This window comes from Podarcis vaucheri, assembly GCF_965113315.1.
Source record: "Podarcis vaucheri genome assembly, chromosome: 2".
NCBI lineage: Eukaryota > Metazoa > Chordata > Lepidosauria > Squamata > Lacertidae > Podarcis > Podarcis vaucheri.
Genome location: NC_138760.1, coordinates 46,714,119 through 47,175,928, shown reverse-complemented (window position 1 = coordinate 47,175,928; position 461,810 = coordinate 46,714,119). Strand labels below are relative to the sequence as shown.

The following is a 461,810-nucleotide window of genomic DNA, read 5'->3' as shown; positions in this document are numbered from 1 at the left end:
TCCAAAACATCTATAGACCAACCTTCAACACATGCTGTGCTCCGCCCCCCCCCCCTTATAGTGAATGGGGTTATATAATAAGGGGGATTCTAGGTCCCCTCCTGCCCCAATCACAACAAGCCTCTGAGGGTAAATCAAGCTTGGAAAAGGTTGACACCTTCCTGGCCTGGAATAAACTGAACCTAGGCCTCCACTGTTTGTTTCCAACACTTGATCCGAAGGGATTCTCAAGCTTCTGATACTCGAAGCAAGGTTTGGAGAAGAGCCCTTCCCATGGTACACAGGGAGAGGGTCATCTTCTGTTTTATAATTAGGGCATGAATTTATTATAGGGACCACCTCTGTTTGGGGAACAAGGCAGACCTAAGCAACCAACCTCAGCCAGGTCCTTCAAAAATCATACCCTTTTACATGCATTGGCTCTTACTTTTGCCACTCCACTTATTTTGATAGTCTCATCCCCTCCAAATGAGTATTTGTCCTTCACCCCTGAGGCATCTGCTTTCCAGCCTCTTAAGTAATATGAGAGCATTGTTTTTCTTTCCCCCGCCCCGTCCCTCCACCCCCAATATCTCCAGTTTCTATAAATGAAGAATGAATGAATGAATGACCACCTAGAATAGCAATCGTTCTCAGGAAGAAGCTTATCTTTTCTCTTGAATGCTTCTGAAAGGTATGAGTGGCTTCCTGATATAAAAATGCCCAAGTGCTTCTTTATTTGCTTTTCATCCTAAGCCAATTTTACCGAGAGATGACTGTCTCATCTCTTTTGGGGGCTGCTCAATATTCTCTTCTTCTTCATTTGCTAATAAGGCACAGCATTCTCTCCATCCATTCCCTTCTATGATTTCTTTGGAAGAGCTTTTCATAGGCCTCTTAGTTCCAGTGCCATGGTGACACATGCTGGCATAAAGACCTCAATAAGCAAAAAGGCACTAAGGATGGGAAAGCACACAATGAGGCAGAGCCATATTGGTAATGAAGTATAAGGGCAGACGACAAGGTGCTTGAATGAGGAAGGGGAGAGAGTGGGGAAATAACAAAATGGGAGGGAGCCAAGTGCACAGTCCTGTTCTACCCTTGGACCACATTCAGCTCCTCTTTGCCGTGCACTTACTGCATCTCCAGTGCTGGGTTTTTAATCCATATTCACACAGCATGATCCAAAATGCATATGTATCCTGTACTGCCTCATTTCTCAAACCAGCTTCACGCTGATTGGATTCCTTAAGCTGTTACTAATTTGTTTGTGTAAACAAACAAAAATGAACCTCATACTAATTAAGCTGTACTGATGTGAACAGCTGGTGGGGAGCGGAAGAGCAGTAAAGCACCTCAGGGGAAGAACAACTGTGCTGCACTGTAAGGTGGCAATGTGAACACACCCTTGGTCTCTGCCTCTCTCCAAAGCTTGCTTATGATGGAGCTTCTCTCTGCCTTCCTCAAGTTAATTTAGAACCAAAGTGTCTAAGCAAATACCTGATGAGACTACCACAGCTACTCCTTTTCTTAGTGGCTCATAAGCACTCATGGTGAGAATTCAATTGGCCCATCAAAAGAGCTTGCTTTTGATTGAACTTCTCTTCCTCAGTTCCCCTCAGGTTAATTTAGAACCAAGGTGTCAAAGCAAATACCTGCCAAGGACTACTGTGGCTACCACAGCTACACTTCCAAGAAGCTCAAAGTTGCATACATGAACCATTATTATTTTTAATCTCAAAGCAACCTTGTGAGCTGGATTGTACTGAAAAACAGCAGCTCCCTCAAAAGGCTTGTGGCTGAGTGTCATGAGGACTTGAGCCTGGCTCTCCCCAGACCTAGTCTGACCCCTCTAGAGACTGTACCACACTGGATTGCCAATGCCTCAGGGATTGCTCAATCTCTGGGTCTGTCTGATATCACCTTCCCTCAGTCTAGATCATTGTAAATGATGGCTCAGTCCCCAGACCTGCATGCCAATGTACCTGCTGTGAGATCAGATTCCTGGATATTCTTGAACCTTCCTGCACCTGGGATTAGAGAGCATGTTTCTTGCAGGCTGGCTTGAATATCAACACCTCTGGTCTGGTCTATGGATAGACCAGAATGAGATAGTACAGTCTTCCTGGACTGAGCTGGGGAGCCTGTGGTCCTCCAGATGTGCTTAGGCTACAATTGATAAATGTGAGTTGAGTTGCAAGGTGGGCATGAGTGATCACAGTCACTTCAACCAGCTGAATGCTATGAGTATGCATTCAACTCATATTCAGAACACACCAATATGACTTGGCCCTATCTCTGATCCAGAAGTGTCGTACAGAGCTCCGTCACAGACCTTTTTGTAAAGTTGTATGCATCATGATGTAAAGCCAGCAGGATAATTCCCAAGAACATAGACTGTCCCCCAAAGAGAACAGCAGACATCTGAGTCAGAACTAATCAGCAATAAACGCATTACCAAGCTGGCAAATTGGATGATTAGAAAATCAGCAGCCAAACACCAGGTGGGTTAGCAAGACCTGGCATGACCGTCTCTGTGGAGAGGCTTCACTGAATTCATCTAAAGATAAACTCACAAGGAGCCTTTGCAACCCACAAAAGGCAAAATATTATGTCCTCTCTGCATCACTGGAGTGCCTGAAAACCACTCTGCCAGATAAATGTTTTTGTTTGTTTGTTATAAATCTCTTGCCAGCTTAGAGATCTATCTCTGACTATGCTATATTTTTCTGCAAGAGCCCAGAACCATGAATTCCTGCCATAAAAATATATTCTCTGGAGGGCAGTGGTAGTGGGGAATCCTTCAGACTCTGATACTGAAGAGAGGGCATTTCCACAGAGGTTGGTTGAGGCAGCCCTCAGAATCACATGCTGTTTGGCCTGCACAGTCAGTGGTGCCATCAGGACAGAAGTTCAGGGCCTCACTCAGCAGATTGGGAATGAAAGCCCCCAAATTAGGCAAGACCGACTTACACATTTTGAAGTACATGAAGTAATACACATTGCCATCTATAGAAGGGCCCTCACATAAGAATGTGAAGTCCGAGATTGCCTAACTTCACCACAGCTTATTTTTTAAAAAAAAATATTTAAAGGGAGGAAGGGCTTCTAGAGATTGTAAAGAACAACAAACAAGCATAGAGCTTGTTTTTGAAAAAGAGCTGTTTCCTTTTCTTGGGGTTATCCCAACATTCTTGGTATAAGTTTAAGTCAAAAAACAGCTTTCAAAAGATAGTAAGTTGCTTTCTAACAATGAGGCATAGTGTGGTGGTTCAATCTGTCATACTCATTCTGAAAACTCACATTAGGTATAGATGTGATCATGTCTCCTTCGATGAAGGTGCCATGGTCTGATCACTACGCTCTGAAAGCCAGGATTGACTTTCCACCCCCACCCTGCTTAGGTGGCAAGCCGATTTGGGCTTACCCGCAGAGGCTGATGGACCCTGATAGATTCCGCCAAGCCTTGCGGGACCTTGCTCCCCCTGGCGACTCATTGACTGAGCTTGTTGAGGGCTGGAATACCCAGCTCCTGGCTGCCATTGATGAGATCGCACCTAAGCGCCCTCTGCGACCCCGCAGAAACCGGGCTCCCTGGTTCACCGAGGAGCTCCGGAAAATGAAGCGGGACCTCAGACGGCTAGAGCGAGTATGGCGGGGTGCCCGTGATGGAGCTTCAAGAACATCTTATAGGGCTTTTATGAAAACCTACGAGATGGCGGTGAAGGCTGCTAAGAAGTCTTACTTCTCGGCCTCCATTGCATCCGCTAGCTCTCGCCCAGCGCAATTATTTAGTATAATCAGGTCTTTAACGTCCCTTGAGGGACAGCCAAATTTAAATAACAATTTGACACACAGCTGTGAGGCATTTGCGAGCTTTCTTGCAGAGAAGGTCTTGTTGCTCCACCATGACCTCCCTGCCAATTTGGATACAATAAAGGAACCTCGACTGTCCTCGGGTCCAGTATTGGACCACTTCGACTGGATATCCCCAGCCGATGTGGACAGACTCCTCCGAGCTGGAAAGCCCACCACCTGTCCTCTCGACCCGTGCCCGTCTTGGCTGATTAGAGCGTGTCCAGACGAGGTGCGGGCCCTCCTGGGGGATATCATCAATTTGTCCCTTGGCACGGGGACATTCCCAGGGGAACTGAAGGAGGCAGTGGTGCACCCGCTCTTAAAGAAAACATCATTAGATCCTTTAGATCTAATTACCGCCCGGTTTCGAATCTTCCGTTCCTGGGTAAGGTGATTGAGAGAGCGGTTGCTGAACAGCTTGGTGGGTTTCTGGATGAAACATCGGCTCTGGATCCATTCCAGTCCGGCTTCCACGCTGGTCATGGGACCGAGACGGCTCTGGTTGCCCTAATAGATGATCTTTGTAGACAGCTGGATCGAGGGGGGTCGGGGTTGCTGATTCTTTTAGATCTGTCAGCAGCTTTCAACATGGTCGTTCACAAACTTCTGGACCACCGCCTTGCCGACGTGGGGATCCAGGGCACAGTCCTTCAATGGCTGCGCTCGTTTCTCTCTGGTCGGGGACAGAGGGTGGCGCTTGGGGGGGAATTGTCATCGCACCACTCCTTGGTGTGTGGAGTACCTCAGGGTGCGAAACTCTCCCCGATGCTTTTCAACATCTTTATGCGCCCCCTCGCCCAGCTTGTTCGGAGTTTTGGGCTGGGTTGCCATCAGTATGCCGATGACACCCAACTCTATCTGTTGATGGATGGCCATCCTGACTCGGCCCCAGACACACTGATCAGATGTTTGGAAGCTGTGGCTGGATGGTTACGTGGGAGCCGGTTGAAGCTAAATCCTTCGAAGACAAAGGTCCTGTGGCTGGGACGGGACGATATGGGATTGGGGGGGCAACTCCCATCTCTTGTGGGGGTGCAATTAGTGCCAGCACCGTCCGTTAAGAGTTTGGGTGTAATCTTCGACACCTCCCTTTCCATGGAGGCGCAGATTGCAGCTACAACAAAGGCGGCATTTTTCCATCTCCGCCAAGCTAAGCAGTTGGCTCCTTACCTCTCTCGCCCTGACCTAGCCACTGTGATCCACGCGACGGTCACCTCCAGACTGGATTATTGTAACTTGCTCTACGTGGGGCTGCCCTTGAGACTGACCCAGAAACTCCAGCGGGTGCAGAATGCTGCAGCGAGACTCCTTATGGGGTCTTCGCTGCGAGATCACATTCGCCCGGTGCTATACCAGCTGCATTGGCTCCTGGTGGAGTACAGGATCAGGTTTAAGGTGCTGGTTTTAACCTTTAAAGCCCTATACAGCTTAGGACCCTCGTACCTATGGGACCGCCTCTCCTGGTATGCCCCACAGAGAAACTTACGGTCTTCAAATAAAAACATCTTGAAGGTCCCAGGCCACAGAGAAGTTAGGCTGGCCTCAACTAGAGCCAGGGCTTTTTCGGCTGTGGCTCCGATCTGGAGACCAGGGCCCTGCGGGACTTGACATCTTTCCGCAGGGCCTGCAAGACAGAGCTGTTCCACCAGGCCTTTGGCCAGGGCACAGACTGACTCCCTCCCTCGGCAATCTTCGCGGAGCTCTGGCCCAATGGTTGCCAGTGGCTTGAATTAATTAATTTTCTAATGAATGATTTTAGAGTGTTGTTTATGCTGTACTTTTGTACTGTTTTATTGTTGTTAGCCGCCCTGAGCCCAGCTTCGGCTGGGGAGGGCGGGATATAAATAAAATTTATTATTATTATTTATTATTATGTGGGAGAATAAAGGAACTTCGTAGTGATGTCATTGACTAGGTTTCTTTTTTTCTTTTTTGTGGGTGTATTCTGCAACATGTCATTGACACAATAATAATGCATTAGTGGTAGACTTATATTGGACCATACATACACCATCAGTCCACTTTATCAGCTGTTCTGGATTTCCAATTCTGAAATTAGAGCCAGTGTGGTGTAGTGGTTAGGGTGTTGGACCTGGAAGACCAGGGTTCAAATCCCCACTAAGCCATGAAGCTTGCTGGGTGACCTTCGGCTACTCACAATCTGTCAGCCTAACCGACCTCACTGGACTGTTCTGAGGATCAAATGGAGAGGAAGGAGAGCCACATATGCCACCTTGATCTCCTTGGAGGAATATGCATATTGTATATAAATGCAATAATAAATGAATAAATAGGCACTCTTGCACAGCAAAAGTGAGGCAAAATTAAACTGAAACACTGGTAGTATTAAAAGGTACAGAATTTCAGTAGGAAGTTACAGAACACACATTTGTTGGAAATGAAGCAGTATGTCCACCCTGAAACTTTTGCAGGTACGAACAATATTGAAAGCGGGATTGTGTATAACTGCCCTGATACTGCCATGAACACAAATCATCACAAATGCACACTTAAAAGGGCAGCTGGAGGTGCCATAGATTACTCCTATGTCTAATTCTTGTCCCATCTTGACTCTAACTGCTTCTGCTTCATGTAAAATGGACCATCCATAAAATATGTCACACTTACTAAAGCTTTTTATTTAACACCCCCTTTACGCCTCTTTGAATTGTTTTAACAAAATTCTTCATTTGTGTCAGCTTTGCTGTTTCCTCCTAGCTCTTCAATATATGGCATAGCTTATGGATGATGCCGTAAAATGGTGCATATCCTACAACACCACAGGAGATATTGCTAACTTCCTTGCCTTAATCACCCTAGACACTGTCCCCTGAGGCATCTTGGCACTTTCCTTGCTTCAGCCCCATAGCAAGACAGAAAATCAGTGCCTTAGAAATACCGTATTTTTTGCTCTATAAGACTCACTTTTTCCCTCCTAAAAAGTAAGGGGAAATGTGTGTGCGTCTTATGGAGCAAATGCAGGCTGCGCAGCTATCACAGAAGCCAGAACAGCAAGAGGGATTGCTGCTTTCACTGTGCAGTGATCCCTCTTGCTGTTCTGGCTTCTGAGATTCAGAATATTTTTTTTTCTTGTTTTCCTCCTCCAACCAGTCTTGTGGTCTGGTGCGTCTTATAGAGCGAAAAATACGGTAATTCCTGGGTTTTCTGCCTAGGCGTGGAGATAGTGGAATCCTTTTGGCATTCTCTGTGCCTGTGAGGTGGCTTTTATAAATAAGGCTGTTTAATTTCAACCTAATAAGAGGTAAGAGTTGAGAAGAGATAACTCATCCTAATTCAAGGAAGCCGAGAGACACAATTACCAAGTCTTATTGTGTAATAAGATAGACTGATGTTCCTGCTCTCGGCTTACATTGCTGCACACGTCAGCCAGTGAATGGAAAGAGACTGTTGAGTGCTTGGGAAATAATGAATCCCCTGGGACCATTTTGTTCACAGAGAGACGTGATCTCACACCCCAGGTATCCTAGGGCCCTACTGGACAAAAGCAGGCCTTATTTACAGGCAAAGAGCAGCTCTTGCTGATCTCCTAATGCATCTTAGGGATGAAGGAATAGGACAAAAAGAGAGAAGGTCTAAAACTGGTGCTAGGTGGATGAATAAGCCGACTCCTTAAATGGGCAGAACCCTAAATTCCAGGGTTAAAATCTAATGACATGAGCACTGTTTGCAGTCAGCACCTTGATGCATTCCCAAATAATTATTGTGAAACAATGTCATTGCAGGCATGTCTAGTCACCATCTGGATGCTGAGACTGCTGCATCCATATCTTCCCACCACACCCATCTTAAGTTGAGCTATTCTCTTGTTTGGGCGCAGCTGGTTTTTAGTATCAGAGAATTAAGATGATCTGAAGGAAAACTGTCTTGTACCAAGATCTCCCAGATGGATGGGTGATGACTTAAGCTGACTCGTGGAAGTTTTATTAACTTACATCTGCACATTAGTTAAAGGGCAGAGTTGCCAGTTCAGCCTTCAGCTTTAGAGTTTTGATATACCGGAACATGGTCCACCCTCATAGGTCGTGCTTCTGGGCTTTGTGTAAGAGTTGTGAATCTATTTGCCCATAACAGACATACTTTTTGTCATTGTAACCACAATGACCAAGGAAGCTAATGAGCAAACTTAGTCAAGGAATGTTGATGCAATGTGTGTGAATGTCCACCTCTGGATTTAGAACAAGGGTCTTAAAAGCAGAATAGGGAAATTAACTTCTTCCAAGGAGTTGTGGTTTTCTCCTTTCTGACAGTCCTAAAGCCTTAGACATGAATTTTAAATAAATGAATATTTATCTTTGCTGTAAAAAGAATAAATTCAAATCTAAAGTGAAACTGAGACTGCGGTCCTTATTGTAGATATTAATATTGCACAGCTTGAAGCAATAGGTTGAATAAAAACTGACTCCTCAGCATAAAAACTGTCCAGACCCAAAATACGGTTTCAAAGCTTTAACAACAGAACTTGTTCCAAAACAGAAACAAATAATGAGATATCCAAATAGTTTCATAAAATCATATGCTTATCCAAGCACAGGTTCAGCTTCTTACAAATATGAAATAACTCCAAACAGACCTGAAATCATAACCTTAATTATAGCCTTGAGCTTTTTTCAGGAGAGGCACATTTGGCCGCCTTTGTCTTCAGTGGCTTGAGAACAAAAGCTCCCTCATAATAGTGATTTGCAATTGCATACCTTACTCATGTGATCTAAGGTTAAACACCACATAACAGCTAGCAGAGATACATCCTAAGTTAATTATCAATCCACTGGATGCTCAGAGAGCTCTTTAGTTTAGCTCAATGGAATTTTCCATGCCACTTTAGTAATACACATACAGAGCATATAAATATATTTTTGTCCATTTCAATGTACAATTAAACAATTACACTTAACAGTCCTATGCCCTGGTTCCAAGGTGTAAGCACAATTGAATTCAATAGGGCTTACTTTTAGGAACATAGGATAGCTGCTTTATATTGAGTCAAAACATTGGTCCATATACACTAACAGGAAATCTCCAGGGTTTCAGACAGGGACATTCCCAGTCCTTCCAGGAGATGGCAGGAACCGACTCTGGGAGCTTCTGCATGCAAAGGAGATGTTCTACCACTGAGCTATGGCTTTCCCCCTTTTATCTCTTTTGAGTAGATGCACAAGGCAACAGATACTTGATACTAATAATCCAAATCTTGAAGATGAAGAAAAACATGAAAAAAATATTTTTGAGCTAGCAATATCTGCTATCAAGGTTATGGAAGGCACACTACATTGACTTATCAAAATCAGACGTAGAAACGGGAAAACCAGCATGCAGTTTTTCAAAACATATACACATTTGATCTTCCTTCTTGAATTCCACTAATATACATTTGGTTTAGGCTTCATCTTTCAGTTTGTGTTGCTGTTTGAAAGCTAATTTAGTTGTTATTTGTTGCTTATTAAGATTCTGTGTTGTAATGAGAGAATATGAAAGGCATGGCAAGTGTGAAGATGAATAATTCAAAGTGGATTGCTTTGTACATGTTCGCATGCAAATGTAAAACTTGACTGGCATAAAAAAAGGTTTCAAAAATAAAAAGGATATGGAGTCATCAGCTCTTAGAGTACATAAGAGTTGTGCTGTTGTAAAACTTGTTGACCCAGTTGCTTTGCAACTGCAGGGGAAAATTACTCAATTCAGAGGACAATTACTCTCAGGTGCTGAGGTCCCCCAGTAGCTGCTACAGCCTGGAATGTGAAGCAGGGGCACTGGGAAGGGAGCAAAGCTCACTACTAATGGAGAGTCATTTTCATGCAATTGCAGCTCTTAGTCTGGCAAGTGTTGGGAAGGTGCCATGGACTGCAATTGCTCAGAACGATAATTCATTTCTCTCCAAAGGTACCTATATGAAAAACATGTCAGATTAACACTGCCAAACTGTAAGAGAAAGGCAGGCTGTTTTCCCTTACAGCCTGTGTAACATTTTCGTCCATCTCTGAGAGCCATTTTATATAGTATTCAATATGCATCTGCTTCATGGTATTCCTTCATATATCCTCTCTCTCTCTCTTTTAAAATGATATTTATTACTTTTCCTATAATTTCAACACAACACTACAAACAAAACAAAACAAAACAAAAAAAGAAAAAGAACAATACAAATACAAACAAAGCAAAAACAAACAAAAACAGTTTAAAAACACCTCAAACATTTTCAATATCTTATCTTTCATTCGCTTATTTCCAACGACCTCCTCACACCTCCCTTTTTGTATTCCACTTCTATTAATTGTTTCAGCAATTCCTTTCCATCTTCCCCTGTTTTCTATCCTATAATTATCTTAACACATTCTAACCTTATTTTTTCCTTTAATATTCTATTAATCTATTTATACTTAATTCCTTATAACATTTCTACTAAAGCCATATAACTTCATTCCAACATTCTTCTAACATTCATTAATTTTACAATACTTCCATAAATAGTCTTTAAACTTTTTCCAGTCTTCTTCCACCGACTCTTCTCCCTGGTCTCAGATCTTGCCGGTCATTTCCGCCAATTCCATATATTCCATCAACTTCATCTGCCATTATCCAACACTTCAGTGTTTTCAAAAAGCAGCAATTCTCTCAGCCAGCAAAAAGCAGATGGTTCACAACAAAGTTTAGGGGTCTGGCAGGGCAAGTCCGCCTCCTTCTTTGGCATCCGTCAATATCTTAAATTTTACTCGAGGCTTCCTGCCCTGCCAAACAAATCTGGAAACATCCCTCTGCCACCTCCTGAAACAATCCATCCCATCCAAAACTTGAAATGTTTGAAACAAAAGCAACATCCCCGGCAACACAGCAACCCTCATCCCCACCACAACAACTCGGCCCAACAATAACAACTTCAGATTTGTCCATATTCCCAAATCCCCCTTCTCTTCAATCCAACGTCCTTCACAGTTATCCTTAAATAAATTTATCATTTTTGGCGGTCATACTAACCCCCAAATACCTCTCTTTCTCAACCAATGTTAGTCCTGTCTCCTCCTGAAACTCTGTCAAGCTTTCTTTTCCCAATTCAGGTAGGGCTCTGGTCCTCAAATTCATCTGTTTTTCTTTAAGTTCAATCATAACAAATGTCAGCTTATGTTCATCAAGTTGCCTTTGTATGGATGGGACTCTCTCTCTCTCCAGTTGTATTGCTTTACATTCAGCAGCAAGGGCTTTCTCCCTGGCTTCATCCGCAGTTTGCCGTATCAAAGTAGATTCCTGTATCAATTTCTGGATGGTTTCTGTATTGGTATTCACCTTTTGTCCCAGATTATTTATACTTTCTGCAATTGAGTCGATTTTAATATTTGCAGCATCCACTTTCGCATTTATCACATCTGTTTTCTTGTGAAACTATTCCAGCGAATTGTTTATTTTCACTAATGCGACCACTAAGGCCTCTTCTGTCGACATTCCGTCTGTTTTTTCCTTTCCATTTGCCATAACACTTAAGAGATTCCGTGGAAGAAGCAGACGATTCGAAGCACCGCGCCGCTCACCCCACGTCGCTCCGGATCCCCGAAACCGGGTTTCCCCACGAGTAGGGGAGGCGCAAAAGGTGCCCGCCGAATCCCACGCTCACAGGCTTCTCCCGCCTGTGATTTTTACGGGTCTCCGCCTTCACCGTGGCGGTACAGACCCAAATTCCCACGGGGCGAATTCCTCCCGATCAGAGGAATTCCGCCATTACCGGAGGCACCAACCCGGAGGTCTCCTTCATATATCCTCTCAAGGGTTTTGTTTTGTTTGTTTTTTAAAAACCAATAATGCAGCATTTTGGAAGTTGATTTGGGAACTCACCCACCTCGTTCTTAATTTTTTTTTCAAAAGTGGTTGTCAAAGTTGGAAGGAGGGTTCAATTAAGTGTATGCCACAAGACATGGCTTCTGGTTCATGCAAATGATTGGAAAGCTGCTTTTTCTGTTCCCCTGTTCCGTGGAATGTCATTGTTGTTGGGATGCAATAGGTGCCCACTGGAAACAACGGAAGACACCTCTTTCCCAGCTGGATGTATAGCTGTCTTTTATCTCTGTAACATTTGCAATAAATATCAATGTGAGGAAAGGCTTCTGTAGCGTCTTGTTCCGGGTTGCAGCCCGGGATGGATATATTTTAGAATGATCATAGCTCCTTTACCACAGAAAAGTAGCACATCAGGAAAAAAGATTTAGCAAAGCCCTATCCTTGAGGCACTGGAGTATTTCAGGCAGGGAGCCTTTCAGTTTGGAAATCAACGTAAATGTAACACACACCTTTCCCCAGGTACAGTGAAGTAGTACAGTCCAGAATTCTACCCCATTAGTCTGTCACCCAAGTCTTCTTCATACATTACAATAAGTGGGATTGTGGCTGCTGACCTCTCTTTGTCTTCCTATGCATGTCCAGCATAATTTCTAGGAAAAACCCACCATCATGGGGTAACCAACATGGTACCCTTCAGATGCTGTGAGCCATGGCCTATACTTGGGAGAGATGGAAGTTGTAGTCCATCTGGAGGCACCATGTTGGCTACGCCTGACATACACCATAAAACATATGGGACTCAGCTATACAGCTGCAAATGAAACATTTTAAGTGTGTTGTAAAGTGCATTATGCAAATGTGATGTTAGATGGTGATGGTGAGCTATGGCAAATTCGATAAAGGGGCATGATAGGAAGAACAAGGAAAGTGGGTACCACCCTTCCCCCCCCTCCTTACGCACATTCATCATAATGTGTGAAGAAGGCTCTAAGTATTGTGTAGAAATGGGTGGCGGCATACCGTCTTTGTCAGGACAGAACATGTTCTCAATTTATTTCTGAAGTGATCAGTCTGATAATCTGAAGAACTCGCTTCCACATATCTGGGATGACAGAAGCATAAATCAGCTCTTGTGTTCCCAGTCTCAAGATGAGCAGCAGTTCATTATAATTCTGGACTGCATCTTTAGCACTTAGAAAAAGCCGTTGGGATATGAGAATCAATACCAGGCCACCCTTTAAACCCTCCATAGGCAGTACATCCCAGATTTGTTACAGCAGGGTTAGGCAACCTAAGGCCCGCGAGCCGGATGCGACCCAATCACCTTCTCAGTCTGGCCTGCGGACAGTCTGGGAATCAGCGTGTTTTTACATGAGTAGAATGTGTCCTTTTATTTCAAATGCATCCCTGGCTTATTTGTGGGGCCCGCCTGTTGTCTTTACATGAATAGAATGTGTGCTTTTATTTGAAATGCATCTCTGGGTTATTTGTGGGGCATAGGAATTCATTCATTTCCCCCTAAAAAATATAGTCCGGCCCGCCACATGGTCTGAGGGATAGTGGACCGGCCCCCTGCTGAAAAAGGTTGCTGACCCCTGTGTTACAGGATGACATCTATCCCATCTCAACATACAATATGTGTGTATAAAGATCTGCCTCATTACTACTGTGAGGCTTGACATGTGTGTCCCAAGTTGTGCTGCAGTTGGAGACCTTTGGATAGGGAACAAATATTATGCCAGTGGCAGTAGGCAGGGCCCTGCGAGGTGGATCTGGACTGCACTGGCCTCCCAATGCTCAAGTCGCTCTTGGTTACCAACGGGGGGGCGGCGAGGTGCTGGAGAAGTAGGCATGGTGCACATGCAGCAGCGGGAGAAACCTGATTGGTTCCATCACGGCTGTGGCCCCACTGCCCCACCCTCTCCCTCCCAGTAACTGGCAGCAACCCAAGCACTGGGAAACCCAGGAAGCACTGCAGCCCAACCCCAATCTGCCAAGTACCTCCTACATTTTCTCTCAGTAGAGGGTGAAGCCATTTGGAGTAACAGCATTGACCTCTGCCTGAATCCTTGGGCAGCCACTGCCAAGTAGCGTAGGCAGTTCTGAGCTCAGTGTATTGTTTGGTCTAACTCAGTTTCCCATCTCCAGACAGCTGCCACTCCAGATACTTACAAGGAAAACATTCAGCAGAACTCTTAATAGGCATGTAAGGACAAAAGAAGTAATTATAATTTAACAGTTTTCATGTTATTCTATTTTATTAAAGCAACTAGAAAAAAAATATTATGATGGGAAGATCTCACACGGGTGAAGGGAAGCAGTGTGGAGGAGGGGAGGGTTAGGTTGAATTTGGGAAATAAAATAATATATGGGACAGCAAAGGATATAATAGATTCTTATAGAATAGTAATATATTGTAACCAGAATAGAAGTTCAAAAGGGGAAGTAAATGTATTTTTAGTATTTTCATTATTGTAATAGTTATTATTTCTTATCGGTAGAAGGCAATGCTAATTTAGGCTTCTTCGTTTTGCTGTCTGTATAATTTTCTTAAGTCAAAAAAACACACGAGACTATTCAGAAAATTATAGATGCAGGTTTATTGAGCATAGAAGCTGCAGCCAACAGGCAGCCAAGGAGCCATCAGCCGACAATGCCCACTTTGCAGCACCGGGCAGAAGTCCAGTCAATGTTGGCACACTGGCAGTGGCAGACAGTATCATCACGAATATCCCAGGAACCACAACCCATTCCACAGGCACATCCAGTGGCCTTGTGACCTGAGAGTGGAAAAGAAAAGTTAGAGAGACAGGCAGCAGAGCGTTGAATCACCATGGGATGGAGGGAGCATACAACTCCCTTGTTACAATAGCTCCACTGGTCTGTTGCCGAGTCCAATTCACAGGAGAGGGCCTTCTCGGTGGCTGCTCCCAAACTTTGGAAATCCCTCCCTAGAGAAGTTAGACTGGGTCCCTCCTTGTTGTCCTTCCACCAGCGAGTAAAGATGCAAGTGCATGCTGTGCTAATGATCCAGCTAAGCAACCCAACCAGCTGCCTCCAGCTCTGAGCTTATATTTTATACTGACTACACAAAGGAAGCAGAGATTTGTGGAAATGTGTTTTGCGTCTACCCAGAGAGGGAGTTCAGTTCTTGCCCTTCTGGCCACCATGAGCCCACTTCTAATTTCCTCCCAATCTGTTCTCCTCTCCCAGCAAAGTGTCTCACCTGAAGGGCAGTGGGCATCAGCAGCACGTGCAAATGCATCTGTGCAAACCAGCTGGCTCTTCAATAGGACAGAGGACACTGCAAGAAGAGTCATGAGAGTTCAGGTTATACTACATGACATCCTTGCTCAAATAGAAAATGCTTTCTTTGTTCCTCCTGCTCTTTAAACAGTTACAATAGGGAAATCAATCTGAAGCTGTGACCACAACACACATTTAAAGCACATTTGTCCCCAAAAGAATCCTTGGAACTGTAATTTGTTAAGGGTGCTGGGAGTTGTAGTTCTGTGAGAGGTAAACTAGAGTTCCTGGGATACTGGGAGGAGGATGTTTTAAATGCATTGTGTGTGTGTGTGTGTGTGTGTGCACATTCAACCACACATTTAACCACAATAGAAATCCCCCTCAAGTTTATAGGTGTTATGCCTCTCCAGGCCACAAAAGTCCCATTCTCCCATGGGATTATTTCTGACAGCAGGTCAGGCCAGGGGCTACACTGAAGAGGACAAATGCAACAATGATTGAACACGTTCATGTTTGGGTTGTAGGTGTCATATTCCACTTGCCTTTCTGAGGTCTCATGTACATGGAAGGCATGGAAATAAGGTGGGAACTTACACGACAGGCAGAGAAGAGTGGCTTGTCAGACCCATAGTTAAAAACACTGCCCTAATACCAGCCCAAAATTCAAGACTGGTTCCCATGTTATATATATCACATGACTCTTTTTTGATTTCTTGTACAAGCTATATATCAGTAGAACCTGAAGATGTTCATGTTAACAAACTTTAATCTAGCAAAAACAAAAAACATATAAGGACTTTTCTGGTATGAGTAATCGGATTATGGTTCAGGGTAAAACTTTGGTGATAACCCTGGGTTCCCAGATCTTCAAAAGAAGTCCTATGACTTTTAATTTGAAACAGGCAGTCCTGGATGAAACTGGGAATCTTAGAATGACAATGGGGCACAGAGCTTCAAACATCATAAAGGGGCCTGGATCCCTATCCAAATACCTTTGGAATCAACTGCTTCCTGGATCTTCTGGTTAATCTGACTCTCTGGAATACATGGATAACCACAGGACTGCTGATCACTTGCATATTTTGCAGGAATCAACACAGCTAAGAGAACAAAAACGATCAGTTTCATCATGACGGTGCAGAACTTCCTACAGAAGGGGGGAGGGGAGAGCAGTTATTTCAATGCATGAATCTCAGCTAAAGCATCCATGACAAACGGGCCATGCCCCCAGTAGGGCAGGCGCTCTCCCGCAACCTGTTCACACTCACTCTTACAACCACTTCTGCAACCTATGGCTACATGTCATCACCACTTCCACTTACGGCCATGGGTCTCTCAGAGTCACTAGGGACAAGACGGAAGTCCTTTGTGAAATGCTACACTGGAGAATCCCCAAGGAGGGGCCTGAAACCCTGAACTTTCTGGTGGCAGCAAGGAACCTCTACATATGGACAGAGCCGTAGCTAGGTGATCTTGCGCCCCTGGCAGAACCATCCAGATTGCACTCCCTAGCCATGGACAAATTAGCTCTTCTTTCTGCCTCTCCTCCAACCCCAACGCCTCCACCCATTCAATTCACTCTCTATTAAAAACCTTTTCTTATGAGGCAATAATTGATATTTTTATTTATAGATGTATTTTTGGACATATTTAAAGCCGATTTTGCACACACCCCTCTCCTGCGCCCTTGGCAGGGGCCCACCTTGCCACCCCCCTAGATATGGCCATGCATATGGATGAAAAAACTGAAATGAAATCCAAATACATTATTAACCTAGGTTATACATATGACCCGGGACGCATGTGGCGCTGTGGGTTAAACCACAGAGCCTAGGACTTGCTGATCAGAAGGTTGGCGGTTCAAATCCCCGTGTCGGGGTGAGCTCCCGTTGCTTGGTCCCAGCTCCTGCCAACCTAGCAGTTTGAAAGCACGTCAAAGTGCAAGTAGATAAATAGGTACCACTCTGGTGGGAAAGTAAACAGCATTTCTGTGCACTGCTCTGGTTTGCCAGAAGCGGCTTAGTCATGCTGGCCACATGACCCGGAAGCTGTACGCCGGCTCCCTCGGCCAATAAAGCGAGATGAGCGGCGCAACCCCAGAGTCGGTCACGACTGAACCTAATGGTCAGGGGTCCCTTTACCTTTATGCATATGACCCATGTGGTATGAGGTTGGACTACCCCACAAGGCACGAGCTTGCAGCTTAGAGGTGCTCCCTAATCTGGTGCTGCCTCTTAATGCTCAAGTGGGAAGGGTGGCTGTCTACCTTTCTTAGCTGCCTCATAAAACAACCATGTCTTTTCCTGCAGAAGGCAGTCCTAAGCCACAGAAATTCATGCATCTAGACTGGCTGTTGAAACATGAGCAATTTGTACCTATTCTTAAAAAGTCTGAAAAGCTCCAAGCCTCCATCCTTTAATGCAATTGCCAGGTTGTTGTATGGAGGTGACCAGATAGAGCAGGCACCCCCAAACTCAGCCCTCCAACTGTTTTGGGACTACAATTACCATCATCCAGTGGGTGTAGTGAGAGCCAGTGTGTTGTAGTGGTTAAGAGTGGTGGACTCATAATCTGGTGAACCGGGTTCGATTTCCCACTCCTCCACATGCAGCTGCTGGGGAACCGTGGGCTACTCACACTTCCCTGAAGTCTCTCAGCCTCACCTCACAGAGTGTTTGTTGTGGGGGAGGAAGGGAAAGGAGAATGTTAGCCACTTTGAGACTCCTTAGGGTAGTGATAAAACGGGATATCATATCCAAACTCTTCATCATCATCATCATCCCTGACCATTGGTCCTGCTAGCTAGGGATGATGGGAGTTGTAGTCCCAAAACAGCTGGAGGGCTGAGTTTGGGGATGCCTGAGACAGAGCTATTGGGCCGTGCTCACATAAGTAATTTCATCACTCAGAAGCATCTCTCTAAACCTAGCAACCAATATGGCACACCGCATATGCTGACATCGCTGGGGCCTGCCTACGATTATTCCCTCCCCCCCCCTTTACCTTGTCAAAAAGCACATACCTTGAGGAACTCAAATTTCTTTCGAGAAGTTGCATTCACTGAGCAAACTGCTCCCCTTTAAATACAGCAGGGTTGCAAAAGCTCTCATCCAACTTTCAGAACATTTTACTCACTTGCCTAGTTGCACACGCGCACCCTGTCCAAAACAGGAACACCCCCGGAAGACCCCTTTGCACAGCGTGCTCACAACATTTCCATGTTTAGGTCACAGAGCAGGCAGTAAAGGCGCTGGGGCATACTTGTTGTCCAAAGCTCTTGGTGGGGCAACTCTACTACAGTAAAGTAATTTGGCAACTGGAGATTAGGACATTCCAGCGGTTTCCCCCTGGGCCTACTGCTTTTGTGATCCAGCATAAAAAGGACAGCCTTGTTACTCAATACAGGTTTGCAAACAATGAGAGCACAGTTCATCTTTCATGCAAAACAACAGAAGCCATGCAAACAGCTTTCAGGAAACCAGAGTTTGAAGAAAGTTCTAAGTGTTTACAGAGATGTTTTACAAAAGCAGACCTCCAAGTGTCCCTATTTTCCAGGGACGTCCCAGATTTACAGAAGCTGTCCCAGTTACAATACCAGAATTTTCATTGGACAAATGTTGGAGGGTATGGAGTTATCCAACACTGAGTCACCTGAAGGCAGCCCTATATAGGGAAGTTTTTAATGTTTAATGTTTTATTATTTTTTATATATGTTGGAAGCTGCCCAGAGTAGCAACTCATTCAGATGGGTTGGGTATAAATAGCAAAATTCTTATTCTTATGAAATAGGATGTCCCTGTTTGTTCCTTATACACTGTAAAGCAGAAAAAAATAAAACAAAGCATACAATAAAATGATTTAAAAAGTCAACAATCAACCCAGCGGTAGATCAAAACCAGCCATAAAATCCAAAGACAGACACAAATTAAAACCCGGAAACTAATGCAACAAAATCCGGCCCAGCTACAATAGCTAAAAACTAGTCAAATTGTCATATTTCTGCCAAGAGTATAATCAAATCAAATTTAGGGTGTGAGGAGACTAGCGTGTGATGAAGGACTCTGCTGAAGAAGAAGGAGAAGAGGAGGAGGAGTTTGAATTTGATATCCCGCTTTATCACTACCCTAAGGATGCCCTGGGAACGCGGGTGGCGCTGTGGGTTAAACCACAGAGCCTAGGGCTTGCTGATCAGAAGGTTGGCGGTTCGAATCCCCACAACGGGGTGAGCTCCCGTTGCTCGGTCCCAGCTCCTGCCAACCTAGCAGTTCGAAAGCACATCAAAGTGCAAATAGATAAATAGGTACCGCTCTGACGGGAAGGTAAACGGCGTTTCCGTGTGCTGCTCTGGTTCACCAGAAGCGGCTTAGTCATGCTGGCCACATGGCCCGGAAGCTGTCTGCGGACAAACGCCGGCTCCCTCGGCCAATAAAGCGAGATGAGCGCCGCAACCCCAGAGTCAGTCACGACTGGACCTAATGGTCAGGGTTCCCTTTACCTTTACCTTTAAGGATACCCTAAGGAGTCTCAAAGCGGCTAAGATTCTCCTTTCCCTTCCTCCCCCACAACAAACACTCTGTGAGGTCAGTGGGGCTGAGAGACTTCAAAGAAGTGTGACTAGCCCAAGGTCACCCAGCAGCTGCATGTGGAGGAGCGGGGAATCGAACCCGGTTCACCAGATTATGAGACAACCGCTTTTAACCACTGCACCACACTGGCTCCTCTACCATTCATCTACCATTCTAATCAGATTTTGTGCACAGAATAAGGAATGCAGCTTCTTATCGTACACCTCCAGCAGCAAAATGCCTTGGGCTGCTCCTGACTCCCTGTGTTTGTGGTGTTTCTTTTAAATTATTGCTCCAGGTGCACCCAAACTCAGCACTAAAAATGAGCTGTATGCGTCTTTCTTTCCCTTCTAAGCCTGGTCTTTCTGTGATCTTAAAAAGAGGAAGGTAGGGGCTTCCAGAGGACTCTGCCGCCTTTCCTCTAAAGCCAGATATCACTGTAATATTAAAGTGGGGGAGAGTCACGAATGCTCTCAGAAGCTTTGGGAGGTTTCCTCCTCCCTCTTTAAGACTGCAGTGAGATTGGGAGTAAAAGAAACTCTCAGAGGCTTCTCCCTGTCTTCCCTTTTAAGCCTGATCTCACTTAAGCGAAAGGGAGCGAAAGGGATTTTGACATTGCGATTGCTCCTCTAATAATTATTAAATTATTAGATTATCAGGAAAGAAAATATGACATTCCTAAAAATAAGTTTAAATGGCACACATGACAACATCTTTCTGCTATGGAAGTTGCGCCATTGTTGGGTTACACTGGTCACGAGAAATGTTGCATGTACAACACATTTCACCATATTTTTATAATGCTAAGGACCTTAACAAAGAAAATAAAGTTAAAACATATCCATTTTTATTTTCATTTGTTATGGGGGGGATATGTGCTTTTGTGACTAATGTAACACTCAACCATTGTAAGTTTGCCATAAGCTCATCTGATTTTGTTCCTAACGTAACATAGTATTGTCCTGCCTTTTCACCAAATGAGAAAGCTAAACTATCAATACAATAATCAATACAATTAACCTATTACCTATTTTCTTGAAGAGGTCTTTACCTGAACTTTAGGGGAAGAAAACAGAGAAAATCCGAGCCATCTTGCACGTCATGCTTCTTGTTGCTTTACTCAGATGTAAAGTGCCCTTTTGAAAAACTGTTTGCCAGATCAAGAAGCTTTTGAAGATTATCTTTAAAATGATATAGAACACCTTAACTATATATGAAAATGAAAAATGAGTTGACATTTTCATGGAGTTACCTCGCTCTTTTAGATTTAAGGTGTGTATGCTGTGTGATTTGCTGCCTGCTTATATTGTAACTTTGCTGTTTGAAAGTGGCATCCATATACCCTGTCATTTTCATTTCATGTAATAAACCAAGCGTTGTTTATTCCTTTGGCGTATGAGCCTCTTGGGGCATAAGGTTGAGGCTAAAAACACATTCATAATGGATGAGTCTTTTAAATCCAGTAAAAGATCCTAAAGTTCTTGGGAATGTGCATAGGAATACAGGTGAGTGCTGGGTTCAGATGCACAACTTGTAAAGGTAAACATAAAGGACCCCTGGACAGTTAAGTCCATTCAAAGGCGACGATAGGGTTGTGGTGCTCTTCTCGCTTTTCAGGCCGAGGGAGCCGGTGTTCATCCACAGACAGCTTTCTGGGTCATGTGGCCAGCATGACTAAACCGCTTCTGGCGCAACGAAACACCATGATGGAAACCAGAGTGCATGGAAACACCATTTACCTTCCCGCCACAGTGGTACCTATTTATCTACTTGTACTGGCTTGCTTTCAAACTGCTAGGTTGGCAGGCGTTGGGACAGAGCAACAGGAGCTCACCCCGTCGTGGGGATTAGAAACGCTGACCTTTGGATTGGCAAGTCCAAGAGGCCCAGTTGTTTAGACCACAGCGCCACCCGCTTCCTTGTAGTACCCTCTGCTTGCCCCCTGTTCTACATGGCAGAAGCCGTGTAAGCACTGCCACCTCACCCCACTCTGTGTCAGCAAGTTACTGCCTTTCTAATGTCTTTCTTCCTTCCCATATATAGTATGTACTTTGGTACTGAAAAAGTAGAATTGTGCGATTCCACAATGCAAGCGTGATGCAGCAGGCACAAACAGAAGAGAGTCAAAGCCTCTTAGGAGTCTTGATGTCCTGAGCACAAGAGGACAAACAGCTGGTAGTTTAATTCTCTATTGACAAAATAAAAAACTACAGCCTCCGCATCCTCCAGCTCTGGCTAGTGCCTCGTGGAAGGCACAAAACCATATAAATAGCTCCCCCTTTACCCTGGATGAAGCTCTGGCGCCACTACCTCTTCCAGCCACTACAGGGAGCCCTGCTAGTCCTTGACATTTGAGTGGCAGCATCGACCATACTGACTCCGCAATCTGCCGTGCAAAGGCAGGTGGATGCCCAGTGGTTACAGCACCTGCATTTTAAGCAGAAGGTTCCAGGTTCGATCTCAAGCACCTGCAGGAATTAGATGGACAAGACTCCCTGCTTGAAACCCTGGAGAGCCACTGCCAGCCAACGTAGACGAGCTTGATGGACTCTTGGTAATTCTGAGTAAAGGCAGCAGCTTCATCTGTTCCCAGTTTCTCATCTCTGGGCAGCTGCCACTCCAGATACATTCAAAGAAAATAATTGAGCATGAGAAAATTAAACATGCATGTTTATTGAGCATAGAAGCTGGAGTCAACAGGGAGCTGGGGAGATATCAGCCAACAATGGCCACTTTACAGCAGCGGGCAGCAGTCCAGTCAATTCTGGCACACTGGCAGTGGCAGGCAGTATCAGCACGGATATCCCAGGAACCACAAGCCATTCCACAAGCACATCCAGTGGCCAGGTACCCTGGGAGTGGAAGAGAGAAGTTAGAGAAACAGGCAGGGGAGCACTTTAATCCCCGTGATGTGGAGGATATCCACCTGATCAGACACCATCACAGTTGAGGTGCAAGTGCTCAGTGTGGGATATTGCAGTCAAATATAACTCTCAAGCTTCAGGGGTTAAGACCACAAAATTGTATTCCCAGACTCAGGTCACACCAGCTCACCTCCGGTGAAAAAGAAAGTGAAACTTCCTTTGTTTACTCTCTTCCACAATGTGAAGCCAACCAGGCAACATATCTAGGCTTTTTTTTTTTTTGTATTTTGTAACCTAAGAATTTTCTGCCTGTGCCTTTCCTACTGCTGCATGAAATAGTTCATGAATAAGACCTTTGGAGTTTGTAAGTAAAATATGGAAGTGGACTAAACAGGAAATTAGAAGGTCTATATTCCTAACACTTCACTGTTGCTGCACATTTTGTGTCTTTTAAACTCTGCTGGGGCTCTCTTACTGGAGCGTGTTTAGCCCCGCACTTTGGATCTAGGGATCATTTATTAATTACCTCACATCTTTTATTAATTAACCCACATGGGTGATCGATATTTATCTCCCACCCAACATATGGCACTGCAGTGCTAATAATCCAGCTAAGCAACCCAACCAGCTTCCCCCAGCTATGAGCTTATATTTTATACTCATGTCTACAGAGTTCCATGGAAATGAGTTCTCTTCTTGCTCCCTTGGCCTCAGTCTTTCTGCTCTAGATTTTCTCCCAGTCTGTTCTCTCCCAGCAAGATGTCTCACCTGAAGGGCAGAAAGCATCAGCACCAGGTGCAGATGTGCTTGTGCAAGTCAGCTGAGCCTTCGCGAGGATTGAGGACACTGCAAGAAGAGACAGGAGGATCAGAGTTACACTGAATCAAATAGAAAACTTGGTTAATAGTGCAATTTAGACAGTTACAGGAAACAGAGGCTTCATTCTGAGGCTATGTACACACCATACATTTAATGCATATTTGCCCATAAAAGAATCCTTGGAACTGGAGTTTGTTAAGAGTGCTGGGAACTGTAGCTCTGTGAGATGTAAACTACAAGTCCCAGGATTCTTTGGGATGGGGAATGTGATTTAAATGTATGGTATGGGTATATAGCACAAAACGGAAATCTCACTCAAGCTTCTGTGAGTTATGCCTCTCCAGGCCACAAAAATCTCATTTTGCTGTGGAATTATCTCTGACAAATAGCCGACATTCTCCCTCTTTTTAAGTTCAGAACAGAGCTTCTCTCAGAGTGCTGGTAGTTGCATACGTGCTTTTCTCTCTGTCTGTGTGCCTCTGCAGTTCCTGGGTGGTAAACTGGTTTACCTAGGAGAGTCACTGGAAAGTTGGGTGGAGGTGGATCCTTGCTTTTGCTCCCCTAGCTAAAGCTGCACTTCTAACGCCATTAACTTGGGAGTTGGTTCCATTGGATTTACTTCTAAATAGAGAATTTACTTCCAAATCCTAATAGTTAGGATTGCACTGTGAGTTGCTGACTTTCCCAATCCAAAATGGTGTTGTTCTTTAAAAAACAAAGCTGCAACCTTAACTCCATTCACCTTGGGAGTAAACACAACTGAATTCAATACAACTAACTTCTGAGTAGACATGTTTAGTCTTAACTGTAAGCTGCCCAGTTAAAAATGGTGGTGTTCTAGTTCCTTCACAGAGCTACTATGTCTAGAGTGGTTTAACAATCAATCCTTCTTCCCAGCAACAGTTTGGTGATCCACAGCCCAGAGTTCCCATATCTTGGATGCAGACCTAGAAGAAACTGGGAATCATAGAATGACAATAGGGCCCAGAGTTTCCAGCATCATAAAGGGCACTCAGATCCAAATACCTTTGGAATCGACTGCTGCCTGGACCTTCTCATTAATCAGACTCTCGATAACACATGTCTGAGCACTTGCGTACTTTGCAGGAATCAATGCAGCAAAGAACAGGAATATGGCGAATGTCATCATGCTGTTGCAGAACATCCTGCAGAGATTAAAAAGTGCAGCCGCCTTGTCAGGAATCGCAGAATCCAGAGGGCAAGGATTACAAGTAGAAATAGAATCATAAGAAGACACAGGAGCAATATATTTGTTTGGACCAACTGAAGATCCCAGTTTGAGGCCATGAGGCCTTTTTTCATATTACAAAGGCCACAAGGGCAGAAGCCTCACTGTAGCCAATCACATACAGGAAATATGAGACCTCCAGGATTCTTGGTACTTCCAAAGATTGGAAGGTAGGGGCACTGCTTGTCTTGTCTTTATTAGGACTTCCTGTGCCTGTCCTCTGTGCTCGGTGAGCTGCAATACGGTGGGCTCTGTCAGCAAACTGTCTGATGACTGAAAGGTAGGTTTCCTTTAAAAAAAATCTCAACATCTAGAGTCATTGCATCATAGAATTATAGAGTTGGAAGGGACTACCACAACAATCATCTATTTAGTTAAACCCCCTGCAATGCTGGAATCTTTTGTTCAGTGTTGTATATAGCTAGTGTGAGATGAGGTAGAAACCCACCTTCCCACCTTAAGATACCAGTTGGCAGTTTGGAGTGCTCTGTAATGTGCTCTTGATGCAAAAATGGCAAGGGTGCCGTACTTTTCTTCAGCTGCCTGGTACAACTTCCTGGAGAAGACAGGCGTAGTCACACTGTAATTCATGCACTAATAGCCTCCAGAATGCACCTATTGAAGCAGTGAGACTGCTCCTAAATGGAGTCTGAAAACTTCCATTGGTTTGTATTGCTGCTGCCGGGTTGTTGTCTGTGGTTAGCTGGATAGAGGCTATTATGAAGAGGTGGTTTAACTTTCAAGTTTCACAGAACCCTTCCTCAAGCACTCTCTGTCTCTGACTCTGTCTCTGGGAGATATATATATGGGGAAAGCAGAGGGGAAAGTGGGTGGGTGGGAAGATGGAAAGATGTTACTGGTAGAGAACACGGGAGGAATTCATGGTGAGCTCCAGCACTTCTTTTTCTAGAAAAAGAGCACTGTGGATCATCATCACCATCATGAGAATACTACTACTACTACTACTAATAATAATAATAATAATAATAATTCTATGCCACCCATCTTACAGGGTTGCCCCACCTACTCTGGGTGGCTGCCAACAGAAAATTAAAAACACAATAAACATCAAACATTAAAAACTTCCAGGGGCGCCGACTTATAAAAAATATTGGGGGAGCCCGCGAAAGCTCATGAATAATAAATAAGCTCATGAATATGCAGATAAAGTGGCGCCGCCTCCTCGTGAGCGAATAGGGGAGAGCGTGCTGCGCCTATTAATCAGCTCCGAAGGAAATTGGGTGGAGCTTTTGCTCGGGAGGGAGGGCAGGAGGCAGGCAGGCAGCCCGACCCTGTGCATTTTGGGCTGGGGGAGGGGCGGCAGTGGCGCTCTGCTGGAGGGGCGCCCGAGATTATTGGGGGGGCGGAGCCCCCCCAAACAAACTTTTGAGGGGGCTCGGGCCCCCTCAGGCCCCATGGAGTCGGCGCCTATGAAAACTTCCCTCAGTTCTGAGTAAAAATGCTTAGTATCCCCAGGTAAGGCTACTCAGTCTTTACCCAGTTACCTGGGAGTAAGCTCCATTGAAAACAGTGGGACTGACTTCTGAGTAGACAATGTAAGGCTTCATTTATAATAAAGGAATAAACACTCCCTTTGTTTCCCAAGAAATGGCTGGCTGGCAGCTTCATCTGGTGCAGGTATTTTATTTTCCGTATAAATAGGATTCTGTTTTTGCTCCTACACACACACACACCACATTTAATTGTTCTCCAAAACATGGAGGGGAGGAAAAAGGAAAACCAGGACATTCTGTGATCAAATCAGAAATTGGGATGACTTCTATAATTCTGGGACTGTCTCTGGAAAATTGGGACACTTGGAAGGTATGCAATTGGAACCTGCAGCAGAGTCAAAAGATACCGGTACTTCTTTCAGTGCTCTCAAAATGTGACCTCTACTGAGGATTCAATAGGAAATTCATTGATTGGGTCCACTAGAGATAAGCTATTAATCAATCAGTCATTTATGAGCAAGAGTTAACAATATATATTATAAAGCATTAATGTTTGACAATCTTCTGTTGAGAGCCTTACTTAGACTATGTACTCAGAAGATACAAAATCCCACCTACCATACATAATACCTTGTCAAATACCCTTACCTTGTCAGAAAGCACATACCTTCAAAAACATGAATTTCTTTCAAGAAGTTTCATTCACTGAGCAAACTGCTCCCTTTAAATACAGCTGAGCTGCAAAATCTCTAATCCAATTGGTTTACCTTTTCAAAACATTTTACACCCCCTCGCCCCCAGGTGCTGTCCAGAACACCACCTTGCACAATGTTCTCACAACGTTTCCTTGTTTAGCTCACAAAGCAAAGGTCAAAGAGACAGAGCATGCTTTTTGTCCAAAACTCTTGGTTGTGAAACTACCGCAATAAAGGAACATGGCAACTAGCCCTGGAATTAGGACATTCCAGGGGTTTCCCCCTGGACCTACCTCTCTTGCGATCCAGCATAAAAATAGAGCCTTGCTACTCAATACAAATTTGCAAACAACAGGAGCACTGTTCTTCTATGCAAAACAGCAAAGGTGATGCAAACAGCTTCCAGGAAACCAGCTTTTGAAGAAAGTTCTTAGTGTTTACAAAGGTGTTTTACAGGAAGGTAGAGGCTGAACATGGGACACACGGAGGTATTTGAAAGGGTGGGAGGTGCATTGTGGTCATCTATGTATTTATATGTTCAACTTTTGGAGATTTTGCTCAACAACTTTGCCGGATTTTCACTTTTTGAAATATGGCAACCCTAAATGAACCGAACAAAACTCAGCCCAGCTACAATAGCGAAAAACCAGTCAAATCGTCATGATTCTGCCAAGAGTACAATCAAATCAAATCAGTGACATTGAGAGGTATTGAGGACCGCTCCAGACTGGTGCAGATTTTTGTGGGTGTATTCTGCAGCATGTCATAGACACAAAAATAGTGAATTAGTGGTGGATTTATACTGCTTATTTGTTCTGCAATGCTTCCCCAATGTCATTCTTACAAAAGCTGAAGCTGCCAAAGAGACCAGAGACCGTCTTGGCTGTCCCTTAATACAGACCCAGGTCACTGAGCCTGAACTTCCACCGCCACCAGGAACCACCATTGGCAGAATTGGCAGCAACAGCAGCTGATATTTTCTATGCTTATGATATTATTTTATTATCTGGCTAATTATGCTGTTTTAAATATACATTTTATATTTGACTTCCTTTAGTAAAGTTTTCTTTTGAAATGCTTAAGATTTTGTTTTAGCTGACTTTGCTGTGTTAAATGTGCATCCTTTCAGATAATAAGTCGTACCTTGGAAGCTGAACGGAATCCGTTCCAAAAGTCCGTTTGACTTCCAAAATGTTCAGAAACCAAGGCGCAGCTTCTGATTGGCTGCAGGAAGCTGGGGAAACCCAGCCAGATGGGCAGGGTATAAACATATTAACAACAACAACAACAACAACAATAATTTATTATTTGTACCCCACCCATCTGGCTGGGTTTCCCCAGCTTCCTGCAGCCAATCAGAAGCCGCGCCTTGGTTTCTGAATGTTTTGGAAGTCAAATGGACTATTATTATTTTTTTTTTCCTTTAAGACTCGTGAACTTGTCACACCAGGAAGTAGAAGAAGATGGATTTCTGACATCTCTCAACAGCTGCCACTCCAGATACATTAAAAAAAAAGACTAATCCAAAAGAATGTTCATAAAATCATAGAAGCGAGTTTATTGAGCATAGAAGCTGGAGGAGTCAACAGGGAGCTGGGGAGATATCAGCCAACAATGGCCACTTTGCAGCACCGGGCAGAAGTCCAGTCAATGTTGGCACACTGGCAGTGACAGGCAGCATCACCACGTATATCCCAGGAACCACAACCCATTCCACAGGCACATCCAGTGGCCAGGTACCCTGGGAGTAGAAAAGAGAAGTTAGAGAAACAGGCAGCGGAGCACTTTTATCCCCATGATGCGGAGGATATCCACCTGATCAGACACCATCACAGCTGAGATGCAAGGCCTTGGTGCTGCTGTGCTAATGCCACAGTTTTAGACACCCAACCAGTTTCCCTCAGCCATGACCTTGGATTTTATACGCATGACCAAACAAAGCAAGCAGAGATCCATAGGGATGTATTTAGCTGCTACCCACAGAGTAAGTCATTTTCCTGTCCTCCATGTCCCTGCTCCTAATACCCTCCCAGTCTCTGCTCTTCTCCGAAAATATGTCTTACCTGAAGGACAGTAGGCATTAGCACCACGAGAAAATGCGGTTGTGCAAATCAGCCGTCTCTTTGCCAGAATTGAGTGCACTGTAAATAAAGACAGGAGGATTAGGGTTCTACTGCATGCCATCATTGCTCAAATAGAAAAGCTTTCTTTGTTCTTGCTGCTATTTAGATAGCTACAATCAACATACTATTCATTCTGAGGCTGTATACACCCCATACATTTGAAGTATATTCCCTGCCCTCCAAGAGAAAGCTTGTATGCTTGATCCCATAGCTAAAAAATCAGCCTGCTCCCTCAAAGATGCAAGATTGATTTCCATATTGCATTTGTCACATGAATCTCTCTGAATTGCTTGTGCATGCTATATATCAATAGCTCCTGAAGATGCAAAATACTTCACACAATCGAGAACTGTTCAGTTCACAGCTCTTAAGGAATTCTCAGGGCAAGAGAAAAGTTATGACAGGCATCTCCTAGTCTGAAAACTTTTTTTCAACCCTCTTGGTTCTTGGTTGCTCCTTGTTAACAAAATTACTAATCATTTTTGTGTCTGTCTACACAAAGATTGGGAGCAGAAATGAGTGTCTCCCCAGATTTCTCCATCTGAGCCACAAGAAAACAAGGCTAAACATTAGCGTTGCCACTTTCTCTTCCCTTGATTTAAAGCAAATTAAAATTAAATTATGTGCCACTTCAGCTGTAAAGCAAACAATTAACATTTCTGTTTCCCCTACATCACCATTGTGTGTTTTGCAACTGCAAGAAAAACAACAACAATTTGCCAACCAATTTTCAAAATTAATACAATATGTTCAGTTTTGCATTTTAAACTCACTTAAATCAAAGCATCAACTGTTATTTCTGTATTGGACTCTTAACTATGTATTACAGAAAATGCCAGCTATCCTAACATAAATTCTTTTCTTTTTTTAAAAAAAAATTATTGGAATATTTACAACATACATAACATAAACACCCCACCCCAATACACAATCGACCCTCATTAAACGTGAATATAACATACAGTGAGCATAACAATACAAACAACGAAATAAAAGACTTCCTTTATCCTGTATCTGGCCTTCTTATTTATTTCTTATAAACTGTTTCCTTTATGAATAAATATCCACAAAGTCTCCTGCAGACATTAATCGAAACAAGTCCAGGTATGTATTTTAGGGCACTGTTTTGTGAAGTAGTCTCTGCATTTCCCCCATGCTTTTTGAAACTCTTGTCTAGTGTGATCTCTAATTAGAGATCACAATTAGAGCTAACATAAATTCTTTAATGCAGCAGAATAACAAACAACAACAACAACTCTGAATTGCAGCATCTCCAGATACTTTCCAATGAGAAATCAAATCTATGAATCAAACAAGATCCCCAGTTGAAGCTAACTTTACCAAACTGGAGTGAATTTAATCTAGGAAAAATGGAAGAATTTTTCTGGTATGGGTAATGGGTTTATGGTTCATGCCTCTTTTTACCTTACAGTGGGTAAAACTTAGGTGATACAATCTTCAAATGAAGCATTCAACATTATTATTAGAAGCAGACAATCCTGGAAGAATCTTAGAATGACAATGGGGAACAGATTTTCAAGCATCATAAAGGGGCCTTGGATCCAAATACCTTTGGAATCAATTGCTGCCTGGATCTTCCCATTAATCAGAGTATCGATAACACATGACTGAGGACTTGCATATTTTGCAGGAATCACCACAGCAAAGATCAGGAATATGGTGAATTTCATCATGCTGGTGAAGAATTTCCTGTACAGATTTTTAAAAAAATCCAGCTATTGCATACTTTGCCATGTCACAAATGGCAAAATTTGGAGGGAAAGCATGAGGAAGTAGAATCATAGAGTTGGAAGGGACCCTGATGATCATCTAGTCCAGCCCCCTGCAATACAAGAGTATGCAGCCATCCCATACGGGGATCAAACCTGCAACCTTGGCATTATCAGCATTGCAATCTAACCAGAAAGTAAGAGTCGAGTCATAAGAAGACATAAAGGTAAAGGGACCCCTGACCGTTAGGTCCAGTCGCGGACGACTCTGGGGTTGCGGCGCTCATCTCGCTTTACTGGCCGAGGGAGCCAGCATACAGCTTCCAGGTCATGTGGCCAGCATGACTAAACCGCTTCTGGCGAAACCAGAGCAGCGCATAGAAATGCCGTTTACCTTCCCGCCGGAGTGGTAGCTATTTATCTACTTGCGCTTCATGCTTTCGAACTGCTAGGTTGGCAGGAGCAGGGACCGAGCAATGGGAGCTCATTCTGCCGCAAGGATTCAAACCACTGACCTTCTGATCAGCAAGTCCTAGGCTCTGTGGTTTAACCCATAGCGCCACCCGCGTAGGAACAATGTATTTATTGGAACCAACTGAAGATACCAGTATGGGGTCATGAGGCCTATTACTTTTTATATTACAGATGCCACATGGGTACTGCATTGTTCCCCATAAAGGAAATGTAAGGCCCCCTGGATTCTTGGTGCCACTGCAGAGAGAATTCCCACTGTTCCCTTTTTCACTTCTGCTTCCAGTCAAGGAAGGTGGGAGGTACAGCTGTCTGATTTAGGACTTCCTGTGCCTGTTCTCTGTCCTTGGTAGGCTGCAATACTGACCCTGACATTTTCCAGTGCTGGTGCTAAGCTCGCTGAGGCTGAGCACTGTCAGAGAATCTGTTTGGGGATTTCCTTTAGGTGCGTTTCTTTTCATGCAGGACACACAGTGTCAGCAAACCTGCACCAATGACACGGTCACTAGAAGACATCTAAGATTATAAGTCATCATCACTATTTCCATTTATGCCATGAGTCTCTCCGAGTCACTTGAGCAAGATTGAGCTTCTTTTTGAAATGTTGCACTGGGGAGAGGTGGAGAATTGCACAAATCTGACCCATGGCTGAAAACCTGAACTACCTGGTGGCTGTAAGCAACTGAACGGAACTTCCAGATAAGACAGAAGTACTGTTGGTCATGGATAGGTATATAGCCAATGTGGTACTGAGAGTTACTAAGAGACGTCTATTGTCCTCACAGAGGCACAATGACTAGGGTTGCCTGCAAAGACGGGTTGATTCTTACACCACTCTAGGAACTGTGGTCCTGGGAGAAATAGGGATATCCTAACAACTCTCAGCACCCTTAACTACAACTCCCAGAATTGTTTGGAGGAAGCAATAGCTGTTTAAAGGGATATCATCGTGCTTTAAATATATGGTATAAATGTGGCCTGAACCTCCCAGCCAATTCTACAGATAGCATATGCTGATACATCTGGGGCAAAGTACATGTTACATGTCAATGTGTGAAAGACAGGATCAAGGTTTTCATTTTCTATACAGTGGTACCTCGGGTTACATACGCTTCAGGTTACAGACTCCGCTAACCCTGAAATGGTACTTCAGGTTAAGAACTTTGCTTCAGGATGAGAACAGAAATTGTGCTCTGGCAGCGCGGCAGCAGCAGCAGGCCCGATTAGCTAAAGTGGTGCTTCAGGTTAAGAACAGTTTCAGGTTAAGTACGGACCCCCAGAACGAATTAAGTACTTAACCCGAGGTACCACTGTATACAGAAAAATATAGGGCTTTCAGAGCACAACCTCCATGCCGAAGGGCATATGAAAGTTTTCCCCCACTGGCTGTTTTAACTCTCATTTCTATCCCAGTGGAATTCCAGAAGTGTATTTCCCAGGAGAAATGGGCATCTGGGATCAGGAAGGGAGAAAGGAAGATGGAGGGCATTTTGCATGTTATGTGTAGTTTGTCCTTCAGAAAAGTAAAAACACCTTGGAGAAGGAGGGAATCAGTTAACTTGCAGAAGGTGGTGATCAATCCCATGGTATAACTTAATTATTATCTATAATCACCACCAGGTTGTTGTTTTTTTTTTAAAGTTAATTGAAACTAAGGTCCTTGAAGTGCAATTAAGATGACATTCCTAACCCAACCCAATTTGAATCTGCAGCAGCCAAAACAAACTGCTATGAATACCAATGCAGATACTTCCCTCAGCCTTCTCGAAACATTGTCTCTACTGAGGGTTTAATTGGTAATTAATTAGTTAATGAATTAAGTCTATTAGAGGTAAGCTGTTAATCAGATCAATCATTTATGAGCGAGAATTATCAATATATATCTTAAGACATTAATGTACAGCATCAATCTGTTGATAGCCTTACTTGGACTATGAATCCTGGAAGATATAAAAGCCTGCCTACTGTTATTTCGCACCATTACTTTGTCAAAAGCCACGTACCTTCAAAAGCACAATTTTCTTTCCAGAAGTTTCATTCACCAACCAAACTACCCCCGCTTTAAGTACAGTTTTGCGAACACGCCCACCTGACTGGTTTCACCTTTCAAAACATTTTACTCCTCTGCCCCAAAGGTGCACATATACAACCTATCCACAATAGGGACACGCCCTAGAACACCCCGTTGTACAATGTTATCACAATATTTCCTGGTTAGCGTTAGGGGTTGGGGCATCCTTATTGCTGAAAGCTTTTAGTGATATAAAGCTACTTCAAACATTTTTTATGCAAAACAGCAAAGACTGTGCAAACAGCTTCCACTTCTCAGCTGTCCATTTACAGTGGTGTTTTACAATAGGGTGGAGGCTGAACACCAGACACATTGAAGTGTACCTGTAGATATTTGAAAAGGGTGGCATGTGCACTATGGTGTATTTATTTATCATAAATATCCTGGAGACATACAAAGGAAAACAGTGAGAATTAAACCATACAATAAAACCGTTTTTAAAGTCAATGAAATCAACCCATCAATAGATCAAATACAACCGTAAGATAGACACAAATTAAATATCTGAACAACCATTCCAACAAATCTAAGCCCAGTTACAAAGATAAAAACCAGTCAGATGGTTGTGTTTCTGGAAAGAGTAATAAAATCAGTGACATTTAGATATATTGGGGGTCCCTACAGACTGGTGGGAGTCTTTTTACAGGTGTCTTTTGTGGCACGTCATTGACAAAATATTATTGTCTTAGTGGTGGATTTATACTGGATTGTACATGCTTCATTCCACTTTATTAGTTGTGCAAAGCTTCCCAGTGTTATTGCATTATTGCCACCTCGAGAGGCACAAGCAGGGCTGACGGCTCCCCAGCTGCATCCTGGGACCTGAGCCATGTACAGAAGGGAGTTCTGGCTAGGACGGAGTGTCCACCTCTGATTGCACACCCTTCCTTTTAAAACTTTACTGCTACCAGGTGAAAGGATTTAATTTCCTACAAGGGTACTGTTATGTACTGAGTGGAATAGGATCCAAAATGCAGCAGTCTGATTGGTCCTAGAACAATGCAGCAGTATGATTGGTCTGCAGGAGCCACCCAATCCAGCTCCAGATGGAAGTGAATCCACAACCTGATTGGCCTACAGGAGAATTCCGGAATTAGCCAATCACGTGCAGCCCATTGTGTAAATATTGCACTGTGTATGTAAAGCAGATACTTTGGGGAAACTTTCATTCCTCCTCACCACTATGAGCTGAATAAAGAGCATGAAATCCACTCTCGACTCTGAGTATATTTCACTGGCCTAAAACCATCCCTGGGTCTCCCCCAAGGAGCTCCAAGGTGGTGGGGAACTGGACTTTTAGATGTGGGTGCTGAATCAATGGAGACCCCCAAATTTTAAGATTAAAGGTTTAAAGTTTACTAAAAAGAATGTTTTTAAATAATTGTTATGAAGAAGGTTAAACATAGGAATGGTCAACAGCATACACAACTTTCCTCCCATGGCAGCAAAAGGTACAGTCAAATAAACACAGTTCACTTTCCACCTCTCTAGTTGCAAACAGATATGTAGCTTAGTAGAGCATGAGACTCTAAATTTCAGGGTCATAGGGACGAGCCCGAAGTTGGGCAAGTGGAATGCAAAGTCAGGGATCATAGCTCTCTGAGAGTTAAGTTCTCACCTTCAGGATTCTATGCCAGCAAGGTAAGTGTCTCTCACCTGTTCCTTTGGTCTGTGGTCCAGCAAAGCGCAGGGTTGATCTTTGAGATCCTTGAGGAGCAAAGAGGAGGTCCTGTTGGAGCTGTGAGCTGACTAACCATTGAAAAGTAAAGTTTCATGCTAACTAATAGGGCTTCCTGAGAGAGTGAATAATGTAATGCCTAAGTTTTTTGAACTATTGTCATTCCTGGTAGCTTACCATTGTGTTTACTGAAATAGATTTGAAGTATTGGGGGGGCATGCTTAATTATGGGAAGGCCACATCTTTCTCTCTGTAGTTCCTGAATAATAAGTGTACTTCAAAAAAGATTTCATTGTCTATGTGGCGTCTGGTTCCTGCTTACAGGAGGGTGATAATTAATGTTTGCTGGTGAACACAAAGATTAGATATAATGATATTTTTGCAACTCTTAGGAGCAGGCTGTTTATACTAAGGTCTAGTGACTTTCTGTCTGATCTACTGTAATGCGTTTTTCTTGCGGCTGCCATTGAAGATGGTCCAGAGGCTGCACTTGTGTACAATGTGTCTACTGAATTGGTAAGTGAGGCAGCCTGGTGGAATCATGTGTCACCAGTCCTGAAAGCACTGGATTGGCTGCCAGTGAGATAACAAACCCAATTCAAGATGTTCCCACCAGCACATAAAGCCCGAAATGGCTTGGGACCCAAATACCTAAAATCGTGCCTTCTGAACATCAAGCACCTCCAGACTCTATGATCTGAGTTGGCACTAACTCGTGACACATAACAGGGCCTTTGCAATCAATGGTTGTTCCCCATTTGTGGAATGACATATGCCTCCATCATTCTTTCAGGAGTTCACATTTCATGTCTGCAGAATACTGTTCCTTGCGACCCTCAGATCATTAAGCAAAATAATGTTTTTAGAATGTTTTTAACTGAACTGCTTTTAGATTTTTTAAAACTGCTTTTAGAATATTTTAGCTATTTTAGAATACTTTTTAAAAATGTGGGTGTGGGTGCCACCTTGGGGTGTTTGGGGAGTAAAGGCAAGATATAAATTCAACAAATAAATGTAAGCTGTAAAAGGCACTCTTTGCTGTTGAGGATACCTGTGGTTTGAAAATGATGGATCAAGAGCACCCCCTAGCTACAAAAGCACAGGATGCTGGAGCCCTCCGGCCTCCTTCCCAAAGCTGAGTGGGCTTTAGGAAGGTGGTGGGCAGGTTCTTGGACCTCATCAGAACATTGTGCCTCCCTAAGCTGGGCAGAAGCTTCCTGGGATTTGGGAAGGAGGCATCAATTTTCCTATAATTTGATATTGCTGGATAGTTTTGATGAACTGCAAAAGCATTTTTAGTTTGCTTTCTCTTGCCACCCTGGAACTTTTCTTTATTAGTGTCACTTTGTTTTGTATGATTCCTTGCAAATGAAGGAAAACAACTTTTCTGCTTGTATATGTTGATAATATAATTTTGGTTACTGAGGACAAACTGGATTGTACAAAAGCAAGATTGGGCACAGGCCTGGCCAGAACATAGGCATCCTGACTGTGACAAAGGTGATTTGTGTGCTTGCTTGCTTGCTTAACAGCTGTTGGGAACTTCAAGGTCCCTGCTCTCCCTTCTTATGGTCTTTGTATTGAACCTGGAGTCTCCAACAGAGAGCATTCCATGTCAAGAAGGTGGGCAAGTGGGCACCCTATCAAATGACAGGGCAGGAGTTACACACAGCAGGGCCTTTTCACTAGTGGCGCCCATTGTATGCCTCGCTCTTCCAATACCTGCTCTCTTTTGGCCTGTATTTTGGAGCTTTATCATTTAGGAAGACTTTGGAAGAACTGGTTGACGAGTCTTATGAGTTGCTGACATATGAGTGGATTTTATTTGCTGCTATTCTGTGCTTCTGGTGCACCAGGGTTTACACCAACGTAATAGAGTTGGCCAGGATGCTAGAAGGGATACAATTTACGAGCTTTCTCTATTAACTGCACAGCAGGGGATGTTCAGTCAACGGTGCAAAGGCTGAGCTGAAGCATTCCCTGCTGGTTACCTGCTTTCAGCAATAGGGGGCGCTGTTTGGTAGTACCCGATTGGTTATCTGTCAGATTCTAGAGCTCCCTATTGGTGGCTCTTAGGTAATTCACAAAATACAGAGTCCATTCATAAAACACAGTGTTCATTCATAAAGCAGTAACATAAATATACATTGCTACATATTGGGTGTATATTTCAGCAGTTGAACGTACAAGTTTATGGCCATGCTGTAGTGTAGTGCTTATGCGACTGTGAATAAAAGGTGGCTGGGCTCATTGTCTTGGGGTTTTGGGGGGAAGAGTTTACAAAACTGATTTCCAATAAGTGCCCTCCCTTTATTTCCATAACAAGTCCTTGAGTCTGTACTCTGAATGGTGACACCAGGGACTTAGAAGGTGCATGGCTTGTCAGTCCAACCCCTGCACAGTCTCATCAGGGCTGACCTTAAGGCAATTGGAGCAATTGGGCCAAATTGGGGCCCCATGGGCCACTCCTAAGGGGGCCCCTGCACCAGGGCAATCTAGATGGATTTTATTTATATCTATAAGATTTTGCAGATGAACTGGGGCCCTACAAAAAATTAGACCCCACTAGCTAGCCCTAAGTCTAATAGTTGCTGGGCCTGAGTTGCCCTGCCCTTGCACGAAGTCTTGAGTTTACAATTTTGGGAGAGGGGAGACTGCGGCACTGGGGAGCAGGCAGGCTGGCGAGGCCCCCTAGATTTAGAGGCCTGAGTTGTCCTGCCCTCACATAAAGTATTGGGTTTGCAATTTTGGGAGAGGGGAGACTGCGGCACTGGGGAGTGGGCAGGCTGGCGAGGCCCCCTAGATTAGAGGCCCTAGGTTTCAGCCTACTTAACCTATACATAAATCCGGCACTGGATTTGGCACAGTGAAGAGTATTCTCAGCCCTCTTGCTATTTCAACAGCTACATTCAAAGTAAGCTGCCTTTCCATTAAGGGTTTCCCTTGAAGTCTGGAAGGTTTCCAGAACAATTGGTCTTTAATCATTTATTCATATATGTTGCCAAAAACACAAGTGGCACTCAATGCACATAATGCAGTTGCATATTGATCTAGTCTCCTGGTAACTGAACCCTCAAAGGGAATATGTACTGTTCAGCAATCACATTTATAGGGGAATTAAAGTGCTCATCCCGAAGTACTTCATACGGATTTGCATCCTGTGCCACAGCAGGAAGGGAGGATAGATTAATACAGTACAGTGGTACCTTAGGTTAAGTACTTAATTCGTTCCGGAGGTCCGTTCTTAACCTGAAACTGTTCTTAACCTGAAGCACCACTTTAGCTAATCAGGCCTCCTGCTGCTGCTGCGCCGTCGGAGTATGATTTCTGTTCTCATCCTGAAGCAAAGTTCTTAACCTGAGGTACTATTTCTGGGTTAGCGGAGTCTGTAACCTGAAGCGTCTGTAACCTGAAGCGTATGTAACCCGAGGTACCACTGTATAGACCTTCTGGCCTTCTGGGGCCAAGCAGTGAAGTAAAGTCTTCAGTTTAGCATTTATCTCAATGGTAACGAGATAACAGTAATTGCAAAAGTGGGCCTTGCACTGTTTTCAGGAACGTGGAGGTTCCCAAGGGTGGGCAGGAAGAAAAGTGGTGAATGTGATTTGGTTGATGGAGTGGCAGGAGAAGCTGCAGCAAAATCAAGGAAATGCAAAGGCTCAAGAACTGAAATCTGGAAGCAGCAGCTACTGCTGCTACAAAGAGCAGGAGATCCCTCTTGAGGCCTTGCACTGTCATGAACTGGTGCAGAAAACGACTGAAGGGCTTAGAAGTTTAAGCAGAATATGCAGGTGGGAAGCATAATAATAATAATAATAATAATAATAATAATAATAATTTTTATTATTTTATTATTTATACCCCGCCCATCTGGCTGGGCTTCCCCAGCCACTCTGGGTGGCTCCCAGCAGAACACTAAAAACAGAATAAAACTTCAAACATTAAAAACTTCCCTAAACAGGGCTGTCTTCAGATGTCTGAAGCTTGTTTCCTGTGGGTGATAGGGAGTGATCTGGGCCAATAATGTCAAAATAAAACCTGCCTTTGCTTCATTTCGGGACCTGTGAAACCACCAGATGAACTGATTCTTTTTCCTCACGCTCTTCCTGACCCATAACAAGGGGGGCATATCATCAGATTTGTATTGATTTAGGAGGGGCAGTTCCCCCTCCGTTCTGCTTTGCTATGCCCATGACGGGGCTTACCCGGACCCCCAATATTTTATTCATAGTATTGACACCCCTGGACACGTGTCCGCCGCGAGCTGGAAGATGCACCCCGCCCTGCCACGCGTCCTGCCTGGCGCCGCCCCGCAGGCCGCTGCGCGAAGTGCATCTGTCTGTGGAGCCATCCTGTTCCGGCATCGGGTTTGTAGCCCGATCCCGTGCACGGAGTTGGGCGGCACTTCACCTGCAAGGGGCCGGCCGTCCTGCCAGAGCAGGAAGACAAAGGCAATCAGCCTTACCCCCCAGGACAGGGCTGGCCGTCTGAACCAGCCTGCGAGGTGCGCAGGTGCGCTCCGGCAGCCCCTCCGCGCGGAAGCGGAGCACCCCGCCCTGCACGCCCGAGGTGCGCCTCCCGCAGGCCGGCTCACAAAAGGGGCGAGTCCCGAGGTCGGCTCCGCCCGCCTGCAGACGCGGAAGTGTTGGCCTCTGGGACAGCGGGAGCCGAAGTGGGACGCGGGAGTCATGGCGCCGGCGGGACTGAAGGCGATAGTGGGCGAGAGTGAGTGGGGACAGGCGGCGGGAGGAGGGCGCTCGCCCGACAGGGGCACGACACGCGTGCCCCACACCCTGTGTGTATCCAGATATATTTGCGTGCGTGCGTGCGCGCGCGTGAGAGAGAGCGCGCAGTTCTTGGCTTTCACGGGGTGGGTGGGGAGGATGAAAGGGTGTCGTTTCCTCCCTGTCACACAGCCTTTCACGCAATCGCGGAGAGCGATTCTGCCCCGTCAAGATGGGGGACGCTGCTGGCCCCCCTCTTTCCCTCACCCCCCCCCCCCATATTTCATATTGTGTCTTCCGGGGGAGGGTCCCCACACGAGATCTCTGCGCTTTTGGGCGTAGTCACAGGTGCCTCGGTGATAGCAGCACTCCCTGGCGAGGGCAGGCCCCCGACCCTCTTCTTCTAGAACGTGAGAATTGGGCTTTAAAACTCCGGTTGGTGTTTCCTAGGCAGTGCCGTCTGAAGTATTCGTATTCTTCCCTTGTGCACCATCAGTACACTAAAACATGAGACTCATTAATCTCAGGGGGTCCAAGATTCGAGCCCCACGTTGGCCAAAAATATTCCTGCATTGCAGGGGGTTGGACTAGATGACCCTGGGAGATCCCTTCCAACTCTGATTCTATCCATTTATTCTGAATTAAGTGATCAGGCATTCCTAATGTAATCTTCTAACTGTGGTCACTGAACCCTCCTCTCTAAGAGATTCCTCCTTATCTTTAAAAGAGTTTCAGCACTAAACTGTTCTTGGGATGCACCCCCACCTCCGCCACCCTTAGTACACAAGTTAAACATTATGTCTTATCATTTAAAAGCATTTCTTTCTGTCTGGTTTTTAGTGCCTATTCGGAATATGTAATCGTGCTCCATCTTGATGATGATGATCTTTTAAATATCTGAAAACTGCCAAAATGTGTCCTCTCTGCTCAGTTTATCTTTTTTCCTGTGCTAAATATACTTGGGGTTTTTTGCCCTGGTATCCTTTGTTTTGCTTTCTCTTCACAGTTGTTTGCTAAATCTTTCACAATTTGGCAGCATCCTCCCCTGAATTGTAGCAAATTAAGAGTGGCACAGTTTACTCCAGTCTGCTTGAAGTTATCAGTTTACTCTGTTTACAGTGAGATGCTTGCTGGTATAACAGAAACTGGGACAGGTTGTAAGAATAACAACATCATAGATTGGACCCAAAGTTTCTGTCAACAGTAGGGATTGGCCAAGGTGCTTGTTATTCCTCATTTGTATGATAATTCCTTACAATTAAAAGTAGTTTGAACAGTCAAGGGTGGTTTTACTCTTAGGTTACAGTCCTACTATGCACAATTATCCTTGAGCTTATTCCTGAGTAAACATCCTAAGAGTGGGCTATAAGTTTCTTGATTTCTTGTTTGGCAGCAGGTTAAGACCAGATTTAATCAAGGCAGATGATACAGAACCAGTTAGCTTGTAATGCTAATTTTATGTAAATGTGCTGAAATAAGGTAAAGTAAACTATTGTCTCTATTAGTCAACTGTTGTGTGAGAGAAGATGAATGATTGTTCTAATAATTCTTGTAGTTTCTTTTGATGCTTGTTACACAAAGTGGCTGCATTTTATGGATGTTACCCTCTGGGTACTAATCCCTACCTGCTTGCAGTGGCGAGGGGCAAAGGTGTGGAGAGGGTTGGAAAAGAGAGAGGGTGAATCAGTTCCTGCATTGGTCAGTGAGACTTATGAGATCTTAACATTCTGCACTTCTGATGGCCTGTATTGTTGTTTTTAAAGGAGTGCATGCAGGTGTTCGAAACACTTGTTTATAAGCTCTGAAAACATAGGTGGTTCAGTGGGAGGAATGAGGGGAGTGATAGCAGAGACAAATTATTTGAATTCTGGACCCATCCCATCATCCCATTCTGCCTACTGGGGTGGACAGGAAACAGGATCAAACCAAATAAATCCAAAGATAATGGTGTGGAGCCAAAACATTACTATTTTATTTTATTTTTTCCAGTAATTTATATACTGCTTCTTAAGCATTGTCCAATGAGGTTTTCTTAGTGGGGTACAGCAAGAGAGAGAATCAGGTAGAATTCCACTGTAGTGCTGCAAGCAACTAAATGCATAAAACTAATGCATAAAAATTTATGCAAGAAAGCTTGTGCCTGCGAGCACCCCAAGATGGTGTTTAATTAAAGCATTGTATTAGTAATTGGCTAATCTTGAAACTGTTGCACACTCTAATACTTACAGGTGCTTTGACTGTCATCACTGGGTTATTCCATGCATGATGCAGCAAATGAGTGTTACTTTATAGAAATGTGACATGGAAAAGATAATCTGTGGGATGTTAGTACTGTTTTAGAACCCCTGCCCTTCAAATTCTAGTTACAGGTAGGTAGCCGTGTTGGTCTGCCTTAGTCGAAACAAACAAACAAACAAAATTCCTTCCAGTAGCACCTTAGAGACCAACTAAGTTTGTTATTGGTATGATCTTTCGTGTGCATGCACACTTCTTCAAATTCTGACAGCTTCCCCTGCTCCCTGTATGTAGCAACTAGGCCACTGAATTCCCAATGGATGAATGAAGACTGACTGAATTAAAACCCTCCCTTAAGGAAACATCAGGAGATTTCCTAATTCACCTACAAGTAGTAGTATGAAGCAATCTTAATTAGAAGTGTGTCTTACAAAATCCTATTGTTAGTGATAGTGCCATGAAAGATACATAACTGGTGTTGCTATTAACAACTAGGGACCTGAGGTTAAGAAAGAGAATTTTGCTGGAAGCCACAAAATGAGTCCTTAGGAGAGGTGGGGCTTTAACTGAACCTTCCCAGAGCAAATTCCAGTGCTTCAAGTGCCATGTGAGCAAGACATGTATTTAGGTTTGTTTTCATTCCTACTGGATATGTGAACAGACCTAATACATTCATTCTGCAGAGAGAGATGATGATGGTGGTGGTTTATGAGCATTATGAGACTCTGACCTTTTCTTCCTGTTTGAATTTACTGACAACGGTTTCATTCTAACACTTATTAAATCTACTAAAGTCTAGCAACTACCAGAATCACAGTGCTCTGCGCACTTGACATAAAAAACTGCCGAGAGCCAAACCTTGTAGATTTGCATAGTATAGCCTTCATTCTTCATGGCTTACGTACAGTGATAACTACTGGAAGAAAAGGAACGTTTCAAATTATTAAGGCTGTCAATCAGTTGAAGAACTTTTGTTTGTATCATAGACATGACATTTAAAATGACTTAATGTCACTGCATGTTTAGAAATGCACGTCTTCCCTTTGCACTTTTTTTGCTGTAGAAAGTGATGTGCATTTAATAAAACATACTTGTTGTTTGAAGTGTGAATTGGTTCTGAGTAAAGGGGAAGCCTTCACTGCTAAGAACAGTCGTTATCTAGACTGCTTACGCTTGCTCTTAAAGATAATAATTTTGTAAGTCTTGCTTCTTCCTTTGCTGAAATGTCAAGCCAATAACTGAGAATTTGCAGGTGGGCTCTTATTTTGAGACACTACTTCCATTTGCAAAATAATAACAGGTATGTGATACGGAGTCCTTAGAATAGTTCTCATCTGCTTGCTTCTGGTGAGAGTTTGGTGCAATAACCACTAAATCAAGTTTCAGTCTCTCTCAAAGGATTTGATGATGGCTTTTAGTCTCCAGTAGCTAAAGAACGAGAACTGTTGTTCTTCCACTCCATACAACCACAGTATAAGTAGCTGAGTAGTAACAGAATGTGGAGCTTGAACTGCTGAGTTCAACAGCATAACCGTGTGGCATTGTTTAACTCTGTTAGTTTGAGCAGATCTTCTGTTGATTTTGATTAATTTTTTTAAGTTTGCAGTATTACAAATTCCAAAAGAGTGGCTGATTCTAGAACTTCTCCATCAAACATAGACTTAACATCTGGAAGAGGAGTGAGATCACACCTAATAAGCTGGTATTAGCTCAGTTGGTAGAGCATGAGACTCTTAATCCCAGGGTTGTGGGTTCAAGCCCCACTTTGGGCAAAAAAATCCTTCATTGCAGGGGGTTGGACTAAATGACCCATGTGGTCCCTTCCAACTTCACAATTATCTGATAAATGATTCTGTGACCTTTGTGTGTTCTACTGTGAAGGTCTGAAAGGCCATTCTGTGCATCTAGAGCAGTGATTCCAAAACTTTTTTGGGCCACTGCCTCCTTGGTTCCATAAACTGATTCCCAGTTCCCCCTACCCTACCATATTAAAAGCATTATTCAGAATAGCAGTTTTCACAACACACTAAGGAAGGTAATAACACAATAAAATTCAAAAAGTAACAATTAATTGCATATTTATTAAAAATCCAGTTTGAGCTATTTAGTTTAATTAATTTAGCAGAATTCATGAATTTCCTTTTCAAAGTCTGATAGTCATTTAACAAGAGTCTTAAGAGGTACCACATATAGTAACTACTTCACTGTTCAGTAACTCATCAGTGCAATGGATGGGCTTGATGAAGTGATACCAGTTTCCAAATGTCTGGTTTAAAGTCACTTAACAGGAGTCTTAAATCACTGTGCTTAGGAATCTGGAGTTGATTCCTTTGCTTGGTGACAGGTTTTATGGCCACACTAAACCATGTTCCACCAAATATGATGTTGCAAATTCAACAGTGAGTTTCTTAACTACTGTTCATAGTGCAGAATCCTTCAGTAACCAAAACTCTTTGTACAATTTCTTAAACTTTGACTTCAGCTCAGAGTCATTTTGTAGCTTGGTTAGTTCTTCCTCCATTACCCCAACTTCCTCAGTATCTGAAAATGGATTTATCACCCAATCTGGAATTACCACCAAAAGAACATCCCCAAATCACTCAAACATATATGCAGTATATCCAGGCGGTAAAATAACCTTGCAGATCATCATTTCTTATCCCACCTTTCTCTTCTAGCTCAGATATATATGGAAATTGGTGTCACTCGAGAAAGCCTATATTGTGCTTGAATAGAGTTAATAAGAAATATTGACTCCCCATTTGTATCTGTTTCTCTTTGCCTTGCAAATAACAACTCTGGAGCCAAACTTTCATCTTTTATAAAGCGCACATAAGCGAGAAGCAAAGATTCATTGCCTGGCGGAATTGACTCATCCAGCAGTAATGTGAATTCTGTTGTCCTCAGTAAGCTGCACAATGTCTCTTCAACATTCTCAGCCATTTCATCTTTGCGTCTTTGCACTGAATTGTTGCTGAGAAGAATAATCTTAATTATATGGTGTGGTGACTTATGCAAAACAGCACTCAGAACCTCATTAACTGCTGGTAGGAGGAGTTCTTCACCAGTAGCATTTGGCTTTCCAGATTTAGCAATCAACAATGAAACAATCAACAATACAATGTGAGGAAGGTGTTTTGCTCTAGTCCGTAATCCCACTGCCCCTCAGGGAGTGGTGCCTACACACTTTGGGAACCATCAGTCCAAAATGTGCTCTTCATGTGACTGGAAACCCTGGGGCAATCCATTTCAGTTTGTTTAATCTGCTGCAGCATTCTAGAAATTAACCAGATTGTCACGGTATGAGGTTCTTATAGGTAGAAGCAGTCCACTGTCTGCAAATTTATGGACGGTGTTAGAATCTCAGCTATATAAACTAATCACCAAATGGCACCTTAAACCTAGGTTGTGGTCGTCAAACTAGAATGTCTAGGTGCCTTTTTTCCAATGGGATTAAAAAAATTATTTTATTCATATTATTTCTGTACCACTTTATATTTTAAAGGGAAAAAATCTCAAAGTGGTTTAAAACATCAAATAAAACAATCCAGAATAAAACAAATTCAAGCTTCAAGGGAAATTCTTCAGATCCTTCTCTAAATGACATTTTGCTTTCCCCATATTTATTTACCTTCTTAATTTATATAGCTGCCCCATAGGAAAAGTACTCAAGGAAGCCAGTGTGGTGTAGTGGTTCAAGTGTCAGGCTAGAACAGGGGTCTGCAACCCGCGGCTCTGGAGCCGCATGTGGCTCTTTTACAGCTTTGCCGTGGCTCCGGGGCGGATACTAGCGAGGGGAGGAGGCGCATTGTGCGCCCCGACACTCCCCACTGTGGCGGGCGCTATACCGGCTGTGACGTCGCATGGGGGTGGTGTGTGCGTTAGTCACGCACTGTCCCAACATCACCTTCTCGCCCGCCCGCTCACTACATTGTAAGGGGCATGTACGCTGGTCACTGCATTGAAAGGGGACATGTACGCTGGTCACTGTTTTGAAGGGGAGTGAAGAACACACACACAAAAAAGGTAACTTGGTAACTTGTTAATTTAACGTTTATTTCTATGAGGAGGAGTAATTCTGAGGGGTCAAACAAAGAAATAATAAAAAAATGACAAAAAAGTTATTTTTATAATGATGAGTTTTGCGGCTCCCAGGTTTTTTTTCTTTGGGAACAGGTCCAAGTGGCTCTTTTTGTCTTAAAAGTTGCAGACCCCTGGGCTAGAACTTGAGAGACCAGAGTTCAAAGTCCCGCTCAGTCATGAAGCTCACCAGGTGACCTTGGGCCAGTCACAGCCTCTCAACCTATCTCACAGGGTCACTGCAAGGATTAACTGAGGAGGGGAGTGAACCATGTACTCCTTGGGGGGAAAAGGTGAGATATAAATGCAATAAAGAAGTTCTTCTGCTAACCTGCTTCGGAAAGCTGGAGAGGCCAGCCAGTTGGAGATGTCAGTCGCCAGCCTGGCATCTAGAAATCTCTACATGGTCACAATTGGACCTGCACCAGTTGCAAAACACGCCTGGTGCCTGGCTAATTTCTAACACTGTCCATGAAATGAGGCAGTGGGCTTGAGTTGGAAGTACAGTGATGTACGCAGGCCTCTTCTTCAATCCTCAATCTGTATGTTGACTCCAACCATAGTAAACCTGTTCGTATTGATGACTCCAACCATAGTAAACCTGTTCATATTAAAGCCTCTGTGGCATTTTTCTGCCCTTCTCATTGTGTTGCAGTCTACTTTAAAGGGACATTAAGGTCACCTGTGTGTGTTTTCTCCCCTTTGCCTGCCCAGAACAACTCCACTCTAGCTTAATTCTGCATGAGTGTTCTGATCAAATCCTTCAGAAGCAGGACAGTATAGAGGGAGCTCCAAGAAGAATTGAGCAGCAAAAATAAATCAGGTCCTGGTGACCACAGCAGGAAAGGGTCTGACTCACTTAAGAGGCTCTTATTTTAATTTGTGATGCAGCCATTTAATAGATTCAAATAGGTCACCTAATGTACTGATGGCTTCAGCCCTATTTCTAGCCATTTCCCGCTGTGATTCTCAGAAATGTGGTTTGTTTTGTTCCCACTTCACCATTTTATTTATCTGTCCTCTTTTAAAGAAAATTGGTTAAAACAGCATGCGCGCGCGCGCGTGCACACACACACACACACACACAAATATATATATGGGAATAGGCTGCTCCTCATCTCTGCTCCTGCCCAATCTGATTCCTACTCAACCCCCATGTTTCCGCTACTCCCAGCTAGCTGGGACTAGTAGTGGGCATGAAGTCATGCCTGCAGTCTCCCTAGAGTTGCATGCATCTCACTGTAACAAGCCACTGTATTATCTGCATGCTGGACAGAATCGCTGGCACCTGCAGGCAGTTCTTGTCTAAAGGCAACCATCTAAGTTGTGTTTTTTTTAAAAAAAATGAGATTTGAAAATAGTAACTGCAGAAGGAGCACTAGCTAAAAAGCAGTATTAGTGTTGGTGGGACTTGTCTGAACAGGGAATGGGAACCTGTGAACTTCCCAACTTCCATCCGTCTCTGCATGTATGACCAATGGCCACAAATTATGGCAGTTACAGTCCAGCAATATCCAGTTCCCCATCTCTGAGGTAGAAAAACAAATAGCAGTAGCTGGTTGATTCCATGTGGAAAAGCACTTAACAGGGTAACTTGATTCTTCAGCTATGGTCGTTTTAGTTCTTGAAGTTCCAGTGATGTATGAAGATTGTTGTTAGGGTAATACCTCGTTATCTAGTTTTGGATTTGTATTGTCGAGCTGTTGTTTGATTCCAGACCACAAAAGGGAAGGGTGGAACATAATCGCCAATGTTTTCCAAGTTTTCCACCCAAGCCTAGGGTTTGCTTGGAATTTGTTGGTTTACCCTCCATTGTGATGGAAGATTAGGGGTTGTTACTTGCAATTATTCGTTCCAGATTCATCTAACATATAGACTTGTTCAGAGAAGGGTGGCTGCGAATTGAAAGTTTTTAAAAAAAATATTAATTTGTGACCAAAAGCTCTGGAAAGTACTGTTGCGTACATACCCTTTCCTTGCCTTTTAATGGTATGACATGGGCCAAAGTGGAGATTTACTGGACAATCTCACATACTGGCTTCAACATATGGTAGATCCACACCAGGCAGCCATCGACATCTTGGGTTATGAAACAGGCTTGTTTCAACACCAGAGAAGGGAATGCATGAGATTGAGACTGATAGTAGCTTGTTCCTATAATTGATTGATTCTGTGCCGCTTTCCATTCAAGTTCATCCCACAGTGGCTCATAAAAAATAAGTATCAGCAGCAGCAATAAATTTAATACTAGAACACAGAACAAAACATCTCATCTCAATGAGAGGAGACCATTATAAGCTGAGTCTACAAAGTCATATAATTAAGAATTAACAATAAAACGATTATAAGCATAGCTTTCATTATATGCAAATGCAGGCATGGGCAGTTTATATATTTAGACTAATGTCTTTCTTCATTCAGCTGGTAACATTCAAGGTCCAGACTCTGCTAGAAGGCGCTTGAGATTGATTGCTTCTTGATAAAGAGTGCATTTTATAGGTATGCATTGTAAATGATGATCATTGGGCCTCATGGAGCAGGCTGCCATCATGATTTTTTTTTAAATGTGAAGGAGGAGTTCCAGTCCTCTGTATGGTGTAATGCAGTCAAACTGGGATCCCCATTAAATGATCCAAGATAGTACCAAGGAAGCTTGGAGGTCTCTAAACAGAAGTCATGGGATGAATTACTTGTGAAGGGAGACTGGGGAAAGTAATCCTCATCTCTTAGCTGGGAGCTGAAGCCTTGAATGGCTTCCTTGTTGTTACTTTGGGACTGTTGCTGGAACTGAAACCAGGCATCTAAAATTCCAGAGGAACAAAATAATCAGTACCAAAGAAGAGAGAGAAATGGGGCTGGGGGAGAAAAATATCCCTCAAGTGGTGCAAGGAGAACAGTTTGTTACATTTCAGATATGAAACTTGTTCAAGGGCAACTTTTTTATATATTACACACTGGTGCTTATGAACACATTTAAATCCTCTTCTAGAATGTAGATTCTTTTTTTACCCCACAGACTAGGGTCAAACCTTTTTTTCCATCATTAATGTCTGAGTGTGTCTGGGATGAATATTGCAAGGCTGGCGAAGGGTGGCTGCAATCTAGAGCTTATAATTTTTGGGTACTCAAAAGTAATAGAACGGTAATCAGGACTGAGTATAGCCTGTTCCTTTATCAGTTGTTCCAAGAAATGCTGAAGCTTGGATAAATCATAAAAATTAAGCCAGTTTTTTCCTCCCCCCACAAAAAATGGTATGTGTATGTGTAGTTTGTTCTTTTGCATGCATAATTTAGCACCTCATCCTTTCTGTAAGAAACATAGTGTCCCAAACTTACTGCTATTCCTCCCTAGAATATCAGTTAAGAGGTGGCAACTGTCCCAAGACCACCCTGTACATTATAAGTGGGCATTATAGGCCTGGAACTCCCCAGACCAAGATCAGTTTTCTTCTTGCCACCATTCATTGGCTCTTGGGTGCTAGATCTGGGAAGAGGTGCAGGAAGAAGAGAAGACAAGGAAAGCCGCTCCGCTGGCTGCTGTAATCGCTTATCTCCCCTTGGGCTTCTCAGATTTTTAACATGCATGCATTCTTTCAAGCCTACTTTCCCAGAACTGCAAACTGGTTTTGTTTTTGTTATTCTAGCAGTTCTGCTGAATTGTACAGTACAATGCTGAAAGCTACAATGCAGCAGGAGCCACATTAACAAATGCCTTGTACACCTTTTAGTTGACGACACACATTGTTGACAGCCTGCTAGTTTTCTGAATCCTCTCTCATGGAGTGTGAAAGCCACTATCATGTGTAAATTTACTGAGAAGGCATCATTTCATCAGGCTTTCTGTTTCTCCTGCCACAAATGGAAAGTCTTCTGAACACTACTAAGAAATGAAAGAACTTTCTTTGGGTTTCTGTTGCTGCCCTACATTGGTGCCTGTGTAGAGGCTTGCTTGCTTGATAATTTATTTTTTATTTGAACTTTTTAATCACTTGTTACACTCTAGGCAGGGGGATTATGGGTTCAGAATCTTATTACTCTCTCAGTGAAATGTGCATGTAAATAGGCACTTATTTTGGATAAGTAATAGGTGCCTGTTTTAGTTGAGTCAAGAATGGAAAATTCTAGTTGAGCTGCTGAGTATCTGTACGGGGGTGGGGTGGGGTGGGGCGGGGGGGTCTGTTCTGCTGAGTTCCTGTGCTCAGTGTGGAAGGCAGGCCTGGTTCCCCCTTGGCCGTCTCAAAACTAGTTAAGTATATAACTGGTTAAGTACAAAATGGCCTCTTTCTCTAACTGAAAAAGTGTGAATGTTTAAATGCAGTTGGTTTCTTTCAGTGGTACTTGGCAAGAGAACTGTTTCAGCAAGATGGTCGCAAGTGGGTAACTGGGAATGGTTTTTTGAGCAGAACCCCCCTTAAGGACAAAAGCAAATGAGACTGAGAAATATGAGAGCTTATTAAGTGCTGGATTAACTTGCCAGCAGAGCGACAAATAATTACTCTAGTTTTCACAAGTCTTACAGGAGAGCTCCATGGGAGCAGGCCTGTCTCAGGCAGAGCTAGGAGAAAAGGTGCTTTCATGATTATCAGAAGGAAGACAAGCACCAATTTAAGCCTCTCGCCTGGAAAAATCTTTGAGGTAGCTGTTTCCCATTTGATCTATTTTTATATTCCCCTTGGAGTGCACAATACAGTTCTTGAGTCATATAGATTAAGTTATTACACATTTTATCTGGATTTTTGCTTTTTTGCTGTGTTCATGTTTAAATATAGATTTGTGACCCCCACCCCTTTTAAACTTTTTTTTTGGGGGGGTCCTTATTTTTATAAATGCCAAAGAGTCACAATGTTAATATGTATAAAAATCGGACTTGTCCAAAAATAGAAATAAAAGCAGGAAGTGTGATATTCTGACTAAATCCAGTGACGTCACCATGAAGGCATAGTTAGGCCATTTTGCATAGTGCCTGTACTTGATTCTGATATTGCAGAATAAATCTGAAGCTTAGTTTGCACACCAAGTAGGCATGTGAAATGATTTTATACTGATTCACTCCCCTCAGGGCAGGCAGCTCACCAGACTTGCTGCCCATGTAGCCTGGTAATTATTACCTAACGGTGGGCAGTCTAGGAGGAGGTGGAGAGAGAAATTTTTGTACTTGTAAAACAGCTTCAAGGCCACAGACGTCCAGCCTGCTCGCTCTCCCAACTGGTGGTGAATGAAGGTTTCTTGGACTGAGATGCTTGACTGGCCTCTTTTTATAGTATTGGTTACTAGATGTTTATAGCAAGAGCTGTTACTGCGTGTCAAGGCTGGCAGTGTTGTAAGAGGGTTATTTTTCCTGACATGAGGAAAGCAAGTGTTTGTAAGATGCAGCAAGCAGGCCAGACTGGCCTGTTCCTTTGTGATGATTCACTGTGAGACAAAATTTATTTTACTGGTCTCATACACCTTGAAGAGAAGAGAATTGGTGATCAAGGAAGTTTTCTTACATTTCTGTCTGGGGTAGTTTCTCTGTTTTTCTTAATTGGGGACGTTTATGTACGCACCTTGGATATCCTGATACAGTGTCCAAGGTTTACCAGGGTGTTGCCCTGTGTCTGCAAATGTTTGTTATCTTGGGTTAAGGACTGTACTGAGTGTTTGTACTTGCAAGCTGATTTGCGGGGTCAACTTGCTCCTTTGTTGCTTGGCAACAAATGCTCTCTCTTGCTTTATAAGGTATGCTTTTTGTAGTTTTTGATTATATCAGCTACTAAAAGGCTCAGAGAAAGAGCATTCTTTCCCAAAGACATGTTTAACAGATCAGTCCCCAACCTTTCTTGAAAACATCCAAGGAAAGAGAATATGCTGCATAAGTGGCTGCACTTTGAATTTTCACTGTAGTATCAATTTGCTTCCCTTCAGCTGAAAAAAGGCTTCTTTCATATGCTCCGTGATGTTATTCACACTGCAAAGCTGTAGACAGTCTCCCCATGTCACATTCTGGAAATTCTATTCAATTGTGATTTAAAAGTAGAAGTTGGAGAAATGAGGCCTTCAGACTTTCTGAAATTTTGTCCCATTCCCATAATTGAAGCTAGATGTGATACGCAAAGCCTTTCATTTCCTCCACTACCCACAGTTGTCATCCCTGTCCTCTAGTTGGGATGCAAATAGCTGTGCTATATTAATAGTTTCAGATCTTTGGCACCAAATGTTGTGGACATCTGCAATTACAAGGTGTTTCCTGGTAGATTATGCAGGGTTAGCGGGTGATCCTCTGGCAGTGCTCTCTGCCAAAGCTGTTAGTGCATTATGAACTTCTGCATCATCAGTCCACCATGCGTGTGCAATGACGCTGGTGTGATGGCACTGGTGCCTCTCATGTGCCAGGCAATCCTTACAGCACAATCCTATTCATGTGCACTTGGAACTGTTCAGTAGAGTTCAGTGGGGCTCACTTCCAGATAAAGTATTTTTCGCTCCATAAGATGCATCTGACCATAAGACGCACCTAGTTTTTAGAGGAGAAAAACACGGAAAAAAATATTCTGAATCAAATGTTGTACTAAACTATTTAAAGCAGCAAAGCGGGCTGCTCCTGTCCGCTTTGCTGCTTTAAAGTGAGCCATGGAGGAGGGAAAGAAGGGGAGCTGCCTGCTTTGCTGCTTTAAAGTGAGCCACGGAGGAGGGATGGATGGGAGCTGTGGCTCTCCTTCCTTCCCTCCTCTGTGGCTCACTTTAAAGCAGCAAAGCGGACAGGAGCTGCTTACACGTCCCTCCTCCATGCAGCATTCGCTTCATAAGATGCACAAACAATTCCCCTTACTTTTTAGGAGGGGGAAAGTGTGTCTTATGGAGTGAAAAATATGATAAGTGTGTGCAGATTGTAGCCTAAGCCCCTTTTCGTATCTTTGTCTTATGCTAGCACTTTCTCAGACTAGGAGTAGACCCAGGCTGCCTCTTGCCTTTTATTTCAGTCTACATACAAGTGCTTCTTGTTTCCCAGGCATGGTTGCTTTTCAAAGATGCTATGTGAATTTTGCATTTTCAAAAGTTTGATTGGGTCTTTGTGGCTAAAAGACATAAGAGAAACAAATGTGTTTCATTTAGAGGAACTGTGTGGATTCAAGGCTTCTTTTCTACTGCGGTGGAAGGTTGGAAGACTGCCCAAACCTTCTTTCCCTGAGAAGGCCACTTTCTGTCACCACATTACAAGGTCAGGTCTCTATGGAGAGGGATCTCTCATTGTTCACACTTGTCTTTACTTCTGAATGGCAGTCCATGATTATGTCAGTGACACCTGCTGAGCTGATTTTGAATTACTTGCACTCCCCATGAAGACAGTTGGTTGACTTCCATAGCAACCTTTACTATTATTTAACATTTTGGATCAGGACAAGAATACATCATATGGAATAGAACAGATTTGCAACGATATCCACTAGTGGAGAGTAGAAATTGCCTCTGGGAGGCTAGGTAAATCAGTTTTTGTATTACACATGCACACATCCCATAGGGCCATATGTCTCTCTTGTCTCCCTTCTAACATCCAGTCAGGGGTGGGGAATGTCTGGCTCTTCAGCTGTTATTGGACTCCAGCTCCTGTCACCCCTGACCATTTTCCACACTGGCTGGGACTGATGGGAATTGAGATCCAATAGTATCTGGAAGGCCACAATTTTCAACAGTCTGCCTGTAAAAGTCAGTGTGGTTCTTAGTTTCTGACTTGGTTCTGTCTGACGAATACACTCTGATTAGTTAGATTCCCATTGGCTTAACAACTGGCTTCTGGTGTCTGCTTCCTAGAACTTTGTTCCATGTCATTGTTGCCTGTTGAGATACTGTGCCACCTGAAAAACCATTTGTTTTTCAACAAACAAGGAACAGATACTTATTTTGGGATGATTCTGGAACTGTCAGGCTAGTTATAAACATACTTACCAGAGAGTAAGTTCCAGTGGGTGGTATACAGTGTTAGTCCTACTTGGAACATACCCAGTTAAATGACTGGACATGGCTAACTTAGATCCTTGAATTTCAGTAGGTCTCTCCTGAGTAGAACTTAGTTTCTTCCAAATTCTATTGGTTGTATCCAACTTCCTTCTGAGTAAGCATGTTTAGGATTGCATTGTGTATGCAATAACTGACTGAGCAGATAAAAATGTAGCTCTACACTTCTAGTCCAGCAATAATCACTTTCAGATGATTATAAGTCACTCTGGAGACATTCCGTTCCAGTATAACAATTCTGGTTTTGCAATATCTGAAAATGTCCTTGGAGAAAGCAACTGTGAGTCTCAGCTTCCCTGATTTGCTATGTGGACGGTGTCCATGCCGTTATTGCTATGTTGCTAACTTATGTTCTATGAAAACTGTTTGTTGTAGCATGTTAGCTAGTGCCTTTGGTGGGGATGGCATTATTTATTACATATTTTTCCATTGTGGAACTCAAAAGCTGTGCACATGAGATTCTGAAGACGTCTCCCATCCAACCACTGACCAGACCCAGACCTGCTTACCTTCAGCAAGGTGGCTGCATCAGGTGCCCTCAGACCATGCCTTGGGACATGTCTAGAGCAGGTGATATCTAAAACTGATCGTACAGGAATGGGAGCATTTCCAGTATGCCTTTCATACTCCAAAAGGTCCAGTTTGACTAGTTCTCTGTTCTGTTCTGTTCTGCTTATCATGGTGCCTAATGCAGTAAGCACTTCAATGCTAGCTGCCAGGTGTTGGTATGATAGCAACCTTCCCTTCTTTCTCATAAAGCAGGTGTGGAATGGAAACTGCCAGATAGCAGAGCTGAGCTAATTGAAATTGGAGTTGAGGCTAAACTTGGTTAATAGAAGAATAGAGAAGCTCTTTAATTATAGTAGCATGATTGACATAAACAGTTTTCCATTGCTCCACGTCGTTCAAACAAGGACTTAACTGTGGCTTAGAAACAAGCTACAAAAAGCATGTAGCTGTCTGTGTGACTGCTTTTCTTGATGCATCTTTGAGATGAGCCCATAGTTGGAGGTTAGGGATGAGAATTGGTCATTTTTCTACTCCAAGCCCCCTCCTACATTTGTTCCCTCTCTCCTCTTCCCAGCCATAAGGTTGCAAGTATGTGTTTACCTGTGTTTTGAACCCTGAGGAAAGGAAACGGATGAGGAGTGAATTTCAGAGGGGGAAGTGGCCAGCGGGGAAAGGGTTAAGCACCCCACCCACTGCTTCCTCGTTTGGAATGCCTCCCTCCCTCCCTGCTTTACCAGAAACACTTTGTGTGCAATGGGCAGTGTGTCTCTTGCATAGAAGATAGTTTGAAAGAGGATTGCTCATGAGAATTTCTCTGACATGTACAATTAGTTGCACAAGGGCTTGCTGTGATTTTGGTTGCAACTTGCATTATCTGTTCAAGAATAGTAAGAGACATATGTGACGTAGTTAAAAATAAAGGGCAAGGGTGAAGGGCGGATTAGTTTTGGGGAGTCACCTTCTTTGCTTTTCCATCCTGCATCTGATCCATGCTACCATGTACGGTCCTGAAGTCGAAAGGGCCAATCTGTTGCCAGAAAGTCCCATTTTGAGGGCACTTCTTAATATATAGGATGCCCAGGGTTGGGTGTCATGGACCTCATCTTGCAAAGGGAGAGTGCTGTGTTTTGGGGTTCACGTTTGGAGCGGGGGCATACTTTGCAGACCATGGGGGAAGACAGCAGAATCTGAAGCAGGTCCTGTGAGCTCATAGCATCAAAAAGCCCAGAAGAGTTTTAGCTTCTTGTCAGGGAAGAAGCATCAGTCATGAAACAAAATGGAATTGTTTTTTTACAAGCCTGAAACACACTTAAAGGATTGTATTTCTCAGCAGACATTCTAATCAGTAGCAAATACCAAAGTAGTTGATTAAATGACAATTCCTGTGGCGTATTATTAGATGCACAATATAGATGAGATGAATAAACAGTAGATAATTGTATCCAAAGTCAAATTACCTAGCCGCAAGGTCGACATAAGAAGTTGGTCCTAATATGCATTTGCTTGTGTTAAATTTCGGCACTCCCCACACACCCCCTCCATTACCAGATGCTCCCCAGCCCCAACTGTTCACTGGCCTAGTCTTCTCACCCAATGCTGATAGGAATTGTCCAAAGTGATTTGGTTTTTTACACTGTCTCTCTCGTCTAGCCTCTTGGCTGCCCTGAGCCTCTTGTCTTCATAACACCAAGATTGTGATTCACAAGCACATAGTCCACTGACATGGAGCATGAAACAGACCACCCACAGTTTATCCAAATAATGAAGTCTCTCCAGCTGTGTATGCCTTCTGTGCTGTTCATTTTCAGCTCTTGCCCGCTGCCCAGCTTTGCCCCTCCTGAAGTGTTATGGCATTGTCCTGCTCAGAACATGAGGCTCATAGCCAGCATTCTAAAACAGTCTGCCATACCCACCGCCACTCCGATTCAGCAATAAAATGCAGGGGGAAGCACTGGGACACACACACAAACACCACACTCAGACATAGACCTGTGAAGCCCAGACCTATACAGTGGTACCTCTGGTTGCGAACGTGACCCGTGCTCGTTCACAACATGAAAAGAGCGCAACCCGCAGCGGCACGTCTGCACATGCATGGGTTGCGATTCGCTGCTTCTGTGCATGCATGTGATGTCATTTTTCACGTCTGTGCATGCGCGAGCGGTGAAACCCGGAAGTAACCCTTTCCGGTACTTCCGGGTCGCCACGGGACATAACCTGAAAGAACGTAACATGAAGCATGACTGTACCTAGAAACTCAGCACAAAAAGAAGTGTGGATGAGCCCTGACAGACTTGCTGTTATGATTCTGTTCATCTTAAAGATACAGCCTGGAGTGTGTGCGCAAAGGGGCTGCAGAATAGGAGAGATGACGAGGCATGGAAATTGGGGGGTGTCCTGTGCGCAAGGGAAAATTGAGAAATTGAGGAGAAGGAAGAGAAGGGAGTAAAAGGAGTGGAGGTGGAAAGGGGGCTTGCAAAAGAAAAAGAAAAAGGAAGGAGTAGGAGGCACGGGGAAAGGGTTTGAAGATGAAAGCAGGGACATGAAAGGATCTGAAAAATAGGAAAAGTTGGATTCATAATTGAGCAAAGGATGAAATGGATGCTTAGTAATTTCAGTGTGTGGGAAGAGGAAAATACATGAATTTACCATGCAGGTGGGGTTGCACAAAGAAAAGAAGAGAGGAGGCATAGACATGGGGGTGAAGGTGAAAATGGGTGCAAAACAAGGCTGTGGAATAGAAAAGTGGCTTTAGAAATGTGGCTGGGAAGGGGACAAGCAAGGTTAATAGTTGCATGGGATGGGAAGGGGAAGCTCCATGGAGTTAATGTGGCAGGAATGGTAAGGAGCTGGAGAGCAGAGCAAGCAGAGGCACAGCCCCTAGTATATGCCTGGGTTTTTTTTTTTTTAAGGCAGAGGCAGAACCATTTTATTTGTATTGTCTATGGTAATGTGGCCGGTGGCATATCCAGGGTCTTTCTGACTTGGTTGCCCCCTTGTGTACTTTTCGCTGCCTTTTCTCAGTCAGTGCTCTAGTTTGGCAGCTGGATTCCTCCAAAGAATTTTCACTTTGCCACAGCTGGTAGTTTTATAGCCTTGTTTTCTTCCCTGCTCATTGTCACAACTCTTTTAAACAAGTATTACCAGTTACTCTTTTTAATCAACCTGTCCAGTTACTGTGTTTGTGTTCATTTATGTGGTTTTGGGCTGGGTACGTGGAGCATTCAAAGCACCTTGAGTGTCTAATTTAAAAAGACTTAGCACTCTATTAACATGTGACACTAATTCAGAGGCATCGGTTTCAGGCGTCTTGGATTTAGTACCCCAGATTGGATTTAGTATGTACACACACACACACACACACACACACACACACACACAAAGAGAGAGAGAGAGAGAGAGAGAGATTGTCAGAAAGAAAGGATACCATATCTCATTCCCATCCATTAATTCAATTTTGGGTTTAGATTTTGAGTGAATCATCAGGTTTATCAGCATTACAGCTCATGAGATCTGATTTAAACTGGTGTGCAGTTGCTAAGACAGGAAGCGCTTTTGGTTAATCCGGGGGGAAACTTCTGCCACTTAGAATCATAGAATTGTAGAGTTGGAAGGGACCGCAAGAGTTATCTAGTCCAACCCCCTGCAATGCAGGAATCTCAGATAAAGCATCCATTATTTTTTAAAAGTAATTTTATTAATCTAGATTTTCAGGATAGCCTGCAAAAGAGAACCATAAAACAAATATAAAACAGATCAAAAACATCAGAAACAAAAGCAATAATCGTAGTAACATTAAAAATACAAAAAAGCAGTAGATATAAAACCAGTTAAAATCCTGGACAATCTTTTTTTTTATGTCTAAAACATGACTCTCCGGGTATCCATGTCAGATGGCAATCCAAATTCTGCTTTAAAACTTCCAAGGAAAGAGAGTCCACAACCTCCCGAGAGAGACTTGTCAGTTTATAAGAGATCAGAGTAAGTTTAGAAAATGGAACTCTTTACTCTTGTCCCCCCTCCCCCCCCATGCCGTGGATGAACTAGTGCGTTGCAAGGAGGGAGATATGGTGTGGGATAAGGTCAGTTGAACTGGAGTACTGAAGATCATTTTACTGCAAAAGAAGCATTTTATGTTTTCTGTCATTTTGTGCAGGCTACCTCCCCACTGAGGACATCACATCCTTATGCCTTATGACTGTAACCCGTGTTCGTCAGCAGCATTTATCACATAGCTGATCCTAGAAAACTTTGACCCGTTTTTGTTTTTAGCTTGTCTGGCTCAGAGAGTTGACCCCATTTTATCTCGGTGATCATCACATGCTCTTAGGCTGGCAGTGACCCTTTACCAAAAGAGTGGGTCTGCCCCTCACTTTGTCTGACTGGCTATTGCCTAGGTCAGGAGTGGATAATGAGTGGCCTTCCAGGCAGAGTTGGCCTCCGGCTTGCATCAGCCCCGGCCAGCATAGCTAGAGTAGTCCAACAGTATCTAGATGGGACACAGTTCCCCCATCCATGGTCCACAGCAGTGAGAACAAACTTTGGCCTGTAGGTCTGCCAGTCCCCTCCATCTCTCCATTTGGCCTTGGAGACTGTGATCCACCTCCACCCACCCAGGTTTGTTTGCTCAGACATCACCAGAGCAGTGTAGGTTCCAGGCAGAGGTAATCAACCACCACACTGTGCCCGTAATGTATGAATCAGCCCTTAGTGAAAAAACTACCTATATCTGGTGAGCAGTGCTGGAGCACAACAAAGATGTATTGACATTGCAGTTATGGGCATTGTTGGCTCTCCACCTGCCAGTCCTCTGTAGAGAGCAGTCAGGCTCATGATTTGTTATCTTTATTGCCAGTAAACTATCTGTAGTGAGCCTTGCTTCTCTCCCACCGATGACCACAAAGTATAACTTTTGAAGAAGTGCGAACACCTGCAGTTCTTGGTTCGGCATCAAGGCTCTTGGAAGTGTGTTTTTTTTAAAAGTTACCAACTGAACACTTAATGAGGGAGAATGCAGAGTGTGTTCCAATTAGAGAGAAGCGCCTGTTTAATTTCCTGATGACTGATGCGCCTGACTTCTGTCCCATTCATAAAGTGGAAATGTCGTGTTAGGGGACTCATCCGATCACCTTAAAACATTTCAGACCCAGCTTTTGAATAAAATGTTTTCAAAGTACGGTGCGTGCTTAAAACAGTGATAAAGCAGCAATTAAGCAGTATTTTCTAATGGCAGCAAACTCTTCCAAAGCACCTGGTGTCTAAATGATGTTAAATATGACACAAGCTGAGCTGATAAGGGGGAAAATCACCATACTTGAAGCACCAGCACTGAAAAGGTCCAGCCCCTGGTAGATGCCGCCCCATTCCCCTGGTTCACCTGACATATCCATATGGGAGTAGGCCATTTTCTTAAATACCCTGGTCTCAGACAGTCTGAAATGAGGAAGGCAGTTGCTCTGTGGGAAGAGCATATGCTCTGCATGCAAAAGATCCCAGGTTCAGTCCACAGGTTGAGCTGAGAAAAAGACCTGTCTTGAGAGCTTTTCCCAGCTAGTATATGTAGATAGCTAGATGGAGCCATGGTCTGATACTATTCAGGGCAGACGCCTATGTTCCTACTCACTCCACATCTTTCCCCTGCACCTCCGAAACCTGGAAGCTAACTGCTCCACCAGGTTAGGGGTACAGTTCTCCTACTGCCTTCAAAACTGCTGCTCAGAGGGCTCCCCCACAGGGCATGTGAATCCACTTTGTCTTGCGTGGACAGTAAAGTTAGACTCTGCTTATTGAATGTCACAGAAGATGTCTACACTGGGGCGGTCAGAGGCATTGTTTATCACTCTCCAGCCCAGGAGTCAGCCAGTTATTCTAATTGCATCTAGTAGTTGTCTCGGTGCTAATTCAGAGCTTTCCTTCACCTTTCAGAGATCTTGAACGATGTCATCCGCAGCATGAAGAAGGAAGGAGAATGGAAGGTAAAAATGGTTGCTGCAGCTCAGAGCACTGCATGTGTGGAGTGAGCTACACAAAGTCTGACTACAGGGTTCATGTTGTCTACAGATCAGTGATCTCTCAGCCTACTAATAAAAATTACCTGCATTTCTACTGGGCACTGCAAAGTTGCTTAATTCAGTCAGACCATTGCTGTCCACACTTAATCTGCAATGTAGCAAGTGTGTCCTTATTATTTGGGCCATGTGTTCACTGTGTCTTCCGTGGCAATTACCATTCCTAGAACTCCCCATAACTTCTGCTGTCATAAGAGGGTGCATTACCAGGTCAGCCGTGAAATTACTGGCTGTCGACAGACCAAAGAGGTTATTGGAATAAGCTTTGCTCCACTGGTTCTCCAAGGGCTTGTCGTGACTTCTGTGGAGCTGACTTCTAATTCTTTTCTGATTTCTTCCTCCAGAAAGGGAAAGTATTGGATCTCTCAGTTGCCCCTGTAGACTGCAAATATGACTGAGAGAAAGAAAGAGATCCCTTTTTGCTGTGTCTGATTATGTGTTGCAGCAGCTGAAAATCTTGTAAGGGTTAGAAAGCAGACCTGGGAGTTACCCCCTCCCCACACCACAAACATCAGGCAGCTGGTTTGTGAGACTCAGTGCATCCTGAATTGATATGTTTTGTAGAGCTTTCTTTGGTACGAGTGAAAAGGTCTTTAGCACCTAGAACAGAGATGGGGAACCCATGCGTTCCATATATTATTGGACCCCAACTCCCATCATCCCCAGCCATGCTGGCTGCAATTAATGGGATCTTGAGTCCAACCCCTTTTGGAGAGCTACTAGTTCCCCATCTCTACCCTAGAAAACCATCTGATGCGCCCATGATCCTGAATGTAAGAGCTGGTGGGGATTCTGCGTAAGGTTAATTCACTAAATTGCCCTCTTTGGAATGCTTTAGCCAGCAGACCTTTTTACAAGCAAAATCTATCTCCAGTAGTTCACAGTGGATACTCCCAACTCCATCCCAGAATATGTAAGAATTGAAAGTTTTCCATGCTCATTTCTAGAAAGAAAGCAGAGTCTTAATAGCTTAGAATGGACAGGATAGGTGGGTTGATAATTCTAGAGCACAGGAAGAAATGGGATGGAGCAAACATGAACTTGTTGATTCTGCCATGCTGCCTTTTTAGTGGTGTGATTATTATTTTGATTTTTTTAAAAATCTCTTTTCTCAGTTACAAATGGCTTCCTTGTGGACCACCAGATTTGTGTTCACTCCCATTGTTCTTCCCCTCTTTGTCCCTGCAGGTACTTGTTATGGATCATCCGAGCACCCGCATTCTCTCATCTTGTTTTAAGATGTCAGACCTTTTGGCTGAAGGAATCACAAGTGAGTACTTGAGCAAGAACTTTGTATGTTCTGTTTTAATCCTGTTTTAATCAGAGGCTTATACTACTTTGAGAAATGCCCCTATCCTCTCTCTGGCACTGACACCTCCCTTCCATTCCAATGAATTATATGTGTATCAGTTGAAAGTAAGGTGGATCTGCAAGTTGCTGCATAGTGTAATCCCGGAACAAAATAGAAACCTGCTCCTCTAGGCACCTTCATGCTTTTAGTCAAGTCAGTGAATCTGGTGTCGTCGTTCTCCTTCTTTCTTTCTTTCTTTCTTTCTTTCCCTTCCAAAATTCAGACATCTCAAATACATTTCCTCTCTCCAGTTATTGAAGACATTAACAAGCGCAGAGAGCCCCTCCCCAGCCTGGAAGCAATCTACTTGATCAGCCCCATTGAGACGGTAGGTCCTTAATCTCCGCATACTTGGGCAGACACTGAATTGGTGAGATCCTCCAGATGCCACTTGATAGAGGGGGAATCCCACAATAGTCACCCAGTTCCTTATTTCAACATGTGGCATGCTGGAGGCCCTTAGGAAGGGAGGAAGTTGGTGGGAAGAACTGTGGGCGAATGGGGCAGGTGTCATTGGCTGCCTGCCGCTGTTTCCTGAAGCCCTATTATCCCCATAGGCCAGGAAATCTGCTCTTCCCATAAATCTCTCCAATTTAAGTATTCCTGGTATGGCTGGTTTGTGAAACCAAGGTGAGGGAAGCTAGCGGTGGAAGCTCAAATGCAGATATAGCTGTTGCTAACAATCCATTTTCCTTCTGCAGTCTGTGCATGCTCTGATAAACGACTTCAAATCCACTCCTACCTTCACCTATAAGGCTGCCCACGTCTTCTTCACTGACAGTAAGTTCAGGGCCTGCTCCTAATCAAACAGGAAGGCAGGTCAAGGCTTGTTCTGGGAAGGGAGAGAGATGAGCAGATGGTGGGGTAGAGGAACACTCCATAATCCTACTGAGAGATTTGGCTTTGGTCCCGTGGCATTTCCAGTCATCGAGGGCATTCCTGGCCTACCTGAAGGCCTTCCTGCCACAAATTCCACTTGTACCTGTAGGTTTTGGACTGTGCTCCGAAGCAAATACTGTTACTTGACATATTATCAACAGGGTTCAATGCGTTTTGGCCCCAGTGAGCATGTGCATTTTAGAAAACTCCAAAAGTATGTCCCTGAGCCTCCCGTGTCACATGGCTTGGAGAGTAGTTGATGCTTCTGCTTGAAGAGGAGAAGTATCTGTCCTTCTCAGTGCCCTATTTGTGAGCTTCTTGGAACTTCCCATGAGTTTTCTTGTCATCATTGGGGAGAAGTAAAGGAAGACGCTGACCAGCACTGCTCAGGGTGGCCTCCAGTTCTGGGCCCACATGTCACACTGCAACCTTTTGTTTTCCCACCTTGGTAGCCGTCGGAGTGGGGTGGGGGGGCTATTACCTAAGGAAACTTGCTGTGCAGTTAGTTTGGTGAGGGGAATGGGGAAGATCAGCATAATTCCTGCCTCCTCCTTGACTTTCAGCCTGCCCCGAGAACCTCTTCAATGAAATCAGCAAGTCGCGAATCACCAAAGCCATCAAAACACTGAAGGAAATAAATGTTGCTTTCCTTCCCTATGAATCACAGGTAAGGAGACGGATTAGCAGAGGGTGGACTAGAATTGCTTGCAAATGGAGGGGCAGCGGCTCTGTCATTGTAACGTTTTGCATGAGGGATGTCACCATTGTTAAGAACACGTGGCACCACATGCAGGAATTCTTGTGTGGGAGCTTTCTGCAGTGGCTGTACAAAATTTGAGGTGGCAGCCTTGCAGTTGAGATTTCTCGAGGTGTGTGATGTATATCCCACAGACCTCCCTCAGGAGTTTATACTTTGGCCACATCTTGGTAGCTGGGAAGGAACAATCCAGCTGGGTAAATCAGACTTACCAAACCTGGTGTGCTGCAGTTGTCCTTGGACTACAGTTCCCATCATCCCTGACCATTGCCCATGCTAGCAGGGACTGAAGGGAGTTGGATTCCAACCACATGTGGAGGGCACCAGGTTGGGGAAGGATGGAAGAAGCCATATCTGCTTAAAGTTGAGGACCGCTTGTAGCTTTGATTCCTCCGTGTGGCTGGATGCATGCTTGTGCCTGCTCTGATAATGGAAGCTTAGCTGCTAAGTAATTGCAGAAAAAGTATCAGACTGTCACTTAAGTGACCATTTCAGCTAGTAGAGACTAGCAAGAGAATTTATATTTCAATTATTCTGCCAAACTATTGAGAACAGCATCTTGCCTAATAATGCTGATGTTCACTTCTGCTGCTTCTCATAGTTTATTCCCAGTATTGGGGTGCAGGACTAGATTTGAGTGGATGGGTGGGTTAACAGGCAACTCGTATAAACTTTTCTATATATTTTTAAACTATAGCTATTTTATTAAAAGGTTAACTGGAAGTTAAAAGTTTACAAAGAAAGGGGAACTGAGGTTTAGCAATTACTCCTCGGCTTTCATCAAATCATCTTGCATCTGCTTATAGAGCTTAATATGCTCTCATCACCTCATGCAAGTTGCCAGATGAGTCTGTCTTGTGCTAGATAGTCCCTGTACAAGGTGATGAATGAGAGCCCCAAAGAGCTTGAGGGAAGGATGCCAATTGGAGGCCTGTATAGGTCCAGGACCTATTACAGCACTTCAGAGGTTTCAGAGAACCAAGAACCCAGCAGCTTTTAATGACCTTAAAGTGTTGCACGTTCAGAGTTCACAAATAACCATTAGCTCTTGCCCCAGTGATGATCGTGTGATGTCCTGGATTATGAGATTATGATGAGATGGATTTTAAGATACAGGTTGCCCTGTCATGTTTGCACCTGTTGACATACAGTGTAGGAGGTGATGTTTTCAAACACAGTAATCCAGGGAGAGGCTGTTTTCAGAAAAATATTTCTTGGGAAATGGGCCCTTCTGTGATTTTTCTGGCAGATTGTTGTGAAAGACCATTGCTAGAGCACGGTGTAGGTTCCCGGTGGCTTCCTAACAGACCACTAGTGTATTATTCCCTTTCTTCCATTTTTTCTCTTTCTAGGTGTACACCCTGGACAGCCCGCAGAGCTTTCACCATCTCTTTAGCCCTTACTGCAGGGAGGATAAGAACAATCACTTAGAAAGGATGGCAGAGCAAATTGCCACATTGTGCGATACCCTCAAGGAGTATCCTTCGATTCGCTACAGGAAGTCAGTACCACTGCATACTGAGGAGTGGGAGGGAGGGGGTGGGGAACTCGCGATACCAGGAGGATGTGGACAGAAGCATAACAGGCCATAATGCTTTGCAGAGAAGTTGGTGGGGGTCTTATATTAGGAGTTACAATGATAGATAACCCAACTATTCATTACACCAGCTTTTCCTGGCATCCTGTTCTCCTGAGGTTTTGGAGCACACTCCCATCAGCACAGTACTCCAAAACATCAGAAGAGCACCACGTTGGGGAAAGCTGCGTTATGGCGTGAGGAAGTGTCCTGCAACTTATTGTTGGAATGGTAAAGAATCCTTGGCCACCTGCTCTGGATGGGGGTTCACTGCCAGGTGCCTGTTCTACTACAGAAAGAGGGGGTGAGAACCAGGGTGCTTATCTGTTGATGAAATAACTGGCTCAAGACCTCGCCTTGTTGCCATATCCAGTGCAGGAAGCAGTGCTCCTCAATAGCCTTACCCTCTTGATGTTTTGTTGTAGCGGCTCTGAAGAATGCTGCCTGTTGGCCCATGCAGTGTTGGCAAAACTGAATGCCTTCAAAGCGGACAACCCCACTATGGGAGAGGTGAGTGATCCCAGCGTTTTTGCCACAGCCTGTGGAGCTAGAGCAAGAGGCTGAGGCAGTGGGAGGTCAGCTGCTCTGATACAATTTCAGAAAGCCCTGCAGCATTTCACTAGAAGAGCATGAGTATGATGACTTGAGGAGAGATCTGGGGAAACTCCCTTGAAGTGCAGGAGAATGCAGAAGTGACCTTCCTCCATGCAGAGATGAAAAACAACCTGGGGCAGGGTGGCTGATGGCTGGCTTTCAGCTTTGTGACTAATTCATGGGTGGACAATTGGATGTGAAGCCTGGCCACTTTACTGCCTTCCTCTCCTCCAAGCCCTGCCCTTGATGGCTAGCATGTTCCATTTAACTGGATGCCGGGTGTCTTGCCAAACACCCACAAGATGTGCTCTTTGCAAAGGCTGCCTGTGAGAGTTTAAACATGTACTAAGAACCAAAGTAGATTGGCAAAAAGTTCCCCATCATTTTATTTCCGTTTGTTATTAAAACTAAAACACAGCAGGGGGAGGCTGTGAATTTTATCGCAATAGGGGCTGTGTGTGTGTACAAGGGCATGGGTGTTTTAGCCCCTTCCCCACGGGCCATCTTTCTACACTGCTCTCCACAACCTTCTTTTTTTCTCATGAGTGAAAAATCACTAAGGAGGCATGTGTATGACAATCCAAAAAAATGGTCTACAGGGAAAGGGTTAAAGCACACACAGTTGCACAGGTGTATACACAAAGTGCTGCTCTGATCAGGCCTCCTGCTGCTGTATTTCATTTCAAAAAAAGGTGAACGAAGCAAAATACCTAGAGAGTGTTGGGAAACTGCCAGGGAGATATAGTCCATCATGGCCCAAGCCGGCTGCCGGACATCCATCGATCTCCCGTAGACAGGCAGATCCAGCAGTTAGCGACACGAAGTTCCTGGAAATTCCTAGCCACATTCCAGGGCTTGTGCACACTGTTTATCAGCAGATAAAAGCACAGCCAAAAGTTGCACCGCAGAAGAGCATTATTTTCAGACTTTATTTAGCATTGAACAGAACAAAGAAAAGCATGACCGTTCTGAGTCAGTGACTCCGACCGACTGAAATCGAAAGGAACAGCAGAACATAAACATCCTGTGAACAGGACATGCGCAGACTCTGTGACTTACAAAGCCTGCTCCCTTTTAAGGTGGAACGGAAATATCCTAACAGAGAGATGGTTCACATCTTTCCCTCCCTCATCATTTAGTTTGGCACTGAAATGTTCCATTTTATGGAACCTCACTGTTCAAAGGCTAAGGTGTCCTGTGCAAGATGACTTCCAGACAGGGCATTTCCCTCTGGCTTTGAGTCCCATTTCTTTCTGGTGTTGCTGCAGTAGCTCTAGGCCAGGGTGCCCTCTAGATGATGTTGGACTACAATTCCCATCATCCCTGGTGGTTGGGCTGTGCTGGCTGAGGCTGATGGGAATTAGAGACCAGAACACCATGTTGGCTCTCTTGCAATGATATTCGAATTCCCATTTATAAAGAAAGGGGGCAGACCAGGACTGGTCTTGCTTGCTGGAAATAGTTGTTTTCCGCAAGTATGTCAGGAAATGTTATGTTAGCAGGAATTTCTGGGGATTTCAAAATTGTGTGCATAAGAGGGAAAGGGACTTGTGGCTCACTTCCAGCTGATGTCACAGAAATCATCCATTATGTTCCCATGACATTGATGGAGCCACCACCTCCAGCCCAAAGGATGTGCTACTGCAGTGCTAGTTGCAGGGAACAATTTGCTTTGAAGCAGCTTTGCCCTCAAACAATAATTATCTCAACGGGCAGGGAACAAGAGGTACTGCCCACGATCAGCAATAGTTCTACCGTTTTGGGAAGACTGAGGGTAGCCTTGACAGTGGCTTCTGAAGGAGGTGTGACCACAGCAAAGGTACTGCAAGTGCCTTTAACCCAGGGGGTGCCTTTCAGGTGTTATTGGACTGCCAACTCTTATCAGGTCCAGCCAGTGGGCAGCGATGTTGGGACCTACAGTCCAACAACACCTGGGGAGCACAACGTGGGCTACCCTTGCTCTGTGTTATCTTCCTTGTCTGCAGTGTTTCTTGATTCATCTGAAAAGAGCATCTATAGGACACTGCTGTGTGTTTGTGTGGCCACCTCCTGGCATAGGAATGTACTGCACAAATGTGTAAAGACACATTCCTGTGCTCATTCTGACTTGGCTTGAACATTGCTGGGAAATGAGACTTAGTGCTGGGATTTGAAAGCCTGGCTTGGGCTGCAATTTTGGATAGTTTGTTTTTAGCCCCCAAGCTGCTGTTGCCGCTGCATTCATAGAGACATTTTTTCCTGTCGTCAAGGCAGCCTAAATGCTTTGGAATGCAGTGTCTCCTTTTTTAACTTGCAAATTTGGCCTCATCCAAGCTGACTTCTAGTAGATATCTGTGAAAGGATTTATAGGCAGTCCCTGTTGTCCAAGCAAACCCTAAATAACTTTTGTAAAAGAGCACCAGAGGCAGAATTTCTACCCCAGATAACAGGTAGGTCTGTGGCTCACAGTGACGGCTTCTTTCCTTTACAGCGTGCACAGCCTGACATGTTTTGAGTCATCTCTGCACTAATGGGATTGTGCACTGCCAATTGGGAAGGGATTTGGTACATTTTAATAATTGCATTTCTGACCATGCCCTCTGCCCTGAGCTTGCTAGAGAGGTTGCACGCAACTGCTAGCTAGTGCAGCAGGCAAGTTAATGGGGGGGGTGGAGGGAGGAGGCGCGAGGCCCAGGGAACTGGAGCATGCAGCCTTTCCTTCTGGGCTGCTTGGTGCTGGCCTCAAATGGCAGCTAATCTCTCTCCTCACCTTCCCTCTTCCACTCTTCTCAGGGTCCTGACAAATCTCGCTCTCAGCTTTTGATTGTAGACCGCAGCTGTGACCTTGTATCTCCGCTTCTCCATGAGCTCACCTTGCAGGCCATGGCCTATGACCTGCTCACCATTGAGAACGATACATATAGGTGAGGTCCAGTGGTGGTGGTGGTGGTGGCAAGAACGCAAAGGTAGAAATCCCTGGAGGGGGAGAATGCCTCTTTGCTCAGGTAGCAGCCATGTGTGTCTTACCAAAGCCTTTTCTCCCTCTTGCCTTTCCTCAACCCTGCCAGGTATGAATCCACAGGCATCAGCGACTCACGAGAAAAAGTGGTACTGCTGGATGAGGACGATGACCTGTGGGTGGATCTGCGCCATATGCACATTGCCGACGTCTCCAAGTGAGAACTTGTTTGTGTTTGCGCGCAGACACACATACGTGCTCTGCTTCCTGGTTGCTGGAAGTAACCCATCCCAGATGTGTCTGAGTCAATTATTTTGATAGCTGTTGCCTCACTTCCCAGGTCCACTTGGGTTACAACTTATGTCTACAGCCAGACTCAATCAGGTGGTAATAGCAAATACAGTCTTCCTACACCGGCACTGCTGCCGCCGCTGATATTAACATCCCTTCTGCTGTGGGGAGCTCTGACTTTTGCAGCCTGCATGGAGCACTGCTGTTTATTGCAGAGGCTGAGAGTCAGATCTCTGCGAGTTGTTAGGAACAAAGGTAGCTGCCTTATACTGAATCAGATCATTGGGTCCCTCTAGCTCTCTTGTCTACACTGATTGGCAGCAGCTCCCCAGGGTTTCACGTGGCGGTCTGCCCCAGTCCTGTCATGTTGGGGATTGACCTTGGGGCTTTCTGCATGTGAAGCAGATGGTCTGCCCCTGAGCTATGGCCCTTCTGCTTGCCCTCTGTTTGGCTGTAGCTCTTCAGAGAGCCCATTCCAGAGCAGGCCATGAATGTGACTTTCTTCCACAGGAAAGTGACTGAGCTCCTGCGGACCTTCTGTGAGAGCAAGAGACTCACCACAGACAAGGTGAGGCTGCTAGGCTGATGCCTATGTCTTACTCTTCTAGCCGTTCTTCCCCTGGGGAGTTCAGAGAGGCTTCCTGGCAGTGTCCCATCCAGCAACTTACCAAGGCTGGAGATGCTTAGCTGAAACTCCCCACCACTTGAAGTTTCCATGCTCACTTTCATGGAGATCTCAAGTGTTGCTGGCTGGAAGCTCCAGGGTACGTGGGGTTCGGTAAGAGTTGAATGAGTTGGGATCCCCCAGCCTGCAGATTTTCTTAGTGTAGGGAAAGTTGTTTTTGGTCCATATCTCTGATGCCATCTGATCTTGGCATTGCTGGTCTCTCCATTTCCCTTTCTAGGCCAACATTAAAGACCTGTCTCAGATCCTGAAGAAGATGCCCCAGTACCAGAAAGAACTGCACAAGGTAACAGATGCAAGGCACCAGGACTGTCATTTTGCTTTGAATAGCCTATTCTCACCACCACCACCACCTTTCCACTCTCAGAGCACCTGCCTCTCATGGAAGTAACAAACAGATAAAAAAACAAACAGAAACCATTCAGCAGCAGTTAGCAGGAATTAAAATACCAGAAGTATTTCAGTACATTTCCAAATTGTTTTTAATTGCTTCTACCTGGCTTTGGAAGGCTAGCAGAGAGTAGGGCCAACATGGAGCAGGGCCTCCCCAGAAGACCAAAGCATGGCAGCCTCACATGGAAGGCGACAGTCCTTAAGAATACCTAAGATGCTTGCTTGAGGCTTCAGAGTTCAAAATCAGCACCTTGGGACTTATAGATATGCTGCTTGTTCTTTTAGAAGAGCAGTATTTTTATATTTATTGGTTTGTTTATTGTTCTTACTGGTCACTTTTTAAAACAAAAAGTGGACTCAAAGCAACTTACAGTATAATGCAAACATTAAAACAAACATGAAACTAAATAGAACCTAAAAGCTAGAAGCCTTTGCTTACATAAGAGGTGCTCTGTTGCATCCCATCCAGTAAAGGAGGCCCCAGAGATTGCTGCTTGCCCATTGAGGTTTCACTGTGAGGCAAGGAGAAGGGATGGTCAAAGACTGGTTGGCTGAGGAAGTAATCATTGTCCTACCCCTCCCCCCATTCCCCACCTCCTTCACCCTGCAGTATTCCACACATCTGCACCTGGCAGAGGACTGCATGAATTCCTTCAAGGGCACAGTGGAGAGGTTGTGCGGCGTGGAGCAGGTGAGCATGTTAAAGAGTCTGGAGCAACTTCACTCCAACTTCACTCACTCAGAGCCCAGGCCATGGACAGACGCATAGAGCAATGGACAATCTCCCCTTGCTTTCTTGAGTAATGTTGTCCTGTGATCTTGGGAGATGGCTCCATGACAGCAGCCAAGCAGAAGGGGATTGATGGATGTCTTCCCTTTCTCCAGGACTTAGCCACAGGTACAGACGTTGATGGAGAGAAAATAAAAAACCCTATGAAGACCATTGTGCCGATTGTCCTGGACACCAACGTGGCCGCATTGGATAAGATCCGCATCATCCTGCTCTGCATCCTCCTCCAGAACGGTACTCCCTTGTCCACTTCTTCTCCTCCCTTGCGTCGTCCACAGAGACCTAGGGCTTTCCTCCCAAGACATGGTTTGAGTTTTGCCACTGTTGCCTTGAGAAAAACTGAGGCATGGGTTCATGGGACTATTGTTGGGGATCTTTCTCAGCATCCAGCAGCACAAGTGGGTGGGTACATATATCTTATGTACAGCTGCTTGGGGCAGGTGCTGGCGTGACCCTGAGGGCCATGTCTAGCATCCTGGAGTGCTGTTTTTCTGAGCCGCATTCTCTCTGCATAGGCATCAACGAGGAGAACCTCACCAAGCTCATCCAGCATGCCAACATACAGCAGGACAGGGACATCCTCTACAACATGCACTGCCTGGGGGCCGCCATCATGCCAGAGGTATCTCAGTCCCATTCTTTGTTGCAATCTCTGTGCAGGTGGCTTGCGGCTGGACCAGCTTCCCCCAACCTGGTGCCCTTAGAGGAGGGCTTGCCAATGTGGTGCCTTCTAGATGTTGTTGTACTCCAGATTCCATCGGTGCCAGCCCATCTGGATGATGGGAGTGGTAGTCGGCAGCATCTGGAAAGCACCAGTTGAAGGCTGGCCTAAGCTGTTATGGCTGGGTCAGGTTGTGCTTCTGCTGTTGCCGGTGTTCTTTGAGAGTCAAGGCAATTCTTGGTCTTTCAGGAAGTAACTTCTGGGTTTCCTGATAAGGCGGCTCTCCTGAGGGAGGGAAGCCCTTCCATCTGTCTGTCTGTCTGTCTGTCCATCTATCTCATTCTGCTTTGTTGTTTTTCTCTTTTGCCTCTTTGCCTGTCTCTTTGGCCAAACCAGCTGGAGCCTGTTTGGTAAGCAGTTGCTCATTCCTGAATCTCTTTCCACTCCCCTCCTCCAGTGCAGCTGACTTTCAACTTTAATGTATTTTGTTTCACTGATTCCTCACCTCACAGGACATTGGTGCACACATGAAACCTATAAGGAAAGTGCGACTGGAGCCTACCTACCAGCTCTCCCGGTGGATTCCTTTTCTTAAGGATGTCATGGAGGTACACAGACAAGGGTCAGGGTGGGGTGGGGAAGGTCGCAAATGCTACAGGAAAGAAGAGGGTTTCTTTATGCCACCTGCCTCAGAAGTCCTGGGAGACTTCACTGCAGAGAGCATCTCCCTTTGGAGGCAGAGCAGTTGTATAAGAGAGGCCCCTTCGGAGGTGAGGCTATCAAGATGTAGAGCACAGGGCAAAAAATCAAGGCCAGCCCAGCATGGATACCCTTCAACATTTCAAACAGTTGGGCACTACAGTGCACATCCAGGAACATGGAGTGTACCCTGGGAAAGGCAGGTATCTGTTCCTTTCTTTCCCCCTTCTGTCTCCTCAGACTGGGAGCCAATTATGCAGATGGCTTGCATATCCTGTTTGGTCCCTCTAGAGCATCAAAAGAGCTGCCCATTTTGGTGGGGTTCACTTGATTCCCCCCACAAAAGAGTAGTACAAACTGAAAGCATTCTAAGGCAGGGCCTATGGTGCAGTCTCTCCATATTAGTCACCTGGACCTGTTTTGCCCTTCCTTGTGACTACCATGAGTAACACATTTACAGTGTGCTAGGTCCTTGCCGTCTCCCATTCCTTCCCCACTTCTGGTCTGAGAATGTGTCCAGCCTAACATTTTGTCTTGTTTTGGGGGCTCCTGTATGTGTTTGTCCTGTGACCAACTTTTGCTGCGGTCACTCTGAATCATGCAGGCCATGGGGTGCAGGTGGGTGTGGCTTGCATTCCTTTGCTTGGGCCAGGCTGCCCTAGGCTGACAAGGTTGCTATTACCCTGACGATTCATCTTGGTACTGCCCATTGATCCAGCTTCAATCTGATAGTTAAATCCAATCAAAGGAGCCTTTCGCCTGCTCTCACCCCAGCCAACTCTGTGAGCTGGGCTGCACAAAACATTAAGCTCCCACCATAAAAAGTCAACAAAGGATTAATCTGAAAGTCCTCATTATGAAGCATTCCCGTGTTGTTGTATAGCCCAGGGCCATGTGCCTCTGAGCTGCTGGAGTGGTTTGGTTGTGAGTAATGCTTAGAGGGATGGGGGAAAGGATTCTGATAGTATTTCTGCCACAGAGGAGGGATTTTGGAGTAGCAAATGAGTTGGGCAAATAAGTGGTGATAGTTCAGCATGCCTTATATTATCTGCCCTGTGCCATTTTCTGTGGTGTTATGCCACTTCTTCTGTAATGTTGACCAACGTTGTGGTAACTGCCTGGTGGAAATCAACCCTTGTTGTTTTCCTCAGGGGTGCAGAATAATTCACCTTTATTCTTTGGCCTGTTAACAAGCCAACCCCCACCCCAAATAAATAGTCAAGTTGAACAGTGGAATGAGCCCTGCAGCTTATTATTTCCAGCAGAACGAGAAGAAAGAAAGATCTTTTCTTCTTTGTTCATGTTTTCACAGGACGTCATCGAGGACAAGCTGGACAAGAAGTTGTGGCCTTATGTGTCTTGCCCAGCCCCGGGCCCTTCTTCACAAGCTGCTGTGAGGTGAGGAAAAGTGGAAGTATTTTGTGATGCCTCCTTTCTCTATCCCACCCGCTTCCCAGGTCTCCACAAACACACGGTTCCAGGGCTTGCATCTACATTCCAAAAGTTTATTTCAAGTCCCACCCCCCTCTTTATATGGGAACAAAAGGCCATAAATAAATCTTAAACCAAGTGAGAAATGAACCAAGGAAAAGCCTTTTAAAAAGTGTGTGTGTGTTTATCTTCCTGAGGCTTATTGGTGGACAAGATCTCTTCCTTTATAAGGCACAACATGAGAATTCTACAGCTGCAGAGTATGCAGTAGGGATTATTCTTCTCCAGGCAAAGGCAAAGAAGGGGGTGATGGTGCCTAAATTTGTCTGGAGGGGCTGCAGGGAGGAGTAAGAGAGAGGGATAATCCCTATACACGAGTGTTTGTGCAGCAGGATTGGGTGGTGGTTGCAAGATGAAAGAGATCGAACAGGCACTATTTTGTGGTGCCAAACCTCATAGCACTGTGATGAGTCACATCAAACCTCGTAGTTCTATGATGCCCAAGTATGATACAGGACCTAATACAACACAGAGAACAAGAGAACTGCATCTGAAACTGCTAGTGCTTCTTTTCTCCAAATAAAACTCCATGTGTGTTATGTTTCCCTGTCCTGCTGTGTTTGATTCATTTTATTTTATTTTTTGTAGAAGCCCTTTTTAAGGTTTCCTTTTCTCATTCTTAACTCTTAACTCACATAGCAATATGTTGCTTGTTCCCGGGGCTGAGACTGTGCAGGAGCCATCCTTTCCGCGAGCAGCAGGCCCAGCATAGAGAGAAAAACTGTGCTTTGCTAGCTGGCATGTACTTAACTTGACAGTCTTCTTGCAGCTGGTGCCCTATACCCACATAACATCTTTTCGCCCTCAGTGCTCGCTTTGGTCATTGGCACAAGACCAAGACAGCCACCGAGTACAGGACAGGACCCCGCCTCATCCTGTTTGTACTGGGGGGAGTCACCATGTCGGAAATGCGCTGTGCCTATGAAGTCACTGATGCCACGGATGGAAAGTGGGAGGTGCTAATTGGTAAGTGTGCTGGTGAGGGGCATGTCCAGGGCACAGGGCACTCTTTAGGCTAGAAACCATTCATAGGCAAGTAAATGATTCAGGAATTTTCCTGGTGTTCCTTGCGACATATATTGGAACACACAGAGCAGAAAGCAAATTCAGACGGGTTTTCTGGAACTTGACAATGCGCTCTTCTAGCAATGGGGGCTTCGGGGTTAAAAGTAGTATACATATAAACATCATCATTATTATTATCGTTATTGATGCAATGGGGAGATGTAATGCTTCTACAAATGAATTATTTCTGGCTTAAGATAAAGTTCTTCGCTAGAGAGGGGTTGCCCTGGCAGGTGTAGCTGCTTCTGGCAGCCGCTTTTTGATGCCAACCTATATATTGCTAACTTTCACTACATGGATTTGTTGAGTATCACTCGTGTGTCCTGAAGCTCTTTGGGTAAAATCTGCTCCCGACTGTATTGGCATGGACCTGGGAAGGTTGTTTGCTACATTCTTCTTCGAACCTTGGCTGGAGAAACCAGTTGTAGATTGAGATATAGAGCAGCAGCAGCAGCATTCCTGTCCAGAAGTCTGTCATGAGCTAGCAAGTAATGATGAGCTAGGTGCTGGCAGAGCGCAGCAGCTTCTTAACATGTGGGCCTGTTTGCTCAGTGTGATCTGCAGAATCATATCACACACATGTGATCTGTGATGGACTCCTCTAAGGTTGCCCTTCCAACTTTTCTTCTCTGCTACACAGGCTCATCCCACATCCTGACTCCCAAGCAGTTCCTGGAAGAAGTGCGCAATCTGACTGAGCAAGCTCCACTGAAGTCCTAAGAACATCCCACACCCCTAAGAGACTGTCTGACAGCAGCTCTGTTTATCTGCCCAGATAAACCTTTATTCTTAAAGAGATGCCTTTTCACGCACATACCTGTCTTTGCTTCTGTCCTTTTAAGACTGGTCCCTCCTTCAGCCAGCTATCATGAACGAGCATGACATTGGAGGACCTGGTCTAGTGTCCAGGCCAAAGACAAGGGTCCAGCCACCTGTTACGTGAATCCTTTATTTAACACTGTGATGAATTTTCTGGTTGCACTTTATTTTCTGTTCCCCTCTTCCCCACAACCTCCGCCCAGCCTTCCCCAAAAGGAGGGGAAGTGTAAACTGTATATCTGATGGATAAGCATCTCCTACTTCTCCCTTCATCAGTGCAGTTATTTACTCCTTCAAGGGGGATTTCCAGGAAATGAGCTGCTTTGATGTCTACACACATGTCCTTGTCTAGACTCCATCTTGGTTCTCATTCTTCTTTTTCTTTTTCTTTTTTTGGGAGGGCAAAGGTAGATTGCTCACTGAAATAACTTATTTTTGGTTGTTGTTGGTTTGAGGAAAAGTTTGAATGGATTAAAGACCATTCACCCCCCAATCCTATGTAACATGTAGAAACAGTAGCTGTTCCTGGATGCCCAGTGTTGCAGGCCTACTGGTTGTGCTGATGCTTAGTATAAGACGGGGGATACTACTATTTTTAAAAGACCAGGGGAGATGAATGTATGGGAGGTGCTGTGTACTACTTGCATTGTGAGACTTGTTTAGCTCTGCTGAAGAATCCCAGTGTATATAAATAAATGTGAAAATTAAAGTTGTCTACATAATTTGTTCTGTGACTCAAGCTGTGAAACTTTGGTAGTGGCACAAAACCAAGTTAGCAGGCAGGATGGTATCCCACTTGATGGTGGATCAGCTCGCTCCTTTTTTTCCTTTAAGGAATTTTTTGTTTCTCTTTAGGAACCTTAAATCTTGTTGCAGGTTTATGTGGCCCTGCTCTCTTCTGTTCACCCTACTTCCTCATGTAAGATGAGGGAGGCCCAGTTTGGACTTGACATAAAACTTTAGTGTTACATTTGCTCCTCCCTCCTGTCTCCTCTTCTAGCACAGCCACAAGGAGAAAACTTCCACTTTTAAACTAACCAGAGTTCCCTGTTACATTTGAACTTGGGGGGGGGGGCTGGTTAGTTTAAACTCTGGTTTGTTCAAACAAGCCAGGGACATAAAATAATGATTTGATCCTGGCTTGTTTGAGCAAACCAGTGTTTAAACTAAGTGTGAGGACCCTGTGACCCTCTAGATGTTGTTTGACTTGATTCCCATCAGCCCCAACTAGCATGGCCAGTGGTCAGGGATAATGGGAGTTGTAGTCCAACAATATTTGGACCACAGATTCCTCACCCAGGGTTTAAATTAATTGAAGTTTGCCAAGTTCAGACAAGTTTAGGAAAGTTTTTAATGTTTGATGTTAATCGTGTTTTTAATATTCTGTTGGGAGCCTCCCAGAATGGCTAGGGAGGTCCTGCCAGATGGGTGGGGTATAAGTAATAAATTATTATTATTATTATTATTATTATTATTATTATTATTATTATGAGCTCTACTTAGTTTTTAAGAGGAAACTGATGCTTCTGATCTTATTGTAACCTTACATGAAGATGAGACACAAGTGTGCCAGCCCAATACTTTCTTCTGCTTGTTCCTAAAGCACTAGAGTAGGGAGTTTGAGGCCCTCTTGTCTTATGACCAATAGTCAGGGATGATGGGAGTTGTACAGCAACATCTGGAGGGCAACAACTTCCCCATCCCATGTTATGGTGGCTCCTCTGAAAAGGTCCAGTGTGGTGCCAGCCAATCCATTTCATGGCATCATAGATGCAGGTGGAAAGACTCTCTGAGATGACGTTTAAACACCCAACACCAGAGGACATTTGAGGGCAGCTTCACATTTATGCAGCTAACACAAGTTCTTCAAATGCACCAGTGGTGGTTTATGCGTCAAATCCAAAGTGTGAATGAAAAAAATGATTGTCTGTAACCAGATTTGCATACAGGAATTTGAAGATATATGTATTTTACCTACATTGATGGGGTGGTTGCAGGAAGACATCTGTGTGCCACTTCTCTAGATTCAGGAATTGTATTTACCACATAAAGAGTGGAGCCATCCTGACTGAATTATAAAACATGGGAGCAAAATGTTGGCAGTTTTTTCTTTTCTTTTTTGGGGGGCCTGTTTCACATGTTTTTTTGTTATGTATACTAAAATGTTAGATATGAATGTTTCAAACATATTTATCCTGTTTGCAACAGCACCAGCAAGCCAGGATTGGCTGCAATACCTCGCGGTGTGTGCACTTACTGTGTTAAAACTTGGGCTGCTGTTTCTGTAATGTGTGAATAGATATTTGTTGATGTCTGTGAGATTCCATGTTCCTCCTTGATCTTTGGGGCTGGGCTTCCTCTTCTTTTGATATACAGACTAACCAACCGTTGCTTATTGCCTGGTTTCAGCTGCCTCCCAGTTGTGTTGAGTGGGGTCGAGACCCCAATAGCCTAGTAAGGGATGTTTACATGATGTCCTGCCGTAGATCTGCCTTGGACACCCCCAGCCCAATCTGCTGTGTATGGAGCTTTTAGTCCTGATCCCTGCTTGGGAATTATCATCTGCAATTAATATCCATTTGGATAATTGCTGTACAGCAGCTGCCATGTGGGTGGGTAGTGGATTTGGGGTGATGAATTAGTACAAATGTTTGTTTAGGAATCGCTAGTGCCTCGATGGGTTTCGACCTGATCTTGAGGAGAGGGCTGCATAAGCAAATCAATGCTTAGCGACTAGAGCTCATTCTTCCAAACCCAACTAGCAACTTCCTGCTGCAGAAACAGTCTCCAGAGCATGAGCAGAGCAATCACCTTGCGTCCCTCCCTGCTGGGGCTAAAGAAATTCCTATCTCTGGAAATATGCCAGCTCTCAGTTTTGCAGGTCCAAGCATGGTTAGTCAGAAACTTTGGACCAAGCTTCTCCGTTTTTTAAGGACTTAATAGGATTTGAAGGGTGACAAGTTGCCTCCTACATCATGCTCAAAGCACCTTGCAGACTTTATCCCAGTAATTTGTGCAGGAATCTTGTTACACAGTTGCATGCTATTGTGGTGGCTTATGCAGACAGTAACAAGTGCCCTGCAGTAACACGGCAGCAAAGCCATCTTCAGCCCAGAAGTGAATAAATAGCAATCCAACCTGATTTTGCAGGTGTTGCCTTGGGGTAGTTCCTCCCTATCTTGCTCCGTGCTTCTTTCTACAGCTTCAAGAGCCTCCCAGTGAAAATGGAGGTCTTCCCTCCATTTTCTTGTTGCATTTCTGTAGCAATCCTCAACTAGGTTGAAACCTTACATATCTCCCATGGCCCACGTAGTCTATTCCTCCTGGAGACAAGCAACAGCTAGTTGCTGCTTTACAGTTACACAACTGGCCCCTAATGCTGGTTAAAACCTTGTAAGCAACCGCTGTCCAAAGCCGTTTCAAAAGTGGCTTCAGAGTTTTTCCATTGCTTGAAATAAAACCTCATTTCCTAATTACTGGACAGGCTCCAAATAACTCCTAACCCCATCTGCTCTGTGTCAGCTAGGGGGGAAAAGCTGACGTGATAGTTACATAATAATAATAATAATAATAGTAATAATAATAATAATAATAATAATAATAGTTACATGATATTTGTATTACCCTCTTTTGTTGTGCTAGCATAAGGTGAACACCTCTCAATCACAGCAGGCATCTGAATTGAATCCAGAGCATCTGTGTCCAGTTTGCTAAAGCAGGTGTGCTGAACCCTGCCTATAGTACCAGGACTCTGGGTTTGATCTGTCTTGCCCACTGTCATTGGTATCACTGCTCCCTTTAAAAAAGCAGCTACTGGGCCATAAAGAAAGGAGCAGTCAGGGAGCACTTGCACCACTCTGAATTAGCTCACTAGTCTGTTGTGATTGCTCACACCACAGTCCCAAGGGACTTTTGAACCCACTATTGAGTCGACATGCTATATTCACGAAAACAATGTTTCCCCTGGCACATAGTTATTGAATGCCAGCAAGAAAAACCAAAGTACAGTGGTGCCTCGCAAGACGAAATTAATTCGTTCCGCGAGTTTTGCCATCTAGCGAATTTTTCGTCTTGCGAAGCACGGTTTTAACGGTTTAACAAAGTCGCGAAAAGTTTTCGTCTTGCGAAGCAAGCCCATAGGGGAATTCGTCTTGCGATGCAAATCGAAAACGAAAAAACCTTTCGTCTAGCGAGTTTTTTGTCTTGCGAGGCATTCGTCTTGCGAGGTACCACTGTACAAGCTAGCCTATGCCTGACTGCTGTATTTTGATGGTTCTAAATCCTGTGTTCGGCGGTTGGGGGAGATGTGCTGAAGGCAAATCTGTTTGCTTCATATGCATTCAGTAGAAACCAAATATTCTGTGGGGAAGAAATAGATCTAGCAACTTGGAGCCATTTTACTTGCACCTGCATTGTGGCTGTTGGGGCCCTTGCAGCTTCTCCACTAAGGGCAAGCTTGCTGTTCTCTCCCACTTAAAAAAAAATCCCAGCTGAGTTTCCCGGTGTTGGGGTTAAAGGTAAAGGGACCTCTGACCATTAGGTCCAGTCGTGACTGACTCTGGGGTTGCGGCGCTCATCTCGCTCTATAGGCCGAGGGAGCCGGCGTTTGTCCACAGACAGCTTCCGGGTCATGTGGCCAGCATGATTAAGCTGCTTCTGGCAAACCAGAGCAGCGCACGGAAACGCCGTTTACCTTCCTGCTGGAGCGGTACCTATTGATCTACTTGCACTTGTGGTTGCACTCCCTCAAATGCTACTGTCACCCTAAAGCAGGTGCTCTCCTGGCATTCTAAAGCTGAGTATGTTGCGCTTGAACACACACATATTTTTTGGCTGACACTGCCCTCCTTCAGTGCAAGAGGAGTTTCCAACTCAAGTTATTCTCTGCTTCAATAGGGGAATTCTTTATCTTTCATACCTTCGTTTTAAAGGCCATTGAAGACCAGTTTTTTCTCTCTATATCGATCTGTTCCTTTTCTTTTCTTACCACCGTTCCCTAGAGGAGTCAGGTGCCATAGAAACTTGCTTTGGCTAAGTTGGCAAATGCACTGATGCTAGTGCTAACAAGGCTCCAGGGGCCACGAAACTCCATCCACCCTGCATCTGATAGCGCAAGGAAATGGAGATAGCAGAGGACGGTCTACAAGTAGTGGATGTGAGCATCTCAGGTAAGTGAGAAGAACAAATGGGCAGGCGATGGGTGTATGTGAAGTCATTACAATTTCTCCATCAGGTTTAGGAAGGCAAACTAGTTCTGGTGTGCCTTTTCCCACTCATAAAGTACATCACACACCCAAAGGGAAGGAAATGGCAAAGACTATAGGTATCTGTAGGAAAATGCTTTCTCTTTTAAGGGAAGGGACTATAGCTCAGTCAGAGGTAAAGTATGTGCTTTGCATACCAAAGGTACAAATGGCATCTCCATTTGAAAGAGGCTTCTCTGCTGGGAAGCTGCTGCCTGCCAGAATGGGTAATGCAGGCTGAACAGTTTCTCATCTATAAGGCAATTTCCTCAATTCCTACAGATGAATATTGTGCTGATAATGTCAAGGTTGCAGATGAGATGGTGGGAATGTGATGTCACAATTACGTATTTGCTCCATTAGCACCATTAGGTGCTTGGTGCTACTAGGTACAGTTTCCTGATTTCCCTTCTTTTCACATTACCTCTCATATTTACCTGTTCTGTATCACGTCTACAGGGGAAAAACATGTTTGCTGTCTGTTCGCAGGCTTTCCTCACCAACTTCCTCTAGCAATTACCTGTTCTTTATAATGCAAAAATTACATGCTCACACAAATATGTTTCAGTTATCTTAAAAGTGCAAAATCTTATCTGGAGTGATTATAATAATACTGTAGCTATGTTTTCTCAAACACAACATAAAAAGATTCTTAGTCAGCACTATTACTGCATTTAGCAGATGTTAGAAAGCTATCAGTAAAGAACACATTTTTTACATTGACTTCTTCCACAATACAGCCATGAAAAATGTGTTCAGGGGTGTATCTTGACTAATATGATATACTTTTGACTAAGAGCATTTATATTTATAGACAGAAAAGAGAGTTAAACTTTTTACTAAGATGATGATTATGATAAAAAATTTATACCCCGCTCATCTGGCTGGGTTTTGTTAGCCACTTGAGTCTTTTGCAAAGACAAAAATGTAGAATACAGTATAAACATTTTCATAAATAAATGCAGATTGTGTGGTGTTTTGATCTGTTTTATAGACAGTTCCTGTGCATGCATCCATTTGCAACCAGGTAAGATCCTGAAGAAATATTTCATTAGCTGGTTAAGTGATCCAAGATCTAATGGATCAATTCCCTGTAGGGATTTAAATTACCGGGAGAATTTTGACATCACAGAATGTTCTGGATTGGACCTGGGGTTTAGCTACTCCCTGGGATATAACTGGCCAACCTTTTGGGACCAATGAGCACATTTGGAATATTGAGGAAATGCCGTAGGTGCCAATCGCAAAATAGCTGTGGCGTAATGCAAAATGGCTGCCAAATCCAAAAGAGCAGTAAAAGAAAAAGAATGGTGCAGGCATCTCCACAACTCGTACCAGCTGCCCCATCAGTTGGGGGGTGGGGGAGAACACTGATTTGAGCTACCACTGCACTTGTTCACAGAGAGAGCTTCTTTTGATGTCTCCTCTGCTCAAAACAGATGGGACTGTGAGTACATAAACACCTTTTTTTTTTTTACACAGTGCCAGCTCAATGTTTTGAAAATATAAGATGTTACAGAGCTGTGGTATATTTAAATTTAAATTTCATTCAACATACTTTAAAAATCCCACTCTTATGCGGCCCTGGTTTACCAATGCCCTGCCCATGGGCACCAGTGCCCCCATCAAGCCCTACTGCAGTGCCTACTTCAATTCTCTTTGGTGTATGTCTCTTTGGCTAGGGCTAGAGTGGGCCTGAGCACGCCCATTTGCAATACTCAGTTTTGATTGGATGCCGGGAATAGTGGGTCGTGGCTGTGATTGGATGCCTCCCCTCTTGTCTCGATGCAACAGAGACCTCCCTTGGAGAAGAGGCACCACTAGGCTTTGGTAAGCAAGCCATGGTGACCGTGGTACATAGAGGTTTGAGGGGATGATGTCAGAACTTGTGAGGCCCACCTCATGCCAGCAGCTGCAGTACTGAGCACTTGCCCAAAGTGGTGTTTTGGGCCTGGCTGAAGGGACTTTAAAAAAAAACACATGAAGAAGGGGGTTTAGTTATTTGTTTACACTGGAGGTAGTGCCAGGGGGGACCCCCTTTGCTTGGCTGCCTTCACAGAAGCTGCTTCTCCTGTTCCAGAATGAACAGTTGTTTGTTCACATTTTAGAAAGGGGGTGGTGGAGACGGCAGGGTGGATTCCCACCCACTGGCTTGCCTCCACATAGCTTGAGTGCTTGCTTGCCCCCCAATGGTCACTTTTTCTTTAAAAGGGTTGCTGGAATCTCTGGGGCATGCCTCACTTAGGACTGTTAGAAGTTGCCTTGTACCAGCTCCAGCCATTGGTATATTTGGCTCAGTATTGTCTACTTTGCTGTTTGGCTGTGGTTTCACACTGAGGACACTTCCACCCCTTACCTGGAGATGCCAGGGAATGAACCCAAGACCTTCTGCACTCAAAGTAGATCCCTGCTATGGCACTTTCCCATTGGTTTGCCCTTCTTCCCTGTGAAAGTGATATGTTACTGGCTTCAGGATTTCTCCTTCGTTTTCACCAATTGACCAGGGTGTGTGTGGGGGTGGGTGGGTGGGTGTTCAATAGAATGAAGGCAGCCCTGTGCCCCCTCCACCCTGAACTTACCTGAACTCTATTCATGCAATATAGCTTCATATGAAAACTTCTCTTTCACAAGAATGATCTTCACACAAGATATGTCCCAAAGCAGCCATCAGGCACAGAACACATCTGTCTCAATGAACTTTAAGAAAATAAAAATTACAGATAAGTTGCTCTTTAGTGCCAACACAAATCTCTGGTGTGGAGCCATATGGATCTTTGTGATCTTTACAAGGACACCACCCGCCCCCCAAGAAAAACTTATAGACATATAGAATTTGTAGCTGTGGACTCAGATTTGATTGTGGTTTGGAGCAGATGAGAAAATAATAAGAATTGACAAATCTGTGGTATGGGATGCGCTGGATCTCTGATTCTTACATTTCAGTCCATTGAGACAAATGTGATCTGTGATTGGACAGTGCTTGTTGAACATCAAGTATAAAAACCATTCAGTATCCCTAGTGTCTAGGTAATTCAGTACAAACTCACTTTTTTTGGTGGCGAAGGAGGTTTCTGGAATATGCTTGGATCTTTACATGCCCATGTTACAAACATTTTTTAATTAGTCTTCTCTGCACAATTTTTTGGTTGTGTCTCTTCTCCTGCTCTTTTAGAAGTGACAAACATTTTGTGATGTGTCATGCCCGACAATAGCCACTTTGTGATATGCCACACACTGCATGGCAGCTATTTTGCAACTGCTACCCACATCCCTTTATCAAAATTACAAATGTGTCCTGAAGTTCAAAAAAGTTGGCAACCCCTGGGTGTTCACCCTCCCAGGGTGGCATCAAAACAACAGCAGGAGGTATTAGAAATATATTAAACAATAAGATGAAGCAACAACAACATTCAGTAACATTAAAAACAACACCAGAAGATAAACTCATTATTAAAATGCAGTGCCATAAAATCACTCAAAAGCTCTCTGGATTTTTTTTTTTACAGTTTTTCTCAAAGCCAGCAAAGTCCTAGAGAGGATATGTCAAACACAGGATGCTGTGAAAAGATTGTGCAAGTGTTTTCACAGATGCCACCACAGAGAAGGCCCTGTCCCTGATAACTATTCAGTTAATTTATATACAGTTATGATGTTCTGAAATAAAACATCAAGATCTATACGGCTATACTGATCTGAATTAACACTATATATTTCTAAACAAAACGTTGTCTAATTATGTATCTCTCTCAGCATATCTCATCCCAGACCATCACTGCAACATTGTATCATCAAAGTGGGAACATGTCTGCCCAGGTAGGGATTTTTTCAAATGAGAGGTTACTGCTAAACTTGGGATATATTTCGAGAAAATGCTTACAATTGGTCTCAGTGGCCTTTTGGGGAGCATAAAGCATAAGCCTTGAGAAGCCTGGCCACCTGTGTGACAATCACCAGAGAATCCAAATGGCTGAGAAAGCCAATGGGTTTGGAAAGAAACTGGCAAGTATGGGGAGGAGGGCAGGGGGTAAGGAAACCAGCATATCCCTCATACATTTCCCCATCTGATCCTTTGACTTGGACATTTTTGTAGATGATGAAGAAGAAGAGTCTTGGAAGTGTTAAGTGTCCACGGAAGTTCTTCCTGTGCTCTCTCAGGGCTCTGTCCATGCCTGGCCGCCAGTACCAAGCCTTGCCTAGTGCCTTTCTTGGTGACTATGATGCCAGCACCCGCTACACCAGCACCAAGAATACCAAGATGCCTCATTCAGTGAGTGAGTGACATGACCCGTTCCCCAAGCCTCTCCTCTGTCCTTCATCAGGCTACCCTGTTTGTTGGTATTTACCATCAGGGTCAATTTCTACTCACCTTACTAGTCCTGTGCCCCGCTGCCAACATTTGCTGGGCAAGTCGCCTAGAGTAACAATATGGCTCTGCTTTAATCTGGAGGCAGAAGTTAGGGCCACAGTTGCTCTTGCAAAGCCGTACAAATCCCTTGGCATCCCTGTGTCTCAAAAGATCCACTTGCCACCTGTTGAACTCAACAGCTGGCCAACTGCACCAGCTGGACCAGGTCAACCTTTGACACTCAGCTGCTCTTCCTCATACTGCAGATGGATTTAGGCTAGGCTCAGTGGACTGGGCCGGCCTGTGTACCTGCTTTCTCCACCAGCCCTCATCTGTAAATAGTTCATGACTAACAACTTTCCCAGCCCTTTCCCCCATATACTTTTTTTGCTATGAAAGCCCACCTTTTCCCTTAAGAACCTTACAGCTGGTGCAGACAATCCCCCAACCTTCCAACTTTAACTTCTACACAAGAAAGGGCTTCCCACAATTTAAACACTTATATGCTTCATGCAGCAAGCACATCCAGAACACAAGCTTCTTGGCCACAACTCATATATTTCAGCTTTTATTCCATGGGCCAGAAATAAGGGCTCACCAAATCCACTACCTGGTTCAATTTTATCCCCATGTCCCACTATGAGAAAGGAAAGTATAAAGACAGGATCGAAAGATCCTGCTTACCTAAGAGAACACTGGCTGTTTCCTATTACCCGTTTACTTCTATAGGGGTGTGGCAGAACACTGTCAGAATAATTTCCTCATTTGTAATGTGGGGGGCTAAATATATGAGTGAGCTAAGAGCGCAAGAAAGGAAATTCCATGCTCAGATAACTGTTAATGAAGTAACAAATTAGAGATTAATTCACTTTATTGCTACCTACTTAGTACAGGCCAGTGACTTTCTTCCTGTCACTATTGTGCCAAGCATTTATTAGTGTAGGCCTTTTATATCTCTAGGAAGGGTGTTCACACATATGTGTAGCAGTGCATTATTGACTGGGCCAAGTCTTACCTCCCACATCACCCCAGAGGGCTGTGAGTCAGCTTGAGCCAGAATTCACAGTGGCTGGCCAAGGACTAAGGCCTGTAGCTGACTCAGCTACCAGGCCCCGAAATGAGTAGTGTCGTATCATGTCAGAGGTGTAGTACATCTGATTTGAAAGTTGACATCACGAGAAGTCGGATCATGGCTTGATTAGGGCAAGGGAAACAAGGACTGTGCTAGCAGCCTGGATGACGCCAGATCAAAACAAATGTAGTGGCGAGAAGGAAAGGCATGTGCTTTCCTCAGTTTCCTTGTAGTGCAACACATGTGCATGTACACACATGGGAACACATAAGCACACACACACTCACTAACAAAGTGTGTGTTGGCTCTTTTGAGACAATTATCCAGGATAATCTTTATGCAGATTACGGGGATCCGATGGAGGGAGCAGATTGGACGCCTGTGTTTATTAAAATATGGATTTTGATCTCCTGTGTGGAGAGAGTGAGGCTGTGCGGGGGAGAGGGTGGCACTGAGCCGGCGAGGGGGTGCTTACTGCTGTAGTTCTGTATAAATCACTAAGAGCAGCGGGCATCAGGACTGTCAGAGTGGCCAGAGGGCAGGGAAAGTGCACAGCGCCGACAGGTCCTATACCACCAACTCAAGGGGATCAACAGCTTTTTCGCTGGGGGAAGGAACCTATTTTGAGCAGTACTTACAGGAGGGGTGTTTCACAATGACAACAGTAGAAGCCAAAACTGAAGAGGAGGAGAAAAAGGAGCCAGATTCAGCACCAGCTCCAGCTCCAGAGGCATTGCCAGAGGCAGCGCCAGAGGCAGCACCAGCATCCAACCCATCAAGCGGGGTAAGGTTGGCCTGGACATGGTGTGACGGGCTGCAAATAGAGGTCTTCATCCAGTTTTTCCACTGCTGTGGGACTTAGAATGTCTGTGGCAGCCATTGAGTTTGGGCTCAGGGGTGGGGAAACGGGCTGGGGGATTGGCATTTATCCAAAAATAGGGTTGGCTGATAGAAGTGAAAGGAGCAGGAGTCATTTATGGACAGGTTGGACCCACAATTAATTGGATACCTTTTGAAAAGAAAATGCGTCACACATTCTGTTCTGGTAGCATTCTGACATGTCCATTTCTGATGGCTCTCTCCCACTCCTTTCATTTGGTTACTCAATAACCCTTTCCTTCAGTGACTTCACTTTATGGATTGGTATATTTCTGACCGCATTTAAATGTGAGAACTAATGATATAAAGTTGATATAATTGAAAGACACTAGAATATGAACAGGTATTTTTTTCAGCTAATTGGCGATTACACGCGAGTGCATGTGCAAACACAAAATCCTTTTATCAACTTTAAAAGTTAAAGGAAAATGCCGTCAAAGTGATACCCAACTTGATGGGGTAGCAGTTCTGCACGATGAGGTCTAGATTCTTTGGTTCTTGGGACCTTTCTAGTCATATGGTACTTCACAGGCTAAAGCAGTAGTGGGAAACCTGGGGCCCTCCAGCTCTTGCTGAACTACAGCTCTCATGCTGTCTGGGGATGATGGAAGTTGGAGTCCAACATCTGGAGGGCCGTAGGTTCCCCACCCCTGGTTCAAAGCAAGGCCATATTCTGAGATACAGGAACACAAGAAGCACCAATTCAACAGGAAAACCTCTTGTGGAAACTAGGGATTCTGAACAAGATTAAAGGGTTATAGTAGAAACACGAATTATACTTTTGAACATCTAGGGCAACATGGTAGCAAGACAGAGGACATATGCAATATCTGGTTGGGTAAGGAACATGGCACTTTGAGGTTCCTGAGAATAATATTCTGACCATTCTTTGACCCTTCATTTTGAAGGATGTTGAAAATTCAAGAGTGTTGAAAAAAGCAGCTGTGGTTTTTAGATTAAAACATAAATGGGCCTGATAGTAAGGAGCTGAATAAAGAGTTTTTGCTAAGATTGGTTGGGGGGGGGGAATATACGAGGCAGACTGTTTAAGGAAGAGATGTCAGTCCCTGTCAGTGGTTACCTGAGCCTTGAAGTCTGAGATGGGGGGGGGGAGCCTAGCTGGGCCACATTTATTCATTTGAATCACACTGTCAGACGTAGTGACTAACCTCACATATAAATAAGCATATCTTTGTAGCCAAATGCCCCCATTAAGTTTAATTTTTCAGTTAGTGCAGCAGGAGGACCAGACCACACAGTTAGAAAGGAGATTAATGCCTTAATTCTGAACACTTGCTGGCTTCGCTCCAGTGCTGACTGATATTCCTCCCTCCCCCTCCATGTCTATCACTTCCTCTACAGTTTGGCCTCAATCCCCTTTGTATCAGCTTAACCCTGCCAATTCTTAGTTGCTGATTTCCAATAGGGTGCTCTGTTCTCTTTGCCCTCTCATGTCTGGTTTCTAAGGTACCCTTGGTGTTTTTTCTAACCCAAGCATACCTCTGGTTTCCTAATGCGATAGGGTTGGGTGTCTTTCTTTCAAAGCTAGTGTACAGATCAAGCACCAGCAACAGGGTGGGCTAGAGGAGTTGCCTTCCAACTCTATGATTCTACGTGTACTGCTTCCAGTTTCACCAATCTGACCCCTGCCACTGCTGACCCCTAGGGCTAAGATGTTATTGACTACTCCCCCCCCCCAATTTTCATCTTTGTGTATTGTGTATTGTGCATTCATCTTCCACAATCACCACTCCCTCCCTCCAATATACCGTGACCTTGTTATGATACCTGAGGCCTTCCTGCCCTAAGCAACTCCCCTGTTGCATCCAAACACTGTTCCATTTTTTGTTCTTCCTTAATGTTGTAGTTGGATCTTTATCCTTCCTCACTTTTCCCTAGTCAATGCTAGAAAATTATTGGAGGAAGTGAAGCCAGGAGCTAGAAAGGTGCCAGGACACCTCAGCTTGACATTGATCCATTTATTATCCCTTCACATTTCTGTGTTGAGTAAATGGCCATCTTTGTTATGGCTTCCCCCCTCAAATGATAGCTTATAGATTTGGAAGAAAACATCCTTTACTCTATATGGTGGAGAAGGGCAAGCTTATTATTATTATTATTATTATTATTATTATTATTATTTTATAATAATTTGTTTCCTGCCCATCTGACTGGGTTTCCCCAGCCACTCCAGCATATATAAAAACATAATAAAACCTTACTTCTAGTAATACCATCCCTTCTCCAGTATATCTGATGCCTGCATAGTTGGTAAACAAATAGACAATCACATGGACAACTTTGCAAAGCTACTTCTTCGTTCTGTCTGCTCACCAAAATGAGTAACCCTCCTTGACACAGAAAAGGCCTACTGTACCTCTTGGATTGGAGCCCTATGACTCTGAATCTTATAAAAAGTATTGGCTTATCTTTGCCTTGAGAACCTCTTGACCCACTTAACCGTGAAATGGTAAATAATGCTTCCGCAGCTGTACAATGCAGTCAGATATTGGTTGAATTGTTTTGTGAAATTGTGGGAGGATGTGGTGAATTCAGTTGCCCTGTCTCAAAATAGGAAAGAGCAAAGGTTGATTTTTATTACCAGTATGGCAAGGGTAATAGGCTGCAGTGCTTCCTTGAATCAGTGCTCTCAGGTTTGGAAGAGCAAGTGGGGAATAGACCAATTTAAGATGCAGAGGTTACATGCCTACCAAGTGGTCTCAAGTGTTTGTGGTAATGATTTATAAACAAGCAATGGATGTTGTCTTCCACACACATATATGTAGAAGATTTCCCACCCACCTGTAGTTATTTCCCATCTACCTGCTTTCTGTGTGTGAGTGTACAATGCAATGGAAAAATTATTATTTGATATATAAATAGGGCACAATGGGAGAACCAAATAGCAACACTCTTTTTTTAAAAAACAGCTAAAAAGGGGTTATGAAGAAGTATTTGTAGACAGCTGTAATAGAGACAAAAGTGTGTTGCTGCCAACCCTAGAAATAAGGGGTTTGGGGATTGTTATATGTTGCCAGATGACTTGGGAAAATGACCACAATTGTCTGGCTCTTTCAGTAACAGTATATTCTGCATATGGGACTCATGATAGCTTTATGCTGTTTTAAGTTATTGTGTTAGAATTGTGTTGTTGTTGTTGTTGTTTGGTGGTCAATGCAATTTTGTTCATGCCTATTTGATGCACCTGATCCTATCATCGTACTACAAGAAATCACAGTGCTGTAACAATCTGTACTGTATTACACTTGTACCGATGTACAACCATTCGCTGAGCCAGTGTGCGACAATGAATGTTCATGAACATTCTGTCAAGATATTTGCAGGCCAACTTTTCTAATGGAAAACCTTTTATACATATAGGGTCCAGGGATGGGAATAGCTTCGGAGAAACAGATTGAGGGCTGGAAAGAGAACCCAGAAGGTATGAAAGATTTGGGGTGCCCCGAGTCAAGGTAATTGAAGGAGAGGAACAAAGTAGGCAATGGGTTAAGAAAGGGGAGCCTGAAGAAAGGAGACAGCTTCGGGGGGGGGGGATAATCTGAGGCAATTTCACATATTGATTTGGACTCGTGCTACAATTCTTTGGGTGCAGGTTTTCAGATACTTTGGAATATCATTTATTTGAGTTGATGCAATTAGTTTGTAGCCAATGCGAAGCATATATGCAAACACACACATACTCATCTGTATTCAACAACTGCAAATGTGGAATGTTTGCTGATGTGACAAGATAGTCACAGTTACAGGTTGGTTGTGTGCTGTTGTGCATGGATAAGCAGCAGGATTACTGTGGTGCATCAGACTTTTAAACTTTAAAAGGTGTGGGGTGGTGGTGGATTGCAGGACCTTCCATTCCATTTGCACTTCCACTGACATTCCCTTGCCTTGCAAAGCTATGAAGCTCTGAGTTTTTATGGCTCTGGCTGTTTGAGGATTCCCTTTTCCCTGTTTACTATTTTTCCTTACATTCTGTTCTACTTTTGCAAATCTTGGAGCTTCTCCAAACCTGCTGACACCTTCGCCTTGTACACGACCAGTACCATTTTGGCTACATAAATAATGTCACTCCCAGCCTGAACACTGGAAATAAAGGGAATGATGTGCTTGTGCAAATAATGTTTTCAATAGTACATTATATAATTTGTTTGGGTTCATTTTGGATAATTTATTTGGTGTTTGTGCCTGCTGTCTCAGATTAGGAGCAGGCTACCTGGGCTCCATTGGGACATGTTCAAGAATACCAACTAAGGACTACTATCGCCAGGAGAAAGAGGCTGCAGCTGCCTAATTGCTCCACTGTGGCCAGCTACACTATCACAACAAGTCACAGGCTTGTCACACAACAGAGGGTGCTGATTTTAGGGAGTTTTTATTCCTAGGCTCTGTGATGTAACCCCAACACAGTTCCCCAAAATATTAAGCACAGGCCGCTTCAGTATACAGCACTTCAATACATAGCTGCACTCCCCTTCTTAACTGAAACAGGAAAGATGTCAAACTTTGTGTAATGTTGTTTGTTATTCTTCGTACTGTGTCTAGGAAAGAATTTTTCTTTTTTAATCTTTAGAAAAGCAAGCAGCTGTGTTGCATCCTGGTAGTGTATCCAGCAGCATTTTTTTAAGTAAAGAACAAAGCATGCATTTGCAGACACTTCATTGTGAAAAGAAAAGGAAAAGTCCTAAAAGGAAATTGTATAGATTTTAATCGGTTTATTTTTTCTAGTTTTTGTAAAAGGCTATAGTCCTCATATTCAAGTCAGAAAGAAACTTTCTGACCTGCTGGGAGCCCTCAAGTTATATCTAGAAGATGAAAGAGAAGGCCTGTTAAAGCAAGCACACCTGAAAGACTGTTCCAAACCCCCCAACCTCTACACTGCACCTAACCTCAATAATTTCTCATAATGTAACAGGACAGAAAAAACATACCTGGGTGAGATCAATGGCTTTCTAACCATGTGGTTTTCCTGAAGTGAATGTTGACATTATTCCCACATAGATAGTGAAATAAATTTTCTTTGAACCTAAAACCCAATTTGCATTTTAATATGAAAATCTAATGTTCTAATGAAAAATTAATTTCTAAAGAAAAGGAAAAGGTAACTTCTGTTAGCCTATAAAAAATTCCAAAATCCATATTATGGCAATACGTTTATTAGACCACACAAAATAGTATACAAATTTATGGAGCCAATTATGATATAGTTTTTTTAAAAAAAAAAACCAATGGGGTGCATGGATTGGCAAAAAAAAAAAAAAAACCCACAACTGGGCAAAGAATGAAAATGGAGTTTGTGGATTCCATTAAAAACCTGCTGCCTTTCCCGATAATTCAAACACTGTACAAAATGAAACTTAACTCCATATAGTATAATAGTTTAATCACATTTAACAGTTAAAACACTGAGCTGTGAATACCCCAGTTCAAACTTCAGATCAGCCTTGAACTCACAAGATGGATAAAAGGCAAATGGAAGATTTCACACTTAAAAAAAAAAAAAAAATCTCAAACCTGCACATCCAATTCTATCATTTCTAAAGCCTGAAATCCACAGACCTATGATAATTATTATTTGAAGAAGGACAGGGGGTGGGGTGGGGAAACCTAGCTTTCTGATGAAATAAGCCTCTTAAGGGATGTCATTTGACTATATCAATGAGAAAAATAAAAAGTGACTTGTCTGAATAAAAGCATTCCAAGAGAGGCTGTAGGAACCACTTAGAAATCTGGTATGAGGAGGCAAATGATAATCAGAGACTGAGAATGGCTAGGAATGTACAGCAGGGCTTTTTTTCAGTCTGAACTCCACTCCAGCACCCCTCAGGTGGGTGCCATTGTAAGAGAAGAAGGGCATGCCTTCCAATATTTCTCTGATGAAAATAGGGACGTCCCATTCCATAATGATAATTTTACTATTTATACCCCACACATCTTACTATGTTGCCCCAGCCACTCTGGGCAGCTTCCAGCGTATATAAAAACATAATAAAACATTAAACTTTTTTTAAAAAAACCTTCCCTATACAGGATTTCTTTCAGACGGCTCAGGGGTCGGATAACTCCATACCCTCCAATATTTCTCCAACAGGGACCTTCTAAGGAAAAGCGGGACATTCCGGGATCAAATCAGAAACTGGGTCAGCTTCTCTAAATCAGGGACGTCCCTGGAAAATAGGGACACTTGGAGGGTCTGCAAGGGAGGCACCTCTTTTTGTAGAAAAATAGCACTAGTTAGCAGTATTGGGAATTAAGTAATTGAAGCAGCTGCATGGGGAGGTGGGTGGATTTTCATTGTTCAGAGTTGCTTTAGTCAGACACAGCACCAGAGCAAGTTGGGGCTTTATGCTTCTTTTTAGCCTGAAGATATTGGTGACTGAGGAGGCAGCTTCACACATTATGTTTCTTTGTAGGTCTTGTGTGTGTAGGAAATTAGAAGTTGCATTACCTGCACATGTGGTAGGCAGCCCCAGTTGACTGTGGGTTCTTGCAGCAAGTGCACACCTTGAAAGATACATGGCCGTATTAGCTGTACAAGACAAGCAGTGAAATTTGTCACATGTGTGGAGTGTGCTTGAGAGGCCTTGTGTCATTGTGTGCTCCGAGGAGCCGTCCGTCAACAAGACAGTGTCAGTCTAGGTATATGATCCTAAGGAGAGTTGTTAACTGCAAGGATACTTGTCTCACAGTGCAGATGGTCCATAACATAATCTTAGGCTTTAGGCTACAAAAAATCCCTTGTTTTCAGACTTTAAACAAAGTGACTGTCAAACATAGGGCCAGGGTGCCTTTGGCTCCCCCAATAAATTATTTGAGGTTGCTTCCCCCCCTCCGAAGTTTATGGGTATTGCCATTCAAATGGTGTTCATGCACCACATCATGTGATTGATTATGTGGGGTGGGGCTTACCTCCCCCCTCCCAATAATTTATTCAAGTTGGCACAACTGCTGTCAAAAGATGGGTAAGATCACCAACCTTCAATCCACTGGAGAATCAGCCAGCATAATGGGGTAAATTAAGGGAGGAGGAAACTTTTGCCCTACTAAGCAGATCTGGAAACAGAAATCAGCATTATACTGAATGTGATGTGTGGGTAGTTGGGTCCAAAAACATACACTTCAAACATCAAAAGCCAGGGTAAAGAGGTGCTTGCAGAGCTGTTGTAAGGATTATTGAGACGATGTGTGTGAACTGCTTTGTACACTCAAAATACACTATATAAATGCGAAGTACTGTTACTGGTAATGCCTATCTTATGCCTACACATCCCTGTACTGTACGTAAAATGTATAGGAAGCTGTGTAACTTCCTGACTGGTTAAGTTCAACAAGGCAGAGGAAGATGTATTCTCCACATTTCCCACAAAAATCCATCTCTGACAGATGAAGATAGGATCCACAGAGGAAGACACCACAGAACTGTTTGTAATCCAGTACCATATAAGAGGGTTGGAAAACCCGTCGGAGGCATGTGTGTGTGTCTCACCTACCTGCAGCAGTTCCTGCTGAGTGCTTTGGCAAAAGTTAGGAAACAACACAGCTTTGCTCCTCATGTTGCTGATGAAAGCCAGCCAGAGGGGAGGACCCACAAGGGCACAGAATAGATGATGTCATGCCCTGTTTATTTGTGGTCCTTGTTTTGCAGTCGGGTTCCCCAGAACAAGAAGGATTCTTCAGTCTGCTGACCCATGTACAAGGAGGGCGCATGGATGAGCAACGATGCAACATTCAGATTGTTCACAACAAGAGCGGCTCAGACACTGAGAAGAGTGAGTTAACCAAGGCTGGGTGTAAGGGGCAAGTTCAGGTCAGTGGGCACATTTTTGCAAAAGTTAGCACAGCTCTTGGTCCTGACTACCCCAAGCCTAGGTGAGGTCCATCTCTCCTTGGAGGCCGTTTTCTCATAAAACCGCTGACCCCAGTCTCAGATTTTGGTAATATGTGAACAACTGCTTTTGAAATTCTATTAGGTCATAAAGTCTTCCAATGCATTTGTGGATCATAGGTACAAAGCTAGCTGAAAGCATCTTTGCACAATGAAGCAAGGATGAGAGAGAGATTTTATTCAGGGTAGGACTCTGATATCTAGTCCCACTATGCATGCCCACACAAGGACTTCCTCTAGCACAACTGGGAAACTCTAGCACAACTGGGCTTCCACCACCACCCCAAAAAATGGTTCTGGATGGTTTGGGGAAACCCCCAGGACAGAGCATGGGAAGAGGAAAGGGGGGATCATTCCTCCTTGCAAGCTGAGAAGCTTGTGCTGATGCGACAATTGCCATAGTACTATACTATTGCATTTAGAGGTGAAGCTGTCTTTGCACTTTTCAAAAGAATACGCAGAGCAAAATGCAACCATCTTTTGGAATTCATACTTCTCCAAATATTGTAATGGAACTCTCCAGCCAAGTAGCATGTACCAAAAAATGCATATTTAGGGTAGTCATATTTCAAAAAGTAAAAACCAGGACACCCCAAAACTGATGAACTTTTGTAAGGAAAGCCCCCAAATTGTTGAGCTTTTGCTTTTAAAAAACACATGCCTAAGATCTAGGACAAAGCGCCGCCTTTTGAAAATTCCCCCCAGATGTCAATTCCACCTTTGAAATCCCAGATATATGGCAGCCATAGCATAAAGTGCGCATAAAATACATATATATCAGATAAAATATTTAAAAATTCATATTACGGGAAATTGTTTTGTGAAAATTTGTATAGTAGGCATAAGTGTAATATTGGGTAAATGAGCAACTGAGAGAAACAAAAACTGATACATTTAGCCACCTCCAGCTCTGTATCAGGAAAGCTGACTCCACAGAGAGGTAAAGGTAAAGGGACCCCTGACCATTAGGTCCAGCCGTGGCTGACTCTGGGGTTGTGGCGCTCATCTTGTTTTATTGGCCAAGGGAGCTGGTGTACAGCTTCCGGGTCATGTGGCCAGCATGACTAAGCCGCTTCTGGCGAACCAGAGCAGCGCATGGAAACGCCGTTTACCTTCCCACCGGAGCGGTTCCTATTTATCTATTTGCACTTTGATGTGCTTTCGAACTGCTAAGTTGGTAGGAGCAGGGACCGAGCAATGGGAGCTCATCCCGTCGCAGGGATTCGAACCGCCGACCTTCTGATCAGCAAGTCCTAGGCTCTGTGGTTTAACCCACAGCGCCACCCGCATCTCTTATGCTCCACAGAGAACTGTTGTGCTAATGGGAGGGTGCTCTCTCTGCAGAATCTGATACCAAATACTGACTGCTAGAAGTCCATGATACCTAAGGGAGGCAAGATCAGTCCTAGTGCTGTGCTCCCTCTGTATGCCTTTCCCTAATGCCCTTTTCCATTTCTTTGGCAGAGAACAGCCCCAGCCCACCCCCAGAGATGGACAACTTCATGGATATGCTGGCGCATACGCAGAGCCGACGGATGGACGATCAGCGGGTCAGCTTCAACTACCTCCCAGGCTTCCAAAACGCTGACCGTAATGCCAGCAACAAACCGGCCTCTGGGGCCACCAAGGTGAGAGGGAGATGGGAAAGCAGTGGGCAGGGCAGGGAGACTCTGGGTTCTATCTTGACTTAGACATGCTTAGAGCAGAACCATTAAGTCCCAGTTAATGAGACTAATGTAAGTCCCGTATGTCTAAGTCTAGGTCCAGTCCCAAAAGCTACCTGCACAGTATGACTGTAGCACAGCTGGAAATGCACGTAAGTCAGGCTATGTCACAGTCACAGCCTGTTTCTGCAAACACAGCTTGTTTCTGGAAACAAGCAATAGGAGTTGTAGAGGCACCGTGGCTCATCGGGCTTGATGTACTTTTTAAAAATGTTTGCCCTGTCTTTCCACTCTAAAAGGTGACATACATAAACAATTCACGCCAATAACTAAAAACCATATCAAATATTGAACAATAACAGAAATGGAGAACAAGTTGAAATGGCAAAATAATGCAAATAATAGCAGTAAAAATCCTGAAAAGGCATCACGGTGAAAACAAAATGCGAACATTTCACTGCCAACATACCACCATCAAAGTTCATGTTTTGTTGTGCAAGCATTAAAAAACCCTGCAAAATATGTTTACTAGAGATGAAAGTAGGAGGATGAATACCAAGAAAATATAATGCATTCAATACCATGAAAAGCAGCATTGTCTATCTCCGAATAAACATCAGTTTCATCTGTGCCACTACCATGATTTTCGCTTAAAAGACATTCTGCCTACTAGAGGGCAGTATCACTTGTTCCCTCAGGACACTGCACACTAGCAGAAAACTTACCTTTTATTACTAAAATTGTTTGCATCACATCTTCTTAAAGCTAAACTGATGCTTAAATCCCAACTGGTAACTATTGTCTGTTAACAAGAGTTTCAGCTAGTTCCCACATTCACTTGCAGCAACAAGTAGGATTCACTTATTACCATCTCTACACAGAGCAGATGGCAAGGAGTTGACACAAAGTTGGTATCATCATAATTTATTTTGCATGTCTGCATACTAAGAGGCTTCTGATTTTTGTTTGTTTCCTTGTTTTCACATTAATAACATTCACACTTGACACAAGTAACTCAAGATTTTAATGTGAAAAAGCAGACAACCCACATACCGGTATGCTCTATTTTTCTCTCAAGGCCACCTTAATTCTATTTATATCTACAAAATTGTAACGTACAGCAAATGTATTTCTGCTTGCATATACTATCATCATCGTCATCATTTACTTTTGTTACCCGCCCTTCACCATAATGTCCCAGGGCAGGTTCCATCTAAAAAAATTTAAAAGGAGTATAATAAAATAAAACAGCCCCACCCCAAAGTGCCATACAATGCAATATGTACATATCAACAAAACCGATGGTATGTGGGGAAACACTAGCTACAGTGCTTTTTTTCTTTAAAAATGTTTAGGGGTACTCTCATTTTTACTCAAGAAAATCATCATTTTATTGTTCAAATTGGGGGAAATAAATACAGTAAATGGACAAAAGTACAAAGGTTCACAAAATCTTTAGGGGTATGTGTACCCCTGCGTACCCCCCAGAAAAAAGCACTGACTAGCAATACTGATTCAGCTGTCAAAGGCCAATGAGAAGATGTGCTTCTTCAATGACCGTGCCAAGAAACGGTGTCTGATGCCCCCGTGTAAGGAGGAAATTCCACAATTTTGTAGCCATTATGGAAAAGGTTCTCTTGCGGGCCATTGCCTTTTGTACCTCCGAGGAGATGTGCTATATAAGTACATTGCGGACATTAGGGGACTGGGATTAGCCATTACATAACCACTGTGGCCTCCGAGATGAGACTGTGGGCTACTTCATGTAGTAGCTTCTCCTTCTCTTCCTTTCACCCCTTCAAGCCTACTTGGTTCTATCTACCAGCCAGACCTGCATAAACAAACACAAGGTTCTACAACACTCATTATCTGTAAATCAGTCATATTGTGCTTCTGATCTTTGAGGGCTGGAGTCAGCTAACATGTCCCACTAGCAGAAGCCTGTGCAATGGGAATTTCTGTCTCCTCCTATGCACTCCCAAATTATTGGAGGGTCCAGGAGAACCTCCAAAACAGCATGCAGGGGGAAGAGAGGGAACATGGTTCCATCAGGCTAGCAGTAGACCTTGCATGGATGGAGCAATCTCCTCAGCACTCTGTTGAATTCCTCCATAAAAACTAAATTACCAAACCTGTTTTCAGTGTCCTTTTGCAAAGTAGCCAATCTATCACTTTCTGCCACTGAGGAAGAGCAGGAACACACACCCTGCAGAGAAGAGCAGTTCCGCCTCAGAAAATGTCCCTCCATACATATCCGCACAATGTCTTTTCCCTGTGGCCCCATTAATACTCCTGAATGATGCACGTATTAACCTTCCTTATTGAGTCTCTTTGACAGTCTGTCACTAACCCTTGCCCTGCTCGGGGTGGCCTTGTGATATTCTCCTTGTTATTCAACTGATTAACTCTTTATTTCTGTTTCTTTCCTGTGTTTTCTGGCTGGAACAACATGAGGCCTTGTCTGTGCCGTACTGTGTCGTGTCCACAAGAGGCATCTACAGGATGACACTTTCTACAAAACTTGTTCATGTCCCGGGGCTAGGTTTGACTTGGTGTCATGGATGTAAAGTGAATGCCTAGACACATAGGGCCTCTGCAAATCTATGCACACTTCTTCTGGGCCACAGAAGGGGCATTACACATGAAGGAGCATTAGCTGAATCTAGCTAAAGAGAAAGACCAATCAGTTGTTGCATTCTAGGATCCTACTTGCCTATTGTTCTAGGATCCAAGCTTAGTACATAACACCGGACAGGGTGGGCAGTAAGGCATGCTCTGCCTTTTGACAACCCTGTGGTCCTGACATCCATGAAACAGTGAAGCAAGCTTGGGAGGCAGCTCTTTAGGTGCTGGAAATGGGTCCAGAAGTTTATGAAAGGCAAAGTTTGAAAATGCCATCATTTGCCTAGATTACGGTAATCACCCACAAATGCCCAGGGTTCAAGTAGCAGCCCCTTCCTTCCTTCCTTCCTTCCTTCCTTCCTTCCTTCCTTCCTTTCCTATCCTTGGGGTGCTTGGACCTAGGCACTCAATGGCCAAGCCATTCCTAGCTTGTGGTTACAATAGATGGTTTTGGCTCTCTACAGGCAGGTGGTGTCAGGTAACACTTCGAGATGCAGGTCATCAGTGAATATGAGAAACAGCGACAGCACACACTGCATCCACCCACAGCCTCTTGGAATCTTGATGGAAGTCTGTTCAATGTTTCTGTATTTATGTGTCTGTATGTGCCATGGGCAGCTCTATAGGGAGGGAAACGCTCCCATCCTTGGCTGCACTACCACCACTGTATTTTCTTCTTTGCAGAAATGAGTACCTCCCCAGTCCTGATCAGGGAAGGTGGCAGACAGACACCGACCTAATGCCACCAAGCACAGCACTCCGCCACTCGCCCAATAGCAACCCCTCACTGCAGTACCCGCCCTGCTCATTCTCTGTACATGCCCTGCCAGTCCAATAAAGACTCAGATGGTTTCTTCCTTGTCGGTTTCCTTAGCAGATGACCCTTAGCAGCAGGGGAGCAGGGAAACGAGAACTGCACTCTTGTACATGAAACAACCATTGCAAATAGCATGCTCTCGTGGTGGTAAGAGGGGAGGTAAAATTGCACTAAGTAAGTCACTCCCAGCTGCTCCTGGAGTTGGAATCCTGCCTTTCCCTCTGATGAACTGAGCATAATTCACGGGTGTCCTTCATGTCACAACCACTTCAATAAATTTACACCTAAATACAGTGTCACTATTTTCAAGAAGGCTCTAGTCACATACTGGCAATTTCAGGTTGCACAGTTAAAACCTGGTCTGGACCTCTTCTGTGACAAACTAGCTTTCTGTTCCCTCCCCAACCCATCCCAAGTTAAACTTTTTGCAATAACTGCTCCAGAAAGTGTGGGATTACATTTGCTTGAAGCAACACTGAACCTCCCTGCAAACAAGTCAGAATGTTCAATAAAGAGCCAACATCTTATAACCCCTTCGCAAATTTTGTATGAAAAAAATCAGGACAAATGCTTAACAAACCGGTCATCTGGATGCGACTCAAGTCCATGTTCCAAACCCCCTGTACCAGATGGGTAATCGGACGTTTTCACATTAGTAGTAAATGAGCAGAAAAATTGTAGGTATAGGAAAAAAGAAAAGCACATGGAGGGCAAATCTTAAAATGAGTTTAATAAAGGACTGTCAGAAGTGGCCCATAGAGTGAAAAGGTAAGTGTTGGGGGCTGAACAGTAACACATGGATGAGTGGGGTGGGATTGTATACACAAGTTGACACACACACACACCCCGATCATTGGACCTGTGACCCTCTGGCTGTTTTCATTGATTTCATTGAAATCACTTCCTATGAAACATTCTGAAGCAATTTAAACAAGCAACAAAATATCCACAATGAAAACATATATAAAAACAATTTCAAATCCAACACAAACGAGGACAAAAAAATCCACTTAAAAGGGCTTATTGGAAAAAAACCAAGGTCTTCAATAGGCACCCAAAAGACAGTAAAGACAGCACTTATCCGATGTATAACAGGGAGGAGTTCCAAAGGGTAGGTGCCACCACAGTAAAGGCCCAGTTCCTGTGTTACATGAAATGAACCTCCTGTAGAGACAATAACTGCAAGAGGCCCTTTCCTGCTGAGTAGTGGTGATCAGTTATATATAAGGGATGAGACAATCTTTTAGGCATCCTAGTCCCAAACTGCACAGGGCTTTGCACACTAGTACTTGTCAGGAGCTCAGCCTACACTCGAGTAGGACCCTGGCAGAGACACATGCCCAACTGGCATGTTCCCTTCCTCCTGGTCGATCGTTCAGGAGCTTCAAAAGCTTTCTTCAGCCCAAACAGCACAGCGACCGATGCCAACAGACACCGGCACACTTGGGATCCACAGAATCTTCGCAACTTGCATGACAGACCTCAGCAACTCATCATTTTTGCTAATCTATGGTACTTTATTTACATATAAACACATACAAAGCACTGCAACATGGCTCCCTCTCTCTCTAGCATCAGACAGCAAAGGGAAAGACAAAGGACAATAGTCCCACTTCAGGGAACACAGTAACACAAACATCCTGTCTCCATCACTTCCCACTCTGTGGAGTCAAAACATATACAGTGGTTCCCCGCAAGACGAATGCCTCGCAAGACGGAAAACTTGCTAGACGAAAGAGTTTTTCGTTTTGGAGGTGCTTCGCAAAACGAATCTCCTATGGGCTTGCTTCGCAAGACAAAAATGTCTTGCGAGTTCCTGCGGGTTTTTCCCCTCCCCCCTTTTTCTAAGCCGCTAAGCCGCTTATCAGCTGATCCGATAAGCCACTAATAGCCGCTAATAGCGCTAATCGTCAATGGGCTTGCTTCGCAAGACAAAAAAACCGCTAGACGAAGAGAATCACAGAACGGATTCTTTTTGTCTTGCGAGGCACCACTGTACCATCATGTGATAGACAACAATCCTATGACTGCAGTCACGGAGCAGGAATTCTAACTACTAACATCCTGAGTTTAGCTTGCTAGCTAATCGGCAGCTAGTGCAATCCCTTCAGTACTAAAGTAATGTGGTGGTAATATTCTACCCCAGTAAGCAGTCAAGATGCTATGTTTTGCACCAGTTGCAGCTTCTGGGGCATCCCCACAAAAAGTACATTATAGTAATCCAGTTTGGAGGTTAATAGTACACTGATGACACTGGTTAAGCTATCCTGGTCCAAGAACAGCTGTAGGTGCCTTACTAGCTGAAGTTGCTAAAAGGCAATCCTGAAGTCAACAGGACCTCTAATGACACAGATGAATCCAGGATTATCTCCAGACTAGAAACCTGCTTCTTCAGGGGGAGTATGACCCTGTCCAAAACAGGCAATTGACCAATTATCCAAACTCAAGAGCTGCTCACTTACAGCACCTCAACCTTGCCAATTTCATGGCCTCTCCTGATTCAGATGTCCCAAAGACATAGAACTGGGGATCATAAACCTATTAATGTCACCTCACCTCAAATCTAATGCCCACTCAGAATGGTTCATGTAGATGTTAAATAGCATTGGGGACAAGATGGTCCCTGCAGCATCCAACAGCACAACCACCTGGGAGCCAAAAAATAATCAATCACCCATGCTCTTCTTTGAAACACACCTCAGGGATGGGATCAGAACCACTGTAAAACAGTCTCCCAAATACCCATCTTACTGAGTTGGTTCATGGTGCCAAAAGTTGCTGAGTGATCAAGTAAGAATAAGAGGATCTACACTCCCACTGACTATGACCCTATAAAAGATCATCCATCAGGGCGATCAAGGGCAATTCAGCCCCATAAGCAGGCCTGAACCTTGACTGAAATGTATCACAATAATCAGTTTAATTCAGTTCATGTTGTTTAGACTCTGATTCCCATCAGCCCCAGCTAGCACAACCAATGGTCAGGAATGATGGGAGTCCAACATCATCTCGTGGTTCACAGGTTCCCTATCTATGCTCTAAACACTAAACTATTAATATTTGTGTTATTGCCCACCCACCCCTGAGAGTTAAGACACACCCACCCACTCCACATATTAAAATGGCAGAAGGTGCAAGAAGAGAGGTTGGGCCCCTCCAGACTGGAATTCTTCTCACATATTGACCAATAATAGTGCCTTAGTGGTAGATTTACACACATCATGCCACTTTACTACCGGTAGTTGTTCTGTGATGCTTCCCTAAAGTTAATGCAATACTATCATCTGGAAGGACACTCTTGCATTATTGTGCACAAAAGTGGGACCATCCCAGAACATTTGTGGTATAAAAAAGTTACAGGATGTCAGCAGAAAGTTATGGGATATGCACTTATTGGAAACATAGCAGTAAATCTGCCCCAAAATCTTTCCCGGTCCATACAGCAGTGGGGTCTCAAATTTCAGCAGTGCCCTGTGAGATGCCAAAATTTGGTGCCCCTCCCACCCACCCTCCATGCCATTCTGAATCATAATTGCGGTGTCCCCTGCAGCTCCGTGCCCAGTGCCACTGAACCAGCCACACACACACACCAAATCCACCTCTGCATACAGAATTGAAAGCAGGATCGTGTGAAACGGCCCAATACCATCCTAAGTGCAAAGCACCATGAATGCACTATAAATCAGATGCCTGGAAGAACCTTTACAAGGAGCAAAGTAGTGTTGAGCAAGGAAACAGTTACACCTCAGGCTTCTCCACTCGAAATCCCCCTCTGTAGGATCAGTAGCCACTGAGCTTCTGTGATGGTCATTTGCATGGAAAGTATATGGTTACATTCCCTCCAACGTTTCTCCGAGGAAAATAGGGACGGTCTGTTCTCCATCAGGAAGCATCTCCTGTGCTGGATCCTGCTTCACACATAAACGTCATCTACACATCAACATTGGTCACCTTGAGCCAATTGCAACCTCAGCTACCTCACAGGGCTGTTGTAAAGAAAGAATGTGTGAGGGAAGGGATCAACGCCTTCCACAGACAAGTGGAATGAAATAAAATTTTAGCTGTAAGCTGCCTTGAGTCCCCGTCAGGAAAAAAAGGTGGAACAACAACAATAACAGAAATTCTGAAAATGGCTGCCACTCAGCCTGACCCACCACACAGGGTCGTTGTATGGATTGAATGAGGAGGAGAGAAACCAGGTATACCACATTGAGCTCCTCAGAGAAAAAGGTGGACTATAAATGCAATAAATGAACAAATAAAATCAAGAAACATAAACCAGATCCCTGAACATGCACAGGTAGTAACCACTCACTGAAACACAGCACAAGTAGTTGGGTGGTTATTATTATTATTATTATTATTATTATTATTATTATTATTATTATTAATTTATACCCCGCCCATCTGACTGGGTTTCCCCAGCCACTCTGGGTGGCTTCTAACAGAACACTAAAACACAATAACCTATTAAACATTAAAAGCTTCCCTAAACAGGGCTGCCTTCAAATGTCTTCTAAAAGTTTGGTAGTTATTTTTCTCTTTGACATCTGGTGGGAGGGCGTTCCACAGGGCGGGTCCCACTACCGAGAAGGCCCTCTGCCTGGTTCCCTGTAACTTGGCTTCTCGTAGCAAGGCCCTCGGCGCTAGACCTCAGTGTCCAGGCAGAACGATGGAGGTGGAGACGCTCCTTCAGGTATACTGGACCGAAGCCGTTTAGGGCTTTAAAGGTCAGCACCAACACTTTGAATTGTGCTTGGAAACGTATTGGGTGCCAGTGTAGGTCTTTCAAGACCGGTGTTATATGGTCTCGGCGGCCGCTCCCAGTCACCAGTCTAGCTGCCACATTCTGGATTAATTGTACTTTCCGGGTCACCTTCAAAGGTAGCCCCACATAGAACGCATTGCAGTAGTCCAAGCGAGAGATAACTAGAGCATGCACCACTCTGGCGAGACAGTCTGCAGGCAGATAGGGTCTCAGCCTGTGTACCAGATGGAGCTGATAAACAGCTGCCCTGGACACAGAATTGACCTGCACCTCCATGGACAGCTGTGAGTCCAAAATGACTCCCAGGCTGCACACCTGGTCCTTCAGGGGCACAGTTACCCCATTCAGGACCAGGGAGTCCTCCACACCAGTCCGCCCCCTGTCCCCCTAGAATCTTGTCAGGATTCAACCTCAATCTGTTAGCTGCCATCCATCCTCCGCCTCCAGACACTCACACAGGACCTTCACCGCCTTCACTGGATAAAGCATGCATAAGCATGTGTGGTTGTGTATGCACACACCTCCATCTTGCTCATACCTCCTTTTTGTGCATGGGTAGTACTGTTTCGAGGTGCAGTGGTGCCATTTTGGCTACATAAGAATTAGCCCTGGCCCCTGAACATAGCTAACAGATGGAGTGATACTTGGGAATTATATGGCAAGAAGGTGAGCGCAAGGGGTGCATATGTATGCCAACATGTATGTATGGTGTGGTGCGTACACATCAAGTGTGTGAGCAACTACAATAACTACCGGTAGTCGCAAGTGTAAGTAATGGGAATAAAAAGGCAGGAAAGAGCACACATTAAGCGACTATATGGATATGCTCCCTGGAATAAATATGGAGTGACGGCACACATATCCATCACAGCCCAACACAGAGTTAGCCACCCACCATCAGCATTCATAAGTGCACATAATTTTATGTTGGATTGTATGCATTGGGAATCACGGGTTCCTTGGTGGCTTATGGTTCATATATAAGCAGAAAGCTCAGCCAGCAAGTCTGTGATGGCCACGTTCTGATCTGGACTTAAATTCCATGTACACCATGCCCAGGTCAAATCCCACACATCAATGAGATCTACCCATGGGTACACTGATACTGCAAGTATCAGGATAAGCAGCTGTCAGCCAATGATTAACAGAATAAAAAAATTCCTTCCAGTAGCACCTTAAAGACCAACTAAGTTAATTAGTCTTTAAGGTGCTACTGGAAGGAATTTTTTTATTTTGACTATGGCAGACCAACACGGCTACCTATCTCTAAATGATTAACAGAGTGAGACTGAAGAAAGTGGCTTCAGCAGCTACCCTGAGCCAGCCATTCCTCCTCTTTTTAAAAGGCACTCTGGAAGCACACAAACATCAGCAAATTAAGTTGGCAGCAGAATCACTGATTGAAACACATGAACACACATTGGCTTCCTGGTGCATCTTCTATCTCCATTCCAAGAGTGGATGCATCTATTCAGAGATCAATGTGGATCTCGTTCTTGTGAAGAGATTCACCACGTACACTGCTGCTTTGCCATCTTATGTTCAGCAAGGATTCTTTTTTAAAAAATAAGGCATGTATATAGACGTCTGCCACAAGCTATCTGGCCCAAAGTTAGCTTTGCACTGGGAAAAATGGGTTTTGCAAATCACCCAAAGCACATTTGAAAGTGCTGATCTCCACACTCCCATGGCACAGAAATGAAGAAGTAATTATTGCCGGAAAAGGGCAAATTCTACCACTACAGCCAGGCAATTTGAGGTTGGGATGAGAATGTGTAACAACTCAACCAGATCTGCCTCTGAAGTGTACAACACCTTGATTCCCTGGACAGTAGACAAGATACTGGCTGACAACAGTAATAGGAACCACAGTGCTTCTAAGTTCTTTGGCTGCACCATAATTCATCTTCCTTCTTCACACTGTGCTAATGCCTAAGCCCTGCATCCTACTTCAGTATCAGACTCCGTATTTGCAAACTATGAATAACTCCTTTAAAATTGAAAGAGTGCACATAATTAAATCTTTAAAGTAACCTTGTTGCTGATCCCCTCAAGCCATTCTTCCCTGAAATACAAACTGTTCCAGACCCTTGAAACTTGAAGGATATACATATCTGGCCAGAAACCTTTCATCAACAACACCCATATGGCAGGGATTGCTTACATGGTCCCAGGGCCACCACAGTGCCTGCAAGAGCCAGTTGGATGGCCCTGTTGCATTTTGAGTTGTGAAAAATTGGATTTGGTAGGTTGGGGGAATGGCAAGCACTTTACCCATTGAGTCTTTTCTGAATAGGTTGTGTGTGCTCATGTATGCTGTATGTGTGGTTGAAAGAGCAGCACTTGGGCAGAGAGGAAGAAATGAGATTTGTAATCTGCATTTATGTGTGGACTGAGAAAGGGAGGGATGCAGGAAATGAAGGCCTGTGGAAACTGAGTAACACTGGTAAGGAACCTAGCTATGGAAATAGTACTTAAAAGTACAAGCTAAGTTTTTATCTTCTGCTTTCCATGTAGTAACAAATGTTGTCATCCATCTCACCTAAACCTGAATCCCCAAAACATCTTTCTATATATATACACACACAGAGACACACAACCAGCTTATCAATCAATATATCCATTTACATTCCCCCCCCCCCGTTGTTTATTCCCTCCCCTCCCTCCCCCAGGACTTCCCTTAGCTCCTCTCTCCGGTTTCTTTACACATATTATCCTCTGCATATTGTAAAATTGTACATATCATTGCCTTATCTATCATATATTCAACAAATAAATTTGTGGATGTTTATTCAAAACCTGCCAAGGAGTCCAAATAACTTTGTTCTCTTTTTAAATAATTTGTGAAAAGTTCCCATTCTTCTTTAAAGTCACGATTGTCCTTGTCACGCAGTTTATATGTCAACTTGGCCACTTCAGCATAGCTCATCAATTTTTCTTGCCACTGTTCTTTTGTTGGGATTTCCTCATTCTTCCATCTTTGTGCTAACAAGACTTGCCGCTGTTGTAGCATACATAAATAAGTTTTTTTTTTCTTGGCAGGTCTTGTCCTACAATCCCTAACAAAAATGCTTCTGGTTTTTTTTACAAATGTCATTTTAAACATTTTTTTTCAATTCATTATATATCATTTCCCAAAATTTTTTAACTTCTCTACATTCCCACCACATATGATAGAAAGTACCTTCTTTTTCTTTACATTTCCAACCCGGTTTTATACATTTTTGCTATTTGTACTGGTGTAATATACCATCTATACATCATTTTCATATAGTTTTCTTTCAGCAGAGAACAGTCAGTAAATTTCAAATCTACCTTCCACGGTTTTTCCCAGTCCTCAAACTATATATTGTGTCCTGTATCTTGTGCCCATTTGATTTGACCTCTTCATCTTTTGTTTCCCATTCTAGCAGAATGCTTTCTTCAGCAGCTTCACTTCTTCTTCTATAACTTGTATAGCTAAACCCTTTCTTATTATCTTCTTTGTACATCTCATGTATTTGTCTGCAATGCAGCCAACTCTGGAAATGGTCTTTAATTTCCTCATAATCTTTTAATTTCTATTTTCCTTCTTGATCTCTCAGTAATCTCTATATGTAGGCCACGTCCCCTTTTCATACCGAGCGGTTTGAGTAACGAAGCTTCAATTGGTGATAACCACCAGGATGCCCAAAACGTCTTTCAAAAGATGCGTACCTTTCACAACTGACGCATCTTTTCCAGATGGTTTGGAAGTGATGTAGTTTAATAGACCAGAGTTGGCTGCCCTTAGGAGGACAGAAGACCTTGAGATTCTACCCAGTGCCCAGAGCTGTCGGTACAGTAATGTGGACCGTACAAGTGACAGAAAAGGGTGGATGGCGAGAATGGTGGTTCTGATGAGGAACTAGAGGTTGTTTACTGCACAAAGCTGCTGTGGTCGGGATTTTGATGTACTGGAAGGTATAATCTATGTTCATGCAGGCTAGACTTAGGCTATCAGGGTCATGGATGAGATTAGATGCCGAATGAAGACATGAAAGAAGAATCTGGGATGAAACTAACTTTTCTCTTTGCTTCAACAGGAGAGCAAGGACTTGGCTTTACCAGAAGGTGCCGCTTCAGATATATCAGTCGTTCCCATTGCACCCATGGATGATTATTTCTCCTTCATCAACCGCATCCATGGCAAGCAGCTTGAAGCTGCCAAGGGCAAAGTAAAAAGTCCAACCCCCAAACCTGTCAGTGCCCAGGATCCTAGCACTTCCTCCTAAAGGCACAGATCTGCAAGACCTCCTCTCCCAAATCTATCATGCTTTGCTTTAACATCACATTTCCTCCACCCCAGCAGTAGGGATGTAATCTACAAACATTTTGATAACGAGGTTCTTTCAATGTCCTTGCATGAGATATTTGTCAAGTCCTACTACCCAAGACACAAGCACACACCTTGTTTCTCAAATCCACTAAGCCCTGGCACTGCTTCCCCATAGGACGCAAGCAGTTCTACCCATAAAGTCCCCCTCCCAACATACACATCAGATTCCTCTACTTCTATCCCTCTTAACATGCCTAGCAGTGTTCCCTTGGACATTGAGACAAGTGCTGCCTCAAATGTATAAATGCAATTAAAAAAGGTTTCTCGGAACAGAGTGTAAAATGGGTAGTCATTTATGGAACAGGGTCATGCCCAGCAAGAACAGAACACTGTGAAAGTACGCTGGATTTTGAATATTGAACTATCAAGCTTTCAATGCACTGGGTGATTACACAATGGGACTGCCAGAATTACAGAGTTCTCGGGGGTGGGGGTGAATTGTACTTTTAGTTTTCAGAAGTCACAAGAAGTTTGGCAAAATGTAAAAGAGCGATCACGGCAGGCTGTTCACCTGCAGCACCAAACTACTTTTCTCCCGTCTTCATAAAACTGCAGGATATATTCCAGGAAATCAACGACCTGTTCATCCATCTGTTTTGCACCCATTCACACTAAACAATAGTTTACTTTACTATGGTTTAATGTGATGTGCAAACCAGAGCAATGAGAGAAGAAAGCAGTGCAGAAGGACCCACCTGGATAAAACAGATCTTCAGTCCAAGGAGGACAAGTGAAATATAACTTGCACCTCTGAAGACACCCAGATACCTTTACTGAAAGACATACAGAGATTCAGTCTTTCTATAAATAACTTTTTATTCAAAGCGACTCTACTAAGACAGCTGCCAAACTTGCAGACAGGGTTCAGCAGCTTCACCCAGCAAGAGCCAGAAGAACACGAAGGAAGGAGCCTATATCCTCTTCCCATTTTCCGTTGGCGGCCATGGAGGCATGCATAGAACCATTATTCAGGAATACAAAGTGGAACTGCATTGCAATTCCCTTCATCTCTTAGTACAAAAAGTGTTTTAGAGGGCATTTGTTAAGTTAAAGTAGGAGATTTGTGATGACAACTTTCTTGAGAGTGCATCAAACCCTGGGGAGAAAGGGGATGATGCTACATCATTATTCCTTAGCTGACTGCAGCATCCGCTTCTCGTGTTCCTTCCTCATTCTCTCTTTGAAGTCTTCCAGTTCTTTTCTCTGGAGAAGACAGAAGTGCCAATTTCATCATAAATGATCTGTTCGCTTAGACCGGGGGTGGGCTACTTGTGGCCCTCCAGTTGGAATCCCAATGCCCACCAGTCCTAGCCAGCATGGCCAATGGTCAGGAAAGATGGGAGCTGCAGACCAACATCTGGAAGGTCACAGGTTCCCCCCTCCTGGATTAGACATGCAGTATTCATTCTTGAGGCATATTTACCTGGTAATTATCTTCAGGTGGGTATATCTCCCTCTGAAGGAAAAGGATTAAAAAGGGAATCATATTATTGGAAAGCCCTGCTTTTATATTGAAACAGATTAAAACCATGCCACCTAAATTTCCACTGCCGTACAAGCAGAAAGCAGGCAAATTTGTCAAAAACACCAAGAGGGCAGGGAAAATACAGCCAGCTCGAGTGAGCGAACAAACCAAAATTCTATGAGAACTGAAAAGTCTTCCTAATTTTCAAGAGAGTGTCACTGGGGATAGAATCAGAATTGTAGAGTTGGAAGGGAACATTAAAGTCATCTAGTCCAACCCCCTGCAATGCAGAGATCTGTTGTCCAACCTGGGGCTCAAACCTAAGACCCTGAGATTAAGAGTCTCATGCCTAAGAAGAACATTTACCTGGGAAAGAAAGAGATAAGTCCTGGCCTCTTAACACAGTTGAGAAAATCTTGTTTATTCTCCTAATAGTTCAGGTATCAAGTACAGACGGTAGCATAACCCAATTGGGGCCACCAAGGAACAGCATCGGAATGCTTGGGGTAACTCTGATAGTGGCAGAAGTGGGGAGGGGGTCTTTAAAACTAAAACTGAAAGAGGCAATGCTCCCCCAAATAGCCCAGGATTAAGAATGCTCATAGAATATAGACTGAGAGCTGAAAAATAAAAAAGGAAGAGGAGAGAAGTGGAAAGCCCTCCTTGGACGGAATGGCTGACTGGAACCCTGAACAGGAAGCCTCCTTTTAGGAGAGAATATATGCTGCAACATTTTGCTGCAGGTTCCACTTATTATTATTATTAATTTTGTTTATTTACAGACCAATGACTCCTGCTAAACATCACACCAGAAGCAACTAGATGCATTGTGTGCAATGCCAGCTTTTCCATACAGTACTTGCTTGTAGAAGCCAGGCTCCCAGCAATGGCTGTTGAGTAAAATGCAGTAAAAGGAAGTCTGGGTTTTTCTTTTCCAATTCCAGAGGTGAAATCAGCATGAGAATTTAAAAAAAAACCAGATAAAACCTCACAGGAAAGGTTTGGAAATGATTTCATTAGTCCACCCTGTTCTTTCCTTTCTAATTACATGACAAAACTGACCTTCCGCTTGATAACATATTCTTCAAAATAATCTGCCTGATTTGAAATCCAGAACATAGCAACAGGAAAAGATAAATACAGCATCATCTGCAAGAGAAAGGAGATAGGAAGTCAGATGGTAATACAGATGCATTGGGACACTTTGCAGGGTTTTATTAGATTTTGCCCAATCTGGCCCTTGACGGCAGAAGCTTCCTCTCATCCCTTGCTAAAAGGTCAGAAGGACGACCATCATATGGTAGAAGTAAAGGTAAAAAAAGGTAAAGGTAGAAAGGAGAAATGGCAGAAAGGAAGAGAAACACATCTAGGTTGCAGGCGAAGTTATTGTGCACCAGGATGCGGAGGGAGAGAAGGAAAGGATCGCTGACAACACCAAGGGCTGTGCTTCTAGGGCGAAGGAAGACGCAGGGCGCAGCGGCACCTCGGGCACATTAACGAGCAGCGCGTTTCACCAGTTTCCGCATTGGAATTGTAACCACCCCGACCTGCTCTTCGGGGAGGACAGACGGCATTTCCCTGCAGATACCCGCGGGTAAGGGCAACCTGCTCTTTCCTACGTGCTTCCCAACATTATGCATGTATGAAACCTAACAGATATTCAAAACTACATCTATTGCCGTGAAAATAAGATCGAGCGATCGAGCTGCCTGCCCTTCCAGTTATATATTTGAACCCATAAAACCGAGGCGCGTGAAGGGCTCCAAGGGGGGAGGATCTTATCTTAAACTCGTATGTTGGCCAGCGAGCCCCCAAGAGCGAAGAGAGAGCCTGCCGGGGAGGAGGTTTTTGCCCCGGGGGAGCTGCACAAGACTTTCTGTCTGCGAAAGAGAAATCCCCATTCCCACCCCAGGAGGACCCCGCTTGCCACAGACCCGGAACACCTCCAGCTTCACCCCCATGGCGCCGCTTGGCCGATGCTGAACGGGGCCCCGCCCTCACTCCCTCTGGCCCCGCCCACCCTCGCCATATGCCACGCCCCTAAAGTCTTCCGAAGATGGCGCCCGCAAGCAACATGGCGGCCGGAAGGCGGAAAGGAAACGTCCTCCCTGTCGGATGACCAATAGGACTGTTGCTGGCCAAGTGACGCAAGCGCAGGTGAGAGCCCGAGCTCTGAACCGCAGCTGTGCTTGTGCGTCATTGCCGTGCGCCTCGCTCGCTCGGAGTGGGAAGCGTCCAAGATGCCGGAGCTGGAGACGGTGTTGGGGAAGCGGGAGCTCTTTTTCGTGAGTAGGCCCCGGTGGGAGGGTGTCGGGGGGTGAAATGCTCGGACGGGTCCTCCCTAGGCCGAGCTCCCTTTCGCCCACAGAACTTAATTCTCTCCCCCCCCGCCGGTGAAATAAAAGGCGAGGCTTGCTTCGAACATGTGCAGAGTTCTTTCCCCTCAAGATTGAACCAAGTCAAGGAAAAGCGATGTAATCCTGCTAATAGGGAGTCGCTGGGTGATAGCCTTGCACAATAATTCTACTTTGCATTCGTGCAGCGAATTTTAAGTGTTCAAAATGTCCCGTGTACCGTATGGTATTTCATGGCCAGGGCAATAGAACCGCTGTCTCTTTGTGCCCTTTGACTCAATCTTTCTTGTAACATTTAATACCAAAAAATATTTTGATATGACATCATCATACTGCTTCTGCTAGCCTATGATGTTAAAGTGGGGCGCTTATTATGATGTCACTCTATGTTATTTTAAGTAGACATTTAAAAAGGAAGAGGCTTAGAGTGACAGCTGTTGTATGATTCTTTGTAACAGCCTTTCTCAACCTTGGGCTCCCAGATGTCATTGGACTACAATTCCTGTCATTTCTCGCTAGCAGGACCAGTGGTCAGGGATGATGGGACTTGTGGTTCAGCAGTATTTGGGACCCAGGATTGAGAAATGCTGCTCTATAATATCTGCTTTGGTCGTTACTAACTTACAGTAGTCCTGTAAGGTAAGATTGTACACACACACCCCAATATTTGAGCTTAGAGCTGGGACCAGAGACTTGCTAAAGATTACTTGGTGAATTTGTGGCTGCAGTAAAATATGAAGTGATGATTTTTTGGTTCATTTTTCATATGCTCACATGTAAAATTAGGTAGCATTTTTCAAAAGCCTGAAGATAGCATTGGGGTGCGTAAGTTATAACGGTGCTGCACAAAGAAATATAATAGTACATCCTCTCTCTAAATTTATATCGCCTTGCTCCTCACCCCTACACAGGAAGAGGAAGACTTGCAATATGAAGAAGAAATATTGCGCAACCCCTTCTCTGTCAAGTGCTGGATCCGCTACATTGAGTTCAAGCAAAATGCTCCCAAGCATATCTTGAATCTGATCTATGAGAGAGCTCTTAAGGAATTGCCAGGCAGGTATGCACTTGTGTCTCTTTCTTTTATGTAAAGTTCTTTAGCAAACTGCATGAAGGTAGTAGGGGAACCTTTTTCAATCCAGATTTTCATAAGGCATTGTTGTATAAAAAATGTAAATGAAAGGCTAACTCTTAACTTCTTCAGAATTGAGGGGAGTTTCTTATGATCTGTTTTCTGGTCTCTTCTGAAAGCAGACAGGAATACCCTCAACAGATGGAACTCCTTGCTGTCCCTGTTGATGTTTCCCTGGTTTATTTCAGGAGCAAGGCACTATGATCACCCAACTCCCCTCGCAATGAGAGCTGGGAGCAACATGGCAAAATCTTTTACTTTAATGTTAATAGTTGCCCCCTTTGTGTTTTGCAGCTACAAGCTATGGTACAATTATCTTAAGCAGCGACGGAAGCAGGTAAAGAGCAAGTGTGTAACGGATCCCAGCTATGAAGAAGTGAACAACTGTCATGAGCGTGCCCTTGTCTTCATGCACAAGGTACAGTGGTTGGTGATATGCTTAGAGGGCTGGCAACGCCTGGGAAAAGTGAGTCAATCATAATGGCTGCTATTATGGCTGGTTATGACGATGTCTATCTGAAGGCCTCACATATGTTTTCATTTCAGAGCTGTTTCTCACATGTGTGGATATGTGGAATGCAATAATGGCTTTAGTATACCACTTTCAACTCTCTTAAAAACAACAATCTTTAGCCTAAATCTGTGAGTTTGTCTCAGAAACTGTTGTAGATGCCACATAGCAATGGGAAGGAAATGATAAAAATAACGGGGGAGCTCCTTCCTTAAGAAGAAAGCCTTAATGAAAATCACTGAAGGGTTTGTAAACTGATGAGCCATTCTGTAGAGAATTTTTTATTCAAAACACTAGCACTTGAGTCTCCTAGTGAAATTAGAGATGTGTATAAGATGCCCCCAAATTTTGGACATTATTTTTTAGGGGGGAAACCTAGTCTTATACACAGAAAAATACGTTAATTGATTGCAATAGGTTTAGGATAAGCAAAAAGCAAACACACAATAGTTGTTGGACACTGTTTCGGACTACTGAATGCTGGTTATGTCTGGGAAATTCCAGACGCATGGCAACCCTAGTATTACAAAGTGTGGAGTTTGCAAGTACCGGTAAGTTCATTGGCTTTTTGAATAAAGAAATAGATAAATTAGTGGAGTCCATTAAGCAGAATTTCTAAAAATGGAACAGCTGTATTCAGAGGCAGTGACTTGCTTGACTGCTGCATGCTAGATGCAAGCCAATGTTGTTGTCATAGCCTGCTTGTGAACTTCCTAGTCACATATGTGTAGCCACTATTAGAAGTTGGCTGTGGGACAGTGTTAACCTTTGGTCGGATCCCCAAAGGGAGATGCTATTTTCTTATTATTATCTGTCTGATTGTAGATGCCTCGGATATGGCTAGATTACTGCCAGTTTCTTATGGACCAGTGTCGGATCACCCGCACCCGTAGGACCTTTGACCGAGCCCTCCGGGCCCTGCCCATCACACAGCACCATCGTATCTGGCCACTCTACCTGAAGTTTGTTCGCCTGTATCCATTACCCGAGACAGCTGTGCGGGTCTACCGCAGGTACCTGAAGGTAAGCAGGCCCACATGTCCCCAACTAATTTGTCTTACCAAACTCTTCCACCTCTGAGCCATCTGCGTAATCTTTGTAGAGAAAGTGTTGTCTTCCTTGTGCAATGACTGCCTAAATGGGTTTCTTCTCTTTTAGGCTCCTTTTCATTATTAGTACTGAATGAATTCTTGTCCTACTTTTAGTCTTGTGCATAGCCCTTGCGAAACTTCTACTGGAATATTATACTGTATTTGAGTTCGGTACTCATAGTGTTTGGAAGTGGCTAGAGAGGGTACAGAGAGATCAGAAGGCTGTGGAACAAATTCTTCAATAGCACCAAAATATTTGATTGATTTCATTTATGACAAAGAACAATAAAATTGCTTTTTCAGCAAAGAGAAATCCCTTCTCAAAGGGAGAGTATTGGACATAAGTGTTATTTAATTGGGTACCTCTCTAGATTAGATCAGGGAGATTTTCCAGAAATACTAGTGCACCGAGGGCCTTCTCGGTAGTGGCGCCCACCCTGTGGAACACCCTCCCTTCAGATGTGAAGGAAATAAGCAGCTATCGTATCTTTAAAAGACATCTGAAGGCAGCCCTGTTTAGGGAAGTTTTTAATACTTAATGCTGTATTGTTTTTTACACTTGATTGGGAGCTGCCCAGAATATTCCTATTCATTATGTTAACTCAAGAACTGTCCTTCAGCTGGGAGTTGAGATGCAGAAACTTGTTGTAAATTACATCAGTGGCGCCCAATAATTTTCTTTTTCCTGTTATTTTTAAAGAAACCGAGACACCAGATGGAAAGGAAGCCACAATCCCTTAACCTTCCGTAGTTTCGCAGAACAGGAAATTTCAGCAGGGACATGTTTTTTGCAGCCCTACATGACAAATTCCAACTTGTACAACTCCCTCTTATATACATCTGGTAAAGATGCAAGGTGCTTGTACTTTTTTGCATCTGAACACCCTACAGCGAGGATAAATGAACATATGCCAACTCTTAAGTAGATCCTGCATTGCAGATGGACTTCAAGAGGGGTTCTGGGTCTGAAACCCTTTGCTTAGGACTCCTGAACTAGGACACCTCTTTATAAAATGTTGGCTGCTCTAAATCTGTAGATTGTGGTCTGTTTAATCTCCTGCTGTTTTTTATTTTAATTTTGGAATAAGTGAAAATTTTGTCATGTTGCATAAAAGAAATCACACTTGTTCCCCCCAACAGATGTTCATTTATCCTTGCTGTAGGGTGTTCAGATGTTAATTAGCTTTAACACACTATGCACAAAGGGTTGTAAGCTACTCCTTGTATTCTTAGCTAACCTTGAGTTGGCACTTCTAGCAGTGCTGCAATTAATCTACATCAGCTCTTCTACTGCCACTATTTTGGTCTTGTCAGCATTCTGGTGGATTCTGAGCTGTACGCGTTTTTATGTTGCAGCTGAGCCCAGAGAATGCTGAGGAATATATTGAGTACCTGCGCTCCATTGACCGCCTGGATGAGGCTGCTGTCCGCCTTGCCGCTGTGGTGAATGATGAACGTTTCATCTCCAAGGAGGGGAAATCGAACTATCAAGTGAGGCTCATGATAGCTGGCAGTCAGCCCTCCAAAATTATATGGAGGATCTCACTTCTCATTCATCCAAAGATGCCTGCTGCAGAACAGCCTGTACACTAGATGCTTTTCCTGCCTCTCAGCGTTGCCAAGATCTCTCTGACACCTTGTCCTCTCCGTTGCAGCTGTGGCACGAGCTCTGTGACCTCATCTCGCAGAATCCGGACAAGGTGAAGTCGCTCAATGTGGGGGCCATAATCCGGGGCGGCCTGACTCGCTTCACTGACCAGCTGGGCAAGCTATGGTGTTCCTTGGCAGACTACTACATCCGCAGTGGGCATTTTGAGAAGGTAGTCACCTGGACCTGAGGGTTTGTGCTGAGATGCAGGGACTTGGCTGAAGTCACATCCCAATCCCAGGGGGAACTTCAAAATGGCACAGAGTGTAACGTTCACGTCTTTCAGCTATTTGCTCTTAAATTCCTTATTCATCTGGTCTGAGCAAGACCTCACCTTTATTTGGTGAAAATCTTGGGTTGGAGACAGACATTATTTTTTATGAAGGGCTGAAGACAGTTTGAACAAAAATCTGCTAGTAATGGTAAATACGTACCACCCACATGTACCCCTACTAAACAGACTTTATAGGTGTTTCTATTGTTCTGAAAACCTTTTTCACCAGAAGGGAAGCCTCTTTTAGATCACTTTGAACTCACTTAAAAAGAGCTATTGCCTGTCTCCACTCTTCTCCTAATTCACTCTTTTAAATAAGGCTTTTACTGAGCTTGTAGGGACCAGATAATGAACACTAGGCAAAATAACCAACAGAAATCCTTACAAGCCACGAAACAAAAATGGAAATGGAAGAATCTGGAAGATTGGTAATAGAGGAAAGTTACTGAGCATAGAGGAGGGACAAAGGGTAGTGGGTGTATCTCCTATGATTTTCTTCTTTTATTATATTATTTCTGTTCTGCCTTTCTGCTCATCAGAAGAATTCATAGTGTCTCATAATACATGAAGTGTTCCAAGTTTGTGAAAAGTAACTAGGGAAAACAAATAAGAATCCTAGTGCTTTCTGGGGTGACTGTACATAACAAGCAGGGTTCTCATGTCTTAATGTCATGCCGGGTAGATTTTTAGAAATCATTGTTTGTTTGCTTTTTTAATCGGTACCGAGGTCAGCAGACAGGTGAAAAAAATGTGATGTATGGACAGCCGGAGGAGACTGAGAATTAGTACTTGATGTGTTTCGTCCTTTGGGACATATGAACAAGCCCTCAGTTGTTCAGGTTTAAACTTCTGGGTGATCCTGTAACTTGATTCCTCCTCAAATTAGAATCAAAGGGAAAGGCATTTAGCCCAGAGGTTTTCAACCTTTTTGAGTCCATGGCTCCCTTGACCAACTGCATTCTTTCCGCAGCACCCCTGTGGGGCTCAGGAGCCCAGTTATGTCACCCCTTGCCTCCAGAGCTGGCAGCCTCTCACCGTTTTTGGAACACCCTCCCTTGTGGGAGTGTTCCCTCAGCCTCCTCTCCTCTCCTCTCCCCATGTCAGCTGCAGTTGCTGCCCCTGGTCTCTGTTTCCCCTCCCCCCAAGAGAGATGCCTCCTCAAACTGCCCCACAGGGACCTGGGAAGCAACCCCTGGCTGGCCACAGAGGCACCATTCACCTGAGGAGCTTGTATCAAGGATTGCTGCAACAAACATATATGCAAGCCTTTGGGAGGCAGAGACACAAGAGGGCATCAGAGGAGGGAGGGAAGGAAAGAGGGACAGAGACCAGTGTTGCCTGCAGCACCCCAGCCATCATTCAAGGCACCCCAGGTTGAGAACTACTGATTTAGCTAATAGACTTTGGATTTGATGGGCAACCTAGTGCGTGATTTCCCCCGGCCTGAACATCCCTGTTAAATATAGGGTTGCGCTCTGAAAACTGTTAGAATGCAGTTGTCACTTTGGACTGAGTTGCAGGTACCTGCTCTTTCTTGGCATGGGAAGTTTATGTTGCCTGTTCCAAATAACCTTTTTGTAGATCATTTTCATCCCAGAGGCAGTTCCTCTTGGCCCACTGTTTCCTCCCACAATAAGAAAAAGCTTTGAGTTCCATATAAGTGGATACGTCTTGAGTGGTGATCTGTGCTTTCTTAAGAGCATTTCCCATGAAAACCATTAGAGAAGTCAAAGCTGCTTGGTAGCTGGCCGTGGGAACAGAGACCACAGGCATTGCTTTGCAGACTGGAACAGTAATCCCTTCACCTTCTCTGTCTTAGGCTCGCGATGTCTACGAAGAAGCCATACAGACTGTGATGACAGTGCGGGATTTCACTCAGGTGTTCGACAGCTACGCCCAGTTTGAGGAGAGCATGATCGCTGCCAAGATGGAGACCAGCTCTGAGATGGGACGTGAGGAGGAGGGTAAGAGCAGCGCAGGTGGTAGGAAGCAGGTGCTGCTCCTCCTTCCCTTTCGGAAGAGAAGAAATTCTTCTCCAGACTGCATCTAGGAGAATGCATGCCAGAGTTGCTGAGACTCCTGAGGATGTCTCAGTTCTCCCTAAACCTTTTCAAGTTGTGATGGACATTTCTCCCTGGGGTTGCATCACTGATAAAGCCTTATGTTAAAAGAGCTTCCCTCTTCTTTGGCCATCGGATGTGGACCCAGCAATTCTTAATTCGTATCCTTGCATTTTGTGGACATCCTTTGGAGCTTGGGAGATGGACGGATAGATAGATAGATAGATAGATAGATAGATAGATAGATAGATCTCATATTCTCATGTTAAATCCTGCCCTTCCTCCCAAAGGAACCCAGGGCATAGCTATAGGTATGGAGTGTGTAGGTGAGAAAATAGAGGGGGAATTTCAGCTGCAAATAGCTGCCTTCCTGCGCCATCTCTCATTCCTGCTCTTTTGCCCCCCTGGGGAAACAGATGACGTGGACCTGGAGCTGCGCCTGGCTCGCTTTGAGCAGCTGATCACCCGCCGGCCCTTGCTTCTTAACAGTGTCCTTTTGCGCCAGAATCCTCACAACGTCCACGAGTGGCACAAGCGGGTGAAGCTGTATGAAGGCAAACCTCGCGAGGTAAGGAAATCCCCACAGTAGGGATTGCATGAGCAGACCCAGCGCTGGGAATGAGGGAGCTGCTGAACTTTCAGGCTAGCGTGTTCCCCTTCTATTAAACACTGGGTTGCAGCATCAGTGATGAATGGCGAAGTTTTGGGTATGGAGCTAAATCTGAGCTGAATCTCCAAGGAGTTGCTGGCACCCAACGTTGGTCGTGTCACTGATGGAAGTTGACACAGCATTTCGTCCACTGGGGCTTCCTCCACCCCAAGCAAATTTCATGAAGTTTCAAAAAGCTTCTGTCTACTAATGGGTGCTCAGCACACTGGAGTTTCCACATTTGCTCAGAAGGGCATTCATAGACGGGTACTCATGCCGGTCTAATTAAGCTGCCGCCTGGAAGACTGACCTGCCACACAGGGCTGAGCTGGAAATAGAGAGCCAGTTCTCCCACTTCTCACCATCCAGTGGCCTTCTAGATCTGCTGAGAAGCAGGCTGTTTTCCACAATTAAAACTTCATTGGGATTGTACTAGTTGGCACTTCTCACTTCCTCTGTGCTGTGCTTTGCAGCTACAGCCACCAAACCGTACAGGAAGGAAGGAACCTAGGAACCTGCCAGAGCTCAATCTTTTCTTTTCTTCTGCCTCTCTCCCTGCTTCCTCCAGATCATCAACACATACACAGAAGCGGTGCAGACTGTTGACCCCTTTAAAGCCACTGGAAAGACACATACGCTCTGGGTTTCTTTTGCCAAATTCTACGAGGTCAATGGACAGATCGAAGACGTGAGTGATTCATGGGTTTGGGAGGCTGACGCTGCTCTGTCCTTGCCTTTCAAAATGTTTCCTGCCTTACTTTCTTAGCTGCTGGCCAGAAGCACAACAGAGACTCGGGTTCTGTGTTGCAAATGCCCTTCACCACAGCTGCCTCAGGCTTAACTCCATGCATTTTTGTCACTGTGTTTCATTCTTGTTGTAAATTGATTCAGGAATTTTGGTTGTGGTGAGCGAGTCTTATATTCAGTCAACCTTACCCAAACTCCGGGAAGCCACCATCCTTGGTGATGCAGCATTTCTTGGATGACCTGCCCCACCACTTAGGCTAGTCCAAGGAGAGGAGATGCTGAAACTGGGGGCTCTTTCTGGCCCTGCTTTCCCCCTCACCTTGCCTACCTTACTTGTTCCCAGGCCAGAACCATTTTTGAAAAGGCTACCAAGGTCAACTTCAAGCAAGTGGATGAGCTGGCCAGCGTGTGGTGCGAATATGGCGAGATGGAGCTGCGGCACGAGAACTATGACCAAGCGCTGCGCATCCTGCGGGTGAGCAGAAACAGGGCGGCAGGCATCTGATAATCCAGAAGTGTTGCTTTTTGGGTTCCCAGAGGATTACTTCGGAGTTAAGGGCGTATAGCCTTGCGATCAAAAATAAGACTCCTTTCTTCTGTCCACATCTCCCTGAATGGAATTGGAGCTCTAGTGGTTGAATCACAGGGAAGCACCGTTACTAGCTGAATGGTGCGCTGTGGCTAAATGAGAAACCAGGAAACCAAGATTTCTAAGCTTTTGTATTTCTAACAATGTGAGGCCACCCAATTTCCTGTCTGCAGAGTTAATTTATATCTAAAGAGTGAGAGAGATACATTCTAAGGGTGGGATTCAGCTACCGTATTTTTCTCTCTATAAAGGGTTTTTTCTCCTAAAAAGGAAGGGGAAATGTCTGTGCGTGTTATTGAGCGAATGTGTGGTCCCTGGAGCCGACTGGCGCGAGTGCAGGGGCAAAAATCAGGCAAAAATCAAATTGCGCGTCCAGAGAAGGGAAGCTTTGAAAAGAGGAAGCTGCTGCTTTCCTGCATTCTGCCTCAGGGTCTTACTGGCCACCCTCTTCCGTTTCGTTACTGTGTTTGCTCAAACGGAACAAAGAGCAGGGAAATCCCCTCCCCTCCAGGCAAGCAGAGGGGAAAGCAGAGCGTCCTTCCTTCTAATTCCTCTCGGTGCTCCGGTGCTGGTGCTGCTGCGTCTAGGGACTCGCAGGCAGCCGGGAAAAAAGCAGGTGGGAGAGAGCGGGGGGGGGACTTTTGCCTTCCTTTCCTCCCTCCCGTTAAATCCCTCTCCAGCATTCTTAGCCAGCTGCTTCTCTGCACACCCCTCTCGTGCTCCTTGTCCCTTCTGTGTTTTTCCTTCCCTCCCCACTTAAAATGTGGTTACAAAGCATGGATCCACATGGATCCTCAGGATCTTTGCATTAGGTCACCCCAAATTCACCATCAGATCACATAGCATGTCCATGGCTACAGCCTGCCCCCCAAAAATCACGCACCTACTGTTGCCTGGGGCCACAATGGTGCAAAAACGTGGTTACAAAGCATGGATCCACATGGATCCTCAGGATCTTTGCATTAGGTCACCCCAAATTCACCATCAGATCACATAGCATGTCCATGGCTACAGCCTGCCCCCCAAAAATCACGCACCTACTGTTGCCTGGGGCCACAATGGTGCAAAAACGTGGTTACAAAGCATGGATCCACAGGGATCCTCAGGATCTTTGCATTGGGTCACCCCAAATTCACCATCAGATCACATAGCATGTCCATGGCTACAGCCTGCCCCCCAAAAATCACGCACCTACTGTTGCCTGGGGCCACAATGGTGCAAAAACGTGGTTACAAAGCATGGATCCACAGGGATTCTCAGGATTTTTGCATTGGGTCACCCCAAATTCACCATCAGATCACATGTCTGTGGCCACAGCATGAAGCACAAAAATGATACATCCACTATTTCATTCAGAATCCCCCCCCCCCTTGTTTTCCTCCTCTAAAAATGATGTGTGTGTTATGGTCAGGTGCGTGTTATAGAGCGAAAAATACGGTAAGTTGTTGCAAGCGCAAAGCGAGGTCTGTTCCCACAGCAGGATTCCTCTGCACACGCACGCACACAGACACACACCCCAAAAGAAAATCTGCTCTGGAAGTTAGAGGATCCTCAGAACAGGTTTAGAGGGCACACGGGGAGAAGGGGGGACGTCTTCTTGCTTGAGCAGGCCTTGTTCCCCATGTGCATACCCCACTTAGTGCTATGTGAATTCTATCCTTAATCATCAGGGTGTGCTGCTAGACTTCCATAGGCTTCTCCCACTTTCACCGGCATCTGTTTTCTCTTGTTTCTTCAGAAAGCCACAGCCATCCCAGCTAAGAAAGCAGAGTATTTTGATTCCTCAGAACCTGTGCAGAACCGTGTCTACAAGTCCCTCAAGGTTTGGTCTATGTTGGCTGACCTGGAAGAAAGTCTTGGCACCTTCAAGGTAAGTGGCCTTTTCTGGCCTCCATTGTCTGCCAGAGCCTTCTGGAGTTGTGGGAAGGGCAAGCGCCAACTTTTCCTGTCTGGAGCAGTCATGGAAGCCCGCCTCATCCAGACAGGAAAAGCATTAGCTTTGGGTTTCTGTTCTTCTTTCCTATCATGGCACTTCTCTCTGGCTGTTTTAAGTATTATTCAATCAGCTTTAATCGCCTTCTGTCCAGAAGTGTCTGAGAAGTATCCAAGGAAGCAAGTACTGTGGGCAGTAAATGTCTCCTTGAACTAGCAGGGAGAGACAGAATAAGGGTCAACATCTGGGAATTAGACTAAAGACAAATTAGAAACCCTGCTCCAGTTTAGCAGGCAAAAGGATTAACCACTGGGACAAGCTGTGCAGAAAGTGAATGACTTTTTGCCACTTCAGCAGCCCTCCCAAAACAGTCGTCTTCTTTTTTAAAAAAAGTTTTAGCTAGGCACAAATGAGCTGGTTTTTGAATTGGCATTCCTTGGCTTTTGGGTGGCACAAAATCAGTGGTTAGGTATTCCGTAGACCACTTGGTTTGGTAGCTAATGCTATACTTGGAGATCTTCTGAACCACCCAAAATGACAGACCCTCACTGTTTCCTAGTCATCTTTAAGTTATTCTAGAGACTGTACCCTCCTCTCCTCCCCTTTCACCATGTCTTTGGCTTTGAAATAGTATGATGCTGAGGCATGGAGAGGGGGGGCTGTCATGCTCCATCAGCTGCTTCCTGTGCCTGGCTAGAGAGCAGCATTGGGCCCAGAGAACTGGCTCTGTTACATGGAGTCAGTAGCAGAGCAGCCTTGCACAACTCAAGCCCCTGACTTCCCGTTCCCTGAAGCGAAGTCTCTACTTCAAGAAACCGTGGGTTTTGGTACCCATAGTTTCTTTCAGCATATTTATCTGGGCTCTCCTGACTTCTTTCCTGCCTTCAATGGTTCCCCCTTTTATACATGATTATTTCTAGCTAGCCTTTTAGAAGCGGCTGGCATATTTTTTAATGCATATACCTTTTCTCTTGGTTTTAATGTATCTATGTGAGGTTTATTGTCGGTTTGGTTGCAAGTTGCTGTGGATTGCCTTGGACAAGATAGTTGACAAATTTAATCGATAAATAAAACACTATGTGAAGCACACAGCAGTCTGTAGCTACAGTTCTTTCTCCCATATTTTCTGACAATCCAACTGGGGCCTACTGATTCCCTTTGAAGGTAATAGGGAGCCTTGTTTACTGCTTGCCTTGAGCAGCTGTGGGCAGCAGCCCTGCCAGCTCTGCATTAAAAGACCTGTATTGACCACAGGGACTTGTTTCCTCCCTCCTGATCTCCTCCCTCTGTATCTCTGGGCATAGCTGGGGAGGGGACAGTGACTGAGAACCCCAAGCTGTCTCTGTAACTTGGCTGTCTCTTTGCGGTTCAGCCTAATATTGAAGTTTCTTTATGTCACCACCCCTAGTCTACTAAAGCTGTGTATGACCGCATTCTGGACCTGCGCATTGCCACCCCACAAATCATCATTAACTATGGCCTCTTCCTGGAAGAGCACAGCTACTTTGAAGAGAGCTTCAAGGTGAGTTGGCTATATCAATACCTCTGTCTGCTCTCATAGCAGCTGGGGGAGTGGGAAGTTGCCCATCTGGTTGGTTTGGGAGCCACTGAATCGCAAAAGCTGCATGCTGCAAGCTGTGGAGCTTGAGAGGGAGGACCTTGGGCTCAAAATATCTACAGTGTGTGGTGTACTTCTTAGGTAGCAGAGCGGAACTCTGCAGATCCTACATCTCTGTAGGAGATGCTAATCTTACCTTTGAAAAGATTAGCATGGAGGGTAGGATTCAGCTAATGGGTCCCGTGATTCATTCCTTGGCATCTCCAGTTTAAAAGACCCTCAGGTAGCAAAGCTGGGGAAAGATTTATCTATTTTGTAGATATTGGGTTGCTGCTGTCAGCCAGAGCAGATAGTACTGGACTGCATAGACCACAATCACCTGACTCAATATGGTGGTTTTCATATAGGCAAGAGTATACCAACTAGAAGAAAGCTTTTGCTGTCTTTTTCATACCATTCCTTCTCTCCGCCAGGCGTATGAGAGGGGCATCTCATTGTTCAAGTGGCCAAATGTGTATGACATTTGGAACACCTATCTTACCAAATTCACTGACCGCTATGGTGGCAAGAAGTTGGAGCGTGCACGGGACCTCTTTGAACAGGCTCTAGATGGCTGCCCCCAGAAATATGCTAAAAGTAAGCGGAACTGTGCTCTGTTGCAAGGGAGCAGAGGCAGTAAAAGCCTGGGGGTGGGAGCTGATAAATAATGGGAAAAGACCAGTCCTGTTTTCCTGGGCAACGGAAGCTGAGATACAGGAAACAGCAAGGCCAAAGCCAGAGGACTTGCTCCCAAAGTGAGCCAGAGGGCACCTGCATCCATAACCTAGTGGCTGCCATTGTGGTGTTCTCCAGAGGTTGTGGATTGCAGTTCCCATCTGTCTCAACTGGGCTGGCTTAGCCAGTAGTCTGGGATCATGGGAGTTGTAGTTCAAAACATCTGAATGGCGCCCCCCTAGGGTAGCCAATCTGTTTGAGGCCTGATAAGTTCCTGTCCAGCAGGAGCCATTGAGATGGAGAGAACATCTCTGTCACATCCTCTTCAGTGCAAGAGGGCAATCTGAATAATTCTCCCTTGGGGCAGTGCTTATTTAAAACTTTTCCTATGGTATCTGGAGTGTCACTAACGTAGTCCATACAGGGCCAAAATATCTTGGTGAGAAGAGTTGACCCAAAGATTGGGGGTGGGGGAGGAATGTAGTTTTGCTTTAATTTCTTCTCTGTTCACAGCTATCTACTTGCTGTATGCCAAACTGGAGGAAGAATATGGGCTGGCACGCCATGCCATGGCCGTGTATGAGCGGGCCACTCAGGCTGTGCAGCCTTCGGAGCAGTATGACATGTACAATATCTACATCAAGAGAGCAGCTGAAATCTATGGGGTCACACACACACGTAGCATCTATGAGAAGGCTATTGAGGTTAGTTCCTTTTTTCCCAAATAAATAATGCTGTGTTTAAAACTCCAGGATAAGTCTCTTGCCCTCGCCTAGAGAGTAAGTAGTCTGCTAGGTAATGGCTGAATGGGATTGTGTTCCCTTATATGATATGGGGTAAATACAAATACAGCTTCTGTAATCACTATTACAACTATGAGGATATTGTGCAATATGCTGTTTTTGCTCTTATTCAGCACAGGTCAAAGTGTTGAGTGCTACCTTTTTATAAAGCCCTATACAGCTTGGGACCACTTCCCAGAGATACCTGCTTGTGCCCTGAGGTCCACTTCAGAAACAGGGCTGATGGATAGCAGAGAGTGAGCCAGTCCCTTTGATTACGACCCCCAACCTTTGGAAGGATGCCCTTGGGGATCCTCACTTGGTGTCCACACAAATCTTTGTCATCATGCAACAGGACTGCTAACATCAATTCAGCTTGTGTCTTTTTCTGCTGCTGTGCTCTTATTGCGTCCCTTTCGGTTTGCAATATGTGTTTGGATGCTTTTGTTTTTAACTCGTTAGCCGTTTTAGAAACATTGATGGTCAGGGTGCAATTTTAACACGTATCCCCATTGCAGGTGCTGACAGATGAACACGCTCGGGAGATGTGCCTGCGCTTTGCCGACATGGAGTGCAAGCTGGGCGAAATAGACCGGGCTCGGGCCATCTATTCCTACTGTTCGCAGATGTGTGATCCCCGAGTAAGTCACCTGGTGGACTCTCCTTTGTGAGAAGTTTCTAATTAAGTTGGATGGCCATCTGTCAGGGGTTCTTTAGCTGCGATTCCTGCGTTCCAGGGGGTTGGACTAGTTGACCCTTAGGGACCCTTCCAACTCTATGATTCTATGATCTCTTCCACACACTAGAGAACTAGTCATACGTCTGCCTGAGCAAGGCCTTTCAGGACCCAGTGTGGGAAGGTGAGAAAAGCTAGCTCTCCATTATGTTCAAGGATAACTCTATCGGCATTATTATTATTATTATTATTATTATTATTTATTGCAAAGATGCAAGGATTTCCATTTCTGGTGCAGAAGATACACTGCACAGGAACAACTCATCTCTGTACACAGACACACCTCCGTGTTGCTTTTCCCATAGCAGAGCTCAGGGGAAAGGCTAGTGAAGCAGGAAGGAGAAGTTCCGCTTGATCTGTTGAACTTCGCAGTGACTGCCTTCTTTCCCACCCCACCCGTCAAAACACTTTTTCTTCTCCTGCCAGACTACTGCCAATTTCTGGCAGACATGGAAGGAATTTGAGATCCGGCATGGGAACGAAGACACTATCCGGGAGATGCTTCGCATTAAACGAAGCGTGCAAGCGACCTACAACACACAAGTCAACTTCATGGCCTCTCAGATGCTGAAGGTGTACAGCAATGCCACAGGCACAGGTAGGTCTCACCCCCCGCACCCTGCACAGGTCCCGGCAGAGAGGGGTGTCTGCTGCTACATCTCCTGTTCCATTCTAACCCTTCCTCTGCCCTTCCCTCCTGCTTGTCTTTCGGTTTCAGTGTCTGACCTGGCACCTGGGCAGAGTGGCATGGATGACATGAAATTGTTAGAGCAGCGGGCGGAGCAGTTGGCAGCTGAAGCGGAGCGAGATCAGCCCCAAGCGAAGGAGAAGATCCTGTTTGTCAGGTGAGTGTACTGCAGGCCAAGGAGACTTGTTTAACCTCTTCGCTGTAGGTCACCACCCAGCATGCAATACACCAGGGGTCATATTTCAGGCTGGGCAAGAACCAAGCTGTTTGTTGTAAGCTTGGAGAGTTGTAGAAGTAGGGATGGTCGCACGAGGTGGCTGCTGCTGGAAATGGGAAAACATGCAGTGTTCTTGCCATGAGAAACTAGGCAGCAGACAGAATCTATTTGATGTGCAGTGTACATTACTTTTTATCTTAATGCATGTATGTTCTGGTTAGAGGTTATAAAAATATTTCCCCCGGAATTTGGGTAGTAGAAGTGGCACAGAAGTATAGCCAGGGCCACAGAAACCACCTTGTGCCTACTGTCTCCACTACTTCAAAGGGTTTTTTTGTGGTGGTTGGGCGGGGGAAGAGATATTTTTAAACAACTGCTCAGTTTGTCCATCTGCTGTGTTAAAATTCTGTATGTGTCCACATGCACTGAAGTTGGATAGGTAGTGGAATTCTAGTTCTTATCATGATTAAACTTGTGTCTCTGTTGGGTAGTGGCAGGCACACACTATCAGACCCAAGCTGGGCTTTGTCACTATATGACTTGATCCTAGAGTCTAAGATCTTGACATTAGACTATAGCCTGAAACTAACACAAAACAGGATTAAGAGAGTTTGCATTTCAGGGTAGAGGGAGGAGTGTAGCAATGGTGTGTCTTATGTTTTAACTTCCATTGGCCCCTTCGCTATGCATTTTTGTTCCGTTTTGCCTTGATGGTTGTTACAGTGAAGCCAAATGCATTTAATGCATTTACGGTCATGCGGATAGTGAAGCTGTAGAGTTGAGTCAACGCTGCAGGTTCTAATAGTTGGTGTAGCTTATCTAGTGGCTTTCAGTTGCAGCCTGCAGTGGAGAAGAGACATGTGAACCTGTAAAGACAGCTTGATCTTCTCAGGATGGACCTGTTTCCTGCAGTATAGGCATGGGGCAGTCACTGTGTGAATAATACTGTGCTGGCTCCTGTACAATTCACCAGTTTCTTGTTCCTTATTTCTAGGAGTGATGCTTCCCGCAGTGAGCTGGCTGAACTCTCCAAACAGGCTAATCCTGATGAGATAGACATTGATTTGGATGATGGAGATGAGAGTGAGGATAATGAGCCTGACGGTAAGTAAGAGAGGGTGCTGTATGGTCTAGTTTCTGAAGCGAATAGGCACAAAGTAGACTAGGGTTTACCAGTAGATCTCCAGGTGATTTGCAATAGCGGCAAGGATTTCTGATCTGCCAGGTCTCTAAAAAGTCTCCACACGTGAAAAAGGGGGATTGCTGAAGATACTTTTGGCAAAACCAAGAGTATATTTTTATGTGAAAAAGAGAGTTCAGCTTAGTTCTGGCACAAATCAGAAATGGTTGCTAGAATCCTGAGGTTCAACCCAGCAAAGTCATTTCTCTAAGCCTGACATCCGACTGTTCTTGCTCTATATTGATTATCCCAAATCTTCTCTCCTACAGAGGTGCAGCTGGAGCAGCAGAGTGTTCCTTCCGCTGTGTTTGGAGGCCTTAAGGACGATTGAGCGGCTGCAGATGGATGAACTGCTTTTGAACTAGGGCTACAAGTGTCATATAAGCAGGGTTGGTGTAATTTGTTTGTTTTCCTTGATAGTATCCTTTTCTATTCTGTCACGTTGCTATTTATAAAATCTTTTTATCAAATGTCTGGTGTAGGTCTGTATGGGAAACTAGCTCAATTGGTTAGAGCATGGTGTTGGCAACACCAGGGTTGCAGTTTCAATCCCCGTAAGGGACAGCTACCAATTTGTGCATTGCAAGGGGTTGGACTGGATGATTGATCCTCTATGAGAAAGGGGGGGGGGCACAATGCCAGCTGCTGTATACATGAATAAGTAACCTGCACTGTCAGCTGCTAGTTCGGCATACTTTTCATTACTGAAACTCTAACTCTCCTAAGCTTAAAAAGTGTAATAAAAGGGGGCTTCTTCAATTTATGTCAAACACTGCTTTCAGTTCAGTGGCATGTTCAATACAATGGAGTGCTTAACCCCTAGCTTCCTAATGGAATTTCCTTAACTGTGCTGCTGATAAGAATTCATCCTCTCTCACTAGCTTAACTGTTGTGACAACAGTTACTTCAGAAGATCCTGGCAGCTTAAAACAGACATGTGAATAAGCTCTTGATGTTTAGGAACAATGAACATTAAGGAAAGGGGGTTAAGCAGTAGTGATGAGGTTGTTACCACATACTTTCCATGAATGCCAATTTGTCTTTCCTGCTACAGCAGTTTCTCCCAAGTCCTGTTCTTAAGTATATTCCTGTCCTGCTTGGTCCTGCTCATGGGGGAAAGTCCAACAAATAGCTGGGTGGAACAAGGAGAATGACCTTACTTCCTTCTACCAACCAGCTGAACACCTACCAAACCTCCACTGCTTTCAAGGAAGCAACGCTTAATTAAACCCAAACAAGGAAACAGCAGCTGGTCACACCCCAGTAGTTCTAACCCTGCATTAAACATGGAACAAGTCCACAAACATCCGACAAAAAAGGCTTTAAAATGGCTAGACTCCTAGCTTCCCCATGCCTCTGCCCTGCTATCCAAAACAGCTGAGTAATGGGCACAGGCTAAAGCTGAAGGCAGACACTTACAACATAAAGCCAATTATAGAGAGAAAGGAAAGGCAGGCTTTCAAAACCAGAGACACAATCTGCCTCCAGTGTCTTTTATTCACCCCACCCTGTGTGGAATGGAAGTACAAGTAATGACCAGCAAAGAGTTCATTTAAGTTACTTTATTAAGCAGCCAGGGACGAAGTTCCCACCTGCCCTTTTAATTTTTTTTTAACACCAACCCTGCACTATACTGTATCCCCAAACACCTACATGACATTCGGCCATCAACAAGCAACCAGGAGAGACCTGGAATAACGTTGAACAAGACAGAACCCCAAGCTGAACAGGACTGGCTTCCCCCAGCTCCCTCCTGCACTCTGCTTTGAGAGCAACTGCTACCCCAAAAGAGCAGGAGGCGGAGGAAAAGACCCAGACAGCAAGTGGGCCGGGTAGGGGGTGGGGGAGAAGAGAAAGAATAGAGGGTAGAAGCCCCTCAGTGCCCAGGCCTCCTCTGGCTCTTGGGGAGGACAACTGAAGGAGCAGCCTACATTCACTGCCTGCTACAGCCCAGAGGTGCAGCTCTAAACTGGTAAGGAAGGAAGGAAAGAAGGGGCTGGAGCCTGCTCTCTTCCTAGAGCAGGTAGGAGTTTGCATTTTCCATTTGGCAGCTCAGTTCAGGATCCACAGAGGCCTGCTCTGTGACTACAGCAACTCCCAGCTTCCAAATATTTTGAATGAGAATGGCCAGCTGAAGCTTGCCAAATTCGCAGGCTCCCTGCCATCCCCCAAAATGCCTGCTAAAAAGTTATGACATGTAAACAGCCCTTGCCCATCCCTACACCAAATAGCCCTTGTGAACAAGGGAGCAGGGGGAAAAAGCCCAAAGGGGAAGTGGGGAAGGAAGAAAGACAAAACGCCAAAGGAGGAAACATCCATCCATCCACACACACACACACCTTGTTCTGTGCTACCCTCCCCCCACCATGCCTATCTCCATATACAAATTCACCCTGCCCCACTGTTCCAAATGCAATTTGTTCCTTTTTATATACAAATAATTGAAAAATCATTAAATAGCTCCAAGATATATATATATATATCTATATATATATGTATAAGTATGTATAAATATAAACAGGGGCACCCAGGGAAACAAGAAACCCCGAACAGAACCAAAGAAGGCCTGGGCCCCCGTTCCCCAGGCAAGCAGAAGTCAGAGAGAGAGACCCTTCATTGCTGTGGTGGTGGACCAACATTCAGGTGGTGGCTGGAGGCAGACAGAGCATGCAGGAGCCCAGACGAGCGCACACAGGCCGCATGTAGGGCAGTGTCACTATGGCAACTCTGAGCCTCTAGATTATCATGGGATTTGGCAGTTTCCAGAGCATCTGTCAACAACCCCCCCCCCCCCAAAAAAAGTAGTCTCCTTAGAACTGGCATCAGAACTATGCACAAGACTCCTGTGTGGCTCTGATCCAGCCAGAGATAGCGCTGGTCCAGTACAAGATGTAGCCCCCTGCTTAACAGACCCATCTACGCAAGCCACCCATTTTGGAAGGCAATGTGTAGGGTTCCATGTATCCAACTTGGGCCGGCAACCTAAGAAGTAGCAGCTCTAAAGTCCAGGCAGAGAAAAGCAGTAGACGGGCTGAGGTTGGAAAGGCCTGGCTATTTTGGTGTGCCTGGCTTCTTGGGGGTGCCTGGCTTCTTGGTCTGCCAGAGGTGTCCTTGGATGGTGAAGGCATCCACACTCATGGACATGGTCTTGCTGGGAATCTGCGTGAAGCGCTTACGGTCAGAGCTGTACTTGTAGATCCCCTCGATCATGGCCAGAGTGATGGTGCGCGGCCCGTAGCCTGCCAGGCGCGTCAGTTCCTCCGTCTCTGGCGACAGGGTGTACAGCGCCCGGAACTGGCAGCTCGAATCACGGAACAGGATGAGGAAGTGATTGGCTTTGCTCTTCTCCACTTCCTAAAATGGAGGGAGGCAGGGAGGAAGATGCGTGTAAAACAGGAGTAAGAATCAAGTCGAGGCACATAAAACATTCCAACATTAGAAATGTCTGCAGAACCAACAACAAACACATACAGTTCTAAGTTCTTGTGAGCCAGCAGCTGTCACACATGATTTTCTTCATCTCCACTGAGAAAAGGGAGACTTCTTCAGAGGCTAGAGGGCTCTCCTACCTTCTGCCAGTACAGTTCAACCGCCACTAGGCTCACAGCCAATGAACGTGACCAAACACCTTTGCACATGGGGTTCTATGATTAACATCTCTCAGTGGTGCAGCCAGTGTGATGCTTTTATGCCGCTATATTCTAACAGCGGAAGGTGAGGCCTTGCTGTATTAAGCAAAGCCCATGCAGAGTCAGGAGCTGGAACCAACATGATCTTCCAAATTCACAGAGATCAGAGGAAGATATCTACATGATGTGCACAGTTCAGCAAGTCGAGGGCGAAGGATGCATCTTGCCCAGCCCACAGCCATTTAACAACCTGCCATCCCACCCCATGTTATTGCCCCCTCAGCTTACCTCCAGGATGCGATTTTTCTGGGGTTCATTGACTTTGCCAGCAAGGCAGCAGTGAGACAGTGCATTGTGAATAATGTACTTATTGGACTTGGCACTGGGCTCCTTGTACAGCTTGGGTCCTGCAGAGAGAAGAAGAGTTCAGTAGAGAAGACAGGCTCACGAGGCTCCTTAAGGAGGGCAGCCCTGGCAAGACAAACAGAGATGCTTCACGAGGCAAAAGATCTGGAGGTCTCTTGATGCCCTTGCAGAGCAGGCACCAGATCAAGACACTTTGCCAGTGCATTTGGAGAAGGCGATCTAGCAGAGCCCCCTCTGTAGTGTCACAGGAGGAAAGCTGGAATTTTCTGGAAGGGAGGACTGAGACAGCAAGAGGTTTACCTGTGTACTCTGGAATGGAGGCTGGCGAGGAGGCGGTTGATGCGTTCTCCCAGTCACGCTCCCGGTTCTGGTTGGACAGCAACCGGCTGGGGGACATTGGCCCAGAAGGAGACGCAGCTCTGCAAAACAGAAGTGCTCACCCTTAACTTCTGCAAGCGCAGCACAAACCCATTTTCCTTGGGCCTGCTACTAGCTAGAAGGCCAACCCAAATCCCACCCACCCTAGAGCACACTGCCAGGGTTTCTGCATCTCCCCTGTGCCCTCTTAAGGCGTTAGAGTAACAAGGCTAAGTAGAAGCACTACAAACTCACCGAGAAGACCTCTTGATGGAGAGCGAGTTGCCAGGATCATTGGCCACTGTAGAAAGCGAGAGAGTCGACTGGGAATACACCTTGCTGAGCTTGGAGCCTAGGAATAGGCAGACACATGATCAGGAGATGGGGGCAAAGTTTACATGGCCACAGCTGTCCCTTTCCTGAACCACGGTCCCTTTGCATTCTAGCGCCACCGTGACACATGGCAGCTGCGTTTACAAGTTTTCCGCCGCCCTGCAGAGCGTGCCCAGCTCCTCTCCCAACTAGCCACAGCTCTTACCAAGGAGGCCTTTAACGGGGCTGCGCGCTAGGGCAGAGTCATCACAGAAGACGGTCTTGGGCCGCCCCTTCTTGAGGGCGCGCACAGTGGTGGGCTTCTGCCGCAGCACTTTGTCCAGGTCCTCCATCAGCTTGAGCTGATGGCGCCGCTGGTATTCCAGGCGGGTGAAGTCACCGCGCCTCGGCCCCACCACTTCCTCCTCTTGCCGGGGCTGCTCCTCTGCCTGCCGCTGTCTGGAGAAGCACAGTCAAGAACACAGCCAGAGGTTAAAAGTGACCACAAGCCCACCAGGCACAGAATCTGCTATTAACCCAAAATCCACCGGGCATTTTGTAGTTATAGGAGGAAGGATTCAACATCAGACTAAAGTGCACTGCAGCTCACCAAGTGGGCTGATCTCTCCTCTCCAGTTTTAGGGTGCGCAGCAGGGGAAACCCTACTGTGCAAATGAAAGTCCTTACGCAGGGCTTCCGCTGATGGGACTCATCAAATGAATTCTGCCCTTAGTTACTCTTTAGGTAAAATGAATTAGTTTTTCATCTGCATTCTGAAACCGCCCCTTAATGGGGGCGGGGGTATGGTAACCACAGACATGCCTCCCAGAACTACCCCTCTTCTCTTGCAGTATGAAGCAACAATGGGAGGTGGTTGCATTCTCAGCTCATGGATCGTAACAGCCAGGTTCAGTAGGCACAACTGATGCCCTGTGTGCAAACCAAGAACATTCCCTAAAACGGGTCAGCAAACTTTTTCAGCAGGGGGCCGGTCCACTGTCCCTCAGACCTGGGGGGGGGGGGCGGACTATATTTTGAAGAAAAAAATGAACGAATTCCTATGCCGCGCAAATAACCCAGAGGCGCATTTTAAATAAAAGGACACATTCTACTCATGTAAAAACTTGCTGATTCCCGGACTGGCAGTTTGGCCGGATCTGGCCCCCAGGCCTTAGTTTGCCTACCCATGCCCTAGAACAAGGTGGGGGCTTGTAGTTCAGCAGTATCTAGAGGGAACCACAATGACTCTTCCTGCTCTAGAATATGTCCCCTAGAATACCCTGCAAATTATTCCCATAATGTTCCAAGACAATGGTTCATCAGGTCAATGCGGGAATGTCAAAATGGTGGTTGGCTCACAAGCATCTGCCAGAGGTTACAGCGATTCCTCTGCCCTCCATAGCACAAGCAGTGAGCCCTGCTGGGGGAAGGTGCAAGCAACAGATGACACTTTGCCAGGTTATTTCCTTTACTCACACACACTTCTGCTGCCAGCTTAGAAGAAAATCTACGAATTGAGGGCCAGCAGGAACTTATTTTGCACTAGACAATCTTGCTCACACACGGATCTCATTCTAGGCAGCAGGGTTTGTACAGGAGAAAGTCCTTGAAGACGGCACGCCAAGCAGTCAGAGTTCGTTGGCTCTACATAAGGTGGGCACATTTTGCTCCAAGAAAGATCCAGACACTGTCCTTGGAATAAGTGCGACCAATCTGTTTATTATACCCTCATTCTGAATGGCCAGGCCCTGAATCTTGCCCCTTTTGCCATGGAAGATTGAGTGAAAAGGGCCCCATTCACACAAGGCCCCACCGTGACATGAGAGCCATTTCCACACAATGGGAAATCCCAGTGCATCAGAACCAATACAAAACAAATGAAGCAGTAGTTATGGATGTATAAAGCATTACTTGAGTGACTCGATTTCTGTGTCGGTGTAGCATGGGAACTGGAGAAACCAAATAGAGCAATTGGGGGGGGGGTGGAACACTGGAAGCACAAGGCCTCCCACCACAGCAGAAGCACCTACCATGGCCATGCCTACAAGGAGGGCCAAGAATGAGAAGGACCCTGTGGCTTCCCCCATCCCAGTCTCACCTTGCCTCCTCCTCTTTCTTCTCCTTCTCCGCCTCCTGCCATTGCTTCCTGCGCTTCGCCTCCTCAGTGCGTCGCTGCTGCCTCTCTAGGAAGCTTGCGCGCTTCTGCGCCATTTCCTCCTCAGCCTTCGCCTCATCCTGAACAAACGCAGCAAGTCAGTAGAGAGAAAGGGTGGGTGAGTCCTCTAAGATGCAGGGTCACTTTTCACTTTCAGGACAGGAGTCACGCAGCAGCCAGGCCTGTCCTTATGGTTGGCTACAATGACAACTGGATGCTGAACTAGAGCTCTTAGGTTCTTTTTCTACCTTCCTCTGGACTGGAGCCAACTGCTCTCAACCCCTCTGGAAATGCCACTCCATGTATCCTGTGTGATCCTGCCACCCATAGATATGGCTTGCCCAAAATGGGATTCCTAGCACCTACAGATAGGATCCGAATCCCAAGGGTAGGTGATAGAGAGAAGGAAGAAACTTCCAGGCATGATTTATCAATGCCTGGAGGTCCCAGGATTATCGAGCCTCAGAATGAGGTCCAAAACTGGCAGAAAGCTCAGGAACTGAGACCTCAAACTCACACTGCAAATCCCAAGTCAACCTGGCCGAGGTCATTCTGTACATGACCCACACTCCATCCTCTCTTCGAGGCTGAGCTCTGCTTCTGGAGCTCATGCTTATGGTCCTATCTTTGGGCCAGTCCAAGATGCTGCAGAGATCTGCATTGCCACTAGAGAGCAGCAGCAGCTGGTGTGATTTAAGCCGGCGCAGTAGAAAAAAACACGTCTGGAAAAAGATCTTCCCTGACCCACAAGGATCTCAGAAAGGAGATGCCCGTTTTAAGTTGCACACACACACACACACACAGTGTCTTTGTTCGAGTACTTGGCTTCAGCAACCCCACCTGTACATTCTGCATACGCTTCTGCCAGTCAAACGGGGCCCCTTGGAATCCCTGTCCCACTGCAGGCCGCCTACTCCTATTACCTTGAGCCAGCCAAGAAAGAGCGAAGCAGCCCAGCCACCTGAAGCCCAGCCTAGCCCTGGCTGGCTCCAAGCGCCAGCTGCCTCTTGCCCATGCTCCAAAAGCTCTTCTATAGAAAGTGCAGAATGCCCACCATGAGTGTTAGCAGTCTCTGCTTCAAGCACTTACCTTGAAGTAGAAGCCCATGCCAGCCCGGGCCGGCTCGGAGTCCAGGGCCTCGGTGATGGATCCCTCCAGTGAGTCGTCGCCATCTGCGTCATCGTCTTCCTCCTCCCCCTTCAGGCTGGACAAGGGGATTTCAATCAGGCTGCTGCGCCGGTCACTGGGCGAGGAGACGTCACTGGTGCCATCCCCCGAGACACGGCCATTGCCCCCCTGAGGGGGCACCGAGGCCACGGGCCGCAAGTTCCCCTGGGCCTCCGGCACGGGCAGCTCCTCGTCCTCGGCAAAATGGAGGGAGGAGCGGGTCTGCATGGGCACCTGGCTGGGGGAAAACTTGCGGAGGTGCGGGAGGGTGTCCACGTTGTGGGGAGGCGTCAGGACCCGCGTGAGGGGCGGCAGCTTCAGCTCCACTGGCCGGGCGTGCCGGGGGCTCTTGGGCGGAGCTGGGGCGGGAGACTTCTTAGGGGTGGGCTGAGGGGAGCGGGACTTGCGGGAAGGGGAGGGCGATGGAGATGGGGAGGACAGCTCCAGGGAGGAGCGGGGAGGAGCCCCTTCACGGCCGGTCCTTGGGGCTGGGATCACCCAGGCCTGCACGCTAGGCTTCTTATCCAGCAGGAGGCGCTGCTGCTGATCGCTCAGACGCTGCATGTCCAGCTGCAGGGAGCTCAGGGCGGTATTCAGCTTGGCCACCGCCCGGTTGTAGTCGCCCAGGTTCTCGTCCAACGCTCCGCCCTTGGTGATTTCCGGGGAAAAGGTCACCTGCTTGTTGTCTAGGCGGGCCCGAGGGCTTCCGGCCTCTTCTTCGGCCTCCAGCTGGGCAAGCCGCTCCTCGAGAGCAAGCCGGCCATCCTCCGACTGGCCCTGGGCATCGGGGGCCTTCTGTAGCTGCAGGAAGGCACTCTTGCCCAGGCGCTGGCGGTGCCGGGTGAAGATGGCCTCAATGCGCTTCTTCTGAGCCTCGATGGCCCGGCGCTTCTCCTCCAGCCGCGCCCCCAGCTGGTTCATCTCTGAGCTGAGGGCGGGGCTCTGGGCGGGGCTCTCGTCTGGCGGGACAGGCCCAACTTCAGAGCCCTCGGAGCTGATCCCACTGGACTTGCTGTCTGTCGCCGCCAGCTTCTTCTTGCGCTCCGCAAAGCTGGTCATGCGCACGCCAGAGGCGGACGAAGCCGTGCTGTCGGGCTGCGAGCTCAGCGAACTGACGCACGAGGTGGAGTCGTCGGGGCCGCCAGGGGCCCGCGTGGGCTCCTCGGCGTCTGAGTCTAAGCTGCCATCCTGGGCTGGCTCGGCCCCATTGGGGGGGCCATTGTGGCAGCGGTAAACAGTTGCCATGGGTGCCTTTTCTGGCACAGAAGTTTTCGGCGGCTCCGGAGAGTGCAGGTAAAAGCCATCGGGCGCTCCCTCGGGGAGCAGGCGCTCGCTGCTGTGGATGATCTGCAGGGCCTCCTCGATGGTAGGCAGGTCGGGGTAGCCGTCGCTCAGCCCGTTTTCCAGGGCCAGCCCTTCCTGGGCCTTGGGTCCAGCCCCGTGGAGCGGTGTTGTCACTAAGCCATTGGGGGCCTCAACCACGTCAGTGGACCGGGGGCGCGGGGAGCGAGGCAAGGAGGAATAGAGGGCAGGGGCCAGGCTGTCTGAGCTGACAGAGCGCAGCATGCCCACCGGGTTCCCCATCACAATGTCCACATCGCTGTCCAAGCCAAAGGGGATGCTGAAGGAGACCGCCTGCGACAACGGGTGGCTAGGGAAGCAGAGCAAAGCGATAAGATTAGGAGCAGAAGAAGGACGGACAAGCTGGGACATTCCAAGCCCACCTTCCACTCACAACCTGCTGGTATTGCTTCTCACAACTCTGTATCCCAAGTCAGTGGATAAGCAGAGGTCTGGGAAGTTGTCCCCTCCTCTGGCCATATGAAATCCACCCCCCGTGCTCCTCACCTGAGCTGCTTCTTGCTCCATGGTTTACCAAAGCCCTCAACATGGGACATGGATGTAGAGTGATGCAGGGAGCCTAAGGACACAAAAAGGACCCAAATCAGAGGAACAAGAAGATACAGCGGGGTTGTCCTAGAGACTTGGTGGCAGGAGTCAAGGCTCTCAACTCAAGGGGTGAGAGGAATCCAAGCAGCTTGCCAGATGTTTCAGACTCCAGCTCCCATCCCTCCCTGACCACTGTCCATGCTTGCTCTGGCTGATGGGAGTGAGAACCCAAAACATCTGGAGGGCTCCACGTTGGCCCAGGCTGTCCTTGGGGGACAAAACAAGGAGGAGCAAGTACACAAAAGGAGAGCCGCTCTACTTTGACAAGGATCCTTCACAAAGCATGTGTTTGAAAGGAAACCAAAGGCCCACGAGGGCACGACGTCAGCAGCACAAACTGCGATGACGTCAGATATATCTCAGGCTGTCTAGGGCCATCTCTTGAGGTGAGATGTAGATTAAAACCTGTCTTCACAGAATGATCTTTTCCCATGATAGGCCAGTTTACCCAGCACAATTTTGTGCATGCCTATTCACAAACTAAGCTCCAGGTGTAAACCAGGAAGGAGGAACCTGCAGCCCTCCAGACATAATTGGACTACAACTCCCATTGTCCTTGGCCTTGGGCCATGCCAGCTGGGCCGGATAGGAGTTAGAGGAGATTCAAAGCATCCAGAAGGGCAGAGCTTTCCCCTCTCTGGTTGCACAAATTGCAGCCCTTATTGCCTTACAAGAGGTTGAATAGAGCTCACCCTTACTCATGCAATGAAATCTAGCATACTGCGCCTTTACCAAAGCATCTTAAAATTGTGCCATCTAAGGCAGGCATACTATGGCTCTGTTGCTCTTGAGAAATGTGCAGCAGCTGCTGGGTAAAGCTGAACAGCTATCCAGGACCAAGAGCTTGGGAAACCACAGAAACAAGCCCCTGGGGATGCCTACAGTCATGATCATGACGCCTTAAGAAGGACCTCCAAGAGACTTGCATGTGTTTTGCTTAACCTTTTACCCCCAACAGAACTGAAGGACTCCTTTTCTTCCCCCACAGCTTGTATGTGGTTTGTATTGGCCGAGGGAGGGGGGAGGGACTAGACAAAGCAGCAGCATCTTACCTAAAGAACCACAGAGTGGAGACTGTGCCTGCCCTCCAGGCAGCAGTGGGTGGCGGAAGCTGAAAACTGGGGAGCTACCGGGGGGGGGGGGGGGAGAGATGAGATCAAATTAAGAACATTGCTACAAAACTTGTTGTTACACAGAGAGAAGCAGATGCTGCTTGCACACTGGTTAGGTCTCCAGCCACAATCCAAGCGAAGTCAGCAGAGGGAAACTGGGTGCTGAAAGCTAGTCCTTTGAGGAAATAGGACTAGTTTGGTGTGGGTTGTTGCGTTTGTTTTTTTAAAGGGGAGGGGTGATAGAAACCCAAGAAGGAATTTGCACAACACTAGAATCACTGCATTACATTATACGTGGAACATGTAGGCACTCTGCTAAGTGTTGATTCCGCTCATTCGTTTGGCAAATGAAGTGAACAGACTTGCAGGAACAAGTTCCTTTAATTTGCTGCCTAAAGGCATTCCCATAACTTGCACATGGGAGGAAAGCTGTGCCTACTTTAAAGATCAGAAGCTTGCCCAGTCACACCCCCACCCACCCACCTGCCCTGCAAGAAGAACTACAATTTCTGCTGGCCTGGAGCAAAGGGAGAGCAGCTGCTCTGGCCAAGAGTGCTCCCCCCTTTACTCCACCAGTGCAACTCAATCCAGGTAAACCACAAAGACTCCCCTGATCAGCAGCTACAGCTGATCAGAGGAAGGGAGCACCCGACTCACACACTAGAAGTGCCAGGGACACAGTTTTCTCCCCAGAGCAAAGGAAGGTCCAACCCTCCTGAAACATAAGGAGGCAATGAGCCACCACAAAAAACATAAGGAGCTCTCCCCACCCTGATTGCAGGAATAACTCCTTCCAGATCACGTTTCCCCAAAGACTGTCTAATATTAATATGTGGAGAGGCCCCCTAGGCAAGCAGAGAGGGGGGAAGTCAAGCTGTGGCAGAGTACTAACACATCTGAAAAGCAAGTTGCTGAGTGGGGTTGTTTTGTTTTAAGGAAAGCAAGGACTCTTATGTCAACAGCACAGAAATCATGAAGGACCTCAAGGACTCTCCCAGACCTCTGTCAGCTGCAATAGAAACATTGCCCCTTTGAAGAGACAATATTTAGCTATTCCTAAAGGGATTCATGGTTTTTGAGCACTAGGGCACAGTTAAGCCACCAGCAGCGTACAACTCCCATCATTCCTGACCAGCAGCCACATTGGTTGTTGCTGGTTGGAGTCCAGCAACATGTTCAGAGCCAAAGTCTCCTTGCCTGGAGTCCTCTGTCAGCAACATCATGGCTTGTGGACTTGCAGGTAGCAGTCTGGACATGACTCCCGTCTAAGGCTTCCCAACAGCTTTGATTCATCCACGGGAGACTGGCTAGCCACGCTGCCAGACAGGGAAGCTAGTGATAGCAACACACTCGGGCTAAAGCAGCTTCATTTTATAAGCTGGAACTGGAGCTGACATGGCAGAATGCAGGGTGCCCTGGAGAAGACAATCCCTGGCATCTCTAGGTAGGGTTGGGAGAGGCTCCCTGTCTGAAACTACAGCTCCCATCATTCCTGACCAGATTCTGATAGCTAGGGATGATGGGAGTTGTAGTCCCAAAACGGCTGGAGACCCAAGATTGGGAAACCCTGGTGTAGACAATATTGAGAGAGATGGGTTAATGGGGTCTGGTTCAGCATAAGGCAATTTCTCATGCTCCTACATCATCATCCATTTACAAACTCCTAGCTCTGGAATGAGGCACCAGCGAGAGAGAGCAACCCACAGACACCTTCCTTGCAAAGCACAGCATCCAAATCTGACTCCCAGCATGGGCAAGAGAGGGCAAGCCTGGTTTCAGGCTCAAAGTGGCGGTGGTGAGAGTAGCAGAGGCTCCCTTACCTGCTGTTGTTCCCACTGTTGGGCGTCAGGGAGTCATTCAGCCCAGGGGAATCTGGAAGAGAACAGCCACTTTACTGAACAAGCCGAGAGGGGAAGGGAGCAGAGCGCTCACGCCGAGGATTAAGTCACTAGAAGGTCAGGAAAGGGTGGGAATGCCAGCCACGTGTACCAAAGGGCAGGAGAGGAACCTGCTCCCATCTCGGCTCACACAGGAGGCCATTGTTCCAGGGCTAGAGCATGCCAGCTCCCAGCAGCCCATGCCTCTGCTCCACTTACTCAGTGGGACAACTGATTTAGGGCGGCGGGGGAAGTGTGACGGTGATAGGCTGCTATCAAATACCTGTGTGCACAGACAGGCTTTATAGCGCAGCCTTTACTTTTCCTTATTTTTCAGGCATGCAATTTACCACCTGATGTACAGAATGCACAATGGGAATTAAAGGTATCTTTTCTTGCAGGAAGACCAGAAAAGTGTTCGCAACATCAAAATGCAAACTTTCCAGGAAGGGCCAAGGTTTTAACAAGTATTTGGGAAAGCCGTGAATGCTGGTCAAGATAAAGCCAAGGCAAGCACAATCTAAATCCCGTAACAGGATCCATTGATGCTCCACGGGCAGAATATGTTTGTTCAATTAATCAGATCAGATCAAAGTGGCTATAAGGTGTGAAACAGACCAGTCACCTTTAGTTTATACCACGTAATATGGGAGGCATATGCTATACCCTCTTTCCATCTCCCCTTAAAAGGAAGGGAGGACCTGATTGCCAATTATCTAGTCCAAAATATTGTACGAACTGTAACAGATAACTTGTGCAAGACAAATTTCCTAAAGCTTTAAGAGAAGCTTTTCATTCTCAAAATTAAGAAAAAGCAGGCACGTGGGCCCCAGATTTGCAGAATGTCTGGAAAGGATGCAACTAGTAATAATGTCTTCAGAAACAATTAGATACAGCTGCAATTAAGATGTTCTGCACTTCTTCCTTTCTCTCCCCATGTCGACTGTGCGCCCTCCTCTACTCTAATTATCCCACCAGCATTCCATATACCTCAAAAATCAGAATTCTCACGTTCACAAGTATACCAATTTTTTTTTTTTTGCTGTATATGCTACAATTATTAATTGGGGGTGGGTGCTAAGTTATTCGGGAGTTGGGGAAGATAGTTTGGGTTTTTCTGCCTGTTCAGCACAATGGAAATTATCAGCACATAATATACCAAATACAAGAGTCTGCCCATAATGAATGCACCGACAAGTATCTTGCAATACTACACACCAAAAACAGCACAGCTCTGCAGGCTGGGAATGAACTGCCCCACTCCTATCCTGGGTTAGATGCTCCTCAAGCTAACTGCTACCACTAAGGTGTGGAGGGTGGGGGCAGCCATATCTTAGACTCCAGCATCCTTAGCATCTTCAGGTAGGTTGGGGGAAAGGCTCTGGGCCTGAAACCCCAGAGAGGCAGTAGCAGGCAGTTTACACACAACAAGGAGCAAGCCGAAGCAGTGCGAGCCTGTGAACCTGGGCAGCTTCCTGGGTGCCACAGACATACAAGCACACCTGCCACCTTCTTACCTTGAAGTCCAGGCAGCTCCTTTGGGTGCACAAAGTCAGGCTTAAGCACCTCAAAGCACAGGAACAGCTCTGCCAGGAACACCCCGACGTTTATCTGGGGTTGAAGGGAAATGAGTTAGCCAAATAGTCTGTGGAGGAAGCAGCCTTCATTCCCCTCACTTAGCCAGAGTTGGGTCCAGAGAACAAGGGGGAGGAGAGGACCTAGTCTCTGCTCCACCATCTCCATCTGCAGGTAGCACTCCTGAGAAGAACTCTTCCTGGTGCCTAAAACGTCTGTCTCCTGACCCACCGCAATCCCCGCCCCCAGCACTGCCCTGCCACCCACTGCAGAAGGGCCTCATTGTTCTTGCACAACCAGCCTCCAATTAGTGCAGCCGGAGGCCCCAGCCAAGGCTCATTAGGGCCAAGGCAGGCTGGATGCTCAGACCAAACACTAATCCCCGCTTGCTCCACATGAGCAGCCACACGGGGCACGGAGCAGGGCTTCCTTCTGCCATGCCAGGGCTCCTTCCAAGCAGCTCCTCGGCCCCTGAAGCTCTGCAGGGCTTCCCTTACTGCAGCCAGGACAGCCATGTTTTCATCTCTAGAGGTACAGAGGGGCTGGAGGACTGCCCCACCTCCTGCCCAGTCCCAGCACTCACCCTCAGCATAGGTGGCATGTATAGCAGGTCCTCCAAGGAGAGGAAGCAGGAGCCACCCAAATAATCCGCAGAGAAGCCCTGGATCAGCTGCAGGTTGTACAGGCTGTCTGCCACCGACATGGTCTCCTTCAGGCACACATCTACCAGGCAAGGGAAGCACACAATAGCCATCAGCGTGTGGGGTGCATGCATGTGCATACGCACACATGTGAGTGGAGGCGATGCACACACAACGGCTGCAATCTCCGAGCAGCTGCCCCATCCCTCCACCCAGGACCCAGAGCACCGACTTACCCTCGAGGCGCACAATCTGGGGGCAGTAGTAGTGGATGGTGGCAGCAATGGCGCCCCCGCTGGCCAGGTCCTTCATGCCAGTGATGGCAGGGAAGCAGGGAGTCTGCTTGGGCAGCGCCTTGTCCTTCCGATAGCGGATCTGTGCAGGGCAGAAACGCAGGAGGAAGTCAACACGGCGACGGAAGGAGCTGGTCCCCACACAAGGGACACTTGAAAAAGCCTGAAGAAATGCACCCCCTGCCTCCTCTCGGTCCAGGGCCTCACACCCTAAGCTCCTCCATCCCACCCTCAACTTCACCACCATGCAGAAGCCCTCATGGAATTCTTCCTGGGAATACCCAGGGGGTGAAGAACCAGCCAAGATTAACACCCTCTTTCCCACCCCAAGAATATGTGTGCACAAAATATGACACCTCCCCCACCCTGCCCCAATACCAAGAGCAAAGTGCATGCTGGGAGGGAGGCAAAGGATATAAAGCGGGGGTGGGGGGGCGCAAGCGAGTCCCTCGAAGGCACAAGTCCCTCTGTGTCAGCCAAGGAGGAGAAAAGCAGGAGGGAAGTGAGGAGGAAGCAGCCAGCATAGGAGGAGAAAAGGAGACACTCTCCCTTCTGTAGCAGCTCTGAGTGACCCCCCCAAAGACCAGCTGCCAGCTCCCCTCACTCTCCCCACCACACAAATGTTCCAAGGGGAGGTTCTGGCCTAGTGCTAGGCCCAGTGGGCTGCAGCGCCACAATGGCTGTGAGGGGATGCTAAATGGGGGGGGGGTCTGCCCTGGGTAGGAGAGAAGACAGAGGAGCCAGCAAGTCAGTCCTGCTAAATAACTGCATTTCCCACTCCAAGGAAACATGCTTGTCCTCACCCCAGGACACAGCAGACAAGACAACAAAAGGCAGCCCCCACACCAGAGACACACACAGAGCAGGGCAGGCCGTGCGCAGACATTGCACAGGGCAAAGGGAGGGGGGAAGGGGTGCACAGACAGACAAACAGGCACAGACACCCAGCAGGCCAGCAAAAAATAAAAAAGGGTGGGGAGGGGGAAAAAAGAGAGAGAGGCAAATGGGGCACCTCCATTCCTGCTGCAATGAGCTGGAGGGAGGTTTCAGAGGGAAAGGGCCGTATCCCTGGGGGTGGGAAAGAGTTGGCCGTAGACAGAAAGCTCTGGAGACCAGCTTGACAGATGCTCTACCCCTTCCTCCACCACTGCTGAAGCCAAGAATTAATGGAGCAAGCCTCCCCCCCCCCCACCTGTCAGCCCAGGAGAGACCCAAAAGGAGCCAAGGGAGGAGGTGGTCACAACAGGTCAACTCTCGACACAGGAGTTTTGGTGGGCAGTGGTGGTAATGAGAGGGTTTGTGCTGATGGCTGCACCCACATCTTTCCCTTCCTGACACCTTACAGCTCTAGAGAGAAAAGTTGGTGGACGCCCCCACACTAAACGTCCTAAAATAGAACAAAAACCAGAGTGTCTAACAAAAACAAGAAATGCAACCCCGGATTTCTGCAGGCTCTGGAAAGGCGAGGGGCTGATTGTGTTTGGAGGGTGAGCAACGAGATGAGGCGAACTCCCAAGAACTGAGGGCAAAGGCAGGTCTCTTGTGGGCATTTGGGGGGAGCCCTTGGAGGTGGCTGTTGGTTGCTCTGAACGTGGAGGGAGGAGGACCCTGGAAAACGTCCAGAGCGGAGGGGGAAGCTCGCCTCTCCAAGCCCCAGGCAAGTTGGCAGCTTGCGGGGCAGGGGAGAAAGGCGGCCCAGGCCCATTGCAGCAGGAACGGCCCAAAGTCCTAGAAAACAGCAACCCGGGTGGATGGCAAGGTGGTGGAGGCGGGCGGTGGGAGGCACGCGCCGACGGATACATTACCACAGGAGGCTTATTCCCCGACTCCTTCAAACAAAAAGCGATGGCATGCTGGATGCAATAGCAAAGAAAAGAGAGAGCCTGATCAATGCACCCGCAAGGAGGGAGGAGAGAGGAGGGAAGGGCTGCTGCTGCTGCTGCCTTACAAGGCTGGGGAACGGGGTAGGGGGTTGCAGGGAAGGCCTAGCCAAGGCCTAGCTTTCTGCCTCCCCAGCATGCACCTGGGGCTCCCGAGAGAGCCCTCTCTCCCTTCCGGAGCACCCCACACTCATGAACACTAAATGCAATGTAGCATCCAGGCCTAAGTTCGGACTAGTCCGCACTCTCGACTGCACTGAGTACAGCTGGGCAGCAAGCAAATGGCGGGGGGGGGGGACAGAAGGCAACACAGAAGGGGGGAATAAAGGAATGTCGTGTAACTAGCATGCTGTTCCTACTTGGCAGCTCCAGGCATGAGCTGCCCTGCTCTGGCTGTCTCTTAACCCCTCTGCACAAATGAAAACCGGGGCTTCTCGGTTGATCTCTGAGGCAGTCCCTCTTGCCTGTCCGTTAGACCCCAGGGCACCTGTAACCCCAAGGAGGCTGCGTTATTCAGGGCAGGAAGAAGAGATCTGTTAAGCACCCACCGCCACCACCAGAACCCAACCCTCATGTGCCCCAACACGCGGAGCTAAGAGAGAGCAAAGCAGGAGCGGGTTGCGGAGGGAAGGGAGATGAGAACAAAGGATGCTGGGATATACCAGCATCCCAGCAGCTGGCGTCTCATGTGGGAACATGCCTCCTCCTCCTCCTCCTCCCGGGACAGGGTCCCCTCTGCCCTCAAAGTCTCCCCAAAGTTCAGGCAGGTGCCCATCCCACAGGGAGCAGGGCAATGTCGTCCCCTCAGCCTTTCCCTCACTGAAACACACACACACACACACTCAGGTATCTCTGCTCCAAGGTCCTAAATCCCCAGCATCCTTTGCTCTGGGTCCCCCTGGCATGCAGCGCAGGAGCCAAAAGCAGCAGGGAGATAATAAGTAAAGCCACCCACTTACAGGAACCAGTTTCCAGTACCACCTTGTGGGACACTGAAGCAGAGGAAAAGATGCAGAAAAAGACAGCTCTGTCACATAACACACCGTGACGGTATCGCACTCGCAGCACAGGAAGCTGGAGGGGCAGCTTGGGCTGGGATGAGGCCTCGTCGTTGGGCCCATCGGGAACATGAATGGGGCAGCTTCTCAGGCAGGCAACCCGCCTCCGCCCCCCTCAATATGGTCTGACCACTCTGGCCAACAGAGCCAGTGAGCCAGCCCCACAGAATGGATTTGGGGGAGAAGTCAAGGGTCTCTGGTTGCCCACAAAGCAAGGACAAAGCAGACAAAGGCCACCTCACAGGAGGAGGGCGAAGCAGCAGATTTACAAGGGGGAGAGGCAGGGAATCCTTGGGGTGCAGGGGGTTCCCAAACATGAGCTAGAGTTGGGGGGCGGGGAGTCAGTCAGAAGGGAGGAAGCAAATTCTATCTTCGAAGGAAAGAGCGGGAGGGAAAGGGTATGGCTTGTACACAGAACAAAGCCGGCATGGATAAAGCCACCCTTCCGTCGCCACGCTTTGGCTACTGGGGCAGGGCCCACAAATGGCCTCCCTCCCTCCCTCCCACTCCAGCTACGCCACAAGCCCAGGCTCCCTCCCTGCTCCATTCAGAAGGAAGCTGCACGAGGCAAGCAAACGCACCTTGGGACCGCTGTTGGAGGCCTGGGTCTGGCCGTCAGTTCCTGGAGCAGCCCGCTGAGTGCATTCCTGCTCGCTGCTTTGCTGTATCTTGTGGATGATCTGGAGGGAGGAAGCAAGGGGCATGCCGTTGTTGTTTTTTGTTTTGCTTTTTATAAATACAGTCAAACCTCGGAAGTCGAGCAGAATCCGTTCCAGAAGTCCGTTCAACTTCCAAAACCCAAAGCGTGGCTTCTGATTGTCATCCTGCAGCCAATTGGAAGCCCCGTTGGATGTTCAGCTTCCAAAAATAGTTTGCAAACCGGAACAGGCATTTCTGGGTTTGCGGCATTTGGGAACTACCATACTTTTCTGTCTATTAGACGCCCCCATGTATAAGACCCTCCCCCCTATTTTGGGGGACTTAATTTTAAGAAAATGAGGGGAGATGGCTCAAAGTTGTTGAGCCTCTCCTCCCACGCAGCTGTGGGCAGGAAACACTCCCTAGATCATTTCCCGCACACAGGTAGGGAGTGTTTCCCTCACGCATCAGCGTCGAGGGAAGTTGTGCTCTAACCAGCCAGGAGGTTGCCCAGAGGGCACCTTCCCCTGATGCTGCTGTGCGCGTGGGAAACGATCCAAGGAGTGCTTCCCATGCGCAGCGGCATCAGGGGAAGCTGCGTGCCGCCAGCCAGTGCCCCCAGATCGCGGCACTTCCAGCGGCATCTCCCCCCCCCCCATGCCACTATCCATGTATTGGACGACCTTTGACATGATTTTTGTGTCAAAAAACCTCATCCAATACATGGGAAAATACAGTAAGCTGTCCCAAAACCAAGGTATGACTGTATTTTTATTGATTTTTTTTCAGCACAGGATACAATAAAAGTCAAACTAATTTAAATAAAAGATATTTTTTAAAAATGTATTGGGAAGAGGCATACACCCCTTACCAATCCCTGCATATCCCACCCACAGACCACTTTAAGGTGCTGAAGGTCCCTCCTCTGCTATTCTCCTCTCCTCCCCAAACAGGTCATGTTATACGTGTCTCCAAAAACATGACTGCCTTCCTGAGTCCAGGCCAAAAAGAGAGATAAATGACTTGTGGCATCTTATTAAAGATGACAAATGTGTTACAGGGATAAACTTTCATGGATTAGAGATCCCTTTATCAGATGCATGAAGTTAATCCCCCATTGGCATGTGGGTGTAAAAAAAAACTTTTGTTGGAGAGGAAATGCCAATGAAATGCAACTCTACTTGAGCTTAAATGTATGCAAAGTAAGCCCAGCGCCCCTTCACAACAGCAGCAAATTAGTGATAGAATGAAACAGGCCGGAACAGAATCAAGGAACTGCCCCTTTTATTTCTATGAGGTCATATTCAAAACCAATGAAAAAACTATGTTTATTATCCTGCCCCTATCCTTTGGGCTCCAGGTGAGATTTTATAGCAATTTTTAGTAGGATAAAATCCCAAAGGGCTCACAAATCATAAGTAATCCATCCAAACCATTTTACTCCAACCTCACATTTTCCATGTCAGAGGTTGGATAGTGCAGCTGGGCATGGACTAGTGCAGATGTGGAGAACCTCTGGCCCTCCAGATATTGCTAAACTACAACCATCACTGGCCACTGGCTATCCGTGCAGGGGCTGATGGGAACAAACTTGCTGTGTGAATAAAGTGGGACGTTAACTCCCTCTATGCCCACCTAAGTAATCTGGAGGAAGCACAAATATCAAGAATAGCTGATTGATTGATTGATTGATTGATTGATTGATTGATTGATGAATAAATAAGGTACCATGTCTATCCAGTGCAGAAGTTTCTGGTCCCAGGAGATGGCTCCCAGATCAGTGCCTGGCGTAACACTCAGTGAGCTGGTGGCTTCCAATGCAAATGCTGTCATCAGTGAGTCAATCAATGCCAGGTGCGCACCCTGTACGTGTGGCAAGGAAGAGAGAGACAAGTTAGGCAACCTGTGTTCAGCCATGAGGGTATCCTTACCCCACAAATGGAGCCAGGCACATAGTTGGTGCCACCCCTAGGTGTGAGATTACACAGGTAAAGGGAGAACTATCTTCCCATTGATGCTGGGACAGGTGCAAGCAAGCGCCATCGTTCCTCAGAATGAATTACCAAGTTCAGCTTACTTTTCTCCCTGCTTCCTAAATTTCAGAGACACAGATCAACTATGTTCTGCTCTCCTGTCACAGGGCAACAGGCTAGCCCTCCATGGCATAAGCTGCTTTCTCCAGTGTAATAAAGCACACAGAGTGTCGGGAGCATGCTAGAAGGACAGCATCTTGGCTGGGGTGAATAAGCAGGAATGATTGAATGGAGTTGCCACCAGATGCAGGCTGGGAGCAGGAAGATGTATTTACTCTGGAAGTGCATACTCGATTCTGACCAAACTAAGCTTCCTGGTGTATATTTTGCTCTAGGGGGCTTAGTTTGGTCAGAATCTAGTATACGCTTTCAGAGTTAATGCTAAATACATCACTTCTGGTAAATGAGCCACCATAGTTGCTAGAGTGCTATGCAAATTGGTGTCCTGGGCTTTTTAGCCTCCTCTACCCATGTACTATCTGAAGCCAAAAGGGTGCATTGGTTGCCAGATGTGAAATATATTGGCATCATTTTCAGCTCTCCCACCCCACTACAAGGACTGGAGTCTTGGGCCAGATCATGGTAACACGAGAATCCCCCTTGTTGTGCCTGACTGAGCAAGCTCAGTCCCAGTCTTACACCACAGGAGAGCAGATTAGTTGCCTTAAGCTTTTAATGCTGTTAAGGAGAACCTGGATGAGAGCAGCCTGGGGGCAAAGGGAACATGTGCTAGGTGCAGATATTGGGCTTTATTACCAGCATCGTCATCATGCCCGCAGTCTGCCTGCCCCCATGTTTCCCTCCAAATTCTTCATGCAATATCTCTCAGCGCCCCAAACCCAGGAACTATGGATCCAGGAGCAACAGCCTCTTCTGCTTCTGGGCAGGTCTAATAGGATAGCCTACAAGCCAATTATCTCTGCGAAGACCCTAGCAACAATGCCAGCTGCCTTCTGATATTCTAAAGTGGCAGGGGGAGGTGGAAGACAGCATCTTTCTTGATAGGACCCATTTGCAGTCCACAGTGGACTTGCAGTGGTTGACAAAGGTCACATTTCTCAGTTGTGATGTACAGACATGGGGAGAGAAGCAGCAGGTAGAACATTAGACTGGAAGACCCAAAATTGCCTGTGGTCTCTCCAAGCAAAGCTGAAATCCTTCTAGCCAAGAGGTTTAAGCAGGTGGGATAAACGTGAGCCACTTCCTATGGAAATATGAAGGAAGGTCCCAGGCCCGGAATAATGGTACTTTTATCTGTTAAGCTCCTGAACAGAAAATGTGACAGGGAACTCTCCCTCCTACAACCTCACCCCCATGGCAGAAGCAGCACTAGAGGATTTTCTGCCAGCAGTGATTTGCTAACAAGAAATGGAAAAAAGTGAAGTCTCTGCTTAGTCAAGGGGGGAGGGGAATATCCAACTCAGCATAAAGTGAATGTTCCATCAGCACGGGGATTTTTGCTTGTGCAACGGAATGTTCTTCCCCTCTCCTCCCCCTGCAAAGCTGTTCCAGGGGTTTCTCCAACCCTCTGGAGTAGATTTAGGGAGGCTGCATGGCACATGCAAGACAAAGGTGGTAGTGGTAGAAGCCCAGTTGCCCAAGTGGAAATCCTTGTGCCAACAGGACAACTGAATACTGCTCAAGGCTTGCCTCACAACGATATGAGGATGGACAGTTTATACAATCAGCTAAATTCAAGTGATGAAGGTTTCTCTGGACTGTACCTCTTCAGGCTGCATGGAAGGAATTGCAAGTCTGAAGCCTTTTCACCAAGAAAATAAAATGTTGAACTAATGAAACTAGACCAAAGGTAGCCAATGTGTGGCCTTCCAGAGATGTTGCTGGACTACAACTCCCATTATCCCTGACCACTGGCCATCCTAGTTGGGTCTGATGGGAGTTGGAGACCAACATCACTTGGAGGGCTAAAGGTTCTCTGCTCCTGGACTAAACTGAACTCTTCTCCCTGACATGCTCATTCTCTACATGCAGGTATGGGATCAGCTTTCAAAAAGGGACAAACTGCTACTCAGTTCTGGCCAAACTGGTGCACCCTGCACAAAGTTTTTACTGAAACCCCTGCCTGAACAATTTATGGAAAGTCAGCCCACAACTGTAAAATGCAATGAAAGCTCCCACCCATCTTTAATACAGATCCTAGGACCCAAGTTTTGTCATGGCTATCGTCAAATAAAACTTACTGCTACCATGGCAAACGTTTTAAGAATGGGCTATGTAGTCACACAAACACTGTGTTGGTTATTCAAATGACTACAGCTCTAGCCTGATCCAGGAATGGGTTTTTTTTTGTGAGAAGGTGGGTTCAAAGGAAGAAGAGCAGGAGTATCAAAATGTGAGTTCACTGAGTGCCCAATAGCAACTGGGTCCTTGCAAGCCAAAGGCAGCAAGCAGGCCAGATGCAGGCCTCTAGGTACACCACACCCAGCCCTTCCTGGCAGCCCGATTTTCTGCACCAGGAGAGTGGGAACTGCAGCAGAGGAAAAAGCTGTTGACTCGACAGTGAATCAAGCTTGGGTGTTAATGGGGCGCTCGACTTGGGAGACAGAGAGAGAATAATGCAGAATAAGGGATGTGCCAAGCCTGAAGGGAGAAGCCTGAGAACAAGCCTCTCATTCCCCTTCAGAGCTGAGGCCACACCTAGCACACCTCAGGACGGGGGACCTCTGGCTAAAAAACCCTGTTCCCCTGGTTTCTCCTTCCCCTCCTTCAAAGACAAGGCCCAAAACAGACACAGACACGCTCCCTCTAGCTGCTTGGGCCTCAATAAGGCCTTTGTGGGATAAATACACTGAGGCCGTGTCAGACGAGGCCAGGGGAGTCGGATAATAGCCACACTGCTCGGCTCTGGCTCTGATGTCTGCTTTCCAATATCATTGCTGGCAGAAAGCCAACATGGCTGCCACGACCAGCTCCCTCCACAGAGCAACTAATCCGCTGCTTTGCTCTCCCATACTCTTGGAGTTCAGGGTGTGGCGGCAGCCTAGCTGTGTGCTCTCTAAACATCTTGTCCCATGTGGAGTGCAATCTACACCTTCCTTGGGAGGGGCTCCAAATGCCCGGATCAAAATCAAGAGTCTCCATCATTCTCATCACCCTCAACCCCGGGCAAGATTAAACCTTCCCTTTCCAATTGCTTCCATGGGTACCATTTCCCCAGCTCACAGCTGGGAGCAAGGGAGACAGAGGACACCCCTCCCTCCAGCTAGCTGGCGCTCTCGCCTCTCCTCCCGGCCTTGACAGAATCACCAGAGCAAAATTAATAGCAATCAGAGATACCCGCTCAGCGCGGAGCAATCCTGCCGGGCACCTGCCAGCAGAGCCGCACCAGCAGTGGGGATTCCCCCTCCCCGCCTCCCCCTCCCATTACACAAGCACCAGGCGGAAGAATGATAATTGCTGGGCCCAGGGAGCAGAAAGCAGAAATCCCCAAGCCCCCTTTGTACATCCTTCCTAGCGCTGGCTTTGTGTTGCTTCCCCCATATTCCAGGTCTTCCTTTGCTCCACCGCAAAAGCAAACTCCCCCCCCCCAACCACATTCCAATGTGTATCCATTTGGAATTCTCGTATCAACACCTCAACAATTCTCATTTTTAAAAACCCTCATAGAAAGTGGGGTGGGCTTCGGTGTGAGGGACAGACAGACTCCAACCTCAGCCTCCTTCTGAACCCCCCCCCCCTTCTCACACACTTCTTGCCTTTCACACCTAAATAAGTGTACGGTTCCCACCCTTCATTGCTCTCTCCCCCCCCATCTGTTTTCTTGCAGAGGGGAGAGGTAGACACCCGCAGTGTTTCCCAACCACATCCCTTCCCCACAACAGCCCTTCCTGAAAATAGATAAACTGGAAAGGGAGATAGGATGTGGAGTTGTCAGCTATTGCAGATAAGTTCCCCCAAGTTCACTTACTATTGCTCAACCCCACACTCACTCTGAGCCAGCTAGCTATAGGTGCTTCTAAAAGGGGAGATACAAAGCCAGGCCCCTGTTTTGCCCCTGCAACAGTAAACCAGAACAACAACAAAAAAGCACCCTTCCTTCTAGGATATTATCCTGTTCTCCCGCCTTCTTAGGATTTGCTATGATACAAACCACTAAGGTCCCACCGAAGTTAAAGAAAACCTGAATTCCCATGTGCTTGTGTACAAGTGAAAAAGGACTAGCCGCTTGTACAGAGGACCTTCCTTCTCACACGTGTACAGATGTTTGTGCATGCCGGGCCTTAGACCAACAGTAAATAACTTCCTTTGCCAGCAGAGGGTCCCTGGTTCAATCCTTGGGAGTCTCCAGGGAGGGAAGAACCTTTGGAGTGCTGCTACCAGTCAGTGCAAACAACACTCAGCTGGAGGGACCAGTGGCCTCATCTGGCATGAGAGGCAGATGTTCCTAATTCTGGCCATCTAACCTTTAGTGCGCTGTTGCCCATCTTTTCTCCTTGACAATATCAGCACTTTAAAAACCAACGGGGCTTCGAAGGGAGCAACAGGAGGCTTCAGCTTCCCAAGCGGGAGAGTCAAAAGACCTTGGGGGGGGGGTAGAAAGAAACTTCTCCTGTCTTTAGCCACACCTCAGCCCTCCCCACCCACAGAGAGATGAGGGAAGGGGTTCCCACGGGGTGGCTGGGATCTAAGCTTGTAAAGGCTCCACCCTGAAGCTGTGGCGCCACAGAAGACGCTCCTTGTATTAACAGAGGCAGGCAAGGAGGGAGGGAGGAGGGAAGGAGTTTTGGGGATTTGTCTGTCACCCTCAGGGCCTCCACCATGCGTCTGCACAGGACAGGACAGCGCTGGGGAGAGCAGCATTTACACGAGGCCGTCAACAGGAGCAGCGAGCGTCCTCCCCACAATTCAGAGCCTGCCTTTGGGCTGGTGGCAGGGGGATCCTTTCACAGAAAATATTTTTCTCTGCCCTCTCCCCCAAACCATCAGTTACATCAAACATATGCCCAGAACAGCCAGTGCTCTTCCTCTGTACAGCAGCGCCCAGCCACTAATGCTGCCTTCGCCACCCTGGTGCCTTCTAGATGCTGTGGACCACAACTCCCACCAGGCCCAGCCAGCACAGTCGCTGATGGGGAATGGTGGTCCCAAACATCCGGAAAGCACCAGATCTAGTGAAGCCTGTGCTACTGTCATCATGATACCAGATCACAGAGCTCCAGGCATATATATAGACTATATATATATAGACTAATTCTATATATATATAGACTAATTTTTAATGCTTACGTGGGAGTTACATTCCGGGGATCATGCCTAAAGCCAAAATCGTGCATCGTCAAAACACCTTGGGTACAATGGTGGGTGGGATTGCCAAAGCCTTTTTTCCTGGATGTCTGCTCCCTTTTCATCTCTTTTTTTTATTTTTTGCCAAGTGCATAAAGCTGAATGCACACAAGTTAAATGTGTGCAAGTTGTGGATATCCTGGATAGCCTACCACAAGCGCGGCCTCTGCCACCACACTGTTGCAGTACAGTGGGGAAAGCGAACATGATGAACTTAGCTCTGCTCCTGAATCCTCAAAGAGCAGGTCCTCCAACTCATGTCAGCACAGCCTGCAGTTGTCCACATCTTGCCAGACTTCCAGCTCCCATCACCCCTGACTGCTGGACATGCTAGCAGGGGCCGATGTGAGATGGAGGCCAACAACAACTGAAGAACTGCAAGTTAGCCACCCGTACATCATAGCACCCCACTAAAATTTAGAAGGAACCATCCTACCACGTTCATTCTGGAAAGGCACTAACTGAGCTCCTGGTTTCAGCTGAGAGTTGGAGGGCAATTAATTTCTTTCCATTCTCCAGCAACCAACACCAACACCCACTCCAGTTTGAACAAACAGTACACGTCCCCCTCCTTCTGCAAGAGCACCAAGTCAAAATGTTTACCCCTGGAAAGATGCCAAGCTTGTGGACTTACCAGTCTGATTGGTTTGTGGTGCAGATCTGTCTCCTTGATGGGCTTGTCTTGGAAGGTGGGCACCAAGCCACGATGGGCCAGAAGCTGGAGCAAGGCAGCATTGTCCTTGGGGGAAGGGGCGCCATCAGCGCCCGATGGCAGGGCCCGGCGCCAGGCACGGCAGTAGATGTCAGACGAATGCAACAAGCGGATGAGCGGAGGCTTCATGTGCTCCTGTTCATACTGGTCTGTATAGAAGGGTTCACGTAGCTCAGCAGGGATGTGCTCTGTACACACAGAGAGAGAAACAGTCACATTATTCCTTGCGCTCAGCAAGCCTCTCTAAAATATCCCATCTGCCTCACAGTATCATTTGCACACCAACCCCCAGAGCCTCCTGATCCTCAGTACCCCTATTAGTTTTCTGTCACCACTATCTGCCCCAAGTCAGTGAGCTGCAGTGGCTAAGAGAGTGGATTTTGGTGCAATAAATTCAAGTATAAATCCTCAATCCACCCTGAAGCTCAGACACCAGATCTGCATCTCCCCATTGATCTGGTGCCCTCCAAAAGTTGTTGGACTACAACTCCCATCAGTCACAGCCAGTATGGTCAATGGACAGTAATGGACAATGCAGTTCTGGGGGGGGGCATCTAAAGGGCACCAGGTTAAGGAAGCCTTGACTATTTTATCCCACAGGAACTGTTGTGAGAAAAAGATATCCTATGTACGTTGTCCCCTGGGTTCCCCTAATAAAGAATGGGGTAGAAATGCAATGAAAAATTATACCGAGAGAGGAGGTGTTGCAGATATAATGACATTGTCCCCCTCCAGGGCCTTTTGCTGTCTCTCCCGTCCCCACAGGCCTGTCTCCAGTGTTAAAGGGGGGGAATAGTTCCACAGATGGAGGTGGGCTCAAGCCCAGGCACACAGCAGGCAGGGGATCCTGAAAAGCCTTCCAAATCAAGGCCAGCAGGTGATTCTTAATGATATAGGTTGTCTCTTTTACTCCTCTCAGTCTGGGTGTGGGGGGAATCAGACAAGTTAGAGCAGCCTTTCTCAACCTCTGGGTCCCCAGATGTTGTTGAACTACAACTCCCATCACCCCTAGCTAGCAAGGCCAGAGCTCAGGGATGGTGGGAGTTGTAGTCCAACAACATCTGGAGACCCACAGGCTGAGAACCACTTAGAGGCACATGCAGTGGCTCAAGGCTGCATCAGGGTGAATCCCACCGTTCAGGACCAGGGCCAGAAGCAGCACCCAGCATCCGCAAGCAGCACAGGAGTCAGCAAACTTTTTCAGCAGGAGGCCGATCCACTGTCCCTCAGACCTTGTGGGGGACCGGACTATATTTTGAAAAAAATAAAAATGAACAAATTCCTATGCCCCCACAAATAACCCAGAGATGCATTTTAAATAACAGCACACATTCTACCCATGTAAAAACACACTGATTCCCGGACTGTCCATGGGCCGGATTTAGAAGGCGATTGGGCCGGATCCAGGCCCCTGGGCCTTAGTTTGCTTACCCATGCTCAAGCAGCTACCAGGCCCAAAGCATCATACCAGGGCCCACCAACATTGCTGTTTGGCCCACCCACTTAACCAGTACCTTGGTCACAGATTTATGACGATATCACCAGCAGCTAGGAATCTAGGGCACAAAACCTCTGGGTGATCATGGCAAATAAGGGGTAAGTGAGGGCTGGCTGCAGTGCCTGGCATGCTCCTGGTCCTTTTGGTAAAGGACTTACAGTGGAAAGGAAGCTGTCCCTCATTTTGATTTACTCACAGCACATGAGAGTGCCCCAAGTAGTTGAGCTCTGAAGCGGGAAGGGGGGGACCTGTGGCCTACAAACACTGCTGGGCTCCCAATGTCCATCAGCCCCAGTCAGCATATCCATAGGTCAAGGATACAGTCCCGCAACGTCTGGTGGTGGGCACAGCTTCCCCACACTTGCCTTGGCATACCTGGAGGGTGGGCTGGTTGAAGGTTCTTGCACCCTTGTTCGCTTCCTATGGCCAGGTGGACATGCCAACTTCAGAAAGTGGAAGGTTTCCCTGCATGGCCTCTTCCAGCCCTACTCATTGGTTCGGGGGAAACTTACGGCAATGACGTCACCTCCCCAAATGTGGAAAGCCAAAACATGCTGCACAGATTCATTGCCTGTTAATATACTTTCCCTAATTTATTCCTGGCCTGTCTATAAAGAACAATAGCTTCTGAAAAATAAAATAAAGTCCCAGGAACTTGGACAAGTCCGCTCTTCCCAAAGCCTTTTCCTTAGTGCTGTCAAGAGCTTAGAACAGAAACAAACATTCCTGATGGCCAAGGCTGGCCATGATGGCATCACAAGTCACCATCTTAGATCACACACAAGCAAACTGCAAGCCACATGCAGCCCACTGTGTGTTCCCAAGCTACCCACTCCCAATGCCAATTGAATTTTGCTGAATTTTACTACTGGTAGAAGTACGTAAACTGTGCTACTCACAGCACACCACACAGCTGCTCATTCTGAGGTGGTAGTTTATTATTATCCTCTGAGCAAGGAAAGAAAGCAAGTATCATACTTGCTAGCCACCACAATTGCTGCTTTCAGAGGATGTACGCACATATCTCTGTGGTGATATGTACATGTATGTAAGCACCCACCATCGCTGCATGTAGCCTCTGGGGGTAAAAAGACTGTCCATCCCTGGAATACATATGAGGCAACTAGGGAAAGACTAATCCCTCCTTGCCCTCACCTTACAAGTCTCCTGGCATCATAAAACATGCACACACTGGAACAGCATCCCCAGATGGATGCGATTTGGCAACACTTGTGATTTTGAGACAAGGGGTTTCCCCCTTCATGCACTTTCATCTCCACACCAGAAGCACTGCCTCTTTTGAGCACCTTTCCCCTAGCATGCCAAGAGGAAAAAGGCAGAAGCAAGGAACAGCATGGCGAGGAGCCAGATTCCCTTGAATGCTAGGCGAGTGCTCCCGATCTCAGATAAAACCTTACAGGACAGAAGGCAGAGATGGAGCCTCACGGGGCAGCCTTGGCTGTGCATCCGCTGGGGACTTGCATGCAAACCACACACCCCAACAAGCAAGTGCAGAGCAGACAAATAGCTTGGGGGCACCCACTGCAAGAGCTCTGGCATCCAGCCGTAAGAGGAGGGTATTAATTTCTACCCTGACAACACAATTAACAACAGCAGGCTCAGACACATCCACCCTCTGCAGGCTTACGACAGAAAGGGGATCTGCAATGTTATCGCAGCACTATTTCAGGGGGCAGTGGAGTGTCCAGAGGCTGGGAATCCTGTGTTTAGCCTCTGGATTGCAAGAGGCCAATTATATTTAAAGAGTTAAGCGAGAAGTCGGGCCATTTTTTGCTTTGGGAAAGGGGCAGGCTTTTGGAGGAACTGGGAAGCAGGCCTCCCACAGGGTCGGTAATAAACGGCAGCAGTACAAGCTTCTCCTTCCTCCTTCAGAAACTGTAAGCTCTCTTCCTCCCACTGGGTTTGCGGTACTCTGGCCTGCGGATGGCAGGTATAGGGAAAGCAAGACATATTAGCGTCTTCCTGACAGGAAGATCATGCCAAGGCTTACACGCACGCGCTATACCAGCTGTTTCCTCAAGAGGTGAGGCCACGAGACTGGAGATCTACGTGTCAGCTCCTGCCAGTGAGCAGGGCTGGGAGGGACGGGACATTCCTGAGCGCGCGAGTGTGCAAAGGGGAACAGGTGGAACTGCTTCGCCAGCTGATTCAGCAGCACCTGATCACAGACACAACTGCACGGGACCAGACTTGTGGCTGCAGTCCCAGCTCCTTTCCCGCCCCATGGCTCAGAGCCCAAACTAACAAAGCCCAGCGACCCCTCCTGGCAGAAAGCCCATCCCACCCACCTCCAAGTCTTCAGGGCATCCAACATTGGGAACAGCCTACTTTGGCTGGGAGGGATAAGGAGAGTGGTGGGACACACACACACACACACACACGAGTCCCTAGTCAAATCTTTTAGGCTGTGAATAGCACAGCTTCCCTCCCAAGCACAGCTGAACTTGTGGAGGGGGGCACATGTTGTTACTGAGAAATATAGACAGAGCAGGTAACAGTTTTGCCCAACATGGGGCTCGAAACCATGCTCTGAGATTAAGTCCTGTGCTCTACCAACTGAGCAATCTGTGAAATGTCTGCCAAAAGGTCTAGCTTTTCACATGCTCACCAATATTGGCATAGACACGAAGATCATTACCAAACTTCTTGTTGGAGGGGGACAAGCACAAAGCGGAGCCTGCATATAGTAGCCCAGAACCTAAGAGAGTGCAAAGAGGTCAGCCTAGACATGAATGGCTATGTATAATACTCTGGGTCCCTGCCACACAACACACCCACCCCACATCAATTATTGCCCAGGGCTAGCATGGTTGCTAGTACTGACCCGTGTCCTCTCCTCCCCCATCTGCAACCACAATGGGCGGCTTCTCTGCACAACAGGCAAACCCAATATTTGGGGTGGGGAGTAATGCAGCTCTAAGGATTAGGAAGCCAACAGGTTTTACTGTCTCTTCACATTCTGTCCTGGATGCCTTTTCAGCAGTATCCAGAGTTGAGAATTGAAAAGGGATCAGCCCCTTTTTACATGACAGGCAGCAACGACCACTTTCCCATTGCAAAGAAACTTAAAATGATGGCAGCTTGCTCACTGCACAGAACCATTGTCAGAAACTCCATGAGTGGAGTACAGAAATGGACCTGCTCAGCTACAAAGGGAGGAGAGTTTGCTCCAAACCAAGGTTGATCTTTCGAATCTGAATTCTTTACCACACCAGATGTGAAGGAAAGACAAAGGAGAAAGACTAGATATGGTGAAAGTTAGATAGAGCCTGCTTACCAACCTCAAGGGGGATATTATTGTTTTGTACTTCACAACAGATGAAGGGGCTACTTGATAAGGGGGCCTTGCCAGCCTGGGGACAAATCAGATGTGACATTTGGCACTTGGCTTTGATTTGTGTGGCTGTTAATTTGAAATAAATAGCATGTGCAGAGGGAACAAAGTTGGATAGAAACCATGGTGGGGGTGGGGAGGACAGGGGGTGTTAACCCTTTGTCCCCACTAGGGTACTTACTAGAATCAGGTCCTCACACCTGCTATTGACAATGGAAAGAAGGTAGCAAGCAAGGAAGGACTGTGAGGAAAATAGGCACCAAGAGTTTTCTGATTTTTACAAAAACCAGATATAGAGAGGGGTTATTTGCTAATTCCAAGCAGGACTGTAGTGGGAGGCAAAGGTTTAAAGCCCCTCTGTCTCCCATGCCATGGTCCCAATCTGGGTAGAGTCTCTCCCCCCCCCCAAAAAAAACACCATTGGCTACTTCTTGTTTTAAAATCAGACATTCAAGTGAACAAATGTCACGTCTAGTTTGCTCTTCACATTAAGATATTAATCTGATACTCAATGAGGTGCTAGAAAGGTATAAGCCCAGCTCTCATGACAGGGAGTTACTGTGCCACACAGGCCACTGACTTAATAAAAAGAATCTGAACCACAAAGAGTAGGCCAGACAACACAAGCTCTCCAGCAATTATATCCAGGGACACTACTCTTCCCTTGCCCCCAGCCATCCTGGCATGAGCTTTTGCACTTTTAATGAGCAGCAAAAATGATGCCAGGCAACATCCCAATGTGGTAAGCTTGTAGCCACAAAGGACACAGAGAGAAAAGTATCATGGAGACATAATTGCAATGGGAGATGAGTGGCAGCATATGATTAGGATCAGCTTTGGGCCCGCAGGTCTTAGGGGGAAATGCCGGCAAAAACTTAATAAAATATCACTGTGCCGATTCCTTCAAACAAACTTCAGAAAAGCAGGGACACGCCATGGTGCAACGAGAACACCTTCCAAATGAGAGCCTCATCATGTTTCAGAGAAGTGGGAACTCCCAAGCCTGGGAAAGGAAGCTAACAGTCCTTGCTCTCAGCCTCAGCGCTCCCAGCAATGTAGTGCTCACTCAACTCCAAACCAGACACAAAGCATTTAACATGCAGGTTTATTTTTTATTTTTAAATTCAAATAGCATCACAGGTGAGGGGGCTGCCAATTATTGTGTACCAGACATGGAAGGGGAGCTTAACTAGTCCTTTCCTTGCTGTGGTCCTAATGCAAATATTCTGAAGCAAATATTTGCATTGTGGAAAGATAGGAAGCCGACTTATACTTACTTAGACAACTGGTCTACCTAACCCATATTGTCCACCTTGACTTGCAGGGGCTGTCCAGGATTCCAGGCAAGCGTCTCCCAGCTTTTCCTGGAAATGTCAGGGACTGAACCTGTGACCTTCTGCATCTAAGGAAGATGCTCTGCTGCTGACCCTATGGCCTACCACTGAGCCACAGAAATCCCTCACTGGCATATCTAACACCACATGCCACGATGCACTGAAAGCCACATCTAGTTTGGCCTTCAGACACCTGCATCTGAAACCCTGCAGAGGGAAAAGCCTTGGTGGGGTGGAGAGAAAGATTTGGACAGCCACGAGAAAAATGGATTGGCTCTCCCAAGTGCTTTCAGTAGCCTCCACCGGAAACTGGGTTTTTCCCCCTATTCCAAAAGGGTCCCTGAGCTACCATTATACATGTTTGAAATTAGCACGCAGTTTGGGCCTTAGGTAGCAAAGACTCATGTGGTTAAAACACCTTGAGCACTTACTAATCCATGTTAAGTCATGACTTAATGATGGGAATGTGCCCTGAAGTGCCTCAAATGACAATTCTAGCACAGGTTTAGCAGTTTGTTGGGACACAGGAAGTGGGCATTATTTGCAGGAATCACATTCCATCCAGAAATCACTGGCACGTGCCTCACAGATCAGTCCTCAGTCCCAGCAGGTAAGGCCAGAAAGGGAATGAATCGAGGAGCCTTGCACCAACCTCTTGCGCAGCAGCTTCAGACTGCCCCACCACAGAGCATCCATAGGCCTCAGCAAGCCTATTCGGCTGCAGTCTGAAGCTGCAGGGGCTTGTACAATTACACGTGACAAGAGTGCCCCGGGAACTATGCAAGAGCCAGAGGGGCGAAGGCAAAACCTGTCTCCGGCAAAGCACCACACCTCCACCTGACAACAGGCCCCAACATGCAACACAGGCTCCAGGGTGTAAGTACTGTGCCCTGAAATGACATCAGTGCTACATTACACACATACAAAACACATCCTTGCCGTTATCCATCAAGCCTTGTGGTCCCTTCCAACTCTATGATTCCAGGCTTGCTACCCAGACTCTACTTCCCAGCACAGGGTGCTTCCTCTAAAGCACTCGTCCATACAGCAACTCTAGTGAGAAATGATCGCACTGATGCAACAGCACAGCCTGCATCTCAGGAAGGTTAGGTCTGAACAAATTAAGAAGAGGGCGAAACAGTGTAGTGAAAACTCATGAGGAAAGATGGAACTTGCTGTCACCAGGAAGCAGGCAAACACGAGGCAAGATTCAGGTAACTGGTCCCACTAGCAGAAATCCAGGCAAGAGTTTCCCTGCTATCATAATGGAGCTTTTCCTCACCCCCAGAAACAGCTCGGGAGGGATTGGGAGAACCCCCCAGAACAGTGCGCAGTGGAGCAGAGGAGAGATTAAAAATGCTTCCTCTGACTGAACAATCTCCTTAGTGTGACACTGAAGTTCTTAACCCGAGGTACCACTGTATTTGTAATGTTAATCAGAAGGACACTTGTCTCAGAGGAAATGAAAGTCAGATATGCAGACTAGATCAATACATAGCAAGGGACTGAGGTGGTCAAGTCTCAAGGTGGTAAAATAGGGCAGTGCTCTTTAATAGATATGGAGGTTTTACATCTTTGAATGCTTTGCCATTAAAAAAAGAAACCCTTCTGGTAGAAAATTAGCACGGCAGAGAGCTGAAGTTAGGCTAGAACGTCTCCCCATAATGCCCTTTGTTTTTAACCTGCAGGAGATTTCAAAAATTGTGCCCTGCTCATTTTATTCCTCAACAAGTATAGTCAGTTCTCAATCTCTTCCCCGCCCCCCAATGGACCACTTGAAAATTGTTGGGGATCTTGACAAACCACTTCATAAACTTCTCATCCTTCAGGGCTGGCATTCTCAAAACCAGAACCTGATCATAAAAATAATGAGCCATAGGTCAAGGCACTGAGAAGAGTTCCTTCAATTGTTGTTTTAAGGTAAAAATGAGTGAACTGCACCAGCACCATATAATGAAAATCACAGGCCTTAAGCCAGAACATCACTGGACCTTATCCACTCCCGATCAACATGGCCTTACCTTCCACTGCCAACAAAGTATAAATCATGTGCAGGCCAAAGTACAGACATTCACAATCGTTTCATGGTCTACCTCAATGGCGCTCGTAGACCACCATCTGAAAACCTGTAGCCAACTCTGCCCCCACATTCTACTGTCCCTGTAGACAGGGGCCTAAATTTCTCGGTCCCAACATAGAATCAAGTTTTCAGGGAATTACAATTATTAATGTCTTTTCTTGATAGAAAGGCAGAATAAAAATATTCCAAATAAAATAACAAATACAAGCAAGATGGGTGAGGGAGGTAATTTCTCCCTGCCGTAAACTTCATGGATAAGTTTATATTCTAGAGTAGGAAGGGGAACCCCATGCCCAGGGGCCAAATGTGGCCCTTTGCGCCTACCTGGCCCTCGAGACTTTTATCAGGGTGCCATGCAAACCTGCTCTGTACCTTCCTTGAAGGTTTTTGTATGGCTAGATTACATCCTTGAGCTCTGAGATAATGCCTCTTGTCTGTTTGAATGGAGGACAGAAAAGGGTGTAAGAGTGCACAGAAACCAGCCTAGTGTACATATGGGCAGGGTATGAATAATAAAATTTATTTTTATTATTATTAAATTTGTTGCTTCACCCCCATTTCCTCTGCCCACCATTGGCATGAGGCTCTCTGACTGAAGAAGTCTAGAGGGTGTTGGGAACAGATCAGAAGCAGAAACTGACAGGTACACTGAAGGAGGCAACAAGCAGAGTGTGATACAGGACTCAAGGGACAAAGGCATTTTGACTCAAGCCCAGAAACCATTCCTGAGGCAGGGGAAACCTGCATATGGGAGCCTTAGCCAAGCAGCCGGATTAAAGAGAAAAACAAGCAGGGCAGCCGCCGCTGCCTCCCCCACCCTCTCATACGGCCAAGGTCGCAGCTCAAGCTCTGTGGCAGGGTTACAGCCAGGCAAGAGGGAGGGGCACAGAGGCAGCCAGCAGCTTAAGGGGCAATCTTATGAAATCCAGAGGCATGCCAGCTGCAAGACAATGTCAATAGGCCTGCACAGGATCAAGGCACAGGACAGCTGTATGCTTTCAATTTCATGTAGGAGCCCTGCTGGATCTTCCTGTTTCCCCACGGCGGCCAACCTGGGAAACCCACAAGCAGGACGCCATCCTCCCGCTTATGCTCCCTAGCAACATATTCGGAGGCATGCTGCTTCCAATATGGGAGATAATAAAGCCCTCGTGAGGAGCAGCCATTTAAGGCCTTATCCACCATTAATTTGTCTAATCCCCTCTTAAAGCCACCCAAATTGGTAGTCCCTCTTGTGGGACCAAATTTCATAGTACTAGCTATGCACTGTGTGAAGTACTTCCGTGTCTGTCCTGAATCTCCCATCATTCAGCTTCATTGGACAGCTCCAGATTCTAATATTACGAGAGATGGAGAAGAACTTCTCTCTCTCTCTCATGCAAAAGTGTTAAAACACCTCTATCATGTTCCACGTTACTTGCTTCTTTCCTCAGCTAAAAAACACTCTCAAATGTTAGAAACTTTCCTCATTGGGGACTTGGCCCAGCCCACTGGTCATTTTGGCAGCCCTTTCTTTGAACAAACATCCTACTATACAGAAAATGGTTGGGAAATGGTTGGGAAAATATCCTCTGACCTGTGGCCATCCAGATGTTGCTGAACTACAACTCCCATCTTCCCTGATCACTGGTCACTCTGACTGGGGCTGGTGGGAGCTGGAGTCCAGCAACATCTATAGGATTGCCAGGAGTGGAGGTAGAGCGGAAAATGAAAAACTGCTATGCCAAATGCCACTCCCTAAGTGAGGTCCTTGACAGAAGTGGGTGTGCGCTGCATTTTGGGAGAAGCTCTCGCACCATCTCGTACCCAATCAGCACAGCAGCGAAACAAACCCACCCATTTTCCAGCACCAAGAGGCAAAGGCTGTCAAGCTCATGGTCATGTTAGGTGCCTCCAGCAGGTTAAACTAGATTGGAGGCACAGCCAAGAAAGGGGAGTTGCTGGGAAATGTCAGGCAACTTCCACCCCACTCTAGCTGGCATGACGGAGCAGAATTCAAACCTCTTCCCACCTGCAAGGACATTCTCCATAGCTACAAATATGGGAGAACCTCGTTCCCACCAGTGGTTTCTGACTCCTTACAAGAGAGAAAGGACTGCTTAAGTCAAGGGACACGGGAAGGAAACTAAGCAAACAGGCAAGGCAATCAACAGCAAGGGCACAGACAGCACATGCACACAGGCAATTATAGGCAAAATTCAGGGTTACGCTGAGTTGCAGGTAGTAAGGTGGGCCTGCTGAAAGTGAATAGAGGTCAAGCAGCAGGTCAGCTTCTACAAAGCATAATGTTAAGAGTGAGAGCCCCTTATGACATGTGTGTGCCATTTTCCAGTGGCGGTTCTTGGGCTTATGCATCCCAGCAAAGGTGGGTTGCATAATATGGTACCACAGGAAGGAAAAGTGAAGGTCCAAGCTGCAGAACGGAACTGAAGGCAGGCTCTAAAAGTAAAATAGCAATAGCAACCAATAGTTTTGCTAATATCCCAAAGGTTAACCAAGGCAACCCCTTTGTTGTGGAGTGTTAATTTGGGATCTTGTTTATCTTTCCCACCCGCCTTGCACAGGTGGTGAACATCAGGCCTGGGGCAGTCAAATGTGGCCCCCAGGCTTCTGTATCTGGCCCTCAGAACTCTTTCCAGGCCAGATTTCCCACTGGCACTGCTTCACACACAAAGGGCTTCTGCCTGGTTGGAATGTGTCTCCTTAATAACTCCTCTTCCTTGTCCAGACAAAAGAGGATTGTATGTGGAAGCTTGCCTGCTGTACAAAGGTAACATTTACATGTGCTCCTGCACCCACCGTTGCCTCCAGGCCCACCCACCACTGACAACCCCCTCACAACAGATGGAAATGAGGGCCTTGGACTGGAAAAGGTGCCCCATCCCTGATATATGGCAATATGGATGTGCCTGCAGTCATAATTCCTGAACCAGATTGAGCACCTGTAAGATAGAGAGTACCTCTGGGTTCTCTACTGTTCAAAGCCTAGCAGAGGTTCAAAATTCCTCAGCACAGGATTTACAGGGCATATACAGCTGTCCATGTTGTCAGGTCAGTGCTAGGCAGGGCCAATGGGAAAAAATAGGCCATCAGCAACAAGCATCTATGGCACAGTTAGAAAGGACCGGATGATCACAGGGAAGTACCAACAAGGGATCCTACCAATAACTGACCTGGCATCAGTTCAGACTACTATAGAAAGCACTTAGCAGAGGATTCGGTTTGTGCCAATCTAGCCTGACATGGTAAGGCATTCCCCACCAAAATGAGGTAAAATGGTCCACAGAACAGGATTCCATAGTAGATGAATACACAACTTCATGGTCAACAAGTGAAATCCAACGGCACCAGAGTAGACCGAAGCATACCTGTTTCAGTCCTTTTTCACAAGAAGAGTCAAACTCCTCAGTGCTTGCTTCACTTCAGTTTCCTACACACACACACACACACGGTTGCCAGATTGGATCAAAGAGATGTGAAAGGAATGGCAGAACTAGTTAATATCTGCATCAATCTCCCAACAAAATACACCCTTAAATGCTAAACGAACTAGTAGTATAAACCTCAAAGCTGCTAAGAGTCATCTTTGAGAAATCTCTCAAGACAAGTGAGGTTCCAGCAGACTAGCAAAAAATAGCTACCACATCTATATTTAACAGGGAGAATAGGAGAAACCAGGAGATTACAGGCCCAATGTTTACCTATAAGACGTTATGAGAACAAATTCATCAAAAATGAATATATGTAATGTAGAAGAAAATGAGGTGATCATTAACAACCAACATGGACTTGCCAAGACCAAACCAATGTGGAACATAAGAAGCTTCCTTATACTGAGTCAGATGTTGGCTGATCAGGCTCAGTATTGTCTACACAGACTGCCAGAGGCTCTTCAGGGTTTCAGGCAGGGAGTACCTCCCAGCCCTACCTGGATTTGCTGGGAATTGAACCTGGGGCCTTCTGTGCTCAAGGCAAATGCTTTAGCACTGAGGCATGGCCTTGCCCCATCAATGTCACTCTGTAGTAGGTTAGTCTCTAGGAGAAGGTTCCACACATTCTTTGGCAGGTGGATCAGAGGGCACTACCATGAGGAAAGCAACCCTTATTCTTTCAAGCTGCACAAGAACAACCAATAAGGCATTAAAAAGTATGTGGGGAGGGGGGGGGAGCCTGGAGGCGTTGTTGTGTGATGTCCAAAAGGAGTTATCTCCTAGAGGATAGTGCTATTTAGCATTTTCATTACTCGCAGAAACAGGTAATATGTTCAACTTCGTAGATAATGCAAAAGTTCAAAGGAATTTGGGACGCCACAGAGGGCAGGATTAAAACGAGTGTCCTTGACTAATTGAAGTGCAAGCAGTAAAATAACATCCGTAGACCATTTTCTGGATCGGTTCCTATTTCATTCTTGGTGTTTTTTTTTAATGCTTGGTTTTAATGTTGTTTTTTTAAGTTGCTTTGAGTCACTTCTGTGAAAAAAGTGACAAATTAAATAAATAAGGTTGATATTTTATGCTGATGACAAGGCACCGCCCCCATCCAGGGCCTCTAGTAATTGCACACAGCTCCAAAGTAGCTTTACAAAAACAAGGAACAAGCAAGGCACTCAAAGAATCAAAAGGAGGACTTAGATTTTTGAATCAACATAAACTAAATAGGAATTGGCAATGAGGTGTTGTTGTTTTAAAAAACAGCTTCACTCACTGAAGAAAACAACAAAGAAGTAGTAAAAGGTTCTACTCAGAGATTACCTTCTAGGAACACAAGGGCAAGATTCAGAGGAATGTTTTGAAGGGCTAGCAAAATAATATATATAGAAAGGCTAAAGACGACAATCATTTTACAGGTGGAAAAGGAAGGTTTTTATCCTGTCCTTTTTTCATAAAAGACAGGCATCCCCAAACTCGGCCCTCCAGCAGTTTTGGGACTACAATTCCCATCATCCCTGACCACTGGTCCTATTAGCTAGGGATGGTGGGAGCTGTAGTACCAAAACAGCTGGAGGGCCAAGTTTGGGGGTGCCTGATATAAGACATCTATATGCCACTTACTTATCTGCATTTCTAAGCCGGGTCTCCTCCCAAAAGAAGCACAAAGCAGCATTCATGGATTCACCTATTTTATTCTCACCATAGCTGCATCAGGTTTGTTAGGCTGATAGATGATGATGATGATGATTTCTCCAAAGCCAAGCAGGGCCTTGAACTCAAGAGCTCTGCAGTCCCAAATGCCATATACTAGGAATAAGACATTGAGAACCACCCAAAGAATAGGTACAGCCACCATTCACCAGAAATGATAAATAGCCATGGGTCCCAGTTGTCGCAAAATGGATTTACAGAACAATGGACAGCAGAGCAAACTGCCCAGGCTGGGCAGCACCATCTTGTCTGACTAGCACCAGGCCGGAGGAGCCCCATCCTTGGACTGAGTTCAACTAGATGATCCAAGCCTCAGGTGCCTTTCTAGGAGGGCAGAAAGCATTCATGTACCTGGGACATTGAAGTACAGAGCACTGCTGTACCCATGCATCTTCCATCCCGCTGCCTGCACTACAGACCAGGGTACAGTTTGGCTGAGGGAGCAATGTTGTTTCTTCTCCCATAAAGTCATACCTCGGGTTAAATATGCTTCAGGTTGAGCGCTTTCAGGTTGCTCTCCGCAGTGACCCAGAAGTAATGGAACACATTACTTCCGGGTTTCGCCGCTCGCGCATGTGCAGTCAAAATGGTGTCACACGTATGCGCGGAAGCAGCAAATCGTGACCCGCGCACACGCAGATTGTGTTCACTTCAGGATACAAACGGGGATATGGAATGGATCCCGTTCGTATCCAGAGGTACCACTGTATTAGGCTTTGTGTATCAATTTTAGGCCTTCCATTCTGTGGTTTCAAGATGCCAGGTAGTTTTGCTAAAGTGCAAAAAGCATCCGCTATGGCTCAGGACTGGGTGAAACTAGCAGGGTTTGATTTGTATATAAATCACCATTTGGGGGAAAGGGGCAACATTTCATTTCACATGCCTGCACTACAGACCAGGGTACAGTTTGGCTGAGGGAGCAATTGAAGGATAAGCTGCCCATGAGTTGAGATTTTGCTTTATTCTTGGTGTCTTTGGTGGAGGAAAAACTTGCCACGGGGTGAAGGTGAGACAAGAGTCAATATCCAGACAGCCACACCTGTTTAACCTACAGAACAGCAAGTGAAACTGAATCAGTGGTTAATGGGACAGCAGGGCTCAGTCCTCCTAACTGGATTACCAGGAACATAGAAATGTGCCTTATACTGAGTCAGACCATTGGTCCATCTAGCTCAGTATTCTCTACACTGACTGGCAACAGCTCCAGAGCTTTGGGCAGCAATCTCTCCCAGTCCTACATCAATATACCAGGGATTGAACACAGGATCTTTTATATGCAAAGCAGATGCTTCTGTCACTGAGCTATGACCCTTCCCACTAGCCAAGGTAAGGTAAAGGACCCCTGGATGGTCAAGTCCAGTCAAAGGCTACCATGGGGTGTGGCACTCATCTCACTTTTCAGGCCGAGGGAGCTGGTGTTTGTCCACAGACAGCTTTCTGGGTCATATCGCCAGCATGACTAAACCGCTTCTGGCGCACGGAGGACCATGACAAGTGCCGGAGCACATGGAAATGCTGCTTACCTTCCCACCACAGTGGTACCCATTTATCTACTTGCACTGGTATGCTTTTGAACTGTTAGATTGGCAGAAGCTGGGACAGAGCAACGGGAGCTCACCCTGACACGGGGATTAGAACCGCTGATCAGCAAGCCCAAGAAGCTCAGTGGTCTAGACCACAGCGCCATTTGCGTGTGTACACCTATCTCAGCTGGTGAGCATCACTCTGGTCACTCCCACTCCTCCTCCATTTCCTGCCCCACCCTTTGCCACAAACCCTTGAGGGTGGGGATTACCCCAGTTTGTGGACGAACACAAAAGGGATCACGGTAATATAGGGAATTAACCTCCGGGTGCTACAACATTGCACATAATTACTAGCAACTGCTTTGGGTGTGCAACAAACACAGCAATGCCAATCAGGACACCTGGCAGAGGTTAGCCAGTTCCTGACCCAGTTATGGGAAAGGGACCAGTTGCCGGATGTCTCAGCTGAGTAATACGTAGCATTGGATCACAGGCCCTGTAGCTACAGGTTGGGCTGAGGGAATTCCAAGTCCCTTCCTCATTTGGCTTTCAGTAAATTAAAAGCATCTGGCTCTTTTACTTATTGGTGAAGAAATAAGTGCAGGCAGCAGTGTGTCTAGTAAAGCAAGCTGGCACTCAGTTTCACTTACAGATCTTTATTTTCAAATGCATACTGAAATTACTTAAAATTTAGTCGTGTAAAACTTGAAAAAGCCACTGCCAGGTATATTTTTGCCATTTCACATTAACTTTCTACAGCCCCCACACTGTGCCTTTAGATCATATAGCAGTCGCACAAAATCCCTGGCTTGAGGCCGACTGATGACTCCCACCATGACCAGTAGCTTATTTCAGGAGCAGATGCTAGCAGTGCCATGTGCATTTTCTGACGTGAGGCAAGCAGGTGCCCTTTCCATAAAGGCTTGCCTTGCAGGCCGTAGGGGTTTTCAGGCTCTATCCGGAAAACTATGGCAAACCCTAGCAAGCACATTCTCGACACACTTCACTAGACTTTGAACCCAGCACTGGCTGAGCCAGGCTGATAGCCCTGGCCTCCATCCAAGGCAAATGACAAGGCTCTCTCCTTTCCACCACCAAAGTGTACTGTTTGGTGTGTCATCGGGGTGACAAGGAAGGGCAGGGACAAGGGGAACCTGTTCTCGCTTGGGCTTGACCAGATCCTATATTTACACTAACTCCAAATGAGAGAACTGGTCATCCAAATACACGCCTGTGAATACACACACACAAGGCACTTCAACATCCACCAAGCACAGCAATTCACTGTCCTCCTGTTGCTTCACGGAATGGTGGTTCCCACCTCAGCCCAGAAGCAGGGTACATTTAGTCTCTAAGAAGAAAACAGCTTCTGGGCAGAAAAGCCCTCAGTTGCGGGAGGGAGGGAAAGAGACTCTAGTTATTCATTGTCACACAACCTTGCAAGCCATTCCTGTTGCTCCCAGCTCTGGAGCTGGCTGTGAACCAGCAGGCTTCAAACCTTATTATGTTACTTTCAGGTCAACAGCCCCAGAGGATTGTCGTCATCCTCTCCTCTCCTCCCCATAGCAGCCCATATACAATGAGGAAGGCCTGTCACACACTAGCTGGTAGCCTCCTGGCTACAGATATGCCAGCAACATGGAGCTCCTTATACTTTTAGAAGCCACTGTCAAGGGCCGTCTCACTTACCCACACCTCCACCTTGCCATATAAGACGTGCTTAGGCTACTTCATCCACAGAACGCTCTCCCCCCCCCCCTGCAAATCTTACAAGTCTGACAGTTGTGGAGCAACGCTAAGGAAGCATGGCTTCTCAATGAACACAAAGCGCACAGGCTGGCCCACCACCCTCTTGGCAGCAGGGAGGGCGAAGCCAGGAGAGGGATCTGGGTTAGCAGGGGCACCAGAGCAGCGACAAAGAGCACACACTTCTATGAAGCAACAGCAAGAAGGTCAATCCCCCACTAGGGATTGTCTGCTCCCCCTCCCCTCCCCTCCTCCATCATGCATGAAAGCAACGCCAATCTGCAAATCCTCACAGAACATTAATTCCAGGCCTGGCAGAGACAAAGGGAACAGCGGGGAGAGCCCAGGGTTGCCAAAGAAGGAACCACAGTCCTGGGCCCAGCATTGCCAAGGAGCTGAAGAGGACCAAGCTAAGGATGCAAAGTGGTCCTTGAGTAGCCCTTACCGAGATGGCAAAACCAGAGGATCAAGTACAAGCCCAGAAGCCTCACTAGTTACCTCCCATCTCTCTCTCTCCCCCCCCCTGCCTTCCAGCTGCCACAGCTTAGCCTCAGAATACAGCTCCACAGCTGGGGCCATGCTGGTGGCACCCATTGGCAGGGCTTCCCCTGGAGGAATTTAACGCCACAAAATAATGCCACTTAGCAAAGGTAAACACCAACAGCAGCGCCCTGCTCTCGGCTTCTGCCAGTGAATGCTGTCACTAAGCAGGGTGGGGCGGCACTGACACCCTCAGGCTCCGCAGACCAGCTGGACCCCAGGGAAGAGCGTGTTTCGGCTCTGATCTCACCTAACAGTATGATAGTCATGCAGGTGCTGCCAACACAGTTAAACAAAAGGCAACACAAAAAGCCAGGGAGGAATTGAGCTCAGTGAAGGGGAGGGGGAGCTGAGGTTTACCCAGGGCTGCTCTTAGCAAAGGAGCTGCAGCAGACATGGCAGCACACCTACCCACCCCTCCGCTATCATGGCAGCCTCCCCCTCCCCTCACACGCCCCACTTCGACCTACAAAAAAGGCCCCTTCCCAGCCCAGACGCCAATTCCCCTCTCCTAATCACAGCTCCGTCCACACCTGGGGAAGCCCGGCACCTGCGTGGGGAGAGACATTAGGCGACCCTCGCCAGGAAGAAAGGAGCAGACTCTAGCCGCCGCCCCCCCTCCACCTCAGCCCCACCCGGGCTATCTAGTCGAGAAGGCGGCGACCGAGCGGAGCCCATTGTTAGCGCTGAAAGGGTGGGATGGAAGCAGCAGGGCTGGTTGCCAAGGCAGCCCACCCCATCCCATCCCATCCCTCCCCGGGTGCTATAGCAGGTAGGGCATTCCCACGGAGCCGAGCGCCATGGGGAGGCGGACATATTATCCTAGCCGGGGAGGAGCAGGCAAAAGAAACACAAACCCAGGAGCCCGCAAGCCGCCAGGGAGGGCGAGATCGGGTCGAAGGCGGGAGGGGGGGACGGGAATCACGGCTTCCTCTCTCCTTAACTCACACGCAGCCACTGGAGATCCCGCCCCTCCTCCTCGGAAGGGAGATCAGGAAGGGAAAGAAACCCCGACCCCGCCGACGGGCTGCCCGCTCCCTTCCCCGCGCGGGGCTCCCGCCGTACCTGCACCCCCGTAGCCCTTGGCGAGAACCCAGGCCAGGCTGGCGGCGCTGCGCGCCCGAGGGAAGTCATACTGATCCAAGGGCTTGATCTCGGGCACCAGGAAGCTTTTCCTCATGGCCGCGGCTGCAGCAGGGGCAGCAGCCACCATGGCCCCTCCACCGGGCGCAGGAGCTGAGTTCGGCCTGCTGCGGCGGCGGCGGCGGCGCAGAACGAGCTGGTGGCGGTAGCGGCGGCCCCAGCCGAGCGCATCCCCGTCCGGTTTTCCCTCCCCTCCAGCTCCAGGTGCGAGCGCCCGCCCCGGCGTCGTCCTCCTCCTCCTCCTGCTCCTCTTCCCTCCCCCACGTGATCCGGGCCGTCAATCAGCGCGGGGGCGGGGCTTGCAGACAGGTAATTGCCCCGGGTGGGCGGTGGGGGGGGGAGGAGGAGGCGGCGGTGTAAGAGGGTTGGGTGGAATGGAGCTGCAGCCCCGGGTAGGTGGGGCGCGTGCGCGCCTTGCAGTAAGCAGGCCGCCTGGCGCTGGTGGGGGGAGCCTGCAGCTCCATTGATCTTACTTACAAACACACGCGGCAAAGAGGAGGCTGGGATTCCTCCTGCTCCCTCCCTCCCTCTCTCTCCCCCACCCCACCAACCCGTTCCTCCTGGCATAACGCTTCCTCTTTGCCTAGGCTGCAAGCGAGCGCCCCAGCCCTTTTCTCCGGGAGAGGGAGAGACACAAAGGAGCCGCAGCCTGGGCTGGAGCAAGCGAGAGCGCGCGCGCGCCCGCCTTCCCATGCACACCTCCACCATGTTGGGAGGCAGGCATGACCCTCCCACGGGGCGCGGGGAAAGTGAGGTGGCCTCCCGCGCTGGCCCCTTCCCGCAAATTCTCATTTATTCAAGTAGTACGTGGTGCGTGTCCGGCTCTGCGTTCTTCTTGCTGTCCGCTGCCCGGAATTAACTTTAAGCCCAGTTCTGATTCTCTCCCGCCCTTCCCAACAAGGATGTTGTTAAAATAATAATTTTAAAGAAGGTTCACCCAAGTGGGTTGGAGCACATTCACTCCAAGGAAAGGCTAAACGTTTTGGAGTGTTGTGGTTTAGAAGAAGGGGGAAATGATAAAAGTGTATAAAATTATAAATGGAGGAAATAAATTTTTCTTTCTCCTCTAAGACTAGAATTTGGGGTACCCAATGAAACTGGGAGTAGATTCAGATAAATATTTTTTTTAGAATTGACTCCGCAAAGGTGGCTTTAAAGGCACACTAGAAATTCATTGAGGGCAACGCTACTAATGGCGACTCACTAGAATGTCCTCCCTCTGTCAGAGGCAGGATGCCTCGGAATACCATTTGTTGGTGTTCACAAATGGGGAAGAGTGTCTACAACATTAGTGTCTCACATCAAATATAATTGATCTGTAGAAAAGATTCTATGAATGGAAAACAGAGACTCTGTAAATACTTTTGTAACCCAAGAAAACCTTTAATAAAAACTTTTTTTAAAAAGTGGAGAGAGTGCTGATATGCTTCATGTTCTTGCAATGGTTTGCCACAGGAACCTGGCTGGCCACAATGACAATGGGACGCTATACTAAATGAGCCCTCAGCCGGATTCAGCATGAATGTTCTCCTGGTGGCAGGCCACTGCTTTTGGTTGCAGCCAGACATGATGCTGACTGCAGGACTCTGCCTGTATCTTACAGATTCCTCTGAAGAGGGAGGAGATGTAAAGCACAGCATACCCAAAAAACATAGCTGTCAACCTTCCCTTTTTTTCTGGGAAATTCCCTTATTCCAGCACCGTTTCCCGCTGCTATCCCGGATTGTTAGATATCCCGTAGACTGTCCCCGGGACAGGTGAGGCTGCTGATCCCTTATTTTCGAGGCTGCTGATCCCTTATTTTCAAATCTGAAAGTTGACAGCTATGCAAAAAAAGGAGCAGACCCCTCATCCTCTCTGTGCCCCATTTAGTTTTCTCCTGGCTGAGGTTGCTTGAACAGAAGAAACATTTTTTTAAGGGTGAGTGGGACATGGCTGGGTTTAGTTCCTATTTTCCCACCAATGAAATCACCCAGTCTACCCCAGGATTTATAGGGAGTTGGTGGCAATCCTGATTCTACACATGGAATCTGCTACCATCAGAACTTGTCTGGCACTTAGATGACTTTGGAAAAGGAGTAGACCAACTCGTGGAGAAGGATTAGCCTAAAACCAGCTGTTAGCTCTGCCACCTAAATTGAACCTCGACCTTCAGGCACAATATGCCTCTTAGTGTTAGGTGCAAGGAAAGCAAACAGTGAAGAAGAACCACTAACTTGATTGCCCTGCTTCCTAGAAGCATCTGGCTTACTGGCCACTGTTGGAAACAGGATACTGGGCCAGACGGACCCTTGCTCTGGTCTAGTTCAGCTCTTTAGCTCTTAACAGTGGATCCATCTCAAAAGGGGACATGGTCTTGTTTGGAGGTTCTATGCAGGGGAGCACAGCTATTGTATACTGTACACTTGACCGAAGAACAGTACACTCCTATCTGGGATGGTCATCCTCTTCCACCGAGTGTGCAGCTTTGGGAGGGAAGCACATGGAGCGGTGAGGGGGGGAGGGGACACCTGCCTAGCCAGCCAGATCAGCCGAATTAACCCTGACGATCAATGGGGTGACAGATATCGCAGCCAGATCGCCCTCACATTTCAGCCTCCGTGTCTTTGAAGAGGGAGCTCTAAGCAGGATGCATGGGCAGCGGTAGGGAACCTGTGACCCTCTAGATGTTGTTGGGCCACAACTCCCATCAACACCAGCCAGCATAGCCAACCATCAGGGATGCTGGGAGTTGTGGCCTAGTTACACCTGGAAGGCCAAAATGCCTCGTCCCTGGCTTAAAAGTGCTCTCTCAACCAGCTGGCTTCAGTCTAAGAGGGTTGTTCTACTGCATGCAATCCAAGTTCTGGTACAATTTGAGCTTATTTCTAAGTAAATATAGGGCCAGATGTGCTGCCAAGATCCAATTGACCTTCATTTAAAATAAGGCTTTCCCCCCTACAATCCAATATTTTCATAATACTAATTTTAACAAAGTAACTAGTTCTATGGGGCAAAATCTGAGTTAATACTCAGAGATTCAAGGATCAAATAATGAAAGAAACAAGACTCCGTGGGTTGACCCTATGTGTCTGTTCTCTGTGTCCCAGTAGAGCTGAACTGGTGGTATTGGGTATCATTTCCATGGTAATATAAAGAACGTTGAATGGATTGCACTTTGGAGCATTAGAATTCTAACATCTGGAATGTCCTATAAAATAAAGACATCTGGAAAACATACCCTCAGTCCCAAACAAAAATGAAACACTACCCAAAAGGATTGTGGTAGTTCTCAAAGTACATTTCTCATACAGAAAACATTTTAAACATTGAGTAGTTGATCACTGTTATCCTGCGATAATCAGGGTGGGTTGCTAAGCCCCACTGAGCTTCAGGCAAGATGGTGGAGAGGAAGAAGGAGTGGAGGAGGTGTGCCTTTATTTAGATGTGTGATGTGGAGCAAGATAATGAATACACAAGCTAAGATCTATCTACAGCAGAGCTTTCCAAACTTAACATGTTGGTGACACACTTTTTAGACATGCATCATTTTGGGACACAGTAATTCAGTTTTAATAGCAAACCAGAGGTTGAACTAACCCCTTTCCAGACCAGGGAGGTGTGAGGGGAGCATTTGCGCAACACACCTACACACTGCAGCCAACACAGAGACGTGTCGTGACACACAGTTTGGAAAGCTTTGATCTACACATACACTCAAGCAGGTAAATCAGACCTGAAAATGTTACATGCACATGTTCAAAACTCTTTCACTATACCCTCTGATAGCAATTTCTTCCACTATGCTACAACAAAAGAATATCACACATTTTCTAATAAGCTGAGCAGTTGCTTATAAGGACATTTCAGCAGCACTGGATGCATCAGTGCATCCCTAAACCATCTAGTTAGTTGTGGTCTATCAGGGTCCCCAGCAGAGTTAGACAGATGTGCTTAGATGTGCTTCTTCCTAGTTCCAGGTGTGTGGGGTTAAGTAGTGGCCATTTGACTACTCTACCCAGGCTCAGAGGCACTGATCAATATTGCCTCTCCCTCACTTGTTCCAGGGCTGAGCCCTGGCACTGATGATGATGGATGTGGTGGATGGAGGTAACCCCAAATTTTAAATGACTTACAATTTTACACTTTTTTTACATAGGAAATAAAATGCCATCTGCATGTACCATCATGGGCATTTTGCTGCATGCACACTAAATTAATGCCTTTGGTGCCAATTTCTCCACCAGTACCTAGAAATATATGCAATCAGTATAAGCAATAATGTGCCATACTTTCCTATACAGAAACATTTAATGTAGCATATGTAGCAGTCTTCTGATATACTTTTTTTTCTAAAAATTTTTTATTGGTTTTCCAAAAATTTTGAACAGACAAACAAACATCACAAACATCTTAACTGTACTTGATCCAATTTTAGTAACATTGTTAAGTGACTTCCTCAAATCCCCCTGGCTGAATTTCAAAGTATATCATTGTAACAGTTTTCCAAAACCAATTTTCTCATAAAATTAACTTAATCACTTAACATCTTACTTTGTTTTCATTTTGACTTTAAACATATTATTCTCTAACATCACATAATTAAATCCTAAGCCTGTCTGATATTTGCAAGTTTTTCCAATTAAGTTATCTTAGCATGTTCCCCACCTTTGTCTTAGGCCAAGGATTTTACATTTTACTCATTACAGTATCTCACCTTTCACTTCCTCTGTAGAACCTCAATTGCCCTTCAGTTCTGAGGTCCCAAATCATTTGAGATTTAGCGCTTTGAATTCAGCCCAGATGCCAACTGAGAGACAATTCCTGTTGGTACAATCCTGATGCAATCACAAAAACAGACTTCTACACCGCTGGAAATTTCTGAACGGTTTTCATAGGCAGCTTCACATTGACCATATTACAGTAGCCTAACCTGGATGTAACAAAAGCATGCAGAACTAAAGCAAGCTGGTGCCCTAGAATAAAGTGTGCACAAGCATTCTACTTATTTATGTAGAAGCAAAGCCAAATCTTAAAAGCACTTCCAAACTGCAAATCTGCTATTCTTGGGTTAACCATTTTTTCAAGCAGCAGAACCTCCATCTTGCCTGGATAAAGCATCAGTTTGATCCCAGGAAATAATGAGATAATGTGTGGTTTCTAACAGAGACTTCCAACACTTTAAATAAAATCGTTAACAAAGAGGCCAGGTTAGTTTCAATGAATTTTCAAATGGGTGGATTGTGAGCTCTTGCGTGAATAATAAATTACCTGCTCAGATAGACTGCTGGAGTGGAGAAGAATTCAGAGATAGAGATAGAGATGCCAGGAGTGCAGAATGATTGGCCTTTTAGACATTGCTGAACTACAATTCCCATCAGCCTTAGCAAGCATGGTCACTGGCCAGAGATGGTGGGAGTTGCAGTTCAGCAAAATCTGGCGGTCCAAAGGTTCCCCACACCTGATACATGCAAAAAAATTTCCCTAACGGAGAACAAGATTCCATCTAATACAGCATCCTTTGTGGAAAGCTCATTAGCAGGGCATGACGACAGTAGTCCTTCCTCATTGCCTCTCGTCATATTCCTCGACACCCATCCCATTCCCCCCCCCCTTCTTAACAAACTAGAATTTGGAGCTTGGATCTACTGCCAGTCCGTTTCACGGGATAACACCATTGATAAGAGAGCAGGGAAACTGTATAGTTGCATCAGTTTGAAAAATCTAATTCAGATAAGATACAGAAGCTGAGCCAGGAATCAAACAAATCAAGGACTTGTCCACCTTGCGTCAACCAATTAGATTATGCTCCATTTGCCAAGGGCTGAGAATATATGCCAGGATGTTTAGTTCCTGTTTTAAATTTATTTCTATAGCCCTTACATAGGTTTGATCTCATAATTCTTTGAAGGCCCAGCCACTAACACGAAGAACGATGCTACCCCTATTTCATGGGTTTGACATTGTAGATACGTGAACCCAGATGTTCTGCTTCCTTTGGAAACAGCCTCATGTACTCCACCAGTTGAATCCGAAAAGCAGAGGCCCTCATATGCAGGGCAAAGTCTGGCATTATTTCAGTAAGGGAATGCAGTTGCAAAGCTTCCCACTGTTAATCATTATGTGAAGGCAGTCAAAGCAAACTCCAGAGCTCTCCAGAGTGATTGAGTCTGGTTTCTAGGGTCTCTCTCACAGGTGCATTTACAAACTTTAGGATAAGTCACCATTCCTCCAGTAAATGGAGAAAGCCATCTTCCATGCTTTGCTAAGGCCTTGGTAGGAAAAAGGTTAGTGATTACATTATTTGAATGCAGAAACTTTATTGTTAGTATTATTAGAATTAGTATTTTTGCTTCTGTATCATCATAGTTCCAGCACTCCCTTTGAAAGCTATTGTTTTTCACAAATTTCCCCTCACTAAGCGAATGAGAACCGAAGGAGATTTGGATGCAGTTTCAAAGAACAAGGAATGCCAGGTCCCTGACTTCCCCACCCCAAATCTAACCGACATCCCCAGCAAGTCTCTGTGCTACCATCCCATCTCAGGGTCACCTCAGCCTTATCTCCACCCATGCTATTGTTGGTAAAGTCCTCTGGATTCTTCTCACATTGGCTACAATTCTGCCCATGCTTACCTGGGGGAAAGCTGGACTGAACTCAGTGGAACCTGAGAGAAGAGTGCCCCCTGGGGACTGAAATACCTTGCTGTCTTACTCACTTCATACCAGCTCAGACATGAAGCTGTTTATCCCAATATCTGCTGTGAAACCAGCTCATGAAAGACGACTAGCTCTGTGCAAAAGCAAATACAACATGCCAAGGTCTGCCCGTCTGAAATCATTACATTGTGCCATTAGTTATAGCTGAGCAGCTGCACAGCAGTTACACCTTAAAGAATGGAAAGAATGCTCTTTTAGCTCAAGGGTGACAGAACAGAGGAAGAGAGGGAAATGTTTCCCCCCCTGTAATTTCTAGTACAACTCCAGCTCTTTCCTTCCCCACCCCAGTTTTTTGAATGACAGTGTGTGCCTGTACTGTTGATTTATCACAACTGAAGCGGTTTAGTAGCCACTGAAATGCCTCCCATGAGTCCCACCATTGCCTGACCTAAATTTCCCCTATGATCAATATTTCGCTGATGAGTTTGGCTAATTCTGCTTTATCCAGCACTGATTATTTATTTCCTGCTTCAGACTCAACTTGCAACTGAGGTCAACAGCAGGAGGTAATTGAGTTACTTGAACTCCTTGCCTCTTGGATGCAAGAGCAGAGGTAGACCTTTAACATTCTGAGGTCCAAGATCTGGTCTGAAAAGCCATGAGGTAGGTCTACTGTTGAAGATAAAGAAGTCTGGCTTCATAAATCACCTCAACAAGATATTGCCTAGGAACCACACAAGAGCTGGTATAGTGTAGCAGGTAATAAATTAAGCTGTAGATCAGGAAGTCCCTGGTTCAGAACTTACCTCTGTCATGATGATGATGATGATAATTATTATTATTATTATTATTATTTATTTATTTATTTATTTATTTAGTTATACCCCACCCATCTAGGCACTGTCTCATGGTCCTCATTTCTGCAATATTAAGGGATAATAATTCAGACTTATCTTACAAGGTTGTTCTGTAAGGTGGACAACTAGATATTTCATATGAAGTGCTTTGGGCACTTTGAAAGAATGGTTCTATTATTATTGTTGTTGTTGTTGTTGTTGTTATGAACAACAACAACAACAACAACAACAACAACAACAACAACAACCATGATTAGCCTGCTATGAACTTTTCAATGTAAGAGTGGAGAGTGAATACCATAATTAAGCACCCATATGCAACAAGACACAAACTGATGGCATTATTTATTATTTTTATCATTATCCAAGGTTGCCACGCTACACACACCTATCTGGGAGTAAGTTACCTTGAACTCAACATGACTTCTGAGTAAACATCCATTGGATCATGCTGTACATCTCTCCTGCAGTCTCTTTCCTCTCCTCCTTGTCTTTCTTCTCTCACCAATCTTTTCTCTTCTCTCTTCTCTTTCTCCTAAGATGGCCTTGGTACCAGTAGCATGACCAGCTCTGGGTAACTTTGCATCCCCATTGCTGTGGGTCATGAAACCCACCTGCTCAAGACCGGCCTCAAGGCTGAGATACCCTCCCATTCAAGCTGCACAAGGAACCAGCCACCCAGCAGGAAAGAAGCAAGCTGTCAAAGCCTGCTTTCTCTTTAATTTCTTTCTCCCTCAAGCAAGGAATGGTAGGAGAGCCATCAACATCAGGAAGTATAGGAACAAATGCAACATTGAGGGCAGATCCACACCCTACATTTTAATCACATTCAATGCACATTTAAAGAACATGAACTCTCCCAAATAATCCTGGCATTCCTGGCACCCTTAACAAACTGCAGTTCCCAATATTATTTGAGAGAGCTGTGAGCTTTAAAGGTGCAATAAATGTGCTTTAAATGTATGGTGTGCACCTACGCTAATCAGTTACTACTGAGAGATCTATAAAGAGCCAGTGTAGTCGTGCAGACAGAGAGTAAATAAGGCTTGTCATATCCTAACCCGAGTGAGATTCTGATGCACTTAGAAGTCTGTGGCTCAGAGAAGAGCCAACGTGTTAAATGGCAGTTCCAGACTCCATCTTCCGTTCCATCAGTTCCACTGCAATTTGCCTGTGTAGCTGTGCATGTGTTTGCATACATATACACACACACACACAATACACACACATACACTCATCTGCAGCATTGAACCAAAACATTTCATGCAAAAGGGAATAAGAGGGTGAACAATGGATAGTTTGTTCGGGGAGAGGTGAGCAAATGTGGTTTGGCATGGGAATTTGTCCAACCCAGAATGTGGGGAGTATTAGATACCTGTATGACAGAGGAAACTTTTGCCAGTGGGAGGAAGACGGGTTCCACTGATATGCCGGCAGAATGGCTACTGAGCTCTGTACATGTTCGGCTTAGGAGGGGAAGGGAAAGTAAACACACATGAAATGCCACAGTAGGGTTAAAAAATAACACACACACACTCCAGCAGCCCTGGAAACACAACCCACTGATTTGGGGGCAAAGCCAAATGGCGATGTTCACATGCCACCCAAACATGGAAGGAGCCAATGAGCTCACAGTGATGTGCTCCCTGCATCACAACACAGACAGCAATGCCAGGGTACCCCAATCCATATAGCACTGGGGCTGACCCAGCAGTGCCCCTGTTGTGGCCAGTCCCAGATAGCCTGCAGCCAGGAGTGTAAATCTCCTTATAGTCCTCACAGTCAACATTCTGGAGCACAACGCACGCACATGCACACACACACACACACACACACACACACACACACACACACATGGAGGATAGGAGGATGACTCCCACAGCACAGCTGCAAAGACACACACGGCCCTTCTGGGACAATAGTAACCTGAGGATCACCCAGGGAGGGAAGCGAAGCAGCCTCTTGCAAAGCAGATGGAGGGAGTGGCCAAGACATGCAACAAAGGCAGCCACAGAGACACGTTGGTAGTGGCCACCTCCAAGGGCTCACTCCATAGGGAAGGAGGTTAGGAAGCAGGAGAGAGGAGCTCAAGCCTCAACGAGGGGAAGGCAGTAACATGGCCCCACTTACCTTTTGCATGCATGACCTTTACATACACATACCCTAAAAAGATATGTTAGGGGTGAAAGGCAGGGAGCTCCCAGGACCTTGAAACTGCAATGCCAACACCACAGAGCAGCTCCCTAACCACTCAGCATCACGACAGTATAGGATTCAATTGTTTTCAATCTGCTTAGGCTGATCCAGACAGAGTCAGTCCAAAATACGCCCCATCTGCACTCTGGGTTTTGCAACGTAGTCCTGCAAGTCACATTTCAAAAGCAGTAACATGATATGCATTCCACACAAAATGGATGGGATGGGTGGTAGCCTTGCTTAAGGAGGGGTGTTCCTATTCTCAAAGTCTGGATGATGAAAATCACGACAGTGATATGAGATAGGGAGTGTCTCTCTACTTCCGATGACAGGATTCACATGGAAGTTGAAACTGACTAGTCTCAGGGCGATGTGTGGAGAAGCACTTTGTCAGTTTCACCTTGCGTGCAAGTTTAGGTCAAGTCCCTGCTTATAGACGGACTGCCGATATTTGACCACGATGTGGCCCAGAATAGGAGGAAGAATAAATTTTTTCCAGAGATAGTGTGTTGTGCTTTGCAAGCTAAGAAAACATGATACTCTCTCCACTCCAAGCAAAAGTCCCCCTATTAGGGAAAGGCTAGATCCCACACAAGAAATGAGCAACAACTTTTGCACATTTGCTGGATTTTAAACCTGGAAGGCCCCAACAATCTCTAGGGACAAAGTTTTGCCTTTAGATCATGCAGGGAAACACCTCCTATGGGATTTGTCCAGGGCTTCCGAGGTGCCTGAGTTTAAAGAGAAGTTCTCCATGGTAGCATATTCCTTGCCGAGACTGAAACTCTGTGCTGGCCTACCTGTTTGTGCAACTCACCAGAGCAGTTTTCATAATGTTCACAGTTGCTTTGTGATTTACCTGCTTATAAAGTTCTGATTAAGGTCTTGTTCTGCAAGTCGAAGGAGCGTTAAATGGCTACAAGCTCATTTTGCAAATGAATTAATACCTAGGCAAGGCAAGATAACAGTTAGAAGCAGAACGCAGTCCTCCAGTGTGGGTGGCATGACGATGGGTGCCTAGGCAAATCAGCCCTCCACCTGGTGCATTCTGCTCTGGGCAGAGGCAAGTTGTGAACTGTAACTAGACAGAACAGTTGCAAAACAAACAAAAGCTGTGTACACATTCAAGAGTTAAAGCACATTACACACACACACACACACATCTGTGGGAACTGTAGTTTACTGCTCACAGAGCTACTGTACAATCCCCAGCATCCTTAAACTACAGTTCCTAGGATTCTCTGGGGAGCAGAATGTGCTTTAAATATAAGATGCGTAAGCAGCCTAAAGAGTCTTGTCAGCAGAAGCCCTGGTGCAATGTTTTCCCGCCCCCTCCTCCTCCTGTGCCCTACACGCCCTCTGAAATTGGCTCTGGGTGGGTTGGGAAACCCCCAGAAACATGCATTGGTGGGGGTGCAAGGGGATTGCTCTATCTTAGGGTTGCCGTATATCCAGAGGTTGTTGAGCTTTTGGGGGGGCTACCGCTGAGCCTGAAACAGAGCCAGAGCTGCCTGCACCAGAGCCCAATCCTGAACCCCCCTCAAACCCGGACATTTGCTTACAATTGTAAAAATCCCCCCGTAGGACATGTCAGGGATTTCCTGGATGTATGGCAACCCTATTCTGTCTTGGAAATTTTAAAGCTGGCCCTGATGAAATGTTCAATATAGTGCAAGGCTGATTTCTTCCAAGTGAATTGTAGCCTACTATTGCGTCCAATGGTTGCAGAAACCACCCCACCCTATAGTCCCTGTGCCTCCCCTGAATCTGCTCATGAAGGTCTCCAACCCCCCGGAGCAGATGAAACGAAGGAAGGGGAGCTGCCTGAAATGTATTCCCTTTGTGTTGTGTGTAACGGAACCTTGGGAGAGGCCTAAATTGGTGTTTGAAATATTTCGAAAAGCCTTTATGAGCAACACATTTAGCATAACCCTAACAAATTTATTATGTCATAAAACTTTCATGGGCGAGAGTGCACGTCATCCAAGGCAAGTTATGCCAACAGGCACTTTGTTGTTGAGGTGCAAAGAGGTTTCTTCCTTTGTTCCAGTGGTGGGGTGGGAGAGTCACGTTGCAAGCCTGGACATTCCTGATGGATGACCCTCTAAGCTGGGGTGCCTCCCATCCTGTAGGTAGGCTTGGGTAGGAAAGGAACTGTGTTTTACATTGGGGGACTGGGATAGAAAAGAAAAACAGTATGGCATCATGGCAGGATTATTGTACAGTGGTACCTTGGTTTATGAACTTAATACATTCCGGAAGTCTGTTCTTAAACCAAAACCATTCTTAAACCAAGGTGCGCTTTCCCTAATGAGGCCTTTTGCCGCCAGTGCCCTTCCACTGTTTGGATTCTGTTCTTAGACCAAAGTAAAGTTCTCAAACCAAGATACCATTTCCAGTTTTGCGGAGTTTGTAAACCAAATTGTTTTTAAATTGGACTGTTCTTCAACCGAGGTACCACTGTAATAACCTACAGTTTCATTTTGTTTAAAGTAGATGAATAAAATAGTAAGTTAATATAGAATATGCAGGAAATGTAAAAAAATAAAAAAACCAAATTTAAGGAGCCACAGAAATTGGAGAAAGGACGTTGAGTTTTGAAATGTTAGAATGATTGTAAGACTACTGAAATGTATAACCAAAAATCATAGTTGTTGTTCTTTTTTAAAATGGCCCAGGAAAGAAGAAGCATAAACCAGTAGGGTAAAAAGATGTTCCCCAAACAATTGTTGCTTTGAAACTTCTTTTTTTTTTTAAATCCTTCTTTGAAGCTAGTTGGTGCAATGGTTTGGTGGTCTCAAATTAGTTGTATTCATGGCTCCAAGGAACACGTCATATTTTGGACAGATCCCTAATGGAAGGGGCTTGCCTCTTGGAGCTTTCTCTCTGCTGTTACAAAGGAGACGAGACAGTGCTGGCTGCAGATCAAGAGCAATTGCTTGTTGCTTAGAAGGCTTGATGTCGCTTTTCTGATGCCTAAAGAGAAGTTGCAAGCAGAGCTCACTCAGGCCAGCTTAGAAGGAAGGACTAAGAGACATGAAACTGGCTTGCATGATGTACAGTGCTTGAGTGTGAGCGAGAGAGAGGCTTATTTAGCTTACGCTGCAGGTTGGGAAGAAGCTGATGCCACATAGTAACAAACACGTAAACAATGTTTAAAATAAATTGAAAGGGTGTGTATTAATGAATATATGCTATGAAAAGGAAGGTTAACGGGGTTGGGATTCATTGACAAAATGACCACATGCATCTGTGTCCAGACTGTTCCACAAGCCGCAGCCCCTTAAACCAAGTTTCCCGCAGAAGCTGAAATGCAGCGGCTGTTTCCATAGCTCAGCTAAGAAAGGAGGTTTCCATTTCTTGCACACACACCCCCCCAGTGCTTTCCCTCCAGTTCAGCACATCTGCCAACCATCATGCATCTCTGCTGTGACGACTTCCCAGGACACTCTTACAACCGTATGTATCATTAATGCAACACACCCAAGTTACATTTCTGTGGGAGCAGCCGAGGGCCTCCATGACTAGGGAATAGCAAACAGATGTGCCTCTCGCAGCTGATTGAAAAGGGGTGGCAGGAAGAGAGAGGATGGGTGGGCGAGATCTTTGGCTGGGCTATTTGCAGGCGGTGTGGAAATCCTAGCTGCGCTGCTGTTTTCCTGGTGTTCTGGACTCGAGGACAGAGAAGTGTCTTAGTTCATGTTTAATGCAGAGCCCTGCTTAGCACATGAATAAAGACAGAGAAGGTCAACGCTGTCTGAGCAGTTCAAGCAGAAAAGCGACAGCGCAACAGTTCTTGCTTGAAACGTAGGGTCTTAAAAGGATCCATCTGTGCAGGGGCTGTTTTGATGACTGTATGTTCAGGGTGACTCCTCATCACAAGCCACGTTGGTCCTGAACTTGGTCTGCACTCATTTCAGGAGAAGAGAAGCACACTAGAGCCTTACAACTTCAGCTGCAGTTAACCATTTCCTGTACCATCTTATGGTATGTCTTTCAAAAGAAGAAGGGAAAGAATCTCAGGGCTAAAGTGTTCTGAAATAAGCACAGGTAAAACTCCAGTGTAGGAAATAAAAGATTCAGGGGCAGGATGGAACCAGCCTCCCAATAAACAATGACATTAACTGATCCTTTTGTGTTTCTTAAAAAAATAAAAGTCAACTTGGTTCCATCTTTTAAACTTGTCCTGTCTTCTGGGATACCACCCACCCAGTGCTGATTAAAAAAAAAAACAAGCTGGTTTTAAGCTGATTAAAATTATTTTAGTGAATATGCCACTCTTGTCTGGCTTGAGTTCCACTGACCCACTGAGCCCAAGACTAGTCTGAGATGAACATGACCTACATTTGTTTGACGTGATTAAGTTCCATTTTAAGAAAAGTACAAATCTCCATTTGGGGGGGAATGAGCAATGGGAGTATGTTCCCTCTCTCAATACGTGGATTTATTTGCCATCATGGAGACAGCAAAAACCTCTCCCTCTCCCCTTCTCTCTCTCCTTCAACTTTTCCATCTTTCTAATCATTTTTCAGTGTCCTCATTTGTTCTGGGAAATTTCCCAGTTTCCTGGTCAGCCTTCCCAAGAGAAATTTCAAACAGAAGAAAATGTTTTGTTTCTTGAAAGCTTTAATACTAAAGGTGTTCTAAATCAGTTTGTTATGAGGGAAGAAATTGATTTCTCTAACTCAACCCTAAGCGGTATGAAGAATGGAAAGCTGTTAACATACACTACCCTAACTTCTTCTTTTCCTTTTTACAAACCTGCACCTGTGATATTGATTGATTGACATCACTAACTCTGGATAATCTTCTTCTTTCCATTTCTGAATATTCAGAAATTTCTGCATATTCAGAAATGGGACAGGGTGGGATCCCCTCCTCTTTGGGTTTTTCTCTTCCTTGCTTTCTGATGTCTGTGGGAGACATGTTGGCCAGAAGCTGCTCCTGGGACAACATCCCCCCCTCCATGTTCCATCCATGAATTGACTGTGTGTAGGCGAGTGGGAAGAAGAATTGAGCATATACCAGTTCCTTCTTTCTCTCCCCACTCTGATTCATAGCTGATTCCCTTTTGTACATTCAGTAAAACACAAAATATTTTCTAATTATCATGGTCACACACAAATCCCCTCCTCTGGTATTAACCTCCCACATAAATAGACCGCTCACATGCACAGTTGTTGTTTTTCCAGCTTCCTTTAGACTCAGGATAGAGTCTAGCAGTGTAGCTTGGAAGATGTTTTTGGAGTGCAGCTCCCACTATCCCTGACTACTGGCTGTGTTGGTTGGGGCTGATGAGAGTTGAATGGGTATTGGGGGGACCACATTGTCTACCTGCGTTCTAGAGCACACCTGAGCTCTCTTAGACAGGCCACTTAAAGCAGAATTTTGAAAACTGACTTGAAATCTAGACAAAGTTCAGCCAGCTAGGTGCCAGCAAAGAGAAACCACAGCCTAAATGTGTTTTCAGTTGACCGACGTGTCCATTAGGAAGCCCACTGTTGCTTTGCCTTGTTCCAATTCTGTCTTACACAGCAAGCTATGGAGAAGGGCCCTGATCCGCATGCAGTGCTATTTCCTGAGTCGGTAAATGGGGCTCAGTGCGCAGCTCTGCCGCCCCGGGTCTCTGCTGCATGAGCTCAGCGGAGATTCTGAAGAAATGCCCCCCTTAAAATGAAGGCCCCTGGCAACACTGCTGTGATCAGGAATGCTTTTTACCACATGGCACACTTGCCAACACGTGCGGTCTGACTCCACCCTGGCACTTTCAGGCACATCCCCAGGTGCAGGCGCCAGAGCCATGCAGGCCCCAGCAAGCCCTGGCTGCTGGCATTTATCCCATCCCAGAAATGCACGTTGGCACACCCTTGGCTTGATTCCTGAAACCTGTCTCCTGGGGGCCTCCTGCCTGCTCCATCTCCTTCTGCACCTCCCAACAGCCAGATTCTGGAGGTATGTCACTGCTGTCCAATAGGGCGGTACTGCAGAGGCATGGCCCCATCCAGCATCCTTAGATGACCTGCAATGCAAACACTCAAAACATAATTTAAAAAGCATCCTTCATTGTGCCTGCTCAGTCCTTAGCTGCTACAGCAGCAGCAGCATTACCATATGGGGGGTATGTTGGCATTATATGGTTGCAAAGATGTGGTTGGCATCTGTCCCAGGGCCCTACCTTAGGTCTGCCCATCCAGCCCACTGAGCTCAGCCAATTCTAGGAGGGAGAGAGGGCTTTGCATTACCTTGCCCTTCTGAATTTGCACATGGAGTCCCTGTAGGCATGCAATCTGCTGGGGCCAGAAAAGGTTAATCCCCTGGCATGGGGTTCACATTCCCCAGAGACTTTGTACCAACCATGTGATGTGCACGCCCTGGTCTAGAAAGTAAGAGGATTAAGTGGCCCAGACATGTCCAATTAAAGCTCTGTGAGCAGGGAAAGCATAGGGATGGGAAAGTCTAGTAGAGGGCTGCAGGTACTCTCTCTAGCTAGTAGAACAGAGCCCAGTGCATAGATTTTGACACACAAAGACACACACCTCTGTTTTCAAGGCAATACAGAGCTAGAGTAGGAGTGGGGAACTTCTGACCCATGGGATCTCCCCATCCTGCCAATAGCTTCCCCTTTCCCCCTCTCCAGGGCATTTAGGATTGAGAACAGTCTTCTGAGGGCATCAACAGAAGGCTGAAGTTCAAATCTTATTCCACCACAGGGGTGTGGGTGTTCAGACAGGTTGAACCTTGCAGGGGGATGCTTCTGCAGCACTGCTCTTCCACCTTGATGCCGTTGTACTCCATCATCCTCACCCAGCTTAGCCAATGGTCAGGGATGATGGGAGTTCTAGCTCAACAGCATGTGGGACTCCAAGGTTTGAGGGATACTGTGCTAGAGGGTGTCCTGCTAGAATTTTGCCCTGTTGCTATCTGCAGGTGGAGGTGTGGGGGAAGGTCTCCCTGCTGGTCTTTGACTGCCATCAGTAACAGAAACGTATTCCACAGTGGTAGCTGTGCTGTCTCTTGCAGCAAAAATAACAGGGTCTTGTGGCACTTTAAATAATAACAAGTTTATTATGACGTCATCTTTCATGGCTTAATTCAATGCAGGAAGTCTTACCTCATTTGTTCCTTAGACCTGGACTCAGACTTCACCTAATATAGGCACTTATCTTTGGATGTTAGAATCACCCTGCTAAGATGTATGTATGCCGCTTACAGACATATACTGTACACCATTTCGAGAATGTTGTGATCTGTAAATCCTTCTACATAAAATAAAAATAAGATCCGATGTGACAGGAAATTAAGAGATCAACACACCCAACTGAGATTTACTTTGTCTATCTCTGGTGCCGATCAACAGTGTAAAACATGAATACATAAATGGGAAGGAAGTCAGGGGCCTCCTTAAAGCATTCCCCAGGACAGCTGTCACCATGCAGTCAGGCATTGCCTTATATTCTTCCAATGTGCGGTGGAATAGTAGAACTGTAGAGTTGGAAGGGACCCAAGGGCCATCTACTTCACTCTGTGCAATGCAGGAATCACAACTAAAGAAATCTGGACAGAAGGCTGGCCAATGTCTCTTTCTCCAGTGAAGTAGAGTCTACATTATCCTTAGTTAACTTAGTATCCTAGAACCATAGAATCCTTTGTTATCCTTAGTAACTAATCCTTAGTTCAGGAAATATCCACAACACAGCGCATCCTTTCATAGAGGAGCCCTGCAGTGATGTGAAGAAAACAACCCAATGCAGGTGGTTAAGGAAATTCTCAACATCCTGGAAAGTAGCATTTCACTACAGGGAGACTCGTCAGGCTGGGAGATTTACAACAACCTCCACCTAGTGGTTTTTGTGGGTTTTGCAACCTGTTGACTCAATAGTTTCATTGAGATAAATAAGGCTTACTCCTAAGAAAACGGGCATAGGATTAGATTGACCCAAGACTTTAAATTTTGATGCACTCGTGTGCCCTAGACTTGCATGTTTCCCCTTGTTTTCTTGTACTGTGCTTTAAAAAAAAAAAAAAGAATGGAAGGAAGAGCCTAGTTATTAGCTAAAGATAGAATAGTTCAGTGCCTCCCCCCCCCCGTCTCTCCACTTATCTCCCTCACCCCCAAAAGCTATTGGTCTAGAAAACTATCACAGTTCCCAGTGTCTAGGTTTGTTCCTTGCCTGAAAACCTCCATCACACCTGCCAAAATCAGCAAGAACATGGCCAGCCTAAAGCAATACTAATGGCTGCATCTAAAAGACCATCTTGCCTGTAGCAAAAGACGGAAACTAAGGATTGTATTAAAGGCAACACTTTCCTCTGGGGAGCTGCTCATTCATAGCAGTCAGTTTTTGAGAGGGCCTTGAGCAAGATGGTCTTAGTGGATCCACCACCCCTTTACGACTGTCACTGCCACCCGTTTTGCTTTCCCTATTTATCTGGGTGCAGCCTGCACATATATCAGGAGGTGCACCAGTAAGCAGACTAGTCCCTTCTTGCTCACTCCAAGCGGGCAGGTGAACAGGCAGTAGCAGAACAAGGAAGAGGAAGATCAGGGCCAGGGGGTTTAAGGGGTGGCAGTGGGCCTCTAGCTGAAGCATGGCCCTCAGAAAACATATGATGTCTACGCCTGATAGTAGCTTCTAACGTGGACGGAGTGACACTCACTGTGTCACCACAAACTATATAGCTTACGTTATGGTGGCCCAGTGTAAATTATTCTGTGTGCAGGCCCACCCTGTGAAGTGATTTAAATCAGGCTCATCACACTTAACACCTTCATTTTTCAGGGTAGCATCCCAGCTGCAATTTGTAATACCAGTACAGTGGCACTTCGGGTTACATACGCTTCAGGTTACATATGCTTCAGGTTACAGACTCCGCTAACCCAGAAACAGTACCTCGGGTTAAGAACTTTGCTTCAGGATGAGAACAGAAATTGTGCTCCGGCGGCGCGGCAGCAGCGGGAGGCCCCATTAGCTAAAGTGGTGCTTCAGGTTAAGAACAGTTTCAGGTTAAGAACGGACCTCCAGAACGAATTAAGTACTTAACCTGAGGTACCACTGTACTTGGTTCCTATAGGCACTTTCCCATACGCAGGATCTCTGACATTTTCACTGATTCGGGGCTGCAAAACTTTGGTTTTCAGAGGCCATATTAGGCTGCCGCAGCAAAACAAGACCAGAACCTTGGGATACTTTAAAGACCTAACAAATTTATTGTGGCATAAATGTCTGTGGGCAAGAGCCATTTGAGCAGGTAAGTGAAGTGGCTTTCTTCCTTAATAACCAAACAGGACAGCATTTTATGGAAGTTGTAGCCCAAAATGTCTCAAGGGCACCAGGTTGGTGGAGGGGGGTGGGGAGGCTGAACCTTCTTCTTCACAGGTCTGATAAAATGGGTTCACACTCACAAAAATCTGAAGCCCAATAATTTTTTTTTGTTCTTAGGGTGCCAGGAAACTCTAAATTATTAAAGGATACTACTATTTGTATTTTATTTATGTGTGCAATAAACTCGTAGTAGAAAACGCAGTCCTTTAGAACGGCCCAGCATGAGTTGGCAGCTTTACCATCTCTGCTGCCACACAGTGGTGAGCAACTGCTATAGCAATAAGACTGAAAATGTTTAAAAAGAGGAGGGACAGACTACACAGGGAATAACTGAACAGAACTATTAGGGGGCCTAACGGGGAGGTAGAATATTGCAGGCCTTGTGGAGCTTGATGATACTTGCCAACCTAAAGTAAAAATGAAACATGCCTTCTCAAGGCAGTTTCCTGGACATTCCTGGGAGATATAATAGTAATTTTAACAATAATAATTTATTATTTCTACCCCACCCATCTGGCTGGGTTTCCCCAGCCTCTCTGGGCAGCGGAGTTCTATCGTTAGTCAGTCACATCCTTTATTGGATGAAGTACTGTATTAAAATATGATCTCAGGAAGGTGAGTTCTTAAATCTTCTTACTGTATTAGCTATTCAAGGGGCAGCTTTTTCAGTGTCTATGAAACAGCTCATGATTTACCCCCAAGAAAAGACAAGGTTTCATATATGGTTGTTGATTCCTGTGTCCACTATCTGTTGCTTGCTGCTTCTGTTGGGTATTTCACTCTGTGCTCCTTCTTCAGAAGTCTTCAATATGCTTGCATGGGAAAAACTGGGACGTCCCATCAACCACCATACCCAAACACACCACAAGGTTAGATTCTCTGGTTAAGGCAATGTTTCTCTCCATAGACTGCTTCGTATGTGGGAAACCAAAGTAATGTATCCCAACTTCTTTTCAGCACAGATATTTTTAGCAGTGAAACTTCCAAGGTTGTATCAGTTCCTGTCTCTGCATTGTGCTGCCACAGATGAGAAAGCATTACATGCACATAGATTAAGATTAATCCTGGCAACTTGCAAGCGCAAGCCAGCTTCAGTTTAGGAAGCAATAGATTTCCCGCCCCCGCTCTGGGGAAACCAAACAGAACACCATTGATTGTTCATTTGCAAATCATGTTTGGAATGCTGTGACGTCATATTGCTTTGATGACTCAGCAAACATAAACCTCAGGTGAAATCCGAGGCAAGAAAAAGCATTAAGACCCTGCTAAAGAAATGGAAGTTTGCGAGGAAAGTATGTATTTATTTTTCTCTGTTGTGATGGCGACGTAACCTTTTTAAAGGCATTTCTGCTTGTAAAAAGTGTTTTTGTTTTCTAAAACTGTGGGGTTTATCAGAGGTTCTTCCATTAGATGATTTGCTGAAAGACAGCTTAGCCACTGCTCCTACAATGTGCAGCTGCCAGGAAGCATTGTGCGTGTCCTCAGTTCATGTGCAGCAACAGTGAAGCCCAAAAGACATGGCCAGTGCCCCATATCGAATCAAGGGTGAGCCCTAAAACAGTTCCATATTTCCGTGGCAGAATAATGAACGTCAAAAGGATCCCCTTATGGTAGGAAGTTCAAAATCCAATAATGGAAAGCCTATGGACCTGTGCTTCTAAGCACATCGGTCACAGCAACGCTCTTGAAAGCCAGCAACCTTCTTTCAAATGCTACAACACTGGAGAAGTCACAGAGAGCAGGCATTTGAAAGGGTGCTGGTGGAAGAACCTTTGATAGTAGAGTCGTACCTTGGTTCTCAAACAGAATCCATTCCAGAAGTCCGTTTGACTTCTGAAAACGTTCCAAAAGCAAGGCGTGGCTCCCAATTGGCTGCAGGAGCTTCCTGCACTCAATCGGAAGCTGCAGAAGCAGCGGGACGTTCGGGTTCCAAAGAACGTTCGCAGACTGGAACACTCACTTCCGGGTTTGTGGCGTTCGGGAGCCAAAACGTTTGAGTCACAAGGCGTTCGAGACCCAAGGTACGGCTGTATTCCATAGTGACCCAGAATGGAAGGAAAACAAGACAAAACCTATTGAATCTATTTGTAGTAGACTACAGCGGTACCTCGGGTTACAAACGCTTCAGGTTACATATGCTTCAGGTTATAGACTCCACTAACCCAGAAATATTACCTCAGGTTAAGAACTTTGCTTCAGGATGAGAACAGAAATCGTGCTCCGGCGGCATGGTGGCCCCATTAGCTAAAGTGGTGCTTCAGGTTAAGAACAGTTTCAGGTTAAGAGCGGACCTCCGGAACAAATTAAGTTCTTAACCCGAGGTACCACTGTATAGATATATGTAAATATGTAGTAGCTTGCTACACAGCCGGAACTTGCAACTACGAAACAAAAGACACACAGAGGAAGCAGAGGCGATTTCCTTATTAGCTATGTTTATTATGCCGCGGCTCAAGCCGCTCTGTACACAAAGCACCCAGCTGCTTTAAAGCTACTTGGTTTACACTGGATTTTTTTTTTAATTTGTTTTTTTAAAAAAGTTTTTTTGTTTATTTATTTAAATGAGCTAGAAATGGTCCTTCTATGACAAGAGAGGTCTGACTTGCGCAGGGCCATTCCCCCACTATTGCTACAGAGCATGGGAAGGGAAGGGGGTGGGGTGGGAAGGAAGCAGCGGTCCCCACCGGACCAAGGTCCTGCCTGGGCCCCTGCTCCCACCAGCAGTATTTACAGCCAGGGATAGCTGGAATGTACAGAGTGCGAAGGGGAGGGGGGTCAGGGAGTGAGGAAAGTGTAGGTAGTTGGCTGCTGGGGCCAGATGTTTCTGAGGAGAAACAGAAGAAGCCTTTTGTGTTCTATCTCAGTACCTTTCACGACAGAGTGAAACTCTTTTTAGTGTCTGGGGCTGCCCCCAAGATTCCCACGCAGTACCGCAGGGGCAAGGAACTCGTCGTACAGGGAACATGTAACTTGCCGATGTAGGCCGAAGGCGGCCTTGGACCAGATGGGAGGAATGTTAGTAAAGGCCGGGAATAATAATAATAAAATATAATAATAAAAAGGGGAAAACAAGAGTGGCTCAGAATACTCTGGAGACTGAAAAAATCCCCATGACCATGGCTAGCGTTAGCTGAAGCAATTTGGAAAGTCAAGGGGGATTTTGTGGGGGACAGGGTGGGAATGCTGTAGAATTTAAGATGAATAAATTAACCTGGAATGTGAAGAAGTGCCAAGTTTGGGGGGGGGCTATGGGGCTTAGTTTCCTGCGGGACAGCGGGCAGGTTTGGGGCTCGACCCTCTGCATAGCAATGCCAGTCTGGGCTAATGCTGCGTACCCAGTACACAAATACAGTGAGCAGAATCCCGCCCCAACATGGTGGGAGGGGAGGTGGGTGCTCGACCCGAGAGACAGTGCCATGCAGAGGGGGGGGAGCAAGGGGCACAGTTTCCTCTCCATTCCTCACAGCTCAAGACCCATAGGAAGAAGAGTGGCAAGACAGGGGTTCTGACATTGCATACATTGTAAAAAATAAAGCGTTTGGAGTAAATGCAGTGTTTATACAAAAAAAAAAAGTTTATTTCTTTTTTTAAAAAAAAAAATCCTCCCCTGAAACCTCATTGCCATGGTTACAGGGGAGGGGGAGGGAGAGGGCCAGCCTGGGCTCTGTGGCAGTGAGGGAACGGGGGGGAGGCCATGCCTTCCCCCTCCAAGACCAGGCATATTTTATTTTATTTTTTAAAAAAACCTTTTTACACTTGAGTTTTTCTCTTATAAAAACACAGTCAGGGGAAACGACGACAGGAGCCCCTGAGGCAAGTGCAGGCCCCAATGGGGGCCACAGAGGGACACAGGCCTCTGGGATCTGCTCCACCACCCGCCTCCTCACGCAAACACCTGCATCTTAGCGGATGGCTCCACCGAAGGCAGCTGGGTGTGGCTGGGCCCCAGGACAGTCGGGCTGGGAGTAGATTCAGACCAGTCGGACAAGGAGTGGGGCGAGGGGCTGCTCCACTGCTCTGGGGACTCTGGCGAAGGAGTCAGGTAGGGGTGCTCGCTGGGCGGATGGAGGAAGTGCTTGGGGGTCGCGTCCTGCCCCTGTGTGTAGCTGTGTTGAGAAGGGGGTGTCGGGTAATCCTCCACCCCTGCGGGCTTTAGGTACTGTGGGGGCCCTGCACGGGGCGCCCCCTGGGCCTCCTGGGGCGAGACAGGCTGGTTGGTTCTCATGGTGGTAGCTGGCGGGGGCATGGGCTGGGCTGCCTCCTTGGCCTGTGGAGGAGCTGAGTTGGGCAGACCCTGGGAGCTGTGCCCCATGGCCATGTGGCTGGGCAGAAGCAGCCCTGGTGGGAAAGCCTGGCCTGATTGGTGCAGGTTGGGATGGGAGGCGGCAGGGTGCACAACCCCTATGATTGGCTGGCACTGGGAAGTGGGGACACGGGCATGCCAATCAAAGGGCATGGCCACGGGGCTCACCATGCCCAGGCTGAGCCCCATGCGGCCTGGTGGCACTGAGAGGCGGTTCATGGAGAGGAGGGTGCCATCCCCCAGGTCGCTCAGGCGTGCCAGACTGACAGCAAAGGGCGCCTCCATCATGCCATGGACCATGGGAGTGGAGGGCACTGACAGGGAGGAGTTGGCTGGGTGGAAGACCCCTGGCGAGGCAGGGTTGGGCACATAGGGGGAGTCCAGTGAGTCAACGGGAGACAGGGTGACAGAGCTCTCCAGGAGAGAGCCTTGGCACTCCAGGTTGAGCTTCTTGGCACGTGCCTTGGCCTCTTTGCTCTCCCTTGCCAGGCTGGCGCTGCTGCCTGCCGTCGCGTTCTTGGTGCTAGGGCGCCGGCTCTTCTTGCCCTGTGGCGTGGGCTTCAAGCTGGGCAAGAAGCTATTGGGAGGGCACATGAGAGGGGAGAGGGAGTGGCCGGCGGGCAACGCCCCCTGTGGGCTGCGCACGGTGTTGTAGTCGTCCAGAAGCCGGACAATGTCGTGGTGCAAGCGCTCCTGAGCCACGTCGCGTGGCAGGCGATCCATGTGGTCTGTGATTTCGCGGTTGGCAAAGTGATCCAGCAGGATTTTGGCTGCCTCATAACTGCCTTCCCGGGCTGCCAGGAACAGCGGTGTCTCCTCCTGCCGCAGAGAGGACAGGGTGATGAAGAGCACATACTACAAAGCGTTCTAGAAAAGGAGCCATGAGCTTCTTGCCTCCCTGTAAACCTCCCCACCATATACAGGCAGGGGAGTCACCAGAACTAGCTTAAAGACATTTACAGGGATGGAAAGAGCTGCTCCTGTCAGAAGGAGCCTACAGCAACGGATGTGATTCTGCCAAGTTATGGGGACACATGAAACTTAAAGCATCACATGAAAAACAAATGCAATAAAGAACTTACTTTGCTGTCCTGCATGTCCTTGTTGGCTCCATTCTTCAGCAGCGCAATCGTGGCCTCTACATTGTTGACAGCTGCTGCCCAGTGCAGGGCTGATTTACCTGAGAGGAATGACACCATGAGGATTACTGTAAGTTCTCAGTATCAGAGTCTCAGATCCCACTAGAAGTATTCTGCTGCATCAGCTCCCCTAACTCTCCTCAATCTAAAGCTACCACCTTGCTCCTCGTTACCATCCTCGCCTGTTGCTGCTCATTCTGTGCTTTAATGCTGGACCTTCTGTAGACTCTGGATTTGTCCTCTCAGCGAGTCAGCTGCTTTGTTATGGAGATGCATGTCCATGCAAGAGTCAAGTAGCTACAGGGTCCCCAGAATCACCAGCAGGTTCCCCAGAAGGTCTTCTGTCATTTCGACCCTGCACACCAAGACCATGCCCTACTCTCTTAATATGCCTCCATACAGTAAGGCATTGTCTCCATACATCAGGAACGAGGGCCACACATGGATCTTGGCTTATTTTCATGCGAGTGGGATAGGGAGAAAGGAGGGCAGGGTGGTGGATTGGAATGGGAAAAGGCAAAATGGGTGGAATGATGGAAGGGCAGGGGATGCCCTCTGCAAGCAAATAGTTTAGAGCTCTGGCTGGGGGCGAGATATGGGAAGAGGGACATCAGCAATGGATGCTTGGAGAGGGAAATCCTCTGCACCCAATCAGTTCTGGCAAGATTTTTCTGTCCCCTTTCCAGCAGTTCAGTAGGCAGACTGAAAAAAGAAGAGCCAGTAAAAAATAGGTAGCAGAGAGAGTGGGGGGCGGTCCTATTGACTCTCAAGAATGTGACGAGAGAGAGAGAGAAATAATAATCCCACACTCCCTTATCATGTGTGTAGTCCATCCTTTTGCTCCCTCCACCTCTGGCACTCAGGGCTCTATGATGGCAGTGGCTCTTGCCTTGCAGAGCCTCATCAGAATGCATCTAAGGAGCTTAGAGAGGGAAGCAGGAGTCAGGAGAATGGCCAAGTGATTTGCTGATGCCTGAGAAATGCCCAGGGCAACCAGACTGGAGGTTCAGCCAGTGCATTTGCGGCATTAATTTGGAATACATTTGCAATGCATGTTGTAGTTCTGAGGAGGCCTCCCGCTGAAGTCTAGCATAATGCAGACTAGCCAAGTAAAAGAACTCAGCCCCGCAGCCTCTCTGGGGGTTACGTACCCATCTCATCCACAGCATTGACATCAGCGTGGCAGACAATCAGCTCCTCCACCATGCCCTCAACAGCCAGCCTGGCTGCTAGGATCAGTGCTGTTGAACCATCCCCCATTCGGGCATCCAAGTCTGTAGATCGATTCCGGATCAGGATCTAGCAACAGAACATGTTGGTGTGTTAGGTTGGTGCCAAAAACACACACCATCCAAGGCAGCGTGTGCACAGTAACACTATCGCCTCAAGTACAGTTCTTAGGTTCCCATTCACTCTTATCAATGCAAAGTACAGCCAGGCTAACTAACTTTTCATCGTGTCCCCAGAGAGGTAATGGGTGGATAACACTCATAACTTCCAGGTGGTAACCATCACAGTGGCTCTCCACTTAAAAAGGGAACTGGAGCATGCTGTTAACATGGGCAAGGCAGAGGAAGGGGATTTATGTCCAGGATTTAAAAGGCCACACTAGTCCATTGGGTGAGACCCACCTGGAAGACTCCCTGGGCATCAGCAGTCACGGCAGCATGAAGTGGTGTGCGCCCTGTGTTGTCTTGTGCATTGGTATCAGCACCAGCATCCAGCAAGCGCTTGGTAGCATCTGCCCGTGCATATCTGGCAGCCAAATGCAGGGCAGTTTCCCCTGTGCGGTCTGTCTGGGCACTCAGGTTAGCCCCCTGGCAGATTAGGTCCGAGATTATGTTGGCAGAGGAGTCATCTGCTTCCTCTTCCTCAGCCAGTTCAGTCTCCATTTCACCACCACCACGGAAGGAGGCCAACATAAGTGGAGTGAAACCATCTGTAAGGAGATCCCAACAAGGGTTGTTGCTGTTGTGTTTGGCTTTTGTTAAAAGATTTGCTCTGTTTCTCCTCTCCCATGTGCCACATACTGGATTAGAACAAAACATGTTGGGACTTGTTACAGAAGACAGGAAGTAACAGATCTATTCTGTTCATCAGACACTGTCTGCAAAAGCTCCGTATGAGCGCTCACAGACCCAACTCGCTGCCCTTATTCCCAATTACCTGGTCCACGGACATTGACGTCCATGCAGTCAGTATCAAATTCACCCTGGGGTGGCGTCAGGGCCATAGATGGTGGCATGCGGATGTCTGCTGCCACCAAGTGATGCTGTGTCCATTGACGGCAGTCCACAGGATCTTCACGATCTATGGCTGGCTCCTCCACCTGGCAAGGATGAACACGGGCCTGTAGCTATTATGGAAAGACATAATATGCGCCTATTCACCTAGTGCATCAAACTACTTCATTGCTGCTTGCAAACACTAATGAGTCAGGCCCACAGTAGTCTGATGCAGGGAGTAATACCTGCGGACACCAAGAGAGAGGGCGGGGGAGGCAGTGGGGTAGCTCTTGTGAGGAGCTGGAATCCCCTTTCTTAAGCCAGGCAAAGTCTCAAAAGGAATACCTTTAGTCGCTTGGCCTCTGGGCATTCTTCCAGCCAGTCTTCTGAGCTGTCTGGTATTAGGCTCTCTCCTTTGCCAATATTCCTGCAGCAGGGGGAAAGATACACAGTGAAGTCAAGCAGTAGTGCAGGGCAAACACCAAGGCTATGGGCTTACACCCTCTTGCTCTTTCCCACATCACACCACAAAATGAAGGAAAAGTTCTCCATCAGCTAACTAAAGCACAATTGGGAGCAAGTACAAGCCACAGATAGCTGACCATCTCCTGCAGAAGCTGAAACCTGCTGCAGGAACTGGGGTTTCATTCTGGGTGAATGAAAGGCTCTTACTTCATGCCTAGGGCATCCTGACCCACAGGCTCACGCCGGTTCTTATTGCTGCTCTCTTTCTTCAGACTGAAGCCTTCAGGGAACCAGAGGGTGCTGTGCTCTCTTTTGCGCCGTGCCACTAGCACACCCAGCACCAGGATCACCAGCAGAATCAGGCATGCCACCACCAGCAATGGCACCAGCTTAAGTTCGCCTTCCTCTTTGATCTTTTCACCTGTAGAAACAATACCGCCCTATTAGGAGACCCTGTCATGACCTTCCTGTAAAGTCCAAACCCAGTCAAATTCTGCTTCCGGCAAATGACTCCTCTGCTGCCCTCACCTCGCACAGCCTTGAGGGGGTATGGGAACTCCAGGCGCTCCACCGCTGACAGGGCAGCCAGGTAGTCTGCAGCACTATCTGCATCAGGAAAGCACTTGTCTGAAGCCTGGTAGCAGAGTCGGTTATCAATCTCAAGAGTGACCTCAGACCTGGAGGAAGAAGCAAGTGTTACGAGGGCCTAGAACTCCTTATCTAGTAGCACACACAATCCTAGGACAAGGCAAGTCAGCCAGCTCCACAAAAGGTCCTGCTCCCCATTCATCCTTTGGGGCAGGAAACAAGGTCTGTTGCTTTTTACACACTGAATTTTAGAATGGGCACTTCCAAATACACACATCAAGGAAAAGACCACCCAAGATCCTATCAGCAGCTTTAATAATCCTAATGTATTTGTGGAGCACAATCTCTTCCTACAAAATGCAGGCTGACTCTTCCTAAGCAAATCACATTTACCCCGTTTGTTCTTAACGATGCATGCAACCCACTTGCTTGGCATTAGCCTAAAGCTTCCAGAGATCCACCACTATCTCAGACACTCACTTGCTTCTTTTATTTCATTAGCCACCTTCTGGTACTTTGGCTAAGAAAGCAGTTAGACATCAGAAGCGGTTCTTGAATAATATAATAAAGTTATCTAAAAACGCTTGAACGAACTCCCGTCTAGTTATGGAAATCTATCACTAAATAATCCTGTTATCAGCTCCAAAACAGTTTTTGTGGATTTGTTAGTATTTCCTCAGAACCCTCAGATTTGTATGCCAGTTCTACAGTTGTTGTTTTTCACAGCTGCCCTATTCTGTGAAGGCTGTTGGAAGTAGTTTAGCTGAGCCTCTGGGCCCAACTACCTCTCCTTCCAATTCAGAACCTTCTTATATCCCTCCCTCCATGTTCCTTGAGGCCTGGGTCCTATAACCCCACCACCACCACCACCACCACCACCAAGCAGCTCTCTGAACCCCCAAAGTTCCTTGCTTTTCTTCAGCAACTCTGTGTGACTCACCCAATAATCTCTTGTTCCAGTTCCCTGCGTTGCCGACCGCCAGATCCATAATACGGCGTCCGACTGCCAGACCCGTAATATGGCTTGATCATGAAGTTACCGTCCTTGTCACGGCGGAAGCGCAAGGAGGTTCTCAAAATGGAACTCAGCTTCTGCAGGAAGATGGTGCTTGTGCGGAGCAATTCGTCAGGGTGTAGCAGCACAGTGATGACCAGAACGCCGTCCGCCAAGCGCTCAGGCACCTCCAGTGCACAGTCCAGCCCATCCCAGCCACACTCTTCGTTGTTGCAGCCCTGGTCACAGTGCCCATCAGCAAAGTGATCTGAGCAGTATTTCTCATAGACAGGGCTGTGGAAGAAGGAGGAGGAGAAGGAACTGAGTCATGCCTGTCATAACCAACCCTGTGCCAATACAGCTCACTGGTGCCTTGTTAAGCCCTAAGGAGGAAAGGGCACAAGGCATTATGGGTCTGCAGCGGATTCCTACACCCCACAGCTAACATGGCCAAGTCTCAGAGCTAGTCAAGTGGAACACATAGAAGGAATCCATGCAAATAATACCAAGACTCTGCCATGTTTGGTGTCGGACAAAGGGACAGATATAAATTCATAGGTCTCAGTGGAAGCACCCGTGTTTGTGCAAAGCACCCCTACGCTGCCTAAAATAAGTCTTGGTTCCTCATTTAGTTGGGGTGGCCCTTGATTCCAGGGGTCTCTGGTACAGTATACACAACTAGATGTCTCCCCTACTCAAGAGGCAGTGGCAGGACTCACTTGCAGCTGGACTCATGGCTCTTGCAGTCAAAGTTGTCATAAAGGCACTCGGCAGTGTTGCACATCTCATCACACTGGCTGTTGTTGAAGAGCTGCAAGCACAGGGGGCTCTCGCACTGCTTCCAGGGATCATCGACTCGCAGGGAACAGTCACCGCCATCCCAGTGGCAGGCTGGACTGTTGCACATCTTGTCACAGTAGAAATCCCCAGCCTTTGCAGCACACTCCTTCAGCGGGCAGTGGACCTCAGGGAGCTTCAGAGTGCGGGTCTGGCAGCGAAACCCCGTGTAGTCACCAAGACAAAGGCACTGAAAATAAGGGGGGTCAGCAGTCTCATGGCAAGCACCCCCATTGTGGCAGGGCATGCTGGCACAGCTGCTGTTGGCATGCAGGCGGCATTCCGGTCCAGCCCACCCAGGCAGGCAGGAGCAGCGAGGACCCAGCGCTGTGGTCCGGCAGCTGCCACCATTGAAGCAGGAGAGTTCCCGGCAGGAGAGCATGCGCTCACAGCGGATGCCTGAATAACCCTGGAAAAGAATAACAAGCAGAGTTAGGATTGGAAAGCCGGCCAAGCCCTCAAATCGCTCCAACTGCTGGCCTTACAACAGAAAGCCTCTGGCACCATAGCTGCTCTCTTACAAGCGCTCAGCTTGGTGAGTAAATTCTTCCCTCCACAAATCTCAAGGCCCAGCACCCATAACCTGCCCTCAAGAAGTACCTTCCCACACCCCACATCCTCCAGTACTGGGCACCATTCACCAACACCATCTCCCCTTATTACCCAATATTAGACTTCTGCATTGTGTTATGGCACTGCATCAAACTTCTCTTGCAGGTTTCACAACCAGAATTCCCACAAGATCACACGGCAGAATTGTTTCCTGCCACTCCCAAATAGAAACTCCTTCCATGACAAGCGTTGCATTGGAGGACACTAAACTCTCTACCTCCAAAAAGCCTCCCAGACAGAAACCTTGTCCTAACAGGTACTGAAACTCATTCATAGCACAGCACCAACATGTCAACCTAACGGTTCCCCCACCTAATCCTCCCAACCGCAGTCTTCCTTTCTCTCCCTCGCCTAGCCCCTTGCAATGTTTGTGTATAGGAGTTGCATTAGCCACTTGCTGTAAGCAGCTGTGTTGTAGGGGACTCACCCGGGGACAGTGGCAGGTGTAGCCTAGAGGCAGGTTGACTGCCGGATTACACTTCCCACCATTCTGGCAAGGTTGAGAGTCACATGCATTCACAATGTTCTTGCAATGGCGGCCTGAGGATATGAAAAACAAGAGTATTACTGATGGATTCCAACAGAACCTACCCCCAAAGACCACCACCCTGCTATATTTGGCCTTGCATCTTAGCACTAGTTCTCAAAGCTCATATTTGCTCACTGAAATGGCCAAAGAGGCCCATCTCATCCAGTCACCATTCCAATCTTTGTTTTAGATCACAAATATGCATTTAGCTGCACAGCTGGATTCCCCTCCACCCACTTGGTTGAAGATGAACTCCTAACTTCTTTACAGGGGAGAGTCTTCCTACTTGCAGCCCTTGAGCCTGGCTCCTCTACACATCACTGGGGTCCGCTTTGGGCACACTCTCCCTTGCTCCTTGCACACATCAGCCACATGAAAAAAGAACACACTGTCACTCACCAGTGTAGCCTGGCTTGCAAATGCAGTGGTAGTCACTGGCTTCCTGGACGCAATCAAGTGTGTTGCGTGGGTGGCAATGGTTGGACTGGCACTCATTGATGTCTCCCTCACAGCGCTCGCCTGTGAAACCTGGTGGGCAGCTGCATCGGTAGCCACCAACTCTGTCCACACATGTCCCATTGTTGAGGCATTTGGGGACCCGGGAGCCAGGATTCATAGCACAATCATCTTCATTTATTTCACACAAGACACCTAGAGAGATGACAAACACGCAATCACATTAAACATCCAGACTCAGGGAAGACAAACCTCTTCCTCCTTCTCACAATCCTTGCATTGTCTCTGTGGAAAAAACAAGATTCCTCGCCCTTTATGGTGCCCAACAGTGAGTCAACATCCATCCATCCATCCATTGCCCTGGGCACTGTTGCTAAAGCTGTCCTCCCTCAAAAAGAGGCCTGGGAGAACTCTGAGCCCATGTTCTCCATCCTGTGCCCTAAGGGGAAATTCAGAGCTCCCTTTCACTATTCTTCAACAAAACTGCAAATCCAACAATAAAAACCTGTGCCATAAGAACTTAAATCCTTTCCCCAGTCTGCTACTTTCCTCCGACAGGTAATATTGGTAAAGGTCTCCCTTTACCCAGGAGCACTTACCCAGAGTTCCAGGTGGACAGGAGCAAATGTAGCGGCCAACAAGATCAATGCAAGTCCCTCCATTCTGGCAGGGGTGTGACTGACACTCATCAATGTCATACTCACAGTTTTTCCCCTCGAACCCTAGCGGGCACTGGAGTAGAGGAGAAGCAAACAAGAAAAAACAGCAATGAGCACAAAGGGGCCAGAAAGGCTGAAGTCTTGCGTCCTTGAAAAGGTTTCCTGCTCTTGGTTCCATTAAAATTTATGTTTTGTTTGTTAAACTGTACTATTATTGATGTGTAAAATCAAGTAAAACTAGTACAATTTCATAAGGAAGGGAAAGATCCTTCAAGTTGCACCATCCTCTTTCTTGTCCAAATTAAGATTATTAAACTTCAATGGGACTTTGAGCAAATAGACTATGGCAAATTATTCCAAGATTTATACAAATAGATCAGTCTGGCTTCATAAAAAGGAAGGAAAATACATAGCAAGAACAAACATTAAACATAATTATGAAACTGTATCACAAGATCATGGCTGACATATGTTGTTAGAAAACACTGCAGCTCTTGTGGATGAACAAAAAATGTGTATCATTTCTGTTTGGTTCCTGTGTAATGCTGTACTTCTTCAACGTCTCTAGACCATAGATAGTGAACCTTCTCCAGTCTGATGGCTACATTCCCTTCTGATGGCTATACTCCCTTCCAGTAGTCATGTGGTGGGTGGAGCCACAGAGGCAAAAATGGGTGGAGCAATGACCGTAAATTTTACTTTGTAGGGCAGGCTGTTTTCTACACATAACACAACTCTCTGCATCCCCCACAAGGGCATATAAATATGGGTTTGGCTGTGCCTGGCGTGATGAGAAAAAACTCTTACAGAGAATTTGAGAAACAACACAATGGACTTCATTGCTGATATGCAACAATGATGCGGCAAAGAATAAAACTAAAGATGTATGGATTTTGTAAGGCATGGCGGAAGTTCAACCAATCTGACCAGCCATCAAATAGGAATTGACACCAAAAGTAAGGAAGGTTGCAGTAGTGGGAAAACAATTATAATCCATATCGATATTTCAACGAAATAAAACTTTGGAAGAAAATAGAGGGGTTTTCGTGGTTGTTGTTTTTTTTTTAATTACTGGGAAAATAAGTTGCAGATTTGTGCCATTTTCTTATCTTATTTTACAATTGTTCACTGGACATTCAACAACTCATCATTAAATGTTACCAGGTTTCCCAGAGTTCTGAAGAGACACCAGGAACCCTGGCCTGTTCCTGGCTGCAAGGACTCCCTCACCTCACAGACGTAGTCTCCCACAAAACTGCGACAGGTACCCCCATTTCGACACAGGTTGTACTGGCAGTGGTCCACTTCACTCTCACAGTAGCTGCCGGTGTAGCTTTTTTTGCAAATGCAGTAGTGAGTATTGCCAGCATCCACGCAACGGCCGCCATAATGACACACTTGCTCTTTGGTCACACCTATTGTACGGAAAAGCAAATTACACATTGTGTACTGCCACATATTCTGCCCTCCTGCTTCCAAAGGATGATTAGACAAAGTGACTAAAAGCAGGGTAAGTGAAGACTGAAGCAACATTGTACAAGCAAGTTGGTCATAAGAACAGAACCCAAGGGCTTCCTCCAAGCACTAAACTTTATTGCCCACCTCAATTTAAAGGACACTTTATTGGGGAAGCACAACATATCCCAATGTTTCGTAAGTCAGATTTTAATTTACATTTCTGTAAAATGTAAAAAAAAAAAAAAGCCTCTTTAGAGTCTTGATAATAGAGGTTAAATTGTGACAGAACATGCAACGTGCTCCAGTACCATAGCAGGACCAGGGAATCCAGACCAACTCTCCATTGCCCTCAGCCATTATCACACCATTTTGAAATTATTACAGAGTTTCATATACAGAACTACCACTTCTGCAACAACATTTGCAGCTTTTATTCTGCCCCCTAGAAGCATGGAAAAATTGACTTCAAACGTTGAGCATTTTTAGTTTCCAATGCCACTGGGAATAGCCGTCTGAAATATTGATTGGAGCACCAGTGAACCCAAGGGCATTGTCCCCGCATCACGGAAGGCAAGTAACATTCTCTGTGTCAACTCTGGAAGTCCTGTATCAGCTTTGCCAGTGAGCATAAGCTGATAATGCCGGGGAGCCTGGATGACAAACATGCGTCATCAAGGTCACTGAGGAAGCAGATAGCAGAGTAAATGAGGAAGAAGGGCTTCCGTTTCACTGCCCCTGGAGCATGTTTCCTTACCTCGGTTCCTGGCCACCACTTCACAAGAAACATTGGGGATGTCGCAGTAACGCCCAGTCCAACCTCCAGGGCAGGAACAGGATAAGGTAGTGCCTGTTTGCATACAGCGGCCACCATTCTGACAGGGGGAGCGACTACACAAATCCAGCAGGGTCTAGAGGGGGCATGACAAGGCAAGAGATTTTGTGGCAAAATAAAAGCACCCAGCTCCCACCAACGATGACGAAACCCAGGCGCCTTCCCAATCCATCTCCATTAGGTGTCTCCATACTGCAACCTCTCTAGGGGCCTGCTTGCAAGGCATATGTACTGGGTTTTTATAGAAAAGATGTAAACTCCACCCAAACTTAGCGGCTCAGGCTTAAACAAGAGAAAGCCTGAACCACCTTATTCCCTTTCGACAGAGGCCTGGGGTGGATTACCTGGCACTGAGAACCTGTGTAGCCCTTAGGACAGGTACAGCGGTAGGACTGCACACCATCCTGGCATACGCCACCATTGAGGCAGGGCTGTGACTGGCACTCATCAATCTCATGCTGGCAGTGGGATCCTTTGAAGCCAGCCCGGCAGTGGCATGTGTACGAATTCACTCCATCCAAGCATGTGCCACCATTGAAGCAGGAGCTGCCGGAACAAAAGTACAGGAGTCAGGAATAAAGGAAGGAGGAAGGAAGGAGGTTATCTACCCCAAGAGACACCCAGCATAGGCTAGGCCTACCCCACCCGCTAACACTTGGCTAGTTGTGCTGGCTTGCATCTGCCTTACACAGAAGTTTCTGTTCTAAGTGAAAAATGCAGCTGTGTGATAAGCCTCCCTCCTTGCTCAGTATTAGACCATTCTTTACAACTGGATTGGATTTGCCTGTAACTGACAACCAGGGGAACTTCAGATCTTGTTCTTGTCACCCAATAGCATCCAGCACTTAACCCCAGGCTTAGTCTTGTGTTCATATGAATAACTAATTATCAGTTTTTACTGACAGAGGAGTTAGGAGCAAAGAGGGGACAGGAGTACACTGTCTCCTTTTAAACAGGATCCTACCTACTTCTGAACCATTCGTCCATCTAGAGTTTTCTAGAACAGAGCCCTTTCCGCACATTGCTACTAGAATAAGACAGTCACTTTGTTCTAAAAATCAGAGAAGAAAGCTCTGGGTCCTTATTAAACATGAAACAGTGGGGAACTAGCTCGAATATATAAAACATGTGAACTGTACAGCAGTAAGCCATCCCTCTTGACTAACTCCTATCATATAGTGCTGTTTGGCTATGTTCATATGAATGGGGCCGGGGTGGTGCTGTGGGTTAAACCACAGAGCCTAGGACTTGCCAATCAGAAGGTCAGTGGTTCGAATCCCCGTGATGGGGTGAGCTCCCGTTGCTTGGTCCCTGCTCCTGCCAACCTAGCAGTTCGAAAGCACATCAAAGTGCAAGTAGATAAATAGGTACAGCTCTGGCGGGAAGGTAAATGGCGTTTCCATGCGCTGCTCTGGTTCACCAGAAGCAGCTTAGTCATGCTGGCCACATGACCCAGAAGCTGTACGCTGTCTCCCTCAGCTAATAAAGCGAGATGAGCGCCGCAACCCCAGAGTTGGCCACGACTGGACCTAATGGTCAGGGGTCCCTTTACCTTTATCCATTCTGCAAAATGTGCCCTCTGAGTAATACGAGTTAAAAGATAGGCAGACATAAGTCACTGTTCCTCATGACAAACTATCAGCTCACCTGTCGGTGCATTCCTGAACATTCTGCTCACAGTGTAGGCCAGCCCAGCCTGGCGCACAAGTACAGGTGTAGCTGTTGACGTAGTCTGTGCAGGTGGCGCCATTGCGGCAGGGGTTGCTCAGGCACTCATTGGTCTCAGTTGCACAGTGTATGCCTGTGAAGCCTGGCAGGCAGGTGCACATGAAAGTACTGATGCCATCTTGGCAGGAGCCACCATTCAGGCAAGGATCTGTTGGCAGGGATAGGAATACTCAGAGGGATCAAGACAAGCTCTCAACTCTTTCACTACGACATCCTCCAATACAAAAAGACTAAGATCTTTTGTCATGTTTAACTTCACACATGCAGAGTCACGGACATAATCCAGGAGAGACACAGGCATGTTGAATTTTCACTGGCATTAACAGGAGTTAATGTTACATTCAAACATCTCCATCCAAATAAGATCTAGTTCTGTCTGAATATCAGTTGCAGTCACAGTCCACAGCCTACTCTTAGTACTGCTCTAGCCTATATTGGAATAGCTCAGTCGGTAGAGCATGAGACTCTTAATCTCAGGGTTCTGGGTTCAAGCCCCACGTTGGGCAAAAGATTCCTGCATTGCATAGGGTTGGATTAGATGACCCTCATGGTCCCTTCCAACTCTACAATTCTATACCTAGCCAAAGAAATCCAAGTTCTGCAAAGTTTAAAAGTCTGAAGTACAAATGGAACCTGCAAGCAATTGTTGCTATGTTAAGCATTCCTGTTCCCCCTGCCAGTTTCCCCCACCCACCCCACCCACAACAATCCGTCAACATTCCATGGTCAGTAAGCTTACTCTGTCTTGTTGGACTGTTTAAGAGGAGTGTTTCCCCTTCAAAACTTCTTGTAGTCCTGTGAAAAACTTGGGGTTCACCCAGACCTGCCGACACCTCTCTCATATGCATGGAGGGTTCTGTCTTGGCTACATAAGCACTGGCACTCAAAGTTCTGAGTTTGCAATTAGCAATCGTGATGCAACACAGATTATGCTTAGGTAAAAGAAAGCAAATTTGCTTAAATCATCTAGTCTGTACCATTTAATTGTCTTAGCATTTTAATTCTCTAGACATAAGCCAAATGACAAGGCACAGCCACTTCCCAAAATGTGAACTTGGAAGCCTGCCTGGAAAGGCAGATGTCCCCTAATGACCTTTTTGCCCAGTTTCCAGTTCTTTATTAGGTTTCCTGTCCTACCAGTGCTCCTTCTTCCTAGAACTTTCACCCAGTTCTTTTTGCTATACTGCCTCACCAACATAGTTAGCAAGATCTCCGATTCTTGGTTGTTCTTTCCTGTTGTCCCATGTGCTCAATGAACTCACTTGGTTTGCAGTCATCAATATCCAGCTCACAGTTGGTACCAGTGTAGCCGGGACGGCAGGCACACCTGTAACTGCCATGTGTGTTGGTGCAGGTGCCCCTATTTCGACATGGGTCCTGGTCACATTCATTAATGTCAATCTGGCATTGCTGCCCTATGGGGATAAGAAAATATGGTTACTGTTTGTTTTCCCCCCTCCCCCCCCATCCACTTCTATTGACTTTTTCATATTGCTGCATCCACTATGTGGAGAAGCAAAAATCCAACAACAATGAAGGAAACAACAAAACAATATCCCAAGCATGTGTCTACTATCAAATAATCAATCACACAGAATGCATAGATATAAGAAAATTATTAGATTATCCAGTCACAATTACCATCAGGAATATTGCTAAATATGCCACATTAGAATGGCAGATCTTCTGGTAAAGGTATTTGTGAAGTAAAATCAGTACAAGAATGTCAAACCAAGTAAAAATATTTAATTTTACTTCTGAAATTTCTTTTTCACATCCATCCAAAGACACTCAGGAAAGTGAGCCATACAAACTCAAATTAGTAAAAATGCCTTTATATTTAAAAACCACCCCAAAATTAAAACAAATTAAAATATAAAACTGGCACATAGGCTCATAGGATTAGATGCCACAATATTCAGAAAAGTACAGGAAGAATGTGGCTCATGAGTCTGAGTACCTTGCCAGCCTGGTGCACAACCACAGGTAAAGCTCTCATAGTCCGGTGTGTGGTCACAGACACCATTGTTCTTACATGGATTGGGGAAACAGGGAGCCAGCACATTCTCACAATTCCGGCCTGTGGGGAGGGAAATAGATAAGGGTACTTGTTTGGATTTCCACTGGCCTAATAGCCATCTTATTCTGAACTATATAACATGTATGTCTTGAACTCAACAGGAATACAAATCAAGTTCAGAGACCAAATGTCTAGCCACAAAGTAATGTCAGTGGGAATTATATTTTATACATAAGGTATATATAATAAAGTTAATTCAAGAGCTTTCCCAGTTTGTCAGTTTATAGAGTAACAAATGTTTAGCTGCCAGTCATTTGTTGCATGGATCCAGATGTCTTTCTTTGAGGAAGCACTTTTGTTTATACCCATCTCCAGGCTCCCTAACCATGACATATTGCTGCTTTAAAAATGTGGTTTGCAGAAAGCAGATGCTGTTGCAATTTAAAGTGACTTGTAGAATGGAAGTTGCACAAATACCAAAGGCATCTATTGGATAATGCCTGTGACATCACCAAATGATGAGTGACTCAGATCCTTCTCCCTACCCATGTTGTGACATTGTCGCCTGAACTCAGCATGCACAGTGGCAATTCCCAAGAACTAAACATAGTAAAGGCAACATGTCATCCCTTATCATTTATTTTGTTTCTCAGTCTCTCTTTTTCTTTCTCTCTCTCACACCACACACATCTATTTCAGCTCTCCAAGCACTCTCCCTTTAGAGCACCCAAGTACATACAGTCGTACCTTGGATCCCAAACGCCTTGCAAGTCGAACGTTTTGGCTCCCGAATGCTACAAACCCAGAAGTGAGTGTTCTGGTTTGCAAACGTTCTTCAGAACCTCAACATCCAACACAGCTTCCGTGGCTTCCGATCGGCTGCAAGAGCTTCCTGCAGCCAATAGGAAGCTGTGCCTTGGTTTCCGAATGTTTTGGAAGTCGAACGACTTCCGGAATGAATTCCGTTGGACTTCCGAGGTACGACTGTATTATCTTTTAAGGAGGAAGAAACAGACACATGCAATATTCTCCATCCATTATTTGTGGCCTAACTATCACACCATTGTCCTTTAGTCATTATCGGCATTACTTATCCATGAATGGCTAAAATGCAGAATATGAATTTCTAACATGGCAATATGAATTTCTAACATGTACAAACAATTACTGCTTATTAATCCCTCCCTTCCCAACTGAAATCCTGGCATGGAGTTTGCCATCAAGTCCCTTCACTAGATCAAGTCCCTTAACAAGAATTAAGTTTTGCAGAAGATGTTCAGGTGTTCCCCACTGCCCACAAAGCTCACCAGTGTAAGGCAAGTCACAGATACAGGTATAGCTGGCAATGCCATCAGTGCAGGTGCCCTGGTTGAGGCAAGGGTTGGAGGCACAGTCATTTATGTTGGTCTGGCAGTAGGTCCCTGCAGAAGAACCAGATAAGTATTAAGGTCCCCCATGAACACAGATATCCCTGAAGATGAATCTTTCTCCCACTTGTAATGCCACCAACCAACATCAGCTCCCATGAAGGACCAGAAAATGGAACTGGGGGGAAGCTGGGTTCAGATACCTACAAATCCCTCATAGATCTAGATGGCTCAAACACTGAAGGTTACATAGAAGGCATAACTTTGGACAACAGGCAGAGTATTATCCAGAGATGGCAAGAGATGAAAAACAGTATGTGGGTGAGATATGTATCTTGGGCTACAGAAGAGCTAGACAGAGGTTGAGCATGGTGTAAAGTTCGGGCAACAAAAGCAAGGCAAGGAAGCTATAGAGACGCATACCCTGAAAGCCTTCTTTGCACTTGCAACGATAGCCATTGACATAGTCAGTGCACGTCCCTCCATGCTGGCATGGGTTGGATTCACACTCGTTGTGGTTCACATCACAGTTGGTGCCAGCCCAGCCTGGCTCACACTTACACTGGTACCTGCAGAGGAAAGAAGGGGGGAAAGAAAGGATGAAGAGGGAAAGCTTTCTTACACCCTCCAAGAAGCACCACCCATTGTTAGCCCATTTGACTGGCCTGTAGGAAGTGACTTAATCCACTCCTGTCTTCAGAGCCACCTCATGGGAACAACAGGAGCAAAGCCTGCCTACTCCTGCTGCAGCAGCTCATGCACTGGGGTAATCAGTTCTCACCCATTGATGTTGTCGTGACATGTGCCATGCACACATGGGCTGCTGCTGCACTCGTCCACTTCTGAATAGCAATGTGGATCATGGAATCCCTCGGGGCAAAGGCAAGAGAAGCCGTCTTCACCATCCACACAGGTGCCACCATTCTTACAGGGGTTGGAGGCGCATTCATTAATCTCCACGTTGCACAGGGGACCTAAGTGGGAGAAAGGACTGCTCAGCAACAGAGTGGCCAAGAATAAACTTCTTGCTGCTTTCATCCAGCTTTGTCCCCTTCACCAGGCATGGATTAAATCCTATAGCATCTATTGAGCAGTGCTACCTCAAGCTCTGCCTGCAAAGCCAAACACTTGTAGATTCTGCCATGGTATTCTCTCTTGATTAAAGCTGTAGCTGTTGACTATGACCCTCTTCAATTTCCCCTACTTCTGCCCCATTCCCGACCAGCAATTCATTCTCCCAGCCATCACCTGTGAAGCCAGGTTTGCAGATGCAGTCATAACGATTGATGCCATCGCGGCAGATGCCATAATCACAGGGGTTGCTGGCACAGTCATCGAAGTTGATCTCACAATTGGCACCTTGGAGAAAAGGATATATCACAGGCCTGAAGAAAGATGCTATCGCCCTACATCGAATGGACCCACAGCAAGCTTGGAATTTTTTTCCTGTCTTGGCTGAGTGACATGTATAGAGTGGAAAGAACTGGTGCAAGTAGGTTCAGATGCAATGAAATGGAAATTGTTATAGCTTCCTATGCATAATCAATGGATTCTGCCCAATAGCTATGTAAATGGTTAATCCTTCGCTGCATAAGGAGATGGTCCCTACCACCTTGAAAGAGGCAGGGGTATGGCCACTCCCAAAGAAGCTGACTCTTTAGTTTGGACTAACTACTGACCAGTTGCAGGCACTCACTTTTTGGGGGGAAGGTGGTCAAGAAGGTTGTGGCAAGTACAGATTATCGAGACCCGTTCCAGCTGTGGCTGGCCTGATGGGATGATTTTGATCAAGAGTGCAACCTTGCTCCTTCTTCTTGATCTCCTTTCCTGCCCTGGAGAGGGTTTCCTGCACTCCAGCGTAGCAGGTACACAGCCTGGAGGTGCTTCTGAATCCAGTTTTGTCACTGGAGGTCCAGGTGTGCTCAGTGGCTAAGAGAGCCTTTTCCCAGCTTCTGCTGGTGAAACAGCTGTGACCCGTAACTGGACCAGGATAGCTTGGCAACAGCAGCACAGGAGACTCACAATTTGCACACATTTAACTTGTGCGATTGCAGCTTTACGTGCTTGGCAGCCGGCCAGCTGACATCACACAAACTAGATGCACGCAAAGCAGACAGCTTAAAATAAGCTTAGTATTCACATATAAAAAGCCCTTAACAGCTTATATCTAGTTTGTTGGGGGGATTGATTTGCACCATACATGCCTATTTTGCTGCTTTGATCTGCAAAACTTGAGTTTTATAAGTGACATGTAATGTTTACTCTGCATTTGTGGATCTCTCTTTTAGTATGGCAGCACCTGTGCTTTCGAATTCCCTGCCTATTGACACCAGACAGGTGCCTTCATTATATTGTTCTTTTTTATTGCAGCAAGTTTTCCCAGGCATTCGTTTAGTTGTGTGTGTGTGTGTTTTACTTTGCTGATTTTTATCTTGTGTTTTTATTGATAACTTTATTATATATACAACTTACGAGGGTTTTCTGATTAAACAGTCTATACATTTTGGATAGGACTGGGAGATGTAAGGAATGAGAGCAAGCAGAGAAAGAGAGCGAGGAGGGATGCCCTACCTGAGGTCCCCTGCAAGCAGTGGCACAGGTACTTATTCACCAGGTCAATGCACTTGCCGCCATGCTGACAGGGATTGCTGTGGCACTCATTGATCTGGTTCTCACAGCGGTATCCAGTGTAACCAGCTGCACAAGTGCAGGTGAAACTAGCAATGCCATCCACACAAGTGCCATGGTGGCAGGGATCTGGAAAGCAGTCGTCAATGTTCCTTTCACACAAAGGCCCCTCAAAACCTGTAAGTGAAAGGGGAAATCAGCATCAGCATCATAGCAATTCATGCACACAGCAGACTGGGGAAAAGGTTTCCCCCTCCCTTCCATTTTCATAACTTTTAGGTCCATCCAGATACATTTATCTAATATGTTAGAAAAGCCCAGTGTTTCCTAAACTACTATTTATCTGAAAAGATGCATCCAAAGACCCAAATGTAGCAAGCAAAACATTTATTTTTTTTCCACAACTGTTAGTTCTCTGTTTTACCTTTACTTAAAACTGCTTGTGTTAAAAACACTGTAATTTTCAAACTGAGAGTCATTGTTTTGTAAGCCAATCAGATATGCATCTACTGTCCTTTTTTAAGTGTCTGAGCAACTGAGAAGGGATGTCACTTCATGTTTATCAAGCAAGTTAGATACATCAATTAAGAAACTCAACAAAAAATGAGGAGTAACCTAACCCTCCTTTCTCCATTCCACAATGTGAATGAACTGTGTGCACTAATTTGGCTTCCTTCCCCCTAAAAGCCGTTCTGTGTAGGAGTTTCTTGCAGTCTGTTAAAAAAAAATCCTACTCTCCCAAGTCCATTTCCTTTACTTCATGGGAATATTAGTTCTCTTTATGATGTGTTGTGGCATGCACTGTGCACCACTAGGTTTCAGAACACAATAATCTTCCTTGGGAATTTCATGGTGTTAAATTCTGTGCTAATCTTTAAACCGAAGTCATCTAAAAGGAAATAAAACAGAACCCCCGCAAGCATCAATTTGATCTTGATCTTTCACAACTATCTGGGAATCAAGAATAGAGAAGTTACTTTGCTGAAGGTTTGATACCAAAGTTAGAAAGTGATTTGACACCTCCCCTAAAAGATGCTCAAAGATGAAGGACCATGGATTGGGAAGAGAAAGCTCACAACACACCCAGCCAAGGCTTTTCAAAAATGGCACCCATGAAAGGCAGGTGTAAAGGATGTTTTGGGGAAAATTTTCTCTCGACTGCATCAGATTCTAATAATCCTTGTGCAGTCGTCATCACAACATCCTCATAATTTGAAACAATTCCCTCTCCAGCAGCACAGAAGAGCATGAAAGGCAATAACTCATTGCAGAGTGCAATTACCTTCTGTACAACGGCACTCGTAGGCATTGGGCCGGTCCACACACTTTGCACCATTCTGGCATGGTGTGCTGGCACACTCATCGATGTCAATCTGGCACATGGAGCCTGAGAAGCCTGAACCCAGAAAGAAAAAGTAGTCAAACAAACCAGATGGACCAACAAAATGAGGAACATGCACTCAATCTGGCAACATTAACATACGTGTTGCATTTCACCCAATATATACAAGAGAAGATCCAAACAACACACACAGAAAGAACACTTGTTGTTATCCACTCTGATGGATGAGAATCTTACACTAACATCTGCGCTATATAAAAAAAGGAGCAGGGAAATGGACACTCAGTGCTGCAGTGGAAGAGTGGAGGCACTATATGTAGAGCACCTCTTGTTCCCTAGCTGGGTTTCACATAGAGCTGAGTGAAAAAAGCTTGTGTACTTGGAAGTTCCCAGCTGTTAGAGGTAACAGAGGACTTTACAAGTATGTCTGAAAAGGGCACAAGCTAGGCTGGCAAAAGAATTGAGTGTATACTCGTTCTCAAGCTAAGTGTCTGAAGTGGGTACACAGCTAGAGCAAGCCTCGAATAAAATGATAGTTTGGACTGAAAGCTCCAGATAAAGAGAAAACAGGTTCGCATTGGGAGGAAAAATTATGTGGGACAGGAGTCCTCAAACTTCATCCTGGTTGCACAGCACAGCCCTACCACCAGAGGCCTATAGCAAAGGCTCTCAATGTTCTCTCCCCCTCCTCTCCACAGGGGGCTTTGCGGTGTCTGCCCCACATGTAAATTGGGTTCAGGGGCCTGTGCGACAGGCTGGGGGAACAAAGATGCCATTGTCCCAGCTCCCACACAGCAAGCTATAGGCCTGTCTGTCAATCAGCCCTGGAAGCAACTGAATGGAGGACAGGGCCCCGCACCCGCTTGGTAGCAGAAAAGCGGAGCAAGTCCTGGGGAATGAGCTGAACACACTCTCCTTAGGGCTACAGTTGCATCCCATACACTGACAAAGAATTCCCCAAGCTGGACTCCTAGCTCAGCAAAGAAAACTTATACAAACTGTACCACAGTGCAAGGGATGAGAGGAAGCACAAGGGGCAGTGTGAGCTCATGAAAAGCTACAGCACAGCTCAACTTAAGAGACTCAAATTCAGCTGAATTCACACAAGGGGCAGACATTTCCTAACATCAGGAGAAGGGATGAAAGCAAGGCTCCTTAAAAACAGGGCAGATGCTCACCAGCTTTATCAAAGTAAGGTCTGGGCAGGTTTCAGATACACACAAACATGCAGACTGTTTTAAGTCAGAGAACGAGCCCTGTGGGGGAACAGGCTCAAGTTCACCTGTGCTATGCCAGGCAGGGAGGACAGGTAAGCGAACGATGCAGTGCCATTTATCTCCTTGCTGAAAAAAGCCCTTGGCTTACCGGAGGGACAGGTACAGCTGAATCCATTGACAATATCCTTACAGACGCCACCATTGACACAGGGATTACTCTCACACTCGTTGATGTTGATCTCACAGTAAGTGCCACTGAAACCTGCAACCAAGAGGAACCATTTGTTATTACAATGATTAGACTCACCCATGTGTCCATCACTGTAGCACCACAACCACAGTGAGGCAAGGGGGTCCATCTCATCCTGGCAAGCTCACACCTAGGAATACTAGCTTATTATTACATGGCAAAGGTGCACAATAAATAACAGCGTTTCGCTTCAAATACAAGGCATTAAAAACAAAATCCCTAATTTTAAAGCTGGTTCCTTATAGTTACTAACTTTAAGAGGTGAAAATGATCAGACAGACAGTTTAAGGCCTATCTAGTAGTAAGAAGGGGGGGGATTCCCCCAAAACTCCAACTCCATCTTTGCTGTCTCTACAAGTCTCCCTGCATCCCATTCCTTCCTCTCCATTATTTCCCCACATCCCCACTTAACCATCATGGTACATACAGCACCTATCCTAACGCAACTGTCTTAAGTTTACTAATGGTGGAGTAAGCATTCCATGCATCAAACTTGATCATGTGTTAGTTCTACTAATCCAAAGCAATGTTTATATAATCTGTGCAACTGCTGAGCTTATTCCATTTTCAATTAAGCAGAAGTTCTGTTCCCACTCCTTCCGTGTCACGACAGCTCAGTGATGGGCCACATGTTTTGCATGCTGAAGATCCCAGGATCAACCCCTGGCATCTTCAGGTTAAAAGAATCAGGAAGCAGGGGATGTGAAAGACTGCCTAAAAACCCTGCTTCCACTTAAGAGTAGATAATACTTGGCTCGACAGTCAAGTTGCTTACGTGTTCCTGATAAGAGAACTGCAGGAACACAAAGAACAGATGAAAATACAGCCAGCAGCTGGAACCAGTGGTAGAAAAGGAAATCAAAAAGGATTTTTTTGGGGGGGAGGGAGTACACCAGGCACATTATTATTGATTTATTTTATTAAATTTATTACCTGCTCTTTATCTAAAGTTCCCAGGGTAGGTTAACAACAATAAAATATGCAATTACAAAATAAATAAAGCAGTTAATGCACACAGAAATTATGGGTGTAAAAATACACATGCGGAGCTATCTTATACCAAGTGAGGCTGTAGGTTCATCTAACCCAGTATCTACTCTGACTAGCCGCACTTTCTAAGGTGTTTAGGGACTGCTCTTTTGACCAAGACTGTCTATTAACCAAAGACTGAACACTTCTGCAAAGAATGTGTTCTACCGCTGAGGTATGAGTCCTCCATCTAGCTGTGGAGGTGAGAAAGGCAGCCATAACAGAAAGGAGCAAAAGTGGGGCACTGGACATGCCATGCATAAGGTTAGCACAACAGTATCCTGATTCTCTAGGCAAGGGGGTTAAGCAGGCTCTGGTCAATAGAGGAATGACCATCCTGAATTTGCCCAACTGCTGGTCTGTGTACACATGCTCCAAGGAATCCTTGCAGCTATAAAGGCACAGAATTGCATGACTAACCCTCCAGGCTTTGCTATTCCCAGCCCTTCGCCACTGTAATAAAAACAGTGAAGTCTGCTTCTCCGATGAATAGTTTGCTGGCAAGCAGCACTGAGGAAATAATCAAGGCCCACCCCCACTTTCCTTGACTACTCATAGAGGGTCTGAGCTGCTACAGCCTTATAGTATCAGTCTCAACTCCTGGCTGAGACGCCATCTCCACCCCCTTAAGCTACTCTTCCTGCCAAAGGGGAGACAGGAGGAGCAGAATTTTCTCACGTAAGAAGGCACTTAAATTTGTCTCCATATGAACCTTTTTAATGGGAACTGTCTCCAGGAGTTTGCCTGTATCTTCATCTCTGAGGGGGTGGTAAGAGAATGCAGCGTTTTGTGGGAGGAAACTCCTGTTTCCAATTTGGAGAGAAATCTCTATGCAAGGGGGAAATCCCAAGAGTGAAGGCAACTTCTAATCTCGTAGTTCTAGCTCATCAGAGCCAGGTTTCCCAAACCCTTGGGGGTAGTAGAGAAAAACCTAAAATGGTGGTGACTCAATAACCCTACATAGCCCACTTCCTCCAAGTATCCTTGAGGCAGAGAATCTTCTTGCCTTTGATACTGTGTAGAAAGGAAGTGTGGAGAACCTTTGGTCTTCCAGATGTTGCTGGACTGCAACTCCCATAATCTCTTACCATGGCCCATCCTGGCTGGTGCTGAAGAGAGTTAGAATACAACAACACCTGGAAAGCTACAGGGTAGGCAACTCTGATATAAAAGATATGCCCACAAGCCTTGCTTATTCCATCCACATTGGGAAAAAGGAATGGGAAAGTAAGAAGCGCCTTGGCAGGAAATGACGGGATGGAAAAGAAAGAGGGAGAGAACAGTGGGGGGGAGAATTGAATACTCTGCTTCTCTTAACAGATAAAATAAACAAAGCTGGGAATTGTGAGAGGAAGTTCCAGTGACATAAAAGGAATGGGAGGGTGATGTAGCTCTGGAGCTTACACCATAAAAAAGGAGGAGAGCTGAGGCTATGTGGAGGAGCTTGGAACCATAGCTGTCAATGTTTCCCTTTTTTAAAGGAAATTCCCTTATTCTGAATAGGATTCCTCGCAAGAAAAGGGAAAAGTTGACAGCTATGCTTGGAACAGTTTGATCACATGTGTCTGGTGCAACACTTTGTCTCAATGAACGGAACTGAAGATGTGAGGCTAGCAGTAGGGAGGGGAGCGGAGTTTCAAGAACTGTGAGGACTGGAGGAGTAACAGGAGTCAGAGATGACGCCCTAGTGCAAATGCTGATTTGGGTTTCAAGAACTGGGGCTACACACAAAAAAACTTGGTTTCCAGAACTGTTTTCCAACCAAGCAGCAGCATTCCAACTAACACTCCACGTCCCAGTTAAAAACTTTTAAAGGTTTCCTGTTTCTGCTTTGGGAGGGTGATTTTGTAGCAGAGGCACTCCACTTTGTGCTGGGCTCCTAATTTTTGGAGCTGCTTGCCAAATATCTAGGCGATACGTCAAACCTCTTGCTCCATTCTGATCCTGGGGGAAATGATTCCAGAATGCAGCTATACTGGGTTAAGCGCAGTAGTGCAACACTAAAACAAAGTTCTCTAGCCCCTAGACCAAAGCCATTCTCAGCTAGCAGGACCCACCCCTCCCCCAGATTTTTTTGATTTTTTTTTTTTTTTACAAAAAGCCAGCATTAACCAATGAGTGAGCAAGCAAGGAGAATGTTCCTCCCTATATGGGGTAACGGAAACACAAAGCACAGTCAATTCACATCACCCGCCAGGCCGGCCCCACCATTAATATTCCAAGCACAATGCTGCACTCCCACTGTCTCTATGAACATTGTATCACTTTACCCAGCACCCCAGTCCTATAGCTCTGCCACAATGGGAGGAGGGACAGCTGTATAGTCATCCCTCACTTTCCAGGGATTCCTCCATATGTATATGCTTTCTTCAGCCACCAAACCGCTTCTAAGGATCTCGGCTTGTTCCTCATCCCAAGCCCACAGAATTGCAATGCCATTTGGGGGCAGGGGGCAGGGGGGGGGATGAAACAGCAGAATACTCCTCCAGGGACCCTGGACGAAGCCTCCACTATTCACAATAATATCTTGCTTCCTGCACCTTTCTGGGCCCTTCTCCTGAATCGGTATTTGCCAGCTCTACTGAAAGTACAAACCAAACATGTTCTTGCTTTGTAACTGCGGGGAACACAAAGCCTGGAATCTACCAGGGAAAGGTGCAGGTTAGACTGCTATACCTTGTGGCTATCCCCACAACAGTCTCATACCAATCTAACTATTGTATCCCCCCTGCCCACGCGCATCTCTTAGTTTGGAGAATACCACCCACACACTGAAGAATCCAGGCCTAAGAGGAGCAGGCAGTGTGAAAGAAACGTCCTGCTGATATACTCAAAAAAGAACAGGCACAGCCAACGAGACATGGAAGTGTCATAGTCTGAGAGGCACCTCCTGTCTCAAGTGTTTAGAACATGTGAAGAGCAAAAAGAAAGCCACTCCACAGAGCCTCAGTGTAGATCAGTCAGGTATGCTAACACCTGGCAGACAAGATAGCGTGGTACCTCGGGTTACAGACGCTTCATGTTACAGAGTCTGCTAACCCAGAAATAGTACCTCGGGTTAAGAACTTTGCTTCAGGATGAGAACAGAAATCGTGCAGTGGCAGCACAGCGACAGCAGGAGGCCCATTAGCTAAAGTGGTGCTTCAGGTTAAGAACAGTTTCAGGTTAAGAACAGACCTCCAGAACGAATTAAGTTCTTAACCCGAGGTACCCCTGTACTTGGGACAGGAAGCTTCTGGGAGCCCAAGAGCAGAGGCTGCTCTACAATCATTCACATAATATTTTTTGAATGATCTACACTTTACACAGAGCTTAACAACAGCTCTGAAACAGGTCACTGACATTTTCACTTTTAAAAGCAAATTGAAATAAGGAAGTGACTTATCTAGGCCCACTCAGGGAGCCTGGACTTAGCAGGGAATTTTACCTCAATTTGTGCATATCCAGTCGCCTACCTATTCTCTCCCCACATCTCATGCTACCCAAGATACAGTCCTGGATAGGATGGGCACTCTGCTCCCCAGAGCCAGGAAACTCACCTGACATGCAGATGCAGGTAAACTCGCCAATGCGATCAAGGCAGGTAGCATCATTCTGGCAAGGCATGGAGAGGCACTCGTTGATGTCTGTCTCACAGCGGGGACCTGTGTAGCCACGTCCACACTCACACCGGAAGGAGCCTTGCGTGTTCACACACTTTCCGAAATGCTCACATGGATTGGCTCCTGGAGAAGGGAAATGCGCATGAAGTGAACATGGCTGGTTCAAAATTACTTCTTCTCTGCCTTCACTTAAGGCAGGGGTGCATAACCTGCGGACCTCCAAATGTTTTTGGACTATAACTCCCATCAGCCCCAGCCAACATAGCAAGTGATCAGGGATAATGGGAGGTGTAGTCTAACAACATGTGGAGGGCTGCAGGTTGTGCACCCCTGACTTAAGGCATAAATCCAGACAAGGAACGAGAAGGGCATGCCAGCAGAAACTGATCCTTCTCATAAGTGCTTTACTTGTCAATAGCCCAACCCAAAAAGCTGGCAAAAGTCCATTTCAGTGACCCCTCTCACATGCTAGAGAGGCAGTCCTCCTTCTTCCACATTTTGGAATTGCGAAAGAAGGGTGCAGCTGTCTTACCAATGGAGCACTCATCCACATCCTGGTCGCAGGCCCCTCCGGTAAAACCTGGTGGGCATGTGCAGATGGCACGGCCATTCATTGGGTTGGTATCACAAATGGCATCCTCATGGCAAGGGTTACTGACACAGGCATCGTCCAAGTGGCAAAGAAGGCCTGGAAGAGAAAGGGCCATGAAAGGCAATCACTTGACAGCAAAACAGGAGGAGTGTAGGGAATGGGATGGAATTTATGGACAAGGGGTATCGATTTCCATATGTTGTTCATGTTCAGCAATGTCCTTCCATTTCTGATTAACACCCTATCCTTGTTATCCAATATCCCTTTAATCCACTCCATTCTTTTTACACTGACCAAACCCTTCAAAAATTCTGCCCAAACCAGTTAGCCAGAAAAAAAACATATGACATGGACACATTATGCAAGCTAGGAGCCAGTTACCTGTCTTGCCCATAGGACATGCGCAGTAGAAGGAAGCCACACGGTCATGGCAGGTAGCACCATGGAAGCAGACTGCTGTCTGACAGTCATCAATGTTCTCACTGCAGCTCTCCCCTGTCCAGCCGTTGACGCAAACGCATGAATGCCCCCCATTGGTATTGAAGCAAGTGCCTCCATTGTGGCAGGCGTTGGGTTGCAGCTGGCATTCATCCACATCCTCATTGCAGTGCTGGCCTACAATGCAAAGAAGGTGGGGCTTAGTTCACTAAAAGACCTTCTCATCAGGGATGGCCTAACAGCTGCAGCACCACCTCTCCTTCCCCCATGCACCCCAATACCTCCACACTCACAGCCCTGAGTTGCCCTTTCCTTTGCCCACCATGCACCAAGCCAGATTAAAGCCAGTGTTTTCCCAAACTACAATAAGGTAATATTTCTCAACTCATTCTCTAAAACAGTTGGCCTTCCTGACTTAGAGGCTAATATTAAGTTAACGCTGTATAGAGAAGCAAAGAACATTTCCCACCTCTGCCCAAATCCTAGATAGCTCCCTACATTTCCCATTAAGGCCCTTAAAATCCTAGGCTGTTCCAATCACATTCTGGTTCCTGGACCAATAACAACGCAGTACCTGTCCACTCTGGGGGACACTGGCAGTTGTAAGTGTTGACGCCATCCACACAAGTGCCTCCATTCATGCACATGTGGCCTGGGCAATCATCTATGTTAATCTCACAGTTGTGTCCCTTGAAGCCTGAAAAGGAAGAAAGGGAGATTTTAGCCCAGCCAGTAACTGTGGAAAAACTGTTGCGAGTAGAGAAAGAAAAATCCTCCCAACAACCCACCATTCCATCCCTAATGTGCAACTATGGGTTGTAATCTTTTGCACACTTTCCTAGGTGTCAATTCCATTGGCCACAGGGGGACAGTTTCAAGCTTGACAAGGCTTGGTAAACACCACAGAGTCACACTGAGCCCCTGAGCAATGCAGCGCCCCTCCTCTATTCTAAGCTCTACTCTTGTTCCAAATCTCTGACTAGAACAAGGAAGAAGAATTAGCTGAGCCTTCCACTACACTCTGGCTCCTGCAGTCAAAGCCACATGTGCTGGCTGCCAAGTTCCCCCGCCTCCTCCCACTGCCTAGATTGTTTCCTTCCTGCTCCACCAAAGCACTCAACAGCTTCCCATGAGCTTCCTGACAGGAGAATAGTGAAGCATGCCACGGTGTAGCCAGAGAAAAGGGTCAAGCTTGAGTCCCAAGTGTAACTCTACGCCCAGCTGCCCTGAGGGATTGTCCCACTCTAAAATCTACCTGCTTAGTACTCCATCCCACTCCCTTACAGAAGGTACAAGCAAAGCTACACCTTGCAAATTGTTCACTCACCAGGTAAGCAAGCACACTCGTAGCTGAGTTCCCCTGTCTGACGGCAAGTGCCGCCGTTGAGACACTGAGAGGGAGCGCAAGGTGTGGAGATGCTCTCACACTGCTGCCCTGTGTAGCCAGCTTGACACTGGCAGTGGAAGGAGCCAGGTGTGTTGATACAGGTACCCCCATGCTGGCATAGGCCAGGCACCCGACATTCATCCACGTCACTCCGGCAGTTGCGGCCCTGGTACCCTGATGGGCATGTACAGTTGTAGCGGCCATTCCAGTTGGTGCAGCGGCCACCATTGACACACGGCTTGCTGGCACAGGCATCAAACAGAGAGCAGTCTTGACCTAAATGGAAGATGATGTACCAGGTGACCTAGAAGGTTATTTCTTCCCCAGAAGGCCAGTTTTCTCACCTACAATCTGGACCCATCCTCCCTGGAGAATGTGCATTCCCATCTCCCAGCAAAGCAATCCTTATCAGGAATATGAAACGCCTGTGGAGCAGAAAAACACACGCTGCATCTCACCACATTGCTTATTCTTACCTCGAAAGCCCTTGGGACAGGTGCACTGGTAGTGCACAGTGCCATCTCGCAGAGTGCTCTCACATGATCCCCCATTAGCGCAAGGTGACTGATGGCAAGGGTCTTGAAACTGGCAGTGCTCTCCAATCAGTCCAGGCTGGCATCTAGCAGAGACAGACAGACAGAGTTTACTAGATGACATCTGCCACTCATGCTATCCCTAATGTACACAAGTGCTATTCTGGTGCTCAATGGACTAGTAACGGACTAATTCAACAAGCAGTTAGACCCACCTTTTATCATACCCCTTTCTGCCATTTCACCAAGGAATTGGGAGCCACAACAAAACAACACAGGAATCTGCAAAGTGACTTAGCACAAGCATGTCTTTTTCCTCTATTGAGCAACAATTCACTGAAGACAACTTCCTGTTGCTCACACTAAACTACTCCATCAGTGTGTGTCATCTGCAGATTCTGCTAACTGCCCACACTTACCCTTTGCCAAGCTGAAAATAGATATCTTAAACATTGGCCTTCTGTCAGGTTCCAACCAACCATTTCCTCTTACCACTAAATTCCGGGCAGATCTAAGAAAAGTCTTTCCCCCTCCCTACGTAAGATTTTGTCAGCAGGTCTCACTGCAAAACATCGAGGGAAATAAGGACGGGACAATGTTTATACAGATGGCATTCAAGTCAGTTCTGTACCCTCAAGCAGAGCTGTTATGTTGAGAGTAATTCATACAACCTCGGGGCACAGCTATGGTCCAGATGGCTGTGGTTCCTAACTTATCACCTGATGGTTTGGACACCCTCTTTTGTAATATATAGTATTGTCCAAAAGCAGAACAGAAGGCTAGATCAAAGGTTGAAGGAGAAGTCCAAAACTTGTATGCAAATACCCAATCAAGCAACTCCAGCAGAATCTTAATAATCTCACATTTAATGGTATATTAAAGATGCCTGATTATCTACAGTAGTGAAAAGGATAAATAATGTATTCTAACTCAGAAAACTGGAGTCTCAAGTAGTTAGAAGAATGAGACTTTAAATTCGGCAAAGTCCCTGGTAGTTTCTGACTTTATCCAAATATTACTCCCACGAGATTCCTTAACATCCTGATTCATCTTCTAGTACCAGACAAAAATATTTTAGTCCAACTCAGGAAGCCCAGGCAAACTATGTAAAATTAATGATCAACAAGGTCCAAGAATCCACACCTGTCCAGCAATGCCTAGAAGCAAACTGGGTAGCGTCCAGAAAAGCTTTTATTTTGCTTAGGCATTGATCAAAGTTTACTTTCTGCAGCCACCTGCCCCCCTCCCTGGGTAACTGGACAATCTTGTTTCTGGTGAGAAATGTAGCTCTCGTTAAGGAGGATGAAATTGTGTTATCTAACTGAGGCTGATAGCTCAAGGCCAATATGGCAGCCTGCTTAATTAACAGCAACTGTGCCTCTGTGGGAACGCACATATTCAAGCACTGGAAGGTTCTGGCCAGCTAAGCTCTGATTGGCTGGGAACTTCTGGTCTGGTTGCTATGTTATTTGCTAGATGTTTGGGTTATTCCTTTAGTCCATGCCTCACACCTTTTCCTGGTGCCTGAGCACATGTTTGTGATGTTTGTTCCTGTGGTGTGAGGTCAAGTGGGTTTATACTAGACTAGGTTAGATAGTTTTGTTGTTTTATGCTGCCTTGCATTTTTCCCATGTCTACAGTATTCTTTTATCTCTACTTTTTACAGGTTCTCTCTTATATATTATTTATATGCATTGTACAGAAACTACCTCACTCAATTTTCTAGTGTTCTTTATTCTGGAATGCCTAGAAACCTAAGCCCAGTGATGTAGCCTTCTTGGTCAACTGTTACTGCACAATATTTCTGCCCAAGACTCAGATGGCAGAGAGTGAACCTTTAGCTGTTATCTGTCTGACTCTTCAGGGATATGCATTGAGGTGTGGTGATAGTCTTTAATTTTTGCAGGTCTGGTTAGACAGCTCTAGTGGAATTTTTGTATTAGCTTAGGCCTAACAAAATTCCTGGTTCCCTGGGCTTGGAAGCTGGGCAATCCTGACAGCTTGGGGACATCCCTCTGGTGGCCTGAAGTTTATTTATTCTATTTTATGTATTAAATTTGTACACTTCACTTCATCCAAAGATCACAGGGTGATTCACAACATAAAAATACAAAATAAAAACACAAAATACTTAATAAAACAAAACCTAATACCACCCCTCTTCCACAAACACATTAATCAGCCAAAGGCCTGGTTATAATGAAAAGTTTTTGCCTGGCGCCTATGTAACGAAGGCAGCAGGCGAGCCTCCCTGGAGAGAGCATTCGTTTCATGTTGCCACCCTCTGGACCTCTCATGAAGGAGGCACACTTAGAAGAGTTTCAAATCGTGATCACAGGCAGTCTTTGAGATATGGCGGTCATGAGCCTTTATAGGTCAAAACCAGCACTTTGAATTGGGCCCAAACCTAATTGGCAGCCAGTGCAATCAGGTCAGGATCAGTGTAATAAGCTGAATTCTGCACCAGCTGAAGTTTCTGAACTGTCTTCAGAGGCAGCCCAATGTACAACACATTGGAGTAATCTAACCTATAGGTTACCAGAGCATAGACAAGAGAAATTAGGTTATCCCCGTCCACATAGGGGCACAGTTTCCATTTGCTCCAGCCTAATCTCTGTCAACTCCCTATATCCTGATGGACAGATGGGGAGAACTTTGCATTGGCCCACACAAAGTGAACATGCTAAGGAAACAAGAACAAGTGGCCACTGAGGACTGAGGGAAGGACAATATAAACTATAATGAATTGATACCCACGGGGTAGGGAACTCATCCCTCAATTTCCCTGGGCTTTCACATCACATTCTCATTTGCAGGATCCAGCAGATTGCCACAAGCAGTTCTGTCCATCCATTCAAAGGCTCTCTGCCCACCCCAAGAGGGACAAGATAGCAATGGGTGGCATAGGTAAAGGTAAAGGGGTGGCATAAGCAGCACATAGCTCCCTTTCCTAATTCCTGGCCGTCCTGGAGTCTTCAAAAGGGGGTTCCCAATCCAAGCTCCACAAGCCTTCCCTGTAAATGCAGCCTCCCTGAGCCCTCCGGCCTGCCACTGCCATGACAACACAGAAAGCTGTTTGCTTTTCTGCCCAGCCTGAACAGCAAGTCCTGGACACTGGCTGAGACAACAGTCAGGGCCTTACAGCCCAAAGAGGAATTGGACAAGGAAAAGGAATGTCTGAGCAAACTACATGCCTCCCCCCACCGCCACTGGGCAAAAAAGAATAAGAAAACGGAAACAGCCATACTGTGGGATATGTCAATTGACCAAAGCTGTTTCTCTGCAGAACAAATCTAGAGCATATGTAGTGGTGAATTTTGTGTGAGTGGTAGCCAACTAAAAGTTAACCCAGGGTGAAAGGCTGGCTGCTGAGTAGTTCCAGTTGCCATGGGAACTCAGGAACTCGGAGGGAAAATGGGATAATTGAAAACTGCAAGCTGCGGAAAGATCTGTCTGAAACCTGCAAGGGGCTCAGTCTGAAAATTGGGAAGATCCAGCCTGAAAATGGAGGAGGCGGGTTCTGCTTCAGTGGAGGGAAATCACAGCCTCCTGAACAAGCAGGGCAGGGAGATGAGAGGGGGAAGGCCCAGCAGGTCCAAAGAGGAAAGTGGACACTGTCCACGAAAGGACTGGCGTCTGAGAGGAAGGCTGCCAGCAACTTTTAAGGCTGTAAAACAACTGTGTGTAAACTGTAAAGAAATTGGGGGAAACTGGGGTGGTATTGTCCGATTTGTATGCATTTGTTGTGTAAAATCAGTTAGCTAGCAGCAGTAGTTTAGATTTAATAACAGCAAAAACATGCAAGTTATCTGTTGTTTAGCAATCAAATTACTTGCTCACCGAAGTTTAACTTTCCATCATAAATCTAAAGCTTGTCTCTCTAAGCAAAATTGAATACCACTCTGGTTGAAATCCATGCAGTGAGGGTTCAAATACCCATCCAAGGAAGCGTTGTAAACAAAATACTACATGTGTCTTTTCAGCAAACCATCCCCACTGTGGGCCTGTTTTCCAAGCAAGTTCAGCTGCTCCACTCAGCATCACTAAGCTTTAACAGTATTTACTTACCCAGTCGGATACCAATGTCATGAGATGACCAAGTCCCAAGTAAGCTTCCCACCCTCCCTTCAATATTCAATTGAGCTCAGAAAGTCAACCAGAGTTGATCCTGGCCCCCCCAAAGCAGGCCATCCTAAGTGTCCTATTAGCCTCCAGCCCAAATAAACTGAAGTGTGACCTTCTCTTTCAAACAACCTACAGGCTGACTGAACATAGGTGCACCTATATGCTGATGGGTTAGGAGGCAGAAGAACCAATTTATTGGCTTGTTCACTGAGTTATAGCAGGGCCTGTATACTTCCCGCTTCCAGCTCCTAAGAATGTAGTCTTCAAAAGAAGGTACGGTGTTTCTAGATTGTAGGTTATGCTGTTTACTACTGTGGAAGATGTAAGACCAAAGATAGTTGGCATAGATCTTTGCAGCCTTTGGAGAGAGGAAAAATTGCCCTTGGGAAGACTGAGTGTTCTGAGAATAATCCCCCAACTCAGTGGTTTTCAACAAGTGTGCCATGGCACCCTGGGGTGCCTTGAACAATAGCCAGGGGTACTGCAGGCAACACTGGCCTCTGTCCCTCTTTCCTTCCCTCCCTCCTGATGCCCTCTTGTGTCTCTGCCTCCCAAAGGCTTGCACAGCTGTTTGTTGCAAAAGTCCTTGCTACAAGGTCCCCAGGCTTGTATGGTGCCTCTGGGGCTGGCCAGAGGTTGGTTCCCAAGCCCCTGTGGGGCAGTTTGAGGAGGCATCTCTCTTGGGGGGGGGGTAACTCAGAGACCGGGGCGGCAGCTGCAACTGCCCTGGAGAGAGGAGAGGAGGCTGAGGGAACACTCCACAAGGGAGGGTGTTCGAAAAAGGGTAAAAGGCTGCCAGATCTTCAGGCAAGGGGTGACATAACTGGGCTCCTGAGCCCCACAGGGGTGCTGCAGAAAGAATGTAGTTGGTCAAGTGAGCCATGGATTTAAAAAGGGTGGAAACCTCTGCCCCAACTGATCACTGTATTTAAAGCCAGGGAAGCACATCCACAAGCCAGATTGGAAGGGAGGAAGATATGACTTCCTCTTGAAATGTGGTTTGGTTCATTTGTTCAAGCCATCCATAGCTATTTGCTTTGCAAAGTTGTTTTGTAAGGCAGGAATGCCAACTGGCCACTGAAGGGAGGGGTATAAATTTTAGAAATAAATAAATATTTGCTCTATAGGCACATTACTGCAAGACATCCCTAGGTGTGCTGAAAGACGAATGGCCTTACCTTGTGGCAAAAGCTGTGGCCATAATTCTGTTGCCACGAAAGAGGAAAACCACACTCATAGTAAAAGAGATGAGTGACCCGAAGTCAAGGCAGACAAACCAGGTGTGAGTCAGTTATATAAATCTCAGAATAAGCAAACATGAATCTATTTGGCCAAGTGTGTATTTGGGCCAAAGTAGGCAATACATTAAAATATGAGTGTGCTTTGTGTTTACTTAACTTTAAAAATAAAACAGCAGCAGGAGATTTAACCCTTTCCCCTTGAACTTTAGTCCCAGTGAAAATTGCTTCTTGAAGTTGCTATTTCCCTTAGGAAGGAAGGTGCCACTGGCACCAATTACAGCCTGTGGTCCAGGATAAATAGCAGGTTTAATAGGAAGGCAATTTTCACTGAGACCACAGCAAAAGTGATCAAGAACACACAAAATATTCCCACCAATTCCCACGTTGTTTTTTCAAAAGGCACATATGCATTTAATTTATTGTTTAGTTTCGCCCTTTGTGACAATGGGCTATAGTTGCTGATGCACAGAGTCCACACTTGCCAAGTACCCCCCCACCCCAAATAGGACATTCCGCTTGTCGGTGCGAGGTTTCAGCGGCCATTTTGACTTGCTCTTGCACTGCGCTCTCGCCCCCCAAAAAGCGCTTTCTTCAGGGCGAGGTGCAGGTCACATGACTCGCCCAGGAGCATGTCCCGGAAGACACGTGTCCTGGATTTGAATGTGAAAAAGTTGGGCAGTTTGAGAGTCTTTGCACCCTCCTAAGGCACAGAGGGAAACAAACAGGTCTCCAGCAAAACTATGCTCTGCGCCAACAAGCAGGGCCTTGTTTATTTACTGAGCACTCCCTCTTGCCCCAGGCCAGTACAAGGGCAATCTCACTTACCAGTTGAGGGTGGCTAGGTGCCCCAAAGAAGAAAGCCTCTTCTTTCAGCACAGGGAACCAAGCCTTGGCACCATGTCCCTACCTGCTCACATCCGGGGAGTTGAGCTGGTTTTTTATAGCTCTCCCTGGGGCTGTGATTCACCAACTGTGTCTGCACATGTCGCTCAACACTCTCTGACTCAGCCCTTACCCCAGGGCTGCGCAGGCGGCAGTAGCAGGCCTGCAGCCCTGTGCCAAAATTGAAAGACCGAGGGCTGCTTGGGGGCACTGCAGGCAGAACCCTTCACACATCCATCCAGGCAAAAAAATAATATAAACCCCACCACTGTTCCCACCCCACTCACTGGAAGAAAACCAACAACTTGCACAAGGTCAGCAACAGTTTCTAGTTCCTTTGCAAGTACTGCCACAGAAAGCTTCAAAGCACGGACTAGAGAAAATGCTTATATCTTGCAAGTAGAGGGAGACCAGGAGCTGACAATCAGCTCTGACCCTCACAAAGCCATCAACAAGAACCAAACATACATACACACAGAGAGAGAGAGAGAGAGAGAGAGAGAGAGAGAGAGAGCCAAATCATAATCCCTACTGGCAAGGGTTACAATGGCAATTTGCCCCCACAAAACTAAAATGGATTACAAAGAGGAAAAAGAAAACCAGTAGCAAGTAGTGCCAACTCCTTACTGGAGGGGGTTGGAACTGTCCGAGCCCCAATGGAGAAACAGATCAAATAGCTGCAGGGTGCTGGGTGGGCACTGCTGTGTCCCTTTCTCCTGCTCCCCATTCTAAGGCCAGCTGTAGAAACTCATAGCACTGGAATCAAGAACAGTGAGATTGATTACTACTGCTGTTCTGGCACTATAGCCTTTATCCCATCAACTGTGAGGCAGTGCTGGGACTCCATCAGCATGGATGTGGAGTTGGGGAGTCACAAACTCAAAATTCCTGTTTTGGGGGACTAAAAAACCCAGTACCAATCATTAGTACCATGGTGCTTTCAAAAACGTTCTACTCAAGTAATTGGGAGCAAGCAAATAAACTAGGGGCAACTCCATTTTATTTATCTGTAAGCTGCCCTGAGAATACTGCTGTTGAAGGTTAGCCTATAAATCATTAAAATAATGTGACCTTCTCTTGTAGAACATAGCAAAGGAAGCAACTTGAGCACCCTCTTTTTAGTGTCCATTCATGTTTGGGAAGATGCATATCTCCCTTGTATGCATTAAGACATGTGAGGTCCACATGCATGTAGAGCTCACACTTCTCACCATGGTGGAGAGGAGCCATTTTCCTCCCTGCATGTTACACAGGAGGCACAAGCAAGAAGATGAGCAAGGGACTCCATTCATCCTCTGTCAGTGCTTCTAAATAACTGGCTCAATTTGCACGCAGTGCTAAAGCCAAACCATGGGTTAGAGTGAATGAGCAAAGACTGTGGCCACAGCACTACTCCCCTAGTCCTGCTGCTCCTGCACTACCCAGAGGTAAGCCATGGTTTAGCTCAGCATTACATCCGAAACTGAGCTTGTGGTCTACCTCCCTAGGTAATCCCCATGTGGTCAAACAAGAATACTGGGTTCAGCTTGTGCTTTTTATGGAGAGAAACAAACCACAAAACCAGGTTTTGACCCAATGGCTTGACCCCAAGTAACACAGCAGATCCAAGGAAGAGTACTGTAGTTGCAATCTTTGCTCTGGGGACCTGCCCATTTGCTTGCTCCTGCCAAGCCAAGCCATGGTTTGGATTAACATTACAGTACTTGCAAATGAGATCATTCATGGGAGTTGCTCTGTACTGCCAGCTGTCATAACCCTTCTTTGGACTCCAAATTCATATACCAAGGGTAGGCAACCGAAGGCCCGTGGGCCAGATGCGGCCCAATTGCCTTCTCAATCCAGCCCACAGACGGTCTGGGAATCAGTGTGTTTTTACATGAGTAGAATGTGTTCTTTTATTTAAAATGCATCTCTGGGGCCTGCCTGGTGTTTTACATGAGTAGAACATGTGCTTTTATTTGCAATGCATCTCTGGGTTATTTGTGGGGCATAGGAATTCGTTCATTCCCCCCCCAAAAAAAATATATAGTCCAGCCCACCACATGGTCTGAGGGACGGTGGACCGGCTCATGGCTGAAAAAGGTTGCTGACCCCTGTCATATACCATGGGGCAATTTGCCTATATGCTTCCATTTGCTCTGTAATCTGTCACCTTATGGCAAGCTATACACTGCACTGTATGGTATAGTATAGAGAATTTATGGTATATACTGCAGGATCAAAGAGCAAAGAACTGCCCAAAAGATGCAAGATTTCTGACATAAAAGAGTTCTGCCATATGTGTAACTGGTCTGGGATTCTAATGTCATGCTAAAGGTTGAACTAGACACTGCAGTGTCTGACACGTGTTTACTTTAATGTGTCTTCTTATTCATGTATAAAGCAAGGGGTGAGGAGATCTTATTTTAACATTAAAAGGGGCAGCATAAGTTCATTCTGGTGGTGCACAGAAAGGCAATGCACTAGGAAACCAATGTCCCCACTGTGGAAGGATGTGTGGATCCAGAATTGGGCTCCACAGTCACTTACGGACTCATTGTTAAATCTGTGTTTATGGAAGACAATTCTACTCGCCTACAAGTGATCGAAGAAGAAGAAGAAGAAGAAGAAGAAGAAGAAGAAGAAGAAGACAAAGACGACTAGGCCCTGCACTTGGTTTACTTTTCCCCAACAACAGAACTAGTGGTCGCTTTGTCCAGGACCAGATTATCAAACAGACCAACAAGGCCCTGGTCTAGATCCTCTGATTTTTGTAATACTATGCTTGTACTGTCTGCTAATTCCCTCCCCACCTCCCCCCAAAAAGGAAAAGGAACATTGACCCCCATCAATGTTCAAATTCTCTGCAAAAAAAGAACAGATATGAGGGAAAAGGGACACATGAACAAGCAGTAAAGGCAAACAGAAGCTGTACCGAGTACAGAACCTCCTCCAATTGCCCTTACATTTTAGTGTTAATTTCTCTTAAAAATGAAAACCAGGAATCTGTGGTGACTATTAACCTCAGCATTAAAAACAGTGATACAGATTTCATTGCTGCGCACATTTTCAGTGCCCCAGCCACCCGATTTCTTTCACCAGGACCCATTCTGATTCCACTTCCATTCTAGACCACTCCTGCTGCCTTGGGCTTCCCCATTCCCAGCTCCAGAAACATTCCGTTTCCTTCCACTGCTCTTCTTAGTAGCTGCACCTGCCTAAGAAATCTCCTAAGAAAGCCTGTTTTCACATTCATGTGAAGTGTCTATGACAGCCCTCAGCCAAGCCCCACCTTCTTCAAGATTTGAGGAGGGGGGTGGATTCAAGAGAGAAGCAAAACTATCCTGAGAACCACCCATTGTCCACCTCCTCCAATTTGGCATTGCCAGGCCTGAAGGAACCAAATGGTGACCGCCCCTTTAAGAGGCCTCTCTGCAGGTGTTTAGTGGGGGAGGGGGGAGAGGAGGAGGGGAGGAGGAGGAGGAGTGTTTTCCCTTCAGCACTGGGCACTCCCAGGCCTCCCCACCCAACCTGTCCGACAGGTTTCAGACCATGATGCCAAGAGCAACCTTCCTTTTTCTTCCTCTCTCCTGAGCCCCCAGAGGAACATATCCAGCTTTCCTTAGATTTCCCCACAATTCCAAACCCCCCACCCCCCAAAAAAGCCTTGGTTAAGTGCCCAATCTCCTTGGTGGGACAGCTGCGTTCTGAACAGGACTTACAGGTGACTGGTAGTATTTTCTTGTCCTATCATCCCATCCAGGGATCCAGGCCGGGCTTCGAGCCTCCCAGTGATTCACCTGTTCTGGGCGTGCCAGCTTCAGGCAGATCCACCTGTCCTGGATTCCAACACAGGCAACACCATACTAAGCTAGGAGCTCACAGAATTTGCTCAAACACCTGCCACTACGAGAAGCAACTAAAGGAAGGAGGGCGAGTAAGCATCCCTGGCCCGGCTAAATCAAGGTCCGTACATCTGGACCATCCATTGCCAGGAAAGCACAAGGGCATATGACCACAGGGACCACGTGGCTTGGCTAACACAACAAAGAACTACGCTGAAATCCCAATAACTATGTCATCCACACATCCTTGGTCTCCCCCTTTCGAGCTTTAACACCACAGTATGGAACCCCTGTTACAGAAAAGCAACTGCATCACACGGCAATATAAAGTCAGCCCTGGACACTACCGGCAGCATCAGCGATGCCCTTAGAAGCAAGGGTACTCTCCCACCCTTTAGCAGGGCGCCTGTTAAAACACAAGCTCAAGATCAAAAGAAGAGGAGGACAGTCTAGCAGCAGCTTTCAAACCTATAAAAACAACAGGCATCTGTACTGACAGATCCCCATTACAACGTTCCAACAAGAGACATTCTTTGTCTGATAAATGATCTTTTTTAAAAAATAAACCAAGCTTTGTCATAATTGTAACATACTATGAAGATTAGAAATACATACTTAGCCTAATAAATTCATGAAACAGAAATATAGAGACGTTATGACACTTCAAAATTCTAAATTCCATTAAGGCAATTAATTCTCAGGACATAAAACAAACACAAAGAATTATCACATACCGTATTTTTTGCACCATAACACTCACTTTTTTCCTCCTAAAAAGTAAGGGGAAATGTCTGTGCGTGTTATGGAGCGAATGCTGCGGGTGGGGGGGGGGATCTGCTGCAGTTGTGAGCAGAGGATCCATGGTTCCCCTTCCTTCCCTCCTCCGTGGTTACAAAGCATGGATCCACATGGATCCTCAGGATTTTTGCATTCGGCTACTCCAAACTCACTGTCAGATCACATGTCTGTGGCCACAGCATGAACCACAAAAATCATATATCCACTATTTTGTTTAGAATATTTTTTTTCTTGTTTTCCTCCTCTAAAAACTACGTGCGTGTTATGGTCTGGTGCGTGTTATAGAGCGAAAAATACGGTATATTAAAATTTTAAGCACTATAAACACTTAAAACACTATTAAGATGTGCAGTGGAACCTCGGGTTGCGAACATGATCCGTGCGGGAGGCACGTTCGCAACCAGCACTGTTCGCAACCAGCAGCGCGGCATCTGCGCATGTGTGGGTTGCGATTTGGTCTTCTGCACATGCGCAAAGTGTGATTTAGCGCTTCTGCTCATGCGCGAACGCCATAGCCCAGAAGTAACCTGTTCTGGTATTTCTGGGTTCGGCACAGTGCGCAACCCGAAATAACGTAACCTGAAGCATCTGTAACCCGAGGTACCACTGTATTTATAATGTAGAAATCTTTTAATCTGATAAAATATTTCTCTGAGCATATATAATAAAGCTTACTTCCAAGTAGGCATGCATAGGATTATGTTGTAAGATCATATCAAAACATCAAAAAAAAAAAACACAACCCAAACACCTGCAAAACATTTTAGCAATTCACAAAAGTTTTAGTTTATTAGATTACGCATTAAAACATAAAGACATTACAACTTTAATTTTGTTAATAAAAAAATGCTTGAGATTTGCATATCTGAAGTATTGTCTTAAATTCCAATAGAAAGGATTACCGCATACCATACTTTGTTTAGCATTCCAAAACTTCTTAAAGAGTTCCCATTCCTGTTCAAATTTGTTCACTTTATGCCTTTCTTCCTTTATAAGAGCCCATGTGATTATATTCAAAATTGCTAGGGCCCATAATGTAATCTATCCTCCCTTTATCTGGGATCTTGTCCTCCTTTTCCATAATAAATTATCATAATTTAGGGTCAAAAGAAATGAGACAGTGGAAGATTTGTGATCAAGGCTTCATAAATTCTGATTTCAACCTAAAACAGTTGTGTGAGGTGTTCCAAATTTGATCAAAGGGGTCTTCCTTTAACACCTTGAGCCATCCCACCATCATGTGTATGTTTTCTGCTGTGGGATTAATAGCAACTACATGGACAGGAATTGAGATTCAGAAATGGAGGGGAAGTGTTAAATCCTAGACCAGGGCAGGGAACCTGTGGTCCTGCAGAAGTTGTTTGACCACAACTCCCATCACCCCTGGCCACCAGCCACACTGCTGGGGACTGATGGGACCTGGAGTCCAATGACAACATTTGGCAGGTCAGAGGTTTCCTAACACTGCCCTAAATACACACACCCATTGCAGCTGCTCAATTCAGATCCAGATCTTCTTCATATCATCTGTTTGGGCCCTTAGCTCCTTTGTAGATTCATATTAATATAATTGTTGCGGTAACCAGAAAACCGGTTCTTCTTCCCTCTTTTTTCCTCCTTGTAAGATGTTTGTTTACCACATTTTTATTCCACTCTTCTTCCCAGGAACTTAGGGTGCCTTACATTGGGGGCGGGTGGGGGAGGGTTATCATATTTTATCTTAACAAAACAAAACACCACCCCTATGAGGTAGTTTAGGTAGATAAATAAGAATTGGCCCAAGATCTCCTGTCTTTAGTGCTTCCCTGGTTAGCAGGAAATCAAACTCAAGTTTCCTTAAATTAAGTCCAATATGCTATCCACTCCAACAAGTGTATGTCTCTAAATGGATATTGAGACCAAATTATTCCAGTGTCCCATGGCAAACAGAATCCCAGCTGAAGAATAGTCAAAGTATGCAGTGGAAGCCAATCTGCACCAGTCATTAGTTCCTACAGACCTAATGCAAAGCCACTGAGAACGATGCACGTCATGTCATGACTTTTGAAGCATTTCCAGGCCCCATATTTCCTAAACTATACTGCATCCTGTCAACAGAGCTCGCTGCTCTCCCACTTCAAGCCAAGCAGCCATTTTTCACAATGACAACTTTACAGCTCCCAAATTACACTACTAGTCTGCCCTTTGAAGGCAGTAGCCCAACCCTACAAACCCCCAAGATGGTTTGACGCACTGGCTGTTGTTGAACCCATGGGCAAAGTTGTGCAAGGGTGTCACTTACATGCAGGCAGCTATCCCGTTGGAGTAAACAACACAGCTCCCACCATTCTCGCAGGGCTTGTCACCATCCAAGCACTGTATGGCTGTAGGGAAAGAGAAAGAGCTTGGTTAGAGCATGCCATTGCACAGCTGTAGAAACAACAAAGCAATGCCCAGGCTGTGAAGAACAGATCTAGCAAAGGTTACTGGTCACAACAGCTAAACAAAAGCTCCCATGTACGCTCAACCTGGTGCAAGGACAACAACAACAACAACAACAACGAGGAAACAACTATTACCATCATGCCACGAGCTCAAAAATCACCTCTTATGTGTTATAGTCATGCTTAGCTCTTGCTCCAGGATAAAGGATTTGGACTGAACTTGTATCTTTTGCTTTTACAATCTCCATTGCACCCCCAAAGCAGTGTTTTGCTCATACAAAGCTGACTTATACGAAGTCAAACTATTGGTTTATATGGCTCCCTACTGTCCACACCAGGAAGGACAGGCTAATACTGGTGGACACCCAACTCCCATGATGCAGCCACAATGGCCAGTGGTCAGGAATTATGGGAGTTGGAGCCCAGCAACATCTGGAGGGCCACATGCGCACTGTTAAAAACCCAGGTATATAAAACTAGGCACCAAATGACATCTTGAATCTAGGTTGTGGTCGCCACAACAGAATGTCTATTTGCCAGGGGATTAGACTAAATGACCCCCAGAATCCCTTCCAATGCCACAGTTCTATGATTCTATTATCTCAACTACATTGCTTGACTGTAGCTTGCTCTTACAACAATTCACTTGTCCCAGTATGCAAGAAGAAACATACACAGTGGAAAGGGAAATGGTACTAACTATGGAGTAAGGCAGAGATTTTTCAACTGTGATTGCCAACCTGATGCCCAGAAATCTCCACACCGCTGCAAGTGGACCTGTGTCAGTAGCAAAACGCGCCTGGTGCCTGGCTTATTTTAAACACTGCACCCCTGGTCTACACAACTGGCAGCATCTCTCTAGGGGTTCAGACAAGAATCAATCTCAGCCCTTGTGTGGAAATATTAGAATTGAGCCTGGGACTTTTTGTAAGCAGAACTTTGCCACCGGGCTGTGGCCCTTCTCTCTCTCTCTCCCCCTCACAGAAAACCTTTTCACTTAAACAAGATGATAATGGCAACTGAGAGCAGATTCATCCCATCCCAAGCATTGCCCACAGTCCCACAACAGGAGGTTTTTCTTGCTAAAATTATCATCCATGGAACAATTCATATATGCTATTATTGTTAGGCTTCTGAACACACAGAGAGATGGAAATCATAATTGAAGGTCTGCAGATGCATCTTCAAGGGGTCACGTCAGACAACACAAAACAGGAAAAAGGCAGAAATGCTTCAAACGAAGGGAGTAGACAGAATTTCTCACAAGCCACAAGTAGGTTTAGCTGGCTCAGTTAGTGCAACCTCAGCCTCTACACTGCCCAGTAACTAGAGACCGGCTTCATTGGCAAAGGTCAAAAAGTATGCAGAATACCATCAAAAGTCGTAGGGAAAAGAGACATTCTGCAGAACGGCAAGAAAAAATGGCTCCTCTTCAGAGATTTCTCCCTTACATTGGTTTCCCACAATCTAGCAAAGAGAGGGGCAAGCACAGGGATCCATCTGGAATCCCCAAGCAACCAGGAAGGGAAAGACAGCCCTTTCTGGGGGACTGGGCATTCTAGAGAAGACAGAGATCATCTGAGGACTGCAGCTAACCAACTAGAATCACTAAACAACCCAGCAGTCTCAGATCATGGCGAGTCATTGGAGTTATGGAGATTCCACAAGTACTTAGTGACCTCTGACAACTGCCACTGAGAGAGCTAGCTGAAAGTGAGATTCAACCTCCACAAATCTGTATAGAGAGCCCTGTGTATGGGGGGGCTAGTATTTTTAAGAAAACCCTGCAAAACTCAAAGTGGAAGGACAAGGGCCTTGCAAAACTGGCACAGAAAAATGGGGAGCCTGCCGTCTTCCTCTCCCTCCTATGTGCCATCGTGAGTGGGTAGGAGGAGCCATTTAGTAAATGCCCAAGCTAAGCCAAGCAAAGCACGTCCCCTGATGGGGCCCAGGCTAGGGGAAAGAACCACAGGCACCCATCTCTGCCAGCCCTGAGGGGGTGTTTGAGTGCCCTCTGAAAGGAACAAAATTAGAGACACATCCATTCCTAAAGGAACCCCTTTTCAGGCTCAAGAGACACTACAAGTGCTCTGGGCCTACTGAAGGAGGGAGATGCAGCCGAGCAGCAAAGGGATGCTGGCTGAGACCCCTCCCCTCTCGAGAGCAGAGAGAAGATGGAAGGAGCTGGGGCCCAGGCAATACACTCACTCTCAGCCATTTCCTAGAGACCCACTTGTAACAGAGTGCGTGCCCAGCACACAGATCAGTCCCAGACAATGCCTTCCCCCCTCCACTGCCGCCCCTCACTCTGTCGGCATGCAGAGCCAGCAGCAGCACTGCAGCAAAATGTGCTCTCAGCAACCGCCCTGTATGCAGACCATATTAAATTCCCCCGCACCCAAAATGAACCTACGCCACTATGGATTTCACCCTCCCCACAACTTGAACAGCATGTAACTAGCAAAGGCTGCATACAAATACGGTAGGCGCAGGCACTCTGCTCACCAAAACCTAATCAGTCAGTGAGTTTATTTTACACATACACACACTCTTACAGGTGAACAATATGGGGCAACCATGTCAAACACAGCTAGCAAGCACAGTAATGAAAAGTATTCCCAGCAAAGTTGTGTGTGTGTACACATACATACACATGCACACAATGCCAGGAGCTCACAAAGACAGCATAAACACACCCAGCTTAAACCAGCTTAAGCACATGTAACACTGCATACGTGAATATGTACACAATCTCACAGGAAGTATAACATGCATAGCCAAGTATCTCAGCGGGAAGCATTCCTGACACAACGCAAACCCACAATTCCCTACCCTTTCGTGCTTTCCAGAGCACACAGCCAAGTTTGAGCCAGTGGAATGCACTCCCCACATCTCCAACTCTACAACCAACATTCCAACACGTGTACGCTTTTCAGACATGGGCACCCAAATGTAGAGGGTCTTGCAGCCATAAACACAATTCTCAGCTCTTGCATGGAACCTTATCTCCAAAGGAAAAGCCAGACCTAAACCTACACAGAAGCAAGCCAGTCTGAAACCAGACTGCCTAAAATGTGTGGCAAACCAAGGGAATAAGGGATCACACTTCCCTCTCATATATACATGGGATGGGATGGAATTGCAACATGGGCTACAGTGGCAAAGAGAAAATATTCTTAGTCCTGTTGGCCACCCCCTCCCAAAACACGGCAAGGCAGAAGATGAACTCATAACAGCCTTGATTTTCCACCTTCCAAAGAGAGGGAACACAAGCAACCCAAAGAACTTTCTTTGCTCAAATCAACAGTAGCCTCCCCCAAACCCCAGGAAATTAGCTCTCCAAGGCTCTAGCTTTGCATCAAACCGTCCAGAAACAAGTTAGAAGGCAAATAGGTTTCATGCTCTTTAAAGAACCACTGGGAATAAGAAGTGGCAGAGGTCACCCTTCAAGGCAGTGAAAAGCCAAAGACTACAATTGAGGTGCTCTGGCTCCCACTGCTTTGACTGCTTAATCCTCATGCTCTTTGCAGGGCTCAGCCAGATGCCAGGAGTCCTGGCTTCTCACCTCCACCCCAACCATCCCTTCCTTAAATGACAAGCAGCACTAAACATGCAAGCGACACACACACACACAGAGAGAGAGAGAGATTGTAAGGGTTATGTGCCCAAGGGTCATCTCAGGCCAATATTTAGGGCTCTGTCAATCAACAAGTCTATGTAAACAATCAAACAAGTTAAGAATTCAGTCTTGTTTGTAGAAAACCACCAACCAAGAATCATTTTTTAAACACCACGTATTATGCCCAGGAGGGACGCGGGTGGCACTGTGGGTAAAACCTCAGTGCCTAGGACTTGCCGATCGTATGGTTGGCGGTTTGAATCCCCGTGGCGGGGTGAGCTCCCGTCGTTCGGTCCCAGCTCCTGCCCACCTAGCAGTTCGAAAGCACTCTTAAGTGCAAGTAGATAAATAGGGACCGCTTTCTAGCGGGAAGGTAAACAGCGTTCCGTGTGCTGCGCTGGCTCGCCAGAGCAGCTTCGTCACGCTGGCCACGTGACCCGGAAGTGTCTCCGGACAGCGCTGGCCCCCGGCCTCTTCAGCGAGATGGGCGAGCAACCCCAGAGTCAGACACGACTGGCCCGTACGGGCAGGGGTACCTATACCTTTATTATGACCAGGAGGAGGGCAGTGGGGAGCCTAGATTTGCCTGCAATAAGGGGTTAAGGCTTCAGTGCCTTGCATTAGTTCCTTGCCCTTCTCTACAAGCTAACAGAAAAGTTAGGCAAACTAAACAAACTTGCTTGATTTATATAATTTATGCAGCTTGCAAGATTCAGCACAGATTTTGGACTATGATAGCTAGCAATACTTTGTCTTTCCCAAACTCACACAGCTGTGTCCATAATAAATCTTATGAAGGACAGCACACCTCACCCAAGAAGTCAGGTGCTATGTTTGCTACTCTGAGCTCCTTTGGGAGAAAGGGCAGGATATAAATTTAATAAAATAAATAAAATAAATATTTGAGGCCTGATGATCTGGTCTCACTGAATCCTTAGTGGCATGTTGGCCCATGCTGCAATAATGGGTTTTTAATCAAACATGTCTTGTAAGAAAGAAAGAAAAAACCCAGAGAATTTATCTTGTAAAGACACCCTTAAAGTTTCAAGCATTTAAGACACTTTTAAAAGAATTTGGAGAAGTAAATGCTTCTCTATCTCAGTGACTTCTGTTTCCTCAACAACAGCATCATTTCTCTCCAGATACAATTTGTTAATCAAGAAAAGCAGCATTAGCTACACTCTGAAACCACGGATTTTTCATTGCACCGCATGCCTAGATATACTGTATATTTGCAATGATGGTTTCATCATAACTAGTATAGCATGCTAACCATGATCTGACTGATAGGACTAGTACCCATGTTTAATCTTTGTAAAGCAAAAAAGCAGTAACCCTTGACGACTGCAAGATCTGTTGTTCTTTCACAATTGTCTACTCTGGACCTTCCTGTTTAAAAACATAGGCCTCTGTAGTTCCCTGTGCATGCAGTTTGTGTAGCAAAGTTACTAGCATGGAGCTTGATCGTTGGGCATTTCACAGGAGCCCAGCACCTTGGGAACGAATGCACTACTGAATCACAGCTCATAAACCCCTTTTTGCCCAAGTGTCAAGCCACCACACTTTATTTGGGGAACATTTTGTGCTTTGCAGGGCAGACATTGTTCCTAGATCTCCACCATAAGTGCACACAGCAAATGCCTGAGGGAGACTCACATGCCTTGGAAGACACATGAAGATTAACCAACTGGAACTCCTTGGGTTCTGTCCATTCTGTATTCCATGTACAATCGTACCTTGGAACCCAAATGCCTTGCGAGTCAAACGTTTTGGCTCCCAAACGCCACAAACCCGGAAGTGAGTGTTCCGGTTTGGGAATGTTCTTTGGAACCCGAATATCTGACACAGCTTCCAATTGGTTGCAGGAGCTTCCTGCAGCCAATCAGAAGCCATACCTTGGTTTCCAAATATTTTGGAAGTTGAACGGACTTCTGGAACAGATTCCATTCGACTTCCATGGCACTACTGTACTTTCAGATGGACAATACAGTGTTCACTGCAAGACATGCAGGAAGCATTCAGGAAATCCCTGTGATGTTAAACTTGCAAATGGATCCGACCCAAAGAGCTAAAACAGTTTACCTACTGACTTCTCATTCTGCAAGACCATCGTAAGTCGTTTCTTCAAGACAGAGGCAAGAATGAGGTGACAGTTGTATGGCAAGATTCTCCACTCCCCGCAAAAGACTCAAATTATACCATGAAGACCAGTATCATGTACCTGATAAGGGACTAGGGTTTTTATCCCACCACTGTAGCTACGCCATAATATACAATCAAAACCATAATACTGTATCAATTGCAGAGCAGGTCTTTTGAATTCTGGCCTACCCCTGACAACACATCATAGTTTATTCTACTATGACCTTGACATCAGGCTTGCCAAGTTCATCCCTTCACAGAACAGGATGCCCTTGAAATGTCTTAAGAAATATATCCTCCCAGGGCTTGGCAATCCAAGGGTGCAAAACAACCCTTCCTCCAATGGAAATTCCCACTTTTAAAACCTATATTTCCCAGGAGGCCTTTGGCTTAAAACCAGGTCAGATATGTTGACACTAGCTGGGGCTGAAAGAATCTGACTTAAGGATAGTCAGGCTCTGTAATAAAGTTTGCAGTATGAGGAACACAGAGATGGAGCACATGCATTTCAATAGTATGAGGTCACCAATGGGAGGAAAGGATGCTGTGGGACAAATGTCTCTGGAAGAGGCACGTTGGCACTAATTCTTCCCAGCAGTGAGGTATGTTTCCTGGGAAATTATTAATAGGACAATTTTCCAAATGAGTGTCATTTGGATACAATAATTTGCATCAGAAAACTTTCTGATGCCCTAGAGCAGGGATGGGGAACCTGTGGCCGTCCAAATGCTGCTGGTCTGAAACATCTATCATCTCAGGTCATGACTCTGCTGGTTGGGGCTCATGGGACTTGGAGTCCAACAACATCTAGAGATCCAGAGGCTCGACATCCCTGCCCTATAAGAGTGATCTACTTTGACATGTTTATTTCACTTGTATTTGTAAGCAAAGCTAAAAACTTTGAAATTGCCAAGTTTGCCTGATAGTTATTTGCAATTAGGATCCATTCAGTTACTAATGAACTTAAAACAACGTAAAATTTTCTTCAGGGAAAAGGAAAAGTAGTGGAAAATTTTCCAACTAGCAATCCAAGAAGATGTATTACTGTATTAAATACACATGGAATTCCATTGCTTCATTTTCCTTTCAGAAGTGCGAGCACAGTTGGCTACCACGTCTCAATTAAAATTTGATAAAGGGTCCTCAGATCAGCTGAAGCTGACAGCTGAATCTGGCTTGCACCTCTCTACTTGGCCCTTCCTGAGTGTGAGCAAAGGCCCTGGAAGCCAGGATTCCCGAGTTCTGTTCCAAACTCTAGATACGGGTGAAGTCAGGGAGGACCAGACTCTAGCGATTCAGCCAAATGTTCTGTCAACACATAGGGCATTATATACATCTTCTTCTGGAGCAAAATATAACCACTCAAAGAGGCTCCAACTTGGAAGTCTGCCTGCAAATTCATTCTTGGAGTTTGAAGCATTTCTAACACTTCCTTTAGGAAGAAAATTTTGCCTTGCTATGACCTCTGTTTGACATGGATAGCTATTCGAAGAACCCATTTCAAGCCATCAAAGTGAGCGTTGCATGCGATACAGAATGGGAGATTCAATCCCGCTTCTCACATTAACTGCTTGAACGATCTCCATGTGATTAAAAGAGGGAAGAGAGAGCCAGTGGTGTGGACCCACTGCTCCCTACCCCTTGATGCCAAACATTGAACATGGGTGTCTCTATGGCAGGAAAATCTATGCATGCAGACCTCCTGGGCTTCCATGGAAGTCAGAACCCCAACTGGACCACAGTTGCTCCTCATTCTAGGAGTCAGTGCCAACGTGGAGTGAATGGCTAGCTCAAAAAACTCAAACCTGGGGAACTCTTGGGGTTTCTCAGTGATCCAAAATGGCAGAGCAGCTTTGACACCTTGCCCACTGCTATCCACAAACTTCTTGGCCACTGGAAGTACTTAGTGCACCCTAAGGTATACTCTCTATTTATGTAGACTTAGCCAATGCTAAGAGGTATACTCTCTATTTATGTAGACTTAGCCAATGCCCCCACATGAAGAGAACATGCACACTATGCTTTATATAGTGTTCAGGAGTTCCATATCCATATCCTCAGGATATAAGTAAATGGAGAAAGTCTATGCTAAATTCTGAAAGTTTGAAAACCACTCACTACCTCACGGCAATAAGCATGCATGTTACAAACACTGCTTGCCTTTTTCAAAGGAATCAAAACCTACAAATCAACAGAGACAAAGAAAGAGTCCCAGAGAAAAACCTCCTGCAATTCCCCATCTTCTTTTAACATGCTGACAGCCCATGCCTTGGGTACCACCCACATATCTTGGTTACCATGTAGGGTGTGGTTGACTGATTCCAGGCCCCTATTGGCAGGCACATATAAACAGGACTCATTACTAACAAAAAAAGAAAGAAAGAAAATTCTGTGCCAAGGTATACAGAATTCTGAGCCAAGAAAAGCTGAAAATCATGACCGGGATAAATTATGCAAAATGAGAAAATTTGCGTGAGTTGCCTATCTTGCATAATTTATTCTTAGTCACAGGGAGGGAGAAACAGCTATGCGGGGCACCAAAGTCCTATTTCCTGAGCAATGGAAGCCCTACTCAGCCTCTCCCGAATGTTCCCAGGCGTTGCTGAGCCCTACTCAACACTGCAGCAGACACAGAAGCTAGGAGCTTGCTTTAAAGAATGAGCACCAAGATTCACAGGAGGCAGAGTTCCTCACCCAATACCAAGCCTTCTGCTTGGAGAAAATATACTTGGCCTGACTGCTAGGCTGGACCATTGGAAGCTGCCCATCTAGCTCAGTATTGCCTATGCTGGCTGGCAGAGGCTCTCCATGGATGGCATTTCCAGCCCTACCTAGACATGCTGGGGATTGAACCAGGGACCTGCTGCATGTAAAGCAGACGCTATACCACTGTGCTACGGCTCTTCTATGTATGTGGGGACAGCAGTAGCAACACCCAGCAGAGGACAGAAATGAGAGGAATTGGGCCTTTGCTGCAAAAAAGTTACCAAGCACAATTCTGGCTTTTAAAAGGGGCAGGTTGAGTCACAGCCGAGTCCAAACAGCAGGAGCAACAATGTGCCCCTCTCCCTCACCATCCTCCTTCAGGCTCTCCAAAACAATGAAAAGGAGAAGAGTTTACCATTGCTCTCAGTCCAAACGATGTGACTTATTTCCGATCCATTCTGACTTTTATCAACCCAAACTGAATGCAGGTGTGATTAAGCAAGCATCTGGGAGGTCCACAGCAGGCAACCCAATCCTGATTTCCTTAGACTGGTTACCTGTGCTTTTGAATACAGTGGTACCTTGGGTTAAGTACTTAATTCGTTACGGAGGTCTGTTCTTAACCTGAAACTGTTCTTAACATGAAGCACCACTTTAGCTGATGGGGCCTCCCACTGCCACTGCACGATTTCTGTTCTCATCCTGAATCAAAGTTCTTAACCCGAGGTATCATTTCTGGGTTAGCGGCGTCTGCAACCTGAAGCATATGTAACCTGAGGTACCGCTGTACATTCTGCACAGAAGCGTGGTGAACCAGGATCCATGCATATAATGGGACTCGGATGCTGCTTTCAACCCACACACATTCCGCTGAGGCTAATAAAAAGGAAGTGTGGCTACCTGTTAGGGAGGAATCTGGCCCCCCAAAAGTGACTGAGTGCTGCAGGGCTGTGTGGAGGGGCTCCCAGGCTCTCTCCAGCTGCCTTTGTTAGCTGGCTAGCAATGTGGGCAGAATAAAGGGGCAGGGAGTTGAATGGCCAGCCGGCTGGCCCTGCTATTGCATCTGGAGGGGCTGCAGCAGGGAGGCAGCTGCTGTGTCTCAACAACTCTGTGCACAGACAGCTTCAGCTCACAGAATCTACAAAGGGGGTGGGAGGGTGAGGGGAGAGATTCCTCACTGTGTCCACACAAGAAACACAAAGAAAGGCAGCAGGATTAGATACTGCGTAGTCAGACATGGGCTCAGTACCATCAAGACTTAGGATACTCCCTTACACAGACACAACTGAAGGCAAGGAAACCTATTGCAAAATGGAAAACACCAACTAAAAGCCCAAAGGGAAAGACCTCTGGATGATTACATTTATTCTTTCTAGAATTGACAAAAACACACACACCCAGATTTGCACTTTTGCAGTCTCGCCATCCCCACAAGCTTAAAAAAAAGGAGGGGAAAGATTTCAGATACACACAGAGGGTGCCATTAATGACAAAGCTGTGTTACTATCAGATCTGGAAAACTGCGTAGGCAGGGAAGATTTCCTTCCCAATTCCAGAGGATGGGATGGGAGCATGTGCAAACTGGATTCAAATAATCAATTCCACCAATCTCCAGGTTCAATTTTGTATTGAAGTATATTAATTAACGGCATAACTTGGCGCTTGTGTTTTTGGCAAAGCTTAGCACGTATTTAAATGCTCACATTTGAGTTCCTGCTCCTGCCAAATCAAACCACAAATTTCCATTTGAAATTTAGTAATGTTCACTTTTAGGCAATGGATTGCACCCGTTTTGGAAGGGAAAGGCTATGCCAGTTAAGAACCCTGCATATGTTACAGAATTCAGATGCATAAAGAACAAAGACAAAACACATGTACAATGATCACACATGCAGATCTTTCATGTCATGGCATGTTGCATACATTTTCTGGGAAGCCAAGGCCAAATCAGGGTGGAAAAACCTCATGTGTGCCCGATCATGTGAAGCAGCCCTTGGATGAGGGCTTCATCAAGTGAGGCACTTTCCTGCAGATCATCACATTGTTATCAGCGCAGCCAAGCAGAAAAGAAGGAACAGCTTTGGAAGAGACAAAATGTCTGGCTTGCAGACACTGCTGTGGACGAGGCCTAAGTGTCTAGCCCTAAGGTTCATATGCATACTGTGGTAGAAAGCGGCCTGCTTTCTCTCTCACACAGGGCCCGTCCTACTAGGCAGGAGTCCCAACCCTTGCATGACCCTCATCTGATACAGCCCACACCTAAAAAGAAAGGAAGAAAAAAGACAGCACTCTGCCAATTCAAACTCAGAACACTCAACCAGAGTTGGCCCCTCACCCTGAACCTCCTAGTCTTAGAGGCCCTTCAGATGCTGTTCTGGGAAAACTTGAGGACAGGGGTCCCAGTGCCTTTCGCACCATTTTGAATTCTCTAGAGCCATTAGAAATGTTCCCGTGTGGCTCAAAGCAGCAGCTCGGAGCCCTTGTCTGGCGCAAGACCGCCAGGGCTTCGGCAGCACTGCGGTGGAGTTGCTCAACCAAGAACAATGCCCTGTCTATGTCCAGCCAAGCAGCAAGCTGGCGGGGAGGGGAGGAGGGGATTCATATTCCCGGGCACCCACAATCCACAGCATATCCCCGGCCTCCTGCGTTGGACGAGCCGCACATTCCCACGCACTGGAGCACCAGCTGGCCGGGAGCGTTCTAATAAGCAAGGCCGGCTTCCCCAAACCAGTCAGGTGGCTTCATGGGAGAGTGAAACCCAGGCTGAATAATAGCCCCACGTTCTATTTACCTTTCGCTGCAATTATCTCATCCCTGGCATACTGCTGCACGTTTCATAGGGCAAGCAAGTCGCTGCACGACACCCAATTAAATCATCTTATCTCCCGTTTGCATCACAGTATATTCCCAAGCGCACAAATGGGGGAAAAGCCGGCTTGGTGGGGGGGTGGGGGTGGGGAGGGAGAATTTCAAAGCAGACTGAGCCACTGCAACTCCCCAGAAGCATGGGAACTGGCTGGCCCAGTTGCTGAGCTGTGCACTCCCTAGCATGGCTCCAAGACGCGTTCCCAGTTTCACAGTCAGGGATCTGCAACTTCGAATCCAGCCACAGACGTAGCTCCTTTGGGTAGGAAACAACAGTGCCATGCCAGGGCTATAGAAGACATAGTGCGAGAGCAGGATTGGCTCGAGAGGCACTTGGGCAGCTTCTTGGGAATAGCTTGCAGCAACAATAAAAGTTTGTGCATCCAGCAGAATGTGAAAGGGGAGGGCGCGCGAGGGGGCGACAGCTGCTACTACATCTGCCCAGATCATCAACACCCTTCCCTTTGCTATCCTCTACACACAATGCGCAGCAACAAAAGCTCTATCAAATTCAATGTCAGTGTGGGTGTAAAGCCTTCCAAGGAGGCCATTTCATGACAATCCCAAAGGAGAAAAAGGGAGGCGTGGGCGTCACCCCTTAACCCACAACCACCCCACTTACCAGCAAATCATTTCACACACACACAAACCAGCACACAAACTTGCTACACAAGTATAAGTTCATGTATGTACCTCTTGCATATATTCCCTGAGAAAGAGAGGACGAGTGTGCCTTGCACATGCAATGCATTTTATGCGTTTTTAAACATACGATCATGCGCACATTCACAGACAAACTCACATACACCAGTTGCACAATCAAGCGCACTAAATTCTCAATCCATGCCGTTTACCAAATGCATTTGCATGTCTGCACAACAGGCGTGTTAAACCAAACATTTATTTCCTCCTTTAAGCTCTTACACAAACTCCAGGCTTTGGCAGAACCAAACTCCACAGCATACCCGGTTCAATAAAACCTCAATGGGATACCATAGAAAATTGAAAGCTTCTCCCTCCGCCAGCCAGCCCGAGCAAGAATTGCTATGCAAGGAGCCGAGAAAGAGAAACAGAGAGCGACGGCTACAGCGGAGACCGAGAGAAGCCAGATCCGAAATCCACGCTCCGGTTTTTCCAGCCGCTCCGGGCTGGGAAGCTTAAACTGGCTGCCGAGAAAGTTTACTTCAAGTAAATAAAAAGTGCAAGATTGTTTCCCCGCAGCTCAAATCAGTGCCGGCGAATTAGCACCCCCCGCCCGCCCGCCAATCCAGCCTAATCGCTCCCTCCCCTTCACACAATCGGTAATTAAACAACGATCATTTATTTTCTTTGTGGCCCGTTCCGTAACCCTTTCCCCTTCCCTCCCCTTCTTCTGGCGTGGGGGGGGGGTGCGGAAGAGAGAAAGAAAAGGACGGGGATCTAGCCGGGAACAAGGGAAATAACTTCAGGGTCCCCCACCCACCCGCTGCCCGGACTGGAGGGAGATGGCAGCTCAAGGCGCCGAGGAGCGCCAAGGGGACTCCGAGAGGCTCCGGCGAAGTTGCTTGAAAAGTTTGAAAAGAGGAAACGAAGAGGCCATGATCGAGCCCGGCCGAAGCGGCGAGGGCTTTCTTCCCACCCGTGCTAGGCTTAACGAAACCGGAGGGGCGAGCGCACTGTGTCCCGTCCTCCCCCCCCCCGACACCCCCGAGGTTCTCCTTACCTGCTCCCCGGGTCAGGCGCGCCAGCAGAGCGATGCCCAAAAGGCTGCAGCCCAACCATGCCCGCCACGGGCCCCCGCGCCGGGACGCCAAGCCCATTCCCCCCTAAAGTCCTGTTGCCGCCCTATAGATCCATGGAAGGGGCCGCGCCGAGGCTCCAGCCAGACACCAGGACACCGAAAGCGCGGCGGCGGCGGCAGCGGCGGCGGCGCCTCCTCCTCGCTCCCGGACCCTGGGAAACTTCTCGGAGTGCGAGCGGGGCGGGGCGACCCCGCTGCCCGGGGGCGGGGTCCGCACCCAGCCCGCCTGGCCTGGCTCGGCTCGGCTCCCACGCTCCCTCCTTCTCTCTCGCCACCCCCCTACTCAACACCCCCCACCGGCCCCTCCAGCCCGGGCGAGGATGGGGCGCAGGGAGAGGGGGGAAAGGAGAGCGGGAGAGAGAGAGGGCAGCGTGGCGCCGCGCAGGATCCCGCAGGCGGGGAGATGCGCGCTCTCCTCGGTGGGGTCGACTTTGGCGGGATGGGTCTCTCCCGAAGTTGCCCCCTCCCCTTAGGCGCACATCTGGGCGCCTCTGGGGAAGCGGTGGGGCGGGGAGGCTGGTGGGTTGCTCCTTTGGCAGTCGAGGCCAATGTAGGCTTGCTGGGTTTCGGCCCAGCGAGGCGGATTATTTTTAGGATTTCGAAGGTGGGGGGGCCGCAGGCGAGGGGGAAAAGAGGAGGGGGAAACTGCTGTGGAAGGCTTGGCTCGGGTTAGGCACTGTTGAGCCACCAGGCCTCCTCTCATTTTCCCACACACGAACTCTCCCGCGAACTCTCTCCAAACGTGACCAAAAAAGTTGCTGTTTTCTTGAACGTCCCAATTCCCCAAGGAGAGGGGGAAGTTTCCATCCTTCCCCCACGATGAGGGGTGGAGGCAGCAGCAGCAGCCCAGAGCAACGTCTGCTTGTTTCCAGTGGCACAAACCCAGGAGCCGGGCCGTGTAGCTGGGCTAGGGCGGAGGGGAGGCACAAAGGAAAGGCTAAACGCCTTTCCAGAAATTTCTTATTTCTGGATTCTCGAAATGGGCAAAGAGCTTGCTGTTTGCTGCGCGGATCTTTGACGACTAAGGAGCTAGGGTGGGGGCAGAGGGAGAAGAGCATTTAACATCCTAATGCAGTGGTTCCCAATTAGCTAATTACTGAGGACCCCCCACCCATTTGTGAAAATTTTGATAACTCTCTGGTAGTTACCTCTGCAAAGCAATTTTTGAACAAAATGTGGGGCAGCCCCTAACAAGCAAACGATTGTTTTTTAAAAAAACACCATAAAATTTGTGATATTATCATGCAAAAATGACAAAAAAATAGTTGGGGGAGAGGCAACATAAGGGGCTGTGGGTCGCTTGGGTGCATTCTGTGGACCCCCAGGGGTCCCCATACCCTTAATTAGGAACCACTGTCCTAGTGGGTTCCAGATTTGTGTAGAGATTGTGCTGCATCACAGCATTTTCCTAAGCTGAATCTTCAAACTGGGCCCGAGAACTCTGGCATTATGATGCTGCTGCTGCTGTTGTTCAAAATGTGTGCAGCCTTTTGATGGGATATACAGTAAACTGACATGAAATCCTGGGGGGGTAAGACTATTATAATGGTTCTAGCTCGATCAATGGGTATGTGGATTGCCTGTTCAGTTCAAGTAACAGCTATCAAAAAAGAGAAGGGTTTACCAAGCTGTTTTCATGCAAATGATCACTGGAACTCATTGCCACAGTATGTGGATCAAAGGGATAACACAAGACCATTAAAAGGACTGGATAAGCCAATGACTTGGAAGATAATCAGAACACAGAACCTTCTATCAAGAGACTAACATTCATCCAAAAAAGGGTAGAGTGGAACATAATCCTGGGCTGTGTACACATCATACATGTAAAACCCAAAGAGTCCTGGGAACTGTAGTTCATTAAGGGTGCTGGGAATTGAGTGGTAAACTACAGTTACCAGGATTCTTTGGGGGAAGCCATGTGCTTTAATTGTCTGGTGTGTGGGCAGCCCTGGTCTCCAGTGGGACAGGATAACAGAGCACATTTTGCCCCTTTCAGTCTCCTTTATGCTCAGTTTGATTATGTTAGATGAATCAGTTTTTTCAAAGGAGGGCTTGGCTCCCTGCTCTACCACCAACACACTGTGTGACCTCACATGAATTAGTCAGCTTCTTTGGCTTTCCTCTTCCATACTCTAGCCATGCAAATAATGTCCCTGCCTTGCTTCACAACAGCAAGAAGACCCGCACATCCAGACTGAGACTTCTGAGTGCCATGATGACAAAGCAGCCACACATCAGAGGAGAAGCCTCCCCTCCTTAGCCATGGGCAAACTCAGTTTCTATCATCAGCTTCCTGCTCTTGAACTATTGGTTGCTGGCTTAAGGTCTACAGGACCTGCCCATAGCCGTAGCAGAAATCATCATCATCATCATCATCATCATCAAGCAATTAGTAGTACAGTACAGTGGTACCTCGGGTTAAGAACTTAATTCGTTCTGGAGATCCGTTCTTAACCTGAAACTTCTTAACCTGAGGTACCACTTTAGCTAATGGGGCCTCCCGCTGCTGCTGCGCGATTTCTGTTCTCATCCTGAAGCAAAGTTCTTAACCCGAGGTACTATTTCTGGGTTAGCGGAGTCTGTAACCTGAAGCGTCTGTAGCCTGAAGCATCTGTAACCCGAGGTACCACTGTATTCAGGTGTTCCAAATGGCTCATGTACATTAACACATGGACAGCTAAAACATACTTCTATACCTTATGAAAATTTAGCTCTGAATCCTCATAAGGGTCTGAACAATCCATGGGGCAGGTCTATAAAATGACCATAGCACTACGGTTAGAGCGAACCAAGATTCACAACATGTGTGGTATGAGCTTTTGAGTTTTGTAGCACACTTCCTCAGGCACCGGATGTTTGCTTTGTTCAATTTTTGTGTAACTTAAAATCTCGCACAACACATTGAATGCTCTTAATAAAAGCAGGGCATTTTGCTTCTGCTTGCAGAGTTTGAAAGCTTTCAGCCTTAGTAATTGTCTCACTTCCATCTGTCATGTCTGTCTGCTGAAATCCTCTGTGCCAGTGGGCTAAGGATGGGAGTAAGTGTTTGGTGCTCAAGTCTGAGGAGCGGTGGAACCAGTCTGAGCGAGTCAGGCCCATTCCCTGCTACAGGCAACTAACTCACATCTGGCTGCCTGGCTGCCTTCCATAGGAATGAGCAGAGATCTGGGGCCAGGGACTTTGAGGAATGTTCAGGCTGCCACTCTGCACACAGGGTTCCCACTCATCCTTTGCCAAGACTCTCTCCGAGGGGATGAGAAGCAGCAGATCACACATCCTCCCTCATTGCTGGGACTCTTGACCCACAGCTAGACCCTGAAACTAGGCCCTAGCCCTCCCAAGCCCTGCATTACAATCCAGGCACCATTATTTCTCCTGTTCTCCCATCCCTTACAACAGGCTAGCAGACTTCAGGCATATGGGATCTACTTTGCTTTTTACTGGAAATCCCAAGATCCACCAACCAGAGCTAGATAGAAAAGACAAACATTTAGAATTAAATAATTCTGAAACCAGGAGCGGCTCTGGCTCGCCAGAGCAGCGTTGTCACGCTGGCCACGTGACCCGGAAGTGTCTTCGGACAGCGCTGGCCCCCGGCCAATAGATGTGAGATGGGCGCACAAACCCCAGAGTCTGTCAAGACTGGCCCGTTCGGGCAAGGGTACCTTTACCTTTACCTTTTACCAGACATGAACTAAGCTAACAATCCTTCCACACAAAAGTCCACTCCTAATTGGACACCCCCTCCCCCAATTTCTTAATTACAGTGGTACCTCGGGTTACATACGCTTCAGGTTACATACGCTTCAGGTTACATACGCTTCAGGTTACAGACTGCTAACCCAGAAATAGTGCTTCAGGTTAAGAACTTTGCTTCAGGATAAGAACAGAAATCGGGCTCCGGTGGCGCAGTGGCAGCAGAAGGCCCCATTAGCTAAAGTGGTGCTTCAGGTTAAGAACAGTTTCAGGTTAAGAACAGACCTCCGGAACGAATTAAGTACTTAACCTGAGGTACCACTGTATCTGCTGCGGTGTGAGATAGCCATTTTGTTGTTAAAGAACTGGGAATCAGAAATCCTTGCCCCGCAATACAAAATGGCACCATTGTTTTTATCCTCATTACATTGATTTTTCAAATCAGACAAAATTGAGGCTGAGCGGATATTGCTTCTGCCCTGCTTCTACCCTGTTACTGCTAGTTAGCATGTACATTTTAGCACCAACAAAATGGAGAGGGCCCTAGCTTCATGGTAGAGCATAAGCAGAAGGCCCCAGCTTCAGTCCCTGTTTTTGCCACTCAAAAGGATCAGGGCAGGCAGCAGGGGTGCCAACTTGAATTGAAGAATTGATTACAAGGCGCAGCATACACACACCATTTGAATGGCACTGCCCATCTATTTTGGGGACGGGGTGACCACACATGCACACAGAGGGTACCCTGCAACATTTTGTTGTAGGGTCCCACTTGCTATGTACTGTTTACATCCAGGCTAACTTGGGACTCGTGCTGTAGTAACTGGGCAGCTGCTTCACTGCATCGCTAGATCTAGATCCTTTAGCTTGGAAGGTTGTTGGTAACAGTGCAGTAAAATGCATGTACTGTATTCCTTTAAGTGATTTTTATCCCACCCATCTCAGTTTGAGGTGGCTAACAACCCATTTAAAACAAAAATATGATGAACATGCAGTGAGGCGGGGGGAAGGATTTCGGCAAAGAATTACAGTGTTCACTGCACCATGAATTAATACCATGTGGGATTGTAGAAAGTGCAGAGACTTGGTCACAGGAGCCAAAGCCAAGAAGCAGTGCGAGAAGGGTACCTACTTAGTAAGGGAATGCAAGTCACATGTTGCCACTGTGTGAAATCACTTCTCACAGGTTTGTATTTGTGAGCAATGCAGCTCCTGACTTTGCTCTGTGTGTGTGACTCTGTGCAGGTCCCTGATTCTCTGCCCCTGCCCCACCCCCCTCACACACAATGGCACCTGTATTTTTCCACTAATGAATTATAAGAAGAGTAGAAAGAGCATGTGCTGCTTTAATTAGGGGCCCTTTGAATAGGTGAAAATCAGGCGGAACAACACATCAAAATTTAAGTTAGAAGTTAGCTGTTTATGTTTTTGTCAAACAGGCCACCACTGATCAGTGACAGAAAATAATTTAAAACTCAGTTGCTGTTTTTGTTTAACAAGTTGTTTGCTACCAGATCATCTGTAGAAGTGACAAAAGTTAGGCTAGGAGCAGAAAGAGATAATTACTGTGGTTCATAGAATCATAGAGTTGGAAGAGAACACAAGGGCCATCGAGTCCAACCCCCTGCCAAGCAGGAAACACCATCAGAACACTCCTGACATAAGGTTGTCAAGCCTCTGCTTAAAGACCTCCAAAGGAGGAGACTCCACCACACTCCTTGGCAGCAAATTCCACTGTCGAACAGCTCTTACTGTCAGGAAGTTCTTCCTAATGTTTAGGTGGAATCTTCTTTCTTGTAGTTTGGATCCATTGCTCCGTGTCCGCTGCTCTGGAGCAGCAGAAAACAACCTTTCTCCCTCCTCTATGTGACATCCTTTTATATATTTGAACATGGCTATCATATCACCCCTTAACCTCCTCTTCTCCAGGCTAAACATGCCCAGCTCCCTTAGCCGTTCCTCATGGGAACACAAATTTCATCCCATGTTTGCTAGCAACCTTGGCAATAGAATCAGGAATGTGTTGGTGGAATTTGCTGATGTCATAAAGCTGAGAATTTGAAATGCTGAGATCAATAATCCAAATGGAGATTGCAAAATTATACAGATTGAATTGGCTGGCGTCATAGGCCTTGGATAAAATAAAAGGAGTGGCCTTAAGGTGCATCCTGCCCCACAGCAAGGTTGCAGTCTCAGTATGCCCACCACCAAGGACTGACTTCTGAGTTGACATGTAAAAGAATACATCATTAGTCAATTCCATTTTGCCTTGCATCGTCTCTATACTAAGCAAATTACAGAAATTTCATACATTTGCAATTTCTACTCCCTACAGTTCTGCCTCAGATGTTTATTTTCTGAATGAATAGTGGTGTGCACCTGGGCAGCCACAGACCCTCCCAAGTGTGGTGTGGCAGAAAAAGGCAGATGGAACTTCAAAACGGGAAGCTGGACCCTGGTATCATGATGTAGGCAGGCTTTAACATCTGCTGAAAGAAATTAGTGAGAGCAATTTCACACTTGCAGTGCAGTCCTGTAATGTCTACTCAGAAGTAAACCTCACTGAGTTCAATGGGCTTACTTCAGTTAAGTGTGTACAGGTTTTCAGCCTTATCGGAGCAAGAGTTTTCCATTTTTCTACTAAGTGCCTTCCAGCAAAACCCATTGATGTTAGAAAGTAAGACACATGCGGTGCACTATGTTTCCACACTTCACTAATTACAAAGAGCACACAAGTAGCAAACTTATTTTCTGGATATTGTATGAATTGGCCCTAAAGAGAATAGAGAGAAAGGTGAAAATTCAACAATAGGGGAAGAGGCATGGGAAGTCTGTGCAGACAAACCAATAATTGGAACCCTTGTTCCTCTTTAAATAGTGCAAGCTCACACACAAACTGGGAAGTGGTGCATGCACTACAACAGACCGTGCTACAGACTGTGCAATTTCTTCTTGTGCAATCTTCCATTACTGCGCTTGCGCACTCTCTCTCTCTCTTGCACACACAAACCCGCTGTCAATGACCCTAACGCTGCAATCTTCTAACACACTTACTTGGGAGTAAGTCCCATTGTACTCAGTGGGACTTCCTTCTGAGTAGGCAAGCATAAGTTTGTAGTATAGAAAGTGAAAGGTCATGTGTCCAGAGTGACTACAATAAATAGTTTGGCTACCTGCTATTACCTATTCAGTTTGAAAGGTCAAACAATAAGAGAGACCTGCAGGCACTGATCAGTCATAGAACTGGAGTAATCACAGGCAAGACAAATTAGATTTTCGGGTGTTACACATTTCCATGTGGAAGCAGAATGTCGTGTTCAGTACCCTGGAAAAGACATAGAAGTAGCCAAAACTGGAAACAAAAAGTATTTCCAATTAAGTCTGATGCTGGCTGTGAAGAGTTGCAGGATAACATCACATTATTAGGAAAGTGGTTCTCAAGCTTAGGAAGTGAGCCTTCCTGAATATGTGTAGGCAGTTGTCAGGTTCAAGTTTTTCCATCATAGCCCTGCAGATAAAGGTTGCCACCTTTTTTTACAGTGGTGCTGTTTCTGTACTTTTAATAGCTGCTGAGCACACTCGAAACTGCAGGTGAAACTTTCCCTGTCCCTTTATTTCCATGATGTTAATTTTCTGACGCTTGTTGTTCTGCATGTCATGCTGCTGCTAAAGGCACAGGAAAGGGGCAAGTTTATAAAAGGTGGCAGTGCCACTCCATACATTCCTTAGGCATTCCACCATTCACAATCTGGCCCACCACAGTCACCGCAAGGATGGATATCAAATGTTAATGTGCTGGCACTGGGGATCCCTGAATCAACCTTCTGTATTTTGCAAGGTTGTTTTGTTTTTGTTTGGTTGCTTCACAAGTTTTCTTCTCTGCAAGCCCAGATGCAAGCCTAAGTTTGCTTTGATCTTCCTGCCTCCAGGCCCAAGACAAGAATGAACATTGTCAGCTGAACAGGCTTTTGTTTTGCCTTACATGTTTGGAACATGGAAAGCTGCCTTATACACAGTCAGACCACTGGTCCATCTAACCCAGGCTCCATCTGCACTATGCAGTTAAAGCAGTATCACACCTGAGGATAGCTCAGTCAGTAGAGCATGGGTCTCTTAATCTCAGGGCCGTGGGTTTGAGCCCCACATTGGGCAAAGGATTCCCACATTGCAGAGTTGGAGTAGATAATTCTACGATTCTGTACCACTTTGAATAATAATGGTTTCCCCCCAAAGAATCCTAGGAATGGTAGTTTGTTAAGAGTACTGAGAGTTGTTAGGAGAGCTACAATTTCCAGAGTGGTTTAGCAGCCAATACCTCTTTCCCAGGGAACTCTGGGAACTGTGAGGGGAATGGAGGACGGGGTCTCCTAACAACTCTCAGTACCCTTAACAAAGCCAATATTCTTTGGGGGAAGACATGACTATTTAAAGTGGTATGATACTGCTTTGAATGTATAGTGCAGATAGGGCCTTAGTATTGTCTGTTACCCTGATGCAGAAGCTTTCCTAGGTATCAGGTAGAAGTGCCTTACAGAATACCTGGAGATAATGGGGACCTTTTGCATGCTAAGCATGTGCCCTTTACGCATGCAAAATTATATTAGGATTATTACATTTGTATACCACCCTATACCCATAGATCTCAGGGAGGTTCACAACATAAAATTCAAATGTTGTTGTTGTTGTTGTTTAGTCATTTAGTCGTGTCCGACTCTTCATGACCCCATGGACCAGAGCACGCCAGGCACTCCTGTCTTCCACTGCTTCCCACAGTTTGGTCAAACTCATGCTGGTAGCTTCAAGAACACTATCCAACCATCTCATCCTCTGTCATCCCCTTCTCCTTGTGCCCTCCATCTTTCCCAACATCGGGGTCTTTTCCAGGGAGTCTTCTCTTCTCATGAGGTGGCCAAAGTATTGGAGCCTCAGCTTCACGATCTGTCCTTCCAGTGAGCACTCAGGGCTGATTTTCTTAAGAATGGATAGGTTTGATCTTCTTGCAGTCCATGGGACTCTCAAGAGTCTCCTCCAGCACCATAATTCAAAAGCATCATTTCTTCGGCAATCAGCCTTCTTTATGGTCCAGCTCTCACTTCCATACATCACTACTGGGAAAACCATAGTTTTAACTATACGGACCTTTGTCAGCAAGGTGATGTCTCTGCTTTTTAAGATGCTAGGTTTGTCATTGCTTTTCTCCCAAGAAGTAGCCGTCTTTTAATTTTGTGACTGCTGTCACCATCTGCAGTGATCATGGAACCCAAGAAAGTAAAATCTCTCACTGCCTCCATTTCTTCCCCTTCTATTTGCCAGGAGGTGATGGGACCAGTGGCCATGATCTTGTGTTTTTTTTTATGTTGAGCTTCAGACCATATTTTGCGCTTTCCCCTTTCACCCTCATCAAAAGGTTCTTTAATTCCTCCTCACTTTCTTCCATCAAGGTTGTGTCATCTGCATATCTGAGGTTGTTGAAATTCAAATATAAAAAAACACAAAATGCATAATAAAAACAAGAGAATAAATATCCTAACATATAGTCAAAAGAGAACATCTACAATTTTCCCTTTTGGCACATAAATATATATGGACAATGACAGTTCTCTTTCTCAAGCTCTGGGAGAAAGACCTTTCATTGCCTACAGACAGCCACCCAATCTTAAACAACTCCTAACCCACAATAATACTACAACCAGACTTAACACGGGCACTGGCACCAGAGCCTGCAATAAACCCAGATGCCAACTTTGCTGCCACATACACCTGGACAACACCATTACTGGCCCCAACAACATCACACATACCATCTCGGGACTATTTAATTGCTCATCGTCTAACATTGTGTATGCCATCAAATGCCAACAGTGTCCTTCAGCTCTCTATATTGGACAAACAGGCCAAACCTTACGCCAAAGAATAAACGGACATAAATCTGACATCAAGAATCACAAAACAGAGAAACCAGTAGGAGAACACTTCAATCTCCCAGGACATTCTATACAAGATCTCAAAGTAGCTGTTTTACTACAAAGGAATTTCAGAAATAGACTGGAAAGAGAAGCTGCTGAATTGCAACTCATTACCAAACTTAAAACCATGGAGAGACCTGGTCTGAACAAAGACATTGGATTCTTATCTCATTATACATGACTGTCAGGGCTGCCTCAGGTCTCAGCTCACAAAAGACCAACGCCAAGCTCTTCTTATATACAAGGATGTTTATTGCAGTTCATTATTGGTTCCACAACCGAGGCGTGCAGCCCCGCGTCTCTTTCCCCTAGACATTTGAAGTCCCCTCTGAATCGGTCCCTCCCCTACACCAGTTTAATAAGCTAACGCTGCTCCACCTTTTTCTCTCTTTCCTTTTCCGCAGGGTCTTTCTGCCCGCCGGGGTTCCCCCCCTCCTGCTTTCTCCTGAAGCGGAGTCTCCAGACTGCTCCTGCCCCCTCCTGCGGGCTTTGGGTCCTGGCCCCTCCTCCTCCGGGCTCCCTGTTCTCCCGCGCGCCTCCTCATTTGAACTTGGCGCACGCGCCCAACTTCTGACCTTCCTTTTGACAGTTATGCTACTCTGCTCACTGCCTTCCTCCCCTTCCGGGAGAACGGCTTGCTCTGATCCCTCCCCTTTCTCTGTCGCCGGAGCTGCTCCCTCTGACACACTGGAACCTCCCCCTCCCTCGCTGCGCTCTGGTGGGGAGGCTGGCCCTGATTCCCAGCTGCCGCTTTGGGGTCCCCTGCTGGCCCCCCGCTCCTGACACTTTCCACCCGGGGCTCCCCTTGCCCTTACCACAGGCGCCCCTTTCTGGGAATCCTCTGATTCGCTGGAGAGACTCATGGAATCCCCTGCGTCATTGCTATCCTCTTCCTCGCTCTCCTGGGATTCCTCTCCATCGCTCTCCATTTCCTGCCTTCCCTGTGCCTCTGTCCCTGTACCCCTGACAATGACTAAACCATTTTTCACCTTCTCACCCCTTGCCTTTTCCTGTAAGACCTATTGCAGTCGTTAAGAGTCGTCAACAGGCTCATCTCAGCTATCTGCCAATCTCCCATTCCCACCACCCTTCTGAGTAATACCCCTCCCCACCTTCTCACTATATAGAAGGATCTGGCAACTTCTGTTTCAGTGTATCTGAAGAAGTGTGCATGCACACGAAAGCTCATACCAAAAACTAACTTAGTTGGTCTTTAAGGTGCTACTGGAAGTAATTTTTTTATTAAGAAAATTGTGTTGTCATTTCTGTGGGTTGGAAACCACCTTAAGTACAGCAAGATGGGAAGGCGGTATACAAATTAAAAATTAAATGACATATGCTCTGGGATCTGGAAAGCCCCCTGCTCCTTCAGATGGGTGTGAGTGAGCCCTCCCTTGCTCTTCCCAGGGTTTGAGCACACTGACCCCAACCAAGTTCATCTAGCTAATGTTTATTTCTCATATGCTATGGGCACAAGTGTGTGTCTTTCTTTTTGTTTTGCTCTCTGCATGACACACAAATTGTAAAGAGAAAAATGTTGGAGTCAAACATGTATCAAAGTCTTGCTCTCCAACCCTAAATTAATAACAAATGGTTGTGAAGGCTCAGTGGCGCAAGGAAGGTCCAGCCTGAGCATTCAAAGATGTACCTGAATCTTTCCCACTAAGTAGGATTCCAAGGTGGAAAGACAAAGTTTCACACTATCTCTTAGAAAATTAGTGCAAGAAATTGGATTTGGTAACCTTCAGGCTGTATCTACAACCATCATGCTAAGTTTTTATTTTGGTGTGAGTGTGTTTTGCATAGCTAAGCTGGCAGGTGCTTACTGCTGAGATAGTAGAGATGTTGTATGTCAGCATATAAGCTATTGGGCTTGAACTGGGCTCCCTGGTATACACTGGAGTGATTTAAGACATTTTACTGTACATGGTTTGACTCTAAAAATACAAATTCTGAACCAAGTTTATTCTTATTCTACATTTGTGATATATTGTGCATATCAATAAAGTTTACATAGTTACTTTATTTGCATACTTGTTTATTTTGATTGCAGTGCTTGGATTATTGCAAAAAACCCACACCTTTCAACCTCTTGTGGCAGGGAAGAAGCAGGAGCGCACAGAGTGGGCAATGCAGGCGCATGGCAGAGGAACAAGGCCACGGCAGGGGCTTCAGGGAGCTGTGTCCATTCAGAAATGCCATCAAAACTCTCCTGTTTCCCTGAGCTTTTAGCAGGCATTCCTTTTCTTCCCTCGCAATCATGAAGGCTAGAAACTTTTTTTTGTTTTAACTGAAAGCTGATTCTCTGGAATCCCAGCCCTCTGCCAGATTCTAGATTCAAAGCTTCACAGAAGAGGACGTACAAAAGCACAGGAGAGAATACACACAGTAAAGGTGCCCAGCTTTACCTTGCTGCCCTTCCTTACAGCAGGTGTTCCATAATGGCCACCAGTGCCAGCTTTTGTCCTCGGCAAACCCACATCCTCTCCCTCGACACCCTGCTGCTACAGCGTGAGCTGTGTATGCTGACCAGCCTCAGGGGGCAGCCTTCCCTTTCGGCTCCTTCCAGGCTCTCGAGATCATTGACAGCCTCTCCCATCAATCTCACCTCCTGAATCCCTAGCTGTAAACCAACCGACCCATAATTCTTTCCCTTCGGTGGTTAAAACTGAGCAGAGGCAGGTCAAAAACGATGGGGTCCTTGTTTTATAGCACACAGTCATCACTGAACTCAAGATGGTCATGCAGTGTTCTGAGAATTTTGGGAAGACCTGTCACCCACTTGCGTCACTGCCTTCTCTCTCCGCTTCTGTCAAGCCCAGTCGCTGCCCTCTGCTTCCCCAGGCTTCCAGCTCAGATGCATCTGTTTATTTTCTTTGCCATTTGTACCAACAAGCGACCAGCTTCTCAGTGGAGGAAGGGAGTGCAGGGAGTGCGGGGGAAGGGCACCTATCATGACTAGAAATGGCATAGAAAAGGAGAACATGAGCATCTGAGTTTGTGTATGGAGTACCTAGGAGGACTCCAAAGGGCAGGCACTTGTGGATAAGAGGGTCTGGTCACAGCAGTGGCAAGCCTGGGCAGGCCTCAGCAGGGTGTGGCAGGTTATCATGGCTAGAGTACATGAAGGAGGCAGGCCGAGACCGTGAACAGGTTCCTTTAAGTGCTCAAAACAAGTGAGTCAGGTACAAGCCGTACTCAGTCTGTTTGTGTGCATGTGCGCACATGCCCCGATATATAGATTGGAACCCAAACCTGCTGAAAAGCCCATCTCGGGGGGGGGGGGCCTTCAACTTTCTAATCACAAAGTATTTGTGGCTCAGCTCTTCATATTGGGGGGACAAGACATTTTGTCCATGACCAGGAACCCTCTGTGATTTGCTTCCCATCCTCCAGGAGTGAGTCCTAGCCTTGCAAAAAAATAGGTGCTAGGACTCACCCTGAATGACGCTTAGCCCCAAGCAAGACCTGGTGGTGAAGAAAGAGGCTTTGTCAACGGTTTCCAGGCATACTATGCCAGGTGTCGGACAAGGTACAGCAGACTTGAGGAAGGGAAGTTTCCGAGGCCCCATTCAAGTTCTCCTCATGCCTTGTATTTCATCTAACACCCTCTCCCCCACATGGTGGTCCCAGCGCAGCAGGGTTTTGGCTGGAGCCGCTGCAGCTGTTTCCCATTTCGACATGGATGAAAAAGATGCATCTTTCAACTTTAGATGCACTCCCCTCCCCACCACGCCTGGCTTCTAGCCCAAGCAAAGCCTGAATCCCTCCCCTCCACTTCCAGCATGCATACTTGCGAAACTATTCAACTCTTTCCCAAATCAATGGCAGTTTAGTGGCAAGATAACTTACCTACGATTTGGCAAAGCACACAGGGACAGATCGACCCCTCTGCTAACTGTCAAAGGAAGCAGGGTTCAAAATCCTGGGATCAATTCCTTTGTCCAATTCACCACAGGAGCCAATCCATCAGGATGTAACCTCTCTGGATGGAGGTTGGAACTACACATAATCTTGGCAAACTGTAAATTGCCAAGATGATGTGTGGGCAAGGGGAAGGACTTGCGGGCGAATCTGGTGGGCAGCAGGAAGAAGCTGAATCCTTCCCCCTATTCTCCTCAGCAAACACCCCACCCCCAATGCTATTTATCTCCATAACCAGGCTTATTTCTGGTTTCAGGGAAATGAATTTTTAAAAATAGTTAAAAACCTAGGGAGGGGCCATTTGCAAGGGAGAGTTAGAATTTGGACGAAGATTAAAGCATCTCCCCTCTCACTCACTAATCATCTGCAGATGCCCCCACCCACCCAATAGTGTGATGGGTTCAAAACCCTGCACTTCCCTTGTAATATGTTGGTCTGTCCTAAAGCTGGAGGAGTTCAGACCAGGGGATGGCAAACCTGTGACCTTCCAGAAGTTGTTTGGCTCCAATTCACATCAGCCCCAGCCAGGATGGCCAATGGTCAAGGATGATGGGAGCCGTAGCCCAACAGCATCAGACAGCCGCAGGTGAACCACCCCAGGTATAAATGATGAATTTCTAGGAATGTGGAAGAAATGTGCTTATACTTTTCACAAGTTTTAAAGGTATCTCTAAACAAAGTAGGGCAATTCCTGCTATCCACAAGAACCAAGAGTTTCCAACTATTTCTTTCTTTATTCATTCATTACATTTATACCTCACTTTTCCTCAAAGGTGCATGAGGTGGTGTGGCGTCCATGGTTTCCCCCCTCCCTTTTTATCCTGACAACAGTCTTGTATGGTAGGTCAGGATCAGTATCTTGCAGTGAACCTTGTGGCTGAGTGTGGATCTGATCCAACATTCTAACCACATGATTACCCACCATGCCAAATACCCCTTACCAGACATATATGGGGCTCACCAAGGGCTCAAGAAATCTCCTGTTTTTTGTTGCTTTCCTGGGATTACAACCACCTGCCACATGCTTGTCATTTCTACTGGGATGTGTTTAGCTTACTGGAAAACCAATTTGTGCAGACTTGACATTAAATATAGAAACAATAAAAGAGGTTGAGGCATGAAATACCCCTCCATAACACGCACAGACATTTCCCCTTACTTTTTAGAAGGAAAAAAGTGAGTGTTATGGTGCAAAAAATACGGTAAGTTATCTGGAGGTTGTGGAATCTCGAGGAAATGTTGAGCAGACCTCTAAGGGGGATGCTTCAGCCAAACCATACATGATGCACGCTTTTGTGTTTCTTCCTTTTGGATTTTATTTTAGAAGAAAACCTAACAGGAACGATTGAATGGGATAGGAAAGGAGGGACTAATTAATCGACTCTTTCCTGCCATTTGTCAACTCAAAATCATCCCAGTGCTTTTCTCCCAGTAAAGGAAAAGACACCCAGCCCTTTATCTTTTCCCTAACTGTGTTGAAAACAGCTTGGAAGAGGTGACCTTGAGCAGACAGGAAGGGAAAAGAAAGGGAAAGGATTAAGTAACACATAGACACTTAGACACGCAAACCCCTTCACATCACTATTCTTCCACTCCCAATTTCAACTTACTTTTACTTCAACCTACTCATTTATTTTTTTAAAAAAACAACCAACAAGAAGTGGGAGGAAGAATCATGAAACTGCTTGTGGTGTAGTTTTGGCCTCCAAATAAAGGATATCCTGTAGAGATAGAACTAGATAGAGCCCTTCCAAATCATACGATCATCCTCCTCAGTGTAATTTGTCTGGACTCCAAAGCTATCCTGATTTTCTCTGCCCATTATGACACTGAGGATGTAACATGGGCCCAGCCTGTCTGCAGATGCAGGTTTCTCCTTCCTTAAATCCCACACAAGGATGGGACTGCGTGGATAAACAAAGTGTCTACCTTACATGCCTGAATTGGTCATATTACTCGAAAACAATGGCAATAAATTTCTAGTCTGCAGGCCTAATTAGGCCCACCCAGGCGTCCCATTGGGCCCATGAGGCTTCTTCCCCCAAACCTCTCCCAGTTGCCCTACACCTGATGTCATACAACATGAGGTGTGAGGCAGATACAAACACAGCAGCAAAGGATCAGTCAGAAAGCAGCGCTTGCATTTGGTGTTTTAAATCTGGCACCAAATAAAAGACGCACTTGGATCAGTTTTCAATTCAGCACTGAAGTTCATGATTGCAGTCAATGCCTGCCACAAGCTGGGCTTGCTGTCGGTGCTGAACACCGAAAGCAAGCCCCACTTTCAGCAGAGAACGCGGCAAGAGATTTGGTTTTCGCAGCTGCAATTTGCATGAGATCATCATTCTTCCTTCGAAGTGCAATTGCCTGGCATCATGTGATCATATGATATCAACTGAGTGACAGATGAGTGGCCCCACCCAACCGCCAAAATGAGCCCGCGGAGGTGGGCCACGTGTGGGTCCAGCCTGCTAAATCAGATTCAGTATACCACCGCCCACCACCCTGGTTCTTTTATGTTTTGGTTCTGCAGTGGTGCTTCTGTTGCTTTGCTCACACAGTGTCTGTTGCTTATTTTTTAAGTCATCTTTCTTCCCAAGCCCAGCCTTGAGCCTATCTTGTGGAAGATAGTGCCACTTTGGCGGCATAAATAGGCAGCTGGAGAATTTGCTCAGCCCACAGCTGACCCTTAGAATTGTGCCGTCTTGTAAGCTTCTTATCTCTCTCTCTGCTACACACAGGAAAACAGACTCCTCATCCACACACATACACAGTGGGAAAGAACAGCATAATGTGGGCACAGCTGCAAGATGTTTTGTCCCTTCCACAGGACATGCACTTATCAGCCTGGGGAAAGTCAAGGGAAGGCCAAAAAACCCATCCGTTCATTGCAACTCCTCTGCTTTTAGATATTCTTGTTGTGGGTGAGACACACCCTTCTCCAGCTACGCTTAACAGAAGGGGAGCTGGGATTTCCATTGCCTTTCAAATCTTCCATTGTATTCCTCATGCTCTCTGCAGCTACCTCTTTTATTTGTGCCTCAATCCTACACCCCCCACAACCCACAGGCTTGTGCTACATAACTGCTTGTCCTACCCATTTTCCCTGGGCATCAAATTCCCATGCCCTTTGGAGGCCTCACTCATAAGCAAACTCTTTTCCTCCAGCAGGAAGGAGGCACCAAGCTCCTACAGCCCTGCACTATGACATTCCCTTCTCCACAGAAGTGGCCTTAACCTGAGAAAATGTACAGCCACTGGCTATTTGAGGTGGCAGAATTGAGGCATCTATTTTATTATTAAGATAACAGGTGAACACAGGTCTTTTAATGACATATTATTTGGATGCTCCAGGTTTCACATCAAGCTCCCCCTTGCTGTGTTTTATTCCAGTTTTAAATTGTGCTGGTTTTAATTGTGTGTGGGGGGGTTGTTCCTGAGCTTACTGATTTGCGACTTTTTTTGTTGATCCTTGTGTGGGATACTTAAAGTGCAGTCGAACCAACAATCCATGTTTTGATAGATACATACAGCTCTGAAGCTCACAGACGTTTCCTGTTAACTTGCTAGAGAAAACTCTGTGAGAGACATTCCCACTGTGCCGTAACAGGGGGAAGGTACAGTGGTACCTTGGGTTACAAACACCTTGGGTTACAAACACTTTGGGTTACAGACTCCGCTAACCCAGAAGTAGTATCTCTGGTTAAGAACTTTACATCAGGATGAGAACACAAATCGCGCGCTGGCAGTGCAGCGGCAGTGGGAGGCCCCATTAGCTAAAGTGGTACCTCAGGTTAAGAATGGTTTCAGGTTAAGAACGGACCTCCAGAATGAATTAAGTTCGTAACCAGAGGTACCACTGTATTGTTATATATTCTCCCACCTGCCTGGGCACACCCTCTTCCTCACCAAACCAGCAATGTGAGACCATCTGCATATCTGAGCTCCAAGATCAGACTACATTTTAAGCTAGACTGAATTACCATTTTAAGTCTGCCTGTACAAAGCTGCTGTATCTGTTACTCTTCAACAAGTATTCTGAGTGAGTCAATGTTATTTTTATCTTTTACAAGACTACTTTGTGTGTTTGTTGTTTTAAGGGGTGGAAACAAGGAAAATCCAGCCTGCCTTAAAATCCTGGATTACTTAAAACTAGAAGGCTAAAACTAGCCTATCTAAGCTTCCCTTTTAAGCTACAAAGGGATGGCACTCTACTGCAGAAGAAAGGATATCTATTAAATATCTATTCACATCCCAACATCTTGTAAGAGTATTTATTGCATGTTTTATTGATATTTAAACTGCCCAGAAAACTTAGTTGAATGAGCAATGTATAAATGAAATAAAGAAAGCAATAAATAAAAGACCTTATTTGAGGACATAAACATTGATGTCCTTTCTCTACTGAGAAAAACTACAGTGGTACCTCAGGTTACATACGCTTCAGGTTACAGACTCTGCTAATCCAGAAATAGTACCTCGGGTTAAGAACTTTGCTTCAGGATGAGATCAGAAATCGTGCTCCAGCGGTGCAGAAGCAGCAGGAGGCCTCATTAGTTAAAGTGGTACCTCAGGTTAAGAACAGTTTCAGGTTAAGAACGGACCTCCGGAACGAATTAAGTACTTAGCCCGAGGTACCACCGTATTTCAAGAAACTTTCTCCGGGGCATAGTTGCCTCACTTTCATTTTATCGAAATGCACTGCCCACTTTCCTTCTCATTAATTCCTTCTTGCAGTCCTTTTTTTCTGGGGGGGACACAGGGGTAAGCATACCCCTAAACATCTTGTGAATCTAAGTTTGACCTCATTGAGGGGCATTATTTCAATATGAGTAGGAAAATGAGAGTACCCTTAAACATTTTCTAAGAAAGAAAAAAAGCACTGCTTTTTGGGCACCTCCTTATGGCTTGCCTTTCCTCCTTGCCTTGCCTTTCCCTCACCTTCCTGCACTGCTCTCTGCCTTTTTTGTTTTGCTTGTATTGTGAGGGCAGAGAAGAGGAACTGGTGGGAGGAAGGTCAGGGGCTATGAGGCCTCCTTTTTTAATTGTGCATTCGTTATGATTTATGTTCATGATTGGATCAGGGCACTTCATATGTGACCCGTTTCAGTACCATACATGCCTGTAAAAGTTTCAGAACAGTCATGCCACACTTCCTTTCTAATCAATGCATGGAACATCCCGATGAAATCCTGTTGCTTTTACGCCGCAAATGTTCCAGGTTTTCTTTGAGTCCCACGTTTGTTGCAGGATAGTGCAAGTTTGTCCCCTCAGAATGCGGTAAGGCAGCAACACTGGGGAAGCATCACAGAAAAAGTGGAATAAGTTATATACTGGAAGGTGGTGCAGTATATATACCCCATTAATGTACTATTATTGTATCAATGATTTCTTGCAGAATACATTCCCACCCCAACAGCTTGGATGGGCCCAGAATAGGAAGGAGAGTAACAACTGAGTCTTTTCCCTTCTGCTAGTGAAAACAAAGGCCACTCCTGCTTCTCTGGTGCAAAGAAGGAGCCAGTCACCAGGCCACGCAAAATACCTTCCGTTTAAGCTGTTGACCAGGGGTTTCCCCCTTAGCCTTCTGCCGGATCAGACACGTGAACAGTGAAGCCAATATGCCGTGATCTGTCCTGACCACCTCACTCTCCAATCCTTTGTATTCATGCTCACTTGCATCTAGCCCTACATTACTAACTCCATAGCAGCCAGGGAATGTGTGAATAATGCCTCTTGTAGGAGCACAGGTCAGAAAGAAAACAAGCCACAAGCCAGCAATGTGATATTTAACCCAGAGAGCTGCAATGTTCTGAAACAGAGTATGTTAGTTATGGTCTCTAGGCAGGTTCTCCAGCAATGTGAGAGGCTGCTCTTTGAAATAAGAAATATAGCAACCCTGGAGTCCCTGACTCACAGTCTTCTTCCTGGGTGCTTTAAGTATTTGCTGGATGTTTTGGCTACAACATGATTTATATCACTCTAGTATTTATTCAACACTCTTTCTAAGTGCTCAAAGTGTTTCACATGCATTCTTCTAGTAAGGTAAAAGGCCAATGTTACAAAATCCTTATCATATGCCCTGGGGTCTTTTGAAGTGCTGTGCTTAAGTATGATTCAGCTGCCAGTCTGGTAGGCTTTTGTCCATGGAGTGGGGAAAGGCTTTTCCCCAGGCGGCAAAATGTCTTGGGACGGCCTTGTCTTCATGCCACCCAATCCTACTCATAGATTCCAGGTCCAATTTCATTCAGGAAGGGCTGTGGCTCAGTGCTGGAGAATCTGCTTTGCATGCAGAAGACCCCAAGTTCAATCCCTGGCATCTCCAGGTGGGTCTGGGAAAGATTCCTGGTCTGAGAGCTGCTGCCAGTCAGTGTTGACAGTGCTGAGATAGTGGGACCAGTGGCTTGAATTGGGCAAAGGTGGCTTCCTTTGTTCCTACTCCCATTGCCAGAGAGCTGATTTGAAGGTCTGCCTTTTCAAAATCCCTTCCTGGGCCCAGGACTGGTGATGGTGGTGGTAGTACTGTATCCTGGAAACGTAGGGCAAAAAAGGCAGCAAGGCCAGGCCCCATTAACCATGTCACCAACTGTCTCATGCACCCCTCCTCTCACCAGGTGCATCAGTAGCAACTGCTAGTCCAGACATGAAAAGTTGGCACTGAAAGTCAGAAAAACCAACCACAAACCCAGCCTGTAAAAAGCTAGGAGAGCAACAGGGAAAACACTAAAATGCAAAGAGTTTTGCAGCAACCCTGGTGGATCCTTTAACAATGGAGTAATTGGGCACCCACTCCATCAATGGTGGCTACTCATGCTGTCTACATAGGAGATATGCTGTCCCCCTGAGCAGAGGTAGTGTGCCTTGGCAGAAGAGGGCTATTGCCCTTGTGTCCTGATGGAGGGCTTCCCAGGGGCATCTCGTTGGCCTCTGTGGCAAGCAGAATGCTGAGCTTTTTCATCTCTTTGGTCTGATCAGCCTAGGCTCTTCTAATGTTCACATTCCTGCTTCAAAGTTGGGTTTAGAAATAGTCAGAAAACAAGAGAGGTTCTACATAGTACTTGTGCTTCTCTAGACAGCCAGTTTGTTGAGCATTCATCCAGATTCACTTGCACAACGTTTATGTGGAGTTTAGACTATATGTCCGGTCTTTATTGACCATTCATACCAAACTGTTTGTGGGGAGGTTATACAATAATGAGCAGCCACCCCAATTTCCTATTGCAGTGTTTATAGATCTACCTGTTAATCATTATTCATCCCACACTTTTCAAGGTAATGCTTTCTTAACTGCAAAAAGTCCATGTTTTAAGTGGATTTTTTCCAGTAGGGTGCCAGAGCGCTTTAATCCACTTTAGTGGCACAAAGCTAAATTTATTGGTATTTGCCTGACAATCTGGAGGCGACACTCACTGATGCAGGACTCATCCACCTGATTTCAGATTTCAGCTTCCTCCCACTGCAGCCCCGTATAACACATCCCACAATGTACAGTAGGTAGGTCCCTCTTTAACCCTCCAGAGTACCTTTTCAGGGGGCACAGGAGGAAAAGAAAGGTCAGTTGTGTAAGCTGCCTTCTGCTCATGCAACTGTTGGATACAAGTCTAAACAATTTTGACTTGGGATTAGATTTATGCCTCACCCTACCTCAAAGCAGCTCATGGAATTGCATGCATAGAATGTTATCCCATTCGATGTTCACAATCACTCTGCAAGGTAGGTTAGGCTGAGAGAAAATGGCTCTCATTTTATTCTGGATGTTGATGTGTTCTTGTAACCTGATTTGTGTTTTTATTATGCAGAGATTTTTAAAATATTAAATGGTGCACATAAATGCTTTTAAATAGTTAAATGCAGTTTGAATTGTCTGTTAATGGCTTTGAGAGCAACGCCATGATACAAAAGTGGCTTACAAGATCATAGGAAGCTGCCATGCCAAGTCAAATGGTTGGTCCAAGGAGCCAGTGTGGTACAGTAGTCAGTGACAGACTAGGACCTGGGAGACCAGGGTTCAAATCTCCACTTGGCCATGCACCTCACTGGATGACCTTGGGCCAGTCATTGCTTCTTAGCCTTACTTACGTCACAGGTTTGTTGCCAGGATTAAATGAGGAGGGAGGGAACCACATATGCCACTTTGTGCTTGTTGGAAATATAAATGTAATAAATTCACTGACCAGCAGTGACTTTTCATGATTTCAGACAGGAGGTTTCCCCACACCTTCCTGAAGATGCTGAGAAGTAGAGTCGGGATCTTCAGCATGCCAACTGTGTGCTCTGTCACTGAGTGTCAGCCATTCCCCAAACTGTAATAAATAATTGGATGAACCAATGAACTTCGTGGCTGAACAGGGATTTCAACCCAGTTTCCCCCCTCTACCTCACCTCTAACATTCTGTCCACCACAATATTCCACACAACTCCCACTTGGTTTGGCAAAGGGTTATGGTCCCACCAGCCTCACCAGCAATCCTTCGCTGCAGGGGCAAGAAACTACTGTGAAATGATAAATACAATTTCAGAAAAGCAAGAGAAAAAGAAGAACCACATAGCAAGAAAAAACAGACCTTGGATACCGGAATGAGGGCCAAAGAAAACAAAAGTGGTCCAGCAGTCTGCTAAATGCCCATGAATTCTACATGGAAGTTTTATTTAAAGTATTTATGTTATTTAGTACATGTCCCACTTTTCTTCCATCACAGAACTCAAGGCAGTGTACATGGGGTTCCCAAGCAGTCTCTCTCCAATTCAAGCACTCCACAGAGCCAGGCCTGGTTAACTTCAGCAAGATGGTGGCATTGTACTTTCTCAGACTATGCCCTGGGAAGACCTTTTCCCCCAGTTAAGTTTTTTTGTTCAAGGCCCCTGTGTTTCTCTCTGATCCCCCCACATCATAAAGGTCTGTTCTGGGAGCACAGCTTTGCTAGGGCAATTCTCCATCCTTTCCAGTTCTGCGCAGAACTGGCTGCCGCTTCACTCAACAACGGCTAGGCTGGAGAGGTGGAGAAGCTCCGTCGCTCAGCCCCTATTGGGGGGCCCCCCAACCTAAAGCCAAGGACCACTCCACATTCCCTTTCAGGCAACCAGCTGTTCCCATCAAGCTGCCAGCTGTGTCAGAAGACTGAAAACAGCAGCCCATTGTAGTGTGAGACTGGAGCACTGCCAGGGCATGGAAACAGTGTGAGAGTGTATGTGTGTGAGAGAGAAAGAGAGTGTGTGCGCAGTGTTTTAATCTGAGCCCCCGATTCTGCAGCCCAGACCCCCATTGAGAGGTCTTTCCCACTCACTCCTCCACCTCCCATATCCACCCTAGAGCTGCAGCAAAGCTCTCATGAAAGCCATTAGCTTACTTGTACCCAGAATAAATGTCTCCAGATGGCAACCCAAGAACCCTGGTAAGTCCTAGCTAGCAGATAAGGCCTGTTTGCTTTCATAAAGCAAGCTCCTTGCTCCTCCTGGGTTTCTATTCCATATAGATAATCCTATCCTTCCCTGTCTCTGAAAGTGGGAGGGGGGGTAGGAAATAACTACCAGATAGGGCTGGTACAGTTCAGACACCAGAAAATCCATTTTTATTAGATTTCATGTTTCCCCATATTTGTGTCTTGAGCTGTTGCTCTCAGTATCTCCCCAATCTAGGCAAGTTACACTTCCTGCTGGGAGATGGTGGTTTATAGCACCTCCTGAGAGATCTCACCAATAGTGATAATACTTAACATTTGCAAAGTGTTTTAGTTGTCATCCATGCAAACGATGATTTCCATAATGGTAGTCCTTTTAGGCTCCAACCTTAATTCTGTTGACCTCAGAGTATGCTCTGCTAAATTCAGATTTACTTCTGACAATGGTTAGGATTGCACTGTAGGACTCTTGCAGCAAAATGAGGAGGCTTGTGGCACCTTCACAGACTTACGTTGACTATGTGGATCATGTTTTCATGAACTTCACTTCTATTTGATGAAGTAGGCTGTAGCTCTTAAAAGCTTTAGGCCTGTTAAATCGTTAAGGTTCACAAAACTCTGCTGGTTTTCCTGAATTTTTAATTTATTCTTATTTCATACAATTTATATACTGCCTAACGGGTTTGCGACATCAGCGAGATCCGAATCAGGGGCTTCCTGCTTCGTAATGGTCACACCCACACCATACATTTAAATCACACGGCTTCCTCCAAAGAACTGGGGGTACTGTAGTTCGTTAAGGGCGCTAGGAACTAAAGCTCGGGTGTGGGTGCAAACTACAATTCCCAAGATTGGGGGCGGGGAAGCCGCGTGCTTCAACTGTAAGGCGTGAATGCGCAGAGGACAAAAGCAAAAAAGCTCCTCGGCCCCAAGGGGGTCGTTACACCCACCGCTACCTTATGGGCAGCCCGATGAGGCGCCAGATGAGGCCAACCCCTCAGCGCCACCAAAAGAGAAGCCGCCTAACCTTGCGCCCCGCACCGGCCTCAGCACTTCGGATTGGAAAAAAACGCTCCTCCTCCTCCTTTACCAGCTTCACTTCTTTGGCTTAAGCCGGCGCTTTCGCTGCGAGGAGAGCAGTCCGCGGCTGCGTTCTCCGTGCAAGCGGCGCTCCTCGGCTCCACTTCGGGCGAGTGCGCCGGTTTGCTCGGGCCACGGAAAGCCCTGCGTACTCGCCAGCCACCTCCTGCACGGTTTGCACTGAGCCGCCCCCGCCAGTGCCGCTGAGATCAAACCCCCCCCCCCTTGTTTGGCGGTTCTCTTACTCCTCCCTGTATCGGAGCTTCCTGCCTTCTCCGGCCCTCTGCTGTTTGAGGAGTTCAAGCACATACGCACACCATGGCGGCGTTGGCGTTGGGACCGTCTTTGCCCTTCTCCTGCGGTCAGAGCGCCTCTTCCCCAGCTCGCTGGGCTGCCCTAGGTAGCCACCTAGAGCCTCCTCGTGGTAGCGCCGATGGGGCGCAGGGAATCTCTCTCTCTCGGCGTTTCATCTTTCTACCACACAATGAGTCCGTAAGTGACTGTGGAGGCCAATTCTGGATCCACGCGTCCTTCCACAGTGGGGACCCAGGTTTCCCGGCGGGAGTTGATCACGGTGTGGATTTGCCAAGCCTGCCTTCCTCTTAGCACGTTTCTCCCTTGCGTCCTGAGTTCGAGTGTCTTCAAAGCCCACGACACCTTTGGTCAAGGCTGTTCTCCAGTGGGGACGCTCGCCGGCCAGTGTTTCCCAATTGTTGGTGTTTATACTACATTTTAAAAAAATTGCCTTGAAACAGTCTTTAAACCTCTTTTGTTGACCACCAGTATTACGCTTTCCATTTTTAAGTTTGGAATAGAGGTACAGTGGTACCTCGGGTTACATACGCTTCAAGTTACAGACTCCGCTAACCCATAAATAGTACCTTGGGTTAAGAACTTTGTTTCAGGATGAGAACAGAAATTGTGCTCCGGTGGCATGGCAGCAGCGGTGGGAGTCCCCATTAGCTAAAGTGTTGCTTCAGGTTAAGAACAGTTTCAGGTTAAGAACGGACCTCCGGAACGAATTAAGTACTTAGCCCGAGGTACCACTGTAGTTGCTTTGGAAGACTATAATCAGGCATCTGCACAACATGACCAGTCTAGCAAAGTTGATGTTGCAAGGCGGGAGGGGCTGCCTCCCTCCTCGGCCTTTCCTATTCCTGTCTCTGGCTCCCCTTTAAAAGGCTTTGTGCCTCAGTGCTTACTAGCGAGTTATAGGGAATCTCTGCCTTGAAATTCAGTAGCACATACAGGGGAGATAAGAGTGGCCTAGTGGATAGAGCGTGGGACGAATCCACTCTTTGCCATGCAGCTCCCTGCGTGGCCTTGGCTCCAGTCTCCTTCTCACACCCCCCCCAATTACCTCACAGGGTTGTTGTGACTGTAAGTATAAAAGGGGGACGATGATGATAACCGTGCATGCCACCTTCAGCTCCTTGGAGTAAAGGTGTGTTATATTGTTAATAATAAAACCGCTTTGAGGTTATTTGTTTTCAAAGCAGTATACAAATGTTATGAAATAAATGAGCCGTGGCAGTTTTACCATATTCTGTCTCCCCTCCAGAAAGACATTGCAACACTATATACAATTCGGGGGTTTTGCTTTTATCTACCTCTTAATCTGTTCCTACGTACATTTTGGTGGTGGCAAGATTTAAAGGAGAGGCAGCTAAATAGTGTGGCCAACTTTTATCCTAAAAGGGCTTCCATGCTTTGAAGCTGAAACTTTTACTCAGCCTAGAGAAGAAGATAGGAAAGTTTTTAACTGCTGAACATGTAGCCATTAAAAGTAGAGGAGCCCTGCCTGGAGAAAAAGTTGGCAACCCTAGACAGGTTCCTCCTTAGGTAACAGCTCCTGCCTATGTTGGTGATGCTGGGAGAGGTTCCCAGTTAGTGCAAGAAGCAGCCTATGCAGTCAGCAGGTATAAAGAATGTGGCTTTGGGGAGGGGGCAAGCTTCATTGCACTGTCATGGTGGGTACGCATTTCATATAACCCACCTGGACGAAAGGCAGCAGTGGATGCTTCTCTGCAGCACCTCAAAGTAGTCCTGCTAAAGAATGGATCCATAAACGAGCTTGATTCCAGAAGCTGCTTCAAGGTTGTAGGAGAGTAAGAAAGAGTAAGGAGGAGTGGGTGGGTGTGCAGAAACCACAGCAAGGTTCAAAGCCAGTGCATTAAATAACAAAAATGAAAGTAAACTTCAAGAGCAGGTTTTGTGTACAACAATCTAATCCTAATGGGCAGACATAACAGGTGGGATCATAGTCCAGTGGTGGAGCAGGCGCCAGGTTCAACCTCTAGGATCTCCAGTGGAAGAAGAAGGGGGTGGGAAATTTCTCTGCCTGAGCCACTGGAGAGATGCTGCCAGTCAGAAGAGGCAATACTGAGCTAAGCGTAAGAAGCACCTGCTGCTAAAGCCAATGGCCCATCTAGTCCAGTATCCTGCCCTCACAGTGGCCAACTGGATGCCTGTGGGAAACCACCAAGCAGGATTTGAGCCGAACACGGCTCACCCTTCCTGTGCTCTCCAGCAATTGGTATTCAGAAGCATTACTCCCTCCAGCTGTGGAGGCAGAGCATACACATCATGGCTAGGAGCCATTGATAGCCTTCTCCATGAATCTGCCCAGTCGTCTTTTAAAGCCATCTAAGTAGGTCATCACTGCCCCCTGTGGCAGCGGGTTCCATAGTTTAACTATGTGCAATACTCAGACCTCATATAAGGCAGCTTCCTAATTAAACGTGGCCTGGAAAACATACTGGGAAGCCTTCACTAAATTGCACCACAACAAGAGAACTGGACTCTGGTACTTCCTGCCCCACTAGAAACACAGTCCTTACCCAGAGCTCAGGTCAGGAGAGATACATAATGATTCCCAATCACCCCTTTCCTCTTTCCTCATGAGAGCCACCCAGTTGAAGGAAAGGGTGATGTTAAAAATAAAGGAGAATGGAAGAAAAGGTCGGAGAGGAGCAATGCTCCAAGTCGTGGGACACAAATAGCTGAGAGGACCAGTAAGGGAACAACTCACACTGGTATAAATAGCCCTGAAATGCAGACTGTTCCCAGCATTTTGGTTCTTTCCTGTACCCAGCTACTGTAGGCTTCCTGTTAAACCCACACGAGTGCACCCCACCAGGCCAAGTCCAGGGCACAACTTCAGTAACAGCATTCCTTTAACCTCTGGCAAGAGAATTAGGCCTACAGTATGCAATACAAGGTCTCCCTGGCAAGTCTCACAGTGCAAGGGGATGTAAACAAAGCCAAATTCCAGGAGATGAGTGGGTGAAGAAACTACCATTATGCTCAACTAAGCAATTCTGAATGGGACCTCAATTTCAAAGCCATTGTCAAATTTCTGGTTCAGCATAAGGTGACTACATTGCTAGAGTTGGATGTGGGTGGAGTTTTTAGCCCTAGAGCAAACCCCATAACTTGATTCACAGCTCCCATGAAGTGCACACACTTCTCCCACTGCTGGTTGTTTTAAAACATTCCCTTCTTTCTGGTGATAAGCCATTGATGATACTATTTTCCATTGACAAATTCATGGAGGATAAGGCTATCTATGGAAAATAAGACTATCCATAGCTTATCATTGAGCCTTAGGCTCTTAATGGCTACTAGCCATCCATTGTTCCAGATGGCCCCACTAGGCTGACAGTGGGTGGGAGAAGCCCCACTGATAAGCCAGCACCACCTCAGATCCCCAAGGGAAGAAAGCTGGTCCCATGGATTGCCTTTTCAGTACTGAGGGCCCAAGATTCATCCATCCATCCATCCATCCATCCATCCATCCATCCATCCATCCATCTATCTATCATATTTCTTAATTCCTCTTTATCAGATCATTTCAGGGCTGTGTACAAAAGTGTGAATAAAAGAATTCACACAACGTAACTGTATAATATATATTTTATAGATATATGCATACACAAAACAAAAATGCAGAAAAACACAGATCCAACTAAAATGTAATTAAAATGCCTAGGTAAACAAGAAGGTCTTAACCTGGTGTAAAAAAAGAAGTATAAAGTCAATGTCATACATGTCTCCTTGGAGAGGGCATTCCAAAATCTAGGCGCTGCTACAGAGAAAGCCATTGGATGTGCCAGAAACACCCTTCCCCTGCATCCCACTCAGGAACTGCTGTTTAACTCCATGTGCATCTGTTTTTCTTTCATGGAAACACACATAGATCTGCCCTGGCCCTGTCTAGGGAGGAAGGGTCTGTCTTTTTCAATGGTCAACATGCATTGCTTAGCATGCTTGTTTGGCCCACTCCACATTTTGCCTCTGATCCCTCCCTTCCCTGGGTCCCGTGGTATGGGTGGGAATGTGGTTTGGGTGGGACTATCCTTTCTCCTCATTGAAAGGACAGTATGGATCTTGCAACACTGCTCTGGGTGAGAGCTCTCTGGGGTGTGTGTCCATACAGAGCTCACTAATCTCTTCATGTGGACCCTGTCCAAGAATGTTGGCTGTCACATTCCAAATCAGCTAAAGCTTCCCAACACTCATCAGTGCCCCCCCCCGTAGAGTATACCGCAGCAGTTTAGCCTCAAGGATATGATGACATGCATGATCGTCAACAACCCTGAATTTAAAAGTAAGGTTCCTAGTCTTCCCACAATGGGAAGACTATAAAATAAATTCCTGGTGTTTCGGGCACAGCAGTGGACATGAGAGCATTCCCAGGCTGATGGATGTTGATACCAATTAAGATGTCCCATAAATGTGTTTCAATTTGTAGCCCTGATTTTTGTTGTGTACTGATATAGAAATCTTTTAATTTGCTCACATCTCTAATTTCTCAATCTTTAAATTTATTATATTTATCAGAATGATAAAAAGGGTGGCATAAATAAGGCATTAAGGGTGAAATTCCTGGGACTCGCTGGTTCACTCTTTTTTGCCACATTTTCAGAGTTATTTGAAAAATGATTATTTTGGGGGTGTTGGAAAGGCATCGCCCCCCCCACTTCTTTTATTGATGTTAACCTTTTGTACTTCCATCTTCCGCCACTGTTTGGTATTATCATTTTTAATTAACCCTAGGATTTGTTTTACCTGAAAGTCTTGGCAGCACCATCCCAAATTGGGAATACACACTCCTCCTGGATTAATTTGTTCATAATATATTTTATTATCTGTGATCTCTTCTCCTCATGAATAAACAGATTTAGCCTATTTTGTCCTCTGTTAATTTTTGAGTCTTCAATACAATATAAGCTGAAAGAACTTGGAAGAGGTATAAGGATTTTGGAATTATGTTGGTTTTAATTGTTGCTATTTTCCCAAGCCAGTTGAGCTTTTGAGCAATCATTCAGAGACATTTTGACCTTTTGCATCAGGGGGTTAAAGTTTCTTTCTAAACTAACTTTACTCCTTTCTTTAGGTGACTGTACACACAATTTCCCTATACAAAGATGAAATTCCATATAGAAAGTTGTAGGAAATAGCAATGCATAAAGTAATCCTGAAATGTGAGATCTTTGGTCCCAGAGGACCTTCCCTACGCATGGATGTTCATTTAGAGGAAAAGTGCAATTATACTTGCAGCTGGCTTTCTTCCAATCTTCTATGGAGGATATCCGAATTCTATTGACCTTCATTCTTTTGTAGAAATTTTATGACAGTGAAAGAAGAAAGCCAACTGCAAGGCAATAGTTTGAAAAATTGTAGTACGTTTGAACAGCAAGTTAGCTAAAATTAAAAGATTATTTTCACATGCATCTCATTCTATGGGGCTAAATACAACTCGAAACAGATTTCCAGATGACTAGCTGACCCTGGGACAAGTGCTCCCCCTGTTGGACTCACAGTGCCATTGTCAAGCAGCAAAAACAACTGGAGCATTAGTGCACCTTAAAAACCATAACAAATTTATTATGGCATAAGCTTTTGTGGACATTCTACTCCATCATATGCATCCTGAGTTACAGGAACATATATAGTTGGTTGGGATGAAGGATTGTAAAAGTAAGCTGAGGGAAATGAAATACAGAAAAGTACAGGCAGTCATGATTATGTACTTAACCATAGTAATTCACAAAACAGTTTTTGGTGACTCAGACATTCTGGCATCGGCAAGTCAATTAACACATACAATGTGCTAAAAATCCCTTTGTCTCAGTTAAGTCCACAAATGATAGCATTGAAACACCCGATATATTTTAATTCAGCAGTTTCCTGCTGCAGTTTCCCTTTGAAGTTCTTTTGCTCCAGGATGGGTTCCTTAAGATTATTTACGCGGTTGGAAGGTTGAAATGTGGCACACACACCGGTTTTTAATATTGCCACGTAGATTCTTTAAGCACTGCACTACTGTGAGGAAACTTGTAGAGCAAAAAGTCTTGAATTGGCAACCTGTCAGATATGAATTCTTGCCTTAATCTATTGCCTAATCATGGTGCCACTGCAGGTTGGCAGGACTAGCCCTTAAAGAATCAAAGACCTAAATTAGTGCTTTCGTAAAGGCAGAAGCATTCAAAGAAATCAGTTCTCTGAAATGAGTTTAGGGCTCATGAAGAGATGCTACCACTGCCTCTTGAACGTAACCCTACCTTTGTTGGCATAGTGGTCCCAACTCCTCCGCTTGAAGAAGTTTTCGATGCCCCGGATTCACTGGCTTTGTTAGGCATGGTGTCTCGAGAAGTCCACGTGGACTAATCCCTAAAGCCTGCTCAGGATTAGTCCATGTGAATCTCTCAAATTTGCCAGGAATTTTTCTGTGTCTCAGGCATAGAATACCGGCAGACATTTCTGGAGGGAGAGGGCATGAACGATTCCCTGAGTGGATTACTCCTTAAGGGGTGCACAAGGCCCCACATTTGAGAGGTTGTCATGGAGACACACTTTGGAAGCGGAAATAGAGCTAGGAAAAGTGCAGAATCTAAATTGGGCCCAGATTGTCCCTCTGCCGCTGTTGACTTCCTTAAACGCCAGCACCTCCTCTCCTTCCATAAATAAAATGCTCTTGTGTCAAGGAATTGGATGTGCAACCTGTTCTGGACAGAGCTGCACTCTCCCTGGAGATGCTGCTAGATCCACTACTGCTAGGTATCACATGGCTACAGTGGCAAGGACTACCTCCTTCCAGTACCTGCTGGTTTGTCATCTTTGACTGCTCTTGGATCACGATAGCTTGACCACAGTTTTGCACACTAGTAACCTCCCATCTTAATTACTGTAATACGGTTTGCATGGGGCTGCCCTTGAAGATGGTCTGGAAGCAGCAGCTAGTGCAGAATACAGTGGCACCTCGGGTTACATATGCTTCAGGTTACAGACGCTTCAGGTTCCAGACTCCGCTAACCCAGAAATAGTACCTCGGGTTAAGAACTTTGCTTCAGGATGAAAACAGAAATCGTGCTCCGGCGGCACAGCAGCAGCAGGCGGCACAATTAGCTAAAGTGGTGCTTCAGGTTAAGAACAGTTTCAGGTTAAGAATGGACCTCCGGAATGAATTAAGTACTTAACCCGAGGTACCACTGTACTGTCAATGTAGGCAAGGCCGTCTTAAGCATATCCGGCGTCGTGATGCAAAGATCCCTTCAGCGCCCCCCGTTTCCCAGAGTTGTAGACCTTTTCCTAAGCCGCTGTGGGGATCACTCGCCTCCTGCAGAGGCTTGGGAATGAAGCTGCATGCCCGTCAGCCATATGGTTGACGGGGCACAGTTGGCGGGCGTGCAGGGAAGGGAGGCCGCTGGCAAAGCCGCACAGCTCCCCCATTCGCTGGGCGCCCCTGAGAGGCCAGCGCCCTGGTGACACATACCAGTAAGCCCAATAGGAAAGATGGCTCTGAATGTAGGATCATATTCACAGGCAACTGCAAAAGGAGGCACTTTGTACTGGCTACCTATATGGTACCGGGGTCCAATTTAACATGCTGGTGTTAACATCTAAAGCCCTACACAGCTTGGGATCTAGGTACTTGATGGGATGCCTTATTCCTTAACATCCACTCTGGCTTCTTGGATCAGCAGAGGGAACCCTTATATTTGTTCCACCAACGAGTGTTGGCTGCTGTGTGAAAATAGGCTGCACTTGGTAATTGTGCCCCAACTCTAGACTTCCCTCCCCCCAGAAGTACGGATGGCTACATCTTAGATGAACTTCTGTCACCTAGTTAAAACAAAACTGTTCTCCCCATCTCTTGGGAGTCTGGCTGAGTCTGCTCTGGTGGTCAATATTCTCTTTATTGCACTCCTGCATCTGCTTGTTGATTTTTACTTGTATTTGGTATACTGTGTTGGGAACCACTTTGGGACAACATCATGATGGTGGAAAGAGGTCTATAAATAAAGAAAAATAAATGTGCACTAGGCTTTCCCAAACTATGCTTCACTCCCAACAATGGATTGTGCCTATGAAGCACAAGCGTCACTCTGGCACAAAGTGCTCCCCAGTGAGCTGACCCCAGCAAACTCCATTGATTTACAATGACATTCCTAGGATCAGCCCACTTTGCTCCTTCAAGGGGAGTGAGGCCTTGGACCAGGCCATGTTGCTAGGGTGCCTCATAGATCACAGGTTCCCAGTGCCAAGGATGCATATTTGGGCTCATGGAGAGCCCAGTACCATTTTTCCAAGTGGAATTGGCAGCACAAAGTTAGCTTGTTTTATAAGAAAAATTCCATCCTGCCCTTCTAGTGCCCGTACTTACAACACTTTAAAAACACAATACTATAAAATGATAAAATATAACAATGCTGACACATAAATAATAATAATAATAATAAATTTTATTTATATCCCGCCCTCCCCAGCCGAAGCCGGGCTCAGGGCGGCTAACAACAATCAAATAAACAATCAAATAATCATACATTCTAAAAATATTTCATTATAAAATTAGTTAAAATCAAATTGATGGCAACCGATTAAGCAAGATTTTGTGCAGGTTGCCAGAGGAGGGGGTCAGGCTGCGCCCTGACCAAAGGCCTGGCGGAACAACTCTGTCTTGCAGGCCCTGCGGAAAGATGTCAGGTCCCGCAGGGCCCTAGTCTCTTGTGACAGAGCATTCCACCAGGTTGGAGCCGCAGCCGAGAAGGCCCTGGCTCTAGTTGAGGCCAGCCTAACCTCTCTGAGGCCTGGGACCTTGAGGATGTTATTATTTGCTGACCGTAGGTTTCTCTGTGGGACATACCAGGAGAGGCGGTCCCGTAGGTACATAAAATACACAGCAAATAATATACACAACATTAAATCCAATTTCAAAAAAACAAGAGATCACAAGCAAAAATGACCTTTGCAGGCAATGCTTGTTGCTGTTGTTTGCACTTGTCTGTCTCAAGAGACAGCCTGCTAGAATCAAACTTTATTTTGCCAGCCAGCAAACAAGAGACAGAGGGGAGCACAAATGCTTCCCAGGGCAAAGCACCCCACAATATTAGTGCAGCCTCTGAAAAGAACTCATCGCTTGTCATCTCCAGTCATGCCTCCATCCTAAGCAGGACAAAGAAAAGGGTGTCTGAGTTTAGAGGGGGGAAGGATGAAATGAGAGGAGGCAACTTCCCCAGGTATCCATAAACTAAGCCCTTTGGGGGCTTTAAATGTGCTCCCTAACACCCTGAACTGTGCCTGGAACCAAATGGCAGCCAATTACAGGACAGATGCCACATGGTCTATGGTCAAAATAAAAAAATTCCTTCCAGTAGCACCTTAAAGACCAACTAAGTTAGTTCTTGGTATGAGCTTTCGTGTGCAAGCACACTTCTTAAGATACGCAGTGTATCTGAAGAAGTGTGCTTGCACATGAAAGCTCATACCAAGAACTAACTTAGTTGGTCTTTAAGGTGCTACTGGAAGGAATTTTTTTATTTTGACTATGGCAAACCAACACGGCTACCTATCTGCAAATGGTCTATGGTGTGTGTCCACTAACATCTTTGTTGCTGGACTAACTGTAGCTTCTGAAGACTCCTCAAAGGTAGCCCCATGTAGAGTATGTTGCAGTTACCTTATAACTACAGTGTATGTTACCTGAGCCAGGTCTACCTTCCTCAGGAATGGGTACCACTAGTGTGCCAGCCTACATGGAGGTGGGGGTCAGGGCAACATGTTATCTGCATATTGATGACACAATACTCTAAACCAGTAATTTTGGGTAGATGTTGAGCAGCATGAGGGACAGAACTAATCCCTGATGGACATCCTACACCAGTGGCCAAGATGCTGAATAAGAACCCTCCATTACCACCTTCTGGGACTGACCCATGAGGAAGGACCAGAACCACTGTGATAGAGTGCACCTCAATGACACCCCCAATCAGAAGTCTAAAAAGATACCACAGCCAATGGTACTGAATACCACTAAGACGTCGAGCAGAACCAACGGAGACCATCTCCCCTATCTAGATCCCAGCACAGGTTGCCTACCAAGGCAGCCAAATGTGTTTTAGTCTCAAAACCAGGACTGAAGCTGGTGGAGTCCAGAAATAGCTTTTTCAGTAGAGGTCTTACTATAGCCATCTTAATGCTGGATGAAATTACAAGCTCCTTCAAGGAGACATTCATTCAATTATTATCTGTTCTTTTCATTGAAAAATCTATCTACATATCTGAATGAGAGACATTCATCCTGGAACAGGATAGAACAGCCTGGAATAGGAGTGTTGTTGTACATGGGGTAGGTGGAGAGTGGAGAGGAGTTGAAGAAGCAATGAAGGACTAAATTACATCTTCTCTCCCTCTCCTCCACTGAGAGTGTAAAAAGAAATATGTGTGTCTTTCACCCGCTTTCCCTTTTTTAGTGGAGTCTGGAGAGCGTTATTGTGATGGCATTCATCCTCATAACCTCAATCCCACCCCATTTCCAGGATACTTATGATACAGTACTTCCCATCAGGGGTTTGAGCAAACAAATTCCTGCTGTCCATTTTCCTCTACACACATCCAAGACTTTCTCTCTTTTTCTTTTTTTTTTAATATTTTATTAAGGATTTTCTTGTTTTACAGAAGTGTAGTGCCTCATATATATTTTTTCCCCATGTAACATTTTTACAAATCCGTTTCATTTGCTGAGGCATTAGGGGGAGAAGAAAATAAAAATAAAAATAAAAAAGGAGAGAAAAAAAGAAAGGGGGGTGGAGAGAGGGAAGATGGATAAGGGTGGGATTGGGTGGCGGTGTTTCTATTATGTTTAATGTATGTAGAGTTTGGTGTCAGCGTGCTTTTGTTGTTCACTTGTGTTCCTTTGGTGGTGAGAGAGGTTGGGGTTGGCCTAGAGTGTGATTGTTTGCTTGTGATTGGCTGTGGTGATCTTTGTTTTCGTGTGTGAGTGAGGTGGGTGGGTGTTTTGGATCAGGTTAGCCATATTGATTTGTATGCTGTTGGTGGATTATTGTCATTGTCCTGTTGGGCTGTGTGTGTGATAAAGGGGAGCCATACCGGGGTGAAGGCATCTTCTTCCGTTTGTCCCCGTGTCAGTTTCAGTTTATTAGTTAATTTTTCTAGTAGGGCTGTTTCCCATACTATTTGATACCATTGGTCCATGCTTACTCCTGACAGGTCTCTCCAGTGTCTGGTTATGGTGTTTCTGGCTGCTGAGAGCAGGTGGGTTATGAGTTCTTTGTGGTGTAAATGGGCATTGTTGTCTTGGAAGATGTTTAGTAGGGCCAATTCTGGGGTGGTGTCTATTACTTGCTTAGTTATTTTACAAATTTCTTGTATGGCTGTTGTCCAGAACAGTTGGATTTTGGGACACTCCCACCACATGTGGAAGTATGTGCCTGTGGAGGTGCACCCTCTCCAGCATTTTGGTGAGGTTCCTGGGTGTATTAGTGCTAGTTTCCTTGGTGTTAGGTACCACCTGTAGGTGAGTTTCAGTGTGAGTTCTTTTCTTTTCGTTGATATGGATTTAAAGGGGGGTTTAGACCACATTCTGGTCCATTGAGTGGGGTTTATCTCATAGCCTATGTCATTCTCCCATTGATTTTTGATTGCGTCTAGGGGATTTGCGAGATTTTGGAGTAGTATTTTGTATATTGCGGATACCATCCCTTTACCGTTTCCCTTTGTTGTTAGAAGGAGGTTTTCGAAGGTTGTCAGGGGCCTAGTTGCTGCTGATTTTACTGTTGGGTTGTTTAAGAGGGCATGTAGTTGGTGTTGTGTTAACCAGGGCATTTGGGTGTCTTCTAGTTTGTCTTGTATTTCTTGTGTTGACAAGGGTTTGTTATTTTTATAAAAGTCTATTAGGCGATACAAGCCTTTGGTTCGCCAGGTTTTTATCTTGAGGTTTTGTGCTGCATGGTGGAATAATGGGTGGTATGCCAGGGGGATTAGTGGGGATGGGGTTGGGGATAGTTTGCCTATTTGTGTTTTCCATGCTTTGAGCATGGTCTGTGTGTACCTGTTAAGTGTTGTGGGAATTTTCTTTAGTTTGTTTGGGAGGAGTGGGTATGTTGTGGTGCAGGTGTTTTCAATTGTGTCCTTCTCTAGGTGTACCCATTGTTTTGTCTCATCTTCTAGTATATATGGGATTATATGGCGTATTTGGTTGGCATTGTAATATGCTTCTATGTTGGGGATTCCCCATCCTCCTTCTGAGGTGGGGAGGTGCAGGTATTTGGGGCTTATTCTTGGTTTTTTATGTGAGAAGATGAAAGAGTGTAGTTTTCTCTGCCAACTGTGAAGTTGGGTTGAGGGGATCCAGATTGGGAGGGTTTGGAATAGGTAGGTTAGTTTTGGGAGTGTGATCATTTTGATCATGGCTATTTTGTCTGAGAGAGTGAGGTTCATGTTATTCCATCTCTTTAGGTCTTTGTTAATTTGTCGCCACAGGGGCTTGTAGTTGTGGAGGTACAATTTATTGAGGTTTCTGGTTATTTGTACCCCTAGGTATCTGAACTTGGTGTGGCAAAGTTTTATTTTGGTGACCTTCGTGAGTTCTTTTTGGGTGTGAGGAGGGGTATTGAAGCACATAGCTTCTGACTTTGTGAAATTTACCTGTAGGCCCGACACCATTGCAAATGCGTTGAGTTCTCTGATTAGGGAGGTTGCTGTGCTTACGGGGTCTGGTGTTGTGACCATTAGGTCATCTGCAAAGAGCCCTAATTTATAGGTCCTGCCTTTTATTTCCACTCCCTTGATGTCTGTGGCTGCTCGGATGCGGATTGCTAGGGGTTCCAGAGCCAGGATAAATAAGAAGGGAGACAGTGGGCATCCTTGTTTCGTGCCTCTTTGGATAGCTATAGTGTTAGAATCCATATTGTTAGTTCTGCATTTTGCTGAGGCTTGGGAGTATATTTGTTTGAGGATTTGTAGGAAGTTGGGGCCAAATTTCATGTTAGTTAGTACTGCTAGTATGTATTTCCACTCCAAGCAATCAAAGGCTTTGAGGATGTCTAGGGACATAATTGTCAATGGGAGTTTGGTTGCCTTGCTGTGTTCGATCAGGTTCAGTAGTTTCCTGATGGGGTCTGTTATATTGCGGCCAGGGACAAAGCCAGTCTGGTATGGGGCTATTAACTTGTGTAGGAAGATTTTTAGGCGGTTGGCCAAGATTGATGTGAATATCTTGTAGTCTTGGTTTATTAATGAGATTGGGCGGTATGATTCTACTTTGAGGCTGTCTTTTAGTGGTTTTGGGATGGAGACTATTTTGGAGTGGGTCCAGGTTTTGGGGATGGGGCCCCCTTTTATGATGTCGTTGAATAGGCGGGTCATGTAGGGCATCAAGGGTTCTTTGAATTTCTTATAGAATTCTGCTGTGAAGCCGTCTGGGCCTGGGGCTTTGTGTGGTTTCAAGTTTTTGAGGACCGCATCTATTTCCTCTGGGGTGATAGGGCTATCCATGAATTCCTGTTCCTCATCAGTTAGGGTGGGCATGGTCAGTCCTGCTAGAAATTTTTTGATTTCCCTCTCTGGTGGGTTATGGGAGGTGTATAGGTTGGAGTAAAATTCTGCAAATTCTGAAATTATTTCTTTGGGGGAGAATGTTATGTTGCCGTCTTTTTTGGTGATGCAGTGTATTCTTGTTTTGAGTGCTTTTTTCCTACATCTATTTGCTAGTAATCTGGAGTTTTTCCCTCCATATTCATAGAAACGTTGTTTAGAGTATAGAATGTTGATCATTGTTTTGTTGATTTCTAAGGAGTCTAGTTCTCTCCTTTTCTGTTCTATAAGTTTGAGGAGTTTTTTAGATCCTGTTTGTTTGTAGCGTGATAAGAGGACTGTGATGTCTTGTTCTATTTTGCTAATTTTTGAGGAGGTTTGTTTTTTAAGGAATGTTTTCTCTTTTATGCAAGCTCCTCTGGTGACCGCTTTCATTGCGTCCCATAGGAGGGGGGTTGTTGTATTGTTTACATCGTTTTCTTTGAAGTAGTTTTGGAGGGTTTTTGTGAGACTCTCTCTAATTTGTTTGTTTGTAGTTAGGATTGGACTGAAGGACCATGATGGGGTGGTTTGTGTTCCTTCTCCTATTTTAACAGTGACTTCTACTGGGGCGTGATCTGTGATTTTAATGTTACCTATGTTTGTTGATTCTACTGAGGGAATCAGACCCTGTGTGAGTAGAATGCTGTCCAGTCTGGACACTGTATCATGACGTCCCGATTGGAATGTATGGCTGATGTCTCCCGGGTTTTGCTCACTCCAAATGTCGTAGAGACCCCTGTTTTTTAGCATTTTTAGTAACTTGTAAGAGTTCCTGGTTGTTGGGGGTTTCCTTCGGAGGAAGGTTGCCCATGGGGTTGTGGGGTGGATATCTTTCAGGGATATACCTTTCATATTTAGATTGAGGTCCCCTCCTAGGATTGCTTCCCCTTCAGAGAAGGAGAGGAATTTGTTTAGTGTTTTCTGGAAGAATTCTAGTTGTTTCGTGTTTGGGGCATATATGGAGCCGATTGTCAGTTTGATTTTGCCATCTAGTGTCCCTTTAGCGAAAATGAATCTGCCTTTTTTGTCCTTGAGGACTGTTGTGGCAGTGAAGTTCAGGTCCCTACTGAGTATTATGGCTACACCACGGGCTTTCCCTGAGCCTCGTGCGACCCACTGTTGACTAAAGCGGGGGTCGCTCAGGAGTTTGCTGCCTTTGGGTGGATTGTGTATTTCTTGTAGGAAGGTGATGTGTGGTTTCATGGTGTTTATGTATGAGGTGATGCGTTTTCTTTTGATGGGGTTTCCCAGCCCCCTCACGTTTAATGTAATTGCTTTTAGGTTAGCCATTTTGTTTATCTATTATGTGGGGCGATTCCCTGCCAACCCGTTCGGGTTGTCTTGTGTCTCTCTCTTTGTGTTGTTTAAAGAGCCAGTGGGGTTGCGCTGACCTAGGGTGTGGTGGGTGGGGGGCTAGTAGGATTAGAGTGAGATTTGGGTTAAAGAGTAGGGGGTAAGTTGTAGGGAGTTTCCTATATGTAGTCATATAGGTGTTTGTTTGGGGTATTTTAGGCCATCTGGCATTTAGCCAGTTGGTCCTAGGTCTCAGCTGGTGTGGAAGGCCGTGTTCAAGGACAGGCCATCCCCCCTGTTGTTTGCGATAGGGGGTGATCAGCGAGACAGTGTGAAGTGACTTTGTAGTGTTGCTGTCAGGTATAAGGTTCATAAGCAATGTTGCCAGTGTTATAAGCAACATTGTTGGTGTGTTGGGGTGGGGATGTGGGTGTTGGTACGCTCTGGTGCCACCATAGTGCTGGTTGGGTATCAGATTTTAGCCTGATTGTGGATTGTGTTATTAAGGTTGGAGTTGTTTTTCCTTAGTATGGAGTATGAGGATGTTGAAGGTGTGGGTGATGGGGAATGTGGTTGAGGTCGTCTGGACTGGTGTTGGGGTGGGGATTTCTGTGAGGGTGCGGGGCTGGGGGGGATGTTGATGGTGTTAACTAAATCTATGTTTTGGGGAGGGAAAAGGGGGGGGGGAATCACCAGTCCTTCAGTTTGTGGTTTTTTCCTGGTTGCTTCTTTCAGCTGGGGTTGTTGTTGTTGTAGGGTTGTCCATCTGCGATGAGTTGGTTTGGTTGATCTTGGTCTGGTTTCTTGTGTCGTATGGCCGGCGGGACGGTTCTGAGCATGATGCTTGCCTGTATTGGTTTGCGTTGTTGCGCCGCTTCTGTTGTATCTTTTTCTTCTGTACCGTTGTCCAGCTGTTTGCTGTTGTTTCCTTGTGGTTGGGGCTGTCACTTGGTGGGTTTGTCGGTTTCCATTCTGGCGGGAGGTCGAGTTCAAGGTTCTTTAGTAGTTGCAGGGCCTCAGGTATGTTGGTAGCCATGTGTTGTGTTGTGTTCATTGTTACAATGAGGCGGAAGGGGAAGCCCCATCGGTATTTGATCCCTGCTTGTTGGAGACGCTGGGTGCATGGGCGCAGGCTTTTCCTCCGGTTTAGGGTATCCTGAGATAGGTCCTGTAGGGCCAGAATGGGGGTTTCTCCATATCGAAGGTTGCTTGAGTTTCTGAGTTGGTGCCATACCTCTTCCTTCTTTTGGTAGCGTGTGAAGCATACAATGATGTCTCTTGGGGGGGCGCTGGGTTTTGGCATAGGTTTTAGGGCTCTGTGAGCCCTCTCCAAGTCATCTGCCTCAAGTTTCAGGCTTGGGATTGTGTTTTTCAGCCAGCGTATAATTAGGTCTGCTGGGCTTTCCTCCTCTGTTTTTTCAGGAAAGTTGCGGAAGCGGATGTTACAACGTCTATTGCGGTCTTCAAGGTCGGCTTGCTTAATTTTCATCTCGTTGTGTTCTGCTTCCATTTGGTTTACCAGTTTGTCCAGTTTCTTGTTCACACGTGCATTCTCCTCCCGGTATTGTTCTATTATTCTTTCTTGCATTTGGTTCTTGTTCTCTAGAGCTTCCACTTTGGAGGTTAGATTGTTGATTAGTACCTGCATAGGAGCCATTGTGGCCTTCAGTGTTTCTTCTAATCGTGCTTCCATTTCCCTCAGATCTCGTTTCGTTATTGGGTGGTCATCATCTTGAAGGGGAGTTACCATCTTAGCATTGTTTGCCATCTCCCTGGTTGGTGTCATCTCAGTCTCCCTGATGGTTTTGGTTTGAGGTTGGCTTGGCATCCTCTTGGGGTTGGGCGTGTGATGGTTAGGAGTTGTGGCAGTGGTGATTCCTGGGTATTGTTGGGTTGCTGAGCTGATCAGGCTTTGTTGGCTGGTGGCTTTTGCAGAGCGTTTGGATTAGGTGGTCATTTGTGTCACTTCTAGCCTGTGTTTTAAGAACTTCTCTAGGGCTTCTGTAGATGCCTCAGCGGTGCCGCCGAGGCGGGGGGGGGACAGGTAGGCAGAGATGGGTAGACTAATGGACAGACAGTTCATATAAAGGGAAGGGGGTTAGCAGGTAGAGATGCAAGAGATTAGAGGGTATATGTTTAATTTTCCTCCATTTTTAATTACTTTCCCACAAACAAAAAATAACAACAATAACCAGGGGAAAATATTATTCTTAAGAAAAACAAATCAAACAAAACCATACAATTATTTTTTATTCTCCAAATGGGTATATGGAGGAAATTTTTGTTTTAAAAGAGAGTGGTGGTCGTAGCTGGGGGCGAAAGATTCCCCCCTCAAGAACAAGCCAACCAGAGCTTTAAAAAGAGAAAGAAAAGAAGAATAATTGTATGGCTCTGCTCTGTCTTTTAAAAAATAATAATACTATTTCCCCCCGACCACCGCCACCACTCTCCGTCTGCAAAAAAGCAACCAAAAATGTATGGGTAAAAGATAAAAATGAGAATTAAAGGTAAAAAAAAAGGGGGGGTTGTCTTTAGGTAGAGCTTTTTATTTTTTTTAAAAAAAATGAGTAAAGTATAGGTGAAAGAGGGTAGGTAAAAGAGAGTGGAAAGTCTGGGGCGAAGTGGCAGTCCCAGGAAATGGCCTGTGATGGTTCAGGGCTGTTTTCTGGGTACTGCCATTTTAAATCTTAAGAGGGGAGTTTGAGGTGGAAATAAAATGAGGTTTAAATTGAGGATGTGTGTGTGGGAAAGTGTGTCTTTAAATAGTGAGTAGAAAAGATAGAAATAAAAGTAAAGATTCAAATAAAGGGTGGCTGCAGCAGCAGTGGCCCCTCTTTTAAAAAGAAAAATGGCAAAAGTAGGTATATGGGGGGGAGGGATAAGAAAGATGTATATATATATTTTCTTTAAAGGGAGGGAGGGAGGGGGAGGAAGGGGTTAAAAAAAGGGGGAGTTAAAAAAAAGGGGGGAAAGGTTGTTTTTTCTTTTCTGTGGTCTCCTTTGTTATGCAGCTTCTCTGTGTTTTCCTTGCCGCTGGAGCTCCCGGTAGGGCTCAGCCACGTGCGTTTTTTTCCCTTTTCTTCCCCGAAGCCTTCACCGTGCTCACCTACCTCTCCTCTGCTTTCCCGTCGGCAGAGATGGGGGCAGCAACGGTAAATTTGGGGCTCCTTTTTCTTTCTTTCTTTTTCTTCCTCTCTCTCCCTTTCTTTCTCCCTCTTTGCGTTAGCTCCACTGTCCTCCTGGTTTTGGAGCTCCTCTCGGCTGTTGGGGGGGGGGTCGGGTGCCTTTCCGGCTCAATCTCAGTCGTGGGGTGTGTGTTTTGGCTCCTTTGATAGATGCCCGGGCACCCCCAATTCCTCTCCGTTGGCAGTGCTGGCAGCAGCAGTCCTGGGGGGTCCGGGAATCGGTCACCAGAGCCTTTTACTCTGGCTGGCTTCAGGAGTTCTTTTCTTCTGCTGCTGCTGCCATGCTGCCTCCAACAAAGGTCACTTTCTCTCTTTTTCAAGTCCGGAACAAACCATTAGCCCTTTCTACATTTTTTGTTTTTAAATTGTGTGCATCTATTGTCTTTCTCCTCCACCAGTTGTTGTGTGTATGTGTGTGTGTGTGTGTGTGTGTGTGCGCGCGCGCGCGCGCACGCTGCTCCTTTCTGTCTCTGTTTCCTCTCTCATTCTCTTAGAACAAACCAACCCTAACAAAGAAGATTGTGGTCAGGCCACTGGTGCAATCCACCTCTTAAGTCATGTCCTTTCCTACTGCTGGACCAATAAAATAAGGGAATTACTAGAAGAGCAAATAAGGAAGTGGGAAGCAACCCCAACCTCAAAGAGGCTTCATTGGAGCAGCTTATGCTACGTTGCTGTGGAATAACCTTTACTGTTTGGGACAAAGAGTGTGCATGCTGTTCTGTGTTTTTCAGAAATGGTGACATGTTCTATTAAAAACAACAGTAAAAAAATCTAAAAGCACAATTCAAATAAAAGACTAAAAACACAAATAAACAACAAGGCAAGATTTCAACTCCCACCCTACTAAAAAAGGCCACAACATTCTTCAAATTAAGGACTAGCTCACAAAATTAAAGTATTAGTCTGGTGCCTAAACTGGATAAAGATAGTATTGGGTGTGTCTTCCCAGGTAGAACATTCCACAAGTGGGGGGACACTACTGAAATGACCCTTTCTCATGCTGCCACCCTCTGAACTTCCTGTGGGAGGGGTCACACGAAGAAGAGGCACAGATGGTGATTGCAGGGTCAAGGTTAGTTTATGTGGGGACAGGTGGTCCTTGAGGTATGGGAGTCCTGAGTCACATAAAGCTTTACAGGTCAAAACCAGCATTTTGAACTGGGGCCAGAAACTAATTGGTAACTAGTGCAGTTGTGCCAAAATTAACATTGTTCTTATTTCTTCAAAAGATCACAGGGCAGATTACAGCATAAGAATACAAAATGAAAGCACCAGCTACAGCTTTTGAACCATCTTCAAAGGCAGCCCAATGTTACAGTTGTCCAACATAAAGACTACCAGAGCACAGACAACAGTAGTTGGCTGCCCCTGTCCACAGCACCAGTCAGAACTGCAGAAGCCTCAAGCTACTTACATGCTCCTTCAGAGGGTATGCGGATCACCTCCCATCCATCCAGTCTAGCAAACCACCCACTAACAGTGCTTCAGTCTTGTTTTGTCTGGATTAAGCTTAGGTATATTGGCTCTCATCCAGTCCATTACTGAGGCAAAACATCAATCTAACACATCCACTGCCACACATGGAGATGCAGAGGTAGAGCTGTGTCTCATCAGCATATCGCAGACAACATGCTGCAAAACTCCTGATGACCTCATTCAGTAGTTTCATATAGATGTTAAACAACATGGGGGATATGGCCGAACCCTGCAGAATGCCACCTTGTATACCCCACAGGGCTGAATACTCCACAAGTACCACCCTCTAAAAATGATCAAGTAGGATTGAGGCCACTGCAACAAGGTGCCACCCATCCTCAACCCGGACAGCTGCTCTAGCAGAATACCACAGTCAATGGTATTGAAAACCACTGAGAGATCAAGGAGAATGAACAGGGGCCCACTCCCCTGCTTCTCTCCTGACAGAAGTACCGTATTTTTTGCACCATAACACTCACTTTTTTCCTCCTAGAAAGTAAGGGGAAATGTCTGTGCGTGTTATGGAGGGAATGCCTATGGGTGGCATGCCTACGGATTTTCCTCCTCTAAAAACTACGTGCGTGTTATGGTCGGGTGCGTGTTATAGAGCGAAAAATACGGTAATCAGAGGGACCAAGGCAGATTCTGAATGAAAACCGGGCCTAGGCCCCAAATGAAACGGATCTATAACATATATGCACACCAATGCCATAATAAAGTGTGCAACAGAACCAAGAGAAATATGTAAGCTCTTACGGTGCACAAATTCCTAATTCAGTATCAGGCTGGAAAATGTATCAAGTCATCGAGCTGAAAACAGTAGTCTCCCAAGAGTTCCTGCTAGAAACATTACTGAACACGCCCATTTCTGTGCATTCCTGTATCCATGGTGACCACACTTAGCTGCATCTGGACCTTGCTGTTGAGGGGATCTCTGTATAGCTGCAGAGGCAGTGGCACCTCAGTGCTGTTGTGTATGGGATTCTTACATTGAAAGCTACTCCACCCAGAGGCAGGCCCTGCTTAATGCGAGGAGTCTATTGCTACTGATTTCCGCTGGTCAGAGACTCTGGCTACCACCTCCATCCCCTTTACTATGCTGGGTTTCATAACTCTGAAAGGCAGAGCAGAGCTAGGGACACAGATTTCCTTTCCTCGAACAGCCCATGGATTTAGTCTGAATCCTCTCAGTGGCAGCCAGCCTGCACCCCCTTGAGACAACAGGGTAACTCATGTCCAGCCCCCAAGAATGCAGTGAGGCCTGGTTTATGGGAGGGAGGGGGGAGATGTGACATGACTAGCACAGAGTAGCTAAGCTGCACATTCCCAAGGCTAGGCCCGCCCACCATGTGCAAGCTATTAGGCAGAGCAAAGCGTTTCTGGTGCTTGACGAAGAATGTTCCCACAGCAGAACATGGTAAGGGGAGGGTGCTGGCTGAGAGCCAGACGTGTGGAGATAAGTCTCAAGCTGGCTTGGTCCCAGGTCTCGGCAGAGCCACGTTCACAGCAACCTCTGGCCTGGCTCCCTAGCTAGAGGGCACCACTTCCTTCAGGGAGAAATTTCATCTGCTCTCAGGGTCACAGCTGCCCATGCCCTTTGGCCGTGCATCGGAGGGACTTGGCCCTGCTTCAGCCGGCCGTCCTCAGCAGCCCAACTGCAGCTTCAAAAGGCTTTCGTAGGAACTCCAAAGAATGTTCTGCAATTCCACTCCGTATCTGAAATGGCACTAATACTCCTGCAGTAAATGCAGGGCCATGAGGAGACTCACAGGAACATCTCTTCCACATGCACACGCCGGATACAAGCAACTCCTTGTCCTTCCTTTAGAAAATTCAGAGCAGTGAGCAAGAGATTTTCCTTGGCCTTTATCTAGGTATACTGATCAGATCCATACTCCCACTGCTATAGAAGTACAGCAGTCCCATAATTTACACTGAGGTTGCAGTGTAAACCCAAAGGCAACATCAGGCAAAGTCAGAACGACTCCCCTGAACTGCCCGCCATATCCAAGATTTTGACAGAGGCTACTGTGACTATCCCAGAGCGCTATAAACAAGGTGCAGGGCTTAAAAAGCTGTTTCTTTGAGGGGAAACCCTTTGGACAGCCCCACAAGATCTCAATAGAGCCTCCAGAGCCTGGTAAGCAAGGATCTCATTTCATTCATTCATTCATTCTTTCATTTACCTATCTGCCTAAAGCTGCAGTCCCATAAAAAAGCATTAAGTTGTGGGCTTACTGTATTAGATACTCCCTAAAAAGGATGAAAAGATTCTCTCCCTGTTCCCTTCCAAAAAAGAGGATTTGCTGGGATGGTAACTTCTCTCTCTTGCTTATAGGGTCAGGTATAGGTTTAGTTCTGTTTCAGGGAGCAAAAAGAGGTCATCCATAGTCATTGCTATAGGGGCAGGTGTCGCCCATTGTGCTACTGCTTCTTTTCAAAGGGCTGGAGCTGCTACTGCTCCAGAAATGTGGTATTTGGTTCTGTTTCAGATCAAAGGATCTACTGGGCAGACCACAGGGGATCATTGCTCTAGAACATGGTCTGGATCCATATACAAGTGTAGGGGCTGCCTTTTAAATGATGCCCAGATGACACCGTCCTGTTATACAGCTTACACAACTTGGCAGAAAAGCAGAACGGGTGAGCAAGTGGGGTGCTCTACAATATTCCCCATTCAGATAAACCACTAATCATGCTCTTTCTGTGGCAGGCATGTTCTCTGTGTGGTTTGTAGGTATATGCTGTGCATTCACTGAGAGTATCTGACAACCCAGAATGTTTTCTGTCTCACTCTGCCCTAAATTTCTAGGAAGGCTTTGTGTGGATTACATAATGATGGCTCTGAAAAGCTGAAATCCTTAACTTCCATTTCTGCAAATATAAATAAACTCTTCTTGAAGATGTTCCCCACTGTAGCATGAATCATTTTACAACCACCTATTCACGTAAGGCAAAGTTGCAATCACTTGTAATTTTTGTTAAATGAGATTAGTTAAAGCCATTGTTAATGGCTTGTTAGAGGTGACATAATAAAAGTAAGCATAACGGAGTGTATGATTTACAGCCCCCCTGTTCCCCTTTCACACGATAGGCTAGGCCTGGAGTTCTTTATTCTAGCTACCCATTATAATTAGTAAAAGAGTATCAGTGGCAACTGGTGGCCCCTGGACTTGTTGGGGTGGCTGTGGGGCCAAGTGGTTTTGGTTTTCTCTCAATCCTACTCCCTTGCAGGAATATTGTGGACTCTTAAGCTTTGCAGTTGTACAAATAATTGGCACCTAACTAAACAGAAAAGTGTCTCACCTTGATTCAGGAGGCGTCCCCGCTGTCATAGTTGCTTCTCTGGGGGGAAAGTTGTGTGGCCTTCACCATGGTGTTATTAGACAACAACAGTACAATTGTTTGTAGGGGAGGGCAATCAATATTGTGTTATCTCCACAACCAGGGCCGGTAGGACATAGCTGAATTCCCACAGTAAGCATGGCAGCGGCGGCGGAGGGGGGACTGGGGGGGAGGGGAGCAGCAGCGACAGTACTCTAATTCTGTGCTATGCCTTGCCCTCATGACAGCCATTTTGTGCTATGCCACTCACGCCACAGTGGCCATTTTGTGACTGGTGTCCTTGCAGCAATCTTCATTTCTTATTCTTTAAAACTCAAAGTAATAAGCAGCATCTATAGCATATCAAACATTTTTTATTTTTATTATCAATTTTTAAAATGAAAAGTTCACCATGATTTCAACAGAAAAGGGGAAGGGTGCCACAGAAAGCGGGGCGGGGCGGGACAAGCATTTTATGATTTGAGTACATACAGCCAATTTGTTATTTACAACAACAACAAAACACTGTCTACAAGTGTTCTTGAGGAAAATCATATGCTAAAATAGGTTATTTGCTGGAAGAAGTAAGTAACCATTATTATTATTTTTGTATTTTTCCTGTACTGTACCTATATATTTTTTTAAAAATAAATATTGGGTTTTATTTCATATAGTGCTAAGCAGACTGCTCTATTAGAGCAAGGATTTCTCTTTGTGCAATAGATTGATCTCCCCTTCTTCTCCTACTGGGCGCCTCCTAAATCTGTTATGAAAGTTCCCCCAACTCTCCAGAAAAGATTTGGAGATGGTGCTGGGCTCATGGCAGGAGCAGGAGAGGGAAGATATATCTCCTTGCACGTGCACTCAGGCAAAAATGAGGTTGAACACAAACCGTGATTTTTGAAACAGAAGTTCAACTAAACTTGATTCTTTGTACCCTTCAGTTGTTTTTCTCCTTGCCTTTTTGCACAGCTCTTTTGAGCACCTAGGCTCTCTCTCTGCTAGTCCCCAATACTGTATGTAAATTGGCTTGAGCAGGAAATCTGTTGCAACAACACCCCCTAGTGGCATTTCAAAAGCATAGCAAATTATAGCCAAGATCATTCTGGTTGAAAAGTGGAATGGCAGAGCATAGCATTTTAAGCTTAAAAGCATCATTTTCTATGAGCAGTGTACGTACAGGGAAGATAATACGACAGAAATAAAGTCTAAAATATCGGTGGGGAACCTTTGGCCTTCCAGATGTTGCTGAACTACAACTCCCATCATCCCTATGCATTAGCCATGCTCGCTGGAGAGCCAAAGGTTATGGTCTAAGACAGGGGTCTGCAACCTTTAAGACAAAAAGAGCCACTTGGACCTGTTTCCGAAGAAAAAACAACAACTGGGAGCCGCAAAACCATTGCGACATTTAAAACAAATATATCTCCGGAGCCACGATCTGACAGCGGGCGGGAAGGTGACGTCGGGACGGTGCGTGACTAACGCACGCACCACCCCCATGCGACGTCACAGCCAGTACAGCGCCCGCCACAGTGAGGAGTGTCGGGGCGCACAATGTGCCTCCTCCCCTCGCTAGTATCCGCCCCAGAGCCGCAGCAAAGATGTAAAAGAGCCACATGCGGCTCCGGAGCCGCGGGTTGCAGACCCCTGGTCTAAGAGATGCTTTCTGCTTCATCAGTACAGTGGTGCCCCGCAAGATGAATGCCTTGCAAGACAAAAAACTCGCTAGACGAAAGGGTTTTTCGGTTTTGCGTTGCTTCGCTAGACGAATTTCCCTATGGGCTTGCTTCGCAAGACAAAAACGTCTTGCGCTTTTTTCTTAAAGCCGCTTGAAGAGGTGCAGTTGCGACGGACCGTGCTTCGCAAGACGAAAAACATCACAAGACGAAAAGACTCGCGGAATGAATTATTTTCGTCTTGCGAGGCACCACTGTACATATAAAGGGACATATAAGCAAGGTGATTTTTTTTTTTTTAGTTCAGAGATGAGGATGATGTGGCACCCAGTTTCAGCCCAAGCCAACGTGGCCAATGGTCAGGGATGAGAAGAGTTGTAATCAAATAAAATCTAGAAAAACACAGGTTCTCCGACCCTCGTTTAAATGTCTGTGAGGCATCACATGGTTTCCTCACCAAGAAACAGAAGAAGAAACATGCTTGACTGGAAGAGAAAAATGACAGCTGATGTGACATTTCACAATGAAGACAGCTGTTGTCACATCTAAGACTAACCAGCTATAGTTTGTGCTCAGTAAAAAAGCTGCCCGGAATCCTGAAATATTGGCACACTATTTCCAGGCTCCCTGACTTATACAGTGGTGCCCCGCAAGACGAATGCCTCACAAGACAGAAAACTCGCTAGATGAAAGGGTTTTCCGTTTTTGAGCTGCTTCGCAAGACAAATTTCCCTATGGGCTTGCTTCGCAAGACGAAAATGTCTTGCAAGTTTGTTTCCTTTTTCTTAACACTGTTAATACAGTTGCGACTTGACTTCAAGGAGCAACTCATAGAACGCAGTGTACATAGTAGCCTTTTTTGAGGTTTTTAAAGACTTTGGTGATTTTTTAAGCTTTTCCAAAACGTCTTTTGCAGCCATTTGGTAAGTTAAGCTTTTAAAACTTTTTTTGGGGGGTTTGGATTTTGGGTTGGGGTGTTTGGAATTCAAGGACTTGGTGTTGGGAAGGGGTTTGCAAGAATCTGGAAGCTTGTGGTTTTTTCCTGCATTTTTATGATTTTCTGTGACCATTGGGCCACTCTGCTGTTTTTTTTAAAAAAATCTGGATTTGAATTTCTGTGTGCTGGGAGGCTGGGGGAACAGTTGGGGAGGGGTTTGCAAGAATCTGGAAGCTTGTTTTTTTCCCCCTGCATTTTTATGATTTTCTGTGACCATTGGGCCACTCTGCTGTTTTTTTAAAAAAATTCTGGGTTTGAATTTTGAAATGCTCTTTACAGTATGTGTGACTTTAAAGAGCACTTAATAAACTCTTGTTGTACCAAATTTGGCTTTGGGTGGACTTTTTTTGACCATAGGAACGCATTAATTGATTTTCAATGCATTCCTATGGGAAACCGTGCTTCGCAAGACGAAAAATTCGCTAGATGAAAAAATTCACAGAACGAATTAATTTCGTCTTGCGAGGCACCACTGTACTAATATGTTATTACCTCTGTTTTAGGGACGCAAGTACATATTCTGATATGGTACTAAACTAACCCTGAACTTAAAAAGAAAATTGGGTGGATGGAAACAAGAGAATGTTAGCCTGAAAGGGACAGACATTGGAGAAGCAAATCAGCTCAGTATATGCCCTCACCTAATAATAGTCCAAGCAATTATGGCAGCCTTTACACAATGGTTTGTGAAAAAGCACAAAGCAGTAAGAGCTAGGCTAGCCAAGGCATTGAGGTGGTGCACTATGGTGGCTCCAGCTGAACCCCAATCTAGCTGAATTACTGGCCCAAGGAAAACCCACATTGGTTTGTTTATTAGACACTCAGATCCTGGTCCTCCTGGACTATTAGAAGTTTGCCAAGGGCCAAATCTACATGATCCTTTCAAGGACAAACAGCAATGTTCAGCAGAAAACCAGGAGCAGGCTGTGATGCAGAAGGATGTTCCAGATTGAGCCCTGTGGCTTTTTCCTCAAAGATAAAGGTGATCAGATAGAGCAAAGATAAATCAACACTTGTTTAAACACACAGCTAACATCACAGGTAGTTTGACCCTGAGTAATACTAGCTCCTGCCACTCCATCCCCGAAACATTTCCCACTTCTGCACAGCAGCTGCACAACAGCAGCACAATCCACACTAGAAACCCTCTTCCATCTTTAACTTGCAATATTATGTAATACAGTGGTACCTCGGATTAAGTACTTAATTCGTTCCGGAGGTCCGTTCTTAACCTGAAACTGTTCTTAACCTGAAGCAACACTTTAGCTAATGGGGCCTCCTGCTGCTGCCACGCCGCCAGAGCACGATTTCTGTTCTAATCTTGAAGCAAAATTCTTAACCCAAGGTACTATTTCTGGGTTAGCAGAGTCTGCAACCTAAAGCGTATGTAACCCGAGGTACCACTGTATGCCCAAAGAACAACTGTACTTTCTACCTACTTTCACAGACTGCAGGCGTTTGGAGCATCGTCAGATCCAAAACAATGGGGTGAGCAATAACGGAACAGTATCAAAACCCCTCTTTACCATGGAGGCTGCTTCATGAACCAACTGACATGCTTTCGCAGGGAGAGTCACACTCCCAGGCAATATCACATGTTAAGAAGCAGCTTCCTCCTAGTGTGTCTAACTCATTCCAGGTAGATAGTAAAGTAAGAAGGCTGAAAACATTTCAATGTGATCCATGCCAAGGGTCGCTTTCCTGTGTAGTACCATTTGCCAAGGTAGTAAGATGCCAGTGAAAATAGGTGTGAAACAGCAACAGGAAACACAGCTTAGTTCTGGATTCTGCTGTGCTAAGGCACACTCAACAAAAAGCGATATAGAAGGAAAAGCTGTGCTCTTCCATGAGTATTAATGCCGCCATGCTACAGAGGGAGTGAGATAGAAGATTTTTTGCTGAATGCAACAGCTGTGCAGATTCACCATCAGGAAGCCCGTATCAAAAACCCTGAATCAAATCCTTTTTATTGTAGTGCAAAGAACACAGACTTGCAGCAAAACCAGTTAAAGGCTGCATGGAACTCATGTTCCAATATGGTGTAGAAACATTCCACAGGACACAGGGTAGGATCAGCCCTCCAGCATCAGGTCAAATGCCTGCTGTTGTCATTTCCTGGGTGGGAGGGATGCTTGTAGTGCAGAATGCAGTTACTCCCCTCTTTCCATTTCAGTCTCTCTTATGGAGGAAAGCCCACATCAGTTGATTGACTTTTTCAGGTTGCTCCTCACTAACCCAGTGGCTGGCTTCAGGGATGAGATGCACCTTGATGCTCTTCCGCACATTCTGCTCAATACATGGGATAAGCCCTTGTTCCAGGAATCCATCCTTTCCTCCCCAGATCAGCAGGGTGGGCACCAGAATATCCTTGCACTTTGCAGGAACCCAACTGTAGGGATATAGATACACAGGCCACATTCAGATGGCACTTTGTTCAGCCTTCACAATGTTTACTTACCTGTTTATTTTTGTGTGTTTTGTGATCTTCCACATGACATGAAAGCTACTGCTGGACATCTAGTGCACTCTAGCAAAAGTTTAGAGCTCATTTCCATGTTAATGTTTTCCAAAAAACCCAAAACCTGTTTGCAACCCCGTTAACTGAGAAAATCACTAGGAGTTTTGCATTGATAAGATTTGGGGTGCTATCCTGGCATACAGTTTCCCCCCACCATTTAAAATGTAGCGTGACATGGTGCCATATCACTCAAAAAGCCACAGTTATATAATGCAACAGAGATAGTAAAGGTAAAGGTACCCCTGCCTGTACGGGCCAGTCGTGTCCGACTCTAGGGTTGTGCGCCCATCTCGCTGAAGAGGCCGGGGGCCAGCGCTGTCTGGAGACACTTCCGGGTCACGTGGCTAGCGTGACGAAGCTGCTCTAGTGAGCCAGCACCAGCGCAGCACACGGAAACGCTTTTTACCTTCCCGCTATAAAGCGGTACCTATTTATCTACTTGCACTTAGGGGTGCTTTCGAACTGCTAGGTGGGCAGGAGCTGGGACCGAAAGACGGGAGCTCACCCCGCCGCGGGGATTCGAATCGCAGACCATACGATCGGCAAGTCCTAGGCACTGAGGTTTTACCCACAGCGCCACCCGCGTCCCAACAGAGATACTGCAGTGTAAAAGGATCATTAGCAACTAGGAGAGAAGCACTAGCATTATAACCAACAAACAAAAAACAAAAAAAGCCCCACATCTGAATGCAGCCACAGAGAAGACACCTGCAAATGTGCACTGGACAGCAGGCAACTCACCACTTTGGCCTCTTACCCAAGTTGCGGGCAACCGTACCACTTTCCACACTAGCAGGCCTCATGCACAGCAGTGATGAGAAAAATCATTTGAAATCCAGAAAGACAGCATGCACACACTTCAGTTCCAATTCTAGAACCCAACCTTTCCCATTTCACCATAAGTTAAAATATCTCAGAATCCCCTTCAGAACAGTCACAGGATTTCCTCATCCCCTTTTACCACCATTTAGAAATATATTTTAGGGAGGAAGAGTGTTTTGTTCCCTGCATCACATAATCCAGTGAAGAATGTTGTGACCTCTCCAAATATTATGACTAGAAAATTCCTGCTGCCAAACAAGTCCCACCCACCTCCAGGGGAAAGCCTGAATGTACTGGAGCACCACAACTGAGGAAAAGCATATGGTGCCAATACCACACGTGAGCAAATCTGGGGAGGAATGGGTTCTCACGTGGACAGGTTCCTGTAGTAATTCAGGACTGGTGTTAAACCTCCACACTCTGACAGGCTGTACAGGTAAGCCTCTAGCTCCTCATCTGTCAAACGGCGTGCTGGGTTCTGGGCTCCTGTCTTCTTGCCAGTCATAATGAATTTTATTAGCTGTAGGAAAAAAGACACAGCACCATGTGGAAGCTGATTAAATGCACACCCCATTTTCTGACCCAGAGGCAGCTCATGCCATTTTTAGATATTTACTCTCCCTTAGTCTTTGCTGGGAAAAGGAGGAAGCAGCATTGTCTCTTTTCCCCCCTTTCCCTTTGTGCTGGCCCTGATCCTAAAAGAGGATTAGACATATGCATTGACATTGAGGGTAAGGCTTTCAAATGGCCAGGAGCCATTATGGCTATGCTCTGCCTCCACAGCTGGAGGAAGCCTGCCTCTGGATGCCAGATGCTGGAAACTGCAGGAGGGGAGAGTGCTATTGTGCTTAGGCTCTGCTTTGGGGCTTTGCATAGGCACGTGGCTGGTCACGGTGAGAACAGGATGCAGGACTGTGTTTTGGACTACAGTTTAAGCCTTTCCCAGCACTCATCTCCACACTGACTAAAAAACTTTGTATGCTACGTTTTCGTATGCCAAGCGGCAGGGGGGAGAATGGATGGGGAAGTGAAGGAATAAGCAAAGAAGGTCATAGTCCTCCCTCCCTCTGGCAGCACTAGAACATGTCATAGCTTGCCACGGCCTTTTCATCCCAGACTCTAGGTAATAATCTCACCACATCTCACCCAGTGCTTTTCTTCTGGGGGGACGCAGGGGTATGCATACCCCAAACATTTTGTGAATCTTTGCACTTTTGTCCATTTACTGTATTTATTTCTTCTAATCTGAATTATAAAATAGTGATTTTCTTGAGTCAAAATGAGAGTACCCCTAAACACTGTTTTTTGGGGGGGGAAGCACTGCCAATACCTTAGAAATAAACTTTAAAAGCCAGGCCATGTGTATCTAAAGCTAGGCAGGTGGGAGAAGACACAGGATTATGCATTTCATGAACCAAGACAGAGAGCCCAGTGCATGACCTTGGATGAAGGGCAGTATAGAAATTTTAGAAATAATAGTAATAATAACCCTGCTCCCAGAGCTGAAAGGAGACTGACAGGGAAATTCGGGATGAATACATAAAACACAGTTGAGAACTGTATTTTAGGATTGTGGAAGAGAACCATCAGACCCCAGAGCAGAATAAAATGATTGGACCCTTTGGTTAATCTGCATGACAGAACATGAGCTTTTGAACCCACTCCCCAACCATTCCCTCAACTCACGTAGAAGTCATTTAAGGACCACAGGAACTCTGGTAGCTTTGGGAGCTGGAACAGAAACATGTGGTTGGATCGAAGCAGCTGGGTGGGATGTCGTGGAAAATATTCTGCAAGGTTGAAGGGAAAGTAAGTTGTGTGTCAGGGCAGTGCCAATTTCTCCACACATGAAATGCCACCAGATACTGGGTGGTATTCAACTATGCATCAGTTAGAGCAAACCCACTGAAATTAGTGAATGTGAATAAGTTAGGTCCATTCATTTCAACAGGTGTACTCTATGTAAAACTTAGTTGAATGCCACTCTCAGAAACCAATCTTCAAAATAAAATGAAAGATGTCAACTGGAGTTGCTTCTTATTTTCCCCTAACATCTGTGTCAACCTCCAGTCCAAGCAATGAGGGCAGGGAGGATCGTTTTTTAAATATATTTTTTAGAAAGCCCTGCTGCCAGGCTCCCATTTATTCACAAGCAATGCTTGTGTGTTGGGGTTGGGAACTTGAGCAAAGCAGACAACCTCCTTCCCTCTTCCTCCCAAAAGATCTGTGGTGTGAAATGATGGCCCACCCTGACTCTGCATGCTAAGGGCAATGCAGTCATGGTGGCCTTTTACAGTTCTGCAGGCTTCTCTCTTCCATCCACAATCCTATTTAGAGCTAGAAAATGCCAATAGCCATGGTGAGAACTAAAATCATGGGGCAGTACAAGACTTACCTAACAAAACATGTGGTTGAACAGCATCCATGACAATCAGCTTCTCCAGCATATTGGGGTAACTGGCAGCAAATGCAAAAGCTATGATTCCTCCCCAGTTATGCCCCACCAGGATGCACTTAGGAATCTCTATAAAGAACAAATAGAAAGCAATGAAACAGAGACAATGGGCTTTATTCAGTGCTTATCATACTCAAAATAGACCAAGTGAAGTTCATGGACATGAGTAACTTAGGTTCATAAGTTCAGTGGGTCTACTTTGAGTTGGACACAACCTATCATGGACAAGTAAGTATCTGCCTATGGGAAGCTACAAGCCTGCTAGATAATTTCCCAAACTCACATACCAGTTCATCCCCACAATGCTCCATTCAGCACCCATGCAACACTTCTGAAAGCTTAGCAAGACTGAGCAGAGGGCATTTTCCTCCCATTGCTAGAAGGCAAGCCACTGCAATGGCAAGCCAGACCCTTCCTCCAAAACAACCATTTCCACTCTTACCATTCTTCTTATTGGGGCTCAGAGCTTCAATGACATCATGCACATCTGCCAGCAGAGCATCCCTCTGATAGTGCTCACATCCAGCTGGTGCGTCGGAAAAGCCATAGCCCCGCAAATCGAGGGCCACCACCTTATAGGCCCACTTAAATTCCTGCAATTGATGGCGCCATGCAAACCTGTAGAAATACAGCCAAACCATAAAGAGATAAGCAGAGAGGAGGGCTTCCCTAACTGAAAATTCCAGGACATCAGTGCCTACTTTTGTTGTGTTGCTTTAGTCCTGCTCTGTAACTTCTACAGTTTTTGCTGCTTGGTTTGTTTATTATTTGTTACAAAGGTTGCTGGTCTGAACTGTATTTCTATATTGTGTACAAATGATTTTATTAATGCTTATTGTACACTACCCTAGGATCTTTAGATGAAAGACAATTTAAAGGTATTTTAATTAAATATAAATATTCACCTCGTTTCGCTTCCTCACCCTCTAAAAATCAAGAAACCCCCACCAAGCTTTTGCTTAATTTATCATGACCTCTTTTACATTTGTTAAAACTGTAAGTCTACTGTAAATCATGTTGCTTCTGATTCTATGCAGCATAAGGTCAACACTAAAAAAAAGTTGCATTAATTACAATTTAATGATGAAGGCCTTATGGTCATTCACCATGAGAGGATAGCAGCAATCAAGTCCCTTCCTTCGGGAAGTTAATATTTCTGTCTAAGACCTTTGCCCCAACTTTGCAGGAATTTGCTGGCCAGAGAGGCATTACGTGACACGTTGGCCGACAGATCTGTAGCCTATCACTTCCTGCATGAACCATACCTGGAGTAAATTGACATCAGCTCCAGGCATTGCACTTCTTCCTACTGCGGCACAGCACAGCGACGCTTACCAGTTCTGGGGAAATCCATGCAAGAAAAGCATCAGCTGAGCTCCTTCCTTGCCGGCAGCAACATAATGGAGACGCAGCCCTGAATTCTTGATACCCCAAAAGACAGAGAAATAGGAAAGTTACACACAGACAAGGGCTCAGTGATAGTGACAGGTTCACAATAGGTGACATTTCCTGTTAAGAGACAGCTGAGGGAAAAGACACTTTGCATCTAAGACTTTGAAGAGCAGCTACCAGTCACCTTTGAAAATATCAGGGTAGAGGGACAAATAGTTTGACCTGGCAATAAGCAGCTTCCTATGTTCCTCCCAACCTGTACAGTACATGACCAGGATCCTGCCTTCAGCAGCTGTCTGTGAGCACCTGACTATGGCTGGAAGCCTCTCCCTTCCCCTCCACTGTACTCACTTTTAGTGTCACAAAGCCGTGCTCCCCATGCGAGGCATCAGTGAGGCATCTTGGTGGAGTCTCCCGTCTCTTCTTGCGCAGCACCTGGAAAGGACCCCTAGACACCACTAGCGATAGGGCCCACCAACAGTAGAAGGCAGCAGCAAGGGAAGCAGCACTGTACACAACCAGCCAGGACACGGCATTAGAGACCTTCAGCATCAGGCGTGTGGGAATCAGTAAGAGGCGATAGAGAGAGGCCATCCCCTCCTGTTGTTTGGGGCTGCAAGAGAGAGGCTGCAGTTCAGAAGAAAGAGAACATGCTTTGCACCCCAAATTCAATGCCTGGCATTTACAAGTAGAGCTGGGCAAGAACCCTGCCCAAGAGCTGCTTCTAGTTAAGGTAGGTCAGGGGTGGGGAACCTCAGGTCCACGGGGCAAAAGCCCTGTGAGACTTTCCTGAGCCACTGCCACTTTTCTTGGTGTGTAGAATTGTCTGTAGAAACTTCTTACTTTTGCATGGTTAGAATGCAACCTTTTCCCTCATCTGTTATACAGCCTAAGAAAAGTTACTTGCTGCAGTAGTCAGTCCTGAGGCAGATAAACCAATGGTCTGATTTGCTCTAAGGCTGAGGATACACCAGAGTGTTAATGTATGCATGGAATACACAGATCCTATTTTCCCCCTGTGCACTTTTGTCCATACAAGAGCACTTTTAAGTGAACTCCATCTCGGCATTTACCATCACCACTAGTGGGCAGTGCTTGATGGAATATATTTGCACATGCAAGCATTTGCTTATTTTTTGATACAAGCTTTTGGATATACCAGACTTGCACAAAACACTGTTGGAAAAATGTAAAAAGAAGTGTGTTCCCAAACAGCCCCACCAGCAGCCCACTAAGAAGCACCTCTCACTAACTGAAGTAAAGGGAGGGCGCTATGATAGATGGCACCCAAGCAAAAGTTACTACACACCTTTTTAAAAATGCCCACACAATGTGCTTCAGTACACCTATGGCTGGGATCATACAGGTCTATGTTGGATCCCCACCCTTACTGCATTATCCACAGAATGGCCAAATCTTAACTAAAGGGGGCGGGGAGTGCAGGTTGCCACTTGGATGAGGACAACATTGTGCAAATGTGACAACTATGCACACATGGGATACTGAACCCACTTTAAACTGCATTCCAAAACATTTCCCCATGTATGTGCACATAAAATAGAAGCTAACTGAAAGGCAACACGTTGGGATCTGCATTCATTGTTACAACGCACCCTAATAATGATTCTTGTATAATTTTTTTAGCTACTGTAAAATCTTAGAAGGGGTGCGGCTGTTATGAGGACCTTGCACTTCGGGATCTGCCACGACACTACCGGTTTCAAGTCCTTTCTCAGAAGACCAGAAACTCGGACTCAGCCGCGTTACAAACGGGAGTCCTGCCACGGGAGGCACGACGCGTGTCTATAGGAACTCAACCGAGCAAGGTCTCGGTATCCAGCAAACCCAAGCGGGGGTGCTCGCCTGCTAACACGGCTGGGTTCTTGGCTGCCTTCGGATAAAGCGGCGGGGCTCGCAAGCTGAGATAGTCAGTGGCGCGGGCAACCGAAACTCTCTCTCTCGGTACCTCAAGGAGCGGGGAGTCACTCGACGCCGCCCGGGCGCGTTCAATCTCCCCCTGCGACCCACTCGCTCCGGCTTCCGTTTTATAAAGGCAGCGCCGCCTCTCCAGCTCCTCCCCGCGCGCCAAGGCGAGGGAGCAGCAGCGCTTCCTTCCCCGCCTCCCGGGGCCTCCTGCTCCTTCCGCGGCTGCTTCGGGCGCAGAGCTCCGCCCGTCGGAGCGACCAGGAAGGCGAACGGGTTTCGGCCGACCAGGCCTCTTTCCGACGGAGGAACGAGAAGCCTGCGCTGAGCCCGCTCAGGGACGGGGGCGGCTCTCGTCCACAACTGCTCCCTGCCCGCTCGCCTGCTTGATCTCGAGGGCCCGCCGAGAGAGAGAGCGCCCAGGGAGCCAGGCCTGGAGGGTCCGGATCTCACCCAAAGGAGACCCCGCCTCCTACAAGTCAGGCACGGCGGCAAGAATCATAGAGATGGAAGGGACCACGAGGGTCATCTAGTCCACACACCCCACCCTCCGCCATGCAGGAATATTTTGCCCAATGTGGGGCTCGAACCCACAGTTTGGAGATTGGTCAGAGGAAGGCGAGATGGCCCCTGCCCCTGACACATAAATGACCTTCTCTTTCAACTCGGCTGCAGAGCTATGCTTACCACCTCACATATTCACGCACCGGATCATCAGAGTCTCTTTGAACTGTCCATGATCAGGCAAGGGAACAACCCGCTTTTCGGGTAGGTACCTTTGAAACACATTCTTTCCCTCCCACCTGAAAGAATTCTGGGCGCTGTAGTTTGTTAAGGGCTGCTGGGAATTGTAACCCTGGATTGAGTAAACTACAGTACCCAGAATGCTTTGAGGGAAAGGATGTGCTTTGAATGTGCTTTAAAGGTATAGTGGGCGGTAGTTAGAGCCACTCACCTCTACAGCTGAAATGGTTCCAAAGTATTTTATTGGTAGTATAATGCAAGGACACAAAACTACAACTTGACAATAAACAAAACATTCTCTAACTAAACTGTATGCTATATTTCCTACAGGCAAGCTGCAAGACAACTGAGATTACTTTGGAAGCTGAGGCGCTTGGTGGGGATACAACGGGCTAGGTGGTCTGGTGGTGCACTTAAAATGGTGTTAAGTGAGGAGAAGAAGAGCCTGTTGTCCTAAGTGGGCAAAGGATGGCAGCCTAGGCTTTGGTTTAAGGTTGGTGCTTGGGTGGGGGGAACAGGGCTTTGTTTTATTTAGCAGGCAAAAACTCAGCAGGTTTTTTTTTATATGCAAATAACAATACTGGGAAAAGCTTCACCACGCCTTTGACTTCCTTAGAGGAGAGAGGGGATATAAATGTAATAAATAAATGATTCTCTCTCTAGCTTTGTGTTATGCCATGCCTCCATGGCACTCATTTTCTAACTGGTGCCCCACAGCACTCGCTCTCAAAATTCAGAATGCACCCATGGGCCAAAAGACGTTTGCGACCTTTGCTCTACTTACTGCGTCACACTTGCTCTCTCTTTTCAGTCATATTCCATCTGCTAAGGAAGCAACCTCTGTACAGAGGACTCCTCTAGTCTTTTTATTTCTGTTATCTTTTTGCTTCCTTCACCATCTCCTTTCTTCTTCTCTCTCTTCAATCACTTCTCCCTGTGGGACTTTCAATTATGTCACGCCAAGCAAGTACCTAGAGCAGGGATCGGCAAGGTTTACCTCGCCTGGGCTGGTTCACTCCAGCGGAGATCCCTCTGTGGGCCGGATCGTGCACATGCCTGCGATTTCCGGCGTCTGCATCTGTGCAGACACGATTTTTGGCATCTGCGCACGCGTGGTTTCCAGCACAGCAGAAGCGAATCCTTGTGCTGCGCCAGTTTAGCGCAGCACACGGGGACTCACCAAGCGGACTGCTCAGTTCGGGGGTGGCTTGGGGGCTAGTTAAACAACCCCCTTGGGCCCCTTGTGGCCCATGGGCCTCAGGTTGCCGACCCCTGACCTAGAGGGTTAAGTTGGAAGGGGCATCAACTGAGCTGCACTACTCTTGGGCACCTTTTGTGCTTTTCCCTGTCCCACTAGCACCACCACCCCTTTCTGAAGGCAAAATGACATGAGGCCCTGATCAGCCCCCTGTCCCTACCTGGGAAATTTAATTTCCCCCATTTGCTTTAATGTCACTTTCAGAACTAAAGGAGTAGGTGTTGCACGCAGAATCCACAAGGTGGCTCCCCCTACAAACATTGAAGTACAGTACTGTACTGATTGTATTCTAGCTTCAGAGTGAAACCAAGCATGCACTGTATAACTTTGCCAGCAGTTGCTGTCGTGGGCCTTAATGTATTTTGTTCATACATACTCTGATTGTAGCATTGGTGTGGTTATTGCTAGTTTCCCCAAGTGAGCTATGCTATTGTGTGTGTTTTTTTCAATTTCCCCCAAACTTAAGCTGGATAATCAGGTCCATTGCAAGAAAGTCTGTGGCTCACAACAGTCTCCACTAAAGATTCCAAAAGATGATATTGCTCTTTCCCCATTATAGGTTTTTCTGTAAATATATGTGTAAGATACGGATCGTGGGCATGTGTGAACTGGTACACAAGGAGATCTAGTAACAATGACAGGCAGTGTGATTTGAGTGTCATGGAAGGGGAAGCAAATGTTTTGTTACTTTATTCTCACTGTATTTTTAATGCCAGAGAGGGGTAGAAACATGGTGGGATTTCCTCTGCTTCTAAGACTACAATAACTTAACCATCCTTGTGTCCTACCCACCTTAACTGCCCCTTCCTCAATGCTGCCCTTACAGATTTCCATAAAGGAGATAGATTTTGGTAGTGGAGCTGCAAGACAGCAATATTTTCATCAAGATTCCAAGGCCTGATATATATGGTTCTTGAATTGAATGCTCCCCCATTTAAAAAATAATTACCTGGCATAGAAAATTAAAAAGCTTGTCTGGGAAAAAGGCTAATCAAGAACTCCTCTCCTTGACATTTAACTTTACATGTTCCAGGTTTAGACACACACACACATGTGCTCGCTTGAAGCAACCACCTGCCTCCTAGCTTGACTGCAGATGATTCATTAGCACCTCTGATCACATGCCTGGCAGAAAATAGTGATTCTGGAATGGAAAATAGCACGAGTTTCATATTTGCTTATAAATTATACCCTAAGCTGAAGCAAAAGATGCTCTGCTCTACATTTTAAAATGTGTGTTAACATTAGCGCCATTGTGCCCCATGTTTTGTTTATGTTATTTATATATTTATTTTCTTATATATTTAAGTTACACATTTATATTCCACCCTTTCTCCAAAAGAGCCCAGGGTAGCAGACCTGTCAATATAAGAATAATGCAGTTGTTTCTGGGAGCTATACAATGATGATGCTAGACCATATTATCATTACAGTGGTACCTCGGGTTAAGCACTTAATTCATTCTGGAGGTCCATTCTTAACCTGAAACCATTCTTAACCTGAGGTACCACTTTAGCTAATGGGGCCTCCTGCTGCCGCCACACAATTTCTGTTCTCATCCTGAAGCAAAGTTCTTAACCCAGGTACTATTTCTGGATTAGCGGAGTCTGTAACCTGAAGCGTCTGTAACCCGAGGTACCATTGTATTTATTTGATAATATGCAGCATTAACCACAGCAATTGAATGCCAACATAAACCCTAGTTAAAGAAAGCTGAAGGCCAAACAAGACAGCCTGTTGTCTTCAAGAAGTCTTGAAGCTTGGTCTGCGGAAACAGACAGGTGGAAAGGCAGAAGCCTTTCCTCATCTGCTAGAACTTGCTGATTGTGCTTTGGCCGCAGGTTGCCTTGAGCCTAACCTGGCCCTCAGATCCTGGTACTTCTGAGCTATCAGATGTCCGCCGAGGGTCAAAACTACATGCAACTTTCAAGGGCACAGAGCAGCTTGGCGGGAGTAATGTTCAGCAGAAAACCAGTCCTGGTAACTCAAATGGATTGGAAGCATATCACAGATTAGGGCCTTGTGGCTGCTTTTCCTCAAAAATAAAAATAGGCAAGTCAAGCACACTTGTTTAAACATAAAACATCACAGGTAATTTGGCCCAGAGTAGTATTAGGAACTGCCACTCCATCCCTGACTCAATTCCTGCCTCTGCACAGCAGCAGCATAGCTGGCGGCACAATTCACACTAGAAGGAAGCTCTTGTACCTTTAACTTGTAATTCTAGAGAATATGCCCAAAGGGCACATCTGCTTTGTACCAACTTCAGACTGCCACCATTTGGAGCATCAGGTCCACAACACTGGGGAACAATACCTGTAGTATCAAAACTCCTCTTTATTATGGAGGCTGCCTCATGGGCAGACATTCTCTCCCAGAGCAATGACTAGCTTTAGTCCTGGCAGATGTGAAGTTTCCACCCAGTTGTGTTCCTGTAAGTCACCTATATATGTTCCTTTTGCACATATGTACACACCCACTGGGGGTTTTCTTGTCGTTTCTCCAGTCCACCACATGCAGGATGAGGCACACACTATGAGATCAATCACTGCACCCTCTCTTTGGCATGAGCAGTGGATTAATTCAAGCCTCTTCTTAAGACATCCAACTAATTGCCCCAAGTGTTACCAAGATGTTCTCAGGCACAGTCATGTTCCCAGGTAATATCACACATTAAGAAGCAGCTTCCTCCTAATGTGTCATTAACTCATTCCAGGTAGACAGTGAAGTAAGAAGGCTGAAAACATTTATTTCAATATGATCCATGCCAAGGGTCGCTTTCCTGTGTAGTTTGCCAGGGTAGTAAGATGCCATTGAAAATGGGTGTGAAACAGCAACAGGGAACTTAGCTTCGCTCCAGATTCTGCTATGCTAAGGCACACCCAACAAAAAAAAACATTACAGAAGGAAAAGCTGTGCTCTTCTGTGAGTATTAATGCCTGTATACTACAGAGGGAGGGAGCTGGAAGACCTGTTGAATGCAACTGCTGTGCAGTTTCACCATCAGGAAGCCCGTATCAGAAACCCTGAAGCAAATCATTTTTATTGTAGTGCAACGGAACACAGACTTGCAGCAAAACCAGTTACAAGTTGCATGTGACTCATGTTCCAATATAGGATAGAAACATTCCACCGGGCACAGAGAAGGACCAGATCTCCAGTGTCAGGTCAAATGGCTGTTCTTGTTATTTCCTGCATGCTGGGTGGTAGGAATGCTTGTAGTGCACAGAGCAGTCACTGCCTCTTTCCATCTCAGTCTCTCTGAAGGAGGAAAGCCCACATCAGTTGATTGACTTTCTTTGGTTGCTCCTCACTGACCCAGTGGCCGGCTTCAGAGATGAGCTGCACCTTGATGTTCTTGCACACCTTCTGCTCCATGGGTACGACAAGCCCCTTTTCCAAGAATACATCCTTTTCTCCCCAGATCAGCAGGGTGGGCACCACAATATCCTTGCACTTTGCACGAACCCAACTGTAGGAGAAGATACACAGAAAAGAAATCTGCAAATTGGCATTGGACATAAATCAGTTCACCATTTTGCGCCACTTATCAGGGTTGTGTCACTTTCCACCCTAGGGAGGCTCATGCACTGCAGCCATGACATAATCGGGAGGCAGCACACCCACACTTTAATTCCAATTCTATAAATGAACATTCTTTTAGAAATTAAAGTATCTCAGAATGGTCACAAGATTTTCTCACCCCCTTTCCTGAAATTTAAACACAGATTTGTGGAGGAGGAAGAGTGTTTTGCCCCTCAGCACCACATGATCCAACAAAGAATTTGGTGCCCTCCAATTATTAGGAGCAGAAGGCTACTGCTGCCAAGCAGTTTCTTCCTCTGCGAAAAAATGCCAATCCCACCCATTATCAAAGCTGGGAATAAATGGGCTCTCACGTGGACATGTTCCTGTAGTAATTCATGGGTGGTTCTAGACCCCTGTCCTTCGAAAGGCCATACAGGTAAGCCTCCAACTCCTCCTCTGTCAAATGATTCTGGTCTCCCGTCTTCTTGCTAGTCATAACAGACTTTATTAGCTGTAGAGAAAAAGACACAGCAGCATGTAGAGGCTAATTAAATGCACACCTCCTCGTCCTGTACAATACAGTCTCCTCAATAAGGCAGAGGCAGCTCATGCTACTAGAAAGCTTTGTAAAAACAAGAGGAGCCTACATAAAGAGCAGCCTCCCTGTCACAGATTGGCACCCTCCAAATAATCCAGAGAGGGTATCAAAGCAAATGTACTTGTGCCTGCTCACATATCCCACTAGTTCATAGTATGCAATGTCTGAATAGGTTATGACTGCCCCTTGTTTAGCGTAAATACAGTTGTACCTTGGTTCTAGAATGTAATCCATTCCAGAAGTCCATTTGACTTCCAAATGTTCTAAAACCAAGGCACGGCTTCCGAATGGCTGCAGGAGCTTCCCGCACTCAATTGGAAGCTGCAGAAGCTGCGTTGGAAGTTCGGGTTCCAAAGGATGTTTGAAAACTGGAACACCACTCTTTCAGTTTTATTACAGGTGAGCTTTAAACACAAGGCACTCTCTATATTGAGTGAGGCTGGGGTGAAGGGGGCAGAAGAGACAGGGTTATGCTTCTTACAAACCAAAGCAGAGAGAATCACCCTTCACGCAGAGCTGAAAGCAGCCTGGCAGAAGGGTTTGGGATATGCCCATGAAACACATTTGAGATTTGTAGCTCAGCATTGAGTGAAGAGAATGAACAGTCACCAGCAGAGAATAAAGCGCTTTGGCTTCACAAAGTTACACAGACAGCTTGGAAAAGAGATTTGCTGTATTTATATTCCTAATGCAAGAAGGCATGAATGGTGAGGCAAACTCCCCACCCTGCACTCACATAGAAGTCACCTAAGGACCACAGGAGCTCTGGCAGCTTTGGCAGCTGGAATAGGAACATGTAGTTGGATCGCAGCAGCTGGGTGGGATATCGTGAAAAATATTCTGCAAGGTGGAAGGGAAAATAAGTTGCCCTGCCACACATTAAATATCACCAGAACTACTCATCAAGAGAACCAATATATGGCCCTTTGTTTTTTCTTTTTATTTGCTTTTGGATCTATTTTGTGCATAACTGAAATAAAAATACTTTATAAAAAAAGAAACAAAATCACCACAACCAGAAAACTATCTTCAAAATAGAGGGCTCAACTGGGGATGCTCTCATTTATTTCCCTTTAACATCTGGATCAACTTGCAGTCCAAGCAGTGGGGGGGGGGGAGCTGGGTGGCCGTGTTTTTTAATGTACTCCTAGTACAAGGCTTCCATCTAATCATAAGCCGTGTTGGTGTGTTGGTGTCAGGCACTTGGATAGATCAGACAACCTCCCTTCTTCCTCCAAAAAGAGCTGTAGCGTAACAGTGATGGCTTATGCAGGCTCTGCATCCTAAGGGCAATGCAGTCACAGTGACCATTTAACTGTGCAGCAGGGACTAGTCCCTGGCAGATTCAGGCTCCTCTCTCCCTTTTCCAATCCTGCTTAGAATTAATTAGTGAATGCCAAAAGCTGCACACAATCGTAGTGAGTACCAAATCCCGATAGCACAAGACTCACCTGCTAAGACATGTGGTTGAACTGCATTCATAATAATAAGCTTCTCTACCAAATTGGGGTAACAGGCAGCAAACTCAGAAGCTATGGATCCACCCCAGTCATGCCCCACCAGGATGCACTTAGAAATCTCTAAAAGACAAACAGAAGGCATCAGAACAGGGACAATGTGGACAAGTATCAGCCTGCTTGACAATTCCCCAACCCAAACACCGATTAATTTCAAGGAAACCCCATTAAGCATCAATGTAACACTTGAAAGCTTAAGTATGCTGAATGCATGGCCCTCTCCTCCCATTGCCAGTAGCCAAGCCACTGCAGTGGCAAACCGGACCCTTCCTCCAAAACAACCATTTTCACTCTCACCATTCTTCTCACTGGGGCTCAGAGCATCAATGACACCATGTACATCTGCCAGCAGAGCTTCCCTCTGATAGTGCTCAGAACCAGCTGGTGCGTCGGAAAAGCCATAGCCCCGCAAATCGAGGGCCACCACCTTAAATGCCCGCTTAAACTCCTGCAATTGATGGCGCCATGCAAACCTGTTGAAATACAGCCAAATCACAATGGGATTAAGTAGAGAGGAGAGCTTCCCTGCTCTGCAGCTTTTATAGTTATTGCCTCTCTATTTGTTGTATATATATGTTTTGAATAATGGCTCACCCCTTGTTGTTCATCTGTTCCATCAGGCTTTTGGGAATTGACTGCTTTTAATGAAAGGGCTGGTGTTGTTTTTATTGTACTTATTCATATGCTTTAAATAGATTTTATATCTGTATATAGTTTTAATTCTATTAAGATTTAATTGTTTTTAATGATAGCTTTTGTCTATGTTTTTAGCTATTCTTGTTTTTAATCCGAAAGCCACCTTTAGTCTTGTCAGGAAGAAAGGCATGGTAATAGCAATACTAATGGTGAACACCCGATGGTCATTCACTGTGCATCATAGAAACTTGATAGCATGTAGCTGAGTAACATCATCTCCTCTAGGTCATTTCCTTAGAGAAGTTAATCCTTCTGTTCAATACCTTCTCCTTAACTTTGCAGTAAACTCCTCTAACACATTGGCCAACAGATCTGTGGGCTGACTTCCTGCATGGGCCACACCTGCAGTAAATTGATATCAGCTCCAGACACTGCACTTCTTCTAACTACCACACAGCACAGCGGCACTTACCAGTTCTGGGGAAATCCATGCAAGAAAAGCATCAGCTGGGCTCCTTCCTCGCCAGCAGCAACATAGTGGAGACGCAGGCCTGAGTTCTTGAGTCCCCAAAGGACAGAGAAATAGGACAGTTACACACAGACAAGAGCTCAGTGACAATAGCTCAAGAGTTTTGCATGCATAGAGTGACAGGTTCACAATCTGTGACATCTCCTGTTAAGAGGCAGCTGATGAGAAACACTCTTTGCCCCTAAGACTTTGAAGAACAGCTGTCGGTCACCATTGAAAACATCAAGCTAGAGGGTCAAATAGTTTGACCTGGCAATAGGCTGCTTCCTATGTTACTCCCAGTCTCTCAAATACACCAGCAGCCCAGAATCCTGCCTTCACATCCTGCTTCAGCTGCTGTCTGTGAGCACCTGACTGTGGCTAGGAGCACCTGCCTATGCCCCCCCCCCACTTTCCTGACACTGTACTCACTTTTAGCGTGACAAAGCCATGCTCCCCATGCGAGGCATCAGTGAGGCATCTTGGTGGAGTCCCCCGCCTCTTCTTGCGGAGCACCTGGAAAGGGCCCGTAGACACCACCTGCCATAGGGCCCACCAACAGTAGAAGACAGCAGCAAGGCAACCGGCACTATACATAGACAGCCAGGACATAATATTAAAGACCTTCAGCATCAGGCGTGTGGGGACCAGTAAGAAATGTGTGAGAGATGCCATCCCCTCCTGTTGTCCGGCGCTGCAAGAGAGAGGCCACAGCTCAGGGGTAGATAACATGCTTTGTATGTCAAGGGTCTCAGGTTCAATGCCTGGCATCTCCAGTTGGGACAAGATGACAATCAATGGCTTGATTTGGTATAAGGTAGTTTCTTATAGGAGGAATCTTTTTTTAGATGCTATTGAGAATGTCTTTAGGCCACACACTCAAACACACACGACAGTTTAAGTAGCTAACAAAACATTATTCAAGTTTCAAGGATGGTACAGGATGCCTAGGCAGACATTACTAGGTCGATGTCAGAAATCGAGTTCTTCCCTTTGAAGCAACAAGATGCAAAATCTCTCTCGGGATGCGACCTATAATGAGCAGGGCAGAATCTTGCACAAAAGCTACAGGTGGCATAGCGGGGAGGGCGGGGGCGGGGGATCCCCTGGCACAACAAACGAAGTGCACTAAGCCTGCAATCCTAACCCCATATACCTGGGGGCCAACCCAAGTGAAATCAACAGGACTTCCTTCTGAGTAGACATAGTTAACGACAGCGCCTCCTTCCGGCAAGGCTGGATAAGAGAGGTCGCTATCTTATCTTCCTGCCAGGCTTGTTACAAACGGAGTCCTGCCTTGGGGCCAAAGGCCAGGAGGCTGTTTCCATGGAAACTCCACAGAAAGTCTCCCGTCGGCAATCTTCCCCAAACCCACGTCGGATGATCGCCCCGCTGACTCAGGTGGCGGAGTCCATGCAATTCCTCCTGCCAGTCAGAAGAGTGCTAATCCTAACCCGTCTTGCCACTTTTCCTACCTGCAGTAAGTGAGGAAAGCCACTCAAATTCTGGCGCCAAGCAACCCTTTGGTAGACGGTGCCTCGAATTCAGCTCCCCGAGAAGGTGAGCCCCGTAAGTAGCTCTGCCTGCTCCCCCATCGATCTCCTACCTGCACTCTCACCTTGCCGCTCCTGCCTCCGTTTAAAAAGCCGCCCCTCCAGCTCCTCCCCCCTGCGAAGGCCGCTATCTCTGCGCTAGTGGGAAGAAGCTCTGCAGCCGCGGGCGGGGAAGGCGAAGGAGTCGGAGTGCCTCACGCCTCGGGGCCTCGAGCTCTCCTCAATGCAGCGTCGGGCGCAGAGCTCCGCCCCGTCAGAGCGACCACGAGGGCAAAGCCCGCTTGGGGTTTGAGAGGCGGTTGTTGTTGCTCCCGGCAGCTCCCCGCTCGCCTGGCGGAGCTCAGGGCGCCGCTTTGACTCCGCGCCCGCCGAGAGGGGCCTGGCCTCGCCCGAAGGAGACTCCGTTTCTAGCATGGTGGCTGGCAAGAAAGAGCCGGGTATTGGCCGAGTTCTTTTTCCTCAAGAAAACCCCCATCTGTTCAGGCCCGTTTAACTCCCAGGAACCTCGCAGGGATTCAAGGAGGGGAAGTGGCACCCCGCCCGACGCACAAACGGCCTTTTCTTTCATTTAGCTGAAGGGCCCCACTGGGATTCAAACCGTGGGCGTAGTCAAGCCCCACATAATCCATACAGATTTGATGTTCTGCCCCCTAACAAAAATCCTGGCTACGGCCATGGTTCCACCTCAACGCCGACCCATGGTCGTTCCTATAGAGCGGAGTAACCGACCCCGTTGTTAAGACTCCAAGCAGATCCAAATCTAAGGTTTTTTTAGCTCTCCCGGGCCCAGAGACTGAGCAAGTTTGCTTTAGTTTTGTTTATAACAGATCTACCCCAAAACGGTTTGCCATGAATATTAAAATTACCAATAAAAACAAAGCAATTAAAATATTTAAACATAATTAAAATTACCGGTGAAGGAGATTAAAGCACGTCAGCATAGGTGCGTCCTGACAGGTGTACTTTGGGATATAAACAGGAAAAGACAGGAATTCAACCTGGGCGAGTTAAAAGGAACCACCCACATACCACCACAGGTGGATTGGGGCCGAAGCGTATTATTAGTAACAGAACATAATACAGAAATGTAGTTTGATATTAAAACATTCATTCCCAACTAGTTGTATGTTTTACAGTAGGTGTAAAATGCTTGGTCCTACTCATTTGGGGCTTTATAGCTTGCGGGGAAAGCAGCTGGGGAGGGAGAATATAATAAAGTGTATAAAATTATGCATGGTGTAGAGAAAGTGACAATAGGGAAGGTTTCTCCTTCATATAACGTTATAACCTGTTAAATGGTGGGAGATTCAAAAGTACTTCTTAACACAATGCATAGTAATTGTGGAAGTTGCTACCACAGGAAATGGTGATAGTCACCAATTTAGACAGCTTTAAAATGGAATTAAGAGACGCAGGTGGTGCTGTGGGTTAAACCACAGAACCTAGGGCTTGCCGATCCGAAGGTCGGTGGCCGTGACGGGGTGAGCTCCTGTTGCTCGGTCCCTGCTCCTGCCAACCTAGCAGTTCGAAAGCACGTCAAAGTGCAAGTAGATAAGTAGGTACCGCTCCGGCGGGAAGGTAAACGGCATTTCTGTGCATTGCTCTGGTTCACTTAGTCATGCTGGCCACATGACCCGGAAGCTGTACACCGGCTCCCTCGGCCAATAAAGCGAGATGAGCGCCGCAATCCCAAAGTCGGTCACGACTGGACCTAACGGTCAGGGGTCCCTTTACCTTTAGCTTAAAATGGGATTAAATAATTCCTGGAGGGTAGGGTTATCAAGGTCATGGTAGCTACCTGCTACCTTCATTCTACCTCTGAATACTAGTTCCTTGGTAACAGCAGCAGAGTTCTGTCATGGTCATGCTGTGCTTGTGGGCTTTTCAAGAGTTAAGTTCAGCAATGATAGCTGGTGAAAATATCAGGATGCACATCCTCATTCTCAGGACGCCTTAAGCGTCACATGCTGAAATGGGTGGAGGAAACGGAATCCTCTGCTTAGTTCATATGTAAATAGTTTTGCTTGTTAGATAAGTTGATTTGGACATCACCAGCTCATGGAGGTTGTGAAATTGCCCGTGAACTGGAGTCCTGATATGTGGTATGCATGTAATCAAAAAACAAACAAACCCCATTTTACTTGGAAGGGAGAAATCTGAAAATATATATAACAAATTATTGAATTAAAAACAGAAGCAAAAATGTCAAGAGCCAGCACTAACAATATATTAAAGAGAAAAAGAATACAAAACTTAATATTTAAAAAGGAATGTTTTCAAGCTATCCCCCCCAAAAAAACACACACATTGCTTCCCCAGATTTCCTGTTGTAAAAAAAGAGCAAGGGACAAAGCTGAGTTATTGCTTCCCCTCCCCAAGGTGCTTTCAGCTATACATCATTGGTGAACAGAAAGATTTTAAAAGTTGAATTCCACCCTTGCACATGGCAGAAACCAGTGTTTTACATCTGGCTCTGGCCTCAATACCATCAGAAACCACAAGGCTTCACTCACTGCACCTCCCTGGTATAAGAACTATTTGTTTCAATGATTGGTACCAACCACACCATAATTATTCAACTAAATGGGTGGCATTAAGTGAACCCTTACATTACTGAGCTATTCCCACACAATCTTGGGGACTGAAATGTGTCAGAAAATGGGGACTCCCTCTTTCAGTGGCATGTTCCTGCAAAAGTGGGTGGGAAGCCAGGTATACTTGCCCTGGGACTTGAAGGACTAAGTTGGCGGGAGGTGGCCTGCATGGACCAGCTGCTTTTTTGTTTGAGTTTATAACTTTATTCTGACAAGACACTTCCCAGGCTTCAGACAAGCTCTGCATGGGCCTGCCACTGGAGTATCACAATTGTTCAAATACTTGCAACATGTTGTAGAAAATAGACATTTGATAAAACATGGTCAAAATCCTGATTACTGAGACATCTGTCTGCTCAGAAGTTAAGTTGCAGGCCTAGGCTATCCTGCTGCTTATATGCCTGACCTTACCTATTTGTTTCATCCTTCAGATGACAGCTTCAGATGTCAGTTTTCCCAGGAGAATAATACTCAGTTCCCAGTGCAAAACAGGTAAGAAACACAAGACTGCGCAGTTGTGTTAGGGATACTTGCAGCTCTAGGAATAGTCCTAGGTGTCACTATTAAAACCAGCTCTTTAGCACTTTGGACAATTCAATAATAAAACAAAGTTGCTTATTATATCTGCAACAAAATGTTGCAGTATGGAGTGCTGTCTTCCAGGGTACGCTTATCCATCCCTCCATGTGTTCTTATTCCCAAACTTAAAACAGCATTCTGTGGCCACTGAGTGTGCTCAATCTCATTGAACTGTGTTTCCACCCACATCCCACATGTCTCTTGTACTTCCTCCATGCCAGCTGATACTTTCCTTGGTGTGCACGAATGAACACAAATGTGCCATCTATAGGCTTAAGATGACTATTGCTGCTAGTGTGGCTAAGAACATGTCACTCGCGTTATTAGCAGCTACAGTGGTGCCTCGCAAGACGAAAAGAATTCGTTCCGCGAGTCTTTTCGTCTTGCGATGTTTTTCGTCTTGCGAAGCACGGTCCATCGCAACTGCGCCTCTTCAAGTGGCTTTTTTAAAAAAGCGCAAGACGTTTTCGTCTTGCGAAGCAAGCCCATAGGGAAATTCATCTAGCGAAGTGACGCAAAACTGAAAAACCCTTTTGTCTAGCGAGTTTTTCGTCTTGCGAGGCATTCGTCTTGTGGGGCACCACTGTATAATGAATGTATCCTCAGTTAAGGATTACAGACTTATTGGCAATACAGTGGTATCTCGGGTTAAGTACTTAATTTGTTCCGGAGGTCCGTTCTTAACCTGAAACTGTTCTTAACCTGAAGCACCACTTTAACTAATGGGGCCTCCTGCTGCCACCGCGCCGCTGGAGCCCGATTTCTGTTCTCATCGGGAAGCAAAGTTCTTAACCTGAAGCACTATTTCTGGGTTAGCAGTGTGTGTAACCTGAAGCATATGTAACCTGAAGTGTATGTAACCAAAGGTACCACTGTAATTACTTGTGGTACATGGGAACATTTCCAGAGCTTGCCATTACTAGGAACAGGTATATAATACCAGGGCTTTTTTTAAAGCTGGAACTCAGCAGAACCTTTTTGGTGCGTTCTGGCAGCCTTTCAGCTCAACAAATTTGGGTGGATGCTCAGCAAGCTTCACCACCTCTTTCTAGACCCCCCCCCATACTACTATATGCAAACTGATACTGATGTGCATCTGATATGAATAATAATGTGCTTGTTTGTATACTGTTATAAATAACAAGCTATGGCCTCTTAAACTATGTGTGTGGAGTTATTGGTTTTGTTTGTTATTATGGTATGCGTTTCTGTGGTTTTATATTATAACTGCCCTGTGATCTTCAAATGGATGTTATAGAAATTTAACAATACGCTCTAGTAAGGGAGCCTGTCAATAACCCATTTGATTATATGAGGTATAATCATTCCACCACTATGAAGAGAATTGTATCATTGTGTGTACCCTGTGGTAATAATAATGAAAATTGGTATTAATCGTGTGTGTATGAAAATCAGCTCATGTGTTTGTTTCAATGTCAGCTTTAATTTCCCACCCCTGTCAGAAGAGTTTTGAAGTATGTTCACCTTCCAGGATTGAGGAGAGGTACTCCGTCTGCTGTCATACATAAAACCCATAAAAAGCAAGCTCATTGGCATACTGGGACTTACTCTGCCTCACAAGCAAGGTCTGGTGGAGTGGATAAAATCAGCAATTGCAGCAGAAGCTCACCTAGGGTGGGCAACCACACCCTCTCCCTTCTAGGGGAAAGGCAGGGTGGTGCTTTGCTCTTTCCCCTCAGCAACGCCAACTGTCTCCATGAATTGTGGAGAAATTGGCAGTAGCGAGCAGCCATGGGAATAGCACTCCACTGCAGCTGCTGCCAGTACAGTGGTGCCTCGCAAGACGAAATTAATTCGTTCTGCAAGTTTTTTCTTCTTGCGAGTTTTTCGTCTTGCGAAGCACGGTTTCCCATAGGAATGCACTGAAAATCAATCAATGCGTTCCTATGGAGACTGTCCGGGGACCTGTTTTAAAGCAAGGGAAGGGGCAGCGGGGAGAATCGCTTCTCCCCGTTGCCGCCACTTGGTTCAAAAGGGGTCCGGGGAGAGAGGGGAAGGCGTGCGCGAGGTGATTGCGGGGCTGGCAACGGGGAGAAGCGATCTTCTCCCCGCCGCCCCTTGCTTCAAAAGCGGTCCGGGGACAGCGGGGAAGACGCGCTGCGTTTCCCCACTATCCCCGGAGCTTGTGGGGCAAGCTTCATTTTGCGAAGCAAGCCCATAGGGAAATGCGTCTTGAGAAGCGGCTAAGAAAACGAAAAACTCCTTCGTCTAGCGAGTTTTTCGTCTTCCGAGGCGTTCGTCTTGCGGGGTACCACTGTATTGCTGGCTGCTGCCTGTACTACATACAAAACCATTTGTAGTAAAAAGTATGACTTAATCCAGTAGTCTGTTGTAAAGTGGGACTAATAGCAGAGTTTTTTCCAATTTGTAACGCTTCCCTTGAAAGAGGGGTCATCTGATCAAAATGCCCTTTAAAACTGCGAATTGGGGAGATCACACAGAACAGAGACTTGAATGTTTTATAGTTCTTCCTTCTACTAGTGGTTTTGTAGGCACCTGCACACTGAGCATCACTGATTCCCCATTTTATATTCTGGCCATGCAACCCTATTACTATTGCTCTGATATTTGATGTAGTCAGTCACATAGCAGCTTCAAACGGTTGTCACATCACTGTTTTTATCATTTCTGTAGCAATGGAGTGCCCATCATGATAATTCATCATTGCCAAAATACCAGCGGTTCTAGCGTTTTAAACTTTGAGCAGAATGCAGGAGTGTATCTCCTGGCAGGGGCAGGTTGTAAGGAACATGTTACAGCCCTTTCAAGTATTTCCACTTGTTCCTCAGTGATTTCTGGATACAGTTCAACTCAAGATGCTAGTCTGGGTTGCAAAGCCCTTTGATGGTGTACGCCTCTTAAAGACGTCAGCTGATATCAGCCTGCTTGAGATTACCATCTGTGTACACTCTTGATGGCAACTTCTGCAATTGCAGGACTTTCTTCCCCTGAAGACTCGGCAGCATCTGAGGATGTTTCAGGATTGTTGTAAACCTTTTTTATTTGGACTGGTTGTAAGCAGCTATGGTTAGGGAGGTTGGATGATGGGTTATATAAAACAATAATAAAAAACTTACTAGTTGTATTTTTTTACAAAAGTTCACTCAAAGTGAATTAACAACAGCAAATGAATGAATGAATAACATACATTAAAACTAGCATAAAATGAAATAGAGAAAAAATCTAAATCATATTTAAAAGCAGGACACAATTCACTCACTCGAGGCAGGTAGATTATGGGGGTTATGGCACACTGCTGACCTTATAACATCCTCTGGACCCTTGCCCCTCTTGGCTGATAAAAGCTAGCAGGGAGGTGATTAATGCCTCCTTGTGAGAGGGGGTGGTTCCTGCCTGCTTGAAGGAGGTAGTGGTAAAACCGCTCAAGAAACCCTCCTTCAGTTCGGAAAATCTAACAACTACCAGCCAGTTGCTAACTTCCCTTTCATGAGCAAGGTTCTTGAGTGGATGGTCGCAGATCATACTCAGGTGCTCTTGGAAGAAACTGATTTTCTAGATCCATTTCAAAGAGGGTTTAGGCCGAAGTTTGGCACAGACACTGCTTTGGTTGCCCAGTTTGAGGATCTCTGTCAGGAGACAGGAAATGTGTCCCTGTTAACTCTCTTCAACTTCTCAGCAGCTTTCAATACCATCAACCATGGTATCCTTCTGGAGCGGCTGTCCAAATTAAGGATGGGTGGCACTGTTTTTGCAGTGGTTCCAGTCCTACTTGGATGGACATTTCTGGAGGATAATGCTTGAGTGTGGGTTTTTTGCGTCATGGAGCCTTCAGTGTGGGGTTCCTCAGGATTTGCTTTCCCCCCTATGCTGCTTAACATTTACATGAAACTGCTGAGTGGGGTTATGCAGAAGTTTGGAGTATGTTGTCAGCAATATGCTGATGACACTCAGCTCTACTTTTCCTTTACATCTACAGGTATGGCAGTGGATGTGCTGGAATGTTGTCTTGCCTTGGTAATTAACTGGATGAGAACTAACAAATTGCAGTTCAATCCAGGTAAGACTGAAGCGTTTCTTTAGACTGGGTGGATGGGAGGTTGTCTGCTGTTGATGGGGTTACACTCCCTCTGAACGAGCAGGTATGTAGCTTGGGGGGTGGGTACTTCTTGATCCTTTGCTGTCACTTGAGGCTGAAGTGGCCTCAGTGGAATGGAGTGCTTTTCATCAGCTTCAGCTGGTGGCCCAGCTGTGCCCCTATCTGGGCAGGGATAGCCTAACTTCTGTGGTCTACTTCTAGGTTAGATTACTGACATGCGTTATATGTAGGGCTGCCTTTGAAGTCAGTTTGGAAACTTCAGTTGGTGCAGAATTCAGTGGCCAGGTTGCTCATGGGGCCAAGCCGGTTTGAGTATATTACACCGATCCTGACCTGACTTCACTAGCTGCCAATTAGCTTCCAGGCCCAATTCAAAGTGCTGGTTTTGACCTATAAAGCCTTTAATGGCTCAGGACTGCAATATCTCAAGGATCACCTCTCGCCATATGAATTGACCTGGAAACTGCAGTCATCATATGAGCCCTTCTTCATGCGCTTCCTCCATGAGAGGGTGGCAACAACAGAAGGAGCATTTTCTGCAGTGGATCTCCATTTGTGGTGTGCTCTCCCCAGGAAGGTCCAGCTGGCGCCATCATTATCCACCTTTAGCTGCCTAGCGAATACGTTCCTCTTCAACCAGGCCTTGGGCTAATAGACATCCTATACCCTTTAAAATGTGTTGGGCAGGAGGAACAGAGGTTACTGGTGTTTTGGTTTTGTGCTTATTTTTATTATATATTTTGTGCTTTAATCTTGTATTTTTATGCTGTGAACAGCCCTGAGATCTATACAAGTTTAATATAAATAAATAAACAAAACATCCTGTTTCTAGTACTGTCTGGCAGCTTTGAATTTTGACTGTGGTCTCCTATTTTAATGGGTTGCAGTCCTGATATTTCAACATTTGGTATGGGGCAGACTTATTTTTTAAAAAATAAGCATTTATATACCATCAACTTATAAAAAACAATAAAATAATTAAAACATCATGAAATTATAAAATTATTAAATACAGAACAAATTAGTTTATTCATCAGAGCATATATAGGTTGCAGTGCTGATATTTCAGCATTTGGTATGGGGTAGATTTGAAATATTATTAGAAAACTAATTGCAGTGGCAATTTCTGTACTGGGGAGGGCTTTCAGAGAACTGAGCTTGTACAACATGCAACTGAAATTTGAACTATGAGGGAAACCAGTTGATGAGCTGGGACCCAACATTCAGTGTAGCCTTTGCCAAGTCTTCCTGTACAAGAGCAAAAGATCAAAGAAAAAAGTGTACTTCATATCTTCAGTACAAATGTTTATTTTTTGCAATGAGAACTGCACAAAAAACCTTTAGTATATAAGTGAAAATTCTATGAATTCCCTTCTACAAATGTCTAAAGTGTTTAATACAAGTTTCAAATTCACTGACATAATTATTTGCCAAGCGTTCCGTGCATTAAGTACAGTGGGATTGTACATTTCTCTTATTCATTTGTACAAGACTGAAGAAGGGGAAAAAATAAACAAGATTACATCATTTAGGCTAGACTCCTACATCTAATGTCTGTAATTGTTAAAATCATACATGGGGTTGGGGGAAGAAAGGGAAATTAAATATGTCTCAGTCTGAATGACAACCAAATTATAAACACAAACATTTTGTAAAAACAGAAAAATAAAACACAAGAATAGCAAAAAATACCTTTGGCAGAAAAAAAAGAATCATGTCCCAACTAACGATATCACCCTATGTTCATCATTCAGAAATGTGTAAAAATAAAATACCAAGTACAGCTTTTAAAAAATTAAAGTAGATAGGTGCAAGCCTGTAAACATTTCAAGAAGTTTGCAAAAGATAGAAAGGAGGGGAGGAGAGTGAGGAAGAAGAACGAGACAGCTGAGTAAGCCACCAATCTAAAAAACTCTATCACTACTTGGAACTCTCAACTACCGACAAGGTTTGGCAAATGTCAAATGCAAAAAGAGGGGTTAACATTAAAAAAGGACTAACCTCACTACTGACTAGATACAAGGGGTGTTGTTCTTTGCATACATATAAATTATATATTTTTAAAATTTTACAGCCGAGGGTGCTCTCTTGGTAGAAGTTCCAGCATCTCCATTTTGTTATGCCTTTATTTTTGTCAGTATGGTGCGGTTTTATTATGTACAATTGTGATGAGCTCATGTGTGACCAACTCTTACAGTGGATGTGAGCTCATCTGTGATCAACTCTTACAGCGGATGTGCACTAAAAGTACCCCAAAAACCCTGAGCTTAAAATTAAAGGAGGGAGATGATCATCCAAAGTGCTTCGTAAAAAGGGCAAGTGGGGGTGGGGGAGACATGGGGGCAAGGAATACTGTGAGAAAGGACTGGCAATGGAAATGAAAAGATCAGAACAACGTTCAGAAGGGAAGCCAAAGTTCCTACTTCCCCATCAAAGATCTGCACAAAAAGAGCCAAGAGGAGAATATTAAGGCCAGTTAATGAACTTGTGGTAAATAGGATGCGCCAGTGGCACAGGGAAGAGGAGGGGATGCAAGGGGCTCTTTCTACTTAATTCTGAGCCGTAGCCACAGTAACATGAGCCCCCTTTCCCTGACAATTTCTGGGATACAATTTAAAACCAAGGGCTAATCCATCAATTAAACCTTCACAAAGAATCTGTGTGAGAGATTCAACATCTCGTTCATTCTGAAGTAATAATGCTCACACGCCAGCAGTTAAAGGGTGGAAGCTAGTTTTGTGTACAATCCAGCGTACTGTGACTACCTTTATGTTGGTCCAAAAAATGAACAGCTACACATTCCCAAGCATACAGTGACCCCCCCAGGCCAGTGCACAGTCCTCAGAAACCCAGCATCCTTTGGACTACACAGTTGCATTTTAAAGCTAAGGGCAATTATTGGCCAGAAGTCTAGCCCACTCCTAATACAGATCTGCTGGGCTTGGAGATGGAAGTGCAAACACCCCCTTGGCCTTCTCAAGACTGGCAACTACCAGGAAGAAGGAGAACACAGACAACATTTTGCTTGCTTTAAGCAACTCATGGTGGCAGAAAGCTTGACCAACACCTACTTGCACATCCTTTCAGCAAGGTAATACTCGACAGCCTTCACAGAGGCTGTCTTGGGAGCATCTCTTCTTTAGACACCCCTTCACTCCCTCAAAGTACCCAACTGTCTGGTACTCTACACAGAAAAGCTTGGAGATCTTCTAATGATGTAGAGTTAAAAAGGCACCTTTAGGTAAAAATTCAGTGTGAAGACCAACAGCTCACAAGAATACCAAAGAATCACTGGCCCCTAAATTCAGTCTGTTCCCTTCAGTACATGGCTACTGCTCCATGCACCTCTGACAACTAAGGGCATAGAGATTTAATTGCTCATTGAAAGGCCAAGTCCAAAGTTAGGCTGGGAATGGGTGACACATGGTCTGCCATGCCATCTGACAGTGGCAGCCTATAGCCTGGTATTGGAGCTGTGCAGCAGGCCACAATACACACCTGTTGCAAAAAGACCTGAGATTGATGCTGAAAAGGACCAAAAGATGCGAGGGCAATACTAATCAGAGGCAGTTGAGAGCTACCTTAGGTATCGCCTTTCCCACTCCTCCCAATACACTGGAAAATCACATGAGGAGTAAGGGTAGTACAGTCTTTTCCAGGTCTGGAGACATGAAGGTAGCCCAGCATAAGTTGCTACCTATATTTATGTCATTTTGGACACCACCCTTTTCACAACATACATATTATATAATACAAGGCTGAGTTTATCTCCCATTTGGCCAGTTATAATCTAGTTGGGCAATGCATCTCATATGAGTGAAAAGATGATGGCAAATTATGCAAACTGTCTTTCAAAACTTAGGTCATATGGGAAAATAGGGGTGTCTTTGGCTGAACGCGCAGAAGTGAGGTTGGTTTGAGGTGTTCACGCAAAGTGATAGCATCCTCTACAGCAGCTAGCCAGGCAGGGCCCGAGCTGCCAGGAATAAGTACACTGAATAACAGTGTTCGATAGCCCAACCCCACTGACCCAGACTCAGGACAGTTTCTGTCAGAACAGTCACATTTTGTCAAGAGAGGTATCAACACAAGCTCTACACTGTCAAATTCTGGGGCCAGGAGGTCCTCCGAGAACACTTGTTTGGAGGAAGAGTACAGAAAGGTGAACTATCTATTCCTTCCTCTCCTTTCACTGGATCCTCCAGGGGTCAGCTGCAGCCAGTCCAAATGCACCAAACCTAAGCACTTTTCAGGCAGCCAAATTTAAAAGAAAGTATTTCACTGACAACATGGGACTTGTCCAAGGCTTGGAGGACCATTGTCCATAAGCAGACAAACCTTGCCTCTTTCTCATTGCAACTGAAGTGGACCAATTTTCACTGCTGGAAGCTACATCATACATTTGCTAAGATTTGTCCACTGCAGGAAGAGGAAGTAACTGAGAGCAATCCCTGCATGGTCTTTTCCAACTTTTGGAAAGTTCTACAGCATGAAACCAGCCATGGGGTAAGATGCCTTCTGGGAAAGTCTCTTCTGAGAAGGCACCAACTGCTTGATACTTTGTCTTCCTACAGTTTCTAGGGAATTCTGTTGCTTTAGGATTGCTCCCAGGGAAAGCTTTTCCCAGGTTTGTGACAAGACAGAAACCCTGCTAATTGTGGCCGGAGAATTCCCTTCTCTGCTGGAGCAAGACAGGTGAGGGGGCAAGCTGTCCTTTTGCAGCTTTACCCCCCTTAAGTAATTTTTCATCACAAGCAGGATTTAAAAGAAATGTCAGTACGACACCAACTTTAAAAAAAAAGAGATGAGTTTATTCCATGATCAGTACAGACCAAATGCATATTCACCGTATTAAAGTAAAACCAATTAATTACTCCAGAGATTGGCCAATACTGACACACCAGTATTGTACTGTATAGTGGGTATTTATGGCACATAAACTTGGAACAATTCAAAGAGTAAAATGGAAAAAAAACACACTAAAGGTGCTGGGAAAACGATCACTGCTAGTGTGTGAGAGAATTCAACTGAAGGCAAGAGGAGCAGGCCTTCCTGCTGATCCAAGTCCACTCCCACTCCCTCCTTGGAGCTGCTCCTTTGCTGTATAAAAACTAATTTAACAGACTCCATGACATTTAAAACCCAAAATGTATCTTTCTGGTATTACAGTTAAAAATATAGATGAAAAGTCTGGAACTGAGCAAAATATAAGCAGTGTCTTTACAGAGTTTGGTGGGCTCACCAATAAAACTCAAACAAATATATGCCAACTATATTCACTATACAATACAGCCACAGTCAAACACTATTGACAGGGTGGGAGATACCCCTGGTGCTAATGTTTTCCCCACTCCAATCCATAATGAAGAGACAAGAATACCCACTCATGAGCTGAGCAGTGCCAATTTGTCTGGAGGAAAATAAACAGATTGAAAGAAACTGACTTTGGTTGGTAGTCTAGCTCAGATTCCTGGACCTCCACACAATGCTAAAAACAGAAACCTCACTCAAATCGCCAGGTACACTTGACACCTCCGCTAAATTATTCCCTTTTTCACAAGCGAACACTTACAGAGAATGGCTCCCAGCTACAGGCTTGTGGGAAGTTTAGTTAAAGGCAAAGCCAGTGATGACAGGACTCGGAAACAGCTTGTATGTCTTCTTGTACACAGCCTCTCAATGCAGAGTGTCTTGTGCTGCCAGCACACAGCATTGTAGAGTCAAAGACATTCTGTAACTCAGAACTCTTAAGAATAGAAAAGGGGTGAACAGCATTAAGTCCTGGATATACTGCAAGTAAGTTTGGCATAGAGAATATCAAGTGATCAGGGGCACCCTTCCCGGTAACTGCATGTCCACCGACTCAAACCTAGTACAGAGTTGGCTTGTCTTGGTCTTTCTTTCTTCAGTGAGGCGGGGTGGGGAAGAAAATCACATTGTAAGGCAGACTCTGCTGATCCTTCTGAGGCCGCATCTGTCACACATGCAGAAAGGCTGCAGGAATGCTCTCCTCCCAGCCGCCAACAACACTATGGAGAGTCAAAGATTTGCCAGGAAATTAAGGAGTCAGGCAAAGAAAACCAGGTGCTATTAGAAAAGATTCTCTTCAAATATTGCCAGCAAATCACTCTGGAAATTCATGTCGATAGTAGCTGCCATCTGGAAAAGAGGAGAGAAGGCAACAGTCACCCAGGTTTGCAGGACAGGTTATATAGCCATCCAGTAGAAAAGGGGGCTTTCTGCTGCAGAACCCACCAGGCAGTGGCAATCACTGGCCTGCTTGGCCAGGCACACTGTCTCTTCCATAAAGGGGCAGGCTGGAGTTCTTGACTCCAGAAAACCTAAAACAGTATGTTTGGCAGGTCTAAGGAAATCATACCAGAGAACATTAAAAGGGCTCCGGCAGATGGTGCTTTCTTTTCTGTTATCTATTACACCACTGCCTTATAAAAGAAACAGGATAGAGTGACGGTGTCAGGGAACATGATGTTGAGAAATGTGTGTTGGTATGGGAGAGGGAGAGGAAGAGAGAGAATGAAGGATGCGAAAGTGGGACAAGAAGGAAGTATAATTTAACTTCAAAGTAGACACCTATGGCTTGGCCCTAAGAAGAGCAAGTTGTGTGTATGAAAGGTTAGGTGGAATAAAGGTCCCCCTTGTGCTGAAGACAAATCTGATTAAACCTCAGTGGCCTGGTTCACACATAACACCAAGCCATAGTTTGGTTAGTCTGAGTAGACTCACTAAAATTAATTAACATGGGTAAATTAGGCCTATTAATTTTAAAGGGTCTACTTTGAGAAAAACTTAATGCCACCCACAATGTGAAACCATAAGTTGCTGTTGGCTTATGAACATGTCTTGTTTTAACTACAGATAGGGGTTATGTCAAAACCCAACAACTCTGCTTAGCTCTGGTTTGTTAGGCCACTGCACTTCAGATGCTCATCAAGCTACAAAGGCACAAGGCAAGAGTGGCATTTAGAACATAAACCAAGCTTTCAAGAAACAAGACATGTCTTGTTTGTTCGTCTGTGAGATAACTCAGCATTTGCTGAAGCCATTACTACAAACCATGACTTAGCATTATGTGCACAGGGAGCAATGACCATGTGTGGACAGTATCTGTACATTTGTAAAATGCAGACTCTGGGAACTTCCATGAACTTCCATATTAAATAGAAGGTCAGTAAGAAACAGAGAAAAGAAAAATGTAGAAATTTAGAGAGAGGGAAATCTGAGAGCTTTGTCAATGAATATGGAACAACTATTTCTAGGAGGGACACCTGATTTACAGTCACAACCCTAAACATGTTTACTTTACTCAGAAGTTCCACAACTCAGTGGGACTTAACACATAGGTACATGTACATGGGATTGTAGGCTTAACGTGAGAATCCTGTGAAAAAGACTGAGGATCTCTGGCACGTAGTGAGCAAATTAAAAATTATACCAGCAAAGTGAGCCTCTGTTGTTTAGCTTGTTGTCGAAATAGCTTCTCATTCAAACCCCAATAATCCCTTTCTCCCTCACTTACTGCCTCCCTGCGCCTTCGTTCCTGCTCTCGTTTTCTGAGCATCTCTCTCTGTTGGTCCAGCATGGACTGAGAAGCCTGCGGCTGAGAGCTCTGTGCTTGGGGAGCAGAGGCTGCTGCTGACACCTGCTGCTGCTGCTGTTGCTGCTGCTGCTGTGGTGGTGGTGGTGGTTGATGATGCTGTGGTGGCTGCTCCTGGCGCCGTCGGACTTCTTCATGAACTCGACGAGCTTGCTCCAGAGTATCCTCCTCTTCACGACTCCTGCCCAAGACCAAAAGTACCATTAAAACCATACGCTACTCTTTGCATCTTTTCCTTAGCACCTGAGAAGGTACTAACAGCGTCCAGGAATAACATGCTGATTTGAAGGCACTGCTCGACAGCTTGTTAACCGTGAAAATACAAAACAACGGGGGTATAGGATTTCTGCTATAGCTTGACTTTAACCTACCTAACAGCAGGTTGGCATAGCAAAAACAAGTCCTAGCACACCTATGCCAAATTACAGCACCTATGATCATAAAGTTATATGAACACAATGAAGCATGTGCTTGCTCCTTACTTGCAGGTGAATGGGTTAGCAGTACAGGCTCCTCTCACCTCATTCTCTCTTGCTCCCGTCTCTGCCGCTCCTTCTCCTTTTCTGCTTGTTCTGCCTGAGCCTTTAAAGCCTTCTCACGCTCCTCCTTTTCCCGGGCTGCCCTCTTGAAGTGCTCAAAGCTGTCGCTGCTGGATTTCACTGTAGAGGATGGTGCAGTGGGGTGCTTCTGCACTAAGCTTGCCCAGGAGCCCATATTCTTTAATTTCAAATCCTGAGGAGGAAAAAGAAGAAGTACATTACAGCTTATAACTATAACTCTCTGTTCCACTAAGAAACAATGCCTAGCGGGAGTGTCAGCAATTCAGCCCAGATCGCTAAAATCACATTTTCCAAGGATAGTTATAATACTCTTGATTCACTTTTAGAGACACTTGCTGATAATAGGACTGTTACCTTTTTAGGGGCAACTGGTGTTTTTGGTTCCTGCTTCAGTCTCTCTTTGTCCTGGACTCCAGGTGGTGGATTTTGCTCTGGGGGTCTTATAACAGGCCGCCCACTGTCCACTGGCTTCATCTCTGTTCCTGAAACAACAATAATCACTGTAAAAACCTGTTCCTGTTGGTCGGCACTATAGAAGGATTGATCATGGATCAGTATGATAAATTTAGCCTTTCCTCTTTTATGTGGACAAATCTACAATGACACATCACACTCAACCAACAGATTTCAATTGTCACTCACGTTGTTGGATATGTGTAGGTGGCTTGATGCTCTCTGGGTGTTTGGGAGGATCCTGCCGCAAGGCTGGGCTGAAAGTCTCATTTCGGATGACTGGGGATTGCATCTTTTCTTCTTTTACCATAGGCTGTGACTGAACCACAGATGCGGCTCTCAGTTCCTGTCACAGCAGGACAAACGCATGTCAATCACAATTTCATAACGTAGCTTTCCCTGTGTAAGCCCACCCCATCTTGCACTACAAGTGTTTGGCAAATACCTGTTTTCTCACCTTGATAATGTTTTCAAGGTTCATGGGCAAACTGAATTCTGGAAAGTCCTTTACATTCACACTATGTCTTTACCTGTTTTTTTGGCTGGACATTTGGTTGCGGTGGAGATTGATGTTGCAGCCCCTGGAACTGTGGCATCTGTGGGGAATGCATCATGAGAGGAGAAGGTGCTTCTCTCAAATGACCTGTAACAATTCAGCACCAGTCCGTCAGCTTCTTATCACAGTTCAGTCAGAGCCATTAACCAAAAGTTCTGAGATCATGGGCCAATGATCTGCAGTAGAAGTTCTGACCAGAATGTGTTACAACTGGGGTTGGGAACGCCTTTACTAAATTGTTAGCTATTTACCAAATATGAGTTCATTAAAAGCATTTTTGCCCTCTAATGTTTCTCAAGCATGTTCAGATTATCATATGCTCATCAATGAATGGAGAATGGGTGTGTTTTGCTGCATACTTGCAGGAATCAGCCCAATGAAGCAATGTGCAAACTAGAGGTTGATCTTTCATTGTCTGCACCATTATGTGGTCTAGCCATAACCTATGTATGTGGATTCTGAATGTGTTTCACAAAAGCTTCAAAATGCTATTTTTCACATTTAATGTTCCCTATCTCCACTCTTATCCCCCCCCTCAGTTCCTGTCAGTGACTTCTGCATGCTACCTATGCCCTGATCAGTATCTGCCAATCAATTAAGTTACCTTCCTTGATGCCTTTCAATTGTTCTTCAAGACCAGAGGTCAGCAGCCTAAGGCCCATGGGCAGGTTCTGGCCCATGAGCTTCCTGGAACCAGCCCACAGCTGTTCTGTGGATCAGCGTGGGGATTCTGTGCTCCCCTCCCCCCCGGCACAATTTTTTCCGCCTTGGAGACCAACTTCTGGAAAAGTGCCGGAAATAGCGTGTACGCATGCACACAGGTGCTCTTCCATCCCAGAAGTGCGCCAGAAATAGTGTGTCCTCACCCGGAGGAGCGCCCATACGTGTGCATACACACTATTTCTGGTGCACCTCCGGGACAGAGGAGCACTGGAAATAGCTTGAGCGCATGCACGGGTGCGCACACCCTGGCCCACGGAGAGGTCTGCCGGGGAGTGGACCAGCCTGGCCTCAAAAAACGTTGCCGACCCCTGTTCAAAACTATTTTATTTTAGCAAAGCCTTTGCAAAGCCACCCAGACTTCACTTACCTAGTCCTTCATCACTATGTGACTCTGTCCTTTCCCATCCAAACTACAAATGAGTTAATACTTGACTTTTCCCTTTTTCCATTTCAGTTTTGTCTGTTTATGGTACACTGCAAGCTCCTTAGGAAGAGTTAATATTATATACAGTACATAAGTGCTCAATGAATGTTAGCTATGAAGAGGAAGAAGTGAAGACCCAGACAAAACACTTCACTATGCCTCATTAAGAAATCCAGCACTATGACTGTGAAAACATTTTCTGGCTCTTCTGTCCTACAGTGAGCACATTATAGCACCTTAACTTTTGCTCCTACAGTGCCTGCAGGAACAATGATTAAAGTGCTATATTTTTCCCAAGGTGTCATCATTCAGCAGCGGACTCTTTTGGTTAATTACAGATGGGGCACCATTTATACTGTATTAGTCCTTTTGAGATATCATAACCGGTGTTCAAAACTCCCATTGTTCTAGGCTAGGCATATTTTGTGACAGGGAATTTCATTAGTATGAGCAGTTTGAGCAGTTTCTGAGCTCTGGGTACAGTACTGCACCTAAGATTTCAGATTAAAACGGCAGAATGGAAGGAAAGGAGGACCTTTTTCTGCCTCCCCACTTCCAGCTACTCTCAGAAGACTGGAGAAGAGAACCTCTTAAGAATATTAGGGGGGTGGGCAGGGGAAGGAACATAATATTTTAGCTGAAGTTCATTCGTTTTCATCTTTGTATTCTTGTTATAAAAAAGTGTGCCTAGACATTCTGTTGTTGCGCCATAACCTAGGTTTAAGGTGCCATTTAGCTCCTAGCTTTCATATCTTAGTTTCTAACACTGATCATAACATAGTATGTATGTATGAGATATGAATACAGAATGATGCAGCAGGACACATGGGATTTTTGAATCCAAAAACAGAAAACCTGAGTCAAATGCATTTTACCTAATAGCTCAGATAATCTAAGACACGGGTGTCAAACACAAGGCCCGCGGGCCGAATCCGGCCCGCCAGACCTCGTCATGTGGCCCGTGTAGCCGCCGCCAGCTGCCCGCCTTCACCTTTTATTCTCGCTTTTTCTTTTTTTTTGACACAAGAAAGCCACCTCTTCAGCGCAGGCGCGGCAGCCTACAAGCCAGAGAACGTCTGCCCTCTAGCGGCGCCGGCCGTTCTACACAGGAACCCTCCACTTTACATGCATTCAGGAAACCTCCACTTGTTTTTATATTGAGCGCATGCCATCCTGTGATGTGACAGATACAACCGGCCCTTTGAGGGTGACCAAACTGCTGATGCGGCCCCCCGATGAATTTGAGTTTGACACCCCTGATCTAAGACAATGGATTGCTTCACCTTATAATATTATTGTCTTTTAAGCAAGGGAAACTGAAGTCTAGGGGAGGTATTAAATGAGCAAGGGGCATTCTGAAAAGAAACACTATGCATGGCACTAATTGAACAGAGTACAGGTGCAAAGGAAAAACTGTTGGCTACTGAAGAGTCAATGTTTTGTCAAAATGAAATTGTTATTACTAAATGGATACAATAGTATAACGTTGTCAAACAAAAATATATTGGAGATGAATTTGATTTAAAAACCCACAATAACTCCAGTTAGAAACCCCCCTTTTCCTTCCTTGTGTTCTCTTCAATTCATGACTTTTAAGCAGTGTGATAGCCTCCATTGATTTTATCATAAATAACATCAATAAAGCGTGGAAGATTTTGGAAGCAAAGCAATTCAGGGCCCCCACCCCACCCTGGTACGTTTCAAGTGTTTATTATATTCACGTTAGATTACTCACCAGCTGAATAGGGATCTGGCTTGTGATGTCGCGGCGATGGGTGGTGTTGGATGACTTGCTGGGGTTTTGACGGCTGTGGCGGCGGCGGCTGTTGCTGCTGCGGGAGTAGGTGCTGCTGCGGAGGTGGCTGAGGCTGAGGGATATGGGGAGGGAACTGCATTGGTTGCATATGTACTGGCCTCTGCTGTGGCTGATGCTGCATCTGTTGCACTGGAGCATGAGGGGGCGGTTGCAGGGATGGCGGAGGCTGCGACTGGACCTTCACTGAAGGGAGGAGAGAAGTCTGTGGCTGCACTTTCTGCAGCTGCTGAATGTACAGCTGCATCTGGCTACTACTCAGCAGGTTGTGGTGAGGAGCAGGAGGTTCTTCATCCTCTAAAAGCTCCTGGGGAGGCTGGGGAAGTGGGGGCTGCGGAAGCATGGGTTGCTGGTTAAGAGCTGGTGACACTGCGGGAGGCCGAGCAGGTTTAGGGGGGAGTGCTGCAGCTCGATTACTAGGTCTTGAGGGTTGCTGAGGCAGAGCATTGTGCAAAGCTGCGGAAGAGAAAGCAGGAAGACATTACATCAACACTGTGACACGGAAAACAGTTGCATTATTCTCACAGATTAAGGTCAGGTCTATGCATGCAGCTGAATGGGAATAAGGTTGCTGAGCTCTGATACAGTAGAATGGATTGTACTACTACAGGTTTCAGGTGGAAGATCACCTTTTTTTTTTTTAACACCACCACCACACACAAAAAAGACCCACACAACTTTTTCTGTGTAAAAGAGGTCAACTGAGAAAGGATCCTGCACATTATGGCATAGAAAACCAGCTCTTTAAACTCAAAATCCTGACCCTTCAATTACAGCCCGGTGTAGATACAATGTTCAAGTCTTTCTAAACCACAGTTTAGCAAGCTGGGAACAAGTACTGGGACTGAATGACATTCCCCATCCCATGCCTCCTCCCCTTCACACACTGATCATACACACTCTGGGTGGCTTACAGCATATCTAAAAACATAAGACATCAAGTGCTAAAACCTCCTGATACAGGGATGCCTTCAGATGTCTTCTAAAATTTGTGTAATTATTTATCTCCTTAACATCTGAAGGGAGGGCATTTCACAGGGTGGGCGCCACTACCGAGAAGGCCCTCGGAGCTGGACCTCAGTGGCTGAGCCTCAGTGGACTTCAGGCTGAACAATGCGGGTGGAGACGCTCCTTCAGGTATTCTGGGCCAAGGCCATTTAGGGCTTTAAAGGTCAGCACCAACACTTTGAATTGTGCTTGGAAACGTACTGAATGATTTCACTGGATACAACCCCATGGTTTAGCAAACTAGGAATGTTATGTCTAAAATAGCCCTCTGATTTCAAGAGAAACTTCTCCTTGATTTGTACTCCCTTGGCCTGCAATATTGCTCAAATGTCCACAATGTCCTTTGAGGAACTTAAAAAACTAGTGCACATCCAAGAAACAGCACTCACCTGGAGGAGAAACTACTGTATGCTGATTCAAGTGAGGAGGAGTGCTGTGCTCAGGCTGCTGAGGGAGATGGGGCGGCATTTCTGGCTGAGGAAGGTGTATAATCGGTTGAGTGAAATGTGAAATAGTGTCAAACATATTCCCTGGGAGCGGATGCTCCATAACTGGGATCTGCACTGGAACAAAAGCTGGAGGAGAGGATTTGACTGGAGGGGCTGCTTGTTGAGGGGCTGAAGGAGGTGGTGGGGGCAGCTGCTGTGGTTGCAACTGTGGCTGTTGCTGCTGCTGCTGCTGTTGCTGCGTCTGCTGATGGTGGTGATGGTGATGCTGCAGGAAAGAAACAGAGCATACAATCAGGTTTCTGCATGGGAAACAACGGGGAGGGAGTGCTACCCCTTTCGTTAGACCGCCCTGTCCCTAGTTTCTCCTTCCCAGCATTCACTCAACTGAATTGCTAGGATGGAGAAAAACAGCGTGGAGAAGGGGAGCTGCAGTGGAAAAACTGTGGGAAATGTGTTAGCTTTCCCATGAGAATTCTCCACATAAAAAATCTTCTCCCGAAGTTGCTTGCTTTTACAAAAACTGGTTGCTGAAACTTCGTACATGCACTTGTGCGAAGTGTGTACCTTAATAAGAGTATAGCAGACCACCGAGCCTTAGGAAGAAAAATATGCAACCAAATAAAGTACTCTTTTAGAAAAAAACAAAACCCACTGTATTTTTTTGAAGTTTACTGTTGCCCCAGCCCCATACTCAATGCTAGCTTCAGCAATCAGTAAATTTATAAAAGTATTCTGCCAGGAAAGATAGCACTGCACAAAGAGCAAGGTAAGTTCAATACTTAGCTTCTTGCTCCCAAACTGTACTTATGTAATGGAACTAACTGAAATACTAAGAATTTCAGTAAAAAAATTATTCAAAAGGCAATTAAAAAATCTTTTATAACAGCCTCTCTTGTTTGAGCTGCACTTCCTCAATAATCAAACACTTACTTCTTCAACTGGGAAAAAACATTAAGCCTTTGAGGAAACCTGAGAGCTGGATCCAATGATAATTCCTTGTCCATTCTGGACCCTATCTTTCAGAAACTCCAAACCTTGATTAATGCTAGGGGCCTAGATGAATGAATCCTACTGGCTCCATATTCTGTATTGCAGGATTCCATATCCTGCGTTGCCTTCCCATGTGAGACAGGTCTAGGGAGCTGAGATGAGCAAAGCTTTGCCCATTCTATTGGACATGGAGTGGGCTTCTTTGTGATAAATTAACATAATGTCAAGCAGAGAAACATTAAAGTATCTTCCCCTATACAACAATGTACCTTCTTCTGTTCTCGTCCAGAATGTCCTTTTTTCTTAAGTTTTGGAGGCATTTCTGGGGGAAAAGAACAACAGAGAATTACAGTGCTCTTTCATAACATTGTTTATATGTAATGCTCTTTAATATAAGTTATTTTATGACTATGAAATTCAAATCAAAAGGCGCAAAAGTCATTTCTGGAATCCATAGAAAACTGCCCGGTTTTTCCTCCCCCCATACGTATGTGCATAGAGAAAAATGTTCTCTATCCCTTTACGTGCCTAGAACAATCCCAATGAATTAACCACTTCTATTTTACAAAGATGCCATTACAACCAATGCAAGCTGTTGAGTCAAAGACTCAAGAGAAAGAAAGCAACCCCTGGGCTTAGCAATTCACTTTTGTGAGCATCTTCCTCCAATAACTCAAGCTGCCTGCATAAATTTTACTACAGCTTTCCTCTGTACTTTCAATACTAAATAATAGCAGCAGCTGAATCAGCTGTGGCCAGGGGTGTGGGTGGGGCTGCATTGCTCTCCTGGCTTCCCAATGCTGCACATCACTGCCAATTACCAAGAGAGGAGGGGCAAGGGAATGGGGAGCTTGGTATGCTGTAGGCTCACTGCTGTCCTGCCCCTCTCAGCAACTGGCATTGGGAAGCCAAGAGAGCAACGCAACCACACCTGTGCCACTTCACTATTGTACAGTGGTACCTCGGGTTAAGTACTTAATTCATTCCGGAGGTCTGTTCTTAACCTGAAACTGTTCTTAACCTGAAGCACCACTTTAGCTAATGGGGCCTCCCGCTGCTGCCGGAAGCACAATTTCTGTTCTTATCCTGAAGCAAAGTTCTTAACCTGAGGTACTATTTCTGGGTTAGCGGAGTCTGTAACCTGAAGCATATGCAAACTGAAGCGTATGTAACCCGTATTGAATTAACTGCCATTACCATCCCATGTAGGCTTGTTTCCTAGGTAGCCTCGGAGCAACACTTTGCTCTAGAATTTTTACTACTACATTCGGTTAAGCTTTGCATTACATAGTAAAATTGCTACAAAAATGTCCTCACACGAAGACCATGCTCTGCCTTTTTCAGTTTGATGGCTTTTTGGTACTTAAGGCTATCTCAGAAAAAAATAGAAAGCTAAGGTAACCATCTGGGTAGGATTCATCCCTCGCATGCTGGCAATGGGGTGCAGGTGAGCGTGTGAGAGACTTTCTTGTGACAAACATGTGTACAACTAGACAAAGACAACTGTAGAAGGTACTTCAGTGAAGGAAAGTGTTTTCCTAGTCTCTATAAAAAGCCCAAACAGTCTCTGTTGACAGGAAGTTGGCTCAGATCTACCAACTTAAAGAACAGGTCAGAGTTAGATACAGCGCACCATCTGGGAAAGAGTAAGTTGTCCTATAGCACAAGGACCTCTGCCTGAGCAACAAGACTTTCTCTCCCTCTCTTCACACCCACAACCTGTTCTGGAAGTTCCCCCCAACTCTATAGAGCAAATTTGGGGGGTGTTGTGGGGACTGCAAGTCTCACTGGGCAGATGGAAATCCTTGTGCTAATGGGACTTTGTTGGCTACAACTCTGGAAAATTAAGGTGCCTTTCAAAACTTGTCACCAGCCACAGCCTAAGACAGCATATGAAGTACCCCTTTACTGCTCTTAAAACAGAACCACATAGCCTTCCCCACAAATAGCAACAAGTATCACGTTCTTATCAATATTCTACCACTACTATCAGTTGCACCGATATTATCCTTCTTGGGGAAAAATCTACAAGTTTACCACCAGGCCCTTTATTGGGGAAATAGCAGTTAGTGGAACTTGTTCAGCTTTCCCTACTTGGTTACAAGGATTCAAAAGGTTTCTAAGTATCAGATGTTTTATTAGAGAAAGACCTTTACTGTGCCAGCTACTGATTTCTACTTTCCATGCAATCATAATTTGAGGGAAAATCCATGTTGCAGTTTAATGATTTAGAGCATTCCTGTGAAATGGGGATAGCAGTTTATTGGCCAAATTACCTGTGAGGCAATTAACTTAAGCAGTTGGTGGCTCTTTGATGTAGGTTAGAATGTGAATAGTATGAAAAATAGGTAGAACCACCCCTAGAAGACAGCTTGGCACCAGCTACAGATCACGTTAGCTACTGTAATTCTTTTTTAAAAGTGACACCTTGAGAGTAAAGCTGTTTAAGAAACTGGACAGTGCTATGTCAAGTTTTCAGTTTATCAGTAACATCTCAGTGCTTAGCATGTTCTAAAAAGCACATGCTACACATTGCTATGGAGCAGATAGAATAAAGGATAAATGATGCACACATGCATATATGAAAATGTGTGATCTGTTGCAAAACACTGGCCTCTTGTGCTATTATTAGACAATATTCTATTTCTAACAAGAACTATAAATATTGGGATTCCATTTTAATAAATGAGGAATTGTTAGCTGACTAAAAGGGGCAAAATAGCTATGGTTTTGATGCTGATGTCTTGTGTTTGTACTTGTGCTTACATCTTTCTAATAGTTGTATGTGGCAATATCAGCTTCCTTATAAGAACGAGCTAATCAATGAATGAGTTAAGGAAATAATTTAAAAACCTTTCCTGAGTATGCAAACCACACAGGTAGCTACTTCCAAGGGCTCCAATGGAGAAAGCCTGGATGCATGTGTGAAGCATGCAAACACAGCCCATACCAGGAGTAAGGATTTTCCAGCCCTTAATTTAAAAGACCTGGGGCCTTCAGAATTGAGCTTCTGTAAATGTAGCTGAATAGACAATATGGTGCTTCTGTAAGGAAGCAGCCTTCTTTTATCGCCCTAGGAGTTACCATAACATCACAGGTATAACACATTGTCAAATCCACCTAGAATCCTTGTTGAGGTATCCATTGAACCTGGCTTGCAAATATTGTTCAGTGCTCAGTTTCTCAGAAATCCACCTTGGATTTTTTAAATAGCTTTTTTGTCAATGACAAGCCTGTCATAATGAAATTTTCACAGCATATTTTTGTATATTGAGCTGACTGCACTCATCTGTCTATATTATACTCCAACTAACTGCACTATTGTAAGATACTTCTAAAACTAATTTCAAATGTTATTTCGGGAATATGGTTGCTGTTAAGTCAGTTTACTGTGGCCAAAGCTTCATGGGCTTGTGATAACACTTTCCTATATGAGAAGATTACATGATAAATATCTGCCGCTGTACTGACATAGGTATTTATTTATTTACGCTTTAACTTGGCAACTGCATGAAAACTCAAATGACATTATTTTTGGCCGCATACATACTCCTGAGATAATGTATTATGAATTGGGCCTCAGAGTGGTTTTGATACATTTTTGGATGAGGGCATTATTTAAATGAATTGTCAGGTCAGATAATTTAATTCCTGTAAAGTGGGAGATTATTTTTATATGGAAAACATAACTTAGTTTGACAAAGCAGAGTTAACGTCTAAATATACAAAGTTATGAGCTGCATATTCTTTGTGCTTTATTTTCTTGGTCCCATACTCTGCAACTCCCATATAATTTAGCTGTGTGTGTAAACAATACAAAGGGGGGGGGGGGAGAGAGAAGGGAATTGTTAAGGGCAAGCATTCAACTTAAGCAACCTGAAAAAACTGACATGGCTATTTAAATTATTTCTGGCATCATTTGAGCCTGATCACTTGGTGACTTGACAGCTGTCTATTCCTGAAATGCAGCTTTCTTCTGGGGGGGGGGTCTAATGGGTACTTTATGTGTGTTTCATACTGTGATTTAAATATTTAGTACACCCTTCAGTAGAATTACACAAATGTGTGACAAACTAATGAATTTGTGCACAAGATACTATGATGTTCACTGTCACATAGGTGAAAAGAAGCTGGATCATCAAGTAGCACCATCAGCATTTCACTATTCAAAATAAGGAACAAGCAGAGGCAGAAGTGAAGGTTTTCTTTGTTTGTTTCAACTGGAATAGTTATTAAAATGTTTTGATAACAGCACACTTGTCTAGGTAAGATAATGCTTAATTTTAAATAATACAAAAACATCCAAACACAACACAGACTTTATGAACTGCACTTTCTGGATTTTAATGCAGTTTTCAGCTTATTTAAAACTGTTAGAATGACCATAAAGTAATTCAAAAGCCCCACTTCCCACATGTATACAAAACCTGATTAACTTCCTCTATAGACCTTGGCCAGCATTCCAAGTATCACAAGGTTGCTTCTGCTTGTGCTAAGGGGGCTTATCTTCTCCCCTGTTCCAGTGGCAGCTCCCATACAAGCTGAAGGGCTCCACCCAAAGGCTGGTGGACCCTCTGGAATAGCTTTCAGGGGGCCCCAAAGTTTGTAGGGCAGGGTAGAAAAATGGTCAAACTTCCTGCCTTGTGTGTGCAGAAGTGTCTTTCACACATGCACAGAGTAGTTTGGAGAGGCTTTGGCATTTGCACTTTTCAGTCCCGCAGAATGAAAATCAGAGTTCATTGAGAAGGTCCTATTTTGGTCATCAGATCCTACAAGGGATTTTCAGTAAAATAAGCCTGGTGTGTTAAAAAAAAAGAAAAGAAAAGTTGTTTTATTTTCCAGGTAAGCTAGTGAGTGCTTTCTCAAAAGCATCAAGGTCCAACTAGTTTATATGTCATCTTATATGTTTATTTGATTTCCTTAGGAGAAGTAGCAACAGTGACTGGTACTAGTATAGAATGTGAAAAGTAATTTTCCCCACTTTGAAATGACAGGTTAAAAACTACAATTTTAGTTATCTTACAACAGGTACATTTTCTGTAGCAAACCAAATTCTTTATTTATTTTTATTATTTTAGAACAAAAATAGAGATACTATACAACTTATTTTAAAATTATTGTGATTACATCATTGTTAAATCATAAGCATGCAGATAAAATAGAAAAACAGATTATATAAATTACTGATAAATTATTATTTGTAAAGGTAAAATAACTGAACAGCTGAATAAAAATGACAGCAGACAGTCAATTCATTATCAAATGCACTTTGAACAGTTCACACTTGTGCATAAGGGAAAGCAGAATTACAGCTTTGCTAAAAACATGCATTTATACATTCCAATAAAAAAAGCAAGCCTTTATCGTATCTATCCCTTCAGAAAAATTAAAAAACAAATGACAGAAACAAATGCAAAATCGAAAAAACAATTTAACAATACTAATAAAGACAATATATTTCAAAAGCCCTGAATAGTTTTTATAAATGAAGAACCTTTACTGAAATGTTAGAAAGCACTGTGCTGTAGTGTTGAATGCACAAAGGCAATCATTTCAATATGTAGCCTCCCTAATCCTAAAAGCTTAGATCAACTTTATACACAGTGTTTCTTGCCATTGACAGTATGTACACTGAATAATTCTATTACAAGTCATTCGTACAAAAAAGATTAAAATTTTAGATATTGTTTGTTCTGCCTTCAGGTATGCATATATGCAACCATACTGAAAATATACTTTTGAGGCAACTATTTATGATTCTAAGAATTAAAAAATTCTGGTTTGTAGGGGGAAAGTGTAGAGGACAGTAAGTATAAATTACCCTTTTTGAAATTAAATACACTTAATGGTTATGTTATAATCTTGAAGATAATCCAGCAGCTGCTTATCAAACAGCGCTCCCAAGGAGATGGGCTTCCACAGAACTAGTGCAGAGCTGTACCTGATATGGATCAGAATAGCGAATCCTTTTTCACATAGAAGCTCTGTAGATGCAACAAAGACCTGTGAAGCTTTGCAGCAGCAAACTAACATTAAACACTTTTTCTTTTTAAAGGAGGACTTCCTACCTGAAATATCACTCCTCCTAAATGAGGGTTACTAGCCTACTCCAACCTGCAGCATGAAAAGAGAGCTTCCACCTTCCTACTACTAGGAGAGGTATGATCAAAGTGGGACAATTCAGAATGAAACCAGAAGACCCGATTTATATTGGCTGTCATCCAGTGAAGCCAATCCTTCAGCAGCTTTCATGCCAAACCACTAAACTGCTTTTTAAAATTGGAAGAGGTTTTAAAAAAGTAGTTTGGAGGAGGTTCAGTAGAAGGAGCTGTTGAAAGGGAAACAGACAAGAAAACTCTGGTGCGCACATACCTCTAGATCATGGTCATAGCATATAAGAATGTTAACTCATAGAAGAGGCTTCTCATGTAACAAACAACTCTGTGGGTATAAACCAAAACAGGGATCTAAATTTTTTTTGCAAAGGTCTCCATCAGCCTAGATAACTCTTAAGTAACATGCTGAGAGGTCATAAATGTATGTAAGAAACTGGAGTCACATGAGTTCAGACACAGAACGAAGTCTGCAACAGACCATAAGCTACATGACAACCAGTAAAAGGGACTAATATTGTACTCAATCCAAATCAAAGGCAGCTTGATGAGAAAGAAGCAAACTGCAAAAAGATACTTGTCTACCATATGCTAAGATTTAGCCAGCCACAATGCATGACATTTGGAAGTTTATCTGTTGTTGAAAATTTCACAGTTCAACATATTTAACTGGAAATGTTTCTCATTTCCTGTAGCACAGGTTCTAGAATTAAAAAGCAATTTGGAGAAAGCTGTCAGATGGGGTCATACTGAAAGTATTACTGTAAATTCATTTGGTGAAGGTGCTCTAATTTATTCCAAGATATCAAATGCTACTGAAGAACAGTGAAGGCTCATTCAAGTAAGAACATACTCTAATTACAAGGACAGGGCAAACTCTGGGCTGTAGCCAACTAAGTTCATACTAACTTAGATCTAATCATTTCAGTAGCTCTACTCTCAGTAGAGTTTACTTGGATACAATCCTGTTTCTTCTTCCTCCTCAGGTTCAGATAAGCACTAGTCTAAACTATGATGGAGTACCTCATAGTTAAGTTTGCTTCTCTTGTGGACTGAGACCACTTACGACACATGGGGTGAATTTACAACTGAATCTACTCTTCACCTGAAGTCTGAACCTGCTCTTAGATCCTCACCTGCTGGGTCTTGAGAACTAGGCTCATGTAACAAGAGTCTATTGTTTGCAAGTCAAGACAAAAGAAGAAAGAAGAATTCACTAAAAATAAAAAAGCATCAACATTTCAAAGTCCAGCTAAAATTGAAAGTGCTTTAATTATTTCAATAGCCCTGTTTTGATAATGAGGGGTTAGTAATGCCAGCTCCAGACTGATTTAGATAAGGGGCCTAGATGAGGTCCCTCTCAGAGAAATGAAGCAGCTTTGAATCTAAGCAGATCCATAGCCAACTCTGCTCCCCCCCCCATTTCAAGGCCCTGTGCTTTCTACCGCCAGTGAGGCCACCACCGTGCTAGCTTTCCACTTGCTAAGTTTTCCATGGGTGGAGACAGCAAGGTCAGCAGATGGGCATCTAACTGTCACCAGCAGCACAGATTAAGAGGTTAAGATACCTCTACAAGCCATTTACAACTATCAAACCCAAGGTAATGCCTTGTTTTATATCTGATTTAAAACCATACATATTTTATGGGACCTAAGAGTTCCTATGAGTGGAGTTCTATTCATGGGACACTCCCTCTGGGCGTGAGGCAAGTTTTGCAAATTTCTCCTCCCTCCTGCAGCCAGCCCCCTGTAAGCTGCTCCACAGCGTTACCAGAACAGCACAGGAGGTGAGGCAGGGGCTGAAGGAGGAATCAGCATAAGCTGCCTCCTCCCTACTCAGTTCTTTCTGCGGATGGGACACTCTGGATCCATCCCTGCAACTGCTTTCCCAAAACCTGCCCCAGAGGGTTGGGAAATCCTTTGGACAGAAGAGATTTACATGTGTGGAGGGATCAGCAGAGAAGGAAGGAGAACTGATGAACACTGCTCCCCTTCCTATTCTGTTGACAGACACCGTCATCAGAGCAACACTGTTGGACAGAATTATCAAGCCTTTTAAGTAAAAGTTTAAAACAATTCAAATATTGGTAAGAAAGGTCTATCTTATTATTAGATTCTTTGAACCTTTCTAATGCAGCAAAAATCCCAAATACGTTTAGTTGGATTCACCTATATGAATGATGGCTAATTGATGCCACTAGATAAAATTGTTTCCTATGGCTTATATGATTTTTCTGTGCAACAGGGATTCCCCAACACTTTAAATCCCTTTCCCTCCCCAAGTATAAAGTGCTCTATTGATTTGGATGATTGTGGAAGAAATCAATGGGTTATATGCAACTAAATCACTGCACATGCAGAATGACTTCCATGAAAATAATGGAACTTCCCTTCCCTCTCCTCCCCTCCTCCCAATCTGCTCTGAAGGCCCAGGGAAACTCCTGGAGCTGACTGGGAGTGCTGGGGGAGGAGGGCAGGGTCACTTGTAGTCACAGAAGTCATACTGTATGTGCAATGATTTAATTGGACACAATCCACACTTCCTATTTATACTCAGAATATGACACATTGCGTATAACCAAACATGCACAAAGAACATGTGTGGGCAATCAATGCATTACGAAACTAAACTTAAATCCCCTGAAGTGGACTTCAACCTCAAAATCAGATGTTACATCTGAAATAACTCTGCGCTACAATATTTTAATGTGAAATTGGTATACAGTCTCAATTGTTAGTTTTACAAACTTTTAAAAGTACAACAGAGTTTCCCCATACGTAGAACTCTATTACCTCAGGCATGGTTAATGTTTTTAACTAAAACAGGTATAAAAACAAGCAGAATTAAAATACTATGTAATACACTGGAGGCATCCCAGGATAACCCTGTCCCCCACACTAAAGTCATCTTGAAGGTTGCTTATAAAAAAAACAACCCATAGCAAATTAAAACAACCAACACAGTGAGTCAAACTGTTGCAAATAAATAAAAACGGGGAAGATGTATCTAGGATGGAATGTCCATAATTTGTGTTCCACTGTGGAGAAGTTCCTCTTTTTACTGCCTGCTTTGGTCATGGTATCTGTAGCACCTGCACATACCCACCTCTTCTTGGCACTTGTCCAAAAGAACACCAAACTTTTTAACATCCCCCAAGTTTAAAAAGCAACAGGAATTTTGCAATAATTTTTTAAGGGACTCCCAGAGGGAAAATACCAAGTATACACCACAGATAGATGCTTTTTGAAATGCTTTCACCAGATTCCCAAACTGCTTTTTAAATTAAAAGTGTTTATGCCACTTGTTTTTATAAGCTTTATCTAACAACTGGTGAGAGAAAAGCAGTAATATGTCACTCTTTTCTGAGTCATTCAAATATATTATGCTTATTAGGCACCTGGGTAGGCATAAATATCATTCAGATTGGATAACTAAATACATTCTTGTATACAAGCATTGCTAGCAAGGTTTGTAACCTGATAGTAAAATGCAGACCAAGCTTTCTGCTTCTCTTGTTTTTGTTTTTTAAAGCATAAAAATGAATGTTCTGGGGGAAAGCCTCAATTTACTCTTATGTCTACTATGAACACTTGAGAATTCTTAAGTTAAATTCACTCTAATGAGATCAAACTTGCTTTGAGAAAACAAACTGTACAAGTTAAAATGAGACCTTTTTCTTCTACCAGTCAGGGACCTTTGTTTTAGGGCTGATCAAGAGCTGGAGAACATCTCCTAGTACCAATTTCTGATCAATATGAAAAAAGCATTTAAATCATATAAATTTATGTTTTAAGAACAACACAAATAAAGTATTTAATCAATCTTATACTGTAAAATACCTTACTCACATATAAACTGGTAGAGCGTTTTTGTTTCACAGAAAACCTAGTCTAATTGCCATTTAAAGAAGCTTGCTATTGAAATTCAAGACAGTCCAAGGAACAGAGTAAAAAACAAAACATGGAAGATCAAATAAATCTGAAAATAATTTTTAATTTAAAATCATCTTCTGAAAAGTACCTGCTAGGGCAACCAGATGCAAGATAGAATACAGCTCATGCACCTTTAATAGTTTTGCAGAAGAGAGAAGTTCTGCAGGTGTAGATTGCATGATAAGGTACACCAACTAAAATTCCTTCTACGCAGTTGTTAAAAATGCAGGAAGGGGCCTTTGTCCTCTTTTGCATCTGGCTGTCCTATTATCTGCATAGCCAAATTCCTATCATTCCTGCCAACATTGGGGGAAAACACCCTAGGAATCATCATCATCATCATCATCATCAATCTTTATCTCTAAACAAACTCAAGGGCCTTTTCACATATGTATATAGATACTAGGAATGGGCCTCTTGCAGTCTATAGAAGTTCTTTTTGCAACACAGAACAGTGTCTTCTAGAACTTCAGTTGAACACAATTTACCATTTTAAACATAGGAAAAGGTCAGTGAAACTATTACTGCTTATACTAATTGAAAATGTCAATTTTTTCCCCACCCACCCTCAGCACACTAATGTGCAAGCCTATCCTAAAATATGATTACACCTGCCCCTGCAGTTGCCAGCACCACATCTCTCACAATTCCACAGGCAAGTGGCATTGGGGATTACAGTGAGAAGGATGTAATTGACAAAAATCACCTCCCTGCTCTCCACCAGAAGGAACCCACTGCTGAATCCAAAGTCTGGATCCAGCCTATGGCTTTGCTGAATAAAACCTTAAGGTAAGTCAATCTTTGAAGAACTTACTGTAAAATGCTTTTGCAGTTCATGCGAGAACTGCAGGTCTAATACAAAGAGTGCACAGAATTTTATTCTGCCATACTTATTCATTTTAAAATATTGATTGTTAGCACAAAACTAAGTGCATCCTTCAAATAAAAAAACAACAACTTTAGGGTCACATGAGGAGTATCAAATGAAAGCTATAAGAGCTCTCAAAGCTAACAGAAAAAATATAGTGAGGGAATGTTAATCAGAAATAACAAAGCTTTTCAGTACGCCGATTGCCCTGCATTCAGTCTATTTTTTCCAATAACTTCTCAATGCCATCTTTCCAATACACGATCATACACTGTATCTACCTTCTGGCAAACTGACTGAACGTTCACTAATAAAAGTATACCGTACTCTCTATTAGATGAGAAGCCGGTTTAGAAAATATTCTTTTTTTAAAACTGTGAATCTGAACCATCAGACACATAAAATGGTACCGTAGCACGAATTATAAAGTGGCTCTGCCATCCTAAATTAATAAAGCATTGTTCAGTGCATTTTGAAGCAATCAGATGTGATACCCTCTTTATAACGTTGGATCCAAACTGGGTAAGCTTCGTATACAGAAAATATACTGTATATACTGTTTTACAAAGACCAAATAAAAAATAAATAAAAAAAATTAAGACGAAGCCATACTAAAAACATATTTATTTATACAGGAAACAGGTATAGGACTGAGTCTATAAATAATCTGCATCTAACCTGTTTCTGAATCTTCACTGTCGGAGGAGCTGGACTCACTGGTACTCTCAGACTCTGAGGAGGAGAACCCCTTCATTTTAGAGGAACCAGCAATTACATCCACTTTCTCTGCTGCAACAAGATAATAGCACAATATTGTCATTGGATAAGAATATAATCCAGAACCCATTCTTGTGCTATGCAGTATTCCCCTTAAACACTATGGCCTTGCTACTCTTTTCCCTGTGGAAGATTTGTGCATACTGATATGTTTTTAACTGGCCTAAATGAAGCAATACTTTCAAAAGGGCAGGGAGAATGTGCTGCCATGCTGTTCTTTTTCTTTCCAAGGCTTCAACATAAAACATGTAGAAGAAAAGTTTGCCTTGTTATATAGTCCTTTAAAAACAACGCAGAATTAATGGGACTCTAGATACAAAAAAGGAAACCTTTTAAAAACTGTCAGATTTCTCAAACAGTAATAACTACTTCAAAATGCATTTATTTTCTGCTGTGCACCAATTTTAGAAAGTTTGTCCTTCCTTTGAATAATGTGTATGCGAAAATAGTCAATTATTAATACAAAAGCTTTTAATAATTTCCAGCAATGGAGAAGTATCATAGAGCCTTGGTTCATTGCTTTATAAGATACCAACCTATGGTCTTAGAAATATTATCTGCAACTAAAAAAAAGTTTTTGTGTCTGGTTGTGGTGAACAGTCTCATAATAAATAGAACATTCGTAAGTTTTACAAAACAGTTGAAATAGGCTACAATGGCATAAAATAGAAATATGGTATGTTTTTATAGCTGTTTAAAGAGAAAATATTTGTAATATAGTTATAAACTGAGGAACACTATGATTCAATGGCCTGTATCATAGGCCATCAAGAAAGTCCAGTGATAACATCTAATAGATCTGTTCTTTATTACTAATCTAATCCAACATTTGCTGGAATGGCTGCAACTCCGGAATGAGGGATGCTTTTTCCTTGCATGAGTTTATAGGGCCTGAATACTAATATGTTCCCCCATCTCTCTATACAGTGGCAAGAGATTTAATACACAGCGCTGGAATCTAACACAACTGCTCTGAGCTTGAAAGGTACCTTGAGGTTTCCTCTTTTTCCGTAAACAAGATGTTACATATCTTTCCAGCTCCCGCAATGTGGACGCCTTTAATGTCTCAAAGTCAATTTCAATCTCATCAGGATTGGAGTTTTTCAGCGTGGGTTCTCTTGACTGGATGATATGGACAACCCGGCCTAGTTTTTCGCCAGGGAGTTTGTTAATGTCCAGACTCAACTGTCTCTTTTCTTCGTAAGACATTGGTTTACATTTCTCCTCCTCCTCAGACTCATAAGCAGGAGGTGGCTTGGTGTTCTTCAGAGTCACAGGCTCCTTCTTACTACTTAAAGAACAATTATTACTGCATTATTTTACAAAACAATGATTTTAGACAGACAGCAAAATGCTATTCTAAAGTGTGTTGTTAATTATGTTTGCAATTTGTTAGCATTGTCTACTATATTCTGAAATCTGGTATAGTCAAATGCCTAATAATCTAAGCTGAAAGTCAATAACTTTATAGTTCAAATCTTACTTTAGTTATATAGCCTTACTAGGTGGCCTTAGACAAGCCACCATCTCATACCCTCAATCCACTTGCAATTTGGAAACAATAATGACCTCTTTTCCAGAGTTAATGTAAGGATTACCAAGATAATATATATGAAAATCACTGAATACTAAGGGGGAATACTAAACAGTAAAAGTATTACTGTTTCAGCAAAATAACAGTACATATAAAATGACATATAGCAAAAGAAGAAAAAAATCACAGGGGAGCAACTCATATTTGCAGAATGCAAAAGCAATCTTAGTTTGTTATGAAAGTGGGTAAGGGAGGAATAGCATAGATAATGATGTGCTATATTTGCAATAGAGACTACACTCTTGAAGGTGCCACAGCACATTAAGGAGATGACTTAAACTGAGTATAGAAATTAGGTCATCACCTGATAGATATCCAGACAGTTCAAAAAGATCCCCCAAGGGAGGGGCAAGAATGTCAGCTCCCTGCCTTGAGGTCTAGAATGTTCCTGGAGTGGGCTCTGTGCAAGTGCAAAACCCCGTGAGTGGGACTGCACAGAGACCCAAAAGAACCACTCAGTGGGACAGAATTTGCTCCACACCTATTTACTCTCTATACTTCCATTTGCTCCTCATAGCAGTTGGCAGCTCAACATTATTATTATTTTTTTTTAAAAGCTAACTGTTAATTATATTTAAACCTAAACTTTGTTTCTCGGTTTTTTAAAAACATGTAGTCCTATTCCACAGTGAAGACACACATTTGACAAAACTCCAGGAGCCAGTTCAGAGAAATTTATATCTTTACTCTAAAACGGAAAGGCATGCAATTCTCACTGGGTGCTGATCTCTGCATCTTAAAATATAGGCCTTATATAGAACAAATATATCAATATAAATCATGGGTTGCATCCAATGTTTGTTATGCTCAGAATAGATCCACTTAATTTCAATGTGTACTCAAGTACAACTTAGTTGGATACAGCCTCATAATTACAATTTCCCAACACAGCAGTTTGTTCAAGGACTGCTTGAAATGATTTTGCTGATACTAAGGTTTTCTAACATGCAAAAAGTCCTCAATTGCTCCTTAAAATCTAGAGCGCAAACTGGAGACTGCTGGAGTAAGCCTTTGTATCAGGTAAAGGATCTGCTAAAACCAAAATCCTGTACATACTTAATTTTCCTAAAAGCCAAGAAAGCTCAAATAAATGGTAGTGCTTTATAACTAGAGTTTTACTTTCATAATACTATATGGTTGAAAATAATGTGAATTCAACTAGAGGTTTTAGATATTTGAAGTATTGGAAGTTTTGCCATAATCCTGACAACACACTTGTTCTTCAGTCCAAACAAATCAAATAAACTATAGATTTCAACACAGAAGGCTGACCTTGAGTTACTGTTACTGCCATTATTTTTCTTGGCCTTCTTAGGTGGTGGATCCTTGGTTTTATTTTTTTTATTCTCTTCTACTTCTTCTTTCTTTTTGTGCTTCTCCTTTTTCTTTTCTTTCTTGTCTTTCTCCTTCTTCTTTGGTTTGTTCTGCTGCGGCTGGGACAGGGCAGCCAACTGCTCATGCACTGCTTTAAGCTAAGGAGTGGACATAAAGATCAATACAATTTTGTTCTGATCTCTTCATTTTACTCTCCCCTTGCAAAAAAAAGAAAAGGAAAAAAGTGCTGATCCCTCTGCTTACTTTGGTGCCCATCTAACTGCTTTTTTACTAAGAGTTTTGTGTGTAATGTTATCAAGATCATCCATTCTACATGAGCAATATTGTATATTGAGCGGGAAAGGAAGAAACAAGGAAGTGTTTAACTCTAGTTGCTAAAGCAATTAAGACAGCCATGGAAGGTCAATGTTCTCCGTGCTTCTTCTCTCCTCACATCATATCAACAGTGCAAAGAGTGTGACTCTCAGGCTTCAACAATTTTACTCACAAAGCAAAGTGTGGTGCTGTCCATAGTCAGCAACCAATCCTGCCTTTCAACTTTGAAGCTAGAAAGGTGGGCAGAGATTGTCCCAGCAGCTTTCTAGCTCCAAAGTTGGAAAACTCAGTCAAACAGGCCACTCAAAAATTATAGACCCAAAGTGATTCCAGACTCTTTTCACACTAGAATTCAATAGTACATACAAGAGGAATGTGTGAAAGTAAACTCTGCCTGATTCTTTTAAGTAAAAGTAAGTCCTGGGATAAAAAGCTCATGATAACTGGCTATAAAGAACATATGTTCACTTTTCTCCCTTCTCACCTGCTACAGATCTGAGAACTTTGGGTTCTCTTCCTCCTTTGAAGTCTCAAGTTGCAGGCTTGCAAAATAATGAACTCCAATGTGGGCCAGAAGACCAAGACTTTGCACATGGTTGGGTATACAGGGAACTGAACAGATCCTTACTCCAAACCTGAAAACTGCAGTTAAGTGGACCAAAGGTGATGCAGATTCTGAAGCATAAATAGACTACCTGTTCCTGGAGCTCTGCTAGCCGCTGAGCTCGTTCTTCTTCAGAATCGTCGGATGAACTGTCACTATCAGAGGAGCTGTCACTGCTGCTATCACTGGATGAAGGTGGGGGCACTTTGGGTGGAGGCTGCACCACTACTGGAGAGGAAGCTGGAATCACAGGTTCTTCAGGCTCATCTGGCATTTTAGCAAAACGCATCTCGAATACATCCTGGAGAAATACAATAAGCAATATATACATTAATCCCCACTCGGCAACCACCTTTAGGATAGTACTTCCCCCAAAGTGGAATCACCAGTGGTATCCCTAGTTCCAAATGCAGAGAGGCAGTCCAGTAGGATACCATGCTCAGTGGATACAAGCCAGAAGACTCAATAGAATCACATTCCTCCTCTTTCCCCACAAAGTTTGTCAACCAGGTTTTGAGCTTCTCTCAAAACGAGGCCTCATGTCCGAGACCCTACTGAAAAATAAATGGTGTACGCATATTTTACAGATACATTTTTTGCCTAATGTACAGTGGTGCCCCGCAAGACGAATGCCTCACAAGACGGAAAACCCGCTAGACGAAAGGATTTTCCGTTTTGGAGGTGCTTCGCAAAACGAATTTCCTATGGGCTTGCTTTGCAAGACGAAAATGTCTTGCGAGTTCCTGCGGGGTTCCCCCCCCCATTTTTCCCAAGCTGCTAAGCCGCTTATCAGCTGATCCTAAGCCGCTAAGCCGCTTAACAGCTGATCCGCTAAGCCCACTAAGCCGCTAATAGCGCTAATCCGCTAATGGGCTTGCTTCGCAAGACGGAAAAACCGCAAGATGAAGAGACTCGCGGAACGGATTCTTTTCGTCTTGCGAGGCACCACTGTATATATTTGGTGCTTATAGTTGCATGTTTTATGTTAGTTTATTATTTCAGTATTTTCTTCTGATAATTAGATTTTGTTGAACTCTTAAAAAGTAACATTTTAATACAGAACTTAATTTTAAAGAAATATTTTCTTTACCTGCAGTTTCCGTGCCATAGCAACCACCTCATGATCAGGAGGATTATACTTGTAACAATTGGAAAACATCAATCTGACATCAGCTGCAAATTCCTGAGCATCTCTATAATCCCGGTTCTCCAGTTTCGACTACAAATGTAAAAAAATAAAATTCTGCCATTAATATTTCAAATACAATATATGAAGAATATGGAACAATGAAACCAATATTTTGCACTTCTATCACGTGTCTGTCTCTCTGTGGGTATATGCACAAGGAAGCTACAGCAAGATTTATTACAGGCAATGGTTATACTTTAGAGGTGTTTGCAGTACCATGCAGTAAACTACTCTTTACAATGCTCGGAAATTTCTCACAACACTCAATGTTGTGGAGAGCAATCTATTATAGGACATGTGCACTAGCACAGTAGATCCTTGAAAGGTATTTGCCCAGTCTGGAAAGAAGTCTAAAAAGCAATTCATAGAATGTTGGCATTCTTACTGCAGAAACATAGAAATCTTTTAAGTAATAAGTTTTTAAAATCCCACAGTTATATATCCTCACTGTCTTTGAAAAGCCAGCCAGATGCACTGAGTAGCACAGTGTAAGACTCAGGAGACTGCCTCTTCCCAGCAGCCAGAAGGGGCAGCTATTGCAAGAAACAAATAGGGATAAGAAATAGAGTAAGATCTCATCTTTCCTCACCTACAGGAGTAGATTACTTGAATAGTACTTGCACTACAGCTGCATGTTAAGTTCTTTATTATGCTAAGAAGATGGATGTTACCACTATAAGGGAAGGTCAATGAAAATCTGGGTTGGCCCTTCCATTAGTGATCAGGCAACTGCAAATTATACCACCTGAAGCCCATTGCTTACCTCTCTTGGCTGGCCCTGCTCCTGCCTGTTCGCTGAAGCTCTCTCCTCCCTCCAGGAAAGACTAATGGAGGGGGGCGGAGTTACATCTCTCAGAGCAAAGCATTTTGGGCAGAGTAGCCACGAAAGTGCATGTGCTGCCATGGTTTGTGGTGGCAGCTAATAATACCTAAGACTGGAGGGAGTTGCAGTAACTTTAAGCTCCCTGATTCCATTTTTAGTATCATTAAGCATTGCAGCAAACTGCAGCACCCCATGTGTTTTCATGGTCCCCCACCCCAATCTCAGATTCATTGTTCGGAGGTAAGGATCCCTCCAGGTCCTTCCTAGAACTAGGCAGGGAGGAAGGAGGCAAGAGCTGGAAGCCTTGTTGGCGCCACAACATAATGTAACTATATGTGTGAGTGAGTGAATGTCTGTATGTCAGATCAATGCATCCTGAAGTAGCAGCAAAAAAACAAGACAGAAAGCCAAGGGGGGGGGGGGAGAGGTGCTATAGCCAGCACAGCAATGAAGAGAATGGGCAACAGCAGCTTAGGTGACGCAATCTCTTGCACCAACCCTGATACGAACGCAGCACATTTGACAAAAACTACACATAGCATCTTGGGGAAATTTGGTCCACAATGTCTCCGATGTATGGGATAGCCACATTAATACAGGCAGCCAGTGCACTCTTGACCATGCTGGTGTGTCTATACCACCCCCCAGAAGTCTGAAGAGACTTTTTTTTTGCATCAATTCATCCTCTTTTCCCTTTAGCAAATTTATTCCTCTACCTACCTATTCCTTTCGGCACCAAAATTATTAACAAGATTCAATTAATTTATTCCTCTTCTTCACATCAAATCTGTCTTAATAATTACTTTTAAAAGCAGACCTATAGTCCTGACAAGAAGCCTGGTTTACAAAAACAGAAAATGTTTACTTCTCTGTAGTTCATCCTCATTCCCCACTTCCACACAGCAAAGCCTTAGGCACAGACAAGGTGACCAACTAGGAACTCCACAGCCCTAAGCTGAACCTGACAAAGAAAAAGCCAGAAGAATTTCTTCCTGTATTAATTTCTATATAAGCAGCACAGCCAATGAAAGTCAGTGGAGTAACCAAAACGAACCCCCCTCCCCCCAATTCTTATGGATGAAATGACTGTCAAACTTAGTTGCTGCAGTGTTACACTGATAGCATCAGAAAGAGAAACTGCAGATGAAATAGCTGAGCTTGGAAGCCAATAATGGTGCTACTGGTATTAAATAAGACCTTATGTATGGCTCCAGTCTGAGCAACTCTGCTAAGAACAAACTTGTGTGCCTCACCTATATTATCCTTCAGAAACTGACTCTCTGAATGGCTTTGACCATTTAATTCTGCTTCTGGCCCTCTAATGCTTAAAATCCAACCATCTACTTGTATTTCATCACATTACATGCCTATGGCTATTCAGCCTTGTAGTTTCTGCTTTTGGACTTGACCCATACTTGCCTTGGTACGTACCCTTTGAGTATGTGACAATGTGGTATACCCATTAGATGGGGATGGTGACTACTTTACCATAGTTGTGCTATATCATAGAAAGCATGGCTTGAACCCTAAAAAGGAGCATTCTACATGGCAACATTTTGTCGCAAGTCTTATTATTATGTATTAATACTGAACATGTGTCATCAGACACATACAGCTTTAAATCCTATTCAGCCTTTCAACTCGTTAGTGAGGCATCATCTCCTAATCTTTCTACTTTTCCCTTTTCTATTCCGTCGAGAAAGTTGCCATTATTTTCTGCACTAACAGGTCTACAAAACCTATTTTGATTTCTAACTACATAGCTTTCCCACTGTGCTACATTATATATTAATTGACGGTGAGCTCTGGAACACCTTCTGAGCATCTGTGCTCTCCCTGCCAAGAAAACTGTCCCCCAGCTCCACCCTGGTAGTACAATGGCTTGCACATTTGCTGCTGGTTCTGGAAAGTCCTATGGTAGCAGCATACTAACTCTGAGCAAAGGCTACAGATAGGAGAAGTCCCTTCATGGTGGGACTGAAATTGATATGAAATTAATAACCTATTTATAGTGACGCTGAGAAGTCTGACTATAGGGAGAAGCTCTTTCACTGTAAGATGAAAACTGCCAATGGTTTCTTAATCACTTGCTAGTGTCACCTCCACAGTAAAGATAGTACTTTGGACTTGCTGAAGAGGAAGAAGAAAAGCTAGTCACTTTCACTGCTACTTTTTGCAGCCTCTGTAGATATCCCAAGGTTGATCAAGATTTGTGCATCTAACTGCACCTAGATTTTTCACAGACCAGCATACATAGTTGTTTTTGCATCCAACAACCAAAATCAAACCCTCCCTTCTAGTGGAAATTAAGCTGAAACTACTGTAACTGGACAAAAGGGCCAAGAATACTTGTCTAAACCAGAGGAACTACAAAATCAGTAATCAAGCCTCCCTATCCGCAAAGAAGAATATGAACAGATGATACTCCCTCACATTCCAGATATTGCTGAAATCAAACTCCCGTCAGTCTCAACCAGCAAAGCCAAGGGTTAGGGATGATGGGAGCTGGGAGTCTAGCAACATTTTAAAGTTACACAGTAAACAAGCACATGCTTGCACAAACAAACACAGGTACAGTTCCTTCATAACTTACAAGGTGTATAAATGTGTGGGTATTGGCTTTCAGAGAAGATTACATGCACAGCTTAAAACTACACTTACTTTAATTGTGCTCAGATCCATGGGATGCTTAATGATATCACGGTAATCATGAAGCCCAAGTGCTTCCACATCCACAGGTTTGTAGAAGGGCCAGGCGTAGGCAGCATGCTTCTTAGCAAACATCTCTTTTATGATGCCACTACAATATTTTAATTGCTCTGACACTTTATTACTGCTACTCTTCTCTACTACATGCTGCTGAGAGTCTGGAACATCCTTCTTAGGCGGCTTCACTGGTCGGCTTTCTCTTCGTGGACCTGTCTTGGCAGCCTTGGGTTCTGTGGGCAGTGATGAGGACTCATGAACCGGGTCTATTGTTGTTGGAGTTGTAGTGTCTGCTTTCCTCTTCACGCCTTTTTTTGTCTGCAAAAGCAAGCAGACACTCTATGTAGCCTTCTGTTACTTGTGTTGGCTAGATAGGATCAAGTGAAAACCTCACAACTGAGTAAATACTCCGCATAAGAAGGGGAAAACACCATCACAAACACTTCCCACAAAAATGGCATTGGACTAGGTTCACTTTTCCCCATAAGATTTTAATAAAGCTTTTTATGATACAATAAAAGCTAAATAAAAAGAAAAACAAAGAGAAAAGAACATGCAGAGTCCTCTCAAAGGTAGCTCTTAACCCTTGCCTCACTTTTGATTTCTAGAAAATATGTCTGCTTAACTATAGTTAGGCCAAGTATATAATTCAACGCAAGTATCAAGTTTACAGAAAAAAGAGAAACAGTTAAAAATCATGTAAAAATCTTAATACCCAGTGTAGTGAAATATGGGGGGCAGCAGTGAAGTTGTGTGCCATGAAGTCCCTGGTTCAAATCTTGTCTTAGCCATGAATTCACTAGGTGGCCTTAAGTAAAGTATTACATGAGGTGAGGGGAATGTAAGGCCCTCCTGGCCTCTCTATCTGGACTGTGGGACCACGCCTCCTCACTGGTCTTACTCTGCACCCTTGTCAGCTTTTGTTTGTGTGGAATGTCCTTGGACTATGCTTGCCTGGAAGGACAACATGTGTGTGCGTGGAAGCTTTTGGCTGGAATGTAGCCCATTATACAGAGTTTAGAGTCCTGTCTGTTGCTATGCCCACCTTTTCCTTGGCCCCATCTACTACCACCACCATATGGCCCCCAGAAGATTGCTCACGAGGAATGCAGCCCTTGAGCTGAAAAAGACTCCCCACACTTGCACTGTAGTCTCTGCTTCTCATCTGTAATTAGGGGGTCATAATACCTTGTTCAAACTTTTTAAACAGAGGGCCAGTTCACTGTCCCTCAGACACTATTGGGGGCCAGACTATAGTTTGAAAAAAATATGAACAAATTCCTATACACACTGCACATATTTTATTTGTAGTGCACAAAAAACCAGGAAAAACAAAGCAGGATTGTTACAGAACAGGTCTGTCCATGCACACCTCTTCCCACACAAACGCCCGGGAGGGGCAGGAAAAGGCGAAACCTGTGCACTGATGGGTTTCGTCCGCTGCCTCCGAGGAGCCTCCCCCATAGCACTCACAAGGCAGGGAGACACACAGTCCAAGAGGAACGTGGGGAAGTGTTAACTGCACGCGACTCAGGGCTGGCCGCGCCTGCAAGTGGGAACTAGGAGCTGCAGCTGGGTCCAGGGCGGAGTGCCTCTTGCTTCCCGCCCCTGCGAGATTTCAGAGGGGAAAGAGGGGGAAAGGTACGCCAAGAAGAGCCTGTCTCTGGGGCGGGAAAGGAGCGAGAAGCCCCGCTGGAGCCCCTCTCTCTAGGGAAGAACGCAGCCTTTGCTGCCCAGCGACGCCCCACCTACTAGGCCCTCCAGCAGAGCCCAGCTGCAGCCGAAGTAGGAACTAGAAAGTGGGAGCGGCATCTCAGGGTCTCGTTGGCTGGGCGGAAGAGGGCAGCAGAGCCAGGCAGAAGACGCCTCGCCATCGCCATGCGAACTGCATTCCAACCATTGCTGTTGCATCTTTATTTTTTTTATTATTATTGGTTTGGTTTGTGTGCCTCAAAGGGACCTCCATTTTAAGTTGGGCGCTTGCAATGTGGGGTTGCCCCACTGAGCAGATGAGCCTGTTTCATGGCTATAAAAAAATTAAGACAGCAGCGGGTTCTGCAGAGTCCGGGCGGGCCGGGTTCGGGACCTTGGCAAACCAGATCTGACCCCTGACTTAGATAATGCATGTGAAACGATGCAAACACTCTAAAGTGCTACATACTTGCCATGAATTATTATTAAACAGACAGCTTATGCTGCCCACTTAAAATGAATGTTTTAATTTCCTCCCCAATGGTACTAAGTTTACATGATAAGAGTTCCTGAACTGATGACATGAAAACATCACATTTTGAGAATTGAATTCATTATAGGTTCATTTCACTTGAATGCTGTTTGGAATGGTGCTGTTCAAGATGAAAATTTTGAATACCCAGTTTTGAAACTGAGAAAGCATAGTTGTCTAAAAATCACGTTACCTATATCTACCTTTACAAAACACTTACCACAACCCTATCCAAGTTTACTCAGAAGTAAGTCCTACTGTGCTCAATAGAGCTTATTCCCTAATAAGTACATTTAGAAATGTTGTAATTGTTATCTGTAGGAGGAAGATCTGGTTTTCACTTGCAAGCTCCATGTAAAAGAGAGAGGTGAAAAACAAGGGTCAAACCTCAGTACTGACCTGACCAATGATAGGAATCAAATATCTAAGAATCTGCACTGGAGAGGCTAAAACTGTATCACACTAAAGAGGGGCAATTTCCCATGCAACGACCACACCAATATAAAAACCTGTGCTAACCATTAACATCAATAATGTCTACATTTAGCCATCAAATACATCATCTAGTGGCTGTATTAATCGGACCTTACACCACTTTTGATTTTCTCTTTGTTGCTTTTCGGTTCTTCATGGTACAAAGCATGGCTTCCACATGAGGGAGTACATATTGCACCTGGTTCATGGGTGTCCCATTACTTAGCTCAAGCGGACGTACCTGGGACAGTGAGACTGCACAGTTACACATTTCTCTCAAAGATTTTTAAAAGATGTTCTAGGAAGGTAGCAGAGGACATTTCAACCTCTTTATTTCCAGGGAAAGCTCAAGGCTCCTTCACGCTTTTTACGGGAAACACACAGTTTTAAGAATATGCACACGTAGCAGAAATGCCCAGCCAATTGCAGCTTACTAGTTTGCGTAAAATGAGATTTGTGAAGTGACTCTCAGCATGGGTACACTATTGGGGGGAAGGGGAATCAACTTTAAGAAAAAGATATATAATAATGTAAGTTTTCTCTTTTACCAAATCAGTACAATGATTCATCCAGCCCAGCACTGACAATTATTCATGCCTCCATTTAGGAACATAGGAGTCATACTATTGGACAATCTAGCCAAGTATTGTCCACACTGTCTGGCAGAGGCTCTCCAGGGTTTCTGTCAAGAGTCTTTTCCCAAGTAAAGTATGGATTAACCAGTGAAACACATGGCAATACATCCAATTGAAACATATGTTGGAAAGGCAGTTTGGCCCTGATGCCACAGCAGCATCAGAAACACCCATGCTGCTACAAGATTTAATCTTTGCAACAAAAACAAAAAACTCTACACTTGCACTATATAAAACGCTACTCAACAGGAAGAAATATGATTTAGAATATGATAGCCAAAAATGGAGTGAAGAGTTAAGGGTACAGATAACAAATAATATATGGGAGCCAAGTATAAAATAAATAGAAATAGCCTCTATGGATCTGAGATTAAGACTTATTCAACAGAAAATAATATTCAGAGTCCACTGGACTCCAGCAAAACTATACCAGAAGAAAATAACAAGTGCAGACAACTGCTGGAGATGTGGGAGTAAAAAGCCGAACTTAGTACATATGTTGATCAACTGCCTGATGATAAGATCATTTTGGTGCGAGGTGAGGATATTTATAGCAAGAGTAATAAAAAGAAATTGTTATTTAGAGGAACTGAATTTAATTCTAAATTATATTCTGGAAACATGGGAGATTTCAAGGGGTCAAAAAATAAATAAATGGATGTATCGTGCTATATCAAAAGCAAAAAAACTTGTTTTGATGAATTGGAAGAGCTGCAAAAAGATTTCATTGAGCATATAGATTGATAATATGGATAGATTAGCTACATACGAACGAACTGCATGTCGACACAAAATAAGAATGGATAAACATGAAGAAATCTGGAACTAATATTTAAGCGATAAGGCGGATGGTGGTGGGATGTAGGGGGAGGAGAGAGAGGTGGGAAAATATTGTTTTAAAAGGTGTAGTCATAGGTATATCAGTGTATTCAAATCTGAATTGTCAAATTGTGTTATTATTATGGTTTTTATTGTATGTGTCTTTTGCGGTTGATGTTTGTATGGAAAAAATAATTAAACATTTATTTTTTTAAAAAAAAGAGTCTTTCCCAGCCTACCTAGAGATACCAGGAACTGAACCTGGAAGCTTCTGAATGCAAAGGATGGGCTCTACCACCTAGATTCAACTCCCATTGGTCTCATGCAGAATTCTTTCCCAACCCAAAAGAGACATACGAAGGATAGAACTTGGGTCTTCTACAATCGCAGCATATATTCTAATATAGCTCTGCTCTCTAACCTTCAGAGGTAGAAGATTACAGGCAAACAAAATTTAAATGGGGGAAGTCCTAACTCTGCAAGAATGTAGTGAGAGAACTTTAAGCAGAAATATGCCCTGGATCAATATGGCTTTTGGCAAACTATTTCACCTATTCATCTAAAACTGTCACTTGCCAAAATGAAACAAAAGAGCAAAGCTGTAATTTACTCACCTTCATGGGCTGTGCAGCAGTTGGGATAATTGGTTGGTGTGTTTGAATGGGTTGGGGGACAGAAGCTGAAGGAGGGGGAGGGGGAGGAGGAGGCTGGGGAGGTGGTGGTGGGGGAAGCTGGGGAGGCACCAGCGTTGGTAATGGCGTCTGGACAATGTGGTCAGGGGTCACAGAAGGAAAGGAATGAGTTGTTTGCACCGGCTGAGGATTTGACTGTGAAGCCTGCGTCTGTGGTGGGGATGATGCTTGAGTTGTATTCTGTACCGTTGATGCTCCAGCCTTGGATGTAACTGTTAGAAAAGGAAGCATCGTCATGTGATGTACCCAGCAAACCTCAACACATGCAAAAACGTAGTTCAAATAGCCCAACCCCCTGCAGGAGAAATCACTGCTATGCCATGGAAATGCTGGGGAGATGTAGGCAAATCAAGAGGCTGCGAAATTGAAAGCCTTGTTACCAGGCTCATTATCTTCAGCTGGCTGATAGCCTAGTTACCTGCTTCATTATCTTCAGCTGGCTGCACAACAGGCTGACCATTCTCAGTGCTGCTTCCAGTGTTTTTTTTTTGCTAGACCTGCTGTGGGCTCCTCAAGGACTTTGAGCAAGACTGGTTGAGTGTGCACAAAGCTGGAGGCCTTGTGCCCCTCCAGGAGAAACCATTGCTATGCCTTGGAGAAAGGTGGGCAAACAGACTGGCTGTGTGACTGGGAGCCTCATTACCTGGCTCATTATCATCAGCTGAGCAACAGTGACTGCTGTGGCTATTTCTGGGACTGCCTTTGGGGTGCAGGGCATATCCCCCCCAAACCCCAATAATAATGAATTTTTGCTTACCCGTGTTACTGTTTTTCCTTTCTTTATAGAGATTGATGTTTGGGGGCTAAACTGTACATGAAATTGGAGATACTGATTCCTACCTCTTCTTAAAGTGACAACCTTCTATTTGGATAGCTTTTGGTTTGTTGGGGGAGAGGCATGGGAAGTATTGTTACCCTGTACATTGGAAAACTGAAGAAAGTGATTTCTATACTCCACTTTCCCAGGCTGAGAGCCTATTAGCAGGGATAGATTCTGCCCCCCACCCCAAGACAAAGGGAGTGATTGATGTCAATGCTTTATTTAAGAGATGTTTCTGCATTGTTACTTGCTGACACTAGGTAATTCTCTCTCCCTGACATGGATACTATACGTACATGAAACACACATGCACAAACTCAAGTTCCTTTCAAGTACAAGCTAATCCACCTTATTCAAATACACAAGTAATGACACCGAGCGTTGGCTAGTCCAAAAGAAAAAAAGCCCCTGCAAACTGAATGGGCAGTACCAATATCAGTACCTGTTTCCTTCTTCCCCCGTCCTCTTCCTTTTGTCTGGACTATAACGATTTCAGTTTCTTCCTGTGTCATTTCAGATATTTTCTGCAGAAAAAGTTTTTCTAGAGCTTCTGCCATTAAAACAATATCATCCCCTGGCTGAACAAACAAAAAATGTAAGAGGTTACACTCATTCATAACTCTGTGATAGCATGGGAATAACAGAATGACGTGGCAATAAATCTGCCTAATTCGTATCAATGACACCTGAGTGTGTTGGATGCCATGTTCTGGAGTTGTTTCCAAATTCTATTCAAAGCAAACCCACTGAAATTAATGGGCCTAAGTTAATCATGTCTATAAATTTCAACAGGTCTATTCTGCCTAAGATGAAGACTGGACACAGCCCTTGATACGACTGTATTTATTGCAATGTGATCTTAAGACGTTGTGCAGAGCTTTTAGAGTCCAATTTCCAAGCTGCACACTTTCGGGTTCCCTTTAACCAAATCATATTCTACACTGTGTCTAATGTAGTCACTTCTGGGTTCTACTTGACTTTTTCCAAATCAAATTTGGCCATTTCAAGTATTTGCCAGCATACGGCTCTCGCCCCCCAACTCACTGTATTTCATTATATAACTAAAGTAACGTATACACTTATATCTGCTTTTGAAATGGATTCAATAATATTGTTTTGTTGTAGAGATTTATATCTTGTTTCTTTTTGTTGTTGTTGTTTAAAAAAATCTCAAGGCAGACAAATAGAGTTAAACATTTAGAGCCTGCTTGTTTTAAATCTCAATTCTGAAAACTTAAAAAGTGAAGAATTTTATCTTTTCTAAATAAAGAATATATTTTAAAAGAAATGTTGCTTCTAGGGCAGGTAGAAGAAGGAAAGTACTGTTGCATGAGAGAAAGTCTCATGCAACATCACAGACACATCATTTGAAAGCCCAAATATATGAAGACAACATACCTTATTATAGATATAACAGTTTGTAAACATTGTATTGAAGTCCTGGATACATTCTTGAGCATTCCAGTAGTAGTTATTCTCCAAGCGTTTCCTTATTGTTCCCATATCCATAGGAGTTTTAATAATTTTATAATAATCCTGTGGCAACAGAGAGGATTAATTATTATAACTGAAAATTTTACCAGGAGTACTGTATTCAAGGCTTTAAGGTTGAAAAGCTTAAAAAAATTCTCTCTGTCCCAACTTAATATGTCAACATATTTAGTAACAATGTCTAGAAGATAAAATAATTTTAAGCTTAGAAGCATTCAGAGTCTTATCAAAACAACTGGCAAAGAGGGAAATCATTCAACCTTTTAATCTTTAGCTATTGTAATATCTATTTATAACTGCTTCTACACAGTCAGACACATTAGTGCTGTATTATTCACATCTTTTACACCCTTTGTAGTTAATTGCAACTTCAGATGCAACATCCATTGGGGGACTGGTGTGGGGACACATGGGTAAAAGAAACCCATTTTAAATCCTTATCCCTCCATAGCTACTTTTAACCAAAGACAGGATATAGACCTATCTAGTTCAACCCTCGGTTCCTCTGTGATAAGGGTTTAAAACAGACTTTTAATGTACAGGACAGACGCACACCTAATGGCCGATAGAGCCCAAATTTCATGACAAATAATATGGAAAACCATCAGCTGACTGCTCAAACAAAATAAGGTATCTGCACCCAGTAAACAATGTAAACCAGAACTTTTAAAACAACATTTCTAATGTTGGGAAGGATTCTGGGGCTGCAGCTCACAATTCCTTTCAATAGTTCTCTTTTCAGACCACCAGTTTAGTTAGCTAGTCTTCAACAACAACAGGACATACTGAAAGACAGGGATTTGCCTGAACTGCATATATAGCTTTAGTAGTCAGGGAATGAAGTAGCCCTGTAAGCATGCTCTGTAACATTTCCAATGGGCTCTGGTAGCCATTTAATTGTTCTTTCTTTGGCAACACAAATTTTCAACAATTTCATGGTCAGAAGCATCCCTGTAGCACCATGCAGTGCTGCGAAGCACAGGAATGATGTGGATCAGGCCCATGAAATCAGGATAGGTACACTGGCCATCACAGTTGTTAAAATCAACCTAATATCCAGACTAGGAAGAATACAAGCTGACCACTGACCAAGCATGCAGAGAAATCTATTTAGGAGTGCTCCAACAAAGGAATGTTGTTTCAAACAGCTTGCAAGATTTCTGTCACACTGCCTAAGTAATGCAGCCGAATAAAATGGTCCCTGAGTGGTGGGGAAGCAGCATATCAGTGTCCACATTACTATGGCCTGTTGGTTAGCTAGTAAGTAGACTTGTAGGTCTTATTTTCAGATTTTTCACAGAAGAACCCTTTGGATAACTAACAAGATAAATCATGGAGGCATGGCTAATGTGAGCCAAGTAGTAACAAGGTATCAGAAAAACTAAAAATGAAAATAAAACCTCCCATTTGCCAACCAAAGCAATTATTTAGGTTTGATACGAGGAAAGCTAAGCATCAAGCAAATAAAAATACTCCTATACAATAATTATAAAATAACCTTACCATACAAAAAAATGTTGCTGCCACAATTAATTAATTGAAAACAAATGCTGTGCTATCTGCTATATAGAGCCCAAAGAGATACAACTTCCACCCAGGGGAATTATTGTCTACATTAGATACACAATACGGGGAGAGATGTTGGGAACCAGCAATGGCGACTGAAAATATGGATGGGCACGCCAGATGATAACCCTTCTTCACCTTTCAGCTGTATCAAGCATCCTTCCTATGAAATTTAGTTCATTGAGCATAACATATGCTGCTCTCATGCTTCATTTTCTCCCCACCCACATGCCTACTCCTTACTCCATATTATCTGCCTTATTTCCCTCACTTTACTGTAGGCCCATTTGATGCCCCCTTGTCCTATAATGTTCAGTACTTTAGAATCTCACCTGACCGCATGCTTTCTTTAGTCCTGTTCCCAGTCCCTTCAACACTTCTGAAGAAACTTTAACGTTTATGTTTCTTTCCGTCCTCATGAAACTACATTTCTATTCCTCTCCTGTTGACCCCCTAGCCAATTCCGCTGCCACACACATTTTTCCCCACCTTTGGGTTGCTCCTCACCTCCCATCTTCCACAAGCATCCCACCCCATGCCCTCCCACACCACTAAATGTTAAGATACATTGCTGTTCCTTTAATTCTCTTAAGTCTATACTTACAGGGAGGTTTAGTTTGACAGCATCCACAGGCTGCTGGAAAGGCCATGAAAACTGATGTTTCCATAGTGTCTTGAGCACCACTTTGAGCAGATACTGCAGCTGGTTGGTCATACGCTTGGGTTTGTTAGGATTTGAGGTCTCTGGTGGAGGTGGGTTATTAGCTGCAGTACTGCCTTGCTGGGTTTGGCCCTGTGCCTGTGTTGTAGACATTTGTGTAGCTTCTAGTCCATCCCCCATTACTGGTAAATTTCTCAGTCTTGTCCCAGGGCCACTCTCCGCAGACATGCTATTGATCCCATTGCATTCTCCACTAGGCACTCTGTAAAGCAAATGCAACAATATTAAACATAGGTCAGATAAGGTTAACTACACATTTGTGCACAAAACTTATTTTTTGTGCTTGCTCCCATTTGCACAGAGTAAAAAAAAATGAACCCACACAAGTATGTAGCTTGATTCACCCTCTTACTTTGTGAAATCCTACACTAGGCAAGCAACCAAACCATCAGAGTACCCTGAACAAAGCAGGTGTGGAGTCTTCTAGTATAATCCATCTTTTCTCTTCACCAAACTTTACTAAACATTTCCCCTATGAACAAGATCCAAGGCTGTGCTAGCAGGCACGCCAGGGCCTTCCTTTCCACTCCCCCAGCCCCAGTAACAGATTTTGGCAGCATCCAAGGGGCTACAGAGAGAAGCAAAGGAAAGGGAAGTTATTTTGCACAAGTTCACAGCATCAGCAGGATGCCATAGCTGGATCTTACTCAAAGTCTTTCACGAAAAATGCCTTTAAAGCATGTTTACCCCACTCCTCAAATGAAAAGACTTTCAGAGTAGCTTACATAAGATCAATTAAAAAAGGCAGTCTCTGCTCACAGGCATGCAATCTAAAAGAAATGACACAAAAGGAAAACAATGAGGAGGGAAGAGGAAGGCAAGTATGTTCAGAAAACAATTCTTAAAGGTACATAATAGTCCTCAATGACCAACTGGTATGGAAACAATTCAGGAACAGAGGGAGCCAAATTGAACTGGTCTCAGCTGAGTCGACTGAGTGGTCCTGCTTTCCATCTCTCCCTCTGCAGAAAATTTATGGAATAGCTGCTGGCAGAAGTTGAGAAAAGGAGGAACCCGAAGGAACTTGTCTTTCAGTGGAGCCAATGGAGTGTCCCTGCTTCCCTTGTTTCTTACTGCTACTGCCATGTATAGCTAGTTTTGCATTTCTCATCAGCTGGGAGCAGGGTGAGCTTATGCACATCCTACTGATGTGCACGGTGCCTCAGAACGCAACCCCCAGGTAAATGGGGAGCTACCTGTATTAATGCTCAGTAAAGATCTAGGAGAAAAGGTAAGTTTTTAGGAACTGCCCACAAGCCAATAGTAGGCACATGTCCTATTTCAGAGGAAAGGGTGAGTGCCACAACTGAAAAGGTCCTCTTCATGATTTCCACAGGATAGTCGTCGTAAATTGATTTATATACCACATTTTCCACAATATACATCTGTATTCAAAGCCGCACAGTTTTTAACAGCTGCAACTAGCAGTGAGCATAGCTTTTCCCTTCCCTCTTTTTGGACTGTTGTTTACTCATGGCAAAAATCTCAATTTTTCTCCCGTACAATGGAAACTTAGCTATTGTTCATTAAAGTTAAACTGGCCATATTTGGAACATTGTATTCAGTTCTGGTTAACAAATCTCAAAAGGGTTAGAACTGGAAAAGATGAAGAAAAAGCAATAAAATGATTAGGAGGTTAGAACACCCTCACTTACACGGAAAGCCTAAAATGCTTCAGGCTTTTTGGGTGGCTACAATGGGACAGGTTTATAAAAGCTTTCACTATGTCAAATGATGTTTTTCCTCCTCTCAAAATCCAGAATAGAGTCATTAGGTTAAACTGGCAGTAGATTCAAAATGGTTTGGTGTTTTTTAAAAGCACTTATTCACATGTCATTTAATTTATTATTTTTTCTACCACACAAAATTATCAAACTTGGGTCCCCAGCTGTTGTTGGACTACAACTCCCATTATCCCTGACTACTGGGTTCTGCTAGCTAGGGATTATGGGAGTTGTACTCCAACAACAGCTGGGGGCCCAAGTTTGAGAAACACTGCATATGTCCTTAAATAGCAATTATGGGAAACAAACAATAGCGGAGAGCTGTTGCCTTCATGTGCTGCTTCTGAGTTTCCACCAAAGAAAGAAAGAAAGAAAAGGATGTTGCTGGCTGCTGTTGGAAACAGGAAGCTGAATCAGATAGATCCTTGGTCTGATTGAGCAGGATTCTCACACTACTCCCTTTTCCTTACCATACCTTCAACCAGCATGAACCAGTTGGAAAGTTCAGCAGCTATTACTGTCATATCAAAAAGTGGCATCAGTGGTGGAAAAGGTAACAGAAGTATCACTTCCCACTCTTCCACCCTGGTGGAACACTTCAAGGGATGGCCCGACTTGTATTTTTAAATTCTTCCTTCATAATGAAAGGTGGGTAAGAAATCGAATAACAAAATTAAATCAGTATCCCCATTTGCTTTTAGGGAAGAAGCAAAAACTGTTTTTGTTCAACAGGTTTCTGCAAGACATTGCTTTTAAGGATGTATAATTGTTGTCTGTTTTCTATTTTTGTTTTTTTATTTGTTACCTTATTATTGTTTTAACATTTGTAAAGCAACATGATTACATTTTAGTAAAGTGATGATAAAATGTCAGAAATAATCTGATAACACCATTGCAATTCTTTTATCAAAAAGCAAGAAAAGGGAAATTTTCAGCTTTCAGTCTTAAAAAGAAAAATTATTCAAACACTATCTCAATTTTTAAAAAATGCTACTTAACTCTTTTTTATGTTCTTTTAGGAAATGCCTTGAACAGCCCAGATCCTGTTTAAATAGTGCAATACACAAGGAGTGTCAGGAGAGGGTGCTAAAAGACTGGAACACATAATCTAGCCCAAATTTCCTAATTCTCTTATCTCATATACACAAGCTATAAAAGCTATGTGTATCATTTATGCATTTGAATTATTATTTCTTAGACTGTTAACATTCTTAGACTGCCCTCCTATAAAGAACATGTAATTTCTAATAAATGACAACTGTGAATTGGTTATTAAAATTACTTGAAATGAAAGAAACCGAAGCAGCGCCCTAAGTGGATCCTGATCAGTGAGATCCAGTATGCCAAAGGAGACATCTGCAACAGGGAGGCACCAAGCCTTCTTGATCTCAAAACCATGGGTGGCTAACCTGTGGCTCTCTGAATGTCGTCGGACTACAACTCCCCTTATCCCTATCATGCTGGCTGGAGCTGAAGGGAATCGAAGGGCGACAAGTTAGCCACTCTCATGAGCAGCAGCTACATTCAGACATCAAACTATGCTTCAGTGTGACAGGGCCAAGCATAGGTGAGTGTTAGGATCCAATGATGCCCCTTCCCTCTCCTCTGGTTTAGCTACAAGATAATAAACTTTTGCTTCCAAATTCAACAACCCACAGTTTCACATTTTGTCTGAGCATTGCTGTCAACTTTTCCCTTTTCTTGCGAGGAATCCTCTTCAGAATAAGGGAATTTTCCTTTAAAAAAGGGTAGCGTTGGCAGCTACGTGTCTGAGCTCTATAATATGACCAGTCAACTTCAAATGATGGGTTATGAAGTTTAACTATCCAGTTTCATTTATTAAATTTCCTCCCAATGAGCCCATGGTGGTCTGTACCTCTGGTTTATCTATATAACACTATGCCAAGATTTTGTAAAATAAAGTAAATGCTAGCTAACTTCTCCTCCCGGCTGGAGGCGATGAGGAAGTATGTGTGTCCGCGACTTTGGTCATACTGCTTCCTGCTCACGAACACAGTGCTAAATCATGGTTCAGCACTGCATGCGAACTGGGCCTTTGTCAGGTTTGACAATATGACAAGGTGTGGTTAATAAAAAGTAAAGTGAAGGCTTTTGAATTCCTACTTGCAACCATGCCACATGAAAAGAGGAGGGAAGTGATTGAACCTAAAGTTTGTCTAAGCTCATTCCTGACAGGCTAAACCATGGATTACTCTGACCTGTGAATGTAGCTGCAGTATTGGTATAGTTTGCACACAGCTCCAGAGCATGGTTTAGTGTTCCATGTGTAAACTGGAATGAGCTCAACCTCAGGCTTACACACTCCATCCTCCCATATGACTAGGTGGTTTTGCTAGTATTTAGTTTTACTTTCTCATCATGCTGTCTTACAACCAGGACTATGGTTTATCACAGACTTAGTTTCAAAACAAGCCCGAGGCTTCATTCCAGCTTGTGCACAAACCACTAAACCATTATTATCAGTACTGAGGCTCAACTCTACCTTTTGCAAGCTTTCTGCTTCCTTATGACTGCCTACATCAGGCTTGTGAAGCCAAGGTGTTTGTTCCTTGTTCTTTTACTTTGACACTTAGCCTGTGGCCACAATACAACACTGGGAGTTGAATCTACAGTGCAATTTTATGTTTGTTTACTCAGAAGCATGACTCACACCTAAACACAAAATATTGCATACCATTTCTTTTATTGCAATAGAAAATCTTTTTTTTTTTAGTACCTAGTTTACAGACCCCTTGAAGCTCATTCAAGAACCACAGGTTAAGAACCCCTGCCTTACAGAATTAACTACTTTTAGCAGAGACTGAATGAAATTCATACAAATTTGAAAACACTGCTATAAACTGTGAATTAATGCACTTCCACACTCTATTAGAATAGCAAAAGTAATGTAAAAAGGCAGGCTCTAGATGCAGAAGTAATTTACAAACAGGAGGTTCAAATTATATAAGGTACAAATATCATTAATGCATTATGGTTCTCAAAGCAGGAGACAGGCCTTGTGAGACAACAGTTTTAAGGATGGAAAGTTTCTACACTTTGTTCCCTAAACCAATGCACTGTGTTCCGTGGTTTAGCTTTGACTGAAAGCTCATTTTTTCATCATATTGCTTTCTTCTTGGAACTTTTAAATCTTTCTGTGACAAGATCCTGCTTCCACCCTTTTATTTTGGTCTACTTAGCTCCATACCTGAAATGATGAGCAACTGTAGTATTTTATTTAACCTCTGTCAGCTTCAATCCATTTTAAATCAATGCATGTTATGTTTCCCCAACAGTTTTATTCACGGTGGAAAACAGGTACAAAAGAAAGAGATTTGAGTAGCCTGCACCAGAACATAGCTTGTTCATGGTCAGCCTGTATGTTTGTAACTAAGGGTTACCATAATGTGCCAACCAGGCTGCAGAGGTGTTTCTTCACGTAGGACATAATAAATCTAGATATACATTGCAACAATGTATGGCAAAATTGTTGCCAATTTTCACAACTTTAAAAAAGGATTGGACAAAGTCACTGACTAGTAGGCACAGCATACAAAAGCATTGGGAATATTGCTATTTAAACACTTTATGAGTATGTACTAGGTATTAGGGTCAATCTGAAGCAGGACCACCTGGGTGAATTTTACCGTTATGCTTTTCATATAATCAGTTATCCATATATAACCATATATCTTTATGATGATTTTATATAATCCATGCTTGAATCATGAAGGCTTTTGCAGAGCTTAAAGCAAATTGCTTAGATTTGAAAAATCCAAAAGGACCTCTGCCCCAGTTCTCTCCCCTTGTTCTTCTTATGTCCTCAACGTCTCGCCAACATAAGGGGGGAAGCAATAAATCTGATATGCTGGCACATTTCTCCTGTCCAGGCAGGGTCCTTAGCAGCTAAAACAGGAAAACGCTAACCACAAATGTCCCCGTATAGCAGATGTTGCGTAGGAGAGCTATCAACAGCGTAATGGCCGAAAAACTTCCTTTCTCCTTAGGTTTCCTTTCTCCTTTCTTACCATAAAGCAGGGAAAAGGTCGAACTGATGTACAGACTGAAGAAAGCAGAAGTTGGGAGGGAACTCTTTACATGATCAGGGGACAAGGCTTGAATGCGCTCATTGGTTTTATTTTTGCTGCCGTGTCCGATTGTATTCGATTATGTCATGTATGTACTCAGGTATAAAGCCTCAGGCCGCTAGAGCTGGGGTGCCCAGTCTCTGGAAACGATTCCACTGAGTCAATTATTGCTCAGCAATAAATATCACTTTCTTTTTCTCCATTGCTGTGTCTGTTAATTCTTGGACACAATTTGAGTGGGGCACAGGTACTTTAAAAATCCTTGCAACAAATCAACAAGAAATGGCCATTGCCATGGGGTGACATCCGGCATCATGCACGCAGATTCCCACTTGTGCAGCAAGACTTCTGCTTCCTTTCCCCTCACCCCATATGTACAACCTGAATGCTAGATTGACCTTTAGTTTAATTCAATAAAAGAAATCATCCTTCCATAGAAATTAACGGATCTAAGTTAGATTTGTTCATTAATGTCAATGGACCTACTCTAAGTAAGACTAACTTTGGATACAACCCTATGTATGCTATTACAGTACTCCAACTAATTGGTTTCTAGTGTAATCCTTGATATCAAACTCCTCACATGTGGTTAAACAATGTCTAGCAGGTTACAGGGTAGCTGCGAAGTCTTGAATTGTCGGACTCCAGCAGAAAGATATATATAAGAATGTTTTACCCTTTCTGGTGCTTCTAGGCCAGTGCTTTTCTACTGTTGGATAACCTTCCTGGTTGTATTTATGTGCCAACTTAAGGACCCTTGCAGATCAGCCACAAAACCCATAGATACATGCCCAAATCATTAATACATGAAACACCTATCCAAAAATCTTCCCAAACCTGCCACCCTCCCATTAGCCTCAGGAAGCAGGTCCAAAACATCTAGAAGGGCATCTCTACACCATGTCCCAGGCATAAAAAACTACACTAAGCAGAGGCTATGTGGCATGAAAAACAGTTAAAACACAGTATTTGTAAATCAGAAATGGAAGAGGTGTTACAGTTTTAAAAATAGCTACCAACATGATCTCCTGAGATGTTATTGGACTCTAGTACTGATCCAACCCAGCCAGCATGGCCAATGGTCAGGAATGACAGGGGTTATAGCCAAACATCTTGCCAGCAACACCTACCCTACCCTAAGTATTATCAGCTTTTATTTTTATTCCCTTAGTCATATACAGTATTCTGCAAAAAAATTCCTTGCTCAAGGATGTAACTAGCCTGGACCATGATGTAACACCACCACACAGTGCGGTTTTTAACCCCAAAAGAGGATGGCTTAATAACAATGCTAAGCCAAACTGTGCAACAGTACATCATTGGTTCAAAAAACATTTGTGCATAACTGATTACAACTACTACAGTGGTACCTCGCAAGACGAAAAACTCGCAAGATGAAAAACTTGCAAGGCGAAAGAGTTTTTCATTTTTTGAGTTGCTTCACAAGACGAATTTCCCTATGGGCTTGCTTCGCAAGACGAAAACGTCTTGCAAGTTTGTTTCCTTTTTCTTGGGTTTGCGAAGGTAGGAGCTGTGCTGCCATTCCTATGGGAAACCGTGCTTCGCAAGACGAAAAATTCGCAAGACAAAAAAACTCGCAGAACGAATTAATTTTGTCTTACGAGGCACCACTGTATTATCCATTTGTTTCTGGATAGCAATTATATATTGCTACGGTGGGGACTGGATGGAAAGGGAAGAGCAGAAAGAAGAATGGCTCCCTTTAGAAAAAGTTCTCAAAACTGTTCAAATGGGCATAAATTGCTGACAACTGTGATCTCTAACAATGCTATTTTGCTCCCTTAAAAAAATGCGCAATGAGAGACCTAGAAGCCAGGTATGCCACCCTCACTACCTATTTAGAAGAAGAAGAAGAAGAAGAAGAGGAGGAGGAGGAGGAGGAGGAGTTTGGATTTGATATCCCGCCTTTCACTCCCCTTCAGGAGTCTCAAAGCGGCTAACAATCTCCTTTCCCTTCCTCCCCCACAACAAACACTCTGTGAGGTGAGTGGGGCTGAGAGACTTCACAGAAGTGTGACTGGCCCAAGGTCACCCAGCAGCTGCATGTGGAGGAGCGGAGACGCGAACCTGGTTCCCCAGATTATGAGACTACCGCTCTTAACCACTACACCACACAGTCTCTTGAATAAATAAAAAGGAACATTTAGAAGTAGAAATAAGATTGAGACTGGAATGTAGAAAGCTGTCTTCTACGGATTCAGACCATTGGGTCCATCTAGCTCAGTACTGTCTATCTACATTCACTGGCAATGGATCACTAGGGTTTCAGACAGGAGTCTCTCCCAATCCTAACTGGAGATGCCAGGGATTGAAATGAACACTAAAGCAGATGTAGGAAGAGAGTCAAGGTAATCTGTTAATTTTCAGTACTTTAAAAAAAAGTTACCATAAATATTTTATAATATGCTTTTATTTATTATATTTAAAATTAGTTACAAGTTTTACACTGAGAAGTCCATAAGGCAGCAATAAATTGAAGAGTTGGTATAATCACAAAAACCCAAGATCGATAAAAATGGCTATACTCTAACATTTACTTAAAATTACTCAGTCACCTAAATAAAAGTCAAAATGTCATATTCTTTTCTTGTGCTCAAGAAATTGATGTTTCTCCTCACTTGATTTTTCATAAAAGGTTTTTATTGTCTGAACACTTAACGCAAGTCAGCATAAAGGAAGATTCTGGAAACCTCATTAGGACTGATCATGCAACTGAACAAGAAACATCATATCAAACAGCAAGTTAAATATGTCTTACAATCCTAGCTCCAAATTTTAATGAGATGTTTCTGGTCCTTACGTTTTTCATGGAAAAAAGCCAAAATTGTGTAAAATTAAGCTTTTCAATGTGTTTTCAACTATGATTAGTGTATAGTGGCATGATAACAGAATGGATCAAGTACAGAATCCACCAAAATTCAAAATTAGCTAAACATATAGTACATGAAACATAAATAAAATGGTACATATTGAGTTTGTATATTTTAGCTAGAATTCCAGATGAGTTTACATAATTTTAAGGGGACAGAATTCCAAAACCCCTGTATAAAGTTTATTCAAGATTTACTATTTCTCTAAAGAAAAATAGCTATATGAAGCTTCAGTATTGAAGTCCTCCTGCAGCTAGCAGGTCTGTCTTCATTCTGGCCCTCCCTAACCATGTGAAGATCTCCTTAAAAATCTCAACATATAGAAGAATTTAACATGGGTATCTTCTCCCATAAATGTCTACAATCTTAGCACCTCTTACTTTACACCACAAATTACCAACATCTGAAGTCTCAAACTAACTTTCGTGAGCAGTCATGAGCAACCTGACTTCACCATTAGGTTAGCACCATCTAGCAGTAAGGACTTCATCATTATGGAGCGCATGCATTTGGGTACAAGCCACAATAAATTTCTTTTTTGGAAATTTTGCATAATAACAAGGTTTTTATTTTCTGTAGAACTAAAACCTAGGGCAAACATTTTATCACATCTTGATTAAAATTTCATGTGGCCACCAAAAAGAGGGAAGGTTGGGGGGCACACCAGTTAATTATCTCTGCATTATAGTCCCCCAAAGTAATTTACCCACAGTTGTACAAAATGTGGCAAAAGGTAACATGTGATACTTAAATTTCTGAACACTTGCACATTTTATCAAGATGTGACAAAGCACATCCAGTTTGTTCTACGTTTTATAAACCAAGCAAAAGCAGAATAAAATATAATAAATAATACGCATTATTATATGTGAAAAATATGGAGTTGTCGACTAAGCATGCAGAGTTGGAGACCACCAATCCTTGGCCATGCAGTGTTCTGTAGAAGAGAATTAATCTGGATGTAGTTGGGAAGTCATTCTCTTTGTTATGGATACAGCCAAAGTACAAATACTATTTACACCAAGCTATAATTGATTCCAATGCATATCACTAGTTCTACGAAGTTAGATGGATTATATGTAAGAGAGAAAGATTTTTATGGTTGCTGAGAGTAGGTGGGTTATGAGTTAAATGTATCAATAATTTAAGGCAGACTAGGGAGCCTCAGGTTACATCCAACTACCGTATTTTTCGCTCTATAACACGCACCCGATCATAACACGCATGTAGTTTTTAGAGGAGGAAAATCCGTAGGCATGCCACCCATAGGCATTCCCTCCATAACACGCACAGACATTTCCCCTTACTTTTTAGGAGGAAAAAAGTGAGTGTTATGGTGCAAAAAATACGGCAAGTTGTCCCATTTCTGCAGGTTGAAAGCCTTGTGTTGTGTGATTTCCTCGCCCTCTCTTCTCTACACACCCTTCCAAATCTGCTTCAGAGGTTTTGGGAAAACTCCAGAGCAGATCTGTGGATGCTGCAGGGGAAGAAGTCCCATTGTACAGGTGGAAGTACTTGGGCCAATGGCATAACTTCTTTGGATACAGGCTTTAAGGCCAAGTGAGGCCTTCCAGGCCGCTATATTCGCTCCACAGGATTATCTCTAGGCCATAGTCCTTTTCAGGCTACACCCCTTGCTGGCTGTGCTCTGTACCCTCCTTGAATACTTTTGCTTAGTTGAAAGTGTCCTGGACTTATGATAATGACTCTAGGTTGCCTGAGTTTTTGTGTGGCTGAAATGTAAAAGCAAGCCTAATAGACAAAAATCAGCAGAGGTTCAGGGTTACTATAATACAGGAGTGGCCAACTCCAAAGAGACTGCGATCTACTCACAGAGTTTAAAAACTGGGAGTGATCTACCCCATTTTTAGGGGTTCAGGTCAAACATTTTGAGCTTTTTTAAGGACGGAAAGCCCTGTTTTGGGGGGTTCAGGTCTAAGTTGTTGAGCTTCTTTCGGGGGAGCCAGTGATCTACCAGTGATCTACCACAGACATCCAGTGATCTACCACTTGGACGTGCCTGCTATAATACATTAAGATTATAAGTCAAGCCAGGAGGTGACAAGAATGGAATGAGTCAACAACTTGGAAGATGCAGAAAATATTTCAGCTGGGATGAGGATGAGTGAAGACTCAAAGTAATAATGACGGAGAAAATGGAGCACCTCCAGAAAGACTAATCAGGAATACAGATATCACAATGAAGTGTTGATATAATATGGAATCAAAATAAGAGAACTACAGAACGAAATGAACTATGAGGCAGTTAACATCCAAGATGAAAGCAGTAATTTGGAATTTTTTCTGTACACATTCCAAGTTGTTCCAGTTCATTAAATAGCTTGCATGATACTGATCAAATAACTTAAGGAACAGCAAGATGCTTACATCTTAACTACATTCACTAACTAGGCACATACTGCAGATGTTCGACAGTACACCAGTTGACCAAACTGGGGCCACGGTTTGGGAGTTCCAGGGCAAGCTACCCTCAGTGGTTCCCTCTCAATGATGCCCACCCCCTGCACCTGCTAATTGGAGGACAGGTGCATGCCTGTCCCAGGTGGTGCCTCAAACAAGTACCAGGGTAACACGGCACACATTAACTTGCCCATGCCATAATGTTGATTACATTGGGGAAGTGCTAGGGAGGACAGGTGCATGGACCAGGAGCTTCACTCATCAATACCAATAGGCTCCACCTCCATTCCCTTCTTGCCACCACCATGCTAATTACACTGGCCCTAACATACACATGTTGGGAATGGCACTAGCATAATGAACAAGGTGGTGGTGAGTAAAGATGCACTACATAGGGTCAGCCATCCCCCCCAGGTTGAGCCACATCTGCTATGGTGGTAGCAGTGAGCCCTGTTGGGGGTTCCATCATTCACTCAAGTGTGCCATGCACTGGTGCTGAGTTAGTGACCAAAAATTATTCAAGGATAGCTTAACCAGAAACACTCTTTGGCACTTCCCTCAAAAGACGTCTACCTAATTAGGAACACAGGCACAGCCAGATGTGTCAATAAAAAATAACGAGCATTCCTGCCTACACAAACTCATGCTAGTTGTTTGTAGCATAAAACAGGCGGAGGAGGAAGAGCCAACATTTGTAATGTTTCCAAGCCTGGTAGCCCAAAGAAGGTTCTTACACACCACAGGTGACTAGATGAGTGGCTACTCTGATAAAGGGCCTTTCTTACTGGAGTTATACAGTGGAATAGTGCTCAGCCTGTAAAAAGGTAAAATTATCATTAAAATTATTTTATTGTAAAAGATGAGGCAAGTGAGAGAAGGGGGGAGTTATATTACTTGCTGCCTGTAATGTGAGGCCATTACACTGTAAGTGACAGTGACACTTGAACAGTCATTGTTACACTGCTGCAGTTCCTGCATTAGCTGGAGGAAAAACACTGTCCTAGTGACAATGCAGTCATTGGTAGGGAAGCTAGATTTCTGCATAAAAGAAGGCCTAGAAGAAAAGAGGTATTAATGCCCTGCAACAAGATTAATTCTTTATTATTATTATTATTTAAAAAACCAATAACTCAACTGCAAGTAAAACATAGCACAGCATCCAGCTATTGTGTCCTGCCACTGCAAGGATTCCTGTCTGGCCAATGGAACTTCTTCCCTCTCTTTCCCTCATGTGTGCCCTTAGTCTTTCCTAGGAGTTTTCCTTAACCCCTAGGAGTTGTGGAGGCGAGATGGGGGGAAATCTGCTGTGCAAGCAGGAATGCTTGTTCTGATGGAACACGCTAACTGGATACCACTGGTGGTTGTTTAACCACCTGGGTGAATTTTTGTTTCCTAATATTTAGCTGTTGCTGTTGGAAGCTATGCAAATATATTCATATTTTGTATGAAGCTTTTAAATGCTTGCAGGTGGTAGTTTGGGAGTACTTGTTGATCTGGAACTCCTGTTTGATGTGCAGGTGGTAGCTGTAAGATGTGTTTTTTTTCCAGCATTAGCTGGTACCTCAACTACATTACATCGCTTCCTGACAAGAAGAACCTACTCTGTGGAATGTCTTGCCAAAATGGGATCTCATTCATTATATTGCTTTGAGTGGTTGATGAAGACCTGGCTCTTTCAAAAGGCCTTTGGGGTTAATTATGTAATTTTTGCTGGTTTAGAGTTCTATGCTATCATCTTCCCAGTTAGAATTTGTTCTGTTGGATATTAACATTAATTAGAGCATTTATGAGGCCATTTTTGTTTAAGTTTTTTTTTTTTTGGTAGAGATGTCCCAGGATGTTTCCAAGATTGGCTTGTTTCCACTCAGCTTGCTAAATTCCAGAAACCTTAGAATCTCACACAACAAAACAACATTTTACTGTAAATGATCAGTACAAGATGACTCACTCAGCTGTCATTGTACTAGTACCAAATCTAAAATTATTTTTAACTCTTTCAAACTATCAGCCATCCAATACCATTAACATACAAGAGCCTCGCCTCACAAGATAACCCAAGGTGGATACGCAAAAGCAGAACACCAAATTTTCATATACAAAAACACATTAAGTAACATATACACAAACACATTACCTTGAGGCAGAGTTTATCCTTGTCTGATTTCTCTCCTGTTTTCACTCTCTAATCTCCATTTTTTACACTTAACTACGAAGTGTAAATCTGCACAAAGAATAAAATATTAGATTAGTATAAAATAAAAAGAAATCAAGAAACAAAAATACAGTTTAACATTTCAAGTTCAACTTATGAAATTGTGAGGCATCTTTAAATTCAAATCCAGCCATGTAATTTCACTATTTTGAAAAGGGATGTTATGAAGGTGAGAACTGCCTTACTATGACAGCCCAAAAGTGTTCTGGTTCCATCAATGGTCAGTGAAATACCTTTAGTAAAACTTGTAAGCAGGGTATGAACACATTTACAATATCTCAATTTTTGCCCCCAGCATTAAGAGTTAGAGCTGTTTTGGCAGGCAGCTGTAGATGGATGTAACCTCTGTGCAGGACAATCCTATGTTGACCATTGTGGTTATTTGTGTTGACTTAGAAGTTACGGTTCACCTGCCAGTTTGACCTACCATTTGACACATTAAACACAACTACCAAGGGTAAAGGCTTAAAAAACGGATTTATTCCTCCAATACCAAACAGATCAGAGCTGGAGAAAATATAGCAAAGAGGAAATCATTAGTCTTTTTTCTCCCACGTTCCTACTAAACAGCAGAAAGGGAGGCCTGAACATTTATGTTGAAGCTTTAGTCAATTCACCTTCTCCACACTGTGCATGATTTTATACACTTCTTACTCATCTTTTCTCTAAACTAAAAAGCCCCAGATGTTATAACCTTTGCTCATAGGGGAGTTTCTCCATCCACGTGATATTTTTGGCTGCCTTTTCTCCCACTCTCATAACACTAGAACTTGATGCCATCCTATGAAGTTGAATGTTTGAATAAACAGAAGAACTTCTTCACACAGCACATATTAGAACTATGGAGTTGCTCCCACAAGATTTAGTGATGGCCACCAATGTCGCTTTAAAAGAGCATTAGCCAAAGTCACGGAGAATAAGACTAACAATAGCAACCACCCAGAACAGCTCTCTGTTTTACTTCCCCTCTTGGATGAACTGTGCCTTTGAATACCAATTGCTAGGAAGGAATCACAAATTGAGATAATGCTATTGCACTCAGGTCCTGCTTGTTGGTACCTGACCTTTAAAGCCCTAAAGGGCCTCAGGCCAGTATACCTTACAGGGAGTCTCCACCCTCATCTTTCAGCCTGAGGTCCACTTCCGAGGGTCTTCTGGCAGTTCTCCCATTGCGAGAAGTGAAGCTACAGGGAAACAGGCAGAGGGCCTTCTTAGTAGTGGCGCCCTCCCTGTGGAACACCCTCCAACCAGATGTCAAGGAGATGGAGATAAAGAACTACACAAGTTTTAGAAGACATCTGAAGCTCCTGTATCAGGAACTTTTTATTGTTTGACATTTCATTATTATTTTTCTTTTGCTAGAAGCCACCCAGAATGGCTGGAGAAACCCAGTCAGATCGGAGGGGAATAAATATTAACAACAACAACAACGCCTCCCAGATGCACCTGGTTAATGTTAACAACAACACAACGCCTTTCCAGAGGCACCTGGTTGGCTATGGTGAGAACAGAATGCTGTACAAGATGGACCTTTGGCCTGATGCAGCAGGGTATTTCTTATGCTCCTAGAATCATAAAACCATAGAATTGTAGAGCTGGAAGTGAACATGAGATTCATCTAGTCCAACCTCCTGCAATACAGGAATCTTTTGCCCAATGTGGGCTTGAACCTATGACTCTTAAGATTAAAAAACTCATGCTCTACTGACCGACCTATCCCAGAGTCTGTTAGGTGATAATACTATTCTGCCTTGAAAACACATGATTTGGGTGATCATGGTTGTATTAAACAGCACCATTAACGGCTTTCAACAGAGCTGTCAAACATGGCAATGAATGATACCTTTAGAAGTATACCACATGCCCTGGGATAAAAGTTATTCAACTGCCAATAGTGAATGACTTCTATTTAAGGAGGAAACCAAACATCATATCACAGTGATCTAGTAAACTCTTTCATCAACACCTTTTAAAATATTTTTTACCCACAATTGTGTCTCCACGTATCTGAACCGGTTACAAACTTTCCTTGAGTCAACCATTTATTGGCAATGATCCTGATGAAGTTAGTTATCTCACTGATTTTATCTGCTAAGTGTCATTCATGGAAACAAGGGAACCAATTACTACACCACCTCATGTAAACACTTCACAAGTCTGAAAACAAAGTCTACTGTCCCACCTCCCCCCCCCCATTAACCACCATGGTTTGGGCTGGTCCTGCAAATAACGATTGCAAACTGGGATCTGATCTTGGTCTGCAGGGCAAATGTAGGCCATGTTTTGTTAGTTCCTTGTAACAATGAACTGATTTTCTACAAATCAGGAAGAAATTCAGTAAGTGGGCTGTGCTGAGAAAGAGAGCTCATCCCTTAAACAGCTAGCCACAGCTCAGCATATGTAAACTGACCTTCTGTGTTTGATTTACTACTTTACATGTTTCATAAACGACAACACAGCAAACTACCATTTTGCTCATGACCAAGGCATGCACGACCACCAACACACGTGCCGTTTTCAGCCCTGGAAGGAGGCAGAACAGGCTTATGCATGCAATGATAGAGAACACAACCCCCACACAAACAGGGGGTTGCCTGTATTTTTCAATTTTCATTCAAATTCTGAATGTTCAGTGCCACAAAAAATGCAACCCATTCAAAAGGAATGCACAGATATTAAATTTAAACAGATTAGAAAAACCCCAAGTATTTAAAAGTTTTAGCCATAGAAAAACATTCTGTATTTCCTCTGAAACTCCTGTCTGTTATGCAAATAAATTGTAAAATGTTAACTATAGTTCAGCCTTTCACTTAGGAACAATCTTTAAGATTCAAATACACCAAGTATATCTACCAATAGAAAAAGTTTAAAAGAATTCACAGATAAATCCAAGTCAGTCTTACAGTGATTCCAGAGAGAAGATAAAGAAGTGCAGGATTACTGAATTGTGTTGCTCTATTTGAAAGACACTTATTTCCAAGATTTGTATCTCACCATAGAAGTTGCATATTTTAAAAGTAATATCGTGGCATCCAATGTTTCAAGTTTTCAACAGCTTGCCAATTAATAGGTCATATTACTCAAAAGAAGTTAGCGGAATTTTAAAGATGTAGTAGACAAATTCAATTTCTTGCAAATTAATATTTGCACTGCTTATCAGTGCAAGCTTACTGGCAGAATGAATGTTGTTCTACTTGTTTTCCTTGCAAGTACTATTGCTTCACGTTTCATCATCTCTTCAATGTCAATCGTTTCAGTACAATGCTGCACATTAAGGGGACAACTAAGAAACCCAAAGCTGTACTGTTTTACAAAAGATAGGGAATACTAAGGTTTTTTTAAAAAAGCCTGTATGGACTTTCAGAAACAGAGGGCAAGCTCCATCCCTGCATGGGTGAAATATCCACATGGTATAACAGAGCTTTCTGCCGCCCACACTTCCATGCACAATGGAAGAGAGGTGCTAAGCATTACAGTCAATGAGATGTCTCTGTGTGTGCCTCCTATCTCCTGTCCACTCCTTCACTCCTCTACTTGAATTCCCTAAGAGTGGCACACAAAGACTCCTGCTTGTACACATTAAAAAGGAAGGTTGTAAAGCAGAATTCTGTTATGCCCTTCAGAGATACCTCCACTATGATTGTGTGAGAAAGAATACACACTATTTATTAAAATATGACTTGACTCAAAACCCCAGGCTGTCCCCCCATTTTACAGGAATATATCATCAACATTTACCCCAATGCAAAACTCACCTATGGATATTAATGACAAATGAGCTTACTGGAAGCAAGAATTAGGTTACAAATTGGGTAGTATTTACTCAAATCTAATGCTCACTTTTTTGGCCAAATTACGTTCCAAAAATTAAGGTACGCATTAAATTCGATAGCACATTAGACTCAAGTAAATACGGTATGAAATCAACTCAAAGAAATTTTAATCTATAAATATTCACATTTTTAATCAACCAATATGCATAAACCTGAAAATGCCCCAAACCAAGAGTTCTAAGGGGGAAAATCTAGGGTGGTAACCTACTAAGCTATTGTGCAAACAGAACAACTTCTGCTCCCATGAGGAACTTTCCCTCCCATGAGCCCGCACCCTCAAAATGTGCTCTCAGTGCTCTGGAGGTTTTCCAACCCTCAAGAGCACATCTGGAAACAATTAGGGGGGGGGGTGGAAGTTCCATCACACAATGAGAAGAATCCTTACTTGATTCACCCATTCATTTTTATTCATTAATAACAGGGGCCAGTTATATGCATCTACACCTCAAATAATGAACACAGTAGCCTTACTTGAACATTAGAACATAAGAAGAGCCTGCTGAATCAGGTCAACTACCCATCTAGTCCAGCTTCCTGTGGCCAAACAAAAGGCCTGTGGGAAACTCGCAATGACAATTGGAGCACAAGAATCATAGAATCTTAAGAGATGGAATGCAGGAATCTCAGCTAAAGCATCCATGACAGATGGCCATCAAACCTCTGCTTAAAAACCTCCAAGGAAGGAGAGTCCACCACCTCTTGTGGGAATCTGTTCCACTGCCAAGCAGCTCTTCCTGTCAGAACACTCACGCCTCCTGTGGTTTCTAACACGGAGTGTGGAATAACACAGAATGAGCAATACATGCCCTGTTGCTCCCCCGCCACGTGAATTCTCGCATATTCACACACACAATACATATCTTACTCTAACACACACCCCACATACTTGAGCAACCCCATAACATACAGAAATGCTCATATGCTGAGCAAACAGAGAAGCCCTCATTGCTCCTTCTCTCCTCAGACAGGTTTTTTTCCTCCTAAGGCCTCGCCACAAAGCTGACAAACTGCCTGGATACCAACTCCACATAGCTCATGAGCAACAAATGGCCAGCTGAATGGGCCTAAAAAGTTCAAGCAGCCAGATTTTCTGTCTGGGTGGACAAGCCGAGATTATAATAGGGTCATTTACCACTTATAACAGATCCATTAGAACAAACTCAGCTGATATCCATTACAGATTGCTTTCAACTTCGCACATAAGCTGAATAGATTTCCACTCCTACAACCAGACTTCACCTTTCTTCTTCCCCGCCCTGCAACTGTCTTGCACCCTCAAAATCTACCCAGGAACAGGCAGGAGCAAGGAAAGAAAGAATGACAGAATCATAGAATTGTAGAGTTTGAAGGGATCCAGAGGGTCCTCTAGTTCAACCCCCTGCAATGCAGGAATCTCAACTAAAGCATCCATGACAGATGGCCATCCAATCTCCGCTTAAAAACCTCCCATGAAGGAGAGTCCACCACCTTCCAAGGTAGTCCATTCCACTGCCAAACAGCTCTGTCAAAAAGTTCCTTTTGATGTTGAGTTCGAATCTGCTTTCTTGTAACTTGCTTGCACCATCTTCCATGTGACAGTTATTTGATGGCCATATCTCCTCTCAGTCTCCTCTTATCCAGGCTAAGCATACCCAACACCATCAACCATTCCTCATAAAGCTTTGTTTCCAGACCCTCGATCATCTTGGTTGCCTTCCTCTGCACACATTTCAGCTAATCAATATCCTCCTTAAACTGTGGCGCCCAGAACTGGACACAGTACTCCAGGTGTGGTCTAACCAAGGCTTAATACAGTCGTATCTTGGTTTTCGAACAGCGTAGTTCTTGAACATTTTGGCTCCCAAATGCCGCAAACCCGGACGTGACTGTTCCTGTTTGCGAACTATTTTTGGGAGCTGCACATCCGACAGGGCTTTTGCAGCTTCCGATTGGCTACAGGAGCTTCCTGCAGCCAATCAGAAGCTGTGCTTTGATTTCCAGAACGGATTCCATTCGACTTCCCAGGTACAACAGTACAGTGGGACTATGACTTCCCTTGATTTGGACACTTTACTTCTGTTGATGTTGAAAGATTATGTCCCCACTGTGTTAATGGAATTCTATTTGTGCAACACTGAATTCTGCATCATCACCACCTCCTCACTGGTATACATGCATGCTCTGTGGTGTGCTCTGTCAGATTTAGTTTGCTTTTCCACCACTTACACTCAAGTCCTCCATCTGCTTGATGTTCTTCAACTTCGCAAAAATCTAAAAAATATCCTAAACAGTCACAGGGTGGATGCAACCCATCAACTGCTTCACTCAGTTTCCTACTGACCTATTCCACCTAGCCACCAAATAAAAGCAGCAGACAGCTTTGTGCACTCTTCATTAATGAACAGTTGGTCAATGAACAGATGCATGGAGATGCTCTTTGTGGCGTGAATGTAAAATTGCAGATGAAGTTATAGATAATAATGTTCTATCTTGTTAGGAAGAAGAAATAATCACCTCAGGCAGTATCTAAAGAAGTAGTGAGAGTTCATGACCTGTTAACAGAAACTGAAACCTCCACATTTCATGTTTTTCAAAGTGAGACAATTAAAGGCAAATATGTAAGAAAAAACGCGGGTGGCGCTGTGGGTAAAAGCCTCAGCGCCTAGGGCTTGCTGATCGTAAGGTCGGCGGTTCGAATCCCCGCGGCAGGGTACGCTCCCGCTGCTCGGTCCCAGCGCCTGCCAACCTAGCAGTTCGAAAGCACCTCCGGGTGCAAGTAGATAAATAGGTACCGCTTACCAGCGGGAAGGTAAACGGCGTTCCGTGTGCTGCGCTGGCTCGCCAGATGCAGCTTTGTCACGCTGGCCACGTGACCCGGAAGTGACTCCGGACAGCGCTGGCCCCCGGCCTATAGATGTGAGATGGGCGCACAAACCCCAGAGTCTGTCAAGACTGGCCCGTTCGGGCAGGGGTACCTTTACCTTTACCTATGTAAGAAAAATAATTGGCCTGCAAGTATTCTAGTTTTAACTAGGGGAATGTTATGCTAAATTACATACAACCAAAATGTATGGTTAGTGAACATTTGCTATTATCAACACAGGTGGCACTGTGGGTTAAACCACAGAGCCTAGGACTTGCCGATCAGAAGGTCGGCGGTTCGAATCCCCGTGACTGGATGAGCTCCCGTTGCTCGGTCCCTGCTCCTGCCCACCTAGCAGTTCGAAAGCACATCAAAGTGCAAGTAGATAAATAGGTACTGCTCTGGCGGGAAGGTAAACGGCGTTTCCGTGCGCTGCTCTGGTTTCACCAGAAGCAGCTTAGTCATGCTGACCACATGACCCAGAAGCTGTACGCCGGCTCCCTCGGCCAATAAAGCAAGATGAGCGCCGCAACCCCAGAGTCATCTGCAACTGGACCTAATGGTCAAGGGTCCCTTTACCTTTAATACTGTATACTAGTGAATTCCCCCAACAGAGAGAGGTACCAATGACAGAGAGCTATGTTGTTGCTGCTATGATTATTATTTATTATTAATATTCTAGTTTTAGCTATAAAGAGAATTCAAACAGATGAGATGTTTTTTATTTTAATCCAAGTGCTATATTAATGTTATGAGACTACTTTGAAATTTTCCCAATTGTTTAACCATGGGATTGAGTACTTCCTTCCTTCTGACATGCATGTCACATGCCAAGTTAAACCAATGTTAGGGCCATCCAAAGATACCACTTAACAAGTTCCAAAATGTTGTTTCAGATCATGGCTTAAGTGGGATCCTATGTTAGCTCTAACTGTAATTAGCATGGCTGCCAATGTAACGGGTAACTATGATTAAGCCTGGGAGTGGAGTGAGAATAAATACTCCAGAATCAGGGGACAGAAAGACTATTCCATTTGACTGCATGGTTAAGTAAGTAATAAGCAGTGATACATCTGAACTGGCCCTTCCTCTCAATGTATTATGTTGTATGTTAGCTATTTCCACAAAGGAAATCATAGCACAGTTTCAGACAAACTGGCCATGCAAAAGTCTAACTCCAATACTTTCCACCAAATAGGGCCATGTGGCTTGAGCTTCTGAAAACAGATAGTCCCACACTCTCGCTCTTTAAGCAGCAATTATCTGTAGCAAGAGGGGAGGAAACGTTTGCAACAAAAATGAATAGATTGCATCACTACCTACACAATGAAAATCCAACATTATGCTTACAGGTATGGTATCACAAACAGCTAAAGATAGTGCTAATGTTGTCATCTTAACACTTCATTTCCCTATAGTTCCAAAATAAGTATAGAATGCTGTGTATGTAGTAACAATGCTATTGGTATGCTAGCATGGTGGGACTCATTCACAGCTGGCTGGTGGAAACTAACACTTGCCTATAAGATTCAACCATACTTTTTAGACCCATGCCCAAAAGGCAACTGAAGTATGTATTAAAGCACTAATCAGATACACAATATGCTACTAAAGCACACAATTTATTAACTTGCTCACCTGCATTGCAAGCACTCCTCAGACTGGGGGGAAATAGCAACCGTATGCCACAAAACGGCAAATGCTATGCCTAGTGGATGAACCATCCATCTCTCATGCCACGAGGACCTATCCTGCAGGAATTCAAGTACCAACTGTTCTCCAACAAGGCATTACATACCATCACAAGCTTCACCTTGAATCTTTAGGTGAGGTTTTTCAATGTAATCGGCCCCTGCTCACGTAACAAGATTAAATTTTGACCAGTTACCCCATGCAAAACAAAAAATATTCAGCAACTTGACATTATCCCATATAATTCTGAAATGGAAATATGCATGCGGACAAAGACGGTGCCCAATCAAGCTCTGGGAGAAGGTAAAAGTGGGCTACTGCCAGTGTTAGAAATTCAGATATATAAGCTAGGCACCAGATGGCATCTTAAATCTAGCTTACAGTTGCCACAATGGTCTATTCACTAGAGGATTGAACTAGATGACCTTCCAATGTTAGAAACTCAGATATATAACCTAATTGCCAAACGGCACATTAAACCTGGGCTGTAGTCGCCACAATGGAATGTCGAGGTGCTGTTCCTCCTCAATGGGATGACGATTTTGATTAATTCCATTTCTATACTGCTTTATATTTTGAAGAACAAATCTCAGTTTTACAACAAATTTACAACATATTAAAACATCAAATAAAACAATCTAGAATAAAACTAACTCAAACTCCAAGAAAAATATTTCTAATACTACTACTACTACTACTAATAATAATAATAATAATATATTATTTTTACCCCATTCATCTGGCCACTCTGGGAGGCTTCCAAAAAAAAATTAACAATATGTTAAAACATCAGTCATTAAAACCTCCCTAAACAGGGCTGCCTTCAGATGTCTTCTAAATGTCATGTAGTTGTTTACTTCTTTGACATCTGGTCGGAGGGCGACACTACTGAGAAGGCCCTCTACCTGGTTTCCTGTAACTTCACTTCTCGCAGTGAGGGAACCGCCAGAAGGCCCTCAGCGCTGGACCTCAGTGTCCAGGTTGAACAATGGGAGTAGAGACGCTCCTTCAGGTATACTGGGCTGAGGCCATTTAGGGCTTTAAAGGTCAGCACCAACACTTTGAATTGTGCTCAGAAACGACCTGGAGTCAATGTGGGTCCTTCTCCAAGTGACATTTTGCTTTCCCCAGTCACCAACCTGGCATCCAGAGATCTCCATATGGTCGCAACTAGACTCACACCAGTTGCAAAATGGCCTGCCTAATTTAGAACACTGGACTCCCTACCAGCACTACAATTCTACAATTCTATGATGTCAACTACACTGCTTGCCTATTACAACAATTCACTTATCCCAGTATGCATGAATGAGAAACACACACAGTGGAAATGGTATTAACTATGGACTAAGTCAGAGGTTTTTAAACCATGGTCTGTGAGAACCATTTGGGTGGCTTGTGGAAAGGCTACAGCACAGTGAAATATACCTATAGCTGTGATGATGGAGGATCCCAGCAAGGGGTCCATGATTCGTGCAGCAGCATAGAAGCACAAGACATGCCCAGCCCTGCAGAGCTGCCTAGATATAAGCCACTAATCCAAATTTCACTCTCACATCAAACCAGCATGCTTTATATTGGGAACTGATACCAATATGCTTAACAACTATTCAAGAATGAATGTGGACATGGAAATAAACAAACAGCACGGATACTGGCTGGGAAAAGCTACTGAGTGATAGTGCAGAACTCTGAAAAGCATGGACATGTTTGTTCTCTATACTTCTTGGCAAGCAGCAACAAAAACTCTGCTCATTATACAAGGATTCATTTCTCTCAAAGCAAAAATTATGCAACAGTCTGTAACTATTTGATGAGCATTTCATTAACATGGCCACAGGAATGGATTACACCTGAACAGAAGGAAAGCAAAGGACGTAGGTTTCTGAGGTAAGTCTGCAGCTGAAGAGGCAAATAAGGACAGGTAGCACAAAACCATTTATAAACGGGGAAACAATGGTAGTTGCTAGCCTACCCTGCTACAATCCCAAACACATTCAGTAGATGACTTGATAATATGAGTATAAAACCAGATTCAGTTGCCTGCAAGGAAGACAAGCATTGTTTTTATTTATATTTCACGATTCTCAAGTCTTTCCAAGTCATGCTTCAGTTCTCTGTAAAGCCATGCTGCATTCCAACACATTTCTTTGCTTTCGGGACATAGCGTCTCCATCAGAAAAGGACCTTGCACTCTGATTTCACAGTGAAAGAAAGGACTTGGACAGAAGGCATCAGAAATACTTTGCACCCCAATTTTAAAATATATTGGCAAACACAGGTTTTAAAATAACTAGGCCCCATAACTTAAGATTCTAGCCCCTGTTTTACCTCCATGAGGCAGTATGCTTCCAAATACCAGTTGCTAGAAACCATGGGAAGGGAGAGTGTTCTTTGTGCTCAAATCTTGCTTGTGGGCCACAGGCATCTGATATGATTACTGTGAGAACAGGATGCTGGATGGGCCACTGGCCTAATCCAGCAGGGTCTTATGATGTTCCTACTATTTATTTTATACTTTTAAACTAGTGTTAGAAATGAGCCAGGTGAGTTTTGCGACTTGCGTTGTGTCCAACTGCGACCATGTGGAGATCTCTGGATGCCAGATGGGCGAATGGGGAAAGGAAAATGTCACTTAGAGAAGGATCTGAAATATTTTCCGTGAAGCTCGAATGTGTTTTATTCTGGATTGTTTTATTTTATATTTTAATGTGTTGTAAACTGTTTTGAGATTTGTTCTTTAAAATATGAAGCATTATTGAAATGAAAAATATTAATAATAAAAAAATCCCACCAGAAAAAGAAAGGCACGTAAACATTCCGCTGTGGCGACCGTAACCTAGGTTTAAGGTGCATTTAGCAATTAATTTATATATCTGAGTTTCTAATACTGATTTTGACTGCTCTCTCAATGGGACTTGTTATTATTATGATGTTTCATTTCTATGCCATTTTATATTTTAAAGAAAAAAATCTCAAAGAGGTTTACAACACACTGAAATATGGGCTCCTTGGAGAAAAAGGTGGGATATATAAGCAATAAATAAGCGCTTCTGCTTAGGAAAGCTGGAGAGGCCAGCCAGATGGAGATGTCAGTCACCAACTTGGCATCCAAAGATCTCCATGTGGTCGCAATTGGACCCGCACCAGTAGCAAAATGTACCTGGCGCCCGGCTAGTTTCTAACACAACTTCTCTGCCAGTGACAGAAGCAGCAAGAAGGGCAGAAAAGTAGTGCAGGCAGCAGCAGCTATGGAGACAACACTATAGCAAGGCAACACTTCTCAATAAGCTGAATAGTGGAAGCCATATTAATGGGAAAGTATTTACCTTCTACTTTAACAAACTATACTATAACACAATCACAAAGTGAAATTTATAAGTACAGTAAGAACCACTTTTTCCAAGACTATATCTGAATGAACTTCTACCTAATAGATTTAAAACAGATTTAATTACTCTTGCCATATAGAGACAAAATTGAAAGCAATTTCCTTAAAACTAACTTATTTTGAAATAAATTATACTGATTTTGGTTGCATTCCTCTGATTCTATGCCAAGGCTTCCTGCACAGAGATCAAAGATAAGCAATTCCTATAAACTAAATACAGATTAAGAAAGCACAAATACTAACTCTTTTGGAGTCGAACTGATCATTTATCTCATTGTACAAACAACAAAGCAGATGACAACTGAAGAGGTATACTGGGTCTCATCAGCAGTGTTAGAAACTCAGGTATATAAGCTCATTAAACCAAAGTTTCAATTTCAGTCACCAAAATGAAATGTCTAGGTGCCATTTTTTTCTTTTTCAAATGATGGATTGACTGTGATTCTCTGTTAAACATCTGGCTAGTTCAGATGACAACCTTACACTAGGTTAAGAACTTTGAGAACTCACTTTATCCAGATACAGTCCACATATATGGTAAAGGTACCCCTGACCATTAGGTCCAGTTGCGGATGACTCTGGGGTTGCATGCTCATCTCTAGGCGTTTGTCTGCAGACCGCTTCCGGGTCATGTGGCCAGCATGACTAAGCCACTTCTGGCGAGCCAGAACAGTGCACGGAAACGCCGTTTACCTTCCTGCCGGAGCAGTATCTATTTATCTACTTGCACTTTGACATGCTTTCGAACTGCTAGGTTGGCAGGAGCTGGGACCGAGCGATGGGAGCTCACACCGTCGCGGGGATTTGAACCGCCGATCTTCTGATTGGCAAGCCCTAGGCTCTGTGGTTTAGACCACAACGCCACCCACATCCCTTAGATATATGGACTGATACCTATTTTTCTTAATGTTGACAGACCAGGGCAGTGGGGGGACAATCTACAACAATTAAGTGTAACATTGTTCACAGCTCCTACCCAGGCTGCACAGAAAAAGCACTTTGGTTCCATAAATTCATTCTGATTGTGCATATATGAGTGATAGAATTCTACAGGGTGGGGTATTAGTGTGTGAAAACAGTCAGGATGCAGTGATCCATAGGCATGTCCCTCCACATGATGGAGATGTCAGAAACCATCCTGGCACTTGGCTAATTTCAAACACTGCTCACCAGCTGCACTTTATATACTACTACAACCCACCAACCTTACAATTTTGGTGGCAGTTCTTAGTGATATGACTGACTCTGTGCAGGGACCGTTTAAGAAAAATTATGGGCAGATGCTTGAAAGTATGGGAAAAGCTACTTTTGAGATAGTTTTAAGATAGAAATGGAGCCATTCATTGACCCTGAACTCATCAAGGTAATGGTAATATTGGTTATATATTTTCAACACTTGAGCAGCTGATGAATAATGTAAGTCCAAACAATTAAGGGACAGAGTTCCTCTAAATCCCAGGATCTCAAAAACGAGCAAGAAAGTGCCTCAGAGAGGCATAGTGTCCAGCTAAGCTTCCCTTAGTACTACTACTTTGGGCAATGCTAGCACTTTTCTCATTGATGTGGCCTTCATTTTACTTCTGAGCCAATACTGTCAGGGGTGAGACTGAAGAAAGTGGTCAAGTAGCTTGGCTGGGTTCTACATGTGTGGTTAACAGTTGCTACAGGAGAAACTCTGGCATGGAAAATAAACTGGCAGGGCTGAAACCCACCGCAACTCCTACAACTCTCAATTATAGTGCTTGGTAACTGGGATAGTCTAACTACTAAGCTTCGCCCCGCAATTCCTGGAACAACTTACTGATCAAACCTTTGTGTCCTGGCAAGATCATCTGAATGACTGCTCATCCAGTCTCTCCCACTTTCCTTTCCCACTTCTCCTGATCTTATACCGTATTTTTCGCCCCATAAGACGCACTTTTTCCCCTCCAAAAATGAAGGGGAAATCGGGGTGCGTCTTATGGGGCGAATGCCTGCAAGCCTCGCGCGCCCGGCAGGAGGTCCCACCGGGTGTGCGAGGCTTGGGGCGGCAGCCTGTCGCCCGAAGCACGGGGAGCCCTCGGGAGGGCTCCCCCTGCTTCGGGCGAGTGTCTGCAAGCCTCGCGCACCCGGCAGGAGGTCCCACCGGGTGCGCGAGGCTTGGGGCGGCAGCGGACTGCTTGCGCGCACCTAGAAGCTTGAGCTCAGCACGCCCCAAGCTTCTAGGTGCGCGCAAGCAGTCCGCTGCCGCCCCAAGCCTCGCGCACTCAGCGGGACCTCCTGCCGGGTGCGGGAGGCTTGGGGCGGCAGCGGACTGCTTGCCGGCATGCAGAAGCTTGGGGCGCGCTGACCTCAGCTTGCCCCAAGCTTCTGGATTAGCGCAGGGGTCCGCTAGCCCTGGGAGAGGCGCCCGGCTCTCCCATGCTAGCGGAGACCTTGCCGGCACGCAGAAGCTTGGGGCGCGCTGAGCTCCGCACGCCCCAAGCTCCTGGTGTAGCGCAGCGCACCTGGGGGGGAAATAAATTTTTTTTCCTTTATTTCCCCCCCTAAAATCTAGGTGCGTCTTATGGGGCGAAAAATACGGTACTTCTGCTGACTACTACCTAGACTGAGGTTGCTTCCTGATGCATTCCTTGTTCTCATTTCCACCTCTCCTTTTCCTTCCTAGAAATGTATAATGTCCAGAACAATTAAAGTTATTTGACTCCTTCAGCAAAATAAAATAAAAATGTATCCTTTAGCATATAAAAGTGTGCTGTTCAGTATACTGAAGAAAATTACTAGGCAAACATGATTACTCAGAATTAGGACCGCCATTTGATTACGGCTTGCTTCCAGGTAAGTACACACAGGATTGGAGCATCAAAAAGATAAATAGCACGAGTTTTGTAGCAGTGTATGACCCGGTTTGTGTTTCAGTTAATGCTGGTGCATGATGCTCAAAATTCCTATTTTGCTCCTCCCCACACTAGGACCAACAAACCACAAATCTTGGCCTATTGTGTTGTCTAATCCAGGGCTTGTGGTTTGCACAAAGTACAAGTGATAGCAGAGTTTGTTCCTAGCTTACTGTTCATGGTGTGTTTTGGGGAAACGAACTAAGAGCACAGGTTTAGACAACACGTGAAGCAAAAGCTTGTTTTTATTGCTCCCACAGTCATGATCAGGAACATGAGAGCAAACAGTCTCCACTACCATGCTACTAGTGACATCAAACCACTTTGTTAGCAGCACCAAAGTGATCTGCACAGGGCAGTGTGTATGGAGATCCTGGCCTGGGCTGCCCAGAAGGCAAGACCTCCCCCCCAATTGCACCCTTGCTGATGTGGTCCACAGGAAAGCAGAGCAAGAGCTTAGCTGGAGGAGTTGACAGAGGAGGCGTACAAAGCACCATCCAACTGCCTGGATTTGGGTAGCATCTACTCTTTAGGCTTTTTTCCTCCCGCAAAGCAGCAGAGCTTTATGATCAGAGTTTTCCTTCTCTGAGACAGGCTACCTTCCCAGGTTGACAAGCCCCACCTGCCCCTCACTGCCCTCTACGGCAGGTGCAGAAACTGCATTCTTGACCACTGTACTGACTACTGATTTTGTCCATTCAATTCACATGTAGGGAAAGTCCCTAATTCACCTAAGGGTTGAGACTCATCAGCTACCCTCACCAGGTTTAGCCAGCCAATCAAAGCAATTCCTGGGAAGCAGCTGCCGCCACATACTGACAGCTTCTAGGAGCCACTGGTGAAAACTGAGTGCAGGGTGAAGACCAAAGGTAGACAAACTACCCCAGAAGGAGGACAACATGTCTCCCACCAGAGGTATTACTCCTCCCCCAACATCCCCTATACCCCCATACATTAAACCACAGTTAAACATTTACTAAGGTTTAACATTAGGTGTGAACACACCTTTCTGGTCTGAAGCAGGCATAGGCAAACTCTGGCCCTCCAGATGTTTGGGACTACAATTCCCATCATCTCTAGCTAACAGGACCAGTGGTCAGGGATGATGGGAATTGTAGTCCCAATTTATCTGGAGGGCCGGAGTTTGCCTATGCCTGGTCTGAAGTGAGATGTGAAAAGGACAGTCATAAGGCAGAGGCCATGTCAAAAAGACAGCTGCTGCAGGGTACTTGCTTCTACTTATCTCCACGCTATTTCAAAGGTTACAAGAAGAAAGCAGCATTTCACAAGCAAAGACGACCATTTGTAGTACATGAAAATGTAGCACACTCTATACAAAATTGTGTCTTGACAATACAAATTGTCTTAAAACACATTTCACTCTTTTTTTAAAAAACCTGATAATTTTGGGAACAACTTAAAAAACAACAACTTCAAACAAGGGAACTGGGTGGAAATGCCTTATGCGGGAACGTACCATGCGTAGTTCTCATGATCATACCAGACTGGGACATTGCTGTTTAATCATAAGGTAAGAATTGGAATGGCCCAGGTGCTTTGATGGATACTTAAATATTTAAACCACTGAAGATTCAAGAAAATTCTCCTTTCCCAGCCATTTATTTATTTATTTTCCCAGCACCCACGCAAAGCTGCAATCGTATAAGTAAATCACATGTAAGTTGTGGGTCTAGTACATAGAGTTTGACAAACTCAAATACATTAAGTCAAAAATCCATATTCCTAAGACCACCACTAAGTTCCACGTAAAGATATACAACTGGTAGGAACTAAAGATGGATTTACACTCTTACGTAACCATACGTTCTGCCAGAACAGTACTACAGTAGACCACCTGTTCTGAAGACTCCTACAGTTATGGCTGCATGTGCCGTCAGACGGGTATGAGTAAGGGTCTCCTTCAAACCAATGAGATTTAAGAGGGCTACACAAAAAACAGCAGAGTTCAATTTATCAGATTGTGTGAACTGAATACAAACTACAGCATTATTATAATTATTATGTTACGTTTGTATACTGCCCTTCATCCAAAGATCCCAGGCCAGTTGACAAAAGAAAAATGCAAAATGACAACAAATTCCATAACAAACTGGCATGTCAAAAGGATGCACTTTAGACACACTTCCACATGCCAGCAAATTCCTAGAATGCTGCTAATGCAGACTGAACTACATCCCTAACCTGCATATAAGAACTCAAACGTGCTTCAACTGTATCACTGCCTCACTACTAGCCCTTTGCACTAAACTAAAGATAACCAACGTGATGCCCTCCGTATATTGCTGAACTACAATTCCCATTGCTGACCATTAGACATTTTTATTTTGGCTAATATAACCAAGCGAAACCTCAAATAAATAAAGGAAATAAAAACTAAATGATTTAACCTGGGGAGATGGGAAATACAAGAAATTGTAGATTTGAATTACACTGTACACTGGCAAGCATACCTTTACATCAGTGTTAAAAACTGAGATATGAAAGCTAGGAACTAAAAGGCTCCTTAAACTGAGGTTATGGGCGCAACAACGGAATGTCTGGGTGTGCTTTTTTATAACAAGAATACAATACAAATGAATTAACTTCAGCTAAAATATTAAGTTCATTTTACACACAGTCTAGTCCTCCCCCTGCGCACCCCCCTAATATTCTTAAGAGGGTCTCTTCTCCAGTCTTCAAAGAGTAGCAGGAAGTGGGGAGGCAGAAAAAGGTCCTCCTTTCCTTCCACTCTGTAATTTTAATTTGAAATCTCAGGTGCAGTACTGCCCCCAGAGCTCAGAAACTGCTTGCACTAATGAAATTCCATCACAAAATGTGCCAAGAACAATGGGAATTTCAAACACTGTTTCACCTATATCATGTCTACTTTGTGCATTATATTTTTCCTATATAGACATGCTGACAAAACACGTACACTTTTGACTTTCACAAGTCATGGCTTTATGCATTCTTGAAAATATACAAAAATTATAAGCAAGTGTTTATGAAGCAAAATGGGCAGTTTTTATACAAGAAAATGTATGAAGCAGCTTTTGCCTGAAGTACAATAATATCAAAGGCAATACAACCTTTGATTAGCTGGAATTCTGTAGCTGTACAATTGACCATCTTGTGTAGGCAAAACCATAGTGAAATTTCATGTACTGTGAAACAAACTGTGACCATAAGAAATGTTCTACTGTGATGCTAGTTTAAGCTGTTCCTCATGCATAGCTGCATGCTCCATGGAGTTCAGATGCAATTTTAAAGTCTAACAACCATAAACAAAAATGGCTAGTGGCCAATCCAAACACTCCATAAATATTTTTTCCCATGGAAGCAGGTAATTTCCTTCCACATCATTATTACATGGTCCTGGGGCAGCAGGTTCACTTTCAGCAACCCAATCAGTAGCCTGCAACCACTGGTATAATGAAAGGAATAAAATTTACCTCTGAAAGCAAACAAACTTATTTGACTGTCCCACAGATAATAATTCACCCCACAACTATTATAATCTGCTGCAGGTGAGAGAAGGGATAAAGAAGAATCAGGAAGAACTACACAAGAGCCAGGAGGTCATAATACAGTGATAACTGCTTCAAGAACATATCTGAGCCCAGCCTCCATATAGTTGGGACTATTGCAGCTGTTGGGACCAGAGGGATATTAATTAACTTATGATAAACTGTTCTTGTTCAGTTCCAACTTTACTAAAGCACTGGCAAATGCATTCTCAGGAAAAAAATCCTCTGCAAGAAACCAAGAGGGGAAATTACCATCATTACAGAGTAATAAAAACAACAACTGCAGGTCAGGTTAGTGTGAGACTCTGCCTATGTAATAGGTTGCATGCTATATCCACACTGATTTACTGGACAGCACAATTCTAAGCTTGTTTATTCAGAAGTTCCACTGAATTCAATGTGGTTTACTCCCAAGTACGTTGAGTTTGGACTGCAGCCTTCACCTTGAAATGCGCAATTTAGCATTTTCAGACTTGGTCCCTATTTCACTACTGCAACTGTATAACTTAAGGTGAATAATCACTTTGCCCCCAAAGAAGCCTACTAGCAACGTTGATCAATTTTTTTTGGAAATTATTATAAACTTTATTAGCTTAAATTAAAATTGCAATAAGACAAGCATTCAGCTAAAAGAAAGCAATGATGACAGCTGATTTTATCATAACACGCACTATGTATATGAACACTTACAAAAAGCATCCAACATTATGTAAGGACCCATCTATACAAAAACCATTATCACCACACACAATCACTAAATATCCACTTATGTTACTACTAAGTGGCCACTCTCTGAGGACTAAATAAAATTTTTTAGTTTTGCAGTTGTTCTAACAAACGGTAGTCTGTTCTAATCATGATCCACTTCTACCTAGTGAAGCTTTCCAGACCTGCTAAGAATGCAGCCCTCAAACCCCACCCCACTAAAGGCTCCTCATTTTAAGTGCAGGGTTTCTACTGGACCACCCGTCAGGTATCTGCGTTATAATCCAAATCTAGCGTTAGATCCCACTGAACTACATGGCACCGCTTTAAGGCTTTTGTTGATTTGTTGACTGCGGGGGCAAAGGTTGGGAAGGGAGAAAGGGCCATTACGTGTGGTCCTCTCCTCACAGAGGCACAAACAGCGCGCAGCCGTTTGTACGTACTTAAATCGGGCAGTTAAGGAATCGGCACCCGGCAACGCTCCGAATCGGGTCGCAAGCGAAAGATCCGCTGCTGCCTCTGCACACCGTTGCCAACTGCGGCCTTGTTAGGCGGGACGCCGCTTGCCGCGCATCCTCCGGGCCTTTCGCTATCAGGCTACACAACAGGAAGCCAATAAACGTGCCGGTCCCGAGCCAGGAGACCAGCCGGCACAGCCCCCCCCCCCGCAACTCGCAGGGGGCCAAGGCACGGCCAGACCCGCTCACGGGGGGAGCCAGGCGGGGGCGGCGCCGGGCAGGAGTAGCGGTCGAGCCAGGCCTACAGGAACCGCAACCTTTGGCAGGCAGGGCACGGAGCGGAGAGGCGGAGCCGCCTGCCTCGCGCGCGCCCTGCTCCGAGGAGCCGGTCAGACCGGCGCCCTCTCGCAGCGGAACCTCCGCTAGCGCCGCCGCCGCTTCCCTCTCGCCCGCCCCGCCGCTCTCCCTACCGGAGCCGCGGCCGCTACTACCGCCGCTTCCCCCTCCTGCTCGATGACAAAATGGCGGCGGCAGGAAGTACCATCAGCACCCGCCCCGCCCAGGTTCGCTTACTGCGCCACCCGCGCACGGGATCCGGGCGCCCTCGGCGGGAAGGCCCTCCGCCGTTTCGAATATGCATCCCAGCCAGCGGATGGCCCGATGTGCAAAGGCGGCGCGAGAGCCGCCCACAACGCACCCCGGCCTCATAGCGGTACAGGCGGAGGGCACGGACATACTTACGGCAATCACGTACCCTTAAAGGGAGCAGCGAAGCAGCGCTTACGGAAACGGCGTAGCCACCATAAGCCTTCCACACCACCTACCGCAATCCGCGTAACCGTGCGAAATAGCGAGCCACATCTTGTTCCCGATTAACCCACCGTGAAACTTAGCCGTCCACCGAGAAAATGCAGAGGGGAGTGGGGTGGGAGAAGTTGCCCTGCTCACGCGCGGGCACGGGACACCAGAGACACCAGGCAGTGTAGGCTGAGGAGGCTCGCGTAAGACCTTTGCGCAATAGGCCTCGACGCAAAAAGCGTAAGTCGCCTGACGCAACGGTCACATTACGCAATGCGGGTTACGCCGACAAGACAACGTAACTGAACAAGGAGAATACCAACCCCCGCAGCCTCTCCCGGCCCGGCCCAGCTCTTACCTGACGGCGGGCGGAGAGCCGGAGAAGGCCGCGTTGTCACCAGCCTCCTACCAGGCCAAATCCAGCAAAGCCCTGAGTGAAGGGGAAGCGCCGCACTCCGTAGGGAGGGTCGGGGACCACGGCGAACAGACCAGGGCAGAGAGCGACGGGCAGCGGGACCAGCAACGGCGGGGCTGCACTGACCTCACCACGCAGCGCGTTACGTCACCACGCAACAAGCCACGCCTCGCGCAGGGCACAGGACTTCGAATCCAAGGTTCCCTTACCTCACGGCCACGCCCCTTCGAGTAAGGAGCCCTCCGAGTGGGCGCCGGGAGGAGCGCTTCTCAGTCCGGCTAGGGAGACGGCGCGTGAGGGGTAGCGCGAGGCAAGCGGGAGAGGGAAGGAAGCTGCGTCGCCGCCGCTGCCGCCTCGCAAGCGAATGATGGTGCTTGGGAGATGGGGCTTACCGCCCCACAAAGGTGCTGCTTGCTCTTTGAAGAACGTAGGAACTGCCGCTCTTGTCTCCAGTCCTTCCCCGCGCGCCCAGCACAGATACCCGGAAACGTGACAGAACAAACTTTGCTCGTTAGAATGCACCACATCCCCGTTTCTGATCTCGCCAGCGGGTCCAATCCGACCCCGCGGATAAATTTGCTACTGCCAACAGTCGGGGAATTGCCCACGAAAGCGTTTAGCAAAGACTACCATCATGTCACATAGCTCTCCTGCTTGTTAGTCCGCTGACCGGGTTACTTTTGAGCTCTAAGGCTGTTGGTGCTCGATGATAATAATAATAATAATAAAATTTTATTCCTCGGGGCTGGGAATTCTGTGGCGCTTCACTCTACCCGGTTGCACGCATGGGAATGCGGCGCTATGACACATAGAATATACCAGCCTTTCAGACAAAAGCAAGCCCTTGGTGCACCACCAGTCCCGAAAAAGATGCTAAATACACAGTGGAAAAGGCGACGGTGACCAGTTTCTTCTCTACAAAACAACCCCCAGTGGGAACCTCATTCGCAGAATAATCAGGCCCTTGCTCTTCCCAGCTCGTCAGTATTCTTTCAGCAGACCGGAAAGGAAGATTATAGAAGAGGGAGCCTTTGTTCACCTACTGGAGCAGAGGACTTGGATCGTAAACTCTCATCTCCGATCCACAGCGCCTATGGCGACATGGGCAAGCTGCCTTTAAGGTGGAAGCACATCGGAAAGAACCCTATCTATTTTATACTTGGTATTTCTCATGTATATATAAGGGTGGGGGAAGAGAAGGCTCGACTTTTAAGCAGGTCAATCGTTCAGCACTCCCTTTCGTCCACATATTCTGAAGCAGGAGGTCAATGATACCTATAAAAACACGGGCACACCTAAGCATAGCCAAAGGTAAAGGTAAAGGTAAGGTAAAGTAAAGGACCCCTGGACAGTTAAGTCCAGTCAAAGGCAACTATGGGCTGCGATGCTCACCTCGCTTTCAGATCGAGGGAGCTGGCGTTTGTCCACAGACAGCTTTCTGGGTCATGTGGCCAGCATGACTAAACCACTTACGGCGCAATAGGACAATGTGACAAGTGCCAGAGCACACTGAAATGCCATTTACCATCCCTCTGCAGCGGTACCTACTTGCACTGGTATGCTTTCAAACTGCTAGGTTGGCAGAAGCTGTGACAGAGCAATGGGAGCTCAACCCATTGTACGGATTCAAGTTTTAGTACCCTCAAGCAACACAGTTCATCTTACTTGTTGTAATAACTATTAAATGAATGGAAACTTCCCAGCTGCTGTCCTCGTGTAATAGGGTGTGTAGTGGACAGTGAGAAACATTTAATAGGAAACAGAACAGTGGCCATTTAGTAGCAGGAAAAGACCACAAGGTTGCCTATGAACTGTTAAAAGTATTGCTAGCTTTAGAAATGGGATGACCTTCTGCGTAATTCAAGAAAGGTGCCACCTGGGCCGCTTTCCAAACTAGAACTATAGCAGTCAGCAGCTATATCTTATGTGAAGGAAAGTGGCAGCTTACAACAAAACCCAGAAGTTGCTTCGACATTTAAAACATTTGGGCTGCTTTCCTACATTCCTACTTGAGAGTAAGCTGGAGTAGTGGTTAGAGTGTTAACAGTGCTGTTTTTCTATATATAAAAAAGAGGTGCGTGAACTTGCCACGAACGCCTTCCTTGTTTCTCTTATAATAGCAATGGCGCCCACCTGAGAGGTGCTGGAACTGAGTTTTGGCTGTGAAAAAAGCCCTGTCAGATTAGGACCAGGTTTTAAGTCCCAACTTGGCTAAAAATGTGTGCAGCAGTAGCACACTCACCAAACTGAGTGACCTTTGGCCAGTCACTTTCTTGACCCAACTATCTCACAGGACTGTTGGAAAGATGAAATGGGGAAGAACACCTTGAGCTCCTTTGAGGAAAGGAGGGATCTAAATGCAATAAATAAGCCCCATTAATTTATTTGTACCTGAGCGTACAAATAAGAGAGGAGTGTCATGTCTACTCAGAAACACTGGTAGTGGTGTAGATATAGGAATGCATATGTTAATGAGGTAGGTTATCTGTAATACTGGAATAGAACACTAATGCACCTATCATAGGAACTTTGGGAGCTGCGATATATTGAAGCAGATCATTAGTCCATCTAACTCAGTAATGAGTTATGCTCACTGTGTGCTCTCCCACTTACAAATGCTCCTATATAATGGGGAAAATGTTACCTTAGCCAGATAAGTTATGTGGGCTTTTTGTGTGTGATTTACAGTACAGTGGTACCTCGGGTAAAGTACTTAATTCGTTCCGAAGGTCCGTTCTTAACCTGAAACTGTTCTTAACCTGAAGCACCACTTTAGCTAATGGGGCCTTCCGCTGCTGCCGCGCTGCCGGAGCACGATTTCTGTTCTCATCCTGAAGCAAAGTTCTTAACCTGAAGCACTATTTCTGGGTTAGTGGAGTCTGTAACCTGAAGTGTATGTAACCTGAAGCGTCTGTAACCTGAGGTACACTGTAGTTGTAACTTCCCTCATATATACAAAAGTTAACTGCTAGTGAAGACCATAAATCGAAGCTTAGCATATATGGTACATGTCATAGGACCACAAAGAAATAATCACCTTTATAACTAAATAGTCTGCAGGCAATGAGAGAACCTGGTCTGGAGCTGAGAAACTGCTTTACCCACAAGATTCTACAATAAATTAACAGATAAATGCTAATCATTGACTACATTCAGACAAATTTTCAAATTTGTAAAGAACATGATTGAACAATTATTCTGCTCCCCCCTTTCCAGCCAGCTCCTAGCTCTAATCAAACGGTTTTTTGTCATGCATGCTTCATTACTTTGATGACAAAAGCAGACCCAAGGAAAACAGAGTCTGATTTGCAATATACTGTATTATACAAAGCACATGCCAAGGAGTGGTCCATCACAAAGGAGTAAAAGGAGTGTTCTGCTCTCAAGGAAAGAGAGGGGAACAAGTAATGGTTCATCTCAGGCATGCCAATCTCAGTAGAATACCAGCTGTTTTGGCAGGGACCTGTTTTAACCTGTATAACCTGCTAACTATGAGAATGTCCACTGTTCAAGGTTCAATTGCACGGAGATGATTTTGTTAGAGATAGAATATGGGGCAGGAATTACTACTTCTTAATGTGAAGTGGGAATTGACCGATTACACTGCTCTGAACTATGGCTGCAGCTACTTAAGGGAGGATCGCTCACTCTTCTATCTTAGCCTGATTGTCATGTAATAATTGGCAATTCCTTCATGAAACTTTCTATTGTTACCGTTCCTTTTATTCAGTGATAAACCATTAAAGTGCTTATTGAAAAAGAACAATTTGTGGTGAAATATAAGAATGGGAAGTTGCATGAATTAAAATAATGGTATCAATATTCATATAGGAAGCTTCCTTATACCAGGTCCAACTATTTGTCCATGTAGTACTGTGCTGCCTCCTCTGATTTGCAGCAGCCCTCCAGAGCCTTGGCTGAGACTGAACCATTTAACTGGAAATACCAGGGATTGAATCCAGGCTGTTGTGTGTGCAAAAACATGTGCTCTACCACCAAGTGTCAATGCAAAGATAACTTCCAAGTAGTATCAAGTCAAAGTAGTGGGATATTCAGTTGAATGTGTCATATTCTCTTTTAAAGCCATCCACGGTGGTGATCATCACTCCATCTTCTGGGAGCAATGTCCAGTTATTGTGTGAAGCAGTAATTTTGTCTGTACTGAATCTTCCACCATTATAACTTCATAAGGATGGCCCTGGATTCTAGTATGATGGATAAACTTTTCTGTCAACCTTCTCCACACTATGTATCATCTAAATCATACCCCAGCTTTTCTCTAAACTAAAAAGCCCTGAATGCTCTAACCTTTCCTTATGAGGACTTGGATAATTTTGGTTGTCCTTTTCTGAACTCTTCCCAGCTCTATAGTGTCTTGAAATGAGGAAACCAGAACTGTATGCAGTACTCAAAGTGTTGTTGCAGTTTTATTTTCAACTCATTTCCTAACGATCCCTGGTCTCAACCTTTGGTATCAACCACAAGCCCAACTACCTCACTGCTCACCCTGGCTCTAGATTATCAATGAATGCTTTTGATATAGAAACTGGATTTAATATTTATTCCTCTCCTTCAACCACACAGCAGAGATAAATTTATTTTCTGTGTATGGTAGCTCTAGCATTAGCGTGTGTCGGATGTGTGTGTTCTAGACAGCAGTCAGTCAACTGCTCTTCTAACATGAGCAATAATGTGACCACATTGTTAAGACAGCACATGTTTTGGAGCCAACTAAATGTAAGATACTAGTTTTCCGTTTCAGAAGTTTATTTAACTGCTAAGACAAAAGACTGGGGTTGTTGTTTTCTTTACAAATAGTGCTCCATTCCACTCTTAAAGCTTTATACTATGAGCATCAATCCTAACACTCACAAATCTGCTTTTATTTTGCTGGTCTTGGTACTGCTTCAATACTCACAGCGCAATATTTGGCAATTCACTCCATGAATGATACATTTGTGATTTTTATTAAGAGAATGGAGATTCAGTGGTGGTATAACTTTTCTCCCTTAGGCTATACCTCTGTACCAGCATAATGTACAAGCTGCAGCTTGCTAGCCAGAAAATCTGAAATAGTGCTCAGTAGAAACAATAACCCCAGTGTGATACACAATCATCTTGGTGCTTAAAAACAAGTTACAGATGCTATTTTCATGCAATATTGCAAACTGGATAAAGAAAGTAACAGTTTTCAAGGCAGCAAGTCTTTTCTTTAGGAACTTAAATGAGCAAACATTTTCACAAGCAAAAACACACACAGACTTCACTAATCTACTCCTTCATAAAGAAGAGGCCAAATTTCGTTTCCAAATTAAGCTATATTCTTTCAATACTGAAAAATGAACACCTGGAAGGAGCCGAATGATTAACAACTTTGTTTTTTTCCAAATAGTGTTGTTCATTCTACAATGAATAAGTCACCAAACCTTTCTTGGGGAATATACAGCCTTCTGCACGCCCTCCAACCTAAAAGTGAATTAGACTTCCCATTCTCCATACTACAATGAAGAACAAGACTGCTTCCATAACAGAATAGATGAATTCCTTTCTTCAAATCAGTAACAAAATTGGCAGCACTCTAGAAATGCACATACAGGTACTGCACTGACATAAGATTTTTTTCCAGGGTGTATTGGGGGGGGGGAGAGATTATACAGCTAAGCCAGTCAAAATCATCTTCATACAATCAATTGATACAATCATTTATATGGTCATTCCTATGGCAGCTCTGCATTTGCTACAATAACTGGTTCCTCCTTGGTGTCACTGTTTTCAGCTGTTGCCATTTCAGTGGAGTTCCCTTCTCTCATCTCCAAATGCTCTTGTTCCTCCACTTGGCTTTCTGCTGCTCTCACTTCAAAGCTTTTTTGAGGATGGGCAGACAGTTCCTCTGTTGTTCCTACTGGCTTGATTCTCTCTTTTTCCTGCTCCTCCTCCTCTGCAGATTTATCTTCAGAAAAGATTATAGTAGAGCAAGCTCTCTCATCCCCTTCTGGTTTAGCAGTTTCACTGACTTCAGTGGTTGTGATCTCATCTGCAGCACTCTCTTTTCTCTCTACTGCAGCACTTTCTGTAGCCTTTTCAGCTTCTGCCCCCTCTAAGGCTCCAGAGTCATCAACAACTTGGTCAATGTTTTCATCTGTAAATGGGTCATCACCCTGACAAAGGGAAGAAGCATATTATTACTGACTCACAAAATTGTCTGAACCTCCCTTAGACAGCCTCATACCTAGAATGCAGAAGTTTGCAACTGAGTGATTGAAATTTGAGCACCCTCACTTCAAAGCACAATAGCCTTTCTTGCCTCAAACAACTTAACAGACTACATTTTTGCTAAATTCTTTCATATGTGCCAGCCAGCACCCTAAAGCCTGTGGTACTATTTGGAAAGCTGACAATGTGTCTGCCTCACAGGAGTAGGATTGGAATGCACTTTGCTGCAGTATATTTACTGTAGCATCAAGAGATGTAATTCTATAATAGAAAAATCCAGTGGAATCTTAAATAATTTTCAACACACCTTTTGAGCCTTCAGCTTAGAAGCAGAAACTGTTTTTAGGAAATACCCAGTTGCATCACAGCTATGAAGTGCTCAGCTCTCTCACCACACTATTCAACACTAGCAAGTCTATATGCTGACATAAAGCTATAAACCAATGATGGGTACTCATACATTTTTGTGATCTCATTAAGCAGAACACTCTTTGTGTCCAAGAAACCTAAGGGAATGACTGCACTGGGAACCACTCATACAACAGGCACACCAAACTCATTCAGACTGAGGTCATGGCTTGTCACTGACCATATCAGGGTCAGTCCTCTCTTTTGCTCTTGCTAGAATTTCTGTTCTTTATTAAAGGAAACACCATATGGAAACAGCAGACACACTAGTGTTGTTCTGCTGATTCTCAAAACCAATGTCTGTCATGTACGGGGATTAAAACCATTTTCTCCCCCACCCCACCCTGCTTTTGTGGATCACTCGTGGCTGACCTGCAACTGATGTACAACGGAAAGGCAGCATGCCAGTACAGAAATCTAGCCCTTAACCTGATCAAATTAAAGTGACAATTTCTGAACCACAATACTCATGAGGCACATGAGTTCCAAGTTCTCTTCTGGAGTCCTGCTTTTCCATCTATATCCATGCAGTCCCAACCCACAAAAATTGGGCCAGATACAGTACTGCCAAGGATTTCTGCACCTAGCAACTAAACATTTATATTTTATGACCCAGTTGGAGACTAACTGCCTCCATGAAAGAAGATCCATGCAGGTGAAAGACAAGTAGCGCCATCTTCTTTGACTGAAAATCAGCCAACCAGCTTTATTCACTGATGTTCTGTAGTTTCAGAGCTCTAGGCTCTACCCCGCGATTTGGATGTGTCCATTAATCGCCAATTAAAGGGGTGGGGATTCAAAGTCAAAAGCTTCCTCAGGAAGGGCAAGGTGCCAGCATCCTTTAAGGGAGGAAGTAATATGCCAATGTTCAAGAATAATTTCTTGATGCCAACTGCATCACCCTGCCTCCAGCCTTCCTTTCTTGGGGAAGGTGCTGAGAAGATTTTTGATGGGGCAGCTCTGGCATTACCTGGAATCCTCAGATTTCCTTCACCCCTCTCAGCCTGGCTTTGCACCTGGGTATGGTACGGAGACTGTGCTGGGTGGGTCGAAGATCTCCTCCTGCTGATGGACAAAGTTCAGGTGTCCATGCTGATTCTGTTAGACCTGTCGGCAGCCTTTGATACTGTTGATCATGAGGTGTTGCTGAGGCACCTGCGGACCCTAGCAGGGGTAGACGGAGTTGCGCTTGAGTGGTTCCATTTTTTCCTCCGAGATGTCCCAGAGGGTGGCACTGGGCAACTGCTCATCTGCCCCAAGGGCTCTCTCATGCGAGCTACGCAGGGTTTATTCTGTCACCCCTCTTGTTCAACGTGTATGAGAGGCCGCTGGGGGAACACAGCCTCAGTAAATAGGCCATCAGTGTCAACTACAAGCTGATGTGCTCAGCTTATTTTTTTTCACTGGACCCAGAGAGCAGAGTCTCAGTTTTACTAGTGTCTGTCTAGCAGAGACTAGTTAATTGGCAGAAACTCAGTCTGGTTAAGACCGAAGTGTTGCCATAGGGACAGAGCGGACACGTAGAGGAAATGACAACATCTGCTCCCCCATTAGTTATGCTTGCCATGAGAGGGTCCTGTTGAATCTTGGGATGCTCCTGGATTCCCAGGTATAGGAGCAGCCAAACATGTTTCTTTTCGTCTTCACCTGGTCAGAGGGCTGCAGGCTTTCCTATCAAAAGTGGAACTCACCAATTACATATGGCCATGTATGCTACATCAGCAAACCCTCAATGGTCACACAGGAGTCTCCACAAGACCTGCAAATACTCATCTAGGCTACCACTCTTCCCATTATTGGCTCATCACATCCCTGCTTTGGAGATAAGTGGCATCTTTTCCATTCTCAGCAGGGTAAAAGGCTAGTTTGATTTACAGAGCCATAGTGAAATATTTTGGAGAGGCCTTGTCTCACTCATGTCATGCACTGTCCAACAGTTGAGATCAGATCACCTGATGTCAACTTTCTCCCACACGTGATATTTGGAATAACATTGGGACTAACAAAATTTGCTTTGACTTTGGATGCTGTTCCCAAGTTAATTTTCTTTAACATGAAACTGAAAACTCATTAGGGAAATCAGCATTACCTTTCTACTCAAGAAAGTCCACTCCATGCTATGAGCAAGAAAAAAATGCTTTTTCTCAACCAACCAGATAAATTTTCAAGCAGTGCTTAGGTTGGGCACAATGCTCCCCCCTCAACACAGCTATATTTTATATTAGCAGAGGGTAGCCTGAGGATAGTATTTATTTTGCTAATTAATCTAGTTGTAAGCAGCTATAAATTTCTTCTATACTGGCCACGTTAACACATCACAGTAAGCCACAGTAAATGGTTTGCCATAAAAATGCAGATCCCTAGTTTAGCATTATGCCTGAACCTGGGATTGTGGTTTGTTTCACTTCAAGCAAATCAATGTGAATCCAAAGTTTGTTCTTGGTTTCCTAATCATGATTTGTTTGCAGTGAAATAAACCACGACCCTAGGTTTGGACATAATGCTAAACCAGGGACTGCAATTTCTCGCTTCTGCTTGCACTGCTCAGGGAGGAGTGAATGAAACCTGTATATGCATTCATTTTAAGCCTTTAACTACAGTTTAGTGTAATGTGTGAATACAGCCAGTGTCTGCTAGTATGAGTATCCAACACATCTGGGAGGAGTGGGAGTGAATGCTAGAGAGGAAGACACTAATCAAGGCTCAGATTATACATAAGAAAGCAAAGAAATAATTTTGCTTCCCTCCATCTTATGTGAAAAGACACATGCAGCACACTCAGCAATATTACTGTGATGCTCTGTTGAGGCCAAGCTGAAGCTCCTGCGCTCTTGCTCTGTGAAAAAGCAGGACTACACAGCAAACATCCTGCTTACTTACCTTGAGGTACTTTTCTAGCATTTTCACAATGTGCTTGCTATTCAGAACACTTTTAGCTACGTGGAAACTAGCCTTCTTGAAATGTTCAGCTGCCATCTAGGAAGTGTAGAAACACAAGTCAATATGATGCCTAAGTACAAAATAAGAATGCTGCAATTCTGGTTATCTTCCTTATTTTACAGCCATCACTTTTGCAGCACTATGCACTCAAGACTTTGTAAAAGAAAAAATACTTAAGAGTAAAGATGGTCAGTGAAAAGCTCTTGCCATAGACTTCCTGGTGATGCTTCTGCCTAGGCATTTTCAACTTACGTTATGCTGGAGCTAGGGTTTTGTTCTATATTTGGAGTATTTCTATAAAATGACAAAAACAAAAACCAGCTCTTCCTCCAGCAGAAGCTTCTGCTGGATTGCAGTCCCTTCAACAAATGGAATAGTTTCAATGAACAGAGGGGCAACTCTGGATCCAACACACGGTAATCAAAATGACGGAAGCTTATAAAAAGTGAGTCTAGGACAGGAAACTAAAATATGCTTTATATGAACTAATAGATTTATTTGGGCATCTTTACTGCCAAAGGGGGCTTATTTCACTATCAGAAGTGTAACCAAAACCAATATGAGGTTTCTATAGTGCTTTTATCCAACTGTTTATATTTAATAGTGCATTACTGTATTGATATTTCATAAGGGAAACTTCAATACATACTGCATAAGAACAGAACCAATTTGCACCTTCTCTTCTTACACAATAGATACGTTGGCTAAATTTTCCTTCAGGCCGAAGTAGAAGTCGTTATATCCAAGTTTCAGTTATAACATGGCAAGTTACACATGTGTCATCAAGCTATTCAAGCATTTATCAAATGTAGGTGTAATCTATGTAGCCTATATATTCCTCTATTCTGTAGCCTATATATTCCTCTATTCTGTAGCCTATGTATTCCTCTATCACTGTTCCTAGCCCTATCACAGACTTAAGTCTTTCAGGGACTATAAGGAAAAATCAAGCACTGTATCTTTACTCATACTCCAATAAAGTTCTCCTCTTTTGTAGCTACAGGTGTCATTATTATGGTTTCTCAAACTGGAAAAACCATGCATATTATTGGCACTTTTTAAAATGTAGACTGTACATAAAAGAATGCTTTGCTGAAGCCTCACAAAAGTGGTCTGATAGTTTTCATATTTCGAAAAGGAGATACAGAGACACTCATGCCCTTGAGCTAAGAGCCATGACTCACCCAGAAGGCATTCAAATCACCTGCACTTGCTTTTCCTATATAGTGAAATAACTCTTAGGTTGAGTCCCAGACATAGGAGAAAAAAGGGAGAGATTTTATGATGGCCATCAGGCAATGCCTTGCCCCACCCTCCACCCCTAAGAGCCTTCAGAATGGAGTTGCTCCCACAGGCATTATGTTTATGTGTCCTTTAGTGAACTGAATAGAGTGGAAGATTATGAGTCATGGAGGTGGTGAGGGTGTGTATGAATTAATCAGTCCTAAGATAATTTTTAATTGCTATCTTGCTAATGTTGCCAATACTGTTTTATAGATTATGAATGTTGTGAATCCTATAATATGCTTTTTGTTGTAATTGTGCTGTTTAGCTTATTTTTTTAGTTGTTTTGTTTTATGGATTTTAAATGTTTTATTGATGGTTTGTAATTATTTTACTGATGAGTTGTTCATTATTCTACATGCTTTATGTTGCTATTGTGATTTTCTATTATGTTATTGTTATTTACTGTTTGTAAGCTGCTTTGCAATTTTTGTGAATGAAAAGCTGCACAGAAATATTTTCTAATCTATGCTATACTATCATTTATTAGCAACCAAAAAGCAGGTTAGTCATGCCTTCATAAATAAGTTTTCAATTGTAATTGAGAAGCAAATCCCAGATTTGAAAAAAGTGTCAGGTATGGAATAGCAATCAATCAAAGAATTTCTAAGCCTGCATTACTAAACACACTAGCAGGCAAGCCCCATGCAGTTTGTGGGACTTGCTAAGCAAGCACACATGGACTGCTTTCTAAATCAATGCACTTCATTAATCAATCATATAGAAAATACTAATGCTGCTTACTCTGCGATTCCTGTTGTGATCAACAGACCTCAGGTGTCTCTGGAGAAGATGATGTTGTGCAGGAATTAGCATATCACAAGCCATACAATGAGCAGCATCTATCTTTTTAAAAAAGTGCTCCTGGCCAATTCCTGAAATGGTATAAACACAAATTAGCTGCATACAAGTGAACATAAACTATTAAAATGGTGTAGTATGTTATTTCTCAAGCAGTTGTTTTGACACCATTCCCAGAAATTGGCTACATTAATCATTTTAAGCATACAAACTAAGAAACAGTTGGTCAGAGAAACTAGAAGAGAATTCAAAGGCCAATGCAAGAAACTCTCTACAGCAATAATGGTCATGCCATTAAAAAAACCCCAGCTGCTACTGCAAAACTCCTCACAAGCATTAGCTTGTCTGTCCCTAGAACATCCTAGGGCAACATGACCCAAACATAGGGGGAACTATTACAACAATGGCTATAACCTTGTTTTTTTTGTCGAAACATCTCTGCTCTTAATAACTGGGTATTCTCTTCCTCACAGCAACAGTTAACAGCCTGTCTAATCTATCAGAAGGTGGTGGAATCACCTTCAATTGAGATTTTTAAGCAGTATTTGTATGGCCATTTGTCATGGATACTTTAGTTGAGATTTCTGCACTGTACTTTCTAGGTGGTGGATTGAGAATTCTTAATAGTGTTCCACTTACCTTTGAAAGGATCTGGTTTTTGTTTTGGAGCATCCTTCTCCGTTAGCTCTTGTCGGCGTTTCCCAATTTTCTTATTTCTGTTCACTATATATTTCTGGGGATTGTAAAGGAGAAAATATGTGTAATCAGGGAAGTCACTGTCTCCAAAACTGAGTAAAAAGTCCAGCTAGAGGTGACATTGCAACTATACACTAATCACTCAAATTAGTAATCTCCAATCACTATGTAGTTCACTGGATAACGGCTTCTTAACAGTTCTGTTTCACTCTTTCCTTCACACTTTCAGGTGGAACTCATCAACTCAAGCCCTAATGACCAACCAGTTAGACACTGCTATCCGGAAACATGCTGCATGTAACAAATTACTTGATAGTAACTTGACAAAAAACCTAGTTCAGGCTTCCTCAACCTCAGCTCTCCAGATGTTTTTGGCCTACAACTCCCATGATCCATAGCTAGCTGGACCAGTGGTCAGGGATGATGGGAATTATAGTCTCAAAACATCTGGAGGGCTGAGGTTGAGGAAGCCTGACCTAGTTTAAGAGAAACTTACAAAAATAACCACTAGCAATTCTTTGGGCATTAATCGCAATTACTGGATAGCAGAAGCAGTTCAGTTACCTGATAGTTGTTTTTGTTCACAACTTAAAAACCCAAATAAGCATACCTGCAGGAATTCTACAGTCTTGTCAGGCAGTTTGGTCCCAATATATCGCAGGACCTCCTTGTGAAATTTGCTCTGTAGATGCTTCTCCATTTCTTCATCATCAAAGCTTCGGAATTTACATACAGAGCAAGCAAACTGGATTCTAAAGGAAGGCATTGAATTTGATTTTTAGTACACATTATTTATGAAATTCAATACATGAAAAATAAATACCATAAATTCAACTATTGTCCTAACAGAACCTAAGAAACATTCTGTCTACCAGATTCCTTTGCTGCTTCAATCTAGGGTTGCACTGTTTGTTTATTATAGCAAACTATGCATAACTTTGCTACAATCTATTTTCATCTGGAGTTTACTAATATTTTGAAATTATCTTATAACAGCAATATCACAAGATTAACAATTTAAGTTTTCATCACACAACACAAGTGCTGTAATTCTTAGGTTCTATCCACAGGAGTTTCCATATACCAAGAAAGCATCTCTCCTGAAGAGCAGTCCATTTCAACCAAGTTTTATAAAACAGGCATAAGACAAAAAACCTTCTGGACCTCCTTCACACCCCTGCTTGACTCATGTAATCCACAATTCTTCTCCCTCTACCCATGCCTCCAGGCCACACACACATGGAAAGGAGAAAAATGGGGGGGGGGGACACACTTGCCTTGACAAAACTACTCTAGGCAATTAAGGTTTTAAAGTTTCTCAAACTGAAGTGCCATCCTTAGAAACCACACACACACAAACACAGTTATGGAAATACTGAAAAGCAATATTAGTTGATATAACCAATTAACCTTCCAGAAGAGTATTTGCCTGTATTATAGAATTACATACATTTTGGAAGGGAGACAGAAGGAAAAAATGTGTTGAGCAAGCCTACTTAATCTGGAAACAACCAAAGATATAATGAGCCTTGTAGACATGTATGGGATGCAAGATGAAGTATTTACATTTTGATAAATACAGAATTTTGGAAGTGGGTAAAGGAGGACAGAGGAGTCACATAAAACACTGGCATGAGCAAGTCCTATAGAATCTCAGCTGGCTACCATTATTTTAATTAAATTATTAATTTCTACACTACCTTTTCAACTAGGTAGCCCAAAACAGTTCACAACGATATTTTCAAATTCTTACTATTTGTACATTTTATTAGCAATTTAAAAGACAATGTATGAAACTAATTTTTACATAGCAAGAGCCATTTGTTTTCCTTGAGCTGGAAAGCAAACTTGCAGGGTGGCAGCAAAAAAATTACTTTTGCAGAAAGAGACAGCCCAAGAAACTTTAGTGAATATTCCTGGAGAAACAACAGAATGTTCTCAATTACTGCAGCCATTATTTTGAAAGGCTACATATAATGTGGGGTTAATTTTATGTATGAAGCAGGAATTTAAGTTAAAATGAATTTTAAGCCAAAGATGTATGAGTTTTAATCTGTTCAGTTACCTGTCCATAGCACGATCACGCATTCGATCCCTCTGCCTCTGCTTCTCTTTTCTTTGTTTTGACTCTTCATCATCATCATCATCAATGCCATCACCAGATGCTACAGAAAGTTAAATTTAAGGCAGTTCTTTAAGAACTAACGTTCAACTGCATTACAATGTCATGGGATGAAAATACTGTACCTTCTAATCTCTTCTCTCCTCTTTCCTTGACTTGCTTTTCTAAGGGTCAATTAAAGATCTACCATGTGAAGGCAATAAAAAAACACTTACCTCTATCAGTGTTTCATATGGCAAGTGTAATTCACAAATATTATTTACATTATTCATTAAATTGCACTTTTTCAACACAGCCATAGCCTCCCTCATGATATACAACATAGGCATGAGGGCTATTCTCATAAGAAATACTGCCACCAGTGAAACTGCTTTCTGTTAGTCTTCATGCTTATGTCAGTCCTCTGAATGGTTCTTAGCTAGTGTAGTGGAAGAGGGTGGAGTGGGGAACAGTCACACTCATATCCCTAGTCAACTCTGAAGTTCACTGGTTTGCCTTTGGCAAGTCAATCTCAATCACAGAATGGACACTAACATTTCTCTCTGAGCTTCTTAGGAAGACAAGAGATACATAATAAATATGATGTAATAAACAAACAGTAACAGAAGCAGAAACTTGAAACAATGTAGTCTCAAAAATAGTAATGTATGTTTCAACAACACAACACACACTACAACTATAAGAAATACAGCTGGGTATACCTATACTGTTCACTACTATCTTTCTTTATGTTTCTATCAAGCTAAACAAATGGCCCAGGGAATGGAAACTGGTTACTGGACAATGAACAAACAGCAAAATGGCATGTGAAATTCAGTGTTAAGTGCAAAGTGATGCACAGTGAATTTTTAAAAGGGTATCTTCACAAGAAGAAGTCAAAATTGTCTGACTATCCAAGACAGATCTTGGGGAGTTCTTATGGAAAGCTCCTGGAAGAATCAACTCAATGAGCTGCAGCAATGCAAAGGGTAAAGGTAAAGGTAAAGGTACCCCTGCCCGAACAGGCCAGTCTTGACAGACTCTGGGGTTTGTGCGCCCATCTCACTCAAGAGGCCGGGGGCCAGCGCTGTCCGGAGACACTTCCGGGTCACGGGTACCTATTTATCTACTTGCACCCGGGGGTGCTTTCGAACTGCTAGGTTGGCAGGCGCTGGGACCGAGCAGCGGGAGCGCACCCCGCCGCGGGGATTCGAACTGCCGACCTTTCGATCGGCAAGCCCTAGGCGCTGAGGCTTTAACCCACAGCGCCACCCGCGTCCCACCAATGCAAAGGGTAAACTATATCAAATTATTATGGAAGTACTGAAAATAGTAAGAATCAGAGTATTATTCAAGTTTGCAACAAGGCCATATTTAAAGGCATGTTTCTGACTCATCTCAAAAACGGTATCAAAACTGCAGAAGGTAAAGATATGAGCATCTGTGATCACAGAGTTGAATCTCCTACGAGGTTGGGAGAAGCTAAAGAGTTAAAGGTTTTTAGCAAATAAAAGGAATTAAAGTTCAGAGGGCTGGCAGTTTACATAGGCTTACTTCAAACTAAGCCAACTAATGGGCATAGTATGACTGTGCTGTCTACAGAGTCTCTGTCTCTGTCATGATGTATTAGCTAAGATTCCTGCATTGTAGGGGGTTGGACGAGATGTCCCTTGGGGTCTCTTCCAACTCTAAGATTACATGAGAGGTGGTTTCAGCCACTTTCCTGCTGCTGCACTGCACAGGGCTAAGCCTCACACATCCATACTAAGTTACAAAAACCAGTTCATAATATGTAGATCATACTAGAGCTTGGGACTGAAAAGAGTAGATTTTAGAGTATAGTATTTATTTACCCAATTAATATGTTATGGAATTCACTGTCACATGATGCAGTGATGACTATCAGCTTTAGATGGCTTTAAAACAGGAATTATCACTAATTTGTTGAATATTGGCGAGAAAACTAAAAGGAAAGAAAATAAAGCTGAGGATCTTAGATATAATATTTTCAGTTTTCAGAGACATCTGGCTAGTCACTGCTTCTAAGGAAGATACATGAATGCTACAATACTATCTCCCCTAAGGCGTTAATATTGATGTTACAAGTTTTTGAGTTCAAATTAATTTTAGCCGGTTGCGTCTACAGTGGTACCTTGGGTTACGAACATAATTCATTCCAGAAGTCAATTCTTAACCTGAAGCATTCTTAACCCGAGGCGCGCATTCCCTACATAGGCCTACCGTGGCCCTGGAAGTGGATTGCGTTCATATTCCGGGGTAAGGTTCGCAACTCGGGACACCTACTTCCGGGTTTGTAAGTTTGCAACCCGAAGCATTCGTAAGCAGGACTGTTCGTAACCCGAGGTACCACTGTAATGGCCTCCATAGAAGATCAGAATGGAATTCCTATCCACTCCACAATCCCTCATAAACCCTACCTTTCCTCTTTAGATCTTCATTGCTTCTCTCATGCTCCTTTAAAAAAAGGGAGAGAGGGATTACACACAGTAATTAATTTTACATCTCTTAAAAGCTCAATGTAAAATATGCTGCATTACAATGTCAGCAATCCAAAACATTCATCACTTTAAATGATCACTTCTGAAAATCCAGATACTTTTGAAAAAGTTACTTACACCTTTATCTCTTTCATCTCCTGATTTGTCCTCTCCTTCACCATTATCTGTCAATACACAAGACACCATTCAACTACTGTGAAAAGTTCATTTTATTTTATAGTCTAAACATAGCACTCTTCTGAGATCATTTAAAGTGGAAGTTTGGTTTCCATCTGCTGAGAAATTTACTTGCTAGCATATATTTCCCAACTCTTCTCCATCTTACTACAGAGATGCAGGCCATTTATTTATTTGGTGAACGGTAACATTGCTGTAAAGTACTATATTTTATAGTAGCACATCGAAGAAGTAGGATTTATAATGACATATTTAATAAATGATTAGAAGACAAATAGGTTGGTACCAAAGCAAAGGATGAGAAAAAAGGAGACTAGTCCCTAATGTAACAAAATCAAATCATTACCATTGTCAGAATAACCTCTTTCACTTTCTGTCTTTGTCTGTTTGCTGTCTGGTTCATCTCCACTTTGGGAATGTTTCCGTTTGCGTAATCCACTTTCAAAATCTGAATGCCCACCAAAACGACCACGGAATGGTCTCCTCTTTGGCTAGAAAGAAAAAAAGAGCAATACATGCTTGGCCAGTTTGTTGGCACTTGCCAGGAACCCCAGAATGCATTAGTTTCCTGCTATAAATGTCCTCTTTCACAAAAATACATTTCCTGCATTTCCTTAGTAAAGAATACAGCCCAACCCATGCACCCAAGGAACACCCATATATCGCTACCTCACAAGCAGGCATTTTTTCAAACAGTTCATCTCAGTTCCAATAAAACAAAAACATCACTATTCTGTCAATATCACTTCCAATGATTGCAATGAAAAATAAAAATAAATGGTGTTATATTAAACATCTACATAAAAATAAGACCATATTCTCTTGTTGTTAATCCCTGAACCAATCTGATGATTTACAACTACTGAAACAGCTATAAATGTAAGAGTTCCTAAGGTTAGTGTGCTAAACATACTCTGCCACGTGATCTGTTGAAGCCATAGGGCATGTTCCCAGGAAACCTTCCCATTCCCATTCCTTGCATTCCCATCATGCCGTAATCATAATCCCCATAGTTGCCATAGTCTCCGTAGTCTCCATAATCGCCATAATCTCTATACTCTGGGACGAGTGCTTGGGAAAATAGTGATGGAAGCCGGTTGGGTCCAGGTCCTTCCATATTCCTTCCACCCATGTAATTCATCTCATTCCATTGTGCAGACATCCGTTCTGTACTTGATGGCATGAAGTGGTCACGATTGAAAGTGTTTGGGTGCCCTCGATTCTGGGCCCTCCCTCTGGCAAAGCCATAGTTGTTTCCTCTGTTGCGGGGCTGATCTCTGCGGTCACCAACATCATCATAGCGGCTTCCAAAAGAATCATTCCGATCTGATCCAACTTCATTATAGTCATAGCTGGTTCTGTACAGGTCACGATCAGGCACGGATGCTCTAGAATCATAGGACTCGTAAGACTCAAATCTGAAAGAGCTGTATTACAAGCAAAGAATTCAGTCAGTAGTTATAGAGGACTTGACAGGTAGTCCGAACAGACTTGGCACAGATATAAATTTGCATGCTGGAGGCCCTCTGAAAGTTTACTCTGCATAAAACAGCTTTATATGTTCACTGTATTGGAATAAGGAGCAACGCATTCTACAACAAAACTAGAAGGAAACAATCTATATTTGTTAGACAGCCAGGGACCCTTACAAATTATGAAAGCTATATAACATGTATTTTCTATGTGGTTTCAAGGCACTATTATGAAAACCCTGTTTGAAAATCTCTTGTGGTACACATCTGATAGCTGATGCCTCAACAACAGAAGGCAGCAGACCCTCTCTTCAACAGGTTGCCTTCTCTTGCATGAAAGCTTTGTCATCAGAAACTATAGCATTTGTTTAACTGTACCAATGTTAAACTACTATCTGCATATCAAGTAATCAATATTGTTCTACCAGTTCTTGTTTTTAACAAATTAAGGTTCAATTGAGAACTAGAAATATGTTTTTCAGAGATGAGGAAAATCTTTAGTTTACCTTCCCTGATCTTCCATGCCTTCCCCAGGACCACCACTGCCTTCCTTTGACAGCATATCCAGACGCTGGTTTATTTTTGCTATAATGGAGTCAGAGTTTTCTGTGCCCACTGACCCACTACCGTAATTTACAACTGGCATGCGAGAGCCCATCTCAGCACTCATTGTCATGTCGGTAGCTTTAGGAGCGTCCCAGGTAGTTGCAGCAACACCGGCAGCATCATAGTTGTATGGGGCAGCTGTAGTAGAGCTGCTGGTTTGGGCACTGTAATAATCATAGCCTTCATAGCCTGGAAAAAAGGAAAGACAATAGTACAGTAAAAAGGGGGGCTCTGAGTTTCAAGGGTTGATCTTATCTATGGAAACCATCACCACAGCCAACACTCACACTCAGACACACTTGAAAACAACTGTCAGATATCAACATTAATAGGCCACCACTGTCCACTGCCACAAGACCAATGAAGTGTTACTGCTTTAGTCATGTGCCCACAATTAAAGAGGTGGAGATTTTAGGTGTGTTATTATCATTTTCTTCTATAAAAGCAAATTTAACCCACCCCATGTTCCTTGGAAGAAGAACAGTATAAAAGTTAAAAACATTACATGACCTATATCACACACTGTTTTGTATACTACAAGCTTAATTCTGCAGCAAAATTTTGCAGATTATTTCTGTGTGTGTGTTTCACCTGAGTTTGTGGCTGATGAGGCTGTTTGCTCAGGACTGAAGGGGTTAATTCTCTATTTGTAGCAAAATGGTACCTGAATATATTCTCATCAGGACAGAAACATGCCCATGACTGCCTAAAGCTCTGATTTCGTCAGAAGACGTCAAGGCCCCCTCACTATCCCCCTTCTGCAGCTCCCCGCCTATACTCCCTTCAGCTTTGCTTCATTTGGCTATTAGCAGCTATATTAAAATCTTGGATATTAAAATCCAATGATTTCTATGAGAGGCTCTCATTTCCAACCCTGGGTCTAATTAAGAATAATTTTCCAATGTGTGGATAGGTTATTCCCCAGTTTACAATGAAATGGTTCTTTGTGCTGTTTTTGGATCTATATATCTCTTCCTCCACCCCTTTCTCTCCATCCACTGGACGTAGAAGGGAAAGAAGGGGAATGGGAGAAAAGTATAAATATAATGCTCAGCTTCCATTCTCCCTAATTCCTACTAAACTTCCCTTCTCTCTCAGTTAGCCTCTCTTGCATTCCTGCCAGTTTTGAAGCCTCCCTTCATCAGCCACTTCCATTCCCTCTTCCTCCAATCCCCACCGCCAACTTTTAAGATTCTGTAACTACTAAGCCTGCTCAGCCTTCACTGGGCCTTTTCAGGGATCCACCCAGATAGTTTTGATTTTTTAAATATGTCTGTGCTTTTGCAAACCTCTGGGTTCCCCTAAGCATGCTGATACTCAATGGCCCTTTTTTGCTACAAAGTTGTTGTAACTCTGGAGCCAAGTTCGGCTTTAGGAGGAGTGATGCAAATTCACATACTAACTTATATAATTCCTCTAAATGTTCCAGTCAGTTATTCTTGTTAATTCTGAGAAAATTGGCAAAATACTTAAGACAGTACTGCAAATAAAACACATACCTTGCCAACTTGCTGGATTCGTTGAATATCCACCTTTTAAAGAGACAAAAGTTTACTTTTACATTAAACACGACAATCAAAGCGATGTTAACACAACACAGATTAAGTTCTTTCACAAGGCAAGCAATTTAAAACAATTTTCAATGAATTAATTCTTTGACAGCAACACAATAAAACACAAGTGATGTGTTAAAGAGTTAAGTACAGATATATAGGCAATATCCACCATCATACCAGAGGACTTCCCCTTCCTCTCCTCTACCTGCAGCTACTCACACCTCTCAAATCTACTCTAGAATTACCTAACTCTCTGGAGCAGATTTCAGAAGTGCATGGGGGCTGCAGAGGGGGAGGAAAGGGGAAATTAGTTGCCCAAATAGCTAAAACTATTGGACATCTCCTATACAAAATAAAATCCTCTCAATATATTGTCCCCAAAGTAGAAGTTCAAGGCTGCTCAGGACCTTTAAAAAAATATTATTTGTGACCCATGCTTAAGAGAAGCATATTTATTTATAAACACACTTATGCTCAACATTCTTAAGGTTATCTTCTATTTCTTTTCTAAACTTTTTATTTTAGGAGATCATGACTTACCTTGAGTACTGGTGGCCTCAGTACCCCAGGAACTATAACCTGTAAGAGAAATATTGACTCATTAACTCACACACATTAACTCCTCCCCTCCCAGACTCTCTTAACTACTTTCACATACAGCAGCTGTAATTTGAGTGAAAATGTGACTACTCAAACATGCCAATTTACAGTAGTTAGTGGTTTGCTGTGAAAGCACCAATCTCATCCATTTTGCCTGCCTTCTCCAGCACACAAGGGAAACAAACTATGATCAGTAAGCCAGGGACAAACTGTGGGTGAAGACAGTGGCTTGTTTGGAGCAAAACAAACCACAGCTCCCAGTTCAGACATACCGCTAAGCTAGGGGTTTTGTTTCACATTTAAAGATGACAAAATTATCATATTCACAGTAAACCACCCCTAATCTTCAGACCTTGCCCGTTGCACATTCTGCAGATGATACCAGACTGTATGCACACCCTGTTGCATCCAACAAAATTAGGAAAGGAACTAAAAGTAAAACTACCACTCCATAATGCTGTTTTATACAAATCTATGGTGGGACTGCCTTTGGAATACCGTGCATAGATCTGGTAGCCTCATCTCAAAAAACGCTATTGTAGATTTGGAAAAGGTTCAGAAAACGCAACCAAAATGATTAAAGGGATGGAGTGAAAGGTTGCAACATTTGGAACATTTTAGTTTAGGGAAACGATGATTAAGAGTTGACATGATACAAGCTTATAAAATTACGAATGGCATGGAGAAAGGGGATAGAGAAAAGCTTTTCTCCCTCTTTCATAACTCTAGAACTCATGGACATCCAATGAAGCTGAATGTTGCAAGATTCAGGACAGACAAAAAGTACTTCTTCACTTAGTTAAAACTATGGAAGGCACTTCCACGGGAAAGAAAAGACGGCTGCAAACTTGGATGGCTTAAAAACAACGACGAGATAAGTTCATGGAAGATAAGCCTATTGACAGGGAGTGCTACAGTTGCACAGGCTTTTTAACAGGCGGACGCCTCCCCAGGCGTCGATTGCATAGCAGGAAAAAGGATTCACTTGCTACCTACAGGGATGGCAGAGGCGTTAAAGACACAGGAGTCCTGCCAGGGAGGGGGAAGCTGTTGGCAACTCTTAATAGAGATGTGGAAACGACTTCTCTATATGGACCAAGCGCTAAGCCCAGGAAGCTGCGGGTGTAGGAGGGGGCAGGCCGGCTACAAAAGTTAAACCCCCACCCCCGGGGGAGGAGGGGAAGAGGCGGCACCCCGCGCAAAGAATGGGGTGCAGGAACCGGGCGCTGGCGCAGAGGAAAGGGGTCGCCTCGACGCCATTTTGTGTCGTCTTCGGAAAAAGGGCCTAGTCCCGCCTTCCTCGCAGACCGCGGAGATTAGAAAGAGGCGCTCCATTCGCCAGGCCAATCTCCGAGAGGGGCAGCGCCGATGGCCAATCAACGCCGCCCGTGTCTCGCGGAGGCGGCTGAGAGCCACCAGGCCTAGTCGGTGCGAAAAGCCACCGCGGTGAGGTAAACAGCCCTATCCCGAGCGAAGCCTAGCCCGCGTTTGCCGGGTTTCCCGCTCCCTTCCCCCGCCCGTGCAGCGCCAGCTCTCACCATAGCCCTGATCCATGGCTTCCCTCTCCGTCAACCTGCGACCACGCAGAGTAACCTATACCCTCACTGCGCGAGCGTTGGAGCCCACCGCGGATTGGCTCCTCTTGCGGACTTCTGAGTTTCTATTGGTTGCGATCTCAAAGTCCTGCCCATTCGTGTTTCCCGTGAGCAGCTCCTACTCCCGCCTCGCCGCGTGAAATCCCTTCCCATTGGCCTGGCTTCTTAAAGCGACCGAGATGGCTCGTTTAAGAGAATTTTCCGGTTCCTGCTTAAATTGGTGAGAGGCAACGGTGGAAGGAAACAACGCGGTGTATTATGAACCTATATGAAGTGGCCGCGGGGAGATGATCTCATTTGTTGCAGTGCTGTGAAATAACTCTTCGCTCACACACAAAAAAGAAAGCAGCTGCAAGAGGGTGACTTATTTCCCCACCACCCTAGCAAAGACCTGCGCTTTTCAATGCATGTTGCAGATGAAAAATGATATAGATGTTACACTCCTGTCCCTTTCGCAATGATTTTTTGTTGCAAAATCCAAAATCTAGTTTGGTATCGTGCTTTAAAAATGCTGTCTCTTTAAATTAGGACAATACTCCTTGTTAAAAGACTGGTTTGTAATTTAACTCCTACAGCCTTTCGCTGTCGTGGAATTAGGTAGGCACCTGCTGAATTTCTAGATGTTATTTTCCAGATGCGTAGGCATGTTTTTCTAAACTGGCGAAACAGTCTTGTGGCACCTTAAATACGAATTAATGTAATACAGCATAGGCTTCTATAGGTCACCATCCATACGGAAGTATAAATACTGTACATGTTTTATAGTATTTTAATAATAGTATATTCTCTATCATTAAGGTGCACTTTTCCCGACAAGTTTCTGTGGGTAAAGGGCATAACTATTTCAAAGCACTGCAGTGGAAGGGAGCCTCAGATATAATATAATTATTTGGAATTCTATTAATTTCTATTACAGTTCCAGTACTCCTGGCCTACCCATTTCTGACAGAATGGGAAGAGAGGTCTGCATGGAACTTTTATTTTTTAAAATAGCTGTACATTGCTGAATTGTTTTACAAGGATGCAGAGACCCCCCTCTCAACCTTCTTTCCTGTTTTGGGAACAGAGGAAGATACGTTATATGTCCTGTCCAGTATCATCTACAGTGACTGCAGATCTTCAGGATTTCAGACAGGAATCCTTCCTCAGCACTACTTGGAAAGGGCAGGTGTTTATCCTGAGGTCTTCTGCATGCAAAACATGTGCTCTAGCACAGCCATTCTTTCATTTCCAACAGAGAAACTATCCATAATGCAGCTGTTACAGGCACAAAGATTGTAAACCTGCTGTTGCTCTATTTCCTAATCTTGAGACACACTCACTAAACAGTATGGGCCTTGACTGCTAAACCTTTCCACAACCACTTAATGACCTGATGGCGAGCCTGAGCTGGAGTATTTGTGTTATATCCAGGTTCTACACAGAGTAGATCCCCAGTAATTTATGGCCCTAAATTAGTCTTGCCCATTAATTTCAGTGGGACTGCACAGAGCATCAGTAACATGGGATGCAATCCTAACAGTTTAACTCATTGGTAACAGCACCAGTACTTACAGAATTTGGTACAATGCAGATCTGTGATAGCACAGCATAGCTATAGTGAAAACCAACTGGTTGAAGAAGCACAATTTCCCCAACTATACAGAGAAAAAGCATCAAAGTTTGTGATATCCTTGATAATCATAGTGGTTCAATATTTAATCCTGGGTTTTTCCACCCACAGTCCAGTGTACTTTGTGCAAATCAGTACATTCATCCTCAGTGATAAGCATGATGAGGGAACAAATGAGCAACCATTTATTTGTTATTTGCAACAGCAGAAATAAAGAAGAGATAAGTACATTGTTCAGTTATGATGTCCAGTTTTGGAGCTCCCCACTTCTCCCTGTAAATCAGGCATGGTGAGCCTTTTTCAGACAGTGGGCCACATTCTAGGAGCAGGTGGGGCCAGAGGCAAAAGTGACCGAAGCAAGGAACATGACTCTTAACCTTTGCCCCCATGTTTGTACAATACAATCCATGATGGCTAGGTATGCTCTTTTGTACAAAAAATATTGTGTGATTTGTTCGCTATAGCAAACAAAATTGATAGAAACTACACTAGGCAGTAGTGGAGGCTGTATATGTAAGTAGGTTAGACAGCTGCTATGGACCTTGCTCATCTCCTTTGGAAAAGCAGCTGAAGAAATTTAAGTTAAAATGAACGAAGACCTAGAAATTTAGCTGTGAGCATGCACAAGCCAATTGCTCCAAAATGAGCCTGGCACTTCAGACACAAGTTGATCTCTAGACGAGAACTAAATTCTATGAAAATAACAAAATCTATGATACAGGGAAACACTACAGGACTTACAAAGTAGTTATATATACAGTCGAGTAGATATAGAAATGGAGTCTAGCTTTTCCTGCAGTTTACCAAGTACACATTTCAGTGAAAGTAATCACTGCTTTCCAGATTCAGCAGCAGCTTTACAAAATTCCACACACATGGCAAAGCTGCAATTAAAACAAATGCTCTGGCTATTTTTTTAAATCACTGTCGGGCAATCACAACTTGATTTAGTTTAGTTTTATATAGACAGAACACTGTAATTCATGACAAAGGATAACGAATTCTAAAACCGATGTACAATATTGACATTTGGTACAGCAACACAGTCAATAACATTCAAGCAGGAGGCTATTTGGTACATATTTGAAGAGAAAGAAACAGAGACGTACATATATCATGAACAATACTAAAGAGAAACGGGTGCCAGGCCCAGACTAAAAGGCTTTTAAGAATTGCATAGATGGGGTAATTTCACCAGGTAGTTTTCCACCTCTGTTGCAGTGGAAGAAGCTATACATGGTGGAATTTTCCCTGCTGTGAAATTCTTAAATGTTTTCCATGTTTTCTGAGAAGAACCAGGAGTATGGTATAGGTGAAGAAATGGTATTCATCCCCCTAAAGAGATACAATGTTATGGCATTGTCCTTAATTCACTGTCTAGCTTCGCCTAGAATTTACGGTAAAATCTGATAGTGGAGCTAACTTCTGAGTAGATACCAAAGTTCAATAGGACTTACTTGGACAAGTGTGTACAGTCATACCTAGGGTTACAGACGCTTCAGGTGGCGTTTTTTCGGGTTGTGGACCGCCGAAACCCAGAAGTACTGGAACAAATTACTTCCGGGTTTCGGCAATTGCGCATGCGTGGCGAATTGCAACCCGCGCATGTGCAGACGCGCCACTGCGGGTTACAAACGTGCATCCTGCATGGATCACGTTCGCAACCCAAGCGCCCACTGTATAGGATTGGAGCGTTAGCTGCCGCCTTACATTTCCAAAAAGGACCAATCTATCCTCCTTTTCACTAGTAACTAGCAGTAATGGGAGTGTGATGGATGAATGAATGAAGTTTAATAAGGGATTCAGATAACCTTTAATAATTTTACAATCTAAGGCTCTTCCTCAGATCTTCAATCCCAACAAAGCCTCCTCTAGATGAAGCACTTAGCACCAGGATAATTGCTGCCACCACCACTTCCTCTACTACCCTTCTACGATAGCAGTTGATAGCCCAGCTATCCCCACAGAATCTTAATAACAGTGGAACCTCTAGAGATGCCCCTCAGACTCCAGTTTAACAGGCTTTGAATTAAGTTAATCCATAAAAGCCTCCCATTAAGGGTCACACATGGCATAGAAGTTTTAGGATCCGGATCCCCTTTTATTCTTGTTTTTACTGATTAACTGCTAAATTTGAGATTTGCTCTGTTTAACCTTTCCTTCTGTGTCGTTTCACCTAAAGCTGCAACTTGCTTTGCAGGGAGCGAGTGTGTGAAGAATAGACATGTTCAACATCATACCTAATTTGACCCTAAGCCATCTAGACCTCATGCCTGTCAGTTTTCTCCCGATATGCCCCCACCCCTGCTTTAGAGTTGTGAGACAAACATGGGGACTTCATGCTGAGCCTGCAACTCTAAACATCTATCCCAAAATAGGTCCCACTGCACTTACAGAGACTTACAGCAGGATTCCACTAAGTTGTTGCATGCACAGTTGAGGTCTACTGGTTCAACAGGACATTCACCTGCCACATTCCCCGCAAATCTGCTCTGGAAGCTTGGGAGGAACCAAAGAACAGGTTTAGGGGAGGTGTGTGTAGGGAAGAGACTTTTTGTGTGAGCAGACCTCATTCTGTGCATGCATATCCCACTTAGCACTACAGTGAATTCCACCCCTTTCCAAACAAGCAAGTAAGCATGTTTATGTGTGGGCTGTTAGTGCAATAATGAAGATGGAATGCATACGAGGCTACTGAGGTTTTTAGAAGTATATATAAGCTTTAAAATGAATACCACTCCTTTTGGATTTAACCAGCTGATAAAAAGATGGCTACAAGTAAGTTGGTACCACAGTCTGGCGCAGCCCACCCATGAGGCGGGGTGATGCCGCCACCTTAGGTGGAAGAAGCCCCTGTGGGGGTGGAAAAGTTGATACCTTTTTAGTGCCAGTGGTAAAGGCGGTGGGGTGGCAGGGCAGGACTCCCAGTTTTGCCTCAAGCAGCAGAACAGGACACGCTGTCCCTAACTACAGTTAACATTTTTGTGCAACTCACACTTTTACTACTAACATGTACAGTCATACCTCATGTTATGGATGCTTCAGGTTACATGTTTTCGGGTTGCAGACCGTGGGATACCCGGAAGTACCAGAATGGGTTACTTCTGGGTTTTGCCGCTCGCGCATGCGCAGAAGCACCAAATTGTGCCGGTGCCTGTGCAGACGTGGCGCTTCAGGATGCGAACGCTGCTGGTTGTGGACGTCCCTCCATCACAGATTACGTCCACAACCCGAGGTTCCACTGTACTATTATCATTTAGGCAAATACCTAAAATGGCTTGAAGAAGGCAGCAATGACTACTTAAAGATTAGAAACCTATACCACAATCAGTGACTGCCATAATACTTCTAAAACTTACTATCCTTCGCTAACAGCTGTTGCAGAAATTTTCTTCACTTACAGAGCACACACTTCATTTCAAGATGCCAGCTCAGATATGTAGAAAAGAGTTTAGTTCTATAATTTCAGTACTGTACACCCAATGTTCATTTAATTCATTATCAGGAACATCTAAGACTTGATAAGGTACAAAACATAGCATACTGTTCTAAACACTTGAGTCATTACACATTCCTAAAGAAAAACTGTACTCTGAAGCCTCCTTCAACATTTCTATTTCTGTTGATTAAATGTAATGACTTTTGCAATTTACTCGCAATATCTATTTCCATATAGCTCCAGATGCTAGGTGTTTCAAAGGCTTAAGGTAGCAGGAGTGGTGTATGGCAGCAAGGCCTGCATCCTGTGGTGCAACAATTACTTCACTCACCCTTTTCCTTTGATGTAGCAGGAAAGCAGAAACAAAGGATCAAAAAACCTTGTCCAGTCCACTACTTGATTTTCACTGTAGGAAGCACACATGTACTTGAAGAGAAACACACGATAATAAATGAAGGATGAACAAGAGCAGTAGTAGTTGTAGCACTATTGCTTCATGGGGCAGAGTGTAACCAAAATAAACCTTGGGTTGTAGTAAAAAAGCACACACGTATCCACACACACACACACACACACAAGCAGTAGTACATTGCTGAGATTGCAGGATGATTTAGAATGAGACAACTGCCAAAGAACTGCATTGAAGGGAATATTTAATGTTTCTGTAACACTCTTCATCTTTCATATGGGCTACCATAGCCTTCATTTACAGAATAGCAGTCTAAGGCAAGCAGCATAAATGATGTCCCCTAAACAACATCAGGACAAAACTCAAAAGGAGCAATGCTGAATTGCCTTTTACCAATGCGCTGGGATGCATTTATCCCTTTTTGAGGCTTCCTGCACACCCTTCATGTGGCTGCTTCTTCCAAAAACCCACATGTACAGGTAATCCTAATATTATCTCAATCCACTGGAAGAATTCATCCTTAAATAAAAGCACTGGAAAAACTATTGTGCTGACCCCCAAGTATTACTTCTGCATATTAAAAGTAAAAAGGTAGAGTAGAAGAATGCTACAGTTGCATGGAAGTTACTCCGATCGTGCAGAATTTAAAACCCAGAATTCTGCTATTGACATATCCAGACACGGCTGGCTAGGGAACAAAAACATCTTCAACTATATACAAAGTTAAAGGGGGAGGGGGGAGAAAATTAGAGGACAATTACCTCCCCCCAAAGTTGGAAGCCAATTAACACAATTTGATTTTGAGTTATTTACTCAAAAAGGAAGGGGGGTATTTTCCTAGTATAAAGCCACCTAAAAATTGTACTGCACAAAATCTAGCTAATACAATGAAGATTTGGTTAAAAAAAGCTATTTCCAAAAACACTTTACAGATAAAGGCTTTCAAGTGCTGTAACTAGGTGAAAATGTAGTCAATGAGAAACAAAGCTGCGTGCCATGTAGTGTCACAAATACAGTTATGGTTTAAAAAGTTTTAATGCAGAGTCTCAAAATGCTTCAACCTTCTGTGCAAGTTCACTCATCAGGTGGTTCCATATCCTCTGAAGGTATGAATCCTTTTCTTTCTTCTTTTTCTTTGTCTTCTTCTTCATCATATTCTTGCTCCTGCTCAGCAGCAAATGATTCCTGGGATGTGTTCAAATTCTGCTCTTCCATTTGTCCTGGTGGTGGTTCTTCATCATCATTTCCTTTGTTTTCTGCAGTACCTTCTTCAACTACGTCTTCCTCAGCCAGATTGTCTCCACCTTTGGTTTCTTCTTCAACCTTGTTTTCTTCACCTTCAGCTGCTCCCTCCTCCATGTTTCCACTTGTTCCTGCCTCACCTTCCTCATGTTCCTCTTTCTCTTCAGGATCATCTGTGAAGGGATTCTCCCCCTGAAAAACAAATCAGAACCACCTGACACCCAGCATTAAACACCACACACTTTAAGGAACTGAGCAGTCTACAATATATAGCTGGGTAAGCAAGTTTCTGTTGTTGAGTGGGGCCATCACATAAAAATAATTTTAAGGCCTTGACTACTGCACTAATTTATTTATTTTTGGTATGCTTTAAACTACAGAATCTGAAGAAAATCAAATACAAAAGTTACAAGAAATCAGGACACTTTCGTTCCTTTTCACTAGTAGATATAATCAAGTCTCTGATACAAGTGAAAGATCCCTTATCATTTTTTGGGGGGGGGGACTACAGCATTTCAACCAACAAGTGTCTCAATAATCTTTTTGAAAACAAGAATGTGTTCTCCATTATACAAGCAAACTCATTTCTTTTAACCTCCAGGATGTGACAGAAATTTAAAACGTCATCCCACTCCAGTGGGTGGGTACATATCAATTTATAAAGAGTTTAAAAATATCTTGCAATTTACACAGCAATTACTGTTCATTTTGCAAAAGTTGTTAAAACTCTCCATAGAGTACCGTCTAGGTGTGCCCAATGCCCAGTTCACAGACTGATTGTGGTCTCCTCCCTTCTATTTGCAGCTACTTGGAGAAATTCCACATCCCATCATTTGTGGCCCCCTCCCACATCTTTACAAGAATATATAATGCCTACTGAAACCCTTCTAAATTGGACTGGAAATGAGAGAATGCCTATAGAACACTTCCTCTTCCTGGATTCAGATATGTCTTTCAAGCCTGCTGCCGCGTACTAAGCATGCTGCATGGTCCACCTTCATCTGTGGACCCTTCACTAGGGTGGATTTCCTGGGCTATTGCTGCCACTCTCAATAAAGTATTTTGAGGGGGAACACAATAGGAAAGAAAGCAAAACGAGAGAGGTGATTTTTAAAGTGTATACAGAAACTGGGTGCAAACAGAAAAAAACACTGCAAGAGGCAGAGAACTGCATACAGTTGTACCTCTTGTTACGTCAGTCTCTGGTTGCGTTTTTTCAGGATACGAACGTGGCAAACCCAGAAGTGTATACTTCCGGGTTTCGCCATGCGCGCATGCGCAGAAGTGCTCTATTGCAGCGCTCTAGTTGCGGACTTCTCAGGGTGCGAACGGCACCCTGGAATGGATCAAGTATGTAACTAGAGGTACCACTGTAGTAAGAAAACACAGGGAAGTTAAGAAGTTGGAGGTGCAGACATGTACAGATGAAGAAATGGAAAAAGGAATGGGTTCAGTGGTCTGCAGAGAGAAATTAAGACTTAGAAACTGAGAGTGCCCTTATAGTAAGGCACAGAAAAGAGAGGGTGCACTATGAAGCAGAGACAGAAAATGGAGATTAGTGGAAAATACTTTAAAACTCAGTTAATATTAGAAAATAAAAGCTTTTCCATTGTTAACATAGCAATATGGCTCTTTTTAAGTTGGGGGGGGGTGAGTTGTATCCAACATGTGTGTGAGTGGAACAGACTTCACCTCACACACTTCTTCCCTGAAGCCCTCCATGCACCCTCAAAATTTACATTGGAGGGATAGGGTATCCTCTGGAGCAGATTTCAGGAATGCATAGTGGCTGAAGGTAGAAGGAAATAAGTTATACAGTGCAAGCATGAAGTTCGCTCATGCCACTTTGGATTCTGCCCATAACCCCTCTGTGGGCCGTTTTTATGTGTATACGTTTTACCTTCAGATATCGCTCCAATTTCTTGCTGATAAGTTTATTGTTAAGAATACTTCTTGCAACTACTAATGATGATTTTTTTGACTGTTCCATCATAGCCTAGAAGACAAAATACATAAATAAATGGTCTGCACAAAATGTATCTACATTTCATTATTTTTTATACCAAGACAACCTTCCAAAATACAGTAACTTTTCACACATTTTTATCAGGAACTATTTAATGTGGGAAGGAGACTCACAAACCTCCTCCTACTTCCCAAGCAAAATTGATTTTGACAGGTCAAATTTGGTGTGCAAGGCAGATCCTGAGAATGATCAGGCCTGTGGAGCCAAAAAGGTTTCCCACTCTAGACTTAGACTGTGGAAGCTGAGAAGGAAAAAAACTGCTTTCTCACCTGTCAATTCACCGGACCCTATCCACTGTTAATTCTGAACCTTAATATCCAACCAAACATCTAAGGGCAAATTTATATTTGGCAGTGTAAGTCTGTTTGTGGCATATGCACCACACCTTTCCCAGTAAACACTGGGTAGCACAAAAGAAAGAGACATGTACTGAGCTGCAGCGATCAACTGATTCCACAACCTATGTCCACTGTGTGAAGAAAGATATACACATCTCTCTTTCATAATTTAGTGTTTAACAAAACAGATCAAAAAGTCTACATAAATTTTTTATTGGCCAATGCACTTTTAAAGTTCTTTAGCTTAAGGGTAGTGAATTTGCAACTGAAATTCTTAAAAAATTTAATGAAGCAGGTTTTTGGTGTGTGTGTGTTTTAACAGAACCAAGCAGGAGCTACATTTGCAGTCAAAGAACTGCTTGAAAATAATCGGATGCCATTAATGGCTATGTTACTGCCAGGAGAGTAGCTATACTATATTGATATATATATTTAAAATAGATACTATAGTCTCTTAAGCATGCTCTTTAAAGTATTTTTATGTTAAAATAAGCATTAAAGCCCCTAAATTATTCAATTGCTTTAGTCTTCATCTGCTTTTGCCATTATAAAGTTGAATGATGTAGTGATTGTTCAAGCTTCTCCAGTGCGTTTTTGTGGTGAACAGCTAATTCAACAAATCCACTTACTCTGCGGTTGTGGTTATGATCAAGGGATTTCAGATGTTTCTGGATTATTCCATACTGCATCGGAATGAAGAGGTCACAAGCAACACAGTGAGCAGCCTCCACCTTTTTTACAAAATGTTCCATACCTATGTCTGAGAAAAGTTAAGGAAGTCATAATATTACAGACTGTAGAACGCATATGGAAAACCCATGGCCATCTGCTGTGGGAACACAAACTCCTATAAGCCCCAGCAACCATGTCAATGGTGAGGGATGATGAGCACTGTAGTTCAGTAAGCAGTGTTAGAAACTGAGATATGAAAACTAGGAGCTAAATGGCACCTTAAACCTAGGTTATGGGTACCGCAACTGAGTGTCTAGGTGTGCTTCTTAATAACAAGAATACAAAGCTGAAAATTAATAAACTACAGCTAAAATCTTATGTTTATTTTTCACATGGTCTAGTCCTCATTTGAAGGCTGCAAAAAACAAAGCCATACTTCCCCTGCCTGCCCCCCTAATATTCTTATGAGGGTCCCTTCTCCAGTCTTCAGAGAGTGGTTGGAAGTGGGGAGGCAGAAAAAGGTCCTCCTTTCCTTCCAGCAGTGGCAGTTTTAATCTGAAATCTTAGGTGCAAGTACTGTACCCAGAGCTCAAAAACTGCTTGCATTAATGAAATTCTCTGTTGCAAAATGCACCTGAACAATGGGAGTTGCGAACGCTGTCAGCAACGTCTGGAGGGCCATAAGATTCCTATAGGAAACCTTTGATAGCAGGAAAATATATAGGAGGGTGAAATAACAGACTTCCATTCCTCAGGGGCAGTGGGGGAAATTCTCTCTCTAAAAAAGTACCTATCCTACTGTACACACAATGACTGTTTTGCACACATAAACACCCCCCTCGACTGTACCGAAGGAACAAAATGTGGGGAGGGTGGGGCATTCAATATCCATCTCAGCTAATAGCAAAGTTAATTTAGGGATATCTTTCTCTCACACAGAACATTACGGAATTGCTTCCTATTCTCTATCCTATTTTTCTGAATGAAAACTGAATATTTTTACCCAAGAAAACAACAGTATGTATTGCTTTTTAGCTGAATTTTAAGACACCTACCCTGGGTAAGATCTTGGTCTTTGTAGATCTGTTGTATAACTGCATTAATATCTTCAATTGCTTTACGGCGTTCTTCTGTCTTCTTTGTTTTATTAGCAACATACTCCTGCATTGCAGAAAAGCTTATGAATACTCAATAGTGCATAATACCATACTGGCCCGGCCCAATGCACAACATGCTAGGATTACTATACAGTACAATCAGAGCTATGCCTTCCTTTCCTTTCCCCCATCTCTCTCAAAAGCAAGAACTAAGGTAATGGTGTGGATGTGTTGTGTACTGAAAAATGCAAGAGCAGCACAGATGAACTGAGAGATGATGATGTTTTCTACTCTGACAGTCATCCAAAAGTACATTTTTTGCCGCACTTGAAATAATTAAAAACCAAATGACAAGGAGGGATTGGGGAAAATGAAGCAAAGTGCCACATCTAGCTTTGCATGTTAATATCTAAAGGAAAATGGAATGCTCAAAGGGGAAAAAAGCCGACCTGGAGGAAGTCAGCTGTTTGCTGGGGCAGCTTGGTTCCAACAAATGCAAAGTGTTCCTTGTGGAATTTGCTCTCCAAATGGTTGGTCATCTCATCCTCATAGAAAGTGCGATACTTGCACAACGAACATACAAACTGAATCCTGTTAAGACATATCAAATAAAGAAAAATATTTTTATCTGCACAGCAGTAATTTGAAAACTTCCAGTTTCCTTTATGTAGTCAAGCTGATATAGTTTCTATAGCAAAGAACTACAATACACTAGGTGTGCTTGAATAAGTAACACTGCTGTCCTATTCCCAATTGAACTCTTTATAGACCATGTATCCCGAAACGGTTGTTGGTGAATACGTGAGACCATCAGCCCTCCAACTTCTTGTTCTAACCCTACCAGCAATCCCCAAGACTGCACAGAACTTCAGTACAGCTGTGATGTAGAGCACTGGAAGGGCATTGGCTTATTATTATTATTTAAACAGAGAATTGCTTGTTTTTAAATGTTATAATACCTTTGAAAAACTTTTGAAAGTACAACATGAAACATCAACCTCCAACAACTTGTTGGACTTACCTTTCCACCATCCGATCACGATACCTCTTTTTTTGCCTCTCTTGAGTTTTCTTACCAGCTTGCAATTTGCGCTTGATTTGACTGATCTCTTCTTGAATGGTCATAGCTCCTACATGAATAAGATCAGTTTATTTTTAAAGAATATCTACTCATGGACCTTACTGAACTCCTGGGTAAGAATGGGCTCCAGGTTCCTAATCTACCTTCAATGAAGAGGCCATACTATAACTTATCTGTACACCGCTTGAATCGTTTAAAAAAAAAAAAAGTCTGTAAATTTTCTAAATGAATACATAAAATAATTCACAAGGTGCTAGTTTCCTGGAGTTTAATCAGACTTGGAAGTACAATTGCTACTTAAAAGTTTTAAGACAAATATAATTGTTGGGAGACACAACTGTGGGATACACAAAATCAATTGTTCAGTGATGGTTTATATGAGAAGAAAAACATTTAGTTTGCCTCACAGGTTAATTGGAAAGTACTACATATTAAATAGGAATCTGCCTGGTCATTGGATAAAGTGTGAGTTACAGTTTAGACGAACTCTGAGCTTGATCCCACACAGAAGAATTCTCTTCAGGTTATTCCAGGTATAAGTGTTGCTGCTTATAATATTATTTTTTATTTCATTTGTATACTGCTCTATACTCATAGATCTCACTGCTGTCCACAAAATAGAATTACAGCATCAACAGCACAAAAATATAATAAAAAATAAGAACAGAAACAAACCAGCAATCTAGATTATGAGTTTGTGGGGTTCCTGGACCCCGGTTCTAGCACATGGGTGCCAAACACTGGATTTAGCAAAAGGTTGTAGTACAGGCCAAACCAGTTTCAAGTTCAGGAAAAAACCTCAGAGAAGAGCCATCAAGGAAAACAAAAGAAAGGTAATGGACAATTAACAAAGCAAATACAGTGGACGCTCGGGTTGTGAACATGATCCGTGCGGGATGCACGTTCGCAACCTGCGTCTGTGCACGCGTGGGTTGCAATTCGGTGCGCATGCGTGACTGCCGAAACCGGAAGTAACCCGTTCCGTTACTTCCGGGTTTCGGCGGTCCGCAACCCAAAAAAACGCAACCTGAAGCGGCTGTAACTCAAGGTATGACTGTACTCTGTGCTGGAGGACTAATGGGTGTAAGCCTCTCCTTCAAGTCATAGCTAGCTTGCAGGACAAAGGCTAGGGTTGGAAGGAGAGTAGTGGTATAGGATTGCAGCTGGGAATGATGTGAGGGAAAAGGTGGCAGTCTGTTAAAGGCAGCAAACTGGAGCAGGGTGACAGAGGGCCATGGCTGATTTCTGCTGGCATCTAAGACTGTGGGATGAAGCAAGTACATCTCGTAATGCTATAAGCGCTTACCATAGGCTCAGGTTGTATACATATGTAAATAAACCATATATCCAAGAAACCACAGTCTTTGCTGTGCCTCATTTCCAAGGGAAACACAAACACTGGGTAAGTGCCTGGACTTCTATAGTCTTACACCACTCGGAGATTAGGATGATGTGCAACAATATTCAGCATAGCCAAGTGGCAGATTTTTATTGCTTCTGGGAGCAATTATTTTTGAATAATTTCACTGCCTGGAAGTGATCTGCTGTGCATGCTGAAGGCATAGCCATATTGGTACTGGAAACTAGCTCAAAACAATTATAGCCTACCTCCACAAATAGTCTAGGGAATTGCTAGAATTAACATTATCACATTGTAAAACTCTTCTACATGACTATTTTGATCATTGTAAATTTAACTAATTGTGTAGTACTCAAGATACATGTATTATTAGGGAATACTTGCTAGGTTAGTTCTGAACCAACATGTAAAAACTGAAACTTGGAATCTATCAATGGTTTATAAAATGGCTCTAATACAATAATGTGTATCTCCTGCAATATTCCACACATCTTTTTAAAAAATCTTTATTGCATTTTTAAAAATTACAAAGAAAGCATATATTAAACATTACATCCAAATATTCAAAACGAAAACGAAAAAATACAAAACAAGAAAAATATAAATATAAAAGGAAAATAAAAACGAAAAAGAAATTAATAAGTACATCAAATTATTCAAAGGATACAAACAGTGATTTGATTATTCTATACACCAAGTTCCCAGAAATAAATTGCACAATATTCCACACATCTTGTCACAAAAAATAACATAATCACCAGAAGAACCCTAAAGCATGTACATTGGAACTTACCTTTCTCAGAGTCTCCTTTTCTTTCCTCATCTTCACCTCCTTCTCCCTCTCCCTCCTAAAATGTAATTAAAGACACTGAAGCATAGAGCTGCACTTGCTTACAGGCAAGGTAACAACACATGTAGAAATTACTTTACATCAAGTAATCAGGAGTGCTGCTAGCTACCAAGATGCTTTGGGGCTTAGACAATAAACAGCCACTGTTCATAACCACAGTACAAAATTACCATTTGCTAGAAACACCAATATAGTAGGCTGTGATTGTGAGTATCCTTTAAATTCTCTGCAACAATGAGCAATGAAAAAACCCGTAGCTGCATCAGAATTTGTTTAAGAATTTCATGTTTTAAGAAACCTCTCAAAATCATAAGATCTGCAATTAAAATTTGAAAATTGACACTAACTACAAATAGGACTCTGCTCAGTTCTGCACTGATCAAACTATAACTCTATGCTCAAACTCTAAGCCAGAGGTAAGGAACCTTTGGCTCTTCTAACGTTGTTGCACTTTAAATCCCATCAGCCCCAGGGCCCATGGCTAATGGTCAGAGATGATGTAAGTTGTAGTCCACCTATATCTGGAGGGCTACTCCTGTTCTATGCCTTCTTAAGTTCTTAGCCATACACAAACATAGCTAAAATGTGGGGAATTGTCAGCTGGCCTTACCCCCTTTTGCTGCATCCATCCTATCACTACATCTGCCTGACACCAGTGCAAGGAATGCCATATTACAGTAGGGGGCCTTATGCATGTAGGCCAGATCTGATCTCTCACATTTGGGGAACACAATTTACAAAAATCAGACCTACATATATTGAGCTATATGCACATAAAACCCAACTTTAACATGCACTAACATCAGATGAGAGCAGAGTCAGCTGCCACAATTCCAATCACCTACAATGAATAGCCAGCAATGCAATCCGTATACGGTTCACTCTCTATTTGTACACTAACACTTTCTGTCCATCCTATATCTGAGCACAACATAATAGATTATGTTAGTAATTATTTGGAAGCAGATGTACAGATCTATACATTAAAGCTTCAATAAATAACTGAAAAAACACCAAGTATGTCTTCTCAGTGTCAGACCTGACACAAAGCAAAGTGAATGAGTTACCCCAATCTATATATCATGAGAATCATTAAAGGAGAGCCAATTATCAACAATTTAAATTATTATACTACTTATTGTAGTGAGGCTGGGGAATGAGCTTGTGTTCACCTCGGGCACCAGTGCCTTGAGTCAGCTTTGTTCTTTAAACATTCATTCATCACCTGGTCACACTAGCCTCTGGTCTCTGAACAACAGAAAAAAGGAACTGTACATGGTCTCTCCCTAAACAGAAAGGCAAGCATGGCAGGACATCATTTGTAACTCTTGTTCCTATCATATATGAATAAGACACTGGGATTATAAAACTTTGAAACAAAACTAAATTCAGACTCACATTTTTAGAACCCTTCTCAGTAGCTTCTCCTTCAGGGCCCTCTTCTGAAAAGAACAACATATCAAGTAACTATACAGACTATAAAATGACTGTAACAGTGCAACCCTATATATGACTTCTCAGAAGCAAGTTCTACTGAGTTCAATTATATTTGCTCCCAGGTAAGTGGGTATAGGGTTGCAAGCCTGAAATATTTCACAAAAAGTTTTGTTTTAATGAACATTAATAAAAAACAGCATACTTGGCATCGGACACTGATACAGATTTCTAGAATATCTGGACTCTTTCCAGATCGCTTGTGGGGGGGGGGGCGCAGAGGTACCTTTATTCATCTCTGGTGGGAATGCCCACTGGTTTCTAAATTTTGGACTAACATTTATAGGGAGAGTCCAATATATGTGAAAGTTATTGTAATGGCCCCACCAAGTTTCTCAGTTAAATCTCTAGGATGGCTGCTTCTGTAATTCATGCTCAAAAGACCTGCAATCAGAATCTTAATAACACAATGGTGAAAAACACCATTTGATACAAATGTATGAGGACAAACAGCAATTTCAGAGATTACCCACTATTTAAAGGTCTCTAATGGCTCAGAAGACCCTGAAAATTATATGCTATGTGGAAGGACTTTATTTCTTATACTCTTAGTACTGGTGCACAAAGTTGTCTGCCTGCACTGATGAGGGAAATCTGGTTGTCTTGATGTACCCTTTTCCTGAACAACCAAAGTATGATGTGAAGTTTACTTTTATATTATATTCCTGTAATCATTGGTTTCTTACAGTTAAAATAAAGTTTTTTTTTAATGTTTCAATATTGGCAAACTAAGGTGCAATGAAAAGAAGACAAGACAGGAGGCTTCAGTGACTTGCTCTTACCATTATCAGAGTCAGAGTTGTCAGAGCCATCAGTTTTTGCTGCCTTATTGTCAGGCTCATCAGAACTGTTAGCCTGTTTTCGTTTATTAGCAGAAGGCTCATTCTTTATTCTTTTTTTCTATGAATTGAAAGAAAAGACTGTTTTTACTCACATGCACAGTCTAAAAGTTCTCTTATCACCAACCAAGAAATGTTCATTCATTCACATTTTAAGTTCTACACTCAAGAAAACTCATTTCAACAGGTACAGACATGCACACCTAAGACCTGACCTATTTTATACGAAATGAATGAATGAATCCCAGGTCACACTTCCTAGATATGACTAAAATCCAGTGATTAATCTTTTCGGTGCTAAGGCAGCATACTGAAGACAATGAGATTCCTAAAGAACAGCTTAAAATAAAGATGTGCTAAGCAGATGTAAGAGACAGAGAAGAAAAATGTTCCCTATAATAAAACAGTTTAAATTACAAAACAGACTCCTTTGCACTCAGTTCTAGGCAGTTCTCTTGCTGGGCAATGTCCCTAAAAATGGGGCAGAAAACAGGTGGGAGAAGATCACATAGGTACTTACTTTAAAATCTGCATCCCACATTTTCCAGTTTCTCCTCATTCGTTGTTTCATGCCGCCTCCTCCAAAGCGCATGTTGCCAGAGAAACTTCGCATTCCCTGGAACATGTTGTATTCAGGGAATAGTTTGTGGGAGAAAAGGGATGGGGGCCTATTGGGGCCATGGCCCCGTCCTCCCATTGGCACTGGCGGTTCATTCCACTGTCCGCCCATGCGCCCAGAATATGCAGAAGCCATGGGTCTGTTATTTCGCCTGTCTCTGGCCCAGTTCTGACCCCGGTGGCCAAAGTTGTCACGTGCTCTGTTGTGGTACTGGTCCCTGCGGTTCCCATAGGAGTTGTCATAGTGGCCTTCATAGGCATTGTCGGTGTCATGTTCAGCTTCACTGTAATCATAGCCGGATCTGTACAGATCACGGTCGTTTAGTGAAGGCCTTGAGTCGTAGGACTCATATGTATCATACCTGCAAGAATTGCACAGCAAGCAAGGAATCTAATCAGTAGCATATAGAGCACCATGTTAAAGTGTCTGCCAAAAATGGCAGTAAAACAGGTCACATTAAAGGAAACAACCTCTCATAAGTGTTTTAGAGTCAAGGTAATAACAAAGCTCAACTGAGGTTTTAACTCAGTATGAGAATTATTCCCTTGGGAATTATAGCAGTGGGGAAGGACATAGAGGGGGCAAATCAGCATAAGGCTACATATAATTCTTGTTCTGTTTAGCCTCAGTCAATCATAGAAAGAGCATAGCACTCTGATCAGATTGACAAACATATCTTCAATTTGGAGGAGTCATACAAATTCTTAATTTTTCCCTTTTACTGGTTTCACACTCCAATCACTTCAGGTGTTCAGCTATGCAAAACAAGTGAAGTCACTGGATGCAAGGTCGGTTCCCACAAATTATTAGCAGTTTGGAAAATAAAGTGGTTTTAGTAAGAAGAAAAGAAAGCAGAAATCATCTATATACTAAGGGATGCTTATACATGACATTTTGTCTGCAGGAAAGCTCAGTGCAGGCAAAATATGTGAGTACACCTTACAATTCCATTTTCTATGCTCACAATAATGAGTGGCTGAGACAAACAAGTTGACTTGTTTCTATAAAGGAGAGCTTTGAACCAGCACAATTTCACAAGAAAGTTCCATAAACTGAAGAAGAACTTTAAATTTAAGCTACATACTCTGCATGTAAAACAGTACAGAGGCTCTGAGACAAAGATGCAGTTGAATGCCAAAATCCACATTATTCCTGAAAGCATGTTGTTTCAATTGCTATGGCAGACCAAAACAAAGTCATGTTGCACTTAATAAACCAGTACTAGGCACAAGTGCAAAAATCAACGGTCAAGCTTTGTATCAAGGATCTGAAAGCAAGGACATGGAAAGGAAACAATGGCTGAGGAGGAGACTTTGAAAACTAACTCTGAAGGAAAAGTGTCATTCTAAAAGCTATCAGGGTAAGCTCAAATATTCCATCTATCAACCCAAAGCTCTTGTGCCAACTTATAACATAGCACTACTCACTGTTGTAACTGAGCCTTCTATGAAATTGTTTTCCAAAATATAAATCTATTTCAGTTTCCTGCTATTTAGTCTCTAATGCTCACCTAGGCTCTCAAGTGAGAATTAACAGTGCTGGGTTAATATTCACCTAGTATGATAGAACTGAAAATAAGGAGATGCATCACACTGGCTTCCAAATGTGCACAGGGTTGCAACTTCAGCAGAGCCTGACAACCTGAGTCAGTATCTGCAAAGGGGAGATTAAACTTTTATACTCTTCCAGCACATGAAATCTGTAGTTTAAACACAGAAATACTATTTGGCAAAACTATCTACAACAATTACCTTTCTTAGGCAAGAGATGCTGTTTTAATGAGTGCAAATAGAGCATACACTACCAAAACCACATTTGATACTATGTAATCCCTTAAGGATTTCTGTAAATCTCTTGCATCTTCTATTTTTATGAAAATGTCATAAATTAAAAACTGACACAATATCAGTAAGATAAATATTAAGGAGAAGTGAAGGTATTTTAAAATAAAAAATATTAACATGCTCTATGATACTGTAAGCTACTTTTAGAACCTGGTAAACAAACAGTGACAACACAGAGAAAAGCAATACAGAATGCTATGCATAATTTACCCATTACAGTTAAACTACTATGCTTTGATTCCACTAAGCTGCATGAATGTACACAAAACAGGTTATAATACAGTGGCCCCTTGACACCTTTCCCAGAGGGAATGACACATACAATTTATTTAGGCATAGTTCATTCACCTGACCTCTAGAAATGCATCCATGAAACAGGACTGTCAACCAATAAAACCCTAAATATAGCCATTCTAGTAAAGTGCACCAACTGTCTGGGAATCAATGTCTCTAAAACTGTTAAAATCTCAGGTATAAATGTGAAGCAAATACTTCTGACATCTTTTTATACCATATATCCAACTTAACAGCAATAAGCACTAGTCACTTCAACAATCCAAAGTAAACTTCCTTATGTATGAACAATAACTTAAGCAATTTATTAATGACTTCTAGGGATGAGAAATATACTGAGGAAAGATTCTACAGAATACTCTATTTACTTATTTTCTGCTTCAGTTGGCTGAAGCAAAATCTTAAGTTATGGTAACCAACTAAACACATATCCCATTAATGTTGATGGTACCTGACATACACTCTGTGAAAATAGTGACCTATCCAAAACTATATGAGGTTTCTAAAACCTGCTATTCTTTCAGAATATTTCATTACAATTAATTTATCAACTGTTACAGTATTAACAAACTTTTCTCACTAAAAGATGTGTACAGTGGTACCTCAGGTTAATAACTTAGTCTGTTCTGGAGGTCCGTTCTTAACCTGAAACTGTTCTTAACCTGAGGTACCACTTTAGCTAATGGGGCCTCCTGCTGCCGCCACGGTGCAATTTACATTCTCATCCTGAAGCAAAGTTCTTAACCTGAGGTACTATTTCTGGGTTAGTGGAGTCTGTAACCTGAAACGTCTGTAACCCGAGGTACCACTTTACAAGCACCTTATTTTCAAAGCTAAGGCAGAGGAAGTACAACTTGGCTAATTCTGTCTCCTCCCCACCCCCCAGCTCTGTAAGCAACAGCAAAGATATGAAGCAAAGAGCAATACTATCAGTCGGAGAACAAAGGGAACAGCTCTTAGGCAACAGCACATTAGATCAACATGTCTTTCAGAAACTGCCCTGATCTATAACTATTACTGAACCTTTTCACCTTTGTCTCTACACTCACCTGTCTCCACCTGAGCCATAATGTCCTCCTTGCATCGTGTCAGTTTCTAGATGAGACACCATATCTAAGCGCTTGTTAAATTTTGTTATTACATCAGCACTGGTGCCAGTGGATGCGTTATAGTTCATGTCTGTATCTGAATTAGGCATTTCCCAAGAGTTTGAAGTGGCCATACCGTACCCATAATTGCCAGAGTTATCCTGACTGTATCCATATCCATAATTATAGTCCTCGTAACCTGAAATGAGAAGCAGTCACTGAATTTTTTGGTAAGCATAGATTGCCTGCCATACATAAGCATCTAATGCAAGATTATCACCATCAAGAATGCTCCTCTTCAGGATATAGCTGTGTCTATAATGTCTGGACAAACATTTTCTGTAACTCCTACCAAATATTAATCTTCTTACCTATGGAAAATGTACATAGCAAATTTCCTGCTAAAGTCAACCTTCATTTTTATCTCATCTGCAAAAGGGCTCAGCTGCTACAGCATATAGCACCATTAACAATACCATCAGGTGTATCCTGATTGCTGGAGGGGCCCAAGGTGGCAGCCTCCATGAACAGCACATCTTACCTTGGATAATGATCCACCTCTCTTTAGGACGGGGGAAGGGAGAGTTTTCAGAAGAGACACTCAGCTCCTACCCTAGCATCTACAATTATTCATTTACATAAGAAATCTGCTGAATTTGTGGCTAGCCAATAAAATATTCTCAAATCACTTAAAAAATTATAGCAAGTGGCACAACAGTGTCAATAAGAAGAGAACCTAATTGCAAGACACCATATTTCATCTTCACACAATACTGTAAGGACACAAATTTAGAACTAAAACTGATTAAGGGTGGAAATGAAAATTCATCACATCCAGTAAAATAAAGTTATTCAAGCTAATAGTACTGACTACTTATAATTTATTTCATTTATGAATTGCTTCCCATCAGGCATCCCAAAGCCATTTACAATAGTAATTGGACTGCAGAATACAATGCAGAACTGGATCCCCAGCATACCTTCCATGATTTATATACTCCATTGTTACTGTCTCCATGCTCACACTTCATAATTTGAAACTAACACTGCATCCTATACATGTTTACTGGAAATCGTCCCGTTCTGTTCCAAGGGGTTGAATTCCTGCTGTTTATACAATTATAGCTTAACAATGTGATCCTAAATATGGTTATTCGGAAGTAATCTCATTTAATTTAGTGGGGCGTACTCCCCCCAAACTCTATATAGTATTGCAGCTGAACTTCCCATGAAAGTTCATGATGCTTTGTTATTCTTTGAACATTTGGAAAAGAGCTAGCAAGCAAGCAGAATTCAGCTATAATGCTATGCAAATTTCTTGTGATAAATCTCAATGAAGTAATTGGGTTAACATGAATTCTGAGTTAACATGAATATGATTATTAGCATGTGGGAGGTGGAAGGAGATAAATTAATGCCCAAATTAAACATACAGATGATCAAATATCAGCCATAAGTAAGAATCTGCAGTAGTGTCACTGACAGGGCCAGCAAGTGTAACATAAACTCTGACTTAACAATATTGATGGATAAAAGGAGCACGAGTGCCAGAAGATATTAAAAGGAGGAAATACATCAAAACTGTGAAAATCGTTACATTTCAACATTAGTTCTGAATTTACTTTTTGATTTAACTGTTATCCATATGGGCAGTCAATTAAGATTTTATGGTACTTGCCTCTATTTGTGCCAGAGTTCCAGTTTCCATAACCTAGAAAGAAGATACCCCCCGAAGGTAAAAAATCATGTTAGTTTTAAGGTTATTATCAATCTATCCAAAGTACTATTCAAAATACTAAGCAGACCTGGCATGAATATTCATTGAATGACAGTTAAATCACAAGAAAAAAGTTTAACAAAAATTGACCTAACTTCATTTCATTTGACAGCTTGTAATTGACATTTTTTTGATCTGTGGATAGATGGAATGTGCTATCTGCACTGCCCATGGTCTAACCTGCAGTCTACAATATTATTTTATAGAACCCTTTCATCTGGTGTGTACTCTTGTTGCTAATAACGATAGGCTAACCTTGAGTTACACAGACTTAAACAACTATGGCAAGCACTGCCACTCAAAGGAAATCCCAGGCTATGCTTATAGACAGCATGGGGGGGGGGTAGGAAAGGGTGGTATGGTATGTTGAGATAGCAGAATCATAAGAATCCAGCACTTTGGAAGGTTCAAGAAGCATCCAAACAAAGTTTGTATACCTTAGCAATACAGAGCAAAAACATTACAAAGCTACTGAGACCTATCAGCCTGCAACATCTTGTGAATGTATCCCACTAGTAACCTATGGCATCTCATTTTTCAATTTATAGTTTATTAAATTAAAAATACTATCAATTAATAAAAGGTTGTTTAAGCCATTTCAAATGCACATTTTTCATCCCTCAGCCTCCTGTCAACATTGCCCTCAGTATTCCAACTTTATCTAAAAGTTTCTCTTTCATTTCTGTCATGAATCTCTTACACATTCTACAGCACACATATACTCATGTGCATGAAAATTCTCAAACTGGCACAAGACTAGGATAATTGTTTTTAATTACTTTATTGTGGTCTGATAAAAGTAAGGCTCAGACAGAATTACTTAGCATTCATAAGGACATTGCTGAAAATATATATCAATATCCCCTTCAGACCTTCTTCACCTGCCCAAATGGTGGGGACTACTACACAGACAAAAATAGGCTCAAAGATAATGTCATGAATCAATCCTGTTTAAATCAATAGCATAAGGATTACAAGTTCAACTGCATCCAGTGAAATCTCTATTTCAAAGCACTCTGACCAGAAGTAAATAAGAAAAGGATTACAGTGGTGCCCCGCAAGACGAATGCCTTGCAAGACGGAAAACCCGCTAGACGAAAGGGTTTTCCGTTTTTGAGCTGCTTCGCAAGACGAATTTCCCTATGGGCTTGCTTCGCAAGACGAAAACGTCTTGCGAGTGTTCCGATTTTTCCCCACTTCCCCCCCTTTTTCTAAGCCGCTAATAGCCTTTTAGCCGCTAAGCCTTTAATAGCCGCTAATCCGCTAATAGCGCTAATCCGCTAATAGGGTTGCTTCGCAAGACGAAAAAACTGCTAGATGAAGAGACTCACGGAACGGATTATTTTCGTCTTGCGAGGCACCACTGTATTGCTAATTTACATTAGCTTGGAATATTAGGGAGTGAGTAATCATTTGTAGGCCAGTATATATGCAACATACAACTATAGTTTAGAGATCAGGAGTAGGCCACAGGATCACATGCTCCTTGTCTCTCCCATCTCACACATCATCCCTTCTCTACCCTCATTTATTTTGTGTAACTGTTACTAAGGGAGCGCCTAAGCATTATTTCCTTGGAACATCCATTAGCAGAATCACTAACAATCACATAATGGTGAACCATGGTAAAAGGGGATAATAGGGAATTCCCACAGAAGGTGTGAAGGAGCACATAAACAGACACCCTCTTCTCCATAAACCAAGACTATAAATGACAATGCACTGACCTTGAAGCAGCAATAACTACTACTTAGGTACTAATTCAGAACTCTGCTGCTTAAGGCCTTTTAACTCCAACACTACCCTTCTAAAAGGAATCAAAGTCCACAAGGAGCAAAGAGCTACAACGGCTAGCTGTAAAGCATGTATCACTGCTACAATCTCCTATAAAGAGGTTGAACTACTACCAGAACAGTAGTCCTCTGAAACCTAGCACACAGTCCTTTTACTAAAGATGAAAAAGACACCAATTCTGAACAACTAGATTTGTATAATTAATCAAAAATATATTTACTGAAAGATGAATTAGACCTTAAGGGACCTGCACTTCTCCAGAAGACACAGCAATATTGTGAGGCACAAGAACTTTTGTAGCCATTTAGCGGACACAGAATACAACTCCTATAGTACATCAGAATCAGTACAAGTAACTTGTATAGCCACTACAAACGGCCACTAACAGTGCACATCTCAGAAGTAAACCTATTGAGTTCAATGGACTTTACTTGATGTATGTATGTATGTGATTGTGGCTCAGCATTTTTGCCCACAATCTTAATTTGTTCAAGTAAGGGGATGACTGCTTTTACTCAGGAGCACTCTGTTCACAGTGAGAAACACACTACATATGCTTTCACCCATTTGTATTCCTGGTGTTCAATTCCTGGTGCAAAGTAAGCCCGGCACCTTGCTCACTAATAAATTTTTCCATTTAACTATCATAACCCATTTGAAATCAAAACAGGAGTGATTAACTCCTCAGATAATCATCAAATTAGGCATATCATTAAAATCTAAAGTATCTTTATTTCAGAACAAAGATAATGTGTCAAAACTTCACAGAAATATAGTATTACAGTATTTCCAGTACTGCTATTTCACTAGCACAGTAGACTTCTGCTTGCACACCAGAACTTCCCCCTCCTCTCCCCTGCAATCCCCCCACCCTCAGAATCTCCTCCAGAGGATGCTCCAGAGTAGATTTTGAAGATGTGGAGGCGGAGGAAGTCCCATTGTGCAAGTAGAACTCCAGACATGCAGCTGGACAGCACCCATGCTTCTCACATTCCAGTATCAAGTCCCTACTCAAACATTTGAAGCCAAAATTATGACTAATTGAGGTTAGTTAGAAAAATATTGATCAGGGAAATGTTGGTCTCCCAGAGTGAGAGGCTGGGAGGAGAAAGGAAAGATCTCAGGTGAGAACTGGGAGAAGCTACTATCTTATGTGGGTGGTAAGGGTTAAGAACTACCGGTACCTTTAAGAGAGAACTCCATACTCTATTTTTACCTTTACCTTTGATAAAATTAATGACTGAGAAAAATATTGACCATGGTACATGCTGAGGGAATGAATACCACCTGCATGACTGTCACATATGGGACTTAGCAAGTGATCCATTGAAGAATTTATATCACTTCTAAATGCACCAAAGCTGTCCAAAGTAGCCAGCAAACTGTTTGGGTTTGTTTTTTTAAGTTTTCAGACAAAAATGAGTTTTTTAAGTTTTCAGACAAAAATCAGTCAGGTTTGTCTTCAGTATGCACTAACACGCACTGGGGCACAGGTGCCAGACTATTTTAATTGTATATAATTCCATCTGTAGCTGGGCAACCATACTGATAATGAAGAGACTACCTCATATTTTATGAAATAGATTTGGTTCCACACTTACATAACCAAAGGGCTAGAAAGGCAAATGTTGACACCGCAAGTTCAGATAACCGTATAACATCGCGCATGCATAAACCTAAACGAATAGCGGGCAGCTAGGATTCAAGTGGACATGCCACGTTCGCGTTTTTATTTTATTTTATTTAGAAAGCAACTCCTCTTTGGCAAATAGCCTTTCTAAATCCCAAAGTGGTGGTTCAGCAGGGGGGAAACAATGGCAGTTATTCCAAGGGAAGCCATAACCGATCGGACACGGGGGAAGGTCCCCCCCCTTTTTTTCCTTCCTGCGCCACCTTCCCACACCCACTCCTATTATAACCGCTCGCAGATACCAAGCAGTGGGGTGCGCGTGTGCAAAGACGGCAGAGACGCAAAGATTCATCCCTCCTTCCTTCCCTCCCACCCCGATTCTGAGGCGGCGGGCGCAGAGGAGCAATGCTGACATTCACCTTTTCCCGATCCCATTCGCACAACGAGGGGCGGGCGGCTGAGGAGGGCGGCGCACCCTGCGCGCACAGCCAGAAACCGTCCAAGAACCTCCCCGCCCCCCACGCGCCATTTCTTTATTTGGCGGGAGCAACGGGAAAACGACGCCTGGCAAACACCTCAGCAACCCACCCCCGCGGGGAACGGGGGTCACCACAGCGTTGCCAGGAGAGAAGGGAAAGGCAGCGCTGCTGACCCCACCCCCGAGATGTTGACATAGGGCCGGGCCCTGCGCTCCCTTTGGCCCACTCGCGGTGGGTGGGAGGAACCCGGCCCCCCACCCTCACGCCCGACAGGCGGCCGCCCTCTCTCCCCACCTCACCCGGCCCCCGACGCTCACCTGAATAGCTCATGATGGCGGTGGAGGCTCCACTACAAAACCACACTCCTCACACCCGTTACCTCCTGCGCCAGACGGCAACGGCAGCTCGCTAGCCCCGCCTCCCGACACTGTTGGCCGCGCTCGCTCACCTAGCCGGTAAGCCATTGGCGGTAACGGCGGTTAGTCCCGCCCCCCCTCGCACGCTATTGGGAACAGAGGCCTGGAGCCCTCGTATTTCATTAGAGGCGGGAGGCATCGATCAGAACCACTTCGGTTAACCTATAAGGCAATTGCGGATGCCAATCATGTTCCGTCAGCGAATAACAGCACCGGCTAGAGATTTCCAAGAGGTCATTGGGTCTAAGCGGTTATCACTCATGAGGAGCGGCGCAACGGCGGGCACTAATTTGTACTCATTGTCCCCAAGTATGCAGCGCGTCCGCTTTCTCTTGTTGCGCACCTTTCAGGAGGCGGAACCAACCAGCTGCTCCTATTGGTCAGAGAGAGAGAAGCTTACTTCCTCTTTATCTCGCGGGGGAGGGGGTGGACTGAGGGCGGGGGAATAATCAACGAGATAAACTGGAAGGAATTCAACTTCTTCCGAATCTGACGGGCTACGGAAGCTCAGGAGGCACAACGACTACCATTTTACAGCGCCTTGTTATTAATAGTCTCCCCATCCCACGTCTTCAAGCTGCGGCATCGGAATTTAAATACCGAGGGGGCAGGACAGCTCGAGTGTCAGTTGCCTGAACTGCTATGGCGGCGTGTCCCTTATGAGGGGGACAGAGCAAAGAGGAGCACAACACCATGGTGTAGCCTGCTTCCCCAAATGTAAAGTTTGATGTAGCAATTGTGCTCCTCTCAGTGAAAAACATCAGTGTACGATCGAGCACATAAACGGTTTCTTCTAAATAGAAATAAAGAAAGATCAGGTCAGATTTCCCTCTCACCCACACAAAATAATAATGACTTGACATCCCGCCAATGCAACTGGTGGAGCCAGTGCAACCACCTGCATCGTATCAAACTGGACCTAACTGACATACTCTAACGGGATGTGAAGGCAGGGCTAAAGTTGCTGAAAAGGTGGTAAAAACAGAGCTATGCAAACCAATACCCAAAGCTATGCAAACCAGCGGGGAAGCTGGTGCTTCTTCACTGACGAGGTTCAGAATACCAAACACCTTGAATATAGGCAATGCTTGGGCAGTTTCTTCCATGAAGGATGGTATCAGAGGTAGAAGAAGAAGAAGAAGAGTTTGGATTTGATATCCCGCCTTTCACTCCCCTTCAGGAGTCTCAAAGCGGCTAACATTCTCCTTTCCCTTCCTCCCCCACAACAAACACTCTGTGAGGTGAGTGAGGCTGAGAGACTTCAAAGAAGTGTGACTGGCCCAAGGTCACCCAGCAGCTGCATGTGGAGGAGCGGAGACGCGAACCCGGTTCCCCAGATTACGAGACTACCGCTCTTAACCACTACACCACACTGGCTCTAGGTAAAGGTTAGGTAAAAGTCCTCTTGTCACCATCTCATTACACTTTTAAGTTATGGTTGCTGCAATGCAGTATTCCTTTCTAGAAGAGAAACCATTTGAAGAGAGATTCTGGTTTGAACAAGATTCAAATGGAAAGTGAGTTGCCTGAAGCCATGAGCGGCAAGCTGCAATATCACAGTTGTTTCTCACCTCAGCCATAAATTCACTCCTTGGCTCTTGCTTCACCTCAGAGCTACAGTTGTAATATATGAATATCAGCCTATCTTGCAAGATTACCACATTACTGAAACCAAGTGTTTTGAACACTTAATCACCTTTGATAATGTATATTACACCATGTCCGATTATTCTGAATTAGAACCAACACCTAGTCAATCAGTACTGTACTTTATCTTGAACATAAGCCCTTGGCAAAGTGTCTGCCTTTTAATTTTCAGAGAAATATGAAGAACAGAGAGATAGTCTCCTCTAACTCTATGATTCTAACCCATAAATATTTGATAATTAAAAGTAATATTTGCATAACAGCTGGATTTCCAATTGCTAATAAACATCTAAAGCTAAAATGCTATGGACTTAGCTAAACCAGAGAGGGTTCCTTTTTGTCACCATATTTGAAAATGCTTGGTGCTTCATAGCTAGTACTGGAACCATCTCAGCTTCTTGGATTAGACATTCAAAATATAGTTACTAGGTTTGCTTCATAAACTCAAAAATTGGACACCAGAAGGTCAGAATAGAGGAACTGACAAAAGATTAAGCTACAAAGTGGATAACTGCTTGATGGCGCAATTTGATTTATGAATGTTGCCACAGGGAAAAATAGTTATTCTGCTTACAGTCACTTGTTATGAAAAAAGGACAAATTGAATAGATAGATTTTTACCAGTGTCTCATTCGCACCAGCTTGCACATACAGAATAATGCTGAGGGCAAGAATAAAACATCTACCACATGATGCTAATACTCATAGCAAGGCACTTTTGTAGGCACTATTAAGCAGCCCTGGGTAAGTAACAAACTCTAGATCATGACTTTCCAAGAATCCATTAGTTGGCATGGCATGATTTGAGCTGTTGCCCTGCTTATGATCCTAAACTTCTGAGTATGCTCTAGGCTTGATCCATAGTATGAAGCAATCTCTCAGATACTGGTATTTTGTTTCTAAACAAAATCCTGCTTTACTTACATTATCAGTCTACTGGTGGCTTTCTCTAAGGGCAGATTTCCTGACTTTAATCCTTTCGGCCTAGACTCTGATATTTGTTTTACATTACTAGATTGGCTCCACTGCTGGAACACAATTCTAATCATGCATGCTAGCACCTTTACCTTGTATTTTAGTAGGCTGTGCCAATTTCAACTCTTTTCTACAAAACCCAACTTCATCCTCTTCTGTACAGCCAAGTATCAACAGTGAACTAACAAATTTATGCATAGCCTTAAATTGTTTGAAACTATTTCATTCACTCAACCCTTCTATTGTCCTTGGTGTGCTGAAGAAAATAGTAATTCCTAAAGCTTTAAAAACAAATTGGCCTATGTTTAAGCTGTTGCAAGATCTCCTGCCTCATGGCTCCGTTAGTATGAACAGGTTTTTGTTTCATCTTTTTCCTGCAGGGTCTCAGAGCTGCTGCAAATGCCATAATGGCCTGACTCCAGTGGAGGAGACCAAGCAAGTCATTCCTAGTCCCTTGGTTTATGTTCATCTTTTATTCCATTAATGTAGATTATAGCAGAAATTTGTACAGTATTGTGTCTACGAGCCTCTAGCTTCAGCCTACAAGGAATTTTCTCCCAGGTGAAGTACTCTACTGTTCCAGGAGTCTGGCATCCTTGATGAAATTTCCTGCACCCAAAGAAGAGCAGAGCCTCTTGAGTATGTGGGTCCTTTAGTGTTGAAGAGGGCTTAAGCTAAGGGCTCACTGAAGATCTTTATCTCCATCAGGACAACTGGGAAGGGATATTCTCAGATTTCTGATAAAGTACAAGCCTTAGCAAAAAACCAAGACCTTGCCACAGACTCATTAAGGAGTTTGATTTCCAAGTATAGCTAATCATGTAAGTTGCTAGAGTGTGATATTAACATTGTCTCCTACCATGCCACAATGCAGCATTAACTACTACTCTACCTCAGTTAACACCCTTGTTTTTACTTCATTTAACAAGATGAGAAAAAACACAACATTCGTATCACAACGTTAGCTTGTGGTAGAGTATCTGCTTTGCCTGCAAAAGGTTCCAAGTTTCTCCTGGTAGACAACACTACTGAGCTAGATGGTCTCAGTCTAAGTCAGTTTCCTATGTCTGTTCCTTTGTTTGAAGATTGGAGAAAATGGAAACATCATGTCCAACATTTTACAGTGCAGTTGAGGGTGAAATTGTTATTAAAGACCCATCGGAAATGGTCTGAAACAGGCTATATCAATATCAGATTGCAGGGACAGAATGAACATAATGCTCCCTGGCTAAACAAACATAATGCTGTAACTTCTCTGCCCCCCACACCTGTAAGTAGCGCAGACTCAGCCTTTTCAGAAAAAAAATGTGGTCCTGAACTGTCTCACAGAAAATTCCGTATTTCCCTGTGATCTCCCTTCTCAGCTATTTAAATCTGCATAATTTATGGGCTTTGCCCCTTTAAGATAAGGCATTCAAGAGTTTTATTCCCATCTACAGATAATCTGATAAAAGGTTGAATGCAATGCCTCCTGGAACAAACATAATAAAGGCCAGCTTGTATAATAATTACCAAAAAACCCCACCCTCTAACAGGAATAACATCTTTTCCTACTGGAACATCAAACTTTATTAGTGAGGCAGGCCCTTTCAAAGGAACACGTAGTTGGCTCAACTCCAAAAAAAGAATATCAAGAGTACTGGCAAAAGGGAGGAATCAATTTGAAAGATTCCAAAGTTGCAAATGCAACCCAATTAAATAAATGTAAACTAATTGGCTATACAAGTTTTACTTGATTAAATCAATTAATGAAAATTTGCATATTTGTAAAAACAATATCCCTGAAGCAAAAGGCATGCTTTGT

General features: G+C 44.7%; 14 protein-coding genes and 5 long non-coding RNA genes across 64 annotated transcripts; 5 read left to right on the top strand and 14 right to left on the bottom strand.

The window, feature by feature from the left end:
* Positions 1–14,199: 14,199 nt before the first annotated feature.
* LOC309526337 (resistin-like) lies at positions 14,200–26,547 on the bottom strand. 3 transcript variants are annotated; one of them, XM_082212270.1, is made up of 5 exons: positions 26,468–26,499; positions 24,814–24,921; positions 24,143–24,282; positions 23,066–23,143; positions 14,200–14,399 (listed from the first exon to the last, which is right to left on the bottom strand). In XM_082212270.1, exons 1-5 carry the CDS (start codon positions 26,482–26,484, stop codon positions 14,263–14,265), a joined length of 480 nt encoding a protein of 159 aa, XP_082068396.1. In that variant the 5' UTR covers positions 26,485–26,499; the 3' UTR covers positions 14,200–14,262. The 3 variants fall into 3 exon arrangements, with proteins under 3 accessions (XP_082068396.1, XP_082068395.1, XP_082068397.1); XM_082212269.1 differs by lacking the exon at positions 14,200–14,399 and adding an exon at positions 22,087–22,285; XM_082212271.1 differs by lacking the exons at positions 14,200–14,399; positions 24,814–24,921 and adding an exon at positions 22,087–22,285 and having other exon boundaries at positions 26,468–26,547.
* On the bottom strand, positions 14,844–17,982 carry LOC309527624. Its single transcript, XR_014217268.1, has 3 exons — positions 17,891–17,982; positions 15,861–16,015; positions 14,844–14,923 (listed from the first exon to the last, which is right to left on the bottom strand). It is a non-coding gene; the product is annotated as an uncharacterized lncRNA (long non-coding RNA).
* Positions 26,548–28,048: 1,501 nt separating the features above from the next.
* LOC309526340 (resistin-like) lies at positions 28,049–39,160 on the bottom strand. The gene is made up of 5 exons (XM_082212274.1): positions 39,053–39,160; positions 34,566–34,616; positions 30,208–30,347; positions 28,578–28,655; positions 28,049–28,255 (listed from the first exon to the last, which is right to left on the bottom strand). Exons 3-5 carry the CDS (start codon positions 30,329–30,331, stop codon positions 28,119–28,121), a joined length of 339 nt encoding a protein of 112 aa, XP_082068400.1. The 5' UTR covers positions 30,332–30,347; positions 34,566–34,616; positions 39,053–39,160; the 3' UTR covers positions 28,049–28,118.
* On the top strand, positions 39,161–75,894 carry STXBP2 (syntaxin binding protein 2). 3 transcript variants are annotated; one of them, XM_082212235.1, is made up of 20 exons: positions 39,229–39,312; positions 41,540–41,680; positions 60,054–60,103; positions 61,385–61,466; positions 61,799–61,875; positions 62,249–62,327; positions 62,990–63,093; positions 64,536–64,684; positions 65,185–65,269; positions 68,126–68,256; positions 68,401–68,508; positions 69,093–69,150; positions 69,488–69,553; positions 70,271–70,351; positions 70,546–70,684; positions 70,966–71,072; positions 71,624–71,719; positions 73,123–73,208; positions 74,110–74,267; positions 75,007–75,894. In XM_082212235.1, exons 3-20 carry the CDS (start codon positions 60,080–60,082, stop codon positions 75,084–75,086), a joined length of 1,710 nt encoding a protein of 569 aa, XP_082068361.1. In that variant the 5' UTR covers positions 39,229–39,312; positions 41,540–41,680; positions 60,054–60,079; the 3' UTR covers positions 75,087–75,894. The 3 variants fall into 3 exon arrangements, with proteins under 3 accessions (XP_082068359.1, XP_082068361.1, XP_082068360.1); XM_082212233.1 differs by lacking the exon at positions 41,540–41,680 and having other exon boundaries at positions 39,161–39,312; XM_082212234.1 differs by lacking the exons at positions 39,229–39,312; positions 41,540–41,680 and adding an exon at positions 39,529–39,721.
* LOC309526342 lies at positions 75,405–77,826 on the bottom strand. The gene is made up of 2 exons (XR_014216727.1): positions 76,276–77,826; positions 75,405–76,232 (listed from the first exon to the last, which is right to left on the bottom strand). It is a non-coding gene; the product is annotated as an uncharacterized lncRNA (long non-coding RNA).
* Positions 77,827–82,282: 4,456 nt separating this feature from the next.
* Positions 82,283–109,452, top strand: PCP2 (Purkinje cell protein 2). Its single transcript, XM_082212256.1, has 7 exons — positions 82,283–82,316; positions 84,179–84,241; positions 84,519–84,699; positions 86,511–86,629; positions 94,385–94,508; positions 96,089–96,252; positions 108,560–109,452. Exons 1-7 carry the CDS (start codon positions 82,302–82,304, stop codon positions 108,746–108,748), a joined length of 855 nt encoding a protein of 284 aa, XP_082068382.1. The 5' UTR covers positions 82,283–82,301; the 3' UTR covers positions 108,749–109,452.
* A 198-nt stretch (positions 109,453–109,650) lies between these two features.
* PET100 (PET100 cytochrome c oxidase chaperone) lies at positions 109,651–112,307 on the bottom strand. Its single transcript, XM_082212275.1, has 4 exons — positions 112,252–112,307; positions 111,380–111,466; positions 110,276–110,308; positions 109,651–110,055 (listed from the first exon to the last, which is right to left on the bottom strand). The coding sequence occupies exons 1-4, from the start codon at positions 112,276–112,278 to the stop codon at positions 109,978–109,980; spliced, it is 225 nt and encodes a 74-aa protein (XP_082068401.1). The 5' UTR covers positions 112,279–112,307; the 3' UTR covers positions 109,651–109,977.
* A 125-nt stretch (positions 112,308–112,432) lies between these two features.
* XAB2 (XPA binding protein 2) lies at positions 112,433–129,650 on the top strand (the record flags this gene model as incomplete). The annotated part of the gene is given in 20 exon segments (XM_082213649.1): positions 112,433–112,523; positions 112,526–112,602; positions 113,583–113,731; positions 114,098–114,221; positions 115,140–115,337; positions 116,762–116,896; positions 117,061–117,225; positions 119,147–119,291; positions 119,804–119,955; positions 120,605–120,724; positions 121,127–121,258; positions 123,111–123,242; positions 124,714–124,827; positions 125,337–125,499; positions 126,091–126,281; positions 126,878–127,000; positions 127,522–127,693; positions 127,814–127,940; positions 128,995–129,104; positions 129,450–129,650. Coding segments are annotated over 20 exon segments (2,682 nt in total). The 3' UTR covers positions 129,512–129,650.
* Positions 129,651–130,727: 1,077 nt separating this feature from the next.
* On the bottom strand, positions 130,728–174,891 carry CAMSAP3 (calmodulin regulated spectrin associated protein family member 3). Of its 4 annotated transcripts, XM_082213645.1 has the most exons (19): positions 174,526–174,891; positions 156,163–156,428; positions 149,920–150,054; positions 148,134–148,232; positions 147,454–147,486; positions 146,420–146,467; positions 144,558–144,696; positions 144,264–144,403; positions 143,623–143,716; positions 142,049–142,100; positions 140,169–140,242; positions 139,015–139,087; positions 137,089–138,817; positions 135,943–136,079; positions 134,071–134,303; positions 133,788–133,884; positions 133,476–133,594; positions 133,098–133,216; positions 130,728–132,534 (listed from the first exon to the last, which is right to left on the bottom strand). In XM_082213645.1, exons 1-19 carry the CDS (start codon positions 174,671–174,673, stop codon positions 132,232–132,234), a joined length of 4,038 nt encoding a protein of 1,345 aa, XP_082069771.1. In that variant the 5' UTR covers positions 174,674–174,891; the 3' UTR covers positions 130,728–132,231. The 4 variants fall into 4 exon arrangements, with proteins under 4 accessions (XP_082069771.1, XP_082069772.1, XP_082069773.1 ...); XM_082213646.1 differs by lacking the exon at positions 147,454–147,486 and having other exon boundaries at positions 174,526–174,890; XM_082213647.1 differs by lacking the exon at positions 146,420–146,467 and having other exon boundaries at positions 174,526–174,889.
* LOC309527120 lies at positions 170,591–174,090 on the bottom strand. Its single transcript, XR_014217113.1, has 2 exons — positions 173,994–174,090; positions 170,591–170,696 (listed from the first exon to the last, which is right to left on the bottom strand). It is a non-coding gene; the product is annotated as an uncharacterized lncRNA (long non-coding RNA).
* A 21,144-nt stretch (positions 174,892–196,035) lies between the features above and the next one.
* On the bottom strand, positions 196,036–253,385 carry NOTCH3 (notch receptor 3). 4 transcript variants are annotated; one of them, XM_082212229.1, is made up of 34 exons: positions 253,175–253,385; positions 239,999–240,080; positions 226,791–226,933; positions 226,255–226,590; positions 225,502–225,624; positions 224,871–225,104; positions 224,430–224,585; positions 223,835–224,020; positions 219,165–219,278; positions 217,740–217,853; positions 216,401–216,634; positions 215,078–215,188; positions 214,611–214,803; positions 214,253–214,398; positions 213,770–213,883; positions 212,403–212,522; positions 211,705–211,857; positions 210,362–210,590; positions 209,059–209,260; positions 208,637–208,790; positions 207,655–207,839; positions 206,365–206,497; positions 205,709–205,960; positions 205,208–205,320; positions 204,051–204,577; positions 203,278–203,625; positions 202,278–202,426; positions 201,957–202,170; positions 201,630–201,711; positions 201,226–201,415; positions 200,691–201,088; positions 200,211–200,358; positions 199,003–199,100; positions 196,036–198,739 (listed from the first exon to the last, which is right to left on the bottom strand). In XM_082212229.1, exons 1-34 carry the CDS (start codon positions 253,269–253,271, stop codon positions 197,501–197,503), a joined length of 7,317 nt encoding a protein of 2,438 aa, XP_082068355.1. In that variant the 5' UTR covers positions 253,272–253,385; the 3' UTR covers positions 196,036–197,500. The 4 variants fall into 4 exon arrangements, with proteins under 4 accessions (XP_082068355.1, XP_082068356.1, XP_082068357.1 ...); XM_082212230.1 differs by having other exon boundaries at positions 201,226–201,388; XM_082212231.1 differs by having other exon boundaries at positions 200,691–200,998; positions 253,175–253,384.
* An 18,660-nt stretch (positions 253,386–272,045) lies between these two features.
* LOC309527641 lies at positions 272,046–278,008 on the bottom strand. 2 transcript variants are annotated; one of them, XR_014217275.1, is made up of 3 exons: positions 277,562–278,008; positions 275,013–275,141; positions 272,046–272,132 (listed from the first exon to the last, which is right to left on the bottom strand). It is a non-coding gene; the product is annotated as an uncharacterized lncRNA (long non-coding RNA). The 2 variants fall into 2 exon arrangements; XR_014217276.1 differs by lacking the exon at positions 272,046–272,132 and adding an exon at positions 272,810–273,367.
* Positions 278,009–305,099: 27,091 nt separating this feature from the next.
* Positions 305,100–314,065, bottom strand: LOC309526871 (epoxide hydrolase 3-like). 8 transcript variants are annotated; one of them, XM_082213195.1, is made up of 8 exons: positions 314,003–314,065; positions 310,690–310,951; positions 310,282–310,367; positions 309,389–309,564; positions 308,887–309,015; positions 308,178–308,281; positions 306,863–307,011; positions 305,100–305,540 (listed from the first exon to the last, which is right to left on the bottom strand). In XM_082213195.1, the coding sequence occupies exons 2-8, from the start codon at positions 310,930–310,932 to the stop codon at positions 305,321–305,323; spliced, it is 1,107 nt and encodes a 368-aa protein (XP_082069321.1). In that variant the 5' UTR covers positions 310,933–310,951; positions 314,003–314,065; the 3' UTR covers positions 305,100–305,320. The 8 variants fall into 8 exon arrangements, with proteins under 8 accessions (XP_082069321.1, XP_082069320.1, XP_082069319.1 ...); XM_082213194.1 differs by lacking the exon at positions 314,003–314,065 and adding an exon at positions 313,790–313,993; XM_082213193.1 differs by lacking the exon at positions 314,003–314,065 and adding an exon at positions 312,949–313,783.
* A 2,927-nt stretch (positions 314,066–316,992) lies between these two features.
* On the bottom strand, positions 316,993–322,807 carry LOC309526873 (epoxide hydrolase 3-like). 2 transcript variants are annotated; one of them, XM_082213199.1, is made up of 8 exons: positions 322,669–322,807; positions 321,483–321,744; positions 321,015–321,100; positions 320,204–320,379; positions 319,841–319,969; positions 319,126–319,229; positions 318,163–318,302; positions 316,993–317,735 (listed from the first exon to the last, which is right to left on the bottom strand). In XM_082213199.1, the coding sequence occupies exons 2-8, from the start codon at positions 321,723–321,725 to the stop codon at positions 317,516–317,518; spliced, it is 1,098 nt and encodes a 365-aa protein (XP_082069325.1). In that variant the 5' UTR covers positions 321,726–321,744; positions 322,669–322,807; the 3' UTR covers positions 316,993–317,515. The 2 variants fall into 2 exon arrangements, with proteins under 2 accessions (XP_082069325.1, XP_082069324.1); XM_082213198.1 differs by lacking the exon at positions 322,669–322,807 and adding an exon at positions 322,526–322,668.
* A 97-nt stretch (positions 322,808–322,904) lies between these two features.
* Positions 322,905–361,295, top strand: LOC309526879 (uncharacterized protein). Of its 17 annotated transcripts, XR_014217003.1 has the most exons (9): positions 322,905–323,040; positions 325,629–325,689; positions 329,735–329,815; positions 348,565–348,710; positions 350,501–350,604; positions 351,545–352,158; positions 355,114–355,279; positions 357,063–357,120; positions 361,080–361,295. XR_014217003.1 is itself a non-coding variant. In XM_082213209.1 (6 exons), the coding sequence occupies exons 2-5, from the start codon at positions 325,629–325,631 to the stop codon at positions 357,109–357,111; spliced, it is 357 nt and encodes a 118-aa protein (XP_082069335.1). In that variant the 5' UTR covers positions 322,911–323,040; the 3' UTR covers positions 357,112–357,120; positions 361,080–361,295. The 17 variants fall into 17 exon arrangements, 1 of the variants encoding a protein (XP_082069335.1); XR_014216993.1 differs by lacking the exon at positions 329,735–329,815; XR_014217000.1 differs by lacking the exons at positions 348,565–348,710; positions 355,114–355,279 and adding an exon at positions 359,873–360,042.
* Positions 334,644–408,156, bottom strand: BRD4 (bromodomain containing 4). 5 transcript variants are annotated; one of them, XM_082213175.1, is made up of 21 exons: positions 407,960–408,156; positions 387,402–387,488; positions 374,027–374,345; positions 371,764–371,901; positions 370,808–370,943; positions 369,468–369,757; positions 364,657–365,019; positions 361,074–361,202; positions 360,075–360,284; positions 359,002–359,201; positions 357,125–357,426; positions 356,037–356,147; positions 344,715–344,767; positions 343,396–343,720; positions 341,921–342,454; positions 339,013–339,125; positions 338,672–338,828; positions 338,384–338,511; positions 337,990–338,201; positions 337,392–337,650; positions 334,644–336,013 (listed from the first exon to the last, which is right to left on the bottom strand). In XM_082213175.1, the coding sequence occupies exons 3-21, from the start codon at positions 374,309–374,311 to the stop codon at positions 335,945–335,947; spliced, it is 4,014 nt and encodes a 1,337-aa protein (XP_082069301.1). In that variant the 5' UTR covers positions 374,312–374,345; positions 387,402–387,488; positions 407,960–408,156; the 3' UTR covers positions 334,644–335,944. The 5 variants fall into 5 exon arrangements, with proteins under 5 accessions (XP_082069301.1, XP_082069305.1, XP_082069304.1 ...); XM_082213179.1 differs by having other exon boundaries at positions 357,125–357,423; XM_082213178.1 differs by lacking the exon at positions 407,960–408,156 and adding an exon at positions 407,377–407,479.
* A 4,609-nt stretch (positions 408,157–412,765) lies between these two features.
* AKAP8 (A-kinase anchoring protein 8) lies at positions 412,766–431,047 on the bottom strand. 6 transcript variants are annotated; one of them, XR_014216987.1, is made up of 16 exons: positions 430,928–431,047; positions 429,330–429,368; positions 428,733–428,765; positions 427,134–427,422; positions 426,069–426,582; positions 425,502–425,646; positions 425,096–425,142; positions 424,898–424,934; positions 422,606–422,644; positions 422,424–422,523; positions 420,969–421,110; positions 420,302–420,395; positions 419,606–419,736; positions 417,518–417,613; positions 415,608–416,308; positions 413,935–414,174 (listed from the first exon to the last, which is right to left on the bottom strand). XR_014216987.1 is itself a non-coding variant. In XM_082213182.1 (15 exons), exons 1-15 carry the CDS (start codon positions 430,941–430,943, stop codon positions 413,734–413,736), a joined length of 2,163 nt encoding a protein of 720 aa, XP_082069308.1. In that variant the 5' UTR covers positions 430,944–431,045; the 3' UTR covers positions 412,766–413,733. The 6 variants fall into 6 exon arrangements, 4 of the variants coding, with proteins under 4 accessions (XP_082069308.1, XP_082069310.1, XP_082069309.1 ...); XR_014216988.1 differs by having other exon boundaries at positions 415,608–415,801; XM_082213182.1 differs by lacking the exon at positions 415,608–416,308 and having other exon boundaries at positions 412,766–414,174; positions 430,928–431,045.
* A 5,624-nt stretch (positions 431,048–436,671) lies between these two features.
* Positions 436,672–457,447, bottom strand: AKAP8L (A-kinase anchoring protein 8 like). Its single transcript, XM_082213186.1, is given in 14 exon segments — positions 436,672–437,878; positions 439,587–439,682; positions 440,680–440,810; positions 441,778–441,883; positions 442,269–442,410; positions 442,841–442,949; positions 445,054–445,108; positions 446,509–446,552; positions 447,387–447,504; positions 447,964–448,423; positions 451,250–451,487; positions 452,967–452,999; positions 457,286–457,321; positions 457,324–457,447. Coding segments are annotated over 14 exon segments (2,037 nt in total). The 5' UTR covers positions 457,433–457,447; the 3' UTR covers positions 436,672–437,518.
* A 142-nt stretch (positions 457,448–457,589) lies between these two features.
* On the top strand, positions 457,590–461,181 carry LOC309526880. Of its 2 annotated transcripts, XR_014217006.1 has the most exons (3): positions 457,590–458,507; positions 458,773–459,775; positions 460,387–461,181. It is a non-coding gene; the product is annotated as an uncharacterized lncRNA (long non-coding RNA). The 2 variants fall into 2 exon arrangements; XR_014217007.1 differs by having other exon boundaries at positions 458,773–461,181.
* The last annotated feature ends 629 nt before the right edge of the window (positions 461,182–461,810 follow it).

Bases quoted from the DNA above. Each gene is read 5' to 3' on its own strand.
- LOC309526337 (XM_082212270.1), bottom strand. The intron at 24,283-24,813 runs GTGGGTTTCTAC...TAATCTCTGCAG, and splicing joins TGGTATCTTAAGGTGGGAAG to GATGTTCTGCAACAGCATGA. The intron at 14,400-23,065 runs GTGAGACATCTT...TTCCACTCTCAG, and splicing joins TGATGCTTTCTGCCCTTCAG to GTCACAAGGCCACTGGATGT.
- LOC309526340 (XM_082212274.1), bottom strand. From the start codon at position 30,331: ATGATGAAATTCACCATATTCCTGATCTTTGCTGTGGTGATTCCTGCA. The intron at 28,656-30,207 runs GTATTTGGATCC...CTTTATTTACAG, and splicing joins GGCAGCAATTGATTCCAAAG to TGCACTCAATTCTGGCAAAG. The intron at 28,256-28,577 runs GTAAGACATATT...TTCTACTCCCAG, and splicing joins TAATGCCTACTGTCCTTCAG to GGTACCTGGCCACTGGATGT.
- STXBP2 (XM_082212234.1), top strand. From the start codon at position 39,544: ATGGGGGACGCTGCTGGCCCCCCTCTTTCCCTCACCCCCCCCCCCCAT. The intron at 60,104-61,384 runs GTAAAAATGGTT...TTGTCCCTGCAG, and splicing joins AGAAGGAAGGAGAATGGAAG to GTACTTGTTATGGATCATCC. The intron at 70,352-70,545 runs GTGAGCATGTTA...CCCTTTCTCCAG, and splicing joins GGTTGTGCGGCGTGGAGCAG to GACTTAGCCACAGGTACAGA.
- PCP2 (XM_082212256.1), top strand. The intron at 84,242-84,518 runs GTAGGGATTTTT...ACATTTTTGTAG, and splicing joins GTGGGAACATGTCTGCCCAG to ATGATGAAGAAGAAGAGTCT. The intron at 86,630-94,384 runs GTAAGGTTGGCC...CTTGTTTTGCAG, and splicing joins CATCCAACCCATCAAGCGGG to TCGGGTTCCCCAGAACAAGA.
- PET100 (XM_082212275.1), bottom strand. From the start codon at position 112,278: ATGGGGGTGAAGCTGGAGGTGTTCCGG. The intron at 111,467-112,251 runs GTCTGTGGCAAG...TTTCTCTTGCAG, and splicing joins TGAAGCTGGAGGTGTTCCGG to ATGATGCTGTATTTATCTTT. The intron at 110,309-111,379 runs GTCAGTTTTGTC...CTTTTCCTTCAG, and splicing joins AATATGTTATCAAGCGGAAG to AGGGAGATATACCCACCTGA.
- CAMSAP3 (XM_082213645.1), bottom strand. From the start codon at position 174,673: ATGGTGGCTGCTGCCCCTGCTGCAGCCGCGGCCATGAGGAAAAGCTTC. The intron at 143,717-144,263 runs GTGAGTGCTGGG...CTTCAACCCCAG, and splicing joins ACATGCCACCTATGCTGAGG to ATAAACGTCGGGGTGTTCCT. The intron at 133,595-133,787 runs GTGAGTTTGTAG...TCTGTTTTGCAG, and splicing joins TCCATCAAGAGGTCTTCTCG to AGCTGCGTCTCCTTCTGGGC.
- NOTCH3 (XM_082212229.1), bottom strand. From the start codon at position 253,271: ATGGGCTTGGCGTCCCGGCGCGGGGGCCCGTGGCGGGCATGGTTGGGC. The intron at 240,081-253,174 runs GTAAGGAGAACC...CTTTCCCTACAG, and splicing joins GCGCCTGACCCGGGGAGCAG to CCATACAGTGCTTGGATGGT. The intron at 213,884-214,252 runs GTATGCGTCTCT...GTTCTTCTGCAG, and splicing joins GTGCAAAGAAGGCTTTCAGG to GGACCTACTGCCAGACCAAC.
- LOC309526871 (XM_082213189.1), bottom strand. The intron at 309,565-310,281 runs GTAAGCGTCGCT...GTATTTCTACAG, and splicing joins CATGGATTTCCCCAGAACTG to GTTTGCATGGCGCCATCAAT. The intron at 305,541-306,862 runs GTGAGAACCCAT...ATATCCCTACAG, and splicing joins TACTACAGGAACCTGTCCAC to TTGGGTTCCTGCAAAGTGCA.
- LOC309526873 (XM_082213199.1), bottom strand. From the start codon at position 321,725: ATGGCATCTCTCACACATTTCTTACTGGTCCCCACACGCCTGATGCTG. The intron at 319,970-320,203 runs GTGAGAGTGAAA...TTTGTCTTTTAG, and splicing joins GAGCCCCAGTGAGAAGAATG to AGATTTCTAAGTGCATCCTG. The intron at 317,736-318,162 runs GTGAGAGCCCAT...CTTCTCCTACAG, and splicing joins TACTACAGGAACATGTCCAC to TTGGGTTCGTGCAAAGTGCA.
- LOC309526879 (XM_082213209.1), top strand. From the start codon at position 325,629: ATGACAGCTTCAGATGTCAGTTTTCCCAGGAGAATAATACTCAGTTCC. The intron at 325,690-329,734 runs GTAAGAAACACA...TTACATCTACAG, and splicing joins CAGTTCCCAGTGCAAAACAG to GTATGGCAGTGGATGTGCTG. The intron at 355,280-357,062 runs GTAAGTCAATCT...CTCTCTATACAG, and splicing joins TTGCTGAATAAAACCTTAAG to TGGCAAGAGATTTAATACAC.
- BRD4 (XM_082213175.1), bottom strand. From the start codon at position 374,311: ATGTCTGCGGAGAGTGGCCCTGGGACAAGACTGAGAAATTTACCAGTA. The intron at 370,944-371,763 runs GTATGTTGTCTT...TTGTTTGTTCAG, and splicing joins ACTGTTATATCTATAATAAG to CCAGGGGATGATATTGTTTT. The intron at 338,829-339,012 runs GTAAAGACATAG...CTGCTGTGACAG, and splicing joins ATGTCCAGCCAAAAAAACAG to GAACTGAGAGCCGCATCTGT.
- AKAP8 (XM_082213182.1), bottom strand. The intron at 427,423-428,732 runs GTATGTGTTTTA...CCTTTTTTCCAG, and splicing joins GAATCCAGCAAGTTGGCAAG to GCTATGAAGGCTATGATTAT. The intron at 420,396-420,968 runs GTATGCTTATTT...TACAATCCCCAG, and splicing joins AGACTGTAGAATTCCTGCAG to AAATATATAGTGAACAGAAA.